The sequence below is a fragment of the Leopardus geoffroyi genome, chromosome D1, assembly GCF_018350155.1.
Source record: "Leopardus geoffroyi isolate Oge1 chromosome D1, O.geoffroyi_Oge1_pat1.0, whole genome shotgun sequence".
NCBI lineage: Eukaryota > Metazoa > Chordata > Mammalia > Carnivora > Felidae > Leopardus > Leopardus geoffroyi.
In genome coordinates this window covers 20,193,674-20,743,860 of record NC_059329.1, presented here as the reverse complement: position 1 = coordinate 20,743,860, position 550,187 = coordinate 20,193,674, and the positions used below count along the sequence as shown (strand labels likewise).

The 550,187-nt window shown below is 46.5% G+C and overlaps 4 protein-coding genes and 5 long non-coding RNA genes across 46 annotated transcripts; 8 read left to right on the top strand and 1 right to left on the bottom strand.

The window, feature by feature from the left end:
• The first annotated feature begins 44,537 nt into the window (after positions 1-44,537).
• Positions 44,538-45,429, top strand: LOC123602208 (olfactory receptor 6X1). Its single transcript, XM_045486554.1, is given in 3 exon segments — positions 44,538-44,760; positions 44,763-45,278; positions 45,281-45,429. Coding segments are annotated over 3 exon segments (888 nt in total).
• Positions 45,430-52,236: 6,807 nt separating this feature from the next.
• On the top strand, positions 52,237-68,475 carry ZNF202 (zinc finger protein 202). 6 transcript variants are annotated; one of them, XM_045483261.1, is made up of 7 exons: positions 52,237-52,347; positions 62,123-62,629; positions 63,332-63,542; positions 63,909-63,997; positions 64,936-65,065; positions 65,617-65,736; positions 66,275-68,475. In XM_045483261.1, exons 2-7 carry the CDS (start codon positions 62,228-62,230, stop codon positions 67,267-67,269), a joined length of 1,947 nt encoding a protein of 648 aa, XP_045339217.1. In that variant the 5' UTR covers positions 52,237-52,347; positions 62,123-62,227; the 3' UTR covers positions 67,270-68,475. The 6 variants fall into 6 exon arrangements, with proteins under 6 accessions (XP_045339217.1, XP_045339216.1, XP_045339219.1 ...); XM_045483260.1 differs by lacking the exon at positions 52,237-52,347 and adding an exon at positions 57,447-57,463; XM_045483263.1 differs by lacking the exon at positions 52,237-52,347 and adding an exon at positions 57,882-60,149.
• A 61,927-nt stretch (positions 68,476-130,402) lies between these two features.
• Positions 130,403-162,145, top strand: SCN3B (sodium voltage-gated channel beta subunit 3). Of its 6 annotated transcripts, none has more exons than XM_045483253.1 (6): positions 130,419-131,053; positions 131,494-131,575; positions 141,009-141,234; positions 145,309-145,447; positions 157,704-157,782; positions 162,022-162,145. In XM_045483253.1, the coding sequence occupies exons 1-5, from the start codon at positions 130,677-130,679 to the stop codon at positions 157,765-157,767; spliced, it is 888 nt and encodes a 295-aa protein (XP_045339209.1). In that variant the 5' UTR covers positions 130,419-130,676; the 3' UTR covers positions 157,768-157,782; positions 162,022-162,145. The 6 variants fall into 6 exon arrangements, with proteins under 6 accessions (XP_045339210.1, XP_045339209.1, XP_045339208.1 ...); XM_045483252.1 differs by having other exon boundaries at positions 158,307-162,145; XM_045483255.1 differs by adding an exon at positions 138,225-138,388 and having other exon boundaries at positions 130,438-131,053; positions 157,704-162,145.
• An 804-nt stretch (positions 162,146-162,949) lies between these two features.
• On the bottom strand, positions 162,950-409,332 carry GRAMD1B (GRAM domain containing 1B). Of its 25 annotated transcripts, XM_045483225.1 has the most exons (24): positions 335,845-336,698; positions 300,610-300,687; positions 210,464-210,674; positions 209,625-209,645; positions 206,884-206,907; positions 204,138-204,158; positions 193,292-193,376; positions 192,401-192,504; positions 191,544-191,639; positions 189,582-189,662; positions 185,956-186,071; positions 183,740-183,896; positions 182,378-182,567; positions 180,363-180,506; positions 179,277-179,395; positions 178,902-179,044; positions 177,410-177,513; positions 176,638-176,841; positions 175,459-175,549; positions 171,715-171,726; positions 171,213-171,320; positions 170,775-170,964; positions 168,104-168,197; positions 162,950-164,049 (listed from the first exon to the last, which is right to left on the bottom strand). In XM_045483225.1, the coding sequence occupies exons 1-23, from the start codon at positions 336,216-336,218 to the stop codon at positions 168,108-168,110; spliced, it is 2,763 nt and encodes a 920-aa protein (XP_045339181.1). In that variant the 5' UTR covers positions 336,219-336,698; the 3' UTR covers positions 162,950-164,049; positions 168,104-168,107. The 25 variants fall into 25 exon arrangements, 24 of the variants coding, with proteins under 24 accessions (XP_045339181.1, XP_045339193.1, XP_045339180.1 ...); XM_045483237.1 differs by lacking the exons at positions 162,950-164,049; positions 335,845-336,698 and adding an exon at positions 409,181-409,332 and having other exon boundaries at positions 165,552-168,197; XM_045483224.1 differs by lacking the exon at positions 162,950-164,049 and having other exon boundaries at positions 165,552-168,197.
• Positions 378,999-386,731, top strand: LOC123600838. The gene is made up of 3 exons (XR_006713850.1): positions 378,999-379,194; positions 379,403-379,526; positions 386,313-386,731. It is a non-coding gene; the product is annotated as an uncharacterized LOC123600838 (long non-coding RNA).
• A 13,803-nt stretch (positions 409,333-423,135) lies between the features above and the next one.
• On the top strand, positions 423,136-444,778 carry LOC123600834. Its single transcript, XR_006713848.1, has 2 exons — positions 423,136-423,196; positions 444,197-444,778. It is a non-coding gene; the product is annotated as an uncharacterized LOC123600834 (long non-coding RNA).
• Positions 444,779-459,244: 14,466 nt separating this feature from the next.
• Positions 459,245-483,759, top strand: LOC123600831. 4 transcript variants are annotated; one of them, XR_006713842.1, is made up of 5 exons: positions 459,245-459,318; positions 463,340-463,435; positions 463,596-463,709; positions 476,604-476,671; positions 483,609-483,759. It is a non-coding gene; the product is annotated as an uncharacterized LOC123600831 (long non-coding RNA). The 4 variants fall into 4 exon arrangements; XR_006713843.1 differs by lacking the exon at positions 483,609-483,759 and adding an exon at positions 477,067-477,102; XR_006713845.1 differs by lacking the exon at positions 483,609-483,759 and adding an exon at positions 477,067-477,099 and having other exon boundaries at positions 463,596-463,795.
• Positions 477,165-478,306, top strand: LOC123600833. Its single transcript, XR_006713847.1, has 2 exons — positions 477,165-477,406; positions 477,637-478,306. It is a non-coding gene; the product is annotated as an uncharacterized LOC123600833 (long non-coding RNA).
• Positions 483,760-498,085: 14,326 nt separating the features above from the next.
• LOC123600832 lies at positions 498,086-544,010 on the top strand. Its single transcript, XR_006713846.1, has 3 exons — positions 498,086-498,356; positions 501,888-501,997; positions 543,056-544,010. It is a non-coding gene; the product is annotated as an uncharacterized LOC123600832 (long non-coding RNA).
• Positions 544,011-550,187: the final 6,177 nt, after the last annotated feature.

The window sequence follows — 550,187 nt, the reverse complement described above, 5'->3', positions numbered from 1 at the left end:
ACAATTTTAAGTCTTATGTGTAAACCTTTCATCCATTTTGAGCTCATTTTTGTGTATGGTGTGAGCCCAGTTTCATTCTTTTTCACATAGATATCCAGTTTTCTCAACATCATTAGCTGAAGAGACTGTCCTTTCCCCATGGTGTGTTCTTAGCTCCCTCATCAGATACCAGTTGAGTGTGAATGCATGGGTCCATTTCTGGGCTTTCTATTTGTATGTTAAAAAGAAAAGAGCCACAGGCCCAAAATGCGGTCACTTAGACCAAGTTACCAAACTGGGGCTTAATATCTAAACTAACTGCAGTTTCAACATCCCCCAGAAATGTAGTCTTAACTGATCAGTCAGGAAGTTTCTGGTCAGCACCAAAGAGGTAATCTGTTACATGGGCCCTCTCCATCCACCCCGCCCCCGCAAGGAAGATGAGGGAATCTGCATGATAAGATCCACTACTCTTCCCCCAAGGGAAAGAAATCTTGCCTGAAATAATCCTTTCTTTCTTCCTGTTGCTAATTATCTCACCCTCTTTCTGCCATAAAATCCTTCCTTTTTGTACAGCTCCTTGGAGCTCTTTTTTGATTGCTAGATGGGATGCTGCCTGATGCATGAATCACTTAACAAAGCCAACTAAATATTCAAATTTACTCAGCTGAAGTTTTTTAACAGGCTCCATTGGTCTATGTGACTGTTTTTATCCCAGGGGCATACCGTTTTGATTACTGTAGCTTTTTAATACATTTTAAAATCAAGAAATGTGAAGAGGTGCCAGGGTGACTCGGTGGGTTAAGCGTCCAACTCTTGATTTTGGCTCAGGTCGTGATCTCACAGTTCATGAGTTCGAGGCCTGAGTCAGGCTCTGCACTGACAACACTCTCTCTGTCTCTCTCTCAAAATAAACTTGAAAGAAAGAAAGAGAGAAAGAAAGAAGAAAGAAAGGAAGAAAGAAAAAAAGAAAGAGAAAGAAAAACATGTGATGCTTCCAGCTTTGCTCTTTCTCAAGATTTTTTTAACTATTCTGGGATCTTTTGTGATCCCATATGACTTTTTCAATTTTTTCTATTTCTATTATATATATATATATATATATATATATATATATATTTACCATTAAGACTTTTATAGGGATTACATTGAATCTGTAGATCACTTTGAGTAGGATGGACACTTGAACAATATTAAGCCTTCCAATCCATAACCATAGATGTCTCTCCTTCTATTTGCATTTTCTTCAATTTTGTCATGAGTGATTTATAGTTTTCAGTGAACAAGTCTTCCACCTCCTTGGTTAAGTTTATTCCTAAGTATTTTATTATTTTTTGCACTGTGATAAATGGGATTCTTATTTAATTTTTTTGGATCGTTTATTGTTAATGAATAGAAATGTGACGGAGTTTTGTACGTTGACTCCTTTCTAAGCTTCTTTATGCCGTCAAAGGGGGAAGATGTTAAGGACCAATATTAGAGTGTGACCCTGAGGGATGAACCGAATCTACTTTTAGTCAAAACTCTACCTCCTCTACCAGGCAGGAGAAATCGTGGCATATCCCACATCAAAAAAATACGTCGAGATTGGGCTCCAAGACTAGTAACAAAGAGCCTTGCTTTTCTTGGCCTGACCCTCTAGGAACTCATGGGAGAAGCTGCAGCTGTTATAGACAGCTGGTCACGAAATGGAGACTTTGGTAGCCTGGGTCCTAGGCATCTCTCTCTCTCTCGACTGATTTTCACCTTAGATGCAAATCTTAAAATTTAGAGAGAAGTCTGTGGCGCACACAGGAGAATTAAGTTTTTTGCTATTTGCAGATTACATTCCAGATAACAGAAATTAGCAACGAAGGCTCTGGAGACCAAATGCGTAACGTCGGCATTTGAAAAATTCAGTAACTCACACAGCAATGGACTTCCAACTTCCAACCCAGAAGGGTCCCCATTTTGGAGCAGAATCAGGTTCACGGAATGGAAAACTCAAATTTCATTTCACGCAGAATAATATTTTAAGGAAGTGAGAAACAAAAGTCTCTTACATCAAGTGTGCCAAGGAGGTCACGAAGGAGCCAACTCTATCAACTTGGAAAAGCAGCCTCGTTGCCATAAATGTCACTAAGGCGTAGGTGACGCACACATGCAATCTGGGCCCGGGTCGCATGCATATTGACAGAAAGCCCAACCGCGCTCTCTTCTGCACATGCATGAGAACATACCACAACCACACAGTGCCCGAAGGCGACTGGCAGGGGAACCATACAGCTGTCTCCTGCATGTGGACCAAGACCGGACTCAGAAAGAACAGCTGACAGGAGCAGCTGAGGCTGACCGCAAACTGACACAGATTAGAGAGGGGGGAAAACCTGACCAGGGATGACCTCTGTGAAACCTGGAAATGCCAGACTACTCTGTGGTGTAGAAAGAAGCCTTCAATGAGAATCAGAGATTCTGGGTTCCAGTCAGCGGCCTGGCCACAAACTAGATCGGTAACTTCGTGCAAGTCGCTCCGTTTCTGAGTTCCTCCAAGGATAAAAGATGTGGTTGTGCTGTGTGCGATGTCGGGCCTTCAGCCAAACCTGTCACGGTGCTTCTCAAACTTGAATATCATGGCAAGTTACCTGAAGATCTTGTTAAAAACTGTAGATTCGCATTTGCTTGATCTGAAGCGGGGCTCAATGTTTTGCATCTCCAATAAGCTCCTGTGAGATGCAGTGTTGTGGATTTGCATATCATGCCGTGTGTAGTAAGGCACGAGAATTTGCTGGTTCAGTATTCCTAGGCAGGATCAATCAGTAAGTGAATCCTGTCTAATCGGCCCTTGCGAACGAAGGGACGAAGAAGGAAAGTGAGTAGAACAGAGATTAGGCCAGGAAATTTGGGGTTTTTTGTTTGTTTGTTTGTTTGTTTTTGTTTTTGTTTTTTTTTTAGGCCAGGAAATTTGACAAGGACCAAAGCACAACTCCAAACCACAAAGAACTGAGACCAGGGCTTACCATGCGTGTAGGTGTTCAATAGTTTTGTCAAAAACCAAAAGATAAGTGTTGCTAAGAACTTTTGAAACAGTAAGAAACAGCAGCCTTAGGGGAATTTCATTTGTCAGGTGGGTTAGGCTGCTAATATTTGGTGTTTTTTTTTTTTTTTAAGTTTATTTCTTTATTTTCAAAGAGAGAACAAGGGAGGGACAGAGAAAGAGGGAGAGAGAGAGGATCCCAAGCAGGCTCCACACCAGCAATGCAGAGCCCAATGCGCGGCTCAAAGTCAGGAACCGTGAGATCATGACCTGAGCTGAAGTCAGCCACTTAACTGACTGAGCCAACCAGGCACTCTGCTAATGGTTTAAAAGTGCTTACGAAAGTATTCTTCCAGTTGGTCATGTGTATATTAAACTTGTCCATGGTGTACCTTGTTGGGAAAAAAAAAAAAAAAGTCCTGGTTTTGAGATAACTCAAATTTATCAATTCTTGGAGTTATAATTTATGCGTTTGAACCCATCCCAAATTACAAAATCATTTCCCTACATTTTCTTTTCTTTCTTTCTTTCTTTCTTTCTTTCTTTCTTTCTTTCTTTCTTTTTTTTTTTTTTAAAGGCTTCAGACCCAGCACAGAGTCCAACACAGGGCTTGAACTCAACCCTGAGATCAAGACAGGAGCTGAGATCAAGAATTAGATGCTCAACTGACTGAGCCACCCAGGCACCCCTCCTACATTTTCTTCTTTACAGTTTTGTTTTATGTCTTTTACATTTGAAAACCTTCATCTCTTTGGAGACTTCCTTTTCATGAGATGTTTCATACAGATAAAGCTTCAGTTTTCTCTTCTGTTTTAAGCCTTTTCTTTTCTTTTTGTAATCTTTTTCTTGTTTATTTAGTTTTGAAAGAGAGAGAGAGAGACAGAGCATGAGCAGGGGAGGGGCAGAGAGAGAGGGAGACAGAATCTGAAGCACGCTCCAGGCTCTAAGCTGTAAGCACAGAGCGTGATGCCAGGCTCGAACTCACGAGTGGTGAGATCATGACCTGAGCCGAAGTTGGACACTTAACCAACTAAGCCACCCAGGCGCCCCTATAATAAGCCTTTTCAATTAGAGATTTTTCTTTTTCTAATTCTGGGAAATGTGTCTCTATTATTTCCTCGAATATGACCTTTCCATTTTTCTTCTTTCCTACTGGAACTCTTCTGTATCTCTTAGCTGTTTAGTTTTTTTAAAGGGGGTTTTATCTTATCTTTCTTTCCTATTACATTCTACAGAGTCCGCAGTGTGATGCTCCAACTCACTAGTAAGATTCTCATTTATATCCATGCTACAGTTTATTGTGTTTTAATTATTATATTTTGCATACCAACATTTCCTGTTGGGTTCACGCTTGACTTCCCATTCTTTTTTATTTTTCTAGTATCTTCCCTGATCTCCTTGAATATTCTTATTTTGCATATTTAAATCCTGTTCTCTCAGTAACTCAGTTGGTAGGTGTCTGTTTTGTCTTTTTTTTTTTTTAATAGAAATTTCATTCCTTTTTGTCTGTTGCGTGCCTGTGAATTCATGTACCCTTGGAGACACCAAATGCTGGTTTTGGTAATGCCTGTTAAGGAGCCAGAGGCCATGGATTAGTCTTCATCAATCTGATTAATGTAAGAATAGTCTGAAAATTATGGCCCATGGGCCAAATTGGACCCATTGCCTGTTTTTATAAATACAGTTTATTAAAGTGCAGAAATTTCCATTTGTTTACATATTACTTATGGTCGTGTTAGCACGACAGGGACAAAGTTAAGTAGTTGCAGAGAGACCAGATGGCTCACAAAGCCTAAAATATTTACTATCTGGCACTAGTTGAGGGGCGCCTGGGTGGCTCAGTGGGTTAAGCGTCCGACTTCAGCTCAGATAATGATCTCACGGTTCTTGAGTTCGAGCCCCGCGTTGGGCTCTGAGCAGACAGCTCAGAGCCTGGAATCTGTCTTCGGATTCTGTGTCTCCCTCTCTCTCTGCCCCTCCCCTGCTTATGCTCCCTCTCTCCCTCTCTCAAAAACAAATAAACATTAAAAAAAATTTTTATAGAAAAAGTTAGTTGACCCCTGATCTAAGAAGTGGATACAGTTGAGAGCCCCAGTGTCGAGGAACAAAGCCTTGTCCTCGCTTCCAGCTGTGGCTCCTCCATCAGGCAACACCTCTGGTCTGATGGAGGTGGCCACCTGGAGGTGGCTCCCCTGGGCCTTGGCGGTTTGCAGGGGAGCCGTGAGGGTGTGAAGGCTTGTGTGTGGCTAGCCGCTTCACACCTGTTTCCATCAGTTCCTCACTCAGTCCAGAGTTTTGCACGGCTCTGATATTTCATGGTTGGACTGTTTCTACTTATTTCTGTGATGAGAGGGCAGGCCAGGATTGGTTAAAGGCATTGTAGATGAAACGCAATCTAGCCCCCCAATGCTTCCTCTTGCTGCCAGGGACTAAGTGGCCACTATCCACCCAGTTAAAAAAGACCACCTTCTGTCTCCTTGGAGTTTCTTATGCTTTGTTTTTTGGTTTCATAGTCATTATCATTCGGTTCTGGAAACCATGCTTCCCTCTTGTTTCTTTGGTTTCTCCCAGATTGTTTTTTTTGGGAGGAAGCCAACAGCACATGTTGCTTCACTCTTTGACAGAAACCAGAAGTCTCCAATGTTTATATAGATTAAGCCCATCTCCATGGCAACATCTTTTCCAAGCCCTTCATTCATTCCTAATCCTTCCCAACACAGAAACCAATACAGGCATGCCTCTTCGTTTTATTGTGTTTCACTTTATTGCACCTTGCAGATACTGTATGTTTTAGAAATTTGAAGGTTTGTGGCAACCTGGCCTCGAATAAATCTAGTGGTGCCATTTTCCAACAGAACTTGCTCACTTCATGTCTCTGTGTCACATTTCAGTAATTCTCGAAACATTTCAAGCTTTTTCATTATTATATTTGCTATGGTGATCTGTGACTCGCTGGTTAGCATTTTTTAGCAACAAAGTATTTTTTTAATATTTATTTATTTTTCAGAGAAAGAGAGTGTGATCGAGGAAGGGGCAGAGAGCAGGGACAGAGGATTCAAAGCGGATTCGGTGCTGACAGCAGCAAGCCCAATGCAGGGCTCAAACTTATGAACCGTGAGGTCATTGCCTGAGCCAAAGTCGGACACTCAACCGACTGAGCCACCCAGGAACCCCAGCAACAAAGTATTTTTAATTAAGGTAATCACACATCGTTTTTTAGACATAGTGCTATTGCACACTTAAGAGACTACAGTATGATGTAACTTTTATATGCACTGGGAAACCAAAAACTTTGACTCGCTGTATTGCAATATTTGCTTTATTACGGTGGTCTGGAACCAAACCTACAATATCTCCAAGGTACACCTGAAACCCAGAGGCACTGGGGAGCCAAGAGATAAGGAAGAGTCAGACTTCCAAGATTTTCTCCAGGAGTCTTATCTAGCGGTCCTTTCTTCTCATGGACTCCACACAGCTTATTATATACTGTTATGGTCCAAAATTCATAAGTTGAAGCGCGAATCCTCAGTGTGACAATATTTAGAGATAGGACATTTATGGAGGTAATTAAGGTTATTAAATGAGGTCATCAGGGAGAGACCTAATCCAATGACTTGTGTCCTTAGAAAAAGAGATACCAAGAGTATGCATACAAAGGAAAGGTCACGTGGGAAATTCACAGTAATAAGATGGCTCTATACAAGGGGTGGGGGGGGGGGGGAATGGCCTCACCAGAGACCAAGACTACCAGCACCTTGACCTTGGACTTCCAGCCTCCAGGACTATGAGAAAATACATTTTTGTTGTTTAAGATACCTATTCTGTGGTATTCCATTATGGCAGCCTGAGCAGACCAATACACTTGCCAATTAACACTAAAAAAATGCCCAGAGGACTATAGGCTTTTATAACATCCTGATGGCAGGGTTGCTGCTTATAAAACACACACACATATATATATATGTATATCTCACACCAGATCTCATACATCTTATCTCACAAATGCAGAAAAGGAAAAGAACCCAAGTTGTAACCATCGAACTATATCCCAAATGGATATCATAAAAGTATGCTGGATGAAGAAAAATACTTCTCTGGTAGAGAAAGTAGATGCTGAATCTCTACTCCCACATATCATGATTCCACCTTACCAAATAAGGAATGTCTTTTTTTTTAATTTTTTTTAGTGTCTATTTATTTTTGAAACAGAGAGAGACAGAGTATGAACGGGGGAGGGTCAGAGACAGAGGGAGACACAGAATCTGAAACAGGCTCCAGGCTCTGAGCTGTCAACACAGAGCCCGACGCAGGGCTCGAACCCAAGGACTGTGAGATCATGACCTGAGCCGAAGTCAGCACTCAACCAACTGAGCCACCCAGGCGCCCCAGGAGGGATGTCTTAAACATGCATGAGGAAAGACTGTTAATAGAAAAAGAATGAAACATCATCCAAGCACATCTGGAACTACCATAGAGTTTGTGAGGCACTTGGGAGATACTTCTTATGCTAATCACAGAAAAAAAGGGCAAAACATTTAACAGTCTGGAAAGAACACATACTGCCCAAAGCAATCTAGAGATTCAAAGAAATCCTTATGAAAATACCAATAGTCGGGCGCCTGGGTGGCTCAGTCGGTTAAGCGGCCGACTTCAGCTCAGGTCATGATCTCGTGGTCCATGAGTTCAAGTCCCGCGTCAGGCTCTGTGCTGACAGCTCAGAGCCTGGAGCCTGTTTCAGATTCTGTGTCTCCCTCTCTCTGACCCTCCCCCATTCACGCTCTGTCTCTCTCTGTCTTCAAAAATAAATAAACGTTAAAAAAAATTAAAAAAAAAAAAAAAAAGAAAATACCAACAGTATTTTTCACAGAACTAGAACAAACAATCCTAAAATTTGTATGGTACCCAAAAGACCCAAAATAGCCAAAGCAATCTCGAAAAAGAAAAAAAAAAAAGCTGGAGGTATCACAATTCCAGATTCCAAATTATACTACGAAGCTGTAGTAATCAAAAGAGTATAATGCTGGCACAAAAATAGACACATAGTTCAATGAAACAGAACAGAGAGCCCAGAAATAAACCACAATTATATGGTCAATTAATCTTTGACTAAGGAGGCAAGAATATGCAATGGGAAAAAGACAGCCTCAACAAATGGTATTGGGAAAACTGAACAGCAACATGCAGAAGAATGAAATTAGACCACTTTCCTATACCATACACAAAAATAAACTCAAAATGGATTAAGGACTTAAATGTAAGACTCAAAACCATAAAAATCCTAGAAGAGAGCACAGTAATTTCTCTGACATCAACCATAGCAACATTTTTCTAGATATGTCTCCTGAGGCAAAGGAAACAAAAACAAAAATAAACTATTGAGACCACATCAAATAAAATATGCACAGGGTAGTTCTATTTTTAATTTTCTGAGGAACCCCCGTAATGTTTGCCAAAGTGGCTATACCATAAAAGACTTTTTTTTTTTAATGAAATTTATTGTCAAATTGGTTTCCATACAACACAGTGCTCATCCCAACAGGTACCCTCCTCAAAAAGACTCTTAAATAAAGAGAACAAACTGAAGTTCCTGGAAGGGAGGTGGATGGGGGGGGGGTGGGCTAACTGGGTGATGGGCATTAAGGAGGGTACTTGTTGGGATGAGCACTGGGTTTGTTTGGCTTTTTTAACATTTATTGATTATCAAGAGACAGAGCATGAGCATGAGCATGGGAGGGGCAGAGAGAGGGGGAGACACAGAATCTGAAGCAGGGTCCAGGCTCTGAGCTGTCAGCACAGAGACCGACGTGGGGCTCGAACTCACAAACCGCGAGATCATGGCCTGAGCCGAAGTCGGACACTCAGTTGACTGAGCCACCCAGGCACCCCGAGCACTGGGTCTTATACGTAAGTGATGAATCGCTGCGTTCTACTCCTGAAACCAATACTACACTGTATGTTACATAACTTGAATTTAAATAAATAAATAAATAAATAAATAAATAAATAAAATATGCACATCAAAGGAAACAATCCAGAAAACTAAAAGATAGCCTACTGAATGGGAGAAGATATTTGCAAATGACATATCTGATAAAGTGTTAGTACCCAAAATATATAAAGAACTTCTACAACTCAACACCAAAGAAACTCCCAAATAATCCAATCTAAAAATGGGCAGAAGACATAGACAGACATTTCTCCGAAGAAGACATACAACTGGCCAAGAGACACATGAAAAGATTCTCAACATCACTCATCATCAAGGAAATGCAAATCAAAACCACAATCAGATATCACCTCATACCTGTCAGAATGGCTAAAATCAAAGACAGAAGAAATAACAAGGGTTGGCGAGGATGTGGAGAAAAAGGGACGAGGATTCTCCGTGCACTGCTGGTGGGAATGCAAACTGGTGCAGCCGCTGTGGAAAACAGTATGGAAGTTTCTCAAAAAACTAAAAGTAGAATTACTATATGATCTAGTAATCACACTACTGGGTATTCATCCAAGGAATATGAAAATACTGGTTCAAAGGGATACATGCACCCCTCTGTTTATTGCAGCATTATTTACAATAGTCCAGTTATGGAAGCATCCCAAGTGTCCAACAAGAGATGAACAGATCAAAAAGATGTGATATGCATACACAATGGGATATTATTCAGCCGTAAAAAAGAATGAGATCTTGCCATTTGCAACAACACAGATGGATCTAGAGAGTATAATGCTAAGCAAAGTCAGAGAAAGACGAGTACCGTGTGATTTCACTCATATGTGGAATTTAAGAAACAAAACAAATGAACAAAGGAAAAAAAAAGAGACAAACCCAAAAACAGACTTTTAACGATAGAAACAAACAGATGGTTACCAGAGGGAAGGTAAGCGGAGGGGATGGGTGAAACAGGTGAAGGGGTTCAAGAGTATACTTACCTTGATGAGCACTGAGTAATGTATAGAGCTGTCGAATCACTATCTTGTACGCCTGAAATTAATATAACACTGTATGTTGACTATATTGGAATTAAAACTTTTTTAATTAAAAGATCTAAATAAATAAATAAATAAATAAATGCCTGGGAAGACCAAAAATATGAAGAATGTAATGAAGAGAGACGTACATATTCCACTTACATGTGGGTATCCCCTTTCCAGCCCTCTCAACATATTGCAGGCAAGGGGATTGTGGGGATGCTCCAATCAGATATGGGACCACTAAATGTGGGGCATCCCAGTTGGGTGGGGGCCGGTGGTGCAGGCAGTAAAAGAATTCACCCAAGGCAGAACAAAAGAGCTAGAAGTGTATCGAATACACTGCAAGGGAGCAGCGGGCAGGACAGGAAAGGAAAGACCATATTTGCGGTGGTGAGGGGCCTCAGTTACAGGGTAGGGTGCGGAGGTATGGGAACCTATGGAATGTTCCCTTTTCCGGTAACTGTGCCTGGTTGTAAGTAGCCCATTGGTCAGTTAAGGCCTATGGCTATTTCAAGGTGGGTCACTTAATGAATCTGTTTGTATTCAGCTCAGCAGTCACTATGGGCCCTTTGCCTGGCTCAAGTTTCCATTGTTCAAGCCTGTTGCCTAAAACCTGCCTTTCCAGGGACCATTTGCATGAATCATCTTGAATTTTCTAAAATCCTAAATGGAGAGGGTATTCATTAATGTGGGCTCCCTAAATATATAAGATGTGATTGCAACATAAAGAAAAAAATTTTTTCATTTTCTTGCGTGGAAAAAAGTCGGCATACGAAGTACCAACATTGCATCATACTACACCCATTCATTCTCTTTACAGGTTTCCATTTATGTGACCTTTGAAATCAGAACTCCTCTGGTAGAGAGAGTGGCTTGCTAAATGGTGAGCTCCACCTGTCATGAGCTCACCCTTCAGGCTAAGGCTAACCAACAGTGCAAAGCAAATGGAAAGGAGTGTCCCTGAGAAGGAAAGCTGATAAAAAAAAAAAAAAAAGCAGATAAAAAGGGGCAGCCAGATGTCCGAGGCCAGATACTCCCCTTGCATGCTTTTGGCTTCCAGCAAGCTGTGGATGCCAGGGTTCAGAAAATAGCTCCCCCGATATATCAATTATTAAAGGAGACTCAATCCCACCTACTCACTCAAGTAAATAAACTGGGGTCTGACTGATGGACATTGTCTCCAGCACTCGGACGGTTACAAACAGAGCAGGGGCAATTACCATTGCCGAGCTCACAGAGCTAAAAGATCATTAAAGCACTGCATCAGAGCCTTCATTTAGGGAGGGATAAGACTTATCAAACGGCGCAAAGGATGTTGACTGAAAAAATTTGTCAAGGACAGTTCAGCAAACAGTATCGGCCTGTAAGATATGGTAAACGGCTGCCTTGACTCTTTCTCTAATAGGTCTCCCAATTCTTGGAAAAGTTTTACACCTCGAAATAAAACAAACTGCTTACACTCAAAACTATAACACCTCACAAACACTAGATGCTTTTAAAAAATTAAGTAAAGTTAGGGTCAAACTCTTGGAGAAGAGAGCCTCCATTGATAACTTACTGCCCTTCCATCACCTGGGTTATGAGAGATTTCCTGACATATGTTGTTTCAATATAACCGATAATTCTCAGAGTCTTCGAACTAATGGATGACATTCGGGCATAATTGGACAAAGTTAGGGTCTCTCCTGGATTGTTTGACGGGTTTGGGACCTGGGGACATAACCTTAAGATGCCATCTTATTGGGCAATATAGTCTTTATGTTTTTCTCTTTGTGTCTGCTAATGTTTATGCCACCTCATGCCTGCCAGCCTTCCTGTAGAACCATACCGTGGGCCACCTGACAGACCCTTGGGTAGACTCTAACTGCTATACCCGCACACGGTCCCTTACCAGCTTGAAGAAGCCAGAGACGTCATCGTCTCTGTTCTCTAACAGCAGTTACAGGCCATATTCCAGGAGGACGAATGAATAGGGAAAGGGTTAACATTAGGCAGGGAGAGATAAGGGACCTTCAGGAAGGCAGACTGCAGCTGCAAATGGGAAACTAAAGAAGCAGATGGGGTTCTCCTTTTATAAAATCCTTCATGGGTGCCCTCCCCCCATTATCAAGGGTCTAAGGGGGGAATCTAAACAAAAATAGGTGATCTAACGCTAAGGCAACAGTTGGGGGAGGTGTGGGGGGGAGGTGCTTGGTTCTGCCCTAAACCTTACACCACTGGGTAAGGGAATGAATCAACAAACAGAGGCAGAAATCAGCAGACTCAATGGAACTCTTGAAGCAGCATATGGAATCGGGCATCCTGGCTCCTCCCTTTAGCTGGTCCTCTCCTAATGCTTTTCATAGCCCTCCTGTTTGGTCCTTGTATTTTTAATATGCCAACCAGGTTTGTTTTCTGTCCCCTAGAAGCTATAAAACTCCAGGTGATGCTCCAATTGGGCCATTCTAGGTGTCATTACTCTCCTTTGGATGGCGAAGAACCCTGTCAAGAACCCTAACTGTCACATTCCTCCCTCCGATGTCCCTGCCCAGCAGGAAGAAGCCAGATTGGTCTTCGTTCCTCCCCCTGGCAGCAAAGGGTTCCCTGCCCCAACAAACTGATTTTCTCTAAGTCTGCTAAAGCAGCTTGAGGATCAAGAGGGGGGAATGAGAAGGAAAGCTGATCAAAAAGCAGATAAAAAAGGGCAGCCAGAGGTCCGAGGCTAGATACTTCCCTTGCATGCTTTTGGCTTTTTCAAATCTCGCTTGCCTCTTGTATCAGCCTGTAGCCAGGAACCAGAAGCTTGACCGTATTAGCCCTGCCCATTCCAGAAGCACATATATAAGACCAGCACAAAAGACCAGTAAAACCCAAGCTGGATGCTCAACCTTTGGAGGTGGCTCCGCTGGGCTGGCACCAGTGTGAAATAAACAGTCTTTTCTGATTCCCCGACTGCTTGTCGCTTGTCTCTTCCTGGGTGCCGAGTATTTGCTATAACATCCCCTTGCCTCAAAGTGCTCCCACCGCATCTAAAACAATTCCCTGCACATAATTTGCATATCAGAAGTACTTGCCCAATGAAAAAAGTAAAGAAAACTAATGATGGCATGAGACGGATGAAAATGGCAATGTCACCACTTCTGCTGATTGAATTGATAGAACGTGTCTCTGCTTCACCTGTACTTCATGCAGGAATCACAGGTCACACGCTCTGGCCAAGAGCAGTGCCCTAAACAGGCGAGCACGTTATCTGAGGTGGCACTTGCTCAAATAAGCCTACACATGGCGAGAGAACAGACTGAATACAGCACACCCTCTCAGAAGGTGGCAAGGTCTGAAAAACAGAGCTCCAAAAGGCAGGTCAAAGGTACTCAATTCTTTCTCCCAAACTTGCTGAAGAGATAAATCTGTTCTCCGTCGAACCGAGTGTGGGTGGAGGTGTCAAAATATCCCCACAAGATAACATGCCTCCAGTTCCAGGCATCTTTGTTCTTTATTTTCCCACAACTTGAGTTGGATGTTAGCCATGGTAATTTTCAGTCTTTCTCTTTTTCTTAGGTGCATTTCTAAGCACTTTAAAGGTATAAAATGCCTTTTATATACCAATTTAGCTATGTTGCATATATTTTGATATTTAATATTTTCATTAGCAGGCAGGTCCAAGCATGTTCTAATATACATTGTGATTTTTTTCTATCAATTTCTTAGAAGTGTGATTTCAAAATTTCCGAGATAGGAGATGTCTTTAATTATCTGGGGTTTTTTTAATACGTTAATTTCCATCTAATTTAATTTCATCATAGTCTGAGGTATGATCAGGTATGATCCTGATTTTTTAAATATTTTTTAGGACTTGATTTATGATCTATGTAAACGTCCTGTGAGTTTCTAAAAAGAATATATATTGTCTAAGGGAGCCTGGCTGGCTCAGTTGGTACTCTTGATCTCGGGGTCATGAGTTCAAGCCACATGTTGCGGACACAAACTACTTAAAAAAATAAAATAAAATATTTTTTTAAAGAAAGAATTCATATTGTCTAATATGGAAAGAGTTTTACATATATGTTCATTAGTTCAAGCACATTGTTATGATTCCAGTGTTCTATAATCTTATAACTTTAGTCATCCTGATCTATAAATTATTGAGAGAGATGTGTTAACATCTCCCACCAAAATGATCAATTTATCAATATCCCTTTGTACTCTCTCAAGTTTTATTCCTATAGTTTGGAACTGTTTCATTTGGTACATGAAAGTTTAGATTCCTGTTGTGTCTATGTTTTGATGAATTAAATGTCATTAATAGGGTCATTCTTTAGCTATAATAATACATTTTGTCTTAACTTTTATTTACTCTCTTATAAGTAAGGCTACACTTGCTTTCCTTTGCCTGGTCTATCATTGTTAATGCTTTTGCCTTTAACTTTTTTTTTGTCCTTATATTTTAGGTGCATTTCTTGGAAATGGCATACAGTAAGTTCCTTTTTTCAAATCTAATCTGATATTCTATGTCTCTTACCTGAAGAGTTTAATTCAGTTACACTTATTTTTATTATTGACATATTTGCACTTACTTTTACTTGTAGCTTTTTTTTTCCATTTGTCCATTTTAGTGTTTCTTTTTATTTTTCCTTCTTTTGGGAGGCGGTTGTTGTTGTTTTGTTTTGTTTTTATTTTTTTAAAGTTTATTTTTGAGAGAGAGAGAGAGAGACGGCGCATAAGCAGGGGAGGGGCAGAGAGAGAGGGAGACACACAATGCTGAGCTGTCAGCACAGAGCCTGACACAGGGCTCAAACCCACGAACTGTGATATCATGACCTGAGCCCACTTTGGCCGCCTAACCAACTGAGCCACCCAGGCGCCTGGAAATTCCTGAGATTTTTAAGTGCACGTTTAAAATGTCTAAATTGACCACTATCCTTCCCCTCCTTAATAATAAAAGACATTTTTATCTCCACTATCTCTCTCCTGGTTCATGTACTATTGCCATCCTGACAGCTTGGTCTTTTTTAAGCTCTCAAATTAGATGTTTTCTTAGAATTTCTTTCCTTGAGAGCTTCTTGGTGACAAACGCTTTCAATTTTTGTTCATCTGAAAGTGTCTCTTTTCTTCTTCTTCTTCTTCTTCTTCTTCTTTAAGTATGCTGGGTGTGAAATTCCATGATGGCAGTAATTTCCTCCCCTACCTAGTTATCACTGTACTGTACCAATAGTCTATTTCATGTTCCTTCGTGTGTAATGTCTTCCCTGGCTCATTTTATGACCTGTTCTCTTTGCTATGTCTGTGTGTTGATTTCCTTTTATTTAATCCACTTGGGATTCACTGGGATTCCTGAATCTGAGAATTGGTATCATTCATGTTTCAGTGATTCATGGATTCATTTTTTGAATCTTGCCTTTCCCCATTATCTTGAATCTGTCATTTTTTTATGTGCAATTAATTGGTTGTTAGAACACTCTAGTCCAAGGGTCAGCGAGCACTTGTATTCACTGGAAGCCACCTGGTGTTCTAAAAATTACAACTGGAACACGGCCACATAAATTTATGAATTGACTATGGATGCTTCCAGGCTACAACAGCAGACTTGGGTAGTTGTAACAGAAACCAGAGGCCCACAAAGCCTAAAATATTTATCATCTGACTCCTGAAAAGAGAGTTATCCAATCTCTGCTTCTAGCCTTCATGTCTTTTATTTACTCTTTGATGTTTTCCATGTTTTTGTCTCTGCATATGAGTAATTTCTTCCTATCTTCCAATTCACTATTCACCTCTATGAATTTCTTATTGAACTCAACCATTAATTTGCTAAATTTAATTGCTTTTCTATAAGCCTCACCTATGTCTTTTTCACCTCTTACTTGAACATTTTTTCATTGTCTCTAGCTCTTAACTCATTTTTGATTCCTTCTCACTTTAAAAACACATTAAATACACTTTTTTCTGGATCCAATAATTCTGATGCTTGAATACTGAAGTCTTTACAGGCGTAGTTCTGCTGTTTATTGTTTCTGCCCATTGCTGTCAATGACCTTGTACCCTTGTGAGTTTTGTACCTTTTTTGACCTATAGGTTGTTTCTTATCTCTCTGGAGGGTTTTTCAGGCCTCCTTTAACGATGCCTTCCTCTACAAAAGACTTGCATTCACTCCTGCCAATTGCCTGGAAAGCACTATACTATCTACCCAGGTCTACTTTAAATTAACATTTACTGCTTATAGTTTTCAAAGAATAATGGTGTAAGGGTCATTAAATCACAAAATGACTATTTTCCCTCAATTTATAGCCAAGGTCAAAATAGAAAATTAGGATGGATTTCTTTTTTAGTTCACTCTTTTTCTGAGAGTGTAGCTCATCTTTGGTCTGTTTGTGGGGGGTTTAATCCTACCTCCGTGCCCTTCACAGGTGCAAGGCTTTGTTTCCCGTACCTGAGGGTACTCCCATCAAACCAAAGCTCAAGTCCACCTGGTGTCAAAAGGTTCCACATACAGCTGGTTTGGTGCCCCCACTTTGTTCTGGCTTGAAAGAGTGCCCCTACTCTCAGGCAAGTTCACTTACGTAATTAAAAGAGTGGGATTTGGGGGCACCTGGATGGCTTAGTTGCTTGAGCATCTGACTTCGGCTAATGTCACAATCTCACGATTCTGGAGTCCCGACCCCACATGGAGCTTGCTGCTGTCAGCACAGAACCCGCTTTGGATCCTCTGTCCCCCTTTCTCTGTGTCCCTCCCCCACTCGAGCTCTCTCTCTCCAAAATAAACGAACATTTTTAAAAAAGATTAAAAGTGTGGGGTTTTATTTTAATATTTCATCCAGAATTACAAAGGTGGTATAGAAGGAGACTTTTAAAATATGTAATCTGTAATATTTCCAGGAGTAGGTCAAGGTTAATTATATCTAATTATTTTAAAATTAAAACTTCTGCATCATAGAAAACTTCCATTAGTTAAGTGTGAGGTGGAGGGAGATGTTGAGACAGGGAGACGATATTTGCACCACAAGAAATCATGTGTATGCAGATTATACAAAGGATTAATTTTTTAATGGTTGAACAATCTCAGAAAAATAGGCAAATCTTATAGAACAAAATAGAAGCAAAAAATACATGAAAAGCTGTTAAATTCAATACTAATAATTAATACTAAGGAAAAGCGAATATCTCTATCTTTGTCCATTTGGGCTACCATAGCAGAATACCACAGACTAGGGGAAAAAATTATATATATGTATAAATTATATATAATAAAAATATACTATATTTTAATATATAATAATATATTTAATTAATATATTTTAATATTAAATTAAATATTTTAAATATTTTAAATATTATTAAATATTTAATATTAATATTTATTAATATTAAATATTTATTTAATACTAAATATTCATTGGGGCGCCTGGGTGGCGCAGTCGGTTAAGAGTCCGACTTCAGCCAGGTCACGATCTCGCGGTCCGTGAGTTCGAGCCCCGCGTCAGGCTCTGGGCTGATGGCTCAGAGCCTGGAGCCTGCTTCCGATTCTGTGTCTCCCTCTCTCTCTGCCCCTCCCCCGTTCATGCTCTGTTTCTCTCTGTCCCAAAAATAAATAAACGTTGGGAAAAAAAAAAAAAAAAAAATACTAAATATTCATTTATTTAATATTAAATATTTATATAAATTTATATAAATTTATTTTTAAATTTATATAAAAATTTATATAAAATATAAAATATTTTATAAATTTATTAAAATGTATTAAAATTTATATAAATAAATATTTATTAATATTAGATCTTAATATATAAATATTAAATATTATTTAATATTATTTAATATTAAATATTTAAATAATATATTTAATATATAATAAAAATACATTATTTATATAATATATAAATTATATATTATAAAAACACAAAATCATTTATTTCTCAGAGTTCTGAAGGCTATCAGGTCTAAGTCAAGGTATCATCAGATTCAATGTCTGATGAGAGCCTCCCAAAGATCTCATCTCCTAATACCATCACACTGGGGGTTAGAATTTCAACATATGAACAAACATTCAGTGTGTAGCTACCTAAGATCAGGCAAATTCACTTGAGAGGTCTATTACCTATAGAAACACTGCACAAGGCATGGGTAAGAAAATGGACACAATAATTTTCATTATATGAGTTACAATACTGAAAAATTGAAAACAATATCTGTTCAGCAGGAGTCAACTCCAGCTTATACCTACATGAAATATTATGCAATAGTTAACAAGAATGAAGGCAATTTTTCGGCGTCAACTTGGACAAATCTAAAAAAACAATTTACTGAGAAGAAAAAAGCAAGGTATAAAATAACAGTTGCACTATAATATCATTTATTTACATTTTAAACACACAAAACAACACTTTATATTATTTATGGACACTTAAATATCTACAAAAATGTAAAAACATGTATGGGATCAATACCCTTTGACTTTGGGGAAATAGTTCCTCTAGCAAGAGAAGCAGGAAGAGAAAAGAGTGGTATTTTAGCACTATCTGCAATGTTCTTTTTGATAGAAATGTATCTAAAGCAAATATAATAAAATATTAACACCTCTTAAATTTGGTGATATATATATATATATATATATATATATATATATATATCACCAATATATATAAATTTTGTAATGTTTATTTTTGAGAGAGCCAGAGAGTGAGCGGGAGAGGGGCAGAGAGAGAGGGAGACACAGAATCTGAAGCAGGCTCCAGGCTCTGAGCTGTCAGCACAGAGCTGAACGCAGAGCTTGAATTCATGAGCCATGAGATTGTGACCTGAGCTGAAGTTGGAGGCTCAACCAACCAAGCCACTCAGGAGCCCCAATATAGCATGTGTGTGTGTGTGTGTGTGTGTGGGTGGGTGTGTGTGTGTGTGCCTGTATTATTTTCTGTGCACTTCGGAATGTCTAAACCACCTTGTAATTATTTTTTTAAAGGAATAAAAGAAGAAGGACAAAATTAATGAGTGTAAAAATTGCCAAATGATTTTTGACAAGAACACTTATGAACAGGGATTTGAACATATAAATACTGCCACAGGAAAATAAAATAATTAATCAGGGTTTCAGAATTTAGTCCAGAAACCAGTCCAAGTATTGACTGGACTATAAATTCCATAAGAACAAGAATCTTAACTGTTTTCTTTTCCCTGAACTGCCAGCACCTAAACAGAGTCTAGCACATATTAGCACCATAAAAATGTAAAACTTCTACATGGAAAAGGAAAGTACAATCAAAGTCAAAATGATAGAGTGGGGAAAATATTTGCAACAATCATAATGGGAAAAGGTTAATATCGCTAATATTTTGAAGGCACCTACAAATGAATTAAATATAAAGGACCACCTAATAGAAAAAAATGTCCTAGATATTGAAAGGGCGGGCCTACGCCGGCCGACTCCATCTTGTTCTGTGTCCTTCACCATGACCACACCTCCTCCCCTTGAGTAACCGCCCCCCCCCACTTGCCTAACAGGACTCCCATCCTTCCCCAGCCAATCAGCCAAGGCCACGACCCTTCCCCAGCCAATCGGCTGAGGCCACAGCCATTACCTCACCAACTGCCCCTAGACCCCTATAAAACCTTTGTGCTTTTGAAACTCGCTCTCTCTCCCCGGTATCTCACCGCTGCGTCGGTGCAGGTAGGGGATTGAGCTCGAGCTAGCTCGAATAAAGGCTCTTTTGCTTTTGCGTCAGACTCGGCTCCCTAATGGTCTTTGGGGATCACGAATTCTGGGCATAACAATATATGAACCAGCATGTCACAAAAGAGAAATTGCAAATGGCCAACAAACACGAAAAGACAGGCACCCTAATTATTAATCAGGGAGATATCAATTGAAACAATAACTTCTCTGCATATCTAAATGGCAAAAATTTCAAAAGATGGATAACATCCAAAATTGGCACTGGTACAGGGAAACTGACACATTTACAAACAGTTCATAAAAATGTAACAGCGAAGATGCAAAATATGCAGATAAATTTCCCTCAAGTCATTGTCTGACTCCTAAAATATTCAAGATAGCCAGAGAAAAACAACATCTGGAAGGCTGAGAAAGTGGAATTTCAGTTCCTGCTCAGGACAAAAGAAAGAAAGCTTGAAGCTTGAATTCCATCAGTTTAGGAGGGATGGTGAACAACTTGGAGTTTCCGCTGAAATTGCTGAGAACTAAAAGCTGTGCTTCAAGACTAAGGAGTTGTTCTAAGAATAAAGGCAAAACCAAAACAGACCAGCTTTTAAAAAGTATAAGAACAGGGACACCTAGGTGGCTCAGCCAGTTAAGTAGCCAACTTTGGCTCAGGTCATAATCTCACAGTTCATGAGTTCGAGCCCCATGTCAGGCTCTGCACTGACAGCATGGAGCCTGCTTGAGAGTCTCTGTATCTGCCCCTCCTCCACTCTCTCTCTCTCAAAATGAATAAACATTTTTAAAATGTTAAAAAAAGAAGTATAAAAACAAATCTCTACAGGTTCAAAGTGAGTGATCAATAATTTGTCTTCCTGAATATAAATGCTCTTCAAAGAAACCTTATAGAACCGAGTCTATACAAATTATCGTTCTCCGGAACACAGTATTTATGGAAACAATACAAGCAAAACTCACCATATCTGTGAAACATGTGACCCATAATCAAAAGAAAAAGTAGTCAATAGAAATGGACTCATGGATGATCCAAACACGGGAGTCACCAAGAGCTTTAAAACAGATACTATAAATACACTTTAATTTAAGGCACAATATGGTCATAAGGGGCACCTGGGTGGCCCAGTTGGTTAAGCATCAGACTCTAGATTTTGGTTCAGGTCACAATCTCTTGGTTTGTGAGTTCGAGCCCTGTGTCAGGCCCTGTGCAGACAGTGCAGAGCCTGATTGGGATTCTCTCTCTCTCCCTCTCTCTATGCCCCTCCCCTCCACTATCTCTCTCTCAAAATAAATAAATAAGCTTAAAAAGAAAGAAAAGATGAATATGGTCATAATTAATGAACAAATGGCGAAATCTCTGCAGAGGAACGAAAATATACAGAAAAAAATAGAAACTCAAGAACTGGGAAGCAAATTATCTGGAATGAAAAAGCCATTGGTTGGGTTCAATGGTAGAATGAAATGGTAAAATAAGGGATCAGTGACCACAAGGACAGAGCAGTAAAAATTGTTCTATTTAGGGGCGCCTGGGTGGCTCAGTCGGTTGGGCTTCCGACTTCGGCTCAGGTCACGATCTCACGGTCCGTGAGTTTGAGCCCCGCGACGGGCTCTGGGCTAATGGCTCAGAGCCTGGAGCCTGCTTCCGATTCTGTGTCTCCCTCTCTCTCTGCCCCTCCCCCGTTCATGCTCTGTGTCTCTCTGTCTCAAAAATAAAAATAAAACGTTAAAATAAAAAAAAATTGTTCTATTTAATGAAATTGATTTTTTAATGAAAAAAAGTACAGAACTTCAGTGACCTCTAGAATAATATCAAGGAAACACGCGTGAGAATTATCCCAGTTCTATTTGAATTCCAATATAGATGGACATTCATTATAAATATGCCAAACTATTTCGGGTCATTAAATTTTGTTTAAATAACTGCATTGCCAAATGTGACATTTTTATTCCACAAGATCTGAGGGTTGAAAAATATTTTCAAAGAGAATTTCACTTACTCTGTAAACAATGAGAAAGTATACAGAAGTGAATTGAAGAAAAGAGACACCTGCCTGCAAGCCCCGCCTCTTTCCCAGTCCTTCCTTTTTCTTAAATTTTTGGCCATTAAATCATTGTGTGACTCGCTTTATGATTATAAAAATTAATGTGGGATTTGTCTAATTCAGAATAAAAAAGTGTTTTTGGTGAGGGGATGTAGAGGATAGAGGAGTTTAAGCTGATTGCTACCTAAAAACCAATTAACATCTTTGATGGCGCCCTGCCATTGAGGTCCTTTACCTCCATTCCACTCCTCCTCCCCCAATTCTTTTCCTCCTCCAATATATTTCCTCTGAACTTGACCACAGCCTAAAATACTTCTGTGCAAACACACACAATTGAATATAAACATATATAAACATTGATAAATCCATGTGGTCATTAAAATATTTATTCTGGGGGCGCCTGTGTGGCTCAGTCGGTTAAGCGTCCGACTTCAGCTCGGGTCATGATCTCACGGTCTGTGAGTTCGAGTCCCCCGTCAGGCTCTGTGCTGACAGCTCAGAGCCTGGAGCCTGCTTCAGATTCTGTGTCTCCCTCTTTCTCTGCCCCTTCCCTGCTCATGCTCTGTCTCTCTCTGTCTCAAGAAATAAATTTTAAAAATCCAAAAAAAATTAAATAAATAAATAAATAAGATATTTATTCTGCCCAGGGCCTCATAGCTTACCTTCTATAACCTTCTTGGGCTCATCACCCTCCTCACAAGATCTCTAGGGCCCTCTCTTCCTTTTCTAATAGATGCCTATTGTATACGTTGGAAGAAATGTTTGTTTTAAGTGAAAAATGCTCTTCCAAAGCTATTTGTTTGTTCCATTTTATTTCCTGGGAAATTCAACCCAATCACATCTTGTTTGATCTCTTACACAAGACCTGAAAATGTAGATTTGAAGAAATCCAGTCTCCAGAACCCCATCATCCACAAAGTCTGCAAGGATAAGCTGGACAAGCTTGACTAAGGCGGGCCTGCCTGCAGCTGTTGGAGAACTATTCCCCGGAGTTTCTAGGGTTAGAGCTTCTTCGTGCCAAGTTCTCAGGATGTGTGTGACTCCTCTCCTGCCAGAATGCAAATTCATCTGAAATCTCCTCTCCCCTTTCCCCAAACCAGCTACTCTTCCCTTCCGTGCATTGTGATTCCTTTCTCTTAATGCTTTTGCAAAGTTTCACAATGAGACTTACTTTTTTTCTTTTTTTTTTCAACTTTTTTCTAAGTGTAAATTAAATTAATGCATGGTCATCATAAAAATAGTTGTAAAATTGAAAAGGCTCACCCAAATACAACTGACTTTAATTTTTAACTGAGTGATTTTTTTTGGGTCCAAATCCATTGGAAAATATAACCTCAAAAAGTGTGTGTGCATTAGACAGCCAACAATAACTTCATATTCAGCATGTAGAGCCCTATAGGGAAACACTGCAATGAAAGGTATGAGAGGTACTATAGAGAGAGGTCTGGAAAGTTCTAGAAAACCAAGATCCTGTCCATAGGTTCATTCACTTTGCAACAGTGACTACAATTACTTTATCTCCCTGAGATCAGTTTCATTATCTGTATAATAAAGGGGTTTGGGCTCCTGGTCGGCTCAGTCAGTTAAGCGTATGACTCTTGATTTCAGCTCAGGTCATGATTTCAAGGTTCGTGTGGTTAAGCCCCGACTTGGGCCCTGTGCTGACAGCCTGGAACCTAGTTGGGATTCTCTCTCTTTTCTCTCTCTGCCTCTCCCCTGCTGGCCTCCTGTCTCTCAAAATAAACTTTAAAATAAAGGGGTTAAACTTGGTACCTTTAGGTTTACTTCCACCTGGTATTGTTATATATTTTTTTGCTGTCCCACCCCAATTTGCATTTGACTTTCCTGTGCATTTGTGTTTTATGATTATTTGTTTGTATCTGTGCTCCTCTGTTAAATTAGTAAATTAGTCTTGTGGGGACAAGGCCAGCCAAACATGCCACTTTTAGCATATTGATTATTTTGAATTAAAGTTACGACAGAAACGGCCAATGCAAAAAGGACATTCTGTTTGTCCTTTGCCTCTCTGAAAGCAGGAAATAAATCTTGCAGAAGGAACCCTCCCTGTATCAGGAGGAAGAGAGACATCCTTATCACCAGAGACAGAGAATTTAGGGCCAGGAAGGTTGTATAAACAAACTTTGTTACTTTACTGATTTATACCCAAGGCCAACTTCTTTGTCTTGGAAATTCCTCACACATGTATCCTTTCTTTACTTAAAAGATACAAAAGCTGCCTGATTTGATCACTTATTTACTATTTTGGTCTCAAATTTCTAAGCACTCCAGCACCTGTGAATTAAATTCTTTTCTCCTGTTAATCAGTTTCATGTCAATTTAATTATTAGACCAGCCAAAGAAACTAAAAGAGAAGAAAGAAAGATTTTCCCACCCCTTACAGTCTTATCCTTTGCATCTGCCCAAATACGGTGTTGGTAAAAAAAAAAAAAAAAAAAAAAAAAAAAAAAAAGGAGAGAAAGAAAGAAAGAAAAAAGAAAAGAGAAGAAAAGAAAACTCAAAATGAAGACATCCCCCCCCCACCCCCGCCCGCCATGGAAGCAAACAATGTCTGAATTACAGGTTAGATGGAAATGTGACCTCTTAATAAAAAGCTCTGCTCTGCAAAGGAAACAATCAACAAAGCTAAAAGGCAACCAACAGAATGGGAAAAGATATTTGCAAATGACATATCAGACAAAGGGCTAGTATCCAAAATCTATAAAAAGCTCACCAAACTCCACACCTGAAAAACAAATAACCCAGTGAAGAAATGGGCAGAAAACATGAATAGACACTTCTCTAAAGAAGACATCCAGATGGCCAACAGGCACATGAAAAGATGCTCAATGTCACTCCTCATCAGGGAAATACAAATCAAAACCACACTCAGATATCACCTCACGCCAGAGTGGCCAAAATGAACAAATCAGGAGACTATAGATGCTGGAGAGGATGTGGAGAAACGGGAACCCTCTTGCACTGTTGGTGGGAATGCAAACTGGTGCAGCCACTCTGGAAAACAGTGTGGAGGTTCCTCAAAAATTAAAAACAGATCTACCCTATGACCCAGCAATAGCACTGCTAGGAATTTACCCAAGGGATACAGGAGTACTGACGCATAGGGGCACTTGTACCCCAATGTTTATAGCAGTGCTTTTGACAATAGCCAAATTATGGAAAGAGCCTAAATGTCCATCAACTGATGAATGGATAAAGAAATCGTGGTTTATATACACAATGGAATACTACGTGGCAATGTGAAAGAATGAAATATGGCCCTTTGTAGCAACATGGATGGAAGTGGAGAGTGTGATGCTAAGTGAAATAAGCCATACAGAGAAAGACAGATACCATATGTTTTCACTCTTATGTGGATCCTGAGAAACTTAACAGAAGACCACGGGGGAGGGGAAGGAAAAAAAAAAAGTTAGAGAGGGAGGGAGGCAAACCATAAGAGACTCTTGGATACTGAGAACAAACTGAAGGTTGATGGGGGTGGGGGGGAGAGGGGAAAGTGGGTGATGGGCATTGAGGAGGGCATCTGTTGGGATGAGCACTGGGTGTTGTATGGAAACCAATTTGACAATAAATTTAGTATTAAAAAATAAATAAATAGATAAATATGTGACCTTTTAAAAGTCAATCTGAAATTTCCTGATCAGCACTAGAGAGGTCATCTACATGATAAAAACCCTTCTGTTTTCTCCCCCCCTCATCCTTCACCTCCCCCACTTTTAGCATATTGATTATTTTGAATTAAAGTTACATCCCCCTGCAAAAGTTGCATCCCCCTGCAAAAGATGACCTCCTGGCCTGAAACAATCCTTCCTTTTCTTTTGCTAATAACAACTTGCCCCACCCTCCTTCCTATAAAACCTTCCGGTTTGTACAACTCAGAGCATCTCAGTACTTGCTTAGGCAGGATGCTCCCTGGATCATGAATTGCTTAATAAAGCCAATTTAGATCTCCAAATTTGCTTGGTTGAATTTTGATTAACAACAGTGTATAGCATCTAATAGGCGCTCAGTTAAGGGAGGGAGGATAGAAGGAAGGGTGCTCTTAATACTGAAGACAGTTTTTACCCTTTCAAAGACTCAGATAAGAGCTTTTGGAAAATAAAACAGATCTACTTGCAAATTTTTATTAGTATAGTCTAGACTTTTGGAGAATTGGCTTACCAAACAGAATGAAAGAAAATAAGTTACCAAGTGTACAGTTAAATCTTCGTAGTGGAAAATGAGAATATTGTGAATGTTTTGTTTTTATTTTTGAGGAAGACAGAGCACAAGCCGGGTAGGGGCAGAGAGAAAGGGAGAGAGAATCCCTAGCAGGCTCCACACTGTCAGCGCAGAGCCCTCTGTGGGGCTTGAATCCCACCATGAGATCACGACCTGAACCTACATCAAGCGTTGGCCACTTACCCGACTGGAAAATGAGAATATTCTAAAAGAGTGGTTACGGCCACAAGGCCACAATGTCATTATGTATCTTTACGTATCAACATTGCAAAGGCTTGGAACAAGGTTGTTTTTGTTAGACAGTCGGTAATTCATAGGAATTGCTCAAGGTTTCATTTATTTTAGGGACTAGAACCAGACAGGATGACCTTGCTTGTTTTCTTGGAGGGCTTGGGGGTAGGGATTGTTTATTTATCTCAGTACAGTGCTACACTGGTGGTACAGCTGCCAGGGTCCTTGTTACCGACCTTGCTCTTAACCATGGAGGTGATGTGCACCTTTACCCCTCATTCAACAGGGAAAGTAACAGCTTAATTCTCACAGCCCTCGAAAACAATAAAATCAAAAGGGGGGTTAAGTGAGCCAGAACAAGTATTATGAGGCAGATTTTTCCTATAAAGATAGACAAGGAACACTTTCAGTAAAGATAGATCTCCCAGGTCATTCCAATTTCTTTTTCCTTTGTTTGAAAAAAGCTGAAAATATGAGGCTGGAAAGGAATCCTTCTGTCATGTAAATCATTTTGCTCCCAAATTCATGGTTTGCAAATGACAAATTAAAAAAAAAAAGTTTAATGTTTATTTCTTTTTGAGAGAGACAGAGTGTGAGCAAGGGAAGGGCAGAGAGAGAAAGAGAAAGAGAGACATACACAGAATCCAAAGCAGGCTCCAGGCTCCAAGCTGTCAGCACAGAACGCGACGTGGGGCTCGAACCCAAGAACTGCGAGATCATGACCTGAGCCAAAGTTGAACACTTAACCAACTGAGCTACCAAGGTACTCTAGCAAATGACAAATTAAATGTCAAGATCATAATGTGAAGTATTCTGTGGAATAATGTAAGGGGCTGTCCCATTGGGAAGGACCTGAGAATTTGGGGTGAGGGAGGGGGCAGAGCAATTGTCCCTACAATGGTAAGAATTTTTCCTCACACTCAAAGACACTTTCACCCCCATACCTCTTCATCCCCCACCCCCACCATAGTCTGGCCTTTTTTTTTTTTTTTTTTTTTTTAATCTTATCTTATTCTACTTATTTATTTATTTTATTTGGACAACTCTGAAGGCTTAACTTGAGCTAACTCAAGGCTTGTGTCCTCTAGAAACCAGGCTTGTTCTGTCATATCTTGAGGCCTGGAAGGGATGGTGGAACCAGGGATTTATTTGCCTGAAAATATTTGGAAGGAATGTGAGAGGAGCTGAAGATTTTGTAGAGCAGATGTTTGTTGGACCACAAAACGGTTGTTTTTAGTGACCATTTCCATAACCCTATGTCTGTCCAGGATTGCAATCACACGAAGCACTTGGCTTAGAAGATCTTTATGCTTATTTTCTAAGTCATGAGGATTAATGTACAAATGGTGTACTTGGGAAATTTTTGAGAAGAAAATGAATATTGAGTAGAGACTTCAAGTTTGTAGACTTCATACCGGGGAGAGAGAATGGCTTAATAAAGAGGAAGGTGACATTTCAAGCAGGGAGTATACTGTGTACCAAAGCTAAATGATGAAGTATAAAGATATTTTACACATCCAGTAAAATTGATTTCGATTGTGGTTAAACATGGGCTTTGAAGCTAGTAAAAGTAAAGAAATTTACTCGCTCAATGTTGCGTTTCTAGGAAGTTAGGGCTGATGTCCAATATACTTGCTTATCTAATAGCAATATAATCAAAACTAGTATAGCCAAGAGCGGTTCCTCAAAAATTTCCCCTGAATTTGAAAAACTATTTGAAGTTCATGTTGCCATAACTTTTTGGATCACTCACTGCTCCTGATACACACGGCACTGTCGTCAATTCCCCTTGCGTAACTAATCCTTAGTTAGGAAAATCCTTAGTTAACTGAACATTCTCATTGATATACTTGGAAAGAATAACTTTTTTTTTCAATATATGAAGTTTATTGTCAAATTAGTTTCCATACAACACCCAGTGCTCATCCCAAAAGGTGCCCTCCTCAATACCCATCACCCACATTCCCCTTCCTCCCACCCCCCATCAACCCTCAGTTTGTTCTCAGTTTTTAAGAGTCTCTTATGCTTTGGCTTTCTCCCACTCTAACCTCTTTTTTTTTTTTCCTTCCCCTCCCCCATGGTCTTCTGTTAAGTTTCTCAGGATCCACATAAGAGTGAAAACATATGGTATCTGTCTTTCTCTGTATGGCTTATTTAACTTAACATCACACTCTCCAGTTCCATCCATGTTGCTACAAAGGGCCATATTTCATTCTTTCGCATTGCCACGTAGTACTCCATTGTGTATATAAACCACGATTTCTTTATCCATTCATCAGTTGATGGACATTTAGGCTCTTTCTATAATTTGGCTATTGTTGAGAGTGTTGCTATAAACATTGGGGTACAAGTGCCCCTATGCATCAGTACTCCTGTATCCCTTGGGTAAATTCCTAGCAGTGCTATTGCTGGGTCATAGGGTAGGTCTATTTTTAATTTTCTGAGGAACCTCCGCACTGCTTTCCAGAGCGGCTGCACCAATTTGCATTCCCACCAACAGTGCAAGAGGGTTCCCGTTTCTCCACATCCTCTCCAGCATCTATAGTCTCCTGATTTGTTCATTTTGGCCACTCTGACTGGCGTGAGGTGATATCTGAGTGTGGTTTTGATTTGTATTTCCCTGATGAGGAGCAATGTTGAGCATCTTTTCATGTGCCTGTTGGCCATCTGGATGTCTTCTTTAGAGAAGTGTCTATTCATGTTTTCTGCCCATTTCTTCACTGGGTTGTTTGTTTTTCAGGTGTGGAGTTTGGTGAGCTTTTTATAGATTTTGGATACTAGCCCTTTGTCCGATATGTCATTTGCAAATATCTTTTCCCATTCTGTTGGTTGCCTTTTAGTTTTGTTGGTTGTTTCCTTTGCTGTGCAGAAGCTTTTTATCTTCATAAGGTCCCAGTAGTTCATTTTTGCTTTTAATTCCCTTGCCTTTGGGGATGTGTCAAGTAAGAAATTGCTATGGCTGAGGTCAGAGAGGTCTTTTCCTGCTTTCTCCTCTAGGATTTTGATGGTTTCCTGTCTCACATTCAGGTCCTTTATCCATTTTGAGTTTATTTTTGTGAATGGTGTGAGAAAGTGGTCTAGTTTCAATCTTCTGCATGTTGCTGTCCAGTTCTCCCAGCACCATTTGTTAAAGAGACTGTCTTTTTTCCATTGGACATTCAGAAAGAATAATTTTAAATGTTATCCTACCAATTTGGATGTTTGAATTTAAAGGGGGACTATAGAAGACTCAGAATAATCCAAGATCAAAAATAATTACTCTCCAATGGTGATTTTCGGGTAGATAACAGGGTGGATGATTTGGGACAGTTTACCACCTTGCTACTGCTAAACTTCTATCATGTAGCCTGACTTCATGTAAGGTAATCCCTGGGTATCCCTACAGTGGAAAAGAGTGGTATCCTCAACCATTAAAGGTTTATGAATGCTAATTTCTATCATTTACACCGATTTTGACAAAGACTACCTGTGCCCCAACTTATAGCACAAGCAAGTTCCAAAACACAAGAAATGATGATTCAGTACAAAAATGCAATGAGATCACTTGTGCTTAGTGGTTACATATCATAGAACTGCACTAGATTTCTCTCATAAAAATATTCACTTAGGGGCTTGTTTACCTCACAAATTTGTTGTGAGATTAACTAGAGTCATATAACTTGGAAAATGGGAAATTAAAATCACTGTGTAAATGTTATCAGTGTTTCGTCTACTTTATACAGATTACTGTGATTCCAAGCTATTACACTATATATGTGCTAGCTCATATTTATTTTATCTACTTTTTCTGCCAGACCCCAGGAAATAATAGTGATCTGTGGTTATTTACAGCAGAAAGGAGACACTGGGAAAAATGTGAAGTTGGCAATGTGAAGTTCCACAGATGGAACAAAATAAAATTTCAGAGGACCCCAAGAGATGAAAATAAACCATCACAGAGAATCTGGGGCCGGTGATAGTCAGGAGCCAAACAGGTAGGCATGTAGCATCCATGTAATCAAACAATAGGAAATGTTCCAGCTACCAGGATGATGTTGGGACAAAACTCCAGTCCTGGGAGGAGATCTGGCAAAGGCCCAGTTATTACAGATTTAGGTTTGAGTTGGTGGAAGGTTGGGGAATGAAGAAAAAATCTGGACCTCAGGATGCAGGCCGAAGTTCAGTCTTCAGAACTTACTGAGATTGGAAACTGAGCCACTTGATCTTAGGAGCTGTAGGTCAGGTTTGGTCATGGGAATGGGATAAAGAATGGCATTTGGAGTGCCTGGGTGGCTCAGTCTAAGGTTAAGCATCCGACTTTGGCTCAGATCATGATCTCACGGTTCATGGATTTCAGCCCTATGTCGGGCTCTGTGTTAATAGCTCAGAACCTAGAGCCTGCATCAGATTCTGTGTCTCCCTCTGTCTCTCTGCTCCTCCCTCACTCACACTCTGTCTCTCTCTCTCAAAAATAAAATAAACATTAAAGAAAATTAAAAAAGAAGAAGAAGAAGAAGAAGAAGAAGGGCATCTGAAAAGGATTATCTAGCTATGGCAAAGAGGCATGCAGAAGCCAGGCCTATATTTGGACCAAACCCTTCCTTGGACGTCATAGCCCTACTTTGTGGTTCTCTTTGTACTTCTATAAATCTTTCCTCTTCTTTCAGAAATGCTATTTTCTCAAACTCAATCTCTGAAACCATATTTCTTGGGTTGAAATTGTCATTTAGTATCGATATGGCTTTGGTCAAGTTTCTTCACCATTCTGTGTCCCAGTTTCATTGTCTATAAAATAGAAATAATAATAATAATATTACTGCCCAGGGCTCTTGTAAAGATAACGAAGACGCATAAGCACACTGAGAATAGGGCCTGGCACACAGTAAGCACTATGCAAATATTTGCCTTGATTGTTATTATCTTTATTTTTAATTTGATTTTTATTTTTTGATAATTTAAAAAATATTGTTCATCTTTTTTATTTTGAGAAATTCATACTTTTTTCTGACTTGGGTCAACCACAAATTTCATACTTGAATTTGTAATCTCAGCTGAAGCTTTGGAGAACAGAAAACTGACACATCAGAATAATGTTCTGAATCTATAAATGTGGTGATAACCTAAGACTCTAAAAAGCAACGGGAGAGGCGCCTGGGTGGCTCAGTCGGTTGGGCGGCCGACTTCGGCTCAGGTCATGATCTCACAGTCTGTGAGTTCGAGGCCTGCGTCAGGCTCTGTGCTGACAGCTTGGAGCCTGGAGCCTGTTTCAGATTCTGGGTCTCCCTCTCTCTGACCCTCCCCTGTTCATGCTCTGTCTCTCCCTGTCTCAAAAATAAATAAATAAATAAATAAAAATGTTAAAAAGCAATGGGAGATTTCTTAACACTCTTCTGAATCTGTATACTAGTTCTCAGTTTTGTACCTAGTAATTCTCTTTCAAAACCCAGAAATTTCACTAGCAGTTCTGAGGCACCTGAGTTTTGAAACAAAAGATGGCATTTAATGTTTTGAGAACCAGAAAGAAACAATTTGTTTTGTTTTGTTTTGTTTTTGGTGATGGCTGCCCACTCAGAGAAGATGCTAACATAGGTAATTTTCCTTGTAGCTGATGGTTTAATCTTTTTAATGTTTGTGATAATGGATCCAGAATTGTGGTAGCTAAAGCAATACACTTTAAGAATACTAAAGGCCATCTTTAAGAATACTAAATTGAAAGGGGCGCCTGGGTGGCGCAGTCGGTTAAGCGTCCGACTTCAGCCAGGTCACGATCTTGCGGTCCGTGAGTTCGAGCCCCGCGTCAGGCTCTGGGCTGATGGCTCAGAGCCTGGAGCCTGTTTCCGATTCTGTGTCTCCCTCTCTCTCTGCCCCTCCCCCGTTCATGCTCTGTCTCTCTCTGTCCCAAAAATAAATAAACGTTGAAAAAAAAAATTTTTAAAAATAAAATAAAATAAATAAATAAATAAATAAAGAATACTAAATTGAAAATACAGAATAGGTGGAAAAATTAATGTGCATTATATATATATATATATATATATTTAAGTTTATTTATTTTGAGAGACAGAGCGCACATGTGTGTGAGCAGGGGAGGGGCAGAGAGAGAGAGGGAGAGAGAGGATCCCAAGCAGGCTCCTTGCTGTCAGCATGGAGCCCGATGCAGGGCTCAATCTCACAAACTGTGAGATCATGACCTGAGTCAAAGTCAAGAATCAGATGCTTAACTGACTGAGCCTCCCAGGTGCCCCTTAATATGTATTTTAAATGAGAGGGAAAAATAACAATCCACAATTTTAAAAAGCAACAAAATACTGTATATATCACACAACCCAAGAAAACAGCACAATATTTCATTAGCTAATAGCTTCTCTTGTTAGTGTAAATTTATGGTTCTTTAGTTTATGAAACTATCTTTAACATATGTTTGATCATACAACAATGACCTTGTATCACTTTCTGTAGAGAAAATGGAAAGTTAATTGAGATTTTTTTTTGAACATGGTTAACTGAAATATTTTTAATTTGTTTATGTTAGAGAAATCACTTTTAGCTTCACAATATATTACTTATAATAGATAAATGGATACAGTTTTGTATTGTATGTATTGTATTGTATGATAAACCTCTACAGTGCATTTATGTACATTACAGAGTATACACCTGCCAGTAGAGAATTTCTGCTTTGAGTAAGCACTGATGATACTGTCTGCTTACAGTTTCACATGACCAATAATGGGAAGAATCTTTCACAGACTCACTTCTCATTCTGTACCCTTCTGGTTCTACACATTCTAAAGCTTGCTTCTCCTCCATTACCCACCGTTGGGGAAATATAACTAAAAACAAAATCTTCCAACCCACAAAGGTTCTCTCCACAAAGGTGGTAGAGAAAGAAAATACTTTTATTATTAAGTAAGCATTAAACCAGAGTGTGATGCCTGTCACAGGCAACCCACCAAGAGCTTGCAAAGACGGAGAGAAATCTCACCCTTTCATGTAACCAAGCAAACACAATCCATGACATACACACTCTGAAGATAAACAATAACTGGTTCTCAAGTAAGAAGACTTGACAACACCATTTGTAACACAGAGTTCCTCCTAGGCTCATCTGGTGATTGGAATGACCATCTGTGTTAGCTAATTGGCTTTATCCAGAGGAAAAACAATCTTCTTATATCTTTTTGAAGGGAGATGGTTTTGTAACTTAGAGTAAGGCACCCAAGGAAGTTAGGCTCCTACCCTCCCACAGAAACTGTGAGATAGAGTACGATTACCCTTGCAGTTTACATTTCAAAGAGATGGTTCTCAGGCCCTTGAGAAAGACATTTCTGAGTCATAAAGCCAGCAAAAGGTTTATTTACCTTCTAAAAAATTTATACACATTTCAAAGAGACAAAGAAAGAAATTATAATTAGATGTGTTCTATAGGAAATGCTCCATAAAAGGGAAAAGAGAGAAGCTCCTTCCCTTATTTTTGATAGGGAGAATTAAGTCTCTTATATTTTATTTGTATTTATCCCTACACCACATATTCCAGTGCTTGCCAGGAAAATCTCTAGTCCTGTTCTTTCGGGTCATGACATCCAAGTGAGTCAACCTGGATGAGTGAGTAAACCTTCATTTAACCCTGGTCTTCTCATTCCCAGAGCACAAAGGCACTCTAGGACAGAGGACAGATCAAGAGAGTGGGCAACCATGGCTCCTCCTGTATTGGGAACCTCACTGTCTTCTCAAAAATTATCCCACTCATAAGCCAACCCTACCTACCAGATTTCTCACATATGGTGATTTTTTTCCTTCAGAGTTTAGAATGCTTATCTGTAATACACTTCACTCAGGGGTCATCTCAATTGACAAATGTATAAATATTCCAATTGTGAATGGGCTTTAAATTTGTTCCATCAAGATATATGATCTAACGATCTGATTTAAACATCCAAATATTACAAGATAGATGAGCAGTTTGCTGAGTATTACATAACAAAAGGTTGGTGTAATCAAAACGTATGGATGAGTTCAGTAGGGTGCTATTATATTATTGCAGGGATCTAAAGTGTTCTCATTTAATCAAGATGTCTAACTTAATGTTAAGATGTCTAACTTTTAGTTATTATTGGGGCTGGACTGGTTTTATACAAGAGAAAAAATAAGTTATGAAAAACTGAGACCTTCCCCTCAGAAATAAAAGACAAGGGGAAGGAGAGAGAAGGAGACAGAGAGGACAAGAATGTGTAGTCATAAAAGGCAGGAGAGAGGAGAGTTCCAAAAAGGAGGTAGTTAGTGGTATTGACTACTACAGATTGATTTAGGGGGAAAAAAAAAAAGCACTAAGAAAATCTGTTTGGATTTGAAAGATAATTTAAAAATTTAAGAATAATCTTAGGTATATAAATTCAATAAATTATTAAGTGGCAACTAAATCTCAAGAATCTAAATACAGGCAAAGAAATAGAGGTGAAGTTACATATTATTTAAGAAATTTTGCAGTAAAATCAATCCAAGACACCTAAAGCAGTCAAAATTTTGTTTTGTTTTGTTTTAAGACAGGAAATTATGCCTTCTTTTTAAATTTTTTTTTAATTTTTTAATGTTTATTTATTCTTGACACACAGAGAGAGAGAGAGAGAGAGGGCCAGCAGGTGAGTGTCAGAGAGAGAGGGAGACACAAAATCCAAAGCAGGCTCCAGGATCTGAGCTGTCAGCACAGAACCCGACGTGGGGCTCGAACCCACCAATCGTGGGATCATGATCTGAGCCGAAGTTGGACACACAACCGATTGAGCTACCCGGTCACTCTGGGAATTGTGCCTTCTTAAGGAAGAAGAAAAGGAGTCAATTTGATGATGGGAAGGGAGGTGCAGTTGCCAAAGAAAGTAGAATATATGATAAAGGATGCTCTGAGAGATAAGAATATCAATAATACAAACAATAAAGCTAACACTAATAATTACACACATAAATAGGATATGTGATTCTTCTTTTAACTTCTGCTAGAGAAAATCTTCCTTCTCTAGGATTATCATCTTTCCCCTTCCTTATGCTGCTTTCCTTGCTTTTGAACAATCTCATGTCTCTTTAGTTATGAATAAATCATCTGTTGGGTACCACTGCACCTTCCAATTTCCATGTCATTATTTTGGAAGAATCCAAAAAACAGCCATGACAAAGTAATCCTACCAGACTAACCTTCCAATCACAAACACATAAGAAAAACTAGACAAAATATATGAAACAACAATTTTCAGGCACTGGGCAAGAAGTCAAGGATGGAGATCCACGAGAGAAAGGAAACAAATTAGTTGAGCCCTAGAATAGCCAGGGCATTCCACCTGGAGGCTTCTACTAGACAATAGTGGAGGGCAAACCCAAGGAAGGCATGGCAGGTGCAGAGACAGAGTTCAGAGTTCAAGAAGGCTGAAGCAACTGAGGGACAGAATACAAAAAAGAAAAACCTTCAGAAATCTGCAAAGGATTAGACAGGGGATTTCAAATAGCGATGGTAAATATGTTCTAAGATTTTTTTTTAATTTATTTATTTTGACAAAGAAAGAAAGAGTGGGTGAGGGGCAAAGAGAGGATCCCAAGCAGGCTCCAGGCTGTCAGCACAGAGCCCGACACAGGGCTCAATCTCACAAACCACGAGATCACGGCCCGAGCTGAAACCAAGAGTGAGACGCTTAACCCACTGAGCCACCTAGGTTCCCCTGAGATTCTTTTTTTTTAATGTGAACATAATGAGGAAAAAAAATGGAAGATTAAAAAATAAGTAAATGTAACTGAAGATCACAAAGAAATGAAGTGAAAACTTTACTGGATGTATTCAACAGCTCATTAGGCACTTTAAAATAAAATAATTTGAAGATTAAGTGTGAAACTATCTAAATTACATGTCAGAGAGGGAATAAAAACTAAAAACAAGGGGTGTCTGGGTGGCTCAGTCACATGAGCATCTGACTTCATATTAGGTCATGATCTCATGGTTCCTGAGTTCAAGCCCTGCATTGGGCTCGCTGCTGTCATCCCAGAGCTCACTTTAGATTCTCTGTCCCCTTCTCTCTCTGCCCCTCCCCGCTCATGCTTTCTCTCTCAAAAATAAATAGAACATAAAAAAAAAAAAAAACTAAAAACAATGAACAGAACTTCTGTGGCTTTTGGGACACCATCCAACAATCTAATGTATGTATAACTGGAGGGCAGAAAAAAAATATTTGAAGAAAAAATTCAAAGACATAATGACAAAGAATTTTCAAAATTGGATAGAAAACAAATTCACATGTTCACAAAGCTTGATAAATAGCAAGCAAGACAAGTAAAAGAAAATTACACCTACGCGTATCATAATTATATTTCTAAAAATCAATGATAAAAATTAAGACAATAGGAAATTAAAATACCCCCCCCCACACACACACACACGTTACAATTCATGTTCTATAAATACAGAAGTATACATAATACATTGATGATGTCTCATAATCATGAGAAGAAACCATGCCAGCCAGAAGACAATGGAACAAAATCTTTAAACTGCTTGGAGTGAGGGGTGGAGTGGGATAAACTACCTGGAATTCTTTATGCAGTAAATATATCCTTCAAAACGAAGGACATGTAAATAAATTTTGCACAAAAACTGACAAAAAATTTTTGCCACCAGACCTTCACTGCATGTTAAAAATTGCCTCAAGGGGCGCCTGGGTGGCGCAGTCGGTTAAGCGTCCGACTTCAGCTCAGGTCACGATCTCGCGGTCCGTGAGTTCGAGCCCCGCGTCGGGCTCTGGGCTGATGGCTCAGAGTCTGGAGTCTGTTTCTGATTCTGTGTCCCCCCCTCTCTCTCTGCCCCTCCCCCGTTCATGCTCTATCTCTCTCTGTCCCAAAAATAAATAAACGTTGAAAAAAAAATTTAAAAAAAAAAATAAAATAAAATAAAAATAAAAAAATAAAAATTGCCTCAAAAGGGATCCTACACTTCAACATCTAAGAGAAAGCATGGACAAATCTTTGCAATCTTGCGGTATACAAACATTTCTTAGATAAGATGCAAAAAAGAAAAAAAAAGAACCATAAGAAAAAAAAAAGAATAAATTAGGTTTCAAAAATTGTAAATGCTTACATATAAAAATATATTATTAAAAATTATTAGTAAGCCATAAACTGGGAAACAATATTCTCAATATTTTTTCTGACAAAGGACCCATATATAGAATAAAGAACTTTTGTGACAATAATGAAAGGAAAATTAATCTAATTTTTAGGGGACAAAATATTTAAACTAATTCTCTACAAGAATTAAATATATGAAGTCAGTAAACATCTAAAAATTTTCTCAATATCACAAGTCATTACAGAAATGCAAATTAAATTAGCAACGAGAAAGCCCTACCTCTACAATAATGCCTTTTTAAAAAACTGACAATAACAAATGTTGGCAAAGTATGGAGCAGCTAGAACTCTCCTATGTTGGTTGATGGGACTGTAAAATCTCACAGGAGAATAGTTTGGCTCTTTCTTAAAAAATTAAATCTATGGGGCGCCTGGGTGGCGCAGTCGGTTAAGCGTCCGACTTCAGCCAGGTCACGATCTCGCGGTCCGTGAGTTCGAGCCCTGCGTCGGGCTCTGGGCTGATGGCTCAGAGCCTGGAGCCTGTTTCCGATTCTGTGTCTCCCTCTCTCTCTGCCCCTCCCCCGTTCATGCTCTGTCTCTCTCTGTCCCAAAAATAAATAAACGTTGAAAAAAAAAATTAAATCTACCCTTACTTCACACTCAGAAAATTCATCTAAAATCTGTTCACCTAAAACAAATAAAAACATATGCTCACAAAAAGATTCCCACATGAGTGCTCACCACACCTGTATTCATATCATCAAAAGTGAACCAACTCAAAAGCTCATCAATCACTAAATGAATAAATAAGGTGTGGTATATTCCTAGAATATGGAATATGTAGGGAAGGAAAACTTTTCCTCTCTTCCCTTCTAGTTTCTTTGGCTCATCTAATAATTGAATTGATATTAAGACAGATTAAGGGGAGAAAAAAACAAATTTCAATTTTGTATGTCCAAGAACTCATAGAAATATAAGACTCAAAGAAGTGACCAAACCAGGAAGCTTTTAGATCTTTTAGACAAAGAAACAATAAATTTGTGTGGAACTGACAAGACAGAAAAGTTTGGGCTTCGGGAAGTAAACTGGTAAAATAACAAGGTTTGTTTATAAAGCTCCCTTGGCCCTAATTTCTCTATCTCTGGTAGTAAGGATGTCTCTCTTCCTCCTGGTTCAAGGAGGGTACACTTCTCATGGGAGATTTCTTTCCTGCTTTCAGGGAGACCAAGAAAGGTCAGAGTTTCCTTCACACATTGGTTGCTTCTTAAGTAACTTTAATTTAAAATAATCAATATGCCAAAGTATTGTATTTTGGGTCAACTGCCCTGAACCTTATCAAATACTACTCAGCAGTAAGAAGGAATGAACTTTTGGGGCTCCTGGGTGACTCAGTTGATTAAGGATCCGACTCTTGATTTCAGCTCAGGTCATGATCTCATGGTTTGCAAGATCGAGCCCCATGTCAGGCTCTGTGCTAATAGCAAGGAGCCTGCTTGGGATACTCTCTCTCCCTCTGTCTCTAACCCCTCCCCTGCTCATGCACATGAATGCACGTGCTTGCTCTCCCTAAATAAATAAATAAATGGAAAAAACATTTTTTAAAGGAATGAACTTTAAAGTTTTTTTTTTATTTTTTACATTTATTCATTTTTGAGAAACAGAGTGAGACAAAGCGTGAGCAGGGGAGGGGCAGAGAGAGAAGAAAGAGACACAGAATCTGAAGCATTCTCCAGGCTCTGAGCAAGCGGTCAGCACGGAGCCTGATGCAGGGCTCAAACCCACAAACTGTGAGATCATGACCTGATCCGAAGTCGGATGCTCAACCGACTGGGCCACCCAGGCGCCCCAGGAATGAACTTTTCATATTTGACAATGTGGATGAATTTCAAAAATAGTTTGCTAAGCAAAAGTATCCGGATACAAAAAAGTATACCTACTGTATGATTTCATCCATATAAAATCATACAAAAGTCAAGACTAACCTGTCAACGTAGAAATCAGATCAGTGGTTGGTGGGATGGGAGAGAAGGTGTTGAGGTAGACCAACAGAAAGCGTGCACAAAAGAACTTTTTGGAGTGCTGAGGACGTTCTAAATCTTAATTTAAGGTGTAGTTCCATGGGTATACACATCTGTCAAAACTCACTGAACTATATACTTAAAATGTCTGCATTTTCTTCTATGTAAGTCCACCTCATTAAAGTCTTTCTAAATTACAATTCCAGCTCTATTTTCCTGTTTTGTAGAGTGTCCCCCAACAATTAGCAGCGCTTGCTATCTCCATCAACTGTCTGCTGACCCTCAAGAGTTCAAAACCCCATCTTTTCACTTATCACCATAAGATTCTATGCCATTCACTCTTGCATTTCTGCATACCTGGCTACTTTTCACATTATTAATCAAATTTCCTACCCTTAAACCAACTTAGTTCATTAGAGGATCCCATTTAATTATTAAGAAACCACTGATTTTCCTTCTTGCGGAAACTAAGAAATTCAAGATCTCAACCCCATGGATTCTCAGATTTTGGTGAATTATTTCAGGAGTGGAGGCATGACTGGTACCAATGAGAATTTAGAAAGCTGCAATGTCTTACCCTGACTTATGAATAAACTTTTAGCGAGACTTTGTTTTCTCCTGGGAGTCTCGGGAGCACATCCATGGAGACTAATGTCCCAGAGGAAGCTAGGAAAGTGCCCCACTAACAAATCATTATTTTGAGAGAAGAAACCTTGACCTAGTGTGACCTGATCTATTAATCACTTTCAAAACAATTCTCTTAAACGCTGAAGCAATCTTGCCATTTCTTGAAAACTTTATGAATAGAATTCAGCAATGCATGACAGCACTTACCTTAAATTCTAGAAAGAGAGATGCATTTTCCTAATGCAAAAAAGAAGGAACTTTTCTGTTTCAATTCTGTGGCCTTATAAGAGTCTCCTTTTCTTTCAGTCCACGTGTGGACAAGCATGCACCTCAGGACCAGAAGTGTTTCCTTGGGAATCATTAGTGCTTGTGAGTATTTCTTTGCTACGGAGAAGCAAAGAGCACTGTTTGGGGTGAAGTTTTGCTTTTCTCTAGAAGGAAAAGCTACGGCTAGCCTTGCTGCCTTGAAGCCTTCAAATGAATTCCAATAAATGAATCTCAGTCTCATACAGAAAAGTCATAACCCTGACTTGGACCAGCAAACAGTCTTAATTTACTGCATTTTACCCAGAACCATAAATCCTTGGAATGAATTTCAGACTGGCTATCTTTATTTGCATCTCCGTATTGCACAGTCCCCCAAGTAGTGATTCTTTTGTTGTTGTTGTTTATGTATTTATTTTTGAGAGAGAGGTGGGGAGCAGAGAGAAAGGGAGACAGAGAATCCCAAGCAAGCTCCATGCTGTCAGCACCGAGCTCGACGCAGGGCTCGAACTCACCAACAGCGAGATCATGACCTGAGCCAAAATCAAGAGTCAGACACTTAACTGACTGAGCCACCCAGGTGCCCCACTCCAAGTAGTGATTCTTGATGCATTTGCCTTTGTGGAACGGATAGTGTATAATCCAGGTTCCTCCGCTGGAAGGTCACACACTACTGGGCATCTTCATATTGACTACATGATCAAAGTCGAAAAGTTCAAGAAATTGCCCCCTATCAGAAGTTAAAAAGACAAAATGAATAAGCAAACAAACAAACGATGAGGCTTGGGACACATTGCCCTTAGCCCAAATCAAGAAAAGATACATATTAATATTTTTGTACTTTTTGGGGCGCCTGGGTGGCTCAGTCGGTTAAGCGTCTGACTTCAGCTCAGGTCGTGATCTCACGGTTTGTGGGTTTGAGCCCCACATCGGTTCTGTGCTGACAGATCAGAGCCTGGAGCCTGCTTTGGATTCTGTGTCTCCCTTTCTCTTTCTCTGCCTGTCCCCTGCTCATGCTCTGTCTCTCTCTTCCAAAATAACTAAACATTAAAAAAAATTTTTTTTTAATATTTTTGTACTTTTTTTCTTTTGAGACTATGAAAAGTTTAAGAAAAATGAAGGATGCTTGATTGCAACAACATAGCTCAGAAAAAATGATTCAGCTGTGCCTCAAACCCTTGAGCATTAAGTGGGTTAAGAAAGCTCTCTGTGCTCGGGGCCAGTCTGGAGATCTGGGAGAATAATCAGAATGCAGTGAGAAACTCATATCCCTGATTAGGGATAGACGGAAGAGCAGAAAGGTTTACATGCAGCAAAATTTACATAAAAGCTGGAAGCCGAAGCGGACTTGGAGACAAATTATTTAGCCAACAGTCCTTGTTATGTGTCTAGCCTTTGAAATAGAGCAGTAGCATTTCATAAACATACGCATGTATCAGTCTATGTAAACTCATAGGTACCTGGGGATACAATGTCAACAAACTATCCATTTATATAATCCTCCAGAAAATACCTCTTGAGGGCTTATTTTATGACAAGCCCATACTTAAGCCCTACAGATATTATTGCTTGCCCTTACGACCTTAAAGTTTATGGAGGAAGCCAAACAAACTATAAATAAAATTTTGTAAGCGTTCAGATATGGAAATGTCCAGGGAGTCACGGAGGGTAGGAGTAGCACTGGAACTAGATTGGAGATGGGAAGTCAGGCAAGGCTTCCCATGACACGGGTCCTTAGCTGAGGTCTAGACTTCAGATAGGACTTATCCAAATGCTGGAAGAGATTGGGGGAGGGTATTCTAGGCCAAGGGAACAGCACACAGTGATTAGGTGATGAGAGAGCTGATGACACCTTCAGGGAACCAGAGCAGGGATCAGCAAACTGTTGCTGTAAAGGGCCTGATTCTGAGTAGTTTAGGCTTTGGGGGCCCTATAGTCTCTGCTGCAACTATTCAACTCTGCCATTGCAGCACCAACGAATTAGTGTAGTTCCAGTGAGATCTTATGTACAAATAGTTAGTCAAACTCTAAACTTGGGTAAGTCAATAAGCACAGAGCATAGAATGGGGAAAGAAAAGGGAAAACGGCAGATCAGTCTGGAAGATTGGGTAGGGTAAGACCAGATCATCAACGGCCTTGAATGTCACACCAAGGATTTTGGATGCTACCCTCAAGGTTCTGAGAAGTGCCCTACCTGTTAGCTTATCAGAAGTGCCTGAACAGGCCTGACTCCCAGCTTCAGCTCAAGCTAGATTCTATGCTTTAGTTCTATTTCACAAACTTCGGGCCTTGTCTGGAATGCATTCTTCCTCCCTGTCCCACTCTCTTTTCCTATTGAACTCCTTTAGACTCAGCTGAGGCACCTCCTTCTCTGGAAAACCTTCCCTAACGTCTGCCAGGCTGGGCAAGGGGTCTCTGCTGGCTGTTCCTAAAACAACCTGCACACAACTCCACAGGATCACTCCCTGCACTATATTGTAATTATTATACATGGTCTCTCTCTCCCTATCTAAATGATAAACTCCTTAATCCTCTAGTAGGACTTGGAACATAAGAAGCTCTCAACAAATGCCTATGGTATTTATAGGTCTAATTCTCCAAATTGTGGAATGTTTAGCGCTTAGAAAATTTGTATTAACCGGGAGAGAATGCCATTCTCCTCTGAGTGCAAAATGAAGATAAATCTATATCTACCCTATTTGGAGGGACCAGGCTCATGGCCAGTTATACTGGCCATTAGTACAAATTCAAATGCTTCTCCGTCTCTTACAGCCTTCATGGGAAATAACTGAAGCTTGTGACATTATAAGCAAAAAAATAATCCTTTCCTGGTCTAGAAAAGGGGTGGGAGGAAATGGGAGTATTTTTCTCCCTTAGGCTCTCAGAGAATTCTTGTTCTCTAATATGGGGATAGAATTAATCCTCATATCAATGAACTGTGAGCTTCTTCTCTCAGGCTAAGTTTCTCATATTTTGAAAATGGGGCAATTCATTTCATAGCAATGTACCTTACCTATTGCAAAAAAAGAACCATGTAGAAGAATATCCTCAATAAGATAGGAAGTAGTTTTACTGTTTTCTAGTGAATTTTAATAGAACAGGAAGAAAAATTCTCAGCTTATAAATTTTCATATGCAAATAGGAATGCTTCGGTTAGTATGGACAGATACTTAGTCATAAAGGAAGGTTTTGGTAGGAATGTACTTGGCAGGATCCAGTTTGTTATCCTAAGCATTTGCTAGCCTTTTTACTTTTTTAGGTTCATGTTTAGGTTTATGGGTATTTGTGTGTGTGTGTACGTGTGTGTGTGTGTGTGTGTGTATCTTTATCCAGTGTACATTTATTAGGTACTTCTGCATATTAGGCCCTAATTCAGCTGGTCTTGGCATTTTGAATTGAAGTTTAGTGCATTTTCCTACTTGCTAAGCAGTTCTCTTCGTTTAGTTTGAATATTTTTTTAGTCTCCTTTGTTACAAGTCTGAACTAGAATTTGGAAGTGGATTCTTGAGAAAAACATCTGTTCTATTATCTAAGTTGTATTTCACCACTAATATATAACAGCAAGGATTTTTAGTTGTATAAATACACACACAGAGACATGGGGGGAGTTGCAAAATCAGCTTTCTTAAACGTATTTGTAATATAAATGGATAATTTCTTTTCAAATATAATAGGAAAGTGTGGATTCACTTCTTATGAACCCACAGCTCAGTTTATGCAGACATACCATTATGTATACTTTTTTTTTAATTTTTTAAATGTTTATTTATTTTTGGCACAAAGAGAGAGACAGAGCATGAGCAGGGGAGGGGCAGAGAGAGAGGGAGACACACAATCTAAAGCAGGCTCCAGGCTCCGAACTGTCAGCACAGAGCCTGACGCGAGGCTCGAACCCACAGACTGAGAGATCATGACCTGAGCCGAAGTCAGACACTCAACAGACTGAGCCACCCAGGTGCCCCTCATTATGTATACTTTAAATAATAATTTGGGGTGTTCTATGTAAGTGATGAATCACTAAATTCTAGTCCTGAAACCATTATTACGCTGTAAATTCACTACATTGGATTTAAATAGAATAAAAAATAACAATAATATGGATTATTGACAGCTAAAGCACATTGCAACAGTTATTCTCATAGCTATACATGGATGGAAAACTACTTTTCCACTCATCGAGTATACTAAGTACTTTCAAAGTCCATTAGGTGCTGGTTTAGTCGACCAAAGGATAAGCCAAATCATGAGTAAGGAAGGAGGGCTTAGGGTGTATATGTGTATGTGAAGGAGGGGGAGTGTCCTGAAGGATCTTAAATGGAATCAGAATCCTCCTTTTCTTTCTTTTTCTTTTTTTTTTTTTTTTTTTTTGTCCAAATTAGTATGAGATTCTAAAGAGCTACTTTCTTGCCTGTCTTTGTAGAGAATCAAGGGACATGACAAATGGCACGACCATCACAGAGTTCATCCTTCTAGGCTTTCCTGATACCCAAGGACTACAAATCCCTCTCTTTCTCGTGATCTTTTGCATCTACATATTAACCCTTGCAGGCAATGGGTCCAAAATCGCCATTGTCTGGGCTGAGCCCAGGCTACAAATACCAATGTACTTCTTCCTTTGCACCTTGTCCTTCCCAGAGATCTGCTATCTGCATCCGCTGCTGCCTTCTTCCACTTTTTCCCGGGAACCACCGAGTTCTTTATCTTCATTGTCATGTCTTTTGACCATTACCTGGCCATCTGCAAGCCCCTTTGCTACCCCACCATTATGACCAGCAACCTCTGACTGCAACTTGCCCTCAGCTCCTGGGTGGTAGGCTTTACCATCGTCTTCTGTCAGATGCTACCGCTCCTCCGGTTGCCATTCTGTGGCAACAATGTCATCAATCATTTCTACTGTGATGTTGGTCCCATTTTGAAAGCAGCCTGCACAGACACAAGCATTTTGGAGCTCCTGGGTCTTTTGGCGACCGTCCAGGTGATCCCAGGGTCACTCCTCTTCACAGCGATTTCTTATATCTGTATCCTGTCCACCATCCTACAGATCCCTTCAGCCACTGGCCAACAGAAGATTTTCTCGACCTGTGCCTCCCACCTGACAGCAGTCTCCCTGCTCTATGGTGCCGTTTTGTTCATGTACCTGAGACCCACAGCACACTCTTCCTTTAAGATTAATAAGGTGTGTCAGTGCTAAATACTATCCTGACACCCCTTCTGAATCCCTTCATTTATACAATTAGAAACAAGGAGGTGAAAGCAGCCCTAAGGAAGGCAATGGCTTGTCCAAAGACTCATCATCCAGAGGAAAACATGCGACACATCAAATGAACTTAAGGCAGATACAAAAATTAAATGTGAAAGAGGACTGTGGAGAAGATGAGGATGTGAAAGCAAACTATGATGGTAACCTTCCGTATAAGGATTTGTTCCATATAAATGAACCACGAGTCCTCCTTCAAAAGAAGGGACCGAATTCTCAACAAGGAAATCCCAGAATACCTTCTGAAGCATGAAGTACCACTAAGGACTTTCTCAATTATAAGCTGAAAGTAGAAACCACAGAAGTCAAGGACAAGTGTCAGTAACTTTTTAAAAAAAAATGTAAGGAATCCCATCTCCCTCTTTGTTTACAGTAACTCCCTTCGCCTCATCTCCTTGTCAAAGGCATGAAGCATCCTGAACATGTTCTCAGTACTTATTTTCTTCATTGTAGAAGTCTCACGTAGTCTCCTAATCAATTGTAATGGTCTTTCAAAAATGTTTCAAATACACCACGGTTTTGTTTGATAATGTCTCAAAAAGGGGACTTTCATCTTGATATAATACAAATGTTTACATACACCTAAGGGTGTTTATTCCCAGATAATACCAAAACTTGAGGGCATTATATGAAAATTTCACATTGGATTAGGTCAGTTCCTATGCTTCAGTAGGGGTAGGCCGAGTGCCTAGGAAACCAAAAGAAGTCTGAGAGACAATATACTATGAAGGCTTTCCTGCTGGAAAATTCAGCCCCAAGGTTACATTAAATACAGAGTTCGCATGTGAGGTTTTCACATAAGGTCCTCAAGGTAAATGATAAACCTATAATTGTTTTAACCATTTTCTTGGGCAAGACATTTGACAGAAAAGTTTTTTATAGAATGACGACGCAGGTAAGTCACAGTTCATAATAATGAGTGTTACAGATGCTTCTCTTCCGACAGCAAAGAAAGACTATCATTAAAAGCCCATTAAAGTGTGATTTTTAAAACAAGGATTATTGCACATTCCTTTTAGTACTGAATTGAAAATTGCAAAGCAAAATAAAGTGTAGTGAGGTGAAAATGCTATTATCTCAACTGCCCGATCTGATTTTATCTTTAGAGGAGCTGTCTTGGGGCTGGGCAGGTGAAATTGGTCATTTGAAGGCAAAGAGAGAGATCCTAAGGACGAATATTATCAAGAGCCCTATCATCAAAAGAATGGTTTAAATTGCCCTGAGTGAGAAAATCCGGGTAATAACTAAGTGCTCCTCAGAGAGGAAAATGGCACAGGAAGTAAAGAGAGGAGAAATGAGCCAGAAAGATGAATGTAGCTGAAAAGTCTGTGGGAAGAAGCCAGTGGAAATTCTCCACAGTTGAGGAGCCTACAGAACATTTTAAAGATGGAGATGCTTATACTCAATCTGAGGCCACATTTCTATGCTGTTAAACTGTTTTCCCCTTCAACCTTCAGTAAAGTCTTCTACAGTAACTAATGTATTATAAAACGGGATGTGTATGTCACACGCACTGGTGTATGGGTGTGTTGTATGTGTAAGGAAGAATTGAGTTTCTTGTCTGGAATGATGTGGTTTGAATTAGAGACAGCCCATAGACAAGCTCACAGCAACGGCCCCAGAATATGTAGAAATTTCAGGAAGAACTTCAGACTTTCATTGGCTTGGGTATGGCTCTAGGTAACCTAGATCTAGGGGAACTGAGACACAGGGCTCATGTTATTACTTTAAAACCTGTTTAAAAAACTGCTTTTAAGTTGCACAAATATTAGTTTTCCCGGGTCTGGCCTATTGCTTTAAGAGTTACCTGCGTGATGGCCAGACAGAGGGTAACATAAAACACCTTGACAAATATTTTTTTTAAAAATTTTTTTAGCGTTTGTTTATGAGAGAGTTAGAGACAGGGCGTGAGTGGGGGAGGGGCAGAGAGAGAGGGAGACACAGAATCTGAAATAGACTCCAGGCTCTGAGCTGTCAGCACAGACCCTGACTCGGGGCTTGAACCCACGAACGGTGAGATCATGACCCGAGCCAAAACCCAGAGTCTAACCAACTGAGCCACCCAGGCTCCCCAAAACCCAGATTCCTTTTTAAAAAAATTTTTTTAATGTTTATTTATTCTTGAGAGAGAGAGACAACACAAACAGGAGAGGGGCAGAGCAAGAGGGAGACACAGAATCTGAAGCAGGCTCCAGGCTCTGAGCTGTCAGCACAGAGCCCGATGTGGGGCTTGAACTCGGTTCATGACCTGAGCCGAAGTCGGAGGCTTAACGGACTGAGCCATCCAGGTGCCCCTAGACAGATCCTATAAAGGAGACAAGAACAAGTGTGAGAGTGCCACCTGGCTCCAATTCAGGAAATGCAAAATAGACACCATTTATTCACGCATGATTATCACGTTCTATGGATGTATTGGTATCATGTACTAAGCGATGTGCCAGGTACTGATTCTGTTGAAAAAAACCATTTTTTGTAGTCTGCCAGAAAATCAGTTCTAGGAATTGGAAATACCAAGAGTTGGAGAAGCCTATCCACCAAAGAAGCTCCAACAACCTGAACATCAAGAATGAAATGAGCTACGAGACTTCTAGGGAGCCCTGCCTTAGATCTTCACCAACATGGTCCCACCAAAGCCCCCAAGGAGTGTGTTGTGTGCGTCTATTGCCTGCAGGAGCTGGAGTGTTGTTCTGAGGAAAAGGAGCCACGGTCGCAAAGACAACATGCCAGAGCTTGACCTTCACATTGTCCCTTGTTTTTTAAGGCTCTAGAGCCCAAATCTCTTTCCCAAATATCCATACCCCAGTTTTCTCCAACAGAATAAGAAATTACACAAGAATTCATCCAAACAATATCATAAACAACCTCTTACTCAGATCCCTGGGTATTAATTATTTTTCTACTACTGGTAACTCTAATGACAAGGTTGAGCTCATGCATACATCTGAGCCAAATCCTTGACAATGAGCCCTTGAGTTCATTTGTTCCCGAAAACGTACACACTTAATTTAAGCAGTCGTTTCCATGATGTGTTCCATAATACATTAGTTATTAAAAGTAGGGCTCAAGTATTCAAACTGGGGGAGATGCAGTTAGACAAGGTTGAGCAGTTTCCTTCACTACTCAATTTCTCAGAATTTTTAACACTATGTTGAAAAAAAAATTCCAACTCCCAAGCTTATGCATATAAAACTGACTGTTAGATCATCTCGGTTTTACTAAAAACTGTGCCCACTGTTTACTGATGTAAACCAGAGCAATGACCACTTTAAAAGGACTTTACAATCCTCTCCTTAACCAATCAAACGGTGGCCTCACAATCCTGCTTTATCTGGGCAAAACTTCCGTTCCTTACCCAATGTAGCCCTTCCCTTTTAACTCAGAAAGACCAAAGTCACTTTTGAGCAATACAGCTCTCCCTTACCTGTCAAGTAATAAATTCAGCCTTACTTTTCCAGTTCTAACAATTTTCACATGCAGTAGAAACCCCCACGAGGAAGATATGCCTTTCCAAAGCTTACCCAGCTACAGACCACTTTTTTTCGATGTGCCTTAGACGAAAGATTTCCCACTATGTCTCTTAAAGTGCGTCTAAAGTCATTTATGTTTTTATCAGGCTGTTATAATTCCATTACATTCATAAGTGACCAACCTACTTAGATGTAAAATTTTAAAACTCCCATACAAGAAAAGCTGAAGTACAATAACACAAAGAATTGGAGATAATCATGTATTTACCTAACTATCTAGTTCCTGACTAAGGCTCACCACCGCTTTAAACCATATTCTCCTTGCAAGTTTAAATGACTCCAATTATAAAAGTCCCATTTACACATAACCCTTCCATAACTATCCAATTTCTGTACCTGGTATTCAGCTAGTCTTGGCCCGAACAATTCAAAGAGTAGAGCTACGCACACTCTCAGATGAGCCCACTCCACTAACTACTCCTACCATTTCTTTGATTTTTGGAAAATGGTCTCTCTCTTCCAAGTGCAGAAACAACCATTTTCCTAAGAATTAGTTCTTTACTCTTCATCAGATACTGTTTAAAAAAAAAAAGAAAAAGAAAAGAAATAATAACCGAATGCCCCCATCTCCACATTATGGCTTTAGTCCAAGCACTTGACCTATAATAATAACTCTGTAAATCACCTTTCCACATCCAGTCTTGGACTCCTTCATTCTCATCAGAGGCCGAAAGGATTTTATAAAAATGTATATCTAATCATGTCACTTAATCAAAATCCTTCAGTGGCTTCCCATTAACTATAGCAGATAATGCTTACTTTCGTCCATAAGACTAAATATATAAGAGACAATATACTATGAAGGCTTTCTTGCTGGAAAATTCAGCCCCAGGTTTACATTAAATACAGAGTTTGCACGTGAGGTTTTCACATAAGGCGAATGACCTTTGGTCCATCAGATCTGATCCCTGTTCACAATATCAGGTCCATCTTACACATTTCTCTATTGTTCTCTGGCCCTAGACACACTATCTTTCTTTCAATTTCTCCAATACCCCAAGCTCTTTCCCACCTCAGGACCCTTGCATACACACTATTTCCCACTACTTCAAACATTCTTTCTTGCTCATCCCACCTCTCACTCCCATCCCCAATCTCAGCCTGCCCACTCATCCTTCAGAATTGTGCTCAAACGTTCCTACTCAAGAAGGCCTCCCCTGACTGCTTCTCTACCAGCACCACCATCAGGATTAGAACCTCCAGTTACAAGCTCTCATAACATGCCGTACCTCTCCTTTATAGAAAGTCTCACAGTCATAAGTAAGTTATTTAAAACTCTGTTTCGGGGCGCCTGGGTGGCGCAGTCGGTTAAGCGTCCGACTTCAGCCAGGTCACGATCTCGCGGTCCGTGGGTTCGAGCCCCGCGTCGGGCTCTGGGCTGACGGCTCAGAGCCTGGAGCCTGTTTCCGATTCTGTGTCTCCCTCTCTCTCTGCCCCTCCCCCGTTCATGCTCTGTCTCTCTCTGTCCCAAAAATAAATAAATGTTGAAAAAAAAAAAAAAAAACACAAAACTCTGTTTCTTTCCTCCCAAACACACATACCACATGAAAGTTAGCTCCGTGAAGACAGATATTACAACATTTTTGTTGCCCATTATATTCCATACACCTATCACACTGCCCTGCAATCGTAATTCCTCACTAAATAAGTCACTGATGAAGGAAGGACCAGACTGAACAGTTTGAGCCGCATGTCAGGCTCTGTGCTGACAGCTCAGAGCCTGGAGCGTATATTAAATGATTAGTATCAAGAATACGTAACATCTAACGATAAGAAAAAAATCCATCTGCGAAACAGGCAAACTCATAGGAAGACTACAAGTCACCAATAAACGTACAAAGAATGTTCATCTTCATTCTTAATCATGGAAAGGAAAGGTAAAACAATGAGACATCACTTCTTACCCATTTTGCAAGTTTAGCAAGCAGTGGCATGGACATAGGGGGAAACTATTCTTATATATGGCTGTTAAGATTACAAACTGATACAGTCTCTGGGAAGTTAATTTGGTAGTATCAATTGAATACATACGACCTATGACCCAGCAATACTTTTTCTCTGTCCCCAAGTAGCATTTGCATATATGCACGAAGATGTTTATTATGGCATTGTTTATGACAGCAGCAATTATAAACAACATATATTATCCATAGGCAAATGGCTATTCACACTAAAGGATGTTATGCAAAACGCAGAAGGAATAAAGGATATCTGTATGTGCTATGAACAGGCCCAATACTAGGAGAAAATAGCAAATTGAGGAATCCAACATGAGCCCACACATGTATGCATATGTGAACAAAATAATATTATGTGATGTCTATGAATACGTATGTGTATTGTATGTAAAAGCACAGAAAAAAGTCTGGAATGTAAATGCATAAGAATAAAGATTTGGTGAGAGAGATGAGGAGGCCAGAATTAGTAAAAGGTCATTAGCTTTATCTGCAATGTTTGAAATGGTTAGAAAAACATTTATGTATCATTTGTGACCTTAATATTAATACTTAAAAATATTAAATGAAATATAGATTGAAAACACGTGGCACACAGTAGGCCTTCATGAATTGTACATTCCTGTCCCTCCACCACAGGTAATGAATACCTTGGGTTCAAACACAACGGACTGATCCCAGCGCTGTGTCCCATGAAACGCAATGTGTAAGACATAGTAGGGAGAGAGAAGGTCCTCCCGTGGCACATGGAGAGTGGTGACTTGGGGGCTAAAGGGACAGATAGTAAAAAGGAAAATAGATGCATGCAGAAACGTCACTGACAGAGACAACCTGAGCAAAGGAGATCGGGGAAGTCAGTCTTAAAGAAACACAAAGACGTGTCCAAGGAAACCAGAAAAGAACAGGATGCCACAACTATTCTCAGCAAGCTTCTGCTGCGTTCCAAAGAGTTCACGTGCAATATTTCCCTTCGCTCTCGGAGCAAGGGAATGGTTACACCCATTTTAGATGGACCCTGAGCTTCGGAGAGGTGGAAGGGTTCGCTGGAGGCCCCACAAATGGTAGCCAGCGCAGGAGCCAAACTCAAAACTGCTGTTAGCAACCGTGCTTCGCGGACAATCAAGAAAAACGAGTCGACGCATAGACGCCAAAATCAAAGCAAAGATCAAAAACAGAGAAAAGCCTGCGTGTGTGCAAACCGAGGGCTGCGGGCCGCAGGAGCGGGGCTTGCGGGCGCAACGGGTCTGGCCCCAGGCTTTCCCCCCGCGGCTCTCTGAGTCTCCTCCTGCGCAGCGCCCACAGAGACACCAAACCTCCCGGCGCCTAGAAGGGCTCCAGCCGCGAGGAGGCGGGGCCAAGCGCAGCTTCCGGTTCCGGGCGCAAAGGCCCCACGTGTTCCGACCCGCCAGGCCCCGCGCGGCTCGGATCCGGCAGCGCTGCTTCGGCCGGGAGTGGGTGGGGGAGAAGCCGGGGCAGGGGAGGAGCCGCCGGAGCAGTCGGAGCCGTGAGTGCTGAGGGGCTGGGCCGGGCCGGGCCGGGCCCGATCGCGCTGAGCCGGGCTGGGCAGGGCGGGGAAGAGAGGGAGAGGTCGGAGACCCCGCCCCCCCCTCCCCCCCCAGAGTCTGGGGAAATCGCACTGTCCTGGAGAAGGGGCGGCGGCAGTATAGTGAGGGGGCCGAGGCGTAGTGGTCCCCGGGGCTCCTGGTGGCAGGAGCGAGAACCTCCGGGGACGCGGATGGCGCTTTGGGCTTCTTTCGGTGCAGCCACCGCCCTCCGCCCCCTCCTGAGGCCTGCAGAAACGCAGTTAGTTTGTACCTCCCATTGCTTCCGCGCCAACTGGCCCCCCGGAACCGAGGGAGGAGTGGTCTAGGCCCCTTTAGTTCCCGTAGCTTTTTCTCACCCAGTCTTTCAGATTATTAGAAGCCCGCCCACAGCACCCCCCGGCAGGCTCCTGGCCCGGGCAAGCCCCATCTCTTTCCACCACCAACCCCCCCCCACACACACACACACACATACATACACACACACACACACACACACTCACTCACCCATGATCTTATCACCCTTGGACATCGTCTGGCTTGTGGCTTTTCAGCCCCCACTGTGACCGACCCCAAGCTTCCCCTCAAGCTAGTAGCTTCTGTCTCCACTTGCAACTTCCCTGCCCCCAACCCCTAACAGCCAGTTTTGACACTTCTGAACACCACCGTTACCCTCAGCAGGAGTATATAGGCCTCTGCTGCTTGTCCGGTTTGACCAAAAGTTTGTTAGTTTGTATGCCATGGATCCGCCCTCTCAGGTGTAAGGCGAATTTTGGTTTTTCTGGGCGTTAGATATTCTTGTGTCCCAGGCGCTTTGATTTCCTTGTCTGTCATGGGTAGGCTCCTAACCTTAGCGGTTTTTTGACCACCTGGGTCCTGGAGAGCACTTCCACATCCAGGCTCTCCCTTGGAAGTTAGGGTTAGAACTGTTACTCCTTCTCTGTCCACACTTGGCAGGTGACACTCAGGGCAGCCCTACTCAGGAGCCACAGAAAGCTAGTGGAGTCCTCCTTCTCCCCCCACCTTCTCTCCCAAGTTGCCCCATGGGCCTTGATCCAGAAAGCCACTTCAGAAAGGCTGTGAGGAAGGCACTGGGAGGCATGTTGGTGGGAAGTACGTGTCAGCCAAGCAGTTAGGGTTTAGGGTTTGGGGCTATTTGTTTTGGGTAACTTTCTGCTGGGACTCTTCTAGCGTCAGAGGGAGGAAGGGGATATTTCCTCTTTGGACCAGATACCTGGGATTCATCATCTTTCCCCCCCTTTCTCCTCCAGCTATACCCTTTTGCACTCTTAAGCACTGTTTTGCAGTAGACAGTCATTTCAAGGGCACAGCAAGGTTTACTATGATGTGAGGGACTCTTGGGTGTTACAAGCGGTACAGATGAGGTAAGTTACAGGTTTACAACATTTTTTCCCAGTTAATTTGGCACAGGCAGAAAACAACAGTCCTAGGCTCTTTTGGCTTTTGCAAACCCTCCTTTAAATTTGGCCAGCACTGGAAAAGTTGGATCCTTTCTGCTTGAACCTCAGCTTTACTTCCTTTGCCTTAGGTACCGGCTCTCAAACCTATCAGGCGTCTTAAGCACCTGAAGGGAGGGTTTGTTGAACAGATGACCCCCACAGTTTCTGATCATAGGGCGGGGCCAGGGCTTGAAAATTTGCACATTTCGGACAAGTTTTTAGGTGTTTGTGCTGCTGGTTTGGGTTTCTCAAACTGAGCACCGCTGCCCTTGGCCAATCTTCACATAAGCGGTGCAGTGGTTTGGGCGACCAAAAGACCTGTGTGTGTACCTTCTGCACTAGAAGCTAGTAATATGATCTCGTGTGGATAACTTAACCACTGAGTTCTTTCGTTTTTAAAATTAAGAATGTGAGCTTAAAAAAAAAAAAAAACCCTCCAAATGCTAGTTATCTTATGCCAAATGGAAGATGAAATATTGATGAGTTTTTCCCTTGATTTTCTTAATTCTCTTGTTAGGACCTTCCATATAGCTTGTATCCATATTTAGGTTTTTGCTGTGAGTCGCTAGTGCACTGAAGTCCTGCTATACCTTAACTACTTATTAAATTCTTTAAGGTCAGAGCCAGTGTTTTTCTCGTCTTTCTCTGCCCTGCACCTTGAGTTGTGTGGGATGCACCATTGATGCTCAGTAGATACTTGGAGAATGGATAACCCCATCCTCTACTCTCTTTAACCTTTGAAGAGGTTTCTCTCCACTAGTCCTGTGCCACATAGTAAAGCAGTATATGGCTATGCCACCTGATTCGCCCAGGAGATTGGGATTAATGTCAATGCCAAATTTCTGTAACTGTCCCTATGAGTGGTTTAGTACTCAGAAGCCCCGGCACCCGTTGGTTCTGAATTTTAGTGCATCTGTACCCATGTTGGAGTAAGAGAAATAGCTTAATAAAATTCAGCAGCTGTTCATTGAGTACCTTTTCTACCAAGCCTTTGACAAAGTGTTAGGCACTTGGAATATAAAAAGGAATAAAGAGGTCCTTGCCCTCTGGGACAGGGCTCACAGCGGGGAGGTAAAGACACTAAACTGTGTCCACAGCAAGAATGCCATTCTGGGATTCCTTCTACTTTGGATCGTGATTTAATCTGCGGTGGAAGCCTGCTACTCCTCCAGTTCCTCTGGTCTGGCAGGCGTGGGTCCCATCTTTCACCATCTCGTCATAAGCAAGGGAGCCTTGGGCAATGCCAGAAGGAAGTCCTCTAGATACAAAGCAAAGGGTCTTTTGACAGAGTGTCAGTTACAAAACTAAAAGCGTAATACATGATTTTTGAATTGACTGTTCTGAATTACCCATATTTACTCCTCAGGCCAAAAGCCCTATTTATAAAATATGTTATCCTGTTATTTTTCATTAAATAATGGTTCCTCTCACTGCCTGTGTGATGGGCATTGACCATGTTTATTATAGGAATGAATTGGATACAGCTAGTTTAACCCTGGCTGCCCCCCTCATCAGGGTGGGTGTCAGGTATGATGACTGCCCTTTTCCCACTTCAGATTAGTTTGTGATTTTTTTTTTTTTAGATTGATTGATTGATTGATTGATTTTTGAGAGAGGCAGAGACGGGGGGAGGGGTAGAGAGAGAGAATACCAAGCAAGCGCTGCACTGTTAGCACAGAGCCTGTGGGGCTTGAACCCACAAAACCGAGATTGTGACCTGAGCCAAAACCAAGAGTCAGATGCTTAACTGACTGAGCCACCCAGGCACCCTTGTGATGTTCTGTTTTAAACCGAAGCATATAGATTGACCTGCTTTATTAAAGCCACTAACCACCTCTAGGTAACCCTTAAGGTTAAAAAGCCTCGGGGTGCCTGGATGGCTCAGTCAGTTGATCGTCTGACTTCGGCTCAGGTCATGATCTTGCAGTCTGTGAGTTCGAGCCCTGCGTCTGGCCCTGTGCTGACAGCTTGGAGCCTGGAGCCTGCTTCGAATTCTGTGTCTTCCTCTCTCTCTACCCCTCTCCCACTTATGCCCTGTCTCTCTCTCTCTCTCTCTCTCTCTCTGTCAAAAATAAATAAACATTAAGAAAAATTTAAATATAAAAGCCTAGCTTCATGGTGGAGGCTCACCACTGTCATGATGGCCAGCTCCTCAATTATGGACTCTTAAAATCTGTTTTTGGCCTCTAGCCCATCTTAACTCTCGAATAAATCCCTTTCACCATCTTAGGCTAATACTTTATGGCCCACATATTCAATAAAGAAGCCGTATATCCTCGTTCTTCTCCAAGCCCCTCTGTCACCATCAGGAAGCACCATGGTTTCTCAAAAGATGACCCAGCTCTCTGCCCTTAGGTGGAGAATCATTCCCATTTTCAGGATGACGCATCTTGAGGAGGTGGAACACAGATCACCCACCTCCAAAGGCAGAGCAGCCAGCGGCCCAACACTGCCCCTGGGCCTGTAGGAAACATTTTCATTAAAAATAAAGTGAATTGCTATGGTATTTATAGCTATATTTTACATTATTTGTGTTTACATCCATCGACTCTTGATGACATGTTTCTACCCACTCTATACCTTGATCCTAACTAACCACAAGGTCTGTAGAATTTCAGGGCAGAAGATGTTCACATCTTAGCTTCCACTGGTTTCCCTGTACCACCCACTGCCACTGACTTGTTTGGCTTTGTTTCTTCCTATCTTCTCCTTCACTCCGACTCATGCTGTATCTTTGAAACCCATTGCAGTAAGCTTTGAGCCACTTCTCTCCTTGCTACTCAGATATATTATGCTGAAGGAAAGAAATATTTAAATGGCAAAAATATTAAAAATTTTTAATGTTTATTTTTGAGAGCGAGAGAAACGGAACTCAAGCAGGGGAGGGGCAGAGACAGAGGGAGACACAGAATCCAAAGCAGGCTCCAGGCTCTGAGCTGTCAGCACAGAGCCCGATGCGGGGCTCGAACCCACAAACCGTGAGATCATGACCTGAGCTGAAGTTGGGCATTTAGCCAACTGAGCCACCCAGGCACCCCTAAATGGCAAAAATATTTAAAAAGAAATCGTTTTTAAACATGGTTTGAAGCATATTGCTCACGATGCATTAGAAGGCCAAAAGTCCATGAATGCGTTCCCTTTCATTACTTTGGCCTTCTGGGTTAAATTTTCAAGGAACTTAGTAGGTGTATTAACTGGGCTTGCCCCAAATTGCCTCCTCCCAGTTAGAGGGAGGAGACAGGACTGTGACATTGGTAAGTAGAAGCACTGATCAGTGGAGAACCTGTCTTTGAGTTTCCATCCCATCTGTGTTCCAAGGATCTTATTTAATCTTAGCTTGTAAGTCTTTCAAAACAAGGACTCCTTATAATACTTTACTTTTTATTTATTTATTTATTTTGTTCGTTTATTTTGGAGAGAGAGACAGCGCAAGTGGGGAAGGGGCAGAGAGAGAGGGAGACAACACAATCTGAAGCAGGCTCCGGGCTCAGCTGTCAGCACAGAGCCCGACGCAGGGCTCGAACCCACGAACCATGAGATCATGACCCAAGCTGAAGTCGGACGCTTAACCGACTGAGCCACCCAGGCGCCCCTATAACACCTTACTTTTGCTATAATGGTAAACAGACCAAGATTTTTCCTGTGCATTTAAAAATTTTTTTGGAATTATGAAATAAAGGACTGTTTGCTTGTTCAACGTTTAAATCTTGCCTTCTTCACAAAATGATTTAAAGCAATTTGAAGGAAAGAGAACAAAATATATTGAGCATTTACTCTGTCCTGGGCTCTGTGCTGAAGTGGTTCTATATGTAACTTCATTTACTCCTTAAAACAACCATGTGAAGTAGATAGTATTAGCCACATTTTGAAATTGAGACCAAGACTTAGGGAGTATCACATGGCCAGTAAGTGAGGAGAGGGATCCAAACCCAGGGCTCCAAAGTCTCGAACCCTTATATGGAAAGCACGGATAATTGTATATAGGACAATTGGCAATAAAAGATCATCTTTTCAGTAGAAGGATCATACTAGATAATCTTTAGTTTTAAACAAGAATACAGCATTAGCACAGGGCAGTTAACAAATGTTATTAGTTGATTTCTATTCTAGAACAATAGGAGCAGTGGCATGCTCTGGCTCGGCCCAGAGAGCAGACATAACCAGATTTCCAGGTTATAGGCCAGCATTAGGGTAAAAAATAAGAATGGCGACAGGAGGGGAAATAGGGGTCTGCTAAATACAATCATTTGAACCTCTCTGATCACTACTTCTGAAGACTATTTGCCGATAAATGAGTATTTCTCTATTAAGTAGATACTATGTGACCACAAGCCTTGTCATTTAGGGTCCAGAAAGATCTCCTGAAGCAGTAACATTGTAAGGTAGGGAACCAGATGTCCCTTCATTGCCTACCGTTTTCTGTTGTCAGTAGAATGGAGTTAAAGCCTTCAGTGGCATGTGACTCATTCAGATAAGGGGCATAGGTATTGTACCAAAGATTGGAGAGAGCGCTTTCCTTTTCCACATCTCCCCAGTCCCACTCCCTATACCCTAGAAACGTACTCAAGAGACTATGTCATGGAGCCTGCCCAGCCGTAGGCTTGTGAAGCTCTTCTGCAGACATTGTTTCAGAGCCTTCAGGAACCAAGCTTTGCTCTTCCTGGTCTGGCTTCTGTCTATATAGTCCTGTTCACTTTTTATAGGTTGTCACGGAGCCCTTCCAAGGACAGACTTTGAGGGAAAGTATTAGAAAAGCAAGGGCAATAAATTGCAAGGCCGACTGGGCAGTGTAGCATATCCTACGAACTGCAAAATAAAATAGTGTCCATTTTCTGTTTGTGATAAGGACACTTGACATTTGCACAGCACATTTTAGTTCATAAGCTCCCAGAACTCGGCTAATCCTGAGAGTTAGGAAAGCAGTTCCTGCAGTAGGCTCTCCCCTTTACGAGGGCTCTTGTGGTTATCTCACGAAGCCCGCAGAACTGCTCCAGTCACTTGACCATGTGGGGCTGGGACGCGCATCTTTCCACAGCACCACCTGCCTCCCATTCCTTCCCATCCCTTGCCCCTTGACTTCTCTTCCTTCATCCCGCTGTTGCCGATCCGTTTGCCTTCATCGATTTCTAAGCTGCCAAAGTAAATCCAAAACAAGCAATGGAAACATCAATTCATGATTTCTGAGGAGCGTTTAAAGACAGGTTTTATGTGGCGCTGTTCCGTTCCTTTTTCTTGGTGGAGAGTACTGCCCTGTGAGAGCAGGAATGCTTCTTTCCATGCAGACTTGGTAGAATCCATAGACAATCTGTTGTAGCTAGTGCCATGTGGAAACAAGGAGAGCTTCCTAGTCTGCCTCCCTGGGCATGGATTCTTGGACTCTGAAGATAATAGAGATCCCTTCGTTAAAGCAAAGACCATCAATTCCATTTTCTCTCAGGACTCCCAAAGAAAATAATCTTACTGAAGAGGGGCATAGAATTTTAAAAAACTACAAGCCCCGTAGAGAACCGACCACCATGAGGTAGACTAATTCAGTTGGTAGGAAAATTACCACGTAAAGATGTAGAAATTATGGGCCTGCCTAGAACAGGCTATGAAAATCTGTAGTGGATGTTTGAAGATCATGGACGTGAAGTAAAAGCACAAATGAATGAAAAGCTATTTGAGCTTGAGATAATAAGTAATAAGGTAATTGAAATGAAACTCCATTTATTGGGCAGCATGACATTAGACCCAGCTCTTAACAGTAGATTGTTAGCTGAGACTTGTAATGAAGCCCAAAAAGACTAGAAAATGAAGAATCCCTCAGGTTGCATGTGGAGAGTGGTCTGGAGGGGGCAGGACCAGGAACACTGGTAAAACTTGAAGCAAGTTGTTCATGCAGCATACAAGTACCTGTTAAGTGCCAGTGTGATGCAGGAGAGGGTCATGTTCAGAAGGTCCTGTTAATACTTTTTTCAGTGGCTCAGAATGGCTCAACCAGGGGAGCGACCGGGGAGGGGAGATGGATGAATTTGAAAGACATTTAGAAGGTGGAATTAGTGAGATTGATGAATAAGAAAGTGGAGGGGAGGGTGGACTCTTCCTGACAAAAAGTAGGACGTAAGCTTTGTGAGGTGGAGGTTTATTTCTTTAAATGCACTTACTGAGCGCTTCATTACGTGTGTTGGAGATTGATGGAGAACAGTCCCTAACTTCAAGGCGTGACATCGGGAGGATAGACTGGCTGCATGATACCACCGCCACTGTGTTAGAGCTGTGCCCAGGTTGCTGTAGAAGCACAGTGGTTTCCACCTGTTTTCAGGGTAGGGGGAATGGGATCAAAGGAAACCTCTCAGAACGCGTGAAGCGTGAGCTGTCTCCTAAGCGGTTTAGCCCAATGAAGGGTAAAGAATCAGAAGGAACATGTTCTCAAGCCAAAGCGCATAGGGCTTTTGGTGCTTCCCACGCACGCACAAAGTGTGTGTCTGTGTGAGGAGGGCAGAAGGAATAACAAGATGAAAGTCAGCCTGATATGTAATACTTAGAAGTCTGTATGTCACTTACAAGTAAAGGAAGAATGACTAAAGATTTTAAATAGGGGACGGGACCACGTTTGTCAAGAGTGCCAGTCACTCTTGAGAGCCCGTCAGTGCTAACTTGAAGGGAACCAATCCGGAGGCAGCTGGAGCAATGCAGACCAGAACCGGTAAGTACCCAAAGTGTGAATCACGGGAATGAAGAAGAGGGGAGCGCACCATGCAGCCCCAGGGGAGCAGCCTTCCTGCAGGCATGGTGGCCTGAAGAGACCCCCCCTTTCAGGAGATGAGCAGTGCACCCTTTTCAGTCCGTGAGACACAGAAAAGGGTAGGAGATGAGGCTTGAAAAACCAGCTGAGGGCTGGCGGTGAAGAGCTTCACGTGCCGTGCCAAGGATTTTAGAGCTGATCTACCCGACAGAAGTGTTTTCAAATGTGAGCAGTGCGGTTGGGACTACAATTTAGAAAGATAATAGTTGGCATTGGGGTGCCTCCGCTCATCCAAGCCCTTCACAGCTTGGGCTACGTTTAACCCTCGTCGTCGCGCTGTCGGATGGATGCCATTCTTCCCTCCGAGCCGTGAATGGAAACAGGCAGAAGGAACGTAGGAACTGAACGGTGGCCTCACCCCTAGGAAACGGTAGAGCCCGGATTTAAACCCTGGCAGTCTGACGCCAGGGCCCTCGCTCCTTACCTTACACACCCTAGATGTTTTCTCGGCCGTGAGGCACGTCAGAACTTCGTGTGCCGTTTCTAAAGATAACGGTTGCCTCAGTCGACTCAATCAAAGTATCCAGAAGAGTGATGGTGTGATACTTGTCTTGCAAAAAGCTCCACCATAATTATGCTGCACTTTACTCCTGGTCCAGCACTGCAGGGACCCCAGTTGGGGAGTCCTGGCAGGAGTCCAGGTGAGAGGAGGGCCCAAACCAAAGCAGTCTGTGGGAAAGAGGAGGAGGAAATAGATCTAAGAGGCTTAAGAGGGAGAACTGGTTTAATGAGCTGTAAGCAATGGGGAAGGGTCAGAGTGGAGTCCAAAGGTCACAAAGTTGAGTGTTCATCTTAACAAGTGACGATCGCAGCCGAGACAGGATCCCGGCAAGAGAGGTAGATTTGGGAGCACGCGTGACAAATTCAGTTTTGAACACGTGGGTCTGGAGGTCTTCCATGAAGACGCCTTGATAAGGGGAAGGTCGCTTTTGGGAGTACCTCTGTGCCGGCCACTGGGCAAGTGGCTTTCCTCTTGCGGTCTGCCCCTCTAGTCGCCGAGAGTGCCCCCACTGTCCAGCGGAATTCATACCAAGTGAGTCCGTGCAACATGAACCTTCATAAAGGCCTCCCCATCTGTTTTAGCCTGGCTGAGGTGTCTCTTCTCAGACTATACGTCCTGGTGCGTACGTAAACGTGTGTGTAACACGGATGGTGGGCAGTATACCTGTTCCAGCGGGTGATTAACCGTGTCCTGTGTCCTCTGTCCTCGCCGGCTCACGGGTTTCATGAAGTAGAAATGCCTTTTTTTTGTATTTCTCTGTGGGGTGTGAGCCTGGCCTAGGAAAAGGGGTAAGAGAACATGCCTTCAGGCATAGATCGTCTTATTTCAACCAAATCTATTTAGGGCTGATGGCTGTGAAGACGAGGGGCAGGGGATTTAATAGTTTGAGGAGGTGTGATGCGTGCAGGGTTATGGTTGAACTCAGAGGCGTTGTCCCTGTGTGTGATCTCATGCTTATATGGTTGTCTGTCTCTCCTTCTCTGCCCCAGGTCCCTTGGGAGAAACTCCTTGAGGTGCCCAGGCTGAGACTGGGGGGTAATGACACTGTGAGCTCTAGATGGTGTGAGACCCCTCCCCACCCCCAGAGCCGAACAATGGCTACAGCCTTGGAACCAGAGGACCAGGATCTTTGGGAAGAAGAGGGAATCCTGATGGTGAAATTGGAAGATGATTTCACTTGTAGGCCGGAGTCTGTCTTACAGAGAGATGACCCTGTGCTTGAGACCTCACACCAGAACTTCCGGCGCTTCCGCTACCAGGAAGCAGCAAGCCCTCGAGAAGCTCTCATTCGGCTGCGAGAACTTTGTCATCAGTGGCTGAGGCCGGAAAGGCGGACGAAGGAGCAGATCTTAGAGCTGCTTGTGCTGGAACAGTTCCTTACCGTCCTGCCCGGAGAACTACAGAGCTGGGTGCGGGGCCAGCGGCCAGAGAGTGGCGAGGAGGCCGTGACGCTGGTGGAGGGTTTGCAGAAACAACCCAGGAGACCAAGGCGGTGGGTGAGGAGGGGGAGTCCTGATCTGTGTGATGTGGAGGGGGACTTTTGCTGGAAGGATGGATTTCGGGGCAGGGCATACAGGGCCCCCATAATGTACCCTTTAAAACTAATTGGCTCTGCTTGTGGGTTGCACCTGCATCTGTATGGGGCAGAGTGTGTGTATGCGTGTGTGTGTTTGTGTGTGTGTGAGTGAGTGTGACTTTCTGGTTTTTGAAACGCCTGCCTTGGGACCACCTTAGAGACCTCAGCACCCAAGGATCGTAAGGCTTTGGTTTTCCTTTCTGTGAATGTCAAACCTCCAGTTCCTGAGGAGGCCAATTTTGTGACTTCCTCAGAGGTTCTCCTAGATGCTCGGTCACAGGGGCCCCCTCTCTTCCCAGGACAATAAGAGAGGGAAACAAACAGCAAGAAAGCTGCAGGTGGGAGAGGTGGGGATGGGAAGGAAGGGCACCTCAGAGCCCTGGGTGACAAGGGCAGGCTTGAGGGGACTGAGCAAGCAGTGCGGCGTCCAAATGTCCCTGCTTTGTCCTGGTGAGGGTAGCCTTCAACAGCCCTTGCATGCCCCAGCGGGACTGGAGTGTCCCCTCCTCCTCTGGGACCCTCTGGGAGTTTTCTGTTGGCAGCTCCTCCTAAAATAAGCCCTGATGACAACTGAGACTTTCCTCTGGACTCCATGCTGACTGGAAATTGGAATCCTTCCCAGGTGACTGTCCATGTTCATGGGCAGGAAGTCCTGTCAGAGGAGACGGCGCATCCGGGAGCAGAGCCCGAATCACCTAACGAGCTGCAGAACGCTGTGCAGACCTCAACTCCTGAGGAGTCCCACGAGGAGACCACGCAGAGCCCAGACCTGGGGCCATCGGAAGAGCTGAGCGTGTGCCACGAACTGGAGTTTCAGCCCCTGCAGCAGAGCGGTGGGAAGCCTCAGCAGAAAGGGGGCATTGTGGCGGGCAGAGTGCGGGAAGGGCGCTATTTCCCCTCTACTGAGGAGGCTAGGTAGAGCATCGTGGGAATAAATCACAGAATCCGGGGCGTTGAGGGGAGACCGTACTAGTTAGAGTCCCCCAGAAACAGAGCCGAGCTGAAATGGCAGTATTCTTGGTGGTTCTCTTGGCCTGCCGGTAGTGTTCCAGGTGGCGGCATTGGGATGACCCGAGCTACCCTTAGGCCAGTTTCTGGATTCCCACCAAAGATGATGAGAGCTGCCTGCCAGTTACTGGGTGGGGGGCGGGGGGGGGGGGGGCTGCCTATTGCTGATCGCTGCCGCCTTTTCTTCTCAGAGGTTCCAGTGCCGCAGGGCCCAGACCTTCCTGAAGAGAGGAGCCCTGGAAACCCAGAGATGGTTGCCTTTCTTACTGCTCTCTCACAGGTGTGCTCTTGTTTCCCTCTGTGCCACACAGAATTTGAAGAAGCAGCAGGCATTAGCTCACACCTCAACACCCTCAGGTCAGGCAGGACGCCAGTTCCCGCTCTCCTCCTTGTCAGTTTAAGCTCTCGGTTCTAGACGTGTCTGCGGCGGGCGGAGCTGCATGTGACGAGATAAATCATAATTGTCGCGGCCAGCCCGTCAGGCTCCAGAGCCTCTTTATTTGCCGCCGCCCAGAGAGAGGGACTAACCGAATGCGATTATTCTGGAATACTCCAGCACACCTTGAGTGAGTTGCTGACTGAGGGCTTGTTTTTGTTTTCTCAGGAGTAAACTTGGTAGTCATTTGTCAGAATGGCCACTGTGCTGCAGAAATGATTTCTGAACTTGTGTGGAATCCCATTCCTGGGACCGCATTCGGTCAGGCCGTGGCCTGTGCGGAGCTGTCACCGTGGCCACGCTGTGAGCCTGGAGAGAAAAGCCGTAGCGTTCACCCGTGGTCGCAGATCGTAGCCTAGCTGCAGGAAGGGGTCCCGCGCGTGCTGGGTCGACTGTGTGAACGATAGGGGTGCCCGGAGAAGGTCGGTCAGGGAAAGCTTTCTAGGAAAGGTGAATTCTTGCAGAAATGTAGGTGGCACGGAAGCCTCAAATAGGGAGTTAATGATGACTTTGAAGACTTCTGCTGTATTTTAACCAATATGCTCCAGAAGAAGAGCAGAGGCTGGCCCTGAGAGAAAGCAGGGGGACCGGAGGGCACAGAGGAGGGCCCATGCAAAAGTAGGAAGTCGGGGAGCAGCAGCCGAGGGTGACACGCATTTCCTGAAAGGGAGCCCAGAGTCCCGCGAGAGTCCCTTTTGTCTCCTGGCATAACCTTCACCCCAGGAATGAAATAGGAGGCTCCAGGAAGCGTCCCGTTTTCACTGAAGCCTGTGTCATTTCAGGGATTGGTAACTTTCAAGGACGTGGCTGTGTGCTTCTCCCAGGACCAGTGGAGCGATATGGATCCAACACAGAAAGAGTTCTATGGAGAATATGTCTTGGAGGAAGACTGTGGAATTGTGGTCTCTTTGTGTAAGGAATTTCAAGTGTTTCTAGAGGGTTCTGAGCACAGAAGTCTTTCCCTGTTGGAAATTACAAGGAGGAGGGTGCGGGGGGACGGGGTGGGTCTTAGACCCTAGACCGGATGCATCACTTTTCTCTTACGCCTCCCCCACCGATGAGATTGAAGGATTAGCTAAGGAAGATGGTATCTTTCAAGTTCAAGGGAGGAGAAGAGGCTTAGAAAGTGGTTGGAAACTTGTAACAAGAAAATAAAATGACAACATGACAGCTCTGGTCTATTTGAGGCAGCGTGTGAGTTTTGAAGCCAGCAGCAGAAGGATGATCTGCTTACTTGAATGTGGGGAAGGAGAGAGCATTAGCAGTTGTACGACTATTGAGTTGCAGGTGAAGGGCAGGAAATGTGCAGGATTTGGTGAGAGGTGCTCAAGCTAAAAGACCAGCTGTGGCCCACTGATCAGGCTGTACTCTTGTTCTATAGTCTACCCGGCAGAAGAGGTCTGCTCTTAGCGCAGGGCATTGCTAAACCGATCGTAATGTCCCGCTTTCCCTCTCTTGAGCAGCGTTTCCAATCCCCAGACTAGATGAGATCTCCCACGTTAGAGAGGAAGAGCCTTTGGTCCCAGATATCCCAGAGCCTCAAGAGCCTCAAGAGCCAGAAATCCTGAGTTTTACCTACACAGGTGAGGAACGACAAAAGGAACCTCTCCCTGCAGAGCTGGCAGTCCCCTTCCCCCTCTGGGGCGACCCCCCCCATTGGTTCTTCCAACCTGTTGGCCATTCCCCCCGTCTGCCTCTGAATGCCAGATTCTGTCCTCACCCTCCTCTTTCCCCTCCCGTCATTCATGTGAGGGATATGTCATGTAACATCGTGAAAGGAAAAACAAAACAAAACAAAACACGGAACTTTGGAACTGCAGCTCTCGTCATTTACTAAGCAGGTCACTTAAATTCTCGGTCCTCACGTTTCTGAAACGAGGATAATAATCTTTGTCCATACTAAGGCTTGTTGACAGCACGAGATAATCTATCAGAAAGTGCCTGGCACATGACAGAATTCAGCTGACTGGTCATTTCCTTCTTTCCCAGCCTCTACGGTGTGAAATGTGGGCTTCTCTCTATCTGGTCTCGCCTTCCCAAGACTTTAAAAACCCCGCCATTGCGTAGAAAGCATCGTTAACCTCTGTAATTTCCCCTTTTCGCCTCTCACCCTCTCTACAGGAGACAGGAGTGAAGACGAAGAAGAGTACCTTGAGCAAGAAGATGTAAGTTTGGAGGATATACACAGATCTATTTTGGGAGATCCAGAAATCCACCAGACTCCAGACTGGGAAATAGTCTTTGAGGATGATCCAAGTAGACCTAACGAGAGAAGCTTTGGTACAAATACTTCTCAAGTCAATAGTTTATCGAATCTTCGGGAAACCATGCCTATCTGCCCCCTGTTAGGGAGACACCACGACTGCCCTGTATGTGGAAAAAGTTTCACTTGCAACTCCCACCTTGTTAGACACCTGAGAACTCACACGGGAGAGAAACCATATAAGTGTATGGAGTGTGGGAAAAGTTACACGCGGAGCTCACATCTTGCCAGGCACCAGAAGGTTCACAAAATGGGCACTGCTTATAAATTTCCCCTAAACCGGAAGAATTTGGATGAGACCTCCCCTCTGGTCCAGCCTGAGAGAACTCCTCCCGTTGAGAAACCCTTTAGATGTGACGATTGTGGAAAACACTTCCGCTGGACTTCAGACCTCGTCCGGCATCAGAGGACACACACGGGGGAAAAACCCTTCTTCTGTACTATTTGTGGCAAGAGCTTCAGCCAGAAATCTGTGCTGACGACACACCAAAGAATCCACCTTGGGGGCAAACCCTACCTGTGTGGAGAGTGTGGAGAGGACTTCAGTGACCACAGGCGGTACCTGGCGCACCGGAAGACGCACGCGGCGGAGGAGCTCTACCTCTGTAGCGAGTGCGGGCGGTGCTTCAACCACAGTGCTGCGTTCGCCAAGCACCTCAGGGGACACGCCTCGGTGAGGCCCTGCCGGTGCAACGAATGTGGGAAAAGCTTCAGTCGGAGGGACCACCTCGTCCGGCATCAAAGAACACACACTGGCGAGAAACCGTTCACGTGCTCTACCTGTGGAAAGAGCTTCAGCAGGGGCTATCACTTAATCAGGCATCAGAGGACCCACTCAGAAAAGACCTCCTAGCTCGGTTCCCGTGGGAGGAGATGTGCATTCAGCCCTTCCCCGGGGACGGGCTAGGAGAAGCCCTCTCGTCAGCTCGGGGAGACCTCTTCCAGGGAGTCTCCCTGACTTGCCCAGACCTCCATCACCTCTTCCCACAGCTAAATGAAATCCCCCAGGCAGAACCTGTCAACCTTCTTCTACACCTGGAGGAGAGCTTTTGCCCAAAGTACAACCCGGGTGGAGGCTTCTCCTTGACTGGAGGCTCTTGCCTCTACCTCATGGGTATAAAGTAGGAGATTTAGAAGACTTAAGAGGTCGTGGCTATTCTGTTTTACCCAAAATAGGCTGTTGCATATCCTAAAGACTGCTTAACAGCCTCAAGTGTGAAGTTGCCCAGGACAACCCTTTAGGTTTGGCAAGGGACCAGCCTCTGGGATTGTGTCCTAACTGGGCTCAACCCTTAAAAGCACACAGCCCGGAACTCAAGGCAGGAGATTTGCATCCTGACGGCTTGGCCACACACTCACGGGATGACCGTTCAAATATCTCACTGGTTCACTCCTTCACCATGCACTTTCCTTCGATCCTGGGGAGAGTGGGGAGAAGTGTCTGATGGGGGAAAACCTTGAGGCTGTTCCACGTGGACCTTGTCAGGCTGCTCCCTTCCCCAGTGCCAAAACGGTGCCAGGTGCCAGACCCTGCTAGAAAGGAGGACCTAGTCAGAAGCCTCTTTCCCTGTGGGGTGTTTTCCTGTTAGGATTCTCATGCCCAGCCTTACCTACTGTTCTACCAGCCTCGGTTTTGCCCCCAGCACTTCTGCTACAAGTGAGGTGTAACAGTTGGGTGCTGGGGGATTCAGTAAAGCGTAATTAAATCATGAAATCATTTACATTCCCACCCGTGTACAAGCCCACGCATCCTGCCCGCTCTGCGTGGGTTTGTGAAGGGATTTTGGAACAGTTGTCAGCTTACATAGATATTACAATAATTCTAGAATCATGATTGACTGGGTCACTTCATTTACACGAAGAAAACGAGAAGATCTGAGACCAAATTATGGGGGGAAAAAAGTTTTTTTAAAGCTGTTGCTGTTGGCTAAGGCCATCAAGACTATTCTGACACCCAGCCCCTACTATCCCTGCCTTGGTTCTCTGATATCAGGGAAAATTATGAACCCCAGCACCTGGGACCCTGAAGAATTTGCCAGGAGTAAATGGCTTTCATGTATTTGCGTTGTTTGCTTTTTCTTATGTGATTTCATTTTTATGTGATTAAGAACTAAATAGTAGTATCTCATGGCCTAATGGTAGGATCTCTGTTGCCTGATAAAGGTTCCACAGAGATGAGGCTGAATAATTAATGAACCTCACCTGCTCTGCTTGTGGGAATGGCAAGGACCGGATAAGCGTCCTCCATAAATGGAGCACAGGGTATGGGATTAAAGCATGAGAAGGGCGATTTGTCTTTTGTGCCTGGTTTCTTCAGCTGTCTCTCAGTCCGTTATGTGCCAGTGCGTACAGAGAATACGGGTGTCATAACAAGGCCATTCTCGTTTGGGTCAGTCATGGTATTCCAACTGACCCGTCTGGTTTTAATACCAGTCAGCCGTTGTCCTGGAACTACACACAAATAAATAAATAAAAGTAACACTGGCAGCCATGTTCCTTGGTTTCTGGAACTTCCCATTTTATTCACTTTCCAAAGCTTCAGGTTCCAGATTATTCTGAATGTCATACATACAAAGAGATCAGGGAGTACAGAATAGTTCTCCATAAGGCTAGAGAAGGCTTGGCGTGGTTAGCAGAACCCCAGCTGGAGTCGATGCATACTGAGGTAAGATCTGTGCCTGTGGTTTGCAGAAGGCACTCCTATCATGTGCAGACATTTCTGAACCATAGCGCATTGAAGCACAATTTGTCCTTGGTGAAAAGTCCTAGCCTCCAAAGATAATTTCTCCTAGCTCATACCAGTTAGGGGAGTTAATAAAATTCTAGAGACAACAGAACTCCTTTGTTTGAACAGAACAGCGGCTTTATCCACTGATTTACCTGAGAAGCCGTCAAGAGAATCTACCTGAGGGAGAGTTCGAGAGACCGGTCCAGTCTGTTGGAACATCAAATAGTTTTCATTGCCAATCCCCCTGCAAAGTTTTCATGTGCCGATGCTGAATTTCTGCTTTCTTGTAAGACATTTTCTGAGGTTCGTGGAGGGGCGTGCTGTGTCCTAAATCTGAGCGTGAGCAGAACTGCAGTCTCTAGCAGAAGAGAAGAACCTGCAGTGAGCGAGAAGTGGTATAGCGGAACGTGGACGCGTGCTGGGGCACGGGTTACCCTTCCTGCTCTGAAGGGGCTCCCTAGAGAACTTTGTAAACAGTTGACTAGCGGTGCTCTGAACTACTGTACTAAATTAGTTTCTGGAAAATAAAGAGGCAAGATTTTAATGATAATATTTGGAAGAAGCTACAAAATACTCTAAACCAACAACTTAAGAAATTTGCTAGATTGCTGGAAATGAAGTGCCATGCTAATGACGTTATGAAATTTAAATGATAGTATCTGAGCTTTTGGCCGTTCTTTTAGGGATAACCAAGGAATGTTCAGCCTCTTCTCCATCCCAGTTACCCCAGAGAAATCAGTGGAAAAAGATAAAGGCAGAATATAATTTTGTTATCTCGATCTTAGGCCTCAAGGTCTAGAGCCGAATCTAGTGGTCTCGGATGAACTCCATGGAGAGTTTCATTGACTGTATTAACATCAAAGTGCAAGAAGCAAAGCAAGCTAAAAAAAACAGCCTCTTTGGCCAAAGCCCAACCCAACCGGAGGATCTACTACGACATGCATTCTTTCCACTAACCAGCAAGATAGGAGACAAGAAAATGCCCCACTGAGACCTGCAAAGTTGGCAGAGATCATTTGCTCCAATCCTTGCATGTCAGAAGAGTGACCTCCAGATCACCCCCTTGCATGAGGAGGAGAAGCCAACGTGCACCCCTTCCTAAGTCATTTTGATTCACCAAGCTCCCATGAAGGACACCATTCCAGATGAGCGTTAATCTGAGCCTATGGTGGTTTTGTACAATGAAAGCTGTACTGAGAAACAGTAAATTATGATATGCCATGCATGTTAGTAATTTGGTAGTCTAGTCTTCCACACTGATATCTTTGGTTCGTTTTGTCTCTAACATCTCCCTCAGCTGACCAAAGTATTCCTTCTAGCCACAATAACTCCCCTGAGAAATATACATGTAATTTTTCTCTGTCTCTTTAAATTTCTAGTGGTGTTGGCCAACTGACCTATTAATCCGATTTATGGGAGAGGAACAAACCAAAAGTAAGCCCAAAAAAATGCGTGCCCTACCCACGTACTCACTAACCTTTGTTTTGGCAGAATACAGTGTTAAATGTGGAGCCTGTCTCCTTGTAGGTAGAATAACTTGATTCCTCCTTGGGGAAGCCCTGAGAAGGAGGCAAGGACAAGCTTTGCGCTCTCTTTAGATATCAATCGTTGTAAATTATCCTTAAGAAGAAATGGGGAATTCTGGCCAGGGCAGCAAAAGTAAGGATATCCTGTAATGTATAGTTCCTGTTTTTACGGTGTGTGTATGCTCATGGGGGTTTCAGGTAAAAAGGAAGAAGAAGGAATGCAATTTGATTTAAAAAAAAAAAAAAAAAAAAAAAAAGCACAGACTAACCTATTTGGAGATCTGTAAGGATGGGGCTCTTCAGTGGAGAGTGGGAGGCAAAGAACAGAACTTCTACAAAGACTTCCACCCACAGACAGAAGTAGTAGGTAGCTGGAGCAAGGAGACCCAGCCCTCTGCAGAGGTGTGTGAAAAATAACAATCTTCATTTAAGTAGAGTATAAATCTTAGTAATGATCTGCACAGACTATGACAAGGCTTCAAAGGCCATTTGTACAAGAAGGTAATGGCAATTAAATTCCCAGGATTTCCCATAAGACTACTGCTCTGGGCTCTTATCTGTGCTTCCTCCATTAGTTGTACATCTTATGATCCCTTAGAAGAATTTAAAAGGCTAATCAAGGGAGGATCTCAGGAAGAGGACCATGGCAACATTTTGGTGCTCCAGTTTACTTACTGAATCTCTGCAAAAGCTCTACCGAGAAGCAGTTCAAGGCTAAAGACCTGGGGGGGGAGTTGGAAGAAAGTACCCAGTGAGCTAACCTTGAGCCAGGAAACATCGATACTAAAACAGAAAACTGGATCCGTGAAACACAGGAAGATCTCTGCTTCCTTCTTTACCTCTGAGGAGATATTCTAAGAGGCCCTCTACTACAATGAAACTATATTTTGGATAAACTATTAAAGTAGAGAACAGAAATATCACATAAGTTGGGGTAGGGTGTTCAGAATTTAAGTGTTTTAGCATTCACCAATTGTTCAGCACAAGCTAGAAGATGTTGGTTAACCTTGGATATTAAGTGTGCACTATTAAGTTCTTAAATTAAGTATGCACTATACAGTTTCAAGGATACTCATTCCAAGAAGTGGAATAAATAACGTCCTAAATAGTGGAGGGAAAATTGGAAATAAGAATTTAAAAACAAAAAGTAGGAAACTAACTCATATTGTCCAAAGGCAAAAAATAAGCATCTGAAGATGGGGCAAAAAGAACTAAAAGATGCAGAAAGCCCAAGTACAGGAAGAAAACAGACAAAATATTGGTTAAGTGATAGAGATTATTAAGGTGGGCTCAAAAGTCAATTAGAACAATAGGCTACATACCAGAGATACACAAAAATACAGGAATAATGAACAATTAAAAGAATGGAAAGAATATATATACCAGGAGAATACTAACCTAAAGAAGCTAAGGGAATTATTTTAATATTGACAAAAGGTTTTTTTTAATACAAAAAGTCTAATTAGAAGTAAGACATCTACATACTTAAAAGTTTAATCCACCACAAAAGTATAACAAGTCTATACTTCTATGTTGTTAATGGAGCAGCCTCAGATCACATACCAAAAATTGGTAGAAATACGTAGGAGAATTGACAAATCCATCACCTTAGTGAACCATTTGAATACACCTCCCCAGTTATTGCTAGAGCAAATGGAAAAAACCAGTGAGGATATATATTTGTACAGCACAATTTAGTAATTATGGGCAGTAAAAATCCATGCCTCACAATCATAGAATATACGTTCTCAGATATAAAACACTTAAAATAATTGCACTAATCTCGAGTGCAATAAAGTAAGACTCAACAAATAGCGGGGCACCTGGGTGGCTCAGTCAGTTCAGCGTCTGACTTCAGCTCAGGTCATGATCTTGCAGTTGGTGAGTTCGAGCCCCATGTCAGGCTCCGTGCTGACAGCTCAGAGCCTAGAGCCTGCTTCAGATTCTGTGTCTCTGTTTCTCTCTCTGCCCTTCCTCTGCCTGTGCTCTCTCTCTTCTCTCAAAAATAAATAAATAAACATTAAAAAAAAAAAAGACTCAACAAATAGCAAATGCATATTATATAGATGATGTTCTCTGACCATGATATATTTTATTTGAAAAACTACCACAACAAAAATTTTAAGTCACTATGTTTGGAGACTTTAAAATGTTCACATAAATAACTCTTGCATTAAAGAAGAGATTACATACACATTTACTAATACTTGGAACTAAAATGAAATGTAAATATTGTTTATCAATTCTTGTGGAATGCAGTGACGATGGTGTATACAGGGTGACAAGAGGGAAAACTAAAAAATTAATGAGCTAAATTATCAGCTTAAGAATTTTTTAAGTAAAAGGATATAGAAAGGAGATAACTACAGAAAGTAATGACCAAAAATACATTAACAAAGTAAAAAAGCTGGTTCTATGAAACAATGACTAAAACTTCTGACAATATTGACTAAGAGATGGAAATATATACAGTAAATACAGTAATATATACAGTAAATAAGCTACAGAGAGGTAAACATGTAGATAAATATAAATCAATACTGATTGATATGAAAATAACGTCTTATGAAAATCAAAATATGTGTCAATAACATGTAAGATGGGGAGAGTGGGTGTAGTTAAATGTTCTAAGGTTCTAGCATTATTGGGAAAGTGGTGAAGTACTGTTTTTTTAGACAGTAATAAAGGAGATATGTTGTGATCTCTGGGTAACCACTAAAAGAATAGGAAAGGGAATATAATAACTTGTAAAAGATTAACACAAATGAAGGCAGCAAGAGATAACACAATAAATACCAAAAGGGAGATCAGGTAAATAAAAAATGGTAATATGGTAGCTAAAAACCCAAATATATAAATATTATATTAAATATAAATGGATTAAATCTCCCAATTAAAGACCAAGCTAATATTATGTACACACACACACAGAGGAGACGGATCTTAAAGACCACAAGAAAGCTGAACATAAAAAGCACTCTTTATAATGAATTGTCCCTGAAGAATGGATGTAGCCAAGAAGGGAATGAGAAAGACCATCTTTATCACAGTACTGGAAGCAAAGAGGACACGCTATGAGAAGACCTGTTCTGAGCCAAAGAAGAAGAATAGCAAGTTTGAGGGGCAAGAAATGGGATGGGAGGGGCAGGGGCAGGAAATTGAATGAGCAAAGAATTGCCTGTCCTCCCTCAGTTTGTGATTCCTGCCCTTCAGTTACCACTCATTTGTTGAGTATAATCCACTCATTATATGCTAGATGCTTAACATAGCTTACTTAATCATGAAAATGTGTTACAGGTATTTTTATTCTTATTTCACAGATTAAAAACACCAAGTCTGAAAGGAGCAAAGTCGCTTATTCAGTGTATAGTCATTAGTGGAATGGGTTCAAAATCAGAACTTTGACTCCAAAGCCAGTTATTTTTACGTGAGCCTACTGTCTAGAATAGAGCCAAGGAGAAGGGATGCCTAACGTCGAAAGAATGAAGAAGGAAGGGAGTAAAAGAAGATGGTGGTATTTCTATCCGTCAGTATTTCTATCACTCCTGTATAATAACACAAAACGTTGGTGACTTTCAACAATAAGCACGATCGTCTAGATTTCCAGAAGCTGATCTTGTCTGGATTTGGCTGAGTGGCTTTGCTTCTCCCTGGTGATGTGTGGGGCAGCAGGGGCAGTTGGGGCTCCACACATCTTCCATTCTCCTCCTGGGCCCGGTGGTGCTAGCCATGGTATATGATCCCGATAGTGATTACAAAAGTGTGAGATGGCCAAGCCCAACTGCCAGGAGCAAGCCACACCTAATGTCTCAAGTCAGCTAACACCTGTTGGTGAAAGCAAGTCACATGGCAGAGCCCAAAGTCAAAGGGTGGAGACTTTCCCTGTGTCTTTAGTGGGAGACTGCTAAGTTCTATGGCAAAGTGAAATGTGGGGTGAAAATTAGATAAGCAAGTAAGAATGGAGAAAGAGACAAATTACAGAATGTTGAGGAGACGGAAAGAAAGCTAGAGATGGAAAGAAAGCATGTGGCAGTTTGGGGAGATTCAGTGTCAAAATGGTGAGCTTTTGGGGTGCCTGGGTGGCTCAGCTGGCTGAGCGTCTGACTTCGGCTCAGGTCACGATCTCATGGTTTGTGAGTTTGAGCCCCACACATTGGGCTCTGTGCTGGCAGCTCGGAGCCCGGAGCCTGCTTCAGATTCTGTGTCTCCCTCTCTCTGCCCCTCCCCCACTCATGCTCTGTCTCTCTCTCTCTGTCAAAAATAAAGAAACATTAAAAAAAATTTTTTTAAGAAACTTATAAAGAAAAAAAGTGGTGAGCTTTTCTTGGTGTAAGGGAGACTCCAAGCAGAAGACGAGGCAAACTAACACATACCCACTGCCTGCTATTTTCCAGACACCATGCTAGCTGTGCCAATACATATTGTCAAGCTAAACAACCTGAGGAGAAGGAACAGGGGAGCCAGAAACATTAAAAATACAAAAGGGGGGATAGTGGAGGAAGCAAATCCTTAAGAGGATGGGATCAAAAGTACAGGTGCACAGATTAACATTTAAAAATAGCTCACTTTGAGACAAAAAGGACAAAATGTTCAGGTGAATACAAAATGTGATCATATTTGTATACGGGGGCAGGGGAGGAAAATCAAGGGAATAACTGAGGGTTCCTATCTTCTCCTGTGATAAGTGCTGTGTTCATCATCTGAAAATGGACGATGTAAAAGTAGAGAAATGGGCTCAGAAAGAGTAGGAAAGAGTCGTGCTTATTATGAAGAAGACTGTTACATGAACATAGAGAAAGTAATTGTACGTAATTAATTGTTAGTTGTAGAAAGTTGTTACTGAACTGACCAACAAAAAGTTACTCTGTGTAAATAATTACTGCTCTATAGAAATAATTGTTATGATGGATTTTCACTTTTTTTTCTTTCTAAATTATTGTATTTAAGAAGGGGGGGAGGACAAACAGGGGACTGACCTGAGCCCTGAGTCCCTTATGCTGAATTTTCTTAGTGAATATCTATCTGCCTGTAGATGAGATAAGGAAGCATCTCAATTAGAAGTCCACGGTCATGGGATCACAGAGCTGGAAACACACGTACAGCACGCCCAATCCAGCAGACCAGAACGTACAGTTCCTGAACTACATGATGAGTTTCTTTGCCTTTTCTTTCATATACTCAGAGAGCATTTAGTAAATACTTACCATGTAACAGATCCTGTTCTAGGTATTAGGAAAGTGGCAGTCAACAAGAGACAAGAATCCCATCTTCACAGAGCTTATATTATGGTGACGGGAAACAAACAGTGAACCAGATAAGTTACTGTTTAAGTGAGGTAGCATACTAAAAGGTGACAAATGCCAAGAAAAAGAATTAAGCGGGGGGAGTGTAGAGAGTGCTCCTGGGATAGGTCAGAGAGCTGGGAAGGAAGGCTCACTGAGAAGGAGATATTTGGACCAAGACTTCAAAGAGTTGATGGAGCAAGTCATGCATATTACAGGGAAGAGCATTCTAGAGTGTATACTAAGTGCAAAGTCCCTGAGACAAGGTTGGTGCTTGGCTTACTTGAGAAGCAGAAAGCAGTTCCTGAGAGCCTGGAGCAGGGAGAGCGAGAGTGAGGGTAGTAGGAGGTGTGATTCGGGGATATGAGGAGACAATCATGGAGATCTTTATAAGCCACTGGGACAACTTGGGCTTTTCTTCTGAATACAGTGGGGATCCACTAGTGAGTCTGTCATTCAAAAAACCGACATATGATCTCACTACAATTATAGAAACGTGCAGAGAATGAGAATGGAGTGTAGGGGACAAAGATGGAAGACAACCGGGCAGGCTGATACGGTTGCCCAGGCGACAGATGGTCGTAGTTTGGACAAGAACAGTAGCAATGAAAGTGGTAAGTGGTAGGGTTCAAACTATATCCTGAAAGTAGAATTTGTAGGATTTACTGGTGGATGCGAGACTTGAGGCAAAGACAAGTTAAGAAACACTCTAAGGTTTTGGCCTGAATAAATGGGAGAGAGTAGATACCATTTGGCTAAGATGGGAAGGATGTCAGGGAAAGCACATCCTGCCAGGAATAGGAGGAGCATGGTTTGCACACGGTAACTTTGAGAAGTCTACTAGACAGAGCAGCGGAGGTGCCGCCTAAGTGGCTAGTTTTAAGAGTCTGGAGAACAGAATAATAATAACCACCCATTCATCAGACATTTATGTGCACCTGCTCTGTGCCAAGCATTGTGTTAGATACAATGATGAGTAAGAGCTTTGCTTCCAAGGAATTCATGAAATGGTGGGAAAGACTAGCCGCTAACCTGATATACGAGGTGGGCTAAGTAGAGAGAGAGCATAGAAAGGGGGTGGTCAACTTTGCTGGAAGAGATGATTCAATTCAGACAGAGACTGACCAGGGCAGTGGTTAAGAGCACAGACTCTGGATACGTAGACCTGTATATAAGGACCTGGATTTGCATCCCACCTCCAACATCTATAAGCTATATGACCTGGGCATGTAAGTTATTTAACGCCTCTAAGGCTTCTCCTCTGTAAACCGAGGATATTAATAGATCCCTTAGAAGCCAATATTTCTATGAGTTGTCATATTAATCCAAGTTACTTAATGGCTGGACATGTGGCCAGCCAGGCTCTACCTCCTCTGTGTGAGACAGCATGTGTGTATCAGAAAAGTCCCACCTATGTTTTCATGATGGCCTGACTCTGATTCTTACCACTCCTAGGATCAACGAGAAAACCAATTTGGTGCCTCAGGACCATTATGAATGCCTCTGTTTTTATAATTCCAGAAGCCACTGAGGTGAAAATGTTACTTCAAATCCACCTTCTCTATGGCACAGAATACACTGAGGGGGAGGCAGGGAATCTCTTGACTCAGATTCATTCGATATATCTACCCAAACTTGCCAGAAAAGGTTAGCTAATGAGAACCAGACGATAGCCCTATAATAACCAGTGTATCACCTTAAAATATCTTAAAATTTGAAGCCATCTTATAAAATTGAATAATATGAACTCCCTCCATTTTCAAGTAAATCTTCTTTTGTAAGTAAATTACAAAAAGTAAGTTAAATCCCTCCCCCCCCCAATAATCTTGTCTTTTACCATAAGGAAAACCTAATATCCCAACTGTGTGTTGAGTCTTTTCATTCTGGTCCCTGAACGGCACCCAGTTATCTTCTCCAACCATGGGTCAGAAGCTGCCTGCTGTTTAGGATTCAAAGTGGCTCCAAACTATATCACACATTTGTCTTACTCTTCCAAGAATCCAAAGTTCAAGGATAAAGGATTGTCCTAGCACCAGCCCCACACCCACCAAGTTTAGGAAACTCAAGGATGTCTCATTAAAAAAAAATTTTTTAATTTGTATTTGAGAGAGAGAGAGAGAGAGAGAGAGAGAGAGAGAGAGAGGAGAGAGAGTGAATCTCAAGCAGGATCCATGCTCAGCACAGAGCCAACATGAGGCTCAATCCCACGACCCTGGGATCATGACCTGAGTCAAAATCAAGGGTCAGATGCTCAACCGACTGGGCCACCCAGGTGTCCCTAGAAAACTCAAGGATGTCTCAGAACCTATGACATCAGCAGCCTTGCCAATTCCATAATACAAACCTGGTTCCCAACAAAAACTATGGATCTATGTTCTTAGGTCCATATTGTCTCCTAAATCCACATTGCTATTTCCGGCACTTTTCCAGCTATTTCCACAGCTGTTTGCAGATGCAAATAATGGCAGACATTTAAGTAACTGAGGAGAAGAAATTTAAAAAAAAAAAAAAGAGTGATAAAAAGACTATGGTTTTTGCTTCTATTAAGTATAAAGCAATTCATGTCCATCGTTTACACTGAGAAATCCCCCCTTAAGAAGCTTCCTATGTCCTAGGGAAAAACTCATCTCTCTTGCAAACCCTCTCCTCTCCTGAAGAGTAGCTTTGGGAATCCTTCTCTGGCATGATTGGGAAGTTTCTGGCCGGTTTGTGGGTGTTTCTCAGAGGAATCCCTTCACTTAGCATCCACAATATGTTTTTCACATTTCTTAATTTCCCTTCCCAATTCTCACTTAATTCCGGAATATCTGGCTTCCCATTGTTGAATTCTTCAGAGAGGTAGTGAGGGTCTGTCTACCTTGATTGACAGCCTCCACTTCCCTGTGTTGCGGAGTCAAACAAGCAAAGTTCATAGGCTTGTACCCCTGCCCCACCCAAATCCCAGTCTCCTGCTCTTATCTCTGTATTTTTCCAATTTCAACAAAATCCTAAATCTTTCCTAGCCCTGTGATGCTGCTGGTGGTTCTTTCCAGTCTTGTACCTCAGGGACCTCCCCCCAACTCCACACCAAACCCCCCCCCACCACCAAAAATAAATAAATAAATAAAACCCCCAAAAAACAATAGGGTGGATACTTGCTCATCTACTGTGATTGAGATCAGTAACTCGTCAGTTAATCTACAAAGCTGTTAAATCATTTTACAAAGATAGATTCATCCTATACATTTCTTTTTAATTTCAAACCTGCAAATCTGTTTATTCCCCATTTTGCAAGGCCAGTATTACATGGTGAGTAGTCTGAGTTTAAATCTGGTCACATTATTTACCACTTATGTGACTCTAGTGATTAATGAGAACAAACACTTAGGGAGCACTTACCATGTGCCAGTCAATTTCCTAAATGCTTTACTATGTTCACTAATTTGCTCTTTACAAGAACTCTAGCGTATTAGTTTTCCAGGGAATGCCCTACCACTGACCATAAACTAAGTGGCTTAAAACAACAGAAATTTATTCTCCCAAAGTTCTAGAGGCGAGAGGTCCAAAATCAAGGTGTCAGCAGAACCAGACTCCTTCTGAAGGAGTCTTCCTTGCCTCTTCCCCGATTTTGGTGGTTGCTGGCAATCCTTGGCATTTTTTGGTTTATAGCTGCATCACTCCAACATCTGCCTTCGACTTCCCACGGCAATCTTGCCTCTGTGTGTGTCTGCAAGTCTCCAAACTCTCTCTCCTTATCAGGACACCAGCAATTGGATTTAGGGCCCACCCTCTTGCAGTATGACCTCATCTTAACTGATGAGATATGCAAAGGCCCCATTTCCAAAAAAGGTCACAGGTACCAGGGATTAGGACTTCAGCAAATCTTTTGGGGGGTCCGAATCATACACCTAAGAAGAAAGAATTGCTGGTTAACTAATTTCACACATAAGGAAAGCGAGGCACCAAACGGGTAAATAACTTGCTTCAGGTCACACAGCTCGAGATTAGTAGAACCGACATTGAAATCCAGATTCCAATCTGGCTCACAATTCTCCCTCCTCACCACTGCGTAAGACTCCTTCTAGTCAGAAGAAGAAACCCGAGGGTAGTGAGTGCTGTGCGTGACACCACCAAAACCGAAGCTGGAACTCTGAGCTGCCAGCGGGGCAAGCAATGGAATCCCGATCCTGATCTCCAAGGTCAGGTTCTGCTCCCTTGCAGATCTGCAGTTGCAGTTTGAGGAATTACCACTAGAGGTCGACACCCAACGCTGGAGGCTTGGTTCCTCCACAGAGACTCCAGATAAGCAAAACCAAATGTTGGAAGGAAAGAAATAGGGATACGTCTGGGACCTCAATATTTTGAAAGCTCCCTACTACTGCCTCAAAGTTTAAAGAGGTATCTGTACAAAAACTGGACTGCCTGTGACCACCCAGATCTTTGGACCTCAAGCCTTCATATACCGTCAAGCTGAGAGGCGATACATTCGCCTTCTGGCACTCTGACCCTGAACAGTGTTAACAGGCAAGTGATCAAGGTGCCTAAGGAATTCAGTACAAAAATACATCATGATGCCCATGGACCTTTTTCCTTATTACACCAAAAATGGTAAGTCCTCCCCCAAAACAAAAAGAAGTTGGGGTAAGAAGTGGGGACAGAATTGTAACTAAAGCCAGCATCCCCAAATCTATTACCCTTCTTGAAAGTGGCCATCATCTACCTCAGGCAGAAACCTGTGATTTGTCCCAGATTCCTTCCTGTCCCTTTCTCTCTGTATCCCATTAATGATGCTACGCTTAAATTATCTTTACTGACTGCATCTGTGTCTTGCTCTCTTTTCCCCTCTGCCCCCTCCCCCACTGCAATGGTTCAGGCCTCATCGTATGAGTTATTACAATGGCCTTCTGATATATCCGATTGCTTCCAATGTTGCTCCTTCTGAACTCCTCCTCTGCATGATTGCCAGCAAACTTTCTAAATATCAAATTCCATCCTTTTACTTCTATTCTATCCAATTGTTCAATGGTTACACAGCACATTCAAGGTGGAATATCAACACCTTAGCTTTGCCAACAGGCCATTTGCTGATGTAGCTTCTTCCGTCCATCCCCCACTCTGTCCATGGCTCCCTTCCTACCCTTACCTGCTAATTCCTTTTTATTTTGAAAACTCAACTCTTGGCACACATCCTCCAAGAAGTGTGCTCTTATTTTCCCTTCATATGCTTCTTACGTGGCCCTTTGATCATTGAGTTGTGATCATCTGTTAACTTTTCTCTTGATTTTGGCTACCCAACACTTAGCACAATTCCTGATCCATAATAGCAGGAAATCAATAAGTGTTTATTGAATACTAATCTAATGTCTGAAAAAGTGTAAGAGGATGTGTAGAAGTTGACTGATGCCATCATAGGCACTATTTGGGAACTGGTATAATGGAAGATAAAAAGAGGAGCTACCAACTTAATGAAGATGCTATTGTAGGGAGAGGACCAGGGAATACTTCCTTTGACCAGCTACCCTATACCACAAGCTCCCCAGAGGAGATATAAGCAGAGCAGAAAGTAAGATAATTAGTTGAGACTTTAGTCCCAAAATCCCATCCCAGAACTTGAATGGTTCGGGCCGAACCCCATGTTCCACGTTCACCCCAAAGCCTAAATCTGCATCTCAGGTCTTAGCACTCCAACATGAGAAATTCCAGAATATATCTGCTCACCAGAAGTACAAGAGGAAAAGCATGCTAGGATAAGTGTCCCAGGGCTTAGAATAAAGCAAGTCTAAGACACCCCCAGTGGCCTTTCTCAGAAGGGAATTGCTATGCAGGCCTATGCTACCTGAAAACATGGCAGTGTCTGAGAGGCCACGCCATGTGAGCTCTCGCCATCACCCTTGGCAGAGACTTTACCTATGGGTAAAGGAGAACTATTATGTTTCTTTTCCTTTTTTTTTTTTAAGAGACAGAGAGAGCATGTGTGAACAGTAGAGGGAGGAGCAGAGGGGGAGAGAGAGAGAGAGAGAGAGAGAGAGAGAGAGAGAGAGAGAGAGAATCTTAAGCAGGCTCCACGCTCAACACAGAGACCAATGTGGGGCTCGATCCCATGACCTTGGGATCATGACCTAAGCTAAAATCAAGGGTTGGATGCTCATCTGACTGGGCCACCCAGGTGCCCCATGAGTACTATTATGTTTTAAAGCCTGATCAGTCCTTTGCAAACTTTCTTCTCCTTGGCCGTGGATTGATTCAGAAGTAGTGAGTAGAGGAGACTAATAACTGAGAACTGTGAATTTCGCCACCTCCCGTCCACCTCAGTATGCCTCACAGAAAAGCATTTTTTACCTATGACCACCTTGCTCTATGTGTGATTTTTTTTTAATGTTTTAAGTTTTTATTTAAATTCTAGTTAGTTAACATATCGTGTAATATTAGTTCTATGTGTAATCTTAATAAAGACTGGAGTCTCAGATGGCCCACTGTCTGCAGGGATTTACATTGGAAAGACAAACACGTAAATCCAGAATCATTGAAAAATAATATGTACTTTTACTGTTAAGTTTTCTTAGAGCAGTCAGGTTTTAGACCACACACCTTTGGATTGCTGTTACCTACATAGTACTTGGTGCTTGGTAAGTGCTTAATAAATATCTGTTGAATAATGAATGAATGAATGAATGAATACCTACATCAGGCATTTATTACAATACTTCACTCTGATTTTTTGTGTTTCTCCCTTCCTTACCTATAAGCCCCTCAAATCTCTTGAATGTACTTCAGAGTACATGTTGGCACCTACCACAGGGCTAGAATATAGTAAGCACTGATTGTTTTATCTATAAATATCACACTCGGCTTTTGAAAATGTAATCACCCCAAGAAAAAGTTCTCCAAGTCCAAACTCTAAATAGATTTGAAGAAATTAAAGTACATATGGCAAAAAAAAAACAAGTATTCAGAGCCAATGCAAAAAAATAATTAAAAAGAAAATCACATCTAAGGGAAAGCTCAAATAGAAAGCCTAATGAATTGTCTACAGCAGGCCTCGCATTCCTCCATTTCTCATTCACCCCATTGACACCAGATGGCGACATTTCATCATGATTGACTGAGTCCTGGACATTTGCTAATTTATTCAGCAAATGTATAGTGGGATGCTTATGCTAGGCCCCAAGAATTCGTACGTGAATGACATCTAGACCTTGATGTCAACAAGTATCATTTAGGGGTGCCTGGGTAGCTCAGTCAGTTGAGCGTCCGACTCTTTGTTTCAGCTGGGGTCATGATCCCAGGCTCGTGAGATCGAGCCCCATGTGGGGCTCCACACCGGGCATGGAGTCTGTTTAAGATTTTCTCTCTCTCCCTCTGCTCCTCTTCCTAGCTCTCTCTCTCTCTCTCTCAAAAAAAAAAAAAAAATTAAGTATAATCTATTGGAGAGTAGATAGCTATATTGTCTGATCATTAAAAAGTACAATAGTAATGATACAAAATAATAGCTAACATTTTTTAAGGGACAAAAGACCTAAAGCAACACTTCATCAGCAAGAATTTCCAAATGGACAAAATGCACACAAACGTGGTCAAATTATTAGTCATCAGGAAAATGCAAAGTACAATTATTAGTCATCAGGAAAATGAAAATTACAAGCTCTGTGAGATGCTACTATATCCCCCTTACAATGACTAAAATGAAAAGGACTCAGAAAACCAAACGAGGCAGAGGCTGTGGAACATCCGGAAATCCTACACACTGCTGTGGGAAACAGAAACTGGCACATCTTTTGCAGAACTGCTTGGTATATCCACCAAGGCTAACCTTGTGACCTAGCAATTCCCCTTTTGGGTATATGACAAAAGAAATGAATGCTTATGTGCACCAAAGTCATACACAAGTATGTTCATAGCAGATTATTTATAATAGCAAAAAAAGGAAACACCTCAAATGTTGATCAACAATGTAGCATATAAGTCAATTATGGTACATGTGTAATATATTCAATAAGTGGAATGCTATACAGCAATGAAGAACAAAATACTGTTATTTATGGCAACATGGATGAATATCACTAAATATAATGTTAATTGAAAGAAGCCAGACCCTAAAGAACTATATGATTAATGTGAAGTTCAGGAACAGGCAAAAATTAATCTGTAATAATAAAGGTTAGAATATTGGTTATTTGGGGGAGCAGGGTGGATACTGATGGGAAGAGGACAAAAATAAGCTTTCTATTGTGCTATAAATGTTCCATATCTTGATGTAGGGGTTGCCACATATGGATACAGAGGTGCAGAAATATACAGAGCTAAAAAAAAGAAATTTACAGGGCTAAGATTTGTGCACCTCACCACACGTAAGTTATTTCTTAGTAAGCAAGTTAATAAAAATAAAGCAACAGCTAACATCATTGAATGTTTATTAGGCACCAGACATTTTGTCACTGGTGATATAATGTGAGATATATAATCTCACTGAGTCATCATAATAATTCTTTTTCAACTAGCTCTTTGAGATATAATCAGCACACAGCATTGTGTGAATTTAAGGTGTACAAGGTCATACTCTGATACACGTATATGTTGCGAAACGGTTACCACAATAAGGTTAGCTAACTCATCCATCGTCTCACATAGTTACCGTGTGTGTGTGTGTGTGTGTGTGTGTGTCTGTGTGTGTGTGTGCGTGTGTGTCTGTGTCTGTTGAGAGCATTTAAGATCTACTCTCATGGCAACTTTCACATTTCAAATATACAATAAAATATCGTTAACTATTGTCACCATGCTGTACATTAGATCCTCAGAACTTATTCATCCCATAATGAAAGTTTATAAACTTTGACTGCCTTCACCCATCCTCCCCATCTCCCCGCTCCTGCCTGCCTTAGGCAAACACCAATCTAGTCTGTTTCTCTGAGTTCACTTTCTTTTTAGATTGCACAGGTAAGTGAGATCACACAGCATGTATCTTTCTCTGTCTGTCTCATGTATCTTTTTCTATCTTTCCATTTTACTTAGCACAATGCCCTCAAGGTTCATCCATGTTATTGCTAATGGTAGGATTTCCTTCTTTTTTTTTGCTGAATAATATTCCATTTTGCATATATATCACATTATCTTTAGCCACTCGTCCACTGACAGACATCTAGATTGTTCTTGTGTCTTGGCTGTTGTGAATAATGCTGCAGTGAACATGAGGGTGAAGATATCCCATCAAGACACTGATTTCATTTTTATCCCACAATAGAAGTGGGTATATACCCAGAAGTGCAACTGCTGGGTCAGATGGTAGTCCAGTATTTCATTCTTTTTAATGTTTATTTATTTTTGAGAAAGAGAGAGAGAGAGCGTGCACGCAAGCAGGATAGAGGCAGAGAGAGAGGGAGACAGAGAATCGATCCGAAGTGGGCTCTGTACTGACAGCAGAGAGCCCAATGCAGGGCTTGAACTCATGAACCATGAGATCATGACCTGAGCAGAAGTCAGATGTCCAGCGAACTGAGCCACCCAGGTGCACATAACATGCATGTGACAGAAGAAAAACCTAGATCAGGCTGGATATAAAGCCCAAGCTACTATTTAATTCTTTCCCCATTTTATAAGGCCTGGTAGGAGTGATGAATTCTGTCTTACAGGGAAGTAGGTTATGAAAGACTTCGAAGAAAAGGATGCCACGCTTTGAATCAAAAAAGTGAACCAAAATGTTATTAGTCTCCTTGTCTTCTAGTAGAACTTTGGAATCCACGATTTGAAGGAGGTAGAGAGATCATCTAGTCTAATCCAGTCTTTTGTTTTATTTGTGAAAGAAATAAAGCTCAGAGTGGCCACAACACTCACTTAAGGCTCGCAAAGAACAGAGAGAAAATGCTGACCTTAACCAGAGAGGTTAAGTAATTGCCCATGGCCATCTGGAAATCAGTGATGGCAACAATATCTGAATCCAGCCAGTGTGACTGTAGAGACTCTTAATCACTGTGCCAAACAGGGTCCTTCCTCCCAGCTCCGAGCTCCGAGCTCCGTCCGTTGCCCCAGCCCACCTCCTTACACTGCACTGAAATGTCAGTCCATTAGGAGAGCCCCCAGGGGTTCCAGTCCGCTGGAGGTGGGGAGGCAGACAGGGAGACTGGTGTGCTTGCCATGTTTAGTCGGGCCAAATCCAAATGCAAGCAAATTGGGCAGGTAATTGGGAATGGCTGGCCAAAGTCAACTTTGAGCAGAAAGAAAGCAGGCATGGGGAAACCACCTAATCTAAACCAAGGGATCATTTCAAGACTCGAATTTAGACGAGGCGGAAACAAAGCTCGGTTTCAGCAAAGTTCAATTAAGGCATAAAAAATCCAATTTGGATGGAATGGGGAGGTCTGTCTCAGCCCAGGGTATGACGCTTATCTGGCCAAGGCACCTCAGCCCGGAGTCAACAGCTCACCCCTCCCTCCCTCTGTCTCCACGCTGTCTGTCCCCCCACCCCACCTCCCCAGCAGGAATTCTTCCTAGTATTTCCTGGGACTTCTGCCATCCTTGCCCACTTCTCAATGTTCCTTTCCATGTATCAGTGGTCTAACAGACTGAGGGGCTTTGTCTTGGTACACTTGTCTTTGCTGAGCCTCCCCTGCCTTATGTCAGATGACTGTGGTGGTTGTAACAAATACCACGATCTTGGCAGCTGAAAACAACAGCAATTTATTGTCAGAGTTCCGTAGACCCAAAGTCCAAAACCAGTGTCACCGGGCCAAAATCATCCCGTTAGCATAGGGGCAGTCCCTCTGGGGGAGCTAGCGGGGAATCTGCTCCTGGCCTCTGGCAGTGTTAGCTAGCTGCCTGCCCATGTGGCATCCCCGGGGCTTGTGACTGCTTCACTCCGGTGTCTGCCTCCCTCTCCACTTGTGTGGGTGTGTGTGTGTGTGTGTCATCTGCCTCGGCCTCTCTCTTACAAAGACTCACCTGGATAAGCCTGGATCGCCTCCTCATTACAAGACCCTTAATTTAATCACAGTTATGATCATATAAGGTAGTATTCACTCTTTTTCCAAATAAGGTAATAGTTACAAGTTCCGGGGATTAGGATTCAATCTCTTTGGGTGGCCCTCATTCAGCCTGCTAGTTTTCAAGCTGTAGAACTCCAGAAAGACAGACTTGTAAAAATAAGGAAAACCTCTCTACCAGCCCACTAAAGCTATCACCATCAGGAAGGCCTCTCTTGAGCCCTCTTCAATCTGACTTTTCTTCCTCACTGTCCTCTGAAAGCACAGGGACTAGGTTTGACTACGTTGCCAAATCCCATGATGATTTCTCAACCCCGATGCTCTTCTAGCAGCATTTGACACAGGAGAGCACTTCCTCCTAGAAATTACCCTCCTCTTCTCCCTCCTCCTCTACTGGCTACTTCTTTACAGTCTGGTCTCCTGGATCATCATCCTCATACAAGTTCTGAGCATCAACGTGCCCGTGGCCCTGCCCTCGGACCTCTTTCCGTCCTTGCCTGTTCTTATCCTCTGAGTGGTATAATCCGGCCCCCCACCAGCGGACGTCACCAGTACCCTGATGGTCCTGCGTCCCCATCCCAGTCTCTCCTATAAATACCCAACTTTTTTTTTTTAAGCTTGGGGTTTTTTTAGTAGTCCCCACACCCAACATGGGGTTCAAATTCACAATCCCGAGATCAAGAGTTGCACACTCTTCCAACTCAGGTGCCCCTAAGCATCCAACTTTAATAAAGAGCAGCTTACTTGACATCTCCATTTGAATGTCTAACAGGGATCTCAATCCTAACACGTCCCAAACTCCCGTCCCCAAACCTGTTCTTTCTCCAGTGTTTCCCATCTCAGCAGAAGACTCTATTTGCCCCACCACTCGGCCCCCAAATCCTGGGGTCATCTTTGGCCTCTCTTTCTCACAACTCCTACAGCCACTCTAACAGCAAATGTTGTTAGTTTCATCTTATCAAAAGTTTTCGAATCCTACTACTTCTGTCCACCTTGACCACTACCACCCCATCCAAGCCATCATCACGTCGTGCCCGGACTGCCACAGTAACCTCCCAGCTGGTCTCCCTGCTTGCCCTCTTGCCTCCTTGCAATCTGTGGAACCAGGGAGATTATTTTAAACACAAATCCCATCATGCATTGCCCTTCTCAAAATGTTCTAATGGCTTCCTGTTATATTTAAAATAAAATCCAAAGTCTTTACCATGGTCCATCATGCTTCTCCAACTTCATTCCTTATTGTTTCTCACCCTGTCCCTTGTACCCCAGGCCCATTGGCCTCCTACTATTCTTCAGCATAGGAAATATTGGCCACTCTCACTCCTGCCTCAGGACCCTGAACTTTTGGTACCCTCCCTTAGAGCAATTTTTCCCAACTATTTCCCCAGCTTGCTCCTTGACTACATCCAAGTCTCTGTTCATTTGTCATTTCCCCAGGGAGACCTGTCCCGTCACCCCCCCTTAAGAGCATTTCTGTTACCCGCCCCCCTCCCCACCCCATGCCATCACTTACTCTCTTCAAGACATCCATCACTACCTAGCATTATAATATGTATTTATTTGTCTAACTGATTGATTTCTATCCCCCCAACTAAAATATTGGTATTCTGAGAGCTGGAATCATGTCTATTTCTGTTCATCACATGATCTCTGGTGCCTAGAACAGTGCCTGACACAGAACATGTCAGACATTTTTTTAAATGAATGACTGCATGAATAGTTAAAGATTTCAGAGGGTGACTGGCCGGGGATATAAAAAGGAAGCTCTTGGAAGCGAACTCCCTCCACTGCCTCCCCCCCAACCACCACCACCGACTCTGATCCTTGGAGCTCTGCTTCCCCGCCCCCTTGAACAGCCCTCCGGCTGCAGTGAATGTCAGCTCAGCAGAGGCAGCAACAGCCTCCACCCCCATGTCAGCTTTCCGCCCAGCCTCCCCTGGGAAGTGGGTAGGCAGGCTGAGGCAGAAAAGCCACCTAGGACAGCGCAGCTCTTGTGTGCTTGTGTTATAGCAACTGCTATGACATGCAAATGCTGTGTGTTTTAAAAATAATAATAATGAAAGTAACCTCACAGGATTCTTTGCAAGCTCCCGGCAGAAACAGCTTCACGTGGTGCACCACTTGGGGCCGCAGCTGAAATAGACAGCAGCCACGGTGTAAGTGCCCTCCGTGTCCTGACAGGAGCCACTGTGGGTCACAGCCCCAAACAGGAGGCCTGCCTGCCAAGGCAGACACCGCTCCCCGCTCCACTCCGCCCCCATGGAAAATCACTATGTGCTCAGTGGCCAGGAGGAACCCACGGAAAGTACAGAAGCCGTGTAATGCAATGAACAGCCCAAGGGTTGGAGGCAAGCCCCAGTCTGAATTCCCAAATTATACTGGTAGCGCTGTCCTTGGGGAAGTCGCCGATTGAGCCTCTGTTCTCTCAACCGTAAAACCAAAATCACGCCTCTCGGGACACCTGGGTGGCTCACTCGGTTAAGCGTCTGACTTCAGCTCAGGTCATGATCTCATGGTTCATGGGTTCGAGCCCCGCGTGGGGCTCTGTGCTGACAGCTCAGAGCCTGGAGCCTGCTTCCCATTCTGTGTCTCCCTCTCTCTCTGCCCCTCCCCCACTCATGGTCACTCGCTCTCTCACCCTCTCTCTCAAAAACAAATAAATACACATTAAAAAGAATTATGACTCTCAGGGCCCTCGTGAGGATGGAACGGTCAAGCCCTGGGTCTCAGTGACTGGTGGTTGGTGGGTAGGAAGGCAGGGAGGACGAAGGGGAGGGTGGGGAGGGCTAGGGCACCAACATCCCACCACACGATTGGCACTAGAGAGTGGCCAGCCGGCTCTGTGGAAGCCAGAGAATCACAGAATGACGCGGTCACAGAAAATTTCACAGACATTAAAACAAGTAAACAAAAAACCTTGCGTTTGACAAAAACGGAAATGGGCTCCCACCCAGATCTCCGCTGTTGGTGTCACGCTCTTACCAGAGCTTCTGGGTGTTTCCAACAGCCTGGGTGATTCGTGAGCTCCCCTGCCGCCCAGACTCCCCGGCCTCAAACCGCACGGCAGGCCCAGCCGCTGTAGCCCGTGTGCCCCAGCTCAGCCACAGCCTTGCCAGCCTGCCAGTCCTGCGGGGCTCTCTGCCCCCGTGTCCCCATCCCCACTCTCTTATCTCCCTTTCTTCTGACCCTGAACTCCCTGCTTCCCACTCCCTCCGGACCAGGAGGCCCACTGTCCTCTTGCAGGGTAGGACATTTCCTGGAGGTGAGGGTAGGGGAACTGCAAGGTCACTCTGAGGCCCCCCGTGGTTGGATGGCATCTAAAGCCCTCAGGGTGCCATGTTTCCCAGGCCAGGCCTTTGTGGGGACTTTCCTGTCCTCACAGCCAGTCTGTAAGCTGGTTGGTGATGCCATGGTGCCAGTTTCCCTAAATTAAAAAGGAAGGCAACCCCCGCAGATCTCTCAGGCCAAAGACCACATGCCTGGGTGCCCCTTTCGTCTCTCTGTTCCTTTTGAAATCTCATCTCTTCTGCTGAGCCCTTCAAATGGAGGAATCACTCTGAACCAGGGCTCAAGTCCTCAGTTGCTCCTCAATAGCAGTGTGACCTCTCTGTGCCTCAGTTTCCTCATCTGAAACGCAGGAATCATAGTATTCTCTCTCTCCCAGGGTTGTTGTGAGATTGTGAATTGATACGCATAAAACACTTACATAAATGCCCGGAACCAAGGAAACCCTCAATAAATATTGTCTATGATTATTATTGTCATTACTATTATTATATGACCATGGAAACTGGCCTTTCCCATTTCAAACGGGAATTTACCTGGGACTCCAAAAGCCCCATCATATGTATTTCTCCCTCTTTCTGTCCATAACTAAGTATATGTCAGTGCCTCACCTAATGTAGTCCCTCTTCATTATTGGTTGTCTTGTCTAGGGGCCAGTGTCTGAAGTAGGGAGAAGTTCCCAGCTGGGCTGGGACCAGATCTGGTTAACCGTCCTCTTCTGCCAAATGGATCTAATCCCACGTGCCTTGTGCTGCTAAAGGCATTAACCGAAATGGCATCAGAGAGTAACTGGTAAGTAATGCGATCACCCTTATTCCTGGTTATCTATGTAACCTGACTTGTCTTAGGTTTATTATAAGAAAGCGTCCATTTAAAAACAATTTTTTAAATGTTTGTTTATTTTTGAGAGAGAGACAGAGCACAAGCAGGGGAGGGGCAGAGAAAGAGGGAGACACAGAATCTGAAGCAGGCTCCAGGCTCTGAGCTGTCAGCACAGAGCCCGACGCAGGGCTCGAACTCATGAAGTGCAAGATCATGACCTGAGCCAAAGTTGGATGCTTAACCGGCTGAGCCACCCAGGTGCCCCGAAAGCATCCATTTTTAGTCGAATGTCAGCAATTTCATATGGTTCAATCTTACAACAGTAACAATAATTACAATAGCACCCTATGTTTATTTCATGAGACTGTATGCCAAGTACTGTCCTTTTCAGTTCACACGGATAAAGCCATTTGATGTCCATGGCCCGTGAGGTATGCATCATTATCATTCCCATCTGCCAGATGAGGAAACTGAGGCAGCAGTTTAGTAAATGTCCAATGATAAAATAGCTAGTAGTGGGATGGATGCAAACCTTGGGGATTTAATTCTGAGCTCACACACCCGACAGATACTCTACCACTGGGCTTTCTGAATCCAGGACTCTGCCTTGTTCTTGTAAATTCATCATTCAAGCCTCAAGGATTAGAACTCTATCTTTGACACCCGGCTGGTGGCTAAGCTCCTGCCACCTGATGAGAAAATGCTCTGATTCTTCCTTTTGTCTGCTCGAGTCCTTAAATATTGCTTACTCCTAGTTTCTCTGTCACTGTGTTCTGTCTGTCCAAGGAACATTCGCCCATTATTCATGTTGGACCTTCCTGGTGCAAAGTGCTTTACTGAATAGCTCCCATTATATATGTAGTGCTGTTCATCATATGCCATGTCTACATAGCAGCCATTACTTGCTCCTTCGACTTCAGCTAAGCCTTCCTTCCTTCCTCCTTTCCCTCTTCAGCCCCTTCCCCATTCCTAGGAGGGTTCTAATGTCACCTCCGTGCCCATGCCCTTTGTCATTTCCTGCCATTTCAGGCATTCATACCCAGCCCTGCTCAGGCATGTGACACTATGGGGGAGTATCCTGGGGGTGCAGAGAGCATGAGACTGGTCCCTGCATGCAAAAGGCTTGCAATCCCATTGGCAGAAGGAATACAGAAAAAGAAATGCAAGGGAGTGCATACTGAGTGATGATTAAGTGGCACGAACATTTATTATGCAGTAAAGGTCTAGCAATAGGAAGAGAACGAAGAATCGTGAGCAGGATACAGTTCAAACAGTTCCTGTCTAATACCCGCACCGAGCCCGGTTTCCCAGTATTAAAGGCAGCCCAGAAAGGGTACAAAGGGAGCTCACCTAAAAAGCTAGGGTGGCAAAGAACTCTCTACGTAATGCAGTAGTTGAATCTCATTTCTGCGCCTCACTAGAGATATCCTAAGCCTTCCTCCACAAATCAGAAGCCCAGTAACCATAATTTGAATTCTCCCCTGGGCCTGGCCTGGCAGGGCCACAGTGAATTGCAGCCTAAAAGCCGCATTTATTTTTTGTTTGGACCCGCACAAACCATGCATTCTTTGGCAATTTTTTCCAGCCTCCCTTCTGCTAGCTGAACAAGCCTCATTTATCTGCAGCCATTAAGTCTGTCCACTGGCAGGTATCAGGCATGACCAAGAAATCAATACGAGCCAGTGAAACAAGATATTTCCTCCTTGTTTTGCTCATCTAAATGAGGAAAGCTTCCAGCGGTGATCAGGGAGCAGCCGGCTGCTCCGTGCCCTTTCCCTCTCTCCATGCGTGGCAGACACAGGAATTATTTTCTGCCAAGAATATGGGCCAATGCTAAATTCAAAGACTTTAATGGTGTGAAGAAGCCAGGCTCAAATATTCTTCACGTCTTGGAAGCTATTACAGAATCTGTTCGGGAAAGGGGTAGGAAAGGGGGATCAGAGCGTCATCGGGTGGAGATGTATGAGATGATCAGGCTCTCTATTTCCAGATGGAACCACTCACATTCACCTCTAAAATTCTCAGAAACCTTTGTTTCCGGCCCCCATCGTAAAGACTTGTATCTTTACACACTGGGATTGTTTACTACATCCAGCTTTTATTCATCTCAGATAATTTATTATTGATGACAGCCATTTTTTTCCTGAGCCTCTGTTGTTCACTAAGATTTTGGAACTTAAGCTTTCTGACAAAACATCAGGCTCCATTCACCGTCAACTCGTAGAGGTAGACACTGGGTGAGTTTGAGGAGGAAAGCAACAGATAAGGTACACATCTGGGGGCAACAGATGAGGTGCACATCTTGGGCTGCTTGGAGATGCCTGAACAAAATACCATGCCCTGGGTGGCTTAAACAATTTATTTTCTCACAGTTCTGGAGCCTAGAAGCCCAAGACCAAAATGGCAGCATGGTTGATTTCTGGCGAGAGCTCTCAACTTGGGTTACAGATGGCCACCTTCTCACTGTGTGCTCATTTGACCTCTTCACTGCAAAGGAGAGAGAGTGTATAAACAAGCAAGCTCTGGTGTCTCTTTCATAAGGGCATGAATCTCATCCTGAGCGCCCCACCTTTATGACTTCATCTAAACCTATTCCCTGCCAAAGGCTGCATTTCTAAAACCCTCACCACATTAGGGATTAGGGCTTCCACCCATGAGGGCTTCGACGCAAAATGGCGGGGGCAGGGAGGAGAGAAAGAGGGACACAAGTCGGTCTATAGCAGCATTGTGTCATAGATGCTCTGTGTTACTATGTGAACCATCTTGATTGGGGGCCGAAGGGTGCATTAGACACACGACCACGTATTTCTCTGATGGCTTCTTCTGTGTTTTCTTGTGCACCTGTTGTTGTGTGACGTGATGTGACGTAGTTTTTGTGTTGCGGTAGGATCTGCACTGGATTTGCAGTCAAAAGACAAGGTTTCAATGACCTCACACCCATTTGGATGGCTACTATTAAAAATACAGAAAATTGGGGCACCTGGGTGACTCAGTCAGTTAAGCATCTGATTTCGGCTCAGGTTAATGGGTTAATGGGACCTCACGGTTGATGGGTTCGAGCCCCACATCGGGCTCCGTGCTGACATCACAGAGCCTGCTTGGGATTCTTTCTCTCCCTCTCTCTGTGCCCCTCCCCCACTCTCTAAATAAATAAATAAATAAATAACTTTAAAAAAAATCCAGAAAATAGTAAGGGTTGGCGAGGATGCAGAGGCATTGAAATACTCATGCCCTGTCGGTGGGATTGTTAAATGGTGCAACTACCATAAAAACCAGTATGGCGGTCCCTCAAAAAATTCAAAACAGAACTATCAGCAATTCCACTTCTAGACATATATACAAAAGAATCGAAAGCAGGACCTTGAAGAGACATTTGAACACCCACGTTCCAGGCAGCATTATCCACAATAGCCAAGAGGTAGAAGCCACCCAAATGTCCACCAAAGGATGAGTGGAAAAACAAAACGTTTTGTTTGTTTATATACATACAATAGGATATTATTCCCCCTTAGAAGGAAACCTTGTCACATGCTGTAACACGGATGAACCTGGAGGACATTGGGCTAAGTGAAATGAACCAGTCACAAGAAGCAAATACTGTATGGTTCCATGTATACGAGGTATCTGAAGTAGTCAAAATCATAGAAACAGAAAGTAGAATGGTGTTTTCCAGGGGCTATGGGTGTGGGGGTGGGGGGCATGAGGAGTTGTTTAGTGAGTAGAGTTTCTGTTTTGCAAGGTGAAAAGGTTCTGGAGATCTGTTGTACGACAATATGAATATACTTAACGCTACTGAACCACTTACAAATTGTAAAGATCGTGAATTTTCAGTTATGTGGCTTTTACCACAATTACACACACATACACACATGTTTTAAGTCCAACCTCAAACAGGTGCTGGCAATGAGAGAGTCATTTAAACTTTCTAAGCTTCAATCCCTTCATCTGTAAAATGGGGTACTAGGGTCTATCTCAGAGTTATGGCGACATCAAAATAAGACAAAGGTGTACAAGAGGGTTGTGGACAACTAAGCACGATTCCAAAGCAGTGCGCTAGTCTGGAAATTGCTCAGCCACAATCCTAATTGTATTAAATGCATTAGTTACCCAGAAGTGTTTTAATTCTGGCCTCTGTTAAGAGCCTTAGGCAATGTAGTCACAGGAACTGCCCGCCAGAATAATTCCCAGTTTTGGAGAATGGTGTACATTTTTTTAATTTATTTATTTTTTCAACGTTTATTTTTATTTTTGGGACAGAGAGAGACAGAGCATGAACGGGGGAGGGGCAGAGAGAGAGGGAGACACAGAATCGGAAACAGGCTCCAGGCTCTGAGCCATCAGCCCAGAGCCCGACGCGGGGCTCGAACCCACGGACCGCGAGTTCGTGACCTGGCTGAAGTCGGACGCCTAACCCACTGCGCCACCCAGGCGCCCCGAATGGTGTACATTTTAAATGAAAATTTAAGATTGGCAACAAATCACTCAGCAGGAAAGAGAGCAAATTACCCAGGTCTGAAAGCATTCAGCTAGGATTGGTAAATGGTAACCTGGACTCATTAATGATTTCTATTTGTTAGAGAATGGTCCAGAGGACTGGTTTTATGCGATTCATTCTCCAACTGCCATTCAGGAAAGGGCAAGCCAGTCAAATCCATTTGTGGGCTGTGAAACACTTAATGCTCATTTGTACTGATGTTCTATCATCAAGAAAAAAAGCTCATTTATATAGGGGATAGCAGGAATTAGGAAGTAGCACATACTCATACTGACCTGCCTGTGCATCTTCAAGAAGCCCTATTCCGAGGTTCCTGGGTTTTAGATAAAAGATAGGGACCACACATAAGCTCCCTGCCACCCCCTCAGACTAGAAAGCCAGGGTCCTTTCTCCTGTTAGCAGAACTCAGTGGTCTCCTTTGGGCGTCTTCAAAAGTGGCAAGAAAATATTTGAAGGGAGACTTTTAGTATTTTTTCATCCATAGACCTTTCCCAGAGGGAACGGTCACAAAACCAGCAGATGTCTGTTCAGACGGCCCTGCTGCTCACGGTGGGTCTTCGAGGAGGATCGGCACCAGGGTGGGTCCTGGAGTGTCAGCGACAGGGGGTGACATGTCTGCAGTGCAGTTGACTGTCACCGACCCCGACAACACAAGGGAGCAATGAGCAGGGGCCAACCCCAACGAGTACTAATATCTTTCAAACATTGACTATGACTTCTGTGTTGCTATTTCTTTTAGAAAGCTGATTGGGAGCGTGTAATTTAAAGGAGCTTTTCTCTTTGTTTAGGACCGTAGTCTCAGTGTCTGAGAGGCCCAATCAAAAGCATTTTCGCTGTTTCTCTAAGACAGACTTGTATTGTCGTTCCAATTCCTATCTTAGCAGTCTGCCTGTTATGTCAAGAATCCTGAAACAGACCGACCCATGAGGGACCCTGCCAAAGTATTGTTACAAATGCATACAAACCACACACCCAGACCTCACGAGAGTGTCAGCTCAGCGAGGAAAGAGATTTTTATGTGTTTGGATTGCTTTTCTAGCCCCATCACTTGGCAGAGTGCTGAGCACAGAGTGGTGCTCAACAAACTATTTTTCAAACTGCACACACGCACGCACACACTCACAGAGGTGGTGAGAGAGCACAGCAAACAGTGTCTCGTGCAAGGGAAACACAGGCATGCCACATATGACGGAAGATGGCCAATTTTTCCAACATGATGGTGAGGTCTAATACATCTATAACTGGAAAGAAAATATGTAATGACGCTTGTGCTTAAATCCAAACACCATGTCCAGAACACTAAGAATGTATTTAGCTCGGGGAATTTTTTTTTTAATTTTCTTTTATGTTTATTCATTTTTGAAAGAGAGGGAGAGACAGAGCATGAGTGGGGGTGGGGGGGGGCAGACTGAGAGGGAGACACAGAATCTGAAGCTGGCTCCAGGCTCTGAGTTGTGAGCACAGAGCCCAACACAGGGCTCAAATCCATGAACTGTGAGATCAGGACCTGAGCCAAAGTCGGCCGCTTAACCGACTGAGCCACCCAGACGCCCCTCTCTTTTTTCTTTAGATGTTTATTTATTTTTGAGAGAGAGAGGAGAGAGAGAGGACCAGAGAGCGGGACAGAGGATCCGAAGCGGGATCTGTGCTGACAGCAGCGAGCCCGATACGGGGCTTGAATTCAAGAACCGTGAGATCATGACCTGAGCTGGAGTCAGATGCTCAACCAACTGAGTCACCCAGGTGACCCGGCATCTTAAAATTTGAGAAAACAGCATGTAAGTAATGAGAACTATAAAAACAACTGATGTGGTCCTTTGAGCAGCCAAAAGATGTCAAACTCTTAAAAATTAATCGTATCATGATTATGGACATCAGGTGTCGGGGTCTAGTTACTGCTTTATTATTTTCTTTCTTAGACATAATTTATAAAGATTTTATCTGACTTGACTGTTAATCTGTAACCTTAATAATGAGTCCTTGTAATGTGACACACTTCAGATTTGTAAAAAATAGCTTCTAGCACATTACACCTTCCAAAGAATCTTCACATACGTTTTCAAATTTAGGACATCTAGGGGCTCCTGGATGGCTCAGATGGTTACACATCTGACTCTTGACTTTGGCTCAGGTCATGATCTCACGGTTTGTGAGTTTGAGCCCCACCTCAGGCTCTGCACTTACAGTGCACTTACACTTACAGTGCAGAGCCTGCTTGGGATTCTCTCTCTCTCCCTCTGTCTCCTCCTCCTGTGTGCTCTCTCCATCTTTCTCTCAAAATAAATAAAATAAACTTTAAAAATTTCTCAAGGCACCTGGGTGGCTCAGTCAGTTACGTGTCTGACTCTCGGTTTTAGCTCAGGTCATGATCTCACAGTTTTGTGAGTTCGAGCCCTGCATGGGTTCTGTGTTGGCTTCTCTCTCTCTCTCTCTCTCCCCCCCTTTCTCTCTACCCCTCCCCCACTCACACTGTCTCTGTCTCTCTCAAAATAAATAAATAAACTTAATTAAAAAAAAAAAGACACACGAAGGCTAAGACCAAATTTCTGAAATTCAGAAAGCCTGAGATCATCCAGTTTATATTTCAGTTTTTCCTCTGCAACTTGCCTTCAGTTACTAATCTCGACTCTCTGTGGCTTCCCTTTAGCACAGACTAAGGGAAATGGAGAAGGAGAAGTAGAATTGAGATTTATTAGACCCTAAGTAATTGAAATTAGAGTTCTGGATATGTGTGCCCCCTAGTGTCTGTGAGGTCTGTAAAGGTTCAGAACACAACAGGAAAGTGAAAATCAGGGTAAGTAGCAACAGCTCCCAGCTAGGCGTGGACAACTTTGCATAGAAGGCCAATGAGAAAGTGTGTGTGTGCATGTGTGTGCGTGTGCATGTGTGTATGAGTGTGTATTTTGCAGGAGTCATCAGACTTTGGAGTCAAATGTCACCCCAGCATCAACAATTCCCCGCAGTCTGCCAGAGTACTGATTCTCAACCCTGGCTACACATTAGAAAAACCTAGTATTGACTGCATCTACCCACTTTGGAGATTCTCGTTAATTTCATCTCAGTGGGGGTACAGGCATCAGCATTTTTCAGAGCTACCCAGATCACTGTTATATACAGCTGGAGTTGAGATCCACTGGGTCATGCCTTGCAGCAGGTTGGATTGACATTAGAATTTACCATTGATGAAGTTGTTTGATCTTGAACCTAGGAAATTTATAAATACCATCTTGTGGGCTTTGGAAAAGAAAAAAAAAAGGCTTTGAGTTATATATAGTGAATTAGGGGCGCCTGGGTGGCGCAGTCAGTTAAGCGTCCGACTTCAGCCAGGTCACGATCTCGCGGTCCGTGAGTTCGAGCCCCGCGTCGGGCTCTGGGCTGGTGGCTCAGAGCCTGGAGCCTGTTTCCGATTCTGTGTCTCCCTCTCTCTCTGCCCCTCCCCCGTTCATGCTCTGTCTCTCTCTGTCCCAAAAATAAATAAACGTTGAAAAAAAAATATATATCTATATATATATAGTGAATTAAACATGAGTTGGTCTATGTTCCCTCCTGAGTTTCCACTAAAGTGAGAGTACAAGTTACAAACCCACAAGGACAGATAGAACAGAGAGGAGGACACAACAGACAAGAGACGTCAACAAAGTTTGGGGAAATGGAATGCAAATAGAAAAATAGAAGCTGACTTCATAGAGCTAGAAAAAGCTAAAGCCTAAGTGTTTGCAGAGGGGATGGTTGATGAGAGTCAAGCTGATTTGTGTTCAAGAATCCTTGAAAGGCTCAGGAATTGGAGGCCCCAGCTGCAAAGATGGGAAGAGGGGATAGGATTGAAAACAGAAGGGCCAGGTCCCTTGGGAGTCTGTATAATGGGCAGTAAGTCCCCTAAGTCTTCTCCCCATCATGAGATGCCAGGTGACTCTCCTCCCTCTAGTGTAGAAGGAGCTAGGTTATTCCCTAGAAAAACCTAATCAAGTCTGCGGACAAGATAGGGAGGAGACACAGCCCTGGGCAAGCTAGATCATCACCTTTGGGCCTCCAGCCCCTTCCAGCCGCTTGGCCTCGAGACTGTTGACTGTTGACAAACAAATTCTCCCCAGGCAAAGACCTGGAAAATCTTTCTTTGGAGAAACTGAAAAGCCCTAAGGGAAAAAAAAAAAACCCTCTGAAAAATGACATTTAGAAGACCCACAGTAAAACGACCACTTCTCTGCCACATGACCACAGAGTAAAGGCAATGATTTGACAAGCCACACCGATTATCCCTGAGATTCTAATCAGCTTTTTAGAGGCGCACTCTGAATGGATAACGCAGGATCTCCAGATCCTTGAAGAAAGCTCCCGTCTAGTGCAAAGAAATACAAAAAAAGAAATGGAAGTCAAAGCAAAGAGAGACAAAAAGGATATTCAATTTATAATTGGTATTCTCAGAGAAAAGAGAGGATACTGCAGTCAGAAAGCAAGAACAGAAGGGCTGCAAAAAGTATATAAAGCTTCCAAGAGCAAAGAGTTCTCAGGAAACAAAAGTCCGGTAACTCTGGTAGCTAGTCCCCAAAGATGGACCCCAGTGAACCACGCTACCCAATACCCATGCCCTTGCACAGTCCCCTTCCACATGGAATCCTTGTTGGCCTTGTGGCGCACTCTAACCAACAAAATGGGAGAAAGGTGATGCTATGCCCACTTTGGGCCTAAGCCTTAGGAATCTAGCACCTTCTGTTTTCGTGCTTTTGGAAGCTGACCTGCCATGTAAGAAGTCTGGGCACCCCACTGGAGAGACCCCATGGAGAGCTCGCGTGGAGAGAGAAAGGTCCTCGGACTACATGAAAATGGGAGGTTCTGCCCTCCCAGGGTCGTCGCGGAGCCTCTTCCAGCCATCTGGCCAAGGCAGGTACATGAATGTGTTGGACATTCCAGCCCCATCTGCCCTCTGAGAGGAAGACCACATGAGAGTGCCCAAGTGAAACAGATGAGCCCCAATCAACCCACAGAATCATAAAAAAAAAAAAAACACAATAAAATGGCTGTTGTTTTAAGTTACAGATGGTGTGTTATGCAACCAATGATATCTAAAATAATTGCCAAAATAAAATGATGCATCTGAAGGGGATCAGACTTCTTTTTTTGTTTAATGTTTATTTTTATATTTGAGAGAGAGAGAGAGAGAGAGCACGCGAGCCTGATTGGGAGAGGGGCAGAGAGGGGCACAGAGGATCCGAAGTGGGCTCTGTGCTAACAGCAGCGAGCCCCATGTGGGGCTCAGACTCACGAATCTTGAGATCATGACCTGAGCCAAAGTCAAATGCTCAACTGACTGAGCCGCCCAGGTGCCCCTGAGTGGATCAGACTTCTTAGCAATAATCCTGAGAGCAATAGCTTGAAAAGCCAGTGGGGAGGATAGGAGGTACATTATTTCAATCTACAGTTCTACACTCAGTAAAATTAGCAATCAATCATAAGGTTGGATTAAAGATTTCTTTCAAGGCCTCAAAATAGATACAGTTTGGGGTGCCCGGATGGTTCAGTTGGTTAAGTGTCTGACTTGATTTCTGCTCAGGTCATGATCTCATGGTTTGTGACTCAGGCTCTGTGCTGATGGTGTGGCGCTTACTTGAGATTCTCTCTCCCTCCCTCTGCCCCTCCTCGGCTCACTCTTTCTCGCCCTCTCAAAATTAATAAATAAAACTTTTAAAAAAGTGTATAACTTATGCAACCCTTCTCCTGAAGCTATTGTCAGATGTAAGTCAGTCGAATGAAGGATTAAACCACAAGTTCTCAGCTGGGGGCAATTTGGCCTTCCAGGGATATTTAGCAATGTTAGGAGACATCTGGGTCGTGGAAGGGGGTGGTGTTACTGGCATATAGTGGGTTAAGGCCAGGGATATTGCTGAATAGCCTGTAACACACAGGACAGACCTCCACAGTAAGGAATTATCTGGCTCAAAGTGTCTAGTGCAGAGGCAGAGAAACCCTCGATTAAGCCAAGAGAGAAGACATGATATCAGGGATAAGGTTTTCAACACAGTAGATCTGCAGAAGCTAGTCCCAAGTCTGTAGCTGTCTTACAGGCTTAGAGAACAGCCAGTCCAAATTGGAAAGGGATCATAAAGGATTCCAGGAGGAATATAGAGATATATCCAGGAGGAAAAAAAAGAGGAGAATGGAGCTGGAATAACACCTGATTATTTGACTATATGGAAAGAGTATTGGGTGGAAAGTTTGTAATCCTTTAGTGATATTTAGTGATAGGGACATGAAAAAGTAAAAAATTTAAAAACGAGGCAATTACTAACCACAAAAGAAATGACAAATTATACAAGAAAGGACATATAGTAGGGCGCCTGGGTGGCTCAATCATTTAAGCATCTGACTTCGGCTTAGGTCATGATCTCACAGTCCGTGAGTTCAAGCTTCGCGTCGGGCTCTGTGCTGACAGTTCAGAGCCTGGAGCCTGTTTCAGATTCTGTCTCTCTCTCTCACTCTTTCTCTCTCTCTCTCTGCCCCCTCCCTGGCTCGTACTGTGTCTCTCTCAAAAATAAATAAACGTTAAAAAAAATTTAAAAAATAAAAGAAATATAGTTATATTCTCTTGGCTCAGCAAGTTGGTCTTACGTAGTAGTAATAATGTAATCATGCGTTAATGATAATAACAGACATATATATGGCTTATTATAGCACTGTTCTAAGTGCTTGACATATATTTACTCATTTAACTGCCACAAAGTTTTTGCAAGGTATCTTCAGCAAAGGCACAGAAAAATCAAGCCATTTGCCGGAGATCACCCAGCTCTAAGTAGTAGAAGCAGGATTTGCACTTAGGAAGTCTGGTTCCAGAATTTTGACATTTTTCTACTATCCTCGGCTGTTTTACTAATTTAAACAAAAAATGTGATATTCGTCTTATATGCATTGGTGTGGCCAAGCAGCTTGCAACTGTTTTGCTGTTCTCCAGCAGTTACTAAGTGTCTGGAATATCACTCCTGGAACCAGAGTGGCAGGACAGACGGTGGCGGGGCGGGGAGGGGGGCGGACAGAGTGTGAATGTACTAAACCTTCATCTACTGTAATAGGATATTGATATATACACATCTAAAATTGACAAATAAAGATACAGCAGCACAAGCATGCTGTTTTGATATATGGAAGAAAGCGTCAGAAGAGGAGCTAAGAGAGTAAAGTGGTTGCCCTAAGGGGATGGGACTTAGGAGCAGAGAGGGGAGAGCTTTTATTTTTATAAGGCTTGTAATACAATTTGGCTTTAAAATTATGTCTACCACTATATAAGACAGAGCGTGAGTGGGGGAGGGGCAGAGAGAGAGGGAGACACAGAATTCAAAGCAGGCTCCAGGCTCTGAGCTGTCAGCACGGAGCCTGACACAGGGCTCAAACTCACTGACCTCAAGATCATGACTGAGCTGAAGTCAGACGCCCAACCGACGGAGCCACCGGGTGCCCCTGAATGCTCTCCTTCTGTGATGAGGAATAAAGCAAGGATGTCCACTCTCATTATGCCTATTCACATAACAGCAGAAGTTCTAGTCAGAGCAATATGCCAAGAAAAAGAAAGAAAAGGCATACCAATTAGAAAGGAAGAAATTAGACCGTCCACATCTGCAGACGACATATTAGAAAATCCCAAGGAACCAACGAGAAAGTTCTCAGTGAGTAAGTTCTAATGAGTGAGTTTAGCAGGTTCACAGGATACATGATCAACTGCAAAAACCACTGTATTCCTGTGTATTAGCAACCAATATGTGGAAAAGAAAAACTAAAAACACTATACCATTTATACTTGCTCCCTCAAAATGAAATACCGTGAGACAAAGCTAATAAAAAGCATGTAGATCTATATGCTAAAAAAACACAAAATGCTGGTGTGCCTGGCTGGCTCAGCTGCTGGAACATGTGACTGTCGACCTCGGGGTCATGAGCTCAAGCCCCATGTTGAGTGTAGGGATTACTAAAAAAAAATTTTTTTTTAAACACAAAATTCTAATGAAGGAAATCAAAGAAGATCTAAACAAATGGAGAGATGTACCATGTTCAAAGATTGGAAGACTCAATATGGTGAAGACAGTCAATTGGACCTACAGATTTAAAGCAATTCCAATCAAAATCCAAACAGGAATTTTTGTGGATATAGAAAAACTTATTATAAAATTTGTACGGAAAAGCAAAGGAATAGAATAGCTTGAATAATTCTGGAAAAGGCAAAAAAAAGGTTATGTAGTGACAGTAGTCAAGAAAGTGTGGTATTGGTGGGGGGATAGGCACGTATATCTGTGGAACAGAATAAAGAACCCAGAAAGTGACCAACACAAATATGCCCTTTTTTTTTTTCAACGTTTATTTATTTTGGGGACAGAGAGAGACAGAGCATGAACCGGGGGAGGGGCAGAGAGAGAGGGAGACACAGAATCGGAAACAGGCTCCAGGCTCCGAGCCATCAGCCCAGAGCCTGACGCGGGGCTCGAACTCACGGACCGCGAGATCGTGACCTGGCTGAAGTCGGACGCTTAACCGACTGCGCCACCCAGGCACCCCACAAATATGCCCATTTAATTGCTGACAAGATGCAAAAGCAATTCAATGGAGGAAAGATCGTCTTTTCAACAAATGGCGATGGAACAATTGGACGTCTGTGGGCAAACGTAATGAATCTTGACACAAACCTTGTAACATATACACAAATTAATTCAAAATGCATCACGGGGTTGACTGTAGTGTGAATCTACAAAACATTTAGAAAAAAAAACCCGTCAGAGAAAATCTTTAGGCTAGGCAAAGGCTTACTAGACAGGACGTCGAAAGGACAATACATAAAAAGAAAATTTGGTAAATTGGACGTCATCAGGATTGAAAACTTGTGTCCCATGAAACACCTCATTTAAAGCATTAAAATAAAGTCTACCACGATGAGAAGATATTTGTAAACCATATATCTGACAAGGACTCATATCTAGACCGTATAAAGAGCTCTTGAAAATCAACATTAAAAAACAAACAAAACAGCTATAAAACATGCAGAAGACATGTGCAGACATTTCACTTAAAAGGACATAAGGATGGCAAATGAGCACAGGAAAAGTTGCTCACCGTCATAGCCATTGGCAAATTAGAATCACAATGAGATACCATTATGCATCTTCTAGAACAGCTAAAATAAAAAAAAAAAAAAAAATAGTGGCAACGCTAAAGCTGGCAACGATGTAGAGAAAACTGGCTCACTCATAGCTTGCTGGTGGGAGTGAAAATGCTACAACCACTCCAGAAAACAGTTTGGCAGTTGCTTATAAGACTGAACATGCAACAGCCATATGACCCAGCAATTTCATTCTTGGGCATTTATACCAGAGAAAAGAAAACTTAGGTTCACACAAAAACCTATATACATGAATGTTCATAGCAGTTGTCTTCATAATAGAAGAATACTGGTACCAACCTTAAACTCTTCTTTGAACAAATGGTTAAAAAAACTCTGGTATATCCACACAACTGAATACCACTTTCAATCAAATATTCCAATATTTTTTAAATTTTTTTCTTTAACATTTATTTATTATTGAGAGACAGAGAGACACAGAGTGTGAGCAGGGGAGGGGTAGACAGAGTGGGAGACACAGAACCCAAAGTAGGCTCCAGGCTCTGAGCTATCAGCACAGAGCCCGACACAGGGCTCGAACTCACAAACTGCGAGATCATGACCTGAGCCGAAGTCGGTCGCTTAACCAACTGAGCCACCCAGGCGCCCCTCAAATATTCCAATATTTTTAAATAAAAGGCATACCAATTAGGAAGAAATAAAACTGTCCAAATGTGCAGATGACATGATTAGAAAATCCCAAGGAATCAATGAGAAAGTTCTCAGAACTAATGAGTGAGTTCAGCAGGTTCACAGGATACATAAGCAACTGCAAAAACCATGGTATTCCTATGTATTAGCAACAAATACATAGAAAACAAAAACTAAAAACACAATGCCATTTATAATTACTCCCGTGAAATGAAATACCTTGGTACAAATCTAATAAAACGCATATAGATCTCTATGCTAAAAAACACAAAATGCTGGCACGCCTGGCTGGCTCAGTTGGTTTCGGTATTTTACTGAAAAATATTTCAATAAAAATAAATAAACTACTAATACATGCAACAACCTGAACAGATTTCAAGGAGATGAAGCTTACTGAAAAAAAAAAATCAATCTCAAAAAATGACATGTATGATGCTATTACTAGACTAGAACATTCTAGAAGTGACCAAATAAATAGAGCTAGCAAACAGATTAACAGTTGCTAGGGGACAGGAATGGGAATAGAATGGGGTGGGGGTAGTTGTTCATACAAAGATGTAGCATGAGAGTGGTCTTTTGTAGTGACCCAATAGTCCTGGATCTTAATTACAGGGATGGTTATACAAATCTATACATGGGATTAACTTGCTTAGAACTATACACACACAAACATACATGAATGCAACTTTCTGTTTATTTATGTGTTTATTTGTTTATTAAAATTTATTTATTTTGAAAGAGAGAGAGAGGAGAGAGAAAAGCAGAAAGTGTGAGCAGAGGAAGGGAAGAGAGAAAGGGACAGAGAGAAAATTCTAAGCAGGCTCCGTATTGTCAGCTTGGAGCCCAACAAGGGGCTCGAACTCACAAATTGCAAGATCATGACCTGAGCCAAAATCAAGAGTCAGATGCTTAACTAACTGAGTCACCCAGGCACCCCTGAATGCAAGTTTTTTAAATGGTGAAAACTGAATAAGGTTTGTAGTCTGGTAAACACTAATGTACCAATGTCATTCTGGCTTTGATGTTGTGCTACTGCTATATAAAGTGTCACCACAGGAAGCTGTCCAAAATGTGCACAGGACTATTTGTACCATCTTTGCAACTTCTTAAGGGTCTATAATTGTTTCAAAACAAAACGTTAAAACAAGGGGAAAACTTAAAAAATGAAAAATAAAAATATTTTTTTATTTTATGTAAAAAAATTTTTTTTAATTTCTTTAATGTTTTTATTTATTTTTGAGACAGAGAGAGACAGAGCAGGAGCAGGGGAGGGGCAGAGAGAGAGGGGGACACAGAACCTGGAGCAGGCTCCAGGCTCTGAGCTGTCAGCACAGAGCCCGGCACGGGGCTCAAACTCACAGACTATGAGATCATGCATGACCTGAGCTGAAGTCGGATGCTTAACCAACTGAGCCACCCAGGCGCCCCTAAAAAAAATGTTTTCAATGTTTATTTATTTTTGAGAGAGACAGAGAGACAGAGCACAAGTGGGGGAGGGGCAGAGAGAGAGAGGGAGACACAGAATCCGAAGCAGGCTCCAGGCTCCCAGCTGTCAGCACAGAGCCTGATGCGGAGCTTGAACTCCTGAACTTCGAGGCCATGACCTGAGCTGAAGTCAGGCACTTAACCAGATGAGCCACCCAGGCGCCCATAAAAATATATTTTTAGAAAACAACCTACCTCCTTAACATTTCAAAGGCCTCTTGGTCTGTCAAAGCAGTCTAAAATAACTGTAAGAGAGCCTTTTCCTTATGCTGAAGACAGATGTGGTCATGGCAAGAAAGCCCAACAGGAAAGCAATTACTAAAGCGAACAAAGGTAAGTAGGCCAAATCTCTGGAACCTACAGGAGACAAATTATATGCCTGGAGCAAAGAAGTGAGCTACCGAGTTTAAATTAGAAGGAAGCTGTGTGTTCACTGACACCCAGGCACAGAGAAAGTAACAGTGACAGACGGGCTGGAGCAAATCTGGGTTTGGGAAGCTGGAGGGGGAGGAGAACATCTCTGTGAGGGCAGACGAATGATAACACAGAGTCTATGCTTTGGGTGCAGCGGGCGTGACCGTCCAACCTTGTGAGCGCTGAGACCCAAACCATCCCCGGTCCGTGGACACCTGCAGTCCTGCCTGCCTCCACAGTGGGAGCTCTGCTCACCTCCTCTCTTCTTCCCTCCACCTTAACCCAAGGCCTGTTAATAATAGTCATCATCACAGCCTACATTTGCATAGAACCTGTTCAGTTTTTCAAAAACGTTCCATATCTTTGACCTCATTTGAGCCTCATTGTTCACTTGTGAGATAGTCAGGAAAGGTGTTTTTTGTTTTGGGGGTTTTGTTTGTTTGTTTGTTTGTTAAGGGAAGACAGTTAAGCAATACAGAGGTTTCACTGACTCACGTGGATACGGTGCTACATTTTGGGTCTCTGGGCCGTGAGAGTCAACTCCACAGTAGTGAATTGTGACCCCTGTTTTCCTACTGGACCATGTCAAGTTCTGGAACGCAGACTATTTTGCAGCATGCTGTGCCGGGAGTGAGAAATTCAGAGAGAAAAGCTACCAGCAAAATTCAGCCTCGTAGAAAGAGCTCTGCTTTTCAAGGAGCCATAATAACAGAAAAAAAAAAAAAAAAAAAAAAACCCATCAATTCATTTCTTCGTGGGTTTTATTTTTCTTGCGAAAATAAAGGAAATTATGAGAATTCCATCCTGACTGGTTTTATGTTTTCAGGTAATTCCTGAGTCTTAGTCATACGTGGGTCTTGGATTAATCAGAATTTATTTTTATCTTCCAACCTTCCGGCTGACGCTTAGAGTGCTGTTCTTTGCTTGCTGGGTGAGGTTGCCATAGAAACTCTTTTAGGGAAAGCAGTGTTTCTCTTTACAATGTTGTGACTGCAAGCAGGGGCTGAGGCCGACCAACCACTCCCAGATGAAGGAGAGTACTCTGGGGCTCAGAAAGTGATGCATCCCCTCTACTCCAAGATTCCTGCGCCCTGAGATGTGAAGTGCTTCCCCATCAGTGTCCATGCACACAAAAGAAAATATCCTTGGGAATGCAAGCTGGTGCAGCCACTCTGGAAAACAGTATGGAGGTTCCTCAAAAAACTAAAAATAGAACTACCTTATGACCCAGCAATTGCACTACTAGGCGTTTATCCAAGGGATACAGGTGTGCTGTTTTGAAGGGACACATGCACCCCCATGTTTATAGCAGCACTATCAACAATGGCCAAAGTATGGAAAGAGTCCAAATGTCCATCGATGGATGAATGGATAAAGAAGATGTGGTTTATATATACAATGGAGTATTACTCGGCAATCAAAAAGAATGAAATCTTGCCATTTGCAACTACATGGATGGAACTGGAGGGTACTATGCTAAGCGAAATTAGTCACAGAGAGAAAGACAAAAATCATATGACTTCATTCATATGAGGACTTTAAGAGACAAAACAGATGAACACAAGGGAAGGGAAACAAAAAGGATATAAACACAGGGAGGGGGACAAAACAGAAGAGACTCATAAATATGGAGAACAAACTGAGGGTTACTGGAGGGGTTGTGGGAGGGGGGATGCGTAAGGGGCTTAAGGAATCTATTCCTGAAATCATTGTTGCACTATATGCTAACTGATTTGGATGTTAAATAAATAAATAAATAAATAAATAAATAAATAAATAAATAGAAAATGTCTTTTGTCCCCTGAAGCCTGATTAGGAAGCACCGCCATGCTGGAGCTGGCTTGCATTGGATCCCAAGCCTGATGTGTGCATTTCTCCCCAACTCCGTGTTCGGGGATGTCATCTTGGTAGCTTGAAAATGCTTGAAAATTAGCCCTGGCGGGAATACTTACACCACAGAAATTGGTAAATCCTGAAGATTAGGGCTTCCAGCTTTTCTCCCAGCCTGCTAGTGAGAACCTGTCTTTCTCAGAAACTCTAAGAAGGTTTGATAATCTGATTCTGAATACTTTGTCTTTCAAATATTCCTTGGTTGTAGGTATCCCTGAGTCCAAAAGAGACAAAGTGATTCAGATTTCCACCGGAGACTAGAACCCAGGGCTCTTCAACTTGCCCCACCCTTATAACTCGTATGTGCCTCGGTTATCACACTGTGCAGTTTTATTTCAAACGCGGTCAGCTTCATTCGACTACTGGAGAGCAAATATTCCTTTTTATACATCTTTATGTCCCTCGTGCCCAGCATAGTGCTTGATATGCAGTAAGTGCTCATCAGATACCTGGTGAATGAGTTACTGAATCAATAAATGTGTGTTAGAGCTGGAGGGGCCACGAACTAATCTAACACAGTCATTATACTGGTAGGAAACCCCTCCCCGGAAAGTAATAGTCAATTGCCCGAAGACACAATCATGTTGATGGTAGAGACAAGATGGGGATTTATGTAATACCTTTTTATTTTTATGTTTTTATTTTTTTTTTATGTGATACCTTTTTAAACTCTACCATGTTGTCCCCTCGTTCCAAACATCCAGTACTTGTGACAAACACCACATTTGATCCGTAGCCTCAGCTTTTCCTATTACACCCGAACGTTACTTCCTATAATCTTGTTAGACAAGGAGCCCCCTGCACTGGAATTTCTTCATCCTTGTCTAGATGTTTCCACCATCTCTAACACCCCCTGTTCCTGCTCCAGTAAGAGATGTGACAGTAAGGGAAGCAGCTCCAGGGCACTTGCGTCAGACCATGTGCCCTACTGTCTTCCTCTCTTCCCTTCCCTTTTCTCTCCTTCTCTCCTTCCCTCCCCACCCCTAGTCCTGGATAAGCTTCTTTACTTGAGGAGTATAGAAGGGTATACCTTCTATAGAAGGGTATATGATTTCATAAATCATACGTCGAGTTCTTTCCCTACAAATTCTTAATGTACAATTCTAAATCTCATCAATGTTCCAAATATATAGGAGGATGTCACATACAAGGAAGGGTGAGAAAGGAAATCACATCAATAGATGTTTTAATGTCATCCCTGCAAATGTCAATATTCCTAATATGGTGTCTCACTAAATGTTGCTTTTCTCCCCCGCTTCCTTCCTATGATCTTGACCTAAAGCTCTTCTTTCTCTCCTCCTCCTCTTGATTGTTCTTCTCTTCCTTCTCATCTTTCACCTCCTTCATCTTCTTCATAAAATAAAATGTAAGTGTTAAAATTATGGAATAATGCACTGAGCGCCCAATGAGATCTTAGTTTGTCAAAATGTTAATATGTTTGGGGTAGTTTTTACGAACAAGTATTAAAAACAAAAAGAAAAGCAAAGCAAATAAAAGGAAAGAAAAGAAAAAGCTTTTGCCAGAACTATAGCTGCATACCAGGTTCTTGATGATATGTTGGTTTGCTCCAGTAAAAAAAAGCACATCTCAAACAGCAACGGCAACTGAAGTCACCACCTGATGGAATGTCCAGTAATCCACTAGCATTCTTCAAGATTCAGCTGTCTTCTGAGGCGCCTGGGTGGCTCAGTCGGTTAAGCCTCTGACTCCCACTCAGGTCATGATCTCATGGTTCATGAGTTCTAGCCCTGTGTCTGGCTCTGTGCTGACTGCTTGGAGCCTGGAGCCTGCTTTGGATTCTGTGTCTCCCTCTCTCTCTGCCCCTCCCCTGCTCACACATACTCTCTCTCTCTCTCTATCTCTCTCTCTTTCTCTCTGTCTGTCTCTCAAAAAAAAAAAAAATTAAAAAAAAAAAAAGATTCAACTGTCTTCTGTGCAGGTGAAAAAGTCAGCCATCAAAGCAAACTGTTAGAGCTACTCCCAGTCATTCAGGCTAAAACGCTGAATACAGAATCTCTGGTCAGTGCACCCGTATCAATAAGTTAACCCTGATCCAACCATTCTCATACATATTCTTCAGATTATTTTTCAATGGAAATTGTCAAAATCTTACAACTTGGTTATGTATCTTCTCGTTGGTCACACTTGTACCTGATCCCCAGAGTCTGCCAGAACTTGTGCTTTGATCTGTAAACAGAGATTTAGAAGCAATGAGAGGTGGGGAAGGTGAGTCTTGAGGGTGATCAGTGCTTCCCTCCAGGACAGTGACCTCTGGAGTGATCATTAAAGCTTCCTCAGGCAAGGCAGGCTAACTTCCTCAGACAGGGAAGGTGAAGCAATTGCCACAAATAAAACAGGGTCGGCAGAATTTTTGGTTTTACGGACCTCAGTGTTATCAGAATCTGCCCATTTGTTCCCAGCCTGATTTTTAGGGTCCCTGGTCTTCCCTATCAATACTTTAGCTTTATCAGGAGAGACCCTGTGAGGCTGTAAATGCAATTTGTGTTGTAATTCAGCTTTTGAAGAATTCAATTTTGCATTTGGTTTTCAAATATCTCAATGTCTAGGCTATAGGAGATAAAGGTTTATTTCAGGGGAGTTACAGAAACTCTCTGGTTCCTTATCTGGACCTTGAGCTGGGAATTTAAGCTCTGATGTCACTAGTTTCTTTCTCCAAGTCCTCCAGTGAACTTGGAAGAATCCATTTAACACCACAGCCCTTTACTTACACTTATTCTATGGCAACATCTTCTTGAGCATTCAGAGCCTTTCCTTCTATAAACACTTCAGATAACATCGGGTGATGACCAACTAATAACTTTGCCGTTATTTGTCCTTGACTGCTGGTATCCTATTTACCAGTGACAATGTAGCCATTGATGGCTTTAAATTTAGCCAAATCAGAGAAGCAACTCAAATGCTCATCCTTCAAATTCTTCTCGTCTAGAACTACATTTGGTTCCGATAAAGTAGTAGAGAAAGAGAACTACAATGAGTATTACAAATATAAGAGATTTATGGTAAGAATTAGCCCTCTCTCTTTTTTTAATTTTAAAAAAAATTTTTTTAACCTTTATTTACTTTTGAGACAGAGACAGAGCATGAACAGGGGAAGGTCAGAGAGAGGGAGACACAGAATCTGAAACAGGCTCCAGGCTCTGAGCTGTCAGCACAGAGCCCGACGCAGGGCTCGAACTCACGGACCACGAGATCACGACCTGAGCCGAAGTCGGACGCTCAACCAACTGAGCCACCCAGGAGCCCCTCTTTTTTTTAATTTTTAAGAAATCTCTAAATCTCGCGGGGCTCAAACTTACAAGCCCAAGATCAAGAACGATGGAAGCCATTGTCCTTAGTCCCTGCTTCCGTGGGTACACAGCCAAGCCGAGGGTTGCTGTCTAGAAGACAAGCTGGTTACAGACAGAGGAGGCTAGGAAGGTACCTCTGTGTCTGTTTATGATGAACTTCTGAGAGTAATGGCTACTGCTTCACTTCAGCCTTCTAGATCTCATGTAAGTCTGGCTTTCAGCCAACTCTAAACTAGAGCCATACATGGTAGGTGATTCTGAGAAATACAGTCCCCGGTTGGACCAAGTCGATGCAGCACAGCCTAACACAACCTAACCCTCTAGGGGTGCGCAGGCAGAAGCAAGTGACCTTAAGTGCAAAGCCAGAGCAGAATGTGCAAATACACAAAAAGCCATAGGACGTGCTGAGGGACGAGCAAACTTGTGATGGCAATTGCATTGTGGTCAACTTTATCTATCAGGCTGATGCTGAGAGGTGTCAAAAGCTGGGAATTGAAAAGAAGAGAATTATCACTTTGCACCCTTTTTACTCTGACAGACTTTGAAGTTAAATGTTTCCCTCCTCTATATTTTCAATATTTATGAATCAAAAAGGAAGGAGGATGGAAAGTTACAAGTCAGCTAATCCTCCAAAGAATCTACTCCTGGGGGGATATATTCACAGAACTTGTCATTCTAATCCTATTGTCTATAAAATTCCACAGTTCTTTTTACTGTAAAAAAAAAAACAAAAACATTTAGTATGGAGAAATTTTCCTCACTTGATTTATTAAAACATTGTCCTTTTTACATGCTGTTTCCTTTTTGGATTGGTTTCGGTAAATCTTCACGGAATCATAGAGATAGGTAAACGAAATTATTTGTCATTGTCCCTTCCACGCCTCATTCTGTAATCTTACTAATGCCATGAAACACTTTCATTGCTATTTCCTAATAGGCACACGCAAGGTGACTTTAGGTGATATCTGGAAAATTAGATCGCAGTCCTAACAATTTGTGTCAATAAGGAATTTTGAAAATTACAAGGCACTTTCAAATGTTTTCACATTTGAGCCTCAGAACAATTCAGTGAAGTGAGCAAGGCAGATGTCCTATCACCATGTTTACAGATGTGGAAACTTGGTCTCTGGGCTTATAAACAACTCGCTGTCGCCAGGGCTGTTTTGGTTCATCGTGTGTGAGCGAACAGAACTTACACAACTGATTGTGGTTACCGGGCCAGATGCTTTTCTTTTTCCCCAGGAGTGATGCTGGATTGCGCTCCATTTCATCCATACTCTGTCGCCTGGTAGGTTGTATGATCAATGCACACATTTCAAGGTAGAAGAAAATGTGTTTTGGTAAGAGGACAACCTGGATCTCAAAAATGGCCCCATCCCTTACTAGTTTTTGCGGCTGTGGACAAGCTACTTCATCTCTCTGAGCTTCGGTTTTTCCTTTTTTAAAAACTGAAATAATTGTTGCAAGGGCGTAAAGATGACATAAAATGCGCGATGTCGGGATGCTTGGCGAACGCCATTTTTCGTCTACAAATCCTACTTACTCCTCAGGGCTGAGTGCAGTTCCACACAAAGCCCTCCCTCCTTAACCTGTCATTTTCCCAATTTCACTGTACCCCAAACCACTCAGAGCCCTACTTAATTGTTCTCAAATTGCTTCATAACGTTCTACACATTTTCATTCATTCAACACATCTGTAGTGAGTGCCAACTATTTTCAGACACTGTACTAAACTCTGGATATAAAATAGTGAAGAAAGCAGACGTGTTCCAGCTCTCCGGGAGCTCACAGTCAAGGAGGAAGCAGACCTCTTACCGGTAAACACACAGGTAGATAAATAGGAACAAACAGTGATCAGTGTTGTAAATGCAAACACCAAGTGGCAGTGGGGAAGACTGAGTTTAGCTTGGGTGGTGGACGACCTTCTTGGAGTGACATTTAAGCAGAAACATGAGGGATAAGAAAAAGCCAATCATGTAAAGATGAAAAACTAGAGTCTCATAGAGAAGAGTAGATGTGGATACCCTGAGGAAAACACTTGAAAATCAGCTTGGTTGGAGCAGAGTGGATGAAAGGGGTGTGGCCTGAAATGAAGTCAGGAGGCAGGCAGGGGCCGGACCACACAGAGCCTTTAACTTCACTTGGCCTCTCCCAGAAGCAAATCCCAAAACCAGATTTTGAGCACCCACAGTTTACTTAGGAGGTTGGGGAGCGGGGAAGTGAGAGGGGGGAGAAAAGGAAGGCAATAAGGGGTGCATTAGTGGACGGGTTACCATTGGGTGCCCCTGGATCTCCACTTCCTGAGAAAACTCCAAGAGAGGATATATTGAACACCCACCCAGAAAGCCAGGAAGTTGGGCGCTTTATCAACCAGAGTCCCATGTTCCTTCTGGCATTCATTCTCTGACGCTTCCAGCTGGCCATGTGCAGGCTTACCACGCTCATGGCCAGGCAAGGAAGCCGAGGAACAGAGAGCTTTAGATATCTACTGAAAACAGCCCTCAATGTGTACAGATGCGTGCTGAGTAGCGGGGGTGGGAAATGAAGGAAGCCTTCCCGGACACACTGTTTATAATGAGGAACAATGGAAGGATTTTTAAAAATATTTTTTTATACATTTATTTATTTTTGAGAGACAGAGACAGAGCACAAGTGGGGGAGAGTCAGAGAGAGCAGGAGACACAGAACCCGAAGCAGGCTCCAGGCTCCGAGCTGTCAGGGCAGAGCCCCACGTGGGACTCGAACTCACGGACCGCGAGATCGTGACCTGAGCCGAAGCCGGACGCCCAACGGACTAGCCACCCAGGTGCCCCACGACGGAAGGATTTTTGCAGTTTAATATGATAGAGTTTAGGTTGTTAGTTTTGTTTGTCCAGGTTCATTGTAAGATCCTTCAGAACAAAGAACGCACTTCACGGTCCTTCAGCACCAGCCACACTGATGTCACCACACTGTTTACGTACCAAGTGCCAAGTCAGTACGTTTGATTCACTGTCCAGGAGTAAAAAATATTGATGGCTCCAAGGTAACTGGACCACAAAAGATCAGATGAAAAGTTTTTCATAAGCGTGTTTGGCATCACTTTTTACAAAGTCTTTTCAAGTGGCCAAAGGGTACATGGGCCACCTTGGTATCCAGGGAGTTCACTATAGTTTGGACCTTTCATAGGAAATATTCCAGAGAGAGTTCAACCACCAGACGAGAGAAACGAGCCCACTTGTAACCCTGAGACAGGCGGAGTAGAGTCGTGGTCGAAGGTACTGGTTTTGGAGGTCCACCCGGATCAGACGGGGTCTGTGCTGTAATCCTTACCAACCAAGGGCCCGTGAACAAATCCCTTCATCTTGTTAGCCCTCAGCGGCTTCATCTCTAAAATGGACATAGTGAGAGTTACATTACCTCACAGGGTTAGTATAAAGGCAAGACAAAATAATATTCTATGCCCAGAATGTGATGAACATTCAACGAAGGTTATCATTACTAATATTTTGACTTTCCTTAGGGTTATTCTTACAGGTTTTCCAGAACACAGATAAAAAACTGACTCTCAAGTTTAAGCCAGACACAGAGTCAGGAGAAGACTCTGGTCTGGTTTCTCTTCAAATCGTATAAATCTTTCGCCTTTTACTAGGGCGGGGGAGGGGGGGGGGAATCCCCAAACCCTCATTTCCAGTGGATACTTTTTCCCCAGAAACAGACTCCACCCCCCTCCGGAATTAAAGGACATATTTATAGAATGAACAGAAGTGTGGGGGAGGCCGAGTGTGGACTCACACCCTCCCCTTCCTGGAGAACACAGAGGGTATCCTTTATATATATAGATGTACATATATATAATTTATTTTTGAGAGAGCATGAGTGGGGGAGGGGCAGAGAGAGAAGGGAGCAGAGGATCCTAAGCAGGCTGTGCACTGACAGCAGTGAGCCCGATGTGGAGCTTGAACCCATGAACTGTGAGATCATGACCTGAGCCCAAGTGGGGCACTCTCAACCGACGGAGCTGTCCAGGCACCCCACGACCTTGAAGTCTCTTTATGCCAAAGGCCCGACCAGCTGAGACTGCATTGGCCTGCACCTTAGTATTCATCTTTTCCCATTTGCATTTTTTTTTTTTCTGATTTCAAAAAGATATGTTCTCCTCCTGGAAATTCTAGAAAATGTAAAAAAGCATAAAACAGTAGGAAATAAGTTCTGTAAAGTTTCTCTAGGATATGACTGTATTCCCACAGGGCATGGTAGCTGAATTTTTTTTAATAACCTTAGAGTCACACGCTTTATTTTATTTTATTTTATTTTATTTTACTTTATTTTTAAATGTGTATTTGTTTTTGAAGGAGAGAGAGACAGAGTGTGAACAGGGGAGGGGCAGAGAGAGAGAGAGAGAGAGAGAGAGCGGGGGGCACAGAATCCAAAGCAGGCTCCAGGCTTTGAGCTGTCAGCACAGAGCCTGACGCGGGGCTCGAACCCACGAACCGTCAGATCGTGACCAGAGCCACAGTCGGATGGATGCTCAACTGACTGAGCCACGCAGGCGCCCGAGTCACACGCTTTAAATGGTGCCTGACCTAAAGTCTTTTACAGCTTTCTTCCCTTTCTTCTTGCTCTGGTCTGTGTGAAAACACACATTTCAGAGTCACTGTTCTCTGCCTCTGGGTGCCAGCAATTGTCCACTCTTGTGCCTCCAGCCCCTGGAAGAGCATTGGCCGCCAGGAGTAGCAATGCCCAGATGCATTGCTACTAAAGTCAAAATGACATTAGTGCAGGGGGGGCAAACCCAGAGCGGGGCAACGACCAACGGCCAGGCGAGCCGAGCTCAGGTGAGGAGTCCCCACACTGCACGATCTGCTACTGTAGTCTTCCGGCCACACTTTTGAATCCAGCCCCGGGAAAGCGGCTCCATCTCCGGCCTCATCTCCCCGGAACAGATAACTCACCCAAATGGAGAGCAGAAGGTGAGTTTTTCAGGGAATCTAAATAAAGCTCTCGGATTCGGCAACTGTTCAGAACACCCGTCTTAACTCACTAGAGGAGAAGGACTTTCGTGCTGCCGGCACTGGAATTTCTAGAAAAGTTGTGGATCTGGCACCGCTCATTCCACAGGGGGTGTTGACTCAGTGGGGTCTGGCTGGTGACGAGTGGAAGTTGGGGCTTCTCCAGTCCATGTCATGAAACCAAATAAGTGACAAGCTGTTGCTCTGTCCCTGTCCTGCCAGCCAAGAAAAAGAAAGAAAAAAGAAAAGAAAAAGAGAAAAAAAGAAAGAGAGAGAGAGAGAAAGGAAAATACCTAAATCACCCCAGGAAGATGTCTCAATCCTTGATTCCCACTGTGTGTTAAGCACTCAGGAAGTTCTTCTTGAGCTCAAACCCAAGTTTCTCTTATTGCCATTTAACCTCATCTCATGTTTACTTCCTCTGAGAGATAAAGGAGAGATAAAAGTACCAAGAAAGGAGGTATAGGTGGGACTGGGGTCAGACAAGCGTGGATCTGAACCCCATGTTCTCTAACCTATTAGCCCTGTGACTTCGCAGACTTTTCTTGGCCATGCTGTACATCAGTCTCCTTCTACGGAAAATGGGCGTAATGATAACACATGCCCATTAGTGTTGTTGTAAGGATTAAATGAGATAATACATGTGATGTTCCACAATGACAAACGCAGTAAGCATCATTTATAAAGATAATAGTAACAGCAAACACTTACGTGGCATTTGCAACGTCTTTGGTACTGTGATACAATTTTTTAGCTGAGTATGAATTACCTATAGTTCTCTTGGGTTTTTTCTTCCCTTTTTTAAATTTTATTTTAAAGAAAGAGAGAGACCAAATGCGCACGAGCAGGGGAGAGGGGCAGAGAGGGAGAGAGAAAGACAGAGACTCTTAAGCAGGCTCCACGCTCAGCATGGAGCTCAACATGGGGCTTGATCCCACGACCCTGGGATCATGACCTGAGTCGAAATCAAGAGTTGGATACTCAGCCAACTGACCCACCCAGGAGCCCCTCTTCCTTTTTTTTTTTTTTTTTAATTTTTTTTTCAACGTTTTTATTTATTTTTGGGACAGAGAGAGACAGAGCATGAACGGGGGAGGGGCAGAGAGAGAGGGAGACACAGAATCGGAAACAGGCTCCAGGCTCTGAGCCATCAGCCCAGAGCCTGACGCGGGGCTCGAACTCACGGACCGCGAGATCGTGACCTGGCTGAAGTCGGACGCTTAACCGACTGCGCCACCCAGGCGCCCCTTTCCTTTTTTTTTTAAACCAACTTTGTTTCATCCTTGTTTTTTAGAATCACTTGGATTTCTTTTTTTAATTTAAATCCAAGTTAGTTAACATATAGTGTAATAATGATTTCAGGAACAGAATTTAGTGATTCATCACTTACGTATAACACCCAGTGCTCATCCCACAAGTGCCCAGCTACACATAACAAAGGGCCCAGGGCGTGTCTCTTCCCTCAGGCCTCAATCTAAGAGGCATTTCTCCTCCCTCTGAGATTTGACTCCACCCTCAGGGCCTTCAAGGCCCTTGGAAACTGCTGGCAAAGCACCGTTGCTTATTTATTGGGGTTAGATTTACACATCATACATGCCAGTTGTAGAGGAACTGAGGTGTTCTTAAGAACTCAGCTTTGTCCTTTTATTAACAACTATCCACCCCCCCCCATTTGACTTTTATGTTCTTCACTTCTATTAACTGAGTCTGTTCTTACCCAACCCTCCCCGCCTCAACCCTCAACAATACTAAGTCTTTTATAATCCTTTCAAAGGACTGTATGTTCCCTTCTGATCCCCTGGAAGAGAAGCATTCGTTACCCCTGCTCCCCGTTGCCCCATTGCTGTATTGAGACTCTAGTTTTGTCCAGGTGACTCAACTCTTCCTTTACGGAGTCCATAGAAGTCACTGTGTCATGCTTGGTATACCCCTCCTCAAAGTTCTCAACCAACCTCTCTATAATTTGCTCATCTTACCCAATGGCTTCTTCATCTAAAGAACGGTTGTTCTCTCTCTTCGTCCTCATCATCACCTTCAGGAATGCCCACAATCCATGCCGATAATGCTCCTCATATTCTGGCCTCACATTTTCTCTTTCTTTCTTTTTAATTCCAGAGATGGGCAAACATCCACCAGCTTTTGATCCAGTCCAGAAGAACAGTTACCGAGTTCAGAAAAGAATTGTTGACTTACTGGCCTGCATATGAGCCTGAAAATTACCCCCCTTCCGTTTTATTTCTTTGAATGTTATAAGTTTGTTTTGATCTTACTGTTTAAAAAAAATTCTGGGAGCAATATTTGCTCATTGGAAACATAATTGCAATTTTTGCAGAAGTGTATGCATGGAAAAATTACATATTGCTGATCACCTCAACTCCAATGTGTTCTTCTGCAATGTATTCAGGCGGCACTTAACAAGACGTCCACAATACAGACTTGCTTATCCCTCAATGGGTCCACACTGGAGATGTAAGTCCCCTAGATATCCCGTGTGATAATAATCTCCTGCTCTTCCCTCTCTCTCAACTAGTTTCAGTCCCTAAAATTACTTCTTAGTCTTCCTGTCACCACCAGGTACTTTATTCTCCTATTCTATCACAACTGTTGGCATTTAATGAACCATTCAGCAACTACTCCAGGAGGCTTCAACACCCTGAACTCCGGTTCCATCTTGCCACTCTCCAGCCTTCAGGAATGGTTGGCAATGTTACTGGAGAAAGCCTTGAAGCCATTTGGAATGGATCCACCACAATCCGCTCTTTGTTGGGTCTACTGATCCTCCCATCCACGTTCATTCATTTGTACTGATTAATCACTCCACTTCCTAGAGACTGTTCGATCTCTCTCACTCTCCTCAAGGCCCCAGTTCTGTCCAGCTTCCCACTTATAGCAGATAACTTGATTGCCCATTTTACTGACATACAATCTCTCATTTGGGCAACTTCAAGGTCTTTTCTTGCTATGTCCACATCTGTGTATCCTTCCTCTTTTTCCTCCTCCCCTCTCCCCTAAAGCTGAGGTTAACTTCAGCCAGCGCTCTTGGGCCAAACCCCTCCTCATTACCAACCTCATGCATCAATGATTTCCCTTCTCCTGCAAATTTGATCTTTCCTTCTGAGTTGACTTCTAAGCTTTTGCCTATACACGCCTTCCCAGAAAAATCTTTACTTATCCTAAAGTTTCCTATCAACACTTTCCTAACCCCATCAACACTCTCACTTCCATCATCAAATGTTTTGAAAATCAAACCAATCAAACCCACTAGCTTTGCACCAGTACTTTTTGCTTCCTTCTTCCATAGTATTTCCTCTTCTTGCTCCTCTGCTGAAACTCCTCCTCATAAGGTCATCGGTGACTTTCTGATCACCCAGTCTCCCAGCCAATTTCTATCTCACTTAAGTCTCTGCTACAGCATTCACTGTAGGTATGGAACATCCCCACCTTTCCTCCCTGATGCAGCACTATCTTGATCTCCTATCCCTTTGATCACTCTTTTTCCAACTCTGTTACTGGCTTGACTGCTTCCTCCTACCCTCCTAAATTTAGGTGTCCTTAGATCTCCTAACACTTTATAGTCTCTCAAATATTATCCATTTCCATTACTTCAATTGTCACTCTATAAGAATGACTCTCATATCTTGATCACAGAGGAGAGCCCTTATCTCCTCTGAGGACTGTTGCATCCACACGATTCCTGAAACGGAATGCTACGGGCACCAGTGACAGTCACAACAAAGTTTATTGCAATGAGAGGCAAGGCCGACCAATCGGGACTGACACTCTTGATCAGAGTGCAGCCTCGGACAGCTGGGGTACAGAGTTTTTATAGCCGACCAAATCGTCTTATCATCACCTGGGAACAGAACAAAGAAATAGTTCCCAGATGGGGGTAGAAACAGTTCAGACATGCCCTTGCCCCAATCCAATCAAACTCTAATCCAGTTGATTTTCCTTGAACTTTTGTTCCCTTGATTGATAGGACAAGGCTGTGATCTCTTAACCTACAGTGTCAAAACAAAGCTGTTATTTCTCAAGGCTACAGGTTAGCCCTACACTACAATTTAACCCTTACAAGGACAGATTTAAATTTCCAGGCAATCTATCCAAATCTGCAACACAAAATACACCAAATAAAATCCAAAGTGCATTAGTTTTCTCCCCCAAATCAGCACAGCTGCTATCTTTTCTATAACTTTGAATGACATCAAAGTTGTTCCCTCTACCATGACCAGAGTGAACTTTCCTCCCTTGCCCCACACGTGGTCATTTGCCAAATCCAAAGTATGACACCTTCACATCTTCTTGGGAATCAGGTATCTCCCACTCACACTACCCTACATCAGCTCCTTTCCCCTTCTTACTACGGCTACCACAGTCATTTCTCCCATCTTTCCTATTCCATATTTCCAATTCTGCCAGATTAACTTTCCTAAACCCTATTTTATATCACCTCACTCACATGCTTTAAAATCTCCAGTGACTTCCAATTATCTCTCAGATTAAGTCTAGACTCCTTAATGGGCATTAAAGACTATTTCCTTAACTTATGTGTCCAGCATTATTTCTCTATCTAATAGAGAAACTTTATCTAATTTATCTAACAGAGGTCTGAAACTTTTCTGCTTCTATGCTTTTGTTCATGTTGATTTACCTGCCAAGGATGTCATGCTTTTCAATCACTTCCTGTCGAAATCCTATCTTTATCTCAGGAAGGTTTTTAAATGTACCTTTTAGGTCTACCTTTTCCTGTTTGAGATGTAGCTGGCCTTTTTATCGGATCCTCTATATCTTATTCTGTTTTGTAACATATCCATTTGTAAATGTGCCACCTTCTCACCCCTGATGTCTTACCCTCACTATAGATTGTCTTTAATACTATCTTCCAAGAAATTTGCTAATTTCTGCAGATTCAAAGATGAATAAAAATTTTCCTAATTTCCCTGGGAAATTCAGATTTTCCTTACCCAAAGGAAGCCTGTATTTATGTTTTTCATCCTCATTGCCCAATACAGGTTTCTCATTCATCCGAAAGGTAAGTGAGTTCCTACTGCCACTCCTTAAAGGCGGGAGAACGCAGGGAAGGCGGGACCATGTTTACCTCCATGGCAAGGGAGGGTGTATTCTCAAATCCCCCTCTTGGAATTCAGAATGCAAATCTTTGCCCTAGAGGGGAGAGTGCCCCTAGTGATGGAAACAGACCTCAAAGCACCCAGCTACAAGGTTATTTGACAAACACTGTGTTAGAAATGTGTGCTGTGGGAGCCATGTCCATCATCGTGTGGGAGCAATGAAATCTGAGGGCAGGGTGAAAGACCTGGGCAGCTACTCAGCTCAGTAAGGTTTTCTCAGTGTGGCTTCATGAATCATTCTGAGACACAAAGTCCAGAACTGTGCCTTTCCCAAACACTAGGCATAGTCACATTCTCTTCCAAGTATTTACAGAAATGCAATTATTTTTTAAAAGCTATGTTCTTGTTTCGTATGGTCTGGATATCAAGGCTCTTTTCTTTCCTTCTCCAAGTCCTGGAGTTGAGCCCCTCCTGGCAACACACAGCTGCTGGCGGAAATCTGTGTCCTACCACTAGTGGGAGAGGTGCCTGAAGGACATCAGAGAGTAGAAAACAAGGAATTGGTTCCCCACAAAGAAGTTGAATGGCCAAGCCATTGAACTTCTCTTGAATTTAATTTCCTTAAAAACAAAACAACAACAACAAAAAAAAATGCAGGGGCACCTGGGTGGCTCAGTCTGTTAAGCAGCTGACTTCAGCTCAGGTCAGGATCTCGCGGTTTGCGGGTTTGAGCCCTGAGTCCGGCTCTGTGCTAACAGCCCAGAGCCTGGAGCCTGCTTCGGATTCTGTGTCTCCCTCTCTCTGCTCTCTCCACTTGCACTTTGTCTCTCTCTCTCAAAAATAAATAAACATTAAAAAAATTTTAAAAACCGCATACTCTTTATTTATGAAGAAAGGGGGAAAATAATATTTGTTAAGTTTATGTCAAGGGGCATCTGCCTGGTTCAGTTGGTAGGGCATATGACTCTTGATCTCAAGGTTGTGAGATGAAGCCCCATGTTGGGCATAGAGTTTATTAAAAAAAAAAAAAAGTTTATGCTAAGGGCCAGGCATTGCTTCAGGTGATTTATATGTTTAATTTATTCAATTGTTATAAATAGCTACAAAGTAGGTCGTAGTAGTATTATTCTCATTTTATGACAGAAGAAACTAAGGCTCAGGGGAATTAAATAGCCTGCCCAAGATTACAGAAATAACAAGCAGAGTGTCCAGGATAAACTTGTCTGATCCCAAAGATATCATTCTTTTCCATTACTCCATTCAGCCACAACAAATCACGGCCTTACCTGAAAATGGCAGTGTTATTCAGTGATACATGCCCCAGATTAAGAAGTAGGAGAGTGCATCTACAAGATAAGTCCCTCAGAACATCCCTTAACCCCCCAATCTACCATTTCCTTCTTTTGGGGAATTTTACTCATCTACTCAAATATTGCTTCTTTCAAAACCTTCCCAGCTGTCTCCCTGCTCCCCAGGCTCAAAGCATAATCTGTGACCCCATCTTCCAGGCTACCTGTGTACAACAACCACACCATTTCACAGGTTTTTTTCTTTTAATTTTTTAAAAATGTTTATTATTTTTTTTAATGTTTTATTTATTTTTGAGACAGAGAGAGACAGAGCATGAACGGGGGAGGGTCAAAGAGAGAGGGAGACACAGAATCTGAAGCAGGCTCCAGGCTCTGAGCTGTCAGCACAGAGCCCGCCGTGGGGCTTGAACTCACGGACTGTGAGATCATGACCTGAGCCGAAGTTGGACGCTCAACCAACTGAGCCACCCAGGCGCCCCATAAAAATGTTTATTATTTTTGAGAGAGACAGAGTGCGAGCAGGGGAGCGGCAGAGAGAGGGAGACACAGAATCCCAAGCAGTCTCCAGGCTCTGAGCTGTCAGCACAGAGCCTGATGTGGGCCTCAAACCCATGAACTCACAGTTGTTTTTTAAAGCCAGACACCAATTCAATACCCAGCATGGAGTAAGCACTCAGTCAGCCCAGAGCCGAACATTGGGCTCGAACTCACAAACCGCGAGATCATGACCTGGGCCAAAGTTGGGGCTTAATCGACTGGGCCACCCAGGTGCCCCTCAGTTAAAGTTTTATAAGTGAATGAACAAGTGAAGTTTAACAGTACACAAGTAATTTAATCTCTCTAGGTATCAGTTTTTCCCATCTTTAAAATAGATGACTAGTCTCTCATATGTCACAGGTATATCATGAGAATTCAAAGAAATAAGTTGTGTTCGTAAAATAAAACTATAAGGTGAGGCGAAGCAGTTGTTGCTCTTGCAAATAGAGAAAGAATTCTCCCTCCCCCACCAATACACAAACAGACCAAAACAAGGAGGTTTTCATTCACATTAATCCATGTGAGCTCTCTTTTTTTTTTTTAAACTTTTTAATGTGCGAGTAGAGGAAGGGAGGAGAGAGAGGGAGACACAGAATCCAAAGCAGGCTCCAGGCTCTGAGCTGTCAGCCCAGAGCCTGATGCGGGTCTTGAACTCACAAACTGTGAGACCATGACCTGAGCCGAAGTCAGACACTTAGCCGACTGAGCCACCCAGGTGCCCCAGCCATGTGAGCTCTCTTAAATGATAAGTGATTACAAGCCCTCCCTTACTCTGCAAGAAAGAAAGAACAAAGAAAGAAGGAAGGAAGGATGGAAGAAAGGGAGGGAGAGGGGGAGGTAGGGAGAGAAGGAGGAAGGGAAGGAGAGAGGGAGGGAGGAAGGGCGGGAGGGAGGGAGGGAAGGAGTGAGGGAGGAAGGAAGGAAGGAAGGAAGGAAGGAAGGAAGGGAGGGGAGCCTGACTGGCTCAGTCAGTTGGAGGATATGACTCTTGATCTTGGAGTTGTGGGTCCAAGCTCCATGTTGGATGTAAAGATTACTTAAAAGTAAAATCTTAAAAAGGAAAGAAAAGAAAACAAAGAACAAACACAAATTATACTGGTTTATTTGTTGTTGTTGTTGTTGTTGTTTTGTCTACTGGAGAAGAAAAGCTAGTAAAAACAAGACAAAAGGGGCCAGCCAGATGCCTGAGGCTGGATACTCCCCTTGCACACTTTTGGCTTCTGTAATCTTGTTTGCCTCCTGTGTCTACCAACTGCCCGGGAGCACCACTGATAAGAGCCCCCTCCCCTTTTTCTTTTGTCTCTCAACCCCCTCCTATCCCAGCCATAAAAGGAGGCCAATGCCAATGCCTTTGGAGGTGATTCCATGGGGCCAGCACCGATGCACAATAGTCTTTTCCTGATTTCCCGACTGCATGTGGCTTGTCTCTTCCTGGGCGCCGAGTCTTTGCTGTAACATACGTACTTAGATTCCATACTTTTCTATAATACTTGAAGTTTTGTTTGTTAAGGGGTTATACCTAGCTTTTTTCACATACAAACACACACACACACACACACACACACACACACAGAGCACTCATCTTAGAACTTCACACTGCGGGGGCACCTGGCTGGCTCAGCCAAAGGAGCGTGTGGCTCTTGATCTTGGGGTTGTGAGTTCAAGCCCCATGTTGGGTGAGGATTACTTACATAAACTTAAAAAAAAATTTTTTTAGTAAAAAAATAAAAATTAAAAAAAAACTTCACATCGCATAAGGAGTCGTTAACTTTCTGACTGATTTGCAGTCTTCACTTTTGATGGTGAAGACCTTATAGGAAGAAGTTAAGTCCTTAAGACTTGAAAGACAAAGAGCTTTGGGTCTGCATAATAGTTCTGCCATATGCAAGTTGAATGAACAAGTTATTTAACTTCTCTTGTACTTATTTCCTCAAAAAGAGAAAGAGTAATAGTGTCTACTCGTTACAATCGGTTTGAGGATTAAATGAGTTAATCTAATCAAAGAGCAAAGCACTGTTCTGGGGCCAAAGCAGGCTCTCAAACATGATGATGATGATGAAGATAATGATGTTGGCGATGAAAATGATAACAAAGGTGTTGACGAATCATGAAAAGTTGATTATTCCTCGTCATGCCGAAGTTAACAGCTGAGAACATCTCTGGAAAGATTAAAGAAATAATCTAAAGAGCAACCTAACACCTCTTGGTTTTATGAGACTTTACAAAGTCCAAAACACATCCACACATTAGTTCATTTGTACCTCCAGTAACTCTGGGAGGCAGACAACTAGAGAGAGAAAATTGGTTCAGAGTGGTCAACTGAAAATGTCAGTACTATCTCAGAGTTGAAAGAGGCCTGAGACAGGCTTCCTGTCCCCCACCTGGGGGTCATTTTGTGGTTTCTTTTTTCTCCTTCTTCTCTATCGTTTCTGGTGAGCATTTAGGCAACCGGGGCTCAGGTGTTGGCTCCTGCACCACACATCAGAATAATCATTTAGTTCAGCAGCAAAGGCAATAATGACACTTATTTCTCCAAAAGACTTTTTCCATCTGTCCAGCCTAAGAGCCCCAGCCAGAAATGCATAAGAAATTATGCCAGGCTAACAGCAATACTTGAAATATAGCTTTTCTTCTGAGGAGCTTGAAGTACCTTATCACCAATTATATTTTCTTTTTTTCCCCATTCGAATGTTTCGATTATTATAACTACCTAGTGACAGCTTTCTCGTGAATGTATACCAGGGGCTTCCTGAAGATGGGATAGAAACAGTGTGACATTGGCTTCTCTTGCACACAGAGTGTGTTACGAGTGTTTGTGGGGCACTCTTGGGTGTCAGGAAAGTTCTGGCCTTGCTGACCATTCAGATGAAATTCAATTCAATTCAACAAACATTTTTGGCCTCTTTTTACCTGCCAGGCTGCCTGCCATGTGCAGAGCCAGGAAGGGATTGCATAGTCTGGTCATCATGTCACTATTTCCTGTCCTAATCCCCAACTTCCCTTGGCTGGTGACAGTAACCACACAGCTGGCAGTCAGGATGAGGGAATGATCTGGAGGGGCCTGAATCTCCCAGTCCCATGTGTGCACTTTGGCCATAGTTTAAACATGTTTTTTTACTCTCCTTGTCCCCTGGGTTATGTACTATTTTTCAAAATCCATTTAGAATAGCAAAGCAGGTCACTTGACTTGTCTACCCTGGGCTCTGATTCCTGCATCTTGACTCTTAGCTCAGGTATATGTTGATCTTGAAATGCATCAAGAAGGGGCCCACACCGTCTCTCTTGTCTGTAGCTCCCCTGTTCCTCCCCACCCCCTACTTTCAGTAGATATTCTTGCTTCTTGCTTTGAGAAGATCCAGATGTGTATCTTAAAGTCTCTACTTTATCTTTACTCACAGGGTCACTGCCCCTACTGCTGTCTCTAATTTCCACCCCCCCCCCCCATAATCTTAGTGAAATGGGTTTCTTTCCTCAGGAAAAGCAATGTCTCCATCCATATCTCAGATGTCATTCTTCTTATTTACCTATCAAAGTCATCCTTCCCCCTCCACCTCAAAATCTTTAAATACCTTCGGCCCCATACTCTCCTCTCCTTTTTCTCAATCTCTGAGCCCAGTTGGCTGCAGTCCCCTCTAAGGAGCAGTATCCCTCAAGTCGTGATATTCTCTTTCCTCATCTATTGTGGCATTGTGTCTTTCTGGTCTCCCATTTCTCTGATTATTTTTTGTTTCTGTTCCCTCTTGATTATGGCCTGGGCTTGTCACTCTTCCCACACTATTCTCACTCATTCATCCATCCATATACTCATTCATTCAGGATTCATAGAGGATCTAATAATCTGCCTGGTACCAACCCCGGCATAGGAGTACAGCAGCACACAGAACAAACAGGATTGCTTTCATGAAGCTTACATCCCGATAGGAGGAAACAGAAAATAAGCAAGTGTGTTAAATTTCAAATAAAATCATTTTGGAGGGTAAGAGAAGATATAAAGGACAAGAAACTGGATAATGACATAGAGAGTAGCTTCAGGTGGGGAAAGTGGGCAGGAAACCAGTTTAGAAAGTGTGACTAGGAGTGCCACTCACAGGAGAAGTCATTTGAGGCAAGACCATAATGATAAGAAACCAGACCTAGGATGAAGAGTATTCTGGGAAGAGAGGACATCTGGCACAAAGACTCTATGATGGGGAAAATCTTAATACATTTGAAGTACATTTAAAAAACAATAAATGTGGTGGAACATTGTGGACAAGACAGGGAATGGTAGACACGGGTGTGAAGAGATAGCCAGGGTTCAGGGCGTGTCTTGTTAGGCCATGGTGAGGAGTCTAGATTGTATCAAGTGCAATGAAATGCTACTGAAGGGCTTTGAGCAAGGAAGGTACATGACCTTATAAATATAAAGAGTGCTCTGGCTACTGTTTGTAGACCTTGAATGGCTAGTTTCATCCATCAACTGTAAGGGAAAGAGGACCATCAAATTGGAAAAGATTAAAAAACAAAACAGCAAAATGGATTGAAGCCAAAATGGCAGAAAGGAGGAAGGCATAGCTTAAACAATTAAAATGAGTTAAAAACTCTTGGAGAAAGGCAGAATGTACTTCAGGGAACTTAAGGTACTTATGACAGTGACTGAGAGCCACTGCCAAAAATCAAAGGAAATGTCAGAAAACTGAGAAGACCACATGCTCCTATTTTCAATAGAGGAAAGACAAGGGAAACGTCATATGCCTACTGGAGGCAAATACATTGTTCCTAAAATCTCATGTAAAATCCTCAGAGTGACTAAAATGGTATTGGTAAGCATTTAGAAAAGAACATTGTGATTATTTCCTAATAGCACAAATGGATGTGACAAAAATGTAAAATTAAGCCAATTCCCACTGTGGTAGTGGTGGTGTTGGGGGGGGGGGAGGGTGGTGGTTGACAGATTTATCAGACTGAAAGTATCTCAGTTGCTCTATGTATTTGGGTGGGGCTTTCAGAAAAATTATAGAATCTCAAAGGCTGTTGGAACTTTATCAATAATCTATTCCAAACTTCAAATCTAGAAGATATTTTTTCCCCTACAACATCCTAGTAATTCTTTGGATAACAACTGCTTGAACATAACAAAAGGTAATTCATTCCACTTTGGAATGGTTTGAAACATATTGCCGAAAATCTATTTCCATGGAGAGATGAATAGGTCAAGCCTATTCATCAGGAACGTTCTTGGGGGATTCATGAATTGGAAAGATTGAATTAAGTCAACTTTAACTTCTCTTCCAAGTATAATGCACTGCGCTTCAAGGGTTGGCCTTCAAAAACAACATAGAGTTTATGGCCTGGTGGCTCCCTGCCCAGGAAGAAGATCCTATCTCGGAGACCTTCTGTTGCTCTGTCATATGTTAGGGAAGAGAATTTCCTGCCTATGGTTCGTTTACAGTCAGCTGTCACTCTGCGGTTCTTTTTTGGAATATCAGTGTCAAGTTTCCCCTTTTGGAAAGGGAATAGGAGGGGATAAGAAGGGGGAGGGGCAGATTTTTGTGTTAATCTTTCATTTCAGCTCCAGGCATTCCTAATCTGTTACGTCAATTTGAGTTTATAACAAATCTGAGTTTGAATTTAAAGTTTCAGGTTTCCCTTTCAGAGATGGGGCGGGGGCACTGACACAGCTGAGAAGCCTAGGGAGTGGCTAATAGAAGAGGCCAAACCACAATCTGCTTTTAAACTAAACTAAATAAATCATAATCATAATGGTAATAAAGAAAATAAAGAAAGAACAGGGAAAAAAAGCGATTAGAGCAAGAGGGAGCTGCCCCCACCCCCAGTGCTACTCTTGCGCTGACATTTGGATCGCCTCACTGGATGAGGAGGTGACCATGGGAACAGGTGCGCCTCACTCCTACCCCATGTCTCCTAAGCAGGGATTATCTTGCTGGGTTTGGTGTGCCCGGAACTAATTAATCAAGGATAGACAAAGAAGAGTCTAGAAGAAGAGAAGGGGATGGGGTCGGGGAAGAGAAGCCGCGAGCTTCTCGTGTACAGTGTGCATGGCAGATGACATCATTGCCTGAAACAGATTTGGCCCTCCCCTTCCCGGAGCTGGAGGCTAGCTTGCCTGTGCTGTAGCAGGAGTGGGGTTGCCTGGAGGGTGTGAATTGGTGGGAGGAAGTGTGCCCGCGCTGGGAGAGGTGTGGAGATGTGAAAGGGAGACCTGGAGGCAGCCAGCGAGAGCAGAAACCGCGGGGTCTGGAGGTGTTTGCGCAGCTCCAAGCTCCGCCCCGCGCTGGGCAGCCTCGCTCGGCCACGGGAGGGACACGCCTGTTTGGGGGTGGGGAGTGTGTGCACGAGGGGTGGGTCCGTGGTGGCGGTGGGGGTGGACAGCCGCCTGCGCATGTCAAGGCTGACTGAACACACACGGTCAAGAAGGACCTGGAGAAGGGCAGTTGGTCACCCGCCACCCAGAATCGGGGCCCCGGCACTATCTGGGGGCGAGCTCCTGGGAAGCGGCCCACCCTCCCTGACCCTCCCCAGAGATCTGCGGCCGACAGGAGCTCCCGCCTCTTGCCCCGCCCCTCCGGACCTTCCCGCGGAGCAGAGGGCGGGCGTGGACGGGACCGAGGTGGAACGAATTTTGGAGCTCAGACGGGAGGCCCCGGTGGCTTTGGGTGTGGGGGGCACGCCCAGCTGGAGAAGCCGGTGCAGGCTGATGAAGCCGAAGCTCCCGGGTCTTGGTGGATCCTGGTCGGAGCGTAGCTGTTCCCAGGGGAGGTGAGAGGTGGATCAACATGGACCCCTTCGACAGCCCAGCTGCCTAGAGCCAGCCGCCTAGAGCCAGCCGTGCTGCTCGCCTCCGAGCTGAGCTGTCACCGAGGCGCAAACCCGAGAAGCAGCCGAGCAACTGGAATTTGTGAAGTTCCGGGGTGGGCGGGGAAGGTACTGTCCGTGGTGCTGAGCCGGATCCCAGCAACGGGCTCCGGGGAGAGCGCGCGAAGCTGCTGATCGGCTCCCTCGAACTGGGGCGGTGCACTGGGGTGGTTTGGAGCTGAAACCCCCGCCCGGCTCGAAAACCCCTGAAAGCCTCCCCAGTCGCCGGCGCTTGGCCCTTATTTCAGTCCGAAAGTCGCCCCCTTGGGGCAGTTCGTCCCAAAGGGTTTCCTCGAAAGTATCTGAGAGGGCGAGTTCTTGACCGAGGGAATCTCTCTGTTTAGCCCCGGAAGCCACCCGCCAGAGAAAAGATGCCTGCCTTCAACAGATTGTTTCCCCTGGCTTCCCTCGTGCTCATCTTCTGGGGTAAGTACCAGCACCCTGCCATGCGAGATGCAGATAACAGTAATAATGCCAACAATAATAACACTAATTGATGCCGTTTGTAACAAAAGGAGCCTTGGTTGGCTTCTCTCTATGCATGTCTGCCAGACATGGAGATCCGTAAGGGTTACATGAGAGCTGGGATTTTGAGATTGGAAAAACACCTCACTCCCCTGCTGTTATATTCCAGAACCACCCTAGTGGGTTTTCCACCCCTCCTCCTGTTTCCGATTAATTCCAAAGTATTTTTTCCCTTTTCCTTTTGTTGAAAGGGAATGCAGTCACGTTCATTATGAAAAATCTCGGTTGCATTTACCTTTCATTTTTCAATGAAAAATCATTGGGTCTTCAAATTAATTCCCATGTATTTTTTTAAAAAGCTAAATGCATGCATTTTGAGAATGAAAACACGTTGTTGAGCCACTTATTTAATTTTAATAAGGAAAATAGGCTTCAGCCATTTGCAGCTACGTCTTTGATAAATAGGCACCTGGGCATTGCATCTTTATTCTTTTTCATGAACATGTGAAGCTAAGGTGCTTTGGTGTTTGGGGAGCTATGTTTTTTGCTTTCAAAAACGAATAGGTTCTTGTTTGCTGTGAGGAAATAAGGTGACCTTCTCCCTCCAAATAAGGAAGACCTTCACTTGCAACACTAAGGCTAAGCAGAGTGGTGTCAGAGTAGGGTACCTGCATGTGTGTAGAGAGAGTTAATGAGTCTACGTGATAACATCCGTATATGTGATTGAGAGAATGCTTTACTGTGTCGTTTATGCCTCAGTGTTTGAATGTGTGTTAGTGTATGTCTGAACATGTTAGTATGGGCATCTGAATGGATTGGTGAAGATGTGTGTGTGTGTGTGTGTGTGTGTGTGTGTGTGTGTGCACGCGCGCACGTGTGTGTGATTGCTGTATAGTTCTAGGCATCTCTCTCTTGGTGACTCTGATTAGATCCTCAGGTCAAATACAGGTGCTGTTCAGTTGATATATTGCTTCACATGATCGTCTACATTTCTACTTTTTACATGCTTTTACCTTCCTCTATGCTAAAAGTCAATAACCAGGATAATTGTGCCCACTTGCTTTATTGAAACTAGGCGTGTGGGATTTATTCTCCCATGGTTGGCATGAAACTCATTCTCCCTGTGCAGTGGCAAATATGCTGATGGGAATTGCCTCTTTGCCTTAGTATCACTTTATTAAACCTCCAGGACTTATTGGCTGCCAGCATTATCTGGATTTTACATGTGACCAAAAGCAGAGCCAAGCTTCATGTTGAACAAAATGCCTGATGAGACAGTCTGGGAAGGACAAAGAGGGAGAGTAATGCCAGTGCCAAGGGCAGACTCATCACCATCCATCCCCAGTAGAGTGACTAGACCTGAAGATGAAGCAGACATAATGGGTTGCCAATGATCTCACCTGCCTTGACGATTTAAGGCTAGGATTTCCTCAGGGGAGGCTAAGACTAGGGAAATGAGCCTTAGGAGAGGTTCGTCTGGCTGGAAAAGAAAGAGTATTGATAAATCAATGGAAGATAAAGTTGCAGAGAAGGACTGGGGTGAGATTCTACAGAGCTTTTCTTCCCAAACCTTAATTTAAATTTTTAGCATCCCTGCCTGAATTCCAGTGGAAGGGGTGAGGGTGCCACATGCTAAGTAAGCCCTTTTTAGGACTTATAAAGCCTGGCTTGGAGTCTTAGCTGTGCCATTAGCTTGCTATGTAACAACCTTAGAGTATCTGGTTCCTCACATGGAAGTTCAGAAGTTGGGGCAGATAACATCTAAGACTGAAAAGTAAGGAAATATTTACAAAATATTGCTCAACTTGGTAGCATCCACCCCTCTCCTCACCTCCACTTTCCACCCCATCCCCAAAATAAAACCTTTGGAAGAAGCATGCACATCACACCCATCATTTGCTCATTCTCAGCTTCTTTGGCTCATGAAGCTTAAAAGCTGCAGAAGGAAAGAGGGATGGTTCAGGAAACCTGGTCATCAAATGTAAGAGAAGGGCCTCATTTCACAAATGCAATTTCATTTTATTTGAATGTAATTCTAGGACTGGAAACCACTTTGACTAGATGCATTCTCCCTTCCCAAGTTGCTTTATCACATGATGCAAATATAAATGGAAAGAATATTTTCCATTGTATTATTTTCTGCATATATTGAAAAAAAGTTCCCTTATTTCCTTTAATAAAGTATATAATAATAATTTTTTAAAAACCTACACTTCCCTGGTGCTTTATGGTTTGCAAAGCACTTTTCAATCTGTTACTTCTTTTTGGTCACCATATCAATCCTTGGGGGTAGCTAGGGAAAGTAGTATTACTTCCAGTTTAGATGTGAGAAAATGAGCTCAGGGAGGGGGAAGGACTTGCCAGAGAGCTCTTGTCTCCTGATTTCAGTCTTTCAGTGCTTGTTCTAGCACTTCTAATGAACACATGTGCTGCTATGCAGGATTGCCAGATGGGCTCTGTCCTCACATCCCTCTTCAGAGCCACCACCCTCACACCCCTCTCGCCATGCCTTTCCTTTGCCCTCCCCGTCCAGGCTCCAGTGTCTTCTCTGCTCTTCCTCTCCGGGTCTACTCCCCCACGTCTGCTCTGTTGGGGATGCTTTCCTCTCGTCCCCCAGAAGCTCATCATGCACCCCATTCTTTTCAAGGCTCTGCTAAGTGACTGGCTAACCTGATAGACAAATCATTTCAGGTTGTTAATGCCTACAGATAACTTCGTTTATTACCCCTTTTGGCAAATATTTACATTCTAATAAAAGCCTTCATTATCTTAGCACAAAGGAATGCATTCTAGAGCAAGCTCAGAAGGGGCAAGCTAGTAATGTCCAAAGAAGAAAAAGATTTGAGGGTATTAGAGGAGTTGGTTCAACACATATTACTCTCCACCTCATGATAGATTGATACTATTCCTTAGTTAAATATAATCATTAGTAATATATCTACCTAGCCTACCTTCTCATAAGTTTCCTCATTATTACTATAGAAATTGGAGAAGAGACCAGAAGTCAAATGATTTGGCCAAGATTATTCCAGGAGTTTATCATTTACAGTCAGCAATGTGGATTGAGTATCTACCATATGTACGACCTTTTCTTGGATATCTAGAGGATTTCACAGAGAGGCAGTGTGTACTAGAGACTCATGGGGTGGAGAAACAGATTTCACCTCTTGATGGAAGAAACAGCACGTCATATTGCAAAGGGCAAGCAAAGAGACATGAGAGAATTTTGTGACCATTTTGCAATGTACTATCCAGGACTTCATGAGCAGAATTCTTATGCCTTGAAACTGGACTTTGGCCATGAGAAGGAAATCAGTAGTGCTTGTTCTCTGATGGTACACTGGATTGCTGTCATCTCAGGAGCAACTCAGGAAAAAGAGAGATTGCTGTGCAAGCCACAGCCATCCTCCTGATTGCATATATTTTGCCCTCCCTCCTTTAACTATAAATGAACTAACTGTGCTCCTATTTAAGACCAATTCATCCACTTGCTCACTAAAGCACATCACCTGGCACGTATTCGAGGATGTTGGTCCAACAAATGGTTCTTTTTCAAAGCCCAGCAGCTCTGCTACCACCTTCATCCAAGCCAAACCACTGAGCCATCTCTCAATGTGATCAGTGTACCAGCCTGTTAACTATCCTGTTTGCTTCCACATTGTCCTTCGTCACCTCTTCCATTTATTCTCAACATAGCCAGGTCATGTCAGTTTGTACCAATCGTGTTATTCTTCCACTCAGAACACTCCAATGGTCCCCATGTCACTCCAAACAGAAGTCCAAGTTCTAATCAAGACCAGCCATGATCTGGCCCTGGCTTATGTCTCCTTTCTCACTTTGTTCCCTGGGCTTCATTGTGCTCTGCTTTCGACAGACACTCCCACCCTAGGACCCTTGAAATGCTATTTCCTCTGTTTGCACACTTCCATGGAGATATTCATATATCTCCTTTCTTGCTCTCATTTCTTTCCTTCAGTGCCTGCTCGATGTCACCGTCTCAGTGAGGCTGTCTCCGATGTTCCCATGCGCCTCTACTCTGTTTTACTTTTTCTCATTAGTACTTACTACAATGTCATGTTTCTTATTTTTATTACCCTCCTCTGGAATACAGGCTCCATGAGAGCAGGAATGGTTTCTGTTTTGTCCCCTGTTGCATTGTCAGTGCCTAGAACAGTGCCTGGCATACAATAAGCACACGATATATTTGTTGAATAAGTGGGCAGATAAATGAAGGAGAAAATACATTAACAGGTGATATATGTCCAAAGCACATTCATATAGATCATTCCATAGAATTCCCATGATGACGCTATTAGATGTTATTTTCAGCATTCTGTTGATGAATAAACTGAGTCTCAGAGGTTAAAGAGTAGATACACACAGGCCTTCAGTTGCCAAATTCATTTTCTTCCTGCCTCTGTATTTGTAACTGTGCATTCCTCGGTACATCGTCCTATGCTACTTTTGAAGTCATCATCACTGAACTAACTTATCTTTACCATGTCTCATTAAATATGAATGTGCCTCAAAGCTGCCTGCCACACAGATTTCTCAGTGCACATTCTCTGCACCTGTATTTGTTCCCAAACTTTTGCACAGACCACACCTTCTTTTCTTTTTTTTTTTCAACCAGGCTTACAATCGAGACTTCAAACACATCACATATTGAAAGTGTTTCTGATCAGTTCTCTCTAGATACAGATCCTCTCTCCATGAAAGTGATGGTCCATATACAGAAGCGGGAGACTCTTCTGCAGACTGCCTGATAAGACCAGCCCCAGCTAGCTTGAGAGTTTTAAAACCAATTAGTTTTATTTCCCCTTGATGTTTTAAACTCATCATAGTGCCACTTGTGTGTTTGTTTAAAAAATTTTTAATGTTTATTTATTTTTGAGAGAGAATGTATGAGCAGGAGAGGAGCAGAGAAAGAGGGAGACACAGACTCAGAAGCAGGCTCCAGGCTCTGAGTTGTCAGCTGTCAGCTGTCAGCTGGCTCTGAGCCAGACATGGGGCTCGAACTCACGGACGGTGAAATCATGACCTGAGCTGAAGTCAGACTGAGCTACCCAGGCACCCCAGCATACTAGTTTTTAAATATCAATGTGTATTGTTTCATTTTTTTTTTAGGAGTTTTGTTTTTATTATTAATTCATGGGAAAGTAGCATTAGAAGGGGACTTAGAAGTCCTGATATAAGATCATCCCATTTTTGAATCTTCCATACAATAAACTCTTACCAAATAGTTTTTTGTATTTGTAATCAGCTTCAGCACCAGAAAATTCTTTTTTTTTTTTTTTTTTTTTTTTTTAATGAGCCAAATTTACTTTCTTGTAACTTTTGGAATTAGACAGAATCGAATTTCTCTTCCACAGGCCTTCAAATACTTGAAGGCAGATAAGTTCTGTGTCCAAGCCAGACACCCCCAATTCTCCCATCTGTTTCTCCCCAGACGATGTCTCCAGACCGTTCTCCATCTTGCTCCTTGCTGGGCATGCACTCACTGAACAACTTCCTGTTGTCAAGTGAGACAGCTGAACTGATCGGAACGGTCCAGATTTGTTCTGCACGGTGCACAGGCACTGTCTCTCCCTCGTTGTGCACATCGTGCATCTGTTAATGCAGCCCACATTTGCACTCACTTTGTTGGCGGCCTCATCCCACTTTTGACTCATCCTGAACGTGCAGTCTGATGTACTCACCCTATTTTTATGGGCCACAAGTTTCTAGAGGGCAGAGACCGTAAGTCCAGACCTCCATGTGGCAGGCAAGCTATCGCCCCAATCTGACCTCTCTCCAGATTTTTAACTTTGTCTCTCTCTACTCCTCTGCAAAAAGCATTGCTCTAGCCTAGTGGCCAGCTCACCGTCTTCCTCATCTGCTGTTCCAGCCTCCACCAGGTGTCGGAATTACCTACTTTTTAAAATAAAATTCAGATGCAATGATTATCTCTCCATGGCTTGCAAACATCTGACCCCTCATGTTGTGAAGGCCACACAAAGGTCTTCACAATGTGGTCCCTGCTCCCTTTCTAGACCTCTGCCTCATCTTCCTTCTCTTCCTCTCTCCCCAGCCCAACCAGGAATAACTGGCCCTCCTCTGGGAACAGAACACGTCACCAGCATGGCACTCGCCATGGTCCCATTTAATGATACTTAGAAGTATGCGTTCCCTGCTAGATTATAAATGTCTTCAGGGTGTGGTTGGTGTTTTATTCATCTTTGTGTCAGCCTCACATCAGGCCTGGCACAGAGTAGATTTCAGTGAATGGTGGTTGAATGAAGGGTGCATGGATGGGTGGGTATGTGCGCCCCCGGTTTCCCACCGAGACTCTAAGTCTTTGAGGGCAGGGCTCAGGGCTGCACCCCGGGAGGCTTTCAGTCAACTCAGAGTCATCCGTGGCTCCTGCAGCCCACGCCCTGCCTGTTCTGAGCGCGCATCCTGGGGGAGCCCAGGTGAAGACGTACACGCAGGTACATGCGATCTTCAGGTTTGTCTCATGATTCTTCCTTCTCTGTCTCTTCTCCCTCCCTCTTGTTCTCCAATGCCGCTCTCCTGGTGCCCTCCTCCCCAACACCTCCTGTCCCTTCCCTGTCACTGGGCCTCTCTCCAGTCAGTGTCTGCTTCCCTGTGTGTGTGGAAGTGCCCTCGGAGACGGAGGCCGTTCAGGGCAACCCCATGAAGCTGCGCTGCATCTCCTGCATGAAGAGAGAGGAGGTGGAGGCCACCACGGTGGTGGAGTGGTTCTACAGGCCCGAGGGCGGTAAAGATTTCCTTGTATGTCTGGCTGCTGACTCCGGCCTTTCTTTTGCTTGCCTCTGCTGTTATGTGCCTGGCTCCCGAGAGTCTGGGGAATGAGGCTCTGACAAACCCTGGCTCTTTCTTTTCAAAGCGTTGACAGCTCCCCAGCAGATAACTGACGGCCTTAGTGTAGCCCAGCCTCTGTGATGGGAAGGGCACTTGGCCAGCCGCAGGCATTCCTGGTTACCAGCGGGGGAAGGGGGAGAAGACAGAAATAGCATGTAGAGCCTACCGTGTGCTAGCCACCCCACAAGGCACTTTGCAGGTGCTTTCACGGGCTCTTGTGCACCATCATGTTGGACGGATTAAATTAGTAGAAAGATGGAAATAACACTCAGCCTCATTCTATGGGAGAGCATAGGTTAGCTCATTTAAATCTCGCAATCCCAGTGAGAAAAGAATGGCAGGGATGACCCAGGCTGATGTTCAACTGGTATACCCAGTACAGCCGCATCTGTGAGTGAACTATTTGAATAGGTCTATAATAGGCACTCGCTGTCCTAAGCTTCCCAAGCGGCCTCACCATCATCGGTCCTACTGGGAACCTCCAGACCTCCCCCACGCAACTAAGGGATCATCCTGACGGAACAGGGAGCCTCCGGGACTCCGCTCCATGCTGTGGCTGGTGTCAGCTCGGCCTGGTTCGTGCCACGGCCAGTACCGTTACATGCTTTGAATATCACCTTGGGGATGACCCTTATTCACACTTTCACGGACTCTGGAACCCACGCTGCCTGGGTTTGATTCTCCACTCTACAGCTTGTTAGTTCTGTGCCGTAAGACAACTGGCTTCACCTCTCTGTGCCTCCGTTTCCTCATCTCTAAAATGGGGATGCAAACCATAGCTACCTCATAGAATTGTTACCTTCCAAGTTGTTAGCTTTCATTTTTAAGGCATTTAGAATAGCCCTGGAACATAGGAAGCATGATACAAGTGTTTGCTAGAGAAAAGGTATACGTACGTGAGGTACACAGAGGCCCAAAGAAGTTAATAAGAGACCTTAGATTCGAACCAGGTTGTCTGACAGCAGATACAAAGCCCTTTTTACTGAGCTAACTCACCTTCTTGAAGGCGAGTTTCTTCTGTACAAAGTCTTAATGGAGACAATAGCAGGGTGAAATTGAGTGCTCCAATCAAGTGTTTGTTCCAGGACTGGAACCAGTAAATTTCCCTGAAATCTCGGGCTTCCCTCAGAGTTGACTGTGACTGAGGCCGGTCCCCAGGGGACAGGAATCTGGATGTCTAGGCCCGATGCAAAGGCCCCCATTGGCCTCAGGCCTGGTTGTGTGCCAGCCACCTACTCTGCTTCTGCGTCTGCCCAGAAGGAGTAGAAGCTGACTCAGAAGGAGGAAAAGAAACTTTAAAAATTGTAGTGGACAGACAAAGCGATGCTGTCTGCTAGAATTTCCTGTGAAAATGGAAATGTTCCATATTTGTGCTGTCCAATACAGTAGCCACTAGCCACGTGCGGCCACTGAACCCTTGAAATGTGGCTAGTGCAAATGACGAAGTGAATTTTACATTTTCACTTCTAGTCATTTAATTTTTTTTAATTTTGTTAATGTTTATTTATTTTTGAGAGAGAGAGACACACAGACAGACAGAGTGCAAGTGGGGGAGGGGCAGAGAGAGAGGGAGACACAGAATCCAAAGCAGGCTCCAGGCTCTGAGCTGTCAGCACAGAGCCCGATGCGGGGATCAAACTCACAAACCGTGAGATCGTGACCCGAGCTGAGGTCAGATGCCCAACCGACTGAGCCACCCAAGCACCCCATCTAGTCATTTGTTTTTTTGTTGTTTTTTTTTTCTAGTCATTTAATTGTTAGTGTAAGTAGTCTCCATATGGCAAGTGGAGACTAGAATGGGCAGCACAACTCTAGAGAATAAAAAGGTGTGTCAGAAGGTGGAAGTGCTTGAGAAAAGAAATTTCAAGACCACATTTCAGTTATAATTCAGCCCAAAGCGAAAAACCTGAAGTGTGCATATCTTTTGGCAGCTCTCTGCTCAACCATGACACTTTGGTGTCCAGGGTCCCCTTCCTGTGGCCTGGCCCAGACTGACCACATCCCCTCAGTGGCAACCAGATCAGAGAGTCCAGTCTTGAGGCCAAGGCTTTACGATGTCTTCGTGATTCATGAAGCTGCCACTCTCGGTCTCTATGCTCTGTTCTCCCACTGGCTGCCCTCGTGACACAGCTTACTCTCTTGCTCTGTCTGTCTCCTTCCAATTCTTTCTTTCAGTTTCCCCCTCCTGGTCTATCTGCTTTACTCACCTTCTTTTGTTCTCTTTCTCTGTACCTCTTTTTTCCTGCCAGCCTTCTTCCTATCTACTCCTGTCTGCGTCTTCCTTTGCTGTGTCTATACACCCTGATACCTGTTTACCTTCGCTCATCTTCCCCTGCCTCTCTCTCTCTCTTCCTTGCCCTCCCCTGAGCCTCCTCATCACACTCCCAAACTTGGGATCTCCTTGTAACGTTGTCTGCTCCCTCCCCTGTCCATGCACGACTCTGCTCCTTTTCTCTGCCCTGTCCCCATCCCGGCCCCCCTACCCTGTTTTCTGTCCTGGCCCTACTCCCTTCTGCTTCTCTACCTGCAGATCTATGAGTATCGAAATGGCCAGCAGGAGGTGGAGAGCCCCTTCCAGGGGCGCCTGCAGTGGAATGGGAGCAAGGACTTGCAGGATGTGTCCATCACCGTGCTGAACGTCACCCTGAATGACTCTGGCCTCTATACCTGCAACGTGTCCCGGGAGTTCGCCTTTGAGGCACATCGCCCCTTTGTGAAGACTACACGGCTGATCCCCCTCCGAGTCACCGAAGAGGGTGAGGCTGGGGTGCAGGGTCGCGGGGGTGCCCTCCTCTTAGGGGAGGGAGGACAGTGGGTTTCCACACAAATGAGACCTCTGCAGAGTGCAAAGCCCATATATCTGGAGGGGTGACATCTAAACATGTCACCATTGATTTAACTTCCTTGAGTGGCCAGCTTCCTGCAAACTGCCTGACAGCTTGCCTGTCTGTGCCTTTCCTCAAAGCAGAAAGGCTCAGAGATGACGGGAGAAATACCTGTTCCCTGATCCCCTGACTTCTCATCCTTAGAGAAAGAAGTCAGCCTCCATGAAGCCTAAAACTGTCAACTCAGCTACACCTTCTTCTCTGATCTGTGTTGAATCCCTGACTCAATGGGCACAGGGAAATCTCATGAGCTTATCTAGAAGTCTTCTAACCCTCCTGTGTGGAAGCCATACATACCTCTGAACCAGTGGTGCTCAAATTTCAGCAAGCCTCAAAATCCTCTGCAGGACTTAAAATGCAGACTTCCTGCTTCTGTGGATAGAGTCTGAGAGTTTACATGTCTAACAAATTGCCTGGAGATGCCCATGCTGCCTGGGACCGCACTTTGAGAACCACTGCTCTAAACCAAGTCTTCTGTCTTCCCCAAAATGACCACACAAGCAATCCCTTTCCCATCCCCTGGCATCTATCAGTGCAAAACCTCATTCTCAACTGGAAGAAAAAAACTTTCTAGTCTTTGGCTTAAAATCTTCAGATTTCCCACAGCCAATTTCTTATGAGGGTGGGAGGTGGGGGGATCCTTCCATCAACCCAATTCAAATGTTTCTGTTTTAATCCAGTCCAGAATCTTGAGGGTAAAGTTAGAATGTGCTCACACACTGCTCTGTTCTGGTTTCAAGGGACTCAGAAAACTGTGGTTTCCAGCCGCTTGCAAACACTCCCTCATGTGTCAAAAGACCGATATATGCATCTCCTTTTGTGTCTTCTCATCCAGGCTACGTGATGGCTCCGTTTTTCTTAGCCTGTTCCCAGGCAATCTATTTCCAGCATACTCTTAGCATTATCACTGCCCCAAGAGGCAGGATGGTGAGCAGGTAAAAGGTGCGGGGCATGAAATAAGAAGTCAAATTCATGATAGCATTCTTCCTAGGATTCCCAAGAATCCCGACTTCCAGGCCACAAATTTCCTCATTTTTTCCTCCTGTTACTGTGATAGAATTCATGAAGCAAACTTGAGAGTGCACGGCAGGGCAAGAGCTGTCATGATTTTGTCCTGATGTGGACAACATGACTAAAACGAAAGGTAGGTCAATTTTTTTGAACGTGCAGAAGCACTCTCAGACCACTGGCATTTAGACCTGATAAGCCATTCTCCCTCTCTGAACCCATCACCTCTTGTGTACGGTGCGTGCGTTGGGCTAGAAGCTCTCTAAGGTATTTTTCTGTTTCGAAGTTCCATTATCCCTTCTGTTTACACACCTCTCCTCCCCGGGGAAGAGAGGCTGGCGCCCTCTACTGGTCACTGCCGGAACTGTTGGCTGGTGACGCCGATACTAGGAAGGCGCCGCCGGTCTCTCTCAGGCTCTTGCCTCCAGAGTCCCTGGCGCAGCCCGTGGAAAGTGTGGCAAAGCTGAACCTGTCCGCCTCCGGGGCACCAGAGCCAGGCTTGGGTAAGAATAGAAGGAAGACGAGTTTGTTATCAGAACCACAAAGCCTCTTGGGATGTTAGGGCTGGAAGGAAGCTTGGCTCTCATTTCCTGCAGAGGTTCTGAACAAAGAGCAGGCAGGCCTCAGAATTGCCCAGGGGGCTTTCCTCGCGTGTAGCAGTCTCCCTACCGCTCTTATGAGCAGGAGCTCTGTGGCCTGGAGTGAGGTCTCGCGTATGTAAGTAGAAATGACTCCCCAGGTGATTGGAGGGTGCAGCCCTCCAATGATGTGCCCCTCATTTTGTGGCGGGGAGATCGGTGAGGCACTTGCCCAGAGATAGGAAGCAAGTTAGCGCCAGACATGGGCCTACGGACCAGATCTTTTGGCTACCGGGCTAGCTCTATTTCCAGTATATCTTTCCCTTCGACCACCATCCCTCTTTCTGCTACTCCTTCTTTCTTTTCCTTCTTTTCATATCTTTTCCTTTCTCCACCCGCCTTCTTTTCCCTCCCCTTTTTTCCTTCCTTCTTTCCTTCCTCTCTTTCTCTCTTTTCCTCTGTGACCCGTGGCGGCCTCTGAGAATACCCCCTCTCCCCGCAGCCAAGATCTGCTTTCATAAGGCTCAGAGCGACAGGCGCCACCACAACGCAACGTGCTACATCTCCTCCAGTCCTGTGGTCCCACAGAATCTCCCTAGTTCTTGGCTCAAGCTGAACGTATCCTGTCCTAAGCTCTGACCTCCTGGCTCTAAGACAGAAATCTGAGATCTAGAAGTGACTAAAAATACTGAGCATGGATAGCTTCCTGTGTTCCTACTTCTGGGCTATTGCATTTAAAAAGAGCGTGCTTTAAGCCAAGAACATCACAAATCAGGTATTACCAAGCCCACAAAAAAGATATTTTATGTGCATGGCGTTCTTCTGTGCCGCACGCTATATTTATGACCTCCAGCTCCAGTCAGGAAACCTGGATGATCGTGGAAGCTTTGGATTGCTTCTCTGAGCTGAAGGTCATGGCTATGGCTATTCTGTGCTTTTCAGGAGTGAGGCCTGATGGATGACTGGGGCCTATGAATAACCAAGGACCATGAAGCTAATTTGCTGGAGGAGTTAGCAACAGGAAATGTGGCTACAAACTTCTTTCCCACTAGAAAGGACGATGTGGACCAGGACCTTTGCCTTATATCATCTTTTAATTGTCATTCTGGTTGGCTGTGAAACAAAGATCAATATTTATTTGCATTCATTCACTCAACAAATACTTATTGAGTACTGCAAATATTCCAGGATTAGACAACAGGCTGATAATGTAGAAATAAGTGAAATATGTTCTTAATAAGCACACCGTCAGTGGAGAAGAGAGAGAAACACATCACAGCACAACCCGAGAGGTATTACAGTGGGCGGATGAGAAAAGTGCACAGAGAAGTACATGAATAGCTCTGCACGAGAGGCCGAAGAAGGTTCCACAGAGGAAGGGACTTTGGTGGAGTCTGGAAGAATGGTCGGGACACTGAAAAGCAGGAGGGGATGTTGGGACAGAGGTAGCTGAGGGGGTGTGCAATACAATTGAGGAAGAGGAAAGGGGATGAATAAACATCTACAGATCCCCAAAGAGCCCACCGTGTAAATGAGAAGTGAAGTTTTGCTGGTCCACTGAATGGAAATGAGGAGAAAAGGGCTGGATTGTGAATCTTGCTTGCCACGTTCGTGGTTTGGTCTTTATCCTGAGGGCGGGATGGAACACGGAAAGGTTTAAAGCGTGCAAATAGCAGGGTCAGATTTGTGTTTCAGAAAGCCTGGGTAATATGTGGAATGCTCCAATACTCATTTCTGTTTGGGTTTGGGATGGCCTGGAAGGAAGATGAACCGGGAAGGACCCTGTTTCCAGTCCAGACTTGTAGAGGCTACGCCCAGATCACTGGGTGGGCTGACCGCACTGGCCCCTTACATGTTTTCCATGCTGACTCGCTCTGCCACTCTATGCTCAGTGGTTGAACCAGACCTGTCCCTCACATGTGTGTAGACTTTCATATCTCACCGGATATTCCTGAATACACTAGGTAAGGGTGTGAACTATCACCCTTGCCTTACAAGTTAATAAAGAGAGTTTCCAATAAGGGAAGTGACTGTCCACACAAAATTGGGACCCGGTTCCTCCATCTCACCCCATTCCAGGATTCCTTCCACGGCTCCCTTTTTCCCTCCACTCCTCATTCTTTCTCACCCCCATCCCCGCCCCCACTCCCACTCCTGAAAAAAGTCAGCGAGGAAGCTGACAGACAGGAGAGTCAGAGTCATTGAATCTCTTTGACGCCTTCTCAAGTTCCTTAGAGCCAGGGCTAATTTAAGCCATACTTAAAAAAAAAAAAAAAAAAGGTCTCATATATCTCCGACCCAATGACAGTTCTGGGTTTGTCGCACATGCACATTCTGAGCCTCACTGTCCCCCTTGCAGCTGGAGAGGACTTCACCTCTGTGGTCTCAGAGATCATGATGTACATCCTCCTGGTCTTCCTCACCTTGTGGCTGCTCGTTGAAATGATCTATTGCTACAGGAAGGTCTCAAAGGCCGAAGAGGCAGCTCAAGAAAACGCGTAAGTTCCAAGATGCCAAAGTGATGGTAGCTAGCACCTTCAGAGTGTTCACCCTCACGGACGAGGTGCTAAGCAATTGACACACTCCTCCACTTGCCTCACAACCACCTTTGAGGTAGGCAGCATTCATATACCCATTTTATGGATAAGAAAACCGAACCTGGGAGAGTGTGCCCGGGACCATAAGAGGCAAAGCAAGGTCTGGATTCATGCCTGCTAACTCTTACCCTGTACTCTTAACCACTGATGGAAAGCCCATAGCTACCATCACAATCCCATGAAATTAGCATTATTATGACCATTTTATGAAGCAGGCTTACAGAGGGTTGTGTGGCTTGCTGAGGCCGTGCGGATGTGCGGAAAGGAGAGGCTGGGATTTACCTCTCTGTTCCAAAAGTCCGTGCCCTCTCTGTCGCACTCAGCTGTTTGTTGTACACTGTCGAGCTCATCAGGCCATCTGGGCCCTGCCTTTTATCAGCTAAGGAGCTCCGAGCCACATGTTCTTGCCCCTGGAGCCTGGCAGCAATTGGATACGCGGAGTAGAGGCTCTCATCCTCCAATGTCCAGACTGCACCTTGGCCATTTTCACCAAAGCCCTAGTCACTCGGGAGTGAGCACATCTGAGAAAAAGATGGGGTCTGAGGGCTCAGGGGGCCCCTCTGGCCTGTTATTTGGGGAGAAGAAAAAACAGAACTCTCATAGATTTACAAGGCTGGCAACATGGCTGAGGGGACAACCTAAAAGCTGTAGACTATTATCACCTAAAAATGTTTGATATTTTGCATGATATCTATGATCCCAGGCAAGTAAAAATTACAACTGATACAAGGATAGAAAGTATTGATATACAAGGGAGGTTGTCATTTCTGGCGGAACCTAGGGTGCTTGGGTTTTAGTGCTCTGACGGGAAGTGCCCACACTTGGACAGGAAGTGTCTACAATGGGGCCTGCACAGAAAACAGAGTCATATACCCATTTTATGGATGAGAAAACTGAACCTGGGAGAGTGTGCCCGGGACCATGTGGCCTGAGGTCCCCAGCAGAGCCCGGATCCTCAAAGAGCTACAACACATGCAAAGGACAGATCAGAAAATCAGTCCACCCATCTGGGGCAAAGCCAAGGAAACATATCCATCTTGGCCTGACTCCCAAGTAGAAACCTAAAAGATTCTTGAGAATTAGTAACCGCAAGCCCACTCTCACAATGTTTGGGATTTAAATTTTATACTACTTACATGATCCAGAAAGCTTCAAGCTGAGAAAGTCAATTAAAAGATTAATCCTCAGACAGCGATCACCACGTAGAAGCAAATGAAAAACCATTCTGAAGGGACCTACCCCACAGCTGAGGCTTAACAGGATTCCCTACATAAAGCATTGCTGAATCTGATTTCACAATCTGATCCAAAGCTAAAAGACACAGCAGCAAACAATCCAGCACAAGCAAGAGAAGTAACAAATGGCAAGACTACATCCCAGGAACTTCAGACACAAAAAGGACCTGGTAGAAGTTAGAAAATAAGTTTATTTAAAAGAGTGAAAGCAAGGGGCACCTGGGTGGTTCAGTTGGTTAAGTGTCTGACTTTGGCTGAGGTCATGATCTCACAGTCCATGAGCTCGAGCCCCACACTGGGCTCTGCGTTGACAGCTCGGAGCCTAGAGCCTGCTTTGGATTCTGTGTCTCCCTCTCTCTCCACTCTCCCCCACTCATGCTCTGCACTCTCTCTCTTTCTCTCTCAAAAATAAATAAACATTTAAAAAAATTTTTTTTAAAAGAGTGAAAGCAATTAAAAAAGGAACCAAAAGCCCAAGAATAGAATAAGTTGCGAAGAAAAAAGAACAGGCAGATTTTAAATAGGAATCTTAAAATCTGGAAATGAAAAATAAAGTCAATAAATTTTAAAACTTGATGGATTGGTTCACCAGAACAGTAGATAACAGACACGCTGGAAACAAATGTAAGGAAGTTATAGAGAATGAAGCACAGAGATATAAAAGGCTGGACTATCAGACTGAAACTTGAAGAAAGAAAATGAGAATATCTCTTAGAATAGAACAGAGAAGGGGGAGAGGAGCCAAGATGGCGGAACAGCATGGAAGTTTTTTGTGGGCCTCACGTCCCTGAGATACAGCCAGACCAACACTAACCCATCCTGCACACCTAGAAAACTGATCTGAGGATTAACACAACAATTTGCACAACCTGCACCACAGAATTCAGCAGGTACCCGGCGCAGAGAGGTGAACTGGGGGAGACAGAAGCCACGGAGGGCAGGGGGCCGCTTTTGCATGCGGAGGGAGGACGGAGGCGAGGAGGGCGGCGGAGGGGAGAATACTGGAAAAGCATCCCCCCCCCGCCCAAAAGCAGCTGGAGAGAAAACAGAAGAGTGGAAACAGCCGCAGAGACTGAACTAAAAAGGGAGAAAGGAGAAAGGAGAGGGTTTAAATTCCGTTAAGACTGTAAACAGGGGAGCGCAGAGGCTGAAACTCTGCAGCTCCATACCTGGTGGTGCTCTGGTGAGAAGGGTGAATCCCCAGGAGCAGAGTGGAGTCCGGGGTTCTTCAGGTCACACGGGGAGAGGCAGTTCACCAGCTGGGAGGACACCTGGTAGAGGCTATGTGGGTCCCCCAAAGGCAAGGCCCCAGCGGAGCCGGGAGAACAACCACGTTCGCTGGCGCTGGAACAACGTAGTTGGGGGTGATGCCTGGTGCCAGGTGTGTGTTGTGATTTTCCACAGTCCCTGAAACACTGCTGCTACACTATCTCGCGAAGTTTTTCTGGGGCGGGCTGGTCCCCGGCCGCAGTCTCTGGGCGTCAGCAGCAGCACGGTCCCGCAAATGTTCCTGGGTGTGGCTGGCACTTGGCCATTGCTCAGTGAGACCCTCTGCGGAACGGACCAAAGCCGCAGTCCCTCAGAAGTAAGGAGTCGGGAAACACAGCCGCATCTGAGACAAAACTCGGGAGGGAGGTGCTGCCTGGGGCTTGGTCACGAACTGTGTAAAAGCGGGAAGTAGATGGAATCCAAAGACAAAGGACGGGTGCGCGATTGCTGATCGGGGAGAACAGAATTCAGATACTAGAGACCGGGTGTCTGGGTGACGCCATAGCATCGCTCCCGCGCATGCGCATACGCACCTACAAGCGCCACAACGATCTGCCCCAGTAAGCTAAGCAGCGCCATCTAGTGGAGAACGGAGCCATTACACTAAGCCCCGCCCAACTGGGCCAACCTCAAGCTTCAGGAACACAAATCTCTCCGCCTGCTTAGTTTATGGACTATAAAGGGCTTCATAGTTTGACTTCTAAGGGAAAACGAAGTAATTTCAGTCGTATTTTTGTTCGACTGACTGTTCACCAGTCCATCTATTCAGTTTTCTTTTTTTTTTTCTTTTTCGTTTCTTTTCTTTTTCTTGAATACAGAAAGAGAAAAAAATTCATCTTTATTTTCAATTTTTATTAAAAATATGTTTCAATTTTTTTCTACTATATTTTTTACTTTTTTTTTTTTTGGTGTGAAAAAAGATGATTTTATTAAAGCATGGGAACAGGACCCATGGGCAGGAAGAGCTGCCTATATTTTTTACTTTTGTGTAAATTTTTTCAAATTCTATTTTACTTCCATCATTTCATTTTAGTCTACTTCAGTGTATTCATTTTTTCAAATTTTCAAACGATTTCTTTTTTTTTTCTTTCCCCTTTTTTCTCTAATCGGTCAAGCCCCTTTCAACACCCAGACCAAAACACACCTAGGATCTAGATCTAGCATCATTTACTCGATTTTGTGTGTGTGTTTGTTTTTAATTTTTTAATTTTAATTTTTTTACCTCATTAATTCCTTTTCTCCCTTCAAAATGATGAAATGAAGGAATTCACCCCCAAAAGAAAGAGAAGGAAGAAACAACAGCCAGGGAATTAACCAACACAGATACAAGCAAGATGTCTGAACCAGAATTTAGAATCAGGATAATAAGAATACTAGCGGGAGTCGAAAATAGATTAGAATCCCTTTCTGCTGAGATAAAAGAAGCAAAAGCTAGTCAGGATGAAATAAAAAATGTTATAACTGAGCTGCAGTTGTGAATGAAGGCCACGGCAGCAAGAATGGATGAGGCAGAACAGAGAATCAGCAATGTAGAGGACAAACTTATGGAGAATAATGAAGCAGAAAAAAGGAGGGAGATTAAGGCAAAAGAGCATGATTTAAGAATGAGAGAAATCAGTGACTCACTAAAAAGGAACATCATCAAAGTCATAGAGGTCCCAGAAGAGGAAGAGAGAGAAATAGGGGTAGAAGGATTATGTGAGCAAATCATAGAGAAAAACTTTCCTAACCTAGGAAAGACACAAACATTAAAATTCAGGAAGCACAGAGGACTCCCATTAGATTCAACAAAAACCAACCATCAACAAGACATATCATAGTCAAATTCACAAAATATTCAGGCAAGGAGAGAATCATGAAAGCAGCAAGGGAAAAAAAAGTCCTTAACCTACAAGGGAAGACAGATCAGGTTTGCAGTAGACCTATCCACAGAAACTTGGCAGGCCAGAAAGGAGTAGCAGGATATATTCCATGTGCTGAATCAGAAAAATATGCAGCCAAGAATTCTTTATCCAGCAAGGCCGTCATTCAAAATAGAAGGAGAGGTAAAATGTTTCCCAGACAAACAAAAATTAAAGGAGTTTGTGATCACTAAACCAGCCCTGCAAGAAATTAAAAAAAATTTTTTTAACATTTATTCATTTTTGAAAGGCAGAGAGAGACAGAGTGTGAATGGGGGAGGGGCAGAGAGAGGGGGAGACACAGAATTCTAAGCAGGCTCCAGGCTCCAAGCTGTCAGCACGGAGCCCGATGTGGGGGCTTCATCTCATGGACTGCAAGATCATGACCTGAGTCGAAGTCAGCCGCCTAACTGGCTGAGCCACCCAGGTGCCACCCAGGTGCCCCATCTACAAGAAATTTTAAGGGGAACTCTCTGAGGGGAGAAAAGATGGAAAAAATAATAATAATAATAAAGACCAAAAGCAACAAAGACTAGAAAGGACCAGCGAACACCACCAGAAACTCCAACTCTACAAGCAACATAATGGCAATAAATTCATATCTTTCAGTACTCACTCTAAACATCAATGAGTCCATGCTCCAATCAAAAGACCTAGGGTAACAGAATGGATAAGAAAACAAGATCTATCTATATGCTGTTTGTAAGAGACCCACTTCAGACCTAATGACACCTTCAGATTGAAAGTAAGGGGATGGAGAACCATCTATCATGCTAACGGTCAACAAAAGAAAGCCAGAGTAGCCATACTTACATCGGGCAATCTAGACTTTAAAATAGGGACTGTATCAAGAGATGAAGAAGGGCATTATATCATTATGATAATTAATTATAATTTATATTATTGTTAATTATCATAATTAAGAATTATGATAATTATATCATAATTAAAGGGTCTATCCACCAAGAAGACCTAACAATTGTTAACATTTATGCACCAAATGTGGAAACACCCAAATATATAAATCAATTAATCACAAACATAAAGAAACTCATTGATAGTAATACCATAATAGTAGGGGACTTCAATACCCCACTCACAGCAGTAGACAGATCATCTAATCAAAAAATCAACAAAGAAACAATGGCTTTGAATGACACACTGGACCAGATGGATTTAACAGATATATTCAGAACATTTCATCCTAAAGCAGCAGAATATACATTCTTCTCCAGTGCACATGGAGCATTCTCCAGAACAGACCACTGGGTCTCAACAGCCCTCAACAAGTACAGAAAGACTGAGATCATACCATGCATATTTTCAGACCACAATGCTATGAAACTCGAAATCAACCACAAGAAAAAATTTGGAAAGGTAAGAAACACTTGGAGACTAAAGAACATCCTACTAAAGAATGAATGAGCTAACCAAGAAGTTAAAGAGGAAATTAAAAAGTTCATGAAACCGATGAAAATGATAACACCACAACCCAAAACTTCTGGGACGCAGCAAAGGCAGTCATAAGAGGAAAGTATATAGCAATCCAGGCCTTCCTAAAGAAGGAAGAAAGATCTCAGATATACAACCTAACCTTACACCTTAAAGAGCTGGAAAAAGAACAGCAAATAAAACCCCAAAACAGCAGAAGGCAGGAAATAATAAAGATCAGAGCAGAAATTAATGCTATCGAAACCAAAAAAACAGAACAGATCAATGAAACCAGAAGTTGGTTCTTTGAAAGAATTAACAAAATTGATAAACCATTAGCCAATTTGATCAAAAAGAAAAAGGAAAGGGCCCAAATAAATAAAATCAAGAATTAAAGAGGAGATTGGGGCGCCTGGGTGTCTCAGTTGGTTGAGCGTCCGACTTTGGCTCAGGTCATGATCTTGCGGTCCATCCGTGAGTTCAAGCCCCGCGTTGGGCTCTGTGCTGATAGCTCGGAGCCTGGAGTCTTCTTCACATTCTGTGTCTCCCTCGCTCTCTGCCCCTCCCCCACTCATGCTCTGTCTCTCTCTCAAAAATGAATAAACATTAAAAGAAAAAAAAAAAGAGTGAAAGAGGAGAGATTGCAACCAACACAGCAGAAATAAAAATAATAAGAGAATATTATGAGCAATTATATGCCAATAAAATGGGCAATATGGAAGAAATGGACAAACTCCTAGAAACATATACACTACCAAAACTGAAACAGGAAGAAATAGAAAATTTGAACAGACCCATAACCAGTAAGGAAATTGAATTAGTAATAAAAAATCTCCCAAAAAAGAAGAGTCCAGGGCCAGATGACTTTCCAGGGGAATTCTACCAAACATTTAAGGAAGAGTTAACACCCATTCTCTTGAACCTGTTCCAAAAAATAGAAATGGAAGGAAAACTTCCAAACTCTTTCTATGAAGCCAGCATTACCTTGATTCCAAAACCAGAGACCCCGCTAAACAGGTGAACTATAGACCAATTTCCCTGATGAACATGGATGCAAAAATCCTCAACAAGATATTCGCCAACCAGATCCACCAATACATTAGAAAAATTATTCACCACATCCAAGTGGGTTTTATACCCGGGATGCAGGGCTGGTTCAATATCCACAAAACAATCAATGTGATTCATCACATCAATAAAAGAAAGGACAAGAACCATATGATCCTCTCAATAGATGCAGAGAAAGCATTTGACAAAATACAGCATCCTTTCTTGATAAAAACACTCAAGAAAGTAGGGATAGAAGGATCATACCTCAAGATCATAAAAACCATATAAGAGGGGCGCCTGGGTGGCGCAGTCGGTTAAGCGTCCGACTTCAGCCAGGTCATGATCTCGCGGTCCGTGAGTTCGAGCCCCGCGTCGGGCTCTGGGCTGATGGCTCAGAGCCTGGAGCCTGTTTCCGATTCTGTGTCTCCCTCTCTCTCTGCCCCTCCCCCGTTCATGCTGTCTCTCTCTGTCCCAAAAATAAATAAACGTTGAAAAAAAAAAAATTAAAAAAAAAAATAAAAAAAAAAAACCCATATAAGAAAGACTCAACGCTAATGTCATCCTCAATGGGGAAAAACTGAGAGCTTTCCCCTTAAGGTCAGGAACAAGACAGGGATGTCCACTCTTGTCCCTGTTATTCAACATAGTATTGGAAGTCTTAGCCTCTGCAATAAGACAACACAAAGAAATAAAAGGCATCCAAACCAGCCAGGAGGAGGTCAAACTTTCGGTCTTCACAAATGACATGATACTCTATATGGAAAACCCAAAAATTCCACCAAAAACCTGCTAGAACTGATCGATGAATTCAGCAAAGTTGAAAGATATAAAATCAATGCACAGAAATCAGTTGCATTCCTATACACCAACAATGAAGCAACAGAAAGAGAAATGAAGGAATTGATCCCATTTATACTTGCACCAAAAACCATAAAATACCTAGGAATAAATCTAACCAAAGAGGTGAAAAATCTATACACTGAAAACTATAGAAAGCTTATGAAAGAAATTGAAGAAGACATACAAAAAAATGGAAAAAGATTCCATGCTCCTGGATAGGAAGAACAAATATTGTTAAAATGTCAATACTACCCAAAGCAATCTACATATTCAATGCGATCCCTATCAAAATAACACCAGCATTCTTCACAGAGCTAGAACAAATAACCCTAAGATTTGTTTGGAATCAGAAAAAAACCCGAATAGCCAAAGCAATCTTGAAAAAGAAAACCAAAGCAGGAGGCATCACAATCCCGGACTTCAAACTATACTACAAAGCTGTAATCAAGACAGGATGGTACCGGCACAAAAACAGACATGCAGATCAATGGAACAGAACAGAGAACCCAGAAATGGACCCACAAACGTATGGCCAACTAATCTTTGACAAAGCAGTAAAGAATATCCAATGGAAAAAACACAGTCTCCTCAGTAAGTGGTGCTGGGAAAACTGGACAGCGACATGTAGAAAAATGAACCTGGCCCACTTTCTTACACCATGCACAAAAATAAATATGAAATGGATGAAAGACCTAAATGTAAGACAGGAAGCCATCAAAATCCGAGGAGAAAGCAGGCAAAAACCTCTTTGATTTTGGCCGCAGCAACTTCTTATTCAACATGTCTCCGGAGGCAAGGGAAACAAAAGCAAAAATGAACTACTGGAACCTCATCAAAATGAAAAGCTTCTGCACAGCGAAGGAAACAATCAGCAAAACTAAAAGCAACTGACAGAATGGGAGAAGATGTTTGCAAATGACATATCAGATAAAGGGTTAGTATCCAAAATCTATAAAGAACTTACCAACTCAACACCCAAAAAAATAATCCAGTGAAGAAATGGGCAAAAGTCACGAATAGACACTTCTCCAAAAAAGACATCCAGATGGCGAACCGACACAGGAAAAAATGCTCAACATCACTCATCACCAGGGAAATACAAATCAAAACCACAATGAGATACCACCTCACACCTGTCCAAATGGCTAACATTAACAACTCAGGCAACAACAGATGTTGGTGAGGATGTGGAGAAAGAGGATCTCTTTTGCATTGTTGGTGGCAATGCAAGCTGGTGCAGCCACTCTGGAAAACAGTACGGAGGTTCCTCAAAAAACTAAAATTAGAACTACCCTACGACCCAGCAATTGCACTACTAGGTATTTATCCAAGGGATACAGGTGTGCTTTTTCGAAGGGACACATGCACCCCAATGTTTATAACAGCACTATCCACAATAGCCAAAGTGTGGAAGGAGCCCAAATGTCTATAAATGGATGAATGGATAAAGAAGATGTGGTATATATATATATATATATATATATATGCAATGGAGTATTACTCGGCAATCAAAAAGAATGAAATCTTGCCATTTGCAATTATGTGGATGGAACTGGAGGGTACTATGCTAAGCGAAATTAGTCAGAGAAAGACAAATATCATATGACTTCACTCATATGAGGACTTTAAGACACAGAACAGATGAACACAAGGGAAGGGAAGCAAAAATAATATTAAAACAGAGAGGGGGACAAAACATAAGAGACTCAAATATGGAGAACAAACAGAGGGCTATTGGAGGGGGGATGGGCTAAATGGGTAACACCTAACAGAGGGTGTGTGGGGGGGGGATGGGCTAAATGGGTAAGGGGCATTGAGGAATCTACCCTGAAATCACTGTTGCACTATATGCTAACTAATTTGGATGTAAATTTAAAAAAAATAAAATTAAAGATTAAAAAAAAAAAAAGAATAGAATAGAGAAAATGGAGGAGAAACAATATTCGGAGATACAATGGCTAAACAGAGCATGACTTCTCAGATTCAGGAAGCACGCATGTCCTGAGCAGGATAAATATTAAATGTAAACACCAATCAGGGTTGCTTGGGTGGCTCAGTTGGTTGAGTTTCCAACTTCAGCTCAGGTCATGATCTCACTGTTTGTGAGTTCGAGCCCTGCATTGGGCTCTGTGCTGACAGCTCAGAGCCTGGAACATGCTTTGGATAATGTGTCTCCCCCTCTCTCTGCCCCTCACCTGCTCACGCTCTGTCTCTCTCTCTCAAAAATAAACATTAAAAAAAAAATCAAACACCAATCATCTTTAAAGTGATAAATGGCAGCCACTGAGATAACCTCCAGCAAATACCATCTGTGTTACAATATTAGACACGTCTCCCTGCTTCTATTAATATTATATTGCAGTTTGTAGGTAGTGTACTAAGTAAATACAAAGGGGAAAAAAAGAGTAAAAATTGTAAGGGAAGAAACTAAAGAATCACGATTCACACCCAGTATAATTATCTACTGTTGGTTTGAAACCTCCTATGGAGCTTCCCGGGTGTCACCTGAAACCTGCCCCCATACACGGAAGGCAGGGAGAGACTGAAGGAAGACGCAGGCCACCCCGGATTGGGAGCTGGCAGGTTGAGTGAGCCAGGGTGCGAACGGAAGGCTTTTCTAGGGCAGCCACAAGATAAGCCTGCCAGAATCTTAAAGGTTTATGTAGAGAGGCCTTAGCTGGGTTCGGACATGTATATTGTCCAGATAGTCTTAACACCACATCTGTGTCCTAAGATGTGGCCTTGGGGCAGCTTCTGGGAGTGGGGAAGGCAACTGGAAGGGACACCCCAAGGAAAGTGGAAGAGGGAGCCCCTGATTGCTGGGGTCCAGCTTACAGGTCACCTGGCAGCCACATCCTTTCCATGACCCCCTCTACCACCTACATAGAAAATACAATGGAACCTACAGACAAACCATTAGAGTGAGTGAGAATGTTCCACAAGACTGTTGATACAAATCACAACATAAAAGTATAAAAACCACCTATGGTTCCAGCCACAAAAATTTAGAAAAACATTTAAATATTGAAAACATTGGAAAACATTTCTGTTACAGTAGCAACAAACAGTCTCCAGTACCTGGGTATACATTTGATAAAAACGTGCAAGACCTTTGAGGAGAAAAGCACAAAACTTTACTGAAAGACTTAAGACCTAAATAAATGGAGAATAAAAGCTCGCTGTTGTAAACACGGCAATTGTCTCCTAAATTAGTCTGCAAATTCAATGGCATTTCAATCAAAATACCCATTAGATTGTTCAAGGAACTCAATTAGCTGATCTTAAAAGTCACATGGAAGAGCAAAGAGCCAAAACTAGTCTAAACCAAGCGATGGCCAGATAGTGAATATTTTAGGCTTTGCAGGCTACACAGGGTCTCTGTTGTATATTGTTCTTTGGTTTTTCTTCTTTGTTTGTAACCCTTACAACTGTTCTTAGTTCATGAGCCATAGTTTGCCTATTTCAAAAAAAGAACAATACTTAAGGAAGGTGGCTGGTAGGACTTTTCCTATCAGATATGAAGATTTCTTACAGAGAAATTAAAGAATTTGTTGATACTGTCTTAAGCATACAGCACAAAGAGAATAAAACAGAGAGCCCCCAAATAGATAAATGTGTACATACAATTTTATATAATATATGACAGAAGTGGCACCACAATCACTTAGGGAAGAATGAACTCTCCAATATATGGTAGAAGGACAATTCCTTATCCATATGGAAAAGAAAGTAAGAGTCCCCATCTCTCACAGTAAACAAAAATAAGTTGTAAGTGGATGTAGAGATGAGATAAAACGTAAAACTTGAAAATTCTATTAAGGGAATATAAGACAGTATATTACACACAGAGAGGAAAAATGGATAATTTTCATGACACTATATCTAAAAATCTTTTGTTCATTACAAGAATCCATAAACAAAGTTTAGAGAGAAACCACAGACTGGGAGAAGATATTTTCAAGACACAAAACCATCAAAGAAAAATCCATGAGAGAGACATCTCAGAAGGAAAGCTGCCAAAGCAAATGAACAGTCTAATTACAGAAGCAGTAATCCAAATAGCCTATAATCTTATGAAAAATGTACATCAGCAGTGATCAGGGAAATAAATATTAAAGCAACTATAAAGTATAATTTCACATCCATCAGTTTGGCCAACATTGTAATCTAACAATAAGAAGTCCTGAGATCCATGTGGATAAATGGGAAGATTCACACACTGCTAGTGGAGGGAAAAAATAAAAACGCCTATTATTCTAGTTCCCTATGAAAGGACCATTCTAGTTTTCTCTTGGGACACACAGGAAGAAGGAAACGCAGAGCTATTCTATAGATGTCCTTGTTCCTGTGCCCTTGTTCTTTCCCTTTTCTTGTGTTCCCACCCCTGGGTACTAAAGTATTGATTCTCTTCCCCCATCTGCCCTCCTCCAGGTCTGACTACCTTGCCATCCCATCAGAGAACAAAGAGAACTCTGCGGTACCAGTGGAGGAATAGAAGGGTGTGACTGAGGTGATGTACAGGGAAGGGCAGGTGAAGGTGGATAAGGATGGCAGCTTGTACAAGTGACTTGGTCACCCACACCCAAGTGACTTTAAATTTGACCCCGTAGATTTCTACCCTACCCAGAGTTCCCACCCTCGGGGTACTTCTTAAAGTCGATATCCAGGTCACAAAGCTCTGTGTGACGTTAAGCCCTTCAGAAAGTGAATTGCTTTGGCCTGAGCAATGTGAACTTCTTACCCACAGTGACAAAAAGTAGTCCCCCCACTCCCTCCTTTGTAAGGATTGTGGATTTGGTCAGTGTTTTTGGCTGGCCTGGACTGGGCCAGGCTGGAAATTCTCAGTGAGTTGTTTTATTGTTGGTAGGTGGGCTGAACACTGAGGGACTGGATATTCCAGGTTCAGCGATGTTAACAGCATCAGGAGGGTGCCCCAGGGGCCAGATCACTTCCCTTCATGCATCCATCCTTCTATTCATTCATCATGCATCCGCTCACCTCTGAACTTTCACCTCTGACTTCTAACTCCATCAGACCTCTACACACCATAAGACTTGGCCAGTACTGAGGAGTAAACATTTCTACACGGACTCAACCTCACCCTGTTCCAGCTTTCAAGCAAGGAGCTCCCATGCCAACTGGACTTCCCTGTGCTCCAAATGACTTTGTACAAATGCTGAAGATGGCACACCCCTCTGTCCCTAACTGGTTGGAACTGGCTCATTCTTCTTTGTTGCAAGTGAATGGATGTCTTAATGGAAGGAAGTAAGAATGATTAATTTGGTTAAAGCAGGAACATCATGAAGTGGGATTCCTTGAAATCAGTCCCTCCACCCCCACCCCCCGCCAAGTTCCTGGCCCACTTGACTAGAGCATCAGAGCAAAGCATGCCTTTCTAGGATCGTCAGTGATAGAAAGTTTAAGCATGGACCAAGATGTTCTCTGGAACTTGGTACTCTGGGGCTAGATCCCGATAGGTCTCTAAGGACTAGGTTGGCCTCAGCCCTTCAAGAAGCCAAAGACAGAAGTGGCCCTTAAAAGTCATACAACATGTTCATCATCCTATTAGGGTAATGTATGTGTGCCTTCCAAGTGGAGCACACCATCTGAGATGGCTGGGAAGCATTATATTCTTGTGGGCATTGAAACTGAAATTTCTAAATTCTTTTCCTCAAAATTCCTGTAGGTCAGTATTATCCCTCCTTTTACAGGAGGCAACTGAGACTCAGGGCTCAACTAAGAGATTTCAGAGGATAAACTGGAACATAGTAAGCCTTAGGCGCTTCCCACTTGACACTTTCAGAGATGGGATAATTTTGGTTTTAAAAAGACCTTGAAACTGAGTTTGGCTACAGCCATGCCTCTTTCACAAGCACAGGGGTGGACTGTCTGGCTGAGGTTAACTCTGATAGACCCACACACCTGGAAACTAGCCAAAAGGCAGAGAGGAGGACATGGGGTAGACATGAAGAGTTTCCTTAGTGAAAAGATTTGTGACTCTGAAAAATCCTCCAGAGACTGTATCTGGGACTATTTAAGCTAAGAAACGTGCTTTTTAGTCTGAGAAGGATGATGAGAGAATGAGTGAAGTGATAGGGGCAGGATGGGCTAGGTGAATCCATGATGTCTAGTTGTTGAGGGTTTCTTTCCTTTCTAGATTTTGGGAGAGCACAGGGACACTGGAAAACTTTCAGTCAGTATCTCATTTCGTTTTGAGTGACTGGTCCAAATGTGATGTCCTTCAGCACCTAGTGACCGAGGGGAAGGCTGCTTCATGGGTTCTGAGAACATGCAAGTGGCTGGGACTCAATGACAGGTGTCCCTCAGATCTGGGGGAATTCATGGGGAAAGATCACACTCCTCTGTCTTTGGGCCTCACCCGACGAACTCATTTTTTTTCCAACTCTTCCATTCTTGGGGAAGTTCTTGACACAAGTCCTTGTTCACACGTTCAAGAGTCCAATTTTATTGAAGAAAATACTTGCAGTAAACTTACGGCCTTTCTCATCGGTAACTTTGCACATGATTCCTCCGAAATCAGGGACAGAATATAGATCACTTTTCGTACTTTATAGAGAATAGGCGTGGATTACTGTGCGGTTCTCCTGATCCCGTGGCTGGTGGATGGCTGAGCTTTCAGTAGGAGCGAGCTACTTCCTATCACCCCACCTTCCTCTTGCTTCCAGTAGACAATGCATCTAAGCATCGAACTCAAAATCAAGTCATATGCATGATGGCTGCCTTTTTGTTTTCTTTTTAAAAAGCCCACCCCAGATATTTCCTGAGTGGTTTTTAATGAACTGAATGGCACCTCCCATCTCCCCCCCATCCCCGCCCTTATTTACGTTTTACAGGTAATCTTTTTTTTTCTTAACTTCTCAACCCTTCTCATTCTCAATTCTGTCATTAGAGCAATATGGTTTACAAAGTGCTTTCGTTTCTGTTACCTTAGTTCTCCACAGCTAGCCCTGTGGGGTGGGTATTACTGATACCCACATCACAAGTGAGCAAGCACACTGAGGCTGCTGGAGGCTAAGAAGCTTTACCACATGCTAAGGTCATACAGCCGGTAAGTGGAGAGCTCGGTTCCTTTTTCCACTTTGATCACAGCTGCATCATTTCCTCTCATTGATGAGCTTTTGCCTCATCTTTGCCTCTCCTGCTTGTCCTGAGATGTCTGACGTCTTCTCTCACCCCTAGTGCTACCCGACGGCTCCTCTACCGCTTTGCTTCTTAGCCAGCGCTCCTCATGTGCTTTGAGAGTCTATCTCGTTTTGGTTTTCTCTTTCTAGTTGGTTTCCACGTCACTCTTTCTCCCTTAGCGTAATTCAACTCCTTCTTGGGAGACTTGATCAGGACTACAGAACTAAGGGTAGTGTGACCCCCAACCTGCTTCAAATCCTCCCTGCTCCCCATATTCCTAGAGGACCCAGACCAAATGTGCATTGCTCTGGAAACTTCATCTGGCATACTGTTCCTATAAAGGGCTTAGAAATGTTCTCAAGGGCTATTATCACTTTAGGAACCCCATCTGTTATCTTGGTGCTGGATATTTTCCATGACCAATCCTCAATAACACAATTCACTACAGACCAGGCCAGGCTTAGGTCTTATTTTCCTTTTCCTACTGCTTAACAGCCAAGAACTTGACCCTGCTCAAATCAGTTGGCACTGTATACACCCTGTCCTACTGACCTTTCCTGCTAGCTCAGTCTTATGTCACAGCCCTGACTCCTGCGTGGACGTACCATGACAGACACTGCCTATACCTACTCCCACCTTTATTTTGTTTGTTTAAAAGCATTTTCCCTTATTTTCTCCATCCCCCAACATCCACACACCCAGATTTCTCTTTGAGTTTCTGGTTTCTCCTTCGACGCCCGACTAGATGTTGGTAGGAAAGGAATTTTTCAAAGCAGGAACATGCTGGATACATGTGTATAGCAACGAATGGTTAAGACAAGAGACAGTAGCTCCCTCCTCTTCCTAGGAAATTACTAGATCAAAAAGGAAAGTACACCCAACTCAGAATCTGTGAACCTGACATCAGTCAGAGGGGAAAGGCTGTGTAACTGGCATCTTTGTAGGAAGAAGCAAAAGTTAGACACATTTCAGAATAGATCTTGGTTCTCCTTTCCCAAATTAACAAAGAAATAGAAAAGTACAGTAAAATGAAGCCTTCCTCACCCTTCCTTTTGTAAATGAAAGATCCCTAAGCCAGTGAATTCACCTAGTCACTGTGAGTGTATCTGAGTAGTACTGTGTTCATCCTCCAATCCATCCATCCATTCTGCATTTCAGCACCACTCTGCCTGGAGCACCAATCTAGAGCCTCGGTGTGCCCCGTGGTCTTAGGTCTGAAAAATACCATCATCCAAACTTGTCCTAATCTCTGAAACTCCAGCATAGCAGAGAACTCATGTTGAGTTATCTTACTTGAGTTTAGTAGGACCCAGTAGATAAGTACGTGCAGCAAGTCTGAGTCGTAGTAATCAAACTCAATCCCGATCACAGGCCAGATAAGCCTCAACGCTGGTAATACGTCTCCCTTACAGACCCCGAGTCACCATTAGGCAAGAGCTGCATGTGATGTCAGCGTGTGTGATGGGGAGGGAGGCCACGGAAGCACCGTGCTTGTAGGTTTGGGAAACACCATCAGATACCATTAGTAAACTCCTGAGGTCTTTCAACTGATGGATCTCCTTGCCACATTGTCACCTTCATAGTGCTTTTTCTTCATTTTCCACAGCCAATCTTTTTCTGAACTCTAGCAATGTTGTTCCTGATCACCCAAGCTCTCGACAACCTAATGGCAGTATGTAGTGTTTTTCAGGAAATACCCTGTTCGTGTCAATAAAGTGTCTCTACACACAGCTTGCTCTGGTTTTGCTCTACAATGTGTGTCTGCCACGAATACTATGGCCTTGACCTCCCCCTCCGGCCTGCATCAGTTCCTGAACTCACCATCAGTGGACATTTTCCCAGGCGATGAAAAATGCATTTAATTAACAGTCTGAATTAAACACCATAAATGTGTGATCTAGCTGCTCTTTCCCTCTTCTCCTGCCCCCCCCGCGCCCCCCCCTCCCCCCCAAATAAAAGAGTCAATAGTCCTCTCCTGCCTGACACCAAGAAAGTTTCCCACCAGGTGGCAAGGGGCTAACTCCCTTACCGGTCTAGGTTAAGGAAATAGAGCAAAGCTGTCTCTCAATGTCCACCTTCCTGGAAATGCCAAGGCACAAAAGGGAAAAGTTACATAAGAAGTTGTTGTTGGGATTCAGTCTACCATATGCTCCTATAATAATAGTACTGGTTAATAATGGAATAAAAATTATCTCAGTATGGTACCAGGCACTATACTAAGAAACACACACACACACACACACAGTTTTATATTATCTCTAAACAACTGAGGCTTGGAATAATGGCTGGGGACCAAGGTCACACAGCTGATAAACAGTGACGCTAAAATCTCTACTCAGGTATGATTCCAAAACTCATCCATTCAACTTTATCAGGCTGCCTCCCTCCCCAGGAAAGGGTGTCCTAGATGTTGGGTGGATGGCTGTGCACATATGTATGAGCATGCCTACACACACACGTCTTTGGGCCTTGCCCTCATCACATCTGGGAGAACCGAAAACATTTGGGATAATGAGTGCTGATGAGTCCAGCAATAAACACACACACCATTTATTATTTGTAGTTCAATACTTTTTTCTTTTAATTCATACTGTACTTCCATGGCTCTAGCTACTTTACATTAAGATTTGGCTGGGAAGCCGTGTATGGTTTCTAGGTAATAGCAGTTAAGTTTTCAGACCTTGCGCACAGCGCCAGGCAAAGTACAGTTATAGATCCAAATACAGATGGCCAGACAACTCGACTGCAATCAACCTGTGTTCTTTCCCATATATGGCCCAGTGCAGGTGTTGGGGGCTGCTCCCTCTGCCTCACCCCACTCCACCCCTTGTCAGGATTATCCAGGGGCCACTATGGCCTCTGACCCATCCTCCCCACCTTGAAGTCTAGGCTGAGTGGGGGGAAAAGCACCATGGGTTTGGGAAGATGATCTGGTCCATGCAGAGAGTGGTCTGGCCCTAGAGTGCAGGATAGGGAAATGTGGGGAGCCACACACTACCGTTGGCAAATATGGTTGCTTTTGTTACGCGATCTCAGCACGTGGCATCCAAGCCCAGGGCCAACTCCCCAGACAGCCAGCTCTCTTGCCTGGAGCAGAGGCCGCCATTTTGCTTCTGCAGCGTCTCACTGTGTCGAGAGAAGCAAGGGGGCCAAGGGGCAGAGATGACAATATTCTTTATGCTTTCACATGTCGGGTAGATCGTCTGGCATCAGCTCCTCTTGGCAGGCAAGGTGCTTCTCGCCAGCAGCCAAGGCTCCAATCCAGGCTCCCAGGCCTGCTGAGGACCTCAAGTCACAACAGAAAACAATGCCCAAGACCCCTGAGCTGTCGTACAGAACACCAAGACAGGGAGCTGACTGGGCCCATTGCAGCCATGGCTGGAGCAGGAGTGAGGTAACAAGGCTGGGCAGAGAGGTGGGGAGGGAGCTCTCTACACCTTGTGCAAATCCCTGCTCCACATCAGGGAAGCAGGGGGCGTTAAAAAGACGGCCTTCCAGAAAATCGCTCCACTCGGACCCAAAACGCATCTTCTGGAAGAAAACATAGAGGTGGAGGGAGTGGGGATAGCCTGCTGGAGGCTGGGGAACGAGGGTCAAGGATGTCAAGTGGTGGATGGGATGATTGTCCCACAGCCTAGAGACAAAGGGTGGGGGAGGAGAGAGTTAGGAAGCCAGGTTCTCAAGTTTCCGACTGGAGTGGGGAGGTGGGGTCCGGGGGTGTGGGGAGGGAGACCACAGCCCTGCCACCCGGGGGCCCTAGAGAGGAAGGGCTGGCTTTGGCTGCCCTGCAGAGCTAAAGCAACAGCACAGTATGGCACAGAAAGCATCCTTCTGGGACCACAAATAGTCTAGAAAGAGTCTTCCCCTAGTCCTTTCTGCAAGATTTCACCCTAGAAATGCTGTCCACAAATGATTTAGACATGGTGCAAGCATGGATCAGGGAGAGGGACACAGAGGGAAGCCATTTCTAGCAAAGCATTCCTCTTTGAGGTTTCTTGATCCCCCTCCCCCTTCCTAAAATCCCAGATTCTTAGGGTCAGTGCTCTAAAGCAACCCAAGGATTTTAGCCAAAGGTTCACAATTAATCTAAAACCCAACAAGGTTTGGATTGAGCCAAAAGAGAAGTGCTAGGGCCAGGAATGGCTTCCCTCCGGTGTTTCTTCTAGCAAGGAGGAGGAAGGATGGACAGATGAAAGGCTTTATAGCCTAGAGACGAAAGATGAGCTCAATCCAAGATGGTGCCATTCTTGCCATTATCCTCCTCCTAACTTAGAGAAAGTCCCTTCCCAAACAAAGACTAAGCCAACAAAGGAAGAACCACCCTCCAAGGTTAATACTGGGAAATACGACAAACCTGATCTCCCCTTCCCTACCTCACTAGGCCTCCCTAGTCCTGCCAGCCCATAAAGAAGAAAGTTAACTACCCTGGATTTCTTGGGAACCCTGATGCTGTCCTACTACCCCTCTAAACACCAGGGAAGCTCTAGCCCAGACGCTTGTTCTCTTCTGGCAGAGCACCTTCCACGTTTGAGAAAGCCCTGCCTTGCCAGTCTCTGACCCAGCCTCCAAGACAATGCTCAGCTAGAACCTATCTTCGAGACAGTCTAGCCTACCCCCCTTCCTGTTACAAACGAGGATACTGATGTTCAGAAAGGGGAAGGGACTTGTCTAAGAGCAGAGCCAGGCCTCGGGCCCAGGTCTCCTGACTCTGCCCAGTGCCCTTACAGACAGCTTCAGGTTGCCGGTCTTGTTGCCCCTGTGCCAGGGAGGTGGACGGGGGACGGACGAGTTGTAGGCACGAGTGGATTCTCCAAGGCCAATCTTAATCCCTTCAAGTACACTGCAGTTGGAAGTATAGACCCAGTAGTTGTTTGCCACCTGGTTAGAAACTTTGCAAAATCTTTGAGCGCAAGCTCTCAATTGTTACAACAGGTATCCTCACATAAAGACTCCTATGTGACCAGAATTCTTACATGAACAAAAACAAAGCACTGGCTGGAAGAAGTAACAGAAAGGGTGGTAGTTTGGATGCTCCCAGGTAGACAGCTACAAGCAAAGTTGCTGGATTTGAGTTGCAGTGTTATGTATCAGTTTCACTCCCAGGCTTATCTGCAAGGGCAAGATGAATCCCTTTTCTTTGACAGGCTATTGAATAAGGGGAGGGGGGGGAAGCTTTTGTTTGGGAGTCAACAGAGGTGCTGAGCTTTCTCCTGGCTTGAAGGTTTAAAACATTATTATATCAGAGAGGCCCACTAGAGAGATCATGATTCCTAGGAAAGAGGCGGGTGGAGGGATGTTCCCTGTGTGCAGACCCTGTCTCCCAGGCTCACACCCCCAGAAACCATGATGATTCCTTGGACATACTAAATGCGTCCCTCCCTGTTACCTACTCCTCCCTGGAAGGGCTGAAGAGGTAAAGCAAAAGCTGAGCAACTCTGCGTAGCCAGGCCCACTTGTATTACTTTACTGCCGGCAGAGAACCCTTTGTAAGTTACCCCAAAGGTCCCACCATGGGACCTTCAACAATTGAATGGATTTAGATAAATAATGGTACATGGATTAAGTTAGAGAATTTACCATTTTTGCTTTCAAAAGTTTCTGAGACTAACTTTGGCTTCTGGCCACTGGAACAGGAAAATTTCTAGCAGTCTGCACTATTCCTCCTTTGGCCCAGGGCCCACGAGCCCTGACCCTCACCAGGGCGTCTCCCATTCAAAGCCCCGGACAAGAGTGAGTGGTGACCCACTGACCCGTGGGCCCATGCACCCTTCCCAAGGATTATGTTCAACTCCATCCCTCACATCTCCTTTTCTAGAGGAGGGATATCAATTCTAGCTGATTCTGTGGAGCCTTCTCAGCCTACTCCCCTGGGGCATGTATTCCTGCTCTTAGGGCAATAATAAGGCCATATTCTCAGACTAAAAAGTCAAAAACTTGTCTTTGATTATAAAAGTGGGATGCTCCGGCCATTCCAAGAGAAGAACACAACTTGCCCTTCTTTTGGGCCACATCAGTGAGAAGCCCTGCGTTTCTTCTGTCCCTCGCATCAAGACGCCCACTAGAATAATGAGCAATCTAAAAGAACTTTCCTTGCCAAACTGGTACAATCCTTTCCTGACTGAGCACTGTGAGCTCTGCCTGGGGCTGGCAGGATCCCTCTGGTCATTATATGTTAGAATAGCAGTTAGTGAATAAAAAATGGTAATCGTGGCTATAAGGGCCCGACGAGGTCAGATAGAGGTCAGATAAGTGCACGAATTCTAGTGAACCAATCCTAGTGAACCAACTCCAAAATGGATCTGGATGACTCACTTTCTCCTCCTCAGTGCTCTCATACCTCCCTGGGGCCAGAGACCAGAGAAGGCTTTGCCCCCTTTACCAGAATTCTCCTAAGTCTTAGAAACAGGATTTGGAATGGCCCCCGAAGGGCAGAGACTCAATCAGGCCTTTTCCTTCACAAATGCACGCACGTTTCCTAAATGTATTCCTTCCAAAAGCCTAGGTCTCCTTCCTTGTGCAGAAGGTCTCCAGTGTCTCCCTTGACTAAAGTTGGCTCTTCTCTTAGAGTAAACGATGCTGGCAGCCAAGTGAGCACTCACCAAGTTGCTCACTACTTACACAGCGTTCCGTGTGAACCCACAATATGTACAATGTGAGGGCACTCACTCTCCCAAACCCCGGACGTCCCTAGGGCACCCTGGATCGTCCCGGAAATCAAATGGACAGCTCAAAATGAAGGAATTAGAGCCACAGGCCCTCCTTGCTTATAACCACTTAAAAAGGGGTTTAACAAGATCAAAAATGCTCCATCCTGGCTAATAAACAATGTGTGCTCTTAGGGCACAGAGAAAAAATAGGGCTTTAGGCACTAAAAAGTGACACTTCACCCAGATCCAGCCTGGGAGAAGACCAGAGAGAAGGGGGGTGGGAAGGTCAGAAATTCCCAGCCCTTATTGGGTCCACACCCTACACGGGTTAGGGGAAGGTGCAGGGGTGACGGAGGAGAACACCGTTAGGTACACAAGTCCCCAGGGGAGCCTTCAGCTACAAAGCCCAATCACACAGGCACAGCTTTCCCAGCCCTCCAACCCCCAACGGGCTGGCGGCATGGCGTCCACAGAAAGGGGCGTGGCCTCAGGTGGCAGACTTTTGATTGGGCTCCCGCCCTGGATGCTTCCTGTTCACAAGAGAGCACCTGGGGAGGTGAGGGGGGTAGGGGGGTAGGGGGGAGGGGGGGTGGGGTGGGGTGGGGGGCAGGAGATTCTCTTTTATTTTGGAGACAAATCAAAAGAGGATTGGGGAATGAAGCACCTTAAGCAATGCCCCCTTGAGACTTCGAGACCCCAGGGTCTTCACAGGCATAACTTTGGCTCAACAACATTTCCCTTCTCAGAGCCAAGGACGGCCAGTGAGGGAAAGGGTTGGGGGTGGGGGAAGGGATGGGGAGGAGGAGGATCAGGGGAGGTCGGTGCTGAGAGGTGGTCCCTGCCCTCCTCGGCCCCTCGGCCCGGCCAGCACAGGAGGCCGTCCGGCTCCTTCTCCCTGGTACATAGGCATTATCTCTTTTTAAAATCTGTATATAATATATATATATTTATATTCTGTATATATATATATTTATATATATATATTTATATGGTCTATGTACACGTATTGCACAGGCCTCTTGCAGCCACCCCTGCTCCTGCCTGGTCAGTGATAGCGGTTCCTCTTCTCTTCACTTCCTGATGTGTAGTCGCGGGACCTGATGCCGTTCTGAAGATTGATGAGAGAGTCCTTCATCTGGAAGACAGGGAACCCCACCCAGCTACGGGTTTGCACCCCCAGTGGGCTTCTTTGTCCAGCAGCACCCACCACGCCCACCTAGGGCAAGTCCCCTATTATGCCAGCAAGTTCAAGGGAGCCGGGCTCCTAAGACAAGGTAGGACATCGTCTCAGGCAGAAAGGGGACAGCCAGTCTAGCACTGGGAACCCCTAGGGTGAGGTTCACTGTGTCTCAGTGATTTGTAGTCCTTGTGTTGCTGAATGAAGAATTCTCTCAGGGTTAGGGCATGTGGGTGGCTCAGTCAGTTAAGCATCCGACTAGTTGGTTTCAGCTCAGGTCATGATATGGTTTGTGGGTTCAAGCCCTTTCTGTAATGACAGTGTGGAGCCTGTTGGGATTCTCTCTCTCTCCCTCTCTCTCTCTGCCCCTCCCCTGCTCGCTTTGTCGCTCTCTCTCAAAAAATAAATTAAAAAAAAAAAGAATTCCCTCAAGGTGCCTGGGTGGCTCAGTGGGTTAAGCATCTGACTTTGGGTCAGGTCGTGATATCACAGTTCGTGAGTTCGAGCCCCGCGGGCTCTTGTGCTGATAGCTTGGAGCCTGCAGCATGCTTCAGATTCTGGGTCTCCTTCTCTCTCTACTCCTCATGCTCTCTTTCTCTCTTTCTCTCCTCTCTCAAAAATAAACATTAAAAAATTAAAAAAAAAAAAATTCCCTCAAAGCATTCAATTGCTATAAGGGACCACACTAGGCAGTCTTCTACTCATTGGATTTGGGTTCCCCATTGACCCTAACACTCGGTATTTCTACCTTTGTACGTTTTGCCACGTTGTTCCCCCCGCCTAGGACTCGTCTCTCTTGCCCATTCCAGTCTCACCCATTGTAAGACCCAGAACAAATCCAAACTGTGTCTGGCGCATAATCCTTTCTTATTCCTGGCCACCTGGAAAGCACTCACTAGGACTCTGCAGTGGACTCCTCTGTAATCGCTTTGTTTCATGTGTGTCTGGACAGCATATACACCCCGCATGTCAAGCAGAGAATGGACAGCTGAGTAGGCTTCTAGTTGTACCCATATCACGGAATTAACCTTGACTGAATTTCTTCCTCTTAACCTCCTTTAAGAAACAGGCACACTAATATGGTTAGGTCAGTGGCAGAACCCAACTGGCTTGTCCTACCATGACACATTTCAATACGGTCCCTGAATAAGCCGCTCTATGACAACACAATGCAATCAACATTTCGTGGCACACGGTCATGGGTTTTCAGATCCTCTGATCTCCGCCTAATCTACAGCTTTCTTCTCTCCGGTTCTTCTGTACCCCCCTCTGCTCCTTGGGGATAGGGGGTTTGTTATTAATTCTTTTAGAAGCTACTCTTAAAGGGAATGAAACAAAACACCTATCCTGTTTTCCTCACCCCCGTCTTTCCTTCACCTGGGCATATCTTTAATTCTATCAACCCTTCTTGATAGGACAGGTCTTTTGAAATGACTGCTATGCTGTTTACCCTTAAAAAAAAAAAAAAAAAAAAAATCCATGGCTTTAAAGCTAAACATGATATCCTGAAACACCTTCAACTGGATCCTGACAGCCGCATTAAAACTCTCTCTCCTTAATTTAGAGCCAAGACCACACCATGAAGGGGAAATAAGATTTACTATTAAGGAGTGTCTCCCATGGACCATCAAATCCCGACAGCAATTTCATGACGTTACAATTATAATCATTTTATAAATGAAGAAACTGTAAGTCAGTAATATTATGTCCCTTGCTCAAGGTCTAGTTGGTGGCAAGGTCGGGATTCCACCTCAAGTCTGGCTGGTCACCAAACATAAGGAACGCCTTGGGAACAGAAATTTTAATGGGAACAAGACAAAGCCTTAGTCTCTTATCTTCTTAACTGTCTTTAGAGCAAAGGTAGCTTCTTGCTGTCTTGGCAACTACATGGCAGTTTTGTGTAAGATGTTAACTTCTTCTGGGGGAAGTCAGACGCTCCCGCCCTTGATAAAACTAAACTTATTATTGGTTTTGCCCTAGGATTTTCTGAAACAGATGCATCTAGTTTTTGGAAGGAATACAGGCACCTGTACTAGAAGATGTTATGGAAAGATGACTTAGTTCAACAACCGTTTTCCCAGACTAGCAGCGCAGCCTCAGGGGAAGAATGACGTATTAGGGGTTGTGTGTTGGCTATGTGGTGTTCAGGGCGGGGGAGGGAGGATGGCATACATCAAAAGGAACTAGAAACTTAGGCCCTCTGGGAAGACAAATCGTTGTGAAATGGAGGTTCTCTCTTTAAATGCCTGTCAGATGGCTGTGAGTTGCCAAAAAAGAAAAAAGATTGGTCCTTCCGTGCAACCTACAACTTTCCTGCAAATTTCATTGTTATTATTTGGGGGAGTGCACCTGTGTTTCCAACAGCCCATCCCAGGATGGCTTTAAAATCAGAACATCGGATGGCCCAGGGTAAGAATGAAATAGGAGAGTGAGGTCCGGTGGGTGGGGATGGGGATGGTGATCCTTCCCAGAGTGCAGGGAAGGAGCTCCATCTCCGGAAGACGGGGGCAAGGAGAGAAGGTGGGGACATCTCACCTGGTCAAGAAGCATCACTGAGGATTTGATGATCTCCCTCCATTTTTGGAGCTCAGTATCGTGGTACTTTTGTTGGGACTCCAAGAGCTGGGCCCATTCTGTCTGAGACTGGGGTAACCTGTGGGGTAGAAGAAGGGGTACCCTGGCAGCTGGAGTTATGCTCAGTGGACTCTCCTGTGCTCCCAGACCCCTAGAGGACAGAGAGTCACATCAGACTGCTTTGTCCTCCACTCAATGCCCCCCGGTTCCCCTGTGCCCCCGATCTGAAGCAGACTAAAGCTACGCAGACAGTTTTCATAGCTTGCCAACGGATGCATCCCCAAGGGTTACCCACTGGCCAAGGGCAGCAGGGCAGTCCCAAGGAGACTGGGCGGCAGGAGCTGGGGCACGGTACCGGGTGGGGTGAACGTGGTGGCAAAGGGAAGAGGCGAGGATTACCTTTCTTGGAGCCTCAGACCCTGCCAGGCAGTGAGGGTCTGGGTGGTGTATTCCAACATCCAGAGTTTATAGAAGAGCATCATGTTAAGGATGACCAGCAGCACCAGACTAGGGAAGAGACGAGGGGGGAGGGGGAAGCAACGGCCATGAGACGTCATCGAGAATGCATGCTCCCTCTAAAAGCCAGGGATGTCCCCCACCCCAGAGGCAGCTGCTGTCCTTAACCACTGGTCACCTGAAGCATTGCAGTGAGTGAGGTGGAAGGATGCAGCAAGGGAGAGGAAGGGGGGTGGAGACAGAGAGAGAGACAGAGAGAGAGAGAGAGAGACTCTCATCTGGAGGGACCGGGACACAGCAGGAGAGCCATGGGGAGGTATGTGGGTGAAGGCATTGGGGAAAGAGAGACACGCAAGAGCCACCCAGAGTCTGGGTGCCTGGGGGAAGAGGTAAGATGGAGAGGAAAAGAGATGAAGGGTAAAGGAAGCGATCAGAGAGCCAGTACCTGAAACAGATCCTAATGGGAGCAAGGAGGAAAAACGGGGAGGAGGCAGAGGTTAGAACAGACCAGTGTAGGGGTGGGGCGGGGAGAGCTGCACTGTAACCAAGCCAGAGAGCAACTGAGAGGCTGGGGGAAGGAAACACCGGAAGCGAGCATCCATGGATGAGGAGACCCAGCAAGCAAGGAGCCAGAGAGAGCAGCTGCAAACAGATTTTCGGTGACAAATCGAGGCAAGTCCTCCCACCCACCCAACCTGAGGCACAACAGAAGGTCAAACTGTGGAGCATCTGCCTGATCCACGTCACAGGTGTTAGCGGGATGCCTTAAAAAGGGCAGTCTCCTCCTGGTACCTGCCCAGTCCCAGCTGGGGTCACGAGGCTCCCCGGTCTGGGCCGGAACTGGTCAGAGACAGGGAGGTGGTAAGGAGGATCCAGGGGGACAGAGAGCCACCGAGAGAATGGGGACATTCTCTTCTTCCCTCGGTGTCATTGGCTGCCATTAAGATCATCTTAGGACACAAGTCACGGAATAGAGAGATGGAAGACCTGGGTAGCAAGGGGACCGAGAGACACACGGAACTGGGAATGATCCCGGCTTGCCACTTCAAGGTTCTTAACTTCTGATGAAGTTCCCTAGCTTCTCCGAACCCCCTTCCTCAACAGGGACGGTGCCTACCGTGCTAGAGCTGTGACGTGCACGGGTCGAAGTGGACGTAAAGCACCCTGCACCCAGGAAGCCCTCGACGGAGGGCAGTTTTATCGTTAGAGGAGGTACAGGCCCAGATCAGGATACACACAGGAATAGGCAAGATGGCATCCCGGGAAGACAGAGTGAAAGACGGAAAAGGACCAACAAAGAAAATCCGACACTATGCCTTTGGCCTTTCGAAGTGTGTGTGTGTGTGTGTGTGTGTGTGTGTGTGTGTGTGTGTGCGCGCGCGCACGTGCGTGTGTGAGAGAGAGAGACACTGTGCTGTTCTCTGCATGGAAGGTAGTATTCCTGGAGCTGGCAGCTGCAAATGCCTGACCCTACCGGGCCGTGTCCTCAGGGCTCTGTGAGTTCTCCAGAAGAATCTCTAAATACTGCGTTGACTTTCAACCGATACCGTCTTTAATTGTATCAGCACACGCCAGAGGAGATCGGAATGCCCACCTCTTCGGCGTGTGCCGCACACAGTCTCAGCTCCTGCATTTGGGTCTGTGTTTAGTATAATCCTGCCTGTGCTCAGTGAAGGTCCAGGGACACCCCTGCATGCTGAGGGAGGGTCCTGCAGTGGTCTACGCGGAGAAAAGAGGAGGGAGAGCCGAGCTGCCTCGAGGCAGGCGGACGGCGGTGCGGGCCTGCCAGACGCAGGGTGGTCTATGCTACACAGGTCCATTCCACATGCACCTTGTCAGCAGACCCCTCGCCCGAGCCCCCTGGTGTTGAAAGGTGAGGTCTGATTATCCCAAACTAATAAAGCCCCAAAGTTAGTTAATGCCATGCTATACCACTGACTCAGGAGAGCAGGCCTACTTAAATAAGTACTTAATTAAGAGCAGGCCTACTTAAATAAGTCAACATGCAGAAAACGCTCAGGGAACTTACCTGAGGTTAAAGTTTTCTATCTCCCAAACCCAACCAGGAGAGACTTTACAGAACAGTACGAATCACGTCAAATGGATGCTGCTAAATGTGAATTTTACTGGTCTTACAGCTGTCTTTGCATTTGACTTTTTCTAGGATTTATTTATTTATTTTGAGAGAGAGAGAGAACACGAACAAGCAGGGAGGGACAGAGACAGATGGAGAGAGAATCCCAAGCAGGTCCCGCATTGTCAGTGCAGAGCCTGACACAGGTCTCGAACTCATAAACCATGAGACCATGTCCTGAGCCGAAACCAACAGATGGCTGCGTAACTGACCTGAGCCACCCGGACACATCCCTGCATTTGATTTTGTGAAAATAACTTGGCTTCTCAGGCCACTCACAGAAGAACTTTCCACCTACTTTTGTTACATACTCAGTTAAGGTTAGCAGAGAGCCTGCCTCACGTTCCTCACAGGGGCCTTGTCTGCAGCCCTGCTCTTTCTCGCCCCCACCCACCCTGCTGTCCTCGGTGGATGGTCTCATCTGCACCCACGGCTTTCACGCTACTGCTGACTAAACCAGCATCCGCGACCCATGCTTCTCTGCCTAGCTCCAGGTCTGCATCAGCAAGTACCTGTCACCTCCGCCTGGATATTAACCTTCGGCAGCTCAAGATACACCCGGAATGGAACAGCTTCTCTGACAACCCTGTGTCCGTTCTGTTAATGACACAACCATCTACGGGTGTTCGCTGCGGTCATTCCTCTTCTTCGGCTACCCAACCGCGTGGCTAACGGGTCTTCCCCCTGCAGGACCTGTCAGCCCCAATCGCTCGCCTGCCGGACAGTCACGCTCACCTACGTCACTGCCACTTACTCTGACTGGCCTGCCCGCCTCCAGCCCTTCCTTCTCTAGGCTTCCGCGCATGGCTGTCACAGTGACTTTTTTAACTAATGCAAAAGTGGGGCGCCTGGGTGGCTCAGTCGGTTAGCGTCTGACTCTCAATTTTAGCTCAGGTCATGATCTCACGGTTGTGGGACTGATGCCCACGTCGGGCTCTGCACTGACAGTGCGGTGGCTGCTTGGGATTCTCTCTCCTGCTCTCTCTGCCCCTCCCCTGCTTGTTCTCTCTCTCTCTCTCTCTCTCTCTCTCTCTCTCTCAAATAAATAAATAAACATTTTGGGAAAAAAAAAAAAAAAGGCAAAACAAACCATGTCACTCCAGGGCCTCCTTCAGTGCTCCCTCATGGCTGGGCTGTGCCCCTGCTTCTGCCTCTCTGAAAACACTTTAGTGGGGGTTCAAGGAGGGAGGAGGGGGTGTCACAAAAGGAAGATGTGGAGGCAGGCTAGTGCCTGGTGCACGACTGGCAGGGCCTGCGTCTAGGCAGCTCCCACGCCCCTCACCAGCTGTGCCCCCATAAGCTCACGGCACAGCCCAACCCCCAGGAAAGGCGGGGGTAGAGGCACCAGGTGAACAGAGCGCGAGCGGTCAGTACTTGGCTGTCTCAGGCACCCCGCGCTCACAGGGATGCAGGGGCGTCCGGGGCGGGCTGTGGGCTTACTAAACTGCAGACAGCTGTGCTCTCCCCACCCTACACCCGCATTCTTTCCATGTCCTCTCTCCCTGCCCAGCATCCTTCTGTGAATGGCACTGAGCCTACCGTTTTATAACATTATGGCACTATTATAAATTATTTATATGAATATAAGCATATGCCTTTCTGGACTGTAGTCATTGATTTTGTCTGGCTCTCCCGCCAAAGTGGGGGCCCAGGAGTGCATGGTCCTTGCACCTGGCACACAGCAGAGCCACAGAACATCCCTCCCAAATGAACGAATGGGCTCCGAAGATGCTGTGTAGCATCTCTACGTTAGCATTTTCCCAACGGTGCGGTAATTCTGAATTTGCTGCCTGTCCTATCCCCTCGAAACTGAGTTCCTAAGGGCATGGATGCAGAGAATCCCCTTCTCAATCCCGAAGGCCTAGCTTACAGCAAATGCTAAATAAAACAGAGAAAAAGAAGCAAAGAGGCAAGGAATGACGGACAGAGTGACTGATCTGAAGGAAGAAGCCTAGAGGACAAAGAAGAAGCAGGGCTGTGGTGTGGGGGTGCTCATACGCCTGAGGGGCCAGCAGGCAGGGAGGGCAGGTTGGGGAAGAGCCTGGAATCCCTTACACACAGCTGATAACCAGCAGCAGCTTGGACACACTCTGCAGGTGGAAGCCGTTAGGGGTGTCCTCGGGGACATGCCGTGTCTGCGTGGAACCTGTGGGGGAGAGTAAAGACGCTGTCACCATTGTGGTGCTCAAGTCCACTGGCTGCTCTGACGGCGGTCACGCACAGAGCCTCAGGGGATGAAGGACAACCGTCCGTGGCGCTGTCACGATGACAGGATAGATACACCCGGCCTCCACCAAAGTACAAGGGAAACTCCTCGAGGGCAAGGTCTGGGGTGGGCCCAGCAACGTGGACATTAAAGTCACCAAACGCACGGGAAACTCAACAGCCTTATGTAACTGGGACACGCAGGGGCAGGACAAAGTGCCCACAGCTTAGCCACGGCTCAGGCAACAGCCCGCGGCGAGGACTAGAGACCGCTCTCCGCCCTCGCTTTATTTATAACCCGCTACGAGATGCTGAGCAAGTCTCAATGCCTGAGACTCAGTTTATTCAAACGCCGTGCTGGTCAGAAATCCTACGTATAAAACACCTAAGGTGGGGTGCTCTGGTTGAGACTGAGGGGAGGGACGTGGAAGGCTGGCTCTTTCCTCCTCTCCTGTCCCCATCCTGAGGAACGCCCATGGCTGTGCGAAGCATAGCCTAAAAACTGCCGGATTAGCCGTCTCTAAGGCTTCTTATGGCTGCATGTCGCCATGGCTGAGAAGACATGAGGTTGTGCACGCTGGATGCAAGGGGGAGACAGGTCAAGGGAGTCCACTGTCCGGTAGGGCAGGTCCTCAGTGGGCCTGTGGGGGCCAGGGGAGGGGGGCTGCCTTGGGCTCTCTGACATTCAGGTTATGAGGTCATCTCTGGCGTCTGCACTGGGGCTTGTCCCTGGTGCATTTGCCCCAAGTTTGGAAGCTGCACATTTGAGTCTATCCACAGGGACACGGAGTTCAGGTCACGTCTATTCAGCAGACCCCACACGTGGGTTCAGCAGGGACTGAGGACATTAAAGGGCAAAGGGAAATAGGTAGAGGATCCGGAGGCTGAAATTTAAGGAGTCGTGTGCAAATCATACACAATCTATACCCGAGGATGCAAAAGGAGCGCGTGCACGCATTCGCCTCGGCCTGGGCACACGGCTCTGGGTCAAAGCCCTGAGCCACGCCCCCACTCCCACCTGGCACGCACCTGCCACGTGTTTGATCCTGTGGCCCACATCTTCATCAGTGGGTGTGGTGACGGGGCTCATCACCTCTTCCAGGTGAGGCACCCGCAGGTGAGCATGGGGGCGCTTCCTCCTCCGTACCGTTGGGGGCTTGCTGGCCTTCTCTTTGGGAGACTGTCTGTGCATCTCAGCCAGGTAGGTGCTCTCCGTTTTCGTCAGCTCGCTCTCTGTCACAGACGAAAGGCCATCTGCCTATACCTCCAGCTCGACACACTGGCCTCCAGAGACAGCTGTCTGCTCCTCGCTGAGAGAGCCATCTTCCCATACTGTACTCTGGGACACTGAATGCGAGGGCGGGGGTCCCTCGGGGATGGCCACGGGCCTCAGGAAGCTGGGATTCAGCCCCACTCCAACCCCTCTTCAGGGTTGCTCAACATTTTGTAGACCTAGGTCCCCAGGATCTGCACCCTCATGCGCACAACTTGGGGCATACCCCATTTCCTAACGGAAGCATTCACAGGCTTTTATTTCCTCTCCATAACTGAATTACCACCGGTGTGATCAGATGGGAAAGTCACAGATCCCGTAAAAGTTACAGGTAGAACCTCTTGGAAAATGCACACGTTCCCATACATGCCCAATTCTGTATCCATTTCTGGGGCGGACTTAGGGACCCCATGATACTCCTTCCCCATCTCGGTCTGCCCTCCCTCCACTCTCCATGTCTCCTGGTCCCCTGGATGGTGGCGGCCGGATGCAGTTCAAGCAGCACCGATGGCTACAGCGCATGCTCACCCAGGTGGCGGAAGTAGTCCTCCAGCCCACTCCAGAAGTTCTTCTCGATGAAGGTCTTCACTAACCCCCAGGGCTGTTTTCGATAGCGCAGCTCTGTGGAGACCCTGAGGGAAAAGCCAGAAACGCGATCAGCCATTTCCTGGGCAGACCCTCCCTGCCGCGCAAAAAGAAATTCAGGTTTAAGTCCACACTTGATCTTAGCCAAAAGGCCGAGAAGCGATTTCAGGTTTAAGTCCAAAGCGGCTTCGCATTTGTGCCACACTTTACGAGGTGCAAAGTCCCTTCACACCACACCCACCACGCCATCTGGTCTCCCTGGCCACCTTTGGAGATCAGTGGAACTGGTGGCTTTATCCTCACTTTGCAGGTGAGACAACGGGAGTTCTAGACTAGTCTAGCGGACCGAAGGCTAACAACAGGGCTCTCGACTCCAAGCCCATAGCTCTATTGTGACACCACGCTGCCTCCTCCAGATGGTGCGAGCCAGCCATGGGGGTCCTTTTTGCCTTCCGCAGACACTTTCAAGTCCAAATCAGGCTCTAGGGTTCCATCATTCCCACCTTTCAGAGCATGATCGGCTACCAGCCCTGGCTCTTGCCTCCCCACCTTGACCTTGCCAGCTCTTGCTTTTTTCCAAGTATTCTCTCTCCCAGTCACGGGTCTCTCTGCTTGCATACTATCCCCTTCCACTCCTACACAGCGGCTCTGAAACAGGGCTCCCGTCTTTTTAATGTTTATTTATCTTGCGAGAGAGAGAGAGCACGCGCGCACGGGAGGGGCGGAGAGAGAGAGGGAGAGAGAGAATCTCAAGCAGGCTCCAGGCTGTCAGCACAGAGCCCGACACGGCAGGGCTTGATCCCACAAACTGTGAAATCATGACCTGAGCTGAAATCAAGAGTTGGACGCTTAACTGACTGAGCCACCTGGGCACCCCTGTGCTCCTATTTTTACGGCTGCCTGCCCTGCTCTCCCCCCAACCGTCCTCAGGGACGCCCTGGCCTGACGTCAGCATGCCTACGCTTGCGAGCCACCTCACCCTGTCCCCCTGTCGGGGTTACAGGCGGGCGCCTTTCTACAGAGGTTTATCTGAGGTCAACAAGCTGCCTCTGTGTGAACTGAATAGAAAGAACGTCTAGTCAGGAAACTCTCCAAAGAAGCTGGAAGGGAGAAGCCTAGACACTGTGCGGGGGCGAAGGATGGAGGGGACAGGAGGTACGAGGGGGCGGCGGGGGGGTAATAAAGGAAGGAAGGAGGGAGGTTTAGATAAACGCAGACAGCAGCACAGACACCCCCCCAAAAACTGTTTTTTAAAGAGGAGGATGAGAAAGGTGCAGGCCCCTTTGAGACGTGGGTGTGCAGAACGTCCCGATTGCCAAGAGGGCTCCCTGTAGCCTTTCACCAAACACCCGTTTTATTGCCACTGCATGAGCGAGGACATCCGTGCACACCAGGGACTTCCTGTGAACCCGCTCAGGCCCTCCAGACGCCACACCTGAGTCGACTCTTGTTCCGAGCCACGCGGGTGAGGGTGTAGCGATTGATGGTGTAGAAGTAGTCGTGGTAGGGCACGTCGTGCGTGAGGACCTCGGCGTCTATCACGTAACATTCACTCTCCTGGCTCGCCTTGTACATGGTCTGTGGGGAGAAGGGTCCACCGGACATCGCTAAAGAGAAGCAAGGAAGGGAAGCATCTCCCCTGCCCACCGCACACTTCTAGGCGGAGGACCCAGAAACACTGGGAATGGGAGGACGTTAGGTGTTCCCACCTCAGGGCTAGACGATGCTTGCAACCCGGGAACTTCTTCCTGGCGTACTAGCCCTGATCCTTCTTCCTGCCGCTCTTCGGTTGCCCCTGCCCTCAACTCACCTGTGTCTCCCTGACAGTGGCAGTTTTAGGAGCCAGAGGGTTGGTGAGGGTGATGGTATAGAGAATCACTCGGCTCTGGTTGCCATTCTCTTCCTTCTTCCATGGATGGAAGATGATATCTGAGGGTGGAGAAGAGCCCTGGGATGAGAGAGGGAAAGAGGCATGCCCTCACCATATCCGAATTTCCCCTCCAAGTGAACTCTTGACTGTACTGACTGCCAACTGACCCCCAAAAGGAAGCCAGTGGGAGCCTGAGGGCCCGGAGAGGAGGAGGGGAGGAGGGGGAGTCGAAGCAGAAAGAGGCTCATTGTAGCATTGCCGAAATTCTGCACAGGGCTCCAGAATGCTGATTGTTCCTGGGGCTGGGACAGGCAGTCTCGGGGCCACCTGCGGGGGTGCCGGCAACACTGGAGCCACTGTGACGAGGGCCTGGGATCCTTGGGAACAAGCCCTCTCCTCTAAGGCGTGTCCTCCCCGTGCCCGCAGCATGCCCTCTCCTCCTGGCAGAAGGCTACGCTCTAGATGCTCTTTCACAGACTCAGATGCCTAGTAGCTCTGCTGGGCCAGAGCCACACGCCTGCTGGGGAGCAGAACAGGGGCAAGGGGAGGAGACAGGAGCACGCAGGTACAAAGCAGGAACGCAGAGAGTCCTAGGTTTGAATCCTGGCTCGGGCTCTACTTGACTGCGTGGCCCTGGGCAAGCAAGAACAGTCTGAATTCTGGTTTCCTCCTCGGTACCCTGGGGATCGCAGTGCTCGCACATGTGGCAGATCCGAGGGTCACACGCGATAACGTCACGTGCCTGGCACACCACGGGTGCCCACTGAGAAAGGGTCGCGGCTACTCTTTGTTAGATGGTGGACTCCGGGAGGTCTTGCCTGCTGGTGAGCCTCCGGGGCCTGGCACTGAGTGCTGGGGGTGGGGGGGGGGGGGGTGGGGAGGAGCAACCAGCAGGGCCCCGGGGGAGCCGGAAAGGGGGTGCCCCGGGCCATTGGGTGGCCTGGAACAGGAGGGAGCTTGGGGAGAAAAGGAAGAAGTGTGGCCAAGAGGGAAGGGACGGGAGGCACCGGCCCCGGAAGGACTGACCGGAGAATCGCCGTTGCTCCATGAAGTCCCGCTGGAAGGGCGAGTCGGTGAACAGCAGGTCATAGAGCTTGTCCACACTGAAGTTGAAGACTTCATTCACGTACTGCCGGCCACTCAGGTCCTCGTAGAAGGCCTGGACCTCCCCTGCACCGAAGAGCCACGGAGAGTGAAGGCAGAGGGGCGGACGGCCCCAGGGACGCCCCCAGAGCAGTTACGTCTCTGTGGCTTATGTGGCCTTACCAAGGGTCAAGGGCGGCCGGGGTGGGTAGTGGTTAATGACCTCACCTCTGCCCTGTCTCCTCCTTCGCCCGCGTGCACAAACTTACTCTAACTGGCGTTCTATTCGGCCTCGCTTGACCAAGAGTATGGAAATGTGCTATCGGCTCTTCTGTTTTCAAGGCTTCCTTCCTAATCAAGGTGATCTTAGACTAAAACTCAGATCTCCCTTCCTGAGCTGAACTGGTAACCTCAAAGTTATCAGTTATCCAGAGCCTGTAAGTTAACCGCGACAGACGACAAAAAGCATTGTAACCATGGCACAAGTGCGTTAAAGGGACATGGATTCATCTGGAATAACCTGTTTATATAAAAGCTTCTAAGGCTGGGCTGGTCTGCAGGGCCGTGATCTCTTAACCATACAAGCCCTGCTCCGTTTCCATAAGGCACTGCGATGTTTCCCCCAGGATTTCCACACCCTCCACCTTTCTCCGGTCTCTATTTGCTCCGGGAGAATGTCCATGAGGGTACAGGCGTGCTGCTAAAGCCCCAGCGCTCCTCCCAAGCCCTCGGCACCCCACAGTCCCTAACTGCCGCACCTACGGAGGCTGGTATGTGATCTCAGGCACGATGCTGCCATTGCTGGCACCCCTGTGTCTCAGAAGCGTCACACAGGGCCCATGACTGCACAAGACAAGCACTATGGGAGCAGTCATGTCTGAGTTTACGTGACTGGTGCCCTTGCTGCTATGCGGTACCCAACCCATGCAGTCATTTGCACTGGCCCTGCATCCTAGATGGAGTAGGGAAACCAGGCAGGGGGGAGAAAGACACTCGGGGTGACCACAGGAGGGACTGTCCACAGATGTTCAAATGAGCACCGTCCACATACACTTACTAGTCAAGCCTACCACCAGTTCAGTGGATCAGCCAATTTCATGAAGACTGACAATTTGGCTTCTAGCCCTGGAATGTCAGAAGCAAAACATTCCCAAGCTAGGTCCTAGAAGCTAACCCTGTGCAGGAATGAGGTACGAAATACTACCTAGAAGTACTGGAGAGAAAGGCAGACTCTGGAGTCCGAGTGACCCAACAACACCTTTCCTTGTAGCCTGGTCTGAAAGCCCAATGCTGGAGTCACTAAAGCAAGGTTCTATTAAAATCTGATTATGTCCAGGGGCACCTGGGTGGCTCAGTCAGTTAAGCGTCCGACTTCAGCTCAGGTCACGATCTCATGGTTTGTGAGTTCGAGGTCGAGCACCGCATTGGGGTCTATGCCGACAGCTCGGAGCCTGGAGCCTGCTTCGGATTCTGTGTCTCCCTTTCTCTCTGCCCTCCCCCGCTCATGTTCTGTCTCGCTCAAAAATAAACAAACATTAAAAAAAAAATCTGATTATTTCCAGGAAGCAGCTGACTGGCACTTTCCTGTGGCATATACACTGCCCTGCATCCCATCTCTATGGGCAACGAACAAGGCAACGGGGGTGGGGTGGGGGTGGGGGTGGGGGGGGGTGGTGTACACTTAGTGACAAGACGGGATGGCAGGACAAAGCATTATCCATCGAGTGAAGAAAGACAAATATGGCATAACATGGATCCTGCAGTGACTACCCTGAAAAATGTATGTTAATAACAAATGAAATTACAAAAAAAAAAAAAAAAAAAAAAAGGCTCTGTTACCCACCCGCCCTTCCACTGGAAGCCCAGACACAGACTCCAGCCTTCCTACACGACATCCCATTAGCCTTCAAAATGGAGAGAGGAAGGGCCACGCTGCACACCCATTTTCCAATGCCCACCTTCATCATGGGTGTCGGAAGAGTCACTGAGCTCGGTGGGGATGTCCTCGTTGTCATTGAAGTCCAGCGAAGGGGAGGTCACGGGTGCAATGATCTCCATCTTCTCCCCGATGATGTTGTCAATGGCAAGCTCCTTCTCCAGGGACCCATCGCCATCCAGCACCTCCTCCTCCAGGGGCAAGCCATCAAACTAGAGTGGGGACGAAGCCGTCACCCGACAGGGGCAACCTGCTGGGGGGTCTCCAAAGGGAGATTTCCCCAGCCTGGGGAGCGCTCACATTCACAACACAGCTGCTCAGGAGCTGGGCTGGAGTCACACTCCAGGGGTTTTCCCCAGCTCCACCGTGGAAGATGGGAGAACACAGAAGAAGGTTCTGCCCTTGTCTCGCTCACCACGGAAGAGCACACCAAGCCCCAGCAGTGAGCAGAGTTAGTGCCTTCAGGCACAGCTCTGTCCCTGGAGCCAGGCGACAACACGTCAGCCTGCCTCTGGCTATGACCCGTCTGCTCAGAAGCTCAAAAGCTTCATCGGCGTTTTCAAATTTATTCTCCCCTTAGCCTTGGAAGGGAAGAGATACAGGTCTTTCCGTTTTTGAGATAACCTCAGAGACAGAAAATGGAGATTCGGCACCAAACGAATAACGTTTTCATTCCAAGGCCAGGTGGTCTGCCTGACCCCTACGCCAGTGGAATAGGAGGCCCTCCTCTCGGGGAATCCTTTCCAAGAAACCCCACCCATTCTTCTACCTGCCAGCCACCTGACACTTCCTTCATCAGGTTTCCATCCCCTCTGTAACCAAGTCTCAGAGAATAAAGGTCTTTCTTCTGAACACATTTTTCTCTCTTTCACAAAGTCTAGCTACAGTGGGAAAATTAAATCGGAGTGTATACACACTAGGAACTCAAAAACTAATTATTGAATGAACAGGAAAGAGGTATACAGTCCCAGATTCATACATGATTTTGACCTCATATCAAGGCAGTAAACACACACACACACACACACACACACACACACACACACACACACACACAACCCTGGGATAATTCTCCACAGAGGGGCTGATCTGGAACACTCCACCGGGAGTGAAGCCCACATCAGTGAACTTGGAGTGGTTTTTATCCACTCAGAAAGCAAACAAAATCTTATATTCAAGGCACTGAGAACCCAGCTCTGGATCCTGGGACTATGCTGTTAGAACAGATACCCACCGGCTCTAGGATGCCTCCGTGAACAAACTGACCACAGGGTAACCAACCTCCCTTCTGCCCACTCCCCAGGCTGGGGTCCTGTGAAGTTAGCTCGGCTGGGAAACACTGGCCACTGGATTGGGGGAGGAAGAAAGGTCTTACTGCCCATACCGACACGGGGGCTTCGCTGCTCCCTGTGGATGTCAGCGTGCTGTTGGTGATGGATTTCTTGGGTAGCTGAGGACTGGCATCTGGCTTGGTCTCGATGCTGCTTTTCGACGAGCTGTCATTCACTTCATTCTCTTCCACAGGGATCTCCTCACAGTAGCTGAGAGAGGACACCATACATTCCTGTTAACCTTGCTGCCAAGACCACCAACTATTCTAAGAGCCCCAGATCTGTCCACCCCATCCCAAACTATCGGCTTTCTTGCTTCTTTGCTTTGTGAATGATCTTCCTCAAAACACCACCCCCCTGCTACACTGTTCTCCTGGCGCCTTCTCCCCACCCTGCACCCCCAGCCCCATGTACAATGTCTGGCTCCAAAGTCACCTTTTCTTAGATTTAACCATGCCTAAATACGACTATTATGTGTCTTAAACTATCTTTCGCCCACTGGCATCCCATCCCATCCCAACCAGACCCTTTGAATGAAATAACCGGTCTCTGAACACACATTTTATTTCCCACACAGTGATGAGGATGAGACCCCGGACACGAGGGCCTTTTGTTGATAATGCCCAGATTCTGTATCCTAACTAGTGAACTTCTTTGCCTTGGACGCCTGAAGGGAAACCCTCCTTGAGGTAGAGGTGGGTGTCCTTGTAGGGACACTTCAGGGACGTCACTGTAGCCTTTCCCAAGGGAGCAATCATCACCGTCACCAACATCTTAAACTTCACCTATCGCCCCATCTGGATGCATGACAACTCTCGAGTAATCTATTATGTGCCTCCTAAAGATAATCAAATAGACAGATGTTCACAGAGATTAAGTGATAACTACCACTAAATGTCGGAAATCCTACCTGAACCCAGGTCTACCTACGACACATTCGGTGCTCTTTCCTGGCCTTCTACTGCTCTGTGCCTCACACACCACCACTGGGCCCCCACCTACCCACATTCCCGTCTTTCTCAATCCATCGACAGCATGAGATACAACGATGCTTCCTTCTCCCTAGAGCCTCCTTCCCTTGGCCTCTAGGATGCCAGGTCTCCTAGTGTTCCTCCTGCCTGGCTGGCTGTTCTTCCAGGATTTCTTTTGTTGCTTCTCCTTCTTGTTGAGTGTCCCCAAGCTGAGTCCCTGAACTTCTTTTCTTATGTTCATTCAGCCACTTGGTGGCTTCAGCCAACCTCACGGCTATCCACTCATAATTCCCTAATTTATGTCCCTCGCCCAGACTTCCCTCGTGAACTCCACACTCCCAAACACAAATGTCTTATGTGACATCTCCACCTGGCTAACAGTCCTCCGAGACTCAACCTGCCTGATCTTCTCCCCCAAATCTGGTCTATAGTATTGTCCATCTCGGTTTGGAACTTCTCTAGTCTTCCAGTTGGTAAATCCAAGAAAACCTTAAAGCCATTTTTGGTTCCTTTCCAATCTGTCAGCAAATCCTTCAAAATGTATCTCGTTCTACTTTCAAAAATATATTCAGAAACTAACCACTTGCTGCCATTTTTACTGCTACCCTCCTGGTCCAAACCACCTTCACCTCTCATCTAAATGATCTAAATCAGGGGCGCCTGGGTGGCGCAGTCGGTTAAGCGTCCGACTTCAGCCAGGTCACGATCTCGCGGTCCGTGAGTTCGAGCCCCGCATCAGGCTCTGGGCTGATGGCTCAGAGCCTGGAGCCTGTTTCCGATTCTGTGTCTCCCTCTCTCTCTGCCCCTCCCCCGTTCATGCTCTGTCTCTCTCTGTCCCAAAAATAAATAAACGTTGAAAAAAAAAAAATAATTTAAAAAAAAATAAATAAATAAATGATCTAAATTATTCAAGCCTCTTAGCCTGTCTGCTCTTGCTCCTCCCTGATCTATTTTCAACCCAGGAGCCAGAGTGATCCTATTAAAATGTTAAGTCAGTTATCAATTACCTACTCAAAGCCTTCCCAGGGCTTCCTGTCCCACTCTGAGTGAGAGCCAATCATCATGTTGGCCAAAAGGCCTTCAGAATCTGGCCCCTGGCCTCACCTCTTCCCGCTTGTGCTTTGTCCATTCCACCCACCCACCCGCTTGCTTTTCTCTCTGCCTGGGAAAGTCTCCCACAGGTAAGCTCATGGTTGACCCCCTCACTTCCTTCAGGGCCTCACTTAGACATCACTCCCCGGGAAGGCTGTCCCCACCATCCCAGTCCCTCTTGGAGAAGCTGCCCTCTGCCTTCTCACCCCATAGTGTTGAAGTCGTCATCGGGGGGCACGTAGTCCTCGTCGTCACTGGTAAGGCCCAATTCATTCCCATAGCACTGGTGAACAAAGTGCCAGAGCTCCTTGGGACACAGGGGCTGCAGGAGACAACAGAGTGACTGTGACCCTTCCTTCCTCAGGACCCCACTCTACATGGAGGCACTGAGTTGAGCTGGACTCCCTTGAGGGAAGGAGAACCTGGCCTCCATGCTCCTTTGCTGGATGAAGAGGAGGGTAACGCCTCTGTGACAGCTTCCTCCACCTCTTCTTCCCTTTTCCAAGCCCATCGTCAGATACCTATCTTCTGCCAAAAATATGGCTTTCAGCAGAGCCAGGAACTTGACCTGTCCCCACAACTCAGGTTTGCATAATGGAATCAACTGGCCCCTTAAGGACGGTAACTATCCATCTTTTGCTCCTATGGATGAGGTCGAGCATTAGGCATCATAAGCCAGTGTTACTCTGGGACCAAGGTGATCACAGAGCATCTGATTCGGACTCGGTCCCTTGAGCCAGTCTACCCAACACCTCAGATATCTCTTTATACTAATGCTGGCCACGTAGGCCCTACTGCCTCATGTTCAAGAATGAGGTGTGACCTCAGAGGCCCATTCCATAGTTGGACAGTTCTTGTGGTTGGAAAGAAGCCTATATTCTCATAGTTCAAGGGACCTCAAAGGTCATCACATCCAACCCTCTCTTGGCTACCTGAACACTTCCTTCTTTATTGTCATGCAGAATCAGTTTGCCTACAGTTCTATGTATTAGTTCTAGTTTCTTATTTCACTGGGTGTCTACAGGTCCTCCTCAAAAGTACTGTCCTCAGAAAAGTGAGCTTGCATGGGGTTCAGATTTTTGGGAAAGAGGCAACAGAATGTGGAAGAACTAAGACTGGAGAGACCATGAATGAGTCTTAAACTGGAAGGAGGGGGAGCAGGTGGTAAGGGAAGTATGTGAAAAGAGAGCAAGAGAATTAAGAAAAAGAGAAGTAGTCAAAATACAAAGACAGATTTTTAGGTAACATAAAGAATGTCTCCTATCAATAGATTCGATAAAGAGTCTGAGAATTCTCCGAGTCCATCCTTTCAAGGTTATGGTTTAAGAGGCAGGTGCTGGGGCGCCTGGGTGGTTCTGTCGGTTGAGCGTCTGACTCTTGATTTTGGCTCAGGTCATGATCCCAGGGTCATGGGATCGAGTCCCACATTGGGCTCCGTGCTATCAGCACAGAGCCCGCTTGAAATTCTCTCTCACCCTTTCTCTGCCACTCCCCCCCAAATAAAATTAAAAATTAAAGGAAAAAAAAAAGCAGCAGGTGCTGGCAGATTGCCATGAGCCAGGGTTCTGGGTTTCCACTTAAGGAGAAATGCCTAGAATAGCATAGTCAGGGCTCTCCCTGAGCTGGCGGGTGCTGGCCCTCACAGAGCCAGAGGGAGACATCTCCTTTTCCTTTATCTGGACCTCCTGCCTCCTATCTTTGGCCCTTATGTATAGCATTCACCCCACCTGGGACGCCTTTGCCATTCTGTATTCTCCCCTTCTCCATACACCCTTCCCTGACCATTCCATTTGGCTTGGCTCGATTGACCACAACCACCAGGTCAAGGACAATCGGCACACATCTATTTTGTGAGAGTTCCTGTGAACCGTATGGACGTCCCTCTGTCTTATCCAGCGATGACAGTGGTTGTGAACTAAAGATCCAAACAGGCCAGTGGACGTTAAAACACATTATCATGTTACTATTGTTGATAGTTACTTAAGGCAGAACATCTCAACTCAAATAAGTTACCTGGATTTATGCCAGGGCTGTAGATCTTCAGGTTAGAAGAAATTCTAAAAATTTTTTTTTTTAACGTTTATTTTATTTTTGAGACAGAGAGAGACAGAGCATGAACAGGGAGGGGCAGAGAGAGAGGGAGACACAGAATCTGAAGCAGGCTCCAGGCTCTGAGCCATCAGGCCAGAACCCGACGTGGGGCTCGAACTCACGGACCGCGAGATCATGACCTGAGCCGAAGTCGGAGGCTTAACCGACTGAGCCACCCAAGCGCCCCATGAAATTCTAAATAATAAATCTACCCAGTTTACTTCAGATTGTTCAGGATAGAATCAGGGTAGATACATACATGTCATATATATAATAACTAATTATAACCACGTAACTTCTTCCTATGTCTCTTTCCCTGGCTTGGGGGCTATTTATCAACACACCCTCCGCCCTGACATCTGAGTGTGAGTTTTCTAAGGAATGTGGCCATGATATCACATTTATCTGTGTCCCCTCAGTGTCCTTCAGACACTCAAGCAGTCAAACTTATGGCTGTATTAACTCTATTTCCCTATTTTCTGTAATTTTTTATTTTAACGTTTGTTTATTTTTGAGACAGAGAGAGACAAAGCATGAACGGGGGAGGGTCAGAGAGAGGGAGACACAGAATCTGAAACAGGCTCCAGGCTCTGAGCTGTCAGCACAGAGCCCGACGCGGGGTTCGAACTCACGGACCGTGAGATCGTGACCTGAGCCGAAGTCGGCCGCTTAACCGACTGAGCCACCCAGGCGCCCTCTACTTTCTGTATTTTTGATGCTCCGGGATCTGAGGCCTTGCTCACTGGGGAGGGACTGCCCCTCCTGGGGTTAGGTAATTCCCGCAGATAGAAAACCACATGCCTGGGGCGCCTGGGTGGCGCAGTCGGTTAAGCGTCCGACTTCAGCCGGGTCACGATCTCGTGGTCCGTGAGTTCAAGCCCCGCATCGGGCTCTGGGCTGATGGCTCAGAGCCTGGAGCCTGTTTCCGATTCTGTGTCTCCCTCTCTCTCTGCCCCTCGCCCATTCATGCTCTGTCTCTCTCTGTCCCAAAAATAAATAAACGTTGAAGAAAAAAAAAAAAAAACAAACAAACCACGTGCCTGAAGTGCATCTTTCACACGCCACTGACCAATCCGAGGTGGATACCACCTTCTTTTCCAGCTCTTACAGTCCAGGTCCCTAGTATGCAGCTTTACGTACCCCAGGGACAGGTACCAGGCACCCAGAGACAGTCTCTGTGCCCTGAAGCCAGATGGAATTATTCAAAGTAGCTGATCCTCAACCTGTCCGCCTGCTTACCCTGCCTCACCTATTGCTTCCTGCAAAAAAAAAAATCACAATAAAAGCTCTGGCATGCTTTCCCCCTCGCTCTCTCTGCCTCCTGGCTGACGCCGGCTGTCACTTCCCCGTGTGTTTCTGCATGGTGGGATGCACCTCTGCCTCTAGGGACCCGTAAGCCTGAAAACTGATCCTTTCCTAACAGTCACCTCCACCTCTGTGTGTCTCACCATTCCTGACTAAAACAAATGCTGGCACATTTTACAACAGTGGGACTGAAGTGTCTGAGGTCCAGGAAGGCCTCGGTGCAGACAGCGACGAGGCTGCTCACACAGCACCACATGTGGGAGAAGACGTAACTCACCCCGAGTCTGGGGGGCTTTCCCGAACCACATGGGCGGCTTTGGAGCAAGCCAATGTCCCAGTAAGAGCAATCTCTCCGTGGGGCCCCCACCTCAGGGGAAAGAGCCTTCCAGACGGATGTGCATGCTGAGGCTGAAGGAAGGAGCTGGGCGGCACTTACCTTTTCGAGGAGTGCATTCTGCCAGAGCCGGAACATCATCATGTACGTCCTATCCCGGGCTCCAAATGAAGTGAAAAAGTGCTAGATTTGGGGAAAACAGCAAGAAATGTCTGGTAAGACTCACGATATAACGAATGGAGGAGACAGGGTGCTTCATCCTTAAAAAAAAAAAAAAAAAAAAAAAAAAGAAGCTGCTGGGACACCTGGGTGGCTTAGTCGGTTAAGTGTCCGACCGTTCAGCTCAGGTCACAATCTGATGGTTGCTGAGTTCAAGCCCCGCGTCAGGCTCTGTGCTGACAGCTCAAAGCTGGAGGGTGTTTCAGATTCTGTGTCTCCCTCTCTCTCTCTCTGCCCCTCCCCCATTCACACTCTATCTGTCTCTCTCAAAAACAAACATTAAAATTAATTAATTAATTAAAATAAAGTAAAACAAAGATAAACAAAGAAGCTGCTGAATTCATCCCCAAATGCTACAGTTATCTGTGACCACGACATCAGGGTACTCTCGCGATGGGGGTGAATCCTCGGGGTCTGTGTACCTGGGACCCCCTAAGTCCTCACTGTCACCAAGTCCTTCATTCACCCATGTTTCCTCGGTGCTTCTCTCTCTGGGCGGAGGTTTTCACCTCCATAAAACAGCTTCCCTCACCTACCGGCTAGAACTGGGTTATTAAGTGGGGAGCTGTGTGAACTGACCCTTGAGAAGACAAACCCACAAACCTACTCACCCTTTCAATATCAAGTCAACAAATAACTGAATGTGGTACGTGCTGGGTATGATTTTACACATTTGGGATACAACAGCAATCAGGACAGGGAGGGACTCCTGCTCTTTGTTCTTACACATTAGTGGGGACCCTGTATAACGTGCGGGAGGGCAATGATGGAAAACCAGATGGTACTGAACACGGTCCAGGCGCTTCCCAAATGCCGCTGCTTCATTTTAATCACACAAAAGCCTTGGAAAATAAACATAACTGCTAATACCTAATAAACAGGCTGGTGGGGATCAGGTGACGTCTGTAATCACAAAGCTGATTCGTGAGAAAAAACAGAATTCAAACCAAACACCATCTGACCCCAAAGTCTCATGGTTGTTGCCACTGAACTGCCTCAGTCCAAGGGCATGGTGGACCTGTGTTCAGCAGAAGCCTGGTCCACCCCTAGCCCTTAAGCTACCAGTCTTCAGGCTCTGGTTAAACAGCAAAGATCACAGTGTTTTCTCTGCCCTAAATGTTACCTACCACATTTTCCCCATCCTGATGTGCTGAATCCATTTCCTACCGGACTCTCATCCCTTTTTTATTTATTTTTTTAAATCTTTTTTTTTTTTAATGTTTATATTTATTTTTGAGACAGACAGAGACACAGCCTGAGCAGGGGAGGGGCAGACAGAGAGGGAGACGCAGAATCCGAAGCAGGCTCCAGGCTCTGAGCTGTCAGCACAGGGCCCGACACGGGGCCCGAACTCGCCAACGGCGAGATCGTGACCTGAGCCGAAGTGGGACGCTCAACCGACTGAGCCACCCAAGCGCCCCTGACTCTCATCCCTTTTGATGAGCTCTACACGGATATATAATAACATCTTACATGTGTACAACGCTTCACGATTTAGTGTTTCCAAATATGCGATGTCATTTCAAGAGTGTTATAGGAATGGCTGGCTCCATTTTACACATGGGAAAACTTAGGTTGAGAGAGGCAATGGAACACACCTACGGTTACGGGACTCAAATTTAAGTGTTCCGGCTCCAAGTGCAACGTTCAGCCGTTCCATCTTCACCCCTGCTCAGAATCCAAACACCCTGATCCAGTGGAGGCGACCCCCACGATCTGCATCACCTGACCATCCCTCGTGGCCATCCTACTGGCTTCCATATTCATGCAACTGAGGGACAGAAGTGGGAGGCTTGGGGACAGGGACAGCGGGGAGCAGAAAGTCCAAGGTCGGACTCCACTTACCTTTTCTGAGTCAGTGCAAACTTGGATGGCATTGGGAATGAGGCGAGCTGTTTTTTCTTTAGTCATGGAGCAGATGTCTTTCAAACGGACAGTCAGCTGGCACCCCACAGGGAAGGGAGGGTGGATAATGAGAGGAGACATTAACTGAGTCGGCAGTGAGCATTCGCATGGCCCCAGTTCAGAGAGGGGAGATCACGTGTCAGTCTACGTATTTCTAAACCTACAAGGGACCTCCTCAGAGATCATCTGGTTTAGCCCCCTGCTTCACGGAGGCCACAGGGCGACATGGTGGCTGAGCCTCGCCTAGAGCCCAAGGGGGCCTCAGCTCCTGGTGCAGGGAGCCTTCTTTCTCAAGTCTACACAGTCTGATTAACGTGCAGAGGCCCCGTGCTACTTGCCACTTACAAAAACACAGAACACCAGCACTGGATGCAACCATAAAAGTCACCCAGTTTACCCTTCCCACTTTATCTCCTAAGATAAGGAAATAGAGAAAGAGCAAAGGACCAGCCTAGTAGCACACAGCTCACTAGGTGGAGAACGCAGATAACGTACAAGCCAGTTCTCAGGCCAATGTTCCTTTTACTCAACTATCCTACGCCTTGCAGAATACTCAACTGCATTTGCCAAAAGCAAATGCTCCCACACTCTCTTCCACACCCAGGAGGGAGGGAGGGAGGGAGGGAGGGAGGGGAAGACGTGGTAGAGGAGGTCTATCCCTCAAGACTCGGCCTGTACATTTAGGAATTGTGCAAAGGTGTGGGTGGAGCATGAAGTCAACAAAAAGGGGCAGGTGGGGGCAGCTTGTTCGGTCACAGCCAAGGGGACAACCCCGGAGGCAAGCCCCAGGTCTTTACCAGAGTTTCCCAGCGGAAGATGTTGCTGTAGAAGCAGATCCAATTTTCAGAGAGGTAGAGTCGGCCCTGAAGAAGAATGTCTCTTTGGAGTGCACATGAGTAATCTGTGGTAGGATGGGGGGCAGAGAGCTCAGAGACGGGACGCATCTTCAGCGAACCGCTACAAGTTAAGCATGCCCGCCCTCCACCAGCACTGGGGGAGCCCAACTGCCTCCCACTCACTAGGCTCACTAGGTGGGTGAGACCCTTGAACTAGTGGCCAAGGGAATCCCTGGTGTCTCATGTGATTTGAAAGATCACCGTGCTTCCGCCTGGAGGCAGAGGAATGGATGGGATGGCAGAGGCGGGGCAAAGACGTCGGAGGTAGAAAAGGCCACGGGGCACCTGGGTGGCTCAGTCAGTTAAGTGTCCGACTCTTGATTTCAGCTCAGGTCATGACCTCACGCTTTATGAGACTGAGCTCTGCATAGGGCTCTGCACTGACAGCATGGAGCCTTCTTGGGATTCTCTCACTCTGCCCTCCCCTGCTCGTGCTCTCTCTCTCTCAAAATAAACACTAATTTTTTTTTTTTTAAGTCAAGGAACACCCCTCCCCTACACAGTTACCCCAACCCTTCACCGCTGGGCCATCTACAGAGGTTAAGAATGGCAGAGACTCCTTCCAGGTTGGGCTTTCTGTCAAGGCCACCACACACATGGTACTTAGCCCTGAGCCACAACCACCGGGGTCAGCGCTCTGGACATCTTCTCTCCCTGCTCCCGGACAGATGTTCTCGCTTGGGCTGGCTTTTATGTGGGCAACCTCGAGACAGAAGCAGCCTGAGTGCTGTCCTTGGGATCCCAGACTTCCTTCTTGCCCCCTGCCCTCCATCCCCAGGTCTCCCAGCTCACCAACAATGAGGCGCTCCGTGTCTGGAAGTTGCTTAAAGAGCTTTCTGAAGTCTTCATTTCTCTGCTTGTAAGTTGGGCTTAATACCTGCACGACAACGGCCAAGGTTAGCAGGATGCTTCCAGGTTCTGTGGGGCTGGGGAGGCAGATGCAGGAAAAGCACCTGCTTGCGTGTTTAAAAGGCAAAGATGAGGCCCTGTTATCCCACAGACCCTAAGCGGCCAGGTTAGGCAAAGGGAGCTTCGGTATTATGGAAAAACACCGCGGAGAGAATCTGCCACTGAAAAAGTGGCCACCGACGCAAAAACGTCAAACAGACGAAGCAGGGCCCACATTACATCCCAAGAAGAGAAAAGAAGGAGGGACACATCCAGGGAGCTTCCTGGGACCCACCATGAGAGCTATTGCTGTCCTGCCTTCTGCCAGCAGGAAGTACCACCTTGGCAGTGAAACAGGGGCTCAGAAGGGCTCCCTCAGCCCCCCGGGAGGACCCAGAATATGACGGTACTCAGTGCATCCCTCAGAAGTGGTTATCATGACTAATACAGTAAGTACTTGGCCGTGTATGAAATTCACAACAAGAAAAAAAAAGAAATCAAAATGGAGGACTATATCAATATGACATCTCAATTATATCTCAGGAAAACTGGGGGCAGGGAGAAGACCTGCACTTTACCAAGACTGGATTTTAAAAAAACCCGTAAAGCTAGTACTAGGTAAGCACACAGGTAGAGAATTTAAAAGCACACCTGGCAACTAGAGGCACGCAGCCTTCATTCCCTCCCCACCCTTTATAAGACTATCCACTCCAACACTTACACTACTGATGAGGAAACAAAGGCCAGAGAGGAGACCCCTCCCCAAGGCTTCTCCAGCTGGTCAGGGGCAGCTTTCTGGATTCCTGGTCCTGAGCTCACCTCCCATCACTGGTGCCACCAGGCGACCCTGTGCCCACCTAGCTTTTTGGGTGCCTCCGTGCAGACTCATACCCATAAACTACCTTAGCAAATCCTCCATGGAAATTCCATTAGCCAGTTGAATAGACAGGAATCCTGATCTTTCCAAACTTACAATCTTAAAATTAAAATGAAAAATTTTAAAAAAAGGTACCCGAGGATGATACAAGAAGACAGGTGCACGACCCAGGAAGAGCCATGCATTGCGACAGAGAAACATGTGTACTCCACCCAGGAGGTTCACTGACCTACTTATGCCAGGAGTGCACGGGTGCACACATATCGTCCTGATGATGGCGACAGATAGATCTTGGCCACTTACACTCTCTCAGCCACTTCCCTGCGAATCCACTGACATACAGCTGGGTGCAATGAATTGCAATGAAATGCACCTTAGACTGTTCGTTTTTGGCTTTCTGTGAAGCTCGCTGGCCTGTGAGCAAACTCAGGCTGTGGCCCGACCACATTCAGAGCCTGCAGTTGACTACCTGAGCTAAGTGGCTCAATGGCTTTTGTGCCAGAGGGAAGAGGAATATCACAGGAAGTTGAAGGAGACGTAAAGACAGGACTTCAGTTTGGGGAGGATTTCTGGAAGAGATTCCCAGTGGATGCCGTGCTACCTCCCTCCCCCCAGGCAATGCTATGCTGCAGAAGCCCAAACTGCAAAAATCACCTGCCGTGCGTTTGAACCAAGTATCAGGGCCATTGGGAGTGAGTATCTAGAAGCCAACCTCTCCTGTGGCTAGAAAAGACCTCCCAATATAACACTCCTCTGGCCTATATGATAGCTCCAAACCGATACTGAGATATCCAATCTAACTGGCTGCCTGGCCTTGCAGAACAGAGCCTGCACAATGAAAACCCCTGCTTGACCACCTGATCATCAGTAAGTTCCTAATTATGTCTGACCTTCTTTTTTTTTTTTTAAGTGTATTCATCTATTTTGAGAGAGAGAACGCACAAGCTCATGCATGAGTGTGGGAGGGGCAGAGAGAGAGAGAGAGAGAGGGAAAGAGAGAATCCCCATCAGGCTCCAGCTGTCAGTGTGGGGCCGGGCGCAGGGCTTGAACCAAAAACTGAGTCAGACGCTTCACCGACTGAGCCACCCAGGCGCCCCTTCTAGAGCTATAGTTAAGCTAATACAAAGTGAGTTATTACCATGTACCAAGCATTGTCATTATTAGCCCTTCATATACATCATTCCATTTGGCCACAGATTGTTTTCATTATCCCATTTTACACACTAGGAAGTTGAGGCACAGAGAGGTTAAGCAACTTGTCCAAAGTATGTGGTTACCAAGCAGGAGAGGAGAGCACGAACCAAGGTGGTCTGAACCAGAGCCCCTGGTCGTTGTCACGGCTCCACGTTGCCTCAGGATCTCGGTGCCAAGAAGGAAACGACAGGATGCCCCAGCAGAGCACGCTCTCTTGTGGATGAAATGTTCACCTGCTTTGGGGCCCCCGCTAGCCTTTCAGGCCCACGAGTGGGTCTTTTTGTCCAGGGTTGTGGTAATAAAGTTTCAGTTTTTCAAGGGGAAGAAGTTCTGGAAATTTGTGGCAGCACAGTGTGAATGCACTTAATGCTACTGAACTGAGAAATACTTAAGATGGTACATTTTATGTTCCTTACCACGATTAATTGTTTTTAAATGAATGCAACGATCAAGCGGGTCTTCATTACCACACTCCAGTTATCAGCCTGAGGACCAGCCTACCGGATGGCCCCGAGCCCCCTGCAGGTGAAAGCAGGCATCAGGCATCCAGTTACCTGAAGCCCAGAAGTGTTCCTATTCCTAATGGGCTTTCCATAGTGCTCCCTCACCCGGATTTCCCTCACATCCACTGGGACCTCGGGCATTTTACAGAAGTGCACAGTGCATGGTGTCTGGCCATAATCTCCACGCCAAACCTCTGGCAAAGGGAGGGAGCCACTCCTCCCCTCTCCTCAGAACAAAGCTGCAGCTGTAGGGAGGGGGAGGGCAAATCCTGCCTTGACCTCTGACCTCGGCCAGTTCTTTTTTTTTTTTTTTTTTTTTTTAATTTTTTTTTTTCAACATTTATTTATTTTTGGGACAGAGAGAGACAGAGCATGAACGGGGGAGGGGCAGAAAGAGAGGGAGACACAGAATTGGAAACAGGCTCCAGGCTCTGAGCCATCAGCCCAGAGCCCGACGCGGGGCTCGAACTCACGGACCGCGAGATCGTGACCTGGCTGAAGTCGGACGCTTAACCGACTGCGCCACCCAGGCGCCCCTGACCTCGGCCAGTTCTACAACAAGTGGCTTGGGTGTAGGGACTCCTCAACTTGGTCTTGCATATAAATGCTCCGATTTCTTCCCGGCTGGCTGCCGGTGTGGACGGCGGCCGCCTTTGCCTCCTAGACTCTAAATAAATACACGGTAGGACGACCTGCCACCATAGATCCTTGTGACACAAGAGACCTGACCCTCTGCTCCCCGCCAGCCCCCCCCCCCCCCCCCCAGCCCGCTCTTAAAGCAATCTTCTCCAAAAGTGAGCCATGGCTCACCTATTTTAATTTAAAATCGTCAAAGAACTTTGGCTCAAGGATTATCAAGATCTAGGGCCCTTGGGTGATCTGGGGCCAAGTGACGAATTACAAAGGCCCAGTGGAATGTCACTCAGGCCCGGAGGGGTTGGGAGGCGCACTCACGGCTGGGATTTCCTCAGATCCGTGCCCAAAGCAGAGCTCTGCACCAGCAGGTGTATCTGGAAACTTCTTCAGGTACCACTGCAAAGGCTGGCTGTCCTGCTCCAGCAGGAGGCTCCAGAGGACCCCAGACTCCGTCAGAGATTCCATTGCTCCCCACGGCTCCGCCTCCCAGTGGAGCCCCGCTCCTTGAGCCCTGATTCCCTCAGGATGAAAACAGTCCGTCTTGTCTGGGCTGGACACAGATGGGCAACCTCTGGTGGCTTGGCAGAGAACCTTCGTGACCCTGCCCGGCCTCCTTTTCCCTCCTAGAGCTCTGCTCTCAGCACGGAACCTCACGAGTGGGAGGGTGTAGTCCGCATGGTTCCTGGGACAGGCTGGCCAGCCAGTCTCCCATGGCCAGGTTTTGCTTTGTCCCACTTTGGCTCCCACAGTGTGGCCGGTTGTTGGGCTGAGGGTGACCCAGAGGGGATGTGGGGAAGCCCCTCCTCTAGTCAATGTGGACAGCCACTTCAAGAGGCAGGCAGGGGCCAGACGACGCAGACACACGGCAGGTGCACAGGGCCAGCTGAGGGCTCTGAACAAGCAGGCTCCTGGAGGACAGACAGACTGCACAGGAAGAGGATGACCCCACAGCCAGGTGCACGGGTGCACCCCGCCGGTTACTCACACACAGCTCATAGTTGGTCAGAAACTCCCAGGAGAGAATGAACTCCCAGCTTCCCAGCTCTGTCTGGCCTGTCCCATAAGGCAGGCTGTTCACCGTGCAATCTCTTCCCTGGGCGGGCGCCGGTCCCTATGACTCACGGCCCTCTCCCAGGCAGAGCGGCCACCACTGGCTGTGGCAACAAGGCCTGCTCTCACCCCCACCCCTACACACACCCCTTTCCTCCCAGACCGTGCTCTGCTTAGCTGCCCAGCAAACAACTTCTTTGTTAGAGTCGCCCGCCCGTGGCAGGAGGGAGGCAGGGTGGGTGGGCGGGCAGGGCCAGAGCCCTCCACATGCTTCAAGTTACAGGATCTGGGTGACGGTACTGGCCAACGTCCTCCAGTAACCCCCCGGCCTAGCCTGGCCTCCCCAGCAGATGTTTCCTGCAATGGAAAGTAGCTGGCCGGGGTTCCTGGTGGGGGGGGGAGGGGGGGGGGAGGTGCCAGGAGCACTGCTGCTGTGGTGAAATCTGAAATCGGAGACTCTAACGGCCAGGGACTTTGGGAGCACACTCTCCCCTCACCGACCCACCAGTCCACCAACTACCCTGTGCGCAGGGGCAGCAGGAGGTCGGGAAGCTGGACTCTTCGCACTGTAGATATGCCGGGAGGGAGAAGTCGGGCAGATCGCCTGGAGAAGCTGACGTCACCAGCTCCGGGGACCCTGCCCTGCCTCCAGCACTGGCAGGAGGGGGACCGAAGGCCAAAAGGATTCCCAGGCAGCTCCTCAGACCTTGAGGGCCAAGTAGCAATGCTAAGAGCAGAGAATCTGAGCCCGGGGTCAAAAGGAGACATGGCTCACCTATTTTAACTTAAAATAGTCAAAAGAACTTTGGCTCAAGGATTATCAAGATCCTTGGGATCTTGGGAGCTGAAGCCAATGGGGCCAGGAAGGGGTCCAGGCAGAAGCGGGGGCAGCGAAGTGATAGCCCTGGGACTGGGAAGACTTGACTTGGGACCCCAGGAAAAGTCAGACCTCTGAAACAAATGGGGTACCTGCCCCACGCCCCACAGCTATGCCCACTGTGTCAGGGATCCCAAGTCTGCACATGATGAAGAGGGGCCCTCTGGCCTAGGAGTGTCCGAGGTTAGAGCCAGCGGCACTCAAACATGAGCATGCTTTAGAAGGACTACAGGAATGCATTAAAAATGGAGATGCTTGACTCCCAAACCGAAGATTCTGACTCTGAGGAGCCCAGGGCTTCCCGGTTAAAAGGTTTTAGAGAAAATAGAGCTTGACTCCTTTCCCAAACTCCGATCTCCCTGTCTTTAGCATCTGCACACCGGACACAGCCCCGCGGCCTCCACCTGTCACAAGCGCAGGCAGGTAGCTTCATCAAAGCGCTGTCCTCCCCAGGAGGGGTCTAAACCCCAAACAGCCCGCTATCTTCTACAGCACTGAGCATGACGCGTTCCAGATGTCTGCTGCTCCAAATCTGTTTACCAAACGATCGCATTCCTCATACACTTCTAGAACTGTTTACGTCGCATCTTCTGTGTGCACAGCCACACAGATCCAGTAATACGTGCATGGCTTCCTGGTGCCCAGTCCCTGTCTACGCTCTTCAAACCATACACCCGAGCTTCTCTCTGGCCGGTGTGTGTCAGCCCTACCCTCTGCGGTGTAGCAGGAGAACTGAGTAGTTCCATTTTGCAGGGTGACCAGAATGCCTCTCTCCTGGGCCATACCAGACCCCAAGATCTAGGCAGTACCTACACCCACGAAAGCTGCATCCTTACAGTAATTGCCCAGAAACGTTGGTTTATGGCTGCAGGCCAAACAAAGGGATGACCTCGGTCGGTTGGTCGGGTGAGGCATAGGCAGGATACACCCAGAGAGATAACCCTTAGGAGACAAGTCTCAGCGCTCAGCCTTTGTCTCCTACACCCCCGACAATGGGCTGGGCTGGGCAAGGCAGGACGTCAGGCAGCTTGGGCCTGAGACGAGGGAAATGACCCCAAGCTAAACATTAACTCTATGGCAAACACTGGGAGCTGGGACCAAGTGGTACCCCCTCCCTGGGTATGACACGGGGAGAGAAGGGGTGGAGGAGCCCAGGAAAAAAAAAACAGATGGATTTTGGAGGAGTCCTGGCCTCACCTGGGAAGAATTCAATTAAGACCCTCAAAGGAAATCCCGGCCCTTCAGCCAAGTCCAGGTAGGGAGAAACCAGATGTAGGAGACAGGGGGAGGCAACGAACAGAGAGGAGAGAGATGGGGGCAGGACGGCATCGTGCAGAAAGTCAAGGAGGGGGTAGGACTGGGAGGGGTTCTCATCAGGAGAGACGGGACCATTCTGGAGAAGGTGAAGGGTGGGGGTCGGGGCAGAGGTCAGGAAGACTCTTGGAGACCATGGGTAAACCGGTGCAGGCAGACGGGCAGAGCTGAAGGAAGGACAGGCGGCCCCACCTGGAAAGAATAGGCTGCCGAGGCTGTCAGCAGGTCGTCTCTCAGACCCTCCATTTTCTACACTGTCTCCCTAACGTCCCCGTTTCATGCCCACAAAGCTTTGTTCTTTTGCTCTCAATCTCGTGCCTGCCAGGCCTCCTTGGTCAGTCATTCCGTAGGATCGGCGCGATCGCTTTCCTCGCCACCAAAAAGCCAGCATCCCCGACCAGGGGCATGGGGCAACTTGGGCACTGAGTCCCTCCCAGCCACCAGGGTCTAGGCTCCTGACCTCTGACCTCAGACAAACTCCTTCCCTGGGTTGCCATGACGACTGACCGCCACGAAAGGGCGCAGAAGAGGACGCTACCTGTGCCCACGCGAGGCACTGGACAGGAGAGCTGTGACTGCTTCCTCCAAGATGCGAGCCGACTGTACCCAGCAGGCGCCATCTTTTGGGGGGCAGACTACACCCCTTCCACCCCAACTCTGCCCTTGGCTCCCTCCAGAAACTAAAGCCCCGTTTCTGCTCATCCCTCTGGTTCAGGTCTGCCAGGGGCTGTGCCTCCCAGGCTGGGGGCCTTGGTGAATAAAGCTGGTATGGTCAAGTAAGTAGAGGGGGAAGGGTTGAGGGGAAGAAGCATAGATATAAACAGGCCTGGGAGGGCCTTAGGGCAGTTGTGGATTGCCTGCCTTCATATCCCACTCTTGACCTTCATGTCATACCCCTGGCTAGAGACCAGAAGCCCTCACACCTCAGCCTTTCCACGTGTCTCAGGGCCTAGCCACCTGTTGCCATGGGCCCACTCTTTAGGCCCGGTTGGTCTGCCATCATGCTGACCGCTCTTCCCTGGCTAGATAGTAAAATGCGGAAGGGAGGGAGGTAAGGAGGGAGCTGGGAGTGGGCGGGGAGCTGCACACCCAAGCTACTCCGACAACCTGAGATGTTCTCTCGGTGGTCAGCAGCTCTGCGATGACCGCCCCCCCCCCCACTCCTGAATCTGACCAGGACACTTGTGACTGTCCCCAGAGCTGGGACTTCAGAGCCTTTGCCCATCCCGTCAATGATGGCACATCAGCCACCACCATGAGTGTCAGGGGACAGATTACAAAGAGAGTTGTCAGTAGAGATAAGCAGGGGGGATGGGGCAACACAGTAGGTGTCTTCTGGAAAACCATGAATGGACCATCAGGGGGCAGTGCAGAGGAGGGGAGCGGTTTGAACTGAAGTTTCGTGATGGGGCCTCTGCACGCGAGAGCACAGGCACATGCGTGGTGCACAGCAGGGGGGTGTCCAGCCACCCAAGGACGCAGGCACTGGGGGTATGAGGGCACCCCACACCCGTGTGCATCGATCCACGTGGCCCTGGGGAAACACCCAGGTGGTGCCTTCTTCCTGATGGAGGCAGGGCAACGGTGACTCGGGGAACGGTCACGCTCAAGTCCGTGCTACAGATAATGAGCACACTGGTACCATCAGAGCGGGCAGAGACGGGGTGGGGGGAGGAGGGGCAGGGGATGACACCTGCTGTGTGGAACAGGCAGCATCTGGCTTCCCCCCCAGACACCCAGAAGTGGGCCAGGCACCAGCCTCGGCCTCAGAAGGAAAGCAGGGTTTTCACCCCAGGTTATCTGAAGCCAGCCTTCCTAGGGCTCTACCCACTATGCTAGCCGCTGATCTCCCTCCTGGTGTAAAAACACACGGAGGCAAAGTGGAAAGGTCACCTAGATACAGCTCCTCACACCTCTGGCTCGGGGATGCTGGAGGTCCCTCGTCACCTCTCCACGTCCGAGCCTTTGCTCGGCTCTGCCTCGTCCTCCCAGCGTCCACCTAGCCCTTCTCTGTCCTTCTGACACATCATCCCATTCTGTGGCCTGTCCCTGCCCCGTGTCAGACCTCCACAGAGGAAGCCGGGGAGGAAGGCAGACAAGGAACCGCATCTGCCTGGCAATGCTGGATCAGGGGGGAGAGGAGAGGGGAGCCACAGGAAAACATTTGTGGAGGGGCCTCGTGGGGTCTGGAAGAAGCCCCAGAGTGGAAGCACGCGTCCAGGAGAGCGGTCCTCAGGAGGAACGCTAAATGCTGCTCCGCAAAGAGTCCCCCTGTGCACTTGGCCTCTGTGAGCTAATGACTTGTGCCAAGGGGAGAGTCGATAGATAATGTTTCTGGGATTCGTGCGGGGTGAGGGGTGGAGGCCGGAGGAGACACGGACCATCTGTGAGTCCCAGGAAGGCCCGGGAGACGAGATGGAGTAGAGGCCCGTTTTAGAGGGAGACGTGCGGTCAGGCGAGGGTCTCCAGCCGCAGGGCATCGGTCAGGGAGCAGGGCTCTGGCGGCCCGGCTCCTCTGCCATCTCCCACTTATCTGTCGCCAGAACGCCTCAGTTCTGGGCCTCACGCGGTGGCTGGCCTCTCCAGCTGGCCTGCGAGAGGCAGCGTCCACTTCCGTCCTTCCCTCAGCCGCCAGCAGTGATGTGCGGGGCTGGGGGAGGCGCTGAGGGGAGAGTGTGGGGAACCGGCCGGTGGCAGACAGGAAAGGAGAGCCGGCCAGAGAATGGGAGTCAGAGGGGAGGGGGAGGAGGAGCCAGATGGAAGAGCCAAGGCAAGGAAAAGTGAGGTGGAACAGAAAAGCCTGACTGAAAGAGAACGAGAGCGAGAGGGACAGAGAGAGAAGAGGCGAGGGTGGGGGCCGGCAACCAAGACGGGGACTTGCATGTCCAGACTTGGAAGTTCCGATGGTCTGACACGTCTGCAGCCACTTGCTTCCCGTTCCTTTTGGGGATGCAACTTTTTGGGGCGCAGGTTTCGTCAGGCAAGGGGCGCTGAAGCCCCTGCACAGCTCGCAGGAAAGCGGCCCCCACCCTCCTCCCTCACAGAAGCGGCGCCTCTCTCCTCCAGGAGGTGAGCTCTAAGCAGCGCCGGGGTAAAGACCAAGGTGGGTCCACAGGGAAGGGCTGGGGAATGAGAGGGGACAGTCTGGCTTTTCCCTGACACAGGCCGCCTCAGTCAGCGAAGCCCCCCAACCTCTGCCTTGCCTGTGCCAGGCTAGAGGGGCACAGCTCCCCACGGAGCAGCAAGAGGTACCTGACCTGGGGGAATCCCTGAGCCCTGTGGGAACACAGCCCGCACGTACACACAAGCGATCCTGACCCAAGTCCCTACGTGAAACCCAAGCCTCCCCACGCCCACCCCCACCCCCGTGTCCACAAGCTCTGTCACTCATGGCCACCTTCTCCCACACTTGCTGTCCCCCCTGAAGCCTGCTGAGGCCTGGCCCGATGCTGGGGAAGGTGGTACCTGCATGATCAATCAGACTCGAGTGTGGGGAACAGCAGACTCGGAGCAGGAAAGACAGCTGACCTGAGGCCAGGCTCTCCACTATGCAGTTCCAGAGGGCAGAGTACAATTTGGTGGCAGGGGCCAGCTGAGAGACTCCAACCGGCTGCTCTCCAGGGGAAAAAGTTCAAACTGCTGCAGCCCAGTCTATGCGATGGGGGTTGGGGTCTTGGAAGGGACTGTTTACCCCACAAAACAGTTTCTGGGTCTGCAGCAGCTGGCTGAGCCACCACCGTGGACGACATCAGCCTACGCCTCCATCACAGACCCAGGAGCAGTGGGTGTCTTCTAGAAGGAAGATGCCCCTCGGGACTACTGAGGTGTGCCTTGAGGCAGAAGTCAAATTCTCCTAGATGGGACAGCCTCTCTACTTAACGGGGGAAAGTTTTCTGGCTGCACTGCCCCCAAAATGTCTTGGCTGAAGGAAGGAAACCTTGCCCCTGAGTTCAGGCCCCGGGGCTGTCCGAGTCCCAGAATTCTGTCTGGTCTGTGGATGCCTCCCCCAGCTGGGCCCCTCCACTGGGGCTGGAAGAGCCCCGTCCAGGAGTCTAGGGGAGGGCCATCCTTCCCAGGTCTCCCTGAATCAAATCCTCCCTCACCAGCAGTCCTGTCCTCCTGCACAGGTAAACCAGTCTATCTGGTGTTTCAGGGAGGAGGCTGGTCAGGGGCCCCTGAGCTTGCTCAAGCCCACGGGGCGGCCAAACCTCTCCTCGCCACCTCTCCGTTCCCCAACCACCTCCATCCACCACCCGCTTCCCACGTGCCCGGACGAGAAGAGAAACAGGGATACTTACGTTATACCAACTCTGGCTTTTCTGAAAGGACAAAATAAGAGAAAACACAATTAGTCTGGGAAGAGATGGTGGGAATGGCCAGGGTATTCCTGGCTCCAGAGGGAAGGTTACACAGACAGCAGAGGGCGGGCAGGGAGGAGGAATCCAAATGCAGCCGGATGCTTCCCATGTGGCTGCTCGAGAGGGGTCCTCCTTTCTCAAGACAGCTCCAGAAAGGAGGCCCAGGGAGCAGTCCATGCTGGAAACCTCACCGAGGTCGGGGCGGCAGGCAGCGGCAGCACCAGCCAGAGCTCAGCTGGAAGGGAGTTGGAGCCCCATCATGAGGTTTTCTGATGGGGGTGAGGGGTGCGCTGCAGGCATCCGAGACCCAGTCCCCAAATGGGCCCTGACCAGAAGCAAAGTGCAGAGAGAGACCAACCCAGCCTTCCGCTCCAAGACAGCCCCTCTGTAGAAGGCAAGATGGGACCTTCGGGTAAAGGAAGAAAAGGGGCTGCCTGGAAACTTCCTCCAACTACGCTCTCGGCGAGCAGAGGCGTGAATTCCTCCTCCTGCTCAATAGCTGGCTGATGACCCAGGTGGCAAAGGGGTCCTGGGGAGGTTCTGCGCTGAGAGGAGAGTTGAAGCACATGATTGCTGGTTGTCCCTCCCCACTCTGTGCTGCTGTAACTCGGTTCCCAACAAAATCAAGACTCCGTCCCAGCTCCAGACTTCAGGAGCTGGTTCATTTCCTGCCCTGGGCAAAGGTTACTCGTTTTCATGGCAACTGAAAGTTCTTTAGAGCAAGAGGGATGGCTAACATTGTGCTTTGTCTACCTCCAGTCTCTAATCCCACCTGAAAGCTAGACAGGTGGACAGGAACACGCACACATACCTGCCTGGGCCCCAAAACCGTGAGGTGCTGATCCAATGGTTTTAGATTGGGGATGGGGTATTTCAGGTTGTAAAAAACTTGTCAAGGGTGTAATTCCAGCCAAGAATCACTGCATCAGGGAAACTGCTGGTCAACAACTGTACACACAGGTGTGGATCCTGGGCACAAGTGGCAACTTTTACCCTCCCACCTCGTTGAAGGGGCCCCGACTCATAAGGGGAGGAAAAGGGCAGCCACTGTCTCAGAATGTCCACCGGGAGCAGGTCTGGCTGGGAGGAGGGTGGTCATGTGACCACCACCCCCCTCCTCACCAGCTCCCCCGTTCCACCAGAACTCTCTAGATGCTCTCTGTAGTCATTTCCCAACAAAGGCTATCACTATGGCCCATCTGGAAGCCACACACTCGAACCACGGCCTTACCTTCTCCTCTATTCCAGAGGTCTTAGCAGGTAAAGGGGCCAAATCTGAATATTTAAAACCAACTATTTCACTGTTGAGGGAGCTGTTGCCCCACGGGAATCCTGGACCTTGATCTGAACATGAGCCTGTAATCATTTGGCGAGAGCCACCCATTTCTGGAGGCTAGTGGATGGGGCAAAGAGGCTGTGTCTGACCTTACTTGTACCTTGCGAGGTCTTCATTCCTGGATCCTGTCTCTGAGATCACAGGGCATGAGGCTGTGCAGGTATCCACTGAACCACATCTCCCAACAGCGGAGAGGAACCTTCTAGGATGTGCCAGCCTCGCCTGCCCCATAGTTTCTGGCATTTCACCAAACCGAAGCCGGGCCCTCAGATACCTGCTTCACAGCTGAAGAGAACTCTCCGTCACCCGCCCCCTAGCTTCTCACACCCCACTGTCCTGGCCTTCGTGTTAGACCCTGGGAGAAAAGGGGACAGCAGGAATGAAATCGGGCTGGGTGCGGGGGACCCGAGATCCTTCAGGATTACTCTTACGTGCTGTTCCCACTCCTGCCTTAGGTACTCCTGTACTGCCACACAGATAGATGTCCCTTTGGAATCCGTTCAGAGTGACAAAGAGCCTCAACCAGGGAACCGGTGTCCCATTTCTGTGTGATACTTTTGTGTAATATTTGCTCGTTCATAAAGGGGGGGAGGGGATAACAATTTGTGTTCCCAAGTACTGAAATGTGTGAAATGAACCAGCCAGAGCGAGGGCTTCTGTCCTGTCCCTCAGCATGAACTCTACCCTCATCAGCCATCTCCAGGCAGCTTCTCATCTGTCACCGCTAAGAAAAATGCCCCCCACCCCACCCCCCTGTCAAACCCATAGTAGCTCCTGGGAATACCCACTGCGGGCACGAGTCCCTCAACTCTGACCAGCCTCCTGGAGGCAAATTTCATCCTCTGGCTTCACTCTCCCAGGGCTGAGTCCCCAGCTCATGGGGGCAGGGAAACCAGAGGGGCTGCGGACCTGGGAAGGGAGGAGGGAGCGAGAGCAGAGGCGTCCAGGGACATAAGTTAGGGTGTCTGCCATTGCAGCTTCTCTAAAATGCCCCTCCTTCGCAGAGAGGGCCAGAGGCATGGAAAAAACAGAACTAGGGGGTGGGGGTCAAGGCTTCTCTGACAGGTCATGAATGGATTCGGCTAAAAGGGGAGGGGGGGAGTCCGGAAAAGTACTCAGAGCTGCCCAGGACAGGGAACTGAGCAGAGGACGGTTCCACTGCCTCCTGGAAGGGGTCTAAAGAACAAGCACTAAAGGAATATGAGGCCTCTGGAAACAGACCCACCTTCCCTAGAGACATCTCCCCAGTGCAAAGGCTCCTGGGGTCAGGAAGGTGGGGGCTGGGAGGCCAGAGGAGGGGAAGAGAGGAGCTCTACTTATACGAGGTATGAAATAAAAGAGACTTCTTACTTTGATCAGGTTAAGTCTGTCATACTGGAAAGAAAAAAACCACAAAAATTAGGGTTGGAAAACAAGGAGAAAGGTCAAGGGGAAAAGCTGCAGCGAAGCCACGGGCCAGGTGACAGAGCACACCCAACGCAGGAGGACTCCCCTACTGGGGTCATCGAAGCGGCTGTCCTAGAGCAGGAGCTGGCGGGAGCGGGGGCACGGCCGCTGGCTCCCCCTAGTGGCCGCCAGCCAGTACTACAGAGCAGAAGCTGGGTGGCCGCACAAACTCCAGGGGTCTGGGGAAGAGGAAGGAAAGGACGCCTTGACATCTTCTAGCTCGCTGCTCTGGGCGGGGCTGCACCCAGAAGGGTCAGCCTCAGCAGTAGTTACACACTCACAGGAGAGGGGCCTTAGGGATCACCTGGTCTGACCCCTCCATATTAACACGAGGAAATGGAGGCCCTGAGAAGGCAAGGCAGACACCGCCCATGCCTGGCTCCAGGGAGAAGTGGAAGTACTTTCCAGGCGGCCTGGAAAATATACGAGGTCATCTCCTCTAGGAGGTGGATGGGAGACGGGGTGAGGTGGCCTGGTGGCCATAATAGCAACAATAGCTCTGGCGACCAGAGCCCTTTGCCACGGATACATCTGGTCAACCTGAGACCACGTTCCAACCGGGGGAGGGGGTATCCTAACCACAGGAGCACGCTCTCCACCTCTCCTCACCTCACCTCTACAGCTCTCCCTCACTTTCCGCCCCAGGCCCCTGACCTGTGTAGCACCTAATTCCTGAAGTCTGTGTGTCCCTCACACACACTCATTTCCCAGACCGACCTCAGCTGCCACCATTTCCCGCTGAGCTGGCAAGGCACCCCCGTCACCCACAAGTCAGTCCTGTTCTAATGGCGTTTGGAGGATGGTGGTGGCAGTGGTGACAGCTGTGACTGGTGGGAGAATGGGGACGAGGGGAGGCATCCACCCAAACCAGGGACTCGAGAACTATGTGTCTCACCGAAGCCCATCAAAGCGAAAGAAAACCTAGACACCCCCCCCCTTTCCCAGCACCTCCCTCTCCAGCTCATGAGAGGGGGACCAAGGCTAACTTTGAATTCAGCTCTTGGTCCCTTCACAACACCTCATTCTGACTCTCAGAGTCCCAGCCTGGCTCAGCGGACCAGCTCCATGACACACGCCCGTCACCCCACTCATTTATGAGTCCTCCAGCCTCTGACGTGTAACGTCCCCAACCACACACGAGCCCCTATGAGTCGGGTCTGGCTTCCGGACAATCTAGGCACGTTACTTAAGGTTTCTTATTTCCCTTCCTAGCCTGTAGGCTGCCGGGGGGCAGGCACGGGCCCGTTACTCGTTTCCCGAGGAAGACCTACCATTTAGGAGATTTTTAAAAAATCCTCCTTACGGACTACTCGCCTCAACCCAGCACCCGACTAAAAGAGGCTCCTCTGTGGGTGGTGGCTGACGGCCATCAGTAACGTGCTCACCGAGCGCCCTGCTGGCATAGGGGTGAGAGGAGTCGAAGCCCGCAGCTTCCGCTCAGACACAGCCAGAGAGACGGCATAACCCGATGCCTGGGTCTAGCGACACGTGTCCTCTCACCAGCCAGAGCTGTGAGGGGCTGGGAGCGGGTGCTGACCCCACGGAGCACTCCTCACTCCCCACAGGTAGAGCTCCTCCTGCCCTGCCCACAGCGAGCAACCACCATGTGAAGTCTTCAGAGCCAAGATGTGCTTTGAGCCTGAAAGGTCACAGACTCTGGGCTCAGCCCCGCAGTCTCTTGCTCTTCCCTCAGGAATGAGAACAGCTGTTCGCCCTCCTCCTCCCCAAGACACTTACAGAGGCTCAAGACTATTATTAAGTCATCCCTCTCTTTTTCTTCGCCAGGCGACATCCCACCTCCTTTTCCCCTGTGGGGGTTATTTCCTGAGCCCTGCCGTTCTAAAATACCTACTGCTCACGCTGGACTCCCTCCAAGTTCTCTTCGGACCTCTGAGATCCTGGGGGCCAGGGCAGACTCTGGAACTGCCCCCCTGACCTCGTCGCATTTCTACAGGGCCTGGCAGGGGCTACTATCGATGTCCATCGACCTCCAGATCCTGGTACCACGCCCTTCTGGAAGAATAGCTCCGATCTGATCACACTTCAGGATCCTAAGAATACCACAAGCCCCCGGGCTGGGCAGTGGGTGGAAGCCGTGAGGGATGCCCAGGCTGAGCAGCTGTCAGTGGGCAGGCAGAGGGAAGAAGGTGCCAGGTAGAGCTCCTGAGGTCACTTTCCCACACCGGGGAACTCACCTATGGGAATCTGTGACCCTCTATCATCTCGTCCGGGGACTCTGGTCTCACCCACTAAAGCAGGTGTAAGCGGGTATATCAGGACCCAAAGCCCAGCTGGATGGGGCTTCCCTTCCCCCAGAGCAATGAAACTAAGCCCCGGCAGGACTCTGCTTCTAGATGGCTCCATGTAAGGAGGGAACAGATTCCCAACCCAAGGCGGTATTTGGGGAGCAGGCAGAGACAGGGGAGGATGGGGGACGGGTCTGTTCTCCGACTTTGGGTGCAATAGGAACGGTCCCTCTGTAACTTCAAGCCAGCCTGCCAGGGGGCAGTGGGGCCGGCCCTTCTGGGAAAGGGACCAAGCAAGACATGGGCCAGAGTGGGTGGGGGCAGAGGGAGGGGTGCGGAGCGCTACAGACAATTCAACACCGGAGGGGAGACCAAAGACAGAGACAAAAGATGGCTTACTTTTGAGAGGCGCTTGTGAGACTAAGACCATGCATGCAAAGGAGGTATTTGGGAAATGGTGGGGAAGAAGAGGAAGAACAAGAAAATCAAAAGACAAATCAGGTGGGAAGCCAGCTCCCGTGCCTCCCAGGGGCCCCTTCCCCTCCCCGGGGCCTAGGAGTCCAGCAGTAAAGAGAAGCTTTCTGAAGGAGCATCTAGGCAAAGACCACCTCCTGCTTCCCAAAGGACTGAGGAGGGGACAAGAAAATCTCTGGGGACCCATAAGTAGTCCGGGCCCCCCTGGGGCTCATTTTATGCCTTTCCTTAGGCAAAGACCCAGGCCCTCGGCAGGTGGCACTGACACTTGCAGGGGATGGAGAGGCCCCGTCACCGTCCTCCTGGCCAAATGCGTACCAAGTGGGTTATTACCAAAGGTGAGGCAGAGTGACAGCCAGGGCGGAGGTTAAAAACCCCTCTCTTCCCTGAGGACTCTCTCTTCCCGGCACTGCGCTCCTCCCAGATAATGCTCCCCTCTACCCCGAATTTGAAAAAAGGAAGCAGGACTAAACGGATGACCCCCTCCTGGTCCCCAGAGCACCCTTTCTCCAAATCTCAAGGCACGTGAGGCTCCCTACCCCAAAGGGAGACAACAGTCACCGTGGAACCATTTAACTAGCGCTTGGGGCACTCTGAGTGCTCCGCTGAGAAGATAAACTAGGGTCTCCCCCGCCTGTCCTACCCTCGCCTCACTGACACAAGGGCCCTCGAGGAAGGGGGTGTCTACCTCGCTGACCCCCAACACTGGCTTCCCCGCAGCCAGCTGACAAGCAAGTACAGAGTCCCAGCAGCGCCCGACTCACCTTGGAATTTTTGCCGCCACTCCGGCCGGACTGCGAGGAGCAGCTGCGCTGGACGCCCTGCTCCGGCGTGGACGGGGACTTGTCCGAGGAGTGGTCTGAGCCCTTCTCCACCATGGTGTCTCCGTCCGGGCTCTGCGGGGTTGGCGAGCGAGACCGTTTCCGGAGGATGGGGGAGCAGGCCGGCGTGCTGCGGTTTGAGTTACTGGCAGTGCTGCAGGGGCAGATGGAGAGAGGGAGTGGGGTGGAAAGGGGGGAGGAGGAGGAAAGACAGGCAGTCAGTGATTGAAGGCCAAAGACGGGTCCCAAGGAGCCAGCTCAGGGAGCCAGGGTCAGGGGCTGGGGAGAAACAGGGAGAAAAGGGCCCAGCTATGAACTCACTGCACCGTAATACTGCTGCTGGCCAGGAGGGGGCGGTGGTGCCGATGTGAAATGGAAACAATGTGAAATGACATAGAAGGGGCAAGTAGGGCAGTTAGACATTTAGATATTCATCCATCCATCCGACCATCTGTCTGTCCATCCATCCAAATATCGTTCGAGCCCCTATTACATGCCAAGAACTGTCTAGGGAAAACAGAATTTAAGAGCTGAAAGGCTCATTACAGATCATCCAATAGCACGAGCTCCTTTTATGCACACTGCATAACTAGTTCCGACATTTTGTTTTGCAGATATGTGCCCATAAAAATAGTTAAGAATAATCCTACTTTCAAAGCAGTCACATGCATATTATTTCACTAAGGCATTATTTCTTAAGGCATTCCTAACGGCAAGTGCCATAATCCCTATTTTTAAGGTCTTCTGACTTGCAACTCAAGCACAGCACAGTATTTCCTTGTAAGCCATGTTACTCTCTGCTTCCCCTGCCCAGGGGAAAGATGAACACAGCAGAAGTTCTCACATTCCATAGTCCCCTCCACCCAAATTCGTCTCCAACAGGCACCGTATACATCCCACAGTACCAAATCCACTCAGGCCAAGGCTTACAGGCTGTAATTATTTACTATTGGACACTTAGCGTGTGCTCTTGATGGAACAGGATAGGCATAAAGAAAGAGGGGAGGGGATATGAAGTTAAGTTCTAACAAGTGTTTGCTTTGCCCTGAGAGAATGGAAGGACAAACATGGAAAAGGACATGGTTAAGTGGGAAAGAGACAGGGGGAATGGGAAGGGAAGCATGGATGAAACTGCAAAGGCAAAGAAAGAAGCACAAGGGTAGGGGGATGAGAAGCCGAGGGCCCCCTCACCCACTCCGGTCAGAGAGCAGGGTCAGGCTTCAGGGACAGCCCAGATCTGAGGCTGTGAGGGCCCCTCCATCCCAGCCTTCCCTAAGTGAGTGGCACGCAGGGTAGGGAACACTGTCATTTGCATGAAGATCCAGCTGTGACCTCAGATGTCCCATCGGACCCATTTGCAATGAAAACCATGCCCCTCTCAGCAGAACCTTGCACCTGGGGATCCTCAGCAGAGAAGGAAGGAAGCCCAAAGCCGAAGCCAGCAAGTGGGGAAGGAGGGCAGCAGGGGGTGAGTGCAATGCTCTAACTTTTGAAGGAAACTGATGGAGAGAAGAAAAAAAGGAGGCCAGACAGAGAAAAGGAAGACAAATGTGACCAGAGGACATACGGAGACACGTTAAGACCCAATGTTTTGCTTCCCCCTAAAACAGAATTCAGATAGATATTGCTTACAAAACTAATAATAACTGTGATTTTGAAAAAGAAGCTCTTGGAGCACCTGGACGGCTCAGTCAGTTGAGCGTCTGACTCTTGATTTTGGCTCAGGTCACGATCCCAGGGTCGTGGGCTCAAGCCCCACATCAGGCTGCAGGCTCGGTGTGGAGCCTGCTTAAGATTCTCTCTTTTTCCCTCTGCCCCTCTCCCTCTCTCATTCTCTCTAAGATAAATTAAAAAAAGAAGAAGTATTTCTTCAAGTTCTCACTCTGCCATCTTTATCCTCTGACCACTGCCCCCGCCCCCCCCCCCCAACTCATTCACTACTGCACATCGAGGAGAGGGGAGACTATGTTCCTTTTCTTCACTTGGAAAAGCAGAGCCTCGGAATGGCGGTGAGGAGATTCTCGGGATATGGTCTCTGGGGGGAAGCCTCTGAAAGCTCCTGAAGGGTAAACTCGGGTGCTCATCGTTCTGGGGTAGCTGCCTCTCACTCAGGCCAACGTCAACCCACAGCCAAGTACTCCAAGGATTAAACTGTCCTCTAGGGTTACTTTGCTGGAAGAACGGTCAGGAACTCTACCCCTAACCTCAACTAGTTTGCTCACAGACATACCAGAGTGTGGACGATGCCTAGCACACGTCCATCTCAGTCACGACAGCTCGGCTCCTGTCTTTCCCTTCAATCAGGGACATCTTGACACATGGCGAGTCCAGGTGCGAGAATGGAAAGGAGGTCTCCTTATCCTTCTCCAAACTCTCCATCCCCACTGGTAACAGGCTGTTGAGGAGGGCTTCATTCAGCCCTTCATTCAGGGCTGGGCACAAAATTCTAACCTGGAGGAAACTCACTCCAACTACCCAAAACCACATGAATCTCCCACTCAGTGATCAAAATGCCCATGAGATTCCCTCAACCACTGAGTGGCCCCATATCAGCTGACCTGACTGATACGTGCCACCCAATGGATACCTAAATTCCTACTTTCAACACATCCGTAAGCTTATCCTGTCATTTGTCGTGTTAGTCTCTGTGGTTTGAAGGCCACTGATGTTGTTCCTGAAGTGCTCTTCTCCGCTCCCTGATGCCACACAACTCTTTCTATTCCTCTTCTGGCCTCAAACGCTGGTTTCTCTCTTGCTGACTCCGCCTGAAGTCTGGTCCTTCCCCACGGCCCGAACCATCTCCTGCATAACTTCAACTGTACCTTGCAGCAGAAGACTCACTCCCCTGTCTGTTTCTGGCTCCGATCGCACTTGCTCCCTTCAGCTCAACAGTCTGCGGCCGAGTGGACAACCCCTCCAAAGAGAGGTCTCAGTCCAGACTGAGAACCGAGCTCACCATCCTTCCTCCCGAAACTCCTCCCACTACCACCCCTCGTCAGCGGCATTACCATTCCTCGTCTCCCAGCCTGCAAATCCAGGTCTTCTGTGTCACTCCGCAAAAAGTGAGTCACCGGCTCACATCGATTCTATCTGCAGAAAGCTTCTTAACCCATCCTTCCTTCCCTCCCCTCCCCCACCCAGGGTCTCTTGCCTAGATGCTTCCACTCGTCGTTTAAGCGGTCTCTTTCATCTCCTTTCCCTCTCTCGTACTCATTCCCATCTCTGTCATTCGATCTATTTTTTTAAATTAATTAATTAATTACTTAATTAATTTAAATTATTTATTTTTGAGAAAAAGAGACAGGCACAGAGTACAAGCAGGGCAAGGGCAGAAAGAGAGGGAGAGACAGAATCTGAAGCAGGCTCCAGGCTCAAGCTGTCAGCACAGAGCCCAACAAGGGAGATCATGACCTGAGCCAAAGTCGGACACTTAACCAACTGAGTCACCCAGGTGCCCTGGTCATCAATCTTTCTAAGTACAAGCCTGATACTATCTTTCTGCCCGCCACCACCACCCCCCCCACAGGCATGCATCTTAAAGTCTCAAATCCTCAGAATGGAAGTCAAAGTTCTCTACCGAAAATGATGTTGACACTTGCCTGTGTTCCAATACTTTATCTCTCCTTATAGAGTCTTTGAGAGTTTCCGTATCTTAGTCCCATGTATCTTCCACTGGTATTAATACACACTTGCTTCCTCCTGTCTCCAGGCTTCCATACCTACCACTACTTGTACGTGAAGGGCTCTTCCCGCCCTGTATCTATCTATCTACTGGAGTCCTATTCAGCTTTTAAGAGCCATCTCAAACCTCACCTTCCCCACAAATCTTTTTAAAATCTCCACCACTGAGACACCTGGATGGCTCAGTCGGTTAAGCGTCCAACTTCAGTCCAGGTCATGATCTCACGGTTCGTGAGTTCGAGCCCCGCGCCGGGCTCTGTGCTGACAGCTCAGAGCCTGACGCCTGCTTCGGTTTCTGGGTCTTCCTCTCTCTTTGCCCCTCCCCTGCTCATGTGCTCTCTCTCTCTCTCTCTCTCTTTCTCTCAAAAATAAACATTAAAAAAATTTAAAAAGTAAAATAAAATCTCCACTAATGAACTGACTAGAGCATTTAATATATTCTGTCTGGTACACACTCTTGGGGGCACCCACCTCTGCACCTCCCACGTGGTTTCATGTGACACCTTATAAGTAGTGTGTGCTCCGGGGACGTCTGCTGAATTACGTATCAACCTAGTGAAGGTTTTCACAATCTCCATGGCTTTAACAATCCCCAGGATCATGACACCTCCCAAACAGGTACCTCCAACCTGTTAATGAAAATAGCTAAAAGTTGGGGCGCCTGGGTGGCTCAGTTGGGTAAGCATCCGACTCTTGATTTCAGCCCAGGTCATGATCTCAAAGTTCCTGAGTTCGAGCCCCACACCAGGTCCCTGATGACAGTGCAGAGCCTGCTTGGGGTTCTCTCTCTTTCTCCCTCTCTCTCTGCCCCTCCCCGACTTCTGCTGTCTTTCTCTCTTAAAATAAATAAACTTAACAGAAATAGCTAAAAGTTTATGAATGTTTATGAGTTCCTGGCATGGTACCAAGCACTGATGAAGCACTAGTTTATTTTATTTCCCAGCCAACCCATGAAGTGTTGATGGAGATTATCATTCGTCCTCTTTTCAGGTGATAAAACTCAATTACTGACAGATTTAGTAATCTGCCCAAAGTCCCACAGACAGGTAAGTGGCAAGAGAGGATTTGACATGCAGGCCTATCTGATGACAGAGCCTATTCTTGGAACCAAGCATTCGGTAATATTTGCTGGGTGAATAGACAGAAGGATGGATGGGGTGGCTGGGTGGATGGAAAGAAAGAAGGACCCAATCAGCTTCCTGCCTGCAGTTTTTAATCCATTCCCTATTTTGCTGTTACAATGAACTTTCTAAAAAAAAAGTGATTTTGCCATTTTGACCATCTTCTCCCTTGCTTGAAGTCCTCTATGGTGCCCGACCTCCTTAGAATGAAATCTGAACTCCAAACTATGGCAGAGAAGCTCCTCAATGATCGTACTTCAAGCTACCTCTGAATCCTCCCATCTTTGCAACTCTTCCCAGGGGACCCTCTGCCTCAGCCATCCAGGACTCCTTGCAGACCCTTGTGCCACGTTCTTGCCTTTCCCTACCTTTTCAGTCTCTCTCATGCTGAAAATACCATTTCCCCCTCCAGGCGCCCTCCCAACATTGACCCCTCAAGACTAAGCCCAACTACTCCCTACTCCATTCCCCATTCCACTCTAATCCTTCAAGAAGACAGCTGGGATTCTAACGCACCAAAATCGCTATTTGATTTGCTACATGCATACCTAACACTCTTCAAAGGTATCCCCTTATCCTATAGATTTGGATGTCCTGCTGAGCAAATAAAACCCAATTCCTTTGCATCTCATAACCCTACACTATTGTTGTCTTTCCAGCGAACTCTACAATGGGCCATTAATCCAGTCCTGCCACCATTATTAATAATAGTATTACTTTCTATTTCAAAACCTTGGGGATTTAAAGCTAAAAGGGACCTTGGATTTACTACCTAAAGGGAAGGAAGACTCGTATTGTAGGAGCTACTGGACCATGACCTCCCTTCCAGAACTGTGCACATATCCACACATAAGAAATCTAAGAAACACGGAGGCTGCATGGCTGCCAGAGTGATACGCTTTCAGACCTGGATCTTCTGCTCCACACACACACCGAGCATGCGGCGTTCAAGTCCATAATGGTGAGTGACAAAGGATCCCTGTGCTTGGGACATTATTATAGTCGGGAAGAGCCAGACACGTGTTCTGCTCCTTCCAACATAAGCAACGAGTGGCAAGACAGGGAGGAGTCCAGGAATCTTACGCAGACTGCTTCCTTGAGAATTCAGCACTTGAGACGTGAGCTGGGTCCTAAATAACGTGTCAGAGGCAGCCAGGTGAAGGCATGGCAGTAGGACGGAAGAGAATGTGCCCAAGCAAAACAAAACAAAACAAAACAAAAACCCTGTATAAACAAAGGTGTGGAGACCTAGAACAGCTGGGGATACACAGAGCATTGCAAGAAACTATGTGTTACTGAAGCGTAACATGCTTAAGCTGACGCACATGAGACTCCTCAGACTATCAACTCTCCCCAGTAATAGGTCCACTGAGACCCCCACCAGCCACTTTTAACCCACTCACTGCAGGCGGGGGGGGGGGGGGGGGGGTGGGCAGACCTCATTCACTCACTTCCCATCTCTCCTTTTTTAAAGATCTCCAAAAACACTTTTTCATTCCTCTCCTGGTTACCCTGCTAACAAACAGTGAGTGCTTCCTTAAGTCTAATACCTCATGTCGCTCCTGGGTGCGGAGCGACAGGCATGTGTCTTGTAATCTCTGTGGCAGAAATGATTACACGGAAGGCAAACAAGTGAATCTAAATGAGGAACACCACCTAAGCTACTGGGATCGCAGCAGCCCCTCTCCTACACGCTAACAAGTTCCACTGGCCTGGCTCATTCCCAGATTCCCACTCACCCTCCGCACACCTGGACACTTCATGTTTCACATCATCCCTTCCCCCAAGCCCAGCCCCACCATGACCTGTCTGATCAGATGGTTCGGCCATGATAGTTTCGGTGCCAGGACACTGGTAATTTTTCTGACTCCCTGATATATTCCAGGGCACCCCCAAACTAACAGGAAGAACATTTAATTAGAAATTCAGAAAGCCAGTTTCAAATGAAACATTTGTTTGCTGAGGGCCTGCTTGGGCCGTTATGTCAGGATTAATTGCTGGCCTGTAGAGTTGTGTCAGCAGGCTCAGGCTTGAGTCCCAGCTCTGCCACTTGCTGGGTGACATCGGTCTCTGAGTCTCATTTTTCTGCTTAGACAAATGAGAGGTGTTAATGCTTATCTCATAGGACTGCTATGTCGAATGAAATAACGTGAGTGAAATATTTAGTGCAGGGCCTGATACATAACAAATGCTCAATAAATACTACAGAGCTTCTATTATTGTTCAGAAAACTTTTGTTCTGGGGCGCCTGGGTGGCTCCGTCAGTTAAGCGTCTGACTCTCAAAATCCGGCTCAGGTTGTGATCTCTCAGTCATGAGATGGAGCCCTCGTCAGGTTCTGGGCCGAGTCTGGAGGCTGCTTGGGATTCTCCCTCTCTCTCTCTCTCTCTCTCTCTCTCTCTCTCTCTCTCTCGGTCTCTCTGCCCCTCCCCCACTCATGCTCTCTCTCAAAATAAATAAACATTTTATGTTTATTTTTGACAGACAGAGAGAGAGAGACAGAGTGCAAACAGGGGAGGGGTAGAGAGAGGAGACACAGGACCTGAAGCAGGTTCCAGGCTCTGAGCTGTCGGTCCAGAGCCTGACACAGGGCTTGAACTCACGGACCATGAGATCATGCCCTGAGCCGAAGTCGGACGCTTAACAGACTGAGCCACCCAGGCACCCATCAAAATAAATAAACATTTTACAAAAAGAAGAAGAAGAAGGCTTTTGTTCCTCTTTGTAAAATGTGGAATAATTACCCTTGCCCTCTTTCCTCAGAGGATCATATGGACATGCTTCAAATGCTCCCAAGCAGGACTTCCGGGGACCACATCCACCAGGATGTGCGGGATCCTTGAAGTGCAGAATCCCAATCCCACCCCCACGCAATAAATGACAATTTCCAGGAGGTGGTGTTAGGAATCTGCATCCGGAACAAGCACCATAGTAGATATTGCACTCTAAAATTTGAGAGGACTCCCAAGGATTCATCAAAGGATAAGTGACCGATCTGTCCCAGATGACAGAAACCTGCTTACGACTCCTTGAGTGAACCGCCCATTCAGAGTCTACCATGTCACCAACTCGCTGGAACAGAAAATTAGTTGAGTCTGTCATAGAAACTGGCAATGGAGAATCGTGAGCTGATGAGGAGTTGGCTCAGAGATGTAGTTCTCGCAGTAAGGCCACGACTCGGCGCTCGATGGGATTGTGTCACCTTCGTTTGGCGTGGGAGCCTGACAATTATCATTAGAGTCCATGCCCACAACCATATGACAAACATCGAATCCCTCCCTGCCTTTAGCAGCATCTAGTTAAAACAGATTCTGATCTCTGGCGGTCCCCAATTCCTAGCAGACGACCATTCTGTCATCCAATTCTGTGCCTCCCATCGCCATGCCAATTGTGAGGTTTTGTCAGTTCCTTCTATCAGCACTGCAAACATCCATGTGAATTAGCCAGCTCCACTTTGAATCTCCCCATAGCACAAAGCCCACAGGTATATTTGGGTAGCATTTGCCTGAAATTTACACGCTGCCTGCAAACGCCTCTGTGAGGTCTCTCCACCTAAACTGGTTTCCTAATTCAGTTTAGTAGGGCTCCCTGAAGCTGGCTTTTTTCCCCAGTTCCTCTCTATACTCCAGCTTGTCACTTGACAATGTCTCTGTACCCTCTTAAAACCACAGCATACTAGATGGGAAGGGCGGGGACCAACAGGGACTTTATAGACAGGGGACTATGACCAGAATCACAAATCCCAGTGGAGACCTCAATTCCCCTTGGATCCTCCTCCTTAAGAGAGCAAAACACCAAGTCATTGAGAAAAAAAAAAAAAAAAAAAAAAAAAATCTTCCCAGGCCCCAGGCCTGCTTCACTCCTTGTTATGATGTTCCAGAGTTGCCGACCTTGGTCCCCTGTACCCATGAAGATAAAGCCAGTCTCGGGTCCCCAAGAGATGACATGCAGAGAAAGAGGTGGAAAGTCTCATCCTGTCCAGTCCTCTCACTGACGGATGGGAAGCACAGGCCCAGAGAGGTGCCACGACTGCCCACCAGGGGGATAAAAGGGAGCTGGACATCCCAACGCTCAGCGCAGGGGGCTCAACAGTGCAAGTCTCAGTGTCTCCCCAACCCTTCCACTTTTTAAGATACCGGATGGAGAGGAAGTTTGAAAGAATGAGAAAAGTACTACAGTTTCCCTTAAGAGGAGCTCCCTGTGACCGTGTATGAAACCCACCCTCTGTGGACCTATTACTTGGAATCTAAACCTGGCAACAACTCTACCATTAGGTCTGGTTCCTTCTTTATGGAAGAAAGCCAACTTTTGTGTCCAACTGTGATTACCTGGTTGAAAACAAAGGCCAGGCAGCACCTAGGAGACAGAAGCTTTTTTGCTGTTGCTGTGGTTGTTTTTTGTGGGTTGGGGGGGGGGGGGGTTGTCATTGTTGTTGTTGTTTTTAACATTTTTTTTTAACGTTTATTTATTTTTGAGACAGAGAGAGACAGAGCATGAACGGGGGAGGGGCAGAGAGAGAGGGAGACACAGAATCGGAAGCAGGCTCCAGGCTCTGAGCCATCAGCCCAGAGCCCGATGCGGGGCTCGAACTCACGGACCGTGAGATCGTGACCTGAGCTGAAGTCAGAGGCTTAACCGACTGAGCCACCCAGGCGCCCCTGTTGTTGTTGTTTTTAATGGTGCAGAGGTTCTCTTCCCAACTTATGCTACAGTGGAGTCTCGGCCTGGCCCAGTATGCCATGCTTTGGCTGGCTGTGGCAGCACGCTGCATTTCAGCAAGGGGCAGGAAAGGAGAGGGCTCCCAGGACACTGCCTTTCTCCCTATCACAGTTCACAAAATGCCAGCAGCAGAGCCCGAACCAGAATGGGCCTCCCTCAACTGCTTCAAGAGCAAGATTTTGACAAAGATGAACATCTCGTTCCCTGTCCTCTGTTTGGGTAACCTGCTGAAATTCCCTGAGGGCTTTCCAGGTTGGGCCTTTAGGTGAAGTATACAGGGTGTTCAGGGACAGGTTCTGTTTGAAATTCAGAACCCAGAAGGTAGAACTACAGGCTGTTGCCACATCAGATCACAGGCAGAGAAAACTGACAAATGGAAGACTGACAATTCTCCAGACTCACTAACTGGCCACTGGTTATCCACACACTGGCCCAGGCCCTGCCCTCTCTCTGCCTTCTGCCTCTCATGAGTCCTCATCTCTGTAGATATTGTATAGATTATTCAGGTCACTTCCTATAGCCAACAAGCTTCACTTACCCAATCTTCCTTTCCTATCTTGCTCAAGTAACTATGGAAAGTTTTAAAAAAAAAAAAAAAAAATGTTTTTTTTTTGGGGGGGGGGGCAAATTTTACAAAGGAAATAAAGATAGCAGAACCCATTCAGAAACATTTGCAAAACATTTAATACCTAGATGTATCTCATTAGAAACCTACTTAAGCCTGGAGGGAACTACTTGTTGTGGGGGAAAGTCCCAGCAGGGACTTCAGTTGTTGATGAATTTATTAACTGACCTATTAATATAAGGGCCAGGTTCATGGAAAGTCTTTGGCCAAGCAGAGAAAAGCAGACCTTCAATTACCCTTCTACTGGTGTTCTCGGTCCAGGGAGGTGATGCGTGGAGACAGAGCCCTGATCACAATGGCTGGAGCCTCCATCCATCCTACTCCCCCACTCCCTGGCTCTCCTGCAGCTTCTGTTCAGCCAGAGTTTGGAATTCAATCCAGGCACAGGCATGACAAACACTATTTTTCATTTCCATGGAGACCAAGGCCTGCAATAGAACCAGGACTCCATGCCTGAAATGCCAAAACAGCCTGACCCACTTTTCCCCCTTCCTACAAAAACAAAATAAGTTTGTTTGGGTCCTGCCAGAGCTCCGGTTATCTCTATGGACACTTTGAAGAGGAAGGAATGATAATAACCTTTGAAAACTCTGACGATGCTACAAAAGCTGTCAGAAGGCAGACACGAATTGCTTCACCCAAAAGGCTCTCAGACCAAACCCATCCTGTGTCCTCGTCTTAACCTTCTGGAGGGAGAGGGTCATATCCCCTAAGACATGTACTTAACGGCTGGCGACACTACTCCCAGAATCCAAAATTGGGGAACTGTTTTCTTCAATGTCCTCTTATGCCACTCTGCCCCTCACTCTCTTCTGGCCTCCCTGGACCCTTCTGTTCCTCGAACACACCAAGTCCACCACCTGCCCCAGTGTATTTCCCTTCTGTCTGGGAACTCTTTTGAGTTTTGAATTCTGGTTCCTTTTCACCCTTCAAAGTTCAAAGGCTACCTCCCGAGAGCAGCTGGTCTTGAAGGACCACTGGGTCTAAAGTGCCCTCCCTTGTCTCCCAGGCAATCATGATCATGGCCTGCCTTTCCCCCTTGATGGCATTTAGTAGGAGCTGAAATTGCCTTTGTCGTTGTTTTGCTGAGTTTTCTATCAATAGAGTGAACACTCCGTGGGGGACAGGGCCTTGTCTACTTGTGTGGGTCGCCAGTGCCTCTAACACAATGACTGGCACCAATCTGGGACCACAGATGCACTGCATGAATAAAGGAATGAGCTCTTTTTAAAGCCATTCAATCCACTGTTCGGCCACTCTGTTAGACATTTCTTTCTTAAGCCTGCCCTAAATCTGCCTTGTTGTAACACCAGCCCACTGGTTCTTATTCTGACTTCTGGATCCATGCAAACTGAAATTGGTGACATCACTTCCAGGTTCTATGCTGGCCTGGCCACTTTCTCTAAACATCACTATGTATGTCTGAGTTTAAATTCTGAGCTGCTTTGTGCTCTTGAGAAAAATGATTTTATCTTTCCGTGAGTCTGTGTTCCTTGTCTGTCAAAGAATCACAACCTACCTTACTGGGGTGAGGGGCAGAATCTTAAAAAGCAAACAAGCAAACAAACAAAGCGATTTGGACAGTACCTCCCCCTAAAATAAAGGTCTTCCTATAATTGCTCACCGAGCAAAAAAAAAAGTGTTGGAGAAGCAGGAAGTGAATTCCTAGTTAAGAAACTGAATCCTGTTTCTAAATTCTGTCCCTTTCTTCATGGCACAGAGGGTGAGATTATCAGTTGTTGCTATGCACGCCTTCAGCTAGTTCCTCCCTCCATGGGGCTGGGAAGATAAGGACTTAGAATGGAGCAGAAGATGCTGAAATTATTCAAAGGAACTTAACTGGTTTCGTACCGTTTCCTTTCCCTGAGATTATTCACTGCAGGACAAACATCTAAGTTGGGAGACAGTCGTGCTGGGTTTGCGGGCAGTACTGGCTGAACTGATCTGTCATAACAGTCTGTTGCTTGGAAAGTGCCTTGGTGGTCATGTAATCCAACCTGTCACCAAGTGCAGGGGTTTTCTCCGCAAGGCCCTGACAACCACCATCCAGCCTCTGCTTCAGATCTCCAATGAGAGAGTACTCACTGGGTGGCCACATACGTGCCTGGACAGCTCTCAAGGGATTTTTAGGACCATGGTCCTTATTTCTCCATGATTCTTGGAGATCATCATCCATCCAGCTCTCTCTGAGCTTCACAGTCTTTGGAAATTAAGCTAACCCTGCTGATTTGATGTCAGTGAACAAGCATTTACTGAACACCTACTATGCACCTCCAACCCCGAGAAACCTATTCATCCTGAGGGCCCCACAGGGCAGTGACTTGTGTCATGGTTCTAAGTAGATACACAGAGATGAAATACACAATACTAAACATGATTATGGGCACACAGTAGTGACTTAATGCTTTTAAATTTGACTATCAATCTCAGCCAAATCTAAGTACAATCCTACCCTAAGTATTTCAGAAGCCTGAACACTCAGAAGAACGGGACCTTGTAAAAGCAGGCAGGTGCTAATAAGCTATCCCAGGAAGCCCCTTCCTTGAAAGAGATTTCCAATCCATTGGGAGGCCAGAAACCACCGGAACAAGGCAGGGCGCGGTTCAACTGAATAGAACTTCCAGCTTATTCTAACTTTGCCCCCATCCTCAGCATGAGAAATGTTGCTACTAAAACTGAAAAGGAACTTCACTCTGTCTCTCTCTCTCTCTCTCAAAAATAAACATTACCCCCCCAAAAAAATCTTTTTAAGGGGGGAGGGCACCTGGGTGGCTCAGTCGGTTAAGCATCTGACGTCGGCTCAGGTCACGATCTTGTGGTTCGTGGGTTTGAGCCCCGCCTCGGGCTCAGTGCTGACAGCTCGGAGCCTGGAGCCTGCTTCAGATTCTGTGTCTCCTCCTCTCTCTGCCCCTCTCCAACTTGCACTCTGTCTGTCTCTCTCTCTCAAAAATAAATAAACATTGCCAAAAAACAACAACAACAACAACAAAACTGAAAGGAACTTGTGCCGGATCCATCCATCCATCCATCCATCCATCCATCCATCCATCCATCCATCAATCCAGTAGCTGAGGAGACCACACTCCATGCCAGGTAATGCTCTAGGCATTAGGGATACAGGCTCTACCTCTAAGGAACTCACAACTGGGTGGGAGAGACAGACATGTAATGAACTAACACCATGCGATAAGAGCTCCTTGGCCTCAATCAAAACAGCTCCCTTCACTACCTGCCAAAGAGTCAGCCAGTCCTGACTCAGCCCCTTCCCTGAGTATAACCTGGGAGCAAACCAGTCCTCTCTGAGATTCAGCATTAATTATGCAACAAGAAGGCGTGTGGATGCCACCTAGTCCCCGCAAAGATGTGACAGGAGGATGACAAAGAGTGTCTCAAGGATACACTGGGAACTAGTGAGAGGAAGCAGCTTCTCTGACATAGAGGGACTCCAATCTAAATTAGGTGAGGGATTCAGAAACGAGATCTCGGGGTCCTTGTTAATTCAGACTCATCAGCCTTCCCTCTCGTTGAGGCTATGCCACATCAGGCACCAGAGGCTGCTGCCATGCTGTCAGAAGAAAATTCTGGGCCAAGCAGTCTCGTAGACTAAGGGGTACGTAGGGTGTAGGTGAATGACGGTTAAGTAACAGCACTCACTGCACCCTTCTCTCCTCTCACTCCTGCCTAAGCTCATGGTTAAAACCAAGTGCGGCGAATCCTTTCCAGACTTCTATGGATTCAATCCAGTTCTGATTTCCTTTTCTGCTGGAGATCAAACAGAAACAGGCTGAAGAACAACCATTATGTTAAAATTACAGAAAATTTTAGAACAAAGAAGACTGTAAGAGGTCAGCCAATATGTCTGGCTGCAGGCAAACAGAAACACCCAAATCACCCAAGAGGCTTCAGCCTACTTTAGCATATATCCGAGGTACAAAATGCCAAGGCTCCCCTTTGTGATCCTTCTCACTGCCCTCTGCGATCATCAGGAAGTTCCTTACGATTAAAACAAAAGTCTAGTAAAATGCATTTAATACCACTTTCTCTTATTCCAGCTTTCCGGAACTCGAGGTCAGTTCATTAGCTAGAACCCTTTCTCAGTTCCCATACTCCTTTCTTTGGGTGGAATGATTCCAATTCCTCAAACCTATTTTCAGAAGTGAAAAATCATTTCTACAATCTCTCCAAATCTCTGTTTAGATTATACCTCAAGTGACAGAAAAGTCATTAATTGATCATGCAGTTCATTTCACCTTTGGACAACTCTTTTTATTTTAAGCTCAAACTGTTTCCTGTGGCTCCCTACCAAAGGTCCCATTTCTACTCTCCCGGCAGACATAGAATAATCTAATTCCTTTTACACGTGCCATCTGCACACGGCTGGCATGCTCGCTCAGTCTTTTCTCCTCCAGACCTGCCAGTCCCGCCAGCATCCCTTGTACAGCATGGCTATGGACCCCACAGCCACTGGCTGGGCTCATTCCAGTTCATCCCAATCCCCCTTACACTCTGGAGCCCAGGCATTGTAATCCCACAGAGAAGTGCTCTCTGATCAGCTCAGAATAGAGCACAGCCACCACCCCATGGGCTCTGGAAATCAGAATGCAAACATGTATTTTTGGATTCCTGTTCTGAATCAGGAGACTCTGGAATTAGTCACTGTTCTCTTACGAAGTTTCTGGCTACAGCCTATAGGCTCCATGTATGCCATACGTATGCATATCCCTACAGGAAACACCCCACCCCCATTTTTCCCCCTAACCTGACAAACCTGAGTTCGGTGAGATGATGAAGAATCCATGCAGTTCTTGCCCCAACTCAGGCTATATCCCAACTCTGAATGTGTTTATATGAATTATCTCCAGGCCAGATGCAAAACCACAGCCCTTAGAGATTCTCTCATCTGAGGATGTCAAATCCTTAGAAAATGTTTTCTCTCCCCCGAGTCCACACACATTTGTTCCTTGGACCCTCACAGCCTGACTCACAGATAAGCTGAAGCTTCCCCTAACTGGCCGAGGCAATACTGCGAGGTTCCAAGGTCGTTAGGAAACCTGAATCCAGTCCTGTCGTGTCCATAACCAAGAACAGAAGGCTGCGTGTGTGCAAACGCATGTACAGGGAAGGCTGTCTGCTCCCTTCACACCTTTCTAAGGCGGTCTCAGGACTTTCCCATCAGGACTGTCTAATTCGGGGTCAGCAAACTATGACCCACAGGCCAAATGCAGCCCACCATCCATTTCTGTATGACCCACGAGACGGTTTTTACATTTTTAAATGATTAGGGGAGAAAAGAAGAGTACCTTGTAACATGTGAAAATTATATGAAATGGAAATTTCAGAGTCCACAAATAAAGTTTTATTGGGAACTCAGCCACCTGTGTTCGTTCATAGGTCGTCTGTGCCTGTGGCTGCTTCTGCTGTACAAAGCAGAGTTGAGTCGTTTCAACAGAGAACAGCAGGGGCCCACAAAGCCTGAAGTATTTACCACCTGACCCTTTACAGAAACAGTTGGCCAGCCTTTGGTCTAACAATATATGCCCCCTGGAAAGGTGGTTTCCGGGAGCCTGCTTCTCTTCTGACACATTCCATCAACCCCCGGGGCCCCAACCCGCCCACCCGTGTATGAGGACTTCACAAGTTGAGGGAAGGGGTTCCAGGCTTGCTCCCACCTGCAGAGGAAAAATGTAGGGCCAGGAAAGAGAGGAAGCTTTTTGTAGGTAGTAGATAAAAGTTCCTCTCCTTCATTCTCTCCCCATGGGGTACTACTTTCCACGGCCTTGATGGTGACACTCTTCTGTCATGGGCAGCTCCCCAAAACATCCCTTTCTGCATCCCTTCTTTCAAGGCCAGCTTTTTCCACTCTGGTCCTAAACTTCTTAACCCGTGGTGTGCCACTCAAGGATGTCTGGGCAGAGAGGTGGGGCAGTAAGCAGAACAGCAAGAGGGTGGGTCTACAGGAACTCAGTTGGCTTAGCAAGGTGAAGAGGCAAAGTCCCCTGTCTCCAGCCCTGGCTGAGAGCTTGGCTGAGTCCCCAGGAAGACAGGGAGCTTCAAGCCCTCCTCCCCACTCCTCTACTTGCCTAAATCAAGCAAATAACTAACAATGCAAGGAGGTGCGGGGGAGTAAGGACCAGCCACTGGGTATCTATTTTCTGAAAACACATGGCAAATCTCGGAGCCAAATGCCTGCTAAGCCAAAGAATAAACAAATCCCTTTATTTCTCTGAGACAGGAGCTATCAACTTCCCCTCCGGTCCTTTCCTTCCGCTAGCCAGATCCATCGATCCCATGGTCCTCTCCCCGTGGGAGAGGCAGCATCTGTCAGCATCTAGGAGGGGGGCCTGCCTCCTCCCCCTTGCTAACCACTGCTCTGGTCACCTCACCCCCACCAGGGGCACCCCAGAGCTCAGTTGGTGGTTGGAGAGCACATGGCCTGTCCACACCTCCCCCAGAGGCTCCGGCCAGCTCTCCATGACGCATCGCTAATTCAACCCTCTGCCCTCCTTTCTCCAAGCTATAGGACCCTGAATAAGTCTTGCTGGGCCAAGGGGACCCCATCCGCCCAACTCAAGCCCTCCTTTCACCCCACCAGGGCCCACCGCTCAGTGCTCCAAAGGTCTGCTCAAGCTGTGCTACTATGAAGCAGGAGAGGAAGGGGGGGGGGGGGGAGGGAAAAGCTAGGGGGTGAAAAGAATGTGGCATCTCTGCAGGATGATGTCACGCTGGCTGCTTCCAGATCCCCCAACATAGAACAGAAGCAAACAACATGGACTCCGGATTTACTGTCTTGAAAGGTTTGTGTTCTCAGCAGCTCTGAGCAGCCTGCGCCAGCTGGAAAAAGCACACGGCCAGACAGACAGGTCCTCCTCCTTACAGCCCCCGGGGGCCCCAACCCGACCCCCAGATGGGGAGGGGCGGGGGGAGGGGGCGCGGGGGGTGGGCAGAGCTACCCCTCCAAAACAAATGCCCAGAGGAAAACAAAGATAGACTGACACATACACACACACAAGCGTCAGTTAGCACTAACCTGGAAGCCATTAGGAACGGTAGTGGAGTGCAGTGCAGAGGAACTCATTCATTCATGCATTGGGCAGTGGGGGGCGGGGGCGGGGAGCGGGGGCCCTGAGGACGTCGGAGGGCACTCACCTCCATGCCCACCCCGCAGCCCTGTTTCTAACCGGGGAGGGAGTGGGGGCGGGGTGCTCATAAGCTCGGGGAGCTGCCTTTCTCTGCTGTCTCGCACGGCTCTGGAGTTGTAAGCATGACCCTCCCCCTTTATTTTCTCCCCCTCCCTCCCGCCGCGGCTGTTACTTGGTGTGGTCGGTGTGGTCGCGCGGCTACAGAAGTCCCTCTCTCCCTCGCCCTTGCTCCCTTTCTCTCCCCGACTCCCTCACAGACAGCTGTTCTCCGGCCCCAGCACGCACGCGCACAGGCGCGCGCGCGCGCGCGCACACACACACACACACACACACACACACACACACACTCAGACACGCACCCCTCTCGCGCGCCGACACACGCGCGCACACGCACAAGCGCGCGCGCACACACCCTGCCGCCTGCCGCTTTACATAATGCAACTCTTTGGTGCGGTCAGCTTGCCAGCTCTCTATTATTTATGCCAGTTTGGAGGACAGAGCCGCCGGGCGCCCCGCGAGCATGATTTCCCCTCCGTCCTCAAACCGGACCAAACGCCAGATGATGCTCCCAGGAGATCCTGTGCCCTTTGCTGCCACCAATTATTTCCCAGGTGTTGCCTATTAGGTCAACCTGTATCAAGGAGGTGACGCTGAATCAAAACACAGGCGCCTGGCTCAAAATAGAGCCTTGCCTCTTTCAAAGGATGACAGCTGCTCTCATGGCCCCAGCCCTGGGAATACAGGAGAGGAGGAAGGCAGCGCTGGAGACCAGACTCCATGCAAGAAAATGGCTGAGGGCCTCTTCAGGGTAGCCTCTCCCAGACTCCCAAGACAGCCGGGCTGATCCTCACAGACAAGGAAAATAACACTCAAGTAAAGCACTTGCAGTCATGACAAAGGAGGCTCATCTGAGTTTTTGAACTCCTAAGCTGCGCCTCTTAAAAAGGTTTTTCTGTCCTCTCCATTCACTGAAACGCAGTGATTTCAGTGGTACTGCAAAAGCCCCCACACAAGTGTTCTTTCAGTCGAGAGGCAGGCAGTCTAGTCAACAAGGGTAGTAATGAATATTGTGAAAGTCATCTACGGCCCGCAAGGCACTTTTCCTCACATTAATTTGCTTTCTACAACAATCATCTATATAGGCCTCATTATGACCACACCAAACGTAAGGATGCTGAGCCCCGGAAAGGTGGATGGTCCCGCGGCAAGAAAGGCTGAGCTGGGAATCATCACCAGACTAGAAATCCCATGACAATGAACTGCCTAACACCCCAGACATGACCTTGAGCCTCTGGAACATCACCATCACCTTTTGACAGAGTAGCAAGGGAAGCCCAAACGTGAGCCCAAACAAATAACAAAAAGAATGATGGTGGTTAGCTCAGTGTTTCTCAAACCTTAATCCCCCAAGGATCCTGTTAAACCACAGATTCTAACGTCTACGGAAGGGCCCAAGAGTTGGCCTAACAGACGCTCAGGTGATGCCCATGTTGCCATTCCACAGGCCACACCTGGGGTAGCAAAGGGCTGGTTTATGCATTCTTGCTCTCTGGATATTCCTAAAGGACAGAGTTTTGTCTGTCTGCTGCAGCTACACAGGATAACCTGCTGAAGGTGAATAATAACTATAATCTATTGATGTCCCCCGTGTCCTGCTCACCAGACTCATGCTGGGAGCTAATACTTCTTGGGCATCTGTTGGCAAAAAGTCTCACTCTGGGACTGTCAAGCCTTATCTATAAGGCTCAGCCTGAAAGGCCTTTCCAGGATTGTTTCTGTCTGCAACCATCGATAGAAGAGTGCTTTCACTGTATCAAGAAGCACACAGGTTTGGGTATCTGGCCTCCACTTCGTTTACCTAGAGGAAGTTCCTTCAACTCCAAAGAAAGGTGTACAAGCAATACCCTAAGACACCAATTCTGCCACAATTCTACCCACCAATACCTGTCTGGCTCAAGTCCTGTCCCCTTCTCAAATACCTTCCTCACTCTGGACCTTCCAACTCCCTCTCCTCTTCTCTTCCTCCTTAGAAAGAGCTTGCACTGTGCACTTGAATCTGCATGCAAAGCTAAGCTTTGCTGCTTTCTGGCTCTCTGACCCTTGTGTAAATCCATCTACCCCCACCCCCACCCCCTCATTTCAGACTCGGCCTCTTCATCTGAAGAAGCCAATAGTATCTTTCCTCTCTGATACTGTTGAAAAAATGATGGACTAAAACAAAGGCATGGAACAGCACCCAAGAGAAGCTGGTATCTCCCCCACCCCTGCCCTTATAAACTAGAAGGGACTTAATTGGAGATTCTTTTGTTCACTCCATTAGTTTTCTCTTCCTAAGAAGGTTGTAGGCTACTTTTCTCATGTCCTTCCAGCATGTAGGAGTTCTGGGTACAGCACAGGTACTCGGTAAATATCTTTGTACTGACTGTCCTGTCCTCTATTAAGAGACTTAACCAAGGGGTTGGTGGAGTCAACCAGCCAGAGCCTTCGTCTCGGCTCACTTACCGTGTGACTAACTTTTCGGAGGCTTTCCTACTTCCACTATAAAATGCACAAATTCGTCTTTCCTCTGAAACACCTCCACATCCCCCTATCGTGTTAGTATCTTCAACAGTTTAGATTAATAGCGGTGGGTTAAAAGGGCAGGCTGAGAGATCGGACCAAGCGGACTTCATATACTGGCTCTCTCAATTCCTAATTTTGTCACCTTTGAAAAAAGTTAGCTTCACTAAGCTTCAGACTTCTTAACCTTTAGTCAAAAAATAACAGAAACTTACTGGACTCTGTGAGGATTAAGTGAGGTAAATACATGTAACAAGCTTTTCACGTTATCGGACACAGAGTATCAGCCCAATGAATCAAAATACCATGATTATTAATATTGGTCAAAAACAATAGCTATTTAAGAAAGAAGGAAAAAAAGAAAGAAAGAACTTCTAGTGGTGAGACAGGTATTCATAAGCCTTCAACTGAGTCTGAGTCTGGACCTAAGAAAAATCTCAGTTCCATAAGCTGCATGTTATGCCCCCTGCCATTGTCAGAATGTTCTTTGTGGCTCCCCAACTAGACCTCACTGAATAGTAGGAAAGTTACAGAGCAAGCAAATCAGAGAATCTGGGTTGTATCTACTGTGTTATAAAATGTAAGCCTTTTCTCCATGATTTGAAACTCCTCACTTGAGCTACATAAAACCAAAATTAACCTGATAATAAACAGAAATAGAGTACTTTCTGTGTGTGATGCAACTTGCTAAGTCTCTGAAGTGAACGATCTCATCTAATCCTGCCAACAATGTTATGAAACAGGTACTTCTCACCCCCATTTTTTCCGATGGGTTAATAACTTAAGAGGTGGCAGGTTTGCTAACTTTCCTATAGCATACGGTTCATAAACAGTAGAACATGTATCTGAAACCCCGACTGCCTTACCCGAGTCCCACTTTTTTTTTTTTTTAATTTTTAATGTTTATTTGATTTTGAGAGAGAGAGAGACAGAGTGCAAGTGGGGGAGGGGCAGAGAGCGGGAGACACAGAACTGGAAGTAGGCTCCCGGTTCTGAGCTGTCAGAACAGAGCCCGACACGGGGCTTGAACTCACGAACCGTGACATCATGACCTGAGCCGAAGTGGGATGCTTAACCGACTAAGCCACCCAGGCGCCCCCACCCGAGTCCCACTCTTAACCACTGCATCGTGCATGAAAAGAAGTGCTACTGACACATCACTGGGGGGGGGGGGGGCAGGCAGGGGCCTTCTTGTGCTAAGAGGGCTTACTAGATTTGCACTGCTTTCTCGTCGTCCCTGAAAGTCACAACACAAACTCTGCAGAGGCCGCTGAGTCTAAGAGATCAAAGACCTGTGATCCGAAAGGAGCAAACCGGCTTTCTGCAGATGCAACTGACACCCCCAGACTCAACCTCCGCCTTTTAACAGCTGAGCTATTTGGCACCTAAATTCCCAAACTGCTTTTCTGTAAATGAATTTAGGAAATGGGAGGTAAAAGTAGGTATCTTTTTCTGAATTAAACCTTTCCCTTAGAGATATGGAAAGCTGACATTAGTTTCTATTTTTGAAGAGGCAAAGAGGTTTTCCGAGTCCTGTGCAATATCAAAAGCACTTTCCAAAGAGCACCCTGGAGGAATCGGGGGAAGAAAGAGAAGTTAAGGTGCACCTGCAAATCCAATCCGGTCCCACTCGACATAGTCCCGTTCAATCACATTCTATAGAAAGAAGGTTGGCATGCACCTAGTATCTTGTTCACCTCAAGCACTTAGTAATTGTTGTTGATAAAAATGGGAGACAAAGGATAAGGTCCTATTCTGTCTTTGAACTCCACTCCCATCCCAATGAAAACAAAAGACTTTTTTAAGTAGTACTTTCATTTTAACTAAATCTGAATTTCTTGAATTATGGGGAATGATCGACTGAAGTGAACCCGATTACATTACTACCACCATCATCCAAAATACAGGTGCTAATCTAGGAGATCCCTGAAGTGTTTGGTAAACCAAAGAAGGAAAAGGAATAGAGATAGGACATTTACTGAGAATCTACCATGTGCTAGGCACATATCTTATTTACTTATAAAACTTCTTTTTAATCGGATGAGAAAACTAAATATAGAAAACTATCCTGGTTCAGTTGGTTGAGTGTCAGACTTCGGCTCAGGTCATGATCTCACGGTTTGCGGGTTTCAGCCCCACACTGGGCTCTGTGCTGGCAGTGCAGAGCCTCCTTGGGATATTCTCTCTCTCTCTCTCTCTCTCTCTCTCTCTCTCTCCCTGCCCCTCCCCTGCTCACATGCTCTGTCTCTCTCTCTGAAAATAAATAAAACTTAGAAGAAAAAAAAAAGCCTATCCTTATCCAAGGTCACATAGGTATTTCTAAAACCTATGTTTTCACCACACCATGCTACCTCCATAAACAAACACCTATGAAGTAAAAGGCACTTCAAAAGTTACCGCACTTGGGGCACCTGGGTGGTTCAGTCAGTTAAGTGTCCGACTTCGGCTCAGGTCACGATCTTGTGGTTCGTGGGTTCAAGCCCCGCGTCAGGCTCTGTGCCGACAGCTCAGAGCCTGGAGCCTGCTTCAGATTGTATCTCCCTCTCTCTGCCCCTCTCCCGTTTGTGCTTTGTCTCTGTCTCTGTCTCTCCAGAATAAATAAATCTTAAAAAAAAAAAATTTTTTTTTTTAAGTAACCGCACTTAACCAAAAGCAGTTACAATCATGATATTGCATTTAGCCCTTGAAATGACACTGCAAGTCAAGTCCCATTGCTCCTACTCAGGCCAGTTATCCATTTATTGCCCCTCAGGTCCAAATCCACCCTTCTTTGCCCTGCCTCATGATGCTGGAGCTGTACCTGGTGAACACTCCACTGGCCTAATAAGCCTCACTGGCGCCCCTAGTGGGCACTTGCCTGTTTACCAGCCCCAGCCTGCGGCACCTCAACAACCTTCTGTGCCACACACTGGGCCACCCCCACACTGGGCCACCCCCACACTGTTTCCAGTGAACGTGGATCTCCACCTTTGCATGGGGATCACCCTTGTAGGTGTTTTCCTTCGTTGGGTTCTCTGCCTCAATCCTAAAGGTGGTGGCTGCTCCCTACATCTGTTATTCCTACGTTCTTTAGAGCCTTCTGTTTACCTGTTAATGATTCTCAACGTTATATCATCCCTGTTCAACTCACGGCTGTGCTGTCTCCTGACAGAAGGCTCACTGATACACTGCCACAGCAATGAGCGAAAAGAAGCACCATCCCCGCCCTCAAGTGACGCAGTAATAATGGCTAAAAGTACCTAAGAGCATTCTATGAGCCAGACGGAGATTTTGTGGATTTAGAATGTGTTCCTTCATTTCCTCTTCCCATCGACCCTACTTTACAGGGAGATAACTCAGAGTTTAAATAATTTCCTCAGGTCACAGAGACAGCGGACCGAGAAGCCAGGATAGGTCTCTCAGCACTCTTGACTCCACAGTCATCCATGCTGAAATGCTGCCTCCATCAACTGGCTGCAAAGAGCGACAAAGGGCCAAGGCAGTGTGAATGGGACGTATAAACACATCAATCTTTCACAAAGATGGAACAGGAGAAGGAAGAAGTTAAATTGTTAGCCAGAGAGGTCCACATATACCCAAAGAAATCAAATTACGACAAGGGGCCACCATGAAGGGTCTTTCAAATTGGTCTCTGTAGTGCACAAGAGCTGGGGTACCCTGGTCGACAGATGCTCCAAAGACCCCACTAAACAACTCGTTCCAGATTTAACGCTCAGGATATTGCCCACGTGTTATGAACCATGCATGCAAGAGAACTGATAATCCGCACGCTTCCACCCTGCCCTGAGTTCCCCCAGCTCAGACTTTAAGCCACGGAAGCTGGGTCGGGGGTGTCCGAAAGGGTATATTGATTGCCTGTGACCCAGCTGTAACCCAAGACATCGCATTAATACTGCATCTCTCACATGAGGAGCAGAGATGTCTATGTAATTAAAACCTGAAGCAAGACATGGGGGAAAGGCGCTGAGGGTGCAGGCAGTTCTAACATGGCTCTGCTCTCGCTCTGTGGAGAGCCTGTGCCCCCACTGAGCCAGTGCCCAGTCTTTAGCGGCTATAAAAGCCACATAGGCTCTGGGCAGTCGGATAAGAAGACCTAGCCCCTATCCCACTGGGAACAGAACTTTCAGGGCTTAGGGCTCCTTCTATATATTAGTCAAAGAAAGCCCCATTCGCCATGCCCGCCAACCCCCTTCTCCCAATTTTCTCCTAATCCTACACAAACAGAAGAATTAGCTTTTCTTAGTATCACCTTTTTCTTTTCCAAATGTTCCCAACCATCCATTCTAGATTTTCAGCCTGGATCAATTGTACATCCACTGAGTGGTCTATGCAGGTGGTTCCCAAACTTTGCCATACTTCAGAATCACCTAGACGTTTTTACACATTCCCAGTGCACAGGCGCACCTCCTACCAATTACATCAGAATGTCTGGGGATGTTTTTAAAGATCTCCAGGTTGGGGCGCCTGGGTGGCGCAGTCGGTTGAGCCTCCGACTTCAGCCAGGTCACGATCTCGCGGTCCGTGAGTTCGAGCCCCGCGTCAGGCTCTGGGCTGATGACTCGGAGCCTGGAGCCTGTTTCCGATTCTGTGTCTCCCTCTCTCTCTGCCCCTCCCCCGTTCATGCTCTGTCTCTCTCTGTCCCAAAAATAAATAAACGTTGAAAAAAAAAAAAAAAAAGATCTCCAGGTGACTGCAAATGTGGCAAAAATTTAGATACCACTGGTCTGTATGACTTCAACCTTAATTCTCTAGTAATGTAATATAGAAATTATTTCTGGGGCGCTTGGGTGGTTCAGCTGGTTAAGCATCCACCTCTTGATTTCGGCTCAGGTCATGATCTCACAGTTCATAGGATCGAGCCCTGTATCAGGCTCCACAGAGCCTGCTTGGGATGTTCTCTCCTTCTCTCTTTGCCCCTTCCCCGCTCAACATAAATAAATAAACTTTCAAAATATACAGAGAAATTACTTCTGAAAGTATAGTCTAATAATCTGAATTCCCCAGAAATTAATTATTTTAATCTAAGACATTTTTCCTCTCTTTTAATGATTTTCCAACTAATAATCAGAACTGATACTCATTGAGAACTACATGCCAGGTCTTGTTCTAGGCACATTATGAAGGTTACATTGGGTTATATCTCAGTTAATCTTATTATTCCAATTTCACAGAAGAGAATTTGACCAATTTCACAGAAGACAAAAAAGATCATGAGCACATCTGCAAGTTTATTCGGTACACCTGAGATGTCTCTCATCGAGGACTAGAGACTTAAGCAAGTTTTAAGAAAGTCAAAATTGCCCTCTGTTCTTTTCTCTGATATTTGGGTTTTAATTCCACCCAGTTACATTTGCTCTATTCTTCTGGTTTTGAAAATCACTCTTTTTAAAAGACAGGATGGGGGTGCCTGGGTGGCTCAACCGGTTAAGCATCCAGCTTCCGCTCAGGTCATGATCTGGCGGTCTGTGAGTTCGAGCCCTGCATTGGGCTCTGTGCTGACAGCTTAGAGCCTGGAGCCTGCTTCGTATTCTGTGTCTCCCTCTCTTTGTGCCCCTCCCCCACTCACACGGTCACTGTCTCTCTGTCTCTCAAAAATAAATGAAACATCAAAAAAAATTTAAAAAAAAAAGAGAGAGAGGACAAGTTTGGGTAAGTTTGGTGATATTCTTCAATGCAGTGAAAATTTCTCCTCCTAGTTTTACAGAATCCGGGCAGGTGCTCAGTGGCCACAGCAAGAATCTATACAAGGTGGCCGGCATCAGACTGTTCTGTCCCCCACCCCCGCTGAGAAAGCACATGATCGGAACACCACTCCTTGTGGGGAGAAAGTTCCAGGCAACTAACTGGAGTTGATTCCCGAAGAGGAAAAAAATGGGATTGGGGATAAATGAAATCATCTCTGATCATGACTCTGTGGGAAGCAGGTAGGAGCAGGAATCGACGCGGGGTCCAGAAGCCACAGACACATCGAAGAAGAAAGGGCGAAGAGGTATCAGGTGGGACTGGAGTCCGAAGGGCCAAATGGAAGGTCACCTAACAGAAAAAAGCAAGTTGTCCTCTTTCCAGGCAATTATAACTGCTCAAGCAAGAAGGTCCTGAACAAGAGACTGCGAGGAGGGTGGCCACAAGCAAGGCTGGAGGCCTTTAAAACATGGGCACAGAGCTCATCTAATTACTTAATTATGCAAATTAAGTAGTTTTAAGTTTAACTTAGCCCTCAATCCCCGGGTTAACACACGTTAGCATGGAAGAGGATTAAACAATGACACAGACCACTCAGTCCAGTGTTCTTTCCGCCACCCAGTCACCGAGTTCTGGATATGGTCTGCCACCAGCTACCCTCAGACCCTCCACATGTGACCCTCTCTGTCAAAGGGAGATAACACCTGTTGTACAAAAGGGCGACTGGGAGGAAGAGAAGATGTAAGTAAGGTCAAGTGCAAGTCCCTGGGTCCTAGACACATGCAGGAATATCATCATGTAGTGGTAATTCTGCCTCCCAGAAACAGGCATTCGCTTTCCCAGCTCCGAACTGCCCTTGACCAAAGAGAACAGCCTCACCGAAGAATAATGCCTTCTCCGTAAAGACAGACCACACCTAATGGACAATCCGTCCCCAAGAGGTCATGAAATCCTGCTCCTTTACCTCAATTTGGGATAACTCTGCGAGGCCACTCCAGAGCCAGAGCTTTTCACGGAACTGGTCAAAGCCTCCTGCAAGTTCGTTAAAGTTTAACTTCTTCCTCTGTCCAATTCTGATTCGGTCACTTACTTACAGGTCTGTTGCCAAGAGCCATTTCCCAATAAAGCTCCCGCAAGGCAAATTTGTCTGAGTCCTTTCCAGAGTCTCTTTCCAACCTAAGACATACCCCAATTACCATGAAGGAATGTGTGCGAACAGGGAGGTGCTGAGAGACATGCTGCGCAAGTGTAAGGAAATGGCCAAATCTCAAGACTCAGGAATTCAGTACAAGTCTGGGATGTCTAGAGAGTTCTGGCCCCCCTGGGACAGGCAGATAACCATGGTAGGCCTTCTACTTCTGTCCACTACAGGATATTAGGGGAGACTAATCACCTCTCTGCAGAGGTAACTGACCTCTCTTTAATCCTGGATTAAGGTCTTTAAGAGGGAAACCTGCTTGCCGGTGCCCCAGTTAAGATGTTGACATGTACTTAAGAAGAGAACTTGAGTCCCTCCTGCCACTGGCCAAAGGCTTGGGCAACATGACCATCCCTCCATCTCCCTCCACCCCCTACCCACTGTCCGTTTAGCTTAAAGAACCAGGAAGCTTGGGTGGCTAATGGAGCAGACATCATGAAAATCGAATTGTTAGGCACAACACTGGGTGCTAGCGAGAAAGACAGGAAGAGTGCTACGTTAGGGCAGAAGGGGGTGGGGATCATGATGAGTTAGGAAGAAATCCTAGTCAAAGCAATGACTGCCCCCAGGTGGGAGGTCTTTGGGCCATGCTAGAGATGCTGCTGTTGCCTCCCGTTCGCTATGCATGCCCATGTGTCTTAGAAGCTTGGTTGGCCAGTGGGGCCAGGCAAGACCGAAAAAGCAGGTGGCAAGCAAAGCCCCGCAGCTCAGTTTTCAAGCATTGTGACGTAGCTCCTCCTAAAAATCAACCCTGAGTCTCCAGGAAGTCACTAAAAGGGCATTGGGAGAATTTCCATCATCTCTCTTGCCATGGGGTGGCACAGACGTATGGACTCCATTTTCCCCATACATGTCCAGCTGTGGCAGTCAGCCTGCTCAGTCACCCTCCCCAAAGGGTCTCGCTGGGCTGCTAATGCTATTGCTCCCAAGATGGGCCCCCCTCCTAGACAGGGACCCAATATACACTTGATTCTAGATGAGGACAATGCAGGCTAATGCAGGAGTGACTGACATATGGCAATCCCAAACTCGTGTTATAAAAGGGTCCACCTTCAGGAGGCTAGACACCTAGAGGACTCTGGCGTGTGACCCTGGATGGGCCTCTGGGCCTCCGTTTCCCCATCTGGTATATGAAAGTGTTGGGTCTAGATGCCCCCCTCATTCTTCACCTCACACATGTCAAAGTGCTAATTAAGAAAAAGATGAGCTCTGTGACCACGGCTGGGGGGGGGGGGAGGGGGGGCAGAGCAGGAAAAGGCACTAATGCTGACCTTTTAAAGCAGACAGGGCCAGAGACCCAAGCCGTGAGCTCCTGGGTCCTAGTCCCTTTTTTCTCCCTTCTGGCCACATCACCGCCTTGAACTAACTGCCTCTCCTCTTCCTACCTCTGCACCTCCAGCCTCTCCAGAGAAGAGCTAAAAAGCTGTGCTGAGCAGCTGGCAGGTTCTCTCTCCAAACTCCAAGCCAATCCTCATTAGAGAGTTTCGGCACTGCCTGACCAGTCAAAACCTCATGGGGGGTGTGGGTGGGGGGGGGAACAGGTAGGGGCAGAAGAGATGCGAGTAAGGAGGCAGGCAGCTGACTGGCAGGCTGGTGACACTTACCCGCATATGCTAGGACATCCTGGCAGTACAACACCCTCCAGCCGAATTAAATCTCACCACAACCAAATTCCCTTCTCACAGTCCACACAGTGTTGACCCTTCAGCCACGCGCCCCGGACACGAGGCTGCCTAAAGCGGGGGGCGGGGGTGCAGAATAAGCCACTGGCCTGCTGGCAAGGACCTTTCTTCTCCAAAGCTTGAAGGAGTGTGGAAGGCTAGTTACTGGTGGGCAAAGACCAAAGCTTGGCACGGACCCAAACTACAAGGTGGCTCTGAGAATAATTAAAATAAATTCGCGGGGGCGCCTGGGTGGCTCAGTCGGTTCAAGCGTCCAACTTCAGCTCAGGTCGTGATCTCACGGCTCGTGAGTTCAAGCCCCACGGCTCGGAGCCGGGAGCCTGCTTCGGATTCTGTTTCTGTCTCTCTCTGCCCCTCCCCCCCGAACGTGCACACTCTCTGTCTCAAATATAAATAAACATTAAAAAAATAAATAAACGTGGGCCTCATGTGGGCCTCACCGACAGAAGCAAGTGGAAGAGGTAATCAACTTCCCCCAAATAATACTGGTAGGAGTGTACCTAGAAATACTGCCACACTTTACAAGGTCTACTGGTCAGACAAGATAAATAAGACAGCGTGGGTCTGCCCTACACAAAACTGCAGAGTAATTAGATATTTAGACTGTAGGACAGATGCCTCAGAGCAAGCAGGGCGTCCCCTATTTGAAAAGAAGGAGGGAAGAAAGAAAGCCAATGGAGGAGCCTCATTTTTTTTTGTTTCTCCAAAGGGAAGTTACCGGGTGGCATAACTGGGTTTGGAATACGAGCGGATATCCTAAGAGTTGTGGCAGCCACACGTTGTAAGAGGCTGGCTCACAGAGGGTGAGTTCCTTGTCAAGTTGCTGGTTTCACATCCCCACCTCCTCCAGGAGGGTCCAAATGACCTTCCCAAACCTCCCGACTCATCCGTAGTCAGCATCTGTGGCAAAGCAGGCCCGAGTAGTAGATGATGTCCAGTGAGGCTCCAGCGTGTCAAAGAGCACACGGTCTTCCACTTTTTGTAGGGAAAACCACTGGGGATCTCCATCTGTTTCAATTCTGTACGTTCTTCTTCCCCAGACCGAGAGGTACGGTCTTCCTCTACTGTTAGGGGCCAAAAATAACATCCACAGCCTCTACCCAGCCCCAGCGTAGAAAGGCCTTTTGATCTCACTCAGCTCAGATCCTCACCCAAAGCAGTGATCTCCCCTGCAGCTCCTCTGAAGAGAAGGAAGGGGGGGGGGGGGGGGGGGGAAATGGAACTTTTCCATTGGCTTCCAAAATGATGAATCAATATTCTTAAGTGAGGGGCGCCTGGGTGGCGCAGTCGGTTAAGCGTCCGACTTCAGCCAGGTCACGATCTCGCGGTCCGTGAGTTCGAGCCCCGCGTCGGGCTCTGGGCTGATGGCTCAGAGCCTGGAGCCTGTTTCTGATTCTGTGTCTCCCTCTCTCTCTCTGCCCCTCCCCCGTTCATGCTCTGTCTCTCTCTGTCCCAAAAATAAATAAACGTTGAAAAAAAAAAATTAAAAAAAAAAAATATTCTTAAGTGATAGGGCAGGTGGCCAAATCCTTCTCCTGGGGGAGGCTGACAAAATTAGTCTCTCCATCCACTGAGGTCCTGCTCCTGCACATCACTGTGGGTCTCTGAGCCACCAAAGGTATCAAAACCACCTCCCCCCTCCCCCCCGGAACACAAATGGTCCTGTGAAGCTTCCTGGAAATCTTGTAAAATATGCTCCAGTAGGAGTAAGTGGATGCTAGGAAAACTCTGCCCACTGCCGCGTTCCCTGTATGCTGACATTTGCAATCAAGATGGAAAACATCCACGAGACGTGCCCCGGAGGACTGGCTTGTTTTCTTCTAAATAGTCTAGCATTTGACTCCCCCAAAACCCTTGTATCAGGATCTATAAAATACCACTGCCTGGGTGTATGGCATCAGAACCCTCTAGTCTCCCCGCGGCCTTTTGTCCAGCCTTGATGATTTCACAGCACACCCTGGGGCGGGAGTGGGGGCCAGGTAGGGGCCAGGTAGAAATAGAAGGGCCCAGTCCTCCCAGGCTGGGTGTCTCTCCCCCGGCCTCCTCGACCTCACGCCATGCCCACAAGCAGCCGGAGAAATCTGACCCCTGAGTGCAAAGAGAAATGACAGAGCACGGGAAGAAAACGAAGCCCTGAGCTGGATACTTAACGTGGAAAACTCGAGTCCAACAGGATCATTTCCAGAAAAGTAATGGTTTTGCAAAACCCAAAAAGTTATAATAAAAACTTGTTTGCATGCTCAACCCTAGTGCCTATTTTGGCTCAGTGGTGCCCCTGAGGGTGACGCCTCCCATGTACCCTTGGTTACACACCACCCCACCCCACCCCACCCCACCCCTGCTGAGCCCACCACGGACACTTCTGTCCATTCTCCTTCCTTGAGGTCAGGAAAGCTGTGCAGACGGTTCGATTTAACTCAGGGAACCGAGTTGGGTGTGGACAGTAATTATAATACCTTGTATTTATGTCTAGCTATTTCTGGCCTGAGTTTGTTTTCCCATCCTTCAATTCCCTCTGAAGAGGTCAGTCAGCCTTATAGATGTGGGCTCTGGCCTTTCTTGTGATAGCATTCCAATGCTTATCCACATCACCTCTCCTAGAGGTGGAAGCCAGGCAGGGATTTTTCTCCTTACTCTATAGGGCAGGGCAATGGTAGGCCGGCCTTTTCAGAGCGAGTCACAGAGATGCACCTGAGAACTGCCAGTCATTTACTGAAGCCTACAAGGCCAGCTTAGCCAGGGGACTTTGCCACTAAAAGACTATTCAAATCATGATCTCTGACCTGGATGATCAGCTTATTGAAAGAAAAGAAAAGAAAAGAAAAGAAAAGAAAAGAAAAGAAAAGAAAAGAAAAGAAAAGAAAAGAAAAGAAAAGAAAAGAAAAGAAAAGAAAGAAACAGAGAGAGAGAGAAAGAAAGAAAGAAAGAAAGAAAGAAAGAAAGAAAGAAAGAAAGACAAAAAAAAGATTTCACAAAAAACGTACATGGTGCTACTGATGTGTTAATTCTATTGTAAGAACTCTATAAACATCAACTCTGTTAATTCTCATAATCACCCTACGCAGCACATACTAGATTATCCCTATATTCCAGGTTAGAAAACTGAGTCACAAGAGAGGTTGAGGAACTTACCCAAGATCATAGAGATAGTAGCTGGTGGGGCCAGGATTCAAACCCAGTGCACCAGCTCCAGGGTATCTGCTCTTAACCACTAAAGAGAGGCTCCCTTGCTCAAATTCATGAGCCCCACCCAGACAGTCTGATTCCACATGTCCCCACATGATTCAGATGGCCAGCCAGGTGCCCAAAGTACTGAGTTAGTGGTTCTCAAGCTGTGGTGTGCTTGTTGCTATTCAGATTCTGGGGCCCCGGAGGTTCTAGAACCGGAACCTAGAACGTCCAGTTTTAACAAGCACCTAAGGTGGTTCCAGCGACGGCGGTTCACAAAAGGCACTTTGTAGAAAACCAGTCCTGTTGCTTCACCTGGACAAGTAAACAACTCATGGGGCACCTCACTGCAGCCTGCAGAGACCATTCATTCTCCACTAGAGCGGCTGCCCTGGGGGAGGGGGAGCCGGAGGCTGTGTGAGGGCTAGTCTGTTCTTTAGCCTTGGTGACTGAGGCTGCCTTCTGACTGCGGAGGAGGAGGGGAGGGTGGGTGACTGAAGACAGCTCACCGTCCCTCCACACTTGACAGGCTGCACATCAGAGGGGGACACGCGGTTGGTAACGGGAAAAGAAAAAAAGACTGGGCGGTCTGGGCCCCCATCTTCCACTGCCGGAACAATGGCCTCTTCAAATCCCTGGCATCTGAACTGGCAGCCGGCCACCAGGAAAGAAAAGAGCTCGCTGTCCCTTTAAGGACGCCCTCTCTCCGCAAAGGTCAGAAATGCCAGCTCAGTCTGCCCAGCGGCTGCCGTTTTGCCACTTTGGTGCCCCAGGGCCCTGGGCCGTGCTCCCCCCTCCAGCTGGTTCTCTGGGCACCTGCTGTCTTCTGAAAAAGGCAGAGCACCTGGGGGGACAGCTGCCGCTCTAAATGAGGTTCAGCGATCCATCCGGCAGGAACTGCTGATGTGCAGGGAACCCAAGACCTCATTTGCCTCTCAAAATCATTCCCCCCCCCAGGAGAGTCAGCCCCAAGAAAGTGGGGCTTGGGGGCCAAGGTCAGAAAGATGACTGCAGGAAGGGGGATGGGGTCAAAAAGAAAACTGACCGAGGAATGGATGCTCCAAGAGAAACATGGTATTTCATCCAGAAGAGCAAAAGCTGATGAATGAAAGATCCAGAAATCACAAAGAGATGGGGGTAGAGGATGGAGGTTGGGAGGAAAGGGCGAGGTGTGGGGTGGTGGCAGGGGAGGGGTGGGGCAAGGGCTCTCCTCCCACAGACAGGGTTCAATCGCTACCACTTTATGTAACCCGGGCAGCTTCCCTAACTTCCCTGAGCCCCAGTTTCTCTGTAATTTGGCGTTTACCGAACAGCAAATAAATACCAGAAACTAATAATGGCTGTTATATTAGCGTACTAGCCACTCCATGTGGGTCTCCCAGACAGCTCAGATGGTCAGACTATGTGCTCAAGAAGCCTGAATCCTAGACCACACCACCGGTTCGAAGTCATCTTGCAAATATGTGCCATGAGGAAAAGGGGCACTCATTTAGCAAACGGCATGGGTTGGTGCAAACCAGGATTCTCCTGGAAAAACAGCTCAAAATTAGTCATCTATTCGTAATATCAAGCAGGGGTCGGAAACTTTTTCTGTAAAGGGCCAGATAGCAAATATATTGGGCTTTGCAGACCACAGAGTCCGCCATCAGCACTGAACTCTTACTTCCGTAGGGTTAAAACAGCCATGGACAGCATGGAAAAGGAAAGAACGTGGCTGTGTCCCAATAAAACTTTATTTACAAGAAGAGGAGGCAGGCTGACGGAGGGCTTTCGTGGAAGAAAGGGTGAAATCCTTATGGGATTTATTCCTTAAGGAATAAAAGATATGGAGGCAGAAACCCATTTCTTGCTCTTCTACGCTGGGATTGTATTGTACCCACTAATTTGATTTCCAAGAAAAGCTTCCGGCCAACACCAGCCGACTGCAATGACTCATGCTGGATTCTTCAGCATCTAGGTCCAGAGTTTGCTTAGCATCTCTTTGCCCTTCCAAGCCCTCTTTTTCTTGTTCTTCTGGACTTCTATTCCTTGAGATTGGAAGCTCGGAAGAGGCAGGGTCTCCTTCCTCGGCAAGGTTAGCGAGGTACTGACCGAATGGCCCACCCTTCGAGGTGTCCTCCTCAGCATCCCTCACCGCGAAAACGTCCACCGCCCGCCCAGCTTCCCAGGCTGCGGCGGGCCGGGGTCCTTCACGTCTGTCCATCTTCCTGAATGGCTATGCATCTCAGTGCTATGCCTATTTTCACTCATTCAGGGGAATGTCTACTGTATGCTGAGAAAAGGCCAACTTCACCTCCGTCTTGAGTGGAGCTGGAAAAAGGCTGATACGGTACGTCCTCTCAGAGAGCCACCCTCCTGTTCCTTGCGTTCCGTTCCCACTCCCTGGAGTCTTTCTACCCCAGAGCCCAAGCACTTCAAGAATAACTTTCCTCAACTGTACGAACAACGTTTGTCATGACAATTTCTAACCGGCACTAAAAGCAGGGAGCATAAAAAAAGCTGAGAAATGAGGAAACAGATCAAAAGCAAAGGAGGTGGGAAAAAAAAGCAAAAAAAAAAAAAAATCACTACTTCAAATTAAAAAAAAAAAAAAAAATACTGCTTGCTTACATCATTCTATCTGCATAAAATGACCTCACTCCACGAATCCCTCCTATGCGGCCCCAACCTTCCTTCAAAAGCTCTGCTCTCAATGCACCTTCCCCAGGGCGACTTCCCTGATGAACTCCCCCAAATCTCTACAGCATCCCCTGGAATTCTCCAATGTGCTTCACTGTTGCTTATGTACCTAATGCATGGTGTATGTCAGCCTACGGGTCCTAACCCTTATAATGCCACCTGCTCAAAACCCACATGATAACTTTTCCTTCTTCCACATGTAATTGGCCAGTGCTCTCCTGAGACTGTTGCTTTGGCCAAGGCTCTGCTTCAATGGAACAGCTCCTGCTATCTCACGGTATCGTCAGTGACCTGTTACCACTGTTCACACCACCATTCCTTCCTTCGTTCATTCGGTCATTCGTGCATTCAATAAAACACACGTGGAATATTCACGTGCCACGCAGTATCCCATAGATGGTCGTTCATCTCATGTGCAAATTCATTTCATCCTCAGGCCAGACTATTATTAACATGTAACTGGCACACAACAACAGAGGTGATTTCAGAAGGAATTATGGTAAATGTGGGCACCTGCTGGGAAAGGGTAGACTGTCATACTCTGGACAAAAAGTGCTCATCTTCCTGGTGCTCTGATGCCAGGAAAATGGACGGAACCTATCACAGTCCCCTCTAGGCCTGTGCTGTGTAATTTAATCACTCGGGTTTTATAAAAGTAGATGCAATTATATGTCAAAATGAACTGATGCATTAAACTTAAAAAACCAAATCCCAGAAGGACTCAAAGAAAGCAAAAGTGAATGTGTATACGGTACTGGTTTGGGAGGAACTTTCTGTGAATAATGCCAAACACAGAAGCCATAGAGGACAAGAGTGATTAATTAACTGGATCACAAACAAATACACTTCTATGTGCCGAAAACTGCCTGAAGTTAAGACACACCGCCCAGGGAAAATACTTATTACATGTATGACCTAAGGGTGAATATCCTTATTCCAGTCGAGTCCTGAGAGATGAAAAAGACAAACACCTCAACAGGGAGGTGGGCAGAGAACAAAAAGGTATTTCACAGGAGAAATATACATGGGTAATAAGGAAATTAAAAGCATGTCACCAAGGATCAAAGAAAGAGACGCAAATGAATGCAACTCTAAGATATCACTTGTGGATTATCAGATTGGCAAAGACTAAAAAGAATGGTAATGCCGAGGCACGCAAGGACAAGGGGAAGGAACAAACACTCATAACTTGCTGGCGGGTGTATAAATTGGAACGACCTTTCCGAAGGGCAACTTGGCACTCTGTATTAAAGCTGCTGACCTAGGGGCGCCCCGGCTGGCACAGTGGGTAGAGCACGAGAGTCTTGATCTCAGGGTTGTGACTTAAGCTCCACAATGAGTGTAGAGATTACTTAAAAATAAAAACGGAAAAAAAAAAAAAAAAGCTGTTGACCTAGAAATCTGGCTTCTAAGGTATTTACCTGAAGAATGTTAGTATGACATTATTTTTAATCTTGAGGAATAAGAAATAACCTAAGTGTCAAACAGGAGGAGAATAGACAAGTACTTGCATATTTGCAACACTGCCCCTTAAACGTAATTATGTAAATCAATATTTATTATTATAGAGAGATCAGATGCTGTTAATTAAAGGATTCCAGAACAGTGTATAGAACGAGTTATAAGTTTCACCTATGTTTATCTATGTATAGTATACATAGAAAAAATAGCTCAGAGGATAAAAACCAAAATATTAACAGTGATTATCACTGAGGGGTGGTGTTATGATGGACTTCTTTGTGACTTTATATTTTCTAATGTTTCTACCAACATTAGAATACGCAGAGGCAATCGGTGATGCAAAAAACCATAAATATTCAAACAAGTTAAAACTACTGATAATCTTTTTCTGGAAAAAAGCTCTTTACTTCTGATTTTTGGAAGAGAGAAAATATGTAAAAGAACTCTGAAAAGCAGAAAGGACTATACAAATCCAAGAGGGCCATCAATTATCCAGCAAATCTGTTCTGGGCACCAACTATGTGTAAAGCCTTGTAGAGAGCACCAGAAGATAAAACAAAATTTGGAATGACTCTCTCGTTTCGGAAAAGATTTAATATGTTATAAAAGACAGAATGATGCTTCAATCCAAGACTGAAATGATGGGGATCCAACTGAAGTGCACAGAGAATGGGAAAGGACGAATTAATTCCTAACTGGAGATGAGATAAACCTGGGGGGGACTTCTTCAAGGTGAGAGTGAAGACAAGTCTGAAAGAGAAATGGGATTTCTACAGCCAAAGACCGGAGAACCATAAGCAAAGGGGTAACGTAACCCAAGACTGCAGTGATAGGACACAGTACGTGGGTGACACGCCCCTCGCTAAGGAAAGGAGTGTCGGGATGGTGGGGACAGCAGAGCCCCGTGGAAGTGTGGAGTGACGACGAGGCTGGACAGTCACCATGGAGCCAGAATGGGGAAGGCCTTAAGTGCCATGCCCCAGTGTCCGCTGTATTTTGTAGGTTCCTAGGGGCCAAGTCCAGTTTTGGGGGTTGGAAATCTGACCTGTGTGATAGCTGAATCATTAATGGACCCCAAGAGTTCCAGGAAGAGATGAGGTTATTCAGCCATCAAAGGGGGAGGAAGTGCTGATACATGCTATGACTTAAACGAATCTTGAAAACATACTAAGTGAAAGAAGCCAGTTCATGATTCCATTCATGAAAAGTCCAGAACGGGGGACTCTACAGAAACAGGAAATAGATTAGTAGTTGCCGGGTTGTGAGGGTTGGGATGGGGGGGGGGGGGGGTGGTTACCTGCTAAAATGTACGGACGGGGTTTCTTTCCAAGGTGATGAAAATGTCCTCAAATTACCTGTCGTCTTGTTGCACATATCGTGAATATACTAAAATCCACTGAATTGTACACTTTAAATGAGTTGTGTGGTATGTGTATTATATCTCAAGAAAGCTTTTAAAAAAAGAAGAAGAAGAAAAAGCAATCAGCCAGGTGGCTACTGCAAAAGGCCAAGCAAGGCATGGAAGGTTGGTTATGAATTAGGACAGTGACAGTAAGTCATGGGAAAGGACAGAGGACAAACCAGAGAGGCTGCAAAGAGGACTAACTATGTGGAGAATGAGGAAGAACAAAGGAAAAAATAGCTCTGAAGCTTCCAACGTGAATGATTAGGGCAAGAGGATGTGAAGAGAAGGCTGGCTGGGAGATTATCATAAATACGCTTTCTGCGCAGCCAGGGGCTTGGCCCCTGCAGGCAGCGAGGAAGCAGAGAGAGAGAGGTGAGGGCCTGGAGTTCACAGCCCTCCTCCTGGCAGTGGTGGTGAGAGACGTCTTTTGTGACTGGTGACAATTACCAATTCCGTTTAGCAGGAGGGATCATCTCAAAAGTGGTCCTAACTTAGGCTTGGAAATATACTCGGGGGAAGGTGCACAGAGAAACAAGGTTAGGACGGCAGTAAACAAGAAAAACCAATTGTACAGCTGCACACACAATAGTGTCAGCATTTAACAGAGCGGAGTACTGCTCTAGGTCCAGAGTTTTGTAAAAAGGAGCACCATCACGGCTTCCATAAACGTAATGGCTCATACAAAGACGGCTCAAGAGGTGAATGGCAGCGGTTAGCTCCTCTTACCAATGGGCCTCCCAGGAGTACAGATTGACTCCACTTGTTTGTATCAAAGAAGAAGACAAGAGCATGAAGTAGAAACGCTTGGTTCACGGAATCAGAGATTAAAAAAAAAAAAAGCTGTTTGAGGGGCGCCTGGGTGCCTCAGTCGGTTAAGCGTCCGACTCTTGATTTCGGCTCAGGCCGTTATCTCACAGTCTCATGAGTTTGAGCCCGACGCGGGGCTCTGTGCTGACAGCACAGAATCTGCTTGGGATTCTCCCCCTCTCTCTGCCTCTCCCCTGCTTGCACTCTGTCTCTCTCAAGATAAATAAACTCAAAAAAAAAAAAGTCATTTGAACAAGCAAGGGTCAACAGAGACTCCATAAATAAGAGTATGCTTTAGACTCAAAAGACGGCTAAAAAACAATAATCATCACGTGCACAGCAGATCACCTCCAAAAGCCCAGTGGTGACAGTTCCCAAAATTTGCATCCTGGGGCTTGTGGAGTTGAGCCTCTGGGAAACAAAGGCGTTTTGCATGTCATAATGCCACCGGATATAAACTCCGACCATTCAGTAAGGCATAAAGAGTTGAGGTCGCTGCAGGGAAGCTATTATGAAACAGTGAGGCTCCCAGTCTCAGGAGAATGGGTCCAAAAAAAGATCTTAACTGGAAGATAAATCTATTTGCACTCCAGCAGGAGAGGGATCTGAGTCCCTCTGTGGAATTTTCCTACAATATGCAGCACTGGGAGTCCAGGTCTGGCTCCCCACTACTTTAGTCAAGCCCCCCACCCCTCCGCCCCAAGGCAAGGACTGGTCTTTGTGTTTCTACCTGCTCCTGGTCTTTGTGTTTCTACCACGAGCCCAGTGGGCACTCCAGAAATGTTCAAGTAAACAAACGAATAAATGATTAAGAAGAGGACTGCAAGAATCCAGTGGGAACTTGAGACTATTAAAGGGTCCTGTACTCCAGCGAACCTTAGCCTGAAGTCCATGGGCATCCAGAAGAGAGAAAATCTGCTGTTCTAATCTCAACTATCATCTCAGAGATGTGGGCGCTGGTGCCTTGACGAAGAAGGTCACACGCTCAGTGAGTGGCAGAACATATCCTAGCCTCCAGTTAAGTGACCAAGTGACCATACCCGGAGGGGGCAGCAGACAGAAGAGTTCCAGCAGCGAGACTAAAATACATGATTTGGGAGGCTGTTAACTTCAAAGAAGGAGTAAAACTGACTGAAAGTAAAACTTTCCTGGCTGTTCCAGGAAAGATCATGATCAGAGTTCTCTGTATCCATCCAGGGTGTGAGAGACAACTGTGGATGTTAAGTATGTGGAGAGCCAGGTTATGACCATGCTCTCTTTTTGCACAATGTCAAACGTAAGACAATGAAAATTTTAACAGCAGCTTAACCTTTATAAGGTTACAATGGGCCAGGCCTCCCCCTGAGTACATGCTCAGGAATTATCTTCCCAAAGCCCTCCCAGGTCAGGTGGGATTAGCTCCATTTTATAGATGAGAAAAATCAAGGCTTGACAGAGTAGGTAACTTGCCCAGAATCACCCAACCAGAAAGGAACAGAACCACCTACGCCTGTCCCTTAGGGTCCCCCACAGAGCTAAAGGGAGGGAGCCCTGTGCTAGGGGCAGCCATTCGAGTCCAGAGTCCGTCAGAACAAAGAGGCACTGCCTGAGAAGTGTAACATACCCGTAACATACACCCTAGGGGAGGGGGGGGGGCGGGGCAAGAGTACTTGGCCCAGGTGCAGGTGCGCAGGTACGCAGTCAGTGCTCAGTCCCCAAGACCTGCATTTTCTGGGGCTTATCCTTCCAGCCTTTGAATATTTTCATAAATCTTATACAACAAACAAACAAACAAACTGAATGGCTTTCAAATATTTAGGCATTGTTATAATGCTTAACTGGATGATGAACAATGTTTAATTTTTCTCCTTTAAGTTGAACAGCTATACATTATATACTTTCTTTTGGATGCATGATACATTCTACAAATTAAAAACAAAAAACAAAAAACAAAAAACATTTTTTTTTTTTTAAATAAACCCTGACCCAGCCCCAAAGTGAAGCCACCAGATCAGCAATGACAAGGGTCATGGTTCAGCACAGAGGTGAACACTCTGAAAGACTGTTCTACTCTATGATCGCCTGATACAAACAACACCACTCCCCAGAAAGACCACCCCACCTCCGTGCCAAACCCTTCCTAAATTGTTAAGTTTAAAGCTCTAAACTTTGGGGGCACCTGGGTGGTTCAGTCAGCTAAGTGTCTGACTCTTGATTTCAGCTCAGCTCATGATCTCATGGATCGCCAGATCGAACCCCACTTCAGGCTCTGCACGAACAGTAAGGAACTGGCTTGAGATTCTCTCTCCTTGCTCTCTCTGGCCCTCCCCCATGCGCTCTCTCAAAATAAATAGACACTTAAAAATAAATAAATTAAATAAAGCTCCAAATTTCTACCAATAAACACTTTTCCCACTAAGTCAAGTACTTAAGTGTAGAGGTTAAGAGCACAGGCTTTACAGACAGACAATTTCAGTTTTATCCCAGTTCTGCCAATAACCATGGGGTCCTGGCCCTGTTACTTAAACCTCTTTTGAGACACAGTTTCCTTACCTGTAAAAAAGGGATAAATACCACCTTCCCTGTCGAGTTGTGTGAGGGTTACATGAGATAAAAAAGAGAGAAGGGGGGGATAGAGAGAGAGAGGGAGAGAGAAGGGGAGGAAGGGAGAAAGGAAGGGAAGATGGAAAGGGAGGGAGGGGGAGAAGAGAGAGACAGAGAAAGAGAGAGAGACAAAGAAAGAGAGAGAGAGGAAGGAAGGAAGAAAGAGGTGCACCGGGGCGGCTCAGTCAGTTGAGCTTCGGACTAAACTTCAGCTACGGTCATGATCCCAGGGTTGTGGGATCAAGCCCTGCGTCCAGCTCCTCGCTAAGGGTGGAGTCTGCTTAAGATTCTCTCTCTCTCCCTCTCCTCTCTCCCCCACTCATGCGCTCTCTCTAAAATAAAATAAATTAAAAAAGGAAAGAGACAAATAAAGAAAAGCTCACAGAAGCATTGTTTTTAATTTGCAACACTATTCTTCTTGCCTGCTCTCAAACCACCCACTTACGCTCCAGGCCCCAGAACATCTTGCCCACCAAGTTTGGAAATACATCTCCACCCTCTGTGGTCATCCTGAACCCGAGGGCTTCTCCCGGCTGAGTACAGCAAGCCCGCACACCTCTGCCTCACCTGTGAGACGATCCTATCTGTAGGTGGAACCTGTCTTACCATTTGAGTACCTACCCCCGTGTCCCCACACACCCCTGCATTCTGATCAGGCCACACAGCTCTTGCTCCCTGCCACCAGGCCCTCACTGTGGTTTCTGTGGTCTAGTTCTTGCTTCTTCCCTGTCTAGTTCTTTCTCTTGAAATTTCGGGCGTCCTCGTCGTTCAAGGCTCAACCCTCAGGAGGGCTGGGTGGCTCAGTTGGTTGAGCATCGGACTGACTCTTTTTTTTTTTTTTAATTTTTTTTTTTTTAACGTTTATTTATTTTTGGGACAGAGAGAGACAGAGCATGAATGGGGGAGGGGCAGAGAGAGAGGGAGACACAGAATCGGAAACAGGCTCCAGGCTCTGAGCCATCAGCCCAGAGCCCGACGCAGGGCTCGAACTCACGGACCGCGAGATCGTGACCTGGCTGAAGTCGGACGCTTAACCGACTGCGCCACCCAGGCGCCCCAGAGCATTGGACTGACTCTTGATTTCGGCTAGGGTCACGATCCCAGGGTTGTGGGATCAAGCCCTGCGTCAGCCTCCGCATTGAGCATGAAGCCTGCTTGGGATCCACTCTCTCCGTCTCTCCCTCTACCCCTCTCCCTGACTCACGGTCTCTCTAAAAAATAATAAAAATAAATAAATAAATAAATAAATAAATAAATACATACATACATACATACATACATATTAGGCACTCATTCTAACTCCTCTTTAGCCCTTCTCCATTTACTTTTGCCCATTACTGCTCTCTCCCTCTCCGTTCTTGCATACCTTTCTAGTTGTAATTCGTCTTCATTAAACACCTTCATAGATTACCTTGCCAAATTCTTGTAACTTTTCAAGAGTATCAGTCTTTTCTCTCCTCACAGGCAAAGCCCGTGTTCCAACTGCTTTATAACTGTGGTGGTTAAGAGCACGATCGTAAGTCAGACTGCCAGCTTGAACACTTTAGGGGCTGTGTGACCTTGAGCTGATGACCTAACCTCTCTGTGCTTCGGTTTACTGATTTGTAAAATCTACACCATAATAACATATAGCTCAAAAAAACAGCTCTGGGCTAATATATAGAAAACATTTAAGATACGCGTGATACAGTAAGTTACTGTAGAAGTATTAGCTACAACTATTAATATCCTTATCCTTACTATTATCCTTATCCTTACTATTAATATCCTTATCACGGTCACCGTTACGGTTTTTTGAACACTGTTACAGCGTTTCAAATAAGACCGCTAGCTCCAAAGTATCCAGTGAAAACATACCACTTTGCTGCATTTGAGAGGCATCTTTATCCGTCTAAACTAGGGGGCAGCAAACTTTGTGTAAAGGGCTAGACAATAAATAGTCTAGCTTTGTGGGCCATAGGTGTCTGTCGTAAGTGCTCAGTTCTGACACTGTACCACGAAAGCAGCCACAGACAATGTCATACGCCAACGAGTGTGGCTGGGTACAAATAAAACTTTATTTATGGACATTAATATCTTAATTTCATATTTTCACATGTCATGAAATACCACTCTTCTCTTGATTTTTTTCAACCATTTAAAAAATGTAAAACTAGGGGCGCCTGGGTGGCTCAGTCGGTTAAGCGGCCGACTTCGGCTCAGGTCATATCTCGCGGTCCGTGAGTTCGAGCCCCACATCGGGCTCTGTGCTGACAGCTCAGAGCCTGGAGCCTGTTTCAGATTCTGTGTCTCCCTCTCGCTGACCCTCCCCTGTTCATGCTCTGTCTCTCTCTGTCTCAAAAATAAATAAAACGTTAAAAAAAAAAAATTTTTTTTAAATGTAAAAACAAACAAACAAACCCCCAAAACATACTTAGCTGCATGAAAACAGGCAGCAAGTTGAACTTGACCCCTGGCTGTTGGGTGCTGACCCCCTGGTCTAAGGTTACACAAGTCCTTCCATGACATTTCAAATCAAGGCCTTTATCCTACAGGCAACAAGAAAGCCATCAGTGGGTTTTCAGGAGGGGGGGGTGGGCCCATGGCTGCACTTCCATAAAAGCAGCTATGTGGCCATGACTGGTGCCCAGCAAGACTCCTGGTTCTCCTCCCCTCCTGCCCTTCAGAAGCCTACTGTTTCCCGGCCTTCCTGCGGTCAGGCCACGTGATGACCATGGACCATGCTGAAGGGCAAGGGCGGCGTGCTCGCTTCCGAGGAGAAGCACCGAAGAGCCAGGCTCTCCTGCCCCCTGACCTCTGCAGTGACTGCGGAGGGGGCGCCAGGAGACTCTACGGCCTAGATCACCGAGCCACCGTATGCCTCACAGAGGACAGCCTCCCTGGGGTCTTTTCCAGAGCCTCAGAGGGGCTTGCAGTGCTCAAGAGTTAGCTTATGATGAGTCAAGCTACTGAGTTTGGAGGGGGCGGGGGAGGACAGTGGTTGCTGTCAGAGCAGAACCTAGCCTACCCAGTTTAACTCAACATCTTTGTGCAAATAGGAACCAAAGAACGGCGTTAAGGGTAAGGACACATAACGACATCTAGCAATATCTACTTTACCCAGTCTTTCACCTTAGCTCATTTAGGAAACAAACGTCCGGCCTTCTGGACAAGGGATCAGAAGCGTTCTATCACGAGAAGCCCCAAACCATCTCTTCCAAAAATGAAATTCAATGACAAAAAGTCTCCGAATGGCCAGGAGAAAGGGTCTCTAACCAGAACAAAGAAGCCCAAGTGCCCCCTATCTGCGGGGGGGATCCACTCAAAAACCCCCAGCGGACCCCTGAAACCACAGGCGGTACCGAACCCTAAACAGACGACCCTTTTTCCTACAGGTACACACCTGTGATTAAGTTTAATTTACAAATTAGGCACAGTAAGAGATTAACAACAAATAATAATAGAACGATTGTAATATACTGTAATAAAAGTTCTGTGAATGCGGTCTCTCTCATACACACACAAAATGCCCTATTCTTCTATACTCACCCTTGTTGTGATGACGTGAGATGATAAAATGCCTACGTAAGAGGAAGATGTGAGGGGAACAGGGGGGTGTCATGGCACTGTGTTGGGCTCCTACTGACCCTCTGAGGACACGACAGGAGGGTCACCTGCTTCCAGACCACAGCTGGCCATGGTAGCTAACACCTCACAAAGCAAAACCACGGATAAGGGGGGACTGCTGTCCCTCCAATCTGATTTGCTTTGACACCATCCCTGCCAACCATCTCCCATTCTAATACAGTACATTTCTTTCTCCTTAGACTGATGATAATGGTGGCAAGAAAAACAATAAATCATGCAGCCTGCCACTCATTTCAAGCCAGGTGCAGTTCCCAACGTAGAAACCTGGGTAAGAGGTGGGAACAGCCTACCCTTTGAAAAAAAAAAAAAAAAAATCTGTAGAGTCAGATCACAGCTGTCCTGATCACTCATGGGATTTAAATGCTTAGGTGACCGGCACTCCGTGCCCTGGATGTGACAGACCATGGGGAAATCCCCGATTCCCTCCCACCAAATAATAAAGTAAATCTTGCACTGTTAGCTAGAGGGTGTGCCTGCTGGGGGATGTTTGTAAATGAGCATTTAATATTTTCAAATGAAGGGGTTTTTTTTTTAGTGTTTCCTGCTGGCTAGGGAAGCACACCAGAGTCCACATTATGAGCGATTGCTCTGTAAGAACTGTGGCCTTTTTCTAAACCAGGAGTGAAAAGGAAGCTGACAGACAGACTAATCCGCCCAGCACTGTCATTTAACCCTGCTTTCAAAACAACTACCACCCAAGGCAAACAGAAGTCACCTACCAAGGCCACACAGCAGGCGAGGAGGTGGTTACAAGGTTTGGATTCTTCAGAGTCCAGTCGGCTCTCCAGAATCTCAAGCTACTGAGCGACCCCAACCTTCACTGCAGCTCACCTCCCGGTAAGCATCTGAATGCCTTGGGAAGCCTGGCTCTGAAGGAGGTCACACGCAGGCCTTCCTCCTCCTCGAGAGAAAATTTCTCACAGAAAGAACCTCGAATGAGAAAAGTATAACCTGGTCTGGACCCTCCCCAGAGAAAGAAATTCCAAACTTTTTCTTTATGTCTAAGTTAAATCCTCCCAGGCACCGTCACCCGTTTCTCCTTTCACGCGTCTACAGCAGGGCTGAAGAAGGAACAGTGTTTGCAGGTCCGAAGGAAAAACACTTGCAAACACTTGTTTGCAGGTCCGAAGGAAAAAAAGCATACTGGACGGCTGATCTTTGGTATCTAATGAAATACGGATGATCACAAATCTCCATGAAACACGGAGGAAATCGAAAATGAAGTTCGGTCCCCGCTACCTGGGGAGGCCCTAAGTGAGCAGGGTCTCTCACACAGCGCTCACATTCCTCAAGAAACGGGGTGAAAGCTCACTCACCTGCTCAAACACAAACAGGAGCTCAAAACTTCTCTATGGGCGGACCACGGCCTGGCCACAGAAATGCTTCCCCTGCAACGTGTCGAGAACTGTACTCTCGTTCCTCTATTTTCCCAGAACCACATTCTTGCAGCACATGGGCTTTCCTGAAGGTCTGGCAGAGCCTCCAGGCTCTGTGAAGACCGCACCCATCAACCCCAACAGATGTGAGGACCGGGAACACAAGGACAGCGAATGAAGACAGATGTCACTGCAGTCTGCCAAGTCCTCTGGGGGCCAAAACAATCTGTACATGGGGCACTCCACCACACTGGAGAGCTTCTTGGTGTTGGGATCCTACAGGATTTAGGAATATCTTTACATATTTCACACACACACACATACATACATACATACATACATACATACATAAATAAATAGAAACTCTGTAGAAGCTCAGGACTGGTGAATGCTTCTTTAAAAACATTACACGGCTTCCAAATTGTCTGTGCTCCCAACTCTGCTTTGGCACGGCCCCATGTGTTTGCACGTGCCGTCTCCTCCACCATTGCCCTTAACCTCATGCACCAAGTTACCTGAAGGCAGAATCACAGAATCATCTTTGGAGAGAGTCTAGAGACCCTGTCAGGGGAGGCTGAAAAAGCAGGACTTCCCCCTCACAATCCAGCCGCTGTCAATCACGGCCACGTGCCTTCATCAGCATCATCCAAAAGCATCCCCTATGATAACCTCCTAACACCATGAGGGGCAGTATTAGTGCTGTACAAAGCACAGCCTCTACTTACCTAACATTGGCCAGCCTTCGAACCCCCCACTCAAATGCCAATTACTCTGGGAAGCTTCCGGGTCACCCCAGCTGAAATGAATCCCAGCCTCCTCTCACTGTCTACAGTGCTTGTTGTCTATTGCATGTATCTGTTCTTTAGCATTTACTGACTTGTTTTGGAGAGAGAGAGGGAAAGTGTGTGTTTGTGTGGGTGTGTGTATGCGTACAGGGTGGCTGAAATTTATTCTATCTGTGAAGCTACCAGTCCCTAGAAGTCAGAGGCAAGGCCCTTACATTTTTTTAGCCCTCACAATGCCTAAGCACAGGACGGTGAAAATAATAATTACTTGGCCAACATTTGTAGAATGAAGGGAAGAATGAATAATGGATGTACAGACCCTGACTCTGCCCTCTGGGAGAGTAGGTCTAATGCAGATACAATTGCTCGCAAAACTGAAATAATAGTCCAGTAACAGGAGTGCACCCTACCTTTTTCACTAACCAGTTGCATGAATTTAGGCAAAACTCTTTACTACTCTGTACCTCAGTTTCCCTGGTTCTCAAATGGAGATGTCAGCTGCTTCGTGGGGCTATAATAAGGATCAATTAAGATAACACATTTCCTTATACTTTTTTTTTTTTTTAAGAAACTTGTTTTTTTAATATTTATTTTTCAAAGAGCGCACCGGTGAGGGAGGGGCAGAGAGAGGGAGACAGAGGATCCGAAGCAGGCTCTGTGCTGATAGCAGAGTCCAATGTGGGGTCAAACTCATGAACCACGAGATCATGACCTCAGCCAAAGTCGGGAGCTTAACCGACTGAGCCACCCAGGCACCTCACTTCCTTACACTTTTAAAAGTCTAACTAAAAAAATAAATATAAGGCAAGGAGACCACAAAGCAGGGGAAAAAAAGCGCCAATATATGGTAGTGCTGCATGCAGAGGAAAATGATCTATAGAAAAGCAACCAAGAACAGGTGAATCACTAGGGAAAATTACCCACAAGTCCAAAGCCTGATTCCTATCTGTACACCCTCTCTGTGACTCAGTTTCCTCGCTCTGTAAAATGAGGATCTTAACCACACTGCCTTTGGCACTATAGGACTTCACATATGTGAAGTGCTTAATATGGTCCTTGACACCCCCGTAAGCACTCAATAAATGTTAGTTGCCATTTTTATTCTTTTTTTAATCAGCATTATCATCATTTTTTAATATCACTAACACATAGTAGGATTCCAGAAATGTTTCTAGAAGTGACTCAAACACCAGGAGGTCAATTAATTCCATCTTCCTCCGTACGCAGATAACGTTACCCAGCACAGGGTAGCCAATGTATTTGGGCACCTTGTTCCTACCAAGTCTCCCCGTGGACAGAGAACTCAGACAGGGGATACCACCAAAGGGAGCCGCATTTCAAGCCCACACATTCACAACACAACTACAACATTGGCCCCTCGACCAAAATGGACCAACAGATCTGCACCTAATGAAAGAAAGAGGGAATCATAGGATCTAACACTAGCCAGGCAGACAGAAACGACAAAACTTCCCCATCCTTGTAATACGGTATTTGGCTGAAAAAGACAAGGTTACCCCAATTACAGTTCCCAGCATAACAATGATCTCCTGTTGAAATGCATCAAGAGATACTCAAGGCAGATTTTTAAAGGCACATGTCTCTGCATGTCCCTGAGGGACCAATAGGGGCTGAGCAGAGAAGCATTTCTGTGTTAAAGTGATGTCTCATCCTGAGAGACAGCCAGGCACCCCTTCAGTCCCAACCGTGGCTGCTGACAGCAGGGGCATGGAAGGACACGGAGTGATTTCCGAAGATGAGCCCGGCACCCCCACTCTCCCAGCAAGACCTGGGTCTTCCTTGGAGGCCTCAGCCAAGTTACAGGCCCAGCTTGGCTCTGCTGAGGGACCAAGGGGCGGCTCTGGGTGCTGACTGGGCCTGGCATTCCCAGTGACAACAGATTCTGCTAATGCCTTTCCAATCCTGAAGAACAAGGAACCTGGCCCCAAGAAAGCAGGAATGGCATTGCAGCACCTCTACGTCCTTTTCTCAACCTCAGGGGGGTGGGGGTGGGGGGTGGGGGGCCTTCAGCCCAAGAGCTACAGATAGGAGGGAGTGATACCAAATCTCGAGAAGAGACTACAGGCTGGGGGCGCGGGTCACTGACTATTCACGACCTCAGTTTTTAAGAGTTAAGCTCCCAAGAACTAAGCTCCTCCCTTTCCTTTCCGCAAAGTACCTTTTGAAGACCCACTAAAGAGCCCTCTTGCCTAGAGGAGGGCTGGACTAGATTAATCCTGTTAGACTTTAACCTAGAGTAGGAGGTTCTGGAAGGCCAGATGTGAGCTAGAGCCAGGATAGGACGACATGTATTAAACTGCTCAGTACCTACCCCGATTCTGGAAATCACCCTCCCAACCACAGAGATCAGTTCCCATGGTCCCACCATGGACTGCGGGTGGACGGCTGGGAGCCGCAAGGAAGGCAGGGCGCATCCCCGCGGGAAGCTTTCCCAAACTCTCCTCCTCCCACCCTCCGCTGTCAAGGAGAAAGGCACCATCCCCAGCCCAGAGAGCTGGTCCCCGGTAAGCTGCACACACTACCCCGTGGGGAGGGCCAGATCCCTGCCGTGACAAAGTTTCCCAGGCGAAATCTCCAGTTTCTCAACCAGATAAAAAAGCCAATTCACCCACCCACCCACCCGATTCCGAGGAGGAAAGGGAGAGGTGAGGGTTTTATTTTTAAAATGGAAGGTAAAAATATTCTGACTGCTTCTGCGGCTACCAGACAGCTAGCTCGCATCCCAAGCAAGAGGAGGCTCTAATATCCCAACATCAGGCTCTGCAAGAGGTGCCTCCAAAGCCCCAAGGTGTGTGCGTGGTAGGCACGGCAGAGGGGCCACCCCACTCTCCTTTGGACGCCAGGCGTGCCAGAGGTCGGGGCCTGGTCCTCCCGACTTCTCGGAGAGAAGCCTCGAAGAGATCAGAGCCTGCCCGCTGGGATGAGGGTGCCCTATGGAGCAGGGCGAGCAAAGCCCCTGGGGCTGGCTGTCAGGCTGGGTAGAGTGCCACTGCCCCCACCACCGGCCGGGCGTGACCCAAGGGACCCTTCTTTACCAAGTTCCCTCAGCATGCACCACCCATCAGGTCCCTCAAAGTTGGAGACTCTTTCCAGCTGCACCCAACTTCCACCAACCCCCTCCCCCAGGGAAGATGCTGGCAGAAAATAACTGCAGCGGGGTAGAAGCTAGGATGAGCCAGGGAGAGGGACCCAACTTTGTAGGGTGTGCGGCCCCCGTCTTGACTCCTTGAGAACCATGGCCGGGGGGGGGGGGGGGGGGGGGGGGGGACAGGCCTGTGTGAAGGAGACCTCTTGAGGATGCTCAGGTGCTGAGGAGGGACATGGGGTTGAAGAACGATGACGAAGAGGAAGGGGCCGTACCCCTCTCCTCTACTTACCAGGATAGCTTGAATCCTTTCATTAGTACAGGCACGGTAATCCACTGACCGTGTCCTTAGCATCCCCGTGACAGCTCCGGAGGTCCCAGGACATATTGGAAAAGATGACGAAGTCCCCAAAGAACAGAAGCCCATGTAATGTGACTTGAACACAGAGAGAGAAAGAAGACAGAGAGAGAGAGAGAGAGAGAGAGAGAGCCAGCACCAGCCAGAAGAACCGCAGCAGGCTGGGCTCGGAGGCCAAGGGCAGCCTCTGCAAATCCAGCCCCGGGGCTGGAGCTGCCTGCCGGAGCCTTTGCTGCCACTGCCAGCTTCTGATGGGGACAGGCAACGGCAAGGCTGCAAAACAAGCCTGGAGTGGCTGTCAACAGGCAGGCCGGCCGGCCACCCGCCCACCCTCGCCTCCTGCCGGCTCAGAGCAGCCTTGGGGGGGAAAGGACCCAAGGAGAGCCCAGCAGGAGAGCAAGAACCGAGCAGAACCTGCACCTCTCTTCCCCCAGGCGGCGGCTCCCGCAGCTCCATATAATCTCCTCATCAATGCAGTACCCAAGCAAAGCACTGCCAGCCACTTCCGCCCATTTAAAGACACAGCACATGTTTTGTCCCGGGATGGGACAGAAAGTCAGGGAGAGGGTGGGCAAGCAAGGTGATGCCCAAGGAGGAAGAGGAGAGGGGGCAGGAAGAGCGCGAGCCAGGCACTTCCACGAGCATCCATCCAAGGTGTTAAAATGCCACACCCCGGGGCGGGGGGGGGGGGGGGGGGGGGGGGGGGCGGGGAGGGGAGAGCTGACCCCAGGCCCTCTGCAAACGTCCGGAATCCCGAGCGGAGCAGACCTGAAAGCGTCCCCCGCCCCTCCTCCCGCGGTTAGTGCCTAGAGGCCCAAAGGCGAGCTGCTCAAGACCACCTTAAATAGAATCCTCACCCTTTCCCCAGCAAGGCGGGGCCCGCGCAGCAATGAGATCCCAAGCAGTTCAAGGCACACGGAACACTCAGTTCTCTTCCCCTTCTGGGGAAAGTGCCCAGCCCCAGGGCCACCACTTTTGGGGCGCATGGTGAGGCAGCAACTTACGGTGGTCCAGCAGCGCCCCCAGCCACCTGGGGCCTGGAATCCTTTTAAGGTGGCCACGAGGGCCTGGTGTGGGATCTCAACAACATTTTATCACCAATACCCGGCTCTAAGATGATTCAGACCAGACACGGCATCAAAGAGAGGAAGCACTGAGATTTTCAACTCCAACTAGAACATACAATTCGCTCTTAAAATCCTCCAACCTGGGCCCACTGTGTTCCAGCCCCAGCAACTTCCGTGGCTATGTGATTTTTTTTTTTTTTTTTTTTTTGGCCTCCCCTAGATTGCGGACTATCTGGGTCAGTAATGCGGATGGGTGAGAACAAACAAAGAGGAGATTAATTATGAAATAGCAACCTCCAACTGAACCATACTAAGCCTTTACCCTGAAACTTGCCTCAGAGCAATCTACAGACACCCATTTGGGTTGTGTGCACATCATCTATACTTGACCCCCAAAGTGATAGACAGTCTTAAGAAAAACCAGAGCACAAGATCCCCACTGGTAACACTCGCTCGCTGTAATTACTTATTACCTGCCTTTTTAGATGGTAAACTCTAAGTGGGCAGGGACAGTGTGTGAGTCCATCATCTCACTGACTTAGGATGGCTTATATACACTAGATACTATTAGCAAGTGTTTAATTGAAGTGGCCTTATTCGAACCTAACTAAAACACTGCAGTCTCTCTCCAGGGTCCAGATGGTCCAGCAAAAACACCCTTTAAGGGATCCTGAGCTTTTAGAGATGTACTCTCAAAGCAGCCCTGGCCTATGGAATTCTCCTCCGTCCACAGACCCAAGCCAGACAACACTGAAACGCTCTCAAGACCTCAGAATACATCTTTAGTTATGTATCCAGGCCATTCTTTCAACTTAGGTATTGTAGGGCTGCATAAGTTCTCCTTTACAACCTAGGTAATTCACTCCAAGGGCCTCCAGGGACCAATGATGCCAGCCTCTAGGCAAATGGCACCTAGAATACTCTAGGTAGATGAGAATACTCTCATCCTATCCCCCCTGATCACAGATAACACATGAAATCTGAATCAAAGCTTTCCAAGTATTACATTAGACACACATTACTAAATAGTGAAAATTCTATATTTTTCAATAAAAATTTTAGAAACCGTCAAATAAAAAAAACTCCCTTGCAACTACTAATAAGAATTTTGGGGGAGCTTATTTATGTCAGGCATCGTGCTAATAAGCATTTTACGTGTATTATCTCACTTAACACTCACATCCGTATTATGAAGTAGTGACTATCAGTATTTTTCAGATGATGTTATTGAAAATTAAGACTGTAGCATCTGGATTTGCCTAATGCTAAATAACCAACAAGCTGCAAGCCTGAGACTTGAACTTGGGCATGTTCAAACCCAAAATCCAGTCTCTTAATCAGGATGTATGCTTATTAAAAAAAAAAAAAAAAAAAAAAAAAAAGGAAAGAAAGAAAGAAAGAAAGAAAGAAAGAAAGAAAGAAAGAAAGAAAGAAAATCTGTGAGACAGGCTAATAAGGGCCCACACGCTCCCAGGGCAAAAAGAATCCAGGCAACAGGTTAAAAAAAAAAAAAAAAAAAAAGATGCTAAATCAAGTTAGCTGCTTCTTTCTTTTACTATTGCTGATAGATCAGTATATGAATGTGATGGAAAGAACATGAAAAGGAGAATCTAGTTGGTTGCGAGACCATGAACTGCCTCAAATTCCCCTTGGCTCTTTCCTGTTTCTGTAACCTGGGCTCTTCACAGAGCTCAGCAACCTGGCTCCATTTTTGTGGTCCACAAGAAAATCTCCAAATATGACCCAAATAGGGCTTTAAAGAGCCATGGGATTGCCAGCTTTCCTTGAAATATATTTAAAGAATAAGACCAAGCAAAATGAAGAGGTGTTCATCATTTAATGTATCTTCCCTCTTTGATCTTCTCCTAGAGGGCAGACAGTTCTGTAGGTTCGCCAAGTTTCCTGACCGGTAAGGTGTCAGCACTGACATCATTCTAGATTACTGTGGGGGTGAGTACACAGGTTAACGGTCAGGCAGGTGCTTTCGATGCTCCTGCTTCTGCCTGAACTGCAATCTGGCTGCTCCTTGAGATCTGTATTTCAGGAAGGGTAAGAACTTTTATGGAAAAGAAGGAAGAGTTCCATTTCCGGCAATATGGCAGACTAGCTATCCTAATGGACCTTCCTGCTAAAAACAACTAAAAATGCTGGATGAAAGAAAACATTTAGAAAGAAAAATAGAGAGGAAATTTTTTAAAAAATACTTGATGAGCTATCGAAACAATAAGACAAATTTAGAAACCATAAATTCAGTGAGGGCAGAAACTCAAAATTAAAGAAAGCCTTATAGATATGTTTTCTAGAGAAGGCACTTGTGGCACCCGTAAAACGGCCTTGATTTTCTGGACCTCACAGAACACAGTGAGCAGAGACAGTGCACAGGCCCACTAATGGGAGGAGAAAAGAGGAGATCACCTCATAAAGTAGGAGGCCCTGCTGGCCTCCCCTAACCCTACACGTGAGCCTCCAAGAAACTCCCACATGCTGCTGAGGAACTCAAAGACAGGCCTGTCTTCAACCTTGGCAGAGACCAAACAATCTCCCCTGATAAATCATAATTACCAACTGATCCTCACACAGGCGGCTGCCTGAGGACTTCCTAAACAATTCACACACACACACACACACACACACACACACACACACACACACACAATGTCCAGAAAGCAGAAGGCGGATGAACTCCACCACAGTAAAACGAAGAACATCTGATCCTCAAACTGATTATAAAGAGGGAGAAAAGACCAGGCTTTCCTGGGAGAAGATAATTGCAACAAATGTAGCTGAAAAAGGAATTTTAGTTCACAGAATTTATAAATATAAATAAAAATATCTACAAATCAATAGGAAAAAGAAAAACAGATAAAAAGACAAGGGATTTGAATAAGCACTCTCAGAAGAGGAAGTGATCAATCAATACACATATAAAAAGGTGCTCAACCTCATTAGCACTCAGGAAAATGCAAGCTTAAAATGCCAATGAGATGCTAACTTTGTACCTATCTGATTGCCAAAAGTTAAAAAGTCTAATAATGTAAAGGTTGGAAAGGAACCGGTGGAGGGGGGCCTGGGTGGCTCAGTAGGTTGAGCGTCCAACTTCGGCTCGAGTCATGATCTCACAGTTTGTGAGCTCAACCCCCACATCGGGCTCCGTGCTGACAGACAGAACCTGGACAGAACCTGGAGCCTGCTTGAAATTCTGTCTCCTTCTCTCTCTCTGCCTCTCCCCTATTCATGCTCTGTCTCTCTCAAAAATAAACATTAACCAAAAAAAAGGGGGCGCCTGGGTGGCTCAGTCGGTTAAGCATCTGACTTCAGCTCAGGTCACGATCTCGCAGTCCGTGAGTTCGAGCCCCGCGTCGGGCTCTGGGCTGATGGCTCAGAGCCTGGAGCCTGCTTCCAATTCTGTGTCTCCCTCTCTCTCTGCTCCTCCCCCGTTCATTCTCTCTGTCTCAAAAATAAATAAAACGTTAAAAAAAAATTAAAAAAAAAGACAAAACCCATGGACATGTATATAGTGGTTCAACTACGTAAGCAAACCATTTGGTATTTATGGTAGAGTTCGAGAAATGCATCCCCTAACACCTAATGGTTCCATTCTACCAAATGAAGAAGCTCCCGTTAGGAAATGTTTGAGAGAGAAACTTCACACAGCACTCACTCTGTGTGGTAACATGGTTTGCGGAAACAAACCCCCAAACCTGGAAACAAATGTCTACCGACAGCAGAAAGGATACACAACTAGGATTTTCTTAAAGTGTGAACAGTCTATAACATTCAGAAAATTTATAAATTACTGTCACCGGCAACCAAGCGCATGAATCTTGGAAACAATGTTGAACATGGAGAGCAAGTCAAAACGAAGAAAGCATGACGTATGATTGCATGCGTATACAGCCACAGGACAAACACGTAACAAAATAGATGCTTCACATTCATGTATAAAAAGGTACTCAACCTCATCAGTACTCACGAGTATCCAGACATTCTCTATCTGTATAGCTAGACAGTGTGTATCCATAAAATGGAAAATCAAGGAAGTGACAAACTCAACATTCTGAAAGGTGGTCAGTGGGCAAGAACATGGAGTCAGCAGGACAGGTAAGAAATACACTGTTGTTCCTTCTTTCCGTACGCTTTTTATGTACTTTTTTGTAAATCATCTTTGTCTCTGTTCAATATTTAGCAAAAAACAATTTAAAGATAAACAACATAACTGGACACACCTGACACCAATCTTCTCCTTCCAATCTCTGTGAACAGAATGGAGGAGAGAGGAGGGCGGTGGCGGGGAATGGCTGACTGGGACAACGATTCGTGTTGCATTTTCAACATGAATTTTCAAAATCTAAGTTCAAAAACCTAGCCTTCCCAGGCTCATGGATATTCATTCCAACGTCTGTTGTGTTTCTAAGGTCTGATTAACAGAAGGTTGAGCTGTGTCCCTCCAAACCTCTTGCTACAACGGTTTCTTCCAAACTTTACTGGGTTTGAAATGCAGGTTAGAAAAAAAGAAAAAAAACACTTTGATTTTAGCTGCTTTGACTTTCTCCTGGTCTCCAAGTCAAGCCTTAAGGTCTCACCACGTGGGTACTGTTCCTTTCCCAAGGCAACAAGAACAGGACTGATGCTCCTCGCCTCATCTGTAAGCAGGCACTGGACTGGCAGAAGGTCTTTCCTTCGGAGCATTACCACTCTGCAGACCCCCAAGGCCTCGGCCAAGGGAAACGTGGAGTCCCCCAACCCACCACAGGACTCAGTTGCCCTGACTCCCACCCCTCAGTGGCTCTTTCCACCACCAGAAGCTCACGCCTCCTCATGACCTTGGGGAGTCACCGGGAGCCCATCTGGGGCAGAAAACAGACAGTGGACAGGATCCCCGAGGCTCCCCTTCTATCCGGAGTCTCTGGGTTCTGCGCTCGCCTCCCGAGGAGAAGAGAGCCGCAGGACCAGGGCAGTGCCGCATGCCTCCAGGAGCTGGCAAAACTGGGGCAGAGCCGTGCTGCAGTCACACGTTGGGGAATCAAAGCTCCAAGCTCAGGCAGGGGAGTCGGCAGGCGCTGAGAGTGTTATATTTAAGGAGCATTTTGGAGGTCAGGAAGCTGGTGAGAGGAGCAGCGGGGGAGGAGTGGCGTCCTAAACACTGCATTTCAACAAGCCTCCTCGTCCTCCAGCCAGAATCCTCTTCCAAATCCCAAACTGCAGTCAATAGAGCCTGTGTGAGGGGGACGGCAGATGGCCAGAGCGGCACCCGATCAGGTGCTCCCCACCACTTCCCTGTCCCCTCCTCCCCCCCCCCCCCCCCGCCACTATTAGTCACTGGCTCTGGGGTGACAGTGTGGGCTGCAGGCATTGGCCTTGCCTTCTGGTCTGTTCATCTGTGTCAGCTCCCAGCCGGGAGCTTCCCGAGCCCGCCCCTCCTCTCCCCTCCCGTGTGGGGGACTCATGTGCACACCCCTGCCCTCCAGCCCCACCAGTCCACTGTAGAGAGGGGAGAGGAGGGGAGGGGAGGGGTGGCCCAGGCCACAGAGCAGCAGAGGTTGAGAGGTTTGTGTGGAAAGCAAGTGGGGGCTCGGTTCACTTCAGGCATGCTTCCTTGGGCCTCCATGACCCCAGGGATTTACTTGGGGGGCTGGAGCGAAATAAAAAAAAATCAAAATCGAAAATGGACAGACTCACCTCCTCCCCATCCTTCTCTGCCCCTCCTTCACAATCTGCTAATCCAGAATGTTCCAACAGGATGGGCAAGGGCAGAGCCAAACTCCAGCCAGCTTCATCCCGCCCCCAGCTGCTTCACCAGCACAGCTGACTGGAGAGGGAGGAAGACAGGATAGAGGCAGCCTGTCCACTCTAGGGCCTAAAGTGGGCCCCCCTACATTACGTCCTGTGAGTCTCACAACGCCCCGGGGAGGTGTCACTGAGCCACATCTAACGGAGGAAGACACTAAGGCCCGGCGAGGTCTGCTTTTCTTCCTACCGCTGGTGGCTGCTCCTAGAGCCACAAGACGAGGGGGTGCCGCGGTTGGTAAAATCGGGAAGTGAAGCCCAGTGCCAGCAGCACAAACCCCCTCGCCTCTCCTCAGCCACCTCTCCACCTCACTGGCAGAGCCCAGCTAACCTACGTCTCTCCCTCTGTCCCGGCAACTCTGGACATCCCTCCTCCATAGTGACTGCCGGACTTCCTCGTGCCCGCAAGGGCTGGCGACGGAAATCCCAGAGAGGACCCCCTCGCTCTGGCCTACATCTCTATCCCCCTCCTCTCCAGAATCCTCTCCCAGCTTCCTGAACACCTGCCCGCCTGCCTCAGTGCTGGCTTCTTGGGATGTCTTCTTCATTAGCGTGTTCTCGATCACAAGGCTCTCTGCTGCTAGACAGAAGGGTGGCCCCCAGGTGGTAAAGCCCCCCCTGTCAGGAAAGAGGCACACACCTTCCAAAACCCCCCACCCACCAGGAGAGGGGACCTCGCCTGACTTCCCTCATTCTAATTACATGCATAACAAAAGAAAACATCGCTCCTGCCAGATGGAAGAAACAAGGCAGATTTCTAATTACCCACCCTGATCCTCCTGGTTTATCCTCAGGAGAAAATTCAGGGTGACTGATGGCATCAGGGACCCAGAAGGGAGCTTATAAACTCAGGTTCTCGCGGGGAGGGAGCGCCCAGACGCCCACGGCCAGCTGCTCCCGCTCTCCTCCCACCGAATGGAGACTTCTCCTTTCTCATCTAAGTTACGCTTGAGAAGGACTGTTAACAAACTGATGAACTCATTTCAACAGGGAAAGACTCCTGGCCAAGGACGCAAGACTGCTGGCAGAGAAACCACTCCGTGATGTGACGAGCCTAGGAAAACCACATTCTTGACGGACACGGGCCGGACACCAGCCCCGGAGGCGTGTGCTGCGGTTTCTTCTGCGCAGCGATTCCGGAATTGGACGGGAGTTCGAATCCACACGTAACAGCTATGTGACCTTGAGCAAGTTACTTCATTTCTCGAAGCCTCAGCTCCATCAGCACACAAAGGTGATAATGGCAACAACCCACACGGCTGTTGGGTGTCAATGACACAACACATGACGTCATATCGTGTGCCCAGCACATTTGAACCATCATCATGACTGTTCCTAACCGGTATCCACAGACGACCAGTACCTCCTGTAGGGACTACAGGGTCCATTTCTGTGCTTCCTTATCTACTTTTTCTCCTTCGTGTACACAAAAGTTTCTGATTTTTTTTCTGTTTTGTCGGGGATGTTTTTATGTTTCTATTTCTATATGTGGTATTTCTGTCACATCAGTCAGCCATTTATTTACTCAACAACAACCATACTTACTGAGTGCCTACTATGTTCAGGACCCAGACAAATCATGACGTTATTTCAATAATAACCCAAATATCCTCCTTGATCTCCGGAAGCTTATAATCTCATAAGGAAGATAATACACGGGCATTAAGTAGTTATATTAAGTAATTCTAACATAAAGTTTAAAGTAGAAAGTCCTGTAAGAGAGGCACAGGTAATCAGGACACAGTATTTCTGTTCACCAGAATGAACACAGGTTTGTAATCGTTATGCCACCTTTTCAATTAATAAGTAATGATGAGTATTCTCAGCCAACCTATGTTAAGTCTGTCTGCGATAATTATTTCTTGATTAGTCTGGTCTTAACACAAAAGAGTCAGCCAGAAAAAGGATCCAATATTTGTGATCATCCTTTATGGAGACAAGAACTTCCTATTTGCATGACAGGTGTCCAGAAATAGTGCCTTCGGAACATATTGCCATCATCGCTGCCAATAAATACAGGTTTATTTGGACAGAGCAGACTGCATCTAACGGGCTGGAATCTGAAATTGCATTTCCTACCATTAGGACGTTTTCTCATCAGGGCCTTAAGGCTGGGGGGAAAACAATGTGGAAGATGGTTCAGGCCCCTCTACCTACTATATTCTCTAAACGTCACAACTGACGTGAGATGGCATAATCATGAGTAAACCTCCAGAGAGCTCAGGTTCCATGTGTCTTAGGACTACTCGGTAAATGCACCCGTGTCCTTCCATACTCTGCCACCAGCTACATCTGATGGTTCAAGGGCACTGTGAAGTATTTAGATGATCTGTGGACAACTGACAAAAACAAGGGCAACATGGTTAAGTTTTGAAAAAGCTAAATACACTGAATTTTTAGTTTTTGATAACATGTCCGTTGAAATTTGTATTAAGGGGCACCTGGTGACTCAGCAGGTGAAGCGTCTGACTCTTGATTTCAGCTCAGGTCATGATCTCACAGTTCATGAGATCAAGCCCCGCATTGGGCTCTGGGCTGACAGCTGGGAGCCTGGAGCCTTCTTGGGATTCTGTATCTCCCTCTCTTTCTCTCTCTCTCTGCCCCTCCCCTGCTTGTGTTCTCCCTCTCTCTCTTGCTCTCTCTCTCAAAATAAATAAACATTAAAAAAAAAATAAATTGTATTAAAATATTCTTTAAACAGTGGTGGTGGACGTTTTCTATTTTAGTTGTTACCTTCCATAGGTAAGACATGTGGCGATTCTGTGTCGGTCCACCAACTTTTTTCAACTCCTCTACCAGACGCACAAGCTCAGACCCCCCGTGTCCCCCACTCCCCTCCCCGAGGAAGGGCTGCTGAGATCTGGGACCTCACATTCCACTCTAAGGAGAGGCTATGGCTCCTAACTGCTGGGAAGGGGGATCTGAAAGCCTTCTTCAGTCAACTCCCTGTCTTCAGGGAGCCCTGTGGTCGGGGAGCCCTGCAGGGCTGCAGCCTGTACCCTGCAGCCCTGTGGTCACCTGCATCCCAGAGGTTCCTAATCCAGGGGGGCTTAGTGACATATTAATTGGCATGTCACATCCTATTAGTTTCAGGTGTAGAACATAACGGTTTATTATCTGTACACACGGTGAAATGATCACAGTAAGCTTCGTCAACATCCATCCCCACGACATCGTAAGACATTTTTCTTATGATGACCCGATCTACTCTTGAATGCTCTAACAAAGCCTTGGAGATACGCCTGTGCCTCCCAAGTATACGAGAACAACTACTGCCACTCCCCTGACCTCGGACACCAATTTCCAACTGTTCCGAACACCGTCACCTAGATGTCCCAAGGGCACCTCAAAGCCAGCCTGAATAAAGGCAACTTCTCACTGCCCCTCTAAACCTGCTGCTCCCTCTGACCTCCTGCGCCTGCTTCAGTGAACTGCACCAACTACAAAGTCGCCCAGTCAGACACCTGGAATTCACCCTATACTCCTCTTCCACCTCCCACTGAACTAGATACAAAGGCCTGTCCGTTCTAGCTCCCTGAACAACTCTGAGTTTGTATCTTGCTTTCAGTTTTATACGTGCCTTTAAATTCTCATCGTTAGGTATGGCGTTATGCCTACCCCTCCTCTCCTATTTGTTCGTTTACCAAATTATTTATTGAGCCCCTATTATATTACTTGGTAATATAATAGGCTTGGGGGGGGGCGGGTTGTGGCTTAAAAAGCAAAATCACACTAGCCCTGCCCTTAAAAAAAAAAAGTTTACAGTCTAGTTGGGGAAGACAGACATGTAAAACAAAACAAAGAATCTGAGATGGCACAAAATGAGGAAATGATCAATTATCTGTCTGCCTTGTAGCCAGAGAGTACTTTTTTTTTTAAGTTTATTTATTTTGAGAGAGAGAGAGAGAGCACACACACGCACAACAAAGCGGGGTAGGGATGGGGGCGGGGGAGAATCCAAAGCAGGCTCTGTGCTGTCAGCACACAGCCCAACGCAGGGCTCGAACTTCACAAACCGTGAGACCATGACCTGAGCCGAATTCAAGAGTAGGACGCTTAGCTGACTGAGCCACCCAGGCACCCCAGAGAGTACTTTTTCAAAAGCAAATCTGATGCTATCCTAAGATATTTCGATTGTTCCCAGTATCTACATAATCTCAATAATGTGCAAGGTTGTCATGGGATGTCAATCCCTATGTCTAGTTCCATCATCTGCCGCCTGGGGTCCACGTGCTCCTAAGCCCTGATCATGCCAGACTGTTTGCAGTGACCTGGGCTTTGCCCTGTGCACGCTGTCTCCTCTTGCCTAGCTACCGTTCAGCGAGCAGCTATGGTGAGCCAGGCATTATCTCATCTAATCCTCACGACAATCCTGCAGGGTTGATGGGTATCACCCTCGTTTACAAATAAGGACTCGGGGGACAAGGACAGGCCAAGATAACCCGCTCAAGTTCGCAGAGCCAGAAAGTGGCAGCACCAGCGTATGAAGGCAGATATGTCCAACTCCAGTTTATAATACCACCTCTCTTCTCTTGTCCACCTGCTAAGCTCCCGCTGACACTTCAGGTCTCAGATCAAATGTCGCTTCCTTTAGAAAGCCCTCCTGCCTGCCTAGGCCAACATCAAATAGTTCTTTTGCGCTTCCCTGCTGACTTGAACTTCTGTTACAACCCCTGTTACCTTGTACCGTCATAATGTTTCATAATGTTTACTCATCTGTCTCCCCCAAGAACCCGTGAACAAACTGTTCCCCGTGATCATGTGCGATCCAATTACAACCTCCATAGTGAAATCTTTGCTGGCAAATAACTGGCATTTAATAAACATTCCTTGAACGAACGGATTGACGAATGCCTACCAACCTCTTTTCTCACGGTTGAAACAAGAACTCTCAGGGTGCAATTTACTATCTACATATCTTAACACAGTCACGTCAAGACATCAGACGGCCCCGTGCTGAAATTACAACCTTAAAAAAAAAAAAAAAAGTACCATGGCAATGCAATAACAGAGCCTCAAACTCCAGACTCCAAGAGATGAAATCATGCCTCCAACAGCCTTCCTCCAGGAACTGAACATGGTCTAAATAGGCAGTGCTGTCGTCCAGAGTGATCACACTTCCAAACCAAAAGCGCTTTCATTCTGGAATAACTGAACCCAGTATAGTTGGGGCTAAGGGAAATCCTGGGAACAGTACCTGAGAACTGAAGGGGACAGGGTAAGACAGATGCATTTACATGTATTTAGCAATACACACAGGTAAAATGATATATTAAGGAAACAACATCCGAGTCATATATAAATGACGTACCAATGAGTCACAACGTGAATTTTTACTCAACAGCTCTGCTGCATTTAGATAGTATCAGAGATTCGGTACATCTGCCACAATATATAGGCTCTCTTTGTACCTAGGCTGCAAAATGCAAACAGGCTCTTTGCAGGAGCATCTTCATCAGGTTAAGTTTCTTAAACATTTGTGACTTATAATCCTTCTGGGGACCTACGGAGAGCCACAGGTACTCTTCCCAGAAAAATGCAGAGAAATATAAAATTCTGCCTACAAACGATAGAGCTCATGGACCCTCTCCTAAGGACCTCAGCGGTCTGTGGGCCCAGGCTGGAAATACCTGAACTAAACTCCCTCCAAAGGGTCTGGGGTAGAGAAGGTTAAAGAAAGAGAATCACAGCTCTGGGGTTAAAGGCATCTGTCTCCAGGGCCAATCAGGTTCATTCTTTGAGGTCCTGAAAGAAGACGCCAGCCTCAGGAGTGGTCCGGCTCCCAAGACCTGATTGTCCCCCTGCGTGGACAATCTGCAATCTTGACTAGCGGATGGTAAGACACTAAGAAAAATGGACCTGCCTCTGTTTCTACCTCCATATGCAGCTGCAAACATAAACATACCCTCCTAATTAACCGCAGAATAACTCTCCAATCCCTGCAAACCACACCTTTCCCCCCAGCACAGGCCACCACCCACCCTTGAGGGCCAACTGGTTGATCCCCAACCACTTACAACTTCATGAGCTAGTTGACCGGGAGGTTCGTGAGAGGGAAGCCTAGTGACAGATGACACCTGACATCACCAACAGTAGCATTACAACCACAAAACAAACTGCTTGGAGCAAACCGGGTTTTGGATCCAAACACAGGGCTGCTCCCCCTGGCTGCCTCTGTGCCTCTGATGCGAAGGGCGGAGGGCATCTTGCACCAACCGTGCTTAATGTGGGTACCAGGATGTTTGCGGAAGGAGGGGAAAGAGAGGGGAAGCGGGGACAGGGGAGGGAGGCAGTCCAGGGAGGCCTCTTCTCATTTAGTTGTGTGCTCCCCAGCTCCTTTCTTCAAAGAAAACAAAGTATTTGACAAATCTAAGCTGGTTAAAACAACAGCTGTGTGTAATTTTGCAGACTAGAAAACGAAAGCCCAGAGAGGGGAAGTAACTCGGAGCAGATCACACCGCATGCAGGAGTAGGAGAAAGGCACCAGCAGCTCAGATCTGTGATTCGCGGGGACATGTCCTCACCACCAGAACACATTACTGCCCACAGCACCCTTGCTGCTTGGGCCTCCAACCTCCTTCTCTCTTCCGTATATACACGGGGTACCCAACCTGTTCCAAAAGTCTGAATGCTGTTCAATCTTTCATCTCTGAAACAAAGGAGACCCTGCCATCTAGCCAAAAACGAACCCCCCCCCGCAAGCCTGTCCAAGGGCTGAGATATTCTAGAAGGACACTAGGTCTCTCCCTGCATAAAGGTATTGGGGTTGGGGCTTGCAGACTTGGCCTCCTTAGGTTCCCCCATCCACTCCCAATGGCTCAAGTTCCTTCCTCGTCTGGGAAAATGCACAGGCAATGCAAATTCCAAACTGCAAGCAGGATTCAGGAGGGATTAGAAACTCATCTCAGGAACGCCCTCTAGTGAGCCTGCAGGGTCTGGGCGAGAGTACCCGGGCACATTCTCTGGAGGGGCCCAGACCCACACTTCCATTGGGGCATCAGATGAGCGGTGGGAGGGGACAGCAGCAGCACCTGCCACTCAGAGACCAACTCCCCGCCAATCCCAAGGCCATCGTCTGCTGCAGGATGAGAGGCAGTCTCTGCTCTCAAGACTGTCCGGCCCACAACGACCCCACCCATTCCTTATACAACAGACGGAGGGAAAAGGGAAGCAGACAGAAGGTGGGAAGGAAGGGTAGGGAGGCACAAATGGATGAAGAGAGCATTGTGGCGTGAGGAAGAGAGACCATAAAGGAAGGGGTGACTAAAGAGAGACGGGATAAGGATAAAGGAGTAAGAAGGGAGAGCTAATGAGAAAGACACAGATCAGCCCAGACAGAGCTAGAGACCAACCCCCCCCCCCCACCACCTGCTCAGACTTCTGGGCACGGAAAGGTGAGGCGTGCGCTCTGTCAGACCCAGCCCTCCCTCCCCTCTCCTGAGCTTCATGCTCGGGGGTCATTTCCCTCCGCTCTGACCCAGCCCCCGGACACTTAGGAGTGGTGAGCTGAGGGACAGGAGGGGAGAGAAAAGTGAACCAAAGGCAGAACTCGCCAAGCGAAGCCACTTACGCACAGTGCGGCCGGCAGCATTTCCATCCTACCTTTGCTGTCGCCATATCAGCCGGCTCCATGATCTCTGCTTGGCCTAAGGAGCAGTGGCCCCATCCAGAGAAAAAAGGCAGAGTCACAAATGTCCACCCAGAAAGAACAAACCACCCCTCTGGAAGGGCAGGGAAAATAAGAGACCAATTTCGGTTCTCTGGCCCCCTGGGATGTCCTCTACTGGGGGTGGGGGAAGGGAGGGGAGACAGGAAAGAGGCTCGGGGTCCCCAGCAAGTTGGGGTTGTCGGGGGGGGGGGCTGCCTGGGTTCCCACAGATGCTCACATCAGGCTGAGTCAGGGGGCGTCTCCCCTCGCCTGGTACTTCTTCCCAGGAGGCAAGTGTGGGTCTCCCAGGGCTCCCCCTGCTGGGGGAGAGCGCACAGAGGTGGAGGCCCTGCCCTCCCATCACCCGGCCAACTGGTACCCACAGGTCAGGAAGAGCGGAGCGTGTGGGCAGAGGCCAGCTGGCGGGTGCTGAGCAAGTGCTGGGGGTAGCAGGTAGGGAGGAGGCCGGGGGCCCGTGGGGGCGGGTGTGAGAACCTCAAGGAGGTACAGGCACTCAGATGGAAGCAGGAGGTGCTGTGCAAGGAGGTGCCGGAGGCTCAAGCCGGAGCCCTGCGCGGCAAGGTCGAGAATGCAGAGGGAGAGGAATCTGCCGGGTGAAGCCACTCACCTTGCAATAACATTCAGACTGACTGAGGCCTACACAGGAGCCAGGAGCGGGCGGTTCACACCCCCCCACTCCACTCCCAGAGACTCACAGCCTCTGTCTAAAGGTACATGAGAGCAGCCGGCAGCCCGGCTGGATCTGCAGAGGCCCCTGGCTCTCTCGGAGCAGCCTGATTGGAGGAGCAGGATGACTTCATCCGGCCCCATTCATCACTGTAGGTTTCCTGCCCAGCGGGGACAGGCCGCTCTGCTTGCAGTGACTACAGCTTCCTTTCTGGCCCATTTTACTCCGGCAACCTGGGATAGGCTGTGTCGGCCAGAGGCCGCCAGGGGAAAGGGATCGGAGCACCCCAGGCCCTAGAGGGAAGAAGGGGAAGAGGCCGCTCACGTTTCAAGGAAAGAGCAAAGCCTCTACTTAAATAAAACACAGTGTGGGTATTCACTGTGTGCATTTGCTCGTGCTGGCGCCCGGATAAACACAAAAGAGCAGGGCTCCTCGGAGGCAGCCAAGAAGGGAGGTGTGTGCTCTCCTGAACCACTGACCTTCCCGCCCCGTCTTTAGAGATATTCTCCCAATCAAAGCCAATAACCTATGGAAAGGCAGATCAATATCCTCAGCCAGCTAACCTGGGCCAGCTGTTAAGAGCACTGATTGCTTTATGCTTCTGGTTTCAGACCTGCAAAGTGTTAAGGTGGAAGCTGCGGCTCCATTTTACAGATGAGAAAACAAAGACCCGGAAAAGAGCAAAAGGGTCAAAGAAAGGCCTGCCAACACTCCTTTCCAGATTCCAGATAGACTCATCCCTCAGAAAGGGTGAGACCCCAAGATATAAGCCCCTTCATGTACCCCCTCCCAATCCAGCTTCCAGAGCATAGAACAATCCAGCACAGCCAGGGTTAAAGAGAGAGATTAAAATAGAAGAGAATAAAAAAGGCAGGCAAGGAACCTGTGATCACTCATCCATTCCTGCCTCCCTCACCCTTCATTCTTTTCTCTTACCTCTGCTGCTGGTCAAGCCTGGCTTCACAACAAAACTGAGCACTCAGGGGGACCCACACAGAGCAGGAAAAGAGTTTCCCGAAAGAACCACAACACCAACCGTCCCACAAACAATTCCACTTTAACACAGCCTTTGTGAGTCTGGCTTAATGACAGAACAGTAAGAGTTAACAACTCCCATTTGTAAGGTGCTCTAATGCGTTTCCAAATCTGCTGCCTCATCTGACACTCCGAGGAAGCCTGTGAGGTAAGTATTGTTTTCTCCAGTTCAGAGATAATTACACTAGGATTCAGAGACTTTCCGTGACTTGCCCAAGGTCACACGGCCGGCATAGCAGAGCTGGGCTCCAAACCTGTGTTCACTGACACCAAACATCTTTCCACTAAACACTAAACGCCATGCTACCAAATTTCCCACCCCTTCATCTTTCCGTCCTCCATCTGTCCCCAAGTCTTGCTGCCATTACCACAGACTCAGAGAATATAAAACCTCAATTAATTTAAGATTTCCTTTTGGGACACTCCCCACCCCCAACCCCCCCGCCTGTTTTCCCCTGAAGATGGCAAATTGTAAGAAAATGCATTCTCAAACATTAGGGGGAAAAAATCTTGGGCATATCCAGAGGTTGGCGTATACACATTAAGCAAATCTCCTGTGTCCAATGGTACTAGGACAGAAACAGACACTTAGATCAATGGAACTGAATCGTGGTCCAGAACTGGACCCACAACGTATAGCCAACTAATCATTGACAAAGCAGAAAAGAATATCCAATGGAATAAAGACAGTCTCTTCAGCAAACGATGTTGAGAAAACTGGACAGCAACATGCAAAAAAATGAACCTGGACCACTTTCTTACACCATACACAAAAAGAAGCTCAAAATGGAGGAAAGATCTAAATGTAAGACAGGAAGCCATCAAAATCCTTGAGGAGAAAGCAGGCAAACACCTCTTCGACTTCGGCTGCAACTTCTTACTCCACAGGTCTCTGGAGGCAAGGGAAACGAAAGCAAAAATGAACTACTGGGACCTCATCAAGATAAAAACTTCTGGGGCGCCTGGGTGGCTCAGTCGGTTGAGCGTCCGACTTCGGCTCAGGTCATGATCTCACGGTCCGTGAGTTTGAGCCCCGCGTCGGGCTCTGTGCTGACTGCTCAAAGCCTGGAGCCTGTTTCAGATTCTGTTGTCTCCCTCTCTCTCTGACCCTCCCCCGTTCATGCTCTATCTCTGTCTCAAAAATAAATAAATGTTAAAAAAAATTTCTTTTAAAAAAACTTCTGCACAGGGAGGGAAACAATCAGCAAAACTAAAAGGCAACTGACAGAATGGGAGAAGATATTTGCATAAAGGCTTAGATCCAAAATCTATAAAGAACTTATCAAACTCAACACCCAAAGAAACAAGTAATGCAGTGAAGAAATGGGCAAAAGACATGAATAGACACTTTTCAAAAGAAGACATCCAGATGGCCAACCGACACAGGAAAAATGTTCAACATCACTCATCATCAGGGAAATACACATCAAAACCACAATGAGATACCACCTCACACCTGTCAGCATGGCTAACGTTAACAACTCAGGCAACAACAGATGTTGGCGAGGATGCGGAGAAAGAGGATCTCTGTTGCATTGCTGGTGGGAATGCAAACGGGTGCAGCCACTCTGGAAAACAGTATGGAAGTACCTCAAAAAATTAAAAATAGAACTACCTACGTCCCAGCAATTTGCATTGCTAGGTATTTATCCAAGGGATACAGGTGTGCTGTTTCAAAGCACCCCAATGTTTATAGCAACATTATCAACAATAGTCAAAGTATGGAAAAAACCCAAATGTCCATCCACTGATGAATGGGTAAAGAAGATGTGGTATATATATACAATGGAGTATTTTTCTTAAGTTTATGTATTTATTGTTTAGAGAGAACACAAGCAGGGGAGGGACAGAGAGAGAAGGGGGGAGAGAGAGGAAGAGGGGGAAAGAGAGAGACAAAGAGAGAAAGAGAGAGAGAGCATCCTAAGCAGGCTCCACGCTGTCAGCGTAGAACCCAATGCAGGCCTCGAACCCACATACCATGAGATCATGACCTGAGCTGAAATCAAGAGTCAAACATTTAACCGACTGAGCCATCCAGGCGCCCCATATATACAGTGGAGTATTACTCGGCAATCAAAAACAATGAAATCTTTCTATTTGCAACAACGTGGATGGAACTAGAGGGTATTATGCTAAGTGAAATTAGTCAGAGAAAGACAAAAATCATATGACTTCACTCATATGTGACATTTAAGGCACAAAACAGATGAACATAAGGGAAGAGAAGCAAAAATAATATAGAAACAGGAGGGGGACAAAACATAAGAGACTCTTAAATACAGAAAACAGAGGGTTGCTGAAGGGATTGTGCCGGGGGGCTGGGCTAAATGGGTAAGGAGCATTAAGAAAGACACTTGGGATGAGCACTGAGTGTTACATGTAGGGGATGAATCACTGGATTCTACTCCTGAAATCATTACACTATATGCTAACTAACTTGGACATAAATTAAAAAAAAAAAAAAAAAAAAAGCTCCTGTGTCCAGTGGAAATTGCCTTTAAAAAGAATCAGAGTGGGGCGCCTGGGTGGCGCAGTCGGTTAAGCGTCCGACTTCAGCCAGGTCACGATCTCGCGGTCCGTGAGTTCGAGCCCCGCGTCGGGCTCTGGGCTGATGGCTCAGAGCCTGGAGCCTGTTTCCGATTCTGTGTCTCCCTCTCTCTCTGCCCCTCCCCCGTTCATGCTCTGTCTCTCTCTGTCCCAAAAATAAATAAACGTTGAAAAAAAAAAAAAATTAAAAAAAAAAAAAAAAAGAATCAGAGTTACTCACGTTCACTTTATTTAGGTAGCAGAGTAGACTAAGCCATCTGACCAAACTGGTCAATTACCAAGATTAAAATGAAGGCGGGGGGATATGTTCCTGGTTCCAGTCACCATAAACACTGAATATATCATGTATCCCTTGCCTATCCCATCCCATCTCACTCTATTAGCCAAGGGGCATGAAAGTTCCATACAGCGAAATGAAAAAGGACAGGAGTAAAAGTAGTGGGACACCATCTGGGCCGATGGATTGGTTTTCTTTAGCTCACTGCCCCATGGTCATAGATACAATCCACTTGGAAAGGGTACGGGGCGCTGCTAGGACAGCACTAAAGGTATTCTATCATAACCTGCACAAAAAAGCCAAAAGTGTGCAGGCTGCGCTGGTTCCACACGAATCATCTCTGCTCAGAGGCCTGTAATGTTCCTTCTGGCTATCGCTCTGGCCTGCGGTCCTCTCTGTTCCTGGGCTGACAGTCAAATGCACAGACAGATGGAGAGCAGAAGGCTAGTACCCACGAAGGAGGATGTTCTGTTTCATCAAAATCATGCAGAAATCAGACCCGTGTTAACAGGACCCTGCCCAGTGTCCCAAATGACCAAACACATGTACCTCCTCGGTTCTTAATGGCAACCAACCGTCACACAGCCCTGGATGCTGAACACAGCAGACAGCATTTTCAGAATGCTGCTCAGCCAGAAGCAGCCATGTTTTTACAAAGCAATTTATATTGAGTCCTGGACTCAAAGCAGCAGGAAGAGAGCTGTTAGCTATAGAACAGATAATGCAGGAGATGGGGCACAGAAGGAGGTAGGGGATAATGCTTGGTTTCAATGAGAAAGGAGGGAAGAAGTATGTCCCAGAGTCCAAAGATAATTCCAGGAGGGAAGAAAGAAAAGAAAATGACACTGAAAGGGGAAAAAGAAAGGAAAACTGATGCAGTGGATCAATTAACAAGCCACTGCATCCACACCTCTGCTAACCAGAAAGGAATCCATCTAATAATTTCTTCTGGGAGAAGTAACTCCTCTAGTCTATCCGTTTGCTCTTTGAGCTAGAGACCAGAAGCTCCCTCTTCTGCAAGTTCATTGCGCTCCATTTGACCTCATATTTAGTAAAAAGACAGAAAGATGGATAGAGAGAGAGAGACAGAGAGAGAGACAGAGAGATGGATGGGAAGCTCTTTACCATATCATTACATCATTTTCTCTCCAGGGGAATTATTTGTACTAATGACTTTACCCTAGGTATTATATTCTAACTCCTTAATCACTATACTTATGCAACAAATTAAGGAAGAAAAACAAGTAACAACAACAAAAAAAACCCAGATACCTGAAAAGAGGCTAGAGTGAGGTTTTGGTGGAGGATGGGTAGGGTGTCCTGGGAAGGACAGGCACCCAGTTCCCTAAAGACAGCTCAGAGGCTGGACACTGCACCTGCTTCTTTAGGAAGAGCCTCCTCTAAAGCAGCTGCCTATTGGTGGGCAGGGCACAAGGAAGCCAAGCAAGCCAGTTTCAAACCCTGGTCAGACCAGTGTCCTCCTGCTGCACCATGGGATATGTAGTTCTCTGAGCAATGGGCAGTGGTGCGGCCATATTTGCACTGCTTATCCAATGTGCAGCTTGACCACAAACGTGGGTCAGACACCTTAGCCAAAAAGGTACAACTCCTCCCTGCAGTCTGACTTTATTTTTTATTTTTAATATTTATTTGAGAGAGACAGAGTGTGAGTAGGGGAGGGGCAGAGACAGAGGGAGACACAGAATCTGAAGCAGGTTCTAGGCTCTGAGCTGTCAGTACACAGCCCAATGCGGGGCTCGAACCCACGAGCTGTGAGATCATGACCCGGGCTGAAGTCCGACGCTTAACCAACTGAGCCACCCAGGTGCCCCCCTGCAGTCTGACTTTAAACAGAAAAGATGGTGAGGAAACAGGGAGAGGTTCACAAACTACAGGAGATCACAAACATGAAGACCTTGAGAGGTCACTTGATGTCTTTGCTCTGTGAGCACAGAAAATGACAGCTTCTCTCAAGAGAAGAGACAGAAAAAGAAAGAGGAAGGGAGAAAGAGAGGCAGATGAAGGAGAAAAGGGCAGCGTGTGTGTTCCCATGACTGTGCATGTTGGATTCAGGGACCAGAAGGTGACTTCTCATCTTTTGCCGGTTAACCATCAACTCTGGAGAGAGGCAGTCGAGTGTGCTGACGAGCATGCCTCTCCGGCTATTCTGCGCAGGTTGGAATTCTGACTCAACTGCCCACCATCTGTGTGACCCTCAGGCTGGTTACTTAGCCTCTGTGCCCCCATTCCTCATCTGTAAGGCAGAGAGGATGTTACTCAACTCATAGACTATATGCAGATAACATGCTAAAGGGCTTAAAACTGTGTCTTAAGTGTTAGATTTTTTTTTCAGTATTATTCAGTGGTTTGCCCCTTCCCCTAATCCATGTGACTTTCCCCCCACCCAGAACATGAAATTTTAAGTCTTCAGAGCTGACGATGGCAGAGGTAGACTGGACAGAAAACAATCCCACCTGCGTTTTTAGATGAATAAAGACGGGGGGGGGGGGGGGGGTGAGACAGTCATTAGAATAAGAAAAAGGGCAGAAAAGGAACAAGGACAAGAACTACAACCAGAGACACTTGCAAGTAATACTGAATGGCAGTGGACATTAAGGGGGACATGTGGGGGAGTTTGGGGAAAAAAATCATCAAAGAACAGTAAAAAAGAGTCCGAACAAAAATAAAGAAGGGGAGGAAAGACTGACAAAGAAAATCAGGGAAGCTGATCAGGTTGGAGGTGGGAGGAGAAAGGAGACCGAGAAATTAAAAACTCAAAGTGGGAAGTTCCGAGAGGATATGACTAAAGCATCTGTGAGGAGCTATGGATGGACAGAACTGCCCAGCATGAGGAAACTAGAGAGACGGCAGCTAACACTGCAAAGTTCAAGTCTAGAATGGTCTTGCCAAGCGGGCCTGATCCCTGGCGATGGCCCTGCTGTTGTGGGGGTCTGGGCTGGAGGAGGTTGCTCAAGCAGGCAGGACTGGAGCGAGTGAGGTGGGTGGTAAGGATTAAGGTTCAGGTTCCAGGAGGAAAGGAAGTAGCTTTGGGACCAGTCACCTAGAAGACAGCACCCTCAGCTCTGAAGTCAAGAGGAGAGGGGTGGGTACCTGGGCGGCCCAGGTGGTTAAGCATGCAGCTCAGGTCATGGTCTCACAGTTCCTGAGTTCAAGCTCTGCATCGGGCTCTGCGGTGATGGCGCGGAGCCTGCTTGGGATTCTGTCTCTCTTCTCTCTGCCCCGTCCCCGGCTTGTGCTTTCTCGCTCTCTCTCAAAATAAATAAATTAAAAAAAAAAAAAAAAAAATGAAGTCAAGAGGAGAGAAACAGGCCTATTTGAGTGCAAGTACTCCAGGCGGGACAAAGGGACGATGCCAGCTTAGGGAAACTCGTACTTTGTGCAATACTGAGTGTCTTTGCTGGTATTGGTGCCCTTCTGCAACTGAGTTCCTCAGGGTAAAACAAGATAGACAAAGGGGAGGGAGGCCCGCCCCCCTCAGCCACTAGCAATTCCTGAGGCCTCACAAGCAACAGGAATATAAATGCTACCCCCTCAACATTAGCCTCTAGAGCTGGACAGGGCAGCATTGCATAGCGGTTGAACTCTACAGTCAAGTTGCCTAGATTCAGATTCCAGCCCATCGTATAAGGGTTGTGTGATCTCAGAGTGCCTGGGTGGCTCAGCCAGTTGAGCGTCAGACTCTTGGTTTCAGCTTAGGTCATGATCTCCTGGTTTGTGGGTTCGAGCCCCAAGTCAGGCACGCAGAGCCTGTTTGGGATTCTATCTCTCTCTCTCTCTCCCCCTCTCTGCTCCCCCCGCACTCACATGCATGGACGCCCTCTCTCAAAATAAACATTTTTTTAAAAACAGCTGTGTGATCTTATGCGAATTACAAAACCTCTCTAAGCCTCAGTTTTGTAAACTCTAAAATGGAGATAAGAGGACTACTGTTTCATAGCAAAATGGAGACATTTTTAAAATGTTTTTCAATGTTTGTTTATTTTTGAGAGAGAGAGAGAAAGACAGAGTATGAGTGGGGGAGGGACACAGGGAGAGGGAGACCAGAATCCAAAGCAGGCTCCAGGCTCTGAGCTGTCAGCATAGAGCCCGATGTGAGGCTGGAACCCACAAACCGTGAGATCATGACCTGAGTCGAAATCGGACGCTCAACTGACTGAGCCATGCAGGCACACCAAAATGGTGAAATTTAAATGTGAGCCCAGTGACTGACACATACCGGGAACAGTCACTAAATGTTAACTGAAATAATGCTGTCTTCACAATTACTGTCTTAAAGGCAGTCAGGGGTTGGGAACAATGGGAACTCCACGAGTTCCCCTAATGTCCCTCTGTCTTCACTTGGTGTCCACGTGAAGCTCGCAGCGCTCTGATTACACAAGCCCTTCCCTGCCACCTCCAGGCCTCATGATATGGCCTCCAGCCAGCAGCTGGTCCCCAAACTGGACTTTCACATGACAACTTTGTGCAAGTGCTTTGAAAATGAAAAGAGTTGGGGCGCCTGGGTGGCTCGGTCGGTTGAGCATCTGACTCTTGATTTCGGCTCAGGTCACCATCTCACAGTTCATGAGTTCGAGCCCCGCGTCAGGCTCTGCGCTGACAGTGCAGAGCCTGCATGGATTCTCTCTCTCTCTCTCTCTCTCTCTCTCTCTGCCCCTCCATGCTCACTCTGTCTCTCTCTCTCAAAAATAAATAAAAACATTTTTAAAAAGAAAATAAAAGAAAATGAGAAGGGTCACCAAAGCATAAGGCAGGTAAGTGCTTGCACCTCCTTCTTTGGGGGTTTCCTTTTGCACCTGCACCAATTTTCACAAAAGACCTACAGCAGGCTGCCAAGCCCTCTGGAGCCTTTCACACAGCCATTCAGGGTGAGAGCATATAAGAAGCCACAGGATTAACTGAGCCGGGGGCCAAAAGACACAGCTGTAGATCCCCGCCAATTCTCAGGCCAGAGGCAGGGGAAAAGGTGCAAAGCCGGCACAAAAAAGGGCAATGTGGAGGGGAATGCTTCCAGGGACTACTGTCCCCTCCAGACTGCTGTTAGGTAACCCCCTCCCCATCCAACATCCCCGAGGGATACAGGCTCCACCATGGAGGGCTGTCGCAATCACATCAGAAAACAAAACACAGGGGTGCCTGGGTGGCTCAGTCGGTTATGCGTCCAACTTCAGCTCAGGTCATGATCTCACAGCTCGTGGGTTTGAGCCCTACATCGGGCTCTGTGCTGACAGCTCGGAGCCTGGAGCCTGCTTTGGATTCTGTCTGTCTGTCTCTCTCTCTCAGAAATGAAAAAAAACATTAAAAAAATTAAAAACAAAAACCAGACCATTAAGCTACAGAAGCTGGGTGGGGTGGGGAAGAAAAGAAGGACCAAGGAAAATAGACGTCCAAGGAAGAACTCCGCTGGCCCCAGAGGAATCTGAGTAGAGGGTCTAAGAAGAACGGACAAACCCATTTCCACAGCTCCTCTGCCTTTGCAATGGCAGGTGCCTTCTCCTAGTGTCCTCGTCCTAAGAGGCGGGAGTTGTTGGGCTTAGACAGTCCTACCCTCCAGGGTAGAAGAAGTGGGGTCCAGGGCACTCCCCTTGCCTCCTGCCTGCCGACTCACACTGATCTCACTACTGAGGAGGGCTCAGGTGGCCCCGCTCTCTCCTCTCCAGCAAAGCCACTGCCAGCAGAGGGTGCTGGTGAGCCCGGCGGAGAGACCCCCAAGGGAAGGTGAACTTTTTGCAGCTCAGGCTGGTACCCATAGGGGCTTCACCTGGTACCCGCAGAGAGGTCAGAGTGACCCATTTTATTCTGCGGTTTAGGCATAATAGTGAAACTGAAAGAAAGCATCAGAAATGTACTAGAACTTTCCTATAAATAACTTGCTGGTGAAAAGTCTACAGCACTTCTCAATATCCACAAGGCATAAGGAACATACTCAAAACAACCCCAGCTGTGTGGCTCTCAGGCATATTTAACACGTATCATTCAAAATCACCGGGGCCTATTCTCTCCTTGTCGATCTGTCTCCTGTTCCGTCCGGCTTGAAGCTTCACAAGAGATAACTTTCACTAACAAACTCGTTTACACACTCCACATTTGGAGCTTTAGGTCCAGGAAGCTGGTGAAGGAAGATCCATCCGACATAAGGAAAAGCAGAAGGTTCAGCACTGGGCCCCAAGTGTCCTGATAGCCACATGGATGCTGTCTCAAGGGGAAAGTCATAAAAGGTTGCAAATAAAAATCTCTGGAGTCAGGGGCACCTGGGTGGCTCAGTGGGTTAAGCGTCCGACTTCGGCTCAGATCATGATCACGGTTCATGGGTCCGAGCCTCGCGTCGAGCTCTGTGCTGACAGCTCAGAGCCTGGAGCCTGCTTTGGATTCTGTGTCCCCCTCTCTCTCCGCCTCACCCATGCTTGTGCTCTGTCTCTATCTTTCAAAAATGAATAAACATATTTTTTAAATATCTGGAGTTGAATTTCAGCTTGATCACTTACAAAGAATGCCAGTGGGCAATTTAAGCCTCCATTTCCTTCTCTAGACAATGAATAAAACAGCAACTATCCTTATAGGCCTGCTATTACGGTTGAATTCTTAATCATGCTTTCTTAAGCACACGTAAAGTGCAGTGCTGAACACATAATAAACTCTCAAAACAGCAGATATTAGTAGTAATGACAATTAATACCTCACATGCCCACAAACTAAGTACACAGGCATTTTTCATAGTCTTGGATTTATTCATCACATGCGTAGATTCTCTGTAGTTTCCTATAATTCTAAGTTTCTTTACTGAGAGGAACCCCAGTCTATCTCCTGACTATGGAAGTTATTCACCGAGAGGCAGATAACCATTTGATGTAGGTACTGAAGAAGAAATTCACGAATCAGGAAGGAGTAGAGGGTATTAGCCTCCTTAAATCTCTTCTTTAGGGCCACGTCTTTAGGGCCACTTCAGGCCACTTGGTAAGGACAACTGATACATGCACACTCCTGGCCAGATTCAAGTCCACCCACTGTTTAAGATGCCAAGAAAAGGAAACATGGGTGTTTTACTTCTAGGGAGAAAGGAGCTCAACAGGTAAGACTGGTCGCTCTGTGGATCCCCACGCAAACCTGTTGTGGTGCCATATTCATAAACTCAAGAGTTTCGAGTCTGGCGTTGAATTCTACTTCATGAACCACCCAGCCAGTTCACATACAAAAGACACAAGGGAGGGGCGCCAGGGTGGCTCAGCTAAGTGTCTGACTCTTGATTTTGCCTCAGGTCACGATCTCATGGTTTGTGAGATCGAGCCCCACGTCAGGCTCTGCGCTGACAGCACGGAACCTCTGGGGAGGTACTCAGACACCGTCCACTCCCTCAGCCCCTCTCCCAATCCTGGGACCATCTGAACCAGGGTTACAATGCTTTCCTCTGCATTTTGATGGGAGACCTTCACCTTCAGACTAGGAAATAGCAAAGAGAAGGAGGGAGCCCTGCTGTGAACTGTCTGTTGCTCACCCGTCAGAGGATAAGAAGAAAAGAAGCATTGAGCAGTCCGGAAAGTTGGTGACAGATAAGATGTAATGATTATTTTAATTACATATCCCCATGCACATGCACACACACCCCGCCCACATTTCTCCTTGCTGCAGAATGGGGCTTCTTGGTCTATGGAGCAACCAATAAGGGAAAACAGGAGCTAGGCACGACACCAGTGTCCCTGAGGGAGCCACGGGTCTGCCAGGGGCTCCCTGAAAAGAGATGCCATAGGCCAGGAACAGGGCACTGGGCTCTCCCTGTCCTGTTACTATTCACTGTTAAATTGTGTATTTGATGCTAGCTAGCTCAGGGATAACAGGAGGCTTTGGGCAACGGGGCACATTTCTCAAAGCCAGGTTCAAGACCACTCAAGTCAGAATCACTTTGGGATATGTGTTCACTGTGCAAATTCCTAGGCCCACCCCAGTCCACACCACTCAGAATTAGAAGAGCCCAGGAAATCTGCACACTGATCAAGTTATGCACACGATTCTGAAACCCATGCGATGCGGCCTCCCTGGTCTCCCAAGTAGGCTGTTCATCATCAAGGGACAGGAACACTTACTCATGCAAAATATTATAACATATATATTATGTTTCTTTTTATCTAACCCTTTTAAAATGTCTGTAATAAGCAAAACATTTAGTACAGCAGTGCACGCATATAATTTATATAAATATACACTGGTGGAGATAGCTCAGAAAATTTTCACTGAGACAGGGGTTTGCAACAAGGCTGGAGTATCGACTTCCGGTACGACGGCTTCTCGCCTAGCGGGGAAAGCAGGGAGTGGTCTCGGCAAACAGGTGCTCTGAGCTCACAGGATTCATCAGTAACAAGCTGAGAAGAGAACTCCGGATTTTGACCTCCAACTGCGTCTCAACCCTGGAGTAAGAGGGAGGCAAAAAAATGCAGAGCAGGGCAAGCCGGAAGTGGAGTCCCTGCTTGAGCCCCCAGAACTGTCACCCACTCACATTCCTTCTTCACCCTGGCTATAGGAGGATGGGATTTCACCCGGCAGGAGGGGGGGGGGGGAGCGAGGGAATGAGGTTTACCATCTGCCTGCCAGTTGTCCCAATCTAAATCCCAACTATGGCATCAGCAGAGTGAGCGTCGTTTGCTGAGCTATAATTAATATCCCCCTTTCTCGGGCAGGAAAGGAGAAACGCTGGGGTAGGAGAAACACTGAGCAGGTGACGGTTACACCTGCAGACAGTTCTGCTGACAGCGACGGAAGCAGCCAGGACTGCCAGCGAGGAACTACAAACTGGGAACTAGAGAAGGGAGGGGAAAGCAGGAACACCCACTTGCTTCCCTGCCCAGACCTAAAATAAGGTCCTTCTCCCTCCTATTCAAATGCCATGTGTGCTGTCTGTCCAAGACCAGACCATCCCCCAAGGATAGGAGTACGTGGATCCAAGAAAGGAGAACAACAGGTGAGGGGCGGTCACTAACCACAGACCACGAGCATGAAAACGTCACACAATTAACAGATACAGAGGGGCTAGTCCGTGGCCCTCCGTCTGGAGCATAGTCACAGAATTCCACGATTACAGAACGCGAGAGGCTGGCAAAAACGTCTTAGATAGTTACTCATGCGCCCATTTACTCATGTAACAAATCTTTTCTTTTTTTTTTGAAGGTTTATTTACTTATTTTTGAGAGAGAGAGCGAGCGAGAGCACACACACACACGCGGGGGAGGGGCAGAGAGAAGAGAGGGAAAGAGAGAGTCCTAAGCAGGCTCTTCACGGTCAGCACAGAACCCAGTGCAGGGCTCGAACCCAGGAACCTTAAGATCATGACTTGAGCCAAAAGCAAGATTCGGGCGGACACTTAACCGACTGAGTCACCAGGTGCCCCTCCTTTAACCGATCTTTCCTGAGCACCTCCCAGGTGTCAGGCCCACACTAGTGAATGAAGCAAAGACAGCCCCCTGCTCTCATGGAGCTTAGTTAGGGCCCTAGTGGAGGAGACAGACGACAACCAGCGACAAGATGGGTTAGCGCCAAAATGGAAAATAAGCTGGGCAAGTGAAGGCCGGGGTTTACGCTGACTGACTTCTCCTGGCCACTGCGGACTTGTTCGTGGCTTACCCGAACCAAGTTCTCCAACCTACGCACGGCTCTCCAGCAGCTCAAAACTCACCTTCCGCTCTCCTCACAGGTTTAGCCCGAGTCTGCTGTTGGCTGGCAGTCACAACGACATCTACTGTGTCCCACACACAGGGCCAAGACCTTCTTCCATTTTGTGTCATTTTGATTCTCACAGCCTCCACGAAAGAGGTACAGCTATCTCTATTCTTAAGGAAGGAAACATTCAGAGAGGGCAGGATTTTGCGAGAGCCCCAGAGCCAGTAAGTGGTAGAGCCAGAGCTTAATCGAAGGTTGTTCGGTTTTCAAAGCGTTCCTGAGTTCCACAAGACGACCGCTGAGGGATCGTGTCTCTGCCCCCAGCACCGTACCACAGGGTCGGAGAATCTCTTCTGCCATTATCCCTTGGATTTTTGCTGTGTGCAGGGTACTGGGTGGTCAGTACCTGAGGAGTCATCTCGTAAGAGGAAGGACTCAGTCTCTGTTCACTGCCCTCAAAACTTCTGCCATGAGAACACCTCAGGGGAGACAACTCTTATCAACAGTTGGCTAAACACTTATGGGCATCCATGCCTACGTGTGTGCGAGAGAGTAAGAGAGAGAGAGAGAGAATCAAGATCATCTACTGCACCTCCATCCCCAATCTACCTCCATTCAGTCTCTCGCACTACCTTTCCTCCATTTGTCCTACCTTTCCTTCCACTTACTGCTGTATTTCCCTTCACAAAAAAAAAACCCGGAAGCCTGCCCACAGGCTTACGTGCCCCTCTCTCTCCAACGCCCGTCAGGCTCTGAGTTTAACTCAGATGCTAGGGGCTGGAACCTCTCTCTCCTCCAGGACACCTCCTCCCCTCTGCTTGTCACAAAGGGACATATTCACCAGCGAGCCACCGCACCACAGTTCCGGTACAGCCCCCCACCCCCCCACCAGGAAAAAGCGCCCCACACCCGGTTTATCCTCACGTCTCCCCGGCAGTGTGCTCGACTGGCCCTGGAGTCAGAGCAAAGTCCCAAGTGACTACACCTTGTAAGAAGTGAACGCACAGAGTCCACACCCCCCAAATACCCCACTCACAGGTTCTCTCTCGCTGGAATGGAACTGTCGACACCCCAAAGGCACCGGACAGAATATTCCATTCTCTAGCGCACCTTTCTCTTGGGACCTCCAAGTTCTTTACCAACCTAAGTGATGTACCATGAGGGAGGAAAATTAACAAGCCCTGGCCAGTTACGAAGAGCGGGGAGAGCTGGACACATCCTTGGCAGACAGTAAGGCCCAGTCACGCGTTCCATCCATTCCGACCAAAGGCCACACAGCCTCGCCTGGCTGCACCCCTCTATCCCTTACCTTCAGCGTCTTGCGACAGCCCGCTCCTCCCTCCTGAGGGGCTGTCACTTGGCAAAGAACTACAACAGCCCCCGAACACGGGGGCCAGCCCCCCAAAGCTCTCCTGCCTCTGTGAAGAGCCCCGGGTCAACCCCGACCAGGCCAAGGGCCGAGTCCTCGTGTCCTACTTTCCAGGGGCCCCCTGCCACCTACTTGGCTCGTAGAAAGAACAGCTTCTTCCTCAGGGAGGAGACGTGGTAGTGACAGGCCTGCTTCACGGCCGTGCTGCAGGAGACCGTCTCGGAGCGCAGATTCTGTACCATGCTGGGCTCAGGGGAGGACCCGCCACATGGCAGCTGGGACCTCAAGGGCTCGGGGCTCACTCCAGAGCTGCATGGACGTGCTGCTTTCGCGGCTCCTTCAGCTGTCTGCCGCAGCTCCTGCACGGGAGCCCTCCCGGCCCTGGTGTTCAGTCCCAGACACAGGCAGGTGGAGGGCCCCGGGGAGGGAGAGCCTGAGGCTCCCTGTTACCAGGATCCCCTCTGGCTGCGGCCCAAGCCACAGCTCCGAACAGAGGCCCGCTCCGTCTTTCAACATCTGGCAAGGCTCTGGGCACTTGGTGAGTTTCCTCCTCTCCTTCGTCCTCCGCCAGGGAGGATGGGGCTGTACCTACATGTGATGTCAGCTGCTGGTGCCAGAGGGAGGGGGAGGGCCCGCGGGCACCGCTCCCAGAGGGTTTGCGACTGGGCTCCGTCCTCGTGGTGAGGGAGCTGGCCGAGAGGTCACCTGAGTGTCCACGGGGCCACGGGGAATTCAGTGCCCGGGCGGGTAGATGGAACTACGGTGCTCTTGGAAATATGCTATTTGGGGCCAATTTCTGGGATCGGATCAGCAGAACTGAAAGCATCTTTCCTTCTACTAGGAGGCTATGGATTCTGGCGGCTAGACCGGAGGTGAAATTCCTGAGCCTGCACTCTGGCCTTTCCTTCCACCCCGGAGGCTTGCCCTGTGGCCTCAAATTCCATTACCTTGGTCCCTCCATTTGTTCGTTCACGAATTCCACAAGCATCTGCCGAGCACTTACGCTATGCCAGACAGAAGAGATACCGTTTCTGTCCTCCGGGGTCTCCTGGGCTAGGGGGAGACAGAGTAGGGAACCACACAGCACATACCAGGAGGCCAGTGCTGGACAGAACGAACCACAGCCTCTCAGACAGGGGTGAAAAAACATGCTCTCCCTTCCCCAACCGGAAGAAACAAGGGTGAGTTCTAGTGAGACACGGAAGACGTGGGCATCTTTTCAGCCCGTCAGAGAAAAGGTGACACAGGCAACCCCCAAACTGATTATACCCAAAGTTCACACTTATTCTCCGTCCACCTTCCTTGATCTTAGGAAATAATCTTTGTTCCTATTACACGGAGAAAATAGATCCTGCTGCTATCAGCCTCCTCGCCTTCCCACCACATGGCGTGTGAACTCACCTGCATCCACAGCCATTATGGTCTGTCCAAGGCCAATCTGTTCACCTGTGATCTAGATCTATCTTTCCTTGCCTCCTCCGAAACCTTGCTTCCTTATCTTCAGTAAGTGGTACCAGCCAAGCTGACCAAGTCGGAATCCCAGAACTAACTGTGAGGACCTCCCTGCTCTCTCACACTCTAAATCCAATCCATCACCAAGTCCTGGACATTTTAATCCTCTAAATGTATCCTGAATCCATCTGCTTCCCCCCCCCACACACACACACACCACACACACACACCCCTACAACCACCATCTCAAATCCAAGCCACCCACATCCCTTAATCGGACTATTGTAACTGCCCCAGCTGATCTCCCTGCACCCGCCAGGGCTGCCTCCACCCTTTCTCCACACTGCAATCTTTCCAGGATGCAAATGTGATGCTGTCGCCTCCCTTCTTAAAGACTCTCAATTGCTTCCTGACGCTCTTGGCATAAAGACTCAAGTCCTGGTCATGGCCAACCAAGTTCCTGCCCCATTTCATCTCATCTCATCCCACTGCTTCCTGCTCACCCGTTCTGAACTCAACCACTCCACCCTGGCCCCGCCCCCTCTGTCTGGGGCCAGTTTCTTCGATATACTCTCTCCCGGGACCCTTCCTTTAACGCACACACCCAAGTTTGTACTTTCTAAGCCATACCCTCAGGTGCGTTAATACTGTCTCCTTGACAAGCCTGGAAACTCGGTGAATACCTACTGCACAACTGGTAAGTGTTTGTTGAGTGCATCAATGGATGATGTCCTCTCTGAAATTCACATCCTTGACCTGTGGGTTTCTACTTCGTAGATTTAAAGCATGCTTGTGTCTCCCTACATTAAAACAAAAATTCTCCCCAATCACCCCCGCTTTCTCCTCTAGCTTCCATCTCTGTTTCTCTTCCTCCCAGGGAAACTCCTGGAATAAATTCTCCATGTTCAGTCTCTTCTCCCTTCCTTCCCATACACCCTTCTAAAACTAATTGGTGGTTCCCAGTGACATCCTAACGGCCACTGCAGAAGATCCTGTTTAGTGCTTACCTTCCCTATCTCTTTCCTCTTGGATTCTTCCTTCTCACATCTGTATTTCTGTCTTTTCTACTTACTGGGCAATCTTTTGCAAATTCCGTCTTCCTTTGCCTTCTGCTTACACTCTGCTGATCCTGACTCTTGCCTCGACTACAATCTCATTGCCAAACAAGTAGTTTTAGTCCTGTCTCCTGAGCTTCAAACAGGTGCAGGCCACTGGCTAGTGTATCTACCTCTCCACCAACACGCTCGACGTGTCTAAATTAAATCCACTATCACTTCCACACTTCAAATTCTTCCCCCTTTACTCAGTATTTTAATAACAGTAATATATTAATAATCAGAGCAAGCACCTGTAAAATACCAGCCATGTACCAGGCACTATTCAAATTGTTGTAGACGACACACACATACGCACGCTCCTCCCAATAACTCATGAAGTATGAACTATTATTATACCCATTTCATAGATGAGGAGACTGAGGCACAGAGGTGAAGTGGTTTGCTCAAGGTCACACAGCACGCAGTTGGAAGCATAATCAGAACCCAGGCAGGCATTAAACCTGTGGACTATGCTACCTTTTATTTGCTGCTCCCACTAGAAACCTTAGGCTCACACTAGGTACCCTTCCTCAACCCAGATGTAGATAAGCTTTGCCAAACCTACTTAACAAACTTCTTCAATTGGTCCTCCTTTTCCATCCTCACTACCATTTATTCAGAAATGTGCCCATCTGGTCTTGGCTTAAACATCACCAGGTCAGTAAGGTGACCCTTCCCGCTTAAGAGTTGTCCTAAAAAGCCTTGGTCCACTGTATCACTCTTTTTCATTTTCTCTATAGCCCTTGTTACCATTTGGTGCTTTCTTATTCACTTGTTTGTTTATATCTGTGTCCACTTGCTATAACATAAGCATCAAGAGATGGGGGACAAGTTACCTGTTCATGGCTGCGGCCCCCAACATTTACAAGAGTAGCTAGCTGATAGTATGTGCTCAATAAATGCTTGTTAAATGAGGGAACGATTAGGTAAATCATTGTCAGTTTCCTTCCTTGTCTATCTGCTTTCAACGAAACCCCTTAAATCCATCTCTCCCACTAGGACCAAAGTGACTTTTGTCACAAGAGTATCTGTAAGTGATCTGGGCACCCCCTTCATCAAAACCTCTCCCTCATTTCTCCTCCCCTATAAGGAGGCCCACTCTGTCACAGCGGGCTGTGGCAGGACCGGCACCTGTCTACCTGTGCAAAGATGACTGCTAGCCACTCACTAGCCACTCCCCTCCTGGGACACGATCAGCAGCGATACCGAAGTATCTGAAGTCCCTGAACATGCCTGGCTTTCTCACGCCTCCCTGCTTATGTTCATCTTGTTCTGTCGCCTGCGAATGCAGCCCGTGTGACAGATTCCTACTCATCTTGTAGCTCTCAGCGAGGCACATCTCCTTCTGTGGAGTCTTTCTGGATCCCTCGGGCTCCTCCTCCCTCTTCCCTGCTCTCGCCCCAAACACAGTAGCTGTGCTACTCTGGGGCAAATTTGGTAGCTCCACTGAGCCTCCGTTTCTTACACTCTAATGTGCAGGTAATAACCAGCATCTATTTGACGGGGCTGTGGAGAGGACTGCATTTCAAAGTCTGTGCAAGACGCATGGCACAGGGTTAGACGCGTTAAGTGAACAAATTCTTCCGTGTTATTACTGTATACAGAATTCCGAGTCCATTATAAAACATGACATTATAGGTGTGTCTCACCATGAGACAACAAGGTGCCCAAGGGGAACTACCAGGCTTTCATCTATTTATTCTTAGTGTCCACATCTGACATTTTACGGGCGATCAATATCCTACGTGTTCTTTCTGTCTCTGCTTCTTCAAGGACAGCAGAGTATATATAGATCCGCTAGGAAACAGAGTGAAATCTCACATCATCAGCTACCACTCACTAAGCACCTGCTAAGTACCGAGCACCTTACACATATTATCTCATTTCTTTCTTTCAAGGAAAGACTTTCATAGATGAGTAAACGAGGGTGAGTAAAGCTAAGTAAGGTGCTTTTAAAAATGCAGTTAATAAGGAAGAAGGTTAGTCGAACACCTAAGTGGGTCTGACTTCAAGGTCTGGGTCTGTCTTTCTAGGACACCACACAGCCCGCCAGCGAGGAAACCTCTCTATCCATCTCACAGCCTGGACTCTAGCAGGCTCCCCAGTATCTTAACAAGGGTTTGGGGCGCACGTGTCTGCACGCAGAAATGGATACGTGAACGCACACAGCCTGGCCTCAGCGCTCGGTTAGTCCCCTGCCCTGTCTGGGTCTCAACCTTCCTACCACTGAAAGGCTTCCTGGTCGACCGAGACCACGTTTTGTTGAAACTAACATTGTGTACATAAAACGTCCTTAGTAAAATAGCTCCTTTTTCTACAGCCCTGGCTGTTTGACAGTTCCTGCCATTCTGTGAATGTACCAAATAAAGATCTGGCAACATGAGGAACCCTGACAATTGGTCCAGTTTGGGCTGAACCAGGGAACCATTTTTTTTTAAGTGTACCCCTGGCTTTACCCTAGAAGCATGAAAATGGATCTATGCCCCACATTCAATGACGCACACACACATACAGACTTTGGGAAAGCTGGATCTATTCTGCTTTCTTTCCACTGGAAACCTGAAGGCATTACTTCTATCTCTGAGACAACCCTCATTTCCAAAAAGCTGATTCTCTTCCTCAAATCAACTTTTCTTGATGCACACCTGCCCAGGAAATGACTTCCTCCCTGTACCCACCCACCCTCTGCCCCTATCATAGTTCCAAAGGCTTTTTTCTTCAGGAATCAACACTGATGTGAATGAGAAGAAAAATTCTCAGAAGCCCTAGGACTTGGACAGCACACCGAGGCATTTCCCCCTTTGCTGCTATGTAGACATTTGTTAAGCTAAGTAGGACAGCTAGTTTATCTCTAAATATTGTATCTATTCTGAACCTCATACAAGAAAAAGGAAAAGTGATGTTTTATTTAACCAGTTGAAAGTATACCTCACCCAGACTTCAAGCTATACTACAAAGCTGTAATCATCAAGACAGTATGGTACTGGCACAAGAACAGACACTCAGATCAATGGAACAGAATAGAGAACGCAGAAATGGACCCACAAACGTATGGCCAACTAATCTTTGACAAAGCAGGAGAGAATATCCAATGGAATAGAGACAGTCTCTTCAGCAAGTAGTGCTGGGAAAACTGGACAGAGACATGCAGAAGAATGAACCCGGACCACTTTCTTATACCATACACAAAAATAACCTCAAAATGAATGAAAGACCTAAATGTAAGACAGAAAGCCATCAAAATCCTCGAGGAGAAAGCAGGCAAAAACCTCTTTGATCTTGGCCGCAGCAACTTCTTACTCAACATGTCCCTGGAGGCAAGGGAAACCAAAGCAAAAATGAACTATTGGGACCTTATCAAAATAAAATTCTGCATAGCGAAGGAAACAATCAGCAAAACTAAAAGGCAACCGACAGAATGGGAGAAGATATTTGCAAATGACATATCAGATAAAGAGTTAGTATCCAAAATCTATAAAGAACTTATCAAACTCCACACCAGAAAAACAAATAATCCAGTGAAGAAATGGGCAAAAGACATGAATAGACACTTCTCCAAAGAAGACGTCCAGATGGCCAACTGACACATGAAAAAATGCTCAACATCATTCATCCTCAGGGAAATACAAATCAAAAACCACAATGAGATACCACCTCACACCTGTCAGAATGGCTAACATTCACAACTCAGGCAACAACAGATGTTGGCGAGGACGTGGAGAAAGAGGATCTCTTTTGCATTGTTGGTGGCAATGCAAGCTGGTGCAGCCACTCTGGAAAACGGTATGGAGGTGACTCAAAAAATTAAAAATAAAACTACCCTACGACCCAGCAATTGCATTACTAGGTATTTATCTAAGGGATACAGGTATGCTGTTTTGAAGGGACACATGCACCCCCATGTTTATAGCAGCGCTATCAACAATAAGCAAAGTATGGAAGGAGCCCAAATGTCCATCGATGGATGAATGGATAAAGAAGATGTGGTATATATATACAATGGAGTATTACTCGGCAATCAAAAAGAATGAAATCTTGCCATTTGCAACTACGTGGATGGAACTACGTGGAGGGTATTATGCTAAGTGAAATTAGTCAGAGAAAGACAAAAATCTTATGACTTCACTCATACGAGGACTTTAAGAGACAAAACAGATGAACATACGGGAAGGGAAACAAAAATAATATAAAAACGGGGAGGGAGACAAAACATAAGAGACTCTTAAATACGGAGGGCAAACAGAGGGTTACTGGAGGGGTTGTGGAATGGGGGAGGGGCTAAATGAGGAAGGGGCATTAAGGAATCTACTCCTGAAATCACTGTTGCACTATATGCTAACTAATTTGGATGTAAATTTAAAAAAAAACTTAAAAAAAGGAAAAAGAAATATAATTCTGTAAAAGAAAAAAGAAAGAAAGAAAGAAAGAAAGAAAGAAAGAAAGAAAGAAAGAAAGAGAGAGAGAGAAAGAATACCTCATACTTAAGGATTAGAATTTTTATCTGTGAGGCAGAAGCAATCAATGTTAATTTTTTTTTTTTTTTTGCCTGCTCTATGAAACTATCCTTCATCTGATAATTGACCACGTGGTTTGGAGAATTAGGAGCAGCCACAGAAAAGGGTCCGTATTTCCCACCGACTTGACCATTTTCGATCCATAATACCTGCTCTGCGGCCTCCCATGGAAATTCTCAAGGGTAAATGACATTCCACTAAGGCTTGGCCTCTGTAGGAAATGCTGCCATACCCAGCAGGGGGCACTGTCCATTCAATGGGGCCCAGAGTGAGGAGCAGGAAGTGGGATCCCCACCACAGCTGAAAATCTCCCCAGGGTCTGGATCTCACGCTTGCCCCAGGCCAGGATAACTGCAGACCAACATCCAAAACACCCCAGAGAGTCTCTTAATTGAGTAAAAACATATTATAGGAAGGATTAGGGGCAGGGCGTAAGGGTTTGTTCTGAACTGAGGCTGGTGATTAATTAGCACTCTGGGGACTTGTTCTCTCCAGGAGAACCAACTGGATGAGAAAAGAAAAAGACTTCCTTCAGAATGGCCATCGTGGAACACATACCAGTCCTGAGCTTCTGGGAGGAGGGGGTCCGCAGAGATCACCATGGGAGGCATACTTCTGATCAGAGCTTTGTTTCCTGTACTGCCCAAGGGGAGCTGAAGAGTTTAGGGGCCTTCCAGGGGGCCAGGGATGGGAAGGCCCAGGAAAGACATCCGAGGACTTTTCTGGGCAGAGGTTCAGACTGGAGAACCTTTGCAACATTTCATTTGGTTGAGGAAGTGGGTAGAGAAGGAGCTAGAATATGATTCATGTCAACGTACAACCCCAAAGAGCAAACGAAAGACAGAGTTCTCTCTAATGCTCAGGTAATCATGTCCTGGAGTAAGAGATGAAGTTTGCCTCGGGAGAAACGTTTTAGAGCCTGCAACTCATGGCCTATTCCTCTCTCCCAGGACGGGACGGGACACTTCAGGAGATGTGCGATGTCCAAGCACAAGGGAAGGGAGTTGAGCCAGGGGGACTCCACGGCCCCCTTTTTCAATTTTTTTTTTTTTTCTTTAACATTTATTTATTATTGACAGAGAGACACAGAGCGTGAGCAGGGAAGGGGTAGAGAGAGGGGAAGACAGAATCTGAAGCAGGCTCCAGGCTCTGAGCTGTCAGCACAGAGCCCGAGATGGGGCTCGAACTCACAAACTGCGAGATCATGACCTGAGCCCAAGTCGGTCGCCTAACCGACTGAGCCACCCAGGTGCCCCCACAGCCCCCTTTTTGTAAATTTTTTAATTTTTTGTTAATTTTGAGAGTATGGTTGATGAAACCCAGAAAGCACTGACAAGAGAGTGTATGGGCCACTGGAGAGACAGAGGGAACTGCCATCAGATGGCAACTGAGGAAGCATCTTATTAACAAGATTGATTAGTCTTTACCCCTGGGGGCCCCCTGCCTCCTATCCCCTCAGTTTGAATTGATGAGCTAAACTGATACTTGAGGACTAGGGCAGAACCCATACAACTTTATAATGCAAAGAGATCTATGAAATGATTAGCAAGGCCCCACCCTCTCCCCAGGAGACAGTCCCCTTTTGATCCACTAGGAGCTGTAGCTTGAACACTTCTATTGAGGGGATAGTACCTATCTCTGCAAGGCCTATACCATTACAGTCCAGCTGTAACCACAGAATTCTTCCTTACCCAGAGCTGAAATGCTTCTCGCTATGACCTCTCCCGCTCTAGCTCTATTTCTTAGGCTTCCAGGTATTTAAAGAGCAGTTGTGAGAGTCACTGAAACCCTTCTCTTTTCCAGGCTAAGCCATTTTCCTTCAACTGGTCCTTATCATAATACGTTATCATCGAGATCCTTCCTTCTAGATTCTTAATTTATCAATACATGTGTTTCCAAAGAACTAGACATGATACACCAGATATGGTCAAACCAGTACAGACCAGGAAGATCTTTTTCTCTTTCTAATCCATGCTCCACACTTCCATGAATGAATTCAGACTTTCAAAGATCATCTGGTCCCTGTGTCATCCTATTGGTTCGTAATTTTGCTGGTAAATAAAACCCCCAGGTTCTTTTTCACATGAAATCCTGTCAAGGTAGGCTCCCTGTGGCAATCCTATAGGTAAGCAACTACTCTAGGGGCGCCTGGGCGGCTCAATCGGTTAAGCGCCCGACTCTTGACTTCAGCTCAGGCCATGATTTCATGGTTCTTGAGGGCTCAGTGACAGTACAGAGCCTGCTTGGGATATCTCGCTCTCTGCCCCTTCCCTGCTTGCTCTCTCTCTCTCTCAAAATAAATAAACTTAAAAAAAAAAAAACTATTCTACTATAGATTTATAAGCACATAATATAAATATAATGGCACATTTCCTTCAAAAAAAATCTTGTCATTGGCGCCCACGGTTCCATCTGAAATACTAAATCCTGAGCCTGTCATCCTTGGTCTTCTCTCTCTATTCCCTCTCAGCTGACTGTCTGCCATAAGTCTGATAAATGACATAGAAGTACCTTCTCCTTTCTCATTCAGTTTGTTGACAAAAACCAGAGCTGGACCAAAAGCAGAGCCCGGCGGCATGCCAACCAAAACCCCCCTCTCGTCAGCATCAGTGCGGTCAACGTGCCCTGGCACAGTTTCACCCGCTACAGCGGACCCCTGTCCGCCGCGCACGGGCACTACGGGACGACTGGTAGATGCCGGCTGGTGCTCCCATCCTCAGGGTTTAACGAGTCAGACCCCAAGAGCCTCTCCCTCCTCCCCGCCCCCTGCCTATCCACCCTCATTCACCTCTGACATCACAGTCCACCCTTACCCCAGTGCTCTGCCGCCACCTGATGCCACACACGGCACGCCAGGCCACGCAGCTCTTCTTCAGGCACCATCCACCTGGCAACCCAGCCGCTAAGATGTGCCTCAAGCCAAGTCCACGCCGAGGTCCTCCTGGGATCTCTGATTGGCCACCTACTGGCTTTGCTCCTTGCCGAACACCAAAAGCCTTTAGAGCCAGTCCCTTGGTGCTACACCCTCTCACTTCCCGGGCGAATGTCCGGCCTTCCTGGCCAGTCTGAGCACAGACGTCTGGAAGCCTCCTCCCACCCTGCCTTTGCCCACGGTCCTCCAGGCACCAGAAGGACGATCATGCGCAAACATTTCAGCGCACCGCTCCCCCCACTCTTGGCCTTACCTTTCTTCCCGCGCTCGAGGACTCAGGAACCTGCTGGAATCATCGTCGTGGCTGCTCTGCTGGCTACTCTGCTGGCTGCTGCAGAAAGACACAGGATGTGAGCCGTTAACTTCTTTCTCAACCCTGGGGGAGGTCAGCTCAACTCCACAGCTTGACAAAGAAACGGGGTTACAAAATTTTAAAGACACAAGTTCCCCCATGTAACTCTGTACACAGAGAGTGTACTGGCAGGCAATAGATAGGAGAAAGGATACAAATGTGGTGCAAACTCCACCCAGCTCATTTGAGGCAGAAGTGGAAGATCTCGACCTGTTGCCTTATTCTTCCTCGGGGACCTAATCTCAGTGAGCAAATCCCTCCAGTACTTTTTATACGTGGGCTTCTTAATCCATATGCCAGGGTAACAATCCCACGTTTCTTCAACCTCACTGGAGACTCTCAAGATGCAGGTGCAGACGGGGGGGGGGGAAGGAGAGTTCCAGTAGGGAGAAAGACCTGATGGGGGCAGGGGTCACCGGGCCTGCTTCTCTTCCTCCTGGGAAGGCCAAGGAGGGATTAGAGGGCACAGTCCCTCCACCCCAGCCCAAGATGATTCAAGTTCACGGAGCTCTTTAAAATGCTTACGCTGAAGTTATAGTAGATGGAATTCAGCCACCTTTCATTTTACTTGAGACAGAAAAGCTGTTCAGACATCTTATGACACTAACTGAACATATGAACAAATAATTTTTATTTTTTTTAACTAATCCAAACATCTGATCAGCAGTCCAGAAACTACAGCCCCCCCCCGCCCAGGCCAAATCTGAAGTTGCCTGTTGTTTTTTTCTTTTACGGTCCCTTGAGAATGGTGTTTAAAAAAAAAAAAATGATTGGGGGGGGAAACTCAAAACACGAATACTATTTCATGACACATGATGATTATATGAAATTCAAATTTCATAATCATTAATAAAGTTTTATTGGCACACAGCCATACCTATTCATTTACATATTATCTATGGCTGCTGTTTACCTACAATGGCAAACTGAATAGTTAAGGCACCACTGTAAGTTATGCAGTGAGCTCATTAGACCCACAAAACCTAAAATATTTCATCTGTCCCCTAACCAAAAAAATTAGCAAACCCCGTGCTTTGCATAGATTTTATTAATGGTAAATTCCTATTACCATAAATGTCGCTATAACTCAGGCTCCAGTATAACCAAAATTGTTTTCTTGTTCTGATGGATTGCTCACCACTGAAAAATTCATTGATCTCCACAAAGCATATTCCTTCCACTAGATCCCAGGGCGCTGAGCCTCTGAACAGTCTTGTAGGGTAAGGGCTTGTTCACTCCCAACCAAAGAAGCACATAATTTTATGTGTGTGTGTGAGGGAAGTTATAACCATGCTCTTATATTCCATTCTTTCAACAAGAAGTAAATGAACTTAGAAGCAATTGATATCAAGTTTTCAAACACATACACCCCCTAGAAATCAAAACAGCACCAAACACAGAGCCTCCACTTGCCTGGCAGAACTGAAGTGTGTATACCAGCCCTTCCTCTCTCATTTACTCTACACCTAGCACTTTTTTGCCACTTACTTGTTCACTGTGGAGTGGCTACTCATCACACCCCCTTCCCAAGGCCTCAGAGACTTGCCTGTTAAAAACTCCTCATCGCAAAACTGTGCTATAATGTTGTTGACCGTGGGATTTCTTACGTTGGGACTAACTTGCTATAATGCATCACGTACCGTCTCCTACGTAACCTGGAATGTGGTCTGTACTCCAGCAGGAAACTCACAGATGGTCGCAACAGAGCAGACAGCTCCAAAGGCAAGGATTAAGAGAGGAATACCAGCCTATACCACTAGCAGCACACGTGAGGAGAAGCAGAAGGGAGGGGGTCTGGAGCCTAGTGTTGGGCACTAACAGCCAATGGGGCTCAACAAACCCAAAGGACCACGATCAGCATCGCAGCCTCTTCAAGGAAGAGACTGTGCTTGGCTCCATTTAAGCTAGTCTTCCTTCTCACCCTACCCGCTCTCTGGCAATCAAAACTTAAAGTTAAGCTAATATTGGGGCTCCCAGAATGAAAGGATGATGTACCGGGGTGTCAGAAAAAGGATTCGGAGCTGTTATTAGCAAGCTGTCTCACTAGATGGCACTGTTGCCTTTGAAGTCAGAACTTCATCCATCCAACGCTTCTGAAATTCAAACTAGAACCAACATTCTGGTGCCCCCTCTTGGCCTTCCCGTGGCTCAGGAAGCGGTTCGGACGGTGGAGATGAAAGCGACAATGGATCACCTTCAACCTGTTTGTTGGTTCTAAATAACCAAGAAATAACCTACATGCGCCAGACAAGTATTGACGTAAATGGCCTCCATGTGCACATGTGCCGACAAGAGGCGGCATCAAGGCAGCGATGAAGGTCTAGACTCTGGAATATGCTGCCGGGGATGGAATCCAAGCTCCTCGCTTCCTAGTTATATGGCCCTGAGTAAATTACTTAATGTCATTCTCCTTACGTACAAAATGGAGATAGATGTTGATGATAGTTCTTATCTCATAAAGCTGTTGTGAAGATTAAAGAATGAACATGTCAAGTATGGGGAACAGTGAGTGCCTGGCGCACATTAAATGCTGTATATAACTGCTATTATTATTATGTGTTAAGGCATCATTTTGTGGGTCACGGACAACGAAGACATCAATCGGGTTAAGGATCCTGCTCTCAAGGGGTTTAGAATCTGGAACCTAAGAGTCGACGTAAGCAACTACCTTTAAAAGCAAACATCGTAACTCTTGGAAGTAAATACTAAATGCTACAGAAACATAAACTACTTGGGGCCAGGAAGAGAAGGAATGGCTGGATGACAAGGGTTTCAGCACGGACACTTGAAATTCAGATAGATCCAGGACAGACAGAACTGAAGAGAAGGACATTCTATTTTCGTTCCATTTACCACACACTTATCATGTACCAGGCACTGTGCTAGGAGACAAGGACACAGAGGCACACATAGTCACCATGCACTGCGGTGTGGCCACTCTACAAAGATGGACGAAGGGCAGATGGCAGACACTTCTGTTGGGGGCAGGCGGGGACCACGTCAGACAGGTGGACGCTGAACAAGAGGGACTGCACATAAATCCATGGTGGCGGCAGCCACAGGGAGCACAGGGTGCTTCCTCCTTTACAGTTCCCAGGAGGGGACTAGTCCTGTCTCCTCCCGTTCGTTCTTGGAACTTGTTTTTCGACAGTCTTAAGTGAGATGGATGCCAAGCACTCCTCCGCTCAATCCCCATGAAATAATATTGTTGGGCAGAATCTCCAGAGATTGAGATGTTGCCTCACCCTCTCACATAAACTCTTTCCATTCTTCTCGTAAATGAACCTGATTCAAATGAAAACAGAGCTCCTGGAAGCGGGGCAGCTCATCTTGCTCCCTGAATGAAATCTACCAGTATCCTGAGGTCACGGAAAAAGCGACCACCAGAGTAGGGTGTTTCCGGAGTTATGGAATGCCAGAGGTCAAGGGCCACATCCCCAACCTCTCCATTTTAAGGGAAGGCCTTGGTGACACTGAGTGCCCCATCTGGGCTCTACAGCTTAAAGTGAAGAACTTGGAAGAAGTCCAGCAGGGGGCACTAACAGATAAAAATGTTAGAAAACCTTAAAAAAAAAAAAAAAAAAAAACCAACTCTGAACAAAGATTTGGATCTAGGCTCTAGGTGACTGAATATAGGCTTACCATGGAAAGGAGAGAAATTTGTACAGGCAACTGTTTGCTATTCCCCCAAGACGGCTAAAGAAGTAAATCCCTCCTGTTGTAAATTCAAGCTTTAGATGAAAACCACTGTATAAATTAAATTTTGAAACACTAGAGTGTGTTACTAAATCAGGTGAGGAAGCGGCTTCTTTAAATTCCAGAATATTCCGAAGGGACACCAGCTGAAACAAATCAGATCCGTAATCCTGCTTTTATTCTCCACCAGCAAACTAGTGCTTGGAGCTTATCCTCGAAGGTCATATCAAACCAGTAACATTAGCACAAGCTGGGCAAAATACGTTGTAATCTGAGCCAAAGCACACCTCAAAAGACAGAAGATCATAGACAATGGCCAGGAAGCTCCGCGGTGCAGGCTGGGTAAATCCCATGATTCCACTGATCTCCCTTCCTCCCTCCCCCAAACCCAGGACACCTGCAGAAAGTACAGGCTAAACCCACAAGCCACCAGGAAGGTGTCCTTTTGCCCTCTGGAAAGTACAGCTTCCCTGATAGGGAGACTCAATTTGCCATCTTTCCTGAGTGGGTGCTTCATATGCAAAAACAGCTTTCTCTCCCAGGCAATACTAAAGGGGTCATGGCCTCCTAAGCCCAGAGTGGGTTTTGAGAGACTGGGGGGATTCCAAGCAGGTACAGGGATGGGCAAGCTGTTATTTCCAGAGCCTAATGGAAACCATCCATTTACCCACACTATGGCTGTACAGACTATTTATCAAATTTCTTTGCTCTCGGCTGTAACCAGAGCAATCTAGAGTGTTACCTCATGCTAACTGGAAGCTTCAAGACTCAGAGTGGCTTTGATTGATATATGTCTTTGATATGGGGAGAGAAATTATTTTAGGCAGTGGATGTAATAGGAATAGCACAGAGAAAGACCAACCAAGGTTTGCCCTGGCTTTATTGGCCCTCTGCTTTGGCCAAGTCCCTTACCCTCTTTTAGCCTATTTCCCCCCAAATTAGAGAATGGTGTTGAGGATTAAGCGGTGAGTCATCCAATCACAATATCTGAGTTCAGGATTTAGAGTCAGCGGGACACAAGTTCTAGTCCTGACTTTGCCACTTAGCAGGACGACATTGGGTAAGTTATTTAACTTTTCTAAGTGTCAGATGTGGGTATACCCCCAAATGATTGCAGTGAGGATTAGACACAGGAGAAATCATGTATCTAAAAAGTGTCTAGGGCAGTATCTGAGCTTTGGTGGGTGTACCGTCAATGGTGGACGTCAACTGTATTCAATATTCAGTTAGTTTGGCAGGTAAATTTTTTGAAACATCCAATGCATAGGAGGAAGAGAGGAAGAAAGACACTGATGGTCAAACTTTTGAGAGCCACTGACCTGAAAAGTAGGGTCACCTGACAAAAGAGAAGCCTGCATTTTCATGCTGAATTCTATTCACCTGTGTAATGGCTCTGGCATTTTCCATTTTGGTGTGAGTAGGAAAGGTGCACGGGGGAAGAAAAGCAGGTGGCAAAGAAGCAGAGAATGCAGGGGAATAGTCTGTCATTTGGCAAATGAATACGGGCAAGTCTAATAATAGAAAGTAAGTAAACAGATGTGATTTGGGGCACTGCCAATGACTGCCAGCTTCTTGCACAGCATACCTGAATGTTCTCAAAAATTACTTAGAAAATAACACACTGGGGGCGCCTGGGTGGCTCAGTCGGTTAAGCGTCTGACTTTGGCTCAGGTCATGATCTTGCAGTCTGTGGGTTCGAGCCCCGCGTCGGGCTCTGTGCTGACAGCTCGGAGCCTGGAGCCTGTATCGGATTCTGTGTCTCCCTCTTTCTCTGACCCTCCCCTGTTCATGCTCTCTGTCTCAAAAATAAATAAATGTTTAAAAAAATTAAAAAAAAAAAAAAAAAGAAAAAAAATAACACACTCTGCGTGAAGACTGACAATTTGTCCACAAAGTTAGCAGGAAGGGATCTGTGTGGCTCCCATGGAAATTCGCAGCTGGGTGGGGTGGATGGTCAAAGACTCAGGGATTCAGAATTTAGCTAAATATCTTTCAACTCATTACAACTCATTCCTTGGCCCTTCTCCAAACTTGCCAGGTTAGAGTCTGAACACGTCCAGGAATGTGTGGGGTTTTTTTTAATTTATCTTTATTTATTTTTTTACATGATCTCTACACCCAATATGGAGCTCGAACTCATGACTCCCAGATTGAGTTGCACGCTCTTCCGGCTGAGCCAGCCAGGAACCCAGAGGAATGTGTATCTTTCAAGAGCTTCCCAGTGATTCTGATGGGCAACCTAGATGGAGAACGCAGTGGACTCCACACTGCCTCTACTTCCTCACCATTGCCTCGTGAATTAGTCCACTAAATCTGGACAGCACCCCCACCCTTCCATGCTTTCATCCACCAGGACCTCCATTACTGCCAGGCCAATGACAGCTGTTATGTCCTAATCTTATTTGACTACCCAGGCAGGTCTGCACTATTGTTCCCATTCTTCAAACTTCACCCTTCTGCCTCCTATGTTACCACCCTCCCCTGGTTCTTGGGTTTTGTCCTACTTTTGCTGTTCTCTTCTTTTTTCGGGAGCTTCATGGACTCTTAGTTTGTTTCAGCCACTTGTTTAATAAATTATCAAATACCAACTGTACCAGGCATTGTTTGGCAATCTCGATCCCGAGTGTAGAGCAGAAAGCAGATGAGATCCCCATTCTCAATGAGTTTACATTCTGTTTGGGTTCCCTCCTCTCCCAGCTTTATGCCAGGGGACCCTGAGTTTTGTGAACCTGTTATTACCAAAACACTGTGCAATAATATTATACATTCATGGGGGATGATTTATAGCTCCCACCGATTCTCAGACAGGCCTGTGACCCACAGAAGAATCCACCACAATACCTCTCTGGGGAATCGTATCCACACCAAACTTTCAGTTATGATGGATATACTGATGATTCCCAGAGACAGCAGGGCAGAGGACTGAGCCGTCACTAGTCACGTGTGGCTATTTAAATCTACATTCAGGGGCGCCTGGGTGGCGCAGTCGGTTAAGCGTCCGACTTCAGCCAGGTCACGATCTCGCGGTCCGGGAGTTCGAGCCCCGCGTCGGGCTCTGGGCTGATGGCTCGGAGCCTGGAGCCTGTTTCCGATTCTGTGTCTCCCTCTCTCTCTGCACCTCCCCCGTTCATGCTCTGTCTCTCTCTGTCCCAAAAATAAATAAATAAACGTTGAAAAAAAAAAATTAAAAAAAAACATTGAGTTCCTTAGTCATACTAGTTATATTTCAAGTACTCAACAACTACACATGGCCATGTGCTTCTGTATTAGATAGTGCAGACATAGAACAAGTCCATCATTGCAGAAAGCTTTATTAGACAGCACGGAGGTTCCCCAATCAAACCCAGGATCTGAGCTCCAGCTCTGTCACTTCTCATCAGTCACTGAGACCCGCCTATTTCTCTCTACATTCCTGTCACCTCACCTGTTAAGATGTAAGTAACTCCATACAACCGTTTTGAGGATGGAGCAAGTTAACTAATATAAAGCGCTAAACAGAAGGCTTCCACAAAGAATAAAGCACCCAAGAACTGTCACGAACACTTATTGTCATTCATTTGCATGGGTCCTGAACTCTCTGGAGTCCAACATGAATCTCAAACTGAACACGGCCAATCCTGAATGCACCATCTATTTTGTCTTTCCCTTGCATTCCACAAGGATTCATTCAAACTAGTGTGAAAAAGAAAAAAAAAAAAAAACCACAGGTCCAAAATGGCGTCACACAGGCCAAGTTCCAACCTCCCCCGGAAATGGAGTCTGGAGGCCTAAGGGCTCAGTCAGAAATTCTCTGGTCTGCACCAGCGAGGTAATCTGTCACCTGGACCTCTCCAAGGGCCAAAATCTGCACAAAATCTGCATGATAAGAAGACTCCCTCCCCTTTCCCCTAAGGGAAGGTGACCTTGCCTCAAATAATCCTTTCTTTTCTTTTGCTAATGTTTTACCTTGCCCTCCTTCCTACAGAAACCTCCTCAGAGCTCCCTCTACTTGCTAGATAGAAGGCTGCTTGATTCATGACTGGATTAATAAAGCCAATTAGATTTTCAAGCTTTGGTTCATGTTTCTTAACACTAGACAGGCACCTCCATCTGGATTTAACGGCAAGGGCTGTAGATTCTACCTCCTTGTATCCCTCAAGTCAGTCCAGGCCTCCATTCATCACTCCTTTGGCCACTGCCTTAGGCCAAGCTCTCATCACTCCTCACAGGGATTACTTTAATAGGCTCCCAACTGCTTTTCCTGTTGCCAATCTGGCCCCACTCCAGTCTATCCTGGACACTCGATGGCCTTCCTGAAATGCAGATTCGATCCTGTCTCTTTAGGCTTAAAAGTCCTGCAGACTTCCCATAATTTCATGAGCCAAGTTCAAACTCCTTAGTTTAGCAATTAAAACCCTAATAAGCTAACTGCTATCTATCTTCCAGCTCCCACGTGGCCCACACCCCCTCCAGTGATCCTCCCTGTCCCAGGTTCAGGCACTTCCCCCAGGGCCTGGTATATCCTTTCCTCCACTCACCCCATCCTGGATTAAGCCTGAGGGCTCTAGTTTGGGACTGCTGGGGTTCCAGTCTTGACTCTTCTACCTACTCAATGTTGACCTCTATTAAATGGGGATGACAATAGTTATCTTCTTCACTGGGGTGTTGTGAATAACAGTACCCCTGGAATACTTGGAAAGGGATCTGGCATTGGGTACTCGCTATTATAGCTATCATTATCCTTCAAAAGCAGCACCTTCGGGAAATCTTCCTTGGTGGCCTCTGCCTACGCTATGGTCCTACATCGCTCTATCTTACCCTTTCCCATAAAAATTAGCATATTCCTGGGGCGCCTGGGTGGCGCAGTCGGTTAAGCATCCGACTTCAGCCAGGTCACAATCTCGCGGTCCGTGAGTTCGAGCCCCGCGTCAGGCTCTGGGCTGATGGCTCAGAGCCTGGAGCCTGTTTCCGATTCTGTGTCTCCCTCTCTCTCTGCCCCTCCCCCGTTCATGCTCTGTCTCTCTCTGTCCCAAAAATAAATAAACGTTGAAAAAAAAAAATTAAAAAAAAAAAATTAGCATATTCCTTGGGATACAGTAATTAATGATTCAGTCCCCTATGCCTTCTGCCACACTGTAAAGTTATTTAAGAGCAAAGATCCGGGGCGCCTGGGTGGCTCAGTCGGTTAAGCAGCCGACTTCGGCTCAGGTCATGATCTCGCGGTCGGTGAGTTCAAGCCCCACACTGGGCTCTGTGCTGACAGCTCGGAGCCTGGAGCCTGTTTCGGATTCTGTGTCTCCCTCTCTCTGACCCTCCCCTGTTCATGCTCTGTCTCTCCCTGTTTCAAAAATAAATAAAACGTTAAAAAAAAATTTTTTTTAAAGAGCAAAGATCCTATTTTATGTTTCATTTCCACTTACCACTCCTGGCCCCTCCAGAGAGACACTTTGCTGAGTAAGTACTATCAAATCCGCACAGATGACACTCTCTCTCCAGATGACCACACACTTCCAAACGTTCATCAGCATTCCCAGATGCCTGTGTTGAGAGTACCCTAGGCCTTATTCAGTGTGTAAAGCATCGTTTGTGACCTCAAGAAGTTTCCAACAGACTACATTCCAGGCATGGGTGCTCTAGAGATACCAACTTGAATTAGACACATGCGAGCCTTCCGAAGAAAGCAGCTACTGTTAAGAAAACCTTCCTCGGGGTGCCTGGGTGGCTCAGTCGGTTAAACGTCCGACTTCAGCTCAGGTCATGATCTCGCGGTCCGTGAGTTCGAGCCCCGCATCGGGCTCTGTGCTGACAGCTCAGAGCCTGGAGCCTGTTTCAGATTCTGTGTCTCCCTCTCTCTCTGCCCCTCCCCCCGTTCATGCTCTGTCTCTGTCTCAAAAATAAATAAAAACGTTAAAAAAAATTAAAAAAAAAAAAAGAAAACCTTCCTAAGGCCTGCCCTCCTCTGCCCCACCCCCCTGCCAAAGGTATGCTCCTACTTTTGATGACTGGCTTCATGCCTGACAGAGCCTCCACTGGAGGGGAGGTAGGAAAGAATGTGCTTCTCCAATTAGACACCAGAGGGAAAAAGTTAATAGAAAAAGATTTTGAAGCCCAAGGCTACAACTTTTTTGTTTCTTTCTTTCTGAATTGTCTAGGAGTTTCAAATGTCACCAATCCTTGGCTCTCAGGTATAACAGATACTTAAGCGTCAGATGAGGAGGGGGGAAAAAAATCATCATGTTCTCTTATGCCCTGTTCTGAGATATTTTTCCCAAAGCGTAAAGGTTCCCTGACCTACAGTGAAATTCTAGGCCCTTCCCCGCACACAATTAGAAGAACTATACTTACCCCATTATATTCCTCAAATGGCTTCTGAAGAAAGGGGGCAAGCGAACTCGTGTCCGCTTAAACTCTCTCTTCAAGCACTCTTAAGGAACGCACCACTCTTCTCTGGTTCCCACGCCCTGGTAGCTTCCTTGGCCTTGACCACTACTTCCCCTTCACTGTGAAATCTTAAGCCCTCGTAAGACAGCACAGAGGCATTAACCAGGTCACTTAGTGGTAAACCTTTAATCAGTGATAACTGTGACCAACCAAGATGCTTCCCAGAACTTGAGGTCTCTGACAAGTTGTCGAGACCCTAGGCAGTGGCGTCTCATTGGCCAGCCTCCCCACCCTCTCAGCTAGCCCCCAGTGCCCCTCCCAGCCTTTAAGACATCCTTTGCTTCTTAATCCAGAGCCTTCCGGACTAAGTGGTAGGAAGATGCGCAGATTTCTCAAAGCCAATGCCAGCCAGAATCATTCTGTCCACAGATAACCCCGAGACATTTCATTTTTATTTTCTGAATAATCTCTACACCCAGCGTGGGGCTCGAACTCATGCCCCTAAAGCCAGGAGTCGCGTGCCCTACCAACTGAGCTAGCCAGGCATCTCCCCCACGCCCCCACCCCCTGCAAAACTTTATGTTTGACAATCATCTTGATCCTGGTTCCTTCATCTAAACTATTCAAAACAAGAAGTTAAAGTCCTTTCTCTACCAATTTCCTCTCACGGGGGCAAGTCCAGAGACAGTCCCAGGACTCACAGAGAGCCCCACACCAAGAACCTTTAAACCATATCCCCAACTACGATATTTTGTCTTATTTATTTATTTTTTTTTTTAATATTTATTTTTGAGAGAGAAAGACAGAGTGCGAGCATGGGAGGGGCAGAGAGAGGGAGGCACAGAATCTGAAGCAGGCTCCAGGCTCTGAACTGTCAGCCCAGAGCCCGATGCAGGGCTCGAACTCACAAACCAGGAGATCATGGTGGCAAAAATTGGCCACTTAACCGACTAAGCCATCCAGGCACCGCCCCCCATTATGATATTTTAAAAGATATCTTTCTGATATGTGACCAAACACTATTTGCCTCCTACTTAATTCGTGTGTGTGTTTTTAATCCAAGATACATAACCACCATTCAAAACTTCAGGTCAGCATCTAATAACATGCTCACACCACAGTTCAAACGCTCTTTGGTCACTCTTATTACAAAAAAATGCAGGGGTGGGGCGCCTGGGTGGCGCAGTCGGTTAAGCGTCCGACTTCAGCCAGGTCACAATCTCGCGGTCCGTGAGTTCGAGCCCCGCGTCGGGCTCTGGGCGATGGCTCAGAGCCTGGAGCCTGTTTCCAATTCTGTGTCTCCCTCTCTCTCTGCCCCTCCCCCATTCATGCTCTCTCTCTGTCCCAAAAATAAATAAACGTTGAAAAAAAAAATTAAAAAAAAAAAAAAAATGCAGGGGCGCCTGGGTGGCTGAGTTGGTTAAACGTCTGACTCTTGCTTTGGGCTCAGGTCATGATCTCACAGTCGGTGAGTTTGAGCCCCGCGACCAGCTCTGTGCTGACAGCACAGGGCCTGCTTGGGATTCTCTCTCTGCCTCTTTCTCTCTACTCTCAAAATAAATACATAAACTTAAAAAAAAAAAAAAAAAGCATATGCGGCTTCTATTAGACTTTTGGAAATGCTGGAAAGAAGGAACTCCTCCCTCCATGGAACCACCGACTTCAGTAATAAGCAAACTGCTGTTTGCTGGACCTCTTGGCTTCTCTTCTACCACTCTGAAAAGTTGTTGCGGGAGTCCTGCCCACTATCCCCTTCTCTTCTCTACACATTCTCCCCCCAACAATGCCCTCCAGATCCATACCTTCGACAACCCACATGTTGTCCCAAACCTGACTGTTCTACCAAGCACCAGGTTCCCTGAATCCAAATGCATGTAAGACATCACGAAGATCCTGCCTCCCCTAGAGAATTCTCAGCATATCCAAAACCACCCCCAGGCTCTCTTCCCCCCCCCCCCACTCCTCCCACCGAGTAACTCTTTTTTTTCTTTCTTTTTAAGATTATTTATTTATTTTAAGAGAAAGAGAGAGAAGAGAGCACACTGGAGCAGGGGAGAGGGGCAGAGAGAGAAGGAGAGAGAAAATCCCATGCAGGATCCACGCCGTCAGCACAGAGCCTGAGGCGGGGCTTGAACCCACGAACTGTGAGATCATGACCTGAGCCAAAATCAAGAGTCAGATGCTTGACCATCCAAGCCACCAGGCGCCTCCTACCACCAGGTAACTCTTATCTGCCTTCCTTAGCTCACCATCCATCCATCTCCATCCATCCACTGAGTTGTCCCAACAAGGAAACTCCACTCCCTACCTCTAACTGGCCACTGAGTTCTGTTGCTCCTACCTGACACATCTTTTATATCCATCCCTCCTCCCTTTCCCTACTGTCCCGGCCCTGAACCAAAGACCAGTACCAGACTGACTACATAAGAATCACCTAGCAACTTTTTAAAAGATAGGTTCCCACCCATCACTGTCCCTGGATTCTGATTCAGAGGATTCTGGGCTGGGTCCTGAAGGATTTGGAACACACGTCCCTTGTGTACAAACGACTGACGTCCAGACCCCATTGAAATGGCCCTTTGACTGAGCTGGTAAGTGTTTAACAACCAGCTTCAGGGAAAGAGGGAACTGATTTGCATCATTTGCCACTTCTGGTCACAGCGTGGTCAATGTCAAGCTAATATCACAGTTGGGGATCAGTGTGCACAACTGGCTGATGTAAGCCAGCCCCAGCATACGAATACGCCCAGACCACCGTCTGTTATCTTCTAAAACAGGTATCAACGTGCCTCTTCCCAGGTTAAACTCCTTTGAAGCTTTCCTCTAATGCTTTACAATACATCCAAGGTTCTTTGCTTCTCACACAGGCCTTCTGACATGAAACCAGTTTCCTCTTCCCAACTTCTCAACTTCCCCTACAGTTCTGCCTCAGCCCCTAATGTTCTGCTTACATAGAATCACTTGTGTTCCCCAAATAAACCGTGCACATTCCTTCCTCTAAACTTTGTTCATATGGTCCCCTCTGCTTTATTATTATTTTTTTAACGTTTGTTTTTGAGAGAGAGAGAGAGACACAGAGTGTGAGCAGGCGAGGGGCAGAGAGAGATGAAGGCACAGAATCCGAAGCAGGCTCCAGGCTCCCAGCTGTCAGCACAGAGCCCGACACAGGGCTCGAACTCACAAACCACGAGATCATGACCTGAGCCAAAGTCGGAGGCTTAACCGACTGAGCCACCCAGGCGCCCTCCCCTCTGTTTTAAATCTCTTCTGTATGATCCCACAGCCCTCACGCCTCAATAACTGTATCTTCCACCTCAGCCAACTGAGCGCCGTATCACACAGAAGCCCGGCCTCCTCTTCCCTCTGACATATTCAGGGCCTAATTCACTTTTTTTTTTTTCCCTACTGGACCCAGAGCTCTACCCCCATTGAGGCACAGAGAGAGCTACGACAAATTCAAGCCTGAGCAAGTTAGCACTGCACTGCCCATGCCTTGGGGATGACCTGTTGGCTGCCTGAGAAAAAAATCTCCTTTGGGGTAAATACTGTCTGCTTTTTTCAGTGTATCCAAGATACTGCGTTCTAGTATGTTGTGTTTAATATTAACAGTAAAGCTCCACATTTAAACAGTGCTTTCCAGTCTACAAAGGGCTTCCACGTACATTCTTCCATCTGATCTTTCCAACCTCATAAAGTAGGTAAGAATACATACACTCGGGGGGCGCCTGGGTGGCTCAGTCGGTTAAGCGGCCGACTTCGGCTCAGGTCACGATCTCGCAGTCTGTGAGTTCGAGCCCTGCGTCGGGCTCTGTGCTGACAGCTCAGAGCCTGGAGCCTGTTTCAGATTCTGTGTCTCCCTCTCTCTGACCCTCCCCCGTTCATGCTCTGTCTCTCTCTGTCTCAAAAATAAATAAACGTTAAAAAAAAAAGTTTATAAAAAAAAAAAAAAAAGAATACATACACTCGGATCCCCATTTGAAAGATGAAGGGGCCCCTGGGTGGCTCAGTCGGTTAAGCACCTGACTTCGGCTCAGGTCACGATCTCGCATTTTGTGGAGTTTGAGCCCTGCATCAGGCTTGCTGCTGTCAGCACGGAGGCCGCTTTGGATCACCGCCCCCCCCCCACCCCCCCAACCTCTCTCTCACTCTCTCTGCCCCTCCCCTGCTTGTGCACACACTCTCTCTCCAAAATAAATAAACAAAAAAATTTAAAAAGAAAGAAAGAAAAATGAAGGAAAGAAGGGTTTCCAGGAGTACATGACATGTCAAAGGGCAAACCACTGGTAAGCTAAGGAAAAAGGGTTTCCGTAGAGGTGTTGTGCCCAAGAATTCTTTGTTCTATCATCTGAAGTACATGACAATGCTGGCTGGCCATGGCACTCACTTAAAGCTGGTAAGGGGTGGGTGGCAGGAACGACCTCAGTGACGAGATCCAGGGAGATCTAAACGGGGGGGCCGCAAGGGGGATGTGGGAGGAGCTCAGGTGTTCATTCTGCTGAAATTGCCAACCGTCTCTGCTCTGCAGGAGGCAGCCCTTGGCCAGAAAGCACAGACATCTGAAAGTCCAGTGCAGCAAAACTCCTGAGACGAAAAGTGACAAGAGGATAGTATAATGTATGGAGTTACGTACACTAAGCTGCACATGAGACCACATGTACATGTACCACTAAGTACACATGAGACCACGTGTACATCGTGTGTCAACTATACTGCAACTAAAAAAAAAAAAAAAAAAAAAAAAAAAAAGGCAACAAGCACCGATGTGAAATGGGACAGTCTGCCAGGTAATGGCACCTGCCATGAGGTCGCAAGGCCACAAGTGAAACCACGGAAATAAACAAGTCTCTGAACACACCTGAGGAAAACAACTCCTGCCTAAGAGCAAAGCTGTCTCAACAACCAGCTGGTGAAAAGGCCACAGGGAAGCCAAATAAGACAGAGCAACGTGTCCACGGGCAGAGAAGGACTTCCTCGAGCTGGAGCCAGGCCTGGGGACATTTGTACGGAGGCCTGTGAAAGGCTGGCCTGGAGCCCAACAGGAAGCCTCTGGGGACAGAGAGGCCAGCACCATCCCATGTAGGGGTGAGGGCAGGACTGGGGGGGGGGGAGGGGTGGGCCGGCCGCAGAGCAGGGACGCTGGTGCCCTGAGGGCCCCTTCACAGAGATAATTTTAGGAAGCCATCCCGGTGGCCGTGCCAACTTGGTTCTACCACCGGCTGAAGCAGAAGGAGCCTGATTCAGGAACCAAGCGGGAATAGCTCCGGGCCCCTGATTCCCCAGAAACCACTGGCAACCTCCCACAAGAGCATTTTAGAAGCCCAAGGAAAAGTGGCAGGTGTCTATTTTACTTCTTTAAAGACCAAACCCAATTAAGAATAAATATGTTTTCAAGATGTTTCAGGACTGTAGCTTCCCAACTGGTAGCTAATTTTGTCACCACCTGTTTCCCTCTAGTGAACAAAAGTCAAACCCCTTAAGCTGAAAGCGTAGGAGTGCCGAAGGTAACAGAAGTAGGGAAGATACAGAAAGCCGGTGTCCTGCCCCAGGAAGCCACAGGAGAGGAGAGGTTGATGCATCCGGAAAGAGGGGAACTTCTGGCGTCCTAAAGGGCAAAGGACACATGGGGATGGGGGAAGCACTTATGCAGAAACTCTATCACAAACTGCCAGATGCCATGGAGGGCCCCATGAAGCTATCAGACAACCTGCAGACTCTTCCAGAAAGAGTCCTTCGGCTTCCCTGTCTCCCCCTCCCCTTCCCCACGCCGATCCCCATCCCTCCTCCAACTTCATTTGTCCTTAGCCTCAGGAAAAAACTGGTTTAGGGTAAACCATTATCTTGGTTTTTTCCAGTTAGAAGAAACACAAACAGTCCTAACCAAGAACTTGGGTGGTCATTTAGCAACTCAACAAAGAGCCCCGCAGGGGCCTGGGGAAGAAACAGCACTGACCAGAACCTGGAGTCAGGACCTCTGTGTGTAATAGCCTGATCGGTTTCCTCAGTGCCGTTTTCCACACGGGATGGAACACTGTATCTTCTGTGCCAAGAACTCTGACAACTTTCCCATAAGGTATACACCCATGGGCACTTTTCATTAGCAAGAAGGCAACAGATACTGGATTAATTTAGAATACGGAACAAAAGAAAACAGAAGTTGAATAATCCACAGATCACTTATTTTTGTCTCGAGAATGTTAATGAATCACACCCCCCCCCCCCCCCAATCGGCACTCCTGCCCTATATCTAATTTACTCTCTTCAAGTTCAACTCTGGTATCCACCCACACGGAGGAGAGTGCAAAAGAGATTTTGATGATCCATAAAGTAGATGATTCACTCAAGACTCATTCAAAGAACACTTTGAATGGCAACCTGCAAACAGACAAAAGATGAGAAATCAAGCTTTGGCTGTGCCAAGTACCGTGCCAGAAAGCAGCAGAAGCAAAGTATAAGAACTAGCCCGTATTCTCAAGAATCTTAGGGGCGCCTGGGTGGCGCAGTCGGTTAAGCTTCCGACTTCAGCCAGGTCACAATCTCGCGGTCCGTGAGTTCGAGCCCCGCGTCAGGCTCTGGGCTGATGGCTCAGAGCCTGGAGCCTGTTTCCGATTCTGTGTCTCCCTCTCTCTCTGCCCCTCCCCCGATCATGCTCTGTCTCTCTCTGTCCCCCCAGAAATAAATAAAAATGTTGGAAAAAAAATAAAAAAAAAAAAAAAAAAAAAAAGAATCTTAATGTGCGGTTAGGAATGAAGCTTAAAGTGTAAAGGTAGGTATGAATCACCAAAAGTCTGTATCATAGAGAAAGGGGAAACTGACATGTACCGAATGCCTAAAATAAGCATTTTTCAAATACTATCTCACTTAAAAGTTAGCATTTGAGGAAAATAACATTCTTTTTTATTCCAACTCCATTCTGTTTGTTCTATTTTTTAAGGCTATTTTCTTTTGAGAGAGAGAGAGAGAGATAAAACAAGTGAGGGAGGGGCAGAAAGAGAGAGAGAGAGAGAGAGAGAGAGGGAGAGAATCCCAAGCAAGCTTTTCCCTGTCAGTGCAGAGCCTGACGTGGGGCTCAAACACATGAACCATGAGATCATGACCTGAGCCGAAATCAAGAGTTGAACGTTCAACCAACTGAGCCACCCAGGCACGCCTACCCTTGGCTTAATTTTAATAGTACTTACTGAAATCACATCTTCCATTCAACAAGCATTTCTGAAGCACCTACTATGGTACAGGCTCCACTTGAGGGAACACAAAGATCAAAGAGAAAAAAGTACATTCTGTCCTTAAAGAGTTTACTCTCTAATGAAGAGAGAGACATTTCATGGAGTTATGGGATTACATACAATTAGCTAACTTCTTTGTGGAGGGTGGGATGGAAAGGTTTCTATACTAAGCACACTACCTACACGCAGAGAAAGAACACCTGGGGATCCATGGGACTCCAGAGTGAGCTTCACAGAGGAAGAAGCATTTGAGCTGAAATTTTATTTATTTAAAAAAAACTTGTTAATGTTTATTTATTTTTGAGAGACAGAGCACGAGCGGGGGAGGGGCAGAGAAAGAGGGAGACACAGAATCCGAAGCAGGCTCCAGGCTCTGAGCTGTCAGCACAGAGCCCGACGCGGGGCTCGAACTCACAGACTGGGAGATCATGACCTCAGCTGAAGTCGGCTGTCCAACCGACTGAGCCACCCAGGGGCCCCCATACTTTGTCTTAAATACCAATTCCTCCGTGGAGCCTGCTCCATCTAGAATGTCCTGCTGCCTCTGCCTGCCCACACCTGAAGGCACTTCTCCCTTCTCCTCTGGTATTCCCCACCACTCGGGCATGGGGCAAAACACACGCGAAGCAAGTAATAAATGCCTGACTCGTTCATCACTCCCACCTTCCTCGCCTAATGGTAAGAGAAGTCCACAGCGAGTCTTCCGAGGACCTCATACCTGGAGTGCGAGCAGGAGGCTGCTAAGGCAGGTTATGGGAAGATTTCAGGGCACCACCATCAGGTTCCACGTGGCATCCGTAAACACTCATCTCGGAGTCGTGCACGAAGTCGTGCACGAAGTCACGCTCCCAAGAGTGAGAAATAAAACCAGGGAAAATAGAGCGCAGGTCCAGTAGAACAACAGCCCTGGAGCTGGGCTCAGAACCCCGGGCCCAGCTCTTGCTCTGTCACCGACCAGGCGGGACACAGAGGAAGGAGCATCGCGTCGCCGTTCTGAACCTCTCGCTCTGCTTATGCTTCTCCGTAAGATGAACGGAGCGTGCTAGACCATCACAAGGGCCCCTCCGGCCTCAAAGCTCAGTAAGGTTTTAATGAAGGAAATCCTCCAGGAAAATCTGTTTGCAAGCTAAGTGACTGGCGGAGAAGGGAGTTGTGTGGGCTGAACCAGGCGGGTGAGGTGGCACTGGCCGGGCAGCGGGGAGGAGAGAGAGAAGAGCAACCTGAGAACACGTGCGGTTTAGATCCCCGGAAAGGCAATTCACGGGCACAGAGGCACACGTGACTTCCTGGCTCACTTCCTGCACACTCTTTTTGACTCCTGCTTCTTTTTACTGCGATTGTTTCCAGCTTATCATTTTATCATAATCTGTGATTCTCGTAATAAGATCATGGACCAACCCTTACACAGGAAGGGGCCTAAGAGATGATCTAGTCTAATTTTTCCCCCTTCCAGACCAGGAAACTGAAGGCCAAAGAAGTTAAGAGACACGTAAAAAGCCACAGAGGCATTTAATGGCGCTGCGAAAAAAACAGAAGATAAAACTCAAGCTGGCCTACTCTTAGAGCAGAGTTCTGCCCACGACACCAGGTACAGGAATGTAAACCCCCGGAGCGTGTAGAGAAAGTATCTTCCTTTGTTTTTTTCTCAGCCCTTCGGTGCTACCGCTCATAAGAAGGGTTAACTATGAATAGCTGTTCGTTCCACAAAATGTACAATGTCATGTGCCGTTGGGGAGTGATTACCAGGTACCTGTGCTGTTCTAACCACTGGTGACACGGGAGTAGGCAGGGCCCCTGCTCTTAAGAACCAACCTCACGTCCTTGTGGTTAGGCCGGAGGGATGCAGAGATGAGACCGATCCATCAACAGAGACCAAAAAATAATAATAATAATAAAATAAAAAAATAAAAAAACCCTATAATTTTCAAAGGTGTTACAAAGATAATAAAAGGGGGAAGTGAGGAGTCTCAAGAAAGCAAAAATAAAGAAGTAAGTATGTTAAAGTCACACTGATAAGAAAGTGTCAGAGTTTGGACTTGTGTTCATGAAGATCACCACAGAGCCTAAGACGTGACCAACCGGGTTGTACAGACTGACTAGTGTGGCCACTGCTCACACAGTGTTCACAGAACAAACGGCTGATTGAATGTGAATGCATATAATCAGAAGGGTCTTTCGGGTATTTTTAATTTGGAGTGTTTTTAATTTGGAAGGGGAATTCAGAAGAAGATCCTAGTGAATTCTGTTTTGATTGTAATTCATCCTAATGAATCTCTAGCTCGTCATAATGGAAACGTAGATTATAGTTTCATCAAATATTTTCCCTTTCACTCTATATCTCCATCTTCTGTGACAAAACAGACTTAAACGTTTGCTTTCTTATTCTCCTAAAATTTATATATAGCTGTTAACACGGTACGCATTGGAAACAATATTCGTCGTTGATGTCGATGGGGATATAACATATCACAATCCTCTTACCAATATAGGACCAAGTGCTCATAAAATATTCAGATATAACAAGTAAAACTATTCTCAAGATACAAGAATTAGATGTACCTGCTCTCACAAACACGGTCTCACAGATGACGGAATAAACACTGCAGAGCACGCAAAAAAACCAATCATAATCTCACAAATGCCTCAGATCTCAAAGACCATCTTTAAATCTTACCTTGGCTCTTTTTTATAAGATCTTCTCATTTTTCTAAAAGTTCTCACTCTGCATCTTCCCCCTAGCACCAAAAGCATCTTCTCTCCTAATTACACCTCATATCAAAGGATATCACTCATTTCAAACTCAGAAGACAATCCATTCGTTTACAGTTCTCCACGGGGCCTGGTGGCTGTACTGATTAAGCTGAAATCAAAGATTCATGAAGCCATATCACGGGAAATTCAGCACCAGGCAAGACAGGCGCAACATCCCCTCAGCTGGTTCCTTGTCCCCTCGCGCCCCTTCCCCCCCCCAACCCCCCCCCCCATGAGATGGGGAATCGGGTTCCAGAAGTCCACCAGCAAACACTGAGACAATACATGCTGCGCCTTAGCTAATCACACGCAGCCCTAACCACCCTCTGGACCACTATGTTTTTCCAGGTCTGCCAACCCCAAATGACTCAGCAAAGGAGCCACAATGAGAAACAACCACAAGCCCCAGGGCCTGCCCTTCAGATCAGATAAGCTTGGCACCAATATGAAAATGACACCAATATGCAAACACTTCTTTCCCTTCAGTTTAAAGGGATGAGAAGTAAAAAGAAGTCATCAGAAAGTGAGCACCCACTGTGCAACCTGGCGCTTTAAGGGATGCCTTACCTTCATTATTTCATCTTCAAACCAACCTACAAGGTAGGTGTTATCATAATGCCCTCCTTGTGTAGGAGGAAATTAGTGATGCAAAGCAGGGTGAGGGCAGAAAACTTGCCCCAGGCTGGAATTTTACTCTGTGGAAGCAGGATGGAAATTGCTACGGGAGTAAACGGGAAACACAGCCGCTGGGAAGTCATCCACACTGGTGAGGGACGAACACTGTCGGCCTGGACAGGATCGACAGTATTTTGCAAAAGTGAACAGCCTTGGAAGAGGTAGAAACACATTCTATTAATCAGCTGTCCCCAGTCCTTTTCTCAAATTCACCATCAGTAGCCACCTGTGACTACGGATGCTCCTTCACTCAGCTCCAGCTGGGTTACCCTAGACTCTTCTAGAACAGGGCAGGCCAAGTCTCTAAGTCTCCCTGAGGTGGATGGATCTAACCCGACAGCTGATGTCCTTCACAGTAACATCTGGCCAGTTACCATGATAACCGAAGGCAACAGCTACTGCTGCCCTCCCCTTGGATACACCTGCCACATGTCGAGATTTTACACTTGTTTGTATGAGTTACGTCGACCACCTAATAGATGCTCAATAAAAACTTACAGTTGAGGGACACCCGGGTGGCTCAGTCGGTTAAGCATCCGACTTCGGCTCAGGTCATTATCTCACTGTTCTGGAGTTGGAACCCCGTGTCGGGCTTGCTGCTGTCAGACTTAGCGCAGGGCCCGCTACCGATCTTCTGTCCCCCTGTCTCTACCCCCCTGCCCTTATTCTCCCCCCGCCACCCCAAAACAACAAAAAACGAATAACTGAACAAACGAATGCATGGGCAATTAATAAGCTAGACGAAATCCTTAAAGAGCAGAGGCCAGCCGAAGCTCGGTGGGCAGCACATAGCAGCTGGCCTATAAGGGCATGCGGAATTCAGATGTTCCTCACCGTGGCAGCCTGAATGTTTCATGCGTCCTGCGGAGGAGTGCAAATCCAGCCAGAGTTTTGTTTTGTTTTTAATGTTTATGTATTTTTGAGAGACAGAGCAAGCACAAACAGGGAAACAGGAGAGAGGCAGACACAGAATCCAAAGCAGGCTCCAGGCTCGGAGCTGTCAGCACAGAGCCCAAGGCGGGGCTCGAACTCACAGACCGTGAGATCATGAGCTGAGCCGAAGACGGACGCTCAACAGACTGAGCCACCCAGGCGCCCCCAACCACAGCTTTTCACGGGAGCTGATGCTTTAACAAAACAGAGGTGTGCTGAAACAGCAGCTTATGTTTGGTCCCTGTTCTCCTTTCTCTGTGGATTTTAATTACCCACATTGTCGGCACACATATATAAAACTCAGTGGAACGTTAAGATATGTACATGTATCGTACTGTATAGAGAAAAGCGACATGACGACCTCCTTCTGAGCCAGGATTCCATCATCACTTAGCTGTATGGACGCGGGCACGTTCAGAGTTTCCATTTCCTTAGGGGGACCGAGTGGACACGGTCATTACAGCTGCCCCATAGGATGCAGGAGCAACTGAAGCAATGGGGATCCCCGTGCCCTAAGCATGTGACTGGGGGCTGTGCCAGGCACTACAGTACGTGCTGGGGCAAATGCAGAGAATAATTGCACGCTGTGCTGCCTTCCTGGAGCCCACGGCCTGGTAAACCACTCTGAAAAGGATAAAGTGCTGCCCAAATTGAGAGCTTATGATAAACTGCGTTCGCCAGCATGGTCTTCCCTTGGGTCCACGAGGGCGCCGTGCTCGGCTGCTCTGACTGCAAGCTCCAGTGGCAAGTGACGGTGTCCCCTCCCCTCTCTCCCCCGCCTCCTGGTGGCCCTTGGGCTCCCGGCTTCCACCAAGAGTCAATGCGAAAACACCAGAACCACCACGCTGGCTGCCGACAGCTGCAGAGATAGAACCTGCTTGAGACCACCGGCTCCCAGGTCTTGGAAAACGTCGGAGCAGCCAATGCATCTGCATTCCAAAATGCCTACGCCCAAATAAATGAAGCCCTGCTGTCAGTGGTGGGGGTCGGGGGAGTCAGCTCCCACGCTCGGCCCCGCAGCGGCACCCCCATGCGGCACCCCACCCTCTTCGGAGCTGGGTGGAAGACATTACCTTCACAGTTCCCGATTTCTCAGTTTTAGAAAACAGACTAATTCTCTTGCAGTGATGTGCCGAAGGAATTTGTTTTTAAAATTTTTTTTAATGTTTATTTGTGAAAGAGAGAGACTGAGCAGAGGCAGAGGGGCAGAGAGAGAAGGAAACAGAGGATCTAAAGCAGGCTCTGCTCGCTCAGCACAGAGCCCGATGCGGGGCTCGAACCCACGAACCGTGAGATTGTAACCTGAGCCAAAGTCGGACACTTAACTGACTGAGCCACCCAGGTCCCCCTAAGCAACCTGCTTTCAAATAAACAGGGATGAATGTTGCATTGTTAACCTGTTTGCTGTCTCTCTACCCTCTCTAGAATCCAAGCTCTACTCTAAGGGCAGAAACGATTTTGTTCACTGCAGTTTCTGGTGTCTAGATAGCACCTGGAGTGTAACATGTGGTTGATGAGTATCTGTTGGATTAATTGTGGGGAGGGGGGCAAAAAGGAAGGATATATGTATTCCCAAATCCTTCTCTCCTGCAAGAGGAACAACGGTTGCCCTGACCTGGAATCAGAAGGCCCGGAAAAGTACTGTTACCATGGCAACCAGAGCTCCCCCAAATCAAAACATCCTTCAAAGCTGTCACAGGTGTTTGGCGGGAAAAGGGTTACTTCTATTTGCAGACCGTACCTGGGCCCCGGGTTGACCATCGGCCAAAATGTTGCTTCCAATGTGTCCTTGCATCCCGGAGCCTCGTTTGGGGAAAAGTCAACTACTCTTCATCTAAATATGCCAAACTGGACTCCCTAAACAGAAACCACCCTTAGAAGGATGGCAGTCTCTGGTCTCTGGGCACCTACAGTCTGATGGAAGACACACGCACAGAGGAAGAAATGCACAAAGGAAACCAACAGGCTTAAAGCAAACGAGCCATTATGTAAGAATCCAGACTGACAAAAAATGGCATATGAGGGGGCAATTATTCAGCTTCAAGACGACTCCTCGCTTTGTGAAATGATTTATGCTAGAATTCCGTGAAAATCAAATTTCGGTACAGTCCTTCATCCATTTGATTATTTGCTCGTTCCCTAAATACCTATTTACTGAGCTCCTGCGATGTTCCATGCAAAGAGCTCAGCACACACTGACTAAAACAAACACTGAATAAAACCAACTCTGCCCTCACTGCTTATGATCCAGTAAAGGATGCAACGTGCCCAGAGAATCACAATTTAGGAACATCATCACAAACCAGGAACGTGCAAGAAACACCAGAGTCTGGAAATACTTCCTGGAGGAAAGACCCAAAGGACAAGAAGGGCAGGCTGGCGAGGTGGGTCAGAGCCACAGGAGGGGATTTCCAGCTGAAGGAACGGTGTCTGGGGAGAACTGGAAATACGAGAAAGCATCCGACTCGAGGCGCGAGGAGGTCACTCAGCTGGAGGCAGGTCCTGGGAGTAGCCTCGAAGGAAGCAGGAGGGGAGCAGAAGTGAGGTCACGAAGACAAGTCCGGCTACTGAATTAAAGGACAGGGCTTCTCTGCCAGTAGAGAGGCCAGGGAGGAGGACCCTGGCAGAACATATTTAAGGACCAGTTAGGACACGTGAAGACGGTGGCCTGGGAAGGAGCAACAGTGGTGGAATCGGGAAGACAGACTGGAAGAGCACTCTCTCCCAGGGTATCGAAGCCTCGGGAAGCTGACCCAGTACCAATTCCCAATGCAAGGGACCAAGGGAGAGGAAACGGGCTGGTGGGGGGGGGGGGGGGGGCGGGGAAAGAGGGCCAGTTCGAGTACAACCAACAGCTGAGTTCTGAAGAACACCTCCATGGAATGTCCATCAGTCATTTGGAGGTATGAGCCTGGGGCTCAAGAAAAAGAAGAGGTCTGAGATAGTGTGCAAGTCATCATCACATAGAAATAGTTAAGGCCAGAGTGGAGAATACAGCCCAAGGATAGTGTGTAGATTTAGGAGGAGGAGGAAGAGAAGAGGGAGGGAGAAGGGAAAGGGAGAGGGAGAAGTAGGAAGCCTGGAGTCAGAAGTCTTAAGCACATGGGACACTAAAGAGACAGACAGACAAGAGCAGCCCACAAGTTGTAAAACTTCATTTTCGGCACAGCACCTATCAGTAGATCTGAAAAGCAACGTCTCACAGTTAATAAAAGAAGTAAAAACCACCGTTCCAGCTTACGCTAACCAGAGGAGCAAACTCAGAGGCCTCCCAGACCATTGGAAAAACTCTCACTTTTACTAGTAATCACGTTAGCGTGTCTTCAGCCTCATCAACTTAAACAGTCGTACAAGACGAAGGAGAAATGTGTATTTTCCATTTCACAGAGGAGAAAGACACTGAGACCCAGACTGACTGAGTAACCAGCGCAGGACCACACAGCGAGAAAAGGAGCAGAACCGTGGCCAACACCCCATGCTGCCGAGGACGGTCCCCTGGACTGGGGCCAGGGGTGGTCATGCTAGGAAAAACAGACAAGGCCTGCCGGTGCTTCCTGGGTTCGCTGATAAAGATAGGGTTCCATCCCACGCAAAATGGGCTCCCCAGACACACGGTGGGCTGAACATTTAGTGGCTCAGTCCATGTGCACAAGTACACCCTGTATACTCCAGAGCCATCTCTGCCACTGACCAGCTTCATGGCCTTGGCCATGAAGTTCAAAGTTCTATTTGTTCAAAGGTGAAATGACCACACAAATCCCCACCGTGAAGACTAGATTCTCTAGGAGAGGTGCAGAAGAACTGCAGGTACTAACAGGTGTCAGCCGAGTATGACAGAAGTCAGGTAGCACAGTAGTGCAATCTAGGTCCCAGGACCCTCCTCTCCTCTCCCTCCCAGCAGACTTTTTCCTCATACACACACACACACACGTATATATACACACACATATATGCATATATACACACATGTGCATATATACATACATGTACATATATACACATACACGTATATATACGTACACGTACATATATGTATATATACACATACATATACGTATACATACACACACGTATACATATATATACACGCATATATACACACACACATATACGTGTATATATATATATACGTACATATACACACACATATACATACGTATATATATATATATATATATACACGTATATATGTGTGTGTATATATACATGCACACATATATATTTTTTATGCTGTAGTCTGAATTCCATAATCTACTGAAATTATCTTTTTCACGTTGCTCTCTTCAAAGAGAGCAGCGCTGTGAGCTTCTCAATGGAAGGGCCATTTGTGTCGTCCCCTGTATCCCAAACACGTAGCACAGCACCTGATTCCCTATAAGTGTTCCATAAACGTTTGAACTGTGAGAATTAGGTCTCCTGAGTTATCTGATTTCTCAGCCTACTCTCTCTAACTACAAACAAAAAGCGTGCCAACTGATAGGGGCATTTAAGGAACCAATCGGAGCATGGAGAAGGACTTGAGGGAGAGGAATCTTTCAGCGTCACTAGGAACTTCCTGAAGGGGCGGGCCACTTTCTACCCTGGTCTTCTAACACGAGTGGCTGTCAATTCCTCCCACGAGTCTGCGGGGCCTGCCAGCAGCCGTGCGGTCCAAGGAATCATCAGTACAAACCTAGGGCTTCCCTCAGAATCTACAAGCCACAGCACAAGTTACCACTAAGAATAAGTCTCTGAAGGAATATTCTCAAAGGATGATGACCAGTCAGGCTCTCGTCTTCACTGAGGACAAAACTAGAGAAAATGAGTTTGAACTGTACTAGAGACGATTTCACAGTTAGATCTCAGGAAGAACTTTCTCAGTAGTGGGCCTTGAAACTTAGAAAGAAGGAACCAAGAGAAGTGGTACAATCTTCTTTTCTGAGGTCTCTCTCTCTCTCTCTCTCTGTCTTTCTCTGAGATCTTCACATATCAGGAAGATGTGGTTCGTTATGGACAAAGGAAGAGAAAACGCATGTTGTCACCCACGCGAAGGGCAAACTGTTCCCTGGAGAAGCTCCGCCCTGTACAGCGTAACCTTTATTACTGTCATTCCTGAGAAGGAAACAAAAGGTCAGGAAGAACTCCGGAGTGTAATGACCCAGCTAGAAAACAAACGCTTGCCAGACCAAGGCGGATGGCTCTGCGGGGTCAGACTGGCACTAACGCACAAGCTTGGTTATGGAAAACATGAGGACAAGGCTGAGTGGCATCTCTGATGAGCGGGCTCTCACCCCCACTTTGGAGAAGCGTCTCATCCTGATGGCTCCTCCAGAAACAGTACTGTAGAAATTCTTTTCTTCCCCCCTTATTTCACAGACATACGTGTCCTCAACCTACAGACTTACGTTCAACTGTACCTTCTACAGGGACAAGATACAGAAGAGCGAGTGAAAAAGAAAAATCTATCACTTAAAAAGGAAACCTGAGGGGCACCTGGGTGGTTCAGTTGGTTAGGTGTCCGACTTTGGCTCAGGTCATGATCTCGCAGTTTGTGATTTCGAGCCCCGCTGACAGCTCAGAGCCTGGAGCCTGCTTCAGATTCTGTCTCCCTCTCTGTCTGCCCCTCCTCCACTCACACACACTCTCTCTCTCTCTCTCTCTCTCAAAAACAGTTAAACGTTAAAAAATTAAAAAAAAAAAAAAGGAAACCTGAAGGAGAAAAAATAGTGAGTGATAATACATGAAATGTTACCTATGGTTGGGTTAGCACAGTAGAATGAGCTGTATTTTCCTCTTGCCTATTACCCCAAATGTTTACATTGGCCAGCTATTTTATTACACACACAATATGCACTGACTTTTATGATGTAAAATTTTCTTTTAAGACAAGCTGGAAGACCCCTTGGAGAGACTCACAAACGTGCCGCTAAACTAACCGCCCACCATGTCTTTCTGTATTGTCCTAATTGTTGGGCCAAATAACGCCAGGGTTACCATGTTCCCCTTTCCCTCCCTGGGCCCCAAAGGAAATCCTTTTTCCATGGTTGTAAGAAGAAAGGGGAAAAAACCAAGTGGGTCGCTGTTTGTTTTTCGTTCCCTCACTCAGCCCCCTCATTTCCTGACTCAATCTGCTAACCAAGAAGCAGCAAAGACTAAAAACCTCTGTGGTCAGACTGAGTAGGTGAGAGGCACGAGGCTGGGGCCAGGCATCACTTCAGAGATATGCTGACATGAGGAGATCTTTCAAAGAATGAAGAAGCCCCAGAGAAGTGATAGGTTTAGAAACTGGCCCAGACTTGAGGTCAGAGGCCTGAGTTCCTGCCCATAACCCAGATCTGCCACCATGATGTGCCTATCGCCGTATTTCTTTATCTCGATGAGATAAAAAGCAGGGTTGAGCAACCAGAGCCTCAACAAAGTATGTACAAAGGATGCAGAAAGAAGGCCTTTACGCCATCGAACCAACAAAATGTATTGGGGCTCCGACGGAAAAGCCACGGATTTCTTCATCCCTCTCGTCTTCCACCGCTGACCTGATTAGCTGAGGCACAGCCACGTCGCGCGGATGATTCTGAGCTGTGTTATCTGAATTGGAAATCCAGACACGTGGTGTCTGGAAAACAGAGGAGAGTATTTGACACCGGGACTCTTTTTAGAAGGGGACCGCGGCTGTTGCCGGTGCCACAGGGGGTGGCCAGCCACTGCCTGACGGCTCTTTGCTGCAGCCCGAAGCGTCTCCACCCTGCCTCCCCCCTCTCCCATCTGAAGGCCCACGTTTGATTTTCAGTTCTTGTACCCCCGGATGGAAGCTCTGCCATCTCCTCGGAGAGGAGGAAGATTCCGCAGGCCCCGAAGTCACAGCGCCAGAACTCCCAGACCATCCCCTTACCCCCCACAAGATACCCCAAAAGCTGTATCTTCCTTCGCACCAGTTACGGCAGCCCCCTGGCGCATCACCACACCAACGTGGGCTACAGAAGAGAGAATCCCAAGAGGGCAAAAGCTCCAGAAAGAGCCCTCAGGCTGTAGCAAGCTCTTGTACGCACTGCAACCCGGCAACCACGTCGGGCTCTCAGGCCAGTTTGGTTCGGTATCTGAACACCTGCTCCAGGGCCCAGAGGCTCGCACACGGAGGTCAGGAAGGAAATTCCCCCCTGGCAGCTTAGCCATTCAGACGCCTTAATGGAAAACAGCGTTACCCTAGAAGCAATTAGCAGTGACCAACCTAGCAACTGGTTGGATAGAGAGTACTCGAGAGAAACTAACCACACAGGGCCAAATCCTCACCTGCTCATCTGCCCCAAGATCACCTCTGTCTCCTGCCTGACACATCACGCGGGCCCCCTGAGCACGTAACCGCCATGGAAACTCTCAAAATGCCAACTCCCACAGAGGGCCTTGGCCAGTGTGAAGCAGCCCGTGGGGCTCCATCTCCACCTCTGTTTCCACAAATGGCTCGAATCTGGAAGCCGAGTCTACAGCCAAAGGCTGGCTGCTTCTCACGGACCGGTTTGCCACGCCGGTCAGCACGGGCCTCGCCCACGGCGGCGCTTGCCCACGACCGCTACAGCATTCTCCTCAGAGGTCGTCCCATCCTCCTGACCTCATTCCTCCCTTCTTTTATACTCTCCCCCTCCCCATGTGTTTGCTTCCTCAAACACGCCAGAGCCAACGATGTCCAGGCCCTGGAGACACGGTACAGCATGGCTGTGAAGAACTCAGGCTCTAGAATCAGAAGAACATGGTTCAAATCTCACCCTTGCTTCTGTTAGGCCTGGAGCAAGTTAATCTCTGAACTTCAGGCTCCTCGGCCGTAAAACCCACCTGAGGGCTTTCTTGCGAGGATTAATTGTGATTTTGCATTTAAGACGCTTAGCAGAAAACCTGGCACAAAGTTAAGACACAGTCCCCGCCCCCAAGGATTTATGGGTCTGGTAGAGGTTTTCACTGGTTTATATCCGGCACTGATTCCTTACTTAATCTGCTGACAAAGCACAGGTCTCCTCTGCATTTGTGTTTATTGTCTTGTGTTAAGGAAAGAACGAAATTTCCCTCTCCCACACTCCCTGGGCTTCTCATACACGGCAGGGCGTGCACGGGGGTTTGGATGCACACATCAACCCGCTCCCCTGGAAATGGGGCTGAAACCGGAAGCAAGACTCTCTCCAAAGCTCCGAGGAAAGGGCTGAAAAATCAAGACAAATATACCAATGACACCATTACCTGCCAACCCACACACCGGCTAGGCTGGCACCACCAGAGGGACAACCGGGCCTACCAGGCCGGGCAGAATCAGTGAGAGGTACCACTTGAGGTCTCATGTGTAGCACAGCAGAAACCCCGAGGCTCCAAGTGGAAAGGTCTCTAAGCAGGGTGCGGACGTTGCACAGAAGAGGGGACAGAACGGCCGGCCGGCCAGCCAGCCGAAGGAAAGTGGCGGCACAAATAATGACAATGAGGGCACCCTGGGGAGAGAGTAGCAGAGAAATGCTTCTGTGTCCCCTGGAAAGACAGTCTACAGTCAGCCATCCACACCTACTCATTTGCCCCTTGTCCCTCCAGAAAAGGAGGACAGGATGCCATTCTGCCAGATGTGGCTCTAATTTCTTACTTTTACGGTAATCCAGCAGGTCCGAGAATTATGAACAATCTTTACAACCAGCTATGGCCAGGGTGTTTAGGGAGACGTGCAGGCACTAATTCGAAGAGCTTGCCCCATAACTTCGGACTACATTTTTCAGGGAGCTCAGAAGGGGACATGGCCAGCAAAAAAAAAAAAAAAAAAAAAAAGTGCCATCTTCCCTTAAATGGTGGTGGCTAAGACCATTTCCAGTCAGACCACTGGAAAAACAGTGCAAGGCTCGGCCTCTACCTCCCCACTGGGTTCCCCCCACCCCCCCGCCCCGAGTAGCAAGAATTAGTTGCCTCAAATACCACTCTGCACACCTCTCCCTGGTTCCAGAACCTACAGCGTCTCCCACGGAGGTGAATCTCCTTTGTATATAAAGCACAATGTCCATGGGATCTCAGTACATGTTTGTTGACTGACCAATAAACTGAAATTCAAACTCTTCTGCATAAAGCAAGTCTGCCAGCCCATCAGTTCACCACTTCATTTTCCACATCCCTCATCGAGACCACTCTCTTGGTCGTCCATTCCTGCTGTCAACACCCCCAAACTGCTCTCACCAACAAGCATCTGGTTCCTATTCAAAACTGCTCTCCACAGTAAGCAGATGTGTGGCCGCCTGGGGCTGGGGGGATGAGGAATAGGAGGACTGAGGGTGGTACGTATAGGGTACGGGTTTCTTTCTGGGGTCACGAAAATGTTCCAAAATGGACTGTGGTGCCTATGTATGAATATGCTAAAAACCACCGAAACGTATACTTTATAAATGAGTGAACGGTATGGTATGTAAATTACATCTCAATAAAGCTGTCACAGGAAAAAAACCTCAGCTCTGAAGTCATCCCCTCCAGGAAACTCTCCCTGACTCATGAATAAAGATAATTCCATTCCAAACAGCAGAGACAGAAAGAATCATTCATTCACTCATTTTTAATTTATGCATCAACGAACATGCATGGGTCACCATAAAAGGCCAAGTGCGGTGCTAGACGGCAAAGATACAAAGGGGAACCAGACAAAACTGGACGCGGGTTATTTCAGTACTGTCCTCCAAGGTGCTTTACCATGCTAATTTTACCAATTTCTCCACTTCTTTCTTCCTAGGGTTAAAGGAGAAAAAAACAGCTCTCCTGATCTCTACGTTCGACTTTGCTCAGTTAAAATCCACAGCCCCGCTGCCTTCCACCGCAGCAGATGCCATCACGGGCCTGTGAAAGGTGCTTTTCTCTACTGTGCAGAGGGAGATTCCGAGGTAGAAGGTGGAAAGAAAGGATACCACGCTGGGCCCGGTATGCTAATCCCCCCTAAGCCAGGCCAGTGGGGGCAGAGTAATTTTCCAACCATCGTTTCCAAATCCCATAATGTGTGAGGAGTCCCAGGTGCTGCTCCAGGACACTTGAGTCCCTAAGCTCACACTTTCAAGCATACATCCGCTCCATGGGAGATCCTCACTGAATACGGACAATAACCCTTCGCCCAGGCGTTCGGAAAACGTTTCCACGTGTATTACTCCTGAGACACATGCCCCCTTCCGTGGATGGAGAAGGTGAGACACACAGAGGTGAATGAAGTGGGGTGTCCAAGGTCCCACACTTACTACATTACGGAACTTACATGTAAACTGAAGTCTCCTGACTTCGCGTCCAATAGTCTCTCTGCTCTACTGTTTCCAAATGCCAACTCCTTCTCAGGGAATCCTGCTGGGCATCTCCAAGCACCTATTCACTCGAATACTTCTTTTCTCTCCAAGAAGCCTTCCGCTTCTAAGGCCTACACGTGATGGGGTTCTTGTCTTTGCCAAGATCCAGAGATGCCAACAGGAGGCAGTGTAATAGTGGCTAAGAGTAGAGACTGGAGTGACACCAATGTGAGTTTGAATCCGGAGTCTGTCTTTTTCTGCACATATCCACATCTTCTTCTAATCCATCAAGCCATCATTTAAAAGATCTGCCTTCCTCTACACCTAGAAGGTGGAAATCCTTACTGATTTTTAAAAGTATGGAAGATTGGGGCACCTGGGTGGCTCAGTCGGTTGGGCGGCCGACTTCGGCTCAGGTCATGATCTCGCGGTCCGTGAGTTCGAGCCCCGCGTCGGGCTCTGTGCTGACAGCTCAGAGCCTGGAGCCTGTTTCGGATTCTGTGTCTCCCTCTCTCTGACCCTCCCCTGTTCATGCTCTGTCTCTCCGTCTCAAAAATAAATAAAACATTAAAAAAAAATTTTTTTTTTTAAAGTATGGAAGATAACACCGCATCCTTAGACAACTCTCAAAACCAAGAAAGCCTTCCTTAATTTTAACCACCCACCCCCATCCTCACCCTGGCCAGCAACGCAAGACTCTTTCCCCCATATTTTGTCCTCCATATACGTGGCAAAATCCCAAGGTCAAAACAGGGTCTCTATTAGGGTCTCTCACATTCGAGGGGAAAAAGCTGACAAAAGGTGATGAACTATTTTCATTCAAGATTAGCTCCTGGCTGACTCAGTGGGTAGAGCATTCATTCACTGGGCTCTTGATCACGAGTTGGGGTCATGAACTCAAGCCCTACATTGGGCACAGAGATTACTTTTTAAAAAAAAAAAGGGGGGGGGCGCCTGGGTGGCTCAGTCGGTTGAACATCCGACTTCGGCTCAGGTCATGATCACGCGGTCTGTGAGTTCGAGCCCCACATCGGGCTCTGTGCTGACAGCTCAGAGCCTGGAGCCTGTTTCGGATTCTGTGTCTCCCTCTCTCTCTGACCCTCCCCCATTCATGCTCTGTCTCTCTCTGTCTCAAAAATAAATAAATGTTAAAAAATATAAATATATTAAAAAAAAAAAAAAGATTAGTTCCCATAAAGTTTGCCCCTCTTCCCTCTATGGAAAAGTCAGCAGGATGAGGTACCAGACAGAATTGTTCTGGTCAGGTCCACAAAAAGCCCCGGGACAAAACTCTACATATTGAAAGGATAACCAGGCACCTGGTGGCCCAGTAAGTTAAACTGGCTTAGGCTCAGGTCATGATCTCATGGTTCATGGGTTCAAGCCCGCTTAGGGCTCCCTGCTGGTGCTGGCAGGGCAGAGCCTGCTTAGGGTTCTCTCTCCCTCTCTCTTTGACCCTCCCCCTGTGCATGCTCTCTCTCAAGATAAATATATAAGACTTAAAAAAAGAGAGAGAGAGAGAGAGAGAGAGAGAGAGAGAGAGGGCCACCTGGGTGTCTCAGTTGGTTGAGTGTCCAACTTCGGCTCAGATCATGATCTCGAGGTTCTTGAGTTCAAGCCTCGCGTCAGGCTCTGTGCTGACAACTCAAGAGCCTGGAGCCTGCTTCAGATTCTGTGCCTCCCCCCTCTCTGCCCCTCCCCTTCTTGCACTCTGTCTCTCAATCTCTTTCTAAAATATATATTACAAAAAAAAAAAAAAAGACAGATTCTTCCAAATGAACCAGCCTGGTGCCCCCACCCTGCTTCTTTTGCCTTTGTCCATACTGTTCCCCTTTCCTGATCTCATGCCCCTGACCTCGTACTTTCCATAACAGTTTGAGACTCTCCCTTCCATAAATCTTTGTCTTCCAATGGTTCCATCTCAACAGGAGAGAAATGCCTAGGTCTTAATTGCCGATCGAAGTTTCTACACATCCTCCTTCTCAAAGTCCACATCCCCTCTTTCTACTCAGCCCTTCCTCCCCCCTCCAGGGCCCCATCAACATCAGTTGGTATCAGACTGAGCTCAGAACATTCAATAAATCCTTACTGAGGTGAATGAAATTGACTAAGCCAGGAGGAGAAGTCCTGGGGAAGGTGGCCAGTTCTTCAGCTGCCCCACACAAGGGCACAAACAGGGCACTTGGGGCTCTCAAAGCCACCAGCTCTTGATTTCGGCTTAGGTCACGATCTCACCATCTCACCGTCGGTGGGATCGAGCCCCACTTCTGGCTCTGTGCTGAAAGCATCTGTGCTTGGGATTCTCTCCCTCTCTGCGCCTCCCCTGCTCATGCTGTCTCTCTCTCAAAATAAAACACTAAAAAGGAGAAAGAGACAGGGCCCTAGAGTCTAAACATGAGTAGAGTCCATGGTATCAATGAGCCAGTGAGGACATGCTCCCCTCGCACATGCTTCACCAGGCAATGGCCTGGGCTCCCACACACCTCCTAGCCAAGGCTGTATCCAGCAGCCCTATGGTCTTCCACACCCAGTGCTAGAAAAGGGGAACCTGTCCCACTACTGGGATGCCACACTAACCCAGGCAAGAAGTAGCCAGCACAAACCAGAGTGCTGGAGAGCAGCTCTAGACCCCTGAAGACTGTCTGCAGTGGGAAATGCATCTCACTCAACAGGAATCCGCCTGCTCGTCCTCTACCCTTGTGGGCCAGGCCACGCAAAGCTGGTGTGGCCAAAATAAAGTAATAAAAATGGAAACGGAGTTCAGAAACACAAGTGTAAGTGAGGCACCACTTAACCTCTCTCACCTTCTGCTACGTGCATGTGTGAAACGGGAGTAAGAGTAGGACCTAACTCAGAGTTTTTGTGAGGATTCAGCTTGGCGATACACGGTGCTTACCATAACGACCTGCATGCACATGGTAAGGGCTCAACAGATGTTGGCTGCCACGGGTTTTATTCATTTTGCTATGCGGATGGAATGAGATGGCATGCGGCTGGAAGCCCCAAGTAGATGTGGGACACAGGAGAAAAGTCGCAGGCCCCCAGCCCCGGCTGGGGGAGGGGGGCGACACGCGTGGAAGCCGAAGGACCACCAGCCCCCCGAGAGGGGCGCAGCAGTGCCCGGGGCCCACTCTGGCGAGTCCCCCCCACCCACCCCCCACGCCCCTCCGCGAGGCTTCGGCCCCGGACGCCCCGGGAAAGGGGAGGAGGAGGGGAGAGGGTGGCAGGCAGGGGGAGCCGCAGGGACGTACCTGCTTTCACTGCACTCCTTCCGCTCCCTCACCCTGAGCCACTTGCGGAGGAGGAAGCGCTTTCGGCGCGGGGAAGCGCTCGGTGTGGAGCAGTTGGACCACGGGGTGTCCTCGTCGCTGGAGGGCGTGATCTCGATGGACGGCAGCTGCAGGAACTCCTTGCCGGGGGCCAAGACGCCGGGCAGGTCCCGGGCCAGCCCGGCCTCCAGGCTCTGCTCCTGCACGTTCTTCATGCGGCGCATCTTGAAGCGCCGGCGGCGGAGCGTGGGGGTCGACGAGCTGGACCAGAGCGGGCTGCCCTCGGGCGCGCCCTGCGGCTCGGGCACCTGCAGGGCGGGCGGCTGCAGGTTCTCCAGCATGTTGGCCGCCGGCATGGGGGCCCGCGGCGTCCGCGCTCCCTCGGCGCCCTCCGCCAGCCGCCTCGCCGCCCACCCCCGGCCGCGGCGCGCTCGGCCGGCTCTCGGGTGGGAAACGCTCGCCGCTCGAGCCGCGCGGAGGGCAAGTTCCTCTCCCGGAGCGCCGCGAGGCAGGCGCGCGGCCGCCGGGGCCGAACTTTCCCGTGCGCGCTCCCCCGGCCGTCGGCGCCGGCCCGCCCCGTCCGCCCTCCGCCGCCACCCGGCCGCCCTCCTGGGGCTCCCGCGGCGCGCCCGCTTGTTTTTCTTCCGCGCTCTCCCCGGCCTGCTTGCGTCTTCGCCTTAGCGGGACTCGGCGGCGCGGGGCCCCAGGGGGGCGGCTCGGCAAACTCTCAGCGGCTCGCGATCGGCCGACAGGGCTGGGGAGCCGGCGTGGCGCTGCAGGGAGGCGGAGAGCAGGAGGGAGAAGGGGAGAGAGAGAGAGAGAGAGAGAGAGAGAGGAAGCGAGACACTAGATAAAAACAAAAAAGGAGGAGGGGGGGCGAGGGGGGACTAGGAGGGAGGGGAGGGGAGGGGAGGTCATTTCTGTCCAGAAAGGGCATGCACAGCCAGCGACGGCTAGGGTAACTGTACCCGGAATCCCTTGGGGAGGGACTCTACCTCCGAGTAAAGGCTGCTCCAATCAGCCTAATGAAACAGGATCACAAACCAAACTTTCTCAAAGCAATGATTGGCCGGGCAACTCTCATCAGTCTAACGCCCAGCTTTTTCTGTGGGGGAAGGGGGGGGAGGGGAAAAGGGGAACGGAGGAATCCGGGAATTCAGTCCTCACTCTCCATGGCCACCCAAGACATAGGGTTGAGGGAAAAGGAGGGGGCTTTTCCGCTGGATGTCTTCTAAAAAAAGTGCTTTCTTTGAATTATTTGGGGGTGCAGGTAGGTGCACAGGAAAGCTGGGTGACAAAGGGTGACAGCAAGGTTCCCAGAGGCTGCTTCCAAAACGACAAGCTGAGAAGAGAGAACATTTCTCCTATGGAGTAAGCTGAGGACAGCAGACACGACATACCAAAGAAGCACAGACAATAGGATGTGAGAGACATAGGACACACAGGACCAGTAAGGAAGAGGGACTGATCCCTCTAGATCTTGAGCGGCCCTGTCCATACCATAGCCCCACCCCTAGCGCAAAAATCAAGTGAGAGGAGGGTGAGCACCCAGAAGGCAAAGCATTCAGCAAGGCCCCTGGGAGTTTCGTTCCTGGAGGATGATTCAGTTCTGCTTCAACCTGCGAGGGGCATGGACTGGGTCACAAAAAGTCTAGGATATCCCCAGGTCACGGAACCTAAGAAAGTGAATCAGCCCTGATAGTGTCTGAAGATACGCTGACCCATTCACTCCCTAGACCCAGGTACCTACAGCCCTAAGACACTGGCCCTAAAGCTGATCCACTTTATTGAGGCACTCAGTAAACCAGCCCAGCTTCAACAACAGAGGCTTGTATGGTCCATTCTCCCTTCCAGCCCAGCACATATGCCTCTCCACTATTGGCCTCTCTGCAAAGTAAAGACAGTAGCTTTCAAATAGACCTAAAGGAGCACAGACGAATGCACCGTTATATCCACAAAGCGATTCACCTATTCTTCTCCGCCCCTGTCTATGAGTCCAAGATCCAGTGAGGAGCGGACACCCAGCTTCCCTACCAGGGTGAAGGTCTCGGGAACATTGCATGAGTGTCCCAAAGCTGAGGCAAAATCACATTCCCAAAGACTACAAGAACTCACCGCAAGAAAACACACCCCTGCAGTTCAGCAAGACACCAAGCATGGTCTGACAACTGGCCACAGGTCCATGATGCCCGGGAATGACCCATGGAGGGGAGCTCAAGGCATCCAGACACCGCACCAGCTCCAAGAGGCCAGGAAACTGAGGGAAGTAAATTTTCCCCTGGGCCAAAAAGCCAAGGCCAGGCCCACCTGTAAATGATGACTCCCCGGAACATCAGCTCGTCTTATTTCGGACTCCCCACATCCGGTCACTGGCTCACTCAAAGGTGGTTTGGTAGCAATCTATTTTAACTCCCGGACGTGGCATAGAAAGGAGAAACCCCCTCCCTCAGGTGTCAAGCCTGGCAAGGAACAAACACTTCCTCTGGCTCCAGGATTGCTGAGGAGTCTGGACAGCAACTTCAAACTTGGGGATCCGGAGTTCAGCCAAGGCGCCAGAGTTGCTCACTGCCTTGGACTTCCTCCAAGGACAAGTGCTTTGCAGGGGATCTGATAACTTCCCACTGCGAGGAACCTGCCTGTTGAGGGGCCTGCTGAAGTAAGAGACTGGGGTCTCGGGGAGGGAAGAAGGTAGAACACCACCCCTCACTTGGAAGCCATACAAGACAAAACAAGCAAGCAAACAAAAACAGGAGGGATGGGGCTAAAGGATTTGATGGGTACCTGGCGGGGAGAGAGACTCACAAGGGGAGCAGGCTCCTTGCAGTTTATCAGGAGCATTCTAAATTTAAATGGATGCCTCTTAAAAGGCATTAAAGTCACCAAGCTTCCTCTTCCCACACACTGCAGCCACTTTTCCCACCCACGATAGATTCTGGGCCTAAAATCTAAAATCCTAGGAGATTTGATTTAAGCCTGGGCACAGCAGTGGTTGAGAATGATCATTTACATTTGTCACCTGGCCTGAGGGCAAACCTCCTTCAAACTAAAACTGAAATGGTTGCCCTTGGCTCAGAAGCAGATACCCTGAGTACCTCGAGTCCCTAGCCCCGTCCTTGCTTATTTCCACCGGTAGTCCCTTCCCCACTTCTTTCCTTGAAGTCATGACCTTGTCATCCACTAAAACCCTGTTCAAAACACATCCTCCGCCTCCGCACCCCCCCCCCCCCCGCCGTAACCCCGCCCCTCGCCCTCTGTTTCTGTTTACTTTTTCCTATGGCCCTATTGAGTAAGACGATAAATAGGGAACTGCTTTGAGAAACAAAATCTCCTTCAAAAGCGAGCCATCATTACTGTTAAGACTACTGGCATGTTGAGGGAAGAACCAAGTGTCTCCGCCCTTTGAGTCTCTTCAGCATCCTGTGTCTTTTGTAGTATAGTAACCCTTACACTTTTGTAAAGGACTTTCATGCATAATAGTTGATCTTCCCAGCGACCTAGGAGCAAGGTAGAACTTTATTCAAGGTCACAGATAAGTAACAATAACAACAATCAATGAGAAAGCCAGAACTTGGACCCAGGTCTTCTCAAGCCCATTAGAGGCCACCGGAATCTCACCAACTGCATCAACTCTGGCAAGGGGCTCCCTGTGGCACCAGAATTTTACCAGCCCTGATGTCAGCTGGGTATATCACGGAGCTCTATGCTGCTCTTCAACTCTCTCAGTTATTTTACAAGTGGGAAAATGGAAGCTCGAAATCTTGAAACACAATTTCCCAAAGCAGCTGGTGGCAGGGCATCAGGACCAGAGTTTCCACCCAGCGCTCCAGAACCTGAGCCCCTGCTCTCCTCTGCAGGCCTCCCCCTCACCACCTCTCTCCCATATTTGGCTCTCAGCAGACTCTCTGGTACTCTGGCCTCCCAGACAGGTGCCAGCCAGAACAACCTGGCCTCCCTTCCCCCACCAACAGCCAAGCCTCTGACTTTAAATGAAAGGAGCTCATATTACCAAGCAACTGTTGTTTATGTTCAGCTGCTCAGGCTCCCTTTTCCTGCAGCCACAAGACACCCAACAGCTGTCTATTACTTCTGGAGGCCCACTAACTATAGTCCGCTCTTCGGCCAAAACGTCAGGAGAGAACCTAAGCGAAAAATACTAGCTGTGAGGCTAGATTTCTCCTGGGTGCACATCCAAGTGAGTGTGGGGTAGAAGGGGCAGGCACAGGGCGCCCACAGACGCACCGTCCCGCCTGCCCCCCCCCGGGATGCCAGGGGTAGGCAACTCACAGGCAGGAGGCAGGAGCGTCCCCTCCAATAATGCCACCACAAGCCAGACGGTTCCCATCCTCAAGGCTGGGAAGTGGAGTCTGTCTCTTACACAACATGAGAACAACCAAACCCAAGGGCTGGCCCACATCACAAGGGAAAGAAGCAAGAAGCAAGCAACAGGTATACGTGAAGTAGACCCTGTTAATACCAGAGAAGCTGGAAATCTGACAGAAATGTCAAGGATGCTGCGGCGCAGGGTTATTATCTATCTCCAAATACAAAGTGCGGGACGGCAGACATTACTCTCCGGCTCTCCTTCTGTGGCTGAGCAAGAAGGAGTGAGGCTCTCAGTGCGGGAGATTCGGGCTGGATGATAAACATCTACTGAGAGTGAATCCAGTTAGGGACTGGAATGTATGAGCGAGGATGGAGAGAATGGCTTTCTCTGAACATCGTTAAAGGTAACTGGAGCTTAGTTAGAGGCAGTGGCAGGAAAGAGAGGGTCCCCACCCCACCATCTGGATCTTTGAGCCCCCAGATTCTCTCTGTTTAAAAAAAAAAGCAGTTCAGGGACGCCTGGGTAGCTCAGTCGGTTAGCGTTGGATTTCAGCTCAGGTTATGATCTCAGGACTCATGGGCTCGAGCCCCACCTTGGGCTCTGTGCTGACAGTTCGGAGCCTGGAGCCTGCTTCAGATTCTGTCTCCCTCTCTCTCTCTCTCTGCCCCTCCCCCGCGCACACGCACGCATATGTGCTCTCTCTCTCTCTCTCTCAAAAACAAACATTAAAAAAAATAAAAACATTATAATTATGCCTAAAACAAAGTCCATTTGAAGTGATGCATTTCTGATCCCAGACATTTTATTACTGAATACTAAACACCTCCCCGAAACCTACAAACAGCATTGCATGGTGAAATGTATCAGGGACTAATCGCTAGGGTGGTGATAGGACAAGGAGCCTGGAATGGGGAGACGGGAGCAAGAATTGGAAAGAACGGGCTTCAACCCCTCCTGGGTATATGGGTTCTGTTCCCTTCCCCAATCCCTACCTCATTTCTTCCGTGCAGAAGCTAGCTACTGAAGAAGGCAGAAGAAACCACACAGGATCTGTGTGGTCAGAGGAGGGCAGAGCATGCGGGCTGAACACAATCTAAATAAAACCACAGTCGGCCAGCCACCACGTCCAGCATCTCCTTCTGAGGAAAAGGAAGAAAATGCCACGAGACTTGTATGGAGTCTCAGTTCCTGAGGACAGGTTGCTGGCGAGGCCTCTCAGCCATGAGGAATGCATAAGCTTGGCAGAGCGCTTCCGCTAGCCTTTGGCAGGGGCCAGGGTGAACAATGACGTCACCTCAGGAGGACTGTCGCCAGATAAGCCTCCCTAGTTTAATTGCTCATCAAAAGGCTTAGGAGTCAAAGAAGAATGGTTTGCACAACGGTTGGCTGCCTGTGTTCTTGAAACTGGGATACCAAGGCACACACAGACATCATCTCTTGTCCTCTAAGGCTTTCAAGGGCGGTCTTTGTGCAAACCAAGGCCGGAAGAGACTTCCTGACGTCACCCTGTCTCCTTGCTGTCCTTGCAGGTGGCATGCTCTGGGCCTTCCACCGCTTTCCTTAGAAGTGCCAAATGCGGGGCGCCTGGGTGGCGCAGTCGGTTAAGCGTCCGACTTCAGCCAGGTCACGATCTCGCGGTCCGTGAGTTCGAGCCCCGCGTCGGGCTCTGGGCTGATGGCTCAGAGCCTGGAGCCTGTTTCCGATTCTGTGTCTCCCTCTCTCTCTGCCCCTCCCCCGTTCATGCTCTGTCTCTCTCTGTCCCAAAAGTGAATAAACGTTGAAAATAAAAAAAATTTTAATAAAAAAAAAAAAAAAAAAGAAGAAGTGCCAAATGCGACTGGCAATATAACCTAATGATTAGGTGCACAGGCCCCAGGGATGCTATCTGAGCTTTAGGCCCCTTTCCACCATTTCACAGCTGTTTGCTTTGGGGGTAGGTTATTTAATTTCTCCATCTCGGCTTCCTCGCCTGTAAAATCAAGGCAATTAATACCATCTCTCTCCTGGGTTGTCGTGAGCATCAAACAGAATATGACACTTAGAAAAGTGCTTGGCACATAGTAAGCAGTCTATAAATGTTAGCCCTTTTTATGCTGAATTAAGTCCCTTTATAACACCCTCGTTAGGAAGCATGACTATTCGTGCTTTCAACTCAGTTTAACTCTGTAAGTATTTAAGCTAGAGCGCTGTGTGAGGTTCCTTACTAAGTGCTAGGAATACAGCAAGACAAATAAGACACGGTTTGTGCACGGGGCACCCCATAGAGCAAGGCAGAATAAATTAAGTGCAAAATATAAGTGCAAACAAAGTATGAGTCGAAAGATAGATAAATTTTAACTAGAAGGAAAAAGGTGATCTGGGCAGGCTCCGTGGAGGAATTGGTATTTAAGACAAAGTATGGGGGCCCCTGGGTGGCTCAGTCGGTTGGACGGCTGACTTCAGCTGAGGTCGTGATCTCCCAGTCTGTGAGTTCGAGCCCCGCGTCGGGCTCTGTGCTGACAGCTCGGAGCCTGGAGCCTGCTTCCGATTCTGTGTCTCCCTCCTTCTCCGCCCCTTCCCTGCTTGTTCTCGGTCTCTCTCACTCTCTCAAAAATAATAAACATTAAAAAAAATTTTTAAAAAGACAAAGTATGAATTTCAATAGAAAAGAAGAATGGGCCATTATGGAATAAAGCAAAGGTTGTAGTAAAGGCACTGAGGAGTAAAAACTCATGAAGGGTTTTGAAAATAGGCAGAGATAAGTCAGGGCATCCGGAAGGCCATAAAGGAAAGGATAAATAACAATCAAAATGGTAAGTGTTCAAAGTTTAGATTTTATTCTTTTTTTTCTTCTTTTAAAGGTTTTTTTTTTAATTGATTTATTTAAAAAAAAATTTTTTTAATGTTTATTTTTGAGAGAGAGAGAGACAGAGTGTGAGCACGTGAGGGGCAGAGAGAGAGGGAAACACAGAATCTGAAGCAGGCTCCAGGCTCCAAGCTGTCAGCACAGAGCCCGACGCAGGGCTGGAACCCACGAACTGTGAGATCGTGACCTGGACGCTCAACCAACTGAGCCACTCAGGCACCCCTAAAACTAATTTATTTTTAATTTACATCCAAGTTAGTTAGCATATAGTGCAATAATGATTTCATGTAGATTTTATTCTTTAAACACAGGGATGCTATTCAAGTTTTTGGGGGGGGGCAGGGAGGGAGTGATTCTATCAATCTGTATTTGAGGAACATCGATTCTAGTGACTGCAAAATGTGTACTGGAGGAGCGAAACATTGGATACACAGAGACCAATTTGGAGACTATTATTCTAAACATTCCATATTTTGGAATGTCAACAAAACGCACGGCAAACAGTTCGGGTAAAAGATGGAGAAGATCTGAAATAGGACAGGAGAAAAACATAGAATAAGAGGTGAGCAAGCAAGAAAAGCCCTATGAAGATCTATTCAGAGATGTAGATTGGAAGAAAACCAAGAATGAGGGATGATTCGGAAGTCAGGGAGGAAAGGAGCCAACATTTATTGAATGCCTACTGCAAGCCAGGCACTGGGCTAAGTGTTCACAAAATTCCATTTAACCCTCCCACCCACTCTGAGAAATAGATATCAAAACTCCACTTTAGGATGATAGGAGATTTTATTTTATTTTGAATATTTATTTATTTGTTTTAAAAGAAAAAAATTTTAAAAATATTTATCTACTTATTTTGAGAGAGAGAGAGAGAGAGAGAGAGGACATGAGAGTGAGTTGGGGAGGGGTTTGAGTGATATGGAGAGTGAGAGAAATCCCAAGCAGGATCCACACTGTCAGCACAAAGCCCGGTGTGGGGCTAGATCTCACCAACCATGAGATCATGACCTGAGCCAAAATCAAGAGTCTAATGCTTAAACTGACCAAGCCACCCAGGTGCCCTGTGACAAGAGATGTTAAAAGGTGACTTAGCCATGCTAGCAAGGGGTAGATGGGCATACATTTAAACTAGGGTTTGGCGGGGGTGCCTGGGTGGCTCAGTCAGTTGGGTGTCCTGTTAGTTTTGGCTCAGGTTGTGGTCTCATGGTTTTGTGGGTTCCAGCCCCGCATCAGGCTCTGTGCTGGCAGCATGGAGCCTGCTTGGGATTCTCTCTCCCTCTGCCCCTCCCCCACTCTGTCTTTCTCTCTCTCTTAAATAAAAATTTTTTTTAATTAAAAAAATACATATTTTAACTAGGGTCTTGGGGAGCCTGGGTGGCTCAATCAGTTAAGTGTCCGACTCTTGATTTCGGCTCAGGTCATGATCTCACCGTTCCGAGTTCAAGTCCTGCCTGTCTCTGTCTCAGAATAAATAAATAAAACTGAAAAATATGTAAACTAGGGTCTCTCTACTTTAAAACCCATGCTTTTTCAATTACATCACATTTCAGAAAGATAAACAATACCAAACACCATAATGAAGTCAGGCAGGAGGAAGACGGAGATAATTCCATTAGGTTTTGTAATTTGGTCATTGGTGGCCTTCAAGAGAATAACAGCAGTGGAGTGGCAAGAGAAGAAATGCTATTGATAGGAGTTCAAGAACAAATGGAATAAATGGAGGCTGCAAGGTTATAACACTTATTCCAGAAATTAAGCAGTAAAAAGAGTGGGTGCCTTCTATTCATTTAAGTTTATTTATTTTGAGAGAGAGGGAGAGACAGTGCATGTGTGAGCAGGGGAGGAGCAGAGAGAGAGAAGGAAAGAAAGAGTCCCAAGCAGGCTCTGTGCTGTTAGCACAGAGCCCAACATGGGGCTCAGTCTCAGGAACCATGAAATCATGTGAGCCGAAATCAAGAGTCAGATGGTTAACCCACTGAGCCACCCAGGCGCCCCAATGTCTAGTCATTTTTAAAATAGCCATTGGGGGGCGCCTGGGTAGCTAGTCAGTGGAGTATCTGACTTCGGCTCAGGTCATGATCTCCCCATCCATGGATTTGAGCCCCGAGTGGGGTTCTGCACCGACAGCCAGGAGCCTGGAGCCTGCTTCGGATTCTGTGTCTTTCTCTCTCTCTCTGCCGCTCCCCAGCTCATGCTCTGTCTCTCTCTCTCTCTCTCTCTCTCTCTCTCTCAAAAATAGGTAAACGTTTAAAAAAATTTTAGCCATTGAACATCTTCTGTGTTAAACACTCTTGTAGGACCTACAGCTGGATTGTGAAAAGTAGTGTGTGTGTGTGTGTGTGTGTGTGAGAGAGAGAGAGAGAGAGAGAGAAAGAGAGGGAAAGAGAGAGAGGAGGGAAGGAGGGAAAGCAAGGGAGAGGGAGGAGAAAAGGGGTGGGAGGCTTTTAGGTCATAGGGATAATGAGTTTTTTTCCTTTTAATTGGTGTATTTGTATTTTATCATTGGTAGAAGTTACATTTCAGAGGAACAAAACGTGCCTATATGATTATGCCACTTAAAATGGAGTTCTGCCTGGATCTGCTAAGAAAATTGAAGCTTGGTCCAGTATCTGGTAATCTAGCAAATCAATCAAAAAGTGTTTTTTATGCCCAGACTCTAAGCATACCATAACACTGGGTACTGTGATGGGTTTCTGAAAAGTTTCTGTGAAACTATTCATTTATTCCTAAAAATAATTTTTGAATGCCTATCAAAGGTGACCCTGGCCTCAGTTGCTTCAAACCTTGGGAGGGAAGGGAGAGCGGAAAACCAATCCAGGAACCACAATTTGGTATGAAAATCCCCTTCAACAGAAGCCATGTGTCAAATGCAGCGTGGGCCCAGGGGAGAGAGATCTTGATCCAGAGAGAACTTCATGGAGGAGACAGTACCTAACCAAGGTTGAGGGTCAGCACAGGAGGTTTCCAGGCAGATGAAGGAGGTAGGCTTCCAGACAGAGGGGCCACACATGGAAAGGCTGTGGGGAGTAAAAGAGAGCCCGGTACATTCTTGGAATTACAAAAGAACAGTCTGAATCATAATGTTCAGTTGACTGAGGAATGAGAACAAGAGACTAGATCTACTATAAATCGTCCCTCGTTCACCCATTCAAACGTATCTATGGAGCACACTCCGTTCTAGGTACTGGAAAAGCAAGTCTGTGCCCTGAAGGAATTTACATCCTGGTGACCACAAAATTCTGGAATGATGGAACAGAGATTTTGAAGGTCTGATCCATCACGTTATCTCCACGGCTCCTTCTGTTTTAATTTTTTTTTTTTTAACATTTACCTATTTTTTTTTTATTTTTTAAAAATGTTTTATTTATTCTTGAGAGAGAGAGAGAGACAGAGCATGAGCAGGGGAGGAGCAGAGCAAGAGAGGGACACAGAATCCGAAGCAGGCTCCAGGCTCTGAGCCGTTAGCACAGAGCCTGATGCGGGGCTCGAACTCACAGACCGCGAGATCATGACCTGAGCTGAAGTCAGACGTTCAACTGACTGAGGCACCCAGGCACCCCATTAACGTTTATTTATTACTGAGAGACAGCGAGAGACAGAGCGTGAGCAGGGGAGGGGCAGAGGGAGAGGGAGACACAGAATCTGAAGCAGGTTCCAGGCTCTGAGCCATCAGCACAGAGCCCGACGCGGGGCTCAAACTCACAAACTTCGAGATCGTGACCTGAACTGAAGTCGGACGCTTAACCGACTGAGCCACCCAGGCACCCCCCATTCTGTTTCAGAAATTAGGAAACAGGCACAGGGAGGTTACAGGCTCTTACTGAGCTGCATATCAAAAAGGCACAGCTTCCCAGATAATAAATGGCTTTGCAAACAATAACCCAGACTCAAAGAGCTACAAGCTTAACTCACTCAAAGAGCAAGGCTCCAAGGCTCTAGGCAAAGATTTCTTTCAAGTGCTAAAACAACCACAAAAGGCCTTTATTTCCGCCCTGCACTGGGGCCACTCCACCTTCCGTAAATCAGAAAAGAGCCCCCTTTTACAGATAAGCAAACCAAGATCCAGAGAGGTAGAGATGTTTGAGTACTGAGCTCCAAATTGCTTCCAAGTTAGAACAGAAATGTGGTCACCTATTACCTTGAGACAGAGTGCTGAGACTGTAAAAACTGCTCAGTTCTGATGGGAAACAACAGCCTGTTTGCCAAGCACTAGGGGGATACTAGCCTTTACATACGATTTCACACACAAAAACTTAGATTCGTTTTGTTATAACTCCGGAAGGAGCTGGAGTCTGGGCTCAGCGGAGTCTTTTCAGCAGCAGCCCCTGTAATCCGGCTCTGGACAGCCATTCCCACTACACCCGGAGCTCTTTATCTTTCTACAAGGAATGCATCCGGAGGGGGGAACTGTAAATAATTAATTCCTGCAAAACTCTGCATTTAATGTGAGCTCTTGCCTTAATGAAAGTCACACTTTCAGATGTTCCCACTTTTCAGGAATAGCCAGTTTGCTACCCTGGCCTGCACTCTGCCCTCAAGCTGTCCTTAGTGGCCAGTGGCCTCTGGGCCTGCATTTCCCCTACCCTTCTTCTAAGTTGCTGACACTCTGGACCACTGCCTTCATAACTTGCCTTGATTCAGTGACTGCAAGGTATTTTAAATGCCCTGAAACTGGTATTTGGGGGATTGGTTATACTGCGTGAGCTCTAAAGTCTAGTGTAGCTCTCAGAGTCGATGAACTAGAAAGGTCTACTTTGCTTTAAAGCAATCCTGGTGTATGAAAACACAGGTTTTAAAAATGCACGTGTCGGACTGACCATTCATATAATACAAATCATTTGTTTTACAAAAGGAATCCAAGGGCGTCTGGGTGGCTCAGCCGGTGAAGCGTCTGACTTCAGCTCAGGACATGATCCCGCAGTTCGTGAGTTCGAGCCCCATGTCGGGCTCTGTGCTGACAGCTCAGAGCCTGGAGCCTGCTTTGGATTCTGTATCTCCCTCTCTCTTGGCCCCTCCCCTGCTCATGCTCTGTCTGTCTCTCTCTGTCTAAGACAAATTAAACATTAAAAAATATATAAAAATAAAAATAAAAAGGAATCCACTAAAATAGATCGTTTCTTTACATGCATGAACATTTTTATTCAATTACTAAACTTGAATAAGGCATACTCTATGAGGAAGCCACCTGTTGAGTAACTTAAGAGTGTCCAAAGAAACGTAAAACGTCACTGAATGTTGAGTGACCTTGTCTCTCCCTATTTCTAGGAAAAGAAACAGTCCTGTTTCCCATATCCTCAACCATTCCCTTGAAGTAAGCTAGTACTCTTGGAAGACATTTATTAACTCTGTCTGAGAGTTGGAACACAGTATGAGCAAAAAAGGTTTCCTTAGGTGATAGAACTATAGGCATGCAAGAAACATTAGCTATTTAGTCCAACTGCATTAGATATTGGGTCCACCCTTCCTCCCCTCTGTCCCACTCAGGCTCACAGATGAGAAATGGAGGTTCTAACAAGACAAATCTTGGCCAAGGTCACAGGGCTGGAATCAAAACAGTGTAAATCAAACATCTTTTGGTCATATTCTTCCTTACTTAGTTCCAGTGTAGATTTTGGAGGTCGCATTTTCACCCGTGAGAATAACTAAAAAACCAATCACACTTAGGGGTCCAAACATCCTGCTTTTGTTCCTCACACATTCTGCGTGCAATTCTCTCATAAGCCCACACACAGCAAGAAGTTAACGAAACAAAATTACCTCCATAGAACTAATCCCAACATATGAACATGTAGATTTGCACAAAAGATATAACAGAGTAGTTATTTGCTTCTGAGGCACCTGGGTGGCTCAGCCCCTTAAGCGTCTGACTTTGGCTCAGGTCACAATCTCACAGTCCGTGACTCAGAGCCGCCCTTCAGATCCTGTCTCCCTCTCTCTGCCCTTCCCCACTCATACTCTCTGTCTCTCAAAAATAAATTTAAAAAAACAATTCGCTTTTGGAAAGGTCTTTAGCTTCACACAAATAGAGTTCCTTTATGTGGGGAGTTCCCCTAATGCATTTTAAATATTACTCGATTTATACACGACTTTGCAATTCTACCACTACTTAATAAAATTATATCTGTAAACTAGCAGGTAATAGGTTCATACCCTTTTGGTTCAAAGCAAATATAAGATAACGAGGACTTAAATCAAATGCAACATCAGTCGGGCATAGATTAGAAATGTTCCAGTATCGGGGTGCCTCGGTGGCTCAGCTGGTTAAGCGTCCAACTTTGGCTCTGGTCACGATCTCATGGTTCGTGAGTTTGAGCCCCCCGTTGGGCTCTGTGCTGACAGCTCAGAGCCTGGAGCCTGATTTGGATTCTGTGTCTCCCTCTTTCTCTGCCCCTCCCCTGTTTGCTCTCTCTCTCTCTCAAAAACAAATAAACATTTAAAAAAAATTTTTTTTAATGTTCCAGTATCCTAAAATCTGTCTGATTCACCTAGGATTTCTTGAGTCAGGCACAGTCTTTTCCCATTTAGGTCTCATAAAAATCCAGTGAGCTAAGTGCCATTTTTTTCTATTTTATAGATGAGGAAACTGAGGCCCAGAGAGGTTAAGAACTTTAAGTGTCGAGATCTGATTCAAACTCAGGTATTCTGAATCCAAAGCCAGTGTTTTCTCCACTCTGCCGTATTACTCTATTCGACTTCTTGTAAAATATATGTTTCCAGCCACCATGCAAACTGCTCTGTCATTTTTTTTTAAATGTTTTATTTATTTTTGAGAGAGAGAGAGGAAGAAAGAGCGAGCGAGCAAGCAAGCAGGTGAGGGGCAAAGAGAGAGGGAGACACAGAATTCGAAGCAGGCTCCAGGCTCTGAGCTGTCAGCACAGAGCCCGACACGGGGCTCAAACTCACAAACTGTGAGATCAGGACCTGAGCCTAACTCGGACACCTAGCCGACTGAGCCACCCAGGCGCCCCGTTTTGTCATTTTTTAAATGAAGCCTCTGACTGATTTGCAATTTGGTAAACAAATTAATATTGGGGATCACAATTCTGCAAACCGATCCGTTTCATTTCCCTGTTTAATTCAGTCAGTTTCTATTTGTCCCCTAGCTAAAATATGCCACAAAGTCAGTACCAATTTCCTTGAGAGTTGCTATTGGATTCTAAATATTTTTAAAAGAAATGCTATCCCAGGGGCACCTGGGTGGCTCAGTCAGTTAAGCATCTAACTCTTGATTTCAGCTCAGGTCACGATCTCACTGTTTGTGGGATTGAGCCCTGCATCAGGCTTGGGCTCTGCGTTGACAGCCTAGAGCCTGCTTGGGATTCTCACCTTCTCTCTCTGCCCCTCCCCTGCTCACATGTACACACGCTTTCTCTCAAAATAAATAAATAAACGTTAAAAAAAAAAATGCTATCCCAAATATTTAGCAGAACTCACTTTCTAGAGATACTTGCAAGAAATATACATATACATACTTTTTGTTTATTTATTTATCTTTTTGGTAACCTCTACACCCAACCTGGGGCTCAAATTCACAAGAGTCATCTGCTGTTCGGACTGAGCCGGCGGGCAAGAAATCTTTTTACTGGCAAGGTCAGGCAGGCCACATAAGCAGTTTCTCATTTGCAACTAATAATATTGGTATAGCCCTAATTTCTGATTTGTACCCAAGCATCTCTAATACCTCTTACCCGTTAAGAAGTCTCCTTGTACATCTGAGATGAGTCAGCAGGGCTCTCCAAGTGCTGGTGCCCAGAGGCTCCTATTATTGAGAACTGTCCCCACAATGTTCCTACCTCCTCCAAGCACAGAAGAGACAGCGGGCCTCTTACAAATGGGGCAGCCCAAGGCTCCACTCAGCTGGTTTGCTTACAATGAGGCTTGCCCCCCCCTGCTGAAATGGGAGCTTACCAAAACACCTTTACAAGTCGCTTCTCTGGGGTCCTCAGGTTCTAATCTTGCCTCCCCAGGTAAATCTAACTTGTTTTCAGGATGTCATAAGGCATTGGCTTAAATCTTGCTGGCCAGAGCAAAGTCTCCGTTGTTGACGGCTTGCTCACGTGATCTCATCCTGTGCAAGTTCACCCTTGCATCCTTGGACCTTGGAACCAGAAGATTAAGCTCCATCTTCAACATAATAAAATCTCCCCAGGTTCACTCAAAGAACAGCCAGTCAGCATCTACTGCTCCCACTGTCCTTCAGGCGGTCTCACTAGGATACCCTAATCTAGGTTACCGCCCTACCTTTTTCTGTTTCTCCTTTTCTCTCTCTCTCTCTCTCTCTCTCTCTCTCTCTCTCTCTCACACACACACACACACACACACACACACACACACACACACACCATTCTTAGAGATACCCCTATTTCCTTCGATGACCAAACACTGTTAATCCAAAAAGAAATGGTGAGTTCCCCACCACGGAGGTGTTCAAGCAGAGACGGAACCTCCTGGGGATGTTCTCATACTGACGTAGAAACCAGACGACCTTAGGGGCGCCTGGGTGGCTCGGTCGGTTAAGCGGCCGACTTCGGCTCAGGTCATGATCTCGCGGTCCATGAGTTCGAGCCCCGCGTCGGGCTCTGTGCTGACAGCTCAGAGCCTGGAGCCTGTTTCAGATTCTGTGTCTCCCTCTTTCTGACCCTCCCCATTCATGCTCTGTCTCTCTCTGTCTCAAAAATAAATAAACGTTAAAAAAAAAAAAAAAAAAAAAAAAAAGAAACCAGACGACCTTAGAAGGCACTTCCAGGTCTAAAGTTTAATGAAGTTCTGAGGTTCTGTAGCCCGGTCTGCACACGTTCTTGTTCTCCCCCATTCTCCTTTTGTGGCTTCTTCTCTTTCTTTTCTCCTTTGAGAATATCCTCCATATTCATTTAAATCCATCCTTACTAGTATTAAAAAAAAAAAGCCATTTACCCACAGTGCTTTGCGAACACATCACTATCTTCTTGTATCGTAATTATTGATGTGCGTTTCCCACCTGCCTTCACACTGTAACTGCCACCCAGGCAAGATTTATGTCCCCTTTATCTTTATCATCCTGCTACAGGGCTCACTGCCTGACACAGGGTGTATACTTCCTAAACATGTGTGAATGCATAAATGATGGAGGAGGGGGTGAGCAGGGAGGGCCGTGCAGGAGGTTTGAAGGCATCTAGTGCCATTAGTTTCCCGGCTTCAAACTCTCTGGAGATTGCTTCTCCACTGTAAAACCCTTCTGGAGAGGCCAAGGCTGAAGAACATCGTCTGTCTCAGCCCTTCAGGGTCCCTGGGGACAGCTCTGAACAGAGTCATAATTTCCCTTATTAGACTATCACATCACACTCAGGACATCATACAGGAGGTCTCAGGAGAAGTCAGCTGGAACGATATTGCTCTCTGCCCAGAACATTCATTCCTGATTAACTAAAAGCTCAGGTTTCTTAGGGAAGAGGGTTTGGACTATGGATCTTTGGGGAGCAATTAAAGAAAAGAACAAGAATGCATTTGGAAGCGGCTGCTTATCTATCCACTCTTAAGAAAACTCTCTGAATTGGGAGCGTAATCAATCCTCTTTCCCTTACTGACAATGGTCTTGATGGTCTCTGGTCTCAGTGTATCCAGCGCCCTTTTGAAGATCTCCAGATAAGTGAATCTCCCAACTTGTCTCAGTAAACCCAGGCAGACTCGAGTTCCGGTGCTCTCCCCACTCAAGAAAATAACCCTCCCCTTCCACAGTTTCCTGCCCAGAGGATGCCTGCCAATCCTGATTATAAGGCTGACATTAAGCCATAATTTATTTTCCCCCAACTGTCTGTTTATTCCATTTGAGTTTCAAAGCAGACAAATATACCTTAGAGGAAGTCAGCCCCCACTTCTTATAGATAAGGTGCTAGGCTTGCGAAGTGCCTACCCCGTGACTGCCTTCGTTAGCCTGTTTGCTAAGCCACAAAAGATGAAGTCAACCCACTAATTGTGGAAGAGCTGGGTCCAGAAACCCATTGCCACGACTTCTTAAAAAAATTAACTTTATTTCAAGAACAGTTTTAGATTTACAGAAGTTACCACCCACTTCTAAAAGCTAAATTACTCTATCCTTCCCGTTACTGTTTTACTCTTAGCACACTCTTATGTATTACCTCAGGACTATAACACGTTGTGAAGATATTTTTTCCAATTTGTTGGCAGTAAGTACTTTATATGGGTAAGTTTGGTCCAGGTTCCAGAAACAATTTGCTTGTTTTCTGAGGGGAAATGTAATAAAGAACAATTTACATACACAGGTTCTACGCTGAAGGCAGGAAGAGAATTTGATTTGAATTAGGTCAATAGGCAAGTACAACCAGAGTAAGACTAGTTAACATTTGTTGCGAGCTTACTAAGAATCAGGCACCCTCTCAATTAATCCTCAAATCAATCCAATGAATTAGGTGTTATCCTCATTTCCAAATGAGAAAAAATGAGGCTTGGAGAGGTCATTTAAAGATACACAGCTAGAGGTGTCTGGCTGGTTCGATCCGTGGAGCATCCAATTCTTGATCTTGGGGTTGTGAGTTTGAGCCCCACATTAGGTGTAGAGGTTACTTAAAAATAATTTTTTTCTCTTTTTAAAATTTATTTTTAAAATATTTTTAATGTTTATTATTATTTACTCTGAGGAGAGACAGAGAGAGAGAGAGAGAGAGAGAGAGAGAGAGGGAGAGGGAGAGAATCCCAAGTAGGCTTTGCACGGTCAGCACAGAGCCAACATGGGACTCGAACTCACAAACCATGAGATCATGACCTGAGCCCAAATCAAGAGTCAGACACTCAACTGACTGAGTCACCCAGGTGCCCCTAAACAAATTTCTTTTTTAAAAAAAGACATACAGCTATCAGCAGCTGGGTTGGGGTTCAGACTAGACAATCTGATGTCAGAGTTTCCCATGGTTAGCCTGGTCTCTTCTCTAGAAGGACTGCAATCTTCATAGTCTGCAATATTGGTCCTAAGTTGGTATCTGACTAGATAACTCATTCAAATACAGTTACTGCATGTGCCTGTACAAAATACCACATAAACCTTAATATCCATCTCACGATATGTTTGAAATAAATATAAATATGGTATGTGCAGATACAAAGCCTGGACATATGAATCCCCAAAGCTGGCACACATACTTGCATATCCTTGACATCTGTAGTGTATTCTTCAATTATATTAAGCGTGTAATACTCATTTATTTCCTCACTTAAGGGAGACGGTATAACTCAGCGATTAAGTGCAAGTAAGTACAAAGGTTCTGGAACTAGAATGTCTGTGTTCCAATCCTGGACCCACTAGGTATGAACTAACAAGTTAACTAATCTCTCAGTGCCTCCGTGGACCCATATACAGAATCAGACTGAGTACTATCTCATGGCCGTGTTGTGAGAGATAAACAAAATAATATACACACAGCGCTTAGCACAGTCCCTAACACACAGTAAATGCTAAGTGCCTGTATTATTTTTATGTCTGCAATCACGTGTATAAGCATTGCATATTCACCACTAATGTAGTAACGCACATTAGGCAACAAGGGATGTCTGGTTGCACACACACATCATACACAGAGCACTATCAAAATCCACACTTTCTCTATACGGTGCCATCCACGCTGGATGTATGAAATCCACTAATGATTTCAGTAGCTTCCCACTCACACGCACACACGCACACACACACGATGGATAAAGACTTAGGTCAACTTAACAGCTTAAAATATACGCCTCTGGAGAAGGGGGGAGGTGGAAAATAGTAACAATTGATACTGTTATGATCATTATCATTATCACTATTACTACTGCTGGCATGAAAAGAACATGGCTTTCAGCGTCTCCAATGTCTGTACTTGCCTTTTCCAAAGCAACTAGAGAATGCTCCATTGCTTCCTTACAATGGGAGTGGTTTTGCCATTCAATTATCGTCTCTATCACACTCAACAGAAGTTAAAAGATAGCATTTGGGTCTTCTATTCAAGCAGGTGATCTTTGTGTCCCTTTCATTACGGGAGAAGCAACTGGTAAAGCTAACGCAATGTACTGTAACTAATGCCTCAGAGATGCCCAAAGCACAACATCCCTAATTCACTTTGAAGACGGTTTTCAGAATGCTAGGTTTTATATTAAGCTATATGTTATAGTAAAATCAGCTGCAGGGGAAAATCCTCTTTGAAGCAGAGCTAAACCATTTTTATTTATTTCGAAAACTTACAAGAGCCTGATGCAAGAGGAAAAAAAAAAAAACCTCAATAACAAAATACCAATTTAACCCTTGGCTGAGCTACAGCGATGACAGCTGAGTGGGTCTGGCACAAAGGCTATGTGGTGTGCATGATGTCTAGAACCCTCATGGGCATCAGGAGGCCAAACAGTAAGAGACTATTTTAATAAGAAACACTGGCACCTGGCTGGCTCAGTCAGCAGAGCATGCGACTCTTGATCTTGGAGTTGTGAGTTCAGGCCCCACTTTGGGTGGAGAGATTAGAAAAAATCTTTTTTTTTTTTTTTAATTTTTTTTTTCAACGTTTATTTATTTTTGGGACAGAGAGAGACAGAGCATGAACGGGGGAGGGGCAGAGAGAGAGGGAGACACAGAATCGGAAACAGACTCCAGGCTCTGAGCCATCAGCCCAGAGCCTGACGCGGGGCTCGAACTCCCGGACCACGAGATCGTGACCTAGCTGAAGTCGGACGCTTAACCGACTGCGCCACCCAGGCGCCCCGAAAAAATCTTAATAAGAACCACTAAGGGGCGCCTGGGTGGCGCAGTCGGTTAAGCGGCCGACTTCAGCTCAGGTCATGATCTCACAGCCCGTGACTTGAAGCCCCGCGTCGGGCTCTGTGCTGACCGCTCAGAGCCTGGTGCCTGTTTCGAATTCTGTGTCTCCCTCTCTCTGACCCTCCCCCGTTCATGCTCTGTCTCTCTCTGTCTCAATAAATAAATAAATAAATAAATAAATAAATAAATAAATAAATAAACGTTAAAAAAAAAAAAAAAACACTAAAAGCAAGCCACAAAGTCACGGTTTTACCAATGAAGCAAAATGACAAAGGTTAGTGATTAAACAGTGACTAACAAGAAAACAGCCTCACTCCTCGTGCATGTTCTATGGCCCTTCAGAGAGGAAGCATTGGAGGGGAACTCCATTGCCTCTCTGATTTCTTCCCAGGTGCTTACTGGAACATTAAACTTGTTCCTGAACTTCAAAAGGAAAAAAAACAGGATATGCAAATAGCCCCTGAGTTCTAACGGAAGGTTCCAATGTCTCCCCCACCCACCATAATTCCCGATGTCGATCTGTTCTCTATTCAAGTCATGTTACCCCAGTACCGCCACTAATGCATTGAGAGGAATGCTGGAAAGACCACAGCGCTGTGCCCCGTGGCTGTCATTTTGACAGACTATGCTTTGCCACATTTCTCAGAGGGACGAAGGGAATGAAAAGGAGTGATAATAAATAAGGACGTGTCATTTCCCTCCTTTGCTGGTTTGGATGGCAGGAAACCATGTCTGCTGCACCTTCCAACTGGGGTGAGAGCCCCGGTCTAGGGGAACTCAGGGCGGACCGTGAGATGCTCCACGCTCCGCTCCAGGCAGGTAATATTCAAGCTCAAGAAGGATCCAATCTAAAAACAGTACCTGTGTGGGAACGAAGACGGTGGATGCGGATCTTTGAATTTCTTAGCTTAAAAAAAGATACTCAAAGTTATGGGGAAAATAGCATCCTCAGGGAGTAGGGCTTTCATGTAACAGCACAAAGCTGTTGGAAAGCAGCATGGAAAAACGTAATGAGAGTCCTACCCTAGAAACACCTTTTAACCTTCCGTGGTTTGGAGGAGGAAGGCGTTTGACTGTTGGGCAGACCGGACTGCAAATCCTAGCTCTGTAGTCACCAGCTGGGTGACTTAGCCAAGCCACCTACTTCTCAAGGGCTCCGTTTCTTTCTGGGCAAAGAGGGAAAATACTACACACTACACGGGTTATGAAAATTAAGTGATACGCTGTGAGTAAAATGCCTGGCTAATAATAGGCACTCAGTACATTGCTTAGGGCATTTTTTTTAACAGTAATAATTATTTTTTAAAAATGTTTAATGTTTATTTTTGAGAGAGAGAGAGAGAGAGAGACAGGGCATGAGCAGGGGAGGGGCAGAGAGAGAGAGGGAGGCACAGAATCCGAGGCAGGCTCCAGGCTCTGAGCTGTCAGCACAGAGCCTGACACGGGACTCGAACTCAGAGACCATGAGATCATGACCTGAGCTGAGGTCAGACACCCAACCGACTAAGCCACCTAGGCACTCCAATAATAATTATTTATTACTCAAGACAGATGGCTTATTTAATAGTGAAAAGTTAGCAACATGCCACAGACTAAGGAAATAATGGAATTTTCACTCAAAGGAGAAACTATTTTAAAATATAGACATACATCTCCTGTGCATATAAATCATTTACTTACCTATTTTTTAAAGTAATCTCCAAACCCATTGTGGAGCTTGAACTTATGACTCCGAGATCAAAAGTCCCCCTCTCTACAGACTGAGCCAGCCAGGCATCTTTGTACACAGTTGTATACATCTGCTGGAAGTGAAATGATTTTGCACATACACCAAAACTACAATACTTGCTTGTGTTTGTGTGTGTCATTGTCTATGTTGTACTATGTGGAATCAGTATAGACGTTATTTGCTCATAATAATTGCTTTTAAGAGAATATATGTTTAATCTAAAAAAAGGTCAAAGTTAAAATTCATTCCTTAATTTAAAATGAAAAACAAACAAACAAAAAACCTAGAGATGTGTAAATGGTCCCTTCTGAGCCTCTGGGGAAATATCATCTAAGCCAGTAACACTGAGCTCACCTAAATAGTAGCAGATCAGTTCCAGAGCTGACGTCATCATTTCTAGAGACGAACTTCCTGGGATTGCTAAAAGAAAACCATCATCTTCCTTGTTTATTTAATTACGAAATATGTTGCAGACATTTGTTTCACCTGCTGTATACCAGGCACCATCCTAGGTGATAATAGGCATCCTGCCCTTGATGAGCGCGTAACCTACTAAAAGAAGATGATGCTCTTGACCTCAGGGTCGTGAGTTCAAGTCCCGCACCAAGGGTAGAGTTTATTTAAATACATACATACATATATACATACATACATACATACATACATACATAAAACCAAACTTTAAAAGAAGATAAACTGCAGATTGACACAGAAGGTACTGGAAAATGCCCCAGGAGGTACACAAGGCACTTTAGGGATTGCCTCCTCATCTCAACAAACCACAGGCAGGCATGAAAATGGAGCTGTGTCTCATAGGTAAAAAACTTAAGCCTTGCCCGGAAGCCACTCAGCCATGAAGTAGCAAAGCAGGGGAGCCTGAAGACGCCTTCTAAGGATACTTTCTCTGATTTCTTCCCTCAGTCCCTGCCTTTCCCTACATAAAGTGATCTGGAAGTTTTGTTGGCCAGCATCTTCCTTTTAGGTCTTCCTTGTCCTTCCTCAAACCCCGAGGCAGCACGCATGTGCTGTCCCCGCTCTCAAGAAGAGAAGATGGCTATCGTGCTCATAACTGGGGTGGGTGCAGCGGCTACTGCCGTCGGAACCAGGGCTGGCAGCACGGGGCGTTGTGTCAGTAGAGAGCTGGGGACCCAGGGGCTTGAATCCCTGGGAGCTCAAGAGCCGCAGGGGCAGCAGCTCAGGGACATCCGGGCATGGCTGGTTTCCTCTGAAATACCTTTCTGCTCTCAGTAGGAGGCTGGAATGAAAAGGTCTCCTTTTACCCTGTCTTCCTCCCTCTGCCCCATCCTGACTCCCTTTTCCTCCTCCATTTCTTTCCTCCTTTTTCTCTGTAAGATTTCCCCCACCCTCCCTTTCCCCTTCTTCTCCTGATTCTTTAAACTCCTTTTCTCTTGTCCCCAAAAGCTTCTGTCCTGTGAATCCAGATGGTATGGTCCCGGACCTCCTGACCACAACCCTCCACCTCGGCCTGCCTGCCTCCCTCCCTGAGTTTATTAGAAGTAGAGATGTCCAACAGGGGGGCAAAGAGGGAAAGATAGAAATGGAGAACCTGTTTCTAAAATCTGATCTTGTGACTCAGTAATTCTAACCTCCCAGCTCGAAAAGAACAACTCAGCAAGGGTAGGTCAGGCACCTGCTCCCGATCAATAAAGAAAAGTAAAGAGGACACTCACTACGTTTGGAAAAAGACGACTGTCAATGTTCTAAAGCCTCTTGCTTTTGCTGTTTGTTTGTTGTGGTTGTTAGTTTGTTCTTTGTGAACTAGAGTTGCAGGCCCCAACTCAGAGCAGAGATAAGGGAAGCCACATTAGCCACAGGCAAAGTTCGGTGAGTTTCCAGCCAGCAGGTGTCCTAGGTCTGCCAGATGATTAGGCTGTTATTGGTACTTAGCACCAAGAGACCTGGAGAACGGGCGGTGTATTTTTCAAACCAAAGGCAAGTGACTGACAGTGGTGACCTCATTCGCAGAAACTCCTGAGTGTCAGGGCAGGGAAGGCGGGCAAAACAGAGAAGACCAGAAGTCCCCCCCCCCACCCCCCTGAAGTGCTCAGCAGCGTCAAGGGGGTGAGAATGGGGGATCTGAGATCAGATGAGAGGACGCAGCTGCCCAAATAAAACCCTGCCTCTGCAGAGCCCTTGCAGACAGTTCCACACATATGCACGATATGTATTTATAACATCAGGGGAGTAGAGGAAGTCTGATACTACTTTATGGAGGACAGAGTAGGATCAGAGATGAGAGATGATACAACTTGCATGGGTCCCAAAGGAAGAAGCAAAGTCAGGATTTCCAGCCAGGCATGCTCTTTCTAAATTACGTGTGTGTGTGTGTGTGTGTGTGTGTGTGTGTGTGTGTGTGTGTGAGAGAGAGAGAGAGAGAGAGCGCGAGAGAGCGCGCGCACAAGCGGGGGACTGTTAGCACAGAGCCTGATGTGGGGCTTGAACTGAGAAACCGCAAGATCACGACCCAAGCCAACTCTCAACCAACTGAGCCAACCGGGCGCCTCTCTGAATTACTGTAATTACCGAAAGCTTTGCCTGGTAGTTCTGTGGGAAGGCAGTGACAGTGCGGGGGGCCCAGGTTTTCTTAACTCCTGTGCAAAGGTCTTTCCGCCACCTGAAAGTGCCTACATAACCAAATCATGTAATCAAAATTCTTTTTCTCTGGCTCTTGGTAAAGACTCCTGTAATCCGTGCTGCCTCTGAGCAAATACTAGATAAAATTTAGAAGAGGACAAACGTTACAGACTCGCTCAATCCTTATCATATTGCTTCTAGTCTTCTGAAATAATAAATGGTGCACTTCATCTGCAGGTTATGGAAGCACCCTTCTATTCCCGCTGCAATGGTCTTTTGACTATAGAGTACTTCTAGAAACCAAAAGTGGGCAGCCTGAGATAAAGAATTATATACATATATAGAGAGACAGCCTGGACTAGCATTAGTGTTAGGAGGCAAGGTTATCCTGTATGAATTGATGCTCAACAAGTAACAGTTCAACTGGAGCGCTTGGGTGGCTCAGTTGGGCAGGCATCCAGGTCATGATCTCGCGGTTCATGGGTTCGAGGCCCGCATCCGGCTCTGTTTGACAGTTTAGAGCCTGGAGCCCACTTTGAATTCTGTGTCTCCCTTGCTCTCTGCCCCTTCCCCAATCTCTCTCTCTCTCTCTGTCTCTTGCTCTCGCTCTCTGTCTCTCAAAAATGGATAAATGTTTAAAAAATAAAAAAAAAAAGAGATAGTTCAAATCATTCTAGCAGATTCCCTGCTCATCTCACTTATTCCACTTAATTAACAATGCTCACTACCCATCAGTGCCTTAGAGCACAGGTCATCTTGCCAAACTTTAAAACTGTGCCTTATGCTCTCAGCTCTCAGCACAGAGCCTGCTTCAAATCCTCTGTCTCCCTCTCTCTCTGCCCCACCCCCACTCTCTCTCCCTCAAAAATAAACATTAAAGAAAATAAAATACATTTAAAAAAAATAACAATTTGCCCTACGGACAACACCTCCTGGCGCGAAGGTTTGGTCCCCAAATTCTTCCCTCATCCCGTTCTCTTTTCTTAACAAGTAGTGAGCTGTACCGTGCCATCCATTTCCACGTTCAACTCATCCAAACTATTGTGAAAAATAATATCCCTTGGTTGGAAAATTATTCACACCTGGGTTCCAGCACTAGCTCTAACGTGACCTGGACTCTGTGTCTACACAAAGTAAGAGAGGTGGCAGGGGGACCGCTAGGTGTGCAAACACACACCCAGCTATAAAAACATAAAAAAGGAGCTAGCAGAATCCCAGTTGGGTTCCAGCACTGGTGCGATGTCCTGTCATGTCATTCTCTTCCATTTCACTTAGCTTTCTACGGGTAACAGTCTTAGCGTCTTGGTCTTTTCTGAGGGCAGCTGGGAAAACTTAGGTCCAGAAAGACTGATCACTCCTGCAAATTTACACAGCAAAACAGACCCCTGGCTTAGGAGTCCAATGGAGTTATACCATCAGCTTGACACTGGTGTGCCAAAGTTTACCTAGAATACCAAAGGCATCAAAAGGCCATATTCCTAAATGCCATTCACAGAGATCTTTGTTCTCTCATTTGAAATCATCAAGCTTATGATCCTCATGTCCAGAGCCTTCGCCTTAGCTATAAAAGAGCCTCACGTATTTCTGGATTCGAGACCATGTGGAACCACGGTGGGGCAGCAAGCCATCTGCCTGTTATCTACGGGAAAACCCCTAGACTGTGAACCCCTGGAGAGCAGAAGCTTTGCCTTGATGAAGGCTGGATTCTCAGAGTCTAGCTAGGTGCTTGGTACATAAAAGGCACTCCTCAATAGACACCTGTTGATTCAATGAATGCAACTGCAGGTTTAATTTGGGGGGGATGAGAGAGACCAGCATCCAGCTGATCGGTGTGCTTGTGGCATTGGCTTTCAGGGGCTGGGACTCAGCTCTACTTGCTTTGGAAAGGTCTTTTTACCAGCCCTGTTTAAAGGAGCCAGGCTATACCTAGACGGAAATGGGAAATCACTAGGTGATGGGGAACAATAGGTTCTTAATGCCCTCTGGTGGCCAAGACGATTTCGGATTCCAAAGTCCCCACAGGAATCCTAAAGCTTTGAATTCAAGCATTCTGGTAGCCAAGAGCCTGCAGGTTTCATCTGACCAGTCCCCTCCTCCAAACAAGGGGGTCCTTGGCCTATGGACCAGAAAGACGCTACCCCATTCCCGAAGTCCTCCGATGAGGCTTCTCATCTCTGTACAGAGAGCAGACGAATATGTCAAGAAGCTAAAAGGGAAGCTTTTAAAGTGAACTGCCTTTCAGTGAATGCTCTGTGCTTTCAAGAGCTCCTAGAAAGAAAGACCATTCAAGGAAAATAATAATTTCCGGTCTGGAGCATTCACATTTCCCTCTGGAGGTTATTGGGTCAGGCCACCCTTCTGGGCATTAAAGAAGTCCTTTCAAAGCTTACACTGTTAGCATTCCATGATCACATTTCCACTTAAAGACGGGGAAACTGAGGATCCAAATGAGTTACTGCAATAACGGTAACTATCTTCTCAAGCCTACAGAAGGTTTTCGGTTTTATTCCATTTTGTTTTAAATGCATGGTGAGTGGAAAAAAAAAAAAACCCACAAAACCACAAACTACTGCAGAGAAGGTAAGCAGCATATGGACAGGGATCTTTGTATTTTATCCCACTGTTGACTCTCCAGCCCCTGGAACAGCATCTGACACATCAATACACACTTGGTGAATGAATGAATCAATGGATGAATGAACGAACGAACGAAGCCAAAAGAGAAAGTACTTTTTAGAGATCAGTGGATATTGGAGAGGATGTCATCTGTTCTCTTGAGAACCTCTGAGATCGTCAGTTCGATCTCCCCATTTGGTTTCATCCATTCCCTTCGCAGATGAGGAACATGAAGTCCAGAGAGGTGAAACAATTCACCACAGGTCACACAGCAATTTCATGGCAGAGCCTACAGTGAATCCAAGTCTTAACTCCTGACACTTTCTAAAAGAGCAATAAGATTCAAAGTTTGGAGCTGGGTCTTACGGTGAGCCAGTGTGCGCGCACACACACACACACACACACACACACACACACACACACACTCTCTCTCTCACACACATAAACACACTCCACTAGAGACAGTTTCATGAAACACCTCCCTGTAATGTACCCGGGTGTGTCTACTTTTCTACTCTTTTTTTTTTTTTTTAAGCTTATTCATTTATTTTGAGGCGGGGAGGAGAGTGAGGGAGGGGCAGAGACAGCGAGAGAGAGAATCTCAAGCAGACTCTGCTCTGCCAGCATGGAACCTGATGCAGGGCTTGAACCCACAAACCTGGGATCACGACCTGAGCAGAAAAGCAAGAGTCAGAGACTCGATCTACTAAGAGCCCCCACTGTCTACTCTATTTCATTTTTTATTAAATTCTGATCACGACTCATTAGATGAATCTCACTACTTAAAAATTTTTCAAACATTCCACTATAGCACCTTGGCTACTGTCCCCTCTGCTCTGTATATGGCTGAAGTCTTCCAGAATCTTCTGCCAAGGAAGAGAACTAGAGTGATCCGCTTCCTGGGACTCCTTGGCTCGAAGATCCCAATTTTATGACAGTACAGGCACATCTCCCACTGTCAAGTTTCATTTTGCTTCCAAGAGTGCAGTTCAAGCAACTCTCCTTTCCAGCCAGGGTAACCGCAACACTGTGCTTCAGAACACAGTCCAGGGCCAAGGCCACTGGCAACAGCCTTGTCCTTGTCCTTGCCTGACTCTCCAACCACAAGTTGCCTAGGATGTGAGTCCTTACGTGAAGGAGTGCGTATGTATTTATCTCTCACTAGCCTCTCTTGGCGGTCACTCCCCACCCCCACTGGCCTAGGAGCGGGGCGCGGGGGACGGGGCATAGGGGGTGGGGGAAGAGGGCAGCAGGAAGAAGAGAAGCAGGGAAGGGGGAGCGAAGGACAAGGAGATGGGTCTGAGAAGGTCATCAGCTACATAAGTAGGTGTGAACAGACGGACCGCTAAACAGTCTGTAGGAGGCAGGCAAACCTCCCAACCCCCCCCCCACCACCAGTTACAAAATACTTTCCTTTCTCCTAACCCCATTTGGTCATTTTCTACCCCATCTCTTCTCCCCTCCACCCCCACCCCCCCCCACCCCGGCTCCAAGTTAACACGGTGGGAAGATGGCTTCTCCGAAATTTCCCTTCTAACAGACAGGTTGGGGCTTTTACTCCGACTTCCCATTTTCCTGCTGAGAATCAGCAAGACAGGATTTGCCGGGGGGTGGAGGGTGCTCCGTGGTGGCCAAGGCTGCAAACTTCTCCATGGCAACCTGGGCACCTTCCCACGGCTCCCTGGCACCTGGCAGAATTGCCCGGGTTGGCAAGTCTCCCCTCTCGGAGGTACCTCACCAACTGCAAGCTGCCCCCTCCCTTTCCAGTGAGTCCCAACCTGGCTCCAGGGCACGAAAGTAAAGACAAAAAGCCAGGACGGAAGTCATGCTTGAAATACTTATTGGCCATTCCAGATATTCTCAGAGACAGCTTTTGAGCCTAGGGTTCCAGATCTGTGGTTCTGCTCCTGAAAGGGGAAGGTAACAATGGACTGGGAAGCAGGAGAGCTCTGCCATCAATGTGCTGTGTTAAGTCACTTACTTAACCTGTCTGACTCTCAGTTACCTCATTTTTAAAGATTTTATTTTATTATTTCTTTAAATTTATTTATTTTGAGATAGAGAGACAATGCAAGTGGGGGAGGGGCAGAGAGAGAGAGAGAAAGAGAGAATCTTAAGCAGGCTCCACCCTGTCAGAGCAGAGCCCAACTCGGGGCTTGAACTCATAAATCATGAGATCATAACCTGAGTTGAAATCAAGAGTTGGACACTTAACTGACTAAGCCACCCAGGTGCCCCTTTTTAATTTTGAGAGAGAGTGAGAGCAAGCAGGGGACAAGGGCGGAAGGAGAAGGGGAGAGAGAGAGAGAGAGAGAGGGAGAGAGAGAGAGAGGGAGAGAGAGAGGGAGGGAGAGAGGGAGGGAGAGAGAGAGAGTGAGAGAGAGAATCTTAAGCAGGCTCCACACGCATCACAGAGCCGGACATGGGGCTTGATCCCACAACCCTAGGATCATGACCTGAGCTGAAATCAACAGTTGTATGCTTAACCAACTGAGCCCCCCAGGTGCCCCTCAGTTACCTCATTTTTAAAATGACAGAGTAGATTTAGGGGCGCCTGGGTAGCTCAGTCAGTTAAGTGTCTGACTCTTGGTTTCAGTTCGGGTCATGATCTCACAGTTGGTGAGTTCAAGCCCCGTGTCAGGCTCTGCACTGACAGCACAGAGCCTGCTTCGGCTTCTGTCTTTCTTTCCCTCTCTCTGCCCCTCCCCAGCTCTCTCTCTCTCTCAAAATAAATTAATAAACCTAAAAAACTAAAATGAGAGAGTAGATTTAAAATTGGACAAAAATTAATTGTGCATCCTCAACGGTCCCTTCAATAACAGTTCAGGTAATTAACTCATTTATCTTGAAAACTGGCAAATAAAGGAAAAGACTCAAGCACTTGTCCTCTTCTTTCTGTATCAGCTACAACACGAGCTAATCACAGAGTTGTCAAAGGGGGGCGCCGCTTTTAAAAAGTATTCCAAGGGGCGCCTGGGTGGCGCAGTCGGTTGAGCGTCCGACTTCAGCCAGGTCACGATCTCGCGGTCCGTGAGTTCGAGCCCCGCGTCGGGCTCTGGGCTGATGGCTCAGAGCCTGGAGCCTGTTTCCGATTCTGTGTCTCCCTCTCTCTCTGCCCCTCCCCCGTTCATGCTCTGTCTCTCTCTGTCCCAAAAATAAATAAACGTTGAAAAAAAAAAAATTTAAAAAAAAAAAAAAATAAAAAAAAAAAAAATAAATAAAAAGTATTCCAAGAAACAAACGAAAAAGAAAGGATGGAATATCGCCATTCTGCAACACCCAATGAACCGATGAATCTAGACTCTGAGCATCAACGTGTCACGAAGAGAGAGACAATGAGACATTGTGTGCTTCCTGAGGGGAGAACACCCTAAGACCCACGATCCTGTCAAAAAGATCTATTCAGATCAGTCCTATTCAGATCAAACTTCTGGATCCAGCAACCAATCCACGGGAAATAAAGAGTTCACAGAACCTGCCGACCCACACTGGAAATGTGCAGGCTGTGCACCCCGGGCTGCGATGTAGGGCAAAGGCCCTGAGCTCTTCATCAAATAAACTTTAAGATACTGATGAAAGGTGGATTTGGAGAATATCAGAGACTTGTAAGGCACGTCGATTTTTTAAAATGTTATTTATTTGGAGAGAGCGAGCAGCACGGGAGCCAGGGAGGGACAGAGAGAGACGGGGAGACAGAGAATCCCAAGCAGTGACAGCACAGAGTCTGACACAGGGCTTCATCTCACGAAGCCGGGGATCATGACCCGAGTCGAAATCAAGAGTCGGATGCTTCACCGACCGAGCCTCCCAGGCACCCCTGCAGGTCGATTCTTTTAAGCCGGGAAGACTATGCTAGAATGTCAGGAGAGTCGCAGCTGTATGGTAAACTACAACGAAACACAAGGCAGTGCTCGCAAGAGGCAGCGAGGTCGGGGGGATTCCTTCGGGGAGGGGAGAGTCTGTGAGAACAGGGTACACAGGAGGGCTTCTGGAACGGCCAGCAGAGTCTTACTGCTTCTGTGTCACTCCCTGAACCTGAATTTTATTTTATAATGAGGTGTTTAAAAAAAAAAAAAAACGAGAGAATAGAAAAAATCATCTTAAATTCCTCACAGACCTAGAACATTTGGTCCTGGGATTCTAAATCTGGAAAGCTCCAGGGGCTGTCATGGTGAGGTTGATCGTGAGACCATTCTGTGGCAGGCCGGGGGAGGGCTGAAAGTCTAAGTCTGTTCAGGCTACTTGGCCTTGAGTCCTGACTGCCACTAACTGGCTGACACACTGGGAAATTCAGCTAATCTCTCTCATCCCATTTCCCAATGTACTGAGTGGAGACAGCAACAGTCCCTGCCTTGTCCCTGGGCCAATTAAGGAAGAACCCGTCAGAGTTCTTAGCGTAGTACCCAGCATACATCAGTACTCACTATAAGTTGCTTAATAATACTAATTTATTATTATATCTTGATCTTTATAATTGTATACTTTTATGTTTTATATTTATAGTATTTATAATAATTTAAATAACAGTAAAAATGACCTATGATTTTTATTATTAGGACATCCCTAACGTGGACAGAGGGAGACCAGAAGGCAGATTTCTCCTTCAGAAAAGGCACATGAGAACATGACCCCTTTGGGACACTAGCGGCTGGGATGGTTGTCAAAGGGATAGCTTCCGAAGCCTTCTGACTGGCTCTCTCCCGTGTGTGTGTGTGTGTGTGTGTGTGTGTGTGTGTATGTGAGTCCCAGTGGACACATGCCTTTTCCATTCATTCTTCCTCCTCCCCATTAGGGAGGCACTAAGCCAGGTTTCCACCCTAAGCCATTCTCATCAAAGACCACTCTCATCAAATGAGCCTGGTGGCCTGCATGCCCTTGGTTCTTCTGGTCTCCAGACGGAGGAAACCTCAGGGCCCCGCTCACGGTTTCCATTAGTCACTGGAGCCACTCTGTGTGAGGAAGTCACCAGGGTGAGGAAATGCCCACAGGAGGAAAGAGAGCCCGGTGATTAAGAACAGGAGCTCTGCACAGAGCTGCCCCACACCCCCTTCTGCAGTTACCGTAAAGATGACATTCTGAATGGGAACAACCAGCCTTTGGAATCCGCGAGGCACCACATCTGTGAGGTCTCCGGCAGAAAGGCCAGAGGTCTTCTGCTTTTATTTTATTGTTGAATTTTTTTTATGTTTATTCATTCTTGAGAGACAGAGAGAGACGGAGCGCGAGCTGGGGAGGGGCAGAGAGAGAAGGAGACACAGAAACCAAAGCGGGCTCCAAGCTCCGAGCTGTCAGCACAGAGCCCGACGCGGGGCTCGAACTCACGAACCGTGAGATCATGACCTGAGCCGAAGTCGGACTCTCAACCGACTGAGCCACCCAGGCGCCCCTGCCCTTTTTTTTTTTTTTTTTTTTTAACGTTTATTTGTTTTTGAGACAGAGAGAGACAGAGCATGAACAGGGGAGGGGCAGAGAGAGAGGGAGACACAGAATCCGAAACAGGCTCCAGGCTCTGAGCGGTCAGCAAAGAGCCCGACGTGGGGCTCGAACTCACGGACCGTGAGATCATGACCTGAGCCGAAGTCGGACTCTCAACTGACTGAGCCACCCAGGTGCCCCTGCCCTTTTTTTTTTTTTCTTAACTTTAACTTCTTGGGAGTACAGGGGAAGTCAAGGGGCCATAGCTTAGTCTTCCTTTAGGTTATTATTCCAACAGTTCCATCTTTATCTGCGTGACTTTGGGCAAGTCAGTCATTCAACCTTACCATGCGCTCATTCCTTCATCTACAAAATGAAAGATAAGAGAATCCACTTCATATGGTTGTCATGGAGATTAAACGAGTTAAAGAACACAAACTGTTTTCAACGATGCTTGGCACGTTGTTTAAAAAAAGCTCTGTCTTCAGACCTTCTGGGCTCAAACACGAGCTCCTTCCCTTGTCAGTTCAGCAACCTTGGAGAAGTTGCTCTGCCTCTCAATATCATTGCTTTTTCATCTATAAAATGGGGATAATAATAGTACCCAGCCTGTTGGGTTGGTATGAATATGAAATAGGGAAATGCAAGTCAAGATCTTGGCTCACATCAAATATTTAATAGACACTAGCTCTTACTACCCCACCTTATCTGTGCCAGATAAGGTACAAAGTTTCCTTTTCTTCCTCTCTGTCCACAGAAGAGGAAAATGCAAAGGATATGCCGGCAGGATGCTGGGAAGACACCCTCTGAAGCAAAGTCCTTGTCTCCAGGCACTGAGATATTCTTGTAGACCATGAAGTGACACCCCCGGGGTCAAGGGCAGGCAGGTTTCTCCAAATCCATCACATTTCGGGGAGGGGGGTGTGGCACAGCACTTTTAAGCCAGAGGAAATGGAGATGAATAAAGAAAGGGGAATCTGACTTCGGCTCAGGTCATGATCTCACGGTCCCTGGGTTTCAGCCCCGTGTCAGGCTCTGTGCTGACAGCTCGGAGCCCGGAGCCTGCTTCCGATTCTGTGTCTCCCTCTCTCTCTGCCCCTCCCCTGCTCATGCTCTGTCTCTGTCTCAAACATAAATAAACATTAAAAAAAAAAAAAATTAAGAAAGGGGAACCAGCAGGCAGACTTTTCCACGGAAGGGTGGTGAGTAAAGGGAGGAGGAAGGAGTGGCAGAGAGGAAAAAAGCTGCCCTCTCCACCATAACTAGGTATATTCATCAACCCTGCCTCACTTTTCCAAAGAATGACCAAGCCATCACTACTAAGAAATAGCTACAGCCCCCTGGGTAACAGGATTCTCAGAGTTTTTATTTCTAGGAGCCCTTTCTCTCCGCACGTTCATTTGATTCTCTCAACAGTTCAGCAGAACCCAAACATTTTGGATGAGAAACCCTTTTCGCAGGTGGACATCAGCCAGGAGACCTAAAGATACTTACCTGAGGTCATAAACAACTTGGGTCGACTTGGGCCTCTTCACCAACAGACCAGGTTGCTCTCTCTGGTTGAGCACAGGGGTTCTTACCCTTGGCTACTTGTTGGAATCAGCCGAGGACGTTTGAAAAGCACTGGTGCAGGGGCGCCCGGGCGGCTCAGTCGGTTAAGCGTCCAATTCTTTGTCTCGGCTCAGGTCATGATCTCATGCTTCACGAGATCGAGCCCCGCATCCAGCTCTGCACTGATGGCATGGAGCCTGCCTGGGATTGTCTCGCTCTCCTCTCTCTCTGCCTCTCCTCCCATTGCTCTTACTTTCTCTCAAAATAAATAAAAAGGGGCACCTGGGTGGCTCAGTCGGTTAGGCGTCCAACTTTAGCTCAGGTCATGATCTCACTGCTCCTGAGTCTGAGCCCCATATCGGGCTCTGTGCTGACAGCTCAGAGCCTGGAGCCTGCTTCAGATTCTGTGTCTCCTGCTCTCTCTGCCCCTCTCCCACTCACGCTCTGTCTCTTTCTCTCAAAAATAATTAAACATTAAACAAAATTTTTTTAATAAAAATTAAAAATCTTTTTAATTAAAAGCACTGGTGCCTGGACCTCACCCACAGAGATTCTGATTTATCTGGTCTAAGCTGCAGCCTAGACATTGGGATTTCTAAACAACCTTCAGGTGGTTCTAATGTGCGGCCAAGGCTGAAAATCGCTACTTTACCACATTTAACTTCTTGGATAATAAATAAAACCCACATTTCTCCCAGGAAAACTCTGACATTTCCTTTGTCCTGAGTAAGGCAGGCAAATAAGGGAAAGAAACAACGTAAAAACTAATCCCTCCCTTGAGAAAACAGTCCAGGTGTCATTTGGCTTTATGCCACAGGGGGATGTATCAGAAGAAACCAAAGGGAAAAAGGGTCCACTGTTTTCCTCTATACACTTCTAAAATTTTACCATTCATTTTTTTTTTACAATTATTTATTTTTGAGAGCCAGAGAGAGACAGAGCACAAGTGGCGGAGGGGCAGAGAGAGAGGGAGACATAGAATGTGAAGCAGGCTCCAGGCTCTGAGCCATCAGCACAGAGCCCGACGCGGGGCTCGAACCCACGAACCGTGAGATCGTGACCTGAGCTGAAGTCGGACGCCTAACCGACTGAGCCACCCAGGCACCCCTAAAATTTTACCATTGAATGTGTGCTGAGAAAGAAAATCACTTTGAGCAGAAAAGCCCTTCCATAGTATGAAAATCAAATTATCTTTCCAGAAAGTTTCTTTTCCAGAACTTGATTTCAGTAAAGTAAAATCTGTTAAGGACCGGCAATATTCAGTGGTTCGTGTGACAGTTACTGAGATTTCGCTAAATAGGTATAACAGAGTCCTAGACTTCAGGGATTATAAACTTGTAGAAAGGACAGGACAGGTACACAAATAACGGGAAGAAAAAAATTAAGGGCGCGGAAGTACTTAGAACAGTTCTTAGCACAAAGAAGACGCTCAGTAATTGCACAGGAAAAGGAGAGAGGAAGAAAGAAGGGTAGGATGGAAAAGGTAAAAAAAAAAAAAAAAAAAAACCTAGGGGTGGAGGTGGGGGTTGAGATGAAAGGTGCAGTGTGTTAGGAGAAGGTTACAATTGTATGTAGCCTTGAAGATGTTGGGAGTCCATAAGACCTGGAGAGTTAATTCCATGGGGAGAGCATAGTATACAAATAATCAAGAATGTGTGGAATCCTGACTGGGTCTGGGAAACACGAAATGCTATCACTGGCAAGAGCAGAAGGAATATCGATGCGGATAATAAAAGAGAAAATGACAAAAAAAAAAAAAAAAAAAAAAAAAGCCGTTGCCAGTATAAGAAAATGGACCGAATCATGTTCTAATTCTTAATTGGAGGCCATCGGATGAACCTGAGTCCTGTTTTTCTCAAGACAGTATCAACGTCCCTCTCTCGTACATACATAATTGCTAAGAACACCTTGTGGCACTCTCAAAGGTGCTACGGTTTGGATAATAAATTAGATGATCTTGGCAAGAAACCTTGAAACTTTTTAAAAACCAGAGGGTAAAGGAGTATAATGAGGATGACATTATCAGAGTTGCCTTGTTCCAAGACTCATCAGGCAGTTCCACGGGATTTGCACTCATAGGGAAAGAAATCAGAGATGGGAAGATCTTTCAGACGCTGTAGCTCTACTCAGGGCAAAAGTAAAAAGAACCTCCACTGAGGCACTAACCAGATGTGGTGGGCAGGCTGCGCACTAGTCCCAGTAACCCCCGCCTTGTGGGGTTCAACCCTGTGTTAGCCTCCTCCCACACTGAAAAGGGTGACCTGTGTACTCAGTAGGATATTACAGAAATGACGGAGTGTGACTTCTGAGGCCAGCTCAGAAAAGACACTGTGGCTTCCTCCTTGCTCTCTTTTGGCTCTGGGAGAAGCCAGCTGACATGTTTTAAGGATGCTCAAACAGCCCCCAGGAAAGGCGTACGTGGTAAGGAACAGAGACCTATCATCTTCTGCACAAATATGCCAGCCCTATGAGTGTGCCATCTTGGAAGTGAACCCTCCAGTCCCACTCTACGCTTCAGATGACTGCAGCCCCAGCTGCCATCTGAGTGCAATCTCATAAGAGATCCTAAGCCAGAGCCATCCACCAAGCTTCTTCTGAATTCCTGACCCACTGAAACCGTGGGAGATAAAAATGTTTATTATTGTTTTAACCTGCTAGGTTTTGAGTAATTTGGTACGCAGCAACAAACAGTAGAACATAGAAATAAAAAGGAAACAATAAAAAATGGAACCCCAGAGTAACTGGCAAGTGGGTCCTCCTCCCAATTCCTCCCCTAATTAACTGTGTAATGTTGGTGAAATTACTTAATATGGGAGTCTCGGTTTCCTCATCCGCAAAATAAACAGGCCTGACTAATGGATCTTTAATGCCCCTTGTAGCATCCAAATGTAATGATTCCATTATTCTAAAAGCACACTCTTCGGTGATAGAGCAGGGTTTAGAAATTATCACATGAACTGGAGGACGGAGTCCATGCTTCTGGCCTCATCCCATTCAGTGATCTTATCAATGGCTGAACTGAAGATACCAAAGGCATTCTTGCCAAAACTGAAGATGATGTAAAACTCAGAGGGAAAGCAATCTCAGTGGCTGAAGCAAAATGCTTAAAAATCTTGAAATTCCGGAACAATGAGCCAAGTATAACAGGACAAAATATAACATAGACTCATAGCCTGTGAAGGTCTGAAAATTTATCTCTAGGCAGATAAGTGCGTGTGGTAAGAGGAATATTCACGATTGTATAATAGTGTGAACTGATTGCCAAGGAATGAATTCTGCGTTTCTTAAACTGGACTTACGAATTCATTCAGTGATCACCCAGGCACCATGCTAGGCCTTAGAGTTAGAGTACTGACTAAGATACAGACCTAGGCTACATTTGTAAGACTGTAGAACCTAAAAATAAGGAAGGAGAGAATCTCATTTGCATCCTTGCTCGGTCAGATCATTTATGGATATTGGCCACAATTCCACTGATCTACAGACAAGCCAGAGTTAAGTCTGAGACGAGTTACCAGAATGGATATGGAACTCAAAGTAATCTGAATCAACTAACCTTTACTGAGTGGCTGCTCTGTGTCCTGTCCATAGACAGTATGTCCAGAGAGAAGAAAAGATGGCTTAGGATAGAATCTTGCCAAATACCAATACCTAAAGGATAGACAGAAGAAGAAAATCTGCAAAGAGACTGAGCAGGAGTAGCGACAAGTAGGAGAAAAATCTGGAAGCTAAACCAGAAAAGCATTTCAAAGGTCTGGTCCTTACCTCTCCTTCCAATCTCCTCTTCTACCCTTCTAACTTGCCCACTCTGATCCAACGACATGGCTCTTTGGGTTTCCTTCAGACCACGCTTAGTCCTAACTCTGGATCTGCTGTCTACACTGGTTGGCATGCTCTTCCCCCAGGTCCAAGTATGAGCCAGTCCATCCCTTCATTCAGCTCTCAGCTCTGAGGCCACCTCCTCGGAGGGGACTTCTCCGATCACCCCAGCTAAAATAACCCTCTGCCTTACCCTGAGCCATTTTCCCACTCAGCATTTGTCACTGACTCACCCCCTAACGTTTTATAAATTCACTTGCTCCTTGATTACCTCCTTCTCCCCCAACTCCCCAGCCCACATATACTCATTGATTCCACTTGCCTCTTTCACTGGTGAATCCACACCACGCGGTTCAGTGGTCTGGTGCATTGTAGGTGCTTTGTAAATATTTGATAAAAGAATTAAATGCAACCGAGATGCCAAGGAAAACTTCAGTAGTCTTGACAAGGGTAATTCCAGTGAGGGAGCAGACAGATACATAAGGAACAGCGGAATAAACAAGGCCCGAGAAAGCAGGAGGGGATAAGATCCAAATCACTGATGGTGGAATTCGCTCTGGATAGGAGACAGGAACCCCAAGAGGGGAGGAGAAGTGATGAGTAGGGCTTCAGGTGAGCTCCCAGGTAGGAGGTTAAGAAGTTGAAGGATTCCTCATCTGATGCCCTCTATTTTATTTTTAAGTAGTACTAAAGATTCATCAGCTGAGATGAGGCAGGGCAAATGGTAGGACTATGGGTTTCGGAGATTCGAAGTTACCACTGTGAGGCAAGCCAGGTTGCACGGTGGGTTCGATAAAAGGGCCTGACCATGAGCGCTAAGGTACTGGGAAGAAAGTGGCTGGAGCAAAGGCGCCCAGAATGAAGTGGGATGGAGAAGAAATTCAAGCCAAGAGGGAGTTTATGGATGCAGTCATGTTGAGCAGTCACGAGACTGGCCTATCTGGAGCCCCAGGACACCGGCATGCCACCCTGCCATTAACAACCAGTTAAAGGGACAGGGAATATGTAGCCTACACAAAAAATAAGTCATGGGGGTCAAGGAAAGAAAAAAGCACGTGTCTTCAAAAAATCACCATGGAAAAACTGTATTTGACACGTATTCTGTATGGGCCTAAGCCAATAGATAGAAATTATAAGCTGACTTAACCTCCCCCAAATGCTAAGAATCAGAGCAGCCATAAGAAGATACAAAGCTGTCTTTCACGAAGGGGATACACATTTCCGGTGGTGTTCGTGGACAGAGTGGGATGTCACAGGGGAGGAGGATCCAAGGAGAGCAGGTGGTCCCTGAGGGATGCAAGGCCCTCCTCAGCATCTCAGCACTGCCTCAGAGGCACGCAGGAGGTGAGGGAGGGGGCCAGATGGATGGAACACAGGGGCTCTTTCCCACTTCAGCCAGAGCAAATCTACGTTTATTTATTTGTATATAACTGGGCATCCGCCTAGTATTTTGTTTGAAGTGTTCTTGTGTGAAAAAATAAACATTAAAAGCCATCAGATTAGGTTTTTTTAATGTTTATTTTTGAGAAAGAGAGTGCGCTGGGTCAGGGGGAGGGGGGTGGTAGGACAGAGAAAAGGGGACAGAGGATCCAAAGCGAACTCGGTGCTGACGGCAGTGAGCCTGACGCGGGGCTGGAACTCACAAACAGTGAGATCATGACCTGAGCTGAAGTCGGACACTCAACTGACTGAGCTACCCAGGCACCCTTTGACTAGGTGGCTCTTAGGTTCCTTTCAAGCCAGGGGGCCTCATTTTTAACGAATTGATTTGAGCATAGCTATTTTTAAAATAAACTTTTTAAAGTTTAGAATAGTTTTACATGTACAGAAAAGTTGTAAAGATAGTACACGGGGGGGGGGGGGGGGGGGGGAGCCTGGGTGGCTCAGTAGGTTAAGTGGCCGACTTCAGCTCAGGTCATGATCTCACGGTCCGTGAGTTCGAGCCCCGCGTCGGGCTCTGTGCTGACCGCTCAGAGCCTGGAGCCTGTTTCAGATTCTGTGTCTCCCTCTCTCTGACCCTCCCCCATTCATGCTCTGTCTCTCTCTGTCTCGAAAATAAATAAATGTTAAAAATAAAATAAAAAAAAAAAAAAAGATAGTACACGGAGTTCTTACATATTCCATACCCATTTCCCCCTATGAACCTTGTACATCCATATGGTATATCTGCCACAATTAGTAAGCCAGCATTAACACATTACTATTAACTTAAATCCATCCTTCATTCAGGTTTCTTTAATTTTTATCTAATATCCTTTTCCCCCTACAGGCTCCCATCCAGGGTTACCCCATTATATTTATTCATTATGTCTCCTTCCTTATTTTTGATGATCTTGATAGTAAGAGTATTGGTCAGGTTATCTTATAGACTATCCCTCATTTAAGATCTTTTTCTGATGTTTTTCTCGTGATTAGACAGGGTTATGGTCGTGATTAGTTATGGGTCTTAAGGAGGAAGGCCACAGAGGAAGTGCCATTTTCAACATATCATGTCAAGAATATATACCATCAACGTCACTTATCCCTCTTGATGTTGACCCCGATCATCTGGTGGAGGTAATGTTTGCCAGGTTTCTCCATCGTAAAGTTACAATTTTCCCCCCTTCCATACTAACCACAGTTTTTGGTCTTGCTTTTGTTTCATGCACAATCTGCATTTCTGATACTGGTTCTTTCCAAGAAAAAATGTTACACATTGTGACGGTTAATCTCAATGTGCCAACTTGACTGAGCTAAGTGTTGCCCAGATAGCTGGTCAGGTATTACTTCTGGGTGTCTGTGAGGCTGCTTCGGGAAGTCAGCATTTCAACCAGGAGACTAAGTAAAAATCACCCTCTCCAACGGGGGTGGGCATCTTCCAATCCATTGACAGCCTGAACAGAACAAAAAGTCACAATAAGGGGGAGTGTGCTGTCTGCCTGAACTGGGTCACCCCAGTTGCCCTTGGACTTCAAGGGCACTTGGACACTGGCACACCTGCTTCTCAGGCCTTTGACCTTGAACTGGGACTCATCCCATCGATCCCCCTGGTTTTCACCTTCAGACTAGGACTTCATTACACCGCAGGCTTTCCTTGTTCTCCAGCTTATAGGTGGCAGAACCATCTGTAAACCAGGCCGCAGGCCTTTCTTCCTCTGTCAAATGATTATAGGCAACTCCCTGAGGTTCTAGACGCAGGCTAGGAGAGAAAAGACAGGAATGGGGACCGGGGGCATTCGGGTCACTTCTTCACGTAACTTACTTGTGCCTTAGGAGCCACTTGGGCCTGATCACATCTACACCCCCACTTCCATCCGCTGATGGGAGCGCTGCTGTGCACATCCGATTTTAAAGGCTTGGTGGGTCAGAGGACACCCAGTTCATGCTGGGCAGCTCAGGCCTCATGGCATCTCGGTGGCCCACGGCAAAGTGTTTAGTTCCTACTAAGACCCAAGAGCTGTTTCTCAAAAGGAGGACAGTTACCCGCAGAGGATGGGAGGGCCTTGCTCCAAACTCCCAGCCGGCCCGTGCTGCAAATGACCCACAGGTGCCTGCCAAAGGCTCCAAACAGCATCCCCACTGACGCTTTAAGTGCCGTTGGAGGTGCTGGACCGCACAGCCCAAGAAGCAGAGTGGCTTGAGCGGCCGCCTGGAACAGCTGCAGAGCCTTCCTTTTGTTCTGGGCCCCACTCAAAACCAGCAGCTTTTCAGGTCACTCGGTAAATGGGCCAAAGTAGCACACCCAAATGAGGAACGTCTACAAATCCAAAGAATTCTCTCTTGTAGGAGGAGCCTGACGCAAACAACTGACCCTCCACCTTAGAAGAGAGATCTCAACGTGGCCGGTCCTGGTAATACTTTCTGTCTTTTTTTTTTTTAATTTTTTTTTTCAACGTTTATTTATTTTTGGGACAGAGAGAGACAGAGCATGAACGGGGGAGGGGCAGAGAGAGCGGGAGACACAGAATCGGAAACAGGCTCCAGGCTCTGAGCCATCAGCCCAGAGCCTGATGCGGGGCTCGAACTCACGGACCGCGAGATCGTGACCTGGCTGAAGTCAGACGCTCAACCGACTGCGCCACCCATGCGCCCCAATACTTTCTGTCTTAACTCACTTGGGCGCTCTAACAAAAATCCCAGAGACTGGGTGGCTTAGAAACAACAGAGATTTATTTTTCACAGTTGCGGAGGCTTGGGAAGTCCAAGATGAAGGCACCTGCAGATTCAGCGTCTAGTGAGAACCCACTTCCTGGTTCACAGATGGATGGCTGTCTTCTCCTTGTGTCCTCACAACATTGGAAAGAGTAAGGAAGCTCTCTGGGGTCTTTTTCTTAAATAAAGGCCCTAATCCCATTTATGAGGGCTCTCTTCTGCCAGAGAGCCCACCTCCAAACACCATAATCCTGGGATTCGGTTTCAACATACGAATTTTGGGAGGACACAAATACTCTGTCTATGGCACTGGGTCATACAGGGTACTTTGGGGACAGGAGCAGGCTGATGCTTGTTTTTAGGTACATTCGGGCCAGAAAGCAAAACTCTAAGACCTCTGGGGACGCCAGTGCCTGACTCTGAGATGTCAAGGAATCTATTACATCCCTTGTTTTGTGGGATATGGGATTGTAAGTGGAAGGCAGAAAGCGGACCGGGAGGTCTGTCCTTTCAGAAGCCTTCAAAACCTGCTCACCGTAGCACAAGAGCCCACACCTCCTGGAATCTTTCATTTGCTACACAAAGAATGTTAACTCAGTGATTCGGGGGGAGTTTCTGTTCCTCCCTTCCTTCTAAATGCAGTCAGTCTGTGCTGATAAACACTAGGCCTCCTGTATGTGTGTGTAGGCCTGTGTGTCAGAAAACACTGCCTTTCTGGAGTGTGTGACAATCCACTGTGAGCCGTAACTCCCCAAGAAGGCTGTGCCAAATTAGTCCTTTTCTGAAAAATCTTTTCCTGGGGATACTTCGCATCCAGAGCCATTACTCATAAAACCAGATGATGCTTCTTAAAATGCCAGCCTCTTGGAATTCAACAGCTTTCCCTACCCCGACTGAGGTGATGTGTCATTTGTCTTGAGAGGCTCAGAGATGGCCTCTGGCCATTTCAACCGTTCTTGCCCCACCTGCCTCCCCAGAGGAACCCAAACACAAAACACCTCTCCCAAAAAGCCCGTCAAGCATTAAACAAATGGTTACAATCTTGGTCCAACAGGAACTCAACAGTGCGTGGTGCACTCATTCAATGTACACGTAAAAGACTAGGGGGTCCTTCCTATCTCCCTCACGCAAACCCAAGACGGGCTGATGTTACCACCCTCTTATTACGGCTCAGCCCAGAGGTGGGTAAAAAACCTGCTAAACGTCTCCTAGCCAGTGAAAGGGGTTTGTCTGGTGAGCATGCTCCGGCTGGCTGCTGCTACCTTCCCATCCACTAAGGCCAGCAGAAATCGGGCAGCTTTCTATTTTCTAAAACAGAAGTACATTGTGAGTCACATTAAAAGTACAATTCTAAGAATCTGGAATTGGAAGAAACTGAGTGCCTTGAAAACACAAAGAGAGGGATTCCATTTGGGATAGGAGGCCCCTGGATTCCAACCAGGGATCTCTGGTGTTGATGTTGGAAGTCACCCCTACAAACAAATCTGAAACTCTTGAGGAATAATGGAGAAGCTGTGATAGAACGAAGCCAGGTAGGGAAGGGAAAAGACATACACCAAAACTAATTTCAGCCTCCTAACAACCCTATGAAGTTGGTATTAGGATCTCACGTAACATATGGGAAAACTTGGATATAGAGAGGTTTAATAACCTGCTCAAGGTCAACAGCTAAGTCAAAGACTAGAATTCCAACTCAGATCTGTCAAATTTCAAAGCCTACATAATTTTCTGATATTCCAGGACGCCTTCTGACAGAGTCAGATAAAGACACTGAGACAGCATGTTCCCAGACCTACTCCAGCCACTTTACAAAGCATAACAGTGAAGACCAGGAAGGAACCAGAAAACGCAGATGCTGGAAAAGGTGTATGGTCCCTGAATATATACATTCAACATATGAATATGAATAAGTAAGGGGTTTTATGGTTAAAGATGAACTTAAGTTCACCTGAGCGAGGCTTCAATTAAATCTGAATCTATACAGATGAAGATGCCATGACCCTTGCCTTGAAGAAGCTTGCAATCTAAGGAGGGGAAGGGAGGTGTAATCAACCATCCGACCACACTACCAGGCAGAATGGGGGGACAGCAGGATACGTGATTCACTCAGGCTTGGGAGGCTAGGGAGGCTAGGGAGGCTAGGGAGGGCCTTCAGGTTAGTAGCACTGAATCTGGGTCCTGGAGCACAAATATTTTCATGAGCAGTGGAGACAGGAAGGCTCTTCCAGGATAAAAGGAAAAGAAAGAACAAAGGCATGAAGGAATGAGTAGAAGCCAAGAAAAGGGTGAACCAGGCTAAAGAATTTCAACTAAAAATTTCAAGGCAACTAGGGCACCTGGGTGGCTCAGTCAGTTAAGCGTCCAACTCTTGATTTTGGCTGAGGTCATGATCTCATGGTTCAGGAGTTTGAGCCCCACATCGGGCTCTGTACTGACAGCATGGAGCCTGCTTGGGATTCTCTCTTCCCCTCTCTCTCTCTGCCCCTCCCCTACTCACTCCTACACTCTTTCTCTCTCTCAAAATAAATAAATAAATACTTTTTTTTTTTTTTTTTTAATTTCTAGGCAACAGAAAACCGAGAAAGGTGTGCGCGGAGTGGGTTGAGTGGCCCAGGCAGATCTGCTCAAGAGCAGAGGGATCAGTGACAAGGAGGCAAATGTAGTGATCAAAGTAAAGTAACTGAGAACTTGAACTACAGCCGTGACTGGGTGAGAATCACTGCAGAAATGAAATGGTCAGAATTTGGTCACTGACTGGACTGGGGGAAGGAAGGTAAAGATGAAGCGAACTCAGGTTTGTTGGTTCTGCATAAGTAGCACAGAGATAATATAAACTGAGCTAAGAGGGGCGCCTGGGTGGCTCGGTCGGTTAGGCGTCCGACTTCGGCTCAGGTCATGATCTCACGGTCCGTGGGTTCGAGCCCCGCGTCGGGCTCTGTGCTGACAGCTCAGAGCCTGGAGCCTGTTTCCGATTCTGTGTCTCCCTCTCTCTCTGCCCCTCCCCTGTTCATGCTCTGTCTCTCTCTGTCTCAAAAATAAATAAACGTTAAAAAAAAAAAAAATTTAGGGGCGCCTGGGTGGCGCAGTCGGTTAAGCGTCCGACTTCAGCCAGGTCACGATCTCGCGGTCCGTGAGTTCGAGCCCCGCGTCGGGCTCTGGGCTGATGGCTCAGAGCCTGGAGCCTGTTTCCGATTCTGTGTCTCCCTCTCTCTCTGCCCCTCCCCCGGTCATGCTCTGTCTCTCTCTGTCCCAAAAATAAATGAACGTTGAAAAAAAAAAAATTAAAAAAAAAAAAAAAATTTAAACTGAGCTAAGAATCACAGCAAGCGAAGAAGCTTTTGGAGAACGAAGAAAGAAAAGATAGTAATTTCAGGTCAGACACACTGAATTTGAGGTGCCATGAAGTCAATCATGTGACAACATTCACTGGCTGGAAATACAAGTCAACAAAAGGGTCTGCAAATTATGACCTGAACAGCATGTTCTTATAAATAAGGTTTTATTGGGACACAGCCACCATCTGTTAAGTTTATTGTCTATGGCTGCTTTCACTTTCTGTCTATGGCAGAGTTGAAGACTTGTAACAGAGACCACACTGCCTGAAAGCCTGAAATATTTACTATCAAGCCCTTTAAGAAAAAGTTTGCTGACCGTTGATCTACAGTTCAAAAACAGATGTCAGAAATGTTTCTCTGGGGAATAGATAGCTGAGAAGAAAGCTAACAAAGAAACACTGGAGGAATATTATAATCTAGTCTCCATTCAACTAGTATTTGTTGAACACTCCCTACACATCAAGCACTGGGACCCTGGGTCCAATGGTGGGAATAACACAGTAAACAAGACAGACAAGGTCCCCACCTTCATGAACTTTACAGAAGATAGAAGCAATAGGAAGAAACAATCAGATAACAATCAGTTCCTAGCAATACCAATACTATGAGGATGAGAAAGCAAAGAGAAGTGAGTGGGGCATCAGGGGAAATCCTGGGCAGGAGTGCTGAGCTAGGCCAACAGAAAGCCTAGAAAGTACCCCAGTACCGAAACCAAGAGATAAACACGACCGGGAATGTCAAATGCTGTGAAGTAAGGCGAGGTCCAGCAAGGAGCCATTGGCATTTGGGAGTCAGAGATTTTGGAGATAATTTTTGGCACAATGGTGGAAAACATTAAGGCAGGCATTAAGCAATCAGACGGTGGTGAAAAACGTGGGGAAATGGGTGTGCGCTGATTTTTATAGAAAATCAGAACAAGAGGAGAACAACAGCCAAGATACGGCAGATCAGAGGACTATTAAGGTTGAGAGAGTGATTTCTTTTTTTAACATCAAGAAGATGTAAGTATACTTTGAAGAGGAAAGAACCACTAGACAGCAAGAGATGGAAAAGTTGGGGCGCCTGGGTGGCTCAGTTGGTTAAGCATCTGACTTCAGCTCAGGTCATGATCTCACGGTTCATGGGTTCAAGTCCCGTGTCAGGCTCTGTGCTGACAGCTCAGGGCCTGGAGCCTGCTTTGGAATCTGTGTCTCCCTCTCTCTCTGCCTCCCCCTGCCCACCAGCTCTCTCTCGAAAATAAATAAACATTAAAAAGAGAGAGAGAGAGGAAAAGTTAGGAGAGAGGAAATAATTCATTACCCAGAGCGCATGTAGAGAATTTATTAGAAAAGTAGCCAGCTGGGGCATCTGGGGTGGCTCAATCAGTTAAGCATCCAACTCTTGATTTCAGCTCAGGTCATGATCATAGGTCATGATCTCATGGTTTGTGAGATCAAGCCCCATGTCAGGATCTGTGTTGACAGCGGGGAGCCTCATTGGGATTCTCTGTCTCCTTCTCTCTCTGCTCCTCCTCCTCTCATGCATGTGCGTGCACTCGCTCGCTCTCTCTCTCTCATGACAAATAAATAAACCTAAAATAGCTAGCATTTATTGGGTACTTAGCAGGAGCCAAACCTAAACTGGGAGAGAGAGACATCTGCACAGATAGATAGAGGCAAGGAATCTTTCATTCTCAGACCAGCCCTGAATAGTTAATATCACCTATCTTTCACAAATAAGGAAACTAGAACTTGGAAGTTTAGTAACTTGTCCAAGTCCCACATTTAGTAAGTAGCAGGGCTGGGATTTCAAACTACTATTATTTAGTTCCAGAGTGCGTGTACTTTCCACTTCATCAAGATGTCACAACTTGGGAGTGAGGTTCCTCCCTGCTGAAGAGGGAAACAAACAGAACGGGTGAAAAAGAGAGATTCTGAAGTAGAAAACATTAAGTGCAAATCCAGGCGAGCCGGAGTGCCCAAGTATTCTCAGAAAACAATCTTCGCTTTCCTCCAGTTACCCATTCAACTCTGGCCCAGTGCTGGATGTTTTCCATCTACCCATCACATCTCCTCTCTAGGTCTCTCTCTCCTCCTAAGGCTGACCCTTACTGTCTCACTTGCCTTCTCGCTTCTGGTTGGGACCTGCTGAGGGAGACAACGGCTGAGGATGGGAGGGCAAAAGGAGAATGGGGACATAGAATTGAGGCCAAATGTCTCCTTGCCACATCACCACGGATGGACTATCCCCTCGTACCAAAGGCCACAGCTCCGGGCAGGCAGCCCTCTCCTACAGCTGCTGCCAACATGCTTTTCGGGTTTCCCCCAGCTCACCCACACCTCCATTACACTCTCCCCTATCACCCCGCCTGTGTCCCGCCAAGCCCCAACAAGGTACATGTTCCATATGGTCCCGGATGCTTTTTCACAATGCATAATATGGTCATTTCCACACGCATGCATCTCCCCATGACCTTACATATCACATTCATGTATGTACATCGACCAACTGCAAGGTCTTCAGAATGAAAAAAAATCGAGGCATTTTTCACAACAGGAGAAAGTTCTAAGCTGAACCTTGAAGTTCAGTATCAGTTTAAACCTCAAACCCAAAATAATAAGAGTCAATGACGCTTAATCATGAACCTCAGCGTCCTCAAGTCTTCTAAAAATCCCCCAGAGGCACAAATCCTGGATTTGACTGACCCCGGCTCAGAAGTGGAGAGAAATGCACCACATCTGAAGCTACGATCAGGTTCGAGTTCAAAGCTCTTTCCAGTTCTGGTCTTGAAAGAGAAGCCAGCCTAGCTTTCTGTTCTGATTCACACTTTGCGATAAAAACTTAAACTATTAATTTGCCTTTCAAAAGGGTAACGAAAATGACCTCAGAATTGCTGCTTCCTTTTCTTCTCTCCCCCATCCCCATCCCCCTCACCCCCACAAAAACACCCTAAGTTTTTTGGGTTTGGGTTTTTTTTTTTTTAATCGATGTCATTTCATTTCTTCTGGGAAGGTGAAACCACCTAAGTTTCAGTTTTAATGCCTAGTTTCTTTCTCGGGCTGTGAGCTAGCACTGTTAGGTGTGGGGGCAGAGGTCTCCTCGGCCCTGGGGACAGCACTGTCCATGGTGTGGGTAGAGTGCTGACTCCTGACACTAATATCTACCCTGCCCAAGGTCTCCATCCCAGCTTGAGCCTTCAAGTCAGGCACCACCTCACCCTTTCTACCTGGGCCCCTGTTTATTTAGTTTGTAAGGAAACGGGGGTTAAAATAAATCCATAGTTGGCAGTCTTCTCAACCATGGGGATTGCTTTTCATCTTTAAAGAAAAGTGTAGTCCCAAGAGACGGTGGCGATGTTTATAGACCAAAGGGAGTGCTCTGTACACATGGGTTCTCGGAGTCTTTGCAGTAACTCCGTGGCCCCCTGGGAACCTTTACTATATGTTTGATACATGGCAGCTACATGTTAGCCCCTCTGGACTCTTGATATCCCTTCCAGTTCCAGAATGTTGGTTGTTTTGTGAACGCCTGAGACCTGGTATTCAGATAAAGACCTCACATGTGAGAATCTCACATCTTCCTGCCCTGGACTTCGCCCAGACCACTCTAAGGAATGGCCCAGGGGCACCTGGGTGGCTCAGTTGGTGAAGAGTCTGACTTTAGCTCAGGTCACGGTCTCCCGGGGCTCTGTGCTGACAGCTGGGAGCCTGGAGCCTGCTTCAGATTCTGTGTCTCCCTCTCTTTCTACCGATCCCTCTCTCAAAAATAAATTAAAAACATTAGGGGGGGGGGGGGAAAGGAATAGCCAAACTCTTAGGGGTGTAAATCCCCATCTAGAGCCAAGACCTAAAGTACTTAAGAATCAGGGGTCAGGTTTGCCTCCGTTGAACCTCAGATCTAACCAAAGCTCAGACGTGAATCCCAAGGCAGTCCGAGATTTTAGAGGGGAGCACTGTAGATGCTCTCTAGGTAAGGATTATCTGTTGTCAAGGAAGAAGCCCAATGACAGGCCACAGTTCACACATCCACCCCCAGACTTGCCCTAGATGTCTGGGAGGTCAGTGGATACTAAGAATCTACCTAAATGGCTCCCATTCAGCATCTCCAAACAAAACAAAACAAAACAAAACAAAACAAAACAAAAACACAATACTGGGGCTTGATCTCACGACTACAAGATCATGACCTGAGCCGAAATCAAAGGGTCAGACACTTAACCGCTTAACCTACTGAGCCACCCAGGCACCCCTGGGACTAGATTCTTAGTCACAGTTCAAGGTACTGTCGATCCAGGCGTCCCAAAGCCTAAAATCTCCTTTAGGATTTTCAGAAAAGCTTTGCCCCCCATAAAGAAAGACACCTGGGTCCGTTGGCTTCCGTGTTAAATGCAGCACCATCCAGAGGCACAGGGATGGCTGTGGTCACCTCCAGAAGCCCTTCCGTGTCTGTCCACGAACATGAGCACGATGGTGGCGGTCTGGAACCCAACTCCTCCCACCAGGACTTGCCTCATGACACATACGAAACACACCAGATGAGTTTCTCGGAAGCTGCCAGACAACCACCCAGCAGCAGCCTCCTCACCGAGCTACACCTCTCAGGGCCATTGTCACCACCATCTGTGCCGTCCTAAGACACAGACTCTGGGGCTCCCAAAGCACCTTACAAAAAACAAAAAAGAGCTGCCCAGGGAAGGGTTTAGGAGGGAGTGGGGAGAGGGAGACACTCCCAGAGCCCCACAGAAATGAGCAAAGCCTCATCATCTCACCCCTGTTCCAAAGTCCCCTACCTCTGGCCAGGAGTTTCCATGGAAACCTCATAAGTTCTATCTATAGGAAGGGAAAAAAATGTTAAAGCAGCATCCTGAGGTATGTATGAATTAGCTCCAAGGCAGGCAGGCAGGCAGGCAGAGGAGGAGGGAGTGGGGCTCATGTGGGAAGACACAGAACTGATCATTACCTTGATACACACAAAAAAAGGCCCTGTGAAACCCCAGCTGCTTTCAGCCACAGAACCAGGAGGCAGGTGCAGTGGACAGGTAGGTATGAAGCACTGTGGGCAGGGCATTTGCATGAGGAAGGAACTATAAGGAGAAGGGGAGACCTTGAGTCATCATGGAAGGATTTCAGGCCAAAGGCTCTCTCACCTCAGGCCACCTGCCAAGAGTCCGTCAATCTACCGCCCATACTTCTGTGTCACCTCAGAAATCAATTTGGACAATAATAAAGTCTTTGTGGAGAGGTCTCATACATCTCTGTCTTATCAAACTGCAATGCTTTGGGTCCCCTGTAAGGAATGACTCTGCTAAACTCTTTTTCTCTGAATCTTGATTTCAGGATGAAGTTTGAATGAGGAGGGAATTTCTGAGTCTTAAACGTCATGCAATTTGCGTTGTAAAAATAGACCATGAGGATCAAAGAACTAAATGTAAGAGCTAAAGCTACAAAGCTCTCAGAAGAAAACACAGGCATAAATCTTTGTGCCCTTGGATTAAGCAATGGTTTCTTACATATGACACCAAAAGCACAAGCTATAGAAGATATATAAAGTGGACATCAACCAACTGAAGACTTTTGTGCTGCCCTCGGGAAGAGGGAAATTCCAAAGAACTGGAGGAAATTTTTATAAATTGTATGTCTGATAAGGGACTTGTAGCTAGAATATATAAAGAGCTTCTACAGCTCAACAATATAGCGGCCGTTTTTAGGGAACAGACTTGAGCAATGGAAACGTGATCAAGGCAAGAGGGCCCATAGTGATCCCAACCCCCAGCTGAATACAAACGGGGCCATCACACAGCCCACCTCAAAACACCCGTAGGCTCTAAGTAACCAACTAAAAAGGGGGAAATTTCCCAAAGAAGGGGAAATTCCAAATGTCCCCATACCTCTTCACCTTCTCCCTTTAAATACAGCCCCGACCCACTGCCTCATTGCAGCCAGTCTCCTGCCTGCGCTCCCTTGCAGCATATTCAAGAAATTTCTATCTCCTTTGTTCTGCCTCAGGTGAATCCCTTCACTGCCCACTCCACCGGCTTCCACCCAGTCCGGATGCCCCACATTTGGGGATCCCCATCCAAGGGGACAGACACCACAAATGATAAAATAGCAAAAGAAATGGGAGAAGGATCTGAATAGGCATTTCTCCAAAAAAGATGTACCAATGGATAAGTACATTTAAAGATGCTTGATGTCATTACCAATCAGAGAAATACAAATCAACATCACAGTGAGATAACTACTTCACACCCACTAGGATGGTTATAGTCAAAATGATGGTAAGTATTAGGAAGGATGTGGAGAACTGGAACACTTCTACACTGCTGGTGGGAATACAAAATGGCGTAGCCATTCTAGAAAAGTCTGGCATTTCCTCACAGGGTTTGACACAGTAACCATATGATCCAGCAATTCCATTTCCAGGTATAAACCCAAGGGAAATGAAAGCATGGACCCACACAGAAACCTGCATTCATAGCCACATGATTCCTATTAGCCAGAACGTAGAAACAAAACTAGAAGTCCATCAACTGATGAGTACATTAACGAAATGTGGTATAAACACACGACGGAATATTATTTAGCCACCTGTGAACCTTGAAAGCACCAGGCAAAGTGAAAGAAAGAAGCCAGTTACAAAAGATTACATACTGTGTGATTCCATTTATATGAAATGCTCAGAATAAGCAAATCCACGGAGCCAGAAAGTAAACGAGAGGTTGTCTATGGCTGGGAAGGTTGGGGGGGGGGGGGTGGGGAGTAGGAAATGTCTACTTGGATACAGGGCTTCTTTTTGGCATAATAAAATGTTCTAAAATGGAGTGAGGTGAATATATTCAAAACCGCCAGATTCTATACTTTAAATGGGTCAATTGTATGATCTATGCATTATAACTCAGTGAAGTTGTTGTTAAGAAAGGGGCCATGAAAGCCTGTAACATATCGATCCTGCATTTACAATTTTGATACTTTGATCACCGCGGATTTTTTCACATTGCAATTATTTCAAAAAGCATACAGCATTAATATATTATTTACCTTGATTACGGAGTTTTGTGCCCGGGGCAAGGGTTTCACTGGTAGCAAAAATATCCTCCTTTAAAGAGCCTTCCCTGATCCCCAGAGGGCTCTGATGGAGGCCCTCCCACATTCCTCAGTTTCCTCCTCTCTGGGACCTGAGTTGTCAATTGCACACTTTACCATTACCTCCCCTAATGCAGTTCAGCTGCTCCTTCACACACACTTCCTCCCACTGGCTTCACTTGTGTGTGCGTGAGTGTGTGTGTAATTATGAAAAATAAAAAAGATCATGTCAAACTGAAAGTGGGCAAATATCCCAACTTTTAAAAAATGGGAAGAAAGCAGATTCTACAAATGATAGACCAGTGAGTGGGAAATGGATCTCTAGCAAAATCACAAAACTGTATTATTTCACAAGATGATTTCATGAACATTCAGGAAGCAAAGTGGTTACCAACAGCAGCCGGCAAAGCTCCTCTAAAACCAAGGAATGTCAAAGGACATTCACAGCCTTTTTGGATACAGTCATTAGGCTAGAATAAAAGATAAGAGAATTGCTAAACACAGTGAATATCTTGATTGTAGCAATGCATCCAGCAGTATCTTTATATTATTGTGAACAGGATAAAGAGATGTAGGGAAATGATTGTCTATTAGGGAAAATTGTAGCATCTGATTGCCAGTACACAACTTTAGTTTGCTATAAGCTCAATATATGTCAACAGAGTAAAGCAGCTATAAAAAAAAAAAAATCTATCATGGATTTTGGGCTACATCCAAATTCAAATGTCTGAAAAGAGGGCTGGTCTACTTTTCAACGGACTTCCCAGGAGTACTGTGCTCAGTTCTGGGGGTTCCACTTTCCAGGGGACACTAACCACCTGAAGAACTTAAGGAAGAGAACAGTGGCTGGAATAGAGAATCAAAAGATTACAAAAGACTATGAAAAAGTTGGGTATTTAGTATACAGTAGTAAAGCCATAAGGGAAACATGATAACCATTTTAAATATTTGAAGGACCGAAAAGAAAGAAAGAAAGAAAGAAAGAAAGAAAGAAAGAAAGAAAGAAAGAAAGACTCAATCAACTTAATGTAACCCAGAAAGGCAGAATTAAAGCCAGACAATAGAAGTTATTACCAAACAAACAAACAAAAAGTCAGCTCAACAAAAGGAAGGGACCCTCCCACAGCTCTCCCACAGTCAGAGGCTGCCTTGTGTTAACTAATCAGATGAGGTTGGAGCTCATGGCTTATTGGGTCCCTTCCAAATCGTCCATTCATAGTCCCTACTATGAATCTGAGTTTCTTCTCTTTTCTCCCACCTAGTCTTTTTTGATATCCTTTCTGCTGTGGTGAGTATTTGGAAGAGGTCCTTAACATTCAACCATCAGCTTTTAACGACAACCCATTGTTTTTACCTTAGTCCATCCCCCCTCTAACCCTCCTTCCTCCTGCCCTCCTTCCTTGCCGCCATTTTCCCTTATTCTTCTACAGGCTGACACAGCACAAGGCTTTATGTTCTTTCCACAAACTCCACTGCAACTGGGTTATATGAAAGAGTAGTAGGAAAAAACAAAAGAAGAGAATAATAGGAAAGAAGACAGAACTCAGGCAGCACGTTGAGTCTGTTACACCCTGAGGTTAAATCTGCATTGCTTGCTTCCTCTGGGACACATGCAGATGTTCACCAAACTGACGGAACTCGGTTCACACGAATTAGCCTCAGAAGTGTCTACATGCGCTGTTACCTTGCTGCCTAACATTCAGTGCTCGTACCACACTCAGGGACTGTTTTCCTTGCTCTACGCATCAGTTCCAAAGGCCAGACCATGACAGCTTGGTCTCTCCTGTATCCCCACAGAGGCACTCAAGAGACAGTAATTAATGAACAGTAATTACATGAATAAAGAGTTTCTCTTATCCTTCCCGTATATATTCCAGACTGACTTAAGATTCTGATACAAGTCCTCCTTAAGATCAAGCATTAGACAATGCACAGAACTTGAGAGCTAGTACATAGGGATGTCAGAAAGCACCTAGCCCAACCCCTCCATCTGGTAGATGAGTAAACTGAGGTCCAGGGTAATGAAACATTCAGTTAGGAATCAAAAGAGCAGAGAATCAAAACCAGTTCTTCCAGTTTCTGGGAACCAGAATATCCTAGGAATAAACAACAACAACAACAACAACAAGAACAAAAAACCCCACAGGTTTTGGAGTCAAATGAAACTGGGTTCTAATGCCAAGTCTTCCTCTTACTAACTCCATGATCTTGGGCAGGTTAATCAGTGTCTCCAAGCCTTAACGTCTTCAGAAGTAAGCGGGAAAGAGAATGCCTTCAACAACATCACTAGCACACAGGATATGCTAAGTGGTAGCATTTGCTATCTATTGCCAAGACCAGTGCTCTGTCCACTACAACACGTGGGTCCTTGGCTTTGTGCCTGTAGGAAAAGAAATATATCCATGCTAAGCAGGGAAAAGAGTGTAATAGCCAAACACTGAGTGCCCACCATGTGCTAAGCACCTTTCCATACTCAGTCTAAAACACAGACGAGCCACATACAAAGTGACAGAACTGCCATTCACACCAATGTCCCCTCTCTGCTGAGAGGTCATGACCACGGAAGGTGGTCCTTGAATATTTTTCGGGAGTCTTTTCTTTGGAGATCTATAAACTTTCTCCAGTTCCTACTTTCGGGCCTTTCATATGGAGAATGACAGAGAGCCCCTGGCACTTCTAAGTGTCTATTATCTCCCAGCTATTGTGGATGGTACTTGAGAGCAGAGGGCAGGGGAGCATGTTCAGTTCACAGATTTGTCATTGCGGGGGCTTCATAAAAGCCAGGAACCGATAAACAAGGCATGATGATGATTCACCCCTTTCCTTACAGCTTGCCTCCCTGCCTCCTTATCTTCTGCCTTAGATGCTCACCAGACCTGGCTCCAGCTTCCTTGGCAACACAGTCCTCTCCTTTATCTCTCTCTCTCTCTTTTTTTAAAGTTTATTTATTTATTGGGGTGCCTGCGTGATCTCATGATTCATGAGTTCGAGCCCCACATCGGACTCTGTGCTGACAGCTCAGACCCTGGAGCCTGCTTTGGATTCTGTGTGTGTGTGTGTGTGTGTGTGTGTGTGTGTGTGTGTGTGTGTGTCTTGAGAGAGAATCTCAAGCAGGCTGTGCGCTGAAGGCAGGGCTCAACGCACGAACCAGGAGATCCCAACCTGAGCGGAAATCAAGAGTCGGATGCTTAACTGACTAAGCCACCCAGGCGCCCTTTCTTCTCCTCTTTCTTGATGGAATTACTTTTGAGATGCCACACGTTGAAGAGTCCTTGACTCAGTTCCTCCAGAGGAAACTTCCCTTTTTTCTGTGCCCAGCACACACGCTGCCCTCTTAGTCCAATATTTCGTGCACCCAGAACATCTCATCAGACTGGAGGTTGATCACTCCATAGCATGAATGAGATAAATTCTGGAATTAATTTAGCTGCCAATGTTTTGAGGCATTTATCTTTGGATTTTTATAACAGCTATCATCCCAGTGCGAGGTGTACAGACAAGCCAGGGGTGGTGCTTCCGAGGATAAATAAGCCTAAAGGAAATGAGTGCAATAATCTTGTCTTATTGGACCTATTTATTTGGCTGTCAGAGGAATTCAGGAGCTGGAAAAGAATGGTTGAAGGGAGGTAGGGTTTGTCTGTTGAAGCAGACACTTGCGTTCTTTTAGAGCAGTTCTTGGGAATAATTCAAGAAGGTAGGAATGGATGAGGGGGAAAAGGAGGATTCTGACTAACATAGCTGGAACTTCATGTAAATTCTGTGAGTTTAAGACTTGCAGAAGTGAACTAGAAGAATCGTGAACTACAGCAATTCCACACACATTCCTTCCGTTAACTAGCAGTTACCAAGTTTCCAAAATCCCATCGTCTACACAAAACACAGCGACTACTTGGGGTCACAGACTGAAAAGGAATAGCAACCCAGATGTTATCCCTGCGAGGGGAGAGAATTCAGATTCCAAGGACTTGGTCCAAGTCCCCCCACCTTTCCCTCAACCAAGAAAGTCCCTGTTCTTTGAACAGCCTCCACACAAGGGCAAGATTGGTACAAAGAGACACAAAAAAGAGAATCGTGCCCACGGTCATGCGTGGGAGAGACCGTCCTTGCACTTAAGGTGGTTCCCGCCGGGGATGCCGGGACCATGGTGATCTTTATCTCACTCCTGCCCACCAAGACGCCAATTCTTCTCAAGTCTTCTGATCCCGTGCTAAGATGTTTCCTATTGTCTGTATCAGGACTCAAAGGCCGCACCATGAAAGTAGCACACTGGAAAAGCTCCACTGCCCCCATCTCCATTCAAATAGGGAACAACAATGGGAATGGGCGGTACATCTTGTTCTTGTGAAGACTGTGCATCAATATTCATTTACTCAGCACATTTTTATGAGCTCTAACTCTGTAAATAAAGCAGGATGCAAAATTGTACACATCCTCTGATTACAAGCATGCAAAAAAGCACGATATCCGTGCTGAAACTCCAAGAGACTATACCCTGGTTATAACAGGGAGGTGGGATCATAGGTGACCGCCCATTTTTTTTCTACACACTTTTGTAACGCTGCCATATTGCTTTGATAGTTTTTCAAATTAAGAAATAAAGCGGTAAGATGGATACGGCAGAGCTGTTCTCTCTCCTTCTGACTTGCTGGCTAGGGAGGAGGGGCTGGAGACAGAACATACCCCAGCAAGAGTGTGCGTGTGTCTAGGAAGGCACAGGGGGGTTGGGGAGAGTGGGGGCGGCCACAGGCCAAACACCGATTCCTGACACGTGTGCATGAGGCAGACCAGGCAGACAACTCTGCAAAGCACTGCTGAGAGAGGTACGCTGGGAACAACCGACCTTGAGTTTGTAAAGCCCAGTCTGCGGGAGACTTGTGGCCCAGGTGCTTGGATGGACACCCATCTTCCCTCATACTACTTTAAATTGTTCCGCACAGAGAATAAGCTACTTGAGGAATGACATCGTTCTTATTCTTCTATCGTCACCTCCTAAACTCCACCCTGGGTGTCCCCCAACAGTAGCTAGCATAATTCAGGCACTGCAATAAATAATGACTGACTGATCGATTTATAACGAGGCACGTAAAGAAGTAAAAGAGAAGTCGATTCCATGGCATCAAACTGCAGTTTGTCAATTTTCGCCAACCAACCTGGGGCTGAGCCGGACGTCTACTGGTTCAGCAGGAACAAGGCCCTTATGATCCCCAGGCCACAAACGATGCTAACAGCACCCAAGCCCCAGTGCTCTTCCTCCTCTGGCTTTTTCTCTTTTAAAAGCTACAGCACATGTTGACTGTTTTGCTTTGAATTGGGTACTTTGCCTCCTTTACTGCCCGGCATAGGATTTTTTTTTTTTCCCGGAAGGTGGTCCAATTACTGGGAGGCCAGAGATAAATGTGTGTGACAGGCGCTATCGGTTGGCTAAGTCAACACTAATTCAAATGCCTCCTTTCTTTGCCCTTCCTTAAATATTTTGTTCCGGCCTCCTTTGCAGCCAGTGACGGCTCTTTCCGTGTCTGGCCCATGAGATAGGAAGGAAGACGCACTGGAAACTTCTGGGTGAACCTGCGCTTCCTTGAAAAGGGGCAGACGATGTTGGTACCGCCACATTTCCCCTTCTCTCCACCTTGAACAGGACTGTGATACGTGGGCAGTAACAGCCGTCTCGTGACCACAAAGTAACAGCGTGAGGATCAAAAACAAAACTGGTGAGGACGGTGCAGTGAAAACGAGCCCGGGTCCTTGCCTGCACGGTCAGGTGTCCACACCGGTGCCAGACACCAGCTTTCTCTGGACTCGTTCTTGCATGAAAAATATCATCACGTATTTGTGTAAGCCGCTATTAGTTCAGTTTTCAGCAAACTGAAGCCAAAGACGTTTTTAATTGAATCACTCTCCCGAATCAATCATTTGCAACCAGACTAGATCTGCACATAAACAGGATTATGTCATTACCCTGCTTAAATTCCTCAACGGCTCTCCACTGTCTTTGGAACAAAGTCTAAGGATCTTAGCATAGTATTTAAGGTCCCTGATACCCTTACCCAAGGTGCCTACCCAGGCACATCTCCTTCCGGCCATTTACTTTTTACTCAAGTAACTCCAAAACAACTGTCCTATAAAAACCACACTTTCCTTGGTCCCCGTGCCTGCGTCTGCTAATTCTACCCGCTCTCATTTATCCTTCAAAATATAATTGCTTAAGCATCACCTCCTCCAGGAAACTTTTCTCCACATTCCCAGGCAGGGCTGAGCGCCCCTCTTGTATTACGATGGCACCGGGCCATACGTCGGTCTTTGCTCCAATCATGTCAGAGATAAAGCGCCCATTTGCAAATCGGACTTCTTCCCTGAAGAGTGAACATCCCTGACAGCAAGGCCTGTAACTTTACTCCTTTTTGCAACCTTCACACAGCCTCTGGCACAAAGTAGCTGCTCAGTATGCAAATGTTCAAATATAGTGTTTCAATGTGCACACACATGCATGCACACACACACACGTTCCTGGGTGGGTGATTCTTTGTGTCACATTTTCATTCATTCATTCACTCGTCCATTCATTCATTTATACAAAAGAGAAAAGCTTCAGGAATCCAAAAGTCCTGTGTCACGAAGACGAACAACGAAAGAAAAACAGCCGGATAGACAGAAATTTAAGGTGTGGTAAACACGCTCAACCAGAAACCCACCTGTTTGAGAAAAGAGCCGGCTTCCACAATATATGCACAATCACTGACACACAGACACCACCCAGTAGCAGATGGGTTTAAGGACGACACAGACTTATTTAAGGATAGAGAACCGAGTGGGGGATATGGAAAGGACATAATAACTGTGCCAACATAACCGTCTAGCTTGTAAAAGTTCTCATCCAGTGTTCGTTTCAGCAGCACATATACTAAAAGTTCTACTCATCCAGTTGTCATTAGAATGCTATAAAATCCCAGTGGACAGTAAGAGTTCCCTCTGTTACATCCTTCATTTCCAACTTCTTCAATTTCTTCCTCTGTCTATATCCCAAAGATTCAAATATGGTTTTGCCCACTTTGAGGGAAAAAACAACACCACCACTTTGATCGATTCTGTGCCCCTGTTGTTATTATCTTTGTTTTCTTTTCCTCGGGCCACTGCACTTGTAAAATGAGCAGTCTACACTTTCACGACCATCGGTCTCTCCTTTTACTTATCAAGCTCTTGCAATAGGATTACCGTCCCCACCACACCACTGAAACGTCCTCTCCACCATCACTGACAGACAGAGCATCAAATTTAATCATCGCATTCAAAAGCGTCCAATTTCTCTTGGTCCATAATCTCATCTTCTCTTTAACATCCGTGACCCCTCTCCCTCTACACTTTCTTGATACTTTCCGTCTGAGCATTGGCGACACGACGTAGGCTAATTCCTCAATACGTCCTTCTTTGACTTTCCTTCTTCCCCTGTTCCCTAAACATGGGCATTCTCCATACAGCTCAATAGAGGTCTCTGTCAGAAGAATGCCCACCCGCCAACATGAAGTCCAGGAAAAAAACCGTGAAAGGGGGAGAGGACAGAGAGAACGGGTTTGGAACTCAGCATCTGGTGTATTGTTAATGATTTTTAAAATGACTTCTTGCCCAACACCATCTGAAGCCATGAGGGGATGGGTGGTATCTCATGCCTCATTGCACACCCACCCCTGTAAACCTAGTAAAGGACCTTACACTCAGGGGATGCCTGGTAAATCATTTCTGATGGCTTTGTTTCTTGATTAGGCTTGAAATCAGAGCGAGATTTGAATCCCAGCTCTTTTTTTTTTTTTTTTTTTTTTAACGTTTATTTATTTTTGAGACAGAGAGAGACAGAGCATGAACGGGGGAGGGTGAGAGAGAGGGAGACACAGAATCTGAAACAGGCTCCAGGCTCTGAGCTGTCAGCACAGAGCCCGACGCGGGGCTCGAACTCACGGACCGTGAGATCAGGACCTGAGCTGAAGTCGGCCGCTTAACTGAGCCACCCAGGCGCCCCTGAATCCCAGCTCTTAACGTTAGTAAGATAACCTTGAGAGGCCACTGTCTCCTAAGTCTTGGTTTCCTTATGTGTAATAGGAGCACAGTGCCTTGCACATGGTCAAAGTTTCAATAACAGACTGCTGCTGCTGAAGATGATGATTCTTCATATATAGATTTAGACCTGGATCAATGCTACGGCGAAATGAAGATCTTTTACTGAAACCCTGCGATTACTCTGAAGGAAGCTCACTCGTGGAAAGGTACTTTCTTGTCCTAAAAGACCCTGGGGAAGACAGATGCCATCACGCCTCACCTAAGCTATGGCAACCCAGCAACACAGCCCTAAATTGTGTTTTACTATAGCTCGTTTTTAGGACTGCTTCTTCCACGCCTGTCATCTCACAATCCAAGCACCGAGCACAGAAATGAGAGCCCATGACCTCTACACTGGGGTGATATGGGAATAAGAGCGGAGGGTCACTGTCTGTTGCTTTGCAATTACTTAACCAAATGGCAGGCAAGTGCACCGGGAGGCTCTTATCGAAATAAAATGTGAGGGTTGTAATGCCTGTAGGGTCAGTGATCTGAAGAATGGCAAGACTGTTTTTAACTTGCCCTTCTCGCATCAGACGTGAGCGAGGCAGCTCTCCAGCTTTTCTTCCAAGGATAGTAAATCTGTGGTAAGAAATCTCTGGACCTTAATGATACCCATGTTTGAGAGATGGCTCCTTGAAACCCTGGACTGTGGTTTCCGTTAAACGTTCAACAGAGACAGTGGTCTATTAGGAGAGGGGAAGGCGGCTGTAAGTAGCAGAGTGGTGTTTCCTTCACATGACCATTTTCTGTCCCCGAGACTCAACGACAAAATGGCGTACCTGGGAAGATGTGATTCAGTTTGACTGGGGCAGGGGAGAGCCCGACAGACAAAACACAGAATCACTGAATGATCATTTCAGAACAGACGGAAACAAGAACACAGATAACACAGGGACGATCCAGAGGACAACAGAGTTTAACATTTTGGAAGCAGTTAACAGCACCGGAGCAGACCAGGGAAACAGTCTTGGCATAGAGAGCGCTCACACACTGAAACACCTACCCATCTCACATCTTTCTTCATGGCTAGCATGTCTGAAGGCACACTCAGTAAAGCTATTAACATGGATGACCGCATGGCTGTTAACTGATATTTCTGTCCAGATGGGATTCTCCCTGGGGGAAGCAAAATCAGACCGCAAAATAATCCGCGAATAGGAAATAATTCTCCACAATGACCGTGAGTTCTGTACCGTTAAACCCTCAGGAATGTCAAGTTCTGGCAAAAAGAGCCTGTATGATTTCTTTGAGGGCTCTACAATATAACTTATTATGGCATGTTCCAGGGAGGCAGAGACAGGAAGCCAGGGAACTTTCTCTTATGAGCAGTTTAATTGATTCCCGGTCACTGGTCAAATGATCTTCTCCCACCTATGAAGGTAAGAGATTTGCCTTGGAGATTCCCTTCTTTCTAAGCATGGTGTTTACCCTTTTCCAGCAGGCCTTTCCTGTGGAGTGACAAAAATCCCAGAGTTAGAGGCCCTCCTTAGAACCCCCTTCTGCAGCCTGAGGCATCTAATCCACGAAACTAACCAACAAGGCCCAGGGCAGTGACTTGGGAGGACTTCTGCTTCTTCCAGGAGAGCAAACACTGGCTCAGGTCTCCCCGCCAGGGCAGGTCACACACACTCAGTGCCACAACCTCAGCAGCCCAGAAGCCAGGAGACCAATGATGGGCAGGGAGGGAACCCTGTGTCCACGTTACAGAAGATTCATCCACACCCTCCAACCTTCCACCTGTAAGATCAAGTTAACTCTCCTGTCGCTCTACGTGGTTCCAATCTCAGCTGTTTAAGAGACCAACACCGTTTTAGAAAGAGTTGGCTCTCAATTATCAACACAAATCTTGGCCTGTTAACAGAGGACGACATAACAATCAGAAGATCGATTTTTATCTGCCAGTCACGCGCACACGAGTTTTAAACATGTCCTGGTAAAACAAAGTTTACCCATTCAAATGGGTAAACTCACCGAGGGAAGGGGGCGATCGATTCAGCGGGCGCAGGATGCAGCCTTCACAAGATAATCTGCACGCCGGGCAGACGGAGGGCCAGAAAACTTGACACGTTGCCCCCACAAGCTGTCACCTAAATGGGACGCTGTTATACCTCACCTCAACATATCCGCCTCCAGCAACTGGAGATTAAATTGCTGTCGCTAAATTCTGTGGCAAGAAATGGGGGTGCCCGTTCCCAGATCTGCCCCAACCAAATGTATGGGTCTGGATGACCGACTTTTCTCTGGGCTTCACTTTCCTCTTCTGCATAAGGTTCTATGAGAGGATTCTAGGCCCCTACGTAGCCAGGAATATATAAAAGTAAGCTACAGAAGGCAACAGGCATCCTAATTGTTAACATTTCTTATCCCGAGTTCACCATAAAGCTAAGTAATGACTGAATCGTCAGAAGGACACGTTGACAGATTATTACCTGGGTAATCGTGTTTGATGTCTACACTGAACTCCTGCGTTTAATGTGCTACTGTCACAGCCTCGGAAGAATGTGGAACTGGCTGTAAGGAAGGACAGACTGACCTAGAAAGGATGCTTTCAAACGTTGCTTCCGTGCTCTGGAACTGAGGTGAACAAACAAACAGGCAGATAAAACACAGCGGAGACACTTTTTCCCTGACTTCTAAAGCCTCTTTGGATGACACCAGTTGCTCCCAGACCCCTCGGGATTGTGTTCTCTTGGTGTCTGTGTGCAGAAGACAGACAGGCAGTTGCCCCAGACTACGGATGTTGCCATGATCTAGCCAACAACACCTAGACACGGGGAGCCCGAGACCGAGTCTGGGGGCGGGTGGAGACAGGATAGACAAAGCACAGAGAAGTCTGACAGAACAAGTCAGAAAGGGTCAGACAGGCAGAGTTCACCACGTGCTAGTGCTGTTCCCTCACTGACAGAAAGATCCTTTGTCTCCCGCAGCAGGCCCAGCGTATGCTTCTGGTGACATTGCTGAAAGGAAGCATGCGGCCCAGTGGTGAATCAACCCCTCAGATACGCCAGATTGGATGAAGATGGAAACCACGGTGTTACCTGGCCGGACTGGGGTGTGGGGAATGGCCCAGAAAATTCACTTCGTGAACCTAAAAGTCCGTGAACTGAGAAACAGAACGTGTTCTCTGGGAGGGACAAATTTATTTTAAGCCACTGCAATAAAATAAAACAAAATAATAAAGCCCATTAAAAAACAACAACAACAACAACCGTGGCTTGGCGTTTCAAAAGTCTCAGGTGGAAAAAGGCTGCTGCCACATGTTTTAGATGTTCTTCAAAACACCTGTCAATCGGGCTGGGCACCTGGGGGACAGGAGACACGAGGAATCATCTAGCACAGCACCCTGTTCCCAGAGAGGCCACACCGCACTCACCCCAGATGGAGGGGGACCACCTAATGTTGAATTTCACAGCCCTTCTGGGTTACCCATCCAACAATAAACGACTCCACCTTTTGATAATACAAATAGGACAACGCCAATTTAAGGTAGGTGGTGACTGACAACATCCCGCTGAAACGACCGTTTATCCAGGTGTCAACCCTGGAACCTAAGTACCTCCGAGATCGTCACAATCTCCACCTCCCATCCTTTGACATTTCTCATTCTGTTGCTCCCTTAAACCACTTCCCCGTCATCACTCTCCCGGTTTATCAGCCACCTTCTGGCTTTACTTTCCTCTGGGTCCCTTTCCTCAACAACAGCCTCGACAGCCCTCTCAGCGTCTCCATGGTTTTGCCAAACCTATGTGACACAGCTCCTCCCCAGGAGAAATCCAGCCAGCTGCTCCCTCTGCCAGGCTCCTGAAAGGGGGAGGGGGATGGAGACAATGGTGCCCATCTCAGTGTACGTTTTCCAACCTCAACCGGGGTCTGGTCTGTATGGAAATCTTTCTGCTTGCCCTCAGCCAATAATTTTGACTCTCGGAAAGCTTTCCGTTCTTCTTTAACTCCCCACATCACTTTCTACTCTAGCGGGAGAGGATTTCACCTCTTCTCCACAGAGGAAGTTAGAAGTTACCTCTTGAAGCTCCTGCCAATGGTTCTTCATAACTGCACTTCTGAAAGGGACACCTTTTGCTACTTTCCTACTTTCTCCAAAGAAAGGGGCATTCCTTCACTCTCCTTGTGGGGTTTTAGTGAGAGTGAAATAAATCAATAAACATCAGATACATAGCACAATGCTTGGCAGGCCAGAAATACCGGTACCCTTCCTGTCATCCCTCTACAAATTTAGCCCCCCCCCTTTTTTCTTGCTAGATTCTGTTACCTTCTGAGTTCTTAAGAACTCTACTCTCTTAGCTGTTTCTTCTCTTTCCCGTATCTTCAATCTCTCCCTTCCTATCTAGAGGTTTCCCTCCTATTGAAAAGCATATTCAAGTGATTCCCCTCTTTTTAAAAATCTTTTCGTTCTTCCTTCTAGGTTTTCATGTTGTCCCCCCTCAAATATTAAGAGCAGGGCTCCAGAACCCTCTGTTGCCTTCAATTCCTAAGCTCTGGGCAATGTTACTATCTTGCTCCTGTCCCATTTTCCTTCACAGTTTCATTGAAACTGTTTCTGAGAACGTTACAAATGACCCCTTACATCTCTACTCCAATAGACTCTTTTCAACCCTCATTCCGCTCAGGCTTTGCTCTCTTTACCTTCTCTTTCAACTCTGCTTCTCTTCTGGTGTTTCACCTCCCAGTTTATGGCTAATGACCTAGTTCAGGTACCACCGAGCTAGCGCATTAATGCAATCGATGGCTCTTCCTCTTCCTTCCCTCAGCCTCCACCATCCACCTGCTACTAAATCTTGATGACTCCTTTTTAGACTAATTCTCAGATATGGACAGTCCCTTCCAACCTTTCCTGCCAGAATTCAGACCCCCATCAAATCCCATCTGGGCTATTCAGCAGCCCCTTTATGGCACCTGGTTTTTGGACTCTCCCTGGGTCTGTTCACCCTCCACACTGCTGCCGGCTACTTTCCTAAAAAACAAATCTGTTCTTCTTGCCCTTCTGCTGAAAAATGTCTTGGCTCCCAGCTGCCTCTGTTAAGTACAAGCTGTATAACTAGACCTTCATGATCTGACTCCAGGAGCTCCCTGCTCTAGCCTCACCACCTCACCTTCTAAAAGGTTTTGTCCTTCTCCATCTGGAACATGCCCTCACCCTTGAAAACCCAGCTCAAATATAACCTCTTCTGAACAAGCTTTCTCAGATTCACCTGGGCTGGTTCTGCTCTCTGCTCTGGATCTTGTGTTCCCCAGCCAGCTTAGTCTTACCTCTGTAGAGCAATTAACAAGTTATCTTGGGCTCCTCTCCTTCATCTTCCTTAGGAGAAACCATGAGCTCTTGGTAGAAACCACGATTCTTGGATAAGAATCATCTTATTCAACCCTGCATCCTCAATGCTCATCTGGTTTCTTTTTTAACAAATGTTTGTTGCAAGAATATAAAGAAAGGATGTGGTAAAAAAAAAAAAAAATGACAGAAATAAAGAACGGAAAAAAATCGGGGTAAGAACATGTTACATCCTGTCCACAGCTGGTGGAGATAAGATATCCTAGGAGAAAAGAATAAGAGATAAGGACACTTCACCAGTGCTCTGAAAAAGCTAGATTCCAATCCATCAACTCATTTCTTTCCACTACCCACACAGGAATAAACTCCTTAAAAAGTGCAAATGTCTGGATTCTTCGCTCTGCTATTTCAGTCTTGTTTGTACCACTTTTTATCCTCTTCCAAAATCAGTTCTCAAAACTTGATCACAGAACCACCATTATAATGCAGGTATACAAGACAGCCCAAGGCTCAATCCCTAAATTAAATTGTCTGTTGCTAAGAGAGATCAGGCTTCAGATAGAAGAGTCAAAACCTAGCACTAGCATTGAACTCTGGTTCCTGAAGCATCCAGGTGTTAAGAATGATCAGATTTTAGGAGAAAGAAAAGAACAGATGAAGTTAATTTTTAAACTCAGTTTTATAGATCTTCCCATCTCATCCACAGTTGGGCAAACACTTTTAAGAACACAGACCTGCTGTCCCTGCTAACCTGTTCGTGCTTCCTGACAGGCCAAAATGTATCATTCAGTCGGGCTGGTCTGACTGCTAAATACAGCTGTCAACACAGCCTTATTTACCTGGGTTTGTGCTTTTTCAGACACACAGCGGGAAGCTCATGCATGCAATACATCAGCCAGGACCAGAAATTCACATTCTCTATTGATTGTTGCCAACTGAGTTCAAATGGAGGGAATGGCCTCAGCCAAGATGAAGAAAGGCCTCAGAAGACCCGATTTATAGGAGACTGGAATCCTGAGGGACTTGCCTCAGCAATCTTTTGGAAGTGGCAGTTTCCCTCAAATTCTGCTCTACTTTCTTTGCCTTACAGAAGCTTTTGTAGCCACTGGCTCATCTGGAACAAACTATGGGGACGACTCTCCCTTCGGGATAATCTACAAGGAAAGGAGGGCTATCACAGTTATAAGGCGTAGGTATAATGCCAACTTCATTCGGCATTTTCTTGGGACTTAAACGTCAAGAAAATTTGGCAGTGATTAGCATACCAAAACATAAGAGGCAGGCGGGAGGTGCCAAGAAAAGTAATATAGCCTACTTCTTTGTTCTAAATTCCTTTCATTAGGTTTGCATAGGTATGAATATTTTGAGGAATCCTTTTGTGCCTCAACTACTAGGAGATGCCTGGGCACTCCTACCCGCAGAAATAAAGAACTAATGACCGATCATGGAAGACGCTAGGGACAAAAAGAGGACACTGGGAATTTAGGGTGGAATCCACAAGACAAAGGATGGTATCAAAGTATTTGAGAACAGTAGTGAAGAATAGATCACAGTATTTAAAAACAGAATGTTGGTGGAAGTCCCGGCTCTACCGTTTCCTGCCCATGTGAGCATGAACATCGTGTCTCTATGTCCTGGTTTCTGCAACTATAAAATGCGGATGATGATAATTTATTCTGCATAACAAAAGAGCTCCATGATCAGTAACACAGAATACCAATGGTATCTCAGCAGTCATAAAATAATAATAAGGAAGGGTTCAAGACACTTGTTTTGTTAAGTGTCCATACTCCTATGAGATGGCTAACTATGTCATTCTCACCAGCACAGGGGACAGTTTTGGATGAAGACTTTGTGTAAGCTCTCTACTTCCAGACAAGCGGAGCAGCTCATTCTGGGGATTCATTTAAATAAAGACTTGCGCATGAGGAGGCTCAGAGCCCCAAGTATAGAAGTCTGGGGAAAATACACGACCCAGCAATGATGGGGACATTCACGTCTGGTCCCAAGGGCTGTGGGGCTGACGCTGCACAATCATGCACCATAGGGCTGAGCATCCCGAGTGACAGACTGAGGCTCTATACCTGGGAGGCCATACTTTGAATCTGACAGTACTAAAGAAGGTCCTGACTTGGGTTTTATCTTTTTTCCTTTTCCTCCGAGATGCAGAAGAAATTTCCTCGTCTACAAAGCTATGCCACACAAACCGCCTGAACCAGATAACCAGGAAGAAAGAACGCAGGGAGAAAATACGCAGGGATGCTCGAGTGGAGGGAAGGGAAGGAAACTGGCTTCTGCTTCTCTCTTAATGGACCGTCAATCCTTCATTTCCTTGGGTCTTTGAACATACGCCCATATGGCTCATGTCAATGCTTCCAATCGCTCTCTGCGTCAGAGACGGAGATACCTTTTTATAGTCACTGGAGGGAATATTCTCTGACTAGTAAGCCTATTTAGTTCTGGAGGGAAAGATCAGCCTCTACAAGGCTAGCCAGCGGAAAGCGCTCCTTCTGAGTCACACTGTCCGATCCGTTGTTCTTTTTGAAGTCAGAACGGATTCAACAGCAGTCTTGCTACCCAGTCTCTATTGCTGGATTTGTCAAAACAGCATCTTAAAAGTTAATAGGTGGAGAATCATATAAATTGTCAATGTCCATGGCAAAAGAGCCATAAACACCCTATTAAATACAAATATGTACACGGAAGTGACAAGCCTTTTGAAGAGTCTTACATTTTTATATCTACCCAACAACCTTATCTTATTAATTGGTCCCCTTAACGTGCATTGATATTTTTCTTTCCTCCAAAGAATGGCTATGTGCAAGGGGCATGCATTTAATTGCTACTAAATCTCCTGGGACATAAGGAACTAAGTCCACGTCTAAACCAACAAAACATTATCTGCTCTGTGTTCTAACCAAGTACAAGATGCACAACGTCCTTATTCTTGCTGCCTAAGCACTGTAACACCAGCACAGTACACATGAGCTTCCTGACCAGGCCAACAAATGAGGCGAGTGCCCAAATTGTAAGCAGGACTTCCACTCGGGGCAAGCTCAGCCAAAGCGAACACTTTCTTTTGCATCTAGCGAGATCTCCAAGAAGAAATGGACCAAGAAGTCTCACAAAGGCTGGAATCAAACCCAGTGCCAAAAAAAAAAAAAAAAAAAAAAAGTACAGGAGGGGGAATGCTAAGCTCCTCCAGAATCCAGTTAACTGGAATTCTTCCTGCTAACAAGCCCAACCAAGCCAAGGAACAAGGTTCCTTTCTGGCTTCTGCCCACCCTCATCAAAGCATCTCTTCATAGGCTGTTATCAGAGCCCTGGCTTCTCTGGAGGATGCCTTCTTATCTGATTAAATGGAATATTATGCTAAATATTCAGCCACCCCGGCACTGGCTGTGTGGGTGTGCTGGATAAAATCTTCATGAACACGCCATCCCAGGGTCATTTGTTTAATTTCAATTCTGCAAAATGTAAAAATAGAAAGGAGCTGCCGTTGGAGGGCTGAGGTTTGACAGCTTCAATGAGAAGGCTCCAGGAGCACAAAACCCATGCTGCTGGCTGGATCGCTGGCTTTCTCCCTCTGCCAGAGGAAAAAGGGAAGAGAATGAACCTGCAAGCAACGTACCGCATTCACTCATCTTCGCTCTTTCCCTCTTTTGCCTTTGCCTGCACTTACTGTCTGCATTTTTCTCCTATTCCACCCGCTTTCTTCCTCCGCTGCCCCGCCCTGCCCTCCCACATCATTTCTACATGCCAATTTTCTTTTTCTCCTTCTCAGGGACCCCGTCTGCTCCAACAGCCTCGCCTGGGCCTCGCTTACCTTCTGGAGCCAGCCGGATTCCAGGCTCCCCGGGTCTCACACACTTTTCCAGGAATTGTTCTTCTGCCCCATTCCCATTCCTACCCCCGGCCAGTTCCCCATGTTCCAGACACCAAAAAAGTTTAGCAAGATGGCGTTTGGGATTTTGGAGATCAGTTGGATTAAGTGGGAGAGGAGCTATAGGGACGGCCTATTTTCACCCCTCCCCCCCTTCGTCTAACCGAATATGTTTATTACTCATTCAGTTCTGCAACTCCTGGTGGGAGTCAGGGTGCGCAGGCAGGGGCGCCTCGCTGCTCTTGCGTTTTGGCCAAATCAATTTTTAATTTTATGAAGTTTTTTTTTTTTTTTTTTTTTTTTTTTAATAAACGCTCAAGTTGCACTCTCCATTTCTGATCTTTTGAAGCCACCTCTGCATTGGCCTCACTGCAATTCAGGCCCAGAAAGAGAAATCTTTTTTTCACTAGGAGTTCCAGAGCTGTGCCAAAAGCCCCCGTGGATGCTGAGGGAGGAGAGCTGCCTCCTGCTTCAAGCCTCCTGCCCTCCTGCGGTCTCAGAAAGGTCCCACTACTTGACCTAGTTTCAAACCAAAGCATTCAGATTGCTTCTGTTAATATGGCTGATGGAGCTATGGGTTCAGCTCACTCCCTGTGGCTAGAACGGGCTCCTTGCCTGTGGGGTCCATGAACTACAGGAGCCATCCTTTCCCTGAAACTTTCTCTGATCGCCAGTAACTTTCTCTGAAGACAGAACTTCCCGGCCGGTTTAAGGAAAGCCTAACAGAAAAGGTGGTTAGCAGACCGCTAACTCACAGATTCACCAGCATCAACCCACTCTAGAAAAGAACATTCCTGTTACCATTCCCATCTTACAGATCTATACCTGAGTCCTCTCTCTCCTGTCCAAAGAACTCGATTTCCACACACACCAAATAAGCCTTCAATAAATGAAGGTGACCCTCTAAACAGCATTTGCCTACTCAGGATCCCACTTCCTAAAACACACACACACACACACACACACACACACACACACACCCTTTACTAGAATACCGTCTCCACTCTCCTGTCTCTTCATCAGCAATGTTACTTTGCTATGCAGATACACAATACATACCCACCAGGTACAAAGTGGATACTGGGGCATCTCTTAGAAGCCAGAGCCTTGTATACACCAAAGTAAAGGTATATGGAACCCCGGCATCTAAAAGATACACGCAGTGGGCACCTGGGCGGCTCAGTCAGTTGAGCATCTGACTCTCGATTTCGGTTCAGGTCATGATCTCACAGTTCCTGAGTTCAAGCCCCACATCAGGCTCTGTGCTGATGGTGCACAGCCTGCTTGGGATTCTCTCTCTCTCTCTCTCTCTCTCTCTCTACCTGTCTTTTTCTCAAAAATAAAATAAATAAACTTAAAAAAAAGAAATAAAAGATATATGCGGTGTTTCTGTTTTGTGCACATTGGGATTTGGGGTCAAATCAAGGAAATGATTTCAGCACAATTTGAAGAACATATCATTTTCTGCCTTGGCAGAAAATGCAACGTACCAATCTACAGATGCAAAAGGGGGCAGGAGAGGGAGAAAGAAAAGATCCTGATCAAGCTGAAAGAACAATGAAAATCAAAACAGTATAAACTACAGCAGGCACCCCTGGAGACAGCAACCCCCCAGCAGGGCAAGTGGGATGGGTGTAAACAGCGGCCCAAAGAGCCACAAACAGCCACCCTTGTAAAAGCAGCAGAGGGTGGCCTGGAGTGCAGCGGCAGCCTTGGGGTACCTCAGTTGCAAGCGTCCAAGCTACAGAGGGATCTAATGGGGAAGCCCTGACGGAACCGACAGTGAGCTAATGCGCAAAGACAGCAAAGGACTGCTAAGGTCCAAAAGCAAAGGTGGCAGGGACCACCTTTCCAATGCATTCGCCTTATAAAGACGTGATCTCATTCAAGGCCTATGACCCTTGAATACAGCTAGACAAGAAACCGACTAAGGCACTCGTATTCGGTGACAGCGCTAAACGGGCAGGGGTGCTATAGCAATACCCCAGTTTGGCGACATGCTGATCAGTTGCTCACTAACAGTTTCTTTCCAACACTAACGCCAAAGCCCGGTTCCAAATCTCTGAAACCAAGCAGCCTTTGAGTGTGGGCAGGGGAAACCGGAACTTCCACAAACCCCTGAATACGGAGGACGATGCCTGGCAGATCTCTTGACCCAAGTTGCAAGTTGAGGACAAGATCTTCTGAGCAAGTTACAAAGTAAATGAGCCGGAGGGGAGGTTCAGGCAAACACTGGTGACCTCACCAGCAGCCTCGCTGGGCACCATCAAAGGCAGCCAGTTCGTTTTGCGCGCAGCAGGGAAGGCAACACGGACAGGGACACCGGGTAGAAGCAAGCGACACGATCTTCAAGTAAGGAACAAAGGCAGAGGCACCACTGAATAGACGGAGTAAATGCTAACCTCCCCCAGAGCATGAGACCGAATTGCTCATACAGGAGACATCTGTTTATACTTTGCCCTCTCACCTTCTCAACGCTGTTTAATGACAAAGGTCACGTCACACCAGAACGGGGTGGAGGCCTCCCTTGGATGTGTGCCTGTTCTACGTGAGCCTCAAGATCACGCTAGGGGCAAAGTGGGACTTTGGGGTGGGAGACAGAAAGGCAGCATTTCCAACTCGTTTCCCTTATTGGCTTCCCGAGCTCCAAGCTCAGCCCCAGCTGAAATATGCCCCTCTTGAAAAATAATCCCACCCCCCACCCCCCACCCCTGCCCCCAGGCAGAGAGTTCCTCCTCCATAAAACACTCGTTGTATCTCCAAGAGGTGATGTGCCCACATAAGCACTGGCAGAGGAGACAGCTCAGCCCCCTGCACAAATTTCTTTATCCTCTCCCAGAGTGGTGGGAGTTTTACATCTGCTACTGTCATGAAAACATTTTATTATTTTTTTTACAAGTCTCTCTCTCTTTTTTTTTTTTTAACTTGCTTGGATACAGCTAGGGATCTTTCAAGTGTAGGTGATGTGCACAGTCCTTCCCCCTCTTCAACAACTGCTCTAGGCCCACCAGAACGCCCAGCCTGGGAGCACGCGATCAAGTGCTTATTCCTACGTGGCCTTGGAGCCACGTGCCCTGCTGAGGGACTTCCAGAGGAAGGGGGTTTCTCCGGGCAGGAGGTTGGCTGATGGGTGCAAACAAGTTGTTTGGGCCCTAACAACTTCCTTCGGATGGCCACATCTCCGCATCTACTCCACAAAAGTAAATCCATTTCTTCTGGAATGGGACTCCGTGCATCCCTAGGCCCAAACCAGGCATTCCTCCAATTACTAGACCTCCCATCTCCACCCTAGGAGGAAATTAGGAAAAACAGAACCTCTCCTTAGCCTTTCTGGGCATCTTCAGACAAACCCCATGATGTCCACTCTGTCTGTCTCCCCAGCTTTGGGCTTCTACAACAGAAGGGAAATCGGCATAAAATTGATGGGGGTGGCCAGGTAGGGTGAGGGAAGCATCACCCAGGCACAAGGAAAGCCAGCATCCCCAGGACAAACTTTGTAGACTCAGTCTCCCTACCCACAGCCCTGCCCTCACCACTTGCCTGAGCACATCTCCAGAACTGAATGGAGGAAGAAGCCAGCCTCACCAGCTCTTGGAAATTCATGAGGGAGGTAGTCTACCCCAGCGGTTTCCTGGGGACACCAACTCTCAGCTGTGGACAGCACAGCCAGGCCACAATCCATGTTAATAGCTTTACCGTGCCCTCTGGTAACTTCCAGGTTGCACTCAAGATTGCTAGAACGAACGGCACCTCTCACTCCTGCCCCAATGTTTCCACAGCCGCCAGTGTCCCCCGGGGCTACCCCATTCTCACCCGGGCAGCCAGCTGTGGTCCTTCCGGGGCTGAGGAAGGTCCAGAAGTTCTTACCTGGGTTTTCTGGGGGAGGCACTCATGGGGCCCGCCGGTCGGGGCGCCCCGGCTGCCGGCTGCTGCTCACCGCATCTCCCTGGGAGCCCGGCTTTGCAAAGAGGAGAGCCAGTCCCATCTGGAGCAGGGAGGAGGCCCGGAGCCCGAGGACGCGTGGAGCCGAGCCCGGGTGGGGGCCGCACCCCAGCTCCCCGAGGGGGCGTGGGCACAGTGGGGGGGGGGCGGCTTCACCCGGGAGAGGTGGGGGGCGCGGGAGCGGGCGGACCCCTCCCCCGGCTGCGAGACTCCCGCTGGCTTCTCGCCCGCTGTCACGCTGTCACCGCATCACGTCCCCTCGGTCTATATAGGCATTGCCCCCTCCCTGCCTCTGCGCTCCTCCCCGCGTCGTCCCGACTCTACCTCTGTGGTTTCCGCTCCTGGCTCAGTCCCTCTGCCTCGCGTCCCCGCGCTCCCCTCCCTCTTCCCCTCACCCTCCCTCTCCCGGTGCAGCCTGCTGCCTGGATTCTCCCGGTGTTGCCTCGCTCAGACATTTAGCACTGCAGTGCAACTCGGGGACACACAACCAGCCGGTGCCTTTAAAACCAACCGCTCCTTTAAAATCAGACCATCAAGTTTAGTGCGGAAACCAGCAGCAGAAGCCAGGCTGCCTGGGGCTTAGGAGGGGGCCTGGGTTCAACTGGAAATGAACTGCCGCCCACCCCCCACCCCTCGGCTTCCCGCAGAGCTGTGAAAAGGGGTGTGAGGAAGGCTGATGGAATAGATCAGCACGAGTCCACAGGTGACCCCCAAGGTCTTCAGGATGGGGTGGAATCCCAAGTGGGTGGTGGCAAAATCCTAGCACTGCAGAGCAGGGCAGAACCTCAGGAGTCATCAGGTTCAAAGCGCTCATTTTGCAGAGACAACTGATGCTCAGAGAGGTGCATTGACTGGTCCACAGTCACACAGCTAGCTAGAAAGAAGACCGGAGTCCTGGGATGGTCAGGACACCCAAGTTTCCGAGCCTAAAGAACACTGTCGAGCGGCCCAGGAAGTAGCCTGTGCCTCTCCCTCATTCACTCTTGCCTCTGTCTCACCCCCATTTCTGGGAGGTCGCCTGAGCCCATCAAGGAAAAATAATCAGCCAATTTACAAGGCAATTCCCCACTCTACCCAGAACCACTTCTTAAGCCCTCCCTTCTTCCAGGAAGGCTGCAAAGAAGAACGAAAAACACCAAAGGTGCAGCAATGCTGAGGAGGCCGACTGAAGAACAAATCCTTTCGTATTACTGTCTTCCAGAAATCCAGCTAACAAGATCTGCCTTACAAAATCCCCAGTTTCCACTTCGCACTCTCCTCCTTCCTCTCCATCCTTCCCGGAGTCCTGACTACTGTCACATTTTCCCCACGTGCTTCCTACATGGACACTAAAATCCTCCCTGGCAGCATCAGTGTCTATTCAAAGGGCCTCCCTGCCAGAAGACGGGGGCAGGGGGTTGTCCTTGGCATGAATTCCCTCCCCAGGAGATGTTATCCCTGGAGGAGTCTTCTCACACACGGGTGTCTGGCCCCTTGGGCTGGAAGTGCTTCTCGGGGCAATGAGATTAAGGGTCCCTTCCGGCTGGCTGAGTTCCAGTATTTTGCACTCAATAGACTCTCTTTTGGGAACTTACAATGTCTATTTCACACTATGTGCCTTGGGGTAACAGAGAATGACCCCTACAGTGGAGTTACACTGTAAATCACCACGGGCTCCTCTATCAAATGTGGCCACTAAAACGCAGGTGGTAGGAGTTTGAGCCCTGAAGCAGGTACCCCAGCCTCACCCTTTACCAGCTTGGTCGACCTGAACAAGGTATTGCACACCTCTCTAAGCCTCTGGGTCCCGGCATGAAAAATGGAGAATGTGACGGACCCTTGCCTGGGGAGTGAACGAGGTCCAAATACGAACTGCCCGGAACACGGTAACGTTTTTTAGCTGTTACTCATACTGTTGTCCACGCTGCTATTCAGGACCAGGCCGCCCTCACAGAGACCTCATGCTTATACCTACTGAGTAACCCTGACCAAATTGCTTAATCCCTCCCCTCTTCTCTCATAATCCCACCTATCTAAATCTCTCAAATGGGGATAATACATCCTTCATGGGACCGTTGAGAGGATTAACTACAATAATACATGTGAAACACCTAGCAAGGTAGCCAGACACATAATAAACCACCAACTCCCAACTTCACCTCCAGTTACCAGATGTGGGAGCAAGCTTTTTATCCTTTCCAAGCCTCACAGGGTTGCAAAGATTCATGTAACATCTGCAGATTATCTGGCACAGAGTAAGCGGTGAATATGTGCTAATTACCTTCCATCCTTTTCAAAACTGCTCAAAACTTATTTTTACCTGAAAGCATTTCCACCATATCTCAGTCACTCATGATCTCACTCATCCTTCACTTGAGACCCTGTAATACCAGTTTGTCTCATTTGCATGTATTTACATCCTTTTCCCATTCCCTCATTCACTTAGCAAAAATGTATTCAATACTTCCGTGCTATTAGGCACTGTGCTCTATTCTGACATGCATGTATTTCTTTTATATTGATTTTCAACTCCCAGAAGCTAGGAATGTGTTATGAGTGTGTGTGTGTGTCTGTGTGTGTGCGCGCGCGCGTGTGTATGTGTTTAAGCAGGCTCCAGGCCCAACATCAGGTTCAAATTCACAACCCTGAGATCAAGACTTGAACGCTCTACCAACTGAGCCAGCCAGGCGCCCCTGGTTTTCCATGTGTTTTTAACCTTTCACCATCTCCTATAAATGATGCCATAGCCACAGGTACACTGAGCTACAAGGAGGCCCAAAGAGTCTACCAGGCAACATTTTTTTTAATATTTATTTTTGAGAGAGAAAGAGAGTGCAGTACGAGAGCGGGAAGGGGCAGAGAGGGGGACAAAGGATCAGAAGCAGGCTCTGTGCTAACAAGCAGACGGCCCAATGTGGAGCTCGAACTCCCAAACAGTGAGATCATGACCTGACCAGAAGTCAGATGCTCAACGGACTGACCCACCCAGGCGCCCCTATTGAGCAACATTTTCATTTTACAGCCCAGGAAGGATAATTGACCTACACTCATTACGAAAGCTAACATAGCAGTGATTTCTTGCCTCCTTATCCATCGTTCTTTCAACTATGCAAACAAACCTTCCTTGCCATCTGCTCCACGGAACACTAGTTGCTTGGAATGTTAACAGGTAGCACTCCGACACAGGGTTCCATGGCCAAGTGCGTTTGAGAAATAATGGATTAAGCAAAGTGAACCACGTTTGACTTTGGTTTTTTGTTTTACTGCAAGACTTTTCACCGTGCATTTATGAGAGAGGGATATAGCACACCTCACTTGTTAAATGCATTCAATCAGGAAAGCCTTTCTCATGAACATTTGGGAAACTACTTACCTAAGACACAGATTTAGGGAGCATGGTGCCACGCAATGTGACTGCTCAGTTGGTGTGACCTCCAGAGAGGTGTTTACTCATGACAGGCATTTGGCGAGTTCTCTTTAATGGTGGTAGTGGCAGTTTAGCACTTAGCGGTCAATGTACCGCTTTGGTGATACAGCAGTTTTGCCAAACCGAAAAGTGCAACCCTTCCTCTTTCTTCATGCGGTGTTAAGTCTGTTACAGTCATCCCCACAATGGCTCTGTTCTCTCAGAGCTGGGAGGAAGCGGCTAGTAAATACTCTTTGAGCAAGCTCAGAAGTGAGCAAAAGGGGATATTCATCGTTAATATAATAAAGAGCTTCCTTTAATTGAACAGCTGCTACACACCGGCACGGTGTTGGGTGACTTATGTTTATATTTATATTCTCTGTTTTCTGTCTGTATCCTTATAGCCACTTGAAAGGGAAAGTCTCCACCTCCCATTTTGAAAACAAAAAGGCTCAGGTTCAGAAAGTTTACGGGGCAAGAGGCCAAATTAATCCAGTGACAAAATGACAACTACTAGCTTCCCTGTAGTCATGGCAATTTTCAGGGAGCGTAGGCATATTGTGTACTAGAACACCCTTTATGGGACATAGTTCTCTCTTTCACGGGAGAGGCAATTACAGAACAAATGTTGACAAATGTCCAATTAAGTAAGAAATAGAGCCAAAGAAATTCCTTTCTCAATGGTCTCCCCCAAGGGTCCACGCACTGGACTCTGCCCGTCAGCTAGAATATGTGAAGGGTACAGGACTCCCATTAGCTCCTAAAAAGGAACCATGCTTCTTGGGGTCATCATTTCACAGTATATGTGAGTCAGTATGCTGTAGCCCTTAAAACACAGTGCTGTGTGTCAATTACATCTCAGTAAGACTGGAAAAATAAGTAAACAAAAGGAAGGACAGCATCAACTGATCAGAGAGGACATTTTGTATAAACAGAGAAAGGAAGACATAATTTTCTCCCCAGCACTGGTAGGAACCCAGGCAAATGGAAGCAGGACAGCAATTTAATTCTGCCTTTCTCCCTCTCACCTACAGGATCTGTGAAAATTAATCGAGGGAAACTTCACTGAAGTAAACTCCTGATTCTAGAAAGGGAGGCTAGAAGGGGAAGCCTGGGCCACTCCATGTCAATTTCAAAAAGAATTGTCAATTACAGACCCCACTAGAAGAAAAGTCAACAGGAAAGCATCATCAATTACAGGTCCCAACTAGGAAAGAAGTACATTCCATCTCCTAAAAGATACCCAGTATCCCTGCAACTGAGTCAGCCAGACCCCATCTTCACCTCTTGCTTTTCTCCCCTGGACTTTCCTTCAGAACATCCCCTCCCAATTTCCTCCTTCTTCTCCATTAAATAATGTTCCTCTACTTCGTGGGACTTGCCTATGGTTTTTGTGATAGTTTCCTTGTTATGCACTGCAATTGTGTTATTCCTGAATAAATCCATTTTGCTGGTAAAATAACTGGAAATCTTTTTTTTTTTTTTTAAAGGATAACATAGCCTTTCAGACTCCACACCCACCTCACCCTTCATCCCCAGCAAGAAAGCCACACCTGCCAAGAACATGGGACTCCTCCTTCCAAACTAAACCTTCCTAACAACTACAGCTCACTCTTCCCTACCTGTTCCGGATGGGGTCAAGTCAAAGCACCAGACATGCTCTGATAGCAGCTGCAGGATGAGAAAAGGGCTCTCCCTCTCCAGGAGGTCAGAACCCTCCAGGCAGCCATGGCCACGTGCACCTCCTGGCCAGAAATACAACCAGGATTCCCCCTCCCTCCTACCCCCCAAGGGGATTTGGAGCAAAAACCAAGCTAATAAGAGAGTAAAAGCAAGAGAAAAGAGAGCAAAGCTTTGTTATTTCCCCAGGCAAAAATCTACCAAGAAGCTTCTGAGATACAAATTATACCTGCATAGCTGAGCCTGGAGAAGTGAGAACAGGGACATTTGGGTGGTTCTGTCATCAGTGGATTCTACTGTTTGTCCTTCTCAGAAACACCTGCTGTGTGGCTGTGCAGGTATACAGCTGTGCATGTATTAAGGGTCCCAGGGTATGAGGGTGGGTAAAACATCAATATTATATAATAACTATTATAATGTATCAGCTACTGTACTGAGTGCTTGCAATTCAGAATTTCCTGTAATCCTCACAATAATCCTATTGAAGTTAGGTTTAGTCATCCCCACTTAATAGAAGAGAAAGCTGAGTCTTAATAAAGCTTGAGCAACTTGTCCAAAGACACGCAGTATTTAATGTGGGCACCTGTCTTTTATCTGTGACAAATAACAGCCTGAATGTAGCATTTCGAACATACTCTTTTTGGAGAGCAAACAGTCCTGTGAGGTAGATCAAACACTTCTCCCAATTTGCACATGAGGAAACTGAGGCTCAGATAGGTGAAGTAACCCTATTCTGGTCGAACAGGTAGAAAATGATATAGTGCGGTCTGGAATCAAAGGCTTACTCTACCACTCGGCCACTCTAGCAAGATAGGCACTTTCCAAATGTTGGAATCCTGACGCTTCCAAGAATCAGAAAATATGTCAGTCCTTGAAGAATGCCCCTGAAAATTCCCATGGTCAAACCAGTCAAGGCAAAGGGCAAATGCTGTGGGGGGGGAGGGAGAAGATTACAAAAAGCCACAGAAAGGCCAGAAGAATCCCTGGGATTTCCAGTCACTGCGTATGGGTTCCAGGAGCTGGAGTCCCTCTGCCTCTGTATCTCATAAACCTTAGGCCAAATGTTTAGTTTTTCCTGTGTAGAAAAAATATTAAAGATTAATGATAATACTAATAAAAGTGTATACTCCCAGGAATACCTTGGAGTATGGAGGTTCTGACCTCCTGGAGAGGGCGAGCCCTTTTCTCATCCAGTTCATCCAGGTTCCAATTCAGACCACCACAGTAAGGCAAATATTGCAATAAAGTGAGTCAAATGAATTTTTTGGTTTCCCAGTACATATAAGAAGTTATATTTACACTATACTGTAATCTATCAAGTAAGCAATAACCTTATATCTAAACAAATAATGCCCATACCTTAAACCTAAAAATACCTCATTGCTAAAAAATGCTAGCCATCATCTGAGCTTCCAGGGAGTCATAATCATGGATCGCAGATCACCATAACAAATATAACACTACGATAAAGCTTGCAACATTGAGAGCATGACCAAAACGTGGCAGAGACGGGAGCAAATGCCCTTGCAAAATGGCGCCAACTAACTTGCTCGGGACAGTGTTGCCACAAACCTTTAATTTGTAAAAATCACAGTATCTGCAAAGCGTAATAAAAGAAGGTATGCCTGTGGCTAACTTTTGCAAATTTCAGGCACCATTAGAAGGAGACAAAGGACCATCAGAACAAGGTCCAAGTGAACCACGTTATGCACCTGGGGCACTTACCATTGGCTATCATTGTTAAACCACTTCTACAGAAAATAAGTAGGAGGTGACCAAGATCAGCCCTTAGCCCAAGCCGGACTTAAAACAGAGGACCTGGGGGCGCCTGGGTGGCACAGTCGGTTAAGCGTCCGACTTCAGCCAGGTCACGATCTCGCGGTCCGTGAGTTCGAGCCCCGCGTCGGGCTCTGGGCTGATGGCTCAGGGCCTGGAGCCTGTTTCCGATTCTGTGTCTCCCTCTCTCTCTGCCCCTCCCCCGTTCATGCTCTGTCTCTCTCTGTCCCAAAAATAAATAAACGTTGCAAAAAAAAAAAAAAAAAAAAGAATCAAAGGCTTCCAAAAAAAAAAAAACAACAAAAAAAAACAGAGGACCCGGCTCCAAGAAGCGCCAATGAGCTGCCTGAGTTGCCTGCTATTGTCGACCAATCAGCACGAGGCGCTTCCAACCAATCAGGAAGGAGCACTGCCCCGCCTCCTCATTAGCACATCGGACGGACCGGACCGGAGTGGGAACCTGAGCAGGAACTTTCTGTATGTAAGTAGGGCCTCCTGGGTGCTCAGGGGGTGTTGTGTAAGCACTTTATGGTGGTTTTCTGTTCGGGTTAGGCTGTAGGCTGACTATAGCCTTGCTTTGGGTTGGGTGTTTTGTTTGTTTGTTTTTTAACTTTTTAGTATTTATTTTTGAGAGAGAAAGAGCGTGAGCAGGGGAGGGGCAGAGAGAGACAGAGTCACAGAATCCGAAGCAGGTTCCAGGCTTTGAGCTGTTAGCAGAGAGCCTGACACGGGGCTCGAACTCACGAGCCGTGAGATCATGACCTGAGCTGAAGTCAGGCACTCAGCCAACTGAGCCACCTAGGGGCCACCCAGGTGCCCCCTGGGTTGGTCTTGTTCCTATAGTTGTCTTGCCTGGAAATGGGTCGCTGGTAACAGAAGTAGCTTACTTTTACTTAATTAGGAGTCATGCTATAAGTTATTTTCTCCTTTGGTAGATAAGGAAAATGAGGTGCCAAGAGGTGAAGGAATTTGCTCAAGATGATCTCTCTAGTTAGGGCAGAGCAAGAATTTAAACTCAGGGAGTGTGCTGCCAGAGTCCAAGGGGGAAAGAGCTGATGACTAGGGTATTGTTGGACGCTCTGACAAGGCCTGTGGGTACCAGCTTTCCTGAATTCTTAGAAGAGACCCTTGGTAAGCACCTGCCTCTGAGGGAAGGGTGCTCTGGGACCATCATGTCCCTTCCTCCAAGCTGGCTTTTGCCCACAGGCCCTCAGCTAATGTTTCTGCCTATGACCCTCCCAGGGTCACCAGCTGCCCCTTGTCAGACCCGCAGAAAGAGAAACCAGGCTGGCTGGGGGAGGGGTGCCAAGCAGGGGACTTCTCTTCCTCTCCTCCTGGGAGCACCCATCTGGTCTGTATCACCGGCTGATTTGTGCTCCAAAAAGCCTGCTTTCAAGTGAGGGTAGTGGGATTTGGTCCCATGAGCCAAGCCTGTTAATCCAGTTAGGACTTTCCCCCTGCCTATGGGCATCACCCAAGCCTGCAGGATCTACTTTGGGCATTGAAACAAGGCTCCACCAGGAGTCCTGCCACAGAGAGGGCTAGGGGCTTCTGGGCCTTTCTTTTAGGGAACACATTTGACCTAAGGGATTAGGATGGCTTCCTCCACTCTTTCCCCGCTGGGTGTTGTGACACATTGTTGAAAAACAGAGGCAAGGGGCGCCTGGGTGGCGCAGTCGGTTAAGCGTCCGACTTCAGCCAGGTCACGATCTCGCAGTCCGTGAGTTCGAGCCCCGCGTCGGGCTCTGGGCTGATGGCTCAGAGCCTGAGTCCGTGAGTTCGAGCCCCGCGTCGGGCTCTGGGCTGATGGCTCAGAGCCTGGAGCCTATTTCCGATTCTGTGTTTCCCCCTCTCTCTGCCCCTCCCCTGGTCATGCTCTGTCTCTCTCTGTCCCAAAAATAAATAAACATTGAAAAAAAAATTAAAAAAAAAAAAAAAAAAGAAAAACAGAGGCAAGAGGATATGGGTGGGGTATGGATGTATGACAGCCTGAGGTGGTAGGTAAATCCAGACCTATCCAGGTAAATCTCAGGAAGCCCACATTCAAGTCTGGAAAAAGGGGGGTTGAACTTGGGGTAACCATTTCCCTTCTTTGGGCCTTACTTTTGTCCTCTATTAAATGAGAGTTGGGTTGGAGGAACTGTATGAGGTTTCTTCCATATTTGAAATGGAAAGAGTCCTCCAAGGAGAGAATACGGCCAAGGTGTTCCTCTCCTGGGACAGCTCCTAATGTCTCTCAAACACAGAACTCCCATTCTTCTGGACTCCACCCACTGGGCTGACGCAGAGGCTGTTGTGGGGCATGAACCCAGGTGCCATGAGATCATGACCTGAGCTACCCAGGTGCCCCCTGGGCTCCCGTATTCTCTCAGCTGAGCCTCACCGGCTGCCAACCTTGGGGTTAGGTCTTTATTTGCTTCAGACTTTGCTTTCCTCTTTTAATTAATACAATGAAAAAACTAATGAATCCGTATGGGGTGCCAGGCAATTAGCTAATCAGAAATATGGTTAATAAGCTTTGGAACATGAAGTGTCTCGCAGAGAATATCTATCCAACTCCTCAACCGTGTCAGGCTCTGTTCCTGACAGGCAGTGGCTACTGAGAGCACAGCAGGTTAGATGCTTTTTTTTTAAAAGGCTTTCCCTGGCTCTGATTCCCCCTCGTGTGAAAGAAATAAGGCAAGGCCAAAAAAGAAATTAGGCTGGAACACGAGAGTGGAAAAGCAGAATTAGGAGGCCAACCTGGGATCTTGGGCTGTCCGTAAATCTTAGAAGTGGGTGCTGAGTCTTGATTAGATAGCTCTGTACAGCCACACTAACAAGCCATCCCTAAAGCCGTTTGGTAGTGATGACTGACGAGATGCCCTGTCCCCACTGGTTGCTTCACCTAATGTTAGGGGCTATCAGAACTGGAGTTTGGCTGCAGGACATTCCAAACCAAGTCTAGGACTCGAAATTTAAGTCTTCTGCCCTTGGAGAGAGGCACAGCAGACATAATGAGAAAAGCCCATCCAGGCAGATGGCCCGTGACATGTGGGGAGGTTGGTGACAAGCACTAGGCAGTGATCCCAGCAGGGAGGTCCCCAAACCAGAGGTGAACGGTGAAGTACAGTGTCACAGGCAATGTGGGAGGTCTGTGGGGGTGCCCAGCTTCTGGATCCCACTCCCGAATGGACTAGTAAGAACAAAGAGGGGTCCTGTCCCAGTGGAGCTGGGTACTGGCCAGCTGATAGAGGCAGGACCATTTATGGATGAGAAAACCGAAGACCAAGGCCAGCACATGGCAGGGCTGGGATGCAAACTCAGGTAGCCAGGATCCAGACCTTAACACCCTACCCTGTTTCCTCCCAGCGCTAGGCTCGATCTATCTATACAGGCAGTGTAGGGGCCTGGCAGGAACCCGGGAGGTCAAGGCAGAGTCAATTCCGGAAATTGTTTGCCGACGGATTATAAGCCACCATGTGAAGGGCCTCTCCTGTGGGTCCAAATGGGGTGCTATAGACTCAGGAGGCATATGGGAAGAACTAAGGAGTGAAACCCCAATTCAGTGAAAAAGCACTGAGGAGATTCTGCAGTCTCTCTCCTACAAGTCAAGTGTCCAGACTCCGACAGATTCTTCCCAGAGTGCTGAAATAACATACCAAAAGCAATGTCAGACCCACACCAGTAATTCTGAGAAATTGTGGGAAAGTGAAAGACCAAAGCCCTGAGTTCTTGTTTTTAATTATTATTGAAAAAATTGTTTGTTTGTTTTTTTTTTTTAATTTTTTTTTTTTTTTCCAACGTTTATTTATTTTTGGGACAGAGAGAGACAGAGCCTGAACGGGGGAGGGGCAGAGAGAGAGGGAGACACAGAATCAGAAACAGGCTCCAGGCTCTGAGCCATCAGCCCAGAGCCCGACGCGGGGCTCGAACTCACGGACCGCGAGATCGTGACCTGGCTGAAGTCGGACGCTTAACCGACTGCGCCACCCAGGCGCCCCAGAAAAAATTGTTTTAATGTTTACTTATTTTTGAGAGAGACACAGAGTGTGAGCAGGGGAGGGGCAAAGAGAGAAGGAGACAGAATCTGAAGCAGGCTCCAGGCTCTGAGCTGTCAGCACAGAGCCCAAACCGGGGCTCGAACTCACAAATTGCAAGATCATGACCTGAGCCGAAGTGAGACACTTAACTGACTGAGCCACCCAGGCGCCCCCCAAAGCCCTGAATTCTATTGTCCTTTCCAGAAAAGCAGAGACTGGAGAATCTCTAACAAATGGTTAGGAGAGATGATTAAATACATAACTTAATGCTACCAAAGCAGAATCAGACTGGAGTCCCTAAGAACAAGTCATACCAACATAAATGAACTTACCGTTTAGATGGGCTTACTCTGGACGTCAAAGTATGCTTATTAAATCCTTGTGTATATCTTTTATTCATTCAACATCAATCGAGAATCTGCCACACAGGAAAGCATTAGTTAATGAGACAATTCAATATCTTTTCTCTCAGAGTGTACTGGGAAAAATGAGAAAATAAACGTGTAAACACGATTTCAGATAAGGATAAGTGTTAGGAAGAAAATTAAACACAGCCATGGACTTGCCAGAAGGATGGGGAAAGCTTCTCTGAAGGTATCTGAGCTGAGACGAGTCTGAGAAGGAGCCAGAACTTGTGGCGATCCAGGAGGAGTTGTTTGAGGAAGAGAAAATAGTCAATGCAAAGTTGAAGACGCTGAAGCGAGTTTGGCATGTTTCAGAAACCGAAAGAAGGCCGCAGTGTCTGACCTGCAGCGAGGGAAGGGAAAGTAAGGGGAACACGCTGGGGACGTGGGCAGCTTTGCAGAGATTTGCAAACTGGGGGCGGGAGTTCAGATTTCATCCTCGGTGAAAGTGGAAATGACTGAAGAGTTTTAGCAGGGGAACGACAGGATTCAATTTACTTTTTACGAAGATGGCTCTGGCTGCTATGTGGAGAGCAGATAGGACCTCCAGCAGGAGTTGACACGGGGAACCAGTTAGGGACTCAATGCGTTTGTTCAGGGGAGTGAACTTGGTGGCTTGTGCAAGGGTGGTCCCGGTAGAGAAGGTACAGTGAGTCAGATTCAGGACACGTTTTAGGTGTTGTTGTTGTTGTTTATTTATTTATTTTGAGAGAGAGAGAGCAGGGGAGGGGCAGAGAGAGTGGGAGAGAGAGAGAGTCCCAAGCATGTGCTGCATGGACAGTGCAGAGCCCAAAGCAGGGCTTGAATTCGTGAAAACCGAGAAAACATAAGCTGAAATCAAGAGTCGGACGCTTAGCCAACTAAGCCACCCAGGTGCCCCCTAGGATACATTTTGGAGAGACAGATGATACCTTTGGCTTGCAAGCAAATAGAATTTATTTTTAATTTATATATATATATATATATATATATATATAATTTTTTTTTTTTTTAAATAATGAACTGGAGTGCCCCAAGAATTTGTAGTGTTAAATTCTACAAGAGCACGGCTTAGACCTTTAGCCTTGGCCTTCTATTTGTTGACACCATGTGCCTCCATTTAGGGTATGAACTTGCACGGTCCCTGATTTAGTATCTCCCTGGTAGCCTTCCCTCTAACGTCTAATCCGGCTCCCATTTTTGTGAACTGCCGTCTCAGGCAGCTCTGACTGGATGCAACACCCATACTTTGCAGTCGATCTCTGTCTACCTCTGGCCAGGGTCTTGGGGGGTCGGGAGGGCTGAGTGTGTAATGGCCAAGGGGACTCCAGTACCAGCTGAGGATTTCATGAGTCTCCAGCCTATTTCATCACACTTCTAGTCGAACTCCTCATTCCCAGGCCTCCAAACCACAGATCTGGTTGGCCTCTACCTTCCTAGACTGTGTACCATTTGCATACAGAATTGTCCCCTCTGCACTACCCACAAAAGCAGCAGGGATGCGTGTGGCTCTTTCGTTAACTGGGCACAGAAAATTTGGCTGTCACTAGGCCCACCCAGAGTGGAGCCAGTTGAAGCAGGGAGAAGAAGGGCTTCCAGAAGATTCTGAAGGGTTCCTTTTCCTTTTAATATGCCTGTGAAAGAGAGGAAAGAGAGCTGTAACAGGGAGGAAACAACTTTGAAGTCCAAAGATTATTGAAACGGTCAGGCTTGTGCCAAGAGACTGGCTTCTAATTTCACTGGAGCTTCAGTTACTGAGTCCGTACTAGAAACCTGTTTCTCTTGTTGAGGATCTGGCATATTTTACACCCTCCAAAGGAGCCGTTTACTCTGGAGACATAGAGTCATGTAGGATAATAATCCCAGCAGACAAATGGGAGAAGACAGCAGTAATAAATATCACTGCTAAGAGAGCATAAAGGAAGTAAAGGCTTGGGGCATCTTGGGAGCACCAGCTGCTTAATAATAAAGGAAATGATAACATGACTCCTTGGCAGGGCTATAAAAACATCTTTTAGTTACAGGTGTTAACGCCCGAGTGTCTGGCCCCTGCTTTATTACTGTCATTTACTATATGCTCTTGGTGTCTGCTCACAGCACAAGCTTTTTTTTCCCCTGACACCAGAAACACAAGGCTTTCTCTCTCTGAATTCCCAGAGTCCCCTAGTCCTGAGTCCCATTTCCTCCTACATTCTCTCCTAACCCAAGATTGTCTGGTCTTTTTGCTATGGAGAGAAAGGGAACTTTCCTTCGAGAAAGGCTTAAATAATCACATCTGTGTTCATTGAACTATTAAGCCCTCTCCGATCTGAGGGCTGGGGTGGGGAATACAATTATAAAAAATGGTGATGTTAAGAATATGGTTTTCTTTTTTTTTTAATTTTTTTTTTCAACGTTTATTTATTTTTGGGACGGAGAGAGACAGAGCATGAACGGGGGAGGGGCAGAGAGAGAGGGAGACACAGAATCGGAAACAGGCTCCAGGCTCTGAGCCATCAGCCCAGAGCCGGACGCGGGGCTCGAACTCCCGGACCGCGAGATCGTGACCTGGCTGAAGTCGGACGCTCAACTGACTGCGCCACCCAGGCGCCCCTATGGTTTTCTTTTTAATTCAATTCTATTTTCCGTTCATAAGCCTCAAGGGTTACAAGATGTGAGACGGCTCCCTGAAGGAATTTGCAATCCAGTAAGAAGGGTGAGACAAACACGGGATTGTAGTACAAGTATGAAATAAATTGAGTGAAAATAAGGGATCCTTTGGAAATGAACAAGCCCCACCCAGCTGGGGAGAAGAGAAAGGTCAGGAAGTCTTCCTGAAGTTGATGGCATTTGAGGTGAGCCCTGGGATTTCGTTTGAGGCAGGGAGCAGTAGCAGAAGGCTGGGTAAATGAGCGGGGCCCAGATGGGACTGGAGAAATTGTCTTAGCTCTAGAACCTGAGCGATTTACGGACACCTCCAAACCACAGATTTGGTTGGCCTGTTCCTTTGGTTGGCCTGTACCAATGGGTACAGATCAAGAAAACTTAGATGTTTGGGGCACCTGGGTGGCTCAGTCAGTTAAGCATCTCTTTTTTTTTTTTTTTTTTTAAATGTTTATTTATTTCTGAAGGAGAAAGAGCCAGAGCACGAGCAGGGCAGGGGCAGAGAGAGGGGGAGACACAGAATCTGAAGCAGGCTCCAGGCTCCGAGCTGTCAGCACAGAGCCTGATGCGGGGCTCAAACCCACAGACGGTGAGATCATGACCTGAGCCAAAGGCAATACTTGACCGACTGACTGAGCCATCCAGGTGCCCCATGCGTTTGACTCATGATCTCGGCTCGACTCATGATCTCGCGGTTCATGGGTTCCAGCCCCGTGTCAGACTCTGTGCTGATGGCACAGAGCCTGCTTGGGATTCTGTCTCTCCTTCTCTCTGCCCCTCCCCCACTTGTGCAAGCGCGCGCGCTCTCTCTCTCTCTCTCAAAATAAATAAACTTTAAAAAAGAAAAGAGAAAACTTAGATGTAATAAAAGACAAAGTATTGATACCAGGAAATTATTCCCTTTCCTAGACACAGAAGTCTGAAATTCTAGGTGGTCAGGTAAGAATATTGGGGAAAAGTAAGCTGTGCTATGATTCTAAGAGATCTGTTCACTTCCAGAGAATAACCAGGAGTTACATGAATTAGAACCCCATCTACCAGGGGAGAAAATTGGGAAGAGCTGAGCAGGGTAAGAATCCCCGTCAGGTGGGCAGCGTTTGGGGCCAACATTCTAATCCTGAAGAGATACGTGGGCGTGGTGTGGGCTAACAGAGCTGGGACTTCAGAGCTGGGACTTCAGAACTGGGAGTGAGGTTCAAAGCCAGAGCCCCATTCTGGGGCCTGAAACAACATGAGGAATCCAAATAGCTATTCCTCAGAGATGTCAGCATCCAAACTGAGCCTGGTCACATTAGATACTCATCTCTGTGTAGTAATATGTCCCCGTGCCAAGCCTCTCCAGATGGTCAGGCTGCTCTACTGACATTTTTTCCTGCCCTGAGCGGGCACCATGGTTTGTGTATCTGCAGGCAATACCCTGTGTCAGGGATGAGAAAAGCAGGGAAAGGGGGGATAAGGGAAACTTCTTCCTGTTCTGGCAATATCTGACCGGTTGCTCCAAGGGGCACCTGCTACGGAGCCACAAAGCCCCGTAGGATACATTACTTCAGACATTACCAGCCTCATAAGAGGAAAGACGTAAGAGGCCAGAAAAGAGAGAGAGAGAGAGAGAGAGAGAGGAAACAAGAGAGAGAGTTCAAGCCTGATCTATCAGGGGATGAATAGTGCAGCCAGGATGCTGAGTTTTGGCCCAATGTTTAGGGGGAGGATGGGAAGTCTGGGACTCCACCATGAATTGAAGCCCTCAGGGGAGAGAAAGGAGGATACGAAAGGTGGGGGCAAGTTCACTGACATAGTCCCAGATCAGATGCACCCTCTAGTTACTGTCAAAAGCAAAAGCAAAAGCAAATCTTCTCTGCAAGAAAGTGTCTCCAATCCCCAATTTAAGCTCTTAGATGTTCCACCTATTATGACAATGAGCTCACAAATACCGCTAAACATAAAATACAAGCCACTGAAGAGTTGGCAGATATAACATAAAATGAATTTAGAATCCTTTGGATTACAGATACGAGATCTGTCAGATATAGAATATAGAGCCGCTATGCAAATATGAGGATTATCTACATAGATGATCATGTCTTCTGTGAATAAAGACAGTTTTAGTTCTTCCTTTTCGATCTAGATGCTTCTAATTTTTTTTTTTTTTTTTCTGGTGCTTCAAAAACTTTTGATCACATTTAGTGTAACTCCTCATTGTGCAGACGCATCTGAACTCTAGAGAGGTAATATTTCAAGTCTCTTTGTTTTTTAGCATCTAAAAGGCCTGAACTGAGATTCTAACAGAGCTGACAGAACCCATCAGATGTAGCACTTTTAAGGCTGGTGTGTCCGTTATCTACTGTTTTAACGATTGTATGTGAAAAACAATCCCCAAACCTAGGTAACTGAAGACAGAAAACACTTCGGTGGCTCCTGAGTCTGCGGGGTTTGCTTACCTTATCTAGGCTGGGTTCACGCACGCGTCAACAGTCAGTTACAGGGTGGCACGGTCACCCTACCTGTGTTGGCTGGGCACACTCTTGTGCATGGTGTTGACTGGCTAATGGCTGATCTAGGGCTCAGTTGGCCTGACTGGGGTGAATAAACCCTGTTCTATGTGACTCTTACCCTCTACCCGGTTAGCCGGGTCAAAATCTTCTCGTGGTAACGACAGAAGGCAAGAGTGGTAAATGGAAATGCACATACGTTTTCCAAGCCTTTGAAAATTTTGCTGACCCCTCATTGGTCAAAGCCATGACCAAACCCAGAGTCAGAGTGGGAGGACTCTATGGAGTTAGACGACAAAGGACACGGATACAGGGAAGCCTGAAGAACTGGAGCCATTAATCCAATCATCATTGGTTAGAGCCAAGGGGTTAGTACAGATGATAGCAAGGAAATACCATGTATCTTGGCTCTGAGGCAAATGCATTTGCATTTTGCCTTCTCTGGTGGAGTGATTAGTCAAGTTTACCAGCAGCTCTTTCCCAAATGGCTGTGCGAGATCTGAGGAGTTTGTAAGAGTAGAGTAGGTACTGTGTGGACAGTTAGATCTATCTAATTTTCAAGGAGTCTTCAAAGGCAGAGGAGGCCAGGCGATACTGAGGGAGTCATTAAATAAGTGGATTCCAGTGTCCAGAAGATCACATATTAATTGGAATCATTTTGGTTGCAAATGATAGAAATCAAGGGAAAGTGGTTTAAACAGAAAAGAAACTCTGTAGCTTCCGTAAGTGAAAAATCTAGGAATCTAGCAGGTTTCAGACACAGCAGGATCCAAAGCCTCAAATAATGCCATTGTGACTCAGTCTTTCTTTATCTCTGGGCTCCGATTATCTGTCCTTCTTCATTCTCAGGCAGGCTCTCTCCACGTGATGGCTGCCAGCAGCTCTAAGCTTACAGCCTCCATTGTAACAATGCCATGTGAAGAGAGCCTCATTTTCCTTTTAATTCCAATAAAGCTCTAAAATTGACCTCATTATTCTAACTTGTATTATCTCCCCAACCCTATATCTATTACTTAATCCGAGGGAATGGAAAAGGCATATTGGCCTGTCCTGCCTTGGACTCATGCTTTAGAGAACTTTGCATCTCTCTCTCTCTCTCTCTCTCTCTCTCTCTCTCTCTCACACACACACACACACACACACACACCATAGTTACTTAAGAACACTTGATCACAGGGGAACAGTTCTCAACATCCATTCCTATGACTAACACCAGACACAAGGAAATGTCCTTGCATCTCTTGACCTGTGTCCTCAACAGAAAAACCTCGTCAGAATGCTAACTTTTGTGGGTTTTGCTGCCCCTGACATTGGAGATAGTTACTTACTGTGGAGTAAGCAGAGGATTTCAGTGGCGGAATTACTTAGGTAATAGAACAAGCACTTAGGCAATTCTGTGTTTTATTATGTTATTAATTGTCATGTCCTTCCTCTTAGCATGAATTCTGAAATATTTTTTCCCACTAGTGCTAATTATCCACTTTCTTATTTCGCGTTGTATTTCATTTTATGGTTCCATAGATACTCACAAATTAGCTTCACAATCACAAGCCTGTGGCTGAACAACATTTTATAATACGAAATGATTCAGACTACTCTTAATATTTATAAACACCTGGACATAGATATAAATATAAATGTAGCATGCATTCAGTATATTAAATCTTTACATAGGCAACTGGATGGTTACTAAACACTAGAGTTGTGGATATTTTTATTTTTTGTAAAAAAAGGCTAATAAGATTTACGCAAATTCCCTCCCCAGAAATTAAAATTTTAGCTTTGTTTAAATAGTTTTTACTTAAAATTAGAATTTGTTTAGTCTTTTAATTTTAAGATAATTTTGACTATTTTTAAAAAAGTTTTGGGGCGCCTGGGTGGCGCAGTCGGTTGGGCGTCCGACTTCAGCCAGGTCACGATCTCGCGGTCCGTGAGTTCGAGCCCCGCGTCAGGCTCTCGGCTGATGGCTCAGAGCCTGGAGCCTGTTTCCGATTCTGTGTCTCCCTCTCTCTCTGCCCCTCCCCCGTTCATGCTCTGTCTCTCTCTGTCCCAAAAATAAATAAACGTTGAAAAAAAAAAATAATAAAATAAAATAAAAAGTTTTTTTGAGAGAGAGAACACAAGCAGGGGAGGAACAGAGAGAGAGAGAGAGAGAGAGAGAGAATATCCCAAGCAGGCTCAGCGCTGTCAGCACAGAGCCCGACACGGGGCTCCAACCCACAAATCATGAGATCATGACCTGAGCCGAAATCAAGAGTCACCCAATTGAGCCATCCAGGCATGTCTGATTTTGACTATTTTAGAAGAAAAACATATTTGAAAAACATATTTGAAAATAATTTTACTTATAAATTTATTTATAGTTTCTGGATATAAACTATAAATATAGTTTCTGGATATTTATAGTTTCTGGATATTTCAAGTTTTATACATTTTTACTGAAATTATATTTTATCTTTAATTCCTTTGGAAAAGGGGTTGATAAGCTATTCAGACTACTGCCAACAGGATGCCTGTGTTTGTAAATAAAGTTTTATTGGCACACATCCACATTCATTAATTTATATGTTGTCTAGAGTTGCTTTCACAGTACAATAGTGGAGTACAGTTGTTGAGACAGAGACTACACATAAGGGTAAAATATTTATTATCTTGCCCTTTTTAATAAACTTTTTTTTTTAACGTTTATTTATTTTTTGAGACAGAGAGAGACGGAGCATGAATGGGGGAGGGGCAGAGAGAGAGGGAGACACAGAATTGGACACAGGCTCCAGGCTCTGAGCCATCAGCCCAGAACCCGACGCGGGGCTCAAACTCACCGAGCGCGAGATCGTGACCTGAGCTGAAGTCGGACGCTTAATCGACTGAGCCACCCAGGCGCCCCATATCTTGCCCTTTAAGAAAAAGTTTGCTGATCCCTGCTTTAGATTATTGTCAATGGAACACAAATTATATGAAAACGTTAATTATAATAACATAATTAGTGATTGTGCTAGGATGAAAACAAGACAAATAGATTTTGTAGAATAAACATGTAATAATTTAGGAAATACGTAATTTACTGTGCATCTGGACATTGCCAGTCCTTCAACATCATGCCCAGAGGTGTAAGTATAATTAAATTAAACGATATTTTTGCTGATTTTAGGTCCTATAAAAACCAGAGTTTTACACAAAATTAAAATTTTTGGCATTCTGAGAGTAAAATCATAGAGCATATTTTATGTACCAATCTGCTCAATTTAGACTTGATAATATTTAGGTATGTAGTATGGGGTGCCTCCACTTTTTAACTCTTGTTTCTGGGTCTGTGAAAATTAGAAACAGAAGTTTCTAGGGAGAAGTTATGGGTTCCCTAAAGGAGAAGCAAGATGTTAGAAACAGAAGAGGAGAGAAAGATTGGACAGATTACCAACAACAGATGTCAATTAGAGCTGACAGTTTGCCAACAGGAGTAATTCTATCAAATGCTACTGTTCTCTGATTCCAGAACAGGAATTAATGGGGGCAAGGAGAAAAATAGTAGAATAATATTCAAAATATTAGATCATGTTTATGGGGTGCCTGGGTGGCTCAGTCGGTTGGGCGTCTGACTTCGGCTCAGGTCATGATCTCATGGCTTGTGGGTTCGAGCCCCGTGTTGGGCTGTGTGCTGACAGCTCAGAACCTGGAGCCTACCTCGGATTCTGTGTCCCCCTCTCTCTCTGCCCCTCCCCCGTGCTTGCTCGTTATCTCTCTCTCAAAAATAAATAAATATTTTATAAAGCAGGGGGGTGGGGGGAGCACCTGGGTGGCTCAGTCGGTTAAGCATCCAACTTCAGCTCAGGTCATGATCTCACGGTCTGTGAGTTCGAGCCCCGCGTCGGGCTCTGTGCTGACAGCTCGGAGCCTGGAGCCTGCTTCGGATTCTGTGTCTCCCTCTCTCTTTGCCCCTCCACTGCTTGTGCTCTGTCTCTCTCAAAAATAAATAAACATTAAAAAATTTTTTAAAAATATTAGATATTTATTAAATAGTGTGTATTCGTATTAGATTGGATAAAATATTAGAAAATAGTAGAATAAGCAAGCTATCTCATGATGATCCTGGTCAGCAAAGTGTTTGATCAGAAGCTCTATGGCCATATCAAGGATCCTGCGAAAGCATTCCTGCTTTAAAAAGGAGAGTGGGGGGCACCTGGGTGGCTCAGGCGGTTGAGTGCCCAACTCGATTTCAGCTCAGGTCATGATCCCAGGGTTGTGGGATCAAGGCCGGTGTTAGGCTCTGCACTGATTGTGGAGCCTGCTTAAGATTCTCTCTCTCTCTTTCTCTCTTTCTCTCTCTCCCTCTGCTCCTCTCCCCCCCACCTCTCTAAAAATAAAAAATTTAAATTAAAAAAAAAATGTTTAAAGGAGACTAGACTAGTTTCATCAACAAATGTTTATTGGGAGCTGTTTTGTCCCAGGCTGTGTCCTATGCCTCAGGGTTTAGACAATTGTATGATTCCAATAACTGGCTGAAAATGCTGGGAACAAACAGACTAGTTCCCACTGTTGCAAATGTACACATTTGTCCTGTCTTAGCAGGACAGTCTAGTTCTGTTATTAAGAAAGCTCTGGGTCTATTTTTACATCAGAGACACACAGACTCGGAAGCCATGACTGCGGGAGGTAATCTGGGAAGTTACCCGAGGACAGTTGATGGCCTTGACAGTTCAACTTCAAAAGGAAGAATTAAGCAATCTTGGTAACATAGATCCCCCAGATATAATTTTATTTCATCTAATCAGCCCACCAAAGGCAGAAGGTGAAATTCTAACAAATTAAATTAAAATGCAATATAAGCTGCTCTAAAAAGCAGAGTTCAAAACCAATTTTTCTCTGATTTCTTCTTTGAACCTGGAAGTTAAGAGGTCTGTGGAGGGGAAAGGATGCATCCTCTTTGATCAAAGTTATCAAATCAATTTATTCTGTTTCTAAAGGAATTAATGGCAAGAGAAGAGACAAAGGCGTTTTATCTCACAGTACAGGGAAGGAACGGGACTTCATGAACTCTCTGGAGCCACACTTAGGCAAATGACAATGAACAGCGTAGTCTGTAGGATTAGAATGCTCTGCTTCCCTCCTTTCCTGCCATTGCCTCCTGTCCGTGAAATTGCACCTTTGCCTTCTACCGATCTCCAAAGCTGTAGAACACTGCCAAAATACATTTAGTTCCTCTAAGCCAGCCATACTGCAGCTACCTGCTAACTAAAGATTTTTAAAGTCAGAAGGAGCCTTAGAGATCATCTTGAAAACTTCTTCAGTGCCCAGGAAAGTTAAATAAATGGGCCCCAGACTTTTTTGGTAACAGAAAAAAGTCTATAACCCAGATCTCTCAACTTTCATTTGAACATTCATGGGGTGCCTGGGTGGCTCAGTCGGTTGAGTAGTTAAGCGTCCGACTTCCACTCGGGTCATGATCTCGTGGTTCGTGGGTTCGAGCCCCACGTCGGGCTCCGTGCTGACGTCTCAGAGGCTGGAGCCTGCTTCAGAGTCTGTGTCTCCCTCTCTCTCTCTCTCTCTCTCTCTCTCTCTCTCTCTCTGCGCCCCTCCCCCACTCACATTCTGTCTCTCTCAAAATTCAATAAACATTAAAAAAATTTTTAAACATTCTTTCAACGGTACCACTCAATATGGCACTATGGTACGATAAAGGGCTGCAGAGAAATATTCTTGGTAATCCATGCATAAAGTCCACTTTGGACTCCACCGTCTCTCGGATATTGGCTTGGCGCCCGAACCATCCACAGAGTTCTTTTGGGAAATGCTGGCTGTGTGCTCTGACTCTGACACTTCTCGGTTGTTGATCAAGGGCCGATCCCTTACCCTTTCAGACCTCAATTTAATCATCCCTAACGCAGGGGGAGTCCCAAAAAGCCCCACGTAGGATCGTGTAAGGATTTTATTGTTTAAGATAAAATATAGGAAGCGCTTCACAAACTGCAAAGAAGTACACAAATAGCAGGTGTTATCCCCGCGGCTGCTGCCGCTGCTAAGAGACACAGCATTTCTCCGAGACATTCCCTGGGTAAACTTTCCACATGCCGTAGTCTGTTGCTCTTTCTTCTCACTTGTTCAACATTTATGGGGTATCTGTTGCAGACCCGGCGCCATTCTATGCCACGGAGCTCCAAAAATGAGAAAAAATGCAGGCCACCCAGAATTCCACACACTGGTAGCAGGTGTGTAAATAGTCAACGGGATATACGAAGTGCTGTGGGAGCACCGAGGGACTCCTTAGGCGGAGGGTGAACTTAGGCCGAGATCCTTGGGAAGACTGCACAGTGCAGGTGCTGTCTGGATAGTTTTGAGTCAAAAGTGGAAGCTCTGCAGACAGGATAAGGAAGAGAAAAGAAGCGTGGAAATTGGCGGCTTTCCAGGCAGTTGCAATGGATTTGCGTGTTTGCACAAAGAGAAGTAGCCTAGAAATGGCAGATATAGAAGATAGAACAACAACAATATCAGCAAAAGCTATTTTTTTTTTTTACAATGACTTCGAAGCTCTACGTTTTTTTTACCGACATGTATAACGGGCACAAGGACCCTTCAAGGTGGGCAGCATTTCCTAAAGTTTGCGGATAAGAAAACTAAGGCTCAGAGAGGTTAAGAAACTTGCCTAAGATCACATAGCTGGTAAATAGGGAAGTCAGGTTTTGAACTTACATCGCAATGCTTGTATTTAAGGTACCACACTGCTTCTTTTTTTTTTTTTTTTTTTTTTTTTTTTTTTAATTTTTTTTCAACGTTTATTTATTTTTGGGACAGAGAGAGACAGAGCATGAACGGGGGAGGGGCAGAGAGAGAGGGAGACACAGAATTGGAAACAGGCTCCAGGCTCTGAGCCATCAGCCCAGCGCCTGACGCGGGGCTCGAACTCACGGACCGCGAGATCGTGACCTGGCTGAAGTCGGACGCTTAACCGACTGCGCCACCCAGGCGCCCCCCACACTGCTTCTTATAAACTGGGGGACATCAAGAGATGACTGGAAATGTAGGCAAGGGACAGAATTTGTAGGACATGGAATACCAAAGCCAGGGGGCTTGGATTTTATTCTATAAACTGTGGGGATCTCTGAAAGATTGCTAAACAGGTGTTTTTTTTTAAAAAGCTTGATGGCAGTGTATAAATGGATGGGACAATGAAAATAATAGAAACAGGAAGATCATTTTAAAAAGTGTTATAAAGATCTTGGCAAGAGAAAATAGACGGCTGAAACTATGTGTTTATCTGCTGACTCATCGTATGTGGGCGCAGAGCACTGTTTTGTGAAATAAGGACATTTTTACCTCGCGTAACGGAAAGTCCAGAAGTCGGGCAGGCCGCTGGTTCATCTGAAGCCCTAAGTCTCTGCCCCAGTCTATAGTTATCCTAAAGCGGCTTTCCCTGGGAGACCCAAAAGGACAGCCAGTGGCAGTTAGAGGTCTCCATGCTCCCTGTTCATATCCTACCAGACAGAGGAATCTGTCCTCACAAACCTTCCATCTGACTGGGTCAACTTAGGTCACTGGAGTGAGTATTGCCAGCGTACTGACGGGCTTAAGAGGAATCAGGATTCTCCTCAAGAGGGGGGCAGGAAGGACACGTTCCCCTGTGCCTTCTGTGGCAGAGGTGGCTACTTGACCCAAAGTATAGCTTTCTTAGGAAAGGGAAAGGGCGAGCTGATACCAAATGGACAACACGTAGCATCCACTCATGCCATCCAGCTTTGGGCACGGAGACGTGAAACAAATGGCTTTCCATACACGGCCATCCCCAAACCGATCTGCCTAAGCGTGTGCCCATGGTGAAGGCCTTGGACTAGCTCTTCTCCAACTCTCTTTCTCAAATACTCTCCTGCCACTGTATAAGAAAGCCACACTCCCACCGATTCCAAATATTCCCATAGTGCCTTGCCTCAGGAAAAATTTTCTGGGGGGCCCCAAAAGAGGAGTATTTAAAATATTGCGGTTGACGGGACGCCTGGGTGGCTCAGTTGGTTAAGCATCCGACTTCAGCTCAGGCCATGATCTCATGGTCCGTGAGTTCGAGCCCCGCGTCTGGCTCTGTGCTGACAGCTCGGAGCCTGGAGCCTGCTTCGGATCCTGTGTCTCCCTGTCTCTCTGCCCCTCCCCCACTTGCACTCTGGCTCTGTCTCTCAAAAATAAATGAACATTAAAATACTGCAGGGGCGCCTGGGTGGCGCAGTCGGTTAAGCGTCCGACTTCAGCCAGGTCACGATCTCGCGGTCCGTGAGTTCGAGCCCCGCGTCGGGCTCTGGGCTGATGGCTCAGAGCCTGGAGCCTGTTTCCGATTCTGTGTCTCCCTCTCTCTTTCTGCCCCTCCCCCATTCATGCTCTATCTCTCTCTGTCCCAAAAATAAATAAACGTTGAAAAAAAATTAAAAAAAAAAATACTGCAGTTGATTATAATGACGAGGTAATAAATACTTCTGCATGTCAGATGGTTTCCAGCTTTTTGAAACTCAAAGGAGACCTCATAGGGTTATCACCTGATAAATCATTAAATACACTTTTTAAATGATAGATCGCAGTGCTATTTTTGATACATAAATTTTAAAAAGTAATATAGGGGTAGAATTGGTGCTGAACCCTGTTTTGTTCTAATAATATGTTATATTAAACCATAGGTACTTGAGGGCGCCTGGGTGGCGCAGTCGGTTAAGCGTCCGACTTCAGCCAGGTCACGATCTCGCGGTCCGTGAGTTCGAGCCCCGCGTCGGGCTCTGGGCTGATGGCTCAGAGCCTGGAGCCTGTTTCTGATTCTGTGTCTCCCTCTCTCTCTGCCCCTCCCCCGTTCATGCTGTGTCTCTCTCTGTCCCAAAAATAAATAAACGTTGAAAAAAAAATTAAAAAAAAAAAAAAACAAAAAACCATAGGTACTTGAACTGATTGGGGAAAACCATAAAAGTCTCATCTATCTCATTAAACGATAAATTTGCAATAAGATGTACTTTTTATGTTTAATTTAAAAGGTCAATAAACTTGACTATGTATTAACAATTTTCATAAGAACTCTTTTGAACACGTAGATACTTACGGCATCAAAATACACATTTTTTTCAACTTCAATTTATATTTTTGTTTCACAGAAGTATGAAGGGCCAGCAACAGAAGATTTCCAAGCGTTTAAATGGGGAAAGTTAAAGTGGAAATAATAAGGTCAAGGAGAAATATATGAAATTTTTAACCATTAATCAGGCGTTGGGGGTGGGGGAGGGGGAATTGGAGAAAGGTGGTGAAAAGGCACAGATTTCCAGTTACAAGATAAACAAGTACAAGTACAATGTGACTACAGCCGACACACCTGTAAGGATCTATAGGAAAGTTTTTGAAGGTAAATCCTTTACACAGAAATCTTTTGTTTAAGGTCACCCTGGGGTGATGGGTTCACTCTTTACCAGTGAATTTAAAACATAAGAGCAGGAATTAAATACGAAGGGAAAGGCAGGGTCACTCAAAAGGTGAACCACCTAGACCACCCAGGATAAAGTAAAAAGAGAGAGTAAATCCTGAGTCCTCATCACAAGGAGAAACATTTTTCTTCTTCTTTCCTTTCTTTTTATCGTATCTATATGGAAAGATGGATGTTAGCTGCACCTGTCACGTTAACCATTTCACCATATAGGTAAATCAAACCATCATGTTGCATGCCTTCAACATTTACAGTGAAGTATGTCAATTATTTCTCAATAAAACTGGAAAAAGTTCAGGGGCGCCTGGGTGGCGCAGTCGGTTAAGCGTCCGACTTCAGCCAGGTCAAGATCTCGCGGTCCGTGAGTTCGAGCCCCGCGTCGGGTTCTGGGCTGATGGCTCAGAGCCTGGAGCCTGTTTCCGATTCTGTGTCTCCCTCTCTCTCTGCCCCTCCCCCGTTCATGCTCTGTCTCTCTCTGTCCCAAAAAAAATAAACACTGAAAAAAAAATTAAAAAAAAAAAAAAAGAGAAAAAAAAAACTGGAAAAACTTCATGTATTTCCAAATGAATGATTCTGAGTATCAAACTGGTCATTCAGGTTCCATTGGGTAAGTTTTTTAAGTGCTATAGTAATTTTATGTTTAAATATTAATACTTTAAAAGTTAATACACTGTGTTACAAACCGTACCTCTTGACATATATAAACTTATAACAAAACAATTCTGAATGTCCACTTAAAGATGTGAAGGAGAGTATATAGTCTTTCCAAATTATTTTAAAGATACAAATCAAAAATGCGAATCCTCACTTGTCTAAAGGAGACAACCAAATTGGGTCTTAGAGTAGCAGGCTTGCTACAGGGCTGGGCCCATCATCACTCATACAGTTCCATTCTAGTGGTGCTGGTTTTGAGGTTCCTATAAACACCCAAGTCAAGATATCTTTTAGGCAGTTCAAATTCGGCAGAGGAATCTGGGCTAGAGATACATTTTTCGGGGATCATGTAGGGACAGAGATTGGTCCAATCAAAGGCAGATTTGCCAATATCAAGAGAAAGTATGACCATGGAGAAGAGCACCGGAATCATATTTGGGGAAATAACACTGGCAAAGGGAACAGAAGAGAGATCAGAGAAGAAGGAAGTGAGTAAGAAGAACAAAAACCAAGAGAAAAGTTTTTGAAAGGAAGTAATGGCCAATAGTCCTAAAAGAGGTCCAGTAAGATGAAAGCTCTCATGTATCCATTGACAACAGTGATGTCAATTGCAGTGGAGCGGTAGGACAGAGGCCTGATGACACTGCCTGGCAGCGGGGGCAGGGTATTAAGCAAGACAAAGATGAATTTGAGGCTCTGAATATGAGTGAAAGAAATAAAGTCAGAAAAGGGAGCTGAGTGCTTTGCCTCCTGGCTGGGAGGTAATGACAACAGTGCAGCTCTCTGACAGGTGAACTTACTAAACAGGGTTAATTTGGTTTTAGAAATTTGGGGATCGAGAAGATCCAAGTTTAGGTGAGCAGTGAGAATTGGAGCCCTGAAATCAAAAGAAGTCAGTGCTCCATCCGTGAACGTCATTCATTGTATTTTGGCTCCAGTATATGAGGTATGTATTCGGGTACAAAGATACAAGAGATAAATAAGATGGTCTTTGCTTCCGGGAACCATCTACACAGACGTGTTAGTCAAAGATGGACATAACGAGTGGGGTCTGAGAGATGGATAAAGAACCAGATCACGGCAGAGCCGGGGAGTTCTGGCCTCACAACGCACTAGAGAAGGGGAGCCGTCGGAGAAGTAGTAAGAAAATCAGAACAGCAAAGCCACCCCAAAAGCCAAACAAACATGAGATTTCTTTTTTTTTTTTAATTTTTTTTAACGTTTATTTATTTTTGAGACAGAGAGAGACAGAGCATGATCGGGGGAGGGTCAGAGAGAGAGGGAGACACAGAATCCCAAGCAGGCTCCGGGCTCTGAGCCATCAGCCCAGAGCCCGACGCGGGGCTCGAACTCACGGACCGCGAGAGCGTGACCTGAGCTGAAGTCGGACACTCAACCGACTGAGCCACCCAGGCGCCCCACAAACATGAGATTTCAAGAAGTTGGTGGAATAGGACACTGCAGAGAGCAATAGAATTGAGAACAAAGGAAAAACTCACTGGGTTTAGTAATTAGAAAGTAATTGACAGCCTTTGAGAATGAAATTATCAGTCCAGCTACGGAGGATGCAGAAACCAGTAGATGGTGAAAAAAAAGGGAGGGGATATTGGTGTACTCGCTCAGAGAAGCTTCTTCATGACTTTTCTATCCCAAAGACTCCTTTTGCTGCACTTCTGTTATGGTTGGTGTATGAATGGCAATGTGAAGATATTGCACATTTGGTAAGTTAAGCTCCCAAGGCTTTAGCGTCTTGGAAAATGAGAGGTGCTTTGCCAAGTCACAGTCATATTACAGTTATGGACTCAGTAATAGTGTGAATTTCCCCATAATAATAGTACTTATCTCACCACCTGAAGCAAAAAGGATAGTTTCTAGGGCCCAGATACACTTTCTAATCATTAGTTAAGCAAGTCTCCTTTCTTGTGTGCACCCTCCTAAATGATCGGATTAAGCTTTTATCTTCCCCCTAGAGAGCTAATCAAATGTGTGGCAAAACCACTTAGAATCACATCGTAAATTTCTTTTCTTCCTTACTTCTCCCTCCTTGGCTCTAAAAATTTGGTACCCATCCAGAACAAAACAAAACAAAAAGAATTGGAAAAAAAAAAAAAAAAAACCCTACCACATTTCCCTGGCAAGAACAAGTGTTCTATTTTCCTCCATGAAGTCATTAGCCCTACTCTCAGAGCCTCTACGACCTGGGGTAAGCCTGGTGCCCTGTATTTTCGTAGCAGGTAGTAGGAAGATGTAGAGTCTGCCTTCCAGATGCTCACAGTTTGAGAGTTGGTTGGGGCCTCAGGATAAGGGCATGTTTCTCATAAAATGGTAATGATCAGAACCCAGTGTGGTTCTTCCTACTGTAGATATTGAGAACTTGAACTTGAGTTGAGGAGGGTAGACTCTCATGTTTGAAGGACTTCAAATTATAGCTCATCGAACGACCTGCCCGATATTTGTATACATGCCTCCCCACCAACATTTCTGCTAAGTGAAATGTCAGCTAGTGAATTCGCTAGCTCGTGAGGACAGCTCTGACTCTTCGGAAGTTCTTCCTTATAAGGAGTCCAAATGTATCTCTTGTATTAACATTGGTCCTAGTTCTACCAAGTCTGGCCACTCAGAGCAAATGTGGTCCCTCTAAACCCTTACACATATTTGGAGGCAGTTTCATTCCTCAAGCCCTTGAGTCTCCCCCTTTCCTTCAGCTTCTACTCATAAGTTTGGCTCTAAGCCCTCCACTGCCCTAGCTACTCTGTCTGAATGTACTGTTTTTTGTCCTTCTAACCTATCCTCCTGATACAGAACACAATTCTGATTCCTGGGCTGCCCTCGGAAGGACATGGAGGAGGCTGCCATCTTTTCCCATATTTGAGGTTCAACACGTCTATGCCACTCCAGAGAACATGCATTTCACTTACACGTGACATGACGTGTTCCACACCACTCCTACCCCACCAGCCTTCAATGTTTTCTTCTTTGTTATGGAGAACATCTGTTTCCCTGCTTGATTTTAAAGGCTTTTTCTCATCTTTTCCTACTGGAATCAGTTGATTTTATTTTACATTCCACTCTAACAGACACCCATCCCTTGGGTCAGTCTAATTCTATTAATGTATGTCAAACATATCATGCCTGTTCACCTCCAACTCCGTGCGTGTTCTCATGTTGGTCCCCATCTGAAAAGCTCTTCCCTTTGCCCATTTACACTCCCTTTGTCTTTTAAAACCCAACTCAAATACTACCTCCCCAGTGCGGCCCTCCTGTGCTATTCTGGCCTGAATTATCTCCTACTTTTCTGAATGTTTTTATCCCTCAGAAGGTGAGGGATACACCTCATGAGTACAAAACATTTTGGTCATTTGCTATCAATGATATGCATAAATATTACACTCAGAGTAAAATATGAACCGTGTTTAAAAATTCACTTTTTTTCATGGACTGAATGTTTGTGTCCCACCAAATTCACATGTTGAAATCCTAACCCCTAGTATGTTGGTATTAGGAGGTGGGGCCTTTAGGGAGGGAATTAGGTCATGAGGGTGGAGTCCTCACGAATGGGATTAGTGCCTTCTAAAAGCAACTCCGGAGAGCTCTTTCTCCCTCTTTCCACCATATGAGGAATGCAATGAGAAAGGAGTCTGCAGCTCAGTTCTGACCCAAACCCAACCGGGTTAGACTTAGACTTTTAGCTTCCAGAACTATGAGAAGTAAATGTTTGTTGTTTAAGGCACCTAGTCTGTGGTACTTTGTTAGCCTGAACAGACTAAAACACTGGTGTATTGCCAGGGCCTGCAGCAGTGTCTGGCAAATAGTAGGTACTCAATAACTACTTGTTGAATGAATGAATGAATGAATGAATGAACGAATGAATTCATGAATGAATGAATACGTGAATGAATGAATACATGAATACGTGAATGAATGGGTACGTGAATGAATGAATACATGAATGAATGAATACATGAATATATGAATATATGAATACATGAAAAGTGCTTAAATGCTTGCTAATTGATTGATTGCCCTGGATTGATTAGCCAGATGATTAGCCAGAGAGACTAAATGGCGGAGAAGGACAGGAACATCAGGCTTAAAAATCAAACAGTACTCCACCTCCTTGGTCTGATCCAGACTTGCGGAAGGAGAGGAAAGAGGTGGAGGAAGAGGTGGGCTGTCAGCAGAGAAAGTCACCAAGTTCTCAGGAAAATAAGATTATGTAGGGAGTTCTGACTCATCCCGGGAAATCATCAGGAATGTTTCAACGCTCCCTAAAAACTGCGGCCCCCGGATAAAGCTTTGAGGCAATTTTGGCTCCTCTCTTGTCTTTCCCCCATTGATATGAGGGAGCTCTTGTTGCGGACTGATGGGGCTGTGGTATTTGGTGCTCAGTATGACAGGGTTTGCCCTGTGGTATCAGTCACCTTCAGCCTCACATATCTTCTGAGCCCAGGAAACTATTGGAGGCGGGAGTGATGGAGGCAGGAAAAAAAAAAGGATTCAAGGGCTGATGTAAACTCTGTTGTACAACCCGAACTTTTGTCTTCACCCACCTCGTCTGCCTCCCAGATACCTGGGTCTTCACGTGTAATATACTTTATGTGTAAGGCATAATAATAATAATAATAATGACTTAGAACAAGAGCAACCATTATTTGGCTCCCGATTCTGCAATTTGAGCAAGTCTCAGCAGGGACGCCTTGTTTCTACCCCCCACGGTGTTGCCTGGGGCAGCTTGGCGGGAACCAGAGACTGGAATGGATTGCGGCTGGCTGCGCCTCTCTCAAGTGGACCGGTTGGACTTCTTTCCAGCAAAGCGGGCTTCAAAGAGCGAGCTGAAGCTTCACAACCTCCTAAGGCGTAGACCCAGAAGGCACACAATGTCACTTCCACCACCACCCATTATGGATCAAAGCGACTCACCAGACCGGTGTAGAGGTCAGGAGAGGGGAAAAACCCTACCTCCTGGTGGGAGCGGTGCCAAAGTCACATTCCAAAGGACATGTAGGATGGGAGCGATTTTTCCGATCATCTTTGGAAACAGTCTACCATAGTTTATCGCCATCTGTCTCTCTACTAGATTACCTCCCTAAGGTCAAATCCCTGTTTGTACTCATTTTATGGCTGTCACAGTGCCTAACTATCATAGCTAAGGCATAGGAGGTGCCCAGACAGATCGAAAACCTACCAAACACGTAGAGGAGCTGGTAGCTTTTCCACTCACAAGCTGACTCATGCTGTTTCCTCCACTCAACAGTAAGAACATGGGCTTTGGAATTAAGCACACCTAGGCTGGCATCCTGGTTCTACTACATACGAATTGAGTGAGCATAAACAAGAAGCCTGAATTTTCAATAAATGTTTCTACATTGTCAGCTGCTTCCTTATTTTGAAATGGGGATGGAAGTTTGTATCTCACCATTGTGAAGATTAAAGAAAATAACGTGTGCAAAGAGATAGCAGAGTGCCAGGACTATAGTAAATGCTCAAAATATGATAACTACGTTTAAAAAATTTTTTTTAATGTTTTTTAAATTTATTTTTGAGAGAGAGAGCACGAAGAGGAGAGGGAGACACAGAATCCGAAGCAGGCTCCAGGCTCTGAGCTGTGAGCACAGAGCCCGACGCGGAGGTTGGACTCACAAATCGTGAGATCGTGACCTGAGCCGAAGTCGGACGCTCAACCGACTGAGCCACCTGGGTGCCCCTGATAATTACATTTTAATCTTCCTCCTCTGTCTCCCTCTCCCCAAGACTCTCCATGAGTCCAGGCATGATGACTCCCTCAAAACCATCTCTTCCTTGGAGCACTCGCTGGTCTTCCAAATGGAAATGAATTCTGCATCCCCTGGATAAGAATTTGACTTTGGTTTCTTCCCTCCCATTTTGAAAACTATAGGTCATTCAGTGTTGAGTTGCTAGGAAAGGAAATCATCTGGTCGCATACACTTTAGTTATAGATACAGAGAAGTTCAGACCAGATGGATAAGGCAACTTGACCGAGGACTCATAGCTAGAATTGGACCCCAAGACTTCCTCATTCTGCAATGATACCAAGTTTTGTACCTCAACCCGCTTACCACGTGAACACATAGCCAGAAAGGCTATGCTATCAAATTCTCAGAAGGAACCAGAAATCGGAGGACGCCAACCGCACAGTGGGTAGGCTTAAGCTCACAGATAGAATGAGGCCCGTGTATGTGTTTTGTGTGGTTCACAGGCATTTGCCACACACACACACACAAAATTGAAGAAGTTGCCAACATTTAAAAAAAAACGTTCATATCAAAATCCGGATTATCAGCTTCATTTGAAAACAGTGGACCCTCTGGCCACACTGAGCCTGCCTGCGAGCGTGACGACCGTCTGCTGGAGCCATATGGCGGCTGCCCTGTGAAATGTGGCCGTGGTCTCCCATGTGTTCAGCCTGCTTTCCTCACTTGGGTTAGCTGCCTAGCCAACGGAGGCAAGTGAGTGCGTGGCTCCTGCCTTAGATGAAGGCGTTGGAAAATCACACAAACATCTTCTTTTGTATGGCAATTGTCTTTCCGTATGTTCCATCTCCCTGCAAATTATAAGCTCCCTACAGGCACTTACCGTGTCTTAGGAAACTTTGATAGAAGTAATAATATTTGTTTAGCACTCACTGCATACCTCCCAAATAGCATTTAGGTACACGATCACATACAGTACTCAGTAACTTAGTGATGTGAGTCTTACTGAATTTTTTACCTTCTAGATTTTTCTATCAGCTGAGGAAACAGAATCAGAGAGGTTGATCCCAAAGATCAGCCAGCCATGAAATGTGGAGCTGGGTGTGGAGGACATCTGGTGTTAATTTTCCTTCGGGAAACCGTCCCTTTCCCTCCCAGTCCTGTGGTTTGGGTGAGGCCGATCCCATAGGAATTGGACTCAGGCCTGTCCAATAAGGGTTCTGATTACTCCTAACCTTAGCGACTGGCTTGTGTGACTATGTGACCCAAGCTGGGCCAATCAGAACGAATCAGAAAAGTCCTCAGACTTTTTCTGAAACTCTTTCTTCTTGCATTAAGTTGATCACTTTCAGATTAGACCAGCCTCCCCTTTCTTCAGACTTCCACAGGTAAGTGACGAGTGTCCGAGGAGGAGCTCCCCAGCTCTGCAAAAGGCCATCCCACCCCTAGACTCCAAAACACCACTGACAGGAGTAAAATAGGCTGTAAACTCTGCTTGCTCCTAAAAAAAATACTCTCACCTCCCTGCCAATCCTCACTGGCCCACCACCACGATGTGCCCCGAGATCACCAAGGCTCACTCAATATATGCATTATCTGTTTATGTCAGTCTCCACAAAAGCACAGGGCACCCAGATCATCCCACATTCCCAGGAGGCTGATCCTCATACTTCTTTATGGACAACGAGGCATGCATAACACCCTCATAGTCCTTATCCTCTTTTCCTGCTATTTTTGTTTTCCATAGAATTTGCATTCTGAACATACACAGTTACTTATTTCTTGGTTTTCCTCCAACTTTATTGAGCTATAATTGACATGCAATGTTGTGTAAGCTGAAGGTGTACAAAGTGTTTATTTGAGAGGTACCTGGCTGGCTCAGTCAGTAGAGCATGTGACTCTTGACCTCGGGGTTGTGAGTTTGAGCCCCATGTTGGGTATAGAGATTACTTAAAAATTAAAACAATCTTTAAGGGTGCCTGAGTGGCTCAGTTGTTTAGGCATCTGACTTCTGATCTTGACACAGGTCATGATCTCATGATTGAGCCCCACATCTGGCTCACTGCTGTCAGCCTGTCGGCACAGAGCCTGCTTTGGATCCTCTGTCCCTCTCTCTCTCTCTCTCTCTCTGCCCCTCCCTGCTCACGCTGTCTCAAAAAATAAATAAAACATTTTTAAAAATCTTCGAAATTTAGGGAAAAACGTGTTTATTTGATACACTTATATTGCAAAATGATTACCAGCATAGCATTAGCTGATACCACATCATGTCACATAATTACCATGTTGTGATGAAAACATTTAAGATTTCCTTTTTTTTATGCCTGTCTGTCTCTCCCTACTAGAATGCAAGCCTCGTGAGGAAAGGGACCTTTCCTGTCCCCTCTTAGAACAGGGTCCGGGACAAGGGAGGAGTTCAGTGAGTATTGAATTAATGAAGGAACGCTACCCATCGTACCTTATAGGGATAAGCCCACCTGAGAAAGAAAACAATAAAGAAAGCAGACGCAGGGGGAGGAAAGAAAAATATTCCTGCTATATATATATTTTAAAAACCTGCATTTTAGTTTGCGAGGGTCCTGTCAGATTAGGACTCCTCTCTCCTCATCTCATGTAACCTTGATTACCTTCTAAAAGCCTTATTTCCAAATACAGTTATACTGGGTATTAGGGCTTCACCGTATGAATTTTGGGGAGGACACCTTAACCCTGGATGTGCCTTAAACCTTTCAGTTACATGAAGCAATAAATTCTTCTGTTTATTTCAGCCAGGTTGAGTTTGGTTTCTGAAGATACATTTGGAAGAAGCCTAACCACTCCACAACAACAACCAAAAAAAGAAGCAGCCCGGTTAAGAAATGGGCAAAGGACTAGAACAGACATCGTTCCAAAAAGATATACAAATGGCCAATAAGCACAGAAGATGCTTAACATCACTAGTCGCTAGGGAAAGGCAAGCCAGAGCTACAGTGAGATATTTCTTCACACCCACGAGGATGGCTCTGATCAAAACACAAACAAACGGAAAACAGGTTATTTGGGGAATAATGATGTAATGTTGATGAGACCGTGGAGAAATTGGAACATTTGTGCCTTGCTGGTAGGAATATAAAATGGTGCAGCTGCTGTGGAAAAGGGTATGATGAGTCCTCAAAAAAAGAAAAACAATTACCATGTGATCCCATAGTTCTGTTTCTGGATATGCAGCCAAAAGAAATGAAAGCAGGGCCCCCAGTAGATATGTGCACACCCATGTTCATAGCAGCATTATTCACAACAGCCAAAATGTGGGATGTGCTCAAAACAAGTCAGGTAAATAAGTGAAGTGATACATAAATGAATGAACGCGCTATGATTTATTTCTAGTTCACATGACATCACAACGACACGACATCATCATCTCCTGGCAAAAAGCAAACATTCCAGTCGGTGGTCCTTAACAGGCTGGCAAGTATCATGAAAGTTCAACACAACCTCTTACTTTGGGAAGCCAGGGGGTCCCTACGCATTCACATTTGCCCATTCAGCCCAGGAGAGTTTGTCTTCCCTGTGAGTGTGTGCTTCAAGTGTGACCTTTGAGGAGAAACACTGGGAAGGTAGAGGTGCTTTTCTTTGCACCATCGACTGTTGCTTGCATGCCCAGGCACTACCCCAGAGCCTCGTGGCGGACATGGCAGTTGGGCAAAAGTAGACGTGGCTTTGAGACCAGCCGTGAGCTTTCATTCACTCCTTCACCAAGCCCTGGTGAGTTTTACATCCTGGATGGCTTCAACCTTCTCCACCCTCATTGCCACCACCCTGAGTGAAGCCATTGTCCCCTGTCCTCTGACTACTTGCAGAAGCCTCCTAACTGGGGAGTCTCATTTCCGGCTTGTAGCCTCCCCCCCACATCCGGGTCCATTCGCTGCAGAACAGCCGAGCTGTTTTCCAGACCATCGATCTGATTACATTCCACCCTGATTTCAACCTTGAATGACTTCCTACTGGGGAAGGATAAAAGATAAGCCTCCTAACTTGTCCTACTTGGCCCTCCTATGTTCTGGCACCTGTGTAAACGTCCAGGTCTCAGTGGAACCACGTCCTACATCTTCTTTGGCCTCTAGCCAGATGCTGTGGGTCTTCTGTTCCTGAAACGCATAAATATTTCCACCACAAAATCTTTGTGCACCCTGGCACTCCTCCCCACCCCCACGCCCCCTACCTGCTCAATTCTTCTATCTCCTTCAGCTCTTGATACAATCATCTTTTCTTCCATAAAATCTTCCCTGATCTCTCACATTCCAGCCAGGCTAGGTCAGTAATGAGCTTGCACGGTTCAGTGTTCTTTTCCTTCAGGATACTAACCTCCGCTGCTAATTACACACGCCTTCAAAGCACTGTTTGATCAACTGTCTCTCCTGCACTGTGCAGTTTCTAAGCTCCTTAAAAACAAAGGCAATGTTTGCTTTCGCCCATGATTGGATCACCGTCATCTAGCACAAGGCCTGGCATATAATAGTTGCTCAATAAATATGTGGGGGGCGGGGAGAAGGGAGGGAGGGAAAGAAAGAAAATGATAGGATCCGCATCTGGAATTTTAGGGAACCGTATAGCAGCATGTGCACACAATACCAATGCCAGTTAGACGTAACAGCGGGAGCTGAGCAGACAGAGTTCCAAGTTTCATCTTGATTTTGTTGGCTTGGTCAAATTGCCAAAAGTCTCTCATTTTTCGTTTTCTTCCATTTATTTCACCAGACAGAGGTAAAACCCCTACTAAGTGCAAGGCATGTGTTACTAGAAAAATGTTTCTTGGGGCATCTGTCTGGCTCAGTCGGTAGAGCGTGCGACTCTCGATCTCGGGGTCATGGGTTCAAGTCCCACAGGGGACCTAGAGCTTACTAAAAAAAAATGCTCCTCAACTGGGAGGGGTGCCTTCCATAGAGGAATGTAGCAGAATTTTAAGGGGAAGTCTTACTCAAAGTACAAAGAAACCCACAGCCAATGTGATGGGTGCATGTCGGGCATGTGAGTGAGCGAGCGGGCAAAAAAGTGATAGAGATGTGAATCAGACAGTTCAGGACATCAAAAACTTACTCTCAAGTGTGGGAAAGACCTGGAGCTCAAATGACGTACTACACAGATGTTTTCTAGAATAGAGACGAAAGGTGCGTGCAGAGCTCAGTGAAGGGGTGATTAATTTCAACCTGGGGAAGAGGGCAAGAGGGTTTGTTGGGAACTTTGGAACTCTGCCTGGAAGGGTAGGTAGCACCTCCTGGAGAGCCCTGAGGGACGGCCGCATGGACCTCTTTCCAAGAAAGATGGTGGGGGCTAACTAGTTAATGTTTGGGAGGCCCTCCGAAGCCTTTCACCAGAGGATCTGTGAACAGTTACCCCTTGAACAAACATGAATTTGAACTGTGCGGGTCCACTTACACGCAGACTCTACGCTTCCGTACTAAATGTGTTTTCTCTACCTTCTATGTTCTTAATAACATTTTCTTGTCCCTAGCTTCCTCGGTTGTAAGAATACAGTATATAATACACACACCATACAAAATATGTGTGAGTTGACTGTTCATGTTATCAGTAAGACTTCTCTGGTCAACAGCAGGCTAAGAGTAGTTAAATTTTGCGGGAGTCAAAGGTTTTACGTGGATTTTTGACTGCGGGAGGGGTCAGCACTCCTAACTGCCCACGCTGTTCAAGAGTCAACTTCGCTACCTCGTGACAGAGGATAATTCTAATATATTCAGCTACACAGCGGCTGTGCTCGGCTGATGACGTTATTCCTGTGAAGTGAACGTATATAAGCTTTTTCCTTCACTACAGAAAAAGGTCTTGATTTACCAGCATAATCAGTTTGTGAGAGAAAATCTTGCAGCTGCCAATAGGGGATTAGCTTGGACGGGGTTGACTCATGTCTGAAACCAACCGGTGAGTTCTGCCCTATTTCTGTTCTCACTGAGCCAGCCAAACGTCTGGTGCTCTCTGTGACTTTATCAATTCAGTTTGACCCCTCGGGAAACACACAAACAAGGGCAAGTCTTTCTAGAACAAGATAAGGGGAAACAGAAAACAGTGGTGGTGTTAGACAAAACTGTGACATCACCACACGTGCCTGCGGAACGCCCGGTCGCTCTGGCTCAAGAAGAGACAAGACTCAACGGTTGGCTCTTTCTGGGTTCTGGAAGCCATGCTAAACGCTTTGTGTGTATTGTGTCATTGGCGCCTCACCACCACCTGAGACAGACAGTCACTGCCATCGCCATTTTATAGGGGACAGGGCTGAAGCCCAGAGGGGCTGCGTAACTTGTCCGAGGTCACGCAATGGTGGGATTTGAACTCATGACCACCATACTCGACGGCCTCTCATCCACACAGTTGAAAGCAAGGTCATTAGAGTCAGGCAAACTGGCTATCACAACACTTTTTTCACTTTCAAGCTGTGTGATCTTGGGCCTATTATCTAACTTTTCAGGGGCCTTGGCATTGGGATAAGCCCCAAAACCTTCAACTTGGGAAATGACTTTCATTTTGGAGGAATGTGCCATCTCAACCTGCTGGTTGACTGACTGCCCCATGTCCCCAGCCCATTCCCCCAGCTGAGCCGCTGATTTCATCTCCTGCATGCTTGACCAGTTCTGAGTAAGGATGTGCTGAAGTAGGCTGAGCTGTACCAAAAGGAGGCCAAGTCTTGGAATACTCAGGCCTTCCTTCGGTCTAATCCAGTTTCCAGAGCTCTAACAGAGGCCCCTGAGCACCTGTGTGGCTGTTCCACTCTTCCCCTCATGTGGTTCCTCAGTCCTACCAATGGAGCACCCGACCTTGCCTTCTTTATCCAGATTCCCCCATGCACTTGGATTTGTATGACTAGGCTCATGCTCTGACACCGTCCAGGTTCTGGTTCTAGAAACCTATCTAACGCCCAGTCCCGGTGTACGGATTGGGCCCTGCCTTGCACTTACCGGTCCCATTTCCCAGCTCAGAAGAGGAGCGCTGCTCCTTAGGTGACTCTAGGAGCTGGGCCTCTGCCACCTCGAACAGGCCTCTTCATTAGATGCTTATCTGACCACTTGGCACACCTGTGCTCTCAAAACTGCTCCATCCACAGGCAGGGAAACCTAGCCATTCTTTTTTTTCTTTCCGCCCTCCCTTCCTTCCCCCCTCCCTCCCTTCCTCTTTCTTTCTGGTATCTTAATTTCTTATTTTTTTCTTTCTAGACAAATTCACATAACATAGAATTCGGGGCGCCTGGGTGGCGCAGTCGGTTAAGCGTCCGACTTCAGCCAGGTCACGATCTCGCGGTCCGTGAGTTCGAGCCCCGCGTCAGGCTCTGGGCTGATGGCTCAGAGCCTGGAGCCTGCTTCTGATTCTGTGTCTCCCTCTCTCTCTGCCCCTCCCCTGTTCATGCTCTGTCTCTCTCTGTCCCAAAAATAAAAAAATAAACGTTGAAAAAAAAAACATAGAATTCACCATTTTAATCACCGAGAGCATATAGTTCAGTGGGTTTCACTGAACCTTAGCGTATTCACAAGGTTGTGCAACCATCACCGCTATCTAATTCCAGAATATTTTAGTCTCCCCGTAAAGAAACTCCAGAGGACATTAAATCTGAAAAGCAAACCCGAAGGCTGGAAGGGACAGGGCTTAAGGTGACACAGCTGGATATGCAGAGCTTCCTAAGTGAGAAGCAGGTGTGCAGAAGATGGTGACCGGGGGCAGAACGTCCTAACCCCAGATGTGGCCCTCGGCACACTGGATGTTTCAAGCGGAAGGAATTTGAGAGATGGCAGGTAGAGGAGGGGTTTTCTGACTTCCTTCTGAAGCAGACTGTAAGGTCCTCCCGCGAGAGGCTCCCTTCCCATACTCAGAGGAAAGGAACGTCCCCGTCTCTGAAGACCGATGGACGCCGAAAGGAATCTGAGTGAGCAGACCTCGCTGTTTTCCCTAGTTTACTACTCTTCGCTCGTACCGTTTTTTGTATGATCACACTTTTCCATGCCTCTCCAGTCTTCATCCAACCTACCACAAACACTTAGGTTTAACTGCCCCCAAAATAAAAACCAAAAAAAACCCACACCATACTCTTTACCATTCTCCATTTCCCACCCACCCACCCCCCCCCCCCAACCCCCGGCAACCATTAATGGACTTTCCAGCACTGTGGATTTGCCTCTTCTGGCCATTTTGTATAAATGTACGCATATAATATTTGGCCTTTCTTTGGCGTCTTCCACTTCGCATCATGTTGTAACACAAATCAGGACTTCATTCCTTTTGACGGCCACATAATACTCCATTGTGTAAGTTAACCATATCTTGTTCACTCATTCATCAGTGGGACCTTCGGGCTGCTTCTGCTTTTTGGCTGTTATGAATAATCGTTCCACCAGCATTTGTGTATGCGTTTTTCTGTATATGCTTTCGGTTACATCAAGGAGGGGAATTGCTAGACGATAATGGTGACACTATGTTCAACTTTTCAGGGAATTTCCAAGCTGTTTTCCAAAGTGACAACTCATATTCTCGCCAGTGACACACAAGAGTTCCAACTTTCCACATCCCTCTCAGTACTTGTTATTGTCCTCCCCCTTTCTTGGTCGTCTTGGTTCCCCTGGCAGGGGGTATTTTCTTGACGTTGGTGATTCTTTGAATGAAATAGTTAAAGCATTTGGGCTTTGATGATAGAGCTCTAAGTCTGGGTTTGCTCTGCCATGCAGGGTACTAAGGCAGGTATATATCTGGAGTAAGTTTTTGGTTTCTTTTTTAACTTCTTGACCCTCAGTTTTCTCATCTGTTAAATGGGAATAATACGGTTGTTGCACTAATTAAATGAGACAATGCATGTCAAACCCTCAGTATAATGCCTGTAAAGCCCCTTGATAAATGAAAGCAGTCATTATTGCTGTCTATCTTTCTTTGCCTCCACGGCTAGACCTCAGGTCAATGGGTCATTACGTTGGTTACTTGACCAGGTAACAACTATGTATGGAGAGTCCCTCGTGTGCCAGGCACTGTTTTAGGAGCTAGGATTATGGTGCTCAACGAGGAAGAGACCCCACAAGTAGGAAGCTAACATTCTACTAGGGCAAGGGCCATGATAAATATGGAAATTCAAAACCAAAGGAGCTAATCGTAGAGCCTTGACAAAATGAAATAGGGTGATGCCATAGTGAGCAGGGTGCGGCCAGGGCAAGGCCCTCAGAGGAGGTACATTGCAGTTGAGACGCAACTGGAGAGGGGCGCCTGGGTGGCTCAGTTGGTTGAGCGTCCGACTTCGGCTCGGGTCACGATCTCACGGTTCATGGGTTCAAGCCCCGCGTCAGGCTCTGTGCTGACAGCTCAGAGCCTGGAGCCTGCTTCCGACCCTGTGTCTCCCTCTCTCTCTCTGCCCCTCCCCCACTCTCTCTCTCAAAAATAAATAAACATTAAAAACATTTTTAAAAAGAGTAAAAGACCTGACTGGAGATGGGGAGGCAGCCACACAGAGGTGTAGGGAAGAGAGTTCACTCAACAGACCCTCCAACACAGAATCCCTCTGACAGGAGAAGCTGGGAGAGGCTGAGGGGCTGAACGAAGGGAGGGGGAGGGAAGGGGATGGCAAGCCTGAGACCCCAAGAAGACACAGGAGCCGAAGAGCTGCCCAGGCACCGTGCTGGTGACAGCACCGTGCCGATGCTGGGGCCCCAGAGAAGGACGTCCGTGAAACTGGGCCAGACCCTGAGTGTGATACGACGCAGGAGTTCTGGGGACTGAATGTTCTCCGCGGTTGGCAGGAGCAGAGGAAGTCTCACTGGAGAGCGTCAGCGTGGCATGCTCCCTCCCCGCAAGCCCCTGCCACTCACTCCTGGGAAGGCCTGTCCTCGTTTGGATTTCTTAATATCTGACACAGAGCACTCGGTCACACGTCCGCTGCTGGGGTATCCACAGTGGAACAGTGTATATGACACAGGTGCTGGCACTTTGAACAGTTGGGAGGAGAAAGCCTGGACTCTCTCTGCCCCTCAGGGAACATTCTGGGTGGGCCTGGTGGGTTCGAACACTCGTCCTGTGACACACAACATCCAAACACAAGCACCGAGGTGGCATCATAGAATGCCCAACTTGCATCCCGTGAGCCGGCCTGAGTGCTGCCCTTGACCTCTCTGTGGCAGTGCCCATGGCAGTGGAGGAGTCGGGAGCACTCGTGTGCCACTCGGGGAAAGGATTTCAGACTGGCACTCGTGTGTTTGTGCTCTGTGCTCTCACACTTTCTAGCTCTCTGGCCCTGAGACAGCTCCTATGACACGGCAGCAGCAAGTCCGTGGCATGGAGAGAGCTGAACAGGGAGCCTGGCGCTCAGGAAGCCCTCAGTAAGCTCGCTTATTGTCATTTATTATTATTATGTTTACCTCCTCCTGCCGCGACGGTTTTAAGAGCCTCCAGTTATGAAGGGTCGCCATGCTTTGAAAAGGATATGAAGAGGTTGAAGGTTATCCCAAGGAGGGCGATGATTAAAATGATAAGAATTTGGGGGGCACCTGGGTGGCTCCATCGGTTAAGCGTCCGACTTTGTGTCAGGTCATGATCTCACGGCTGGTGGCTTCGAGCCCCGGGTAGGGCTCTGTGCTGACAGCTCGGAGCCTGGAACTTGGTTCAGATTCTGTGTCTCCCTCTCTCTGTGCCCCTCCCCTGCTTGCACTCGGTCTCTCTTTCTCTCTCAAAAATAAAATAAATAAACGTTAAAAAAAAAAATAACAAAAATAAAACGATAAGAATTTGAAGATTTGAAGAAAAAGCTGGCATGGGAAGGGTGAGATTATATGAAAGAGTGTTATTAAGCAGTTTTCAAGCATGAAAACTGAAGAGTTACAAGATGGGGAGGGGGACAAAACCAATATTTTCTTGGTGTAACCCACCATATGCTAAATCCCAGACCGGGGTCTTTCCATTTATTATTGCATTTAATCCCTATTGCAACCCTCTGAAATTGTTGTTGTTGTTGTTATCCCCATTTTACAGATAAGGAAACTGAGGCTGGGAGGCCAAAGGCAAACACTAAGTGATGTGCTGGTGTCTGACTCTGATCCCAATGGTCCTTTCTCTATAACCTAAACCAGGAAAGCCCCAGCTAAACCTATCTCATTATTCTGGAGATTACGAGCGCCACAGATCCCAGTATAATTCCCCAAATGTTACGGTTGCACACTGGTAGTTCTCATGGAGCAACTAATCCAGCCCAGAGAGGCAGATGTGTGAGCATGTAGGTGGAACACTGAAATGAGAAAGTCTCCTTGTGTAGCAAGAACGCGCTTCTGGCAATGTGCAGAGGAAGTGGAGTCCTTCTCCTAGGGCTGAGAAAGTCCTTAGGGAGGGGAGAAGAAAGTCACAGGCCTTTTCCAGGGGAGGAGTTTCTCCCCCCTGGAGACGAGGCTCTTTGGGGTTCTGTGGTGGAAAGGCATGGGAAGGGCATCCTTTTCAGCTGGGGCTAAGGAAGCCACAGTATGGAGGTGGGAAGCCATGTGGTTCATTCAGGAAAAGACTTAGGCCACCTGGACAGAAGCATGGAACAGGGTTCCCAGGGGCAGAGGAGCTGGAGAAGGAGAGTGACACCTGAAGGTGACGTGCTTTGCAGGATAAGCTATGGATTTTAGATTCTGTCCTGTAGGCAGTGGGGGGACACTAAAGGCTTCCCAGTAGGTGAACAGCTTGATTGTATCTATGTTTTAGGACATCACCTCTGGCGACTGTGTTAAAGGATTCAGCAGGGAAAGAGTGAAGCCATAAAAGTCAGGTTCTTCTAATTTACTTTGCAGTATGCTTGCCTTTGGACCCCATAGGGCCCTTTTGGTAGACAGGAAAGGGGACATTTCAAAGAAGCCACTGAATCTGGTCTTTTAAAGAGCTCCCGCTCCGTGCCATCTGACCTGGTCTTCTCGGATGCCTGATCAGGAAACCTGCTGTGGTAATGGTGGCACCACCAGCCGTCATTTCCACTGCACCGAAAAGTAAGGAAGCCTTTCCGAGTGTGTCATTTACTTTTGAAACAGTCTCTAGCTGAGATACCAGCATTTCCGAGGCAGAGAGAAGTGGTTGTCTCCAAAAGTTGAGAAGTCTCCAGAAAAAGGCAATAGTTCCCAAGACAGGCAGGGTGAGCAGCATGGTCTGGGGCATTGGAGGAGGCTCAGGCTTCATTCATTCATTCATTCATTCATTCACAGCTGCTCATTGAATGCCTGTTTGTGTCAGGCCTCATGCTGTATACTGGACACGCCAAGGTGAAAAAGGTAAGGTTCCTACCCTCAACAAGGTCTCGGTCTAGTGTAGAAGATGGAAAAGTAAGCAGAAAACTATGAAAAAAATGAGAAAGACATAATAAGGGAAATTCTCAAGGATCACTTAGGAGCGACAGCTAGTTCAAACACTCAGGGAAGTAGAATAAATATCAGGGACCTTGTTGTAAAGATCTTATTTATGAGCATGATTCATGTGCCAGGTTCTGAGCTGGATATCAGCTGCATCATGGAGAATCAGTAGCCATATGATGAGGAGGTAAAGGGAATGACACGTGGAGCAGAGAGAAAGAGCATGGCCCATCTTGGAACGTACAAATAGTAAGGCTCAGGATTGAATGAAAGAGATAAGGTTTAGGATAGAATAGGGAGAGAGGGAGCTGGAGAGGTGATAAGTGTGTAACTACAATGGGTCTTACATGTGATGCTGAAGGGTTGGAACAGTCATTAAACTATGGTAAGAAGGAGAGTGATGTGGCACCTGGCTACAGTGATATATGGTCAGAGGTTCACGTGATATGATCCCGAGGTAAGATTAGAGCATGGTTCAGAAAACTATTTTGAACTTCAGTTAAGTGAAACTAACACAGAAGAAACAATTGAGTCTCTGAACAAAGGCAAGGGCAGTGGGGATGGAGTGGAGGGGACTTACGGGGGAGATACTTGGGAAGGAGAAAGAATTGGCAGGGCTTGGTGACCACTTGGAGTGAGAAGGATCAGGAGTAAGCCTCACGATGTTGGCTGGCCACCAGGTATATAAAAGAAAGTAGTAGATGGCTGGATTGGTCCAGAGACTGGAATTTTGTTGAGGAGAGCAAAATGACAAAAGAGAAGTGAAGATACTCAAAAGATGGTTATGAGACAGTATATTAGGTTTTCTAGACTGGACGGAGAAGGAAATGAAGGAGGAGGATTGATAGATGGCTGGAAATGGCGAGGCGATTGGCCAGAGGTCTTAGTAAAGTCAGACACTAGGTGCAACAGGAGTGAAGGAGTTCGAGAAATGGGAGAATAGGAAACTGGTGGCATTGAGGATTATTGGAGGTTGGAGATGAAACCATTCCAGGGTGTGGCCATCAGTCCGAGTGGCTTGGGTGGAATGGACTAGACTACTGGGCAGGTCGCCCTTATAGACAGAGTAGTCAGGATGATGGCAGGTCTTGGGATGGAGAGGACAGACCTTGAGCCAGGCACTATGGTCTTCAAGAAGCACGCAAACGACAGCTATAAAAGTGGGTAGAGAAAGGGTGTGGGCTTCTCAGGAGCAATGTTTCTACGAGGATCGAGAAGGTATGGTTTGGAAGCAGATCCAGGAAACTGCTAGGTTGCTTGTCTGGGTGGGACCTGGGCTTCCTCCAGAGGAGTGGGGAGAGAAGGGGCTTTGTCCAGGGGAGGCAAATGTTGGTGAAGCAGAGCCCTCTTGTAAGAGCAGGTTTCAATTCAAACCAGGAAGGGGTCAAGGTGAGAACGCAGGGGGTTATGTACTGTGGTGTCGTGTTCCAGAAGCCCCAGAGGAGGAAGGGCAGGAGTCGAGGGAGAGGGCGCCCAAGTAGAGCAGAGCTTGTGACTGGTGCTGCCATTTTCAGTCATCTTGGTCTCTCCCCCTTCACCCCTGCAGCCAACTGGTAACCAAGGCCTGTTGATTCTGATTCGTAAATAGCTCTGGGGTCTCTCCCCGGCCTTCTTGGCCACCACCAGAGCCCTAAACAAAACTCTCAGGGACCACTGCAATCAATGGCTTCCCTTTGGGCCTCCCTGTCTCCTGCTTAGCTATGCCTCCCCACCCCCTCCCACTGCCCGCCCCCTCCGTCCTCCACGTAGCTGACCGAATGTTCTTTTTTGGTCCACAAATCTGATCCCGTTTTCCCACTACTCAACATTCCTCAATGGCCCCGGGATGGTTAACGAGACACCATCTGTCCCATTTGTTTGGCTTCCAGAGTCCTTTGTAATCAGTCTCCCGCTGATCTGTCCCTGTGTCGTCTTCCACTGCTCCCCACCCCCCAACTCTATGCTCTAGTAATACTCAATTATTTATAGCGCTCAGAACATGTTACTATGTCCTCTCACGTTTCCAGATTCTGCACGCTCCATTTCATCTGCCTACACGTTATTCTCATTTGCCACACCTCTCCCCTGCCAGAGCCCACCCCCGAATCCACTCACGTCCTTCTTCCTCTGTGAGTTCGTCCTTCACTCCTCTGGACAACCTAGGGGGTCCTTTCCTTAAACTCCCCCTATACCTTGCACATCACACCACGAAAGCAGGTGTGCAATTATACTATGCTGCATGTATGTGACCATTCATCTTCCTACTTGACAATACGCCCTCTTTAGAGAAAAACATTATCTTTTTAGAAAGACTTTTTTTTTTAAGAGCAGTTTTAGGCTCACAGCCAAATGGAGGGGAAGGCACAGAGATTTCCCACATATCCCCTTGTCCCCACACATGCACATCCTCCTCCGTTATCAATATCCTGCCCCAGAGTGGGACATTGTTAAAATCAGTGAAACTACACGGGCTTACCATTAGCACCCAAAGTCTACAGATGGCCTTCGGGATCACTATTGGTGTTGTACAATCTATGGTTTGGGGCACGTGTGTAACGACATACATCCTCCGTTATAGTACCATACAAAGTATTTTTACCGCCCAGAAAATCCTCTGTGCTCTGCCTATTCATCCCTCTCTCCCGCTAATCCCTGGCAACTGCTGATCTTTTTACCGTCTCTGTAGTTTTTGCCTTTTCCAGAATGTCAGACTGTAATATAGTCTTTGCAGAGACATGGTCTTTTAAGGCTTACATCCAGTGCCTGTCGCATAACTTGGCACATAGTAGGGGTAAACGACCTACAGAATTAATGGTTGACTTAGTGTGTGTTTAGGGAAAGGACACTCGGTGACCTGAATGAAGCACGGTGTATATAATTAGGCTCTAAACTCCAAACGCAGCTCTGCTCTTTTTTTTTTCTTCCTTTAAAATTTTTTTACATTTATTTATTTTTGAGAGACAGAGCACAAGTGGGGGAGGGGCAGAGAGAGGAGGAGACACAGAATCTGAACCAGGCTCCAGGCTCTGAGCTGACAGCACAGAGCCCAATGCGGGGCTCGAACTCACAAACCGTGAGATCATGACCTGAGCTAACGGCGAGCACTCAGGCGTGCCATACTCTGGGCTGTCTTGAAGCTAGTAGACTATGTCTGATTCAGTTCATCTCCAGACCTCATCCCCAAGGCTAGCACATATATATTTTTTTTATATGAAAGGGCCTCAACAGATATGGAATGAGGACACAGTCCCTGACCTCAAAAAGTCTATGGTAGACCGGTAGTCTAATGTTTCTGCAACATGCTATTCCACTCTCCTGCCTCTTCAGCAGTCACTAGGAAGGGTCTAAGGACTACAATCACTTGTTCATTCATTCATGTATTCAACAAGCGCTGCATTCTGCCTTTTTTTTTTTTAATTTTTTTTTCAACGTTTATTTATTTTTGGGACAGAGAGAGACAGAGCATGAACGGGGGAGGGGCAGAGAGAGAGGGAGACACAGAATCGGAAACAGGCTCCAGGCTCTGAGCCATCAGCCCAGAGCCCGACGCGGGGCTCGAACTCACGGACCGCGAGATCGTGACCTGGCTGAAGTCGGACGCTTAACCGACTGCGCCACCCAGGCGCCCCTGCATTCTGCTTTTTAACTGGAAGCTTTTGGAAGGGCAAGGCTGTGGTTAGATGGCTGGTGCTGTACTGCACAGGCTGAGAATCCCATGGGAATAGACTCTTGCCCTCAAGGCATCCCATGCCTAAACCTTGGGGCTCCAGGGAGCCTTCCCTGCCCCTGCCTGGCTGACTATTCCAGCTCCCCAGGCTTTCTCCCCTGCCAGCCTTGTACTCCAGTCAGAACCAGACAGTTTGGCATTAATTGCTCTCTAATTGTTTCAAGTGTGTTATTTTTATCTCCGGAGGACTTTGCACTCTCCTTGCAAACCGGCCTGGTCTTTTAGTTTCACATTGCCACTGTGCCCCCAGCACCCGGTAAAAGCTTGCTGATTGATTTGCTATGAGGGGTAATTATTTCCGAGGCTGCCCTGGGATATGGATCTCTCCTGAAATTGTTGCTGCTTCTGCCCCCTGCAATGCCCTCCCACTCTCAGCACCTCCCACTGGCTGTTGCTTCCATGGGTGTCTCTAGAACCTCCTCCGTTTCTCCTTCTCTCTGTCTACTCCCCCTTCTCTCTGTCTATGCCTCTGGAGTTCTCTCTTTCCACCAGTGGTCCTTTTGCATAAGGGCTCTCTTGGCCAGAGCTGTTATTCTTATCAGCTGCCTCACCATCTATTTTTATCTCTCCACGCAAAGTATTAAATACTTCGGGGCCCTGCTAGGGTGAATGAAGCTTCCACTTTGAATTTCTGCATTTTCAGTTTTATTATCTCAAGACACAGGTAAAAGAAAGGGGTCTTGGGGGAAAGATGGAGCTGAGGTGAGGTCAAGTGGGAAGAGAGGCTTCTTTCTAGAAGGGCAAGCAGTGATTGCTGAGAGGAGGGCTAGGGAGGGGCAATCACCGAGGCTCCCAGCTCCTTGTTATTTAGTCTCGGAAAAAAAGACAGTAAGGCGGTAGTGACAGCATGGAGTTTTGCTTCCGAAGTGCATCTTAAGGTTCAGAGAAGCTCAGAAATTTTTCTGAGAATTGCCATCATGGCTCTCCAGACTGTTTGAAACTTGCTTACCCTGACAGTAGACTGAATCATAAGATCTGTTACAGCTCTTGGAGCCTTAGAGAGGGTTTTGTCCCACCTCTTTCCAAGTGTGAGCTCTTGGGCAGAATCTGAGCCATTCAGATTTACGAGGCCACTACTTCCATTGAGGAGAGGCGCAGTGGTGACAACTATTTGGCAGATCAATCCAGCAGTATTTATTTGCCGCCTAGAATGCTGGTACCAGAGCATCAGGGTTAAGAGGCTGGGCTTGGCTTCACGTTGACCTGGGTTTAAATCACAGATGCAACATTTTCTGCAGGAGTTCAGGCAGGTTACTCAAACTCTCTGAACCTCAGGTTTTTCATAGAGAAGTGCGCATAATAATACTTCATGGGATTATTGTGAGGATTATTGAGTCAGGGAAAGCACTTAGTGGAATGCCTGGTGCATAGCAAGTGCTCATTTGAGAGCTCATAATATTTTTATCCCAAGGGCAACTATTACCTTCTTCCTAACCAGACTCCATCCCAGTGCTCACCCAAATCCTTCGGGAACCCTGGGCAAAGTCATCTACATGGTGAGACACTCAGGGGCCACATGAACGAGCCCCAAGTGACAAACATGAGGCACCTGGGGCGCTTTCCGTTGGCTGTGATTGTTCAACCGCTTCTGTTAAGAGACCAAAATCAGGACGTGGCCCCTCTACAAGCCGCACTTAAAACTGAGGACCCGGCTCCAAAGAGCACCAATGAGCTGCCTGAGTTGCCTGCCAATATCGACCAGTCAGGGCGAGGCCCTTCTGACCAATCAGGACGAAGCTCTACCAGGCGGGACAAGACGCTTCAAACCAATCAGGATGAAGCACTTTTTTTTTTTTTTTTTCCTTTTCCTTATTGGCACTTTGGCCTGCGTGGGAGCCTGAGCTGTTGCTTCCTCTGTGTGAGTAGCGCCTCCTCTCTGTTTGTGGGTGCTCGTCTAACTACCCTCTGTTGGTGCTGTGTCTCCAGCTGTCTCTCTGATAGAATTGTTCTCGGTGCTTTTGACTTTTGGGTCCTTGTCGGGCTCGAGAACGCGACTCCGGTACCGATAGCAACCAATCTTGTGGACTTCGGCTGTGTGTTCCGTTGGGTAGGAGCATTTAGAAAGAACACAGGGTGACCGGAGCCCCTTGCAGAGCTGTCTTGGGTGGCGGGGACTCGCTTGGCCTTTTCTGTGAATACAGTCCGACCCTCTTCAACAGAATATCCCTGCCATAAAATATATCCCCCTCCTTGCCAACCAGTGCGGTGATCCAGGTCATTTATCGCTTCTTTGGTGAGCAGGTAATGGAGTGCGGGTGTAAAAAACAAATGATCTGAATATGGAAATCCCTGAATTCAAATGTTGCCTCCATTATATATCGGTAGGCTAGTTGTTGAACATTGCTAAGAGAGCTTTGTTTCCTCGCCTCCAAAAGTGGGGTGGTAAGAATGCATGATTAACAGACCATGCATAAGAAACACTCAACACGGTTCCTAGCCCATAGGGCTTGTTGGGTAGATGGTGGAGCACGTTGTAGTTGAAGCGTGGTGGTGATTGATGATGTTGCTTCCTTCCTGGGACACCTGCTGCGTTTTACTCCTTTGCAAATGCCTGCCGCTCTCCTTCACACCTAGCACTTGAAGCTCAGTTCAGGCCGGCCTAGACTTGAACCTAAATTTGTCTGCAAACAACCTCAGAGCACTTCCAGGTTACTGTGCTTCATCAGTGAAGCCGGGCCCAGAAGCAGTCAAGAACCTGGCAAAGCTCCTTCTGGCTGAGTTGGCACCGCCGGGGGGCGGGGGGGGGGGGGGGGCCGTGTCAAACACTTCTTCCCCACAAAGGCTGCAGAGGCTGCCTTTCACAATGCAGAGCGGACACCACACTCCCAGACAAGTTCCTAATTAACGACACATAATCAGTGCCTTTCAAATGTGCATATGTTATTCTCTGCCCAGCTAATTAAGTGCACTAAACATTTCGTGGTTAAAGATGGAGCCTGGGTTATCAGAAAAGCCCATTAGAACCAGCCTAGACTCGGAGCTCAGAAGATGGAAAAGTTCAAGGAGCGCCTGGGTGGCTCAGTCGGTTAAGAGTCAACTCGGTTTCGGGTCAGGTCATGATCTCACGGTTTCGTGGGTTTGTGCCCCACATCCGGCTCTGCGCTGGCAGCTGGGAGCCTGCTTGGGATTTTCTACTTCTCTCTCTGCCCTTCCCCCAGTCATGTTGTCTCTGTCTCTCTCAAAGTAAATAAACTTAAAAAGATGGAAAGAGGGGCGCCTGGGTGGCGCAGTCGGTTAAGCATCAGACTTCAGCCAGGTCACGATCTCGCGGTCCGTGAGTTCGAGCCCCGCATCAGGCTCTGGGCTGATGGCTCAGAGCCTGGAGCCTGTTTCCGATTCTGTGTCTCCCTCTCTCTCTGCCCCTCCCCCATTCATGCTCTGTCTCTCTCTGTCCCAAAAATAAATAAACATTGAAAAAAAAAATTAAAAAAAAAAAAAAAGATGGAAAGATTCTGATCCAGGTTCCACTGAGCTGATAGTCTTTTTTTTAATTTATTCATTTATTTTGAGAGAGAGAGAGAGAAACAGGGCAGGGGAGGGGAGGGACAGAGAGAGAATCCCAAGCAGGCTCTACTCTGCACAGAGAATAACATGGGGCTCAGTCTCATGAACCTCGAGATCATGACCTGAGCCCAAATCAAGAGTCAGGTGTTTGACCAACTGAGTCACCCAGGCGCCCCTGAACTGATGGAGCCTTTAACACAGACCCTTACCCTCTCTAAGCTTCTCTGCAAGTAGGGCCACAGAGGCTTTCTACCTCTTAAGGCTGTTACAACTGAGGCAGTCACGATCATCCCTGGGGAAGTAGGGACCTACACGAAGGCACACAGTAATTACTCCTTGGCTTTGCTAGAACCTTGTTTTCTAGGCAGGAAGGGTGGTCAGCTTCACATAAAAGCGATGTGTGTTTGTGCCTTCTGGGGTGTGGGCTTTAGACATGATCTTGTGCGATCCTCATGACCATTCCTACCCACCAGAAAAATAAAGTGCCTTCAAGGAGCTCCCAGGGGGCTCATCCAGATTGTGAACGGCTGAGCCACAATGTGAATCCAGGTTGACCCAATCTTAAAAACCCAGAATTCATTCTTCTTGCTCCCTCGTGCAAAATATCATACTCCTTGGCTAGGTCCTCTCAGGTAGCTTCACCCTCTTTTCCGGTTCCCTCTCTTCCCGCCCCTGTATCTCACCACCCCGCCCCGTTAAAATACACTCTCTTCCGTCACATCCGCTGAGGACCCCGCAGCGTCTCTTCTTCGGTGAGGTCTATCTAGTTAACCTGATGGAATATTCTTTGTGGGTTTGTGAGCCTAATGCTACCATTCTCCTCCCTCCTCCCAGCCCCAGTAATTTAATTACTTGAATAGGAGCCTTCTGGAAAGAATGTGATACTCTGCAATCACACCAGAGATTACCTGCTTGCTCCACCCCTACCAGGAGTTGCCCTGAGCAACCACGCTTATGGAAGTTGCGTGATCATGGGAGCGAAGCCAGAAGGTTCACTGGGTGCACAATTTATGGAGATTAATATAGAACAGGGTTATAAGGTGAGGGGAACAGCCAGCAGAGATCGGGAGCTGATGCGGACAAAGGCAAGATGACAGAAGTTATAATGTGTTAGAGCCGGAGGGCTGGCTTTACTCGGACAGACCAGAGGGACCGGGGAACAACAGATGTCCCTTCTCTCGGAAAGCCTGCGTTCTCTCCTTTCCCTTGCTCTCCAAAGCCTTTCTGGTCACAGAGGCGGCGCTTGCAGTAATGAGTTGCAGGTGGTTGTGAAGCCGTCATTTTTGATTTACCACCAGGTTCCAGGCATAGAAGGGGCAGCTGAGAGGGCCTCATCCAAATCAATTGCACGAGGATGTTTATTCCACATTATTACACTCCGGACTCGTCTTCCATGACTGCAGGGTAGATAGGGACTGGGAGGCACTGTGTTTGAGCACAGGGAGGGTGACCACCATCTAGGCTGCCCCTCGTTTGTGTTCTCTCTCTGTGCCTCTCCCCCCCCCCGCCCCCCACCTCACGATGGAAATCAGGAGCGGGTGGACGGAGGTTCATTGTTGCTAGACCTGAGAGAGAAAGAGAGAGAGAGAGAGAGACTAACAAGCAGGGGAGGGGCAGAGAGAGACACACACACACACACACACACACACACACACACACAGAATCTGAAGCAGGCTCCAGGCTCTGAGCCGTCAGCACAGAGCCCAAGGCCAGGCTCGAACCCACAGACCTTGAGATCATGACCTGAGCCAAAGTTGGACACTTCACCGACTGAACCATCTGGGTGCCCCACCTTTCTCATTTTCTTAGTCACCAACCTCTTGCTTTGTCGCTAGACCTCTTCCCCTTTAACCTCTCTCTCTCTCTTTCCCCCCCTCCCCCCTCTCTTCCCCATCCCCCCACCCCATTCCTGCACCTGTTTAGGCAGAACAATGTAGCTACCTCTTACCCCCTCTCAGCCATGTGCCAAGTCCTAAGGGATGTCTTTTCACAGCCCAAAATGACCCAGCAAGGTGTTTTGCTAAATCTGTTCTAATTTTTAATTTCGATTAATTACAATGAAATAAAATTCAAATTTCAGTTCTTCCGTGGCTCTAGCCACGTTTCAAGGGGCTTCACAGCCACACGTGGCTAGTGGCTACTGTGTCGGGCAGTGGAGACAGCAAAAAGTTCCACTGGTCAGCACCACAGCTGAACGAAGACCGATCCCCCCGCCCCCATGAGATTGTGTCACTGGCCATTGGACTAGCCCCTTTCCCTGCCTTGCTCGTTAAAGTTTACTGAGTCCTTTCGCTGTGTGGGGTACTTTTCACGCGTTTAGTGTCATCGTCCCAACAGTTCTTTAAAGTAGATAGCGTTTTCCGGGTCGCACGCAGGAGGAGCCTGGATTTCTGATAGCCAGTGCAGCTGGTCCGTGTTCTTTACTCTGCGCCAAAGCTCACGGGTAGTGATGGAAAGATAACACCGAGCAGGTAACTGGGGGGGGGCAGACGGGGAGAGAAGAACAGGAGATGGCGTTGTCAACCGCCTAGTATAGTCTTAATTAAGTTTTAGGTAGAATTTTCTCACCCTTAAGGGTTCAGCCCCCAAATGGGGTTACTGACCAGGAAGCTCAAAGGCTCTTTTTTCCAGGGGATGGAATCTGTACTTTGCTTTGATGGCTGCTATTGCTTGCGGCAGAAACTTGTGTGGAGGGACAGACCGGTGCCCTCCTTGGAGAGAAACCAGCAGCGATGGAAAACTGAGGTGGTGATAGAGCTAGCGATCCCTCCCCCACACCAGCTGCTCCCAATGCTTCCTTCTGTTCTTTGCTCCACAGAGCAGCCTTCCAGGTCAGAGCCACCCCCTCCTGCTTGGGAAAACCTGCGTTTCTGTAGGTTGAGCCCGGAGCTGACCCAGTTCCATCAGTTCCCCCCGGGGGGGGGGGGGGGGGGGGGAGGGGGGAAGGGAGGCGGGGGAGGCCTGAGTTCGATGATGGCGCCATCTGCTGGCCCTTTCTCACGCTGCAGCCTCTGTTGTGTTCTTTCTCGGAATCCGGTGGTTCTCCAGGTTTGGTCCCTGGAATCACCTGTATCACCTGGCACCTGTTAGAGATGCAAATTCTGAGATTCTGCTCACTGAATCAAAAATTAGATTGCGGTCCCAGCTGCTCTGGTTTTAACGAGCCCCTCGAGTGATCCTGCGGCACTTGGGAATCACTGATTTAGGAGATCCAAGGCCACCGTTTGTTCATTCCTCAAGTCAGCAATTATTATTCCCCCTTCTAGGCAAATATGACCAATGCCCGACCCCTCCCCCAACACACACACGTGCTGTCGCCTCACATCTCTGTGCAGTAGGGAAGGGAAGCACTATGATCACCCCACTTTCCAGACAAGGAGGAAGTGATAACAGCAATCTGACCCAGGACCACACAGCTTGTAAATAGCAACGTTGGGTCCCATGCTCAGGTCTTTGCGTGTCAAAGCCTGGGCTGTTCACCAAACTGCACATTACCAACTTTTCCATGAGTTGGGGGGGGGTGGGGTGGAGGAGGTGGGAGGGGAGAAACCTTCCCAAATCGTATACAACTGAAACTTGCCGCGCTGCCTGAACTTGCCAGCAACTTTCACACGGGGTTACGTATTCCTTTCAGAAGGCCTGCAGAGAGGCTAATTATCGCCCTATCACCTGCCACCTAGCCGGTCCCTCCCCATCTCTCCCGTTGACCCGCATAGGACATTACTGGGTGGATTGTGGCAGGGAAAGCAGGGAAAGACTTAAATGCACTGCCTGGGTGCAGAGCTTCAGGGCCCACGGAAAGGCAGGAGTTTAACTAGACTGCTTAATTGGGGATGGAGAGGGAGAAACAATGGGACCAAACAGAAGCAGAAAAATTCTGGAAGGAAGAAGAGGTAAGACCAGAAGGCAAACTCAGACTCCTCTTTTACCAGTTAGCAGCCTCTGAAGCAGCCCTTCAAGCCCACGACAGGCTGTCCATCCACAGCAAACGTTCGTGGAGCACCTGTGACGAGCAGAGCATCACACGATCAGTCCCCTGCCTACAAGGGACACGCTTGTTGTGCAGCGGAGGAGACACGGGGCTAAATGTGTACAGACACTCCGGGTTTAAATGCTCTTGGCCATAAAAATATTTTAACAAATAGCAGTATTTTTGGAATAACAACGGTAACATTTATTGAGCACTTAACCAAATGCTAGGCAGGTTTCCAGACCTGAGGCGACCAGGGTGGCCGAGGGAGAGTTACCACCACTTTAAAAAGTTCCACTTCTGGTCTTTAGCTTTGCAGGCCTGGGAACTGGATTTTGTTTAGTCTCCTCTCTGTTTATCTGGCTCATCGCTATCAGATTCACAGGGAAATATATTAACCAGAACGGCAGTACGTCCATTTACAGTCCAGTCTACGACATTCGTGAGTCCGTTCATCTTCTTTCCTTATGAAAATCTATAGGCACGTCACTTGGTGGGCATGGGATCAAAGCAGGGGGCGTTAGGTGAAGGGATTGGGGAGTGTCAGAGAGAGAGAGCCTGGCTGCTGTCTCATCTTTGGCCCTGGAAACACCTGGATGGCTCAGAAGACACCTAGCTGCTCACATGAAGGCTCAGGGGACCCTCTGCCTGGATCAGGGCTGGAGACACACGAGCCCTGGTCTGGCTGCCCATCCTTTCTGCCTCCCTGCGGGATTGCAGCCAGGCTGCAATGCGGGTCATCTGATTTCGGCTTTAGTCTCAAGGTTCTCTGGTCCCTGTGGTTGGTGTTGTCTTGCCACACTCCCAGGATTATACCCACGACTGTCTGTCAAGGTAGTTTCACCAGATAAACTCAGCCTCGTGTATGCTGTACTGATACTTAAGTTGCTCTATCAGGAAGATGGCCTTTTCCTGACCACAACCCCCAGTGCCAAGGCTGCCCCCGGAGCTGGCTGGCCATAAGACAGGCCCAAGCATCTGCTCTCAGCCACCATTTCTCAGCCTCCCCTGTTCTCCCCCGTCTTTACCTTCAACACACACAGGGTCAGGGAGATCTGGAACAAAAACGCAGAGGGAGAGACTTTGAACCAGTCGGTGGCTTCTCTGTCTCTCCCAAGAGCTGTTTCTTCCTTATTATCTTTGTATCCCCAGAAGCTAGAAGAGTTTCCAGTGCTGGTTACAGATTAATAAATCAATAAATGCCTCGTAGATGAATGGAAAGAGTTCTGGTCTGTGGATCAATACATTTAGAGTCTAAAATTGTTTCCGTACCATCACTAACTTACTTTGGGATCTGTGACTAATCACTTGATGGCTTTGTTCTCTGTTTCCCCAGACATAAGATAGGAGAATCATCCCTCCTCCCTTCCTGCTTCAAAAGGACATTAGGCAGGTGCATTTGATCACTGCCAGAGATTGAACTTCTGCCAAGTTATAGAAGTTATGTATCACTTTTCCATCTTAAGATAGGCAATAAAGAATGAAGGCTTCTGGGCACTAAATAATACGTTTTCTAGTTCCATCACGTTGGGTCTCAAAACGCAGGAGGACACATTTTGTCCCACCAAGCTCTCAGGAATAATAAGATGATGTCTGTAAAGTATTTGATGGCTCCTAAAGTTGCTGCTGATCAATTTGTACCACTGTTTTGGTTCGCAGTTAATTCCACGTGCATGGTTTCAATGCTCAGAGAAGCGTTTTTAAAATGTAGGAATTACGGGGCGCCTGGGTGGCTCAGTCTGTTGAGCATCCGACTTCACTTCAGGTCATGATCTCACGGTTCGTGAGTTCAAGCCCTGCGTCGGGCTCTGTGCCGCCAGCTCAGAGCCTGGAGCCTGCTTCGGATTCTGTGTCTCCTTCTCTTTCTGCTCCTCGCTTCCCCCCTTTGTGCGCTCACTTTCTCTCTCTTTCTCTCTCTGTCTCTGTCTCTCAAAAATAAATAAACATTAAATTGTTTTCAGTGTAGGAATTAGGCCTGAAAAAGGGATATGAAATGAAATGGTTTCTAGAATTTAGTGATTTGTGGCTCTTGGTCAAGGAAACCCTGGTGCTCACTGAGATTGTGGGTTCTTCACTGAAGACCAAGTCAGACCTCATGATGCCAGGCGCCTGGATAAAGAGTCTCCGGACCAGGGCCCCAGCTCCTTCCTGCCCCTTGGCTAAGCTCCCTCCTCCCAGCATGATGTCCCCTGGAGCACATTGACTGATCTACCCTGTGTGATGCAGATGATCCTGGCTGGGTCAGTTCTCACCCAAGGCTCTGTGAGTGCTCTGCCCTCTAGCCAGCCATGCGCCCACTTTCTTTCACACTGGAAATCTCAGCCTTCAAGAACTCAGAAAGTATAATCAGCTGTTCAGATTTTCAAAGGACAGATGTAATAGGCAAAAATCCGTTTCAAAGCCTGGGGGCTGGAGTGAATAGTGGTAATAAAGTGAGGACAGTTTATAATCACTAATCCTCTCCTGAAAGCATTTCTTGGTAATATCTCTCGATAATCTCTCTGCCTCTCGCCCGGCCTTCATTTTCCCTGCCACCTCCACCCTCCTTGTCTGAAACACATAAAGAAATGGTTTTTTTTATCTAATGAATTTTTGAATAAAATTACGTAATCTGTTTCTTAATTTTAAAAGCAAGAGAGTTGAGCATTTTGCATTGCCTGAAGGAAAACCAAGTTGTTTTTCATTTTTATCTGGGGGGAAGGGAGTAGAGGGAAGGATTGACTGTGTGGGTAGGAAAATGATCCCCTATCTTTGACACGAATTTAACTTTTCTCTTTGGCTTTCAGACTTTTTCCTAATTCAGTGCCACCCTATGTAAGCAACTGTATTTCCAATCTTCTCCCAGCATGGATGCTGGTGTCTAGCCAGAAGAGTCTCCGTGGGGACCTTGACTTTCTGTACCGGTGGCCTCCTGAAGGACGGGCGTGGGTTCTGATACCACAGGCTGGGCCACTTACCAAATCATTCAGATTCTCCGAACTTCAGTTCCCTTCTCTGCAGCTCAGTGCCTGGCCGACCTAATTCACAGTCAGTGAGAGGAAAAATTATAAAATAAAGCTGTGGATAGGTTGGAAGTATTCGGGGAAATGTAAAGTTCTGTGTGAATGGACAATGCTTTATTTCCTGACCTCTGGAATGCGTTTTTCCAATTTCCTGGTCAACTGGCTCCCATTCATTCATCAATGATCACTATCCCTACTTTTTTTTTCTTTTCTTTCTATTAAGGAAAAAAATTAAACCTACACAAAAGCAGAGAGACTAGCATAATGAACTCCCAGCTACTCATCTCACCCAGCTTCCATGATTGCATTAATGGAGAGTCTTATTTCATTTATATTCTTGCCTACCCCTGATTATTTTGAAAAAAAAAAAAATCTCGGATAAAAGATACATGTATATATATACTATATATATAAATATATATGCTATAAGTACTATATATACTATATACTATATATACCATAGCATATATATATATATACTATATACATACTATATATATATATATAGTATAGTACATACTATACTAGTATATATAGTATACTATACTATATATAGTATATGTATATACACTGTGGTATATATAGTATATATACTAGTGTATATATATATATATAGTATATATATGTGGTATATATAGTATATATAGTATATATACTAGTATATATAGTATACTATACTATATATAGTATATATATATACACACTATGGTATATATAGTGTGTGTTTATATATATATACATATATATACATATATATGTATATACGTATATATACATATATATGTATATACATATACATACATATATATGTGTGTGTATATATATATATAGTGTGTGTATATATATATACACATATATATACACATATATACATATATATATAGTGTGTGTGTATATATATATATAGTGTGTGTGTGTGTATATACATATATATGTGTGTGTGTATATATATACACATATATATATATACACATACACACACACACTATATATATTATATAAACGTGGTTGGTTTTGGTTGCTATGTCTCGCTAGTCTCTTTTGTCTATGAATTACCTCTGTCCTTACTGTTTTCTTTGCAATTTATTTGTTGAAGAAGCTGAGTGTGAGCTCTGTGGAATCCACGACGTTTTGGATTTGGTCGACTGCAACTCTGTGCTGTTCTTTAATATTTTCCTCCTTTCCCTGTGTTTTTTCTATAAACTGGTCATTGGATCCTGAGGCAAGACCGGATCGCTTTGGTTATTTTTCAGGAAGAATGTTTGTGGCCCCGTTGAGTACTTCCTATCACTGCCTATCACTGCCTTTTATTTGCCGTGTTCATATCTCGGGGACGTTCACTAGCATCGCCAATGGAGTCAGGAGGTGACAACCGAATCTGTCACTTTACGAAGCACCCCATCTGCTTCTCACCTAATGGTTTCGGCGGCCACTTGTGATGGTTTTGTAATGCGTCAGCATGCCGAGGCAAGACTAGTCTTCCTGTGTGTTTCTGGTTGGGATGGGATGCAAAGGAAATTGTTGCGAGGGGCGGTAGGCTAACGGAAGTGGCAGCCACCATCATCTCACACCCATTTGGCTTGGCCGTGAGCTCCCTTCATTGCTGGGAAATAGCAGCCAGGCCTGCAACACCCCACCCACCCCAGCGGGTCCCCTTTCAGCCCCCCCACCGCCCAGGCTGTTGCGTGTGTTAGTACCACGACGAGGCCCCAGCTTCCGCAGGACACCCATACCATCAGCATCAGAGACAAGAATCCCCAAGGGTCGGGCCATCTTCCTGGACTCCGCTGCAATTTACACCCGTCTTCCCTTTCCAACTGCCTGCCCCGGGGACTTGAAGCCTGAGCCCCAAATCGGATCCGTTTTTCATTAGCGGTTGCAAGATGGTGATCTTCCAGTTGTAGCGATCCCTTTGCTGAAACGTTTAGTTGAAATTACTGAGTTGCAGTCTCAGTAGTCGATGCAGAATACTTGTTTCTTTCCCCTCGGTTTTCTTCTTCCCCAGCTTTCAAAATAATGAATTGATTCCTAAGCACCTTCCAAAGGTAATCACTTAATTTCATTTGCTTACTTTTTTAAGGATCATTTTCAACTCTCAGACTTTAATATATTTGCCGTGGCACTGTAGTTGTTATTACTATGATGTTTACGTTATCTTGCCTTTGGCTAATGGGAGATCATTCACGTGGGCTCCTAGATCTTTTTGACACAGTCCCTATGGTGTCTGACAACCTCCCTGCCTTCCCTTGCGACAGAATGTTCCAGGCTGCCCTTTGATGTTTCCTGTCCCAGCCTTGAAAACAGCATTTATCCAAGAAGGCATGGCTGTTTTCAGTTGGAAATCCTATTTAGAGACACAATCTGGGTGTAGGGATGTTCATTATTTGGGGGTTAGTCATGGTTTCCAGACCTTTGCAGTGAACAGAGCAAAGAAATACTGCTTTTTAAAGAAAATACGTCAGGGGCGCCTGGGTGGCGCAGTCGGTTAAGCGTCCGACTTCAGCCAGGTCACGATCTCGCGGTCCGTGAGTTCGAGCCCCGCGTCGGGCTCTGGGCTGATGGCTCAGAGCCTGGAGCCTGTTTCCGATTCTGTGTCTCCCTCTCTCTCTGCCCCTCCCCCGTTCATGCTCTGTCTCTCTCTCTGTCCCAAAAATAAATAAACGTTGAAAAAAAATTTTTAAAGAAAATACGTCATAAGTTCTCACTTTTCAAGTCAAATTTAAGATTATGGGATTTTCCATTTGGTTCATTCATTTTATATTTATATCTCCTTTTTAAAAAATCTTTTTCTTAAGTTTATTTGTTTTGAGAGAGAGAGAGTGCGAGCAGAGTAGGGACAGAGAGAGAGGAGAAAGAATCCCAAGCAGGCTCTGCACTGCCCGTGCAGAGCCCAATGTGGGACTCAAACCCACGAACTGTGAGATCATGAGCTGAAATCAGAGTCAGATGCTTAACTGACTGAGCTGCCCAAGCACCCCTCTCTCATCTTCTGCTAAAAGGCTTGGACCCTAAATATTTATTTATTTATAAATAATTATTTATTTGATATATCCTAGTCTACACACACACTTAATCGTTCCTGAGTAATACTCACATAGCATATATGCTAATACAGTATATATATAGAATATAGTATATAATACTGTATATATAATACAGTATATATATAGACTATATGTATATTCTCTAAAAAATTATATTTTTTATTTTTTTAATGTTTATTTATTTTGAGAGAGAGAGCAAGCACATGCACACAAGCAGGGGAGGCACAGAGAGAGAGAAAGAGAGAGAGAATCCCAAACTAGCTCCTCTCTGTCAATGCAGAGCCTGACAGGGGGCTCAATCCCATGAACCATGAGATCGAGTGAGCTCCATGCCCAACATTGGGCTGGAACTCATGACCCCAAGACCAAGAGTCACATGCTCCACTGACTGAGCCAGCCAAGTGCCCCTGTCTGTCTCTGTTTAAACCATCAACCTGATAAACACTTAAGTTCATTTCTTTAATTTTGCTCTCAATATTTAGGGATTGTATATATGTTTTTCAGTTTTCTTTTGTGATTATATAAGATATTTTAGTATATAGTCCCAAATTCACATGTATAAAATTCGATGCCATGTTGATTTAAAATGTGGCCACAAATGCTTTAACACTCCCCTTGAGTGCGGATTGGACTCAATATCTTGCATCGAACAAACAAAATAAGAAACAAATGTCAATGTGTGATTTCTAAGACTAGGCCATAAAAGGTATTACAATTTCCTCTGCTGTTTTTATTTTTTATAAATTTTTTTAAACGTTTATTCATTTTTGACACACACACACACTCACACACAGCAGGGGAGAGGCAGAGAGGGAGGGAGACACAGAATCCGAAGCAGGCTCTAGGCTTTGAGCCCTCAGCATGGAGCCCGATGCGAGGCTTGAACCCACACACCATGAGATCATGACCTGAACCAAAGCCGGATGCTTAACCGACCGAGCCACCCAGGCACCCCTCCTCTGCTCTTTTTAGATAACTTGTGGTAGAGGACACCAGCTCCCACATTCTAGGGAGGCCCAGGCAACCCTATGGAGAGATGAGGTCCAGGAGGCCTCTTGCCAACAACCGTGTGAGGGAACCATAGTGTCGGTGGATCCTCTAACCCAGGCAGACCTTCTGATGACTGAAACTCAAACCCACATCTTGACTGCCATCTCCTGAAATACCTTGAACCACAGCCCAACTAAGCTGCTCCTGGATTCCTGATGCTCAGAATTTATGTGACATAATAAAAATGTATTGCTATTTTAAACCACTAAGCTTCTGGAACAATCTGTGATGCGGTAATTGACAACTAATACAGGAGCATTCAGAGAAGTCTAGTTTCTGTTCCTGTCTCTTCATACCCTGGAAGTTAACCAGTTTTTTGTTTTTTGTTTTTTTTTTTTTCCTGGCTAATGTTTGTCCTTCCACTGCTTTTGTTTTATAAATATAAGCAAATATGTATATATTTGTATTATGCATGTTTCTTAGATTAAAATTACTATATTATACAATCTGCTGAACTTTGCAGTTTTCTTTTTTTAATGTTTATTTATTGATTTTTGAGAGAGAGCACACGAGTTGGGGAGAGAAAGAGAATACCAAGCAGGGTCTTGAACTCAGGAACCATGAGACCATGACCTGAGCCAAAACCAAGAGTCAGATGCCCAACTGACTGAGCCACCCAGCCACCCCTGAACCTTGCGGTTTTTAATTAACAATGTTTAATGGAAATTATTCCAAAGCTGAGTAGAGAGAGAGAGTTTTCATTTTTTTTAAAAATTTATTTCTTTAAATTCAAGTTAGTTAACATACAGTGTAGTCTTGGCTTCAGGAGTAGAACCCAGTGATTCATCACTTACATATGACACCCAGTGCTCATCCCAACAAGTGCCCTCCTTCATGCCCATCACTCATTTAGCCCATCCCCTCACCCGCCTCCCCTCCAGCAACTACAGTTTGTTCTCTATATTTAAGACTCTCTTACGGTTTGCCTCCCTGTTTTTATCTTATTTTTCCTTCCCTTCCCCTGTGTTCATTTGTTTTGTTTCTTAAATTCCACAGATGAGTGAAATCAGAGGATATTTGTCTTTCTCTGCCTGACTTACTTAGCATAATACTCTCTAGTTCCATCCATGTTGTTGCAGATGGCAAGATTCCATTCTTTTTCATCACCGAGTAATACTCCATCGCATATAAACACCACATCTTTATCCATTCATCACTTGATGGACATTTGGGCCCTCTCCATAACTTGGCTATTGTTGACAGTGCTGCTGTAAACATTGGGGTGCATGTACCTCTTTTTGACAGTTGCTTAGCCTTCTAATCTGTAGATGAACCATAGATGATTCAGTCTGCCGGAGTTGTGTTGCTTCCGTCTTTAGCACTGCAAACAGTGCATATGAAATAGGGTGCCTGTGTGTTTTCACAGTTTTGTTGGTGTATCTTTGGAATCCGTTCTTAAGCGCACTCTTTTTGAAATGGTTCTATGACTTCAGCTCTCGCGGCTCTCCCTTCCTCCCCCCTCCCAGAGTTTATTCCGTATGATATGGCACCTGTTTGCCTTTATTTTGTATGATTCTGAGCTTCCCAGGTGAATCTTAGTTCTGTACCTATGAGACTGTGCCGTGGTACTGCCCACGTAAGGCAGTCACAGTGCCAACCTAGTGCTGTCAAGAGATGGGGTTTACAGATGTGACCTGGAGAGGGGTGCGAGGACAGTGATGGGGGTCAGAGCACGCCACAGGGGAAATCTTTTTTATAGTAGGTGTTCCAAACAGGAAGCAACTCTTCCTGAAAGAGAGAAAAAAGCATTCCATCCCACTCGTATCCCGATGACAAGCAAGGTAACAGACATTACTTGGAAGAGTAATGTGGGAGATTATTAAGATCTAAGATACGAAATGAAGAGGACTCAGGTTAGAGGGAGAATCGTTTCTGTGTGAACCGGCAAAGCAGGCAGCCCGGGTCTCACCAAGCACAGCGGCTGGATGTAAAGCCTCTGCAGAGACAGATTCTATTTAAATTGAACATCTAGAACTGGGGGAACAACGATTAAGAACCTGGGGTGGCTCAGTCGGTGCAGCCTCTGACTCTTGATCTCCGCTCAGGTCTTGATCTCAGGTCGTGGGTTAGAGTGAGCCTGGAGCCCACTTAAAAAAAAAAAAAAAAAAAAAGTAAAAGATTAAGAACCTACAACTGGATGGTGATTCTCTAAGGGACGGTCATCCTGAATGGTGTCACCTTCAGAACAGAGGTGCATGCGGTGGCAGATACGTGGGAGACCAGCCCGTGAGCCCGATTAGCTTGATCAGCCCTGGTGACCAAACCCAGGTTCAGTGACAAGCACGTGGTACACAGCAGATTTTCAACAAACCCCTGGTACACTGATCAGCTCCTTAGCTTCACATCTTCATCGCAACATTCTTCTTATCCTTGCTTTCTCCCACTGTCTTCATGTGAGTTCAGTGTCAGTGCGCAGGAACTTTTATTTCTGCCATAGATGGGCTCCTCCAAATGTTGCATGTGAATCTGCTTTTTATTATTTCAAAATATTTTTATACATACAGTGTGCAAGTCACTGATGATGCAAACGCATGTCGGTGATAGACATAATTTCTGTATTTTAGAAATTGATTAGGTAGTCGGGGAAACTGAGTACAAACACAAAGATAAGGACAATCATCACTACATGATTTCAGTAGCACGGGGGTTCGCGTAGGGTGTTGCCTGCTGGTAACACCACTCACGGGCGGGAGAGCCAGCTGAATGTTGAAGGGTTGATGACAGATAAATGGAAACGAGAGAGGAGGGTTTTTGGCAGGAAGGATTGTGTGAGCTAAATCAAGAAACTGGTAAGGTGCCATACTGATAATATTAGCTGTGGTGAGGAGGCCGCGGGGTAGAGTATCCCATCCCATCGGAACTGAGACTTTTTCAGCAGGAGGGGAAGAGGGCGAAACACAGGAAGACGAACACGCAGTGATGTGTGGGACGGAGTGGAAAGAGAGGGGGCTGGAGGCAGGCGGGCTGATTCAATGTCTGTGAATAGAATCGTGTTTTTCACACTGAGATTGGGAGCCCAACGACAACTGATCATCTCGAAGAAGCTTCATCTTCACTTCTGATTAAACTTTAATGCAACTTCAGTCTCCAGAGTCCGTCCGGCATCTGACCTCAGTGTCTACATGTCAATACTGACACGGAGCTGGGCTTTGTATTCTTGTTTATCCGTTAGAAAGGGGAGGACATGTTTAAAAGGTAACTAATGGCTGGTTCATTGGTGTCTGGTAAATTTCAGTCTTGCCTACTGGGACTGGTCAGAGTGGGGGCACGCCCCCACGCCCTGCGTGTGTGCCTAGGATGGCTTATCCTTCCTCCTCGGTTTACTTTTTTGTGTGTTTCAGGAACGTGGGAGTCACATTAAATATATTGGATGCCTTTTTGACTTTAAAAAAAAAATTTTTTTTAACGTTTATTTATTTTTGAGACAGAGCATGAGTGGGGGAGGGTCAGAGAGAAGGAGACACAGAATCTGAAACAGGCTCCAGGCTCCGAGCTGTCAGCACAGAGCCTGATGCGGGGCTCGAACTCACGGACTGCGAGATCATGACCTGAGCCGAAGCCGGCCGCTTAACCCACCAAGCCACCCAGGCGCCCCTCCTTTTTGACTTTTTCAAAAAATATTTCGTTTTTAGTTAATCTCTGCACCTAACGGGATCAAACTCACAACCCCGAGATCAAGAGTCAAGTGCTGTACCCACTGAGCCAGCCAGATGTGCCTTTGAAGCCCTTTTTAAGAGCGAGATTTTCACATGCATTGTCCTTCGTTATCCCAGCCATCCCATCCATGGTATCAATCCCAATTTACAGATCGGAAAAATGAGACCTACAGACACAAAATGACTTGCTTAGAATTACAAGCTAATAAATGGCAAAGCCAATGTGCAAACCTGGTTTGGACTGATTCTGAGGATGAAGTTCTTTCCTCCACCCCACACGGTTGCATTTGAAGGGAAATTATGGTAGATTTGAAGGTAAGAAAGGGGGCGGTGGTACAATATTTGAAGTGAGAGGGAGTAATAAATACCTGCTACTTACTGTTAAGGGGAGAATTATAAAATAGTGCAGCCATATCAGCTCTTCCTTGCCCTAAAGCTACAAAAATTGTTGCTGGGAGATGAGACTTTTCCTGCTTAGGGTTATTTGTTGTAAAGAAAAATTTAAAACTACATCACTAAATTATAATTTAATGCCATTAAGATTTTCTGCCTGGGCAGAGGACCTTAACAGACGTCTCTCCAAAGAAGACATCTAGATGGCCAACGGATACATGAAAAGATGCTCAACAGCACCCATCATCAGGGAAATGCAAATCAAAACTGCAATGAGATCACGTTTCATGTGTCAGAATGACCAAAGTCAAAAAGACAAATAACGAGTGTTGGAGACGATGTGGAGAAAAAGGAACCCTCGTGCACTGTTGGTGGGAATGCAAACTAGTGTGGTCATTGTGGAAAACAGTATGGAGGTTTTTCGAAAAACCATAAATAAAACTACTATACAATCTAGTAATTCCTCTACTGAGTATCTACCCAAAGAAAACGAAAACACTAACGCACATCTATGTTTATTGCAGCATCATCTACGATCGCCAAGATATGGAAGCTGCCTAACTGTCCATCCATAGATGAATGGATAAAAAAGGTGTGATATATCTACACAATGAAATATTTTCAGCCATAAAAAAAGAATGAGATCTTGCCATTTGCAAGAGAAGGGAAATGCTAAGTGAAGTAAGTCAGAGAAAGATACCATAGGATTTCACTTATGTGGAATTTAAGAAACAAAGTAAATGAACAAACAAGACAAATTAAAAAACAGACTCAAATACAGAGAACAAACTGGTGGTTGCCAGAGAGGTGGGGGGGGGGGCTGGGTGAAATAGATAAAAAGGATTAAATAGCACACTTATCTTGATGAGCGCTGAGGAATGTAAAGAATTGTTGGATCGTTATACTACACACCTGAAAGGAATATAAGTCTGTATGTTAATTCGACTCCAAAAAATGTTTTTTAATTTTCATTTATTTTTGAGAGAGAGCGTGAGCAGGGGAAGAACAGAGAGAAAAGGAGACACAGAATCCGAAGCAGGCTCCAGGCTCTGAGCTGTCAGCACAGAGCCCGACACGGGGCTCGAACCCATGGAGCGCGAGATCATGACCCGAGCCGAAGTGGGACGCTCAACCGACTGAGCCACCCAGGCGCCCCAAAATGTTTTTTTTTAAGGAAAGGATTTTTTACCTGGAATGCCCTCCTTCCCTTGACTCATTCTTTGAAATCAGTTCAGCTCAACATCACCCCTCCTCTGAATGCTGTCCCAGTGCTTTTCACATCCAGTGACTTCCTTGTTCTGTGTGCCGCACTTGAGAAGGCACTCAGGTATTATCGATTCTAAAAAGACTGCCAGCCTATCACAAATCCACATGAAGTCCAGAGCCTTGATACAGTTTTCCTGAATTTTCTCATCAGTTTATATCTAGACAAACTGAGTAATTGGGCAGGGGATGAGTATCTATGACTCTTTTTTCCCTCTCGCCTCTTTCTCTCTTCCACCCCCCTCCCCCCAACAATCTTCTCCATCTTGACCATCCCTCTGTCCTCTCTTCCAGGGCCCTGACTCCAACCTGGAAATAGAAAGGGAAGGTTATGATGCCCATTGCTCTTGGCCATGCTGGAGGGGTAGCCATTGATTTCTGTGCCTACACCCCCCTGGGCCATCCCCTAGAATGGCGCCTGCGCCATTGTTGGCCCATAATGAATATGCTGAATAACAGACATAAAAAATTGCTCAAGCCATTGGATTCTCCCAGGTGGAAAATACATTAGATTTATAAAGGTTTTTTAAATTTTTTTCCCCATTTTTTTCTGTTGATGATATTTCTAACCTCTTAGCACAACTTTGACATGTAGTATAGCGGACATGTATGGTTTTCCTTCACCAAGCCGGAGCAATGACAATATTGCATTCCCTGCATGCGTGGACCCCCCCTCCAAGTCAATGAATGTGACACTTCTGCTCTATGTGAACTATAGATAAAGCAATGTTGTTCTCTACCAGACGGTTCTAAGCTGGTTGGATATAAACCCAGAGCAGCCTGCGGCCTCCATGCCACCCTGTGGGAAGGACCTAACTAAGAAAAAATTTCAAAAAGAAGAAAGCACAACAAGAGATGGAGAGACTGTCTTTTTGGCTTGAGATGTAGCGTCAACCATGCCTGAAGCTAAGTTCTGCCTGGACTTTCCAGTCTTGAGAGCCAATAAATTTCCCTTGTCACGTAAGCCACCTGAAGTTGGGTTCTTCTCACCTGTAACAAGAAGTCGGTACAGTGCGGTTATTAATGCTAATGAAATCCTTGTCTCTCTAAACAAACCCCCCCCCCCCCATGAAAGATAAAAGAGGGAAGAAAATAAAAGGCCAACGGGGAGCAAGAAACTTGTCTTATGCAAGCATATGGTAATAATTTATCTACATGCCGGTAAGAATATGAGTATCTTGCAAGCATGCGTCCCCAGAGCCTAGCACAGTGTGTAAACATGGTTAAAACTCAGTATTTCTTGGTTGAATAAACCTGATTTAGTCACAGTTTTTAAGCTCTGGAGTGAACTGAACCTGTTCAAAGCCTGACCACTATTTTTTTTTTTAATTTTTTTTTTTTAACGTTTATTTATTTTTGAGACAGAGAGAGGCAAAGCATGAACGGGGGAGGGTCAGAGAAAGGGAGACACAGAATCTGAAACAGGCCCCAGGCTCTGAGCTGTCAGCACAGAGCCTGACGCGGGGCTCGAACCCACGGACCGCGAGATCATGACCTGGGCTGAAGTCGGCTGCTTAACCGACTGAGCCACCCAGGCGCCCCAAAGCCTGACCATTATTTATTAGCCGTGTAACTTTGGCCGAGTTACTTCATCTTTCCGATTTTGATTTCCTTGTCTGTCAAATGAGCGAGCACACTAATGATTAGTACCGACTTCGCATGTTGTAGGGAGAATGGAATAAGATCATGCACGGGGCATTCACGTGGTCAGTATGCCATGACATGCAACGGCTGTGGCTACTACCAAACAAGAATGATTAGGACCTAGGCTTCCTCACGTTAACATTTCTATTAAAATGTTATTTGCTATCATGGCTTTTTTTTTTTAATGTGTATTTTTTTTTTTTTAATTTTTTTTTTTTTCAACGTTTATTTATTTTTGGGACAGAGCATGAACGGGGGAGGGGCAGAGAGAGAGGGAGACACAGAATCGGAAACAGGCTCCAGGCTCTGAGCCATCAGCCCAGAGCCTGACGCGGGGCTCGAACTCACGGGCCGTGAGATTGTGACCTGGCTGAAGTCGGATGCTTAACCGACTGCGCCACCCAGGCGCCCCTTTAATGTGTATTTTTGAGAGAGAGAGCGCGCGCGCGCGAGCAGGAGAGGGGCAGAGAGAGAGAGAGAGGGAGCCAGAGGACCCAGAGCGGGCTCTGCACTGACAGCAGTGAGCAGGATGCGGGGCTCGAACTCACAAACAGCAAGATCATGACCCCAGCGGATGCTTAACCGACGGAGCCACCCAGGTGCCCCACTATGATGACATTTTAGTGTATATTGGTTTGTCATATAATTTATGTACCAGTTACCCTGAGCAGTGTGGGGGTTAGGGGCCTGACCCCTCGTGCAGTTGAAAATTTACATATAACTTTTGACCCCCCCAAACTTAACTACTAACAGCCTGCTGTTGACAGGAAGCCTTACCGATAACACAAACGGTCAATTAGCACAGATTTTGTGTGTTGCATATGCATTATATAGTCTTCGGACGGTAAAGCCAGCTAGAGAAATAAAATGCCATGAAGAGCATCCTAAGGAAGAGAAAATACATCTACGATACTTAGTGTATTTATCGAAAAAAATCCACGCTTACGTGGACCCACGCGGTTCCAATGTGTGGCCTAAGGGTCAGCTGTACAGCCATGTGATCTTAGGCAAGTTACTTAACATCTCTGAACCCAGTTTATTTCAAGTGAGCACAAATCTAATACCGCACATATCTGTTCTTGTGTTAAATGACCTAGGGCGTATTAAAACGCCTGGGTGGGATGTAGTGGTTGGAGTAGGCAGCCTGCAAGCTGGGCCCCAGCGACCTCCACCGTCTGGCTTTCCTGCCTTGGGTTAGTTAGTTCTCTCTCTTTACAAATGCTGCATTGAGGCCAAGAGACCTGTTCTCTGTTCCTTGTTCCACGCTCTGCTCGTTCTCACCTTCTCACCTTTATTCCTTGGCTGGAGCCCGCTCCAGTCCTTGCTTGTCCACCTTTTAGATGGCCTGGAGGCCCTTTTAATGCCCTCTCTTTCTTGAGGCTTCTCTGATCCCTCCACCCCAATGCTGGCTGTTGGGAAGTCACCTCTTCTCCCTCTACACTTCGCAGCGGGTATTTATACCTTTCTTACGCCGTCTCCATGCTTCCCTCCTACCCTGTCAATTTTTATCCTGTCTGATCTAGCAATGCTCAAGCTGTACATTTGAAAAGTTAATGTCCATTCGTCTTTGCAACCTGTTCCGTGCCAGCACACGGCGACGTACGATAATGGGTACTCAGGTAAGTATCGGTTGGGTAAATGATGCTGTGAGGAAGCGTAGGAGTAAATGGAGAATCATGAAAATAATTACATTTATGTTATCTCCTTCTTTTTGAATGCTGACATTTTCCACTGCCTTCAGTATACCCCCCTGAAGTCGCATTTCTAGGATTCCAGCATTCATTAGTGAATTCATGTGCAACTACCTCAAAAAAAATTCCAAGTCAGCAGAAGGGAGTATTTCTATCCTATTAGCAGTATAGTGTTAGTACAGCTATAACGTTAAGGCGTTTTGCAAATTATATTAATGACGCATCCATCCATTTAGTTATTTATCCAAAAAAAAAATGTGTTTGTCCCCCGAAAAGATCAGCATGGAGGGCGATAAAATGAGCACCATTGTGTGATTCCTGCTTTCACAGTCCATCTGGGAAAACCACAAACTAGGGACAGGTTCACCAAGGCAAGGTGTTGAAGGACTTGACCTCCTTCGAGTGGTACTGACCAAAACATTTCAAGCAAATGTACAGACAAAGGAATCGAAATCCATTACGATTTGGAGGCTTAAAATACTTTCAGGCACTGCCCTGAATTCACTGCTCCAGGCCTTCTCCAGCCTAGTAGGACATGGACAATAATTAAAGTGTCAGTAGCACTGCCTTTGGATTTCCATGAAATTAATACCTGTGGTTCTGTATTTTCCTTGCCAACCTGTCCAGGTAGTTCTGAGAATCCATTCCAAAGCTATTCATCCCCTGATAATGCAGATTTATCAGGTACCAAAGACGTGGGCGTTGTGGTGAGGATGTGCTCCCACGAGGAGAGCAAACCCTTGGAATCCATCCGTGACCCTGGATTCGGAAGCGGGGTGGTGCATTCTACCCCCTCTACTTCTCAATTGTCTGCAGGTTTCAGAGTTCGAACCCCAAGGCAGCAGAAAGAGACTAAAAATCATTTCATATCACATGCTACAACCTTGAGGACATCATGTTGATGAAAATAATCAAATATTGTATGATTCTAGTTGTATGAGGTACCTTGTCAGATTCATAGCGATGGGGTGCCTGGGTTGCTAGGTCGGTTGAGGGTCTGCCTCTTGAGTTTTCGGCTCAGGTCATGATCTCACGGTTCGTGGGTTCCAGCCCCACATGGGGCTCTGTGCTGACAGCATGGAGCCTGCTTGGGAGTCTCCACCCCCCCCCCGCCCCCTGCCCCGCCCTTCTCTCTGCCCCTACCCTGCTGTCTCTCAAAATAAATAAATAAACTTAAAAAAATTTCATAGAGACAGAAGTGGGATGGCGGATGGTGGGGGCAGGGGAGGGAGGAGTAGGAAGTTGTTAGTTAACAGGCACCGAGCTTCTGTTTCGCAAGACGAAAATGTTCTGGACACTGGCTGCACAACAACGTGACTATCCTTACTACCAAATTGTACGCTTAAACATGGAAAAAATGGTAAATGTTACGTTCTGTGTTTTTCACCACCATTAAAAGAAAATCATTTCAACACCCCCTCTGCCTTCAAACTGGACAAAACTTTAATGTGCCCCAACAGAAGGGAATTTCTTGTGTCCTTAAAGATCTGGAGAAAATACTCCACCGTCTACTTCCTGCAATCCTGCCTGCCGTGCTCTGGGCCCTCCTTTATAAGGAGTTTCATTTTGAAATACACTAGAATACCTCTGGGGCAATGTAAGCCTTTTCCCAAAGGTTGCTCCCCAAAACCTCCGAAAAAAACCAAAAACCCAAACCCAAATTTACCAACTTTTGGCACATTGGAAGGTAACTTTGGAAATCACTGGATGAAATCATTACGTTTCCTTTCTCTCTTCCTCTCTGCCAAGCAGAAGAAGGAATGGATATTGGCTGTTGTGATCATACCAGGCCAAGTGACCATTAAAAAAAAGAGGGAATCGTGAATGCTGGTTAATACTTACAGCCACACACATTTGTGAGTGCTTTTGCACGTGTTACCTCATTTAGTCCTTGTAACAACACTGTGAGGCAAGCGCCTCGCTGTCACCCCTGTTTTGTCGAGGAGAAAACTTTGGCAGGGAGGTATGCAGTAAATGACCCAAGCTCATACTCCAGAAAGAGTTGGAACCAGGATTGAATTCCACGCAGTCCAGTCTTTATGACGATGCTCTAAAACCCCAGCCCGCACAGCCGTTAGACCTAGTCAGGAAGGGCTCCCCATTCTGTGCTCTATGCTCTAAAGGATGCCCTCTCCCACCCACTGCACCCCTCCCCATGGAGAGGAGCCTACGGGCCAAGAAGCCATGACCAAGAAGCCGCCTCTAGGACCTGCACAGCCTTCCTTCTTAAGCTGCCCCTTGTGGGTGCTACTGAACCCCATGGTGCACACCAAGAGGCACCCAAGGGGTGACTGGGGAGCGAGGATGGGGCCGAGATGTGTGGACTAATGTATCCTCACGATGCAGGTCGAAACCAGAAGTGGACAGAGAAGGGAGAAGTCCTGAGGCTGGGGTTGGTTGTGGCCCACATGTCTCCATGCCACCATGTTCTGGCAGAGAACCCCAAGGACTCTGGGAACTCCAAATGTGGACTGGGCCCTCCGGCTCATTGCTATGAAGATATTTGTTTGTTGGGGGCACCTGCGTGGCTCAGTCAGTTGAGCCTCTGACTCTTGATCTCAGCTCGGGTCTTGATCTTAGGGTTGTGAGTTTAAGCCCTGCGTTGGGCTCCACACTGGGCCTGGATCCCACTTAACACACACACACACACACACACACACACACACACACACACACACACACACAGAATATAAAGATTTGTTTGTTAAGAGCATAGAACATATTTCATAATAGGTTGTTGACTTGTTCCAAACTTTACACATTCAGAGGCAAGTGGGCTCCATTGACCATCTTACCCAGGACCCCCCAATGTGAGGGGTGGGCCCTCTCCTTGTTAATCTGCTTTTCAGTAGTGGCTAGCCTCCGTGAACTCCCCCAGGTGTCAGACACTGTTGTGAGCACTTTGTGTATATTCCCATTTTGTCTTTGTAGCAACACGACAAGACAGATGTCTCCATCTTCCACACACGGTTATGATCAGAAGCTGTACTATGGTAGCATTTTCTTCACCTCCCTTATCCTACAACAAGACTGAACTACTGAAAGAAAGAGAAAGAAAGAAAAGAGAAAAGAAATGAAAAGAAAAGAAAAGAAAAATAGTAACTCTCCTTTTGTGACTCTAAAATCCTTTAAAAACACCAGGGACTTGGGGCGCCTGGGTGGCGCAGTCGGTTAAGCGTCCGACTTCAGCCAGGTCACGATCTTGTGGTCCGTGAGTTCGAGCCCCGCGTCGGGCTCTGGGCTGATGGCTCAGAGCCTGGAGCCTGTTTCCGATTCTGTGTCTCCCTCTCTCTCTGCCCCTCCCCCGTTCATGCTCTGTCTCTCTCTGTCCCAAAAATGAATAAATGTTGAAAAAAAAAAAATTTAAAAACACCAGGGACACCTGGGTGACTCAGTCGGTTAAGCGTCTGACGCTTTGATTTCGGCTCAGGTCATGATCTCACGATTTGTGAGTTTGAGTCCTGTGTGGGGCTCTGTGCTGACAGTGCTGAGCCTGTTTGGGATTCTCTCTCTCCCCCGCCCCTGCTTATACTCTCTCTGTCTCTCTCTTTCAAAATAAAAATAAATAAACATTTAAAAAATGCAACAAAAAAAAAAGTTTTTCCCAAATGATCTCATTTTAACCTCATGGTGTCCTGTGATCAAGAAAGTTCAGGAACTCTTTGCTCGTGTTACCAAAAAAAAAAAAAAAAAAAAAAAAAAAAGCCAAGGGTACTCAAGAGATTTGCTCAGGAAATTTGAATCTGTCGCTGGAAAAAGCAGGCCTGTGAACCTCTTATTTCCAGATTACCACCCTCGTCTTTGAAGGAAACCTGAAGATGATTCATATTCATTTTGCCAGCTGGGAGGCCTTCACTCTTCCAAAGACACTGAATTAAAATGTCACTGTCCTTTTCCACAGGCGCATTTCCAAGAGGTAGTTACCAGTGTCCAAACCTCCAGGCGTGGTCATTATGGAGATGGGTGGATGGGTGTCTTTTCACCATTATCACCATTATCAATAACCATGTGCCAAGGCTGGCCTGCTTTGTCCTTTTATTTAAAAATAGGAAGAGGAGGAGGAGAGGTTGAGGGAGGGTGAGCAAGGAATATCTTGCTTCCTGCCCCCCCCCCCCCCCCCCCCCCCCCCCCCCCCGCTTAAACTTGAATCTGAGAATTTGCCTCCGGCTTTCTCTTTTCCAACCAAGCAAAAAAAATCTTAAAAGTGAAAAGATGGCCTAATGGTGGTAGTTAAATATTTCCGATGTGACAATTCTGCAAAGACCGGAAGGGACATAAGCTTATAATTGGGGCAAAGAGTATGTTCTGTTCTGTGCTGGGCACACGGTTCCTTGGGCCAGGTTGTCACAAGGCTGGGCCTGAGACTCTCAAGGCTGCATCTACCCGATCCTTACCCGGCCCCGTGACATCTCACGTATTTGTATCGTCGTGCTTTCCGTTTGACACAGTCATTCAGTTAGCATTAGGGCAAGTTCCCCGGGAAGCAGGCTCCGCCAGAGGGAGGTTAGCTGGGGTTGCTCTCAGAAACAGCATGGGGAAGGGAGTGAGGGAAGAAGTGGGTGGAGGAGGAAGCTGAACCGCCATGCACTTGCCCGAGGGGCCACAGGCAGCTCTGGAGCTGGGCTGGCCCATCAGAGTTACCCTAACCTGGCGTCCCAGGGTGGGGCTCTGCTTCTGTAGCTCCATACGGACTCTTCACGGACTCTTCACGCTGGGGAGCAGCCTCCAGCTGGGGAGACAGAACCTTGGGCCAGCAGTTCCCTGCAGCCCGGGGCAATTTCCAGAGAAGGAAGGAGGTACCAGAAACTGGGGGGGGGAGGGGATGAGTGCCTTGGTCCTGAAGGGGATCGGGGTGGCCTACTCCATTATGCGTTGTAGGTGTCCTCTTCCCTCAGAATACAAGGTGGTGGAGGCAGCCATCTTGTGTTTGCCCTGCATTTGCTCCCCCAGGGCCCACAGCCCCCGTTGGCACACAATAGGTGCTCAGTGCACGGTTGTGGAAGTAATACAGAATGTGTTGACACTTTTCATTCTGCATATTTCTTATCGCCTTAAACATGGAGGCAGATGGATTCCTGTAACACATTTCCCTAGAAATATTTAAAAAAATTTTTAATGTTTATTTATTTTTGAGAGAGACAGAGACAGAGACAGAGTATGAGTGAGGGAAGGGCAGAGAGAGAGGGAGACACAGAATCTGAAGCAGGCTCCAGGCTCTGAGCTGCCAGCACAGAGCCCGATGCGGAACTTGAACCCACAAACTGCGAGATCATGACCTGAGCCGAAGTCGGACGCTTGACCGACTGAGCCACCCAGGGGCCCCTTCTTTCTTTCCAAGTCCAGTCTAGAATCACACAATGCATTTAGTGGCCCTATCTCTCTAGCATTTTTTAATCTGGAGAGTTCCTCAACTTCTTTTTGTCTTTCACGACACTGATATTTTTGAAACACTCGGTCTAGTTGTTTTGCACAGTGTTCCTCGGTTCGCTTTTGTCTGATTGTTCCCTCATGATACATGCAGGTTAAACATTTTTGACAGGAATACTATATATGTGATGCTGTGTTCTCAGGAATCACACTGGCAGGCAGATGATGCTGTTTGTTCCATTATTGGTCATGTTAAATTGGATCATTTGGTTAAGGCAATGTCTGCCAGGCTGATCTATATCAAAAATATCCTTTTCTTGGGGCGCCTGGATGGTTCGGTCAGTTAAGTGTCTGATTCCTGATTTCTGTTCAGGTCATGATCTCATGGTTCATGAGTTTGAGCCCCACATCGGGCTCCATGCGTTGGTGCAGAAACTGCTTGGGATTCCCTTTCTCTGTGCCCCTTCCCCACTCATTCTCTCTCTGTTCCCTCCTGCACCAAAAATAAATAAATAAACTTAAAAAAATTTCTTTTAATGTTTATTTCTTTTTGAGAGAGAGAGAGAGACAGAGCACGAACAGGGGAGGAGCAGAGAGAGAGAGACACATACACACACAGAATCCGAAGCAGGCTCCAGGCTCTGGGCTGTCAGCACAGAGCCCGATGCAGGCCCCGAACTCACCAACCATGAGATCGTGACCTGAGCTGAAGTCGGATGTTCAACTGACTGAGCCACCCAGCCGCCCCTAAATAAATAAACTTAAAAAAAAATTATCCTTTTCTTTTTGTATTTAATGATTGTGATGTGACACTCTGAGACTGTACAAGTTCCCTGTTTCCCCAAAATTGTTCTGTCAATGACTTTAGCATCTGCTGGTGATTCTTGCTTAACGCAAGTGTTATCGTGATTATAAAACAACCTAACACTTTTGGAAATAAAAATATCTCACCTGGCTGGCAAACACTAATTGTAACATCTCTGTAGTTGGACATTCGACATGTTATAAAACCGTCATAAGGATATAGATCATAGGATTCCTCATCGGAAGTACAGCTCAGGCCCAGACTTCACCACACTGGATAACTACCCTCTAAAGTTTTTATTGAATGAACTGGAGATGAGAAATAGAAACCCATATCGTTCTTGGGACTCGAAGCAGAATTAGGCTCTCGTCACAATGGGATCAATCGAAGAATTCCATGTGCTGTGCGCTAGATGTGAATGTGGAGAGGCTGGAAGGACACCCAGGGTTTCTCGGACTGTTCAGTCTTTAAGATACGTGCAGAATCAAACAACAAAGAAATGAATACTGTAGGAAGGAAAAGTACTCCTACTGGCAAAACCCCACTGAGTCGTCAACTGTTAATAGCATGGAGGTATATTCAACCTGATTTTCCTGATGTGTTTTCTAAGTATCTATCTATCTATATACCTACATACATGAATGTTTGTGCTTACACATTTCAAAGGGCTTATATTTTATATATTACCTGTATATGACCAATACATAGAGTGGTATGTAAGTAAACCTATAAAGATAGGTTGCCTCCCTAATGAAATATTTTTTTTTAAGTTTACTTATTTTGAAAAAGAGAGCAAGGGAGGGGCAGAGAGAGGGGAAAGAAAATCCACAGTCAGGCTCCACACTGTCAGCACAGAGCCCAGCACGGGGCTCAGTCCCACAAACCGTGAGATCATGACTGAAGCCAAAATCAAGAGTGGGACGCTTACCCGGCTCAGCCACCCAGGCGCCCCTACTTACAATCTTGGTGAGATGACAATGGACTGTTCATGTCGCGGTGATCGTGTAAATTGTTCACATAGCTGTGCAGTGCCCTGTGCTTTTATTTATTTATTTTTTTGTGCAATACCAGTTTTGCTTGACTTCAGTGATATTCTTGTTCCTTCCTTTGCATAGTTTTCTAGCTTCCCGGCACCAATTCACTCCCAGACTCTCCGCCAGCAGTATAAACCTCTTCTTATTGTATTCATTTATATCAGGTAACGCATCTGTTCCCTGTTCCTCCTGGTGACGTAGCTTCCGTCCTTCATCCTCCTCCTTCCCCTCTAGATCTGCACGGCCAGGGAATCCACAATTGCCACCATATTCCTGGGGACTCTCTCTCCTCTCTCTGTTGTGTCTGCTGTTTACTAGATTCCATGTCTGTCTCTTCCTTGGTTTCTTCCCTTATTTTTGACGGAGGACATTCTCTAGTAGCTTTCTAAGAAAGGTGCGCATGATAGGTATGTTTGGAGATCAGGCGCAATTGTAACTTGCACGACGCTATTCCCTGATAGGTTTCCTGAAGATAGAATTACAGATCAGAAAGAATTTTCCTTTGTGATTTTTAAAGCATGGCCCTAATGTTTTCTTCCAGCGTTACTGTCAAGAATTCTGGTACCATTCTGATTGCTGACCTTTTCCATGTGAGCAGCTGTTCCCATCAGGGAGCTTGCACGATGTTCTCTTCATCTCCAGGGCTCTGAAATTATACTCGGCTGTATCCTGATGGAGGTCTTCTTTTGCTCATTATACCAGGCCACTCAGTGCAGAAACTCATGGCCTGTAATTCTGGAGCATTTTCTTGAATTACTCCTTTGATCATTGCTTTCCCTCAGTTTTCTCTGTCCACAATGCCTGTTATTTGGGTATTGTACCTCTCCAGCTAATTTTCTGTCATTTCCCCTGACTCTTGTCTTTGCTGTTTTCTACCTTTTGTTTTGTTTTTATTGTTCTATCCTCTGAGGCTGTTCTTCCAGTTTATCTTTTAGCCCTTCTACTAAACTGCGACTAAGTTTTTTAGATTTTCTTCTGCTCCTGCACTGTTCTGTTTTCTCCAAGTTCTTGTTTGTATTGGTTAGCTATTAGCACGAGAGTGCCGCATAAGGGGTCATCCCCAATTTACTGGGCTATATTAATAAACACTTATTTTTCACTTGTGAGTCCTCATATGGCTGCGGGTTGGCTGTTGTGTCTCTGGTGTGTGTTTCTCACTCTTCTGGAACCAGACAGCCGTCCAGGATATGTTCTCGTGTGGATGGCAAAAGCTGAAGAAGGTATGCCCCAGCATAAGAGCTCATTTCAATCCTTGGTTTATGTCACATTCACAAACGTCTCGTTGATCAAAGCAGATGACGTGACCAAACTTAGCACATTGGAACCGGGTGCTACATTTGTCCACGATGGAAGGGAGAAGGGGTAAGATATTTGCTGAACAATAGACCAAGCTTTCACATCATTCTTCCATGTGTTTGTTGGGGTTGCTGTGTTTCACATTAGAAGCTCCTAGAATGTTTGGTGAGCCTTGCCGGTTCTGCTCATACTCAAAAGTGAGGCACCGAGAAAGCGATTGACAAGCTTTATGGCAACGAGCTGGACTTGCTGACTTGTGAGCTGTGTAGGATAATCCGACTGGGTTGTTTCACAGCAGGTTCCAGTGGATCTTGTTCTTTGAGTAGCTCAGTTGCTAAGAGAAAAATCTTACAGTGTTCTGCATAGGAGGTATAACACTGGCTTTCAGCAACCTGGGAATCAGGTGGAAGAAGGGGGGGCCAGGGATTTCGCTATTTTTGGTTAACAACCCCTATTTTCAGTATGGTTCCCCTGCCTCAACTATGCCTGATATCCCTGATCCCAGAATATCTCTGGTTCAGCCTCTTCAGAAAGTAGACCTTTAGGCTTCTGCTGGTTGGTAGGGGGGAGGTCACCAGCAGAGTGGAGTTGAGGTAGGAATCTGGGGCCTGCTTCTTATGTAGGCTTTCAATAAATGCTCCCATTTTTAGATCGCCCTGGACACCCATCCATCGAGGTACCTTGTGCCAGCCACTTAGGAGCCATTCTGGAGCTCCATGGCATCAATGTCCTTTCTTCTGGGCTTCTCCCGTTGCTAATTTAAGATTTAGCTTTACCTGGTACATGACGTCGGCTGTCAACTTTCCAGTCTCCAAGTGTGTGTTCTGCCGTTTCCTTTTCTATTCTCTCTCGGGTTGTGATTTTGTGCATTTTCATACTCTCACTGTCACCTTAGTTCTGGACAGAGTGGCTCTAGCACAAGGGCTTAATCTACCACAATTTACCAGAAGTTTCTCAACTTACTAGTATTGTTTCACTAACCCATGTATCTAGAATATCTTTGTATAGCAATGTGAAGATAACTTTTTGCTTAATTTTCTTACCGTTGTGTATAACTCAATCAGTCTTTTTGTTATGGCCACTTGGATAATTTCCAACCCTTTGGTACTAAAATAATGCAAGGTGAACATGTCTGTGAACATTGGTGGATATTTATTTAGGTATTTATTTTAATGTTTATTTGTTTTGAGGAGGCGGGGGAGGGACAGAGAGAGAGGGAGACACGGAATCCAAAGAAGGCTCCGCGCTCTGAGCTGTCAGCACAGAGCCCAGCGCGGGGCTCCAACTCACGAACCCATGAGATCATGACCTGAGCTGAAGTCGGTCGCTTAACCGACTGAGCCACCCAGGCGCCCCTCCATTGGTGGATATTTTCAAACAAACGTTCTGAGTAGTGTAATTGCTGGATGTGAGTTTTAAGGCTCACTGCTTTTGGAAGCGTGGAGGGAACAGCAGGTGTCTGGGCCCTTGAAGTTTCTGCCTGCCCAGATCTGGTGTCCTAGGGACCTGTCCAGCGTGTTCTCACAAAACCTGATGCCGGGAAATGGCAGTCTCTTATTCATGATGCAGATGGAGCCCTCGGGTCAGGTTTAGAACAGAGTATCGATCCCAAGACCGTGCACAAAGCAGTCAGTGATGGACAGCTGAAGATGAGACAGAGTCTACGCTTCAGGAGTTTAAAATCTTTTGCAGCCATGAAACGGCGGCACTGAAGAGGAACCACCCAGACTTCCTCTTCCCTGAAACTGGGCATGTGTATGATGATCACGTGACAACCGATGTTTGCCCTGACTGTCTTTGTGGGCACCTCTGAACATGCTTCTTACAGAATAAATGGAAGAGAAGAGACAGAGTACCAACTCCCAAAGCCCCGATGAAGTCACGACTCCACATGTCCCCAGGTTGGCGACAACCCCCGGGGGCTGCTCAGAAAGGACTGCCAGTTTCTCCTTTACTTGCCCAGTAATACCTGCCCTCCGCCCCCCGTCCACTCTGCAGCTGTCCAGATGGTCCCCCATGCCTCTGCCACTCGAGAAGGAAAGTAGATGAGATTAACTTGTTTAAATCTGTGCTTCAAACACTCGGGGCAGGAAGGAAGCAAAAAAGGCTGGCTATAGCATTGAGTAAGAATTTCTTTTTTGAGGGTATTTATCATATTTATTTCACTCCCAGAGTTGGTCACATGTCAGGTAGGGTTAGGATGCCAGGATAAAGCAGAAGCAAAGCCACAAAGACCACACAGAGAACATAGCACCTAACAGTTTCTTCTCAATGTTTTGTTGAATCCTGCTTGGGTCTACTTCACCCATTAAAGAGAGTGATGATTTGTTACTTGTGCGTTTTTTAACATATTGAGGCAATCTACCTGTAATATACTTAAAATAGAAATTGCTTCTAGTAATAGACACCATTTATTATTTTCAAGAACCAAAACCTTTACATGTGGGGCACCTGGGTGGCTCAGTTGGGTAAGCATCCAGCTCTGATTTGGGCTCAGGTCGAGATCTTGCAGTTCATGGGTTCAAGCCCCATGTCGGGCTGTGTGCCGACAGCACTCAGCCTGCTTGGGATTCTCTCTCTCTCTCTCTCTCTCTCTCTCTCTCTCTCTCCCTCTCCCCCGCCTTGTGCTGTCTGTCTGTCTGTCTCTCAAAATAAATAAACTTTAAACAGTTTTGTTTTTTTTTTTTAAAAAGGGATGCCTGGATGGTTCAGTCGTTTAAGCGTCTGACTCTTGGTTTCAGCTCAGGTCAGGATCTCCTGGTTTGCAGGATTGAGCCCCACGTTGGGCTCTGTGTTGACAGCTCAGAGCCTGCTTGGGATTCTCTCTCTCTCTCTCTCTCTCTCTCTCTCTGTGTCTGCCCTTCCCCCACTCTCCCTCTCTTTCTCTCAAAATAAATAAACAAACTTAATTTTTAAAAATTTTACATGCAGTATCTCATTTGGATGCCCTTAACTCCTTGTGGTGGGTATTTTTATTACACCCATTTTCTACCCTCCTTTTATAGATAAGGAAGTAAGCTAAGAGAAGTTGCAAATCTCACCCAAGGTCACAGGCTAATAAATCATGAGATTTGAGCCCAGCATTCTGACCCCCGAGCCTGTGCTGTTTCCCCACAATACTTACATTTCTTCAGATCACCTCCCAGTCTTAATCATGCATGATTAAGGCCACATACCGACAGTCGTATTCAAGTGTTCAAAGTGGTTTGTACTCTGCTCTCTTTCCTCCCACTTAACGTATCAAACATGTTTCCATGTTTCTCCCGTCGGTGTAATTGTCATTTCCATTTTAATAGGCTCATAGTATTTCACTGAATCATCATAGTGTCATTTACCAAACCATTTCCCCCCGTCGGGATTTTACGTTTTCACTGTTTTTGGTTCTCATGGACAGCGCGGTGATGAGCTCTGGGCTCTCGGCTTTTGCTTTAAAAACCTGTATCTCCTTAGGATTGTTTCCTAGCGTTGGGATTTGCCGCATATGATCAGCTTGCTTTCCAAAGTGTTATTCGTTACATTACTGCCAGGAGTGCGTCGGTGGCCCAATTTCTCTGTATCCTCACTAGAGTTAGCCTAACGGAGCACATGCAAACAGGAGTAAGGACTAAATGTAGGGCTATTATGATTATTGTTGCCATGAACACTATTACGAACGGTCAAATGGTCATTGGTGCCGCTACCCCTCATTTCTCTGCGGTTCCCCTCCCTGTCGCTTTAATATCCTCACTTGAGGTCGCAGTGCTGAGTTTGGCTCTGTTCCAGGACACCGGCAACCTGGGGAGGAACTGAAAAAGGCAATCCATTATGCAGACACCAACAGCTGGTGCTAAAAGTTGTTCCTTCTCCTGCATTTGCGATCTCTATGCCCCACCTCTTTGCATTAACCAAAAAAAAAAAAAAAAATTGGGAACATTTTGGTCCTCACCCTCGCCCCTCTTCCCTCCTGTTTCCGCAAGTTAAGTGGTCTCCCTGCCGGTGTTGACCCGTCCTCTCCACCCCCAAAGCCATCAGGCTGATTTCTGATCCTTGTCCTCACTTGCCTGTTCACACGTTTTCTAACCCGACTCCCTTCTTCCCCTATCCCTCCCCACGCGAAGCTGCCCGTGAACCGACCTGAGGCAGGTCCCTGCCTCGAAGTTGGCCCCTCAGGAATGGTTGGCTCAAAAGTTGGCCCAACCTGCGGTGTCTGGTCCCCTCCACAGTATACCCCCCCACCCCCACCCCCCCCAGCCTCGCTTCCTTCTGCTTTCTCCGTTTGCTCCCCGTATGCCTCATCAGTCCTTGGGACGTGGTCTTCCCGGCTCTTCCAGTTGCGTAACTGGACGGGCGCGACACGCAGAAGCTTGGAGACCGTTCCCCCACCGGCGTCTGTCTGAATCACTCTAGGGCTGGGGGAACCTGGGAAAGTGTCTGAGGCATCTTTTCTTTTTTTTTTTTTTTTTTTTTTTTTAATTTTTTTCAACGTTTATTTATTTTTGGGACAGAGAGAGACAGAGCATGAACGGGGGAGGGGCAGAGAGAGAGGGAGACACAGAATCAGAAACAGGCTCCAGGCTCTGAGCCATCAGCCCAGAGCCCGACGCGGGGCTCGAACTCACGGACCGCGAGATCGTGACCTGGCTGAAGTGGGACGCTTAGCCGACTGCGCCACCCAGGCGCCCCTGTCTGAGGCATCTTTAAAGCCACCATGAGTACGATGGCACGGGCACTCAGCAGGTTTTCCGCTTGGAATCGTGCCAGCTCCCTTTCCCCATCTAGCACGGAGCTAGAGGGAGCTCTCTGACCGCAGCCTGGGCCCCGTCCCTGCCCCAGCTTCCCACTGTCTCCGTAGGGTGTCATCTCGTGCCGAGGAGGAGCTGCTCCGTCTCTAGCCCTGCACTTTCACCCTCCCGGAGCTTCATCCTGCTCTCACGCTGTCTCCGGCCCTCTGCCCAGCCCTACGCGCCTGCTTACAGGTCCCCGGACGGAGGTTCTCTTGGGAACCTCCAGGCCTCCCACAGGCGCTGGCCTCGGCCTGGAGCGCCTTCTCGGTCCTCCACCTTCCTGGCGTATTTCTCTCTTATGGCTCCAGCCAGACCCCACCTCCTCTGCAAAGTCTCCTAAGACCTTCGCGGACAGAGTTAGGCGTTAGTGACTGCGTGATGCCATCCACTTATGTGTATACACGCATTGTGTTATACTGATTGGTCGGAATCTCTCTCCACTAGATAGCGACTCCTCCAGGGAAGAGGACCGTGTTTGATTCACTTTGGCTTTCCCCATGCCTGGCATCAGCTCTCGTACAGGCGGTTGCTTCTGGACAGAGTATAGCTAGAGTTCTGTCTCCTCTAACAAATGGGATGGACCAGATCTCCAGGCCAACCATCTCACGAAGAGCCCAGCTCTGGAGGATGGGAGGATATAGGTTGGAACAGAAGTGGACCCTGACCCCTGTATCTCCCTCTCCCCTGGCCCCATTAAGGTAAAGACTGGAAACTTCTCTGGGAGCCTTTTGGTTCTGGATAGAAAAAAAGAAAAGAGGAAGCAGCGTCTGCCCCATCACCGTGAAAGGAGAGGCTTGGGGGTTTCCTCCGCTCCTCCAGACCCGCATGTCTCCAGACTCAGGGGAAAAGGGAAGAATCGGTGGGTGGGCAGGAAGTGATCAAAACTGGGAGTTATTAACTGATTATCTGCTTTCAATGGACTGTCTCTTTGTTTTGAAAACAAAGGGTTGCAGACCCGGAGAAAAGCATACATGTGGTGCCTGTTTCCCCAGAACATTTAGCTGCCTTCCACCTGAACAAAATTCCGGTTCTGTGAATCACAAAGAAGGGAGTCTGCTGGTTCACAGCTGTGGTTCAGTTCCAAGCCCACACTCCACACTCTTCTGTGTGATGCTGGGACTGGGGCACTTTGGCCTCACTTCTCCTTTGCCAGAGGGTCCCTGTTAATTCTGGCCGACAGCATCATCAGAGGGAGACTGGAAGGCAAGAGGAGGGAGGAGGCAGCTCCCATGCTTGTTTGCCTGCTGGTCCCACTAACATCACCAGGATGACGCTTCTTTACCCACAGCAGTGTTGGCTTCAGGAACAGCTGGTTCCAGTTTCCAGAATCTTTCATTCTCCCCGAACTAGCCTTGTGGTGTGTCTGCACCAGTCTGTCCGTGGCTGGGAGTCGGAGTCTCGTTCCTTCAGCCCCTCCTCTGAGCTCCTGGGTTACCAGCACCCACTGGGGAGCACAGCCCTCCGGGGAGTTCTGGGGCCCACCGTGTGCAGCTCCTTGCTTCTGAGTCTCAATAGGCCTCAGTCTCTTTTCTTTGTTCCTGCAGCAGCTCTGTCTGCATTTCCCCCCTTGTCCTCCCCTTTGGCTTTTTCAGGCTCCCAATCCCTGCAACCAATTTCTCGTATTGAATTATCTCTGCTAAAATAACTGGTCTGGTTTCTCTTTCCCTGACCAGTCCAGGGAGAATGGCTGTTGGGAAGCTACCACTAATGTCCAGCTCAATTGCAATTTCAAAGTCACCTCTGATCATGGTCATTGTCATAATAATGATTCCCATTTACTAATATCTGGGTATGGCACACACCATGTGTCAGATTTGAATGTATTATGACAGACTGGACATACAGAAGGACAAGGGCTAGACCATGTGTGACAACAGAACTCTGGCCCACAGTGTGCAAACTGGTGCAGCCACTCTGGAAAACAGTGTGGAGGGTCCTCAAAAAATTAAAAACAGAACTAGCCTATGACCCAGCAATAGCACTACTAGGAGTTTAACCAAAGGATACAGGAGTACTGATTCGTAGGGGCACATGTACCCCCAGTGTTTATAGCAGCGCTTTCAACAATAGCCAAATTATGGAAAGAGCCCAAATGCCCATCAACTGATGAATGGGTAAAGAAGAGGTGGGGCGTGTGTATGGGAGGGGGTGGGGGGCGGGTGGTGGAATACTACTTGGCAATGAAAAAGAATGAAATCTTGCCATTTGCTACAATGTGGATGGAATGGGAGGGTATTGTGCTAAGTGAAATAACTCAGAAAAAGACAGATATCATATGTTTTCGCTCATATGTGAAATTTGAGAAACTTAACAGAAGACCATGGGGGAAGGAAAAGGGCAAAAAATAGTTACGAACAGAGAGGGAGTCAAACCGCAAGAGACTCTTAAATACAGAGAACAAACTAACGGTTGATGGGGAGGATGGGGGAGGGGAAAATGGGTGATGGGCATTGAGGAGGGCGCTTGTTGGGATCAGCACTGGGTGTTGTATGTAAGCGATGAATCACGGGGATCTACTCCCAAAGCCAAGGGCACACCGTATACACTGTATGTGAGCTAACTTGACAATAAATTATATTACTCCCCCCTCACCCCCAAAAAAGAACTCTGACCTACAGGATTCAGTCACCGACCACCAGCTTCCCTAATTTTTGCTCTTGCTTCCAACTCGGGACCAACCACAGAAAGCCAACTATGTCTTCCAAACCAATCACAGAAGATGGCCAGCCGGCTTCTAGTTAGCCAGCCTCCAGCTTCTCCATGGCAATAGCCTCCAATCGGGGCACACCCGAAACCTTCCCCTTTCCTCCACCTCCCCCCCCCCCCCTGCCGCCTGCTTCTGAGTCTCTGCCACCTCAGTGATGGTGGCTGCTTCCTTGCTATGGCAAGTTCTGTGTGTTATTTGGGTCATCTTCATTTATTTCCACAATTAATGGTATTTCCTACTGTCATCCAGCAAAGCAGACATAATTCCGCCCATTTCCCAGATGAAGAAACTAGCATTCAGAGAGGCCCAAGTATATAACAATTAGGTGACAGATCCAGGGTTCAAACGCAGGTAAATCTGACTCCCAATCCTGAACTGGCCCCAGCCTACCTCTATCATGGCACTCCTCCCCCAGTGTTTATCGTTTCCTACTGTGATTATACCTTCATGAGGTTGCCTCCCTGACTAGCCCGTGCCTTTGTCAGAGTTAGGGCGTGCAACTTACAAATGTTGTATTCTCAACACCCACTCAAGGCATGACACCCAGTCGATGCCCCTAAACGTTATTCAGTAATAATGCTGAGGAAATGTCTCCGATTATCCTTCCCCAGCTGACACTTTGAGAAGGAAATGACATCAGTTGAGTGAATGATCCAGGATGTATAAAACTTTCTTTTCTCCCCCCCCCCCACCCCCCCCGGGGCTGTGGTGTAGACTGTGGACACGGATATGGAGGAAGGTAGCGCCCGCCACCTGCACGTCATGGGGGCTTACAAGCAGGTGTCAGTGGGACCAGGGATCTGATAGAAACAGGAGCCAAGGCATGCTTGTGCTGTACCTGCATGAGGTCAAAATGAACAAAGTTGCCCGAGTCCAGAATCAGTTATCGCAGTGAGTTAGCATTTTGCAGTTATGTGAAGTAGCTGGTTGTCTTCTTCATCAACTCCCACACACATTATTTTTTTTAACTGAGTTTTCTTTTTTTTTTTTAATTTTTTTAATGTTTATTTATGTTTGAGAGAGGGAGACACAGTACCAGCAGGAGAAGGGCAGCGAGAGAGAGAGAGAGAGAGAGAGAGATAAGGAGGCACAGAATCCGAAGCAGGATCCAGGCTCCAAGCTGTCAGCACAGAGCCCGACGCGGGGCTCGAACCCACAAACCACGAGATCATGACCTGAGCCGAAGTTGGACGCCCATCCGACTGAGCCACCCAAGTGCCCCATCACACACCTGTTGTTTTTTTTTTTGACGAGGAAATGATACCTACTCTATTTTATTTTTTAAGTTAATTACTTATTTTTAAGATGTTTACCTATTTTTGAGAGAGAGTGAGTGAACGGGGGAGGGGCAGAGAGAGAAGGAGACGGAAGATCTTACGCGGGCTCTGTGCTGTCACAGAGCCCGATGTGGGGCTCAGACTCATGAACCGTGAGATCATGACCTGAGCCAAAGTCGGATGCTCAACCGACTGAGCCACCCAGGGCGCCCACGCACAAATATCTTGTGTGCTGTTGTCAAAACCCTGCGTCTGCAGACCTGGAGAAGGCAGAGACCAAAACCCCACCCTGTAACCAGAAATGCTGGGAGGACCCGCCACACCAGAGCCGACCACCAGGTGGCACTAGTGCTGAGCTAATATGGGCTCGGCTTTTCCTCTCAGCTTTCCCGAGAGGCCGCCGCATTTAACAGAGGCCAGTGATTAGAAGGTAAAATAAAAACGAGCTGGAAATCGGGCTGCTCTTATAATCCCACAGCGAGCCTTTTATGCGATTGTGACTTTTATCATTAAGAGGGCGTTTGTTCTGCAGCAGAGGCCTGAATTAGCAGTGGTTTTAAGAACTGAATCCAGCCTAATGTTCAGACTACGCTAAGCAAGGTCATGAGGGCTTTCAGAGAAGTGACCTGAGCGATCTCCCAGCAGGATTAATGTAAATAAGGTTTTCTTTGATTAGCACCGTTCTCCTGCCCCGGGGCTTTCAAAATTACAGGATTTCTGAGGATCACAGTTTAATTGCTTAATTGTACAAAAATAATACTTAATAAAGAGCCAAGCAAACAAAAATGACAGCAACATCTTCTAGGCCATCAGCAGCTCCTGGAGGCGGCCTGGCATGGGCGAAAGAATGGGTGTTGGATTTGCCCTTGGGTTCAGGTCGTAGCTCTGCCTCTTCCGACCTGCACATCTTCCAGCAAGTTCTTTAACCTCTCAGAGCCTGTGTCTTTATTAGATCTGGGTGGTCCAGTGTGCATCATCGACTGGTGGGGGTTAAACCGTGTGGCATCTGAAAATGCCTAGAACAATGCATCGCGCCTAGTAGGTATGTAGTAAGCACAAATTTCTTCCCTCCCCCCGTTGCCTGAATGGTGGGGCTTTCCGTTGATAATTAAAGTGGATGTGCTGTCCTTTTTCAGTCTGCATGCCCAGGATTTCAGTCCTTGTAAATCATTCCTCATCGACTGTTCCATTCTGACTCACACGTTTTGAGACACAGCTACCCAGGGCAGATAGCTGTGTGGGATGAAGGGTTTTTGTTTAAAACGCAGATTAAGGATCAGTGCAGACCTCCGCATCATGGGCTGTACTGTCGCCTCCTACGTGGCTGGCTTTCAAAATCCCTCCGCCTTCCTGAAGACGGCCTCTCTGAGGAAGCAGGGGAGGGTCCCCGGGACTGCCAGCACCTTTCCTGCTTCAGCTCTGTCCCCTGAGAAATGTGGCAATTGGATTGTGGGTTTGGTCTGGTTCGGGGGGGGGGCACACTGGAAGGGCAGGGTGTGGTTTTCGAAATCTCTGAGGCCTCTCTCCGGGTCTTCAGGAGGTCAGACTACGACACGATTTCTCCCTCTCTCCTCAATGCACAGCCAGAAAGCCAGGTGGGAGCCAGGTGCTGTGTGGGGCCACAGACAAAAGCCTTGGACCTAGATACTAAAGATGTGGGGTCAAAGCTGGCTCTTCTGCTGTCATATAATAAACATTTTGTCTGGTCTTTGTCCCTGGTTCCTGGGACCAAGCTACTAAAACCCTTGGAGAGAGTCTCCTCCACGAACCCCTTCGATCACACTTGAGTTTATGGTAAGGCGAGGGTTCGGGATGGAGGCTGGTCACCAGAAAGACCGACCATGTGACTAGAGGGATGAGACTTTGAGCCTGGGGGGGAGTGGGGGGCTGGAGAGTGAGTTACCAATCATGCCTGTATGATGAGACCCCAGGAAAAGCTCTAGACACAAGCTCCGTGAACTTCCTGGTTGGTGAACACATTGATGTGTCTGGAGGGTAATGGACTCTGCAGAAAAATGCTCGACCCCCGGGCTGTACCCCCAAGGGTAATGTACTCTGATTCCATGAGGAGAGGACACAGAAGCCCTGCGTTCGGGACCCTCCCAAACCTCACCCGATGTGTCTCTTCGTTTGGTTGGTCCTGATTCATATCCTTTAGCATAAAACTATAATGGAAAGTATAGAATTTTCCTGAGTTTTTAGGGTTGTCTAACACATTACCAAACCTGAGGGAGGTAAGAGGAATCCCCCCGATTTGCAGCTAGGTGGTCAGAATTGTGGGTGGCCTGGCGCCCCCATGTGCAGCCGATATCTAAGTGGGGGCAACCTGTCGGGGACCATGCCTGCCACTTGTGGGGTCAGCACCAACACAGGGTGGTTAGCGCGGAATTGAAATGCAATTTACCAGTTGGCATCACAATAGCTTTACAGGTACCGGTCTCTGGCAGTCATTCACCTCTGGGGCTTGTTTCCTCATCTATAAAGTGAAGTTGTCTGTGGTGACTCCCATAACCACTCACAGTGAGACCGTATCAGTGAGCGTGCGTGATATGTTCCTGTTCACACCGGTTCACCTGGCGACCTTAGGCGAGTGCCGCTCGCCTAAGCCCCGCCTCCATATCAGGGAGATGGTCGCCTCTGTTTCTGTACCTCACTGAATTTTTACCGGGCGAGACTGAGATCATCAATGTGGGAAGGCTTTGAAAAATACTCCACAGTATTTTCAAAACCAAAGTCGCTGTCCTTTTTTTTTTTCTTTTCTAATTTCTGAATGCATCACCCAAAACCAGGTGAAGTCATTTTGACTGAATTTTGAGAGTGAGATAGGCAGACTTAAAAAGCGGGTGGCAGGGTAATAAAAGAAATTCACCCCATGGGGCGCCTGGGTGGCTCAGTTAAGTGTCCGGCTTCGGCTCAGGTCATGATCTCATGGCCTGTGAGATCGAGCCCCTTGTCGGGCTCTGTGCTGACAGCTCAGAGCCTGGAGCCTGCTTTGGATTCTGTGCCTCCCTCTCTCTCTGCCCCTCCCCTGCTCATGCGCTCTCTCTCTCTTTCTCTCAAAAATAAACATTAAGAGAGAGAGAAAGAAAGAGAAAAGAAAAGAAAGAAAGAAGGAAAGAAAGAAAAAGAAAGAAAGGAAAGAAAGAAAGAAAGGAAAGAAAGAAAGAAAAGGAAAGAAAGAAAGAAAGAAAGAAAGAAAGAAAGAAAGAAAGAAAGAAAGAAATTCACCCCAGGAAACCCCAGGGACACTCAAAGAGCTAGACAATCCTCCTCCTGAGGAACAGAAATTAAAGGGTAGTGACAGGCTTTAGTGACTGCTGTGTGCAGGGTCCCAACAACATGTAAATGCCACATCAGGAGAAAACAACCAGGGGTTTTGACAGGAGCCCTAAGAGGGGTAGACAGTTAAAAACTACAAGTGTCGATTTGCTGTGGATTTCCCTTTGGCAGGATATTTAATGATTCTTTCCAGCCACTCTCAGCAGGACAGCCAGTAGATAGATATGAATCTAATGCAGTGATAGATTCTGATAGGTAGGTTATGGAAATCTAGATGAGAGAGGTTTCAAAATTATGAGACTCTTATGAATAAAATCCTTTCCCTTCTCCTTTCAATTTAATACCTCTGATCACCCAGGATGGGAGGGGGAGGGACGTGCCTGTCTTCTGTTCAAGAAAAAAGCAGAATTGAAACAAGCTGATTTGTGCCCAGGCTTTGCGCTGGGACCTCAGACTGTGGGAAGTGGAAACCCTCTCCCATCCCCCTCCCACCTGCTCCTCCTCTTGTGGGAACTTGGGGAAGTTCCCCAACTAAGTGGGATCTTAATGGAGGCCACTGCTCATTGCCCTAATGAGAAGCCTGGGGGTCGCTCTCTTCCCTATTCCCTACTTCCGATCTGTTAACAGGGTCCACTCATTCTGCCTCATAAAATTATGTCTCAAATCTGATTCTCTTTTCCAGCTCTCCGCGCTGACCCCTATTCAGGCCCAGGTGGCTCTGAGTCTGCAAGTGAATCTCCGGCCAGAAGCAGATTTGTTCAGGAACTTGGGCAGCCAAGACCGCAGCTTTGGGTAAGTGGACACCGGTGACTTTATCTTGAAAGCAAAAGCTACCAACGTCCCCGTCTCTTTGCTAGACGTGTCTTGGGAAACTAAGACGCTACTGTGGATTCTTACGTGAGCCTCATGTTTTGTACCCATTTTATTCAGAGCAGTATAACCTTTGCTTTCTGGCTAATTATCCTGAAGTCCACTTCAGAGAATGTCACTACCCCTAGAGTTTCTGAGGCTGTCAAAGACTAGATCCGCATTTACCTGGTGAAGGGTGTGAGGGCAGTGGGAGGAGTCAGGAGAGGGAACCCTGGAGCCTGAGGCCTGCCACTGCTCAGTTGCCATGACAATGACAGGACCTCAGCCTCCACCCAGGTGAAATCTCCCGAATCTTAAGCCAAAGGCAGTCAGTTTAAGGGTTGAACCTAACATCTTTGCAATTACACGGTTGCAAATCTGAACAACTTGCTAGAGAGTCAAAATGGGGTCTCAGAGGAGCTCAGATCTGAAGTACATTCTTGAAAAATGCATTCCCCCCGAAACATGAGTGAGGGACCAGACGTAGACGGCGGAGGGGAGCGTCTTTGGAAAGTACCAGAAGGCAAAAGACACAATGAGCAGGAGGGAGCAGGAGAGCAGAGATGTGGCTCATTGGACCGAGATCCCACTGGATCCCAACCATGGGGCATTCATCCGTGCCCTCCAGTGTTCCACAAGCCTGTCCTGAGCGTCTAGTGTCTTCCCCTGATCTACACACTGGTGACACAAAACAAAAAAACAATCTCTGTCCTGGAAGTACTGCCTGGAGGAGAAGACAGATCTGAAAAGGGATTGAGAATCTAGATGGCAGAGGCCAAAACCATCAGTTAAAGTTCCCATATTTGGGACCAGCACCACAACTTGGTACTTTTCCTACCTGGTTACTTATTTAATAGCTGAAAACATCTTAGTGAAGTAGCTATTATACCCCCATTTTACAGATGAAGTAACCTACTGTAACAGGGTAAATTACGTGCCCAGGCCCCATAGCTATTGCATATGGCGGAGCCAGGATTCAAACAAGGGTCTCAGTTGCTCCCTTCACTCTGCTGTTCTCCCTCCGCCATATTGAAAATCCTCACGCGGCTTCATCCTGTCTACGCAGAGGCTCTGCCCACACCTTTGGGCTCCTTCTCCCTCCTCTTGTTCCTGGGCACACTGCCCAAGCTGTCATCAGTTTCCCTTTCCATGCATGGGCCATGCAGGTTTGTTAGGGGGAGACAGACCAAAGCTATCCTCCAAGTTAAAAAAAAAAAAAAAAATCCCTCCACAAAGGTGTAGAATGAGGAAAAGAATCCCCACCTAAACATTATATCATGTAAAGAACGAAGGTGACCAAAGAATAAACCAGCCTTCTTCCCATGGGCCAGCCCTCCATTCTGAAAGAAAGCTGGTTACCAAAAGAGCAAAGGAAAAAAAAGAGGAGAGAGAGAGAGTGGCAAACCAAGAAACAGACTCTTAACTACAGAGAGCAAAACGGATGGTTCCCAGAGGGGAGGGGGGTTGGAAGATTGGGGAAATAGGCAATGGGGATTAAGGAGCACACTTCTCTCGACTGAGCACTGACTAATGAATAGACGTGTTGAATCACTATATTGTATACCTGGAACTAAAATAACACTGTACGTTAACTATGCTGGAATTAAAATTAAAAATGAATAGGGCACCTGAGTGGCTCAGTCTGTTAAGTGTCCAACTTCGGCTCAGGTCACGATCTCACAGCTCGTGAGTTCGAGCCCCGCGTCGGGCCCTGTGCCGACAGCTCAGAGCCTGGAGCCTGCTTCGGATTCTGTGTGTCCCTTTCTCTCTGCCCCTCTCCCGCTTGCACGCGCTCTCTCTCTCTCAAAAATAAATAAACATTTTTAAAAAGATTTTGATTAAAAACTGAAAAAAAAAGAAAGAAAGTTGATTGCATCTGTCCTGTGTTTGTGAAGCCTGAGCTACTTGCCAGTAACTAAACAGACGTCTCCTCAGAACTGAACAAGCTACCCATCGGTTCCCGGTAATCAGATGGCACAACTTTCTAAAACCCAGGCTTGTGCCTAAACACGGACTACGTTGCTCAAGTCAAAATATCGTTCTACCGGCGGGGGCGGGGGGCGCCTGGGTGGCTCAGTCGGTTAAGCATCCAACTGCGGCTCAGGTCACGATCTCACGGTTCCTGAGTTCAAGCCCCGCGTCGGGCCCTCTGTTGTCGGCACAGAGCCCACTTCAGATCCTCTGTCCCCTTCTCTCTCTACCCCTTCCCCGCTCATGCTCTCCTTCTCTCAAATAGTAATATTTGCTGTAAATAAATGCATTTTTCAAAAACGGGTACTTAGGAAGACACCCCCACCCAAACGAACAAGCTGTAAATGACGTTGAAAGGCAAATATCTCATCCGGCTGAGCGGAGCGTCCCGCGGGCTCTTCCCGCACAGCATACGCAGAGCTCGCCCACTCCTTGCCACCCAGCTGCTGGCATTCATGTCCAAGGCGTGCTCACGTCTTATGTGGACCGCTACAGAAGCTTCCCTGGTCTTCCTGCCCTGCCTGCTACGCTTGCCTCACAGACCGTTTGTCGGGGAGCAGCCCGAAGGACCTTTTGATAACACAAATGAGAGCACGTTATGCCCATAAACTCCTTCAGTGGCTTCCAGTCACGTCTAAAATAAGAACAAAATTTGCCTTGGCCTCGCTACCTCCCTGTGCCTCTTCTTCTCTCTGCTACAACCTCAACGGTTTTCATTTAAATGTTTTGTTTTCTTTTTTTCAACGTTTATTTATTTTTGGGACAGAGAGAGACAGAGCATGAACAGGGGAGGGGCAGAGAGAGAGGGAGACACAGAATCGGAAACAGGCTCCAGGCTCTGAACCATCAGTCCAGAGCCCGACGCGGGGCTCGAACTCACGGACCGCGAGATCATGACCTGGCTGAAGTCGGACGCTTAACCGACTGCGCCACCCAGGCGCCCCTCAACAGGTTTCATTTAGATCTTCAGCAGCAGCAAGCCTCCCCACACGGTGGAGTATTCGCGCTCGTTATTCCTTCTGCCCACAAAGATTTGCCCCAGTTTGCACATTTCTGGCTCCTGGTCATTGTCAGTTTCCAGATCAAATGTCACCTACCCAGAGCAGCCTTGCCCTACAGCCCTACTCATGCGGCAGCCGCCTCCATCACTTACCAAAATCTAGACCTAGTGACTTGCTTTCACATTTCGCTTCCCTCCGTGAAAGCAGAAACCCCATCTCTCCTTTGGAAATCACTGAATCCCCAGAATCGAACAGCACCTGGCTCAGTGTTTGTTGAGGGAATGAGTGAAAAGCTTTTATGGCAGACCAAGGGTTAATGCCTCTACTATGTAAGAGCCTTTATTAATAAGCAAGAAAAATATGAGCAGCCCCCCACCCCCGCCAAAGGCTGCAGAAGCTGTCGGCCAGGATCTAAGAGAACGGTCTCAGTCCAGACAGCAATACTTAGATACTTTTTCTTGTGCTGCCACTGAAAATCAAGAAGGGTGTTAAGCCAGAGGGGGAGGGTATTTTGAGTCTGCAGATGGGATTGATGATGAAGAAGTCAAAGAAGGAGGAAGAGGGGCTCTGGGGGCAAGGTGCTGTTAATGTGACAGGGCTGAACAAATCAAAGAATGCAAGGCGTCTCCCTTCCCGATAACTACAGCTAGCACCGAGGAGGAAACGAGAGCAGCATTATTTGCTTTCTGTGATCACCTAATTTCCCCTCCCCTCCCCTTTTCTCAGTTTTCTGGTTTCCGGAAGAAATGAGTAGAATTCAGATAGAACCGGAACAAAGTGAGGAAGGAGGGATATGGGGGGGTGTGGCGATAATACATGGAATGATACATAGCAGAATATTGGTAAGTGATAGGATTGTGGGTGTAATTTTTTTCCCTAAAAGGAACATATTGCCTCTGTAATATTTTTAGATTTTAAACATATTTCTATTTTTAAATATGAAATTTAAAATCTGTGTCGAAAAACACCTCGATCGTGAAGCATGGCATTCGTATGGACAGCGCCCACCAGTGGCACCAAATGGTCAGATCTCCCTGTTCACCAACACCTGATCCCCACAGCTGCGCTCGTGTCGTTCTGCTGGTAACATTTGTATCTCCCCAAATTAGCATGGGGCTGATGAAAATTCAAATGGCCATGGAAGCACAGGGAGGAAGGAGGAAGAGGAGAAAGGCAAGCCTTAGGATTTCACCAGTGACCCTGCGGAAGTTTGAGCGAACGAAGCAAATCAGAGGCTCCCTGCGCCCAACAGGATGCGGCGAGACGGGCTGCCCACAAGGGGGCGGAAGCCAACCAGTCGTGAGCTTGGCCCCATAGAGCCGCGGTGGGAGGAGACTGTCAGAGACCGAGATCGCCAGCCGCTGATAAGTGTATGTGTCTGTTTTGCTATCATTTTGACCCCAAATGCGGAAAGGTTAGAAATGGGTGCCCGCTTTCAGAAATAGCTTCTCAGATGAGGCGAAGAGCATTGGTTCAGCTCTTTGATGACCTCCCTGCCTATCGCACCCCCGGAGCCTGTATCAGATTCTGTGTCTCCCTCTCTCTCTGTTCGTGCTCTCTCTGTCTCTCAAAAACAAACATTTTAAAAAATGATCTGAATAGAAGGGTGGCCTCTCGTGCTAGTGACATCTAGCTCCTTCATCCTGCTCCCAAAGAAAGAAGCCCCCCACCCAAGACAAGCCCATATGGAGGCACCAGGACTGTGATATTTGAGGTCAGATTCAGGACCTCCCCAAATCCTCAGAACTCAACAGACCACACTGTTCACTCCTAAATCCCCGGTCCCCGAGGCTTAGCTTGACAAAGAAAGAGAAAAAATAGTGATCAGACACTGAAGACCAACTCTAAATAATTTAACTGCTCTCCAGTTCCACCTCCATGGCTTATTTCCTTTAGCTGTATTTGTGAGTAATAAAGACGAACACCTCGTCGCGCCACGAGCACCACATACACGCACACACGTGCACACACACGCCTCTTCCCCAATTGTAAACACACAGACACACCATGCTGGCCTTTTTCTAGAAGCAATGGCTCCCAGACCTGTGTGCATCAGTGCATCAGAATCACCTGGAAGGTTGTTAAAACACAGATTGTTGGGGGCCACCCCTCGAGGTTTTGATTTAGCCAAAGTGAGGTGGGCGTTGATGCGGCTGGTTGGGGAGCCCCCCCCTTTGAGAACGACTGTCATAATTACACAGAACAAAGGGATTTGTCTCTCTCTATGCGTTGATTACCCGGAAGCACCAGAATGCTCAGAAACTGATACTTACCAAATAAGGAAAAGAAACCAATGGTCACCGAGGCTCCTGTAAGCTTTCCGTTTTGCATTCATCCCCCCATTTCATTTAACCTGCACAAATTCCTGGAAAGTAGGCATTATTATGCCTACTTTCTTTTGTTTTCATTTTTTTAATGTTTATTTATTTTTGAGAGTGAGAGAGACCGAGAGAGAGAGGGAGACACAGAATCCGAAGCAGGCTCCAGGCTCCAAGCTGTCAGCACAGAGCCCGATGCGGGGCTCGAACTCACAAACCACGAGATCCTGACATGAGCCGAAGTCAGTGGCTCAACCGACTGAGCCACCCAGGCGCCCCTATTATCCCCACTTTCAAATGAGAAAACAAAGGTTCCAAGAGGTTATTTGACCACAGTCATCCACCTAGCAGTAGCAGATGTTAGGGCCTGGGCATGATCTGCCTTCAGAGTTCATGCTGGGTAGTCTGTCTCCCACGTGAAAAGTGGATGCACTGAAATGAATAAAAGTGTAACAATAAGCAGGCTCTTTTTTTTTTTTTTTTTAAGGCAGAAGAGCAAGCAATGTAGGACCACTTTGCAGTCACGATTAGTATGGGAGGTGGAGCGAGGGTGCCCCCACGCCCCCCGAAATGGACAGCTTTTGGAAGGGAGGGCAGACTAAGCTCGCTGCTGTTTCAGAGGAGATAGCTGCTAGCGGTTGTAACTGCCTCACGGAATAGAGCACTATACATTATTCAGAATAGAAAGCAGTTTCTATTTTTGCATTTGAAGAAGCGGTGTTTGTTTAAAAGGGTGTTGGAGATGTTTGTTGAAAAGCTTCCTACAGATAAGAAATCCCCACGCTGGAGGCTTGATGAATTTAAAAACTGGAAAAACAAAATGGGATGAAATGTTTAAATGCCTGAGAAACTGATTAACACCCCTCACCGCATTTAGGTTTCTGCCTTAAAATGGAAGGGTTTGCTTCCTTAAGCACTTCCTTTCTGTTTTTTTAGGCAAAGAGTAAGCATTTTGATTCTGAGGTGGTTTTTAGTGTGTGTGTGTGTGTGTGTGTGTGTGTGTGGCGGGTGGGGGGAGTTTCTATTCAAAGTAATGCAATGTTGGGAAATACACCTTTTGCATAATATAATATTGATACCCAAAACAGACTCAGAGTTGGTACGTCTTGGAGAACAGTTAAACAGATTTTCATAATGACAACAATCAGTGAGGAAAAACTTGAGTTTCAACACATTAGGTGACACACAATTCAACTCAACCAACAGAGCCTCCTCTGCAGACAAGGCATTGCCTTCAAGAAACTTGCAAGTTAAGCACAATAGTATGATAGACATATTAATTATTATGATAACTGTTATACACTGAATATCTGCATCCTTTCAAAATTCATGTGTTGAGATCCTAACTCTCGGGGTGATGGTATTAGGAGTTGGGGCCTTCGGGAAGTGATGAGGTCATGAGGGTAGAGCCCCATGACGAGGGTTAGAACCCTTATAAGAAGAAACATGAGAAGGGTTCCTGGTAGGCTGTCTGTAGAGCATGATACTCTTGATCTTGGGGTTGTGAGCTTGAGCCCCCATTGGGTGTAGAGATCAGCTAAATAAATAAAACTTTAAAGAAGAAGGAGGAGGAGGAAGAGGAGAAGGAGGAGGGGGAGCAGGAAAAGAAGGAGAAGAAACACAAGAGGTGATTTTTTTCTCTGCCTTGTGAGGACACAATGAGAAGACGGCCTTCTGTAAATCAGGAAGAGAGCCCTCACCAGACACCAGATCTGGTGGCACCTTATCTTGGACTTCCCAGCCTTGAGAACTATGAGATATGAATGTTGTTCAAGCCCTCCAGTGTTGTGAAAACAGCCCAAACAGCTACCATGATTCAACCCGGAGGAAACAAGCACCAAAAACTGCTTCTTTCTTCATGATCTGCCTCATGCATCTTTCAGTTCCCATCCGGGCTTTTTCTCTGCCCTCTGCCACCTAAACTATTTCTGCTCTCCTAATGGCCTTGTTGCCTCTGACTCTGGTCTACACTACCACTGGGTTTACTCTTAAATTCAAGGCAATTGGATGCCCCATCTCAGTCTTTCCACGGACCTTTGTTGCCTGCAAAGTAGAAGGGATCCTGGCTGTCAAAGTCCCCCACAGTTCTGCTGTGAACCACTGTGCCAATATTATCCCCTTTCCCTCCACTGTGGGAACCCTCAGGTTCATAAACCACAAAGCTACTCACATAAAACCCAGTAGCACTGACTATACCACTGTTGAATATTTGGCATGTGCTACATTAAGATATTGCCTACTTCGGTGTGTCTGTCTCATGGCTGATCACAATTTCTTAAAAAAATTTTTTTTAACGTTTACTTATTTTTGAGAGAGAGGGAGAGACAGAGCGTGAACAGGGGAGGATGAGACAGATACGGAGACAGAATCCGAAGCAGGCTCCAGGCTCTGAGCTGTCAGCACAGAGCCCGACGTGGGGCTCAAACTCGCAAGCCACGAGATCATGACCTGAGCCGAAGTCGGACGTTCAACCGACTGAGCCGCCCAGGCGCCCCTCATCACGATTTCTAAGAGTAGGAATTGTGTACTATTTATCCTTACCCTCTGCACTCAGCACAGGACGGGAACACAGTAGGCCTTCAATAAATCCAGCTAACTTTGACTAGGGCTTTCATTAAGGATATCAAGTCTTGGGGCACCTTGGTGGCTCCGTTGGTTAAGCGCCCAACCCTGATTTCAGCTCACATAGTGATCTCATGTTGGGCTCTGCACTGACAACATGGAACTTGCTCAGGATTCTATCCCTCCCTCCCTCTCTGCCCCTCACCTGCTCACTCTCTCTCCCTCTCTCTCTCAAAATAAATAAACTTAAAAAAAAAAAAAGATACCAAGTCTTGTTTATAATACTCCATACTTAACTCCATCCAGAATAAATCTGAATGTGCAGGGTCATATCAGCATCTCATGGAGTGACATAAAATTAGAATCAAGAGTTAAGACACCTGTAGACTTGTCAAATGGATGTGTCTGTTGCCCCTCCCCCCCAAGAGGATAACTGCCCTGCTATCTTCAAAATCAATGTCAAGGGTCACACAACAATATCAAAACTGGGTAAACACCTTTTCAGTCTACTTGTATTTATTTCTTAGGTTAGAAGGACGTGGCCCTCTGCATGGCCGTGTACAAAAGGGGACCAAGCTGGGGTTCATAGAATTCTCTGAAAGAGCTTTGACCAACTGGGTGTGAAAAGCCTTGTGACAATTCTGCTAGACTCTTTAGACTAATTAGCAGTTTTTCAACACAGACTTCAACTGAATGTGCCTTCTGGTTATAAGACTATTACTCCTGTGCTGCCTCTTGGATCAATTTCTTTGGCTACTTTGTTCTAACTTGAAAAATGGTAAAATAAGACAGTTAATTTCCTCTGATCTATAAACACAGCTCTTGGTTATTATTTAGGATTGAAAGCAATAAATTAAAATAGCAGAATGCATATAAATTGCAAAATGCTTTTCTTCTTCCTCGTCCTCACACCTCTTCATTCACCACAATGGCTGATTAGCCATTCACTTCTGTTCAGGAAAATGACTACATTTAATTAAGTGTTAATCTGAGAACACAGCACTGGCAGCATGTGTAGGCAGGTCCCCCCAGCAAACACCACTCACCAAGAACAGTTGCATATAAATGTATTTTTTATTTAAGAGCTGATGAGCCAGAGGAAACGTCAGCTGTGAATCAGTACTTTTGCCTATAGTTGATTTCCAACTTGGCAAAATTAGAGAATCACTATCATGCCAGGTTCCTGGAATACAAAATAGTTGAATGATTCAAAGAGGAATTGCTCAGAGTTACTGGCTCTGAATAGTGATGTCGGGGTCCTCATGGATTCTCAGTATTTTAAATTTAGTATTTCAGATTTAGATTATTTTAGATTTCAGAACGTTAGTATTTTGGGATTTTCTTATTTTAGAAGTCTTGCTTTTACGTATTTCTCAAATCATTGAGGCAAAGCCTCGCTCACATGAGTATAATGAGCAGAGTCAGAAACTCAGCCTTCTCCTGCCACCCACTACTTCCGGTGCCTCAGCATGTGTACTTTCCAAATTAGGAACTTACAAAATCCGCTAAACGATCATCATGGCTGCCGTCTGCATTCCTATGTACTGCTTAGAGCCCAAACTCGTATCCAGACATGTAAGCCCTCCAACAGGTGACCTAACAGGGACCCTGACTCTCCCTCCTGATGTTCCTTTACTCCTTTTATGTCCCAATTAGACAGCCCTATCCCCAGTCCCACAGACTTGTTTCGATCACTTTTGACAGTTGCTATAAAACGAACAAGCTATTACTGATCACCTGTTGTATCGGACAGTACCCAAGACACGTTCACGACGGTACCATGAGGGGTTTTTCAGATACGGAACAAAATTCAGAAATGTGTGACATAACAGTAAGGGTTGGGTTATCTGTAACTCCAAAACTCCCAAGTCTTCCCACTACATACTGTTCCCTTGTTCTCGGTCAGTCTTCCCCGCTCAGTGTCTCTTTTACAAATTCTGCTCGTGCTCAAGACCCAGAACTAACTCTGTCTCCTCCTGAAACCTTCTCCTTATTCTTCAGAGACATCGCCCTCCTTGGAATTCATAGCACTAACTGATACTTCAGTATTCTTCATAGGATTGAACTACGTGTGTATTTCATGCACGTGTGTGCTGTTTCTTCCGCTAGACTGAAAGTTCCTTAAAGCAGGAGTCACAGGTTGCTCTTAGTGTTTACTTAGTGCGGTGCACAGAGTAGGTGCTGAATAATTATTTGTTAAGGAACATGACACTACTAGATGTGTCTAATACCATCCTTGCTACAGTCTGTCTCCTGTAATTGAACTGGTTCAGGAAAACATCTAGCTAGCTTAAGAGAAAGCAACAGACGCTTGACAAACAAATGGAGTCTTTTGGAGAGGATACAGGGAAAGAATCAGGTTTGGAGGTGGCTTATACGGTCTATGATGATTGTTGTAAAGGATAAAAGTGAAAAGAGATCCATGGTTGCAATCAAATGCTAAATAGAGATTAGGACAAGAGCAATATGGCCATAAGGTTGGCTAAGTCCTCCCAGGAAAGCGCCCATGACAAATGATGGTCTGCGACAGCATTCTCCTCCTCTGCAAACACATATTTAGCACCTGCTCTGTACAGGGTATCACCAGGACTGCAAAATGGTATTAGAGTCTGCTTGAAAAAGATCCCAACTTCACTGGCAAGAGATGACAAATACCTACATAGAAGAGCAAAAATACCAAGATAAATGTGCTCGCTACAGAATGAATGAAGTACATTGAAGGTCAGTGCCGGTGAGCTCAGAGAGGGAGAGACTCTGTGGATGTCATGTCAGGAAGGTTCTATGGGGAAGAAGGAACTAGAGTTTACCTTGTAGTAGGAGCAGGACTAGATAGGGGATGAGGAATGAGAAGAAAATTCCAAGCAAATGAGTGGTGGACACTCACATTCCTTATGAAGGTTGCATGCATGTACCACGTGGCCAGGTGTATAACATCCATGCTCGGCTGCTTATGTTGTCGCCCCGTGTAATGGCTACCTAATTACATTGCCTTTTACAACATTGCACGGAGGCAAAATGAAAACAACCAAACAAAACACATTTGCAGGTTACTAGTTTGTGACAATTTACAGGTAGGAATCAAGTGATATGTGTGTCGAGCTTGGTGGTAGAGACTGTAGAAGTAACAAAACAGATTTAAGACCTGGTCCTTGCCTTCAGAAAGCTAAATACCGACTTTGCGAGGAAGGCTAACTCCTATGGAGACAGTTAAACTTTAAAAAACAGTATAGGGGCGCCTGGGTGGCGCAGTCGGTTAAGCGTCCGACTTCAGCCAGGTCACGATCTCGCGGTCCGTGAGTTCGAGCCCCGCATCAGGCTCTGGGCTGATGGCTCAGAGCCTGGAGCCTGTTTCCGATTCTGTGTCTCCCTCTCTCTCTGCCCCTCCCCCGTTCATGCTCTGTCTCTCTCTGTCCCAAAAATAAATAAACGTTGAAAAAAAAATTTTTTTTAAAACAGTATAATTGGTGCTAAATTATATTCTTCTGAGTGTATAACACAAACCTATTTTAAAGATTAAAAATATTAGTAACGACAGATGTTGGCGAGGATGCGGAGAAAGAGGGTCTCTTTTGCGCTGCTGGTGGGAATGCAAACTGGTGCAGCCACTCTGGAAAACAGTATGGAGGTTCCTCAAAAAATTAAAAATAGAACTACCCTGCGACCCAGCAATTGCACTACTAGGTATTTATCCAAGGGATACAGGTGTGCTGTTTCGAAGGGACACATGGACCCCAATGTTTCTAACAGCACTATCAACAATAGCCAAAGTATGGAAAGAGCCCAAATGTCCATCGATGGATGAATGGAGAAAGAAGATGTGGTATATATATACAATGGAGTATTACTCGGCAATCCAAAAGAAGGAAATCTTGCCATTTGCAACTACGCGGATGGAACTACAGGATGGAACTTATGCTAAGTTAAATCAGTCAGTCAGAGAAGGACAAATATCATATGACTTCACTCATATGAGGACTTTAAGAGACAAAACAGGTGAAAATAAGGGAAAGGAAACAAAAATAGTATAAAAAACAGGGAGGGGGACAAAACAGAAGAGACTCATAAATATGGAGAACAAACTGAGGGTTACTGGAGGGGTTGTGGGAGGGGGGGATGGGCTAGATGGGGAAGGGGCACTAAGGAATCTACTCCTGAAATCATCATTGCACTATATGCTAACTTGGATGTAAATTTAAAAATAAATTAGTTATTGAAAAAAGATAAAAAATATTAGTAGGGACAACGAGGGTTTAGTAGAGGTAGCGTTACGGTAAATTCCCGAGATGGCTCATCACAATGCAACTTGAGGTTGGGCTGGGTTTGCCCCGATATCTACTTTCACAAGCCACTGTCCGCCAGGCACTGAGACTCTCATAAATGTTTCAGAAATGTTCAATTGTACCCTCAAGCCCTCATGAAGGCGAACAATCTAAAGGCCAGGCAGGAGCCACCTGACTTGAAAGGTGGGAGAAGCTGATGACACCGTCCTCCATTTCTGCTGGGATCCACCAAGTGAGGGACACCCAGCCAGCCTGCAGGATATTAAAAGCGATAGAAACGGTTACCCTGTGAGGGGCGTGGCGACTCACAGCACTGAGTCAGTGTATTATCCGTGAGGGATCTTCTAATGTGTTAACAGTTATAAGACCCACGAACCGAGCCTCTGGCAGAAGCAGCTGTTTTCTGCTGCCATTTAAAAGTCCGTCTGAAATCGCACATGTGTCTTATTTTAACAGTTCCCAAAATGTTACACCAACACCCGGCTCAGCTCTTGAGCTTGCTAAAAACTCCTCCCGCACAATTCTCTTCATTATCCCTGTGATCTGTAGAACCCTTAACGGCCCAGCCAGCGTGTCCATGATGAGTCAGGCTTCTGGGAACAGGATGCATAGGGCTGCTTCCCCCTGGGAGCACGGTGTCTCCCCGGTGGTGAGTTGACTTTCTCAGCTCTGGTGACCTCTGGAGAAGGAAAGGATAAACTCTTCCAGTGACTGACAAGACTGCAGAACCGGAAAAACAGTATGAATTCAGCCACTAAGGATCCAGTTGGCCGGTAACCTGTCAATGTTCTTACAATACGAGAAGAAGCACCGGAGTGCCACATCTACATGTAAGCAATGAATTAATCATGAGTGACGTCACAGTTCTCTCCAAACGAGGTGCTGGCTTGAAATGGTGCAAGAGGCGTCCATGACAACAGAAGGCACCATGACTGAAGGTTACTCTGGGCCAGCCACTTTTAAGCACTTTTCCTGTAGTACCTCATTTTGCCGTCCCCAGCCTCTGGAGTGCGTGCTATTATTATCATCCCCTTGGGGCAGAGACATAGAGAGATTAATTAGCTTGCTTGACTTGACCTAGTAAGAGGCAAAGGCAGGATTCGAACCGGCACATCCTCACTCCAGAAGCCAAGCTCTTTAACTCCATGTTCTACAGCCAGGTGTATAAACCAGTTAGGGCACATACCGAGAAAGGAAGCTACGTCTTCGTTGACGGCCCCTGGAAGGCAGGGATTACAAGATGGTTTGCTGTCTGGGGGGGGCGGTGGGTGTGGCTGGCCCATGGCTGGGCCCAGGATTGGGGTGCGGTGTGAGGAGGGCTATGAGGGTGGTCAGCTCAGAATTCACACAGGTGGACCAAGGAAGGGCAGGTAAAGCCTCCTGGGGAAGGTGCTACTCAACTGAATTTTGAGGCCTAAGCGTATATTAGAATCGGAGAAGAAGCGTGTGGTAGGTCGATGGTAAAAAGGCCCACAAGGTTTCATTCCTCCATGTATCCTTGTCCCTTGCAACTGACTTTAGAGCTCTTCTCATGAAAACGTTGAGTCTGTTTCTCTGTGCCTTGAATCCTGTAACTTGCTTTGGCCAACAGTATGCAGTCAAGTGACGTGCCCGTTCTAAGCCATCGCCTCAAGGGGCCTCTCGTGTTTCTCTCTCTCTCTTGAACTTTGCCACCGGCGGAGCCCATGAGAAGCCTGGGCTAGCCCCCTAGGTGCTGGCATGCCGCATGGTCCAATCACCCTTGTCACGGCTGCCAACAGCCCGCAAACCATCAGACGTGAGAGTGGACACCTACAGACCCAACCAGCCCCCCGCCAAAGCACCAGTTGACTGCGGAGACCTGAGTGAACTCAGTCAAGAGCAGCTAAGCCTGGCCCCGGTTACCAGAACCGCCCAGCTGACCTCTAGCCTCAGGCGGAAAAGTCAAAGTTTATTGCTGTAGGCCATTGAGGTTTTATGGTTGGTTGTCACACAGCAGTATTATTATAATGGAAGTAGGCAGGCCGTCTTTCATAAGGATGAAGTCAGTGTGGCACAAACCATACTGTAATCCTTCTACACTTTGCTTCAGAGAAGGATATAGCATTCTTCGATTAGTCCAGGGTCCTTGACCCTATTGACAGTTCGGCCGGATCATTCCAGTAGGGGACTGACTGTTCTGGGCCTCACAGGATGTTCAGCAGCATTCATGGCCTCTAACCCCCTAGATGCCAGTAGCAATCCCAGTTGGGACAACCAGAATGTTCCCAGACTGCCAAACGACCTCTAGGGGGCAAACTCACTACCAGGTAAGAAATCCTGGTCCAGAAGTACACACAGTTTAGTTTACCAAATGCCCAAGGTCCCCCCAACCCAGCAGTCTTCTCTTTAAGATAGTTCCAATGGTAAACCCAGCTCAGGCTCCATATGAACGCGAGTGCCTTCCATGGCAATGTGTGGTATTATACTGGCCAGAGCTGGGTGGGGCTCAACAGGAGGCTTCTGGGAGCTACCCCAGCTCACGTTAAAACTTGCCCTGGGCGGGGCGAGTGCTGGCTCAGCACACTGAGTGTCGCCCATACAATGACATTCCAAAGAAAAGAGAAATTAATTTTTTTTAATGTTGATTCATTTTTGAGAGACACAGTGTTAGTGGGGGGCGGGGGGCAGAAAGAGAGAGAGAGAGACACAGAATCCGAAGCAGGCTTCAGGCTCTGAGCTGTCAGCACAGAGCCTGACGCGGGGCTCGAACTCACAAACCGTGAGATCGTGACCTGAGCCGTAGTCGGACGCTTAACCGACTGAGCCACCCAGGCACCCCCAAAGAAAAGAGAAATTAAACACAGGCCAAGGGGCAAGTATTGGAGGCCACCTTGTAGAGCAGACCACTCATGTCCCAAAATTTCTCCCAGTTTCCCCCTGACTTAAACGCTCCTAGTGTGTTATTTTTTTTCCAGGCTGTTGTGAAAAAGAACGAGTCATCATCACATTGCCATACGTATCTGGATATTCAACATGAGGATTCCAATTGCCTCCCCCGTATCAGCAGAAAGTTTCTTCATTTGGGGCTAAGAAAGATGGTGACCATTTCTCCTATTCCAGAGCTGTCTATTAGATGTTGATTAGAGTTCAGATCAACATCTCTGCTCACAACTGTGCTTCCCAGGAGGGCTGATTCCTCCTCATGACAAATGCCAGATCCAGGTCTTAGAAGACCTTGTCCCCTCTTAACACCACAGCTTAATCAGCAACTTTGCTGGTTCCAGAGGACGGAAGGCAGTGAAAGGAGAGGGCTGAGTGTTTGTTAATTTCTCACTCACCGCCAACCCACACATTTCATTGATAAACATATCTGAGACTTGGTCCGTTGGGGCCTCAAGAAAATTGCTCATCAATTGCGCAGGCTTCCCTTTTCCTCTACAAATACAAAAACCACCTTTTACTTTTCCTGCTGTACAGAAAAAAACTGACAGATTCAGCACAAGGGATGTGCGTGTCACAAATGCATGAACAGCAAAGAGCACATCCATTTAGAAAAAGAAGGGCAAATTTGAGTTGAAGCTATCCTGAATTCTAAATTTGCGTGTCTCAGAGACACCTCTGTCTTCCTGATTTATTTACTTTCCCAGCGGAACTGTGCCTCATCCTACACTTTAGGAGTGCTTCAGAAAAAAAGGATGAAGTCATAGATTCTTGGCGTCTCAGCGTTGGATGCAGCCAGACTTTATGGAGATGAGCTATTAACTCACTCTCTGTGTAATTCAATTGTTATTTTTCCCGCAGGCCTTGGTGGTGGCGATCCAGCTTTGTGAGCATTTGAGCATATGGGGTGGAGAAGAGAAAGGATTTGAGAGGGCAGGTGAGGGTTCCCCTAAGGTTGTTTCTGGGAATTTGCATCAAATCTAGATGGTAGGTTTGACAAATTAACCGTAGGTTTCAACAAGTATGGCTCTTTGGGCAGAACAGGTGATGGAAATGGGGTCTCCACTAGCCAATGGCAGAGAATCCCGCTCCAGAAGGCACCATCAGAAGCAGTCAAGCATCGTCTGCAAGACTGAGGTGACAACCTCAAAGTGTGCCCTGATCCTACGGGTCCATCTGGGTCCAGCCAGTGATACTCAACGGCACTTGATCCCCAGCCGGGCCCACATCCGTGCAGAAGGCTACAGATATTCAACTGGAAAAGAAAAGGTAAAGCTTTAGGCCCGTATTCCTACGATGCCCACAAGCCAAAAGCCTGCTTCCTTGCCTCTGCAGAACTAACAAATACATTGAGAAGAGAAATGACCATCTCCGTTGTTTATTGTGCCTTGCAGAAAGTTTTCATAAATGCTTTTTCCTAAATGATGTCGGTTGAACCTCCAAGCCCTGTAACATACACTGGAGAGAGATCATAACCCAGACTTAAAAAAAAAAATTTTTTTTTAACGTTTATTTATTTTTGAGACAGAGAGAGACAGAGCATGAATGGGGGAGGGGCAGAGAGAGGGAGACACAGAATCTGAAACAGGCTCCAGGCTCTGAGCTGTCAGCACAGAGGCCGACGCGGGGCTCGAACTCACGGACCGCGAGATCATGACCTGAGCCGAAGCCGGCCGCTCAACCGACTGAGCCACCCAGGCGCCCCCATAACCCAGAGTTTTAATGAGGAAACTGAGGATGTTGAAGGCCTGTCCTGTGATCTCAGGGCAAACTCACAGGGGAATCAGAGGTGGAACCCAGTTTCTCTGACTCCAGAACTCACACTTGCTTCTCCAAACAGACCTGGAGCCTTCAAAAACATGGCCCCCGGGGGAAGTTTCATGGACCCCAGCCCCTTGTAGCAACACCACCCTCCCTTCCCTTCACTCTTATTCTTAAACCAGCCTCCAAGGAATTTAGCACGGGGAGGCAGCAACCACCCCAGAAACTGACTGCAAACAGGGTCTTCTTCCTTTCTTTCCTATGAAGTCTTAGGTCCCCTTGGCGTGCTCTGTCTCTAGGGATGGCTGAACATTCGATAAATAATAATGACAGCAGTTAAACAAATCCTGAGTGACTAAATGTGGTAAATGATACTGATAACAGTTCACAGATCCTAACTGGCTAAAATGTGCAGGTAGATAGGTTTGCTAGGTGTAATCGAGGGTTGGGTTCTGTTGAGCCCAGGGCAGTGGTGGGAGCTGAGGTCAGCCTGTGGCGCCCCTCACCAGCCTTGCCCCCCTCACACAGCGCTGTGTTCACCCATGGAAGGGGCACTCTTTTAAAATTCCTCACCTCGATCGGCTGTGCTTCTGAAAGGTAGCATCAGCCAAGAGGGTGGCCTTTTCCTTATGCATAGCAAGGTGCCCTGTGGGCTAGTGGCAGCTTGGTACAACAGCTATGATCTCACGTTGACCAGAACCCTGTGGGTGGATCACAAGATCGCCATCATTTTATAGGTGAGGTGAGCAAAGCTTTGGAGAGATTAAATGATCTGACCGAGCTGGTAAATAAGAGAGCCCCTCGGCCGATTCCCATGGGGGTAACCATGCTCTCAGGCTACCTTCCCAGGGAAGTTCCGTCTCCCTCTCTCCTATGGCATGTTCAGACAATTCCCACACAGGCAAGGTGCCCTTATGAGGGAGCTTCAGAGTGTAATTCAGGGAAGCAACCTCCAGATAAGCATCAGAAGAACTATTCAAACCCCTTATGCTTACAGATCTGAGCCAAGATCCTCAGGCAACAGGTTTTCATAGGTAATAGGAGTTCACACTTTATCATTCCTATTTCCCAAGAGAACCAGGGAAACAAATCTAGTGCTATCTTCCAATGCAAGGAAGAGTTTGGGCTAAGAAGATTTTATTTAGAAAATCAAGGGGGTGCCTGGGTGAGGCACTTGGTTGAGCGCCTAACTTCGGCTCAGGTCAGGATCTCACAGTTCATGAGTTGGAACTCTGCGTTGGGCTCTGTGCTGACAGCGGGGAGCCTGGAGCCTGCTTTGGGTTCTGTCTCTCTCTCTCTCTCTGTCTCTCAAAAATAAATTAAATCTTTTAAAAAAGGAAAGAAAAGAAAAAGAAAATCAAAAGGACCTGGAGAAATAGAATGAAGTCTGGCTTCCAGATCCTGAAGCTTTAATAAGGCCACAAACAACCAGCCCTGCCCCTCGAGCCCTCTGGTCCCCTTCCTCCCCATCTCCATAATTAAATATTCTTCCTCCTCAGCTGTTGTCACAGTAACAGCTTGGGTCACGTGGCTGTCACTTTACAACCTGCTTATGGTGCTGCTTGTAATCCTCACTCCAAGGCATAGTGACAGCTCATTTAGAATCAATCAAACATTTATTAATAGAGAGAGAACCAAGGGGCACAGACCCTTGATTGAAATTCTCTGGTCCTTGACAAGGGCAAGAGCAGGGGGTGGAAATAACTCACAGGTGGCGGTTAGGGGAGGTCATATTGCGTCGGGGGAAGGAGTCCTCTCTTAAAAGTCGACCCCGACCCCAGCTCTGTGTTCTAGGCAAGGAATGAACCCCTGCCGAGTCTCCAATTGCTTTTAAGAGGTCACTGTGAGGCTCAAAGATAACGAAATGAATAAATGAAAGGCACCCCCCTTGGGAAGGGCTTAATCAGTAGCAGCCATTATAAATGAGAGAGTAGGAACGACAGGAAGTGGAGGGAAACAAGAAGGAAATGAGGATTCAAGGCTGACTGCGAAAGACGTGGAATTATTTAACCTGGCAGCTACGTTCAAGCAGGAGTCCTTTTAAACACAGAGAGTAACCAGCGATGTGAGGAGAAAACAGGGAAAGGCAGACTTGTGGAGAAGCTGTCAGCAGGAACTCATGAGAGTGAGCTTTGCGTTTGTGTTTTGTTTTGTTTTGTTTTGTTTTGTTTTGTTTTGTTTTGTTTTGTTTTGTTACCAGCAACATATCTAGGGCAATGTCTTGCAAGATCTGTTGTTCTTTCGTCCAGCGTGTGATCTCATCTTGATGGCAGACGGTGGTCCTGCCGGATGCCCAGCCAACGGAGCCTGCACAGCGCGTCTGGTTTGCACCAAGCCCTTGTTAAATAGTTGCTGAACGAACGAATGAATGAATGAATGAAAAGCGAGCAATTTAATGGACCTAAAGATCCCATAAGAACACTTGGGAGAAATTGATGCTACCACGCAATTTTCTCCCCTCTACGTCCTAGTTTCTTACATCTGAGTGTGTTAAATATTCATCCTGGCAGAGGCATTTGGAGAAAAAAAAAAAAAAAAAAAAGCAGAAATGTCCAGATGGATCTGACATGGGTGACAATCCCCAGCAGTGAAAAAGCTCAAAGATGGACGAATAGACCTCCTCCCTCCAGATTGAGCCAGGGGAGTCTCATCCAGCATTTTTCCATTTGATTATTTACAGCCAGAGAAGATGCATCTGACTGCAGTCTTCCAGCCTCCCCGTCTCCTCTCGGCCAGCTCGAGTGGCTGACTTGAGCCAGGCAGGCCACCGTGGCCAGGGCTGTGCGCAGCCGCCCGGAGCAGAACGCACCCCTACCCGTGACCCGCCTCACTTTCTTCCTTTGTATTTCTCCTCTCCCCTTCTTCCCTCTTACCTTAGTCTTTCACATTCCTTTTCTTTCTCATCTTTCTTTTCCTGTGCTCAGGGACTGTTATTCAACCTCAGTGTTGCTCGGGGCTAAAGAACATGTTGCTTTTTCCCTAAATAAAGTTGCCTTGTCCCCCTGGGTCCCTGAAGACTCCAACTGTAGGTCCACGTTCAAGATCTTACGTGACTAATCCATTTCAACTCCACGGCAGTGAGAACTAGAAATCCTTACCTGAATTTATCCTCCCAAAAATCTATCCTAAGTCCTCTTGTCTCAGCCCGTCTTAACCCACGATAACCCCAACCTCTCTCTCCCAAGGCTTTTGTTAGAGGGTGGTGTCACAGCCATCGCACCGTGACATCTGTAGAGAAGGATTTGAGGGGCACCTGCTTCCAAGTCCATCTCTGAAGTGTGGACCCTGCTTTTCCCTGGGCTGTGTCTTCCAGTGACTTCTTCCACAATTTGCCCGATAGGAATGTAGCTTATGAAACCCGTCACTCTTCTGCTGAACGCCTCCAATAGCTTCCCATTTTCCACAAGATAAATTGCCAGTGTTCTGTCACTTTGAACCTTAGAATACCTGGTCCCAATTCACCTGTCTAGTCGCACCTTTGTCCAGATGAACATCCTCCTTTCTACTGCCTCTACGTTCATTGCATCTTCCTGCCTCCTGGCTTTGTCTTGCTATTCCCTTTCCCGCCTCCACCTATAGAACTTGGGGACCCTCTCTCAAGGCCCTGCTTAAACACTCCTCCCCAGGAATCCAGCCCCGAAACATGAAATAATCACGTTTTTCTCTGCTCTCCTATAGCTCTGGTGTAGATGCCTCCCTTATACCGCCCCACGTTACAGAGAGCACCTGCCATGAGCTCAGGACTGCTCCAGAGAACTTACAGAAATTATCTTTACCCCTCACCACACACCCATTTTACAGATGAAGTAACAGCGACCCCAGCCAACATCACCAAGGTGGTCAGTGAAAGGGCTGGGAATTCAAACCGGGTGTACCGGACTCCAGATCTCTTTCCATGACCTCAGGCTATCACAGAAGAGATAGCACTCTGATTCACATCCCTTCATTCGAAGCAGGAAGTAATGCGGGGCGGCTTCGGTAAGAGCCAAAGCAGCAGGATGAATCACTGTTTTCAGCAACACCTACGCGTCTTATCTATGAGGTTATCGACTTTTTAACGTATGTGTGTGTGTCCCACAGTTCATTTTTTGCTCTACGAGTAAGCTTTTTTCTTTAAAGAAAAGTTGGGGTGCCTGGATAGCTCAGTTGGTTAAGCAGCCGACTTCGGCTCAGGTCATGATCTCTCAGGTGGTGGGTCGGAGGCCCGTGTCAGGCTCCGTGCTGACAGCTCAGAGCCTGGAGCCTGCTTCCGATTCTGTGTCTCCTGCTCTCTCTCTGCCCCACCCCCACTTGCACTCTGTCTCTCTCTCAAAAAATTAATAAACGTTAAAAAAATTGTTTTTAAGGAAAGAATTGGACTTAAGTTATGTAGACTTTCAGAGATTACCTTCTTTGAGATCATCTATTTCTTAGTCACTTTTTGCCTGGGTGGCTCAGTCAGTTAAGTGCTGACAGTTGATTTCAGCTCAGGTCATGATCTCCCAGTTCGTGGGTTCGAGCCCTGTGTTGGGCTCTGAGCTAATGGCATGGAGCCTGCTTGGGAGTCTCTCTCTTTCCTTCTCTCTCTCTCTCTCTCTCTGCCCCTCCCCTGCTCATGCATGCACACACTGTCTCATACAACATAAATAAACTTAAAAAGAAAAAAAAAAGATTCTATGGGGCTCTGGGTAGCTCAGTCTAGCTCTAGCTAGGTAGCTCTAGCTAGTTAAGTGCCAGACTTCAGCTCAGGTCATGATCTCACAGTTCGTGGGTTCGAGCCCCGCGTCGGGCTCTGTGCTGACAGCTCAGAGCCTGGGGCCTGCTTTGGATTCTGTGTCTCGCTCTCTGTCTGCCCCTTCCCTGCTCACACTCTGTCTCTCACTGTCTCTCAAAAGTAAATAAACATTGAAGAAATTAAAAAAAGATTCTCCCTCTTTCTGTCCCTCCCCTACTTGTGCTCTTTCTCTCTCTCAACAAAACAAAGCATAGGCTCAGGGGCACCCGGCTGGCTCAGTGGGCGGAGCATGTGACTGTTGACCTCAGGGTTGTGAGTTTGAGCCCCACATTGGGTGTAGAGATTAAAGAAACAAACAAACTTAAAAATACGTATCTAAATAAAAATCCATAAGCTCAGTCCTGGAGAGGATATACCATCTGTCTAGAGGCACACAACAAGATCATGGCAGGGCCAGGATGAGAAGGCAGGCCTTGGTTCCTGCCTGGGTGATTTGCCACTTGTCCCCACTGGAGGTACAGGCATTTTACGTACACCCCCTGAGCTACTTGTCAACATTTAATTCTGGACTGTTTTCCAGGCTGGAGCGTTCAAGTCCAGGTCAGCAGAAGCCTGTGAGTTGCAGTGAGAAATTTCAAATCTGACACTTGCCAGTTCCCATCAAGCTCCGGGTGGGAAATGTCCCGGGTTTCGTCCATTTCTAATGTCACAGCCAGTCTAGCGGAAGAGATCACCTCCAGGTAAAGTCACTCAAAACAAGGGTTTGTCATTTTGGTGCCATTCGACTGAGATGGAGCACGGGCCACTCTGCTTCCCAGGGGGTGGTCCGGGGATGAAGGACAAAAGCTGGTTTTCCTGCACGTCTGGCCTACGTACCCCAGGGTGGTGAGACGAATCCCCACCGTGGCAAAACCCTTCACAAAGCTTCCTGGGGCTCAACCCCCAAGAACTCAAAACCCTTGCATTCTAGTCCTGGTTCTGTTGCTGACTAGCTGTGTAGCTTCGAACCAGCCTCTCGTGTCCCCAGCGTTTCCTCATCCACAGAGGACTAAAGCTGCTAAATCCCCACCCGACTTTCGGAGTCTAAGTGAGATAATCATGAAAGCACCTTCTCAATGAGCGATCACTGGGGTGTTTCAGGTCCTATGAGGCTAATGCCTGACTTCCTTCGGGATACAAAATGCTGGGGACGCGGGGTGTTCAGCATCCAGAAACAGAAATAGCCTGCTCTGCAGATCTATGTCTCATAGCACCCAGAAGCTTGTCATTCTTAGAGCGACCTGCTTTTCTTCATGCTCACAAAGAACAGAATGGGAGGAAACTGTCAGTCAGTAAACACCACACGTTCATTTACTCATTCTTTCAAAGAACATTTATTAAGCACTGAGATATAACAGGCATTACACTGAGCTAAGTGCTAGGGATACAGAAAATAATATCAAGTTATGTGTATAAACATTTAGAAAAAAGTCTGGAAGGATATCCAAAAAGTTCTTCCTCCCTCCCTCCCTCCCTCCTTCCTTCCCTTCCTCCCTTCCTTCCTTCCCTTCCTCCCTTCCTTCCTTCCTTCCTCCCTCCCTTCCTTCCTTCCTTCCTCTCTCCCTCCCTCCCTCCCTTCCTTCCTGTTTTCCTTTCTTTTTTAAAAAATTTGTTTTACTGTTTATTTTTGAGAGCACACGAGTGGGAGAGGGGCAGACAGAGAGGGGGACAGAGAATCCAAAGCAGGCTCTGTGCTGACAGCAGCGAACCTAATGTGGGGCTCGAACTCATATGAGATTATGACCTGAGCCTGAGTCGGACGCTCAACCAACCGAGCCACCCAGGCGCCCCCCACTTTTTTCCTTTCTAAGTAAAATTAATTTCACGAAACCCCAAGTCCTGGGTCAAGGTAACTCAAATGTGGTTAGCTGAGGCTCCGTGGTGTTGTCTGCCATCCTTAGGCAGCTCGTGTTGCAAAGGCAAGACGAACGCAAGATTATGACAGTGACCCGCAGAGGCAGCACAGTTCTGTCTTCCTCTGAAACCCTTTTTATCCGTCAAGAAACTTCTCCAAATGGATTGAAGAATTCCCTTCATTTCTCTTTTGTCTGAATGGAGTCACGTGCCCGTCCTAAATCACCGGTAAAGGGAACGGTAGCATCAGTTCAGACCAGTGGTTCTCAAAGGGTGCTCCAGGAACCCCTGTGGAACCCCAACCCTAATCAGGTCTATGAGGCCCAAACTACCTTCATCATGGTGTTAAGATTCTTTTTTGCCTTTTTACTCTCATTCTCTCACAAGTGTCCAGAGAGTACAAAGGTTTACAGATACGAAACTACCACGTTTTGAGTGTTGATATAGTACCAAATTAGAGTATCAGCGATTATCTAAAGAAGGTATTAAGATACTTTTCCTTTTTCTAACCATCTAGCTGGGAGACCACGTTGTCCTCATGTATTATTTAACCAAAACAACATATCACAACAGATCGAGTGCAAAAGCAGATATGGAAGTCCAACTATCAAGCCAGACAATAAAAAGATTTACAAAAATGTAAAACAATGCCACTTTTCTCATCAAATAATCTTTGGGGAGATGTGTTTATTATTTTGTCATAGAAAGTGTTCTGTGTTAACCTTTGACAGATTTATTGTTGTTTTTGGAGGAATTAATAGATATTTTGAGAATTTTTTAAAGATTTTTTAATGTTTATTTTTCGAGAGACAGAGCATGAGTGGGGAAGGGGCAGAGAGAGACGCACGCACACAGAATCCAAAGCAGGCTCCAGGCTCTGAGCTGTCAGCACAGAGCCTGACACGGGGCTCGAACCCACAAACTGTGAGATCATGACCCGAGCTAAAATTGGACGCTCAACCAACTGAGCCACTCAGGTGCCCCATACAGTAAATATTAATAAATGTAACTTCCAAAAACTAAAGCTCTTTGGGATTTTCAACAGTCTTTGAGTGTCATGGGGCCCAGAAAGTTTGAGAATCCTTACTTAACCAACTGTGGATATATCACTGCATCACATACAGGGTGCAGTAGACCCTAAATGTTGCCAGGAAGGAAGATGTAGTAGGAAAATGGCGGTCGGTGAGGGACCCGCAATGCCTATGGCAGTTGTTTCTAAATTCCACGGTTATCGGCTATTGTTTTTTCTTCGCTTTTCTTTACATATCATCTGAACTTCTAAAGGAAAACATTCTGCTTTTTTTGAGAAGAAGACAGTCAACCGGTGTTTACTTCAAAATAAATAAGCAAAATCAAGGATGAATAAGATCCCTAGTCACAGAAGCAAAGAAGTCAAGTGCCGAGGATGAACCAACTGCAGGTTGTGGCTTTCTCTTCCAAAGCTGGGGTGTGAAGAGAAGGGGAGGGGGTGGTGAGGTTGGGTCCAGGAAGCGTGGACTTGTTTCACATCAGAGACACATAAGCATAAGCTATGCTGAGGGAAGGATTCAGGGAAGGAGGGACAGTAGATGGTACAAAAGAGGCAAAGAGAAGGTATGAAACACTATGGGCGAAGGGGCTGCCTGGGGGAAGAGGGAAGAAGGCATGAGCTTTGGACAAGAAGAGCAGCGCTCCTCCCAGACCGGGGGAAGAAAGAAGAGAGGGGTGCAGGCAGGAGATGGAGGGGAGAAGGAATAGAGGCAGTTCTCGTCACGTGTCTTTGTAAAGACACCTGTAAGCCCTCTGGGACCATGGAGCCTGATGAAGAGTGCCAAAGGCAAATCCAAAGAGCACAGAACAGCAACCGTTTTTTCATTCAGAGAATTGAGATAATGCCTCGATACGCCATGCTGTTCACGTAGACAGATTGATCTCAATCGTTTCCACTCTCGGCTTTCAAGTATCATAGGGTTTTGAGCTATTCAAGCAATACTAACTCCAAAAAGGGGGACAAAGTGATAGCTGATACTGGTTCTTCCAGTAGAGCTGAAGCAGTGTAAAATAAATTGTTTACCACTTCTTTGAAGGAAATATAAATACAACTGATTATTTAATACAAGTTTCAGCAATCTAAGGCTGCGGACAAATCCTGCCCATCGCCTATTTTGGTTGAGCCTGACAGTTAAAAATGTTTTTTATATTTTTAAGTGATTGAAAACAAAATCAAATGAAGGATATATTTCATAGTGTGAAAATGATCTGAAAGTCACCTCTCAGTGTCCAGAGATAAAGTTTCACCGGAACAAGTGCGCGCGCGCGCGCACACACACACACAAATTCAGTAAGAATGTGTAGGTATGGGGCGCCTGGGTGGCGCAGTCGGTTAAGCGTCCGACTTCAGCCAGGTCACGATCTCGCGGTCCGTGAGTTCGAGCCCCGCGTCAGGCTCTGGGCTGATGGCTCAGAGCCTGGAGCCTGTTTCCGATTCTGTGTCTCCCTCTCTCTGCCCCTCCCCCGTTCATGCTCTGTCTCTCTCTGTCCCAAAAATTAATAAACGTTGAAAAAGAAAATTAAAAAAAAAAAAAGAACGTGCAGGTATGATCAAAGGTGAACTAATGACAGCTTATAGAATGTGTATCAATAGATATCAACATCTGGGAAGGCTTCCAAGAGCACGTGCTTTTCACATTTTGAAGAGGCTAAGGGCCGTGGTTTGGCAGGAAATGGGAAGGTCAAGCGAAGACAAGGTATCTGCCAAACGTCTCCTCTGTTCCAGAGTTCCCGGGAGTGGTGTGGCCTGGGGTTCCAGAGGGCAGAGCCCCTGTACCAGCTCCACTTGGGGCCACTCGCGTCCACACAGGCACCTGCAGCTGAAGCAGGACCTCCTCCATCACCCCATTGTCTTGAGTGTGTGTAGACTGGTGGTAAGAAGGAAAACAAGTGGAAAACGGGGTCCTGGACTTTGCCTGAGGACACCAAAATCGACCCGGGTGGCTGAGATTTCGTCATGGGAAAAAAAAAATTAGAGAAACTCACAGGCTACACAGTTTGACACAGATCATGTAGACGTTTCCAGACTCACCATGGTCCAACTTACGACTTTTCGACTGTGCAATGATGCCAAAGCAATACGCATTCAGTAGAAACTGTACCCGAAACTTTGAGTTTTGCTCTTCTCTTGGGCCAGCACTGTGTGTATGATATTCTGTTGTGCTGCTGGGCAGCGGGAGGGGCCACAGCTCTCAGCCTCCCAGAGATCACGAGGGTCAACTACCGATACCCTGACAACCCTTCCGTACCCACACAACCGTGCTGTCTTTCCCTTTCAGTACGGTATTCAGTCAGGTACACAAAATAGTCAACACTTTATTATAAATTAGGCTTTGTGTGAGATGATCTTGCCCAACCGTAGGCTAATGTCGGTGTTCTGAGCATGTCTAAGGTGAGCCAGGATGTTGGGGGCAGGTTGAGTGTATTAAATGCATTTTTGATATTTTCAACTGACAGTGGGTTTATCAGGGCATAACCCCATCCAAAGTCGAGGAACATCTGTGTGTGCGATGAGATGGACTGTGTTAATGATAAAGAATGCCTGAATGTTCTCCCAGAATGGTTTCCCAAAGTGAGTCAGGGAAACGTGTGAATGGACATCTTATTTTTTGATCCTACTTAACATTGTTCAGAAATCGTGAGATCCAACCCCACTTTCCACAAAAATTTTCTTTCCCTCTTCTGTCTTAACTCCTTTGTCTACGCAGTCTGTCTCCCCTTCCCGCCATCTTTCCTACTCCCTCCCTTCCTTCTCATTTTCTGGTCATTTCTCTCCTCCTACCTTCCTGTTTTGTTTTCCATCTTTCATTGTAGCAACGAAATGTGAAATGTTCCATTTGCGACAGGGGATTGCCACTGAATGAAAAGACAACTCCCCTTGGCTCGAGAAACAACTTTAATAATCTCAAATCTCTAACTGCTTTCTGTCCTACTATTTATATGGGCATAGTTTTACATAATTGCCATCATAAAGTCTGTATCAAAGCAATGGTTGCTGAGGGCAGAAATTAGAGATGTATGTGAGTTCTTCTTAGTTTTAATGGCCCACTGTTCGTGAACCCAGAGGCAGAGCTTCAATAAACAGGCATGTTCATTGCAATCGGATGACAGTGAGCTCTAAAAAGGAAAAAAAGTACAAGCAAAACCATCCACTCTCCAATACCAAGGGCACAGGGTAAGACGGCTCTCAGGCGTCCCTTATCCTCCCCACACAGAATCAACCTGCCAAATTCAGAGCCCCCCTAGCTGCATAAAGACCCCCCATCCTCTCTTCTTTCCCCTCATCCAATAACAAGCTAGAAAATGAGCCTGTTTATTTCAAGGTGTGGGCTGCTTTATATACCCATAAGCTATCATTTTGCGTAAATGCCAATTTGGGAATCTGGGATCAGCTGCCTGCAAAATCACTTAGCTCAACTTTGATAATTCTTTAGAGAAAAGTTATCTGCTTTCCCAGATAACCCCTTATTTGGATGCCAACTTCTGGGGCTACAAGGTTGAGAAAGAAACAAACAGGGTGCCTGGGTGGCTCAGTCTGTCAAGCATCTGACTTCAGCTCAGGTCATGATCTCATGGTTCGTGAGCGTGAGTCCCACAGCTCGAGCCCCGCTTCGGGTGAGCCCTACTTCTCTCTCTGTTCCTCTCTTTCTCTCTCTCTGCCCCTCACTCACTTGTGCACTCTCTCTCTTTCTCAAAAAAAAAAAAAAAAAAAAAAAAAAAGAAGAAAAGAAAAAGAAACAAAAATCAGCTGTGAGTGAACCGGGAGGAACTTCCACTTGTATCTTCAGTGAAGCGACAATCTGGGTCTGGGGAATCTTCTCCTTGAATGTTCATAATAATTCTGTGATACAGGTAACACAGTTATCCCATTTTACAGAGGAGGAAACTGAGGCTCAGTCTCACGTCAGAATTACGCAAGTGGTTCACGGCAAGATCAGATCCCAGATCCTGAGTCCTGCCTCGTCAGTTGGACTCTAGAGTTTGTTTTTAAAACCCTCACATCATGCTCCTTACTCAGGCTTGGTTGGGGGCCATGACCTCCGTGAAACCTCTCTCACAACCAACAGGCATGAAACGTTCTTGTCTCCTCCTGGAACATCCCAAACAACCTTCAGTAGAGCCCTCATCATGGCACTAATTTTTTGTCTCTTACCTGGACAGTGAGCATCTCAAGTACAGAAAATACGTCATTTTGATGTTTGTTACCCCAACCCCTGGCTCCAGCTGCTTCTCGGTAGATGCTTATAGGCTGAATGGATGGTCCATGAGACACATCCTTCATTACCCTGAGGGGTCATACCATCAAGTGTGTGTTCTGGCTGGTGCCCACTGGTATTGTCAACCCCAATCCAAAGCCCATCTTTTTTTGTTCTTTTTTATTTATTTATTTAGAGAGAGAGCATGAGCAGGGGAAGGGCAGAGAGAGAGAGACAGAGAGAGAGAATCCCAAGCAGGCTCCACACTGTCAGCTTGGAGCCCGATGCAGGGCTCCAAGTCATCAACCTTGAGATCATGACCTGAGCTGAAGCCAAGAGTCGGACTGTTAACTGACTAAGCCACCCAGGCGCCCCCAAACCTATCTTTTTAAAGTCATTCCTTCTTTCCCTGTTTTTGTCAGACCTGGGCAGTCTTTTTCCTAATTGCAACCTCTACCCAGGTACCCTTTCCCCCTTCAGCCAACACACAAAACTTATTTATTTTTCACTTTGGTTTGATGTATTTCTCTTGGAGATTGGGAGCCCTCTGTTATGCATATTTGTTTGTTAGAGACCATTCTAAAACAGAAGAGATTTGATAATAAATCCTGGCAGAGGAACTGGAACCTAGTAGGTGCTTCGTAAATGAACAAATAGAATTCTCCTGGGACAATCTGTCAACCTAGCCCTACACACAATCCAGTATTCTGTCAGGATTGGTTCATTCATTCATTCATTCATTCAGCAAAAGAGTAAATGGCTATTGCATTCAAAGTCACGTGTTACAGACTGAGAATACAGTATGTCTACAAGGAGAAGTAAGGAATGTTCCACCAAAAGGAAATAGAAAATGTGCTATGACCATTTCCAGCTGAACAGACAGAGAGGACTTTGCACAAGGCCTTAAGGATCAGTAATATTTAGAAATTTGGCAAAGAAGGAGACAGAAGGACATTCCAGATGGAGCAAAGAATTTGAGCAAGGGCAGAAAAGTGGGAAAGCCTGGGGCATGTACTTGGAACAGAGCAAAGTTCATTTGCCGGAGCATGGCGTGGAGGGAGAGGCAGGGCAAGGAAAGGAGATGGAAATGTTTGGGAATGCCGGGTGGGGAAGCACTCCAAACGAGGACATCAAGCCACTGGAAGAGCCCCCCAGGTTTGCATAGCTCATCGGAGCCATCTCTGTACCAGCCACCGAAGGCTGCATGGCATTGGCCTTTGGCCCCATGGTGTTGGCTGATGCACGCGATCTAACACAGTCACCTCCTAGCAGGTACTTCTTCCTTCTAGCAGATTATCACTTTTGAAAATATCACCCACATCATAATCCCATTTTGTAAAGTTTATTTCTTTTAAGAGAGAGAGTGCCAGCAGGGGAGGGGCAGAGAGGGTGGGGGGAGAGAGAGAACCCCCAGCCAGCTCCACGCTGTCTGCACAGAGCCTGACTCAGGGTTCGATCCCATGAGCTGTGAGCTCATGACCTGAGCTGAAATCGAGAGCCGGACATTCAAGGACTGAGCCTCCCAGGCGCCCCCATAATCACATTTATGAATGCCTTTTGCCCTTCTGTCGCTTGGTAGATGCAAGAACCTCACTAAGCAGCGCGTTATTAGGAGCTCCCGTAGCGCCTTGGGAGGAAACTGCCCCCACGTCCTCCCTCCCACCCAAATCCTTCTCCATCACCCACCTCCTCACGAGACTGGAATGAAGCCCAAGGCAATTTGAGCAGCACACCGAGATTCAAGGGATCCAGGGACTTGACCTCCTATGTTGCAATTGGAGAAAACATTCCAGATATAGGGGGATGAAGTCATGCATGCGTGTGAGTGGGGGGAGGTGCAGAGAGAGAGAGACAGAATCCCAAGCAGTCACCGCACTGTCAGCACAGAGCCCAACGCAGGGCTGGAACCCACGAACCACAAGATCGTGACCCAAGCCAATATCAAGAGTTGGACATTTATCCAACTGAGCCACCCAGGCACCCCCTAGGCTGGTATTTTTTGATGAAGCATGTCTAGTTGTTAAGCACTTTTGCACAGAGGCCAGTTCATAAGCTATCAATCACATTCCTCCCCCCCCCCCCTCTTCTGGGCTTGCTTTTTCTTCCTTCCTTTCTTCTTTCTTTTGATTGTTTTTAATGTTTTTCATTTATTTATTTTGAGAGGGAGAGAAAGAGAGAAAGAGGATCTGAAATGGGCTCCGAGCTGACAGCAGAGAGCCCGACGTGGGGCTTGAACTCACGAACTGTGAAATCATGACTTGAGCTGAAGTTGGACGCTTAACGAGCTGAGCCACCCAGGCGTCCGTATCTATCTATCTATCTATCTATCTATCTATCTATCTATCTATCTATTTATTTCTTAGAGTGTCAGTAGGGGACAGGGGAAGAAGGAAAGAGAGAGTCCCAAGCAGCCTTCACACTCAGAACAGAGCCCATGCGGGGTTCTGCCACTTGACCCTGGGATCATGACCTGAGCAGAAATCAAGAGTCAGACTGCGGCCAGACCAGCAGGGGGCAAGGTCTTCCGTGTACTCCCGTCCCCCACAGCTCTGTGGTGCAAGAAACCGTAAAAAGAACCCCAAACCCCATAACCAGGAGCTAACGAGATTCAAACCGAAGAAAAGCTTGCAGACTTAACCGGGAGTTTTCCTTGAACTTTGAAACTTGGACTGTTCTTCTCTTTGCTTAGTGAGACCTTTAGCAAAAAGAGGACGGGGTGTGAGAAAAGGGATGGGCAAAGTCACCTTGAAATCCTGTATCCAGTTTTGCTCCCTGAGGCTGCAGGGTGAGCCCCAGATCCTCCAGAGTCCTTGAGGGAAAAAAAGAGGGAGTCAAACCACCCTCTTGAGCCGATACCCACCAGAGAAGCAGGCAGAACAACCCAACACGTAACCCCACCTCTGCCTCCAGAGCCAGAGGAAGTCAGAGACCCAAATTAGAGTGTTACCTTGCTGGCAAAAGAAGTGTGAAAAGCCGCTGTGGCCTTTTCTGGCAATCCCAATGAGCTCTTGTGTTTTCATTTTGAGGTGTGAAATATTGCCAGGGAGAGGGCATGCTGTGGATATTTAGGTCACATGCTACGATTTCTTTTTACTCTTTAGAATGTTAGCCCAATTCCAAGGATGCTACGTTGAGATCCTCCAACCCGCGGAGCTGACTTTCTGGAAATTTACAGAGTAACCACTAATGTTGTTTTAAAAAAAGAAACCCACAAAACCGTCCGATCTAGGGCGGAGCTGCATCATCCCCTTTGTCCTGCTGCAATGATTCCTGTGTGAAACTTCCACGGAGCAGCAATACTGTGCAGGGGCTCTTCCCTCCCCCACCTCTTTACACCCCACTTGAAGTTAAATTGAGACCCGGATCCCAGACGGACTGGGTGAGGATTACCTTCTTCGCCTGGTTACTCCCTTTGAGAATTATTTCAGGTTTTTTTTTTTTAATTTTTTACATTTATTTATTTTTGAGAGACAGAGACAGAGCATGAGCAGGGGAGGGGCAGAGAGAGTGGGAGACACAGACTTGGAAGTAGGCTCCAGGCTCCAAGCTGTCAGCCCAGAGCCCAATGCAGGGCTCGAACCCATAAACCATGAGATCGTGAGCTGAAGTCGGTTGCCTAACCAACTGAGCCACCCAGGCACCCCAAGAATTATTTCAGGGTTTAAGACAAAGCAAAAGTCATCACTTCTCAGCTTTCTTACCCAGGCAGGTCTCCGCAGGCCATTTGGAAGCTCTAGATCTGGCACTAAGAGATGGCTTTCAAAGACGCCAAACTGGTAAAGAACTGGAGTAGAGGGGTGGTTACCAGGGGCTGGGGGTGGGGGAAATGGGGAGATGTTGGTCAGAGGGTGCAAACTCCCAGCTATGAGATAAACGAGATCTGGAGATCTAACGCACATATGTACTTGAAAGTTGCTTCGAGAATAAATCTTAAATGTTATCACCACACACACACACACACACACACACACACACACACCCCATAATTTGTGAGGGGACAGAGGTGTTAACTAACCTTATTGTGGCATAATTTTGCAATAGATACATGTATCTAATCATCACATTGTATACCTCAAACTTAGACGCTAGACACACAAACTTCCATGCTGTTCCGCCACCTTGACTCCTCCCTGACCTTAAACTTAGCTATGTTATATGTCAATAACCTCGTAATAAAGCTAGAAAAAAGCAAACAAAGAAATAAAGACCAGAATTGAAACAAAGCCTAAGGAGATGATGATAATTCCTGGGGTTTCTTCCAAGAGTTGCTCGGTGTAGAGAAATCACTTTAATTATAATTAAAATACACAGAGCAAAATGGTTCAAGGGAAGCCCATGGTTTCTAGTCAAATATGCTACTAAGCACTGGGGCATTTTATCGGCAGTGGCTGAAGGCTGGAGGGTGACAAGGTGTGTGTGTGTGTGTGTGTGTGCGTGTGTGTGTGTGTGCACGTGTGCTCACAGTGGCCTGGTGGTGATGTCAGGGGCACAAGCAGGATGTTCAATATTTTAAGCATCATTTAAAAAGTCCCTGGGAATGAACCAGTCTGGCAAGAAATTATTAACAATCTACTTCATCCTGGAAAGATAGACAAAATTCTCCCTTAGTGCCAGCTGTCACTACACTCTAAGAAGCCCCCCAGAGGGCACATAAAGGGTCGTTCAGGCACCAATCTGTTAGCTCAGGTGCTGGGTGTGAGGTGTTAGGGTTAAGGAAATTCCGTAATCTGGCTCATGCACAATTATAAGAGACATCAGTAACTTTCATATACACAAATAAGCATAAGATAGAACGGAAAAAAAGGCCTGTTTTTTTTTTAACGTTTATTTATTTTTGAGACAGAGAGAGAGACAGAGTATGAATGGGGGAGGGGCAGAGAGAGAGGGAGACACAGAATCTGAAACAGGCTCCAGGCTCTGAGCTGTCAGCACAGAGCCTGACGTGGGGCTTGAACTCACAAACCGCGAGATCATAACCTGAGCAGAAGTCGGACACTCAACCAACTGAGCCACTCAGGCGCCCCCCAAAAGGGCTGTTTAATAACAGTTAAAAAAAACACGTAACAATACCTGGAAATAAACTTAAGAATTATGAGAGGCGAATAAAATGTTCAAATACAAACTAGGGCGCCTGGGTGGCTCAGCCGGTTGAACATCTGGCTCTTGCCAAGGTCATGGTCCCAGGGTCGGGGGTGGGGGGGAGAGATTGAGCTCCATATGGGGCTGGGTGCTGAGTGTGGAGCCTGCTTGGGTTCTCTCTCTCTCTGCCCTTCTCTCCCACTTGTGCTCTCTCTCTAAAATTAAATTACAATACACACAATACAATGCAATACAATACAGTACAATACAATACAATACAATACAATACAATACAATACAATACAATACTGAAACTAAACTGAACAGAAAACCTGACAAAATGAAGAGGCTTATCATGTTCTTTGGTAAACAGACAAGATTGCACTATTAAGAAATCAGTTCTCAGGGCACCCGTGTGGCTCAGTCAGTTAAAAGCATCCAACTTCAGCCCGCAGTTCGTGGGTTTTAGCCCCGCATCGGGCTCTGTGCTGACAACTCAGAGCCTGGAGCCTGCTTCGGATTCTGTGGCTCCCCCTCTCTCTGCCCCATCCCTGCTCATGCTCTGTGTCTCTCTCTCTCTGTCTCTCAAAAACAAATGTTAAAGAAAAAAAATTTTTTTTTTTAATTTTTTTTTCAACGTTTATTTATTTTTGGGACAGAGAGAGAGCATGAACGGGGGAGGGGCAGAGAGAGAGGGAGACACAGAATCGGAAACAGGCTCCAGGCTCTGAGCCATCGCCCAGAGCCCGACGCGGGGCTCGAACTCACGGACCGCAAGATCGTGACCTGGCTGAAGTCGGACGCTTAACCGACTACGCCACCCAGGCGCCCCAAAGAAAAAAATTTTTTAATAAAAATAAAGAAATCTGTTCTCCCCAACACATCTGTAAATTTAATGCACTCTCAATGAAATACCAAGATTTTTAAAAACAAACTGACCCCAGAGTTGATGTGGGGAAAGAACCATGCAGGAATCTCCTGGAAATGTTTAAAAGAAATGTAATGAGGGGAGCACAAGCCTCAGCAGAAATACATTTTGCTACAATTTAAATATATTTTGCTGTATTTTAAATACATTTTGAAGCTACATTAACATAAATCATGCAGTTCTCATACAATGAATAGACAGATCGTGGACTAGATGAGGAAATTAAAAAAAAAGCAAACACTAATACATAAGACAAATTAGCGTAGAATCAAGCTGAGGACTCTATTGGGTGGATTATTTAAAAAAAATTTTTTTTTCAACGTTTATTTATTTTTGGGACAGAGAGAGACAGAGCATGAATGGGGGAGGGGCAGAGAGAGAGGGAGACACAGAATCGGAAACAGGCTCCAGGCTCTGAGCCATCAGCCCAGAGCCTGACGCGGGGCTCGAACTCCTGGACCGCGAGATCGTGACCTGGCTGAAGTCGCATGCTTAACCAACTGCGCCACCCAGGCGCCCCTGGGTGGATTATTTAAAGATTATTCGAAAGAGGGCTCAGGAACAATAAGGTAACCATTTGGAGAAAAAAAATCGAGCTGGAATCAAACTTCACACCTCACATCAGAATAAATTCTTAATGAACCAAAGATTTACATATGAAACATAGGACCATAAACTTACAGAAAGAAATCTAGGAGAGTTCTTTTGTAATCTCAATTAGGAAAGACCTTTCTAACTATGACACAAAGCCAGAAGCCATAGAAGAAAAGATTGGCAAATCCAACAACATCAAATAAAAAGTCCACGTAGTGTAAATCACCATGAATAAAGTTTAAAAAGATCTATTGTTTCTGAGGCCCCTGGGTGGCTTAGTCAGTTAAGCGTCTGATTCTTGATTTCCACTCAGGTCATGATCTCATGGTTCGTAAGTTCAAATCCCGCATTGGGCTTCATGTTGACAGTGTGGAGCCTGCTTGGGATCCTCCCTCTCCTTTCTCTCTGCCCCTTCTCTCTTTTTCTCTCTCACTTTCTCTCAAATAAACAAGCATTAAAAAAAATACTGTTTTCCAGGGAAAACAGTATTTGCAACTTATATCTTAGATTAGCAAACGCATAGAAAAATTGGCAGAGGATGTGAGCACGCAGTTATCCCCAAAAGAAATACATGAAAGGAATGCATCATTTCATTATTAATTAAAAAATTACAAGTGAAAATTACAATGAGATAATATGCCCCTTCTCAAAGTTCAAAAATTTCACAACACATTGCTGTAGTGTTAACAAGGGCTTACATAGGAGTATAAACTGATACAACCTTTATGCAGAATAATTCCTCAAACTCTTCAAAAATAATAAATGCATATGTCCTTTGACCAATCATCTTCACTTCTGGGAATTTATAGATGTACAAGATGATATATGTACATAGTTATTTAATGCACCATTGCCTGCTATTTCAGACAATTAGAAACAACCTAGATATCTATTGATAAGAGAATGGTAAGATAAATGACTAAATTTATCCAGTGGAATAATAAATACATAGCCATACACAACAACGAGGGAGTTCTTCATGCATTAAAATGGAATAATCTCCAGGTTATATCGTTAGATGAAAAAACCAAGTTGCAGGATAGTGTGTAGAATATTCTGCAATTTTTTGAAAAAAAGCAAACAAGGGGCACTTGAGTGGTCCGGTCAGTTAAGCGTCTGAATTCAGCTCAGGTCATGATCTCACGGTTCATGAGTTCGAGCCCAGCATCAGGCTCTGTACTGACAGCTCAGAGCCTGGAGCTTCCTTTGGATTCTGTATCTCTCTCTCTCTCTCTGCCTTTCCCTTGCTCGCACTCTGTCTCTCTCTCAAAAATAAATATTAAAAAAAAATTAAAAACAGATAATATGTATAAACACATTGGATGATATATGTAGAAAATAGCACTGGAAGTTATAGAAGTTGTCTTTGGAGAGGAAAACTGGGTGTCTGGGATAGTGTAGGAGGTAAAATGTTTCCTATACACCCTTTTGAACTTTTTTTTAAAGTTTATTTTTGAGAGAGAGAGTGCAAGCGGGGGAGGAGGGGAGAGAGAGAATTCCAAGCAGGCACTGCACTGTCAACGATGAGCCCAATAGGGGCTTGAACCCACAAACCGTGAGATCATGACCTGACCCGAAGTCAGACACAACCAACTGAGTCACCCAGGACCCCCTTACCCTTTTCACTTTTTGAATTTGAACCAAGTGAATACATCATCTATTAAAAAAAAAAAAAGGCAAATACAAGTTTAAAAGAATTGATGGGATAGAAAGGGTGACAGGACAGAAATTAACAGGTGCACCCAAAATGCACAAAAGGAATTCAGGGTGTGTTCCTGGCCAGCAGAGTGCAGAGCAAAGAGTGACTTTGGTTGCATGATATAATGGAAGGAGCTTGGAGTATGGAGTTGTCAACGTGTAATTCACAAAATACTTAAAAACACGAAGGCATCAGTGAGGTGGAAACACTGACCCCAAGAGCAGCCGAGGAAGTGGGGTTTATATAACCCATAGGGACAGGCTCACCAAAATTAGTGTTTTTTTTTTTTAATTAGAGACAAATCTAATTAATGTTCCACGGGGGCTTTGGAGGGGGAAGGGAATAAAAGCATGAGTTATCTTTTCCAAAGGACAGAAATTATTTGTACCTCTACAGATAGATACATGTTACGGGTTGGACTCCCATCTACAAGGTAACATGTAACTTCGCAGAGCCCGAGCCCTGAATTAGTTGTGAATAACAAAATCAAACATCAGTTTATTCTCCTAGAGACAGACTAATTTGCTGGGCGCAGCGCAAATAAAAATTCAGGGCCCCGTGTTCAAAAATTATGAAGAATGTCACGACAGCAATAGGAGAGCATTAAACCAAGTTAGTGGTTTAACGTGCAGGGTTCTGGGTGACTGTGCAGATCGCAACCCAGGAAGCTAGCCCGGCCAGAAGAACTACGTAAACCCTTTTAACAATGCCCCACGATGACATTAGAGGACACGCAGTCACCCTCTTGCTTTATTTCCAAATTTTGGATCATTTTTCATAACAGAGTGGAAAGAACCCCTTAACAGTTGTGTCATTGTGGGCAAGTTACTTAAAGTCTGTAAAGCTTCCTTGCCTAACTGGTAGATGAGGATGAAAAATAATCCTCGGGGTGCCTGGGTAGCTCAGTCAGTTGAGCATCTGACTCTGGCTCAGGTCATGATCTCGGGATTTCTGAGTTCGAGTCCCACATCGGGCTCATTGCTGTCAGCGCAGAGCCTGCTTTGGATCCTCTGTCCCTCTCTCTCTCTGCCCCCATCCCGCTCCTGCACACACACACTCTCTTTCTCTCTCAAAAATAAATATTAAAAAAAATTCTAGTAGTCACATTAAATGAGGTAAAACAGTGAAAATGATAATGTATTTTATTTGTGCACCTGGATGGCTCAGTCGTTAAGCATCTGACTTTGGCTCACGTCATTATCTCACAGTTTGTTAGTTCGAGTCCCACATCGGGTGAGCATGAGCCCTGGTTCGGGTGAGCCCCGCTTCTCTGTCTCTCTGCCCCTGTTCACTTGCACCCTCTGTCTCTTTCAAATAAATAATAAGTAAAATAAAAAGTATATTTTTATTAAAAATGTTTTAATGTTTATTTAGTTTTGAGAGAAGGAGAGTGCGAGAGAGCGGGGAGGGTCAGAGAGAGAGGCAGACACAGAATCCAGAGCAGGCTCCAGGCTCTGAGCTGTCAGCACAGAGCCAGACGCGGGGCTCGAACCTACGAACCGCGAGATCATGACCTGAGCCGACGTCAGGCGGACCCCAAAATAATAGATTTTATTTAACCTGATGTATGCAAAATATTATTGTAATATGTAATCAATATTAAAAAATATTAACAAAAAAAGCCTTGACCTCTATACCTCTTAGGGTTGTAGTGATATCTTTTTGTTGTTGCTGTGAAGTGGGCTCCAAGCCCAGCAGAGCCCAACGTGGAGCTTGAACTCACGACCCGGAGATCAAGGCCTGAGCTGAGAGCAAGAGTCTGACTCTTAACTGATGAAGCCAGCCAGGCGCCCCGTAATGATTTCTAAATAAGACATGCCTCTGACAGTTGGAAACGCTGTAAAGTCGTGTACCAAAGGAGGCAAATATTTAGTAGCAGAATCGTTTTTGGCGTTGCAGCCTGGCCCTGCCTTCAGCTCCTCTCTTTCTCATTCGATTTATTTTTTTGAATTTTGATTGATGGACTGATTGACGTATACGTGCCACACAGTGATTCACCGAGTCTGCGTTACGCTCACCCCGAGTGCAGCTACTGCCTGTCACCGCACAACGCCGTCCCGGGACCGTTGACTGCGTTGCCTGTGCTCTACCTTAGGTCCCCGTGATTTGTTCATTCCCTAACAGATTCTCTTCTGAGGGCCGATTCTCTTAACTTGGAGAAGGGCTCCTGAACCAAAGGGCCTTGGATTGCATTATGAGGAGAGGAAGAGAATGGGATGTGGCTGTCAAGAAGCGAGAGCTTGTCCAGACGTCAGTGACAGTTTGAACAAAGGCTCGGAGAGAGGAAAGGGTGAGAACATCCCTGGAGACCCCAAAACCGCCAACTTCACAGGCTGGCAGGAGACGCGAACTGACGCGTCAGATGGACAGACACCCGCAAACTCATAGTACCTCACCTGTCCCGTGAAACGTCTGGGCAGTGCCTGTCAAAACTTTCCCCGAATACCCCTGAAGGCAGAAGAAAGAAAACAACTCTCCAAAAAGACCTCGACAATTGGGACACTTCATCCACTCATTGATTGATTCATTTGGAGGGGACACTTTAATTCTTGGGTGTAGCTTCATAAATTCATGAAAGTTTTGCATGCTATTCCATCAGATATCCAAGATTATTTCAATATGAAAAATAATGGTCCCCCCACCACCACCAAAAACAAAAAAAAAATCTTGGGTAAATTTGAATTCCCTCAAGATGTCCCATATTTATTCTGTGGTTCCCATAACCCAAGAGGCTTAAGTCTCCCATCCTGAAGGCACTGTAGGGGCGCCTGAGTGGCAGTGTCTGACTCTTGATTTGGGCTAAGGTCGTGATTTCGTGCTGAATGGAGCCTCCTTGGGATTCTCTCTCTCCCTCTCTCCGCGCCCCTCCCCTGTGCGTGCACACCCTCCCTCTCTCTCTCTCTCTCTCAAAATAAATGAACATTTAAACTAAATGAATAAAAGGCACCATAATGTTAGCAGCTTACTGTGATATTGTTCATGACATCTTGGTGATCAAGTCACTGCCCAGAAGCTTCCACACTTGACTGGGGCCCTTTCGGCACCCGGGGGACCGGAACTCCTTGGATGGCATCTAAAAGAGGACACGCCCTCTGCAGTAGCTTCCCTCTGCAGCCACAGTTCCTTCCAGCCTTTTCCGCAGCCCTTTTCCTTTGCATATATTTCCACCAGCCATGAGTCTCCAGCCTCTCCCACTCCCCATCCCCAGAAGACTAGCGGGTTTAAGGGGATTTATGAATACTTGAGTTTTCCCCAAATTCTTTTGCTCAGTTTAGTTTTTCTGCTCCATAATTGGGTATGGAAGTGGGGCTATAGAAGGGGCAGGCCAGGGGAGGGGTGTGCAGTGGCCTTAGAACAGAGAGATTTCCATGAGAGGGAAGAGTAGAGGAGGGAAAATATTCCAGTTGATGGGGCACCTGGGTGGCTCAGTCCGTTGAACTTCGGACTCTGGCTCAGGTCATGATCTCACGGTTCATGAATTCGAGCCCCACATCGGGCTCACTGCTGTCAGCATGGAGCCCGCTTCGGGTCCTCTGTCTCCCTCTCTCTCCGCCCTTCCCCTGCTTGTGCGCGCTCTCTCTCAAAAATAAATAAAACACGAAAACAATTTTTTTCAGTCTTCCAGTTGGAGACCACCCAGGCTCACTAGCTCCTACCTACTGCCCTGAGCCCCTTGAACCATGCACATATTTCTGCTCTCCAGAGCCTCGCCCTCCGGAGCAGAACTATCATTTGTTTATGATTCGGACCAGGCTGCTGAATGCAGAAAGTACACTCGTAAACTCAGATTGCAGCCCTTCTGATTCTAACTGGTCTAACAAGAGCTTCTTGTGTATTTCTTTTTGTTAGAGTCTGTAGATGTTGCTCGGAGACTTGGTGGCATTTTGAAAGAGCAACGTTTATGACGGCCTCTGTGTCTAAAAGAGGAATTAGGGTAAACTGATGATTCTTTCTTGATCCCTCCTTCCCATCCTCAGGGACTATTCTTATCACCAGGGGCTGTTGGATTGCAAAATAGGAGATCAGAGGAGCTATGGGGGCACATCACACTACCGTCTCTCTTCTTCTTTTCTAGGTTGGAAATGTGCCATAGAGGGATTTTTAAGAAATTCTCGCCCTCATGGAGCTTAGGCTGTCTTCGAGAAGGAAGGCGGTGTGAGGGGATCGGCACACAGCAGGACGCACAGTGCTTGTACCTGGTTTTCTTCTTTCCGCTCTGCCCTTTGGTGGTCGGTCCACAGCTAGGACATCGCTGTCACTTCTCTGCCAAGGGCTCCCTGGCAGGATGCTCACCTTCACCTCTCTGCAGAACTCTTGCCAACCTGAGGACCAGACCCTCGATGTGGCTGTCTTCTCTCCACTCAGAAGGACGAGGAAGGGGAGGAGGAGGAGGAGGCCAGGAACATCAGGTTCTCACCTACAGGATCAGCTCTGCGGCAACCAACCAGGACCCAGGCTAAGCAGAGATGAGAGCCGTTAATCCCACCAGACTAACGCCTGAGAACTGGAGTCCGGGGTGGGGGGTGGGGATCACAAGAATATGTCCTACTAAAAGCTCTCCTGTGACTCTGCTGTATCGCCGGGTGAGGGAACCGCTGCACCAGGACTTATCATCAAGTTGCTAGATTTGAAAGTCTGATCTAGAAGATTTCAACTCCGAAAGTTTGGTTCAACCTGCTGTTCCACCGTGCCCCACCCTCTGGCCTTCCCCTTTGCCCTGATGGTGCCCGGAGATCTCAGTGTCCTTAACCACCCGGTTTGCTCATTAGTTTTCACTGTCTGTTAGCAGTCTTGCCCCAGGGGGCAGCTCGGGTCCCTCCTGGTGCAGATAACTAATAATCCACGTTGAAGCTAGAAGACCAGCGCACATCCCAGCAGGGCGTCCTTTTCATTACTCAAGCTCAACGTAAATGCATTCACTGGGTCCTCCTCTCAAGCAGCTCCTTCTCCTGGCTTCTTTGTTTCTTTCTGATCTTAGATGGTAATTCTTCTTGGGGCGCCTGGGTGGCTCAGTTGGTTGAACGTCCGACTCTTGATTTCGGCTTAGGTCATGATCTCACGGTTCGAAAAGTTCGAGCCCCGTGTTGGGCTCTATGCTGACATGCAGAGTCTGCTTGGGGTTCTCTCTCTCTCTCCCTCTCTCTGCCCCTTCCCCCTCATTCTCTCTCTCTCTCCCTCTCTCTCTCAAAATAAGTAAACATTAAAAAAAGAAGAATGGTAACCCTTCTTGTTGTCCTGGCTTGAGACCAACGTTGCAGTTGACTTCTCTCTCTCCCTTCCCATACTCCTGCTCTTCTAATCAATCACCACATCTCTCGACTGTCAATTCACGGGTTGAGACTCGTCATGTCTTCCTTAGACATACTGCCTCTGTCCCAGCTCAGCCCTCTTTACCTCTCACCTGGGACACTGAATGCCTTGAAGGGGAACTTTCCATCCCCAGTTGGTCCCAGCGCACTCTACCCCCTCTCCTCAACCATTTCCAATCCCACTGCCTTCCTTTAAGGTGTATACATGTGAATCTGATCAAACTTCGTGAGGACTATGTTGCTCCCTGGGTCAAAAACTAACAGCTTCCTGTGCCTACTGAGTAAAGCCTAGACATTTTCCCAGTGATTTGGCCCAATGCCACTCCATTGGGCTACCTGTACACATTTGGGGTCTTATGCACCCCAAATGTCACCACTTGTGGACCCTCCAAAATTCTATTCCACCTCCTCTGAGCCTCTCTGCCCTGGCCATGTCTTTCTTATTCATGTATTGTAATGTTACCCATCCTTCAAGGCCCCAGCTCAGAAGTTACCTTCTCTGTGAAGTCTTCCATGATCTCTCTAGCCTGATGTGACTTCACGCTCTTGACCCCCAAGTCAAGTATACTTTTCTTATGACATTTTTCTTGCACTCTCACTGAGGCCATTTGTTCATATGCCATAGCTCTCTTACTAGACCAGCTGTTTCCTTAGGGCATGTTTCTTTATTCTTCTTAATATCCCCCATTGTGTCTAACCTGTTGCTTTACACAAGAAGCGGGTCAAAATTAAGTGTTGACAGACAGAGTAAATGCAGAAATTAATAATGGATTACGATGGGGTGAGGAAGGCTGATATTCAGTTGGGATGCTCATTACTAAACATTGGAATATTTCTTTTTTTTTTTTTTAATGTTTTTATTTATTTTTGCGACAGAGAGAGACAGAGCATGAGCAGGGGAGGGACAGAGAGAGAGGGAGACACAGAATCGGAAGCAGGCTCCAGGCTGTGAGCTGTCAGCACAGAGCCCGATGCGGGGCTTGAACCCACAGACTGTGAGATCATGACCTGAGCCGAAGTCGGATACTTAACCGACTGAGCCACCCAGGCGCCCCAACATTGGAATATTTCTATTCTAAGAGTACATCTTCTGCACTGTTCCACATTGACAAATTTCAGCAATTACTGTCTAGGCTCGTTGGAGTCCCCCAACTTCCCTGAGTCCTCCTCTGAGAGGCCCCTGAGCCCCCCGCATGATCCAGCACCTAAAGAGATGATACTGAACACGACAGAAAGTCTCCAGAATTAGTTGACACGTGCACAGTAATGTTGAACATCACCCACGGAGAGGAGAAACATGATAATCAAATAGGTTTAACAACATTGACTTTTGGACAGGATACCGCACTTGCCTGAATACAGAAAGAACTAGAAACATAGACATGGCTTCTGCGCATCTTAGAGGAGGGATATTCCAGTGGCTAGAAGACATATTACTGTTTGGTGATGACGAGCGAAATGGGGTGGGTGTTTATATCGGTATTAAGAACAACTCAATTTTGTCCAACGCTTTAGTCTAACTGGCGCAAGAAGTCTTAGAAGCAACGGTTACTGGTTTATAAGTGGATACATGGGTAGCAGAGGACCAGGCAATGTATCTAGGTTCCTAGGATGAGAACACAAGCTGTCTGAGTTCATAGATCCTCTGTACGATTTCATACTGCTTCAGTATCAGGGAGCAATAGTACTGTGCTCTGTGGTAGAAAGGAAAAGAGGAAGAAAGAAAAGAGGAGGAAGGAAGAAAAGAGGAGAAAGAAAAGAGGAAGGAAGGGAGCAAGGAGGAAGGGAAGGGAAGGAAAGGAGGAAGGGAAGGGAAGGGAAGGGAAGGGGGAAAAGAAAGGGAAAGGAGGAGGGAGAGAAGGAGGAAGAAGAAAAGAAACAAGAGTAAGAGAAAGAGAAAGGAAAAAGAAATCAACTTATAAGCAATAAGCAGGAACATTTTGAGGCCTCCATAGGCCTTTTAGAACCCTCAGACCACTTTCTATGAAGCATATTAAAACATACCGCAAATCTAACTTTTTTAACTACAAAAATCTTGCAGTATTTAAAAAAAAATTTTTTTTAACATTTATTTATTTTTGCGACAGAGAGAGACAGAGCATGAATGGGGGAGGGTCAGAGAGAGAGGGAGACACAGAATCCAAAATAGGCTCCAGGCTCTGAGCTGTCAGCACAGAGCCCGATGCGGGGCTCGAACTCAGGGACCGCGAGATCATGACCTGAGCCGAAGTCAGATGCTCAACCGACTGAGCCACCCAGGCACCCGTTAGTTTTACTTTTCTAATTTGGCCTAACAATGATTCCTCGGCAGTTATCGTACCCACTCAGGAATTGTGCCCATGAGGAAAAACTAGCCTGTGAATTGTTCTCTGGGTAGGTAAAAATCGCGTGATAAATGTAACCATTAAAATGGCATAATAACGTCTTTGTAGATTTAGTGAGGTAGCTTAATTTTGTTTTCATGTTTTCTTTTCATATTGTGAAGCTAGTTACTTTGTTTTTTTTCTTTTTTAAGATCTTCAACATTTTTAGATCAGCCCTAGAGACAAATGGGCCCGGTTGCAAACACTGGAGTGGTGGCAGCCGAGGTCAACTGTGAAATTAACGGGGACGCTTGAAACACCGTGAAAGTGCCATCGACCACCTCCTCCCCAAGTCATCCTCCTACATCTTGACGCAAGGTGCCTGCGTTGCTCCCGTGGTGGTGTTAATTTCATCTCCCAGGTGGGCCTCTTCCGGAAACCCCTCCCCGCTCTGGATCTGGCCAAGCCGCTGGGAGATGAGAAGCGGATGGGGAGCTGGGTGACACCAGGAGGGAAGCAGTGCGGCCAGAGGGCTTGAGGCTGGCCAGCTCCCTGCCTCCCCCCACCCCTCTGCCCAGAGAGAGGGGCACAGAGTGGTTACCACTGAACGCTGTTTACTTGGGCCAACCTGAGTGCACTCCCAGCCCAGGCTGCTGTCAAAGATGATGCGAAACAGTCCTCCTTTGCTTTTGGGGTTGCTATGACAGCCAGGAATTTGCAAGCCAAATCGGACCTGGAGAAGAACTCTGTCCTCGGGCCCCAAAAGTTACCGGTTCCAAATGGTTCTGTTAATGGTTCCTACTGTCCTCTTTGACACCCGCCAGATGGAAGGATCTCTAAACCAGGAATTTGGAGATGTCCCAACGGAAAGGTTAGGTCCAAGCTGGCTGAAGCTGGATGAGAAGGAATTTAGGTGTGATCGAAGGAACTTTTTGGCAAGAAAAGTTGGAAAATATTGCAGTAGGCCCCAGAGAGAACCTCATTGTTCTCTGGAAAAAAAATCTCTCATGTTTGTTTCGTGTTCTGCAGTTTGCTCGCCACATGCATAAATTATCTCATTGGATCTTCACATCTGCCTGAGGAAATAGTCAAAATTGATCTTATATTTGACCAAAGACCAGGAAATTGAGGCTCAGTAAGAACAAGATCAAACAGCTAACAAGCAGTAGAATCGAGATTTGAATCTGGGCTTTCTGATTCAAGATTTAGCGATTTGAGTTCTATTAATGATCTCCAAAAGGTAGACTAGGTCACGGCTGAGCTGGACCATTTAGGAGTAGATTTTTAAAATTTTTATTTATTTATTTATTTATTTATTTATTTATTTATTTATTTATGAAAGAAACAGAGTGCGAGCGGGGGAGGGGCAGAGAGCTAGGGGGAGCTAGGGGGACACAGAATCCAAAGCAGGCTCCAGGCTCCGAGCTGTCCAGCCTAATGCTGGACTCGAACTCACAAACTGCGAGATCATGACCTGAGCTGAAGTCGGATGCCTAACCGACTGAGCCACCCGGGCTCTCCTAGGAGTAGATTTTTTAAAAAGGAACCGACATTGTAGAGGAATAATTTTTCTTACTGTGGTCAAATGCATGTCACGTTAAATTTATCATCTTAGCCATTTTTTAAGTGTACAATTCAGTGGCATTAAGTGCGTTCAAATCATTAGGCCACCACCACCACCACCCATCTCCAGAAATCCTTTCGTCTTGCAAAGCTGAAATGCTGTACCCATTAAACACCATTCCCTCCTGCCCCCAGCCCCCTGGAAAGTCTTGTTCTCCTTTCTGTCTGAATTTGACCACTCTACGTCCTTACGTGGAATCATACAATATTTGTCCTTTTGTGACTGGCTTATGTCACTTAGCATCGTGTCCTTAATGTTCATCCATGTGGTAGCACGGGACAGAATTTCCTTCCTTTTAAAGGCTGAATAATATTCCGTTGTACGGGTATGCCACATTTTGTTTATATGTTCATCTGTCAGGGAGCGTCTGCGTTGTTTCTGTATTTTTGGCTATTGTAAACGATGCTGTTATGAACGTGGGCGTCCAAGTACCTCTTTGGGTCCCTGCCTTCAGTTCTTTTGAGAATATATCCAGACGTGGAATCGCTGGGCCATATGGTAATTCTATGTTTAATTTTTTGAGGGATCATCATACCTTTTTCCGCAACAGCTGCACCATTTTATATTCCCAACTAGGGTCCCCAAGGGTCTTAATCTCTCCACATCCTCATCATCACTTACTACTTTCTGGGCTTTGTTTGTTTGTTTTACACGAGCCATCCTATTGAATGTATGGATGGAGATTTTTCCACCCGTGGTTGTCCAGGTTAGCTTTTTCGGAGGGGTTGAAGAGTGGTCCCTGGGAAACCAGGTTAGCTTCTATTTGACATGCCAGCCCTAAGCTCAGCCAGGAATCTCACAAAAGCATTCACTGGTCACCAGGGAAAGCACTCGAATTACTTGGGCTCATCCATGAATTGCTATTAGAGATAGTGAACCAACCCCAAGCACAGAGCTTCCTTGTAGAAAGTTCATGTACCTTCACTGTGCATGGGAATTCGTTAGATGATGCATACTGGATAAAGCCCTCCCACCGCCATAACTAGAGGGTATGTGTGAGTGCACACGCAGGGGAGGCTGTGCATCTACGTGGATAAAGATGAAGGTGGAAGGTTCCATGAAGGCTGATGTGGCCAAGCCCAGGTGCCTCAGATTGTATCAAGGCTGATCAGCAGGCTCTCCTTCCAAACAGCTCTAGAATCTCGAGACCTCCCTTCATGTCTGTGAGCCCCCTTCTTTATTGTTTATCCACCCCTGCCCACTATGAGTTCGATTGTATCTTTAAATTTTTTTTAAATGTTTATTTCTGAGAGAGAGAGAGAGACAGAGCATGAGCAGGGGAGGGGCAGAGAGAGAGGGAGACACAGAATCCAAAGCCGGCTCCAGGCTCTGAGCTGTCAGCACAGAGCCCAGTGCGGGGCTCGAACGCGTGAACTGTGAGATCATGACCTGAGCCGAAGTCGGACGCTCAACCGACTGAGCTGCCCAGGTGCCTCAGATTGTATCTTTAAAGGACTCTGAAGAAAGTGCTCTGTGAGTACAAGATGTAATATCTGATTATGTCCGGAGTTGTAAGTTATAATTTTTCCACCTGGCGAGAACGGTTAGATTACCTACAACGTGGCTCAGAATAGTGGGGAAGTTTGGGGCTGGCGAGTCTGTCGCTGGGAAACATGTCTGATTCTCCCGACCTTGCTTGTTCAAGTTCTATCCATCTCAAATGCCACCTCCTCCATGAGGCAGTCCCTGATGACTACACAGGATGAAATAATAGTGTCCTCCTTTTAAATTCTACAGCACTTGACTATGCCTGTTTTAGGCCAAAGCCTTATCTTAGGTTTGTGGTTATGTAAGAACACATTAGGGGCACCTGGCTGGCTCAGTCAGTAGGGCATGCCACTCCTGACCTCCAGGTTGTAAGTTCGAGCCCCATGTGGGGTGTAGAGATTACACACACACACACACACACACACACACACACACACATTATATGCTCCCCCTTAAAACTGGATGTTCTTTGGGGCGCCTGGG

Bases quoted from the DNA above. Each gene is read 5' to 3' on its own strand.
- ZNF202 (XM_045483258.1), top strand. From the start codon at position 61,982: ATGGCTGTGAAGACGAGGGGCAGGGGATTTAATAGTTTGAGGAGGTGT. The intron at 63,543-63,908 runs GTGGGAAGCCTC...TTTTCTTCTCAG, and splicing joins TCAGCCCCTGCAGCAGAGCG to AGGTTCCAGTGCCGCAGGGC. The intron at 63,998-64,935 runs GTGTGCTCTTGT...GTGTCATTTCAG, and splicing joins TTCTTACTGCTCTCTCACAG to GGATTGGTAACTTTCAAGGA.
- SCN3B (XM_045483253.1), top strand. From the start codon at position 130,677: ATGTCAAGGCTGACTGAACACACACGGTCAAGAAGGACCTGGAGAAGG. The intron at 131,054-131,493 runs GTGAGAGGTGGA...CTCTCTGTTTAG, and splicing joins CGTAGCTGTTCCCAGGGGAG to CCCCGGAAGCCACCCGCCAG. The intron at 145,448-157,703 runs GTAAGTTCCAAG...GCCCTCCTCCAG, and splicing joins GAGGCAGCTCAAGAAAACGC to GTCTGACTACCTTGCCATCC.
- GRAMD1B (XM_045483225.1), bottom strand. From the start codon at position 336,218: ATGCCGGCGGCCAACATGCTGGAGAACCTGCAGCCGCCCGCCCTGCAG. The intron at 210,675-300,609 runs GTAAGGCCAAGA...CTGCCCCTGCAG, and splicing joins CCTCGAGCGCGGGAAGAAAG to CACTGCCAGTAACTCAAACC. The intron at 176,842-177,409 runs GTGAGCATGCGC...CGTCTGTGACAG, and splicing joins GGACTACTTCCGCCACCTGG to AGAGCGAGCTGACGAAAACG.